The sequence below is a fragment of the Salmo salar genome, chromosome 12, assembly GCF_965601325.2.
Source record: "Salmo salar chromosome 12, fSalSal1, whole genome shotgun sequence".
NCBI lineage: Eukaryota > Metazoa > Chordata > Actinopteri > Salmoniformes > Salmonidae > Salmo > Salmo salar.
In genome coordinates this window covers 59,054,977-59,631,692 of record NC_138302.1, presented here as the reverse complement: position 1 = coordinate 59,631,692, position 576,716 = coordinate 59,054,977, and the positions used below count along the sequence as shown (strand labels likewise).

Sequence of the window (576,716 nt, the reverse complement as noted above, 5' to 3'; positions counted from 1 at the left end):
ACGTTGATTTATTTGATATAGTGTGTGTTTACCAGAGATGGTAATGTGAAGAACAACATGACATGCACTAAAGTCAAATTAGGATATACGGTTAGGCCAACGAGACAGTGTCCAAGTTCTAAATTTCTTCGATAGAATGCCCTGCTTTTATTTTGTCACACTCACAACCGTAAGCTGTTTTCTGTAATTAGCTCGCCTTTAACTTGTAAATTAGGATCTTGCTGTGAGTTTATTTTCCTGTAATAATGAATACAAATTAGCTAAAGTTAAGATGTTGTAAGCTATATGATATGGTCATTATTTGAACTGGCTAGCCAGCTAACTTAACATTAGCTAGCTAGTGAACAAGCTAGAAACAAACAAAAACATTGGTTAGAAAGTTGCTTTTATTTGCCTGGTTTTCTAGATTGACATATACTAAATTCATTTTTAAACGGATGGGTTTATTGGTGTTAAAAAAATATCAGTTATGCTATTTTGGACCACCAGGCTGTTGATGTCAAGCAGCCCGTCGTTTTTGTGTTCATACTTTTTCATAACGACAAGTTTGATGTTGGACGACAATAGAATGTTCATAATGTCACTGCGACAACTGTTTACAGATGTAGTTTAAACCAGCCTTTAGTCTTGAAATCTTTGGTTGTTTAGTACACTATCGTACTCACTCTGTTTAGCACATGGCTTCACTTGAATCCTTAAAGAGATGGGTGGGGATAGGGTTTAAGCGGGTGTGAATGATTCTGAATGGGTGTAGACAAAGAAGAGCTCTCCAAAACATTCAAGGGCCATTTTCTCAAAAGTGGGGTTACAAGTTTATCAACTTTCAAAGCAGAATTACTTTCCCATTGTTCCTGAACTGTAGTGTATAATATACAATTTTCTAGCTCTGAGTCTCTACTTTTATCCAATGTAGAAAATAACAAATAAAAACATTTCAAATGTACTGTAGTGCATAAGACCGAATTGAGCCGGTCAGTCTGATTTGAGCAGGATCAAAAAGCCATTGAAAATGCCCTCTTCCCTCTTATGAGCAAATCCATAACTCTCTTACTAAAACAACATTTGACCTGTTCAGATAGTGACAAATAGCACCAAGAGAGAGACAGGAGAACAAGTCATTCCCCAACTAATGACATGTCACTCTGTGCCTCCCTCCTTATAACCCCATCCATGTATAAAGCAGTGTGTAATTCACGCATAAAGCTCTTTATAGTTTACCTTCTCTGGGCGCAGCAGGGTCCCATGCCGACCACATTTGTACGAAGAAAAAAGGAGTCCAACAAACAATATAAGCTACGACAATGACAAAAGTCATTTTGACAGTTCGGATCTTCGCTTTTGATATGAGCCTCACGCTGCTCACCCGAGAGAGCGCTGCACCTTTGGACGTCCGCGGCGTCTGAGACATACACTGATCCCGTCTGGTTTTCATTTTAAAGTTTTGCCATATTTTAAAACTTATCAGGCCATAGCAAATACTTAGAATAGCCACTGGAATGATGTAGATTGTAAGACTAATCCATGTAATGTACGCCTTGGCGCCCCAAGGTTCTACGAAGTCTCCCCAACAGTCATAAACTCCGTTGCCCACCTCCCTCAAGGAAAATATGTACACTTGAGGGGTACTGAAAACCAGACTAAGCATCCAAGAAGCAATCACATAAAAACGGTCCTTCCTCTTGTGCAGCGAGCGGAGGGGCTGACATATCGCCAAGCATCTGTCTATGGACATTAGAACAAGCATGTAGGTGGACGCGAACATCCCGACAACCTGTAGGTACTTCACCAGCCTGCACAGTAAATCAGACCCGTAGAAGCGAAATGTAATGTCCCATATGAGCTGCGGGAGGACCTGGAAGATTGCCACCACCAGGTCCGCAATACTGAGGTGTTTCATGAAGTAGTACATTCGAGAGTGGTTGTGCTTGCTCGTATGTATAGCCAAGAGTACGCAAAGGTTACCGGCCAACGCGAGCAGCAGGACGAGGACAAGAACGGTCACCTCCACTTTGGCCACCTCCTCGTTCCGCTTCAGGGGGTTCACGCCGGTCTGGTTCCTGGTACCCGTCTCGTTTCCACCGCGACTCGAGTTGGTCCATGAATCGTTCATCATCGCCCACACGTCTTGGTCTCGCTGGTCCTCCATCATTCATGCGTTAACTGGCCACTAAAGCTTTCACCCTGAGCGCAAAAACACTGCTTCCAGCACCAGAGATCAGTGAGGTGATAGACTTATTGGCTCCTCATCTGTTCCTTGTTCATTTGTTTATCATTTCCCGTTTTTCCAAAGTTTAACAAGTTTGTTTTCCGTTTACATGTTTCGACGGTAGGCCTATAAAGGCTAAGTTAATTCCAATAGTAAGGAGGTGTCCCAATTAGGCGTAGTCTATGAGAGATAGGCCTACGTTCTAGGTAAACAAAAACAAAAATACCGTTTACAAGTCAAAGTGACAAAAAAATCGAACATGGATGAATCAATACATAAATATATGATATGCGCAATGTACAATTATACTAGCGAAATAAATTAATCAATCAATGTCAACAATATTAATAGGCTACTAATAATAGACAAATTATAATAATCACAATAATCTTACTAATTATAATTCCAATCATACATAATAATCATGATCAAAATGATAACTTTAGAATAATGAATATTCCTTTACATACCGTATTATAAAGACCGAGACTTTCCAACTTTACACAACTCGTGTGCAGTTTTTTTCAAGAGAGGCTTTTGCTTACCGCATCCCTATGTGTCTGTGCAGCGTGCATGAGATCTAATGAAATACTTCATGCACAGTATACCAAGTTGAAGAAGCTTCGACCCGCCCTCTGCCCGCGCGCAATGTATCCCGCATCCTTATTGGTAGCACTATCGTCTCGGCAGAGGAGCGGCTGAGATACTACCGGCCATCGCTAGATGGCTATGCAAGCCACCGTATGCAAGTTCTTCCAATCTGTAACTAACGCAGGACATGAATTGTTTGTTTTGACAGTAATTAAAACAAAAACAAAATGAGTTATCAGTGGATTCACCAATAGATGTTTAACTGACACACTGTTTTACGCATGAAAAGTATTTGCTCTATTTAGTATCAATTCATACAGAGAATAAGGTTACCTCGACCTCTCTAGGCTACAATCAATCTCCAGACGCCACAATTGTATTTTCAACAGTGTTTGCTGGATGTGCGTTAGTGGTTTATCAGTAAGAAACATAATTTGCAAACGTGCAGGGATAGCACCAATCACAAGTATCCATTTATTGAACTGTAGTTCAATGAATTAATTTAAATAAATTTACATTTATTTAACTAGGCAAGTCAGTTAAGAACAAATTCTTATTTACAATGACGGTCTACCCCAGCCAAACCCGAACAACGCTGGGCCACTCTATGGGACTCCCAATCACGGCCAGATGTGATACAGCCTGGATCTGAACCAGGGACTGTAGTGACACCTCTTGCACTGAGATGCCTTAGACCACTGCGCCACTTAGGAGCCCTACTAGGACTATGTACTCTATGAAAGCCCTTAATCCAATAGTTCCAGTGCATGCATGCAGTATACCAACACATATGGCTAATAACCTGAAATGTAACTTCAACCTGAAATTTAAGATGAGCAGATTTAAAAGACAAACCATGTTAGGGGTTAATATCATAATATAATCCTTTTACATAACTCCTCTTCCCCTGCCTCCATTGTCCTTATTTAATCAAATAAAAGGCCGTACCCATTGACCTCTTGTTTAGTCTGATTCTAACTGTTTTTAATGTACCGCCATGAAAGTCCTGAGTGTGTGAAACTGAATTATCCCTGGTATTGTTAATGAGGGACAATTCAATTCACAACCTCAGAATAGGAAAAGTACACTCACATCTCCATCGGCTTGCGTGGGAATCAATCAAATATTAACTCCAGCACCATACCTGTGTCAATATACTGTATTTATACAACGGGTGGGTCTAATCCTGAATGCTGATTGGTTAAAACCTCATTCAGCCAGTGTCTATTCCACAAATTACCACCAGCTAAATGTATTACGTTAACATTTATTCTGTTCCATCTGCGCAGTCCACTGTCTCATCAGCCCAGCCAGGCACTTTGTGAACTTCATCTCCACTATAAAAAGCATCTAGACATTATCTCACATTTCTTTTGAACTAACATTTCGTTTTCAACAGTGGAGATTTGTATAAACCTTACTGTCTGTCTCTCCGACATTTGCAACATTGTTTCAATATTCAAATTTGATCTTCAGATGTCCCATAGTACTGAACTTGTCCGTATGAGACAGACAGGCAGGCAGTTTTTCCTCAGCCATTTTTATGGATATACACAAAAACTATCAATAGAAAACAGGTAACACGAAACGAAGTGCAGCTAGTTTGCTGTCTTTCCAGCTTCAGTTTGAAGTGATTGTGTTAGCTGTGATGTTGGCTTGCTCATCTGAACAAGTCTCCTGACGAGAGAGCACATTTTCTACGGCAGGCGAAATCCAACATCATTAGATCAATAAATGTAACTAGAAAGCAGCTTAAACAAACGCAACCAAACCAATTAGAACGATCGACCAGCCGGTTTGAGTAGCAACCCTAGATTTGTGTCGGGGCTATATCTTGTGCAAGGATAAAATAATATGAATAAATTAATAAAAATAACATTTTTAATGAAAATACGTAATCATTATTTTAATATGTTGGTAACCCGTTGTATAAAAGTGATAATGCCCTCGAGGCCGGTGATATATTGGCACGGTTTGCAGGCCCGAGACGAACAACACCAGTGACAATATATCCGCTAAACACCGGCTTCGAGGGCAATGTCACTTAAATAAATAAAAACTGCATTTTTATCTTGTCTAGTCAAACGCATAAGAACATTTCCTAAGAAAACTACCCCCTATGATGTTCTAGGATGTTATATGCTATCCATGAACTGATTAACTTAATTTGATTACTGTATATTGTGCCAATTCCAAACAGAAAGATTATGTTCCAAATAGCAACCTATTCCCTACATAGTACACTACTTTTGACCAGCGCCCTATGTGCCCCATAAAGGGAAAAGGAGTGCCCTATAGGGAAAAGGGTGCTATTTGGGATGCTATCTCAACTTCTACTTCATGGAAACACTCTACCATTTAATTTTAATTTGAGAGGGTTGCATAGCACCCTATGATGAGCTATTACCTATTATTACTTACGTATTTTCAAATCAATGTATTCTAAATCATTATTGGCTAAATGTTCCAAGTGTCTAAGAGTCAATGTCCTGTGTTACTGTTGAAAAGTTTATAAGGTAATCTTTGAAAACTGACACACAATGTAGAATTGCACTACACACAGAGTGCACACCACTCCCAGAGCTGAGAAAGTGCAATTTATTTGAGTGGTGGAGGTACAACATGCCTAAAAAGCCTTATACATGCAGCAAAAGAAAGTAGTGCAATTTAATGGCAAATTGTGCAAAATGGATGTGGTGATTCCATTAAAAAAAGCACAGCTACAATGCAGGAACAGTGGGACTACTCAATGTGTCAGTCAGCCTGTGTCTGAAAATAGATTTTTACTTTGTGCTGTTGTGAGAAGAACTCCAGGTGACTCACAGCACTCTCTTGTTTTCCTCCTTCAATTGACCACATCAAGTCTGCTTTGTGTCTGATTAAGTATTTTGTTTCCTATGCCTCACGCTCTCTCACATTTGGCTCTTAAGCATAATCAGGATACAGAGAACATCATAGAAAATGCTGCCAATCTTTCCCCTCAAAAATAAACCTCAAAAATACATTTCTTGAAAGCAGGAAACTCACTGAAAAAAAGCACTGTGATGTCTTCACGACGAAAAGCCCTGCGCTTTCGGCAGGGTGCATGTGAAACCATTTTAGGTGTGTGTGCGTGTGTGTGCGTGCGTGCGTGCGTGCGTGTGTGTGTGTGTGTGTAAAAGAGGAGAGAGAGGGGGATGTGAGCATTTTAGAGAGAGTTTGATGTCTATTTGAGGGTCAGGTAGGAAAGGGATTTTCAGATTTAGTCCCCCAGGTGGATGGAGAGTTAAGGGGGAATGGGGACGTGACAAGGTTTATCATCTGGGCTTGGATCACAATCACATGCTCACTGGACGTGTGCCAAGGTTTTAAGGTTGTAGAACTGTAAAACATTATCACAGTAAACCTCCATCCTCGAGAATATGTATATCAAAGCACTATCAAACATTATATTTGGCTGTTACAAATTCCAGGAATAAACATTTTGATGGGCAATATACGAAGAGTTTATTTCCAAAACGCTATATACAACCGTTCCACATTTGTGTCTTTTCATCAGAAATGATTGCTTATGGGTACATTCATGTGTGTGAAAAATATATTTTTATTCATAGATATATTTCCATTGTTTAGCTGGAATGGGATGTTTGTATACTGTATAGTTGACTGTGATATGTGGTTGTCACACCTAGCTATCTTAAGACGAATGCACTGACTGTAAGTCGCTCTGGATAAGAGCATCTGCTTAATGACTAAAATGTAAAATGTAGATGTTTTACATACAAATCTCATATTACTGTATCGATTCTTAAAAAAAAAATGTTTTCACTTTTATCATTTGTACAGTTCTTTATTAAAAATGTAGTTATTTGTTACATTTGCCTGTGTAAAACCTAGCTGTACTAATTATTTATCTGAGAGGGAGGTGGATATATAGCATTTTGCAAAAAAACATAATGTGTCTCTCTGCAATGAAACCATCAAATGATAGATTTCAAACAAATATAACCCCATGCCACGATTAGATAGTGAAACAATGATAATCATCTTAGAGTGTGAAATTTAGCAAATGGTGTGTCTAGTACTAAAAGCCCTGCCATGTCTGCTCTTAGGAGTGTGTGGAGATATCACACACTGGCTCCTTTCCTTGCTCCTCACATCTCGCTCAAATTCAATGCTTCTCTCTGAGGTGAAAAACAAGACAGATGATATATCTAATACAGAAACACTAGATTCTCTCCTGTGATTCGAGTGATACTCCCGGGACATTTCACTAGGACATAAGGGTTGTGTGAAAATGTCAGGGGTCACATGATTATGAATTGTGAAAGTCCTTAAAATAAACTCCCTAAAAGTATTTCCCCCAGTAATTTACATGATCACAAACAGGAGTACCATTATTTATGTTTTTAGTTAGTTTCTATCGCACTGTTCCACCCAAGGCATGCTGTGGTCAAAAAACGATCATGGCACACATAACCCCATTCATGGTATATTAGGTTGCTTCTAATAAGTATAAGTATATGTATTTATAGTAAATCACATGTGCTATAGCATCCAGAGCATTAACACTCATCACTTTTACTGTAACAACAACTGTAACTTCTTTATTTGACCTGGATCTAGGGCAGGTGTCCTGCCGCTGCATGTACAGTATAACGGCCACATGAACAGTGTGATGGCTTTAGATAACATTCTGTGTCAATTATAGCTCCTACTTTGTTTACATCACCATCAATGTTCCATCATGCATATACAGCCCTCCAAAAAATACATACAACCACAAAGCACCAATATTTTTTTGCTGTGTGCCCAAGTTTCCTCAAACCCTCATATTCATTATGACCTTTAAAATTAATCTATACTCTTGTATCTTTTCTTTTCATCTCTCTTTTCCTCTCTTTGGTTTATTTGTTCTGTCTCCTCTAACGATGCTCTGAACATCCATTAGAGCTAATGTTTTGTTGTACTTTTCTGTGGTCAGTCATCCTCTCTTATGATCTATTGGTCTTTGCTGTGATTATTTTGGTACAGAGCGATGTAGAAAAATGTTATTTGGTCTTTGTTCTGATGATTTTGGTACAGCGTGCTACGGAAAAAACATCTGTTGGTCTTTGTTCTGATGATTTTGGTACAGCGTGCTGCGGAAAAAACATCTGTTGGTCTTTGCTGTGATGATTTTGGTGCAGAGTGCTGTCATTGGCAAAGTCCTATTGCTAAATAGTACCTCTAGAAATATGGAATTATAGTTCCTGATGACAGTACAGTAGTAACAGTAGCATGATAGGGGATTGTATGTGTGTGTATGTGTGTGTCATCTGGATTGTGCAACATTTGCCCATTATTATTTTCAAAATTCTTCCAACACTGTCAAATTGGTTGTTGACCATTGCTAGACAACCATTTTCAGCTCTTGCCATATATTTTCAAGTACATTTAAGTGAAGACTATAACTAGGCCACTTGGCCACATTCACTGTCTACTTGGCAAGCAACTCCAGCATAAATGTGGCCATGTGTGTTAGGTTATTGTCTTGATGAAAGGTGAATTAATCTCTCAGTGTCTGGTGGAAAGCACACTCAAACAGGTTTTCCTCTAGGATTTTGCCTGTGCTTAGCTCCATTCAGTTTTATGCTGAAAAACTCCCCAGTCCTTAACAATCATAAGTATACTGCTCAAAAAAATAAAGGGAACACTTAAACAACACAATGTAACTCCAAGTCAATCACACTTCTGTGAAATGAAACTGTCCACTTAGGAAGCAACACTGATTGACAATACATTTCACATGCTGTTGTGCAAATGGAATAGACAACAGGTGGAAATTATAGGCAATAAGCAAGACACCCCCAATAAAGGAGTGGTTCAGCAGGTGGTGACCACAGACCACTTCTCAGTTCCTATGCTTCCTGGCTGATGTTTTGGTCACTTTGGAATGCTGGCGGTGCTTTCACTCTAGTGGTAGCATGAGACGGAGTCTACAACCCACACAAGTGGCTCAGGTAGTGCAGCTCATCCAGGATGGCACATCAATGCGAGCTGTGACATGAAGGTTTGCTGTGTCTGTCAGCGTAGTGTCCAGAGCATGGAGGCGCTACCAGGAGACAGGCCAGTACATCAGGAGACGTGGAGGAGGCCGTAGGAGGGCAACAACCCAGCAGCAGGACCGCTACCTCCGCCTTTGTGCAAGGAGGAGCAGGAGGAGCACTGCCAGAGCCCTGCAAAATGACCTCCAGCAGGCCACAAATGTGCATGTGTCTGCTCAAACGGTCAGAAACAGACTCCATGAGGGTGGTATGAGGGCCTGACGTCCACAGGTGGGGGTTGTGCTTACAGCCCAACACCGTGCAGGACGTTTGGCATTTGCCAGAGAACACCAAGATTGGCAAATTCGCCACTGGCGCCCTGTGCTCTTCACAGATGAAAGCAGGTTCACACTTAGCACATGTGACAGACGTGACAGAGTCTGGAGACGCCGTGGAGAACATTCTGCTGCCTGCAACATCCTACAGCATGACCGGTTTGGCGGTGGGTCAGTCATGGTGTGGGGTGGCTTTCTTTGGGGGGCCGCACAGCCCTCCATGTGCTCGCCAGAGGTAGCCTGACTGCCATTAGGTACCGAGATGAGATCCTCAGACCCCTTGTGAGACCATATGCTGGTGCGGTTGGCCCTGGGTTCCTCCTAATGCAAGACAATGCTAGACCTCATGTGGCTGGAGTGTGTCAGCAGTTCCTGCAAGAGGAAGGCATTGATGCTATGGACTGGCCTGCCCGTTCCCCAGACCTGAATCCAATTGATCACATCTGGGACATCATGTCTCACTCCATCCACCAACGCCACGTTGCACCACAGACTGTCCAGGAGTTGGCGGATGCTTTAGTCCAGGTCTGGGAGGAGATCCCTCAGGAGACCATCCGCCACCTCATCAGGAGCATGCCCAGGCGTTGTAGGGAGGTCATACAGGCACGTGGAGGCCACACACACTACTGAGCCTCATTTTGACTTGTTTTAAGGACATTACATCAAAGTTGGATCAGCCTGTAGTGTGATTTTCCACTTTACTTTTGAGTGTGACTCCAAATCCAGACCTCCATGGGTTGATAAATTGGATTTCCATTGATTATTTTTGTGTGATTTTGTTGTCAGCACATTCAACTATGTAAAGAAAAAAGTATTTAATAAGATTATTTCTTTCATTCAGATCTAGGATGTGTTGTTTAAGTGTTCCCTTTATTTTTTTGAGCAGTGTATATACATAACATGATGCAGCCACCACCATGCTTGAAAATATGAAGAGTGGTACTCAGTGATGTGTTGTATTGGATTTGCCCCAAACATAACACTTTGTATTCAGGACCAAAAAAGAATTGCTTTGCCACGTTCTTTGCAGTATTAGTTTAATGCCTTGTTGGCATGTTTTGGATGTTTTAAATTCTCTACAGGTTTCCTTCTTTTCACTCTGTCAATTAAGTTAGCATTGTGGCGTAACTACAATGTTGTTGATCCATTCTCAGTTTTCTCCTATTACAGCCGTTAAACTCTGTAATTGTTTTAAAATCACCATTGGCATCATGGTGAAATCCCTGAGCGGTTTCCTTCCTCTTCTGTAACTGAGTTAGGAAGGTCGCTTGTATCTTTTTAGTGACTGGGTGTATTGATACACCATCCAAAGTGTAATGAATAATATCACCATGTGCAAAAGGATATTCAATGTCTGCTTTTGGGGGGGGAAACTTCCCTGGTCTTTGTTGTTGAATCTGTTTTTGAAATTCACTGCTCGACTGAGGGACCCTGCAGATAATTTTATGTGTGGGGTACAGAGATGAGGTAGTCATTCAAAAATCATGTTAAACACTATTATTGCACACAGAGTGAACCCATGCAACTTCTTTTTACTCCTGAATTTATTTAGGCTTAATTGCCAACAAAGGGGTTGAATACTTATTGACAGTTTATTCTGAATGCTTAAACACTAACAGTGATTCTTGAAGCACTATCTCTGAAACCATTAACACTTGTAGCCATTGCATTTACCAAGTGTGCCAAACTCTGCTTTACACTCAGTGTGTCATTTTATTACACACTTTTTGCAAAACTGTAAACACAACTCACTGCTTTACACTCAGTTTGCAATTTAATAACACACTGCTAGCAAAACTGTAAACATTGGTCTCTACATTGCTACACTATTTCACCAATTGCCTTCCCACATTGACACATGTGAAAACACTTTTAGATAATGACTTCACTTACAAATCAGCGCTTGACCACCATAAATAGGCTACAGGTAAACATTTGATTTGGACAGCAATAGAGGCCAATATTGGACAGCGAGTAAGAGGGGTGAGAACTAGAGGAGGACGAGGAGGACGAGGAGGAGAAGATGAAGAAGTAAGAGGAGGAGGAGGAAGAGGTGAAGTAGACGGGGGAGACGGTGAGGACGGGGCAGTGGAAGTGGAAGGGGAGTCAGGAACAAAATAACTGATGAAATCAGAGTGACTGTGGTTGACCATGTTGTCAACATGGGATGAGCATGAGGGAGGCTGGGCAATGGATTCAACCATGCAGGTATCATCCAGATATTTTGAAATTAATCCATGCTTTTGTTACTTCTAGGTTGGACTACTGCAATGCTCTACTTTCCGGCTACCCGGATAAAGCACTAAATAAACTTCAGTTAGTGCTAAATACGGCTGCTAGAATCCTGACTAGAACCAAAACATTTGATCATATTACTCCAGTGTTAGCCTCCCTACACTGGCTTCCTGTTAAGGCAAGGGCTGATTTCAAGGTTTTACTGCTAACCTACAAAGCATTACATGGGCTTGCTCCATCCTATCTTTCCGATTTGGTCCTGCCGTACATACCTACACATACGCTACGGTCACAAGACGCAGGCCTCCTAATTGTCCCCAGAATTTCTAAGCAAACAGCTGGAGGCAGGGCTTTCTCCTATAGAGCTCCATTTTTATGGAATAGTCTGCCTACCCATGTGAGACATGCAGACTCGGTCTTAACCTTTAAGTCTTTACTGAAGACTCATCTCTTCAGTGGGTCCTATGATTGAGTGTAGTCTGGCCCAGGAGTGTGAAGTTGAACGGAAAGGCTCTGGAGCAACGAACCGCCCTTGCTCTCTCTGCCTGGCCGGTTCCCCTCTCTCCACTGGGATTCTCTGCCTCTAACCCTATTACAGGGGCTGAGTCACTGGCTTATTGGTGTTCTTCCATGCCGTCCCTAGGAGGGGTGCGTCACTTGAGTGGGTTGAGTCACTGACGTGGTCTTCCTGTCTGGGTTGGCGCCCCCCCTTGGGTTGTGCCGTGGCGGAGATCTTTGTGGGCTATACTCGGCCTTGTCTCAGGATGGTAAGTTGGTGGTTGAAGATATCCCTCTAGTGGTTTGGGGGCTGTGCTTTGGCAAAATGGGTGGGGTTATATCCTTCCTGTTTGGCCCTGTGCGGGGGTATCGTCGGATGGGGCCACAGTGTCTCCTGACCCCTCCTGTCTTAACCTCCAGTATTTATGCTGCAGTAGTTTATGTGGCAGGGGGCTAGGGTCAGTCTGTTATATCTGGAGTATTTCTCCTGTCTTATCCAGTGTCCTGTGTGAATTTATGTATGTTCTCTCTAATTCTCTCTTTCTCTCTTTCTTTCTTTCTCTCTCTCGGAGGACCTGAGCCCTAGGACCATGGCTCAGGTCTACCTGACATGATGACTCCTTGCTGTCCCCAGTCCACCTGGCCGTGCTGCTACTCCAGTTTCAACTGTTCTGCCTGTGACTATGGAACCCTGACCTGTTCACCGGACGTGCTACCTGTCCCAGACCTGCTGTTTTCACCTCTAAAGACAGCAGGAGCAGTAGAGATACTCTCAATAATCGGCTATGAAAAGCCAACTGACATTTACTCTTGAGGTGCTGACTTGTTGCACCCTCGACAACTGTGATTACTATTATTTGACCATGCTGGTCATTTATGAACATTTGAACATCTTGGCCATGTTCTGTTAAAATCTCCACCCGGCACAGCCAGAAGAGGACTGGCCACCCCTCATAGCCTGGTTCCTCTTTAGGTTTCTTCCTAGGTTTTGGCCTTTCTAGGGAGTTTTTCCTAGCCACCGTGCTTCTACACCTGCATTGCTTGCTGTTTGGGGTTTTAGGCTGGGTTTCTGTACAGCACTTTGAGATATCAGCTGATGTAAGAAGGGCTATATAAATACATTTGATTTGAATTTGATTTGAAATGAGAACCGGTAAGTAACTGTAAGTGCTGTAGTCTTACTGGTACAGTAATATGTACTGTACTTTCATAATGAGAAGGATCTATCACTAAAACCATTCAAATGTTTTTACAGTACAATATGGTCATTGCAAATAGCTGCATCAGACTCAGAGAACTGCAGGATCACATAATAGCAGATAACACCATATTCCAAAACGTCAACAGAGTGAGTCTCTCTGCACTGTCTAATCTACTGAAACACAATAGAATTAGGATGAGGCAGCTGTACAGAGTCCCTTTCGAAAGAAACACAGATCTTGTAAAACAACTGAGATATGAATATGTGCAGGTAAGCTATACTATTCTATCATTGGTACTGGATCTGGAAGTGTATGGTGCTACATCATATTGACTGATCCCTGTCGTTTCATACTGTGCTACATTGTTTTGTCTTGTCTCTTTCAGAGAATCATGGAGCTAGAAGCAGATGCAGTGCATCATGAGCTAATATACGTGGAGGAGGCAGGTTTCAACCTTGCAAAAACAAGGAGCCACGGCAGAAATATCATCGGACACAATACCATCATCAATGTCCCGGGACAACGTGGTGGCAACATAACAATGTGTGCGGCTATTAGTCAAAACGGCGTCCTTCACCATCATGCAATCCTAGGCCCATACAACACTACACACATGATCACATTTCTGGACATCCTCCACAACAGACTAATCCCTAATGACCAGGGGCCAGAGCAGCCCAGGTACGTTATCATCTGGGACAATGTTAGTTTCCACCGGGCTGCTGTGGTCCGCAATTGGTTCACAGGTCACCCACTTTTCATCACACTCAATCTCCCCCCCTACTCTCCGTTCTTGAATCCTTTTGAAGAATTCTTCTCTGCATGGCGTTGGAAGGTGTATGATCGCCAGCCCCACCAACGCATACCCCTTCTACAGGCAATGGAGGAGGCTTGTGGAGACGTCGATCAGGGGTCATGCCAGGCCTGGATACGGGACTCCAGGCGATACTTTCCACGCTGCCTAGCTCAAGACAACATCGCATGTGATGTGGAGGAAGTCTTATGGCCAGACCCACAAAGAAGGCGAGATGTAGCCTCATTTTTTTCTGTTCTTTTTTTTCTAGCACAAATGCTTTTGTTTTCTTCTACTGCGCTTTTGTTGTTTGGTCACTTTTTCCCCTTATTTGTATTGATAGTGTGTTATGTTCGGAATACACATCCATACTTTACACATTTGAATACCTGTGTGAATGTGTTCACTACATGTATGACAAATACATTTCAAACAAACAGACATAGCTCAAAAACAAAGAACAAATGATAATAACAAGTTAACTTAGTTTTAATGACCACAACCTCTTCTTTAATATGACACCACATTCATGTCAACACTCATTTTGTCTTCCATTGTATAAAGACACTCACTATCATTGTCAAGGTTGTGCTCTACTGGTGAGAAGTCAGGTGCAGGAGAGCAGAGAGTTGTGATCAGGCACACTTTATTTGGCAGAAGCACAAAAGGCTTCTGCGTCAAAATGGCGTCAAAAAAACCTCCAGCCACTGGCAAAAGAGACTAAGCGAGAAAACACTCACAACAATGCAAATGTATGACAATAACCATACTACGGGTCAAAACACGATACCCGGGGAAAAACCAGTCTGGCGTGTAACACTAAACACGTAACAAAACAATTCCACACAAAGACATGGGGGGAACAGAGGAATATATATATATGCAGTGTGATAAGGGAATGTAAACCAGGTGTGCGGGGAACAAGACAAAACAAATTTAAAAATTACAAATGGAGCGGCAATGGCTAGAAGGCCGGTGACGTCGACCGCCGAACGCCGCCCGAACAAGGAGGGGAGCCGACTTCGGCGGAAGTCGTGACAATGATAAAACGATTAACACGCAACACAACAAGTATTTAAATTGTAGTAGATTTGACTAAATTACTATCTCAAAATGTACCAAGTATAATATATTATACTTATAAATGTAATTTACATATAGATTCAAAAAGTATCCAAACTGTGACCAGAGGACAGTATTCATAAAGTATTTCAAAACCCACACAAAGTAGGCTATTTGATTGACAATGAGTATTACTTCTGCAATAATGTAAAAATGCAAACAACTATTCAGAGACTATTTCAAAATGTACGTAACCTCTCTCAATAAGATTTAGTACAGAACAGGCCTGACCCAAAATGTAGAAAATGTTGCCTACTATGACAACAATTCAGTGAATGCAACAAGTACTAGATAGAGACAGATAAAGAGAGAAGATACAAAACACAACAACTGTTCAGAGATAATAAAAGATTTGTAGGACAAATTCATATATTACACTGTCACTTTAGTGCTTGAATTTAGCCTACAACATGTCATGAAACTTCTGGAAGCACTGCCCCATCCTGCAAAGTGACACAGGACATGTACAATATAGCAACCTAAGGAGGTTTCTACACATCTCCCACTTTTTACTCTGCTCAAATGAGTTACAACTATGTCCACACACCCTGGTGCCACACTCTTGGCTCCACTCTTCCTGCCACTGTAGCCATATCACAAAGTGAATGCACAAGCTGCATTTCGAATGCCTTCATGAACCAGTGGTTTCTTGGAAGGGGCATTTCAGGGTCCCCCATACAATGTATGCATTTATGATGGAAATGTTGAGCATCCCCCAAAATACATACTTCCACCATTTTCTGCCTGTGCGTCCAACATTCCAATAGCTCCTCGGTTGGTCAAGATGGTCAACCCCGCCCATTTTCTTGTTGTAATCCATTACAACCACTGGAACATATATCCGTTTCTACCACTTTTAAAAACAACTCCAAAACCCCTGCCACTGTCACTTTAGGCCAAGGCTGTGTTGTACAAGGGTGAGTGGTGGGACTTGTGGCAGACACACTCCATGGAAACATAGGCTCCCCTCTCGAGTGTGCTCTCCCTCTTCCCCTCCCTGTTCCTCCCCCTCTCCCCTTGCTTCCTCCTCTCCCTCTGCTTCGTCCTTTCCCTCAGTTTTGTCCTCCTCTTCCTCCTCCTCCTCTCCTTCATCATATCCCTCTTCCTCCTCCTCTCCACGTTCCTCTCCCTCCACTCTCCTCTCCCTCCTCTTCACTCTCCTCCTCCACTCTCCTCTCACACCACATCTCTATCCCTCCAATCATCTCTTACTCTTCTTCCTCCCTGCATTTTGCTGCTGAACCCTGACTCTCCACATCACTTCCTTCACTTTCACTGACCTAGATGAACAGAGTAACAAAGGGAGAGGAGAGGAGCAACAAATAGGATACAAATGTGGTCAGGAACATAATCTCCCTCTCACACTCTCTCTCTTCCTTCCTCTTATTATTTTTCTCAACCACACACCAGTGGAGGCTCCTCAGAGGAGGAAGGGGAGGACCATCCTCCTCAGTGAATTTCATAAACATTTAAATTGTAAAACATTTACAAGTTATAACTTTTAGATAAAACTATAGTAAATATAAACACGTCACCAAATAACTGATTAAAAGAAGGAAGTCTACAGTACCTTCAACAGCACTCTGTAGGGTAGCACCATGTTGTAAGTGGAGGGCAGCTAGCTTCAGTCCTCTGCGTACATTGACTTCAATACAAAATCTAGGAGGCTCATGGTTCTGATGCCCTTCCATAGACTTACACAGTAATTATGACAACTGAAGGAAGACGTCCTCCTGCCTATCAGAGCTCTTGCAGCATGAACTGACATGTTGTCCACCCAATCAAAGGATTAGAGAATTAATACTGTACTGAAAGCAAAACTTCAGCTAGCTAGCACTGCAGTGTATAACATATGGTGAGTAACGTTAGTTGACTCAAAGACAGAGAAAGACAATAGTTGAACAGTTTTGAACAAATACATTTCTTCCAAAATTAAGGCAAATCTAGAGAGAGAGAGAGAGAGAGAGAGAGAGAGAGAGAGAGAGATTGTCTTTTTTTCACTTTCAGGTTCACTTACTTAGCTAGGAAATGTAACAAGCTAGTTTATCCTACTGAAACACCCTGCTCAAAGAGAGAGATGCTATGTTAGCTAGCTGGCTATGACTTTCCAACACAACACTGGAACTCTTCCAAGTCAATGTAAGCTTTGGTATTACTAATATATTGCTACCGGGGCCTGCCGGTGTATCTGTTTGTTGACTGTACACTAACGTTACTGCATGATTGTAGAGGGTTTACTAACGCGTTCATTCTATTAGCTATACTAACTATGACCTTACTTTAGCTAATATGGTGACTACGATGTAGGTTGTTTGTAGAGGTTTGGCTTGGAAAGGTTTTTCCACCTGGTAACAAACAGTTGATTTGTTGTGCTTTGAAGTCCGCAAGCAAAGGGGAGAGAAGCAATACAACGTGGCTGTTATGAGAGTGAACTCTGTTAACACGTGATCAGGGGGTTATTCATTCCGCCGATTCTGTTGAAAAACGTTTCTTAAACGTAAGCAAGCAGAACAAAACGGGGATAAACATACCTGAATTTGTCCAATAGAAACTCTTGTTTATAGCTGTTGGACTAGATGCAGGCAAGAGTGTGCAATGTGGTATTGAATGTCACTGTCACCTCAAATTTGACTCTCGCCCTGTGTGCACCTACGTTGTAAACTTTAATTCATAGGCTAGGATGTAGAAACCTCATGCAGTAGCCTAAACCTATCGCTGTTACATTGAACTGGGTGAATGGAATTGGAATGAGAGTCATCCAATATGCTGTAATAGAAATAAGCCATGCTCATGAGAAAAAAAATTGTCCTCCCTCATCTTAAACGGCACTGACCACCACTGCCATACACATACTCTCTTCCTAATAAGGGATTTCCATAAGAAACTGATACAGCACACACACACACACACACACACACACACACACACACACACTCTCTCTCTCTCTCTCCTCCATCAACTCTTTCTTTCTTGCAGACTACAGAGTTTGCCAATGTTAGCTGATTAGTTATGAAGCTGGGACAGTTTCCAAATGAATTGCATCGGTAGAAAAAAAACAAGCAACTTGTTAACTGGCTATGGAAACAAATATCCAACTCTTCATATGAGCTGGCATCTACTACGCTAACATGACAGCTAAGCTGACAAATAATAAGAAAACGAGGCAATGTATACTCAATGAATATCTGCACCTAGCAAGCATGACAAACCATAACCTAAGCTCAACAGATAAACACAAATTACTCTAGCCTTCATTTTGTTGGCTAGTTAGCTGGTTGTCTGTGTGGCTAGCTAGTGAAAGCTACAGCTGAGGTTGACGCTTCGTGAGCGAAGCCCAAATGTACTGCTACACACAACTTTTCTTGCCTGACAGACTAACTAGTTAGCTAGCTAGCTAAGGCAAGCAACTTGGCTATTTACATATGAATTACATTGGTAGAAACAAGACAAAACAAGCAAGTAGTTAGCTGACTATATACAGCTAAACACAACTATTTCTATGAGACAGAGAGCAATCATTCGAGCTAAACTGCTGATGTGCTCACCTGTAGCAACCAAGTTATCATGACAGGACTTGCTAATCTGAGAGCTATTCCCCAAGTTTCACAGCATCAAACATCGACAACACCCAACATACAGTGCCTTGCAAAAGTATTCATCCCCCTTGGCGTTTTTCCTATTTTGTTGCATTACAACCTGTAATTTAAATGGATTTTTATTTGGATTTAATGTAATTGACATACACAAAATAGTCCAAATTGGTGAAGTGAAATGAAAAAAATTACTTGTTTCAAAAAATTCGAAAAAATAAAAAACGGAAAAGTGGTGCGTGCATATGTATTCACCCCTTTGCTATGAAGCCCCTAATTAAGATCTGGTGCAACCAATTACCTTCAGAAGTCACATAATTAGTTAAATAAAGTCCACCTGTGTGCAATCTAAGTGATACATGATCTGTCACATGATCTCAGTATATATGCACCTGTTCTGAAAGGCTTCCAGAGTCTACAACACCACTAAGCAAGGGGCCCCACCAAGCAAGTGGCACCATGAAGACCAATGAGCTCTCCAAACAGGTCAGGGACAAAGTTGTGGAGAAGTACAGATCAGGGTTGGGTTATAAAAAAATATCTGAAACTTTGAACATCCCACAGAGCACCATTAAATCCATTATTAAAAATGTAAAGAATATGGCACCACAACCAACCTGCCCAGAGTGGGCCGCCCACCAAAACTCACGGACCAGGCAAGGAGGACATTAATCAGAGAGGCAACAAAGAGACAAGATAACCTGAAAGAGCTGCAAAGCTCCACAGTGAAGATTGGAGTATCTGTCCATAGGACCACTTTAAGCTGTACACTCCACAGAGCTGGGCTTTACGGAAAAGTGTCCAGAAAAAAGACATTGCTTAAAGAAAAGAGACAATAAGCAAACATTTGGTGTTCACCAAAAGGCATGTGGGAGACTCCCCAAACATATGGAAGAAGGTACTCTAGTCAGATAAGACTAAAAGTTAGCTTTTTCCTATCAAGGAAAATGCGCTATGTCTGGCGCAAACCCAACACCTCTCATCACCCTGAGAACACCATCCCCACAGTGAAGCATGGTGGTGGCACCATAATTTTTCATCTTCAAAGTGGTAGGCATGTTGTGTAAATCAAATGATACAACCCCCCCAAAAATCTATTTTAATTCCAGGTTATAAGGCAACAAAATAGGAGAAATGCCAAGGAATACTTTTACAAGTCACTGTATCTGCTGTTTACTTATTTCACTTGCCTCGAAATCATCACTTTTCAAAGTGCAAGGACGTGTCCGAATCCATATCACCAACTAACATAGATACAGCCTCTTTCACAGTGAAAAGTCGTGTCCGCTTCGGCGCAGTCATTTAGAGTAATGAAGTTAAAAAAACTTTAAAAGTCAAATGACAGCATTCCCTGTTTCTGGTTGATGACAACTGTCACGTGAATACAACAACAGGTTGTTAGTAAGTTAATTTTGCGATATTGACACAGATATTATTTTTAGTAAAACAAAGCCGTTCGTGCCCGCTATAGTAATTTAAAGAAAACGACCGAAATGGGTTCTCAAGAGTTAAGACAACTGTACCTACCTCATTTTTTTGTAATAAAACGTTGAACTAAATCCGTTGTTGCATTGAAGTCCTTAACGAGCGATTGGATTCTTGAGCTCGACGCCCATTCAGAATAAGAAAAATAGTAAATTGACTGTTGAGTAAGATTATTGTTGATATAGGAATAATTATTAAACTATCAATCAAATGCCGACCGCATTACCTCCCGAGAAAATTCTCTCCGGTCATCGTTACAGCTGTGTATATTCTCCCTAAAGCCAATACCACAATGGCTCTCAACATGGAAAATGCATATCCTGAGGCCACATTTATTGTAGCTTGGGACTTTAATAAATTCTGAGGCCCTCCCTCGCCCTCCCTTCGGCAAATCAGATCACGCCTCCATTCTGCTCCTCCCTTCCTATAGGCAGAAACTCAAACTGGAAGTTCCTGTGGTAAGGACTGTTCAACACTGGTCTGACCAATTGGAATCCATGCCTCAAGATTGTTTTGATCACACAGGCAGGGATACGTTCCTGGTTGCCTCTGAGAATAACATTGACGTGTACACTGACATAGTGACTGAGTTAATCAGGAAGTGTATAGGGGAAGTTGTTCCCACTGTGACAATAAAAACATATCCAAACCAAAAACCGTGGATAGATGGCAGCATTCGTTCAAAACTGAAAGCGCGAACCATCGCATTTAACCATGGCAATGTGACTAGGAATATGGTTGAGTACAAACAGTCTAGTTATGCCCTCCGTAAGGCAATCAAAGAGGCAAAACGTCAATACAGAGACAAAGTGGAGTCGGAATTGAACGGCTTAGATACGAAAATACAGTGCTGTGAAAAAGTATTTGCCACCTTTCTAATTTTCTCTACTTTTGCATATTTTTGATATTGAATGTTATCAGATCTTCAACCAAACCTAATAGTAGATAAAGGGAACCTGAGTAAACAAATAGCACAACAATTATATACTTATTTCATTTATTTCAGATACAAAGTTATGCAACACCCAATGCCCCTGTGTGAAAAAGTAATTGCCCCCTTACACTCAATAGCTGGTTGTGCCACATTTAGCTGCAACAACTCCAACCAAACACTTCCTGTAGTTGTTGATCAGTCTCTCACGTCGCTGTGGGGGAACTTTGGCTGACTCTTCCATGCAGAACTGCTTTAACAGTGACATTTGTGGGTTTTCAAGTATGAATTTCTCATTTTAAGTCCTGCCGCAACATCTCAATTGGGATTAGGTCTGGACTTTAACTAGGCCATTCCAAAACTTCAAATGTGTTGCTTTTTAGCTATTTTCATATAGACTTGATTGTGTGTTTTGGATCATTGTCTTGCTGCATGACCCAGCAGGGATTCAGCTTCAGCTCACAGGTGGATAGCCTGACATTCTCTGATACAGAGCAGAAATCATTGTTTCCTTTAATTAAGGCAAGACGTCCAGGTCCTGAGGCAGCAAAGCATCCCAAATCATCACACTACCACCACCATGCTTGACCGTTGGTATATGGTTCTTACTGTGGAATGCAGTGTTTGGTTTTCGGCAGGCATAATGGGACCTGTGTCATCGCAAAAAGTTAGACATTTGACTCATCTGTCCATAGAACATTCTTTCAAGAGTCTTGATGATCACTCAGGTGCTTTTTGACAAACTTGAGTCCACTTTTTGGACAAGATGGGAGGGAGCTTTGCTGGAATCTCATCGTCTTAGGCCAGGCTTGGTTTGAATGTGTTCACCCATAATAATAACAGGGCCAGCTGTCACACTCTGATCTGTTCACCTGTTCTCGTTATTGTCTCCACCCCCTCCAGGTGTCGCTTGTTTTCCCCAGTGTATTTACCCCTGTGTTTCCTGTCTCTCTGTGCCAGTTCGTCTTGTATGTCCAAGCCTACCAGCGGTTTTTCCCGTTTTCTTGCTTTGCCTTTTCTCCTTTTTCTAGTCCTTCCGGTTTTGACCTTGCTTGTTCTGGACTCTGTACCCGCCTGCCTGACCTTTCTGCCTGCCCTGACCTCGAGTTTGCCTGCCACTCTGTACCTCCTGGACTCTGATCTGGTTATGACCTTTTGCCTGTCCATGACCATTCTCTTGCCTATTTCCTTTGGATTTATTAAACATCTTAAACTCCAACCATCTGCCTCCTGTGTCTGCATTTGGGTCTCGCCTAGTGTCATGATACCAGCTGCCATGAAAGACAATGTAACACATTTTTATTAATGTGAAACAGACAAATGTATCCTCCTGAGATAGGATTTTATCTCAGATTTGGTAGATTAGTGTTCAGAAATAACTTCTGCTGCCAGATCTTGGTTAATAATTTATTTCTTATAACCATATAATCTATCAGTCTCGTAAAAAAAATAACACTTGCATGCTTTTAGACAGTCAAAACCTAGATACTGTATTCATCACTTCTATATTGAGTTGGAAATCTTACAACCATAGAAAAGGATTGATTAAAAGATAACAATGCTAAGAAAAGGTATAATTGATTCTGACAGGGAATGGCTTGTGGCTAGCTAGTGCTCTGCTGTTCACTTGCTTGCTCCACAAATCAAATTACTCTCTCCCCTGTGGTGATTGGCTAAAAATAAAACATAGTGACACTCTTTTAATTAATCCTTAAATGTCAATCTAAGTAACATAATAAAAGAATCCCCATCAAAATCTGTCAGTTTAAGCTAGAGATATCAGTGCATCTGTGGTGGAAGGTAGCCGAGTTCCAGCGATGTTTGTCAGACCATGAGACATCCTGAAAATTGGTCTTCTCACAAAAACGTCTGTAGCATCTGAACGGTTTGGCCTAGAAACTATTAGGACCACTCTATGGAACCCATACAAACAAATGGAAGTATGGAGGTAGTTTTGTGTCAACAAAAATAAGGGGTTAAATATGTGTCCTGAACTTTCTTATATCACCTAGATATAAGACAGAAACTTCAAAACAGTAATGAATGTGTTATTCAATGTGTTTCTATGGGCTTTAGTAGTAAAGGCCAAATACAATATTTTATCCCCAAAAAATCCTATATTTTATTTGATACCTAAAGGGGTCCTAAAATTCTAAATCAAATAGCTAAATTATTGAAGTTATGACCATCTTAAAGCAATTCCATATGTTAGCTTAGTAGTCAGACATGACATGAATTACTACCATAGCTGGATCCTTCATTTATTTTTGCACCCCACAATAAACTGTAATGAGAACAGTCAGCCCTCGAATGCTAGCTACCTAACGTTAGTTAGCAAATCAGAGTTGAAACAAACTAACTAGCTAGCAGGAATTTTATCTGTCCAGGTTGTATTGAAAGCTAGCTAGCAGCTACATATCAAACCTGTCTTCTGGTTTGCTTGGTTAGCTAGCTAGCTAATAGCCAATGCCATGGCAAGCAAGGTAGGAATTAAGCTAGCTAGATAGCCGGTTAGCGTAGCGACAACACTAATCATTTAGCTAGCTAGCTAACGTCAACAAGCTAAATACATGGCTCAGGAGTATGGGGTAACGTTAGGCACAGCATGGTGAGGGTGAATTAAATTCTTCAACATCCTGATAGCTAAACTGGGCCAGGGTGTGGAATTTCCTGTTCCATGTAGAACCCAGTTAGTTCCTACTGCTTGACAAGGTCCCCGTGCTCAAGCCATGGGAACTTCAGGCTCTGTGTCCCAAATGGCACCCTATTCCTTATATAGATCCATGGGCTCTTGTCAAAAGTAGTGCACTATAAAAGGAATAGGGTGCCATTTCGGATGCAACCCAGCTGTGACAGAGACAACAGTGGCCATGTTGGAAAGGATGTGTTCCATAAAAGGTTACATAATATCAACTCCAGTCCAAATAGATTCTGGCAGTTCCCTTGTTGTATGTTGTTTTAAATTCTTTCTGGGGCTTTAACAGTGAGATAGAATTACAGAAGTGGTTTCAGTGAGTTGGCATGTGGGATTTGATGATATGGATGTTGAGAGGCTTGTTGCATGAAGTTCAAGCGACTTTTAATTATTCCGTGCAGAGGCAGTGAGCTTCCCATGGACTGACAATGGGAAAAATAGTACACAAAGTAGTGACAACTAACCACAGAAATAAACAGATTGGAAGAGATGGGAATTTAGTTAAGACTTTTGATGAGAAGTTTTAGTCAATTAGACACAGATTTCTCCAGTTGGAATGAAATTGGATTAGAAAAATGATCACATTTTAATCCCATTTATTTCTGCTTATTACTCTGTGGGAAGATTATATGGAGAATGGAGCCTTTCCCACGATAATGAGGCTATAGTCTGTACTCTTGTGGGAATTTATCATATCCAAATCCATGTGAACCTACTCACTGGACACAGACGTCATCCCAACGTCTAGTTTTGATTTACATTTGGTTGAGTTGTCAACTAACGTGAATTCAACGTGAAATCAACAAAAAATTGCACCTTGTCACTGGATTTAGTTAAAAAGTTGGATGAAATAAAATGAAATTCCCTGACGTTGATGACTTTTTCAAATCCAATCAGTTTTCCACGTTGATTCAATGTCATCACATTGTTTTTTTTGTTTTTTTATTACGTGGAAACAAAATTGATTCAGACAGTTTTTGCCCAGTGGGTATACTGTACTATTCCACTACTTAATGTTTTGGTACCTACTGGAGAGCTCTTCTTTGTCTACACCCATTCAGCTTCGTTCACACCCTCTTAAACTTTAGCCCCACCCATCTCTTTAAGGATTCACATGTGATGCTATGTACTAAATAACCAAAGATTTCAAGACTAAAGGCTGGTTTATATTACGGGTGTGTTCGTAAATTTAATCTGGAGTGCCAGAGTGTGCTCTGGGCGTTCGTAAACTCAGAGCGTTGTCAGATTGTCCGTTCGTAAATTCAGAGCGTTTCGCTCTCAGAGCGTTCAGAGCCCACACTGGGCACTCTGGCTGAGGAGTAGGGTTGATCTGAGCGTTCTGACCTAACAACAGCAGTCAAGCACCCAAGCTAACTGTCTAACTTTGGCTAGCTTGCTAGCTACTTCTAGATACAAGTGAGAGAACAGCTCACTCTGACCATTTTACTCGCCCTAGCAGAGCAGGTGAGGTTGTTTTTATGTTATCCAGAGCATTGGTGATTGCAACTGTGCTGCTGGCAACAATTTAATTACGTTTTATTGACACCGGCCACATTCAACGGGTGTTAAGCGTTTGTAAATTTCTCAGTTATTCTGCGCTCTGGCACACTCAGACGAGAGTGCTCTGAAATCGGAGTAGATGTCTGTCTATCGACAGTTGTTGCAGTGACATCATAAACATTGAAATAGTTACTTGTGGAGTCTTTTGTTTAGACATGTAGCTAGCTAGCTAAACAACAGGGCTGGGTAGGTTACTTTCTAAATGTAATCTGTTACAGTTACTAGTTACCTGTCCAAAATTGTTATCAGTAACGTAACTTTTGGATTACCCAAACTCAGTAATGTAATCTGATTACATTCAGTTCCCTTTAGATTACTTTCCCCTTAGAGGCATTAGAACAAGGCAAAAATGTATGTTACCAATTGAACCACATCTATTGCAGGATAAATCAATGTTAAAGTTTACATAGCTGGCCATATATGGATGTAAAATGTTACTTTATGGATTGGTTATGTAGGCTTCTTCTAAGCTATCGCTTTCTACTACATATAATAATACAATTAAATGATATCTTGACATTAAGACCAAAGTCTATCAGAATTCCAGTCATTCCAGTAAATGTTATACCCCTTGATCTTCAAGTATAGGACTTGGAAATATGGAAGTATAGATTAGCCAAATTATTTTACCTGAGCATAACCCCAAAGCTAAGGACTTATTAACTACAGTGAAGTTGTTGATGATTTTGTTGTCATGGAGTACTGATTGGGCTCATTGATTCGAGTTGAAAAATAAATGCTGCGCTCATGGAATGGCATGCCTTGAGCACTACTTAAAAGTGCTATTTATATGTGAAAAATGAATGCCATTTGCTGAATTTGCTATAGGCCTATTGTTTACCTTTTTGTTGGTGACACTTTGATATCTTGATAATATGCAGCTGTTTAAAGGGCAAATCCACAGATGAAACAATAACAAAACAGTTGCCCAGCCTCTGTTTTGGTAAAAAGCTGAGGGAAGCGCCTGGAGAAATGTTACCACTCTCAGATTAATAGACGGAGCTATGGATGCAAGGACTGACCTTCCATGATATCAAAAGTATTGTTTTAACCATGTTATGAGGCTATAGAGTGTTTGTTTACATTTACAATGGAGAAAAACAAGCTTATATTTTGGGTTCTCATGGAGTCCATCAAGAATCAATGGATATATATATATATATATATATATACTGTATATATAAGTCCAAAAATGGATGTAGCAACTACAGATTGCCCCATTAAGTCTATCAAAAGTGTGCGAGTTTGAGCATGTTGTAAGGGCTGTTGTGAGAGAGAGACCAAGGTGCAGCGGAGTTAGTGTTCATCATAAAAGGTTTTAATTAAAAAACAAGAGAACACTACAAAAATGAACAAAAACGACAGCAAACAGTCCTGTTGGGAAAATACTCAAAACAGAAACATTTACACACAAAACCCAAAGGAAAAACATGCTCCTTATGTGTGACTCCCAATCAGTAACAACGAGCTTCAGCTGTGCCTGATTGGGAGCCACACACGGCCCAAAACAAAGAAATACAAAAACATAGAAAAAGGAACATAGAACGCCCACCCAATGTAACACCCTGGCCTAACCAAAATAGGGCGTACAGTACCCCCCCCCCCCCCCCCCCCCCAAGGTGCGGACTCCGGCCGCAAAACCTGACACTGAAGGGGAGGGTTCGGGTGGGCCTTCTTACGGCGGCGGCTCAGGTGCGGGACGTGGCCTCTGTTCCACCCTTGGCGTCGCCCTCTTAGGTGGCGCACCTGGCCGCGCCGAAGGTCTGGTGGGCGACCCTGACTGCGCCCGGCTGGCGGGCGGCCCTGGTTGCGCCCGGCTGGCGGGCGGCGATGGCTGCGCCCGGCTGGCGGCGATGGTTGCGCCCGGCTGGCGGGCGGCGATGGCTGCGCCCGGCTGGCGGCGATGACTGCGCCCGGCTGGCGGGCGTCCCTGGCTGCGCCCGGCTGGCGGGCGGCTCTGGCGGCTCTGGCGGCTCCGGACTGGCAGGCGGCTCTGGCGGCTCCGGACTGGCGGGCGGCTCTGGCGGCTCCGGACTGGCGGGCGGCTCTGGTGGCTCCGGACTGGCAAGACCCACTGGAGGCCTAGTCCTGGGAGGTGGCACAGGACAGACCAGGATGGGGAGACCCACTGGTGGCCTGGTCCTAGGAGGAGGCACAGGGCAGACCAGGATGGGGAGACCCACTGGTGGCCTGGACCTAGGAGGAGGCACAGGACGGACCAGGATGGGGAGACCCACTGGAGGCCTGGACCGAGGAGGAGGCACAGGATAAACCGGGCTGTGGGGGAGCACTGGAGTTCTGGTATGTACGCTCGACATGCTTACTCCAGGCTGAATGCCCACTTTGGCCCGGCACGGGCGGAGAGCAGGCATTGGGCGAACTGGACCCTCCCAGCGCTCTGGAGACACAGTACGCAACGCCGGCGCAGGATAACCTGGACCGAGGAGGCGCACTGGAGACCAGATGCGCTGAGCTGGCACCATCCGCCCTGGCTCGATGCCTGCACTCGCATGGCACTTGCGGGGGGCTGGTATGTAGCACACCGGGCACTCCACAGCATAACACTGTGTCTTACCAGTGCCACGCTGCTTCCGGTAAGCACGGGGAGTTGGCTCAGGTCTACTGCCTGACTCCACCAATCTCCCCGTGTGCCCCCCCAAGGCTGCCTCCCGTGTCCGTTGTGCTCCCTTTCCTCATACCAGCGCCTCTCAGCTCTCGCCGCCTCGATCTCCCACTGCGGGCGGCGATAATCCCCAGCTTGAGCCCATGGTCCTTTCCCGTCCAGGATTTCCTCCCAAGTCCACGAATCCTGAACGCTCCTCTCCTGGCGCTTCTCCTTCCTCCGCTGCTTGGTCCGTTGTTGGTGGGTAATTCTGTAAGGGCTGTCTTCGTCGTCAGATGAAACAGAGAAGTCATCGTCGGAAAAGGTGGACCAATACGCAGCGGAGTGAGTGTTCATATTCAATATTTAATTAATAGAAACACTTTAAACAAAACACGAAAATGAACGACAGCCTACAGTTCTGCTAGGTCCAAAACTAACAAAATACAATTACCCACAAAACCCAAAGGAAAAACATGCTCCTTATGTGTGACTCCCAATCAACAACAACGAACTACAGCTTTGCCTGATTGGGAGCCACACACGGCCCAAAACAAAGAAATACAAAAACCCTAGAAAAAGAACATAGAACGCCCACCCAATGTAACACCCTGGCCTAACCAAAATAAAGACCAAAAAACCCCTCTCTATGGCCAGGGCGTTACACATGTGTCCGTTAGGTCGATGGATTTCTTTTTAATCTTTTTAATCGATTGAACAATAAAAGCCCCACTTTTATTCCAAAGGCTGGGATTGCACTATGCAGTTGTTGCAAGAGCACATTTTTCACTGGCTGTCCACTAGTTTCAAAAACAATGATTGATAGGCAGCTTAAACTTCTTGAATTCAACCATTATTGGGTTCAAATACAAATTTAGATTTGTGAACAGCCATCCACAACAACCACAATCCGTAAGGCGCAAATAGCTAAATGAGAGAGCAGCAGTGTGATTCACATCAATGCGCTATGTAGATATCGATAATAAGTGATATCCGTATCGTCGTAGACTACAGCACTGCTGTCATCCTTACCTCCAAGCATTTATTCAAGTTGGATAATCTTTGGAATGCCGACAGCAGTTGCACCATTGGAAGACAAAAGTCTATTCCTGCTCTTTTCCCATGATCAATCAATCACATTTGGTGGCGTCATCATAGTGTTCTCTGACTCAGGCTCCCGAGTGGCACATTGGTCTAAGGCACTGCATCTCAGTGCAAGAGGCATCACTACAGTCCCTGGTTCAAATCCAGGCTGTATCACATCTGGCTGTGATTGGGAGTCCCATAGGGTGGTGCACAATTACCCCAGCATAGTCTGGGTTTGGCCAGGGTAGGCTGTCATTGTAAATAAGAATTTGTTCTTAACTGACTTGCCTGGTTAAATAAATAATTATGGTTAGAAAAATTTAAACTTGCTCCTTTTTTCAATGCTGATTTGAATGTCATTTTTTCCGCAAACATCCTTTCTGAATTTAAAAGTAATTCCCGAAGTAATCATCTAGTTTTTCAAAAGTATCTGTAATCTGATTACAACATTTTTGCTGGTAACATAACAAATTACAGTTACTGTTTTTTGTAATCCCTTACATGTAATGGATTACATGTAATCCGTTACTCCCCAACTCTGCTAATCAATGAAGCATAATCCCAACTACCCTGCATGAATCTGCAGGTAGCTAACCAACCAGGGTCAATGTTAGCTAGCTAACATTAGGCTATAACTAGCAATGTAAATGACTCTGAGATACGATAACACTGATCATACACGTAACGTTAGCTAGCTAACTAACAGTACACTTTAACTTGATATGAAAATGACTTTCTGACAAAATTAGAAACGTGTAATATCTGAAAATGTAACTAGCTAGACTCTCTTACACATATGCGTAGATGGACGCTTCTCCCTATCTGTCACGGATGCCATGGTTACCCTTTGTTTGAAGATGTAATCCGGAGGCAGGTGTTTTATACAACAGCCTTCTGTGTCCTCTTTTCGACTCTGTCTTCATATTTGCAATCAAACGCCAGACTTTTCTCCATCTCCTTAGCTATCATACTCTAATTCCACTGATTTCAAAACTCGGAGATTGGAGAGCAACACTACTATCTGATATCTAGATAGTAGTGCCATGTTATAGACAGAAGCGTGCCACATGGCAGACCAATCCGAACTCATCTCTCTGCATTTCCAGCCTACTCATTATCTCAGCCTATCATGGCTAGCGGGAAGGTTTCTCCCTTTTTCACAGATTTTAGTCTAAGCCTAACACTAACACACAGATCTCTGGTAATGCTGTTATAAAAAAAAACAGCAGCGTTAATATGCTAAACAGTATGTCAAGACTGTTCGATTTCTCAGCTGTTTAATACTATGGATCACAGCAAACGTAACAGGTTTCAGAAGAAAAAAAACAGAGCTTTTAGCAGTCCTTTAGAAGGTTACATATACATTTAAGTCATTTACCAGACACATCTTTTGTCCTTTTTCGAACTGGAACCCACAACCCTGGCGTTGCAAGCAAAATGCTTTACCAACAGAGCCACACCGGACCCCAGGAGCCCAGGTTGATTAATGGTCTCTTTCCTACACCTACTGAATGCTTAAAGCTTTTCAACACCTTATGGGAACAGAGGTGAAAGTGAGTGATCGCTGGATAGAGAGAGAGAGAGCATCACTGAATGTTGCTTTGCTGTTTGACTGAGATTTTATTCAGGGTTCTTAACATTCAGATGAGCGCCTCTCTCTCATACATCTGAAGTGATGACCTCTTCAGTAGACGTAACACTCGTCAGAGCTCTGGCTCTGCGCTTCACAGTGCTATATGGGTTTTGACTGACAGATGTTCTGAACATGAGCACCACGGGTGACAAGAAGTTGCCCACATCCCTCCCGGTAATTGGGCAACTTTTGAACCTTTTCTGGGTTCTGAGTGAGGTAAATGCTGTAAATTAGGATGACTCCATGCATTTTGAAAGATGTTGAGTATTATAATACATACTGCTTTAATGTCATACAAGCAAGCACTTCACATTTCCAAATCATAAACTCATGTCATATACAACGTTTACGATCAGTAAGTTTGAAGTACAGTTACAAGATGACATGGTGTCATACACTGGGTTGTTGTGAACAGAATGAGCCTATGTTTGTTTATTGTGAAGAAAATTTGCCGGTCACACGCACCTGAATGCAACCATCATGACTCCATTCTATGAGCACTAAAATTACGATCTGTTTCTCTGAATTGCCTCGCGAAAGCCTAACACTGTAAGATCTAATTTTATAGTGTAACTTAGCTAGTCATGTTGACAATAGAACAAGCTTTCAAATCATGCCCAGCTGACACAGATTGCAATTTATAATGGATCGCTTTTGGATTGCGTAAACAGCAACAGTAATTGTGTGGTGGCGGGGATGCAGCGTTGTGTTCCAAATTAAATAACTACAAGTGTGCTTGCTCTAGTTCCTCAACGGCACAGCTAGGAAAGCTTAAAAAATGACCTTATCGATGAAGACTCTTCTTTGAAGAAAGTGGATTGAAATTGCTTAGGAACCGTGCACACTTTGGAGAGGTGAGTGGCTACTAGGAGACATCAGTTAGTCGTCTCTGTCAAACCCATGTACTTTTTTTTTATCTTACTGTCTGTTGTACCTACCCAAGAATTATTAGAGCTGTCATGTAGTTAGCTAGCTAGCTAGCTACCTAGGCTATATTTTAATTAGTTTGGCTGCAAAATTAGCCCTCAACAATCACAGGCAGCTAGCTAAGCTAGCTAGCAGATTAACCACAGTCAAATAAGGAGCATGGTGTCATGTTGGAATAAGTCGAGGTAGCAATTGTTAGTGAGTTGAGACGTGGTGCCATAATATAAATAATAGCTTAGCTATAAATTCACATGGATGCCATGTCATTTGTCGTAGCTACAAAATGGCATGAATATTTGTTTTCAGCTCTATTCTTGCCATTTAAAGACATGAATCATGAAGTATGCAAACTGATACATGAATCCTAAATACAGCAGTGGAGGCTCCTCAGAGGAGGAAGGGGAGGACCAGCCTCCTCACTGAATACCTCCTCAGTGAATTTGATCATTTTTTAAATTAGTTAAACATTTAAAAAGTTATCCTTTTTAGAGGAAACTATAAAAAATATATTAACATCACCAAATAATTGATTAAAACAGCCTTCCCTGTAGCTCAGTTGGTAGAGCATGGTGTTTGCAATGCTAGGGTTGTGGATTCGATTCCCACGGGGGGCCAGCACAGAGAAAGAAAAAAAAAATGTATGAAATTGTATGAAATGTATGCATTCACTACTGTAAGTCGCTCTGGATAAGAGCGTCTAGTAAATTACCAAAATTTTATTGTAAAACACACTGTTTTTCAAAAAAGGTCTAATGCAGCCTCAACAGCACTCTGTAGGGTAGCACCATGGTGTAGCCAGAGGACAGCTAGCTTCCATCCTCCTCTGGGTACATTGACTTCAATACAATACATGGTTCTCACCCAGTTCCATAGACTTACACAGTAATTATGACAACTTCCGGAAGGACATCCTCCAACCTATCAGAGCTCTTGCATCATGTACTGACATGTTGTCCACCCAATCAAAGGATCAGAGAATGAATCTAGTACTGAAAGGATAAGCTACAGCTAGCTAGCACTGTGGTGCATAAAATGTGGTGAGTAATGTTAGTTGTATATATATATATATATATATATATATATATATATATATACAAAAGTATGTGGACCCCTTCAAATGAGTGGATTCGGCTATTTCAACCACACCCATTGTTGATAGATGTATAAAATCGAGCACACAGCCATGCAGTCTCCATAGACAAACATTGGCAGTAGAATGGCCTTACTGAAAAGCTCAGTGACTTTCAATGTGGCACCGTAATAGGGTGCCACCTTTCCAACAAGTCAGTTTGTAAAATTTCTGCCCTGCTAGAGCAGCCACGGTCAACTGTAAGTGCTGCTTTTTGTGAAGTGGAAACATCTAGGAGCAAAGCTCACAGAACGGGACTGCCGAGTGCTGAAGCGTGTAGCCTGTAAAAATCGTCTGTCCTCAGTTGCAACACCCACTACCAAGTTCCAAACTGACTCTGCAAGCAACATCAGCACAATAACTGTATGTCAGGAGCTTCATGAAATGTGTTTCCATGGCCCAGCAGCCGCAAACAAGCCTAAGAATACCATGCGCAATGCCAGCGTTGGCCGGAGTGGTGTAAAGCTCACCGCCATTGGACTCTGGAGCAGTGGAAACGCGTTCTCTTGAGTGATGAATCAAGCTTCACCATCTGGCAGTCCCGCGGACAAATCTGGGTTTGGTGGATGCCAGGAGAACACTACTTGCCCAAATGCAAAGTGCCAACTGTAAAATTTGGTGGAGGAGGAATAATGGTCTGGGGCAGTTTTTTATGGTTCGGGCTAGGCCCGCTAACGCCTCAGCATACAATGACATTCTAGACAATGCTGTGCTTCCAACTTTGTGGCAACAGTATGGGGAAGTCCCTTTCCTGTTTCAGCATGACAATGCCCCTGTGTACAAAGCAAGGTCCTTACAGAAATGGTTTGTCGAGATTGGTGTGGAAGAACTTGACTGGCCTGCACAGAGCCCTGATCTCAACCCCATCAAACCCCTATGGGATGAATTGGAACGCTATCAGCGAGCCAGGCACAATCGGCTAACATCAGTGCCCGACCTCACTAATTCTGTTGAAAATCTTTTAAAACGGAAGCAAAGAACGAAACGGTTAAAAACATATCGGAATTAGTCCAATAAAATTCTCGTTTGCAACTGTTGGACTAATGATTACACCCTAGATCAGCTAGATGCAGGCAAGAATATGCAAGGCGGTATTGAATGTGTCACTGTCTGCCCATGTGTCACTACGTTGTAAACTTTCATTCATAGGGAAGGTTGTAGCAACCTCATGATGGATATAAGGAACATTTTTGTATCATGTAGTAGCCTAAACCTATTGATGTTACATTGAACTGGGTGAATGGAATGTGAATCATCCAATATGCTATAATAGAAATAAGGCCATGCACATAAAGAAAATATTGTCCTGCATCATCTTAAATGGCACCGACCGCCACTGAAATACAGGTAACATTTTCTTTAGTTCGTCTCTACAGGTTGGAGCCTGGTGGAGATAGGCTAACCACACTGCTTGCGTCGCGTGCACGAGTGTTGCAAAATAAATGTAGAAATCTATGTTATTCAATTATTGCACCCACACTGCTCGCGAGCGTCTGCGTTGCCAAGGGCTAAAATAGAACTCCTTTCTATTTCTGACGCAGATCGCACTGCACGTCCTGCCTCTCCCATCTCCTCATTGGTTTATAGAAGCAGGTACCCACATGCCATCTCCTCATTGCTTATACCCACGTGGGTGATTGAAAGACGAACTGTGTTGCCGGTCGGTGTAGTAATACTATGAAAGTTTAGATGCCAATCACCATATAAGTTCAAAGATAAAAAAGCCTGGAAGGAGGAGAGATGACTAGAAACGATTCGGTTGACCATTTTATGTGTGGATTAATTGTCGGAGTAGAGGACATTGTGCATTTCAGGTAAAATAACAACTCAATGTTTATATCCCAGGACAAATTAGCTAGCAACAGCAAGCTAGCTAAATAGGACAAATTAGCTAGCAAGTGCAAGCTAACTAGCTAAATTGCCATAAATGTTTAATGCTTTTCGACCTGTTCCCAAATTAATATAATTGGTTCAGAGTTTGTTTTGATATTTTAACCTGCGTGTCGTGATCGCGTTTGGTGTAGGGGAACAAAATAAATGTATGCACGATGGCGCACGATGGCGCACGATGGCGCACGCGCGCAGCCGGTTTGGGTTTCGTGTAAGACAGGACATTTATCTGCATCCAGGTTGAGGTTTGCTACCAGCAGGAACATGGAGCACTCTGTGTCAGTAAGTCATGATATTATTCTTTCCTTTACATTGCACGATACCATTTCAGGAGCTAATACTCCACTCATCTGAGTGGAGAAGCCCTATGCACCATGCACCTGTCCACTCCTTGAGCAACTTCCTGTCGGTGAGACTGTGATTAGAGGGTTAGGCAGGAGACCCTGGCTTGCTCTCTTTCGAATAGAAGACTTGATGCACTATTTAAACCTCTTTCACTATGGCAGTCTGTCATGTCATAGCATGTTTGTCACGTTGGTCTTCAAATTCGTAACTTAAACATCAAGACAAATACACCTAGAGCTTATGATTGACTAGGTCCAGAGTGAATACATTTTTATTCAGGTATATCAGACACATCACAGGTGTGTCAACTGAAATATACATGGAGTGTACAAAACTTTAGGAACACCTTCCTAATATTGACTTGCAACCCCGTTTTGCCCTGTGAACAGCCTCAAATTGTCGGGGAATGGACTTGGCCATGTTCTGTTATAATCTCCACCCGGCACAGCCAGAAGAGGACTGGTCACCCCTCATAGCCTGGTTCCTCTCTAGGTTTCTTCCTAAGTTTTGGCCTTTCTAGGGAGTTTTTCCTAGCCACCGTGCTTCTACACCTGCATTGCTTGCTATTTGGGGTTTTAGGCTGGGTTTTTGTACAACACTTTGTGATATCAGCTGATGTAAGAAGGGCTATATAAATAAATTTGATTTGATTTGAAATTTGATTTGACTACAAGGTGTCAAAGGCGTTCCACAGAGATGCTGGCCCATGTTGATTCCAATGCTTCCCGCAGTTGTTTCAAGTCGGCTGGATGTCCTTTGGGTGGTGGACCATTCTTGATACACACAGGAAACTGTTGAGTGTGAAAAACCCAGCAGCGTTGCAGTTCTTGACACTCTCAAACCAGTGCGCCTGGCACCTACTACCATATCCCGTTCAAAGGCATTTCAGTCTTTTGTCTTGCCTATTCACCCTCTGAATGGCAAACAGTCACAATCCGAGTCTCAATTGTCTCAAGGTATACTTTTTTTTCACCTGTCTCCTCCCCTTCATCTACACAGATTGAAGTGGATTTAACAGGTGACATCAGTAAGGGATCATAGCTTTCACCTGGATTCACCTAGTCAGTTAAGGTCATGGAAAGAGCAGGTGTTCCTAATGTTTAGACAAAGTGAAAATAAGTCAGTGTTTGCGTATGTAGCAGTTTGTATGAATTTGAGTGGTTACATACAATACATGTTGACAGAATGGCTGAGAGACAGAGATTGTTGCTGTATTCCCAGGTAAGGCACTTGCTTCCGGTACTACTGAAGGCCCCAGTATTCAGTCAGGCAGCTTGAAGAAGATGTGTGTCACCATCCAGGTCTGTCACAGCATGCAGTGACCTGATAGGGAGATGACAATAAATGCATTATGTGCCTTTTATCACCAAAGCCATGTTAGCATGCACTGCACATGTTGCTGAACAATTCAACCATTTTGTTACTGTCATTGATATATGGAAATTCACATACAATATTCAGTTCATAAACATTGACTATAATACCTCAAGGGTCCTGTGGTGAAACGACTGTTGATATGCTTTGTAAATACGGGCCCTGGTCTGTCTGCATGCTGCTTTCTAGTGATCTAATTCCCTCTCCATCTGAAATGCAACAACACCAAAAACATGAATAATAAGAATGATCCTAGTCAGTCAATAACTGAGTAACTAATGAAACACTAATGTAAATGTGCACAAGCCTACTCAGCCAAATTCAACCAAAACAACAAAAGCTATAGTATTTGCAGTAAAAATAAAGAGGGGCATGTTTCTTGACAACTTTTTTAGTCACCAATGCATCAATAAACAGGCAGGGGAACAAAACAGTTTCACCAAAAAATTTCAATATTCAGTAACCAGTCTTTAAAATATATTAAAATATAGCAACTGCAAGTATATAGTTGTTATTTTCTAGAAACCTAGCTACAGTCCACTTAGCTAGCTAGGTAAGATGGTGAACTCAGAGACTGATGGTAGGAGTTAGGAATGTTAGCCAGCAGTTTTAATCTAGGTAGCTAAATATATATATAAAGAATGGTGGTGGGGGGTATTGCCATCTACAAGGGGTGTATATTCTAGTCTTATTGGCAAATGTAACTTCCGACATGGCTTTAAGTGATGATAGCTAAATGGACATAGTCTAAAGGCTGCAAGCTACACAGACATTGTCTGACTGAATACATCGTCTTTGATTAATTGCCACCAAATATCCCCACAAGTTCTGTTTCTGACAAAATCCAGATAACAAATTGGTTGAGACCGTAGATCTTTTGTGAGGCTCCCATTCACTAGATTAATGAGCAACAACGTAAAGTATCCATGATTTATACGCTGCCATTTGTTTTAGAACAAAGGGTAGACAATGTTTGTTTCAACAGTATCTCTGTGATTTAATTGACCCTACCATTCCTAGTCTCTCTCTCTCTCTCTCTCTCTCTCTCTCTCTCTCTCTCTCTCTCTCTCTCTCTCTCTCTCTCTCTCTCTCTCTCTCTCTCTCTCTCTGTGGATGTGACCCACGTCTGCGCCTTTCTGAGTAAAATAAAACTTCTGTTGTCAAAAGTGCTAAACCTGTTGACAAATCACTGTGGCTCTATGGAAAAACTCCTCTACTGATTACCATTGTTTGCAAGACCAGCTAAGAGCTGTTAGAAACCTGTCTCAGGATGGACCAAGAGCCATTAACCAAATCCTGTTTATTATCCCAGCAGCTGGCTAAGCACACAATAACTCAGTCATTACAAACAACTTGGAAATGGGTGAAGAAAAATAAAGTACGACGACCGATGGTTGATGGGTGACTCAAGCTGCCTGATTATTCTAGAAAGGTGTTTTTGTAACCAGAAGAAGAGAGTCATTTAGGGATTTATGGGGTCATGGATTGGTAGATTGCATGGAGAAGGATCAAACGTTTGGAGTTTAATGCCTGGGATTTCTTATCCATCATATACCTCTATATGTACCAGAAGACTGAAGGGGATTTGAGGGGCAACAGGGCGTTGGCAGTTCAATGAGGTACTAAGAGAGGACATCAACTGACTGTTTTTCATGTCTCTGGAAGGAGATAGAGCCTCCCAAAAGTAACTGAGATCGGATCTTCACAACACAACACTTCAGATTTGTACGGTGTGTGTGTGTGTGTGTGTGTGTGTGTGTGTGTGTGTGTGTGTGTGTGTGTGTGTGTGTGTGTGTATGAATGAATTAAATAACACATCAATAAATAAATAAGAGTGTTAAAGTGAATGCCATTATACTAGATGTTTTGAATGGTATTTTTAGGAGAAAGAGAGTTAGGGACTGAGAGAAGTGGCATGGTGTTTTCTGGCTAGTTTTGGCTAGTTCCTATAAATGTGTGCTATATTACAGACTAGTCCTGGTCAGGTCACCCCTGTCTCTCCCATCAATTTGTACAGACAGATCTGTTCTCTCTTCCTCAGTTGTTTTTGTTATTCTCTTCACTCTAACAATCAACTGCCACTGGAACACCGGTTCAACATCTGAGCTGTATACTGTATGAAACACTCTCATCGTTCTCCAGAGGAGTAACAGTGTCTTACCACTGAACTCTGGCTCACATTCACACACTAGAGATGAACACTGTGTATGACATGGTCTGTATCCATTGCGGGTAGCCTTTAGATGTGGGTAATTTCCACCAGACGAGGCACTCTATCTACCAAATTGTTTGACATTTTATGTTGCAATATACCTTGACAAAGTGTTGGCTCACATTAGCTTCCTCATCATCCAAGGTAAAATGGAGATCACGTTTTATTGGTATACATCAATAAACAACACACTGTAAAAATGCAACTTATAAAATGTCCATTGCTAATATCCAAGTTGGCTGGAGTCCGACTTTGGGAAATTGTTGAACTGATATGGAATACTCCACGAACCCAATGATCTTTGCTCAACGTGAGTTGAATTTGAAAAACAATGTTGAGTGAACTGAAATGTTGAAGTTTACCATTGCCACACAAATAGCTGAGTAGATCACACAAGTTTAGTCGTTTGCTGCAATGTAAAATACTGTGTTAGCTTAAATACATGTGTCTCATTTGAATATTATCCAGTGTGCCTTGTGGCAAGATGTATTTTAATTTATTTTTGTCAATTTAATTGTCAGGGACCAGTTTACAACTAAAACATTTATTTCAGAGGCTGAAATACTGTATAATGCATTAAACCAGATATAGCAAGAAAGGTAAGTGGATTTGTTCTACCAATTAGTCATATTGTTTTACCTGGTCTGGTCTGTGGTTAGTCAGACCAGATTTGAAAGAACCCACTGTCTGGTCCATTAATTGGATCATCAATGAAACTGGAAAGGAGTCAAATGGGACTGACTAAGTACAACATTAATCTACTTGTCTGTTCCAATAAATAAATAATAACTTCCGTATTTAAGCAAGCATCTATATTACAGTTCATCCAACTTCGGAACTCTTGGCATAATGGCTCAGGTGTTGGGTTGACAGGTGCTGGACCTGGGTTTGAGTCCCGGTCGGGGTTTCCCCCCAAATTTGCTACATTGGTCCATGGAGTTGAATTAGTTTAGCTGACAAAACCCTTAAATTTATAGGACTTGCAATCAAAAGTTGAGTCAATCTAAAAAATCAAGGCAAGGTAAGACTTCAATTTGGCAAATGTGTTGAGACAATTCAGCAATGTATGTTAGCAGACCTTTTCTGCCCCAAAGTTGAGTGAACTAGAAATTGTATTGCAGCTGTTTGCCTTGATTTTTTAAAGTTGACTCCACTTGACTCCAGTGTAGCCTGGTCTCAGATCCATTTGTGCTGTCTTGTCCCACTGGTGTGTGTGTTTGTTTTTATTTAGAAAATAAAGAAGCAGTTTTATCGACTTCAATTGTCCTCCAAAAGTTTCAGAATGTTAACATCACACCCCTTATGGTCAGCCATTCTAACAATGACTATAGGAGTTGACAATTTACGCAGAAACAATCTGAGACCAGGCTAACATCACACTGGATGTCTTCTGGTGTTTTGATGGACACCAGCGTCCCAGCATTCGTCCCAGTCAGACTCTCTATAGGTTGATCTTGTTCTGTCATTGAGATGAGAGTGTGACCTAAAGGCACAGGAACATGGTACTTTATGTGATGTTTTTTTATGATCAAAATCATTGGATTTTTGGGCTCCCGAGTGGCGCAGCGGTCTAAGGCACTGCATCTCAGTACTGGAGGCGTCACTACAGACCCTGATTCGATTCCAGGCTGTATCACTACTGGCCGTGATTAGGAGTCCCATAGGGCAGCGCACAATTGGCCCAGTGTCGTCCGGGTTAGTGTTTGGCCGGGGTAGGCCGTCCATTGTAAATAAGAATTTGTTCTTAACTGACTTGCCTAGTTAAATAAAATAAAAATGTGTGATCCACTGGAGGCTTGTCGGAGGAGCTATAGGAGGATGGGCTCGTTGTAATAGATGGAATGGAATAGAAGTAACGGAGTCAAACGTGGTTTCCATATGTTAGATGTGTTTGATACCATTCCATTTATTCCATTCCAGCCATTACAATGAGCCCATCCTCCTATAGCTCCTACCACCAGCCTCCACTGATGTGATCATATGCTACTCATACGCCATCCTGTGTTATTATCCAATGACTTCACAAAGCACAATCACCTCGTGGTATAGTTGAACAGTTCTAGAAAATAAGTTCCTGGACTTTTAGAACTTTATCCAGGTCTTGCTGATTGCTATGAAATAGTGGTCTGCCAGTTGAATCTGTTATTGTCCTATTCCCTCACTTGCCAGGTGAACAGTCATAGAATGTTTACAGTAGAAATGTTACAGTACTGTCATATGAATCATCCAAGACACCACATTTAAAAGCTAAACCCACTTTTATTGAGCAGTTGGTAAACCTGTTATGATATTTCCGCTTTGACATTGAAACTCCAGTATTTTTCCACAGTACAGGCTGGTATTCTCTGAGCTCCAATTTTCTCGGTATGTTTATACAGGGTTAAGACAGCTCAAAGGCATCCCTAGCCCTGTAACTGGCTACACATTTAGGTCTGGATTCAATTTGTATCGCAAAGTGTTGTGAAAGATCCAGGTTAAAATGTAAAGGTAATTTCTGATTGAGCCAACATATGCAGCGTTTACCGTGTATGCAGTCTCCACGAATGCAGAAACATTGCCTTTACATTTAAATTGAGCTATAACACAGATCTTCCGTGATACTTCTGCAATACGGTTTGAATCCAGCCCTTAGGCAGCCCAATTCTGATCTATGTTTCACTAATTTGAACAATCAGATCAGCTCTGACAAATATCTGATGTGAAAAGATCTGATGTGATTGGTCAAAGACCAATTAGGGGAAATAATATCAGCATTGGGCTGCCTGTCTAAATGCAGCCTTAGTCTGCCTGTTCTTTCGGCACAGCACTCAGCACAGCCTTGCATGCAAACCTAATTGGCCTCAGCTGCTGATGCGACGCTATCAACTGGGGCATACATTCACAATGTTCTGTAACTATTTCCAAGGTAGTTGCTGTAAATGAGAATGTGTTCTCAATCAACTTACATGGTAAAATAAGGATTAAAAAAACAACTGGAACCTGTTGCTCACCAATACTGTGTGTTCCACTGTGTGTTGCATTTACTGCACAAAAAACTTTGTAAGGATGAGACCCTCACCTCTCACACACAGAGACACAGGCTAATGCTGTTAATGTAAAGTCACCCCACCAATTTGGCCTGCTGATTAAATGCAGGTGGATAAATGTGTGGGGATGAACATTGTTTCAGGGAATAAAATTATTAAAGTAGTGTTTGCACATTTTTAGACCTATTTGTTTGACTTTTTATTCTTGTTTTAGCTATTATAATTTGCATGTTTTATGTCTGAGTATTTATTGGTGCTAAAACTCAAGATTTGGAGCCTACTTTCGGAAAACTAAAAGCAACAGCCAGCTTCATCACACACTATCACAGGTTTGTACTGTTCTGCCATTCTTTTGCAGCTTGTGAACTACAGTGGCAAGAAAAAGTATGTGAACCCTTTGGAATTACCTGTATTTCAGAATAAATTTGTCTAATAGGTTAACACAGTTTGCTTAAACTAATAACACACAAACAATTATACGTTTTCATGTCTTTATTGAACACACCGTGTAAACATTCACAGTGCAGGGTGGGAAAAGTATGTGAACCCTTTGATTTAAAAACTGGTTGACCCTCCTTTTTGCAGCAATAATCTCAACCAAACATTTTGTAGTTGTGGATCAGACATGCACAACGGTCAGGAGGAATTTTGGACCATTCCTCTTTACAAAATTGTTTCAGTTCAGCAATATTATTGGGATGTCTGGTGTGAACCGCTCTCTTGGTCATGCCATAGCATCTCAATCAGGTTAAGGTCAGGACTCTGACCGGTCCACTCCAGAAGGTGTATTTTCTTCTGTTGAAGCCATTCTGTTGTTCATTTATGTGTTTTGGGTCATTGTCCTGTTGCATCACCCAACTTCTGTTGCGCTTCGATTGGCGGACAGATAGCCTTACGTTCTCCTGCAAAAAGTCTTGATTGACTTGGGAATTCATTTTCCTGTCAATGATAGCAAGCTGTCCAGGCCCTGAGGCAGCAAAGCAGCCCCAAACCATGATGCTCCCTCCACCATACTTTACAGTGAGGATAAGGTTTTGATGTTGTTGTGCTGTGCCTTTTTTTCTCCACACATAGTGCTGTGTGTTCCTTCCAAACAACTCAACTGTAGTTTCATCTCTCCACAGAATATTTGGCCGGTAGTGCTGTGGAACATCCAGGTGCTCTTTTGCCTGCAGCAATGTTTTTTTTGGACAACAGTGGATTCTTCTGTTGTGTCCTCCCATGAACACCATTCTTGTTTAATGTTTTACGAATCGTAGAATCGTCAGAGATGTTACCATGTTCCAGAAATTTCTGTAAGTCTTTAGCTGACACTCTAGGATTCTTCTTAACCTCATTGACCATTCTGTGCTGTGCTCTTGCAGTCATATTTGCAGGATGGCCACTCCTAGGAAGAGTAGCAACAGTGCTGAACTTTCTCCATTTATAGACAATTTGTCTTATCATGGACTGATGAACATCATGGCTTTTAGAGATAATTTTGTAACCCTTTCCAGCGTCATGCAAGTCAACAATTCTTAATCTTAGGTCTTCTGAGATCTCTTTTGTTCAAGGCATGGTTCACATCAGGCACTGCTTCTTGTGAATAGCAAACTCACATCTTGTGAGTGTTTTTTATAGGGCAAGGCAGCTCTAACCAACATCTCTAATCTCGCCTCATTGATTGGACTCCAGGTTAGCTGACTCCAGTAAGCTTTAGGAGAAGTCATTAGCCTAGGGGTTCACATACTTTTTCCAATCTACACTGTGAAAGTTTAAATGATATATTCAATATAGCCAAGAAAAATACAATAATGTGTGTTATTAGTTTAAGCACACTGTGTTTGTCTATTGTTGTGACTTATACGAAGATCAGATTAAATTTTATGACCAATTTATGCAGAAATCCAGGTCATTCCAAAGGGTTCACATACTTTTTCTTGTCACTGTATGTTCTATTGGAGCTTATTGTGATTGAACATTGCATTATTGTACAATTTTTCTAAAGGCAGTTCAACCTTGAGCCATTTTACAGTTCAACCTTGAGCCGGTTACTTCAATCTTTGATCATCCTGGAATGTTGGATCCTCAAGCTGCCTAGGATAAGATTCGGTATATTTCGTACATAATTATTTGTAGGTGTTTTTGTGTGCATTTTTTAAAATAAAACAATTCTATCAGAGTTTTGCAGGACAGTGATGGACAGTGATGGCAGGTCTGCTTGTTGGGCTGGTTAACTAGCTGGCTAATGTTTTTATTCAAATTTCACCTGGACAAGCCCTGGTTTTTGGTTTCCCCTGCCGGTTCCTGGAAGGATAAGGACTGTGTGCGGAGAAGTGATGGCTAAGGCTGCTGGGGACTTTCCTGGACCATGGCTGATGTGTGCCAGGTGGGTGCTACGCTTAGGCCATGGTGGCCTAGATACTTATGGAGGAGCACCTACTACAGAAGAACTGTGAATGTCCAAAATAGCAAGGTGAGCTCCTGGGCACCTGTCTGTCAGACTGAGTTTCTCTTGGCCGTAACATCAATGACCTTGTCCACTCAAGCAAACTGCCCAACAGACAGTTCTGCTCAAGCCCTGCTCCATAGCTCTGCTCAAGCCAACAGCCCACAGATGATGAACATTACTAGATACTTTCATCTTTCATTAATTGGCCATGACCTGCTTTTGTTTATTGTGCTTTAGTGTTATATTTTCACATTGTCCTTTGTACTTCCAATTCAGGTTGTTGCTGCCAGTTGTACAATGCCTAGTTGAAGTTGAAACCACAACTTATTATCTCTTTCTGGTTCTCACAACCCTGTGTGTGCGCACGTGTTCTCACAACCCTCACTGGCATATCCCTCTGATGCACAGAAACCATGCTCACAAAGGGTAGAGTGCTAAAAGTACTCCTAAAAGGTTTTCTACAAGGCGAGACACATCACTTCTACCGTGACCCCTGACCTATACTTCAAAGAGAGGACAAGGGGATTATTTAGACCATTTTATTCCATTTCACAGACCCATTCAGTTAGTTTCTCCTGTATTTTTATCATGGATTGCTTGGTGCCTACAGCTCAGGGGAAATGACAAAATATATAAAACAAGAGATCAAAGCATATTGACATCATTAGTGTTTCTTACTAAGAGCTAATAATACCTTTCTGTTTTTCTTTGAATGTATAATCTCTCTGTTTTCATGTTGCTTTGCATTAAACTGGTTTTGGTCTAGAGTTATTAGATTGTACATACTGTAGGCTGGTAACAGACTGTGCTCTCTCTCATCCATGTATTTTTTTCCTATCTCCCTTTATCTGGCTTATTCCATCAGTAGGGGGCTCAGAGGAATCTACTATGTCACGCTTAACAAAACTCAACCAAATTCAATTAACTACTCCACTGTGAGTTATCCAACAAAAATCTCCACTTTCACTTTGACTGCAGGATATGGCATGTGGTAAGAATCTTGAATTAAATGAAATATATATATTTTTTTAAGATTTACGTTTTTTTAATTGTTAAGTTACTTCGGAACACAAGAAATATTTGTGTATGCATGTAAAAAGGGTGAGAGTTAAACTACGATTTTAAAATGCATTGAATGGCAGAATGAACATGACATTGATCTCATTACTTTAGGTAAAAGAGCAAACCAAAACTCACTGGACCATCTGATCGATCAAGTGCTTCTGGTGGACTAAATTTAATAGATACATGGATAAATAAATGCCTACATGAATAAATGTTTATTGATGGTGTTTGAAATAAACTTCCAACATTCACTGTGTCTGTAAACATCATTGATTCGCCAGCGAGTTGTTGAGTACTGATTAGCCTTGATGTTTCTGTTTCACGCTTTTTCACATTCTAACAGCTTTTGTATGTCAGCGGTTTGAATGTGACTTTTGACACTTTGGTAAACAACAGAGGAGACAAATCTGAACAGTATATAGTGAAAATATTAGCTGTCTGTAGAATGGGCATAGGCTGTAAAAGACTGAGGAGGTAGTGAAGAAGCATGTAGTAGCGCCTCAGCCAGTCCATTCCCACACATCACAATGTTTAAGCATAGGGTTTCAGTAAGAGGTTTTCTATACACCGCAAACATCAATATTATAGTTAACGCTGTTTCAAGATCAAGTTGAAACAGTTGCTTGATGTTTTAAGGCACTATGGGGCTAACAGGAAATGAATGTTAGCTTGGAAGAGCAGGTTTAGCCAGGTATAATCCAGTGTTACAAATTAATACAGGTTCTGGGTAATCCAAACGGATATGCTATTATGTTTCACCATCATTTTACTTCACAAATGGAACGTATCAGTTTGGATTCCAGGCAATCTGGCCTTAATGGCCATGTACAGTACTCTTACCTCCACCCGGCACAGCCAGAAGAGGACTGGCAACCCCTCAGAGCCTGGTTCCTCTCTAGGGTTCTTCCTAAGTTCCTGCCTTTCTAGGGAGTTTTTCCTTGCCACCATGCTTCTACATTTGCATTGCTTGCTGTTTGGGGTTCTAGGCGGGGTTTCTGTATAAGCACTTTGTGACATCTGCTGATGTAAAAAGGGCTTTATAAATACATTTGATTGATTGATAGGGAAAGAGTTGTGATAAACAGTGATTTAGTATTGGCAGGCTGAGAAAAGGAGTGTGAAAATATTAACACAACTTTCCTACATATAGTGCATTCAGAAAGTATTCAGACCCCTTCCCTTTCTCCACATTTTGTTACGTTACAGCCTTATTCTAAAATTGATTAAATAAAACATTTCTCATCAAAAGAACATTTCGATTTGGAGCAATAAAGAAATGGAATAAATTAACTGAGCAAATCAGAAACCTTTCAATATATAAATTTAAACATTATTTTAAAACAATTTAAATATAATACACAGAAATGTTGTGGGATTACAGTAGATGAAGAATTCATATTTTTTAGATTGATTATTTATTGGTTTATTACGTTAATATATGATGTATTTTTGTAATAGTGTGTTATATGTGAAATTGTGTTCGTATATAAATTGTATTTTAATATTTAAGGACTCTTGGAAGATTAGTCCAAATGGGGACTAAAAGAGATCCAAATAAAATAAAATAAAAATCAATCTACACACGATACTGCATAATGACAAAGAGAAAACAGGTTTTAAGAAATGTTTGCAAATTTCTTACAAATAAATAACTTACCTTATTTACATAAGTATTCAGACCCTTTGCTATGAGACTCTAAATTGACCTCAGGTGCATCCTGTTTCCATTTATCATTTTTGAGATATTTCTACAACTTGATTAAAGTACACCTGTGGTAAATTCTATTCATTGGACATGATTTGGAAAGGCACACGCCTGTCTATATAAGGTCCCACAGTTCACAATGCATGTCAGAGCAAAAACCTAGCCATGAGGTCGAATTAATTGTCCGTAGAGCTCCTAGACAGGATTGTGTCGAGGCACAGATCTGGGGAAGGGTAACAAAACATTTCTGCAGCATTGAAGGTCCCCAAGAACACAGTGGCCTCCATCATTCTTAAATGGAAGAAGTTTGGAACCACAAAGACTCTTCCTAGAGCTGGCCGCCCGGCCAAACTGAGCAATCGGGGGAGAATCTACTGTCACGCTTAATAAAACTCAACCAAATTCAATTAACTACTAAACTGTGAGTTATGCAACAATCTTCACTTTCCTCCAATTTCACCTTGACTGCAAGATATGGCATGTGGTAAGAATTTTGAATTAAATATTATATTTTCATTATAGATACGTATTTTTTTTAATAAAATAAAAAATGTACCTAGGAACTTTAAATATTTGTGTATGCATGTAAAAAGGGTGAGAGTTAAACTACCATTTGAAATGCAAAGTACAGAGATCCTTGATTAAAAACCTACTCCGGAGCGCCCAGGACCTCAGACTGGGGTGAAGGTTCACCTTCCAACAGTACATCGGCCCTAAGTACACAGTCAAGACAAAGTAGGAGTGGCTTCAGGACAAGCCTCTGAATATCCTTGAGTGGCCCAGCCAGAGCCCGGACTTGAACCTGATTGAACATCTCTGGAGAAAATAGCTGTTCAGCGACGCTCCCCATCCAACCTGCAGAGAAGAATGGGGGAAACTCCCCAAATACAGGTGTGCCAAGCTTGTAGCATCATACGCAATAAGACTCAAGGCTGTAATCGCTGCCAGAGGTGCTTCAACAAGTACTGAGTAAAGGGTCTGAATACTTACACTACCGTTCAAATGTTTGGGGTCACTTAAAAATGTCCTTGTTTTTTAAAGAAAAACTAAAAAATGTGTCCATTAAAATAACAACAAATTGATCAGAAATAGTGTTGACATTGTTAATGACTATTGTAGGTGGAAACGGCTGATTTTATTTTTATGGAATATCATTCATAGGTGTAAAGAGGCCCATTATCAGCAACCATCACTCCTGTGTTCCAATGGCATGTTGTGTTAGCTAATCCAAGTTTATCATTTTAAAAGGCTAATTGATCATTAGAAAACACTTTTGAAATGATGCTAGCACAGCTGAAAACTCTTGTTCTGAATAAATAAGCAATAAAACTGGCCTTCTTTATACTAGTTGAGTATCTGGAGCATCAGCATTTGTGGGTTCCGCTACAGGCTCAAAATGGCCAGAAACTAAGAAAAAAAAAGAAAAAAATTGCTTTTCTTTCAAAAACAAGGACATTTCTAAGTGATAGAACTTTTGAACGGTAGTGTATGTATGTGTATGTGATATTTCAGTTTTGTATTTTTTATAATTTCTAAAAACCTATTTTTGCTTTGTTATCATGGGGCATTGTGTCTAGATTGAGGATTTTTTATTTTTTTTGTATCCAATTTAGAATTAGGCTGTAATGTAACAAAGTCAAGGGGTCTGAATACTTTTTCCGAACAAGATTCTCTGGTCTGATGAAACCAAGAATTAACTCTTTGTCCGAACAACCTATTTTTGCTTTTCATTATGGGGTATTGTGTGTAGACTGAGGGGGAAAAAACGACTGAATCCATTTTAGAATAACGCTGTAACGTTACAAAATGTGGTAAGTCAAGGGGTCTGAATACTTTCCAAATGCGCTGTAAAACTTACAGTGGGTATGGAGTAAGTTGAGCCACGGGACAGGGTAAGCTAAGCAGCCTACACATTTATGTACTGAATTCAATATTACCACTTTTTTAAAACCATCTTTATTCCCAAACACAATTCAACTTCATCATTATTGCTTTTTTGTCTTTACATTTTTTTAACACTTTTAAAATAATGCCTTGCATTACATCTGGGAAGAAAACACTTCAATTTGCTAAACTTGCCATTGGCGCAACTTACTGCAAGGAAAACATTTTGACTATATTAGCCCACACAAGGATGCACTTTCATGATAGCTTTAGGCCCACATATTGAAGATAATAGAGACCCCATATGATGTATAGAACAATCTTAAAATGTTCTACTTTGGTTTAGATACAAGCATCATGAAACCTATAACACAAATGAATTTGACTTGGTGAAAATCAGTTTTTTGGACCTAACTTGCATACCACTGTTTCCATCTGGTTTCTTCCTTTCGCAGACTCCATGAAATTATGACCTCTTCTTAAATATTTGGTCAAATGATAAAACATTTTGTATGGTTTCCTAGAAACCATGGCTGAACTTAACCCACTCTCCCCTACTGGGAAAACTGGTGGGAACATACTGGACAGCTATATTAACAACACCACACTGTTATCCTTGATGCGGTAGTAGCTAAGACGGGGTGAAGTCTATAATAAAGCAATGCTCTGCCTTCTTAACAACACTATCAATAAGGCAGGTCCTACAGGCCGTACTTTGTCGCACCTGAACTACTGTTCAGTCGTGTGGTCAGGTGCCACAAAAAAGGACTTAGGAAAATTGCAATTGGCTCAGAACAGGGCAGCACGGCTGGCCCCTGGATGTACACAGAGAGCTAACATTAATAATATGCATGTCAATCTCTCCTGGCTGAAAGTGGAGGAGAGATATTGACATGTTGAATGCACTGAGCTGTCTGTCTAAACTACTGGCACACAGCTCAGACACCCATGCATACCCCACAAGACATGCCACCAGAGGTCTCTTCACAGTCCCCAAGTCCAGAACAGACAATGGGAGGCACACAATACTCATAGAGCCATGACTACATGGAACTCTATTCCACATCAAGTAACTGACGCAAGCAGTAAAATTTGATTAAAAAAAATATTTAAAAAAACACCTTATGGAACAGCGGGGACTGTGAAGCAACACAAACATTGGCACAGACACATGCATACACACGATAACATACGCACTATACATACAGTTGAAGTCGGAAGTTTACATACACCTTAGCCAAATACATTTAAAGTCAGTTTTTCACAATTTCTGACATTTAATCCAAGTAAAATTTCCCTGTCTTAGGTCAGTTAGGATCACCACTTTATTTTAAGATTGTGAAAAGTCAGAATAATAGTAGAGAGAATGATTTATTTCAGATTTTATTTCTTTCATCACATTCCCAGTGGGTCAGAAGTTTACATACACTCAATTAGTATCTGGTTGCATTGCCTTTAAAATGTTTAACTTGGGTAAAACGTTTCGGGTAGCCTTCCACAAGCTTCCCACAATAAGTTGGGTGATTTTGGCCCATTTCTCCCAACAGAGCTGGTGTAACTGAGTCAGGTTTGTAGGCCTCCTTGCTCGCACACGCTTTTTCAGTTCTGCCCACACATTTTCTATGGGATTGAGGTCAGGGCTTTGTGATGGCCACTCCAATACCTTGACTTTGTTGTCCTTAAGCCATTTTGCCACAACTTTGGAAGTATGCTTGGGGTCATTGTTCATTTGGAAGACCCATTTGCGACCAAGATTTAACTTCCTGACTGATGTCTTGAGATATTGCTTCAATATATCCATGTAATTTTCCTCCTCATGGTGCCATCTATTTTGTGAAGTGCACCAGTCCCTCCTGCAGCAAAGCACCCCGACAACATGATGCTGCCACCCCCGTGCTTCACAGTTGGGATGGTGTTCTTCGGCCTGCAAGCATCCCCCTTTTTCCTCCAAACATAACGATGGTCATTATGGCCAAACAGTTCTATTTTTGTTTCATCAGACCAGAGGACATTTCTCCAAAAAGTACGATCTTTGTCCCCATGTGCAGTTGCAAACCGTAGTCTGGCTTTTTTATGGTGGTTTTGGAGCAGTGGCTTCTTCCTTGCTGAACGGCCTTTCAGGTTATGTCGATATAGGACTCGTTTAACTGTGGCTATAGATACTTTTGTACCTGTTTCCTCCAGCACCTTCACAAGGTCCTTTGCTGTTGTTCTGGGATTGATTTGCATTTTTTGCACCAAAGTACGTTCATCTCTAGGAGACAGAACACGTCTCCTTCCTGATCGGTATGACGGCTGCGTGGTCCCATGGTGTTTATACTTGCGTACTATTGTTTGTACAGATGAACGTGGTAACTTCAATTGTTTTTCTGAGGTCTTGGCTGATTTCTTTTGATTTTCCCATGATGTCAAGCAAAGAGGCACTGAGTTTGAAGGTAGGCCTTGAAATACATCCACAGGTTCACCTCTAATTGAGGAAAATTGACATCATTTGAGTATCAGAAGTTTCTAAAGCCATGACATTATTTTCTGGAATTTTCCAAGCTGTTTAAAGGCACAGTCAAATTAGTGTATGTAAACTTTTGACCCACTGGAATTGTGATACAGTGAATTATAAATGAAATAATCTGTCTGTAAACAATTGTTGTAAAAATGACTTGTGTCATGTACAAAGTAGATGTCCTAACCGACTTGCCAAAACTATAGTTTGTTAACAAGAAATTTGTGGAGTGGTTGAAAAAATACTTTTAATGACTCAAAATCACATACGCATGGTTATCAGTTGTTAATGTGAGTGTAGCGAAATGCTTGTAGCGAAATGCTTGACTCCAACCTAAGTGTATGTAAACTTCTGACTTCAACTGTACACGTGTATTTAGTACTGTAGATATGTGGTAGGGGCTTGAGGGCACACATTGTGTTGTGAAATCTGTGAATGTATTGTAATGTCTTTAAAATTATATAAACTGCCTTAATTTTGCTGGACCCCATGAAGAGTAGCTGCGGCTTTGGCCGCAGCTAATGGGGATCCATAATAAATACAAATATCACTGTGACCTGTATTTTCCTATGTTCATATTCCTCCCATGGCAGGAGGAATGGCTGTGGAGGATGTTTGTACACTTTGTAAAATAGGGACCTTTTTCAACAGGCAGGCAGAATCAGGTGTAAATGTAATACTTTTTACATACAGATTAATCAGGTGGTCCAGTTGTGCAATGAGCAATATTTACAAAATCATTCAAAAAGATATATATATATATTTACAAAGTTCTCACTTCAATGAAAAGTAGCAGGCAAACCTGTCTAATCCACCAGGTTAGGGGTGTCACAGGCTTCCAGCAGCCTCTCCTCACAATTACCAAACCAAATCTGCACAAGAAGCCCAAAATATGTGCTTATATTCTCTAAGCCCCTTCATGAGACATACTGTATAATGACAATTAAACTAATAATTCGTGTACGTTTGTAAAAGGCATATTTCAAAATCCTTCATTACATTGTAAACATTAGTCTCAAGCAAGTGTAATCAGAACCTGTTCATAAAAGTAACGTATATAATTTAAATCACTGCTCATAGTAAACTCATTAATAATATTGGCATCCTCGCAGGAAAGCTGTATCTCTATGGGAATGTGCTCGTGCGTGGACACATATCTGACTGGTACCGGACTTTTAATACAGACTAAGAAGTTCGCGGGACTAATCGGCAAACAAATACTTTTTTGAAAGCTAATGATCATATCAACTTCTACCTCGTGAGTCGTGCAAAAAGTAATGTGCACTATAAACATCGCGCCCAATCAAAAGGTGAGAAAACGCTAATTAAAATGTAACCTCATGTCAAATGCTGATATCAACGGCATGGAAATTGTGAAACGCTAGCAACTGTTGTAGAATAATATGGTATATAGATTTAACAAAGATTCATTTGAACTTGTGAAAACAACAACAAACATTTTGATCAGGGAACATAGCGCTCTCAACTGATGGGAGTTTGGAGAGCGCGCCGAGGTGGGTCTTCGCAAATTTATATCACTGGGAATTGAGACATTCACACGAGACTGATTTCCTTTTCGCATAATCTGACCAAGACTGGGTGACCTGAGCACAGGGGTCACATACTGAACAAAAATATAAACGCAACATGTAAAGTGTTGGTCCCATGTTTCATGAGCTGAAATAAATGTGCCACGCCAGCCCAGGACCTGCATATCCAGCAACTTTACAGCAGCTGCGGGATCGTCTGAGACCAGCCACCTGGACAGCTGATGAAACTTTGTCTGTAAAAAAGCCCCTTTGTGGGGAAAAACTCATTCTGTTTGGCTGGGCCTGGCTCCCCAGTGGGTGGGCCTGGCTCCCAAGTGGGTGGGTGTATGCCCTCCCAGGCCTACCCATGGCTGCTCCTCTACCCAGTCATGTGAAATCAATAGATTATGGCCTAATTATTTTTATTTAAATTGATTGATTTCCTTATATGAACTAACTGAGTAAAATTGTTGAAATTGTTGCATATTGCGTTTATATTTGTGTTCAGTATGGGATGACAGTTAGCAGAATGAATTAAAAGAGAAACTTAAAGAAAAATAAATGATAGACGTTGGAATTTTTTGGTAAAACCTTGACGTTGTGATTCATTCTTATTCAAATAAATACTTGTTAACGTCAATACCTAAAATAATGGTGATACATAACATAGGTACTTTCATTTGAAACTAATAGCTGTTTGAAACTTTTTTTTGTATGGGGATGCTGTGACAAAAAACATCCGATAGCTTAGTCTCAACTCCCAAGGTAAAACACTATTTATTCATCAACCTACCGGTGAATACAATCCATACAGTCTCCATCACAGTCGATGAGATTTTAGAGAAATAACAGAGGGTATTAGATTAGACAAAGTGACTGAAAAAAAAGAGCACCGATCCATACCAGATGTTTTCCATTTGGGTCCTGTCAGATAAACTGTCATGCTGGAGGACAAGACTAGCCTCGGAGAATAGCAAGGCAGATTGTCACATCTCTGCTAGCTTGGAAGCAATAAGTGGCTAAATCCCCAAAATTACTTTGAGATGGAATCAACTCTGAAAACGTAATCCCTCAACCTAATATGCTTATAAAACAAAACATTAGATGACATATTTCAACACAGCAGGCAATGTTAAAACATTTCAGAAAAACAAGTGAATATGGGAAGTGGTTTAGCTGCTTTGCCCCTTAGGGGCACTGTATTAAAAAGTATTGACATTGATAAGTGAAGCTGAACACTATGCATCATTTACGCCTTCTTAGCTGTCTCTTTACTCATAACGAGAGCTAGCTCAAAGGACTATAGATGACACAAGACAAAATACTCCCGCACCATTCTCTCTAAAAAATAAATAAATGGGCACATCAAATCACACTTTATTTGTCACATGTAAGATATAGAAAAATAATAACACAAGGAATAAATACACAATCAGTAACGATTACCTGGCTATATACACGGGTACCGAGTCGATTTGCAGGGGTACGAGGTAATTGAGGTAGATATGTATATATAGGTAGGGGTAAAGTGACTAGGCAACAGGATAGATAATAAACAGTAGCAGCAGCATATGTGATGAGTCAAAAGAGTGCAAAGGGCGGGTCAATGTAGACAGTCCGGGTAGCTATTTGGTAGTGTTATTGCTTGGGGGTAGAAGCTGTTCAAGGTCTTGTTGGTTCCAGATTTGGTGTATCGGTACCGCTTGCCATGCGGTAGCAGAGAGAACAATCTATGACTTGGGTGGCTGGAGTCATTGACCATTTTTAGGGCCCTTCTCTGACACCGCCTGATATAGAGGTCCTGGATGGCAGGGAGCTCAGCCCCAGTGATGTATGGAGCAGCAGGGACTACCCTCTGTAGCACAGAGCAGTTTCCATACCAAGCTGTGATGCAGGCAGTCAGGATGCTCTCAATGGTGCAGCTGTAGAACTTTTTAGGGATCTGAGGGCCCGTGCCAAATATTTTCAGTCTTCTGATGGGGAAGAGCCGCTTTTGTGTTTCCATTTGAAACTCCTGATAGTTTGCAAGCCCTGCCACATCCGACGAGTGTCAGAACCGGCGTAGTAGGATTCAATCTTAGTCCTTTATTGACGCTTTGCCGGTTGATGGCTCATCGGAGGTCGGAGCGGGATTTCTTATAAGCGTCTGGATTATTGTCCCCCTCCTTGAAAGCGGCAGCTCTAGCCTTTAGCTTAATGCGGATGTTGCCTGTAATCCATGGCTTTTGGTTGGGATATGTACATACAATCACTGTGTGGACAATGTCGTCGATGCACTTATTAATGAAGCCGGTGACTGATGTGGTAAACTCCTCAATGTTATCAGATGAATCCCAGAACATATTCCAGTTTGTGCTAACGAAACAGTCCTGTAGTTTAGCATCCGCTTCATCGGACCACTTCTGTTTTCCATAAAAAGTAGGTAAACTGGATTTCAGTTTCCCTGCATTAGAATCACCTGCCACGAGAAGCTCCGCCTCTGGATGTGCATTTTCTTGTTTGCTTATGGCCCTATACTGTACAGTTCATTAAGTGTGGTCTTAGTGGCAGCATCGGTTTGTGGTGGTAAATAGACAGCTATGAAAAATATAGATAAACGGTCTTAGTATTTAGAATGGTCTTTAGCATATCATGAGGTATTCTATGTCAGGCGAGCAAAACCTTGAGACTTATCCACATCACCCTACATAGCTTAGTGGAGGTTTTGACAATGCTGAGCTATGATCTTAGATGTTATTAAATGAGTGCATCCTGCTGGTATTGCCTCATAGTAATACATTAATGGGTAGTAATCCCACAAATATTTCCATCTAGTTTGGCAATTTTAAGGATTTTATAGCAGGGTTAATTCTGACAGTATACCATGGAGGACAAATGGGGGGGAGGGGGGGGGGGCACTTGTGTAGGTCACAAATGCATAAACTAACTTGTTCAACCTTTTGATATAGAGTCTGTAATATAAACAACATAATACTTACAATAAAAATGATAATAAAAATAAAATAGTAACACGAGGAATAAAATGCACAAGAATGGAGCTATATACACAGGGTGTACCAGTACCAGATCAATGTAGTGTGTGTGTGTGTGTGTGTGAGAGTGTATATAGTATGTGTAATATATAGTCTTGGGAGTGTGTGTAGAGTCATTGCAAGATAGGGTCAGTGCAGATAGTTCAGATTACCATAAATTACCATAAATTAACTATTTAGCAGTCTTATGGCTCCGGTATGGTTTGCCGGACAGAAGCAGAGTGAACAGTCTATGGCTTGGGTGGCCAGAGTCTTTGGCATTCTTTGGCTTTCATCTGACACCGCCTGAAAGAGAGGTCCTGAATGGCAGGAAGCTCGGCCCCAGTGATGTACTGGGCTGTCCGAATCACCCTCTGTAGTGCTTTGCTGTCAAGGGTGTTGCATTTGCCATACCAAGCGGTGATGTAGCCTGTCAAGATGTTCTTGATGGTGCAGCTGTAGAACTTTTTGAGGATCTGAGGGCCTGTGCCAAATCTATTCAGCCTTCTGATGGGGAAGAGTCACTGTGATGCACTCTTCACAACTGTGCGAGTGTGTGTGGGCCATGTTAAGTCCTTAGTAATGTGGATGCCAAGGAACTTGAAGCTCTTGACCCGCTCCGATACTGTACTGCCCTGTTGATGTGGATGGGGGCGTGCTCTCTCCTCTTTCTCCTGTAGTCCACGATCAGCACCTTGGCTTTACTGACGTTGAGGGAGAGGTTGTTGCCATGGCACCACACAGCCAAGCTTCTGACCTCCTCCCTGTAGGCTGTCTCATCACCGTCGGTGATCAGGTCTACCACTGTTGTGTCGTCAGCAAACTTAATGATGACGTTGGAGTCGTGCTTGGCCACACAGTTGTGGGTGAACAGGGAGTTGAGCGGTCCCCATGTTGAAGATCAGATTTGTTGGGCACAGGGACTTTGGAGCTCTGCCTGAAACATGTCGGTTTTATAGACTCGGTCAGAGAAAGGTTGAAAATGTCAGTGAAGACACTTGCCAGTTGGTCCGCGCATGCTCTGAGTACACGTCCTGGTAATCCGTCTGGCCCCCGGACTTGTGAACGTTGACCTGTTTAAAGGTTTTGCTCACATCGGCTACAATGTGATCACGTGAGCGTGATCACACAGTTGTCCGGAACAGCTGATGCTCTCATGCGTGCTTCAGTGTTGCTTGCCTTAAAGCGAGCATAAAAGGCATTTAGCCGTCTGGTAGGCTCGTGTCACTGGGCAGCTCGTGGCTGGGTTTCCATTTGTAATCCGTAATAGTTTGCAAGCCCTGCCACATTAATAATGGTTGCGAGAAAGGCTAGCTATGATACCACAGATGAAAGGGGAATGATAATGTAGCTAGCTAAATACATAAAGCTAAATTGTAATGTGATGTAGCATGTCAGAAGATGTGCATAGCTCACGTTAGCTAGCTACCTCACCCATTGGCAACTGTAGCCCATTGGTATTTAGGTTCAATACAGGGCAGAGACTTGGATACTAGCTTGCTATATCAGTATAGGATGTAGCCAGCTTGCTTTCAATAATGTTTCAACTTGAACTCTCTAGCTAACGTTAACTAGCTAGCAAACTCATTTCAACTTGGACAATGATATAACTAACACGGATTTGCAAGTTAGGTAGCTAGCTAGCTAGTATTCGAGGGCTTCGTCTGCCAAAACAAAATGTTTGTTCTCATAAAAGTTTATAGTGTATTTTCTAGGGCAAAAGTAAATTAAGGATGGTATTTGTCTACTACAAATATAGCTATGGCAGCAAATGGCAAAACGTTTCAGCAAGCATTCATTAACGCATATAGCTGGTTGCATAGTAACAGCGTCAGCATCACCGACCTGAATCTATTCTGTAGTTACAGTCCCTGTATTAGCATATCAATACATCCAAACTAGAGATTAGTTATTTTTCTCACTATATGTTTATTGAGTGATGATATTTTATTTCATTCACAGGCTACCTACAAAATCTGGTGGATTTGTTGTTCAGCAGTGTCGTGTGAACCCTCCTACCACATCAGGAGCTGTTACAGAAGGCTGAGGCAGTGGCCAGACACCAATCCCACTTCAGAGTAATGGAGGACACTTAAATAAAGCGTGGCCAGTTCAGAAGGGAAACACGAGTGTGGTGGCATCAGAGGATATTGCACAAATTGGATTCACACACTAATTACATGCAGTCTATTTAAATTGACCAGTTCTTGACGTTATTTTTCAATACCGAATGTCACTCGCTAGCATGTGCTGGTGTCTCTTGCTGCTGTGCTGCTGTAACTAGCTGTTATTTCCTATGTTCGCTGTTTCTGATATTAACTTTCTTTGCAAATGCTCGCTAGTTATTTGAACCTCGCTCGCTTATGTTGCAATGTTTGGCTGCTGTGAGGCTGTCATTGATTGAGAGGATCAGCCATGTTGCTGCTCTACTGACAACTGTTGTCAGTCAATAGCCAGCTAGCTAGCTAAGTAGAATTAGTCTCGGGAGAAGCCTATTTGTTTGTTCCCAATGGCAGCTTCCAAGCAGAGTCTGTGCTCTTGGTTAACATACACCCCATCACAGAGAATCATCCCTCGTCCGTACAAGGAAGCTATACTAGGCTAGCGATACAGCCCTATGCGTCAATATACAGTAAGTAGCGATGTTGTCTTGAATGACATGTGCAAGGAGATATGTGTCGCACAGCTCACGAGACCGTGGCAAGGCACTTTATCAGTGATACCTTTTATGGTGTCATCTCAGTCACATTAGTTAATATAACTTGTGCCGGCAGTCACACTTTAATTTTTTTTAACAAATTATCTGACTTATGGTCATTGTCTTGGAACCATATTCCTAATCAAATCAAATCAAATGTTTATTGGTCACATACACAGGGTTAGTAGATGCTAATGCGAGTGTAGAGAAATGCCCTGAGCAACCAGAGGATTTGCAAGCTCGTTAGTGCATACTGTTGCATTGAGTCACCCTATTAACATACATTTTACAGTATAATTTTAGTCACATAGTTATATTTACTTCATCTTATCTGCAGCATTAGGTTAGTCTGATTTATTAGCCATGTTACTATCATGAGTCAGTTTCACATAGACCGACAGGGAGGGACTACCGACTGTATCTTGCATTCTAGTAGTACTATTCTAGTGTCATCGTAGTCACTATCTTATTCTATCATATGCTATTGTATTGTATGCTATTGTAGTGATCACATCATCCTAGTCATGTTTTAGCCCTGTTATTAATTAATCTTCTGCTTGCATTTTGTTTTCTTCATGTCTTACATACCTGTTCTTCACGTGTTTCATGCTCCAACTTTTAATGCTGTAGTGAATGCTCGCACATTCAGGTGTTAGCTGTAATCTTTGCTTCACTACCTCACTCTCCATCCGACTTCGATGAATAGAAGAGTAGACTATCCTCTTTCTTGGAGGACCATGGACATAGACTTCGAAATGACGTTTAACTTTGTTTTATTAAAACCAATGCATTTGTGTTACCACCAATCCGTCATTTAATTATAATCATCATATAACCATTTAAAACATCTATTTCACAGAGTATAAGTGGTGATTTCATGAGGTATGAGGGAGTGAAATTAAGTGTGCTGTGTTAACAGGCTCTGGACCGGTGAGTAAACATTGACATTGGTTAAGTCCCAAATGGCACCCTATTCCCTAAATGTTTGTGCACTCTATAAGGAATAGTGTGTCAATTGGGATGCAGGCATGGACTACTGGCCTGAATTTCACTCATCCACCATGTGAGTATAGCACTCATTAGCTCCTGCCTGTGTCCAACAATACTGTAAGTGGAATGAAAAAGAACACCAAGGCACAAGATAACAAATAATGTCTATGATTCTTGTTATGTCTTGCATTGTAAATGCACCAGCAATATATAAATCAGCACTAAGTCATGCAGACACAAGGCAAATCACTCTCATTAACAACAATAAAATACCAAAATGATTATTTATTAAAAAAAATATGGTCAGCTCAAAGAATAAGAAAAACTCCATTCATTCTATCTCGTTTGAAAGGTAGTTTTGCTTCAAGTACAGAAATGAAAACCAAAGTCATAAAAAGTGATTTTGATCTTTACAATATAACGATTTAGGTTTTTGAGTGAAGATGGTGCCGATTAACCTGCCTGCCGACTGCAATATCAAACCTGTCAGTCAAAAGAGAGGTTTGATCAGCATGAAGATAAAACCACCAGGTCCCAATGTTTTTATTATTCTATCCGTTATAGATAGTGTCACTCTCTGGTGCTAACAACCACTGACCCGTGCATTTGGTTCTGAGGTGTTGTTTCCAGCCAACAACTCCCAATCCTTCCATGGAGAGAATACTCAAAATAGAATACTGACTGTGAGAAGTTGTCAAGCGATGTCCTCTTTTTTCGAATAAATACATTTTAAAATGTTTTGCAACTGTTATAAAACTTTAGGGAAATAGCAACTTAGAAATGTCCTTTGTCCAAATATATGAAATTCCTGCCTTTCCCATGATATATTTCTCTAGAGCAGTCATACTTGTTCAAAGGTTGTGTTTGTTTGTAAAACCAAATGACTGTATTTCCCATCTGCATGTCAGCCTATAGGAGGACAGAGAAGAGATGGTTCTCCCACGGAATCTTGATAACCGAATAAACCAATCACTCCAACTAGGCACATTGATTATTGAGATCATGACTTTGCTCTAAATAAGCTGTACTGTTTACCATTTAGAACCTCTTGCTACTTACTGTAATCACAGTCTATTTCATATATATATATATATATATATATATGGAGGATTTCAATCAACAGTAAACAAGACGTAAGTAAGAGTGGTAGCCTACGCCTAATGCACACTTTCAATTTCCCTACATCACTTCCTGTTCGAACTAAATGACTACATTGCAAGTAGGATTAAGATACAACAGTATTTCTCTGTTTGAACATGTACACTACCGGTCAAAAGTTTTAGAACACCTAATCATTCAAGGGGTTTTCTTCATTGGTGCTATTTTCTACATTGTAGAACAACAGTGAAGACATCAAAACTATGAAATAACACATATGGAATCATGTAGTAACCATAAAAGTCTTAACCAAATCAAAATATGTTTTATATTTGAGATTCTTCAAAAAGCCACCCTTTGCCTTGATGACAGCTTTGCACACTCTTGGCAGTCTTATTTCTTGTGCGTAGAAGCTGTTCAGGGTCCTAATGGTTCCGCACTTGGTGCATCGATACAGCTTGACATGTGGTAACAGAGAGAACAGTATATGACTTGGGTGGCTCGTATAGAGGTCCTGGATGGCAAGGAGCTTGGCCCCAGTGATGTACTGGGCAGCAGGCACTACCCTCTCTAGTGCTTTGTGGTTGGATGCCATGCAGTTGCCATACCAAGCGGTGATGCACCCAGTCAAGATGCTCTCAATGGTGCAGCTGTAGAACTTTTTCGGGATCTGAGGGCCCATGCCAAATATTTTCAGCCTCCTGAGGGGGAAGGGTCGTTGTCGTGCCTTCTTCACGACTGTGTTGGTGTGTGTGGAACATGATAATTACTCAGTAATGTGGACACAGAGAAATGTGAAGCTCTCGACCCGCTCCACTACAGCCCCATCGATGTAGGCGGGTGCTTACTCTGCCTTTCATTTCCTGTAGTCCATGATCAGCTCTTTTATCTTTCAAATGTTTAGGAAAAGGTTGTTGCCTTTGCACCACACTGCCAGGTCACTGCTTAGTGACTAGCTTGGAGGGGACAATGGTGTTGAACGCTGAGCTGTAGTCAATGAACAGGATTCTCACATACGTATTACTTCTCTAGGTGGGTGAGGGCAGTCTGGAGTGCAATTGAGATTGCGTCATCTATGGATCTGTTGGGGAGGTTTGCAAATTGGAGTGGGTCTAGGGTGTCTGGGATGATGGAGTTGATGTGTGCCATTAGCAGCTTTTCAAAGCACTTCATGATTACAGATGTGAGTGCTACAAGGCTGTAGTCATTATGGTATGAAGCCTTAGAGTTTTGGGGAACAGGAATGATGGTGGTCAGTTTAAGACATGGGGATTACAGAATGGGACAAGGAGACTGTGAATATGCCTGCCAGCTGTTCATTGAATGCTCTGAGAACGCGCCCGGGAATACCATCCAACCCCGTGGCCTTGCGAGTGACCTGATTAAAGACCTTACTCATGTCGGCCTTGGAGAGTGAGATCATCCAGTCCTCTGGGTCGGTGGGAGACCCTCACGCAAAGCACAGTGTTGTTATTGCCAAAGTGAGTTTGTCTGGTAGAGAGGCATCATTGGGCAGATCATGGCTGGATCTTCCTTTGTAATCTGTAATGGACTGTAGCCCCTGCCACATGTGTCGGGCGTCGGAGCCTGTGTAATATGATTCCACCTTATTCCTATATTGTCCTTTTGCTCATTTCATGACTCTGCGGAGGTCATAGTGGGACTTCTTGTACTTGTTCCTGTCTACGGCCATAGCCTCTGTGATAGCTCTTTGTGCGGTAGCCCTGTCCTTTATCTTAGCACCAAGCTAGCTGTTAATCCAGGGCTTTCTATTGAGGAAGCAGCTAACCTTCCCTGTAGGGGCAACGTCACCGATGCATTTCCTGATGAAGCCGGAGATTGAGGTGGTTAGCTCGTCGATGTTGTAGGTGGAGTCTCTGAACATATTCCAATCAGAGCTAGCAAAGCAGTCCTGTAGCACAATCTCTGATTCTGATGACCATTTCTCAACAGAGCAAGTCACGGGTACTTCCTGTCTTAATGACGCATGCAGGCAACAAGAAAAGCAGCCTCCAGGTGCAAGTTTTCCTGCTTCTTGTTTATAGCCTTGTACAGTTCGATAAGTGCCAGCATGTTATTTTTGTTGGTCCTGAGGTAGAATGTATACAACAGTCACCATAACAGCTGAAAACTCCCTTTGGAGGTAGAAGGGTTGGTATTTGAGCATCAGGTATTCCAAGATGCGTGAACATTGGATTGAGACTTCCACTGCACTCGACTTAGCACACCATTTCTTGTTAATGAAGAGGCAAGCCCCTCACAATTTCCCTGACTCCAATGTCCTGTCTGCTCGGTGAATGGAGAATACAGTCAGTTTGATAGCCATGGGGCATATCTTGTCCGAAAGCCATGTTTCAGAAAAGCAGAGAATATTGCAGTTACTAGAGTCCAGTTGGTAGCAAATCCTCTATTGGAGGTCACCCATCTTATTATCAAGTGACTTGGCCAAAAAGATGGAGGGAAGAGGTGGCCGGTTCTGCCTTCGCCTTAATCTCACCAGGACTCCCCCTCTCTTGCCTCTGTTAAGCCAGTGTTTCCTCTTGGATACCCCAAAAAGTCCATGGCAGATGAAGTTGAAGTTGGAATTAAGGTAAGTAACTGCTGATCTGATGTTCAAAAGTTCTTGTCGGTTATAAGACATTATAGTGATACATTTTGTGATTGTTTTTTATAAACGCCTAAAGAATCACAAAATAGCAAAGTTGAGTCAGAGCTTGCAAATCGGCGGCCATACAGTACGGCGCCATCTTATGTGTCTGTAATCCATTGCTTCTGGTTAGGATATGTATGTACGGTCACTGTGGGGACAACGTCATTGATGCGTTTATTAATGATTCTGGTGAATGATGTGGTAAACTCTTCATTGTTATCGGATGAATCTCGGAACATATTCCAGTTTGTGCTAGCGAAACAGTCCCATAGCTTAGCATCCGCTTCATCAGACCACTTCTGTATTGAGAGCGTCACTGGTACTTCCTGCTTGAATTTTTGCTTGTAAGCAGGAATCAGGAGGTTAGCGTTATGGTCATATTTGCCAAAGGGAGGGCGAGGGAGAGCATGGTATGCATTTCTGTGTATAATGACTTATAGGACGTTTTCCATATAACGACTGACAAGACCTGGGATTCATTCTGACATGATTATTTCATCATTGAGATACAAAAGACATGTTCGATACAGGAGAAATAAATTAAAACAGAACAGCAAATGGTTTGGGGGAAGTTTTCCTCATTGTGTGATATGTTTTGATAATGAATGAGAATGAATCCCACAGACAAGTAAAGCTATCTTGCTCAACCATATTTAAATGTTTATAGCCTGATTTGAACATCAATTGCAAGTGGTCCCTCCATCTGGTTATGTGCACACACAATAATTTTGTACTATTTCATTGAATCCATGATGGCTTGCTGTGGATTAGTATATGAATGCTAACATGATGATGCATGTTCTGCATGCCAAACATACTGACAACACTTACAGAGCAGCTGTAAGAGGAGCAGCTAGCAGCATCATGCTGTCGACAATTAACATATAGAAGTGCTGTCTAACTTAACACCTGTCTATGTTCTAGCTCCATATGAGGTAGACTAGATCTCATTTTCCAGACAGACGAACAGCCTCAATTCCAGAAGTGTATAGCAGTGGCGGTCGGTGCCAATTAAGATGAGGGGGAATTATGTATTTATTTATTAGCTTGGCCTTATTCCTATTACAGCATATTGGATGACTGTCATTCATATTCCATTCACCCAGCTCAATGTAACGTCGATAGGTTTAGGCTACTACATGATACTCAAATGTTCCTCAAATGTAGCCTATGGAGGAAAGTTTACAACGTAGGTGCACAGGTCAAGAACATTTTGAGTCATCAAGGTGACAGACAGTGACACATTCAATACTGTCTTGCACACTCTTGCCTGCATCAAGCTGATCTAAGGTGTAATCCTTAGTCCAACAGGTGCAAATGAGAGTTTCTATTGGACAAATTCAGGTATGTTTATCCCCGTTTCGTTCCGTTTGCTTCCGTTTCATAAACGGTTTCAACTGAATCGGCGGAATGAATACACCCCTGATCACACACAAACAATTCATTTTTATAGCAGCCACATAAAAACAGATCACTTTGATGATTGTATATATAATTCCTTCTCGCAAATATCTACGCGCTCTCCTCCTCTAACCTTTTCCTTTCATTTGTGGACTTCTGTGCACAACACATCAGCTGTCACACACCAAACCGTCACATAATGACCGCTAACCACTACACACAGCCTACATTGTTGTCACGTCAGTGTTCCATTTGGAAGAGAGAAGTATTTTTCTCTGTTTTACTTTGCTAGCAAATGCATCTAGCCTACTCAAACACCCGGCTCAAACAGAGAGGGTTACTACGTTAGCTAGCTGGCTATGGCTATCCAACACTGGAACTCTTCCAAATCAAGGTAAGCTTTTGGTTTTATAAATTTATTCTCACCAGGGCCCGCCGCTGTAACTGCTAAACTGCTTATGCAGCTAGCTAGTTTAGCCTACTCAAACACCCGGCTCAAACAGAGAGGGGTGCTATGTTAGCTAGCTGGCTATTGCTATCCAACACTGGACATCAAAGAAAACAAGAAATGCGTCTGGACGGGGGGAATAAAATGACATTGCGACAATAATGCTGAGACAGGGAACAGACAGATATAGAGGGGGCCTGACGGGCCAACCTAGGCATGGGCGCTGGACTAGCCGGCTGAGGCGTAGAAGCCTGACGATCCGGCTGAGGCGTGGGAGCCCAACAATCCCGCTTAGACATGGGAGCCTGATGGGCCAGCTGAGGCATGACGTGGGATGCGAGCCTGATGAGCCAGCTGAGGCGTAGGAGTTCAACGAGCCGACTGAGGCATGACGTGGGATGGGAGCCTGCTGAGCCATCCGAAGCAAGGAAACCTCTCGAGCCAGCTAAAGCGTGAAAGCCCAACGAGCCAGCTGAGGCACCCCTGGTTTCATCGGCGGCGGCACCCGGACCCGACATCACCACCAAAAACAAAAGACAAGAACTCCCTGATGCTTCAAATTGTGGTGTCAGCATTCTGTAAGGACCGACGCTAGAGACGAGAAGCAAGTACAGGGAGTGAACATTTCATGGAAACTGGACATCAAACAAAATAAGAACAGCGTCTGGACAGGGGGAACAAAACGACATTAATGCTGACACGGGAACAAATTGAGGAACAGACAGATATATAGGGGGCAATCAACAACGTGGAGGAGTCCAGGTGAGTCCAATGAGCGCTGATGCGCATAATGATGGTGACAGGTATGCGTAATGAAGGGCAGGCTGGTGCCCCCGAGCGCCAGAGAAGGGAAACGGGAGCAGGCGTGACACTAGAAACTAGGACTGCGTCCCAAATGACACCTTATTAGTGCACTACTTCTGACCAGTAGAGACCATAGGGCTGTGGTCAAAAGCAGTACACTATATAGGGAATAGGGGGCCATTTGGGATGTAGCCTAGGGCTGTCTCTTTACTGCAAATGTGTCTTACGATACACTCTCCTCTCCTCACTACACATTCCGGATAAAATGTATAGAAATGTAAATAAGTATTTGGGGAGGGTAATCTGTTAGGTAATCTTGAGCTTTGTTGGCATATGGTACACATTACAATTATCATTTTCCATGTTTTGCAAGTTCTCTTTCTTTATTGTAGTTTAGCTAAAGGCTGACTGAAGCTTTTATCTTCTTTCAACCTGTCTATATTCCCTTTCAATGAATGAACAAAATCAAAGAAAATGAAAAAAAGAATATTTGCTTGATTTATCTTTCTATGGTCCTGGCTAGCGTTTCCCGGATTTGATGTAAATAAAATCAAAATCAAATTAAATCAAATTTTATTGGTCACATACACATGGTTAGCAGATGTTAATGTGAGTGTAGCGAAATGTTTGTGCTGTCACGCTCTGACCTAGGAGAGCTGTGTTTTCTCTGTTTAGTTAGGTCAGGGTGTGATAGGTGGGTGGGCATTCTATGTTTTGTTTTCTATGTTTTGGCCGGGTATGGTTTCCAATCAGAGGCAGCTGTCTATCGTTGTCTCTGATTGGAAGCCATACTTAGGCAGCCTGTTTTTCCCTGTGTTTTTGTGGGATCTTGTTTTTGTGCAGCTGTGTGTGAGCAGCCCCAGAACATCACGTTTGTTTCAGTTTCACCTGTTTATTGTTTTGTTCAAGTTCACAATTAAAATATGTGGAACTACCGGCACGCTGCGCCTTGGCTAATTTATGACAGCGAATTTGAAGACAGCACTCGTGACTTGTGCTTCTTGTTCAGACACTGCAGGAAATCTAACAAGTAATCTAACAATTCCCCAACAACTATCTAATACACACAAATATAAAGGGATAGAATAAGAATATGTACATCTAAATATATGGATGAGCGATGGCCAAGCGGCATAGGCAAGGAGCAATAGATGGTATAAGGTAAAGCATATACATATGAGATGAGTAATGTAAGATATGTTAACATTATTGAAGTGGCATTGTTTAAAGTGACTAGTGATCCATTTATTAAACTGGCCAGTGATTTGAGTCTCTATGTAGGCAGCAGCCTCTCTGAGTTAGTGATTTTTGTTTAGCAGTCTGATGGCCTTGAGATAGAAGTTGTTTTTCAGTCTCTTGGTCCCAGCTTGGATGCATCTGTATTGACCTTGACTTCTGGATGGTAGCAGGGTGAACAGGTAGTGGCTCAGGTGGTTGTTGTCCTTGATGATCTTTTTGGCCATCTTGTGCCATCGGGTGCTGTAGGTGTCTTGGAAGGCAGGTAGTTTGCCCCCGGTGATGCGTTGTGCAGACCGCACCACCCTCTGGAGAGCCTTGCGGTTTAGGGCGGTGCAGTTGCAGTACCAGGTGGTGATACAGCCCGACAGGATGCTCTTGATTGTGCATCTGTAAAAGTTTGTCAGGGTTTTAGGTGACAAGCCAAATTTCTTCAGCCTCCTGAGGTTGACGTGGCTGGTTTTCATCACACTGTCTAGTCTATGTGGGAGGACCATTTCAGTTAGTCTGAGATGTGTACGCCGAGAAACTTAAAATTTTCCACCGTCTCCACTAGTCCCTTCGATGTGGATAGGGGTGTTCTCCACGATCATCTCCTTTGTTTTGTTGACGTTGAGTGAGAGGTTGTTTTCCTGACACCACACTCCGAGTGCCCTCACCTTCTCCCTGTAGGCTGTCTCGTCATTGTTGGTAATCAAGCCCACTACTGTTATGACGTCTGCAAACTTTATGATTGAGTTGGAGGCGTGCATGGCCACACAGTCATGGGTGAACAGGGAGTACAGGAGGGGGCAGAGCACTCACCCGTGTGGGGCACCAGTGTTGAGGATCAGGGAAGTGGAGATGTTGTTTCCTATCTTCACCACCTGGGGGCGGCCCGTCAGAAAGTCCAGGACCCAATTGCACAGGGCGGGGTTGAGACCCAGGGCTTCCAGCTTAATGATGAGCTTGGAGGGTACTATGGTGGTGAATGCTGAGCTGTAGTCAATGGACAGCATTCTTACATAGGTATTCCTCTGTGCAGTGTGATGGCGATTGCATCATCTATGAACCTGTTGGGGCGGTATGCAAACTGAAGTGTGTCTAGGGTGGCAGGTTAGGTGGAGGTGATATGATCCTTGACTAGTCTCTCAAAGCACTTCATGATGACAGAAGTGAGTGCTCCAGGCCGGTAGTCATTTAATTCAGTTATCTTTGCCTTCTTGGGTACAGGAACAATGGTGGCCATCTTGAAGCATGTGGGGACAACAGACTGGGATAGGGAGTGATTGAATATGTCAGTAAACACACCAGCCAGCAGTGCATGCTCTGAGGACGCGGCTTGGGATGCCGTCTGGGCCAACAGCCTTGCGCGAGTTAACACTTTTTGAATGTCTTACGTCGGCCACGGAGAGGGAGAGGGGGGGGGGGGGCGGGGGGGCGCAGTCCTTGTTAGTGGGCCACGACGGTAGCAGTGAATTATCCTCAAAGCAGACAAAGGTGTTTTATTTTGTCTGAAAGCGAGACATCGGTGTCCACGACGTGGCTGGTTTTCTTTTTGTAGTCCGTGATTTCCTGTAGACCCTGCCACATACGTCTCGTGTCTGAGCAATTGAATTGCGACTCCAATTTGTCCCTATACAGATATTTTGCTTGTTTGATATCCTTGCGTGTACGTACGCCTCTCGGAAGAGGGAACGCAACACCCTGCTACAACTCAACTCCCCGTGGAGCGAAAGAGGTATGGGATTGTAGGTGCGAGTAAGGATGACAAAGGCAGAGAGTGGTATGGTTAATTTATTCCATCACACGGTAATTTTGGGGAAAAGGGGCTGAACGGAACCAAAGCAAAGAAGGTAAATGTCAAAGTTCCCTCTCCTACCTTACCTGCCTACCCACTACTTACCTAACTTGCACCACCTGGCGCACTAACCAAAATACAGGGGATGGTCCACCCAGGTCTTACCTAGTGTAAATAGACAGTGAATACTACGGGTTATGTATGCCCACGGGCCTCTTGCCTAAGCACTCCCTAGGTGCCTTCCCCTTCTCCCTGGGAACAAATGAAACAGAATAATACAAACTATTTCACAACAAAAACTGAGAAAAAAATAACTCAGGACATTAAAGAAGCGCTCTCTCTCTCTCTCTCTCTCTCTCTGAGCAACAAACTAACACAGAACATAACAATCAACAACAACTAACAGTACATACCAAATCTCTTAGCAACATCCAACATATGATATAACCCTCAGCTCTCTTCTGAGCAACAGAGCACTGGCTTATATAGGTGAAGAAGGAGTCTAATGGGATACAGCTGTATCCTGACGAGGGGGCGGGGTATGCTCCAATTAGCAATGGGGCCGACCAATCAGCTCCTGGGGGAGCGACTTACAGTAGTGAATGCATACATTTCATACCTTTTTTTTTTTCTCCGTACTGGTCCACCATGGGAATGGAACCCACAACCCTGGCGTTGCAAACACCATGCTCTACCAACTGAGCTACACGGGACCTATGAGGTAAACAGATACCACAGCTGTCTAGCATCAACCCTCCATCTTTGGTCATGTGTGTGTGTGTGTGTGTGTGTGTGTGTGTGTGTGTGTGTGTGTGTGTGTGTGTGTGTGTGTGTGTGTGTGTGTGTGTGTGTGTGTGTGTGTGTGTGTGTGTGTGTGTGTGTGTGTGTGTGTGTGTGTGTGTGTGTGGGGGGGCTGATGCCATCTAGGTTCTTTAAATAAATGCTTGATCCAAAAATAAATTGTATTTTTCCACATTCAATCTCTGCTGTCTCTGTCACCCACACTCTGTCCTAAAGGTTCTGTTTTAAATGTCCTCTGGAGAAGGTCCAGGGCACTTGGAATCCAAGATGGACATTTTACAATCCCTGACAAGTGGGATGCATACGCATCAGGTGCATATGGACTGCATGCCAAATGGCACCGTATTCCCTATATCAAATAACATTTTATTTGTCACATGCGTCGAATACAACAGGTAGACCTTAGCGTGAAATGCTTACTTACAGCCCTTAACCAACAATGAAGTTTTAAGAAAAATAAGAGTATGATATATGATATATATTTAACCTTTATTTAACCAGGAAGGGCTCATTGAGATTTGAAATCTCTTTTTCAAGAGCATCCTGGCCAAGATAGGCAGCACCAAGTCATTACAAAATGAAAGACAAACAACATGAAAAACTACAAGTTATCATTAGCAAAACCCATAAAAATCACAGGAGTTGTCATGCCCTGACTGTAGAGAGCCTTTTTATTTCTATATTTTGGTAGGTCAGGGTGTGATTTGGGTGGGCATTCTAGATTATGTATATCTATGTTTTGTATTTCTATGTTGGCCTGATTTAGTTCCCAATCAGAGGCAGCTGTCTTTCGTTGTCTCTGATTGGGGATTATATTTAGGCAGCCTTTTCCCACTGGGTTTTTGTGGGATCTTGTTTTTCTTAGGTATGGTGTAGCCTGCAGAACTTTACGGTCGTTCTTGTATTTTGTTGTTTTGACGGTGTTCATTTTAATAAAGGGACAATGTTCGCCTACCACACTGCACCTTGGTCTCGTCTTTCAGACGGACGAAACAGGAGTATAACATAATCATAAAACAGCAAATTAAAAACATTGACAGGTCAAGGAATCAGCCTCAAAATCCTTCATCGATGATTTAAAAACACCAATCGGGACAAGTTCTTCCAATTTAAAATAATTTTGTAAAGCATTCCAAGCCAATGGTGCAGAGTACTTAAAAGCCCTTTTACCAAATTCAGTTCGGACATTTGAAACAGTTAGCAGGATAAAGTCCTGCGAACCAAGAGAGATTACCCACCACAATTCTGAAGAATAAAAATGCACAAATAAAATGGTAGAAAACCCAAAATGGCTTTGTAAATAAAAGTATACCAGTGACTGAGTGACTAGAGAAGTTCCAGTCAACCCTGGTATATAAAGTGCAGTGGTGTGTAAGGGTTTTGCAGTTTAAAATAAATCTCAATGTTCCATGGTAAAGGGTGACAATTGATCTCAAACACTGAGCGGGAAAATTCATATATAAAATATCACCATAGTCTAGTATAGCCATAAATGTTTCTGATACTAGCCTCCTTCTGGCGTCAAAAGAAAAACAGGCTTTATTCCTAAAATAAAATCCCAACTTCAGCTTAAATTATTTTGTAAATTGTTGAATATGCAATTTAAAAGAGGCCATCATAAATTAATATTCCAAGATATTAATATAAGGTTATAGCCTCAATCTCATTGCCCTGAAAAGTAAGTAATGGGTGAAAGGTTCAGAGATCTTTTTCTTGCTTTAGAAAACACCATTAGTCGAGTTTTGTCAGCATTGAGGACAAGCTTCAATTGACACAAGATATGTTGAACAGTATAAAAAGCAGTTCGCAAGTTCTGGAAAGCTTTTGTGAGAGATGAGGCACAACAATAAATAACAGTATTATCAGCATAAATGGGAAGTTGAGCATTTTGCACATTTTTGTCAAAATTATTTATATAAATAGTGAATAAGAGGGGACCAAGTACAGAGACCTGGGGCACACCATTACAGACAGACAATTTAAATAAATAAACGATTAAATTAATTAATTAAATAAACTAAAGTAAAAAAAATGAATAAAAGAGTAACAATAAAATAACAATAGCTAGGCTACGGTGGGTACCGGTACCGAGTAAATGCGCGTGGGTACAGGTTAGTCGAGGTAACTGAGGTAATATTACATAGGGGTAGAAGGAGGTGGGGGGGAGTCAATGCAAATAGTCTGGGTAGCCATTTGATTAGCTGTTCAGTAGTCTTATGGCTTGGGGATAGAAGCTGTTAAGAAGCCTTTTGGACCTAGACTTGGTGCTCCGGTACCGTGCGGTTGCAGAGAGAACAGTCTATGACTAAGGCGGTTGGAGTCTTTGGGAAAGTGATGCATCAGGAAAGATTTGCTGCAACAAAATAATCATCAAGTTAAGATCCTATATCTGTAACAGCATGTAGACAACCCGTGCCCATGTGCAGATACTGTGTGTGTCTGTGTGAGTCTTTCATATGGCTCACCTCAATATCTGTGGTGCTGCTTGTAGAAACTGAATTTCACTGAGTCTACCTTAAAAACACTACAGTTTTCTATTCAGACATTACTGTAGTATTTACTACAGTGTTTTTTGCGGATAATACTGTACTATTTACTATAGTATTCTGCAGTATACTACAACATACTATAGTAAATACTACACATGAGGGATACTACAGTGAGCAGTAAAACACCCTTGAATCTTACAGCTGAGAAGTTCATCCCAAATACTGCATGGCTGCCACAACATTAGTTGGGAGCGGGGACAAAGGAAGAGATCATTTAAAAGTTCTGCCAAAAGCAGGGACAGTGGAGGAGAACGTTAAATGCAAAAGAGCTTGAGGAACTTTGAAGAAGTGCTTACTGCTCTCCTGTCTACTACTTTGTAACTAATATGAATGAAATAACACAGCAGTTTTATATCCTAAATCTGTAATAAAAACCAAAATAGATTATGTGGCATGCCGTGAAGCAAGGTGTTGAGAAGCATGGAGTAAGAACTGAGAGGAAATAAATTAAGTCATACGTGGCACTTGATTTCAATCAGTATTAGATTAACCTTCAACTTCGTTTTTGTTCTATTTACTCAGTTTCGAAGCCTGTCAATAGAATATCAGAAAGAGAGAGAGAGAGAGAGAGAGAGAGCGAGAGAGAGAGAGCTTAACATCCTTATCATTTATCGCCCTCCAGGTTCCCTTGGAGAGTTCATCAATGAGCTTGACGCCTTGATAAGTAACTTTCCTGAGGATGGCTCACCCCTCACAATTCTGGGTGACTTTAACCTGTTAGGGCTAGGGGGCAGTATTGACACGGCCGGATAAAAAACGTACCCGATTTAATCTGGTTACTACTCCTGCCCAGTAACTAGAATATGCATATAATTATTGGCTTTGGATAGAAAACACCCTAAAGTTTCTAAAACTGTTTGAATGGTGTCTGTGAGTATAACAGAACTCATATGGCAGGCCAAAACCTGAGAAGATTCCATGCAGGAAGTGGCCTGTCTGACAAGTTGTGTTTCATCTTGGCTCTTTTTATTGAAGACTGAGGATCTTTGCTATAACGTGACACTTCCTACGGCTCCCATAGGCTCTCAGAGCCCGGGAAAAAGCTGAACGATATCGAGGCAGCCTCTGGCTGAAACACATTATCGCGTTTGGCAAGTGGCCGATCAGAGTACTATGGGCTTAGGCGCGTGCCCGAGTCGACCCCATGCTTTATTTTCTTTCGTCTGTTTACCTAAACGCAGATTCCCGGTCGGAATATTATGGCTTTTTTATGAGAAAAATGGCATAAAAATTGATTTTAAACAGCGGTTGACATGCTTCGAAGTACGGTAATGGAATATTTAGAATTTTTTTGTCACGAATTGCGCCATGCTTGTCACCCTTATTTACCCTTTCGGATAGTGTCTTGAACGCACGAACAAAACGCCGCTATTTGGATATAACTATGGATTATTTTGAACCAAACCAACATTTGTTATTGAAGTAGAAGTCCTGGGAGTGCATTCTGACGAAGACAGCAAAGGTAATAACATTTTTCTTATAGTAAATCTGACTTTGGTGAGTGCTAAACTTGCTGGGTGTCTAAATAGCTAGCCCTGTGATGCCGGGCTATCTACTGAGAATATTGCAAAATGTGCTTTCACCGAAAAGCTATTTTAAAATCGGACATATCGAGTGCATAGAGGAGTTCTGTATCTATAATTCTTAAAATAACTGTTATGCTTTTTGTGAACGTTTATCGTGAGTAATTTAGAAAATTCACCGGCAGTGTTCGGTGGGAATGCTAGTCACATGCTAATGTAAAAAGCTGGTTTTTGATATAAATATGAACTTGATTGAACAAAACATGCATGTATTGTATAACATAATGTCCTAGGGTTGTCATCTGATGAAGATCATCAAAGGTTAGTGCTACATTTAGCTGTGGTTTGGGTTTATGTGACATTATATGCTAGCTTGAAAAATGGGTGTCTGATTATTTCTGGCTGGGTACTCTGCTGACATAATCTAATGTTTTGCTTTCGTTGTAAAGCCTTTTTGAAATCGGACAGTGTGGTTAGATTAACGAGAGTCTTGTCTTTAAAATGGTGTAAAATAGTCATATGTTTGAAAAATTGAAGTTTTTGCATTTTTGAGGTATTTGAATAACGCGCCACGGGATTACACTGGCTGTTGAGTAGGTGGGACGCAAGCGTCCCACCTAGCCCATAGAGGTTAACCTCCCTACGTCTACCTTTGACTCATTTCTCTCTGCCTCCTTCTTTCCACCCCTCTCACTGTCCCCCCCTACTCACAAGGCAGGCAATACGCTTGACCTCATCTTTACTAGATGCTGTTCTTCTACTAATCTCACTGCAACTCCCCTCCAAGTCTCCGACCACTACCTTGTATCCTTTTCCCTCTCGCTCTCCTCCAACACTACTCACTCTGCCCCTACTCAGATGGTATTGCGCCGTCGCAACCTTCGCTCTCTCTCTCTCCTGCTACTCTCTCCTCTTCCATCCTATCATCTCTTCCCTCTGCTCAATCCTTCTCCAACCAATCTCCTGATTCTGCCTCCTCAACCCTCCTCTCCTCCCTTTCTGCATCCTTTGACTCTATGTCCCCTATCCTCCCGGCCGGCTCGGTCCTCCCCTCCTGCTCCGTGGCTTGATGACTCATTGCGAGCTCACAGAACTGGGCAGCCGAGCAGAAAACTACCCTCCCTGCGGACCTGGCATCTTTTCACTCCCTCCTCTCCACATTTTCTTCCTCTGTTTCTGCTGCTAAAGCCACTTTCTACCACTCTAAATTCCAAGCATCTGCCTCTAACCCTAGGAAGCTCTTTGCCACCTTCTTCTCCCTCCTGAATCCTCCTCTCCCTCCCCTTGCTGCTGGTGTGGACAGTGGTCTTATCTGTACCCTGAATAATCAACCATTTAGACCAGACAATGGCCGGGTTGCTACTGGCATGTAAAATGGTTTAAAGACTACAATACCAGAAAATGGTAGTCTGTAGCTGTTTATGCACTAGGAAACTAGGAAGCCTAGGAAACTTGACCGAAGACGAGAGACAAAGAACAATTTCCTCTCACCACTATAGGTATCTCTAGGGTATCTATTCTAAACAAACAGAGTGAAGGACAGCTATGACTACAAAAGGACATGGTGACCTCTGGTGGACAACCAGAGACTTACACAACCAAAGACTTTCTGTAAAACTATTCGTCACAGACTGATCGGGCGATTTCAACAGAGTGAGCCAACAAAGACATACAAGCGTAAATATGTACTTTGCATTTCTAAATCCGAATGAGCGGTTGTTAGGGTGGTAAATATCCACATTTACAATGAGCGTATTATTCAACTGTATGTATGTCTCTCCTCCCGCTCTTTCCTTCCCCACTCCTTTTCATTGTGTACCAAGCCGTCATATCTGGTTAATCCACTAGGGACTTTTCATTGCATTGTTAGTAATTAACGTATAATCTATCCTGTGTGTGTGTTTATGTATTTCTGTATGCTTCTATCATTAGATAGTAAATAAATAATTAAGCAAATTTGTGTATGCTGATTCATCATGGAGACTAGGGTTTGTGCAGATTTATAGGATATTATGATGTTCAGAATGAGACCGAAATAGGAGCAAATGATCGATGGATGATGGATAGTATATCAAGATATTCTGATATTCTTGAGTTAAAATCGGGAAACGGTAACTCGTTAAATTAACTTTTTCTGTGGTTCCCCAGATTACTACTTAATTAGTTATATGATTAATTGAATTGCGTAATAATTGAACATGGTATGTAATTTTCCGATGAATAGCCGCCATCGCATTAATGGTAGTCATGTCCGACAAATGAAATCAGAACTAATGTTTTAGTGCATGAGTAAATCCCTAACAACATAATGCTTGTTTAGCATATAGAAGTGCTATATGGAGTTCAACATACCAAATCAAACTTGTGAGAACTGCATCATTAAAATTCCATAGACAGGTGTGTACTTCTGAGACAAACATAGTCTGATCTAATCTGTAAAGTAGTTTTGAGGGTGGTAGTGAGCCAATATGTTGATGAGAATACATGTGACCGTGAAAACTATCAGCTGAAATTGACCTATGACTCAACAGAAAAAAAAGATGTTCTATATCAGATGATCCTGTTGTTTTGCTCTCACTGAACAATCCACATGGAAAGTATTTGCAATTACAACCAGCTCTGGCAAAACCTTTTTTTCTAGAGTTTCAAGAGAACATGCAGTACTGTATACTCTTCTCTCATGGCTCATCCAAATTAGTTTTCTTTCAACAAGAAAACCACATAACCTAAATCTGTGAAAACTGAACACTGACAGCTCAGTGTTAGCAATAAACATCTACTAAATTGTGACGACCGTTGTAAAGAGGAGACCAAGGTGCAGCGTGGTAAGTGCTCATGATTAATATTTATTATAACTCTGTCACGTCCTGGCCAGTATAAGGTTAATTGTTTTTGTAGTTTGGTCAGGACGTGGCAGAGGGTATTTGTTTTATGTGGTTCGGGGTGTTGTGTTTGTGTAAAGGGTGTTTGATTTAGTATTTCCGGGTTTTGGTTTATGTTTAGTTAATTCTAGGGTTAGTCTAGTGTGTGTGTTTCTATGTTTGGTTGATTGGGGTTGGGACTCTCAGTTGAAGGCAGGTGTTGTCTATCTGCCTTTGATTGAGAGTCCCATATATTAGGGTGTGTTTGTATGTGTTATTTGTGGGTGATTATTCTGTGTATAGCCTTGTGCCTTACCAGACTGTTTATTTGTCGAGTGTTCGTTTTTCGTGTTTTGTTATTTTTGTATGTTCATTTTTGAGATTAATTAAAAATCAAGATGAGCATTCACGTACCTGCCGCGTTTTGGTCCTCATTCACCGACAACAACCGTGACAAACTCAGAACACTAAATCAAAACAACAAACAAAGGAAAACGAACGTCACGTTCTGCAGGCTTTACTGAGCTGTACAAAAACAAGATCCCACAACTGAAGGAGGGAAAAAGGTCTGCCTAAGTATGATTCCCAATCAGAGACAACAATAGACAGCTGCCTCTGATTAGGAACCATACTCGGCTAAACACAAAGAAATAGAAAACATAGAATGCCCACCCCATGTCACACCCTGACCTAACCAAACAGAGAAAAACGGCTATCTCAGGTCAGGGTGTGACAGTACACCCCCCCAAAGGTGCGGACTCCTGGCCGCAAACCTGAACCTATAGGGGAGGGTCCGGGTGGGCATCTACCCATGGTGGCGGCTCCGGTTCGGGGCGTAGCCCCCGCTCCGCCCGCTGATCCCTCCGCTTTTGTATTACCGGACCGCAGATCGTCGCCAGAGGCTCCGGACCGCGGACTGCCGCCGGAGGCTCCGGACCGTGGACCGCCGTCGCAGGTTCCGGACAGGGGACCGCCGCCGCAGGCTCCGGACCGGGGACCATCGCAGCAGGCTCCGTGCCATGGATCGTCACTACAGGCTCCGGGCCATGGATCATCACTGGAGGCTTCGTGCCATGGATCATCACTAGAGGCTTTGGACCATGGATCATCACTGGAGGCTTCTTAAGTGGGGCTGGAACCGGTCTCACTGGACTGGGGAGACGCACTGGAGACCGGGTGCGCAGAGCAGGCACAGGGTATACTGGGCCATGGAGGCGCACTGGAGGTCTGGAGCTTAGGGCTGGCACAACCTGTCCTGGCTGGATGCTTACTTTAGCCCGGCAAGTGCGGGGTGCTGGCACAGGACGAACTGGGCTGTGAAGGCGCACTGGCGACACAGTGCATAGAACTGGCGCAGGATATACTGTGCCGTGGAGGCGCACTGGAGGTCTGGAGCGTATGGCTGGCACAACCCATCCTGGCTGGATGCTCAGTTTAGCCCGGCAAGTGCGGGGCGCTGGCACAGGACGAACTGGGCTGTGAAGGCGTACTGGCGACACAGTGCGTAAAGCTGGCGTAGGATATCCTGGACCGAGGAGGCGCACTGGAGACCAGGAGCACTGAGCTGGCACACTCCATCCTGGCTGAATGCCCCCTCTAGCACGGCAAATGCGGGGTGCAGGCACAGATCGCACCGGGCTATGAATGCGCACTGGCGATATAGTGCACATCACAGCATAACTCGGTGCCTGACTGGTCACCTGCTCCCTAAGGTAAGCACGGGGAGTTGGCTCAGGTCTGAACCCTGACTTAGTCAATCTCCCCGTGTGCCCCCCCAAACATTTTGGGGCTGCCTCTCGTGCTTGCCTCGTTGCCGTGCTAGTTCCCCATCTCGTCGCCACTCTGCTCTCGCTGCCTCCACCTGTTCCCATGGGAGGCGATCCCATCCAGCCTGGATCTCCTCCCACGTCCAGGATCCCTTGCTGTCCAGGATGTCTTCCCAGATCCATGTCTCCTGACCACGCTGTGTCACGCCCTGACCAGGTGAACTCGGGTATATTGGGTCAGGGTGTGTCAGGTTAGGTATTTTTCATTGGTTTGTGTTTGGTTTACGTTTTAGCCTTGTGTACGCTCTAGGTGGGTTTATTTCTATGTTGGGTTCTGTCGATTCCCAATCAGAGACAGCTGTCGCTAATTGTCTCTGATTGGGATCACATTTAAGTTGCTGTTTTCCCCACGCTGTTTGTGGGGTGTTGTCTCTTTTTGTTGGAGCAGTAGCGATACGTTTATTCTCTGTTTTGACCGTGTTATTTCAGTCTGTAATAAATAACATGAGTTCGCTCCCAGCTGCGCCTTGGTCCACTTCTTCCTTCCTGCACGACGATCGTTACAGAACAACCCACCGAACCAGGACCAAGCAGCGGGAGGAAAAGGAGCGCGAGAGATGGGCTCGCGAGGGGAAGGAGTTCTGGACCTGGGAGGAGATCATGTCGGGGAAAGGACCCTGCCGGAAGGATTCCCAGGTCGAGGAGGTAAAGCCAGCCGGTAGACGGAGTCGCAGGCGGCGGTCGAGGAGGCCCGGAAAACACCCCCAAGAATTTTTTTTGGGGGGGCTAATGGGGTGGTCCGGAAGGGCAGAGGAAGAGCCCAGACCACTGCTCTCGTGGGAGATGACGGCGGAGGAAGAGACGAAGATGATGAGGCAGTTGATTGAGGACCTGCAGAGGGAAGATCTGGAGGAGGAACCATGGTATGCGGAGTTGCGCGCTGTGTCGCCAGTGCGCCCGCACAGCCCGGTGCGTCCGGTGGACATGCCCAGCACATGCCGTGCTAGGATGGGCATCCAGCCAGGACGAGTGGCTAAACCGGCTCCACGCTTCAGGTCATCAGTACGTGTTCACAGTCCTGTCTGGCCCGTCCCTGCTCCCCGCACCAGGCTAGTGGTGCGTGTCCACAGTCCTGCCCGGCCCGTCCCTGCTCCCCGCACCAAGCCATGGTATGCGGAGTTGCGCGCTGTGTCGCCAGTGCGCCCGCACAGCCCGGTGCGTCCGGTGGACATGCCCAGCACATGCCGTGCTAGGATGGGCATCCAGCCAGGACGAGTGGCTAAACCGGCTCCACGCTTCAGGTCACCAGTACGTGTTCACAGTCCTGTCTGGCCCGTCCCTGCTCCCCGCACCAGGTTGGTGGTGCGTGTCCCCAGTCCTGTCCGGCCCGTCCCTGCTCCCCGCACCAAGTCAGTGGTGCGTGTCCCCAGTCCTGTCCGGCCCGTCCCTGCTCCCCGCACCAGGTTAGTGGTGCGTGTCCCCAGTCCCGTCCGGCCCATTCCTGCTCCCCGCACCAGGTTAGTGGTGCGTGTCCCCAGTCCTGTCCGGCCCGTCCCTGCTCCCCGCACCAGGTTAGTGGTGCGTGTCCCCAGTCCTGTCCGGCCCGTCCCTGCTCCCCGCACCAGGTTAGTGGTGCGTGTCCCCAGTCCTGTCCGGCCCGTCCCTGTTCCCCGCACCAGGTTGGTGGTGCGTGTCCCCAGTCCGGCCCGGCCCGTTCCTGCTCCCCGCACCAAGTCAGTGGTGCGTGTCCCCAGTCCTGTCCGGCCCGTCCCTGCTCCCCGCACCAAGTCAGTGGTGCGTGTCCCCAGTTCTGTCCGGCCCGTCCCTGCTCCCCGCACCAGGTTAGTGGTGCGTGTCCCCAATCCTGTTCCGGTCGACGGCTCCGCTCCGGAGCCTGAGCATGCCGCTCCACAGTGGTCCAGTCCGGGCCAGAGGGGTAGGGTTAAGGTGAAGGCGGGGGAGAGAACACGCCCGGGGCCAGAGCCTCCACCGAGGGTGAGGCGCCCAGCCAGGTCCCCCCCCCTAATAGACTTAAGTTTGGTGCGCCGGGAGTACGCACCGTTGGGGGGGGGGGGGGGTTCTGTCACGCCCTGACCAGGTGAACTCGGGTATATTGGGTCAGGGTGTGTCAGGTTAGGTATTTTTCATTGGTTTGTGTTTGGTTTACGTTTTAGCCTTGTGTAGGCTCTAGGTGGGTTTATTTCTATGTTGGGTTCTGTCGATTCCCAATCAGAGACAGCTGTCGCTAATTGTCTCTGATTGGGATCACATTTAAGTTGCTGTTTTCCCCACGCTGTTTGTGGGGTGTTATCTCTTTGTTTGAGCACGTAACGTATCTGCATTTTTCTTGATTTTGTGTACATGTTTAATTCCAGTGTGTTTAATAAACATGTGTTCGCTCCCAGCTGCGTTTTGGTCCGCTTCCTCGTCACCAGGCGATGCACGTTACACGCTGCTTGGTCCTTTTGTGGTTTGGATCTTCTGTTACGACCGTCGTAAAGAGGAGACCAAGGTGCAGCATGGTAAGTGCTCATGATTAATATTTATTATTACTCAGAACACTAAATCAAAACAACAAACAAAGGAAAACGAACGTCACGTTCTGCAGGCTTTACTGAGCTGTACAAAAACAAGATCCCACAACTGAAGGAGGGAAAGAGGGCTGCCTAAGTATGCTTCCCAATCAGAGACAATGATAGACAGCTGCCTCTGATTAGGAACCATACTCGGCTAAACACAAAGAAATAGAAAACATAGAATGCCCACCCCCATGTCACACCCTGACCTAACCAAACAGAGAAAATCGGCTCTCTCAGGGTCAGGGCGTGACATAAATATGTGTATGTGACCAATCAAATTTGATTTGATTTTTGATACTGGGGATCAACTATAGTATACGATACAGTAAAGCCTAAGCACTAAATTATAGCGTGAGACTTGAACTTATGGAGACCTTGTCACCTCAATGCAAATATTAAATTGAACTGACATTGTCAGGGATTTGTAGAATAAAGTATGAGATTGTGAGGATATTCTGTAGGCTGTGGGCCTAATATCTTTACAGTGATATACAATGAGTAAGCTCAATATAGCAAGTGGATGTGTTGTGTATTGTCTTTAGTCAATGGACATACAGTACAGCACAGAGCTTGTAGCTGTTGATTCAGTGGTAAACAGGGAGATGATTTATGTGTGTGTCTGGGGGTTCGTTCGCATAGTTCACGTCACAACTCAAAGCCAGGGTGGTGGATTAGGAAAGGACACACGAAAGCCCTGGCCAGAGTGGAAATGTTGTCTCAATATAAGACTCCCTTACACCTACAGTAATTTATGGATATAACTTATTGATCATGAGAAACAAAAGGAGTTTCAGGTTATAAGTATTGCAATGACTAGTAATGCAGTGATAAACAAGGCATCTAACAAGCTTAATGGAAAACTAATACACAGTACATAATTTGTGACCAATGTGTTAATTTATAGAAAAGTGTCAACAAGTTAATTGCCAATGTTCTGCATAATAGTACACCCATTATAGTAATATTGTCACAGGTGTGACTAATTGTCCCTAATTCAGCAAGCATTTTCACTGGACCATTTAACTGATCATGTGACTTTGATGAGAAAAACAAAAAACGTGCTATTCTCAAAAATCACCATAATGAAAGGGGGAACCAGCTTTACCGTGGGGTCTAAAGTGTCTCTCTGGGGTGTCTCTCTTAGTGGTGTTCAGTTAGGGCATAGGGTACCCAGGGGTTAGGGTAACAGGGCTCAGGGACGAAGGATAATTGGCAGTAATAGAGCTTCTATCTGACAGGGTCATTGATCATGAAAGCTTATGACAGGTTCTGAGAGGACACCAATTCCTGGTCTAAGAAGAAAGACAGAGTTGGAAGGGGTTGATGGGAAAGGAGAAAGGTTTCTCCAGTGCTTTACCCACATGAAATGTTTTTGCAGACTATACTGTAGTATTTACTGTAGTGTTACGGACATGACTGTAGTATACTGTAATATTTACAGTTTACTGTAGTTTAATATTGTCATAAATGAAAGTATATACTATAGTAATTACTGTAGTGGTTTTGTGGACTGTAGTATACTGTAGTATTTACTGTAGTGTTTTGTAGACATTTCTGTAGTATTTACTATATTACTTTTGTTTTATTATTTTTGATTAAGCAGTGGCTTTCTCCTTGATATAACCTATTGGACAAATACTCAGAGCAACCTACATTTTTTTCTCACCATCTACACATAATATCCAATAATGACAAAGTGAAACATGTTTTTAGAAATGTATTGAAAATTAAATACAGAAATATCCCATACATTTCATACCCCTGAGTCAATACATGTTAGAATCACCATTGGCAGCGATTACAGCCATGAGTCTTTCTGGGTAAGTCTCTAAGAGCTTTGCACACCTGGACTGTACAATATTTGCAAATTATTCTTCTTTTTTTTTCAAGCTCTGTCAAGTTGTTTGTTGATCATTGTTAGACAGGCATTTTCAAGTCTTGCCATAGATTTTCAAGACGATTTAAGTCAAAACTGTAACTAGGCCACTCAGGAACATTCAATGTTGTCGTGGTAAGCAATTACAGTGTATACTGTATTTGGCCTTGTTTTTTAGGTTATTGTCCAGCTGAAAGGTAAATTTGTCTCCTAGTGTCTGTTGGAAAGCAGACTGAACCAGGTTTACATCTAGGATTTAGCCTGTGCTTGGGTCTGTTCCATTTCTTTTATCCTAAAATAACTCCCTAATACGTGCCGATATGACAAGCATACCCATAACATGACGCAGCCACCACCGTGCTTGAAAATATAAAGAGTGGTACTCAGTAATGTGTTGTGTTGGATTTGCCCAAACATAATGCTTTGTATTCAGGACACAAAGTTAATTTCTTTGCCACATTTTTTGCAGTTTTACTTGAGTGCTTTACTGCAAACAGGATACATGTTTTGGAATATATTTATTTTGTACAGGCTTCCTTATTTTCACTCTGTCATTTAGGATAGTATTGTGGTATCACGACTCAGGATATGACCGAGATGCAGACACAGGGGGCGGATGGTTCGGTTGTCAGAATATTTATTATAACAAAGGGGCAGGCAAAAGGGCAGTTTGAGGGCAGGCAGAGGTTCGAAGTCAAAGGCAGAGTCAAAAAGGGACAGAACGGCAGGCAGGCTCAGGGCAGGCAGAAAGATCGGAACCCGGGAAGACTAGAAAACAAGAACTAGAGAACCGGGAAACATGCTGGTAAGACCTGACAAAACAATACGAACTGGCAACAGACAGACAGAAAGCGCAAGTATAAATACACAGGGGATAATGGGGAAATAGATTACACCTGGTGGGGGGTGAAGACAAGTAAAAGACAGGTGAAACATTAGGGTGTGACATGTGGAGTAACCACAATGTTGATCCATTTTCAGTTTCTCCTATTATAGCCATTTAAGTCACCATTGGCCTCATGGTGAAATCACCTTTTCTTCCTCTCTGGCAACAGAGTTAGGAGGGACGCCTGTATCTTTGTAGTGACTGGGAGTATTGAAGTGTAATTAATAACACCATGCTCAAAGGGATGTTAATTTTAAGTTTATTTTCATTTTTACCCCCATACCAAAAGGTGCCCTTCTTTGCGAGCCCTTGAAAAATTCACCACTCGACTGAGTTTCCTTACAGATAATTTTATGTGTGGGGTACAGAGATGAGGTAGTCATTCAAAAATCATATTAAACACTTACTGCATACACAGTCCATGCAACTTATTATGTAACTTGTTAAGCACATTTTTACTCTTGAACTTATTTAGGCTAGCTGTTTAAATACTTATTGATTCAATACATTTCAGCTTACATTTTTTATTAATTTGTAAACATTTTTTAAAACATAATTCCGCTTTGGCATTACGCAGTAGTGTGCGTAGGCCAGTGACACATTTTAAATTCAGACTGTAACACAACAAAATGTGCAAATAGTCAAGGGGTGTGAATACTTTCTGAGGGCACTGTATGGTCTTTACCTGGCATGAAGGTTTCTCACTTATGGGTGGCACAAATTGGGATATGTGGAAGGGAATGGGCAGGGTATTTGCAAATTAAATACTGTAGTATAATATACTATAGTAATTACTGTAGTGTTTTTGCAGACGTGTTTTTGCAGACAATACTGTAGTTTCTACTGTAGTGTTTTTGCGGTCTGTAGTATACAACTATTGACTATAGTATTCTACAGTATACTACTAAATTCTATAGTAAGTACTACACATGATTGAGGGATACAACTGTCACTTTGCCAGACTCTCTCCCCAGGGGACTACATGGCACAGAGCAGAGAACAACAACAGGAAGTGATTGAGTTCTACAGTGTCCTCTACATGCCAACATTCTCCGCTACACTTCCATGGCATGTCAACATGGTGCATGTCAGCATTCTGTACAGTATAAACTTCTGGCTTTTTTTTTGCTGTATTAAAGGTTTTAGACATTGTCCTCATTCAGTCAAAGATGAGATGAATAATTGATTCAAACTCAAGAAGACTGTATTGAGTAAGATATTGGAATGCGGGTACTACGTGTCATTCTAATTAGATTATTTGTTTGTTTGTGGTTTAGGGAGATATCGCATTCAGGACATCCTTAGGTCTACATATAAATAAATTCTAACCTGAAAGGATGACTCATCTCTGGAGATCAGCTGAAAGCAGTGGACTGCACTCAAGCGATTTCACTGAATCACAAATGGCTTACAGCAGTGGAATACACAACCTCAACTTGTCTTGGAGAAACACTATATTTTGACAAAATCTAATGTGTTATGTTTCATGGGTTTCATAACCACGTCTTTATGACATTTAAATAATGATGAGACGGGAGACAGGGATTCAGTTAAACCATTTATATGAACTTGCTCATCCCAACACATACAACTCCCATGATGCTCTGTGACACAACCCCAATACACCACATCTCCTCCCCTCCTACTTAAATTGTCCCCATTATAAAACAACAGTAACTGTTCTAAAAGTGCAAGCGTCTAGGTGCCAGCCTATCTCTCATAGGGTAATGGAGGTCAACCTGACTCTTAACAATGTCTCTAGACTGTGGTGTTGACAAAGGTGTAGGCATGTGAGTAGCCTGTGTCACAGTCTCCTCAGTCTCAGTGTCCTGAGAAGGTGACTGTGAGCCCCTAGGTTACAACTGCCTGGTCAGTGTGTCACTCAGTAACAGTTCTGGGCCTAGTTTTCCAGAGCCTTTGTAGCGCTAAGATCATCGCTCAAACCTTCTTACAATGTACCTTAGTAGCCAAGATGATTCCCAGTCTTCATTAGAAACGCGGCTCTTAAAAACCTTCGCACATCCACTCGTAGAGCAGCCAAAGTGCATCGTCAGATGCTTTTTTGCCCTTCCACGTCACTTTATTCACAGAAGATTGCCGCTAAACATAGAATCAAGATGCTTAGGCTGTCTGTCTGACTGTGACTGCCGATAACTTCAGAACAAAGTTGCCTACAAATACAAAGTTGCCAAAGTATTTGCAATTGTTACAAACAAGTGAAGGATAAAATTATGCTTCAAATGAAAACCGAGATGACTACATTAAAAGATACATAGGCTACATGGGCCTATGTAGACTATTTAAATCATCATAAAATATATATTTAATGTTCAATTAGTTGAGTTCTATTTTACGACTAGACTTCTGTCGGTAATTTTTGTCTCAGTGTGTTTCATGAAGTGTGACAAAATGTGTGCAATGATGTGTCCAATCTGTGATTTAGTGCATTATTATTTTGTAAGCATAATAAGCTGCCTCAATAGCTTATTTACAGCCATCGGTGGTAATATCTATCTAGGAGCTGATCCGTTGTCAGGATTGTGTAATAATTCTAATGTTAAGGTAAGATGTGAATGGAGAAAGCTGATCCGAGAGCAGCAGTGCTTTTCTTTGGATCCTATCAGCATTGACACATGATCTAATAACGTACTGGTGTAGCTAACGTGCTTGTTTGGGAAGAACTCTTAAAAAGTTGGCTCTTAAATAACGATGAATTACCTTGCACCTAGGAAACGAGGCCCTGGCCCACTCACGACTGACTGGTGGTTCTCTCTGTGTTGCTTTACTCAACAGTAACTGATCTGTGTGCTTCTTCCAGATGACCTCCTCTACAGTCTGGACAGTGTAAGACACAGGGCCAGTCTTAGAAATGAGTGTAGCAGGAACCCACTTTGGTCTGTTGAGGTAGTTCCAAGCTAAGACAGTTTGTCCTGAATTGAAAGCTCTGTCCTTTGCTCTCAGTTTAACCTGACTCTCCTGTTGACATCGTATTTCTTTTATGTTCTGAGGTTTGAGTAGGTCGAAGAGTGCGTTCATGAGTAGCGATGCGGCATGTTCCTGTAGGATAGCAGGAAGGTTTGGTGCAATGTCCCTTGATCCTGGGACTCTTGAAGGCATGTTTCAAATCAAATCAAATGTTATTGGTCGCATGCACATATTTTGTAGATGTTATTGCAGGTGTAGCGAAATGCTTATGGTCCTAGCTCCAACAGTGCAGTAATAACTAACAATACAAAATAATAAACGCAAATCCCCAAAAATTAAATAAAGGAATTAAGAAATATAGAAATATTAGAACAAGCAATGTCAGAGTCCAGAATATAAATACATACAGTACCAGTCAAAAGTCTGGACACACCTACTCATTCAAGGGTTTTTATTTTGTTTTAGTATTTTCTACATTGTAGAATAACAGTGAAGACATAAAAACTATTAAATAACACATATGGAATCATGTAATAACCAAAAAAGTTTTAAACAAATACAAATATATTTTATATTTGACATTCTTTAAAGTAGAATCTTTGCAAACTCTTGGTATTCCCTCAACCAGCTTCATGAGAAATGCTTTTCCAACAGTCTTGTGTCACGTCCTGACCACAGAAAGATGTTATTTTCTATGGTAGAGTAGGTCAGGGCATGACGGGGGGGGGGGGGGGTCTATGTTTTCTATGTTAAGGTTCTAGTTTTGTATTTCTATGTTGGGGTGTGTTTGGGATGATCTCCAATTAAAGGCAGCTGGTCATCGTTGTCTCAAATTGGAGATCATACTTAAGAAGTGTTTTTAATTTTGAGTTGTGTATGTTTCATCTCTGCATCACGGTTTGTTGTTTATGTCTTTCAGTTTATTTATGTATTGCATAGTTTCACAGTGTAAATAAAAAATGTGGAACGACACACATGCTGCACCTTGGTCCTCTCATTCCTACGACAGCCGTGACATCTTGAAGGAGTTCCCACATATACTGAGCACTTGCAGGCTGCTTTTTTGTCACTCTGTGGTCCAACTCATCCCAAACCATCTCAGTTAGTTTGAAGTCAGGTGATTATGGAGGCCAGGTCATTTAATGCAGCACTCCATCACTCTCCTTCTTGGTCAAATAGCCCTTACAGAACCTGGAGGTGTGTTTTGGGTCATTGTCCTGTTGAAAAACATATGATAGTCCCATTAAGCGCAAACTAGATGGGATGGCGTATCGCTGCAGAATGCTGTGGTAGCCATGCTGGTTAACTTACATCTAGACGGTCCGCTAGCGGAACACCACTCCAATATCCAATGATAGGGCGTGGCGCGAAATACAAACTCCTCGAAAATCCGAAAACTTCCATTTTTCAAACATATGACTATTTTACACCATTTTAAAGACAAGACTCTCCTTTATCTAACCACACTGTCCGATTTCAAAAAGGCTTTACAACGAAAGCAAAACATTAGATTATGTCAGCAGAGTACCCAGCCAGAAATAATCAGACACCCATTTTTCAAGCTAGCATATAATGTCACAAAAACCAAAACCACAGCTAAATGCAGCACTAACCTTTGATGATCTTCATCAGATGACACTCCTAGGACATTATGTTATACAATACATGCATGTTTTGTTCAATCAAGTACATATTTATATCAAAAACCAGCTTTTTACATTAGCATGTGATGTTCAGAACTAGCATTCCCACCGAACACTTCCGGTGAATTTACTAAATTACTCACGATAAACGTTCACAAAAAACATAACAATTATTTTAAGAATTATAGATACAGAACTCCTTTATGCAATCGTGGTGTCCAATTTTAAAATAGCTTTTCGGTGAAAGCACATTTTGCAATATTCTGAGAAGATAGCTCGCCATCACGGGCTAGCTAATTTGACACCCACCAAGTTTGGTACTCACCAAACTCAGATTTACTATAAGAAAAATTGGATTACCTTTGCTGTTCTTCATCAGAATGCACTCCCAGGACCTCTACTTCAACAACAAATGTTGGTTTGGTTCCAAATAATCCATAGTTATATCCAAATAGCGGCGTTTTGTTCGTGCATTCAAGACACTATCCGAAGGGTAACGAAGGGTGACGCGCGGACGCTTATCGTGACAAAAAATTTCAAAATATTCCATTACCGTACTTCGAAGCATGTCAAACGCTGTTTAAAATCAATTCTTATGCGATTTTTCTCGTAAAATAGCGATAATATTCCAACCGGGAGTCGTTGTTTTCATTCAAAGACTGAAAAAGTAAAATGGACTCTTCACGTGCACGCGCACGCCCGTCTCATTGTTCTCAGATCGACCACTTACCAAATGCGCTACTGTTTTTCAGCCAGTAACTGCAGAGTCATCATTCAACGTTCTGGCTCCTTCTGAGAGCCTATGGGAGCCTTAGAAAGTGTCACGTTACAGCAGAGATCCTTTGTTTTGGATAGAGATGACAAAGAAGGCCAAGAAATGGTCAGACAGGGTACCTCCTGTACAGAATCTTCTCAGGTTTTGGCCTACCATTTGAGTTCTGTTATACTCACAGACACCATTCAAACAGTTTTAGAAACTTTGGAGTGTTTCTATCCAAAGCTACTAATTATATGCATATTCTAGTTTCTGGGCAGGAGTAATAACCAGATTAAATCGGGTACGTTTTTTTATCCGGCCGTGAAAATACTGCCCCCTATCCATAACAAGTTAAGTGTGCCTTGAATTCTAAATAAATCACTGACAGTGTCACCAGCAAAGCACCCCCACACTTGAACTCTGTGAAGCATTTATTTGGGCTGCAATTTCTGAGGATGTTAACTCTAATGAACTTATCCTCTGCAGCAGAGGTTACTCTGGGGCTTTCTTTCCTGTGGCGGTCCTAATGAGAGCCAGTTTCATCATAGTTCTTTGATGGTTTCTGCGACTGCACTTGAAGAAACTTTCAAAGTTCTAGAAATGTTCCATATTGACTGACCTTCATGTCTTAAAGTAATGATGGACTGTTGTTTCTCTTTGCTTATTTGAGCTGTTCTTAACATAATATAGACCTGGTATTTTACCAAATAGGGCCATCTCCTATATACAACCCCTACCTTGTCACAACACAACTGATTGGCTCAAACACATTAAGAAGTTTTCACAAATTAACTTTTAACAAGGCAGACCTGTTAATTGAAATGCATTCCAGGTGACTACCTCATGCAGCTGGTTGAGAGAATGCCAAGAGTGTGCAAAGCTATCATCAAGGCAAAGGGTGGCTACTTTGAAGAATCTAAAATCTAAAATATATTTTGATATGTTTAAAACTTTATTGGTTACTACATGATTCCATATGTGTTATTTCATCGCTTTGATGTCTTCACTATTATTCTACAATGTAGAAAATAATAAAAATCAAGAAAAACCCTTGAATGAGTTGGTGTCTTTTGACAGGTACTGTATGTATAGGATGGTATGTATGTACATTATGGACAGTATATGAATAGAAAAGGTTTGTACAGCAGTAGTTATAAAGGATGAGCCTTGACTAGAATACAGTATATACATATGAAGTGGGTAAAACAGTATGTAAGCATTATTAAAGTGCCCAGTGTTTAATAACCATTTACATAGGGCAGCAGACTATTTAACAGTCTGATGACCTGGAGATAGAAGCTGTTTTTCAGTCTCTCGGTCCCAGCTTTGATACAACTGGCACTGTCTCCACCTTCTAGATGGTAGCCGGGTGAACAGGCCGTGGCTTAGGTGGCTAAGACTGTGTGTGGATGGACCAGTTCAGGTTGTCAGTGATGTGCATGCCAATGAACTTGAAGCTTTTCACCCTCTCCGCTGCGGCCCCATCGATGTGAATGGGGTGTGCTCTTTCGGCTGTCTCCTGAAGATATGGTCTGTACAAATCTCTCCGCCAGCCTGTTGATAGATGGATGATATGGTGCAGACCTGATGTCTGCATGCCAATCATTTAATCTCAATCAGATTCATGGGAATATGCATTTAGATCTTATTGAATAACTGTTTTGTTAGCAAATAAATTAGAGCAGATGGTGTTAACAAACTATATAACCTTCCTGTATTTTGTTTCAATCAAAGCACATTCTGCCTAGTCACTTGCGCAATTGAGTTTTGGCCACATGGGACTATTCAGCTATTCAAAATTTGGTGATGCAGAAACAGGAGACCTCACGTGTGGCGGTTTTATGAACATCTGGGAATATTTGACCAAGGAAACATTTCTACTTTGTCTCAGGGATTGTAAAACAGTGAGGATGGAATTGAGTGCAGAAGCAGCAAATATGTTGAATGAGCATGGACAGCCTCACAAGTTTGACAAAATCACTTTATATCTTTCAGTCTAATATGGTTATTTACTTGCTTTTCTAGCTCTTCATCAGAAGCATGCTTTTTGTATGTAGTTGGGAGGCCTAACTGTCCTTTCCAAGTTTTGCAAGAATTGAGCCCGAAAGGATTTGAGAAACATTGGTTGACGATAGGCCTATGACACTGGCTTACGTCTCGTCTTGTGCTGTGCAGAATATCAGATCTCAACAATTAAGTGTTTAACATCACCATCAGGCTCAGGCTAACACACCCTTATGATATATATATTTTCATAAGGGCAACGTGACTGCAAGAGACAGGTTGGAATGTCTGCCTGAAATATGTGACAAATCAACCTTTTTTCTAAATTGGTGGTGTTTGAATTTTGTTGATTAAATGCGGGACATGATTTTTTGGTTGCGTGACGCGGGAAAAAGGTCTAAAATGTGTGACTGTCCCGCACAATCTGGGATATGTGGTCACCCTACCTGTAGGAACATAGCTATTTCTTGAGACACTAGCTGTGGTCCATTGTCTCTAATGAGTTGGACTTGCGTTCCGAACCAAAAAAATACTTCTCGATGGTCTTCTCTGCAGTATTAGACCTCATAATGGCAACCTCTGGCCACTTGCTATGAGCATCAACGATGACAAGAAACATTCTGTATTTGAATGGACTTTCGAAGCCGATGTGTATGCATTGCCACGCCTCCTCCGGCCAATCCCATGGATGAAGAGGTACAAGTTGAGGTACGTTGCAAACCTTCTGACATGAGGAACATGTTTTCACTTTCTCCTCAATGCTTCCATCCAATCCAGACCATCAGAAGTAGCTTCATGCGGTTTCTGTCATGCGAAGCGTTCCACAATGATCTGAGTGTAGCTGTTGCAACACTGGTTTCCTCAGCGAAGAATGATAACTTTCCTCCCCCACCGCAGACAACTAGACTGTACTGACAGCTCAGTTCTCCTGGAAAGGTAAGGTTTCAGTGCCGGAGCATCCCCTGATTATGATTATTATGATAATGTACATCACTTCAGATAACACAGGGTAATTTCTGGTGATTCTCCGCATTGGAAACTCCATCTGCATTGCAGTTCAGTTATGACTTGCGGTACTTAATGTTGTAGGTGTGTGCTGACAACAACAAAGCCCACCATTGCATTCTACTTGCAGCAAGTGACAGAATCCCAGTATGCGGTCCAAAGATGCTTGTCACTGGACGATGATCTGTAATAAGGGTGAACTTCGTCTCATACAGTGAGGGAAAAAAGGATTTGATCCCCTGCTGATTTTGTACGTTTGCCCACTGACAAAGAAATGATCAGTCTATAATTTTAATGGTTGGTTTATTTGAACAGTGAGAGACAGAATAACAACAAAAAAATCCAGAAAAACGCATGTCAAAAATGTTATAAATTGATTAGCATAGGTTAACTGATTAGATATCATTGTCTTGTTCAATTTAAACATACATTAAATTGATACACTACCTTTCCAGGTTGGTTATGGGAATAATACACACACGAATGTGCCATAACCAATGAGACATAGTTACACTTTTCAACGTTAACTTAGATATAGCAACTAATTCAGGTTAATTAAAGCTAATTCCTTTAGCCTATACGGGGTTGACTAATCATTCAAATTGATTAATAGATTAAAGCTGTTTTACCAGCTTAATGGTGTTTAGGTAGACTTTGTAACAGTATTGTAAAATACTATTTTCACTGGTACTCTCGATTTTAGCTTGTGTTAACAGGGACCTCCGGTGGTGAAGAATCACCAGTAATTATTTTTAAATAATTCAGGTTATGCTATACGATATCTAACCAGTCTAAACTGATTGGATATCATTGTCTCGTTCAATTTAATATACATTAAATTGCTACACTACCTGTCCAGGTTGGTTATTGGAATAATACGCAAACTAATGTGTTCTAACCAATGAGACATAGTTAAACTTTTCAACGTTAACTTAGATATAGCAACTACTTCAGGTTAATTAAAGCTAATTCCTTTAGCCTATACGGGGTTGACTAATCATTCAAATTGATTAATAGATTAAAGCTGTTTTACCAGCTTAATGGTGTTTAGGTAGACTTTTTAACAGTATTGTAAAATTCTATTTTCACTGGTACCCTGTCGATTTTAGCTTGTGTTAACAGTGACCTCCGGTGGTGAAGAATCACCAGTAATTATTTTTAAATAATTCAGGTTATGCTGTACGATATCTAACCAGTCTCAACTGATTGGATATCATTGTCTCGTTCAATTTAATATACATTAAATTGCTACACTACCTGTCCAGGGTGGTTATTGGAATAATACGCAAACTAATGTGTTCTAACCAATGAGACATAGTTAAACTTCTCAACTTTAACTTAGAGATAGCAACTCTTTCAGGTGAATTAAAATAAAAATTCCCAAATAGCCTATACAGGTTAGATTTATCATTAAAATCGATTTAATCAATTAAACCTGTTTTGGCAAGTTAAGTAATAACCAACTCACATTACTGACCCAGTCTTGATGATTCATTGACGTTTACAAACTGAGTAAAATCGTGTTTGCAGCCTCCAACTAAAAAACCCAAACATTACGTAAATTGAAATAACTGACAATCATAATAATGAGCAATCCATCAGATGGGTGTCCACCCATTTCCCCTCTAATCAGCAGACCTTCACCGACGGAAAGATTGATCGCGGACCTCAGCAACGATGCAAATCCTTACTATGCCGAGGGGCTGAAAATGTTAGATTTCAATGCCATAAGCGAGAAAAATGCAGACATTGCGACAGACGCTCTTCAAAATAGACCATCAGGCGGAGGCCTTGTGAAGGTTCTCTCCAGTTTAGCCCTCAACTATGCCCACCAGCAGAGATGAACAGTGCACCAGTACCTCAGTGCCCAGCAGAGGCACGAGCAGGAAGCTGGGGAGTTCAGGGTACAGGTGGAGAGAACCAGGGAGCTGGCATCGAAAGCCGAAAAAGATAAGCTACTGCTAGCCGAGGAACTGTGTGTGAGAACAGATAAATTGGAAGATCTGTCTAACACCTATAACAAAGAACGCGAACAAACTCTTGACCAAGTCCGTATTCTAAAAGAACAACTCGGTTTAGCTAAAACTAAATACGATGAAGTCCACGCGAAACTAGATGAGTCGGACGAGCTATCTAGAAAACGGGTCGAGCAAATTGATGCCCTGCAAGCGGTTGTGAATGAAACCACTCAAAGCAATAATGCTCTATTCCAAAAGCTGCAGACCAAAGACGATCAGTTAATGAACACAATGACCAAGTTGGAGGACAAAACAGCAGAACTCAGTGAAGTCGCTGATTTAATGAAGGATGAGAAAGACCAGGTGAGAAAGTTGGAAAATGTGACCTCTAAACAAAAGGAGGACATCGCATCACTGGATCTCTCACTCCACACTCGCGACCTCTCCCTGCAAACCATGACAGATAAGTATGAGGCCGAGCGAAGCAAGGGCGATACCTACGTGTCGAAAATAAACACCCTCAACTCCCAGGTGGACTCTGCGATGCAGCATAACACCACCCTTAGGTATCATCTGGAGGAACTCCAGAACAGTCATGCGCTATCGCGGGACAACCAAACCAAGCAACCTAGCTCACATCCGGAGCTAAGAGAACGTGGGAAGGTAGATGACAGGAGATTTCAGCCCCTTTCTCTTGGCCATTCGGCCCACAGTGAATTGGGGCCTCCTCGCCAACACAACCACAGCTTGACTTTTCCTCTTGGTCTCTCGGCCCACAATTCTCCACGGGAGAGTGCAGATGCTCCCCACGCACTTGGCGGGGATCGCCTTGACAAAATCGTCAAAAACTTCCGCCTCTTCGACCCCGTTCCGGGAAAGCCAAACGACACTGAGACATTCTTAGCAGACATAGAGGACGCCTTGGATGGCTACCCAAACGCTACGAATGCAGATAGAGCCTATCTTTTGAAGCGAACGTCCAACAGACACGTGACAAGGTTCATCCGTCTACAAGAGCAACACGTGCAAAACGACTATGCTAAACTTGCCACGGTTTTGAAAATAGAATTCAGTGGTTCTGCGACTCGCAAACACGATAGTTCGTTGGCTAACAATATCAGACAAGCTCGAAATGAACACCCACAAGCCTACTATCACCGGCTTCGTTCAGCTTACTTTGGCATTCTCACTGAAACAGGAATGGAAGACCTATTACCGTTCAAACAACTTTTTCTGTCACACATGTCTCCCAACTTCATTAACTACTTGGGCCCTACTGCATTTACATTTACATTTAAGTCATTTAGCAGACGCTCTTATCCAGAGCGACTTACAAATTGGTGCACCTTATAATACCCACGTCGGGTTGCCAATCTCGACGCTCCGAGAGCTGGCAAGCACCGCTTTTGAAGCATCAAAAGCAAGCCGGGCTAAGAGCCCGGACCCCTCGACTTTCGAGCTTAGGCGGGAACCATCACTCGAATTAGAAGGGGCTGCATCAGGGACATATGCGGTAAAAGAGGACGATCAAAGGGGGTGGCTACCAAGTAACCACCACCCCGACAACCACCGCCGTAACAATAGCTACGATGAACGTCCCCAATCTAACAGGTCCCGTAGAGATCAACCTAGCCGACATGCCCCTCCGCCTAACTCTCACAAAGGGTCAGGACACAAGGGTAACAAGCGTAACAAGGGCAACAAAGTGTTCAACAATTATTTAAACGCTAACCGAAATGATATAGAAGCTCTGATAAAAGATGTACTGCATCGTAAGAAATTTGAGAAAGAGGACAAGGATAAGTCCTCATGACTAGGCGTAAAATCGTTGGAAACCGAGTCCGCCGAAATTCATGCAATTCAAGAGGACGCAAACATTTCCATTACCCCCGCCCCCACTCAAATCCCTGTCCAGGTACCGCCCGTTCTAGACACAAGCCCGCAGGTTTTGTCTACAGACTTGGACACGGAGGTGGAGATGCACGAGATAAGCAGCTTTGCAACAGATGATTCCTCTCCCATTCCGATAGAGGACCCACTGGGTCACGTAGGTGACTTATCTGTCTTGGAAATCGACGCAGATTACAAACCGCTCCGTTCTCCCAACCCACTCCATTTTGTTGGGGATATGACGAGAAAAACCAACTCGAACAGGCCATACCTTAGAACAGTCCTGGAGGACTATGTGACCTGTCACGCTCTGATAGATTCGGGTTCGACAATTTCCCTCATATCCGAAACCTTGCTGGATGAACTAAAAAGGGCAGTGGACCCAACAAAACGTTGGTTGAAAACGGAACATTGCGATACGAATCTTCGAGGTTTCACTCAAGCTACCTCGGCCCTTACCAAACGTCTCCTACTTAAACTCAACTTCGAAAGCGTGTCACTGATACACCCCGTGTATGTGACTAGCATCGAAATCGAACGGATGCTGATTGGGAGTGATTTAATTGACCGTTTGGTACCACTAATGGATTGGAAAACCAATCAAATCTGGTCACAAATACCTATGCCAACTCCGTTGACTTCGCCGCATTCTTCCAAGGCTACCTGCCATACATTGTGCAACGACGTGGGTCCGACGTCAGCATCTGACGCAAACCCGGTGAACTTGGCCATGAGCCCGCCATTTGTGGCAAATGACAATGTGAGTTCGACTCGGAACTTAACCGAACATGAGGTTTTCTTGTGCGGCTTGGGTGATTCACCAGCCGACACTTACCGCCCTCCTCTGATAGGGGGCGTGTGCCTGAACGGCACTATGGCTGAGGATACCAGGCTGGCCACCTGGTCAGAAAAATCCGCAATCAGTTTGGAAATGTTCAACGAAATTTCGAAAACAGCTAACTGCCATCCCCTTGTGCCGAAAACTTTTAGATTTCCACTGGGAACGACTCCCCAGACAACACTCACCGCAATAGGGGTGCGCTATCGATCCGCATTGGAACCAAGGAATTATCCCACTACCTACTGGTTGTCACGGACCTCCCACATACAGTCTATGTGGGAGCGGATATCTTGGTAAGATTGGGTGTTAAACTTGATACCATACACCAAGTTCTTTGGTCTTTGGCGCAGCCAAACCAACATGCCTTGTCTTTCGACCCGGTGCGAATGGCTTCCGGGCAGACTATTCCTGAAGCTTGCAAGGCGATAACTGAGTCCGCCATGTTGATACCGGCAAGAACCACAGAGGTTTCTGTAAGACTGAACCTGGCGCCCGGATACCGGATGGAAGGCACCACTGCGTTCTTCCAACCCTCTCCAAAACTATTCGACTTGGGGCTAACTATCAATGGCAACCCACTGTTGGAACTAACCGCTAGATCCACTTACCTCCTGGTACAAAATCTGACTCAAGCGGATATTTCCATTCCTCGGCACACTCAGCTAGGAACATTGATCGATTACGCCTTCCATGATTTTGAACTAGTTGTTCCCGTGATTGGGCCTCTTCCGTCCTCCCTAGACCTAGATGGCGAGGGAGGTACACTGTTTACTTGTCAGTCAAAAGCAATAGCACTAACTCCCGTATTGCCACTGGACGACACATCGGCGTTCCGGCTGGATGTCGATCCTGACAGCAACCTGTTAATATACTCCATCGTCACGGAGGATGATATTGCGTCTCCTCCTGCATGTGAAATACACTCTTGTGAGGTAACAACCGATGACTCTTCCAAAAGTGACATGCCGTCACCACCCGATGAAGACCTGTACAATGTCGCCGAACCATATCCTGGTTTCCATGCACAGGTAATACAACTACTGTCGGAGGCTGATGCTCTGATCATTGACACTGAACGCCATCAGTTGAGAGAATTGTTTAATAAACACAGTGAGATCTGGTCGACAGACTCGCTGGATTGCGGGGTTACGGGTATCCATGTGGTGCGTATTCCTACGCCACCCGGAGCAACTCCTACGTTTGTTAGACAATACAAAATCCCGCTCGCAGCATACGCAGCAGTACAAGAGATTATCGATTCCTTATTAGCTAAACGGATAATCAGGGAATGTAACAGTACGTACAGCGCTCCCGTGTGGCCCGTTCTGAAACCAACGGGTAAATGGCGTCTTACCATTGACTATAGACAACTCAACAAATTGGTTCCGTTGTCTCGTTGGCCAATGACACAGCTCGACCAAGAGTTGCCAAAGGTGGCAAACGCCAAGTACTTCTCCACCGTCGACGTGGCAAATGGTTTCTGGACCATGACAGTCGACCCGCGTGACCAACACAAGTTGGCTTTCTCTTTCTCGAACAAGCTCTTCACGTTCAATCGTTGCCCATTCGGGTATGCGAACTCCCCCTCAGAGTTCAACATCTTCCTGCACAAGGCGATGCCAGACGCAGCCTCTAGGGGGACGATAATTTACGTGGACGACGTTCTCATGAGAAGTGAGACTTGGTCACATCACCTAAATGAAATGGACCACGTTCTCACCCAACTCGGGACTGCAGGGGCTAAGTTGGCCATCATGAAAGGACAATGGTGCAGGACCAAGGTAAACTACGTTGGGCTTCTGGTGGGTGCCGAGGGCATCCTGCCACAGTCTAACCGAATCCAAGCAGTCCGCAACATCAAAACACCTACAAACCTTCACGAGGTGCGCAGCTTCTTGGGAGTATGTAATTACTCCCGTCAATTCATCGAAAACTACGCCGACTTGTCAAAACCGTTGACTCACCTTCTTCAGAAAGACACCCCATTCGTTTGGGATGCCACTCACAACGAAGCGGTGGCTTCCTTGAAAAACCTGCTTTGCGAGGCACCCTGCCTGGTATACCCCAACAAAGACAAGACATTCTTTTTGGAAGTCGGTTTCTCAGAGCACTGCCTTAGCGCTGGGTTGTACCAAAAATACGACCAAGATAAACGTGTGGTTGCTTACGCGAGCAAAAGACTCCGCCGAACACAAATACTCAGACTGCGAAAAAGCGCTGCTGTCGACAGTCTGGGCAATCAAACACTTCACCAGTTATGTCGGCGGACAAAAGGTGATCATAGAAACATGTCACCAGCCTGTGACTTTTCTGAAAAGCCAACGAATCCATGAGGGTGCTGTACACAACAGCAGGATAGCGGCTTGGCTCATGACGCTGCAGAGCCATGATGTAGTAATCAACTACGCAAAAGCAAAAAACCTGCCTTTGGGCAGTGCTTTGGCGGTGTGTCAACACTGTGGTGACGATGAAACCGACTCCGGACCACCCCCGCGTGACATCGCTCTGCCATTGCCTTCGAACCATCACTATTTCGAAGAGAATGTGTGTCTCGACATGCCGACGGCATTTGTAGATGGCTGTTCTTACCGCCATCTAGACCACTTGCAAGCTGGTGTGGGATTGGTATGGCACAACGACATTCCGTGCAAACCACTTCAATTTCAGCTTGGCAACAAGACCAGCCAGTTTGCAGAAGTGGCTGGCGTGCTGATCACCCTGCAAACAGCGGTAAAACACGAATTGGCAGAACTGGCGATCTGCGCCGACTCAAACTACGCGAGACTCACCTTCTTATGCCACTTGCCATTTTGGAAACAAAAGCACATGACTACTTCAAGTGGTAAAGAGGTGAAAACAAAGAGCTCATTCTAGCTTGTGATGACCTCATCACCAAACACGACATACAGGTGTATTGGAAGAAAGTCAAGGGACACTCCAAATCACCTGGTCGTGACAAACTTGGCAACGACCATGCTGACAGCATGGCGAAATCTGGTGCAATTCACGGCACCCCTTGGGTGTTTGATGCTCGAGACGAGAAACCCACTGAGGAAGCTATGGTGTCTGCGGTAACGCGTAGCCATGTAGCACCACGGAAAACGTCTTCGCACGAACATAATGTGCTGCTAACGCATTCTTTCATGAATGACGACCTGGTAGCAATGCAACACCAAGATGAGTCCCTCTCCACTTTGATGGCATTCCTGTCGGATCCTGTCAACCACCCAGTGTCCGAACTGGCTTTGGCAGGTTCACACGACTTGCGTTCGCTGTACGCAACTAAACAGCACCTCACACTTGTAGATGACCTATTGGTGTATGTTTCAGAAACCGACACCGCTCGAAGGTGGGTGGTTCCTAAAACACAGAGGGGGATAATGATAGCTCATGCCCACGACGAACCATGTGGAGGCCATAGGGGGGTCAAGGCTACATGTGAAACATTGCGACAGGTGGCCCGCTGGCCTCACATGGAACAAGACGTGGCACGATACGTGAGGGGGTGTCTAGTTTGCTGCCAGTTTCACCCCACCAAGCCACTTCACAGAGCACCCCTGCAACGCAAGGGTGTGTCTTACCCCTGGAGCTCGATCCAGATCGACTGGGTCGGCCCAGTTGCCAGGTCGGCCAGAGGCAACAAGTACCTCCTCACAGTGATTTGCGCATTCACAAGGTGGGTGGAGTGCCTGCCGGCGACCAATGACACAGCGGAAACCACTGCCGTTCTTTTGCTAAACCACGTTTTCAGTCGTTTCGGCCTGCCAGGAGAAACCGTGGACAGCGACAGAGGAACCCACTTTTCGGCAGCTGTAATGACCGAACTGTGGAAACTCCTGGGAGTCAAAGCTAAACTCCACATCGCGTACCACCCTAGGAGCTCGGGGGGGGGGGGGGGGGGTAGAAAGGAGCAACCAATCAATTGTCAGAATCTTGAGGAAATATGTGGCAGCCAACCACAAAGATTGGGACCTCAAACTCCCATTGGTACTGATGGCAATCAGAGCCACACGCAACAGGTCTACGGGAATGACACCCTTTGAGATGATGACGGGCCGGCAAATGACCCTTCCACTGCATCTCCTGTACTAACCGGGAGATGTCGCCGCAGCCACCGCCTACACGGCTCATCAATACGTGACCGACTTGCGGAACCATCTCCAGACTACCTTTGCGTACGCTCAAGGACAATTGGAAAGAAGTGCAGAAGGTGACAAGACCTATTACGACAAAAAAGCCTCACACCAGGTGTTCGAGGTCGGAGATAAGGTGTGGTACTACATATACACCAAACCCGCGGGCGTCGCAACAAAGTTCCTGCCCCACTGGACGAGGCCACACGAGATTGTGGTGAAGCTATCACCTGTAGCTTACCAGATCAAAATCAGCAAAGGTCGACAAAACGCCACATTAAAGTGGGTCCACCGGAACCAAATCAAGTTGTACACTCCCCCCATGGGAATAGAAGGGGTGCTAGCCAGCACCGAATAGATAAAAACCCTAGCAAAACCAGAGGTACTAAGAAAATTCTTAAGTACCCTCAGCTGATCCCTTCCAGGAGACCAGTACGTTGCACCTAATATCTTTTATTCTCTTCCCAGCTACCAGATATACATCTGTTGTCACTAGTGATATCGTCCTGCGCTGTACTGATTAAAATAAGAAAAACTGTAAAATAGTTGTCAAAACAATTTTTGTTTACGAATACAAATAACTGAAATAATCCAACAATCTCTGATTATGCGTTTCTGTAGGATGGAGATCCTTTGGATGATCCTGATACTCTGCGCCCTGGTCAAAACCAACCCAGCAGACGTAATCACGAACGGACCCCCTACGGGAATCGTTCTCCGCGACGATCCAGGACTCCTCATAACTAACTGCAGAGTACACACGCAGAGGGTATATGTCCGCCTAGACGCAGAGAATGTGTACCGCCAACACATTCCACCTGCGGCGCATTTGAGTTGGGCCGGGGCTGACTGGACCAGCCAGGCAATTAAGCACGCCCAGCTAGACACTGCCCATATGTTGGCCCAACTCCAAAAGTTCACAGTAACACAGTCAGAACTAGCTGAGCCCAGGCGAGAAAAACGATTCGTCGGGGCGCTACTATCGATAGGGGCAGCCGTAGGGTCACTATTGCCCTAGGTACCACTGCCGTCAACGCAGTCAGTCTAGCCACAGTCAAGAGGAATGTTAGGGAGATTACTGAAGAGATGCCACTTATCCAGCAGCAGATGAAGGCACAGGCCCTTAGGTTGCAACATGTGGGAAAGTCTCTCCAGGACACTATTCTGGTGGTCAACACACACGCTACTCTCCTGAACAAAACTATCCTGTCTGTAGGAAAGCTAGCAGAGGTCATGAACCATGACTATGCCCATGTCCAATTGGTTCGATTGTTACTGGAGGATTTTCTCCGTGAAGTTAGCTCTTCTATGGACCACTTGGCCATGAATAGAATCCCCTCATATCTAGTGCCCCTCTCAATGGTGCACGACATATTGACCTCAGCTACTTCAACCACGATAAGGCCGTTACAGTCACATTTGGCCTATAGTCTGGGGTCGGCCATCCCAATACACGTTGATGTTGAGCGTAATGAAGTGGGTTTTCTACTGACGCTGCCGGTTGTTGAACTGGAGAATATCTATAGATTGAAAACGGTTCTCAATGTAGGATTTTGGCGCGACAGTACCCACGTAAAGATTGCCACGCCCCCAGTTGTAGCTTACCAGGAAAACAACCCAGATTTCTATCTCACCCCTAACCTGCTAATGTGTACTCTAACCAAAGATGTCCACTGCCTTTGTCCTAGCAAACCATTTGTCAGGGATAACACCGAGCATCTTTGTGGTATTAAAGCTATCACCAGCGAAGAATGCTGTAGAGCCAAACTAACAGCCAGGGATGGGGCCACCACCACACAAGTGGAGGTGGTAGGGAACCGATGGTTGGTCAACACACCGTTCGCATCCGCCACTATGACTTACGAACGCCATGACTCCATCACCCAATTGAACCTCCCCAACCAGACTGTTTTTGTTACGGTACCAGAGGGGGCGATTATTCACGTAGACGACCTCGCTCTATACCACCTTCCCGACGACCGGATAGACACAGAGATTGAAATGCCGGACGCTTTTGCTAAATGTTCCCTTGAGTTACCACAAGCCATTCAATACCAAATCCAGTACGAGGGACCCATGACTGTTGATCTTAGCGTACTGGATGAGGCACTGTTAGTCGACCCGACTGACTACAGACCAAAAGATTGGTCTGTCGCCCGCTCTTGGACGGTGCCGGACAGTATCCTGACTGTGACTATGATCCTTGGTCTCATTTCCCTTGGCGTGTGCACCTACTACGTACACAGGCGCACACGTGCAATGGAAGACCTAATGAGGTCTTATACTAGGATCACCCGTGGGCCGGAAGCGATCCCGATTTTTGGAAAGTTGGCAATGGATCCGGAAACCCTCTTACAGGGCCCAGTCCCAGCCTCCTCTCCCGAACTCGCTAGGTCAGCCCAGTAATGTCCCTAATGTAAGCTTTGGCCTTCAGGGGCCAAGTTTTTCCAAGTGCCTTAACTACCCACCTGCAAGTAGGATCACCCTAGACATGACATTAGAGACAATGCCATGATAGAGCTATTTAGCCAAGACCTTGGACATATATAGAACATAGTCCATAGTAGATGATTAAGGTGTGGTAGACATATTTTGTATACTTTCATGTTTTTATTCAAATGTTTCGTTTCATTACCTTTGACACTTAGGAAGCCTTAGAGCCAAGACGCCGCTCGTTTGGGGAGGAAATGTAATGATGTATTGCCTGAGTGTTGTGCATTATTAACGTCTGCCAAGTTACTGCCTAGGTCCACTAGCCGGGATAACCGGACGACGGGCCGGAACACAGAGCCACTGCCAGACCTCCTAGGTCCATTCTGGTGGTGATCCACAGCTTGCGGAAAGCCTACCAGGGTGAAACACCAAGGGGGGGGGGGGGGGGGGCTGCTCTGATGATCCACAGACCAGGACATCCGATGGTCATTCTTATGGTGGGTTGCAACATGCAGAATCATTCCAAGTTGAACCTACCAGAGGGGGACTGTCATGACTGTCCTGATCAGGTCAGGGTACAGGAGACCACCACCCTACAGATTATCTCCCAAAACCCCAACAGAGGAGGAGAGATCTAGGGGTCTGAAGATGTGGGGGTTTTATGACCCCTCACGCCATAATAAACCTTAGGCCACAGAGAAATTCCTTTGTCCTCACAATGGAATTCTGGCCTCAGAACTTTAAACATGCAATAAAGGGACTTTGGAACAATGGTTTCCGTCAGCCACAACGGTGGTCATGACGAGAGGTGGAATATGAAAATGTATGTAACTTTTGAATTGTTATTAAAGGTTAAGAGATGACGTTATTATGAAAACATTGTACCTTTAAGAGTTTTCCCAGTATATGCCTGATGTTTATACATTGTACGTTGTGTGGAAAATATCCAAATCAAAGAGAATGTTTTGGTAAAGATGAGATGTGAAGGTAGTGTCTAAAATAGGATTTTAGTCAAATCTAGGCCTTGCCCCTTAACTTGGTCCGCCCAGAGAATTGCCCTAAAGGCGGTTACGCCCACTTCTGACCCGAGACTATAAGACAGGAGAGTGAAGAATTAAGATAGGAGACTAATTGACCCCAAGCTGCAGCGAAGGTCTAACAAAGTCAACGAACCCCAAAACGAAACACAAGGTTGAAGACAAAGAAATCTTTTTCTACACGAGCTACGGACGAGTAGCTGTGTCTAAGCGGGTGAATTCAAGTCGAACCACCCAGCCTCCACTCTCCATTGAATCGTGGTATATACACCGTTCGAGTCCGAAGCTGTGAGCTCTGAGCTACAGAGCTGTCTGTCCTCAGAAGACCCCTTTCAGATCAAGGGCGAGGGATCAGACCACTTAGCCAAGAAGGACACTGACATCGTGAGGACAACCAGAGAGTTGCGCCGGAGAAGTGCGCCATTGAGAAGCCGAAATGACACACGCGGAGCTTCCGACCTGAGACCTCCAACACGTAATTACATCATTATATTCTGACCCATAAGAGCGGCAGTTCGGGGCAAGGCTAGGTTTAAATAAGCATGGCTGACAAATGAACCCAAATGTATATTTCTCTCGTGTACTTTCTTGGTGTCTCTCTCTTTTAAATCCCCATTTTGGGTAACACGCGCCATAGTGTGTTGGCCCGTTATACTAAGTCCTAATCAATAGCTAGACTGTGTTTTGTGTATGTGTATTTTTATCATCATTTTAGCTTGCTAGTAAATAAATAATCAACTAAGATTGGTGTGGTAAACTCATTGGTGAAGCCCAGGTCCGTGCAGATTCCCGGATTATGCGACGTTCAGAATGAGACTGTAGAGGAAATTGATTAATTTAGCGACTGTTGTAAAATCGATATTCTGATATCCTTTGAGTTAATTTGGGAAATAGAAACTCAATCAAAATACTGTTCCCATGGTGCCCCAGGTTGATGAGTTAATAATTGCTTGATTCATTGCTTAATTCATTTAATCACGCAATTATAAACCATTAATCATTCGATGAGCAACAGTCGTCACATTAACTAATACAACGTCACGACAACCAAGTCCATATTATGGCAAGAACAGCTCAAATAAGCAAAGATAAATGACAGTCCATCATTACTTAAAGACCTGAAGGTCAGTCAATAATGGAACATTTCAAGAACTTTGAACGTTTCTTCAAGTGCAGTCGCAAAAACCATCAAGCGCTATGATGAAACTGGCTCTCATGAGGACCGCCACAGGAAAGGAACACCCGGAGTTACCTCTGCTGAAGAGGATAAGTTCAGTAAAGTTACCAGCCTCAGAAATTGCAGCCCAAATAAATGCTTCACACAGTTCAAGTAACAGACAAACATCAACATCAACTGTTCAGAGAAGACTGCCTGAATCAGGCCTTTATGGTCGAATTGCTGCAAAGAAACCACTACTAAAGGACACCAATAATAATAAGAAACTTGCTTGGGTCAAGAAACACGAACAATGGACATTAGACCGGTGGAAATCTGTCCTTTGGTCTGATGAGTCCAAATTTGAGAGTTTTGGTTCCAACCGCTGTGTCTTTGTGAGATGCAGAGTAGGTGAACGGATGATCTCCCCATGTGTGGTTCCCACCGTGAAGCATGGAGGAGGAGGTGTGATGGTATCTGGGTGCTTTGTTGGTGACACTGTCAGTGATTTATTTAGAATTCAGGGCAAAGTTAACCAGCATGGCTACGACAGCATTCTGCAGTGATACGCCATCCCATCTGGTTTGAGCTTAGTGGGACTATCATTTGTTTTTCAACAGGAGAATGACCCAACACACCTCCAGGCTGTGTAAGGACTATTTGACCAAGAAGGAGAGTGATGGTGCTGCATCAGATAACCCGACCTCAGCCCAATTGAGATGGTTTGGGATGAGTTGGACCACAGAGTGAAGGAAAAGCAGCCAACAAGTGCTCAGCATATGTGGGAACTCCTTCAAGACTGTTGGAAAATAATTCCAGGTGAAGGTGGTTGAGAGAATGCCAATAGTGTGCAAATCTGTCATCAAGGGTGGTTACTTTGAAGTATCTAAAATCTAAAATATATTTGTTTAACACTTTTTTGGTTACTACATGATTCCATATGTGTTATTTCATAGTTTTGATGTCTTCACTATTATTCTGCATTGAAGAAAATAGTCAAAATGTTAAAAAAAACTTGAATGAGTAAGTATGTCCAAACTTTTGACAGGTACTGTATGTTAAAATGGCTTTCCATAGGGTTGGGGCTTTCTGTTTCAGTGCAACCTTGGAATAGATAATAGAGTTCACGCCTGTCAAAATTGTTCCTGGATGAGCAGAGAGTGCATACTCTATCAGTTCCTCCTCACATGTCTCTGTAGGTCCTAGAATGAGACTTATCTCTCTGACTGTATTATTGCCTTGCCACCCCCATTCATTACATTTTTACAGCAGGAGAAGATAGCAGAGGATATTCTAGGCAGGGTACCCCATCTTCAATGCCAGTTTGAACATCCTCAACTCAACATAGGGCATAAAAAATTGACTTAGCACTAGCGAGGCTAGCTGGTTGTGTCTGATAAGGCTGTGTGGAGAGATCAGGACCAGCACAGACACAAATTGCCATTGAGGTTTTCAAAGCATTCATAAAAGTAATCCGGGAATTTTTACTGGGTAAACAATTTGTGACATAGTAAGAGCTGACTGATGCAGGCTACCACACATCTGCCTAGACAATAACTTGTCAGATAGAATATGTTGTAGTTATTACCAATTTGACGACATGATGATAACGGCAAAGCTGTTTCCTACTAATATTTGCCTACTTTAGCAATGTCATCGTATTTCCAAGCAACTATTGTGTAATTTAGACGAAACAGTCATTAGCCCCCAGTCTTCTTTTGAGCATCAACATGGCTGCAGCATCTGTAGAACGTTGATAACAACGGCAACGACGCGACTGAGTGATGGAGATGGAACGCATACAGTGTGTACTGATAGCAAATGCAATGGGAGACGGAGGCGAAAGGCGTGCCTGACCTGTGCCATTACACTCACACTCAAGTCAAATCTCCCCTGTGTGCTCTTGAATTAATTATGACATGTCAATATTATTGTGTAGCGATGTGTTGTTTTAATATATAGGGGTCATGAAAGTTGCTCTTCGCACCTAGCTTTCACGTGACCTCACAGGACTAGAAATGCAAAATTGCCTCTGAAATAAATGTGTGCACGAACAGCCGAAGACCAAAACGAACAAAAACTTCACAAAATATCATCATAATATATGCACAAACTGTTCCGAACGCCTTTAGCCTCTCTTCTCCTTGTCCTCTCTGCCCTGCGCTGGGCTCAGCTATTTCTCAGAAGTTAGGGAAAATACCTTTTTAGGGAAGTAGTACCTATTCAGTATGGGAATTGGAACAGAAGAGCCTATATACTAAACAGTCTCAGTGTAGCTTGAACTGTACCTTTAAGCTCACCTTCATCAAGAAAAGAAGAAGAAACTTTAAAGCACAGCCTCTGCAACTCAAAGGAAAAGCCAACAAACAGAGCAACAAGGAACGCAACACAAAGGAGCAGCCCAAGGAACACACATCCTTCAGCAGGCAACAAGTTCAAGGATCAAAGACTTTGCCCACAGACTGAGTATAACACTCATAATATTCAAATATCTCGAGGTCGCTCGTCATGTCTTTCAATATATTTCCTACCTTTTAATGTTCACTCTCATTATGTTTGTACCTTTTGATTAGCGTTATTAAATGTCACTCGCACAGAGAACGTATTTAATTCATATCTTCAGATGAATCAATGTATTACTACTTTCAAATTTGTGTCTTATAAAATTTGAAAATGACTGGTGCCCCATTAATAATTTCATGGTAATAAGTGTACACACTACCTTACAGTAAACACTGCCCTTATTGCTAGCGAGTGCCCCAGTTATCTGTGTAATTCGAGTGAAGTTATTCAACTTTAGTTGGTGAATTTATTTCCAGTGCTTACTTTGAGTTTGTCTGGTGTTTGTTGCCGCATCCTCGAAACTCCGATGGTGCACGTCCGTGACTCCAAGCTCTCCTATGAGACGCGCTCGCAGACATGTGTGGGTATACCCGCGGATGCTCGAGAAGCACGTACCCTCTTTTCCCACGAGTCGTGTCATTTGATCAATGTATTATTTTGTGTAATGGGATATCTCGTATTGAAAATGTATACCGGTTTCATTGAAAAGGCCTCGGAATACAATGTGATATTATGATAGTCTGCTTCTAGACATCTTTAGAGCCTTCAGTTTGGTAAAGAAGTGTGGGAGCGTAATTGGAGGAGTTTTATTTTGATACTGGATGCTGGGGCTCTGAGCTATAAAGAGCAGGGGTTGCTGTGATAGCTGTATTTTAGAGTTTGGTGCCATAGCCAGTGCCAGCTCTACTCATATTATTTCATCCTTATATTTTATTTGTTCCTGAAGTTTTGTAGCTTGCTCTAATTAAACCTTGAGTCTTATCTGAAGTCACAAGTCCGTGGATAATCCTTCTTTACCCCAGGCTTACAGAACATTTTAACCAGTTCATTGTTATATGCACCAGGGTTGGGATCAATTTCATTTGAAATTCCAATTCAATTATTGAATTCACTCATGAAGTGGATAATTTACATTGATTTCAATTCGAATTTCAACTATATTCAAGTTATGGAATTGATTTGGAATTAGACTGTTTGGACTTTTTGAATTGGAATTGAATTGGAATTGTAAAAACGTTTAAGCTTTGGAATTGAATTGGAATTCAATATTTGTGTACATTTCTCAGTTAATGGAATTAATGCTCTTAGTATAAAAAATGTACTGAAATTATTTGTTTTTCTATATTTCCAGTGTAAGTAACTAGGCTGTCTGAACAGTGGCATGATCAGACTGACAGCCTAAAGGAATTTAATTTGAATTGGAACTTGTTGGGGATAATATTGAATTGATAATATTGAATAACTTTGTTGTTGTTAGAACTTTGGAATGTTTTTGTTTTGACGTAATTGTGTATTCTAACCTTTTTTGGGGCTTGTTCATAAATACCTAAGATTCTTCTGGAAGCCTTTGGCAGGCCAAACCAAATATTGTCAAGGGCCAAGTTTGGCTGGTGCGGGCTTCACTCTGCCCTAACCCCTCCCCACTCGCTAGCATGCCTTCTCGCACTTGCATATAGATATTAGGGCTGGATTCCATCTGTATCGTGGAAAATTACCATCAAAATTTTCCCGACATATGCAGCATTTACCGTGAATGCAGTCTCCACGAATGCGGGAACATTGCCTTTAAATTTCCGCTATACTTCTGCGATACGGATTGAATCCAGCCCTTAGGCGTTTTGCGAATATGAGAATGTTTACGCTTCCTGTGAGATCATAATAACCTAGTGCTGTAGAACTAGTAAAATGTTGAGCACTGTTGCGTGACTACAATTTGAGGTTAGTGTTTTTCCAAGTCTGACACACTAATAGATCACTGTCAGACTGATTATCAAGTCTACGGTCAGCTCTGTCTCCACTCATCTAAATGTGTTCTTGTCATTAATCAAACCAACGTGATGAGGTTATCCATAACTCTGTTTGACAGGCAGTGTGTACTCAACAGCTCTCCCACAATATTCTAACAACTGTAATCTATGTTTATATCTGTAATGTGTTGAGCATTTCCTGCAAATAGTTTGACATGGGGAGGAGTATTTACATGTATAATATTGTAATGGAGGAAATCATACAGTATCTGACGTTGTTTTGTGGTCCTTTAATCTAGGGTACTCAGGGTACTGTGATGTGTCAATATTTTCATCACTATGTACGTTAGATAAGTAACAAATTTAAATCACATTGTTGAAAGCATTTTCTTTTCCATCTTGAAAATGTTCTTTGATTTGATCCCTGAGTCGTGATTTTTAACCTGGAGCAGGAGAGAGAAGGCCTTACATTTGTCAATGATCAGAGTAAACGTCTTGAAAGGAGTGTCTGCCTAATCTCGAGTTCAGGAGAACTCAAGACCCTACACATTTTTCAAGGATGATTTCCTCATTTTAATTACACAGCTCTGTAGTGTTGGCGTTCAGACCCTCCCTATGATGCCAGGTGGTATGTGGTGTCCATCACCCCTGCCCTCCACACTGCTAGAGATTCTCCCTCCAAGTTGACACTGCTAGAGATTAGTAATTGATGGAGAGGAAGGGTGCAGGAGAGAAAGAGGGGTGAGGCTGCAGAAACATGAGCTTCTGTTTGTGTCAGAAGCATATCTGAGAGAAATGAAATAATAACCCTCATTTATCACCTCCATCTCCTCCAGATGCTGACTTGATGCCGGGACATTCCAGGGTCCCAACTGGCACCCTATTCTCTATGTAGTGTACTACTTTTAACCAGGGCCGATAGGGCTCTGGTCAAAAGTAGAACAATATATAGGGAATAGGGTGTGCTTTTGGACGTAGCAGAGCGTTCCAGAGTTCCAGGCATGGTCAGGATGCCAGTGCCATGCTTCACATATTGACTTCACATACAGCCAGGTAGGACGAAATTAAGTGGTGGAAGTCTGTACTGTAAACACCAGAGGTGTGGACTCAAGTCACATGACTTGGACTCGAGTCAGACTCGAGTCACAAATATGATGACTTGCAACTCGACTTTGACTTTAACACCAATGACTCGTGACTTAACTTGGACTTGAGCCTTTTGACTCGACCTGACTTGATACCCTCCCCAAGCCCAAATCGAAAAAATGATGCTATTAAAAAAAGTGTGCAGCGCATCAACTCTTCATTTAACGGATTACAGTTTGAATCGGACAGCAACCAATCAAATTGTGCCAGCTGAGAAAAAGTTGCGCGTGGCAGCGCAGAGGAACATCGGCGGGTGAATTCAGATGGAGCCCTTGGAAAGATGAAACCCAAAATTATTATTTTCAGATATAAAGACTACGCTGTATCAACAAAAAACAGATTGCAACTTGCAAAACATGCGGCAAGAAAATGACAGATGGAGTCGCAACAACTTCCATCTTTATTCGACGTTTGAAGCTGCACTAAGAACAGCAAGTCGTGGCTAATATAGCCGACAGCTATATAATTTATAACTTTGCTAGTGTAGCATGTAGGCTAACGTTAAATCAATGAGCCTCCACACAGTCAGTCAGTGCAGGAACGTGATCATTGCACCCAAGATTGAGCTACAACTGGCTAGGCAGTTGGTAGCCTAAATCCTGACTGATGTTAATGCTGTTCCTAAAACCATTGACATATGTTAGCCTGCACACAGAGGGTGTGGGGGTGGGTGGGTGTGTGTGTGTGTGTTAAGGTTGGGCGATTGTGTACAAGCCTACATCGCCCAATTGCGCCCCCATAGCGATCCTCGATAGTCGATCGCTATGGGGGCGGGTCTTTCTCATGGCTACCCATGTATTTCCATGGAAATATTGAGTTTATTTGGAAAGTAATAAATATATATATTTTTTAAAGCATTCATGATTTGCATAAATGTAATATACTAACTATTACTCTTGTTAAATATATGAAATGGTATTACATTTGGTGAAGAGCACATTATGACTTGTTTAGGACATGAAGACTCAAAGTTTAGGACTTGAGACTTGACTTGAGACTTGACTCGGACTTGCCTGTCTTGACTTGGGACTTGAGTGCTAAGAATAGAGACTTACTTGTGACTAGTAAAACAATGACTTGGTCCCACCTCTGGTAAACACACACCATTTTCCACCTGAGTGTGTCCATAATCCGCACCACAGTTAACCCCTTCTCTCTCCCCCTTACTGTACATCTGATGAGCTTACTCTATTGTACTTGGGGCGGCAGGTATCTTAGTGGTTAGACCATTGGGCCAGTAACCGAAAGGTTGCTGGATCTAATCCCCGAGCTGACAAGGTAAAAATCTGTCATTCTGCCCCTGAACAAGGCAGTTAACCCACTTTTCCCCAGTAGGCTGTCATTGTAAATAAGAATTTGTTCTTAACTTACTTGCCTAGTTAAATAAAAAATAAATGCTGCACCTGGTCAGTCACATGCTGTAATCCTGGAAAGAAAATGTTTAACTTTACTGTAGGGGGTTTTCTTGTGAATTAACTATGTGCTACATATTATGTCAAAGGCATGAAGTGTTTGGGAAACTGGAATTGATTTCATATGAATCCCATTCTTCAAATAGTTTTACAGAGAGAAGTATCTCCCGTTAACTGTATATAGTGTTCCCTGACTCACATCACACGTACGTAGCTTTATCTCTATTTAAACCTAAACTAAACTATAGTGTGAGAGAGAAATGAGATGCAAAGCTAGCGTGTTACTCCCTAAGAATCCGTGTCCAATCCATTACACGGCTAGCGGGATGTTTCTTAGAAAAGATCAAATATGAATTGAGTTGTATTGTTTCGGCAGAGCGAAGCCAAAGACATTGCACCGCAGGGGTTATAGTTTGTTTAGTATTCCAGTCTTGTTCTTTACATTTGAAGTAGTCTAAAAGCTAATTAAACAGTATTTTCTATAATGAAAATATGTGATAATCAGGAAACGTAAGAAGTCTTGAACTGGTGGGCTACCTTCCACAGCATTACAGTCTGTTGTGCTTGGACGGCTTCAATTCTTTAGCTTCCTGTGATGTGTAATATCAGACCTACAGACCCTGAGGCTCTCCCTGCTCTTTCTGCTCTACACAGGTACCTCTGTGAGCTGCCTCTGTCTTGAACCAGTACAATGGAAGCTTTGAAGCCTTGAAGTAGGTTCGCTTTGGTGGGCCTGACACTGGACATGGGTGGCGTCCCAAATTGTACCCTATTCCCTTTATAGTGCACCAGCCCATAAGGCTCTGGTCAAAAGTAGCCCACTATGTAGGGAATAGCGTGCCATTTTGGACGCACCCATGGTCTGTTTCACTACGTGTCGTGTTATGTTTGTGAAAAATCTCTACTACATTAGAGCAATATGGTTCTGGGGCTGTAGCCACAACATTGGACAGTATCACTGGTAACAGGCCTCAAACTACTGTTAAACAGACTTATATAAGAGGCGAGAGAGAGAGGGCGAGAGAGAGGGGGGGACTCCTATGCTTATTAAAACCATTTGATACACAACCCATACAAACCAGAGAGAGAAAGAGATGTCGGGAGATGGAGAGAGATGTGCTGTAGGGAGATGGATGGAGGTCGAGAAAAGTCCATATGCATTCCAAGCAAAAGGTATGGAATGAAATGACAGGATTATGTTCATTGCTGCTGTCCATGAAAGTATGCTAAAGAGAGCCCTTGAACTCTAGACTGTTCTTCCACAGATATTTCCCTGCTGTTTCCCTATCTCTCCTAATATACTGTTCCTAAGCTGATACAATCTCATGATCATAGTGCTCAATCTTCCAGGCTACCTGTCTATCAGGGAATGACGTCTGGCCTGGCCCATCCCAGCCATGATGATAACCCACTGTTGTCTGCTCTCTGCTGCTTCACTGATAAACTCCTATAGAGACGGCCTCCTGGGGCCACCTGTACATGTCCTGTTGGGTCTAAAATATAGATTACCATGCGCGCAATAAAGCAGCAGTTCATTTGAACACTAGAAGACACAATGCTACACTGCATGTAAATAATGTAAGTGGTTCAAGAAGCCGGTAAATGGAATGTAGCTTTATTGATAAAAGGGGTTTGATCTTGGATTATTTATGGTGAAGGGATTATGGGATGGCGTTAATTGGGTGAGTAGGAGTAGGTGCAGGTGATGGAAAGGTCACACAGGTCAAGTGATCACAGGTTATACCAGGAGTCAAGGTTTACAGGTGATGTGTTCTCTCACACTCTTGTGACTCATCTTTATATGACCGTGAGATAGTCATAGATATACTATACTGTGCATGATTCAATTACGACAGACAGGTAAAGTCACAAACACTAACTATTTAGCAATGGATGAGCAGTCTCGCCTTGTTACCCCACACCTTGTTTCATTGGTTTGTCTCTGGGAGAGGTAATTTACCTCCCTTACCTGACAATCAAACCTCCAATTCGGTATACCTTACCAGACACAGACTCCTGTTATCATTTATGTCATCGTTCAAACAAGGACATCCTGAAAATAAAGGGATTCTCGAGCCTAAAGAGGTCACAACTTGTTATTTTTGTTTCAGGCTCTTGTTTGGATAGATTTTTGGCTATGTATTTGTTACACGTGACAAGTTTGATTAGTGTCAGTGGAATTGGGTAAAGTTTTATTTGAAAGAAACGATTTGAAAGATCAAATCAAATTGTATTCGTCACATGCACATTTTACGGCAGATATAAAAGGTGCAGCGAAGTAATGCAAGACTTGAGCATGGGCCGATTAATGGGCAACTCAAATGTTTTGATGACGGCAGGATACTTAGTCCATAAAAAAAAATCTTTTTTTTTTTTCTTTTCCGTTCACTGAAAGTTTTAAATTAACCTATTATGAACATACTTTATAAAATACATAAATGTGCTATTTTAAAAAACGTCTGAGTCAGAATATTAAGGCCAGGCACCACAGGCTGAAATCAAAATGTTTCATCTACCTATCAATTTTGAGATTTGTTGGTATTTTCTTCCATTAATATTAGTATTTTCAAAAAGTAAGCATAAAAATGTCAAAAACTTCATGAAAATGTATATTTACTTCAGTTTATCATAATACTGTCATCAACATTTTAATGAATTTCAACCACTTTAAAATGGGCATATAGTAAATACATCATTTCAAAGCCCATTTCATAGAACATGTTACAAACTGGACTACATTTAGTTTCTTACACTGAAGTAGTGCTCAGCGATTAGTGCTTTTTGCGGTCGGATCAGTTTCGGTGAAATTATTACAGCTGCACCACTGAAAGCATCTTGACTGGCTGCATCATCACTTGGCATGGCAACTGTTCGGCATCCGACTGCAAGGCGCTACAGAGGGCAGTGCGTACGGCCCAGTACATTATTGGTACCAAGCTCCCTGTCATCCAGGACCACTATACTATACCACGCAGCGTAAGAGGAAGACTCCAGCCACCCAGGTCAAAGTCTGTTCTCATTGCTACCACACGGCAAGCGGTACCGGAGCACCATGTCTGGGACCATAAGGCTCCAGAACAGCTTCTACTCCAAAGCCATAAGACTTTTGAAAAGTTCATTAAATGGCTACCCAGACTTTCACCACCTACCCACATGTACATAGTACTTCAATCAATCACCGAACCAATCCCACATTTTTTTTTACCTTTATTTAACTAGGCAAGTCAGTTAAGAACAAATTCTTATTTTCAATGACAGCCTAGGAACTGCCTTGTTCAGGGGCAGAATGACAGATTTGTACCTTGTCAGCTCGGGGATTCAATCTTGCAACCTTTCGGTTAGTAGGCCAACGCTCTAACCACTAGGCTACGCTGCCACCCCAATGTACATATTACCTCAATCAATCACCCCAACTACCTCGTACCAGAATACCCTGACTCAGTAGCGGTACTCCTTTTAAATGGCCTATATATAGCCTCATATTGTTCTTTTATTGTGATATTTGATTGTTACTATTTTATTTTGATCTATTTGTTAATTTTCTTACTTTTTAACTTCATGGTTGGGAAAGGGTTAGTAAGGAAGCATTTCATGGTAAAGTCTACACTTGTTGTGTTCGGTGCATGTGAAAAATACAATATTATGTATATTTTTACATTAAATGCAGTAGGCATTATTTGGGTTGAATGCTGTAACAACACAGAATAAAACTTTTTTTTTAAGTCCCATTATGGTAGTGACTGCCCATCACTTATTAATCAGCAGTTACTCACATTACTTTAATAAAATATTACAGTTGTTGTGCATATTACATTTGTTTTATTTGATAACTTAATAATTTCATTCAAGTCATCATCTCATCTCTTCAGAGCTGCTGCCTATGCTGTTTTACAAAATCACTATTTTAGTAGTTCTTCAAAGTAAATAAAGCATACTCGTCTATGAAAAGCCAACTGACATTTACTCCTGAGGTACTGACCTGTTGCACCCTCTACAACCACTGTGATTATTATTTGACCATTACTTGATTATCTATGAACGTTTGAACTTCTTGAAGAACAATCTGGCCTTAATAGCTACAGTGGGGGAAAAAAGTATTTAGTCAGCCACCAATTGTGCAAGTTCTCCCACTTAAAAAGATGAGAGGCCTGTAATTTTCATCATAGGTACACTTCAACTATGACAGACAAAATGAGAAAACAAATCCAGAAAATCACATTGTAGGATTTTTTATGAATTTATTTGCAAATTATGGTGGAAAATAAGTATTTGGTCAATAACAAAAGTCTATCTCAATACTTTGTTATATACCCTTTGTTGGCAATGACACAGGTCAAACGTTTTCTGTAAGTCTTCACAAGGTTTTCACACACTGTTGCTGGTATTTTGGCCCATTCCGCCATGCAGATCTCCTCTAGAGCAGTGATGTTTTGGGGCTGTCGCTGGGCAACACAGACTTTCAACTCCCTCCAAAGATTTTCTATGGGTTTGAGATCTGGAGACTGGCTTGGCCACTCCAGGACCTTGAAATGCTTCTTATGAAGCCACTCCTTCGTTGCCCGGGCGGTGTGTTTGGGATCATTGTCATGCTGAAAGACCCAGCCACGTTTCATCTTCAATGCCCTTGCTGATGGAAAGAGGTTTTCACTCAAAATCTCACGATATATGGCCCCATTCATTCTTTCTTTTACACGGATCAGTCGTCCTGGTCCCTTTGCAGAAAAACAGCCCCAAAGCATGATGTTTCCACCCCCATGCTTCACAGTAGGTATGGTGTTCTTTGGATGCAACTCAGCATTCTTTGTCCTCCAAACACGACGAGTTGAGTTTTTACCAAAAAGTTATATTTTGGTTTCATCTGACCATATGACATTCTCCCAATTCTCTTCTGGATCATCCAAATGCTCTCTAGCAAACTTCAGATGGGCCTGGACATGTACTGGCTTAAGCAGGGGGACACGTCTGGTACTGCAGGATTTGAGTCCCTGGCGGCATAGTGTGTTATTGATGGTAGGCTTTGTTACTTTGGTCCCAGCTCTCTGCAGGTCATTCACTAGGTCCCCCCGTGTGTTTCTGGGATTTTTGCTCACCGTTCTTGTGATCATTTTGACCCCACGGGGTGAGATCAAGGGAGATTATCATTGGTCTTGTATGTCTTCCATTTCCTAATAATTGCTCCCACAGTTGATTTCTTCAAACCAAGCTGCTTACCTATTGCAGATTCAGTCTTCCCAGCCTGGTGCAGGTCTACAATTTTGTTTCTGGTGTCCTTTGACAGCTCTTTGGTCTTGGCCATAGTGGAGTTTGGAGTGTGACTGTTTGAGGTTGTGGACAGGTGTCTTTTATACTGATAACAAGTTCAAACAGGTGCCATTAATACAGGTAATGAGTGGAGGACAGAGGAGCGTCTCAAAGAAGAAGTTACAGGTCTGTGAGAGCCAGAAATCTTGCTTGTTTGTAGGTGACCAAATACTTATTTTCCACCATAATTTGCAAATAAATTCATTAAAAATCCTACAATATGATTTTCTAGATTTTTTTTCTCTTTTTGTCTGTCATAGTTGACGTGTACCTATGATGAAAATTACAGGCCTCTCTCATCTTTTTAAGTGGGAGAACTTGCACAATTGGTGGCTGACTAAATACTTTTTTTCCCCACTGTATGTACTTCTCCTGTCTCAGCCTCCAGTATTTATGTTGCAGTAGTTTATGTGTCGGGGGGCTAGGGTCAGTCTGTTATAGCTGGAGTATTTCTCCTGTCTTATCCGGTGTCCTGTGTGAATGTAAGTATGCTCTCTCTAATTAGCTCTCCTTTCTCTCTATCTTTCTTTCTTTCTCTCTCTCTCGGAGGACCTGAGCCCTAGGATCATGCCTCAGGACTACCTGGCCTGATGACTCCTTGCTGTCCCCAGTCCACCTGGCCGTGCTGCTGCTCCAGTTTCAACTGTTCTGCCTGCGGCTATGGAACCCTGATCTGTTCACCGGACGTGCTACCTGTCCCAGACCTGCTGTTTTCAACTCTCTAGAGACAGCAGGAGCAGTAGAGATACTCTTGGCTACAAAAAGCCAACTGACATTTACTCCTGAGGTGCTGACATGTTGCACCCTCGACAACCACTGTGATTATTATTATTTTACCCTGCTGGTCATCTATGAACGTTTGAACATCTTGGCCATGTTCTGTTATAATCTCCACCCGGCACAGCCAGAAGAGGACTGGCCACCCCTCATAGCCTGGTTCCTCTCTAGGTTTCCTATGTTCTGGCCTTTCTAGGGAGTTTTTCCTTGCCACCGTGCTTCTACACCTGCATTGCTTGCTGTTTGGGGTTTTAGGATGGGTTTCTGTACAGCACTTTGTGACATCAGCTGATGTAAGAAAGGCTTTATAAATACATTTGATTGATTGATTGTACTCTTATAATCTCCACCCAGCACAGCCAGAAGAGGACTGGCCCCCCCTCAGAACTTTATAAATACATTTGATTGATTGATCATACTTTTATGACTGCTGAATACCAATACCTCGCGAAGCAACTGCTCTACGTATCCCCTCTTGATCGCGCATGCTTCTGTCTCTTTGTCACGACTTCCGCCGAGGTCGGGTCCTCTCCTTGTTCGGCGGCGCTCGGCGTCGCCGGTCTTCTAGCCATCATCGATCCACTTCTTTATTTTCCATTTGTTTTGTCTTGTTTTCCCCACACCTGGTTTCAATCCCCTCAATCACTTGTTGTGTATTTAACCCTCTGTTCCCCTCATGTCTTTGTGTGGGATTGTTTATTGTTTCATGTAAGCGCACGTTAGACTGGTTGCGCTGGGTTATGTCAACTCGTATTGTATTTCATGTTCGTTGTGCCGTGTGTTTTTGGTTCACCTAAATAAAAGGCTCCGTTTGCTACCCAATATCTGCTCTCATGCGCCTGACTCCCTTACAGCCATTTACGCATACTTAACACTCTTATGTAGCAGGCATAAAATAAACACAGACCGGACAAGTAGGCACGCAATGGATTATGGTCATTTTAGCTAATTATCATGTTTATTGCGCTAAACTATGCAGAACATTAGCCTGTTGGAAATTCACAAAAAAATGCAGTTCTTTAGTATTTTACAGATAGAAAGATTAAACAAGTATTTATCCACAATCTGCTCTGGAAGAGTCCGGTCCTGGAGTGTCTTAATAAAATGAAAGAAATATTTAGGCTGACTTCATCCAGTATCCAGAAAAATGTATTTGCATGGTATGCAAATATGCCCATATTTAATTAGGTATTTCCTAATTTGCATATATTCATAAAATATTTCAGAAAAAGATTAATACAATTCAGACTTCTGTAAAAGCAGCTGCAAAGCCAAACAGTTCAATCAAGGACACTTCAAGACATCTTAAAATAATACTTTATTATCATCTCAAAAAATGATAAATGGTTGCAATGGAGAAACACAAATATTATATTTAGTTTGTTGTTGTTGCACAAGCCTGGAGTAGATTCCTGAGAAGCAGTGGGTATGGGTCATAGGGGTCAGGATTCAGAGTGTAATGGGACTAAGTGTGTGTAAACATATTCTGACCTCTAATACCTCAACCCCACTGTCAAACCTCCTCTCCTTCCATTCTCCCGACGGCTCGCCCACACTAGCCTTGTTTCAGATCTGTTTGTGATGTCTTGCCAAATCTTATATCACCATTGTCATGCCAAACATATAGGGGAATGGCCATATAGGAGGTGGTTATATACAACATAAACAGATCTGTCACCAGGCTACCACTAAACATACACCACAACTAGGCCACTGTCACAAGAATACACAGGAAGAGGACAAAGCAGAGGACAAACAAACATCTCCAAACTCTTTCATAAACCAGATGGAATTCCCAAATAAAATGTGGGAAAAGGGATATAATCTCCCATCTGCATTTGATATGTAACAACAGGGACAGATGATTCACATGAAATTGACGAGATGCTGGGGACTTGCCCATCACTATGACGTGGTGACATTGAGGCTTGGTGCCACTTGCAGGGAGGGAGCAGGACTACATGTGAAACTGTGTCCGTATCAAATCTCAAACCTGAACCAAGGTGGGGTTCTAGCGCTACATAGCTGTTTACGTAGGATAAGTATGGTTCCACAGGATGTAACCTACACAGAACAGGATGTAACCTACACAGTACAAAGAACAGGATGTAACCTACACAGTACAAAGAACAGGATGTAACCTTTTTTTTTTTTTACCTTTATTTAACTAGGCAAGTCAGTTAAGAACAAATTGTTATTTACAATGACGGCCTACACCGGCCAAACTCGAACGACGCTGGGCCAATTGTGTGCCGCCTACAGTGCATTCAGCAAGTATTCACACCCGTTGACTTTTTCCACATTGTGTTGTGTTACAGCCTGAATTTAAATTTCTGAATTTTCAAACACAGTGGTGGCTGCATCATATTATGGCTATGCTTGTAATCATTAAGGACTGGGGAGTTTTTCAGTATTAAAAATAAACAGAATGGAGCTAAGCACAAACAAAATCCTATAGGAAAACCTGGTTCAGTCTGCTTTCCACCGGACACTGGGAGATTCATTTACCTTTCGTAGGAAAATAACCTAAAACACAAGGCCATCTCTACACTGAAGTTGCTTACAAAGAAGAAAGTGAATGTTCCTGAGTGGCCGAGATACAGTTTTGACTTTTTCCTTATATATATAGGCCTCCCAGTTGGCACAGTGGTCTAAGGCACTGCATCACAGTGCTAGCTGTGCCACAAGAGATTCTGGGTTTAAGCCCAGGCTCTGTCGCAGCCAGCTGTGACCGGGAGGCCCATGGGGCGGTGCACAATTGGTCCAGTGTCGTCTGGGTTAGGGAGGGTTTGGCCGGCAGGGATATCCTTGTCTCATCGCGCACAAGTGACTCCTGTGGTGGGCCAGGCACAGTGCACGCTGACCAGGTCACCAGGTGTACGGTGTTTCCTCTGACACATTGGTGCGGCTGATGTGGTGGCTAATTTCTGACTTACCAAATGAGGAGAGCTACAAACTTCACACACCAGTCAGAGTTATACTTAAAACTACATCTTTAATAATTAAGATGCTTTTGCAAAAGCCCTTTGACTTTCAATGATGTGCTATCTCTAATGAACCATTGAAAAAGTGACTACACAAAAGTACAAAGATCTTTTATAGCCAAGATACACCCCTCTCAAAGTACATGACGAACCACAGATACATAGAATGGGTCACAAGGTTAAGTTTTGTATGAAAGATATCTATAAAACATATCAGACAGCAACTGCTGTATCAACCAACAGTGTTCATTGTATAGACCAGTGTATGGTCCTCCTACTCCAAACTGGAACCGTCTCTCCCTGGTACGGTATAGAACAGAACCATTAGCTCATGTCCTCTGGAATGCTCTTTAGGTGTTATTATCAAAAGACATCGTAAATCTCCTCTGTCAGTGCTATCTCATAGAGGCCCATCTTCAGTAAAACACACACATACACACACACATATGTAGACAATGTTCCATTCTGTCCTCTTCCCTTTCTGATATTCTGCATAGCACCAGAGACATGTAAAAGACAAACCTGACCTCTCCCCTCTCTGGGCCCCAAGTGACTGAGCCCCAGCTGAGGGAAAAGTGCAACTGAAAGACACCAGAGTCCAAAGGGATACATTCTAATGACAATTATCTCACATAAGCATATTATGCAAATAAAACATCTTAATTATCTATGTTACCCAACTAATTCTGATTCATCCGCCACACTGGCTTCTGGGTTGGATGTGCATTGTGTCAAGAAGCAGTGTGGCTTGGTTGGGTTGTGTTTCGGAGGACACATGGCTCTCGACCTTCGCCTCTCCCGAGTCTGTACGGGAGTTGCAGCGATGAGACAAGACAGTTGCAGCGATGAGACAAAAAAAAAAATATATATATATATATATATATATATATATATATATATATATATATATATATATATATATATATATATATATATATATATATACACACTACCGTTCAAAAGTTTGTGGTCACCTAGACATTTTTTGTCCATTAAAATAACATAAAATTGATCAGAAATACAGTATAGACATTGTTAATGTTGTAAATGACTATTGTAGCTGGAAACATCTGATTTTTTATGGAATATCTACATAGGCGTGTACAGAGGACCATTATCAGCAACCATCACTCCTGTGTTCCAGTGGCACGTTGTGCTAGCTAATCCAAGTTTCTCATTTTAAAAAGGCTAATTGATCATTAAAAAAACATTTTGCAATTCTGTTAATCTGATTAAAGAAGCAATAAAACTGGCCCACTTTAGACTAGTTGAGTATCTGGAGCATCAGCATTTGTGGGTTCGATTACAGGCTCAAAATTGCCAGAAACAAAGAACTTTCTTCTGAAACTCATCAGTCTATTTTTGTTCTGAGAAATGAAGGCTATTACATGCAAGAAATTGCCAAGAAACCGAAGATCTCGTACAACGCTGTGTACTACCTTCACAGAACAGCGCAATCTAACCAGAATAGAAAGAGGAGTGGGTGGCCCCGGTGCACAACTGAGCAAGAGGACAAGTACATCAGAGTGTCTAGTTTGAGAAACAGATGCCTCACATGTCCTCAACTGGCAGCTTTATTAAATAGAACCCACAAAACACCAGTCTCAACTTCAACAGTGAAGAGGCGACTCTGGGATGCTGGCCTTCTAGGCAGAGTTCCTCTGTCCAGTGTCTGTGTTCTTTAGCCCATCTTAATCTTGTATTTTTATTAGCCAGTCTGAGATATGGCTTTTTCGTTGCAACTCTGCCTAGAAGGCCAGCATCCTGGAGTCGCCTCTTCACTGTTGACATTGAGACTGGTGTTTTGCAGGGACGATTTGTGTTGTGAATTAGATATTTCTGTATTTCATTCTCAATAAATTTGCAAACATTTCTTAAAACATGTTTTCACTTTGCCATTGTGGGGCATTGTGTGTAGATAGAATATCCTAAACTAGAGAATACCAGCCCTGGGTATTAGTGGTAATACCGGTTCTCCCCAGTGCTTTATTAATGTAGCTTAATGAACACAATCCCGTAAATTGTATATTCCTGACATATGGGGGTGTGGATTGTGATGGGTGCAATAGACCTTGAAGAGCACATGACAGCCTCTGAGTGCATATAACGCACGACAGCATGCACATATCAAGGTGTTAATCAAATCAAATCAAAGTTTATGGGCCTGAACCTAAATATGCAGCCTCCCATCACAGCTCAATATGTAGCCTACTCCCATCATAGCTCAATATGTAGCCTACTCCCATCATAGCTCAACATGCATTCTACTCCCATCAAAGCTTAACATGTAGCCAATTCCCATTAGGGTTGGGCGGTATCCAGATTTCCATACCATCATACCGGTAGTGCACACAAGGGGCGGTAGTGCACACAAATGTAAAAAAAGCTCAAAAACATCACTTACGAGAATGCTAACAAGTAGTAAGGAATCCTCATAGTGGAAGCTAGGTAAATGCTAATGAGTGCATGCAAACATTTACTACTAGGACAGACAACCCAGCTCATAAAGTTATGCAAGTATCTCACAACGCAGTTTGCAGCACACACAAAACAAATATTAGGCAGCAGGGAACTTAATCCAGCAGGGGATTGTCTCTGCTGCTGTTACCAAGAAGTTTGATATTGCAAGCTAACGGTAGCCACTTAGCAAGTTAGCAAAACCCAGCTGGAGAGAATTAATTTGGCACATCTTAGATAGTTAAACTTAATAGTTATAAGATATATAGCTGGTAAACATTAGTAGTGAATTTCATATAAGTGTAACTTGATCACCTCACTTAAGTTGCACTGCAGGAGTGACTCGCCTCATGGAAGCTCCCATTTTGTTCATTGTGCTTCTTTGTAAACAAACACATGATACTGGTTCAAACCACTGTTTTGGGAAACTAGTACCGGTAAGCTTCATATTTAAAAAGCTTCATAATTAAAAACGGGCAAAATGATGAACGCAACCTGCGTTATCTATTACCTAGTGCACAAGTTGACTGCAGGTATTTATTTAAAAAGTACTACTATTCAAAGGCCAAAAAACGTCACTTATCAGAATGCTAACAAAATGCTAACAAGTACTAAGGAATCCTCATAGAGAATACTAACTAAATGCAAACGAGCACATTGCGAACTTGTACAGTTTCTGACCTAAACTATACAAGTAAATTGAAAAATGCTACTCACAATCTGCTGCACACAGAAAACAAATATTAGCCAGCAAGGCTCTTGATCCAGAAGGAGATTCTCTGCTGTTACCAAGAAAATGCTAGATTTTTTAAGAAGCTAACCACTTAGCTAGATAGTTAACTAGCTACTAAATTAGCACACCAAATGCACATCTTAGACAGTTCACTTAACAGTTATAAGATATCCACTGTAGCTGGCAAACATTTAGTTGTGAATTCCATACAGTAATTAGATCACATGGCGCATGCTGCAGGAAGGTGAGTGACTCACAGGGCATTGTGACATGTGACTGGGGACTACCGTAAACTGCATATTAATGTGACAGATGAAATTAAGAATGCAATGTTTTGGGCCGGCAGGTGGCCTAGTGGTTAGAGTATTGGGCCAGTAACCAAAAGTTTGCTGAATCAAATCCTCGAGCTGACAAGGTAAAAATATGTTGTTCTGCCCCTGAACAAGGCAGTTAACCCACTGTTTCACGGTAGGCCGTCAATGTAAATAAGAATTTGTTCTTAATTTTTTTATTTCACCTTTATTTAACCAGGTAGGACAGTTGAGAACAAGTTCTCATTTACAACTGCGACCTGGCCATGATAAAGCAAAGCAGTGCGACACAAACAACAACACAGAGTTACACATGGAATAAACAAACATACAGTCAATAACACAACAGAAAAAGTCTATATACAGTGTATGCAAATTAGGTAAGATAAGGGAGGTAAGGCAATAAATAAGCCATAGTGGCGAAATAATTACAATTTAGCAATTAAACACTGGAGTGATATATGTGCAGAAGATGAATGTGCAAGTAGATACTGGGGTGCAAAGGAGCAAAAAATAAATTCACATTTATTAAAAAATGTCAAAGTTTTAACGGTATTGATGGTATTGAAAAAACATCCCGTGGCTTTTTCCAAATACCCCAGTATACTGTATACTGCCCAAGCCTAACTCCCATCACAGCTTGTTGTTCCGAGGCCAGACTTTTTATTTAAAAGCTGAAATTCCAGTCTCCAATTAATCTTATGGTAGTGAATAACTCACACTCCAGAGTCCTGACCACTCTCAGATCTAATGGTCATATTAATGCAATGTCATAAGTAAATAATGCATCAAGAAGTTTGAAGTTTACTGCTGCCTGCCAAACCAGTTTTAATAAGATCCTTTTCAATTAATTACATAAACAATTTCTAACAAGGCAGAGGAGGAAGGGGAGTAGTGGTGGTGGAGCTGGTGGGGAGGAAGGGGAGTGATGGTGGTGGTGGGGGAGGAGGAGGAAGAAGAAGAGAAAAATAGGAAGAGGAGGAGCGAACAGTGAGGCGAGGCCCCTGGAGCCAAACAGCCCTGGGACCTGGGACAGTGTAGTAGGGAGGACATAGAGGACAGTATCACGCTGTGAAAGGGTGAAAAATACTGCAGCTTTAGAAGGGGCAGAGAATGTGATGTACAGTATAACTACTTCTTCTCCAAACTACAATCCACAGAAGATTGAAAAGTAGTAGCTGGCTGTGTGCTACTAATAATGTCCTGAGCTTTGTCCCCAAGTGCTGGGGTCTATCGTCATATATAAAATGTACTTTCTAGAGAGAGAAATGTTGTAGATGGGAACAAAATAGGACATCTTGTGGTTCTGCTGAAACAAGAAACATAGAATTTTCAATATCTATCAAACATCTACTGATTATTGTGCTTTCAAAACAGTAGAACAGCATCAGTAGCTCACGAGGATGGGACCACAATTCAATAAGACACATCAGAGGTTTGGTATTCACTAAGCAATCTGTAAATACATATGCATTTTGATTAAATTAAAATATCAACAATGACGCCTCCCTCACTGGCATTCACATGGTTATTTCTGCCATGTGTTGTCTAAACAAGGTTGCCAAATCGATCCCCCCCCAATCCCCCTAGGAATGTTTCATACCGAGAAGCAATACAATGTATCAGTTCATTATAATTTAAAGTGGCATGGGTATCTTGATCTGAGGATGGCTCTGTAAAAATTAATTTGCCTGAAATTAATTTAAGATATAAATTTAATCAATTTAAGATACAGTGGGGGAAAAAAGTATTTAGTCAGCCACCAATTGTGCAAGTTCTCCCACTTAAAAAGATGAGAGAGGCCTGTAATTTTCATCATAGGTACACTTCAACTATGACAGACAAAATGAGAAAACAAATCCAGAAAATCACATTGTAGGATTTTTTATGAATTTATTTGCAAATTATGGTGGAAAATAAGTATTTGGTCAATAACAAAAGTCTATCTCAATACTTTGTTATATACCCTTTGTTGGCAATGACACAGGTCAAACGTTTTCTGTAAGTCTTCACAAGGTTTTCACACACTGTTGCTGGTATTTTGGCCCATTCCGCCATGCAGATCTCCTCTAGAGCAGTGATGTTTTGGGGCTGTCGCTGGGCAACACAGACTTTCAACTCCCTCCAAAGATTTTCTATGGGTTTGAGATCTGGAGACTGGCTTGGCCACTCCAGGACCTTGAAATGCTTCTTATGAAGCCACTCCTTCGTTGCCCGGGCGGTGTGTTTGGGATCATTGTCATGCTGAAAGACCCAGCCACGTTTCATCTTCAATGCCCTTGCTGATGGAAAGAGGTTTTCACTCAAAATCTCACGATATATGGCCCCATTCATTCTTTCTTTTACACGGATCAGTCGTCCTGGTCCCTTTGCAGAAAAACAGCCCCAAAGCATGATGTTTCCACCCCCATGCTTCACAGTAGGTATGGTGTTCTTTGGATGCAACTCAGCATTCTTTGTCCTCCAAACACGACGAGTTGAGTTTTTACCAAAAAGTTATATTTTGGTTTCATCTGACCATATGACATTCTCCCAATCCTCTTCTGGATCATCCAAATGCTCTCTAGCAAACTTCAGATGGGCCTGGACATGTACTGGCTTAAGCAGGGGGACACGTCTGGTACTGCAGGATTTGAGTCCCTGGCGGCATAGTGTGTTATTGATGGTAGGCTTTGTTACTTTGGTCCCAGCTCTCTGCAGGTCATTCACTAGGTCCCCCCGTGTGTTTCTGGGATTTTTGCTCACCGTTCTTGTGATCATTTTGACCCCACAGGGTGAGATCTTGCGTGGAGCCCCAGATCAAGGGAGATTATCATTGGTCTTGTATGTCTTCCATTTCCTAATAATTGCTCCCACAGTTGATTTCTTCAAACCAAGCTGCTTACCTATTGCAGATTCAGTCTTCCCAGCCTGGTGCAGGTCTACAATTTTGTTTCTGGTGTCCTTTGACAGCTCTTTGGTCTTGGCCATAGTGGAGTTTGGAGTGTGACTGTTTGAGGTTGTGGACAGGTGTCTTTTATACTGATAACAAGTTCAAACAGGTGCCATTAATACAGGTAATGAGTGGAGGACAGAGGAGCGTCTCAAAGAAGAAGTTACAGGTCTGTGAGAGCCAGAAATCTTGCTTGTTTGTAGGTGACCAAATACTTATTTTCCACCATAATTTGCAAATAAATTCATTAAAAATCCTACAATGTGATTTTCTGGATTTTTTTTCTCATTTTGTCTGTCATAGTTGACGTGTACCTGTGATGAAAATTACAGGCCTCTCTCATCTTTTTAAGTGGGAGAACTTGCACAATTGGTGGCTGACTAAATACTTTTTTCCCCACTGTATAGGGTTATTTTCCTGCACCATGCCTTCAGAAGTGTGTATAATTTATTTGCAAAACAGCGTGTCCCCGATGGAGGTATTTGAGTTGGCAGTTGATTAAAAGATCGTAAATCCCATGGCATGACCATGCACCACCAGAACCTCATGACTGAGAAGTCATCGGGCGCAGCCAACCGTATTAGTGATTCCTAACCATACCTGGGTTCAAATGCTTAAAAAATTATTTCAAATACTTTGAGCATTTGCTTGAATCTGGCTAGGGTTTATAGCGGGAACTTGGTTACCGATATTTTCCTCCGAATCACACTCCTGTTCCTCAGGATAAATAACTGCAAGAAACAGGTAAATTATAATGAACTATTTATATGAATAGCAAGATGTGAAATGGAACTGTTAAATGATATGCAATGTCAAAATCTGGCTTCTCTATGGCCTTCTCTGCTCTGCTATCTCCATGATCAATCATCAATACTCAGTGTTTGTCTTGTGAATGTGTGCACTGTTCGTATTTACTATATTGTTCAATGGCGACCCGTCAATCAGGGCAGGTGGGACAGAGCCCCACCTGTTTTGAGACCCAGATTTTTAGCAAAAAATTAAATATAAAATAAAAATGGGGGGGGGGGGGTCTTGCCTGTTTTGCATGTTATTTTGGCATTAATGCGTGTCACATATCAGTTTGCAAACAATGTAAAAAATATATTCATATCATTGAGTTAATAAAGCTGCAAACAAACATTGTCTCTTTTTTGGTTTCTTGAGTAAGGCAGCTCCAAAATGCAGGTGTTTCAGCCTAGCTCAGTGCTTTCTTTGGTGGTGGGGCAAGACAGCAGAAAATACAGAGCATTGCGCCATGATTGGCTTAGTGTTCTGTCACTCATGGGGACACTACATCACTGCCAAATCTAAGGGTAGAGCTCAAAAATTCAAGTCACTTGGGTGCTGCCATAGAGTTACGTTAGAAGTGCCCATCCAAGAAGGCTCAAGGTCATTGGCCACAGATAAAATGATGTCAAATCACGTTATATCTACAGTAGCTTTGATTGGACTGCCAACATCATACTTTCAAAATCTTAGCTAACAGTCATCATCATGAATCGAGTCGATAATCTACTGGCAAATCCTTTTTAATCCTTGTCATTTAAAGATAAATAATTAAGAGAAATTAAAGATAAAACTTATCGGTGCTCATCGGCCATTGGATATAAACATTACACAAGTTGGAAATCCCAAATTGAACAATGAGTAACCAGTGAAATCAGTGGCTAACTGCAAGCATTGCAAAGCAATCATTTGCCTGGTATTCGGTGGAGTGGCTAAGTGGTCCCAAGACTAAGGGTCTCTATTCCTAGTTTAAAATTATAAACACTCAACATTGGCCATGCTGTCAAAGAAGCATGATCTGTGTCGTGCTCAAAACAACTGTTAATTCGGAACTGCAAAATCTGACTTTAGTGAGTTCAAGACAACTGGGAACTCTGGAAAATGGAGCTACGACTGGGAAAATAAATTTTGAACTTTCATCCAACTCAGAATTGTAAATCTGGAACTCGGGCCTCTTTCCAGAGCTACGACCTGAAGATCACTGACATCATCATGATTCAACCTTTTTTTTTCGAGTTCCCAGTTGTCTTGAAAGCACCATAAATCCAGAGAATGGCAGACAGCACTTTGAGATATCAGCTGATGTACGAAGGGCTATATAAATACATTTGATTTGATTTGATTTGAGATGACAAAGTTCGATGACCAAATTTGCCCACGAAGGACCACCACGCCACCTTCCTGTTCAAGTGAGCACAGCACAACAAGGTGAGTCCAAAAATGTTTTGTATGCTGCTGCATAAATAATGTCATATGCCAGGGAGATATGTATACTGTAGCTAAAAAAGTAATACTAAGTGTATGTTGTGTAGTAAGCTGTTAGTAGCCCACGTGCCTCACCCTAATAATTGTCTATTTTTACCTCTTAATTTCACCTCCTGTCCTGACTTGGTGGTGCACATGTAGCCTATAACCGTTTTTTGAGAAATGTAATCATCGAATATTGTAAAAGCTTTCATTGTCTGCTTATATGTCCCCTTTATTTATCCTACGGTTCTGACTTGGTGTACAGGGAGAACACTAAGAACGGCCCATGTTCTGAATTCTGTCTCTGTACATTTCAAAAGTGCTGAACAAATAGTTATATGGACTACGTCCAGCCTAGCTTGCTCATTAATGTCTCCATCGAAATTACACATTGCCTCTTTTCGGCTCGCCGTTCCCTTATGCCATAGTTTGTACATCTCAATTATCAGTAGAAACCACGTTTGTTTAAGCAAGTCAGCCATATCGTCTATGTTTTTTTTAAAGGCAGTAAATGAGGCTGAATGAAGTGTTTTGCTGCCAGACAAGGTTCCGCTGTTACCAGGTGTAGCAGTGTTAAGGTGTTGGGACTGCTGTTGGGACTCTATGTAGGCCCTAACACTTTGTGGGCACCGTTTGTCACCATTATAGTGCAATTCATGAATTGTTTAGTGTTGTGTAGTGGCTTTGCTGACATGCATCCCACTTTTTTTTGCCCCACCAACATTTACAAGCTAAAATGGCCATTGATATTGTTTATGCTGATACTGAAAGCTTCACCTGACCTTGAAATGCAATTAGTAGGTCTACGGTAACACAACTGGCCCCAACTTTTGAGCTACCGGTAGGGTAGACTTACCTAATTTTATTAATTCAAAACATGTTGGTTGTGTAGCAGAGCTTCACTGAAAGTAATGCCATTGAGACAGAATTGAAAATCTGCAAGTGCAGAATAAAATGTATCCTTCAGGCGGTTTGACTAGTGGATTGATCCGACATGCAGGCATACTCACAAAACAATTGCAAGGGAAGTGCAGAGGGAGCTTTAGCAGCAAAACGTCCCAGAACAGGGGTTCTTAAGCTTTTTCAGCCTGGGACCCAAATGAGAAATTCTGTGTTTTCCTGGGACCCAAGCTTAGGAAAATATGCAATTATACGTAAATATTGGTACATTTCATTGCCCTTATGCATATTTCATGTTTATTTTTCCCCATTAAAAACACTTACATTCCTGTCTAGGTTGGAACTGTTGTTGTTAAAATACATTAAATAATTTAATTCTGAACTGGAATAAACAGATTGAACACAACACACACCGGTTTTTTGATAGTGCAAACCTAAGTAACAGTACAGATAAAAAATGTCAGGCCTACTGTATGAATGATTGTTGATAGAAAGTCTAGGTTGGAACTGCTGCTGTTAAAATGCATATTTTTTTTATTCTGAACTGGAATAAACTGATTGATCACGTCACACAGATGTAGACCAGAAAACACACACACACAGTCCTAATGAGAGGTGTGTGACTGGTTGAAGTTTCCAACGAGCATGTCTATTCTGGGCTCTGCTTTAGACAGTGCAACACTGAGGTCATGCTCAGCATTGACACTGTTTCTGTACTTGAGAACCCTGACTTGCATAAGTATGTGGTGCCAAACTGGATCTGAACGTCTACTGCTTTCTCAGTCAGGCAGGAGACCGCTTCGTGCTGCAGATGGGCAACCCAGAACTGTGTGAGTGTTTGTCCCAAAAAGAATCTTGCTTCAATCAGTTTATTCCAGTTCAGAATAAAAATGATTACTTGTAACAGCAACAGTTCCAACCTAGACTTGTTTTCAACAATAATTTCTACAGTAAAATGTACAGTAGGCCTGAATTTTTCATCTTCATCTGTACTGTTTCTTATGGTTCTTATCAGTAACGTTAGCTAGTTAGCTTGCTTTGGCTAACGTTAGCTATTAGCCTTGTAACGTTACAAGGCCAGGGGATTGTTTGAAAGATAAACTCACATCTACTACTGTGAGAGATAGTACTCCCTTATTTCTACTTATCATCACCTGTTATAAAATGACAACAATGCCTTGTTAGTTGATTTACTTTTCCACTTTCGAAGCACTGTTTATGAAGTATTCTGCCCTGTTCTGAAATAACTCCCTGGGTTTACCTTCATGTTGTGCATGGATGTTTGGTCAGGACGCGTCGTTTTATTAATTTGTTCGTTTTGAGACACTCATTACTAAGCACTTCCCCACACAAAACACATTGTGGGCGCTCCTCGTTATAAAAGTCTCAAAGTTGGTATGAAAGAGACAAAAAGTAATCACTGTTTATGCATTTCATGACGATTGAGCTCAGTCAGAACTTGTGGCTAGCATGAGTCCATTTCATGACAGCGGTGAGTGATGGCGAGTGGGATTAACAAGCAGTGTTGCCAACTAAATTTCAGAGTAAATTGCTAGAGGCAGGTTGATTTGTTGCTAAAAGTTGCTAAATGACGTTGTGATGTCATTGCGTGACAACGTAAAACTGCGTCATTACGTAGAATACACAATAACGTTACTCAAATTGACTGGCCATCTCGGCAAAAAATATGATGCGACATTTGTTCAGGTACAGACTTCCACTCTTTTCTGTACTTCTGGCTGTACGATGTTGTGCATCTGTTCAAGATCAAACATTCGTGACCAACTATACTGCTCAAAAAAATAAAGGGAACACTTAAACAACACATCCTAGATCTGAATGAAAGAAATAATCTTATTAAATACTTTTTTCTTTACATAGTTGAATGTGCTGACAACAAAATCACACAAAAATAATCAATGGAAATCCAATTTATCAACCCATGGAGGTCTAGATTTGGAGTCACACTCAAAATTAAAGTGGAAAACCACACTACAGGCTGATCCAACTTTGATGTAATGTCCTTAAAACAAGTCAAAATGAGGCTCAGTAGTGTGTGTGGCCTCCACGTGCCTGTATGACCTCCCTACAACGCCTGGGCATGCTCCTGATGAGGTGGCGGATGGTCTCCTGAGGGATCTCCTCCCAGACCTGGACTAAAGCATCTGCCAACTCCTGGACAGTCTGTGGTGCAACGAGGCGTTGGTGGATGGAGCGAGACATGATATCCCAGATGTGCTCAATTGGATTCAGGTCTGGGGAACGGGCGGGCCAGTCCATAGCATCAATGCCTTCCTCTTGCAGGAACTGCTGACACACTCCAGCCATTTGAGGTCTAGCATTGTCTTGCATTAGGAGGAACCCAGGGCCAACCGCACCAGCATATGGTCTCACAAGGGGTCTGAGGATCTCATCTCGGTACCTAATGGCAGCGGCTACCTCTGGCGAGCACATGGAGGGCTGTGCGGCCCCCCAAAGAAATGCCACCCCACACCATGACTGACCCACCGCCAAACCGGTCATGCTGGAGGATGTTGCAGGCAGCAGAACGTTCTCCACGGCATCTCCAGACTCTGTCACGTCTGTCACATGTGCTCAGTGTGAACCTGCTTTCATCTGTGAAGAGCACAGGGCGCCAGTGGCGAATTTGCCAATCTTGGTGTTCTCTGGCAAATGCCAAACGTCCTGCACGGTGTTGGGCTGTAAGCACAACCCCCACCTGTGGACGTCGGGCCCTCATACCACCCTCATTGAGTCTGTTTCTGACCGTTTGAGCAGACACATGCACATTTGTGGCCTGCTGGAGGTCATTTTGCAGGGCTCTGGCAGTGCTCCTCCTGCTGCTGGGCGGAGGTAGCGGTCCTGCTGCTGGGTTGTTGCCCTCCTACGACCTCCTCCACGTCTCCTGATGTACTGGCCTGTCTCCTGGTAGCGCCTCCATGCTCTGGACACTACGCTGACAGACACAGCAAACCTTCTTGCCACAGCTCGCATTGATGTGCCATCCTGGATGAGCTGCACTACCTGAGCCACTTGTGTGGGTTGTAGACTCCGTCTCATGCTACCACTAGAGTGAAAGCACCGCCAGCATTCAAAGGTGACCAAAACATCAGCAAGGAAGCATAGGAACTGAGAAGTGGTCTGTGGTCCCCACCTGCAGAACCACTCCTTTATTGGGGGTGTCTTGCTAATTGCCTATAATTTCCACCTGTTGTCTATTCCATATGCACAACAGCATGTGAAATGTATTGTCAATCAGTGTTGCTTCCTAAGTGGACAGTTTGATTTCACAGAAGTGTGATTGACTTGGAGTTACATTGTGTTGTTGTCAATAAAGTGTTCCCTTTATTTTTTTGAGCAGTGTATATTCATTGGGTTTGGCTTGTCGGACTCGTACTACTGCTGCTGCAGTCAGCCAACAATGATATGCAATTTGCTGGAATTGCTGCTGGCCTCCTGCTGCCTGTGCACGAGCTGAGCGTCTGCTGTTGACGTCACTCACAATGCACTTTTGCAGCCAGGCACGTGTGTTGTGACAGAGAAAATAGTTTTTATGTCATTTAGAGGGAAAATGCATGCATTTGAGTCACTTTTCATAAGTTGCTAAAAGTTTCAAATACATTTTTAAAAGTAGCTACATTTGTTGCTAGGTGCTGTTTGAAAAAAAAAGTTGCCAGGGTAGTCTGAAAAGTTTCTAAATCTAGCAACAAAATTTCTACGTTGGCATCGCTGATAACAAGTCAGTTGCTTGAACCACAGCGCTGCAGTGTGTGGGTCGCGGAATGATCTTCAAGAAAACTGCAGAAAAAAGATCCGTTAAACCGCGACACGGGCATCTCCCTCTACCTCTCTCGCAGCTGCCAAACTGAGCAGAGACTGCCGCTAAGCAAAGAGCGCACTAAACCGAGAGTGCAGTTGCACTTGGCCAAATCAATTCCAGTAATGAATTAAATAATTATACATTTACGTCGCGAACCATACTTTAAGAAAAGCTGTCCCAGAACGATACAGTCTCACCTCAACTGACGACAAGCACTGGATGAAATTCTAGCAGAAATGGCTGCGAGCGTCGGGTTCTCAGACTATGCATTGCAAACAGCATTGTGCTACACACATTATCTACCATATCTGTCAGACTAGAGCAGACAAATTTAATCTTGAGCTTTGTCCAAAACTCATCCTTCACATAGCCTACTCCTATAGCTTGTCATCACTGACCCGAGACCCCTGACTTGCGAAAGTGATGCGCAATCTTCCCCATTTTCTCCACTGTGCTGCGCAGCTGCATTCTCTGCTCGTACTGGGTGTCTGTTTCTTCGCGCTTCCCATCTTCTTCAGCATCAACATCAAGTTTGTGTTGCCAGAAGGCTCACGTTTCATTTATTTTATTCTGTGGCTATATTTTGATACGATGTAGACTATCCTATGTGTTTTGACCAACATTTTCTTATGTTAAAATACCAATTTATTCTTGGCCTATGTCGGGTGTTGATTTATTTATTGAATTATCATAACATTCCTGTGAACACCCTATGCCTATGTTCAGGGCCGTAGCTACATACGAGGACACCGAGGTCTGGACTATATATATATATATATTATTACATTTTGGGGGCGGGGGGGGGGGAGTCAGTTGGGGTCTCAATGTACTGTTGAGAGAGAATAATAGTAGGATACACAAGGTACACAAATTTCGACACTTGGTTGTGCATCAGCAGTTTTGCTCTTGTTATATGTCACTCACTAACAGTCACTCAATGTCAGTGATTTTTTTTTGATTGGTAAATGAGTCTAGCCAGCTATTTAAACTTGTTGTAATAAAGGTTGATTTATCGACCGGGCACATGCATAGGGGCCCTTACCTTCAGGGGACCACCATTGATTTTGTTAGTCACTCTCACACAGATATCATATTAACATGTCATAAATCATGACAAAATGCGTAGAATTGCAGAAAATTATCTTTTAAAACAGCAAAAAATATCCCCACCCAATGGCAAAATGTATAGAATTGCAGGAAAAGTTCTGTAAAACTGCAACAACAAAAAAGTTCTGTAAAGCAAATGTATTTGTTTACCTTTTGTCAATAACATATTTGTTCTGCTAACAGATCCCTCTGTACGTATTAAATTATAGTTTTTAATACCGGCGCTGAGTTAATGTGAGTTCATGTGTAGCGGCTAATTGTATAGCTAAAAGGCTATGTGTTTGTCGATCGACTGAGGTGAATGAAGCTTCAGCAACCAATTTGATAATGGCTGGGGTAATTTCGCTTGTTTTTGCTGTTCTCCAAATAGTATTTTAGAGTTTTAAATTATATAGGAATGCAGTAAATGAGCTGCATCTTTCTTAACATTTCTTAAAAAGATCCATAGTCCCTGCTCTGATTTCATCATGAAGTACAATTATTTTTATAGTATTTAAAACCCAGGTGTGGTGTCAACTCCCTCCACACACTGCGGTAATTTTGTATACTTTTTAGTACGTAGTTCTGAAAGTAGCACTCAAGCCTAAGGTGGCCCCCTGAAAATTGTGTACTACATCACATATGTGCATCACGTCATTGCTCACTCTCTCTCACTCTGCTGTGTGTGCATCTTGCTAACTGTCACTCAAATGGTGAGGGGCTGAATCCCATCGGCTGGAACTCGAATTGCTAGGGGGCTGGCCCAAGTGGGGGAAAAATGTAGGGAAAATGGCACTGCACAGTTTCCTGTAAACAGATCAGATTTTTTTGTTTGTTCTGAAAATGTATTTTTTACACATGACCTGCTGTTACCATGACAACCATCTCCAAAATGTAAAGGAACAGTGACAGGAAAGGAGCATTGAATCTGTGCTATTTGAGAGGCTACATCATTATGCTTGTGCAAATCTGATATGGGTCCCATGTAAAACTGAGTGTGGACTGTCATTAGAAAAGATTGGATATAGAAAGAAAAGCTGATTTGGTTCTTAGGGTGGCTGTGTAAACACAGCCTTATAGAGATATGTCTGGATCACTGTCTCCATCTAGAGTGCCTCAGGCAGATTGAATTCAATTAAAAATTCATAAACATTAATCTGATGCCAGTTTATGGGCGAATGCCTCTGATCAGATGTTTGTGTGTTTGTTTTTGTTTTCTGGACTCAAACAAAACCAACAATAACAAAAGGAACATAATGGTAGTCAAGGGGAACAAAAACAACATGTTTGGATACTTGACATTCACTATTTGTCTTATGGGATAAGCCCCATCCCACCTCGACTTTCCTTCCCTCACCTCTTCTTTCTTCACCCATTTTTACATTTTAGTCATTTTACAGACACTCCTATCCATAGCGACTTACAGTAGTGAGTGCATGATAAGGGAATTTTTATGTTTAAAGGTAATGACTAAACAATTCCACCCTGAAACGTAATTATGACATTATGTAACATATATAATGAATAATTAGACAAACGTAACTATTAGTAATTATTAGATTCTGTAGCATGTATAATGAATTAGAATGATTACATTTACATTTAAGACATTTAGCAGACGCTCTTATCCATAGCGACTTACAAATTGGTGCATTCACCTTATAATATCCAGTGGAACAACCACTTTACAATAGTGCATCTAAATCTTTTAAGGGGGGGGGGGGGGGGGGGTAGAAGGATTACTTTATCCTATCCCAGGTATTCCTTAAAGAGGTGGGGTTTCAGGTGTCTCCGGAAGGTGGTGATTGACTCCGCTGTCCTGGGGAGGGAGCTTGTTCCACCATTGGGGTGCCAGAGCAGCGAACAGTTTTGACTGGGCTGAGCGAGAACTGTGCTTCCTCAGAGGTAGGGAGGCGAGCAGGCCAGAGGTGGATGAACGCAGTGCCCTTGTTTGGGTGTAGGGCCTGATCAGAGCCTGAAGGTACGGAGGTGCCGTTCCCCTCACAGCTCCGTAGGCAAGCACCATGGTCTTGTAGCGGATGCGAGCTTCAACTGGAAGCCAGTGGAGAGAGCGGAGGAGCGGGGTGACGTGAGAGAACTTGGGAAGGTTGAACACCAGACGGGCTGCGGCGTTCTGGATGATACACTTCAGTCTAATAAGGTTTGGTCGGGACAAGTAGAAATGTGTGTGTGACTAAGAAAATACCAAGAACAGTTAAACTGTGTATGACCTGACCTGGCTAGAACTCTGAGAAACTTACTGCAGGAAAGGGAGTCCCATCAAGGTCCCTCTAATCTCAGGGGAATGGAACTGCCAGCTTGGTAGTGATAAACAGTGGTGAGAACTATGGGGAAAGATACATCCCACCTACTGTTTGTGTGTAGGTATGTGCGTAAGTAGGGAGGGAGTGAGTTATAAAATGACATGTTCTTTGTATTTTGACTTTAGAACGTCCTCGTGAATAAACTTTACAGACCTGTTGTATAAGCTGAGTCTTTGCCTAATTATTATTAAACCCAGGGTCTTACAAACCTCGGGGATTGGTCAAAGCTTATTGATTGTTAGTTATTATCATTGGGATTGAAAATGTTCGTGACAGTGCATACATCTAACCTTTCCCAACCCCACCTCACCTCACCCTAACCACAGTAGAGATGTCCTCATTTGCTCTTGGAGTTGTGGTGGCAGAATTTGGGGTGAGCGGTTATAACTTCTCCAGGGATACAGTGCATTCGTAAAGTATTCAGACCCATTGACTTTTCCCACATTTTGTTACGTTACAGCCTTATTCTAAAATTGTTAAAATACAAATAAATCCCTATCTATCTACACATAATGCCCCATAATGACAAAGGGAAAACCGTTTTTTGGGGTGAAAATTTATAAAAAATAAAAAACATATACCTTATTTACATAAGTATTCAGACCCTTTGCTATGAGACTTAAATGAGCTCAGGTGCATCCTGTTTCCATTGATCATCCTTGAGATGTTTCTACAACTTGATTGGAGTCCACCTGTGGTAAATTCAATTGATTGGACATGATTTGGAAAGGCGCACACCTGCCTATATAAGGTCCCACAGTTCACAGTGCAAGTGTGAGAGCAAAAATCAAGCCATGAGGTCAAAGCAATTGTCCGTAGAGCTCCGAGACAGGATTGTGTCAAGGCACAGCTCTGGGGAACTGTACCAAAACATTTCTGCAGCATTGAAGGTTCCCAAAAACACAGTGGTCTCCATAATTTTTAAATGGTAGAAGTTTGGAACCACCAAGACTCTTCCTAGAGCTGGCCGCCCAGACAAACTGAGCAATCACGGGAGAAGGGCCTTTGTCAGGGAGGTGACCAAGAACCCGATGGTCACTCTGACAGAGCTCCAGATCTCTGTGGGGATGGAAGAACCTTCCAGAAGGACAACCATCTCTGCAGCACTCCACCAATCAGGCCTTTATGGTAGAGTGGCTAGACGGAAGCCACTACTCAGTAGACGGCACATTACAGCCTGCTTGGAGTTTGCCAAAAGGCACTTAAAGACTCTCAGACCAAGAGATTCAAGATTCTCCGGTTTGATGAAGCCAAGATTGAACTCTTTGGCCTAAATGTCAAGCGTCACGTTTGGAGGAAACCTGGCACCATCCCTTCAGTGAAGCATGTTGGTGGCAGCATCATGCTGTGGGGATCTTTTTCAGTGGCAGGGACTGGGAGACTAGTCGGGATCGAGGGCAAAATGAACGGAGCAAAGTACAGAGAGATCCTTGATGAAAACCTGCTCCAGAGCGCTCAGGACCTCAGACTGGGGATGAAGGTTCACCTTCCAACAGGACAACAACCTTAAGCATACAGCCAAGACAACTCAGGAGTTTTTTCTGGACAAGCACATCTCTGAATGTCCTTGAGTGGCCCAGGCAGAGCCCGGACTTGAACCCAATCGAACATCTCTGGAGAGAACTGAAAATAGCTGTGCAGCGATGCTCCCCCATCCAACCTGACAGAGCTTCAGAGGATGTGCAGAGAATAATGGGAGAAACTCCCCAAATACAGGTGTGCCAAGCTTTTAGCGTCATACCCAAGTAGACTCGAGGCTGTAATTGCTGCCGAAGGGGAGTCTTTGTCCTCAGGCCTGATGGGAAGCCAAAGTCATTCTACTAACCAAGAGTGGTAAAGCAGCCTTTACTGGTTCTAACAGCAGACCTATCAGCTTGCTGCCAACTCTTAGCAAACTGTTGAGAACAATGTTGTTTGAACAAATACAATGTAATTTCTCTGTAAATTAATAATAGACTTTCAGCATGCTTATAGAGAAGGGCACTCAACATGTACTGCACTCATACAAATGACTGATGATTGGTTGAAAGAAATTGATAGGACGATTGTGGGAGATGTACTGATAGATTTTAAATATATATATATTTAACCTTTATTTACCTAGGCAAGTCAGTTAAAAACAGATTCTTATTTACAATGCTGGCCTACCCCGGCCAAACCCTAACCCATACGACGCTGGGCAAATTGTGCGCCACCCTATGGGACTCCCATTCATGGCCAGTTGTGATACAGCCTGGAATCGAACCAGGGTCTGTAGTGACACCTCTAGCACTGAGATGCAGTGCCTTAGACCGCTGCACCACTCGTGAGCCCCCCCCCCCCCCGCATCACTTCTTTTTATAAGAAACATGAATGTGTTGACAATTCCAGACTGTTTGCATAGTCAACTTACATAGAGACACACACACTTACCCCACCAGACATGCCACCAGGGGTCTTTCCCCAAATTCACAACAAATTCAAGAAAGTTTAGAGTATTAATATAGAGCCATTATTGCATGGAACTCCATCTCATCTCATATTAAGTTAACAGCAAACCTGGTTTTAAAAAACAGATAAAGCATGCCCTGATGGCACAACTCCTCTCCCCTATTTGACCTAAATAGTTTGTATGTATTGAGGCATTCGAAAAGTATTCAGACCCCTTGACTTTTCCACATTTTCTTACATTACAGTCTTATTCTAAAATGAATTAAATAGTTTTTTTCCTCATTAATTTACACACAATACCCCATAATGACAAAGCAAAAATAGTTTTTTTTTTGCAAATTTATTTCAAAAGAAAAACTTAAATATAACATTCACATAAGTACTCAGACCCTTTACTCAGTACTTTGTTGAATCACCTTTGGCAGCGACCAGTCTCCCAATCCCTGCCGCTGACAAACAGCATGATGCTGCCACCACCATGCTTCCCCGTAGGGATGGTGCCAGGTTTCCTTCAGACGTGACGCTTGGCATTTAGGCCAAATAATCTTGTTTCTCATGGTCTGAGTTCTTTAGGTGCCTTTTGGCAAACTCCAAGCAGGCTGTCATGCCTTTTACTGAGGAGTGGCTTCTGTCTGGCCACTACCATGAAGGCCTGATTGGTGGAGTGCTGCAGAGATGGTTTTCCTTCTGGAAGGTTCTCCCATCTTCATAGAGGAACTCTTGAGCTCTGTCAGAGTGACCATCGGGTTCTTGGTCACCTCCCTGACCAAGTCCCTTCTCCCCCGATTGCTCAGTTTGGCCGGGAGGCCAGCTCTAGGAAGAGTCATGGTGGTTCCAAACTTCTTCCATTTAAAAATGATAATGTCGCCGGAGGGGGTGGCTGCCATTTTTTACGGGCTCATAACCAACTGTGCTATTCTGTGTGTGTTTGTATGTAATATTGCTGCTACTATCTCTTATGACCGAAAACAGCTTCTGGATAAAAGAAAGGCACTTACTCACCTTGAACTGGACAAAGATTTTTTCTTTAAGGAGTCTGACGCAAAGGGTATACTGTTTCTCCGAGACCAGGCCCAAATTCCTGTCATTTGCGTGAAGAAAAGATGGAGGTACAGGGGGCGGAGATTGGGGTGCATTGTGAGAATTAGTCGGAAGCAGGTAACCTGCCTCTACCATCCATTCTATTGGCCAACGTGCAATCACTGGAGAATAAACTGGATGAGCTCCATTCGAGACTCTCCTACCAACGGGACATTAAAAACTGTATTATCTTATGTTTCACAGTCGTGGCTGAACGACAACACGGATAATATACAACTGGCTGGGTTTCCGTGCATCAGTAGGACAGAACAGCTACGTCCGGCAAGACGAGGTGGTGTGTGTCTATTTGTCAATAACAGCTAGTGTGCGATGTCTAATATTATGGAAGTCTTGAGGTATTGCTCACCTGATGTAGAGTACCTCATGATAAGCTGTACAGTAGACCACACTATCGATGCTGTAAAAAGGCCATAAGCAAACAAGAAATTGCTCATCCAGAAGCGTCGCTCCTAGTGGCCGGGGACTTTAATGCAGGCAAACTTAAATCCGTTTTACCTAATTTCCACCAGCATGTCACATGTGCAACCAGAGGAGAAAAAAAACTCTAGACAACCTTTACTCCACACACAGAGACGCATACAAAGTTCTCCCTCGCCCTCCATTTGGTAAATCTGACCATAATTATATCCTGCCGATTCCTGCTTACAAGCAAAAACTAAAGCAGGAAGTATTGGGTATCCCTTTTGAGTGACACGCTCAATACGGAAGTGGTCAGATGACGCGGATGCTATAGGACTGTTTTGCTAGCACAGACTGGAAAATGTTCTGGTATTCATCCATTGGCATTGAGGAGTATAAGTCACCGGCTTCATCAGTAAGTGCATCGACTACATACTTCCCACAGTGACCGTACCTACATATCCCAACCAGAAGCCATGTATTACAGGCAATATCCGCACCGAGCTAAAGGCTACAGCTGCCGCTTTCAAGGAGCAGGACATTAATCCGAACGCTTATAAGAAATCCCGCTATGCCCTCAGACGAACCATAAAAAGGGCAAAGCTTCAATACAGGACTAAGATCAATCTTACACTCGTCGGATGTGGCAGGACTTGCAAACTATTACGGACTAGAAAGGGAAACCCAGCTGCGAGCTGCCCAGTGATGCAAGGCTACCAGACGGGCTAAACAATCTGACGCTCGTCGGATGTGGCAGGACTTGCAAACTATTACGGACTAGAAAGGGAAACCAAGCTGCGAGCTGCCCAGTGATGCAAGGCTACCAGACGGGCTAAACAATCTGACGCTCGTCGGATGTGGCAGGACTTGCAAACTATTACGGACTAGAAAGGGAAACCCAGCTGCGAGCTGCCCAGTGATGCAAGGCTACCAAACGGGCTAAACAATCTGAAGCTCGTCGGATGTGGCAGGACTTGCAAACTATTACGGACTAGAAAGGGAAACCCAGCTGCGAGCTGCCCAGTGATGCAAGGCTACCAGACGGGCTAAATGCATTTTATGCTCACTACGAGGCAAGCAACACTGTCACATGGATGAGAGCACCAGCTGTTCCGGATGACTGTGTGATCACTCTCGCCGTAGCCGATGTAAGCATTTAAACAGGTCAACATTCACAAGGCCATGGGGCCAGACAGATTACCAGGATGTGTACTCAGAGCACGCACTGACCAACTGGAAATTTCCAACCTCTCCCTGATCAAGTCTGTAATACCTACTTGTTTCAAGCAGATAGTCCCTGTGCCCAAGAAAGCGAAGGTAACCTGCTTAACCTCTACGGGCTAGGGGGCAGTATTGAGAATTTTGAAAAAAATATGTGCCCATTTTTAACTGCCTCCTACACCAACTCAGAAGCTAGGATATGCATATTAACTCATATGGCAGGCAAAAACCTGAGAAAAATACAACCAGGAAATGAGAATTTTGTGGCTGTACTATTTTCGAGTCATTGCTAATAGATCACACAGTGACAAAGGATTCATTTTGCACTTCCTACGGCTTCCACTAGATGTCAACAATCTTTATAAAGTTGTTTGAAGCGTCTATGATGAACAGAGACCGAATTAGAATGCAGGGAAGTTGACGTCCCTGGGATGTCGTCACTTCATTATTGTGCGCACCTGCGCGTGCATGTGAGGTGAGACATTTTTCAAAAACGTTTTTCAAGACACAGGAGAGGTCAGGTTGAAATATTACTGATGTTTCACGTTAAAAATGGCCCTAAAGATTGATGCTAAACAACGTTTGACATGTTTGAACGAACGTAAATAGATTTTTTTGTTTTACTTTTCATCGTGACTTTCTCCCCCCCGTCCTACATTTTGAGGAGCCTAACAACATGGAACAACTTGGAGTTATTTGGACATAAATTATGAACTTTGTCGAAAGAAACCACATTTGTTGTGGACCTGGGATTCCTGGAAGTGCCTTCTGATGAAGATAATCAAAGGTAAGGTTTTATTTTCTAAAAACCTGTTTTCACTTTGTCATTATGGGGTATTGTGTGTAGATAATACTTTTTTTCTTTCAGTTTTAAAATAAGCCTTTAACGTAACAAAATGTGGAAAAAGTGAAGGGGGTCTGAATACTTGGGGCGGCAAGTAGCCTAGTGGTTAGAGCGTTGGGCCAGTACCTGAAAGGTAGATGGATCAAGTTGACAAGGTAAAAATCTGTCGTTCTGCCCCTGAACAAGGCAACTAACCCACTGTTCCCCGATAGGCCGTCATTGTAAATAAGAATTTGTTCTTAACTGACTTGCCTAGTTAAATTCTTCTTTTAAACTTTCCGAATGCACTGTAGGCTATGTGTGCCATTTTTAAATGTATGTAGTTCTGTCCTTGAGCTGCTGTTGTCTTTTAATGTTCTGTATTGTGTTTTGTGGTATGTGGCCAATACCCTAATAAATACCAAATGTACTGATAAGTGGATGCACTTTGCATTCTGGCTACTTTGAGAAAAACAACTTAGTTGTGCCTGTTGTTCACGCACGTATCTGCCTTCTCATTGGCCGAATGTTTCCACCTGATCTCACCTGCCTTCCATCATTGAGGGCATGTATTTCTATTTTATTGCGGTCAGTGAAATATTTTGTCAATACATCAGATAATCTTTGCCCACACTAAAGTGGAAGTGTTGTTTCTATCTTCAACACTAAGTGGCACAACAAACTAAATTACCAATCTGACTCTGCTGTATTGTAAAACATGTGTATTTGCAACTTTTCACCACCAGGGGTCAGTGTGGTATAATTTCAACAAAAGAGTACCAAAAGACCATTTCAGATACAGATTCCCCACATTTATTTTCTTGTTCTGTTAATGCCTGTGCAAGGTTAAGAGTTACAAAATCTACTTACTATATAATGATTATATATATATCCTGTTTCTATCATACCATGTTATTCATACATACAGGTAGTTTTCAACTTTATGCATATTATTTTCCATTTGAAATGTATCTATAACACTTTTAACATGTGTTTTGCTGATTAATGATCCCTCATATAATACATACAGGAACACGTACCACCAAGCAAGCAAGTCCATCTATATACTGTACAAGTCCAAAGTAGGCCTACAAGAAAACAGTGGTAAGTGTGCAATCTACTTCACCAAGTAAGAGATCCGGTCCACATGTAACAGCACAACTAACCTTGTCACATACACTGATGCTCTTTTGTCTTCATACACATAACTGTATCAATATACTATACATACAGTATGCAGGATCAACTAGTTCAGGCTCACGGAGAATGACCAAATCAGTGCATTATTCTCTTTAGCAGACTGGTTCGGGTCATGACAAGGTGTTTGCTCTTTTCTTGAGGTACCACTCTCAAACTGGAGAGAGAAAGAAAGAGACAGTGAGAGAAAAAGAGGGAGAAAGCGAGACAGAGAGAGATAGAGAGAGACAGAGAAAAAGAGAGAACGAGAGACAGAGACGGACAGAGAAAGGGAGAAAGACAGATTGTAATAAGTATTCCTATCTGCAGAGTAATAAATGCTAGTCTCAGACTCCCAGCTCACAAACACCAAGCTTCCACTTGAGAGGGTTTGTTATTCTGAAAAACAAACCACAGATATCTCTCTATGGCTAGAACAGTAAACAAAGAGTTATCCAGTGCATCCCTTTGATCAGGTTTGTTCTGTGGCAGTTATGTGCCACATGGGGAGAGTAGAAACATCCTTTATAATGATTAGCATAGTAGGGTTCATGTTTCTGCTGAGTGATTCATAATCTCCACCGACAAGCACAAAGTCAATACTGGTGGATGTTCAGCTGTCAATAAATCAATTAATCAGCCCTCATCCTAATGTTGAATCCAACCTCCTAGTAGTTAGTGGTCGATATTGTTCCCACAGAGACAAGGCCTCAATGTGTTTCTTTTGTCACAGCCAGCGGAAATGAAGAAGACGCTGCCGGTTTGGAGAAAAGTTAGTCTCAGACCGTTTTTTTTTTTTTTTTTTTACAGATATCCACACATTATACTATGAGTATGGACGAACAAGGAGTTACAGAATATAGATATGCCTTCAATAGCAGGATATTCAGAAACACGAACCCCCCCAAAACATTTAGCCAGTTATTTTCCAGGCTCAGCATTTTAGCCTTCTAGAACAGCCATGCGTGGATGCACAGTGTCCTATATAGGGCTATGCTGCAGCCTGCTCAGTCAGTTCATACTACAGTTCCTGGGCTCTGTCTGGGCCTGCCGCAGCCTGCTCAGCCAGGCTACATGTTACCCTGTTTGTCTGAGGACGAGGAGGAAGTGGAGGGGGACGGGGATGGTGCCTTGGGGAACACCCTGTCTGTGGGGGTGATAGAGGCTGGACTACCCATGCCTGAGGAGCTGGAACTACTGGACCTGTGCTGCCCCTGTCCATGGCCATGTCCCGGGTGGATGGGGGCAGGCCGGAGGGGTCTGATCGGCGGTGGCCTCATGGGGGCGATGGGCCTCCGTGCAGTCGGTTTGAAGGTGCTCATGGTCTCGGAGGACGAGGAACAGCTGCTACGGCGTAGGGCAGCGTCAGGGTCCCGGATGGCCATGGTGTTAGTGTGGAGGGGGCTGCCGGGGGGCTCAGAGGGTGGTCCGGAGGAGGAGGGTTGCTGCTGCTTCAGGGGCTCCAAGGTGTCCAGGACCACATCGGGAGCGTGCTTAGCCACGTTCTGACGCTCCAGCTCACGTAGCTCATGCAGGGCGGTGTTCATGGTCTTTTCTATGTCCTGTAACACACACAGTTTCACTTAATACTGATATTAATCCTGTGTCTTATTTCCTGCAACATCTTGCCTGTCCATCGTAGTCAATGATGACAATACTCTCCTACACAGAGTATTAGACACCATAAAAAAAAAAAGAATGGCCCATTCAGACATCTGCTCTGACCTATTGTTAATTCTCAAATGAAACACTGACGTACCAACTCTTCAGAATAAAAACTAAACGGTTTTCTTGTTGAAAGCAGGGATAAATGGACAAATTAACACCTCACAAACGGTTCCAATATTCTCTCACTAATGAAGCACACAAAGGGAGCCATATTTAAATGTGGAGATAGCAGCAGCTAACAGACTGAACAGTAATTAGGAAATGAGAAACACGGGTCAAAGAATGAGCCTCTCTCTCTCTCAGATATCCTTCCCGCTGCTGCCTTTGACTTTGTTCCTCTGTGTCCTGCCTAGGATCCATAGAATTTACTGGACACATTCTGAGAATACATCTCTCGCCCTCGCTCTCTCAATCTCTTTCTCCCTGTCTGTCTGTCTCTCTCTCCCTAAGAGTCTGTATGCCTCTCTCTGTCTCTGAACCACAGACAGGAGAATATCCTCATTAGCTTTCCACTGAACAACTCTAAACCTGGCTGCCTTGGCAGGAAATAGGTCAAATGAAAAGAACAGCCGCTATGTATTATGAATAATAAAGGGCCGTTTGGTCTTGCCTGACTTCACCCACTGAATCAGTTGCTTTTAGCTAGCTACCGTTATATTTGTTAAATTGTCAAGTCTTTATTGCAGTGATTAGAGTCTCACTTCTGCATACCCTGACAAAGGCCCTTTAGCCAAAACTCTGGTTAAATAAATCCACAAGCAAGGAGCAACATTCTTTCTTCAATAGGTTAGTTTATCATCCGTTGGTCAGCACCTCGCCTTTTGGCTGTTGTGAGTTCTTTATTGCTTTACGTCATAGACTCACCTCTGCCAGGGCCTCGGCCTCCAGTGATTTGTGGTCACCAAGGCTACCATGGCGGGTCGAGCCGGTGGATGGTCTGAGGACGGAGCCATCAGGGAAGCACTTCCTGTCTGGGTGGTTGATACTTCCTGTGCTGCCGAACGTGCTGAGATGGTGTTTCTCTGGACTGTCCATGCGGCCCCTGCTGACGGACATCTTGTGAGGGCTGCAGGGGCGAGGTATGACCCTAGGGGGCATGTCCATACCTCTGGTGGGGCTGTGGGTGTCGGCTGTGCTCCTGCGGTGGGGGATAGCTGCACCATCTGAACGAACCCTCACCCTGTTGAGCCACAACACACAGAGCAGACAGACTGTCAGGACAACATCATAGCAACGACAGGACTGGACAGGGTGTAGGTATGGTGCAGATATAAAATATAGTTCATTCAATAAAACAACACTAAATTAACCATTATTATATAGACTCCTCATGGAGGGAAAACATTTAATCCTGCATGTGTCAGGAAAACCTGTATTAATCTGCATTTCTTCAGATTCTGTGAACGGTGAGCATGAATCAACCAAGTCAAATGTAATGTGTAGCTACCTTCCCAAAGCAGCTCCATAGCGGTGTTCAGGGGTATGCTGTGTGTGTTCGCAGGGGGAGCTGCGGTCATGGTCTTGGTTCCTGGATGAGGTCCTGTCTCTGTCCTCCTGGTGCGGTCCACTACTGGCTTCACTCTCAGCCTTCCCACTCAGACTGTCTGAGAATGCATCGTCCCTGAGGTAAAGGAGAGACAGAGAGGAGGACGCAGGGTTTATTCAAATGAACAGGAATTTGCTGGACACCCTTACACCAAAGACTATCCTCAACTAACATTTCAACAAACACAATAAAAGGTCCTTCAGAATCATAATCTAACTCATAATGAAATGTCAATGTCATCTGCTGCCAGATGACTTCAAGGCATCATTAACAAGCACAACACCCATTCCCTGGTTGCCCTGGGCCCCCTTGTGACGTGAATCGATAGGCCTAAGGATCAGCTGGAGATGAGTGTGTATGCATCTCAAATGGCACCCTATTCTTTTTATACTGCACTACTTTTGACCAGGGCTCTGAACAGAAGTAGTGCACTAAAAAGGCAATAGGTTGCAATTTGGGACACATCCTGTTTCTTCTCCCTAATTAGGGTTTAATTATGCCGTCTCACAGTGATGGATGGTGATTGGCTGTCGGGCAGAGTTCTGGAAGGATAAATGACCAGTTACAGAGTGACCTTAACGTTCCATCTTTGTCATGAGTAGGTGTTGCCTCCGGTGAATGAGGAGAGGCTCTTATACTTATTATAAAAACAAAAAACTGTTTTAAATGAGAAGTAGGCATTGGTCTGATTCCAATTGGTCAGACCAGCGTTGAATAGTCCTTAGCACGGGTACTTCCCGTTTGAGTTTCTGCTTATAGGAAGGGAGGAGCAAAATGAAGTCGTGGTCCGATTTGCCAAAAGAAGGGCAGGGGAGGGCCTTGTATGCATTCCGGAAGTTGGAGTAACAGTGCTCTAGTGTTTTAGCAGCATGGGTACTACAGTCGATATGCTGATAGAATTTAGGCAGCCTTTTCTTCAAATTTGCTTTGTTAAAATCAATAAATGCAGCCTCGGGATATATGTTTTACATAAAGTCCAGTGAAGTTCTTTGAGGGCCGTCGTGGTATCGGTTTGAGGGGGGATATACAAGGCTGTGACTATAATCTAAAATAATTATCTTGGGAGATAATACGTTCGGCATTTGATCGGGAGGTATTCTAGGTCGGGTGAACAAAAGGACTTGAGTTCCTGTATGTTATCACAATTACACCATGAGTCATTCATCATGAAACATACACCCCGCCCTTCTTCTTCCCGGAGAGATGTTTATTCCTGTTGGCCCGATGAACTGAGAATCCAGATTGCTGGACGACTCAGACAGTATATCCCGACTCCGACAGTAACAGACTAATACCCTTTGGGCACAGTTCATCTGTTAACTGTTATTGACCAAATACAGCTGGTGGATGGGACAGTGCACATGGACTCACATAACCTGGAGGACCATAGTGTCCTGGTGCAAAGTCTGTCTCTAGTCGACTCAGAAGTACAATATATGTTTTTATCCTAAACAAAACCGTGTAGCATTTGAGTAGTTGGAAGCATTCGAGCACTTACATAGAAATGTGACATCTGAAGTGCTCATTCTGTACTTACATGTCCTGCACCACGATGTACTGATGTGGGATGAGTCCATCCACTCCGTTGTGTCGTCCCTCCCACCAGTCATCAGAGGCTCTCAGGTACAACAGCAGGGATGCCCCCTTCTTAAAGGAAAGCTCTCTGGGAGTACGCCCCACGTAGTCGAACTTAGCAATGGCCTCGATTTGCTCCAGTTCGTCATCACTGGTGGGAGGTCCTGTACCATTGTCCACTTCATCAATGGCACCTGGCTCACTATGGGGACTGTCACTGAATGGTGTGGGAGAGAGATGGAGAAAAAAATGCATACATTCATTGATTGATTAATAGATTTGGATAATGATAAAGAACGACACAGTGTAGTGCTTTGGGCTAAACTACATCAACAAGAGGGTCAAGTCATTTGAAATGCAGAACTGGATCCAGTGACCTTACGGCCTTTTCTCCATTGGTTATTCTCCATCCTCTCTCCCATCCAATCAGAACCAAGGCGCATAATAATATGACATCACTAACCAGTACTCCTCTCCTCCAGCCATGCACTTCTCATAGACTGGTCCGTCCAGCTCACGGTGACTCGGGAAGATGACCTCGTTGTGGATGATGATGGTCTTAATGACCTCATTAACGTGTGTCTGGCAGGCCACAGGATCATGGTCATCAGGTATGGGCATCAGAGTCGGGCCGAAGCAGGTAGCCAGGTTATAGGGATCCATCATGTTCTCATCACTGTATTGGGATAGACTGGAGAGAAACAATGGGGAATTAACAAACAAAACAATTATCCATAATACAGTATGGGTATAATTATTGGGTATGTTCATAAACACTGAACACTTTGACAGAATTTTTTTTATACGGTTTATCTTCATTTTTCCCCATTTAATGAGGAGGACAACCCTCCTCTTTCTCCCTGAATGAGCCACCTCTGAACACCATCTTTCCTATTGGATTTCTCCATAAACATTTAACATTATTATGGTGATCAAATCACATGTTATTTCTCACATGCACCGAATACAACAGGTTACACCTTACAGTGAAATGCTTACTTACAAGCCCTTAACCAACAATATAGTTTCAAGAAAATACCCCCCAAAAAAGTAAGAGATAAAAATAACAAATAATTAAAAAGCAGCAGTAAAGTAACAATAGCGGGGCTATATACAGGGGGTACAGAGTCAATGTGCGGGGGCACCGGTGTCGAGGTAATATGTACATGTAGGTAGAGTTATTAAAGTAACTATGCATAGATAATAGCAGCAGCGTAGAGGGGGGGGGCAATGCAAATAGTCTGGGTAGCCATTTCATTAGATGTTCAGGAGTCTTATGGCTTGGGGGTAGAAGCTGTTTAGAAGCCTCTTGGACCTAGACTTGGCACTCCGGTACCACTTGCCATGCGGTAAGAGGTCTTGGATGGCAGGAAGCTTGGCCCCTGTGATGTACTGGGCCATACGCACTACCCTCTGTAGTGCTTCGCAGTTGGAGGCTGAGCTGTTGCAATACCAGGCAGTGATGCAAGCTGTCCGGATGCTCTCGATGGTGCAGCTGCAAAACCATTTCAGGATCTGAGGACCCATGCCAAATCTTTTCAGTCTCCTGAGGGGATCCTGGGTTGAGGATCAGCGTGGCGGATGTGTTGTTACCTACCCTTACCACCTGGGGGAGGCCCCGTCAGGAAGTCCAGGATCCAGTTGCAGAGGGAGGTGTTTAGTCCCAGGGTCCTTAGCTTAGTGATGAGCTTTGAGGGCACTATGGTGTAGAATGCTGAGCTGTAGTCAATGAATAGCGTTCTCACATAGGTGCTCCTTTTGTCCAGGTGTGAAAGGGCAGTGTGGAGTGCAATAGAGATTGCATCATCTGTGGATCTGTTGGGGCGGTATTCAAATTGGAGTGGGTCTAGGGTTTCTGGGATAATGGTGTTGATCTGAGCCATAACCAGCCTTTCAAAGCACTTCATGGCTACAGACGTGAGTGCTACAGGTCGGTAGTCATTTAGGCAGGTTACCTTAGTGTTCTTGGGCACAGGGACTATGGTGGTCTGCTTGAAACATGTTGGTATTACAGACTTGGACAGGGAGAGGTTGAAAATGTCAGTGAAGACACTTGCCAGTTGGTCAGCGCATGCTCGGAGTACACGTCCTGGTAATCCGTCTGGCCTTGCAGCCTTGTGAATATTGACCTGTTTAAAGGTCTTACTCACATCAACTGCGGAGAACGTGATCACAGTCATCCGGAACAGCTGATGCTCTCATGCATGTTTCAGTGTTACTTGTCTCGAAGCGAGCATAGAAGTAATTTAGCTTGTCTGGTAGGCTTGTGTCACATCAGGCGAGCAAAACCTCAAGACTTCCTTAGATATCGTGCACCAGTTGTTGTTTACAAATATACATAGGCCGCTGCCCCGTGTCTTACCAGAGGCTGCTGTTCTATCCTGCCGATACAGTGTATAACCCGCCAGCTGTATGTTATTAATGTTGTCGTTCAGCCACGACTCGGTGAAACATAAGATAGTACACTTTTTAATGTCCCGTTGGTAGGATATACGTGCTTTCAGCTCGTCCCATTCATTTTTCAGCGATTGAACGTTGGCTAACAGTACGGATGGCAAAGGCAGATTAGTCACTCGTCGTCCGATCCTCACAAGGCACCCCGATCTCTTTCTGCAAAATCTCTGTGTCTTTCTCCAGGATGAGGGCCTGTTCGGGTGTTTGGAGTATATACTTCTCGTCTGACTCATTAAAGAAAAATGATGCGTCCAATTCGAGAAGAGTTATCGCTGTTCTGATGTCCAGAAGCTCTTTTCAGTCATAAGAGACGGTAGCAGCATGTACAAAATAAGTTACAAACAATGCGAAGAAACTAACAAAATAGCACGGATGGTTAAAAGCCAATTAAACGGCAGCCATCCTCTCTGGCTCCATCACCGTTGTAACTTATTGGTTGATATATAGATTTAGTAACTGATATATGTACTTACTGGTTGAGGAATGCAAACAGGTATCTCATGACGATGATGACGGGGCGAGAAAGAGTTACAACGATCTGCTGAAGGTGATGAGCTCTCTCTGCACCAGAGTCTAGTTCTGAGAGAAACAGGGAGAGGGGCATATCTACTTTATATAGTAAACATATTTACTATATCAATCCAAACAGTTATTAATAATACATTTTTATCTCGCATCCGCCCCAGTGGAGTACACTTGTCCAGTCCTTACTGATGGTTGCTATGAGGTCATTGTACATTAGCAGTACAGTAGTAATACTTACTGATGGTAGACATGAGGTCGAGGAAGCGTTCTTTGGGGAACAGTGGGGTCTCCAACCCCCTGAAGTACAGCTTCAGAACCCCTGCCACCGCCATGATGTCATGGTCACTCTGGTCATCCACCAATGGGTCCTCACCTAGAGGCATCACACAAGCTGTCAACCATTCAGTCACACTACTGTAAGCTTGCTGGATATTCAACTGGGAATTTTTTATCTATATAACCCAAGTCATGCTTGTGTGAAAAGTTCATCTGCTTAGTAAACTGAATGTTTTGTTAAAGAAATGCATTATTAAGCTTGTAAAAACACTGTCAGCCGTCATGTAATACAATATAACACCTCATTAACTAGTCTTTAGGAAAATGTCTTGGCTTTCTCTATAGATAGATATTAGATAGTCCATGACAAACATTAGCTAGCCAACAAAAAGAACAAAGATATATTTGTAAATTTGTTAGTACAGTATTTTCACCCAACTAGCATTTCTGTTAAGAATGTGGTAGCTACTGCTGCTATATGTCTAAAATAGCTTTTCATGTCCGTTACAGTGTCATACATGACATATGTGCTGTCTATGTATCCATCTGCACTTTACAGTCCTAGAGGGAAGGGCTGTTGCATTCTGAGGCAGACTAAACGCAATTAAAAAAACAATCAAGCAGGATATGGGGCCTCGCTCGGACCGACCTCTCTCAAATGAATTTTTTATATCGTTGACTTCGACCTGTGAGCCGGGAATCCTGAATATGCCCTGCTGCTGAAGGCCTGTTGGAGCAGAGAAACCCAAGTCAGCACTTAGATGGAAACAAATCTGGCAACACAGACGCATACAGAGACACAAAGACAGAGACACACACAAACAACTAAACGGAAACATTTATATTCACAAAAAAAGTGTAATATGTCCATAGCCCAAACAACCATTAGAAACATAATCTCAGTCTGTCCACTACATGCTAGTTTCCATATTCAAAATTCCAAGATGAGAAACTACATCACAGAAATACAAAATGGAGGTTTTACTGTAGCATATTCAACTCTACGGACTACATACAGTATCTATCAATTCATTACTGTGTTCCTCTTACCATATAGATTGATGTAGCGGACACAGCTATCAACCACCACTGGTATGGCCTGCCCTGAGTCCTAACAGAGAGGCATAGAGGGGTGTAGAGAGAGGTAAGGTGACTCTCCACAGGTTATGAGCGTGTACACAGCACATTAATACATTCATTATCTGACTGTGCACAGAGAATGACTAATGCACAATGAGCGTACAAAACATTAAGAACACCTTCCTTGTATTGAGTTGGACCCCCCCCCACCCCCCACCCCTTGCCCTCAGAACAGCCTCAATTCGTTAGGACGGGTAGGGGTGCGTTGTGTCAAATTGGCTGGATACGGGAAACTGTTGAGCGTTAAAAACCCAGCAGCGTTCCAGTTCTTGACACAAACCTGTGTGCCTGGCATGTACTACCATACCCCATTCAAAGGGGGGTCCATCACAATCCATGTCTCAATTATCTCAAGGTTTAAAAATCTTTCTTTAACCTTTCTCCTCAACTTCATCTCGACTGATCGAAGTGGATTTAACAAGTGACATCAATATGGGATCATAGCCTTTACCTAGATTCACCTGGTCAGTCTGTAATGGAAAGAGAAGGTGTTCTTAATGTTTTGTACACTCCGTGTGTAATCATGCCAAATATAAGTATATCAACTGAATAAAAATCGATAGTCTATCATATAATACGACTGACTATGTGTTCTATTTAAGTATGTGTAAAAGGAGTTCATTAACTGCATGAACAATTACCAGGGATAAGTACATTATCATATAACCATTGCATAAGGTCATTTCCATAATTTAAATATTAGCTGAAAGACTTTCAACTCTCTGAATGAGCATTCATATATGGTCTGCAGAGGGAATAGGAGATTGTGGTGTTCTTCCCATACCCCGTTTCCTCACAAGGTTACCACTATAGTCATATACATACTATATATATATTCACATATTAAGTGCCTAGTGAAAGTCTACACACCCCTTGCAGTCTTCAAATTTTGCTGCCTTAAATTTCAATCTAAAAAGGAATTCAATTCGATGTTCTTTTCTACAGCTCTACACCACCTACTCCACATTTTCTAAGTGAAAGAAAATTCTAGAACATTTTCCTAATTATTAAAACCTCTCCTTTTTAGATTTAATTTTAAGGCAGAAAAATGTGAAGACTGTACAAGTTGTGTGTGTAGACTTTCACGAGTGACTGTACATCATTCATTGGTTATCAGATGACAAAGGACAGAGTTACCAGGCAGGCAGAGAGATGTTGGTTAGTTAGTTTACACATTAAACCCAAACCCATTCACCCCTAGCCTGATTCTTAGATCTGTTGATGCCGTCTTGCCAACTCATATCGGCATTGGCAGACAGCACAAACAGATCTGGGACCAGGCTACTCATGTATGTCAGAATACCCAGAATACCTGGCTGCGGGCGCGGGCATTCCGTCTTCCCCTGGAGCAGGCAGAAAACAGTGGCAGCAGCAGGATGAACAGAACAGAGAGGAAGAGAGGCAAGAAGAACCACAACAAGGTTAGAGAAGCACAGGGGAAAAGTGCGTCCAGAGTGAGGTCAGAGGTCAAGCCTGAGAGAAAAGCCCCAGTGCTGTGGAGATGGGGCGAGGTAGAGGACGGGGGAGACCCAAGCTTGGGGAGGCCATGTGGGATGAGGGTGGGTGGCTATGGTGGAGAATAGGGGGGGTTGTAGGACGCTGGGACTGTGGCTCAGTTTTTACAACAATGTTGACTGGGGCAATTCGATTGATTATGACTGAGAATACATCTGAGGAGACGTTAGGAGGCAAGGCCATAGAACCATGAAAGTCTGACACTAACAGCCCCACGGGCCTCCACTGCTGTGGCGTACACACTCTTTCTGTCAGTGTGCTAGTGTTGGATCCTGGCTTACACAGAGGATATATGGCCCTGTGTGTTTATTTTCATAGCCTGACATGCTTAGTGCTGGGCCAAATGGCCCGTCGCCAAAATGTGTTTAACATCTAGAGGCCAGGGTTCAAGTGCTAAAACATGGGCAAGAATGTCAAATGCAAACCTTATATGACCAGAGTCTGTCTACGTTCTGTACTTAAACAACCTCAAAACCCAAGATTTGTAGAATTGAGTACTCTTCTCCAGACCAGAGAGACAAACACTACCTTTCCCAACTGTCAAGCCAAAGGACTGTCCAGTCCGAGAATTCCCTATAGGATTGAATAGAGGGGTCTCGGCATTTAGTCAATTTATTTAGACAGCTGTTGTGCCCAGCACAGGGCTCTGAAGAAAGGGCAAGTCAGTGAGCTGAGCTGAAGTGAGACAGAAAAGCAGTCAAAGACAGGACAGAGAGGTAGAACCCCCAGAACGGTTAGTAAAGACAGCTTACACACAGAGAGACCACATGGGGGCCAAATAAGGGGCAGTCAGTACCTTGATGAAGGCCTCCATATTGCCATTAAAGAGTTTATGATTAAAAATGGAGCGAGGTCTAGGCTTCCGCATTCTCCCGGGTTTAGGGGGAAGAGTGGGGGGCCTGATGGTGAAGGAGGTTAAGGAGGGGGGGGGGGGGAGGGGGGGGGGGGGCAGATACACATAACCTATGATAAAACAATACAAGGACTGAAACATGTATTTTACAGTGGGACAATGTTTTTCTAGATATATTCAGTGCCATATATAGAGCCACTGTATGCACTGAGTCTACAAAACATTAGGAACATCTTCCTAATATCGTGATGGACCCCCCCTTTGCCCTCAGAACAGCCTCAAATCGTCGGGGCAAGAACTCTACAAGGTGTCGAAAGCATTCCACAGGGATGCTGGCCCATGTCGAATCCAATGCTTCCCATAGTTGTGTAAAATAGGCTGGAGGACCATTCTTGATCCACATGGGAAACTGTTGAGCGTGAAAAACCCAGCAACGTTGCAGCGCTTGACACACTCAAACCGGTGCTCCTGGCACCTACTACCATACCCTGTTCAAAGACACTTACATATTTTGTCTTGCCCTTTTACTCTCTGAATGGTACATATACACAATCCATGTCTCAATTGTCTCTTTAACCAGTCTCCTCCCCTTCATCTACACTGATTGAAGTGGATTTAACAGTTGACATCAATAAGAGATCATAGCTTCCACCTGGTCAGTCAATGTAGTGGAAAGAGCAGATGTTCCTAATGTTTTGTACACTCAGTGCATGCATGCATGCATACATGCATACATACATACATACATACATACATACATACATACATACATACATACATACATACATACATACATACATACATACATACATACATACATACATACATACATACATACATACATAGCTCTGGATAGCTTTGCATGTCCTATTCTTTCTCCTCTTCTTGCAGTACAAACCATAACATTATTTTAACACACAAGTGCAGTCACAGAGGACATATGCTTACACTATCATCACAACTGTTTCAGCTAAACCCTCAATAACCTGACTAATGACTCTGGGCCACTTATCAAACAAATCAGTTCATAAAAACATGATTACAGTCAAAGCACATGATTAATGACACAGAGAATGACATTTTAAATAGTGTAATAGACATGGGAGCTGAGAGGAGATATCAAATCTTAATGTCTCTTAACTCTGGACTGCTGCGCTACAGTTCATTCTTCTCAACTCACTGATGTAAGACTAAGTCATGTCTGTGCTTAATATACAGCCGTGCTCTGTTTACCAGGTGCCTGTACTATACTGTAGTGGTTAACAAGGCTCCGTATGACCACCGTAGTGACTGATGGGTGACAGATGGTCTTACAGCCAGCTCATCTACCCATAACTGCTTCACTGTACACTCGAGTTTGCTCAGAAGTTGATTCATTAAATCACCAGACAAACATCCCCTCTCCCTATTTGGAATCCCACCCCTGACTTATCAGAGAGCCTCGGGACCAAACTGCTCTTCATTTTAACATGATGTCATCTCTGCCACTTCCAGGAACACAGGAAGTGTTTGACACGCTTTTCTTCCTCCTCTTTTCTTACCTTGTTGTTCCATATTCAGCCCTTTCTCCTAAAAGAAAGGAATGGATAAAGGGAGAGCGGAAGAGAGGGAGCAAGAGAGAGAGAGAAAATGAGTGTGTGTCTGCACGCGCTTGCGTGCATGTGTCTCTGAGAGAAAGACAAAACAACGCATTAATGGCAAGGTTGAGTGCATTTGGAGCCAGACCTGGTTGTCTACAGAGCTGGCAGATTGGGCAGAGGGATGAGAAAACGGGCACCTATTCAGACGGGCTCAACAGTGCGGGCGCCATGACCGCCTCTCTGACTCACATACAGCCAGTCAGGCAGCGGCCATTCAGTGGTCGCCCTAGAAACCAAAGAGAGAGAGATGGAGGGGGCGGACCCTGCCAGCTCAGAGCAGAATGTCAATGGAAGCTAGCGTATCCAGGGGCAACGGGGAGGAGGGAAGTGTGAGGAAGGCAGTGTTTTTTTTTTTGGGGGGGGGGGGGGGGGGGGTGTACAATATTGAAGTAACTGTGCAGTAGTAATATAACATGATGTCAGGGGTAAGCAACTAGATTCAGCCGGGGGCCGGTTTTTGTCATAGCAAATGGTCGGGGGCCTGGAAAATAACTATAATCATTTGTACACTGCAAACTGACCACAACTAAGCCCAAAAATAGATTGTATTTGAAATTAACAACTTCATACTTTGATTACATTGACATGATCACATCTCTTTTTTTTTATTTATAGGAATACTTGGGAACAGATTTCCCAAAATTAAACAATTTTTTTGCTGAATTACTGGTGATTTTACAGTCTTCTTGACCAAAAATAATGGGGGGGCAAAAAATAAATCACTTACAGTCTGGTTTTGGTCATCTAGTTATCCCAGGAAACAGGGGGGTTGCAACAAGAATACAACAGGGGGGGTTGCAACAAGGTTAAGTAACAAGAATATAAGATGACATGATATCCCATAGCATGATAACACTCTGTGATCAGTGACTTGTATTGTTGATTTCAGGGCTCATGTGTAACAAAGCAGCTTCCAGCAACAAGCACTCTGTTGGTCCTCTGTCTGTCTATTTGACCAACCACAACTAAATCCTGGAAATACTGGAGCCAGCGGTTTGGCTGCTTATGGGGTATCATATGAGCTTCTTGTAAAATTGTATTTTAAAATGCATAGTACATGGGTGATTCCTCACGACATAGGAATTGTTTTATTTTTTCAACGAAATTGAATTCATAGAAAGGTCCTTCTGAGAAAGGATTGTTGACATATATTTGATATGTGTATCTTAAAGCATAATTGAGAAATAATTAATTGAAGTTGGAACATTTGTGACATTTTGACTTTACCCAAGCCTCCTATAAAGTGGAAATGACAGCGTTTTAGCGACATTAAATCTTATTAAGCGAGTACTTAGATATGGTCATTTTCACGTTTTCATATATTCATAGAATGTTTGGGAATGAAATAGAGTAAGGCATTTGTGAAAGTTCTATAGAAATATATAGTGTGAAAGCGGCCATGCATTTGGACAAATAATAGAGTCACTGCAGTAAATAAAAGCATCTGTCTTGTACAGGACCGGACTAAGACCGGTGCGCCATAGCCAATCACAGCTACAGTAGGCATATATGCAAATAAGCGATTTGCCGCATGGGCCTGCCATCATTCATTTTGAACTGGACTGTGTTTACAGGCAATAGCAACAGTGGGACTTTAGATCAATAGAAAGCATTCTCCAAAATACACCTGAATGGATGTCTGCAAATATGTAAATACCACAGGAGTCCTCTTACATTTGGGAACTTTACAGTCCCATTGATCAAACAACCATGAAAAAGTAGGCTATCATTTTTGCACATCAACAAGATCAACAACTAATGCTAGCCAGATCGAGATCAGCTAAAAATCGAGGGAACTGTAGATAAACCCTGTCAAATTTTTTCAGCTTGTAGTTGGCCGTAAAAATTGCACTGATAAACGATGGGGAATAGCAGCCTGCTCGCCCTTCTGCAGCTTGCCTGCCAATGCATGCTTGTCCCAACACACGTTTTGACAACTGAATGGGAACTTTCCTCCCTGCCCGCCCATTTGATCGATGACAAAAACATATGATTGAAAACTAAGAGGTATGCTAACTGCGGTTAACAGTTGTTCAAGTTCAGCATAGCTAGCTAGCAAAGTGATTCACATTTCTTGCTACCTAACCAAATGACACCTGCATCCAGGACCGGCGTTATGTGCGAGCCCTAGGGGACCTGGCCCGCCCTACCGTACCTCTGTTCCCGTCCAAATAAAATATAGAAATATTGATTATTTATTTGACCGAGATGCGTGCCGACATAAAAGACGCCTCAATCTCAGATCAAGAATCCGATCGAGCAAAACAGCGCCCCTCTGTCGCCATATGTGTAGACCGTGTATCTGATGCTGTCTGGACAAAAGGAGCATGACATATCATACTTTTTCAGGCCAGACAGCATCAGATACATGGGATACATATAGTGAGACAGAGGGGTGCTGTTTCGCTCACTAGTTTCAGCAGAGAGGAAGAGGCGAAACGAGAGGGCTTACTCTCGCAAAAATCTGTCCTGAATTTTATGGGCATAATATGAAGACCTAAGCTTGTTGCCTGCATTCCCGCCTTTGGGACAGTGACTCGCATTGTTAGGGGGGAGACATGAGCATCTTATCATTATATACAGATCTCTGATTTCAGCCACTAGCGAATTAGAAAGGAAAGTTGCACAGTGCGGATGCTGGCTTCCCCTAAAGTAAATTACATTTTTTGGCAAAATTATATAATTACTCCTGTCTAAATAAAATCATTCAAAATACTTTACCAGAGAGCTTGACTTAGCCACAGAGGCTCATTAGCTTATTTTAAAAATAAATGGCTGTGGATTGTTTCAAAGTGAATAGGCCTACGCCTATTCGGGCAGCGCACGTGGCAAAAGGCCTAGCTGATTATTGACTTACGACTGTCAGTGAAATATGTGAAGATAGTGTCTTGAGTATAATACACATTTTGAGACAAGAAAATATGGGCGTCTCTCTCCAGAATGTGCTCCGCTGTCTCCCGCCAATTCTTGCACATTCATTGTTTCATTGTGTGAATTGTTTATTTTTATCAATTCCCCATTACATATGTAACCAATGGGCTTAGTAAATGTACCATTAATCCCATCATTTGGTTACATACATTTATTTTATTTTCAGTGGTATTGTTAACAAACACGCCCCCATAAAGAAAATGAGAATTAAAACCGGTTCAGCCTCTGGTTCGACCGTGACCTTGCAGAGTTACTCCACCTCAAGAATTGCATTTTGCAAAAGGCTCGGCACACGCATACTCAGGCTGACTGGCTATCATTCAGGCAAATGAGAAATAAGTGCACTCAGGCTATCTGGAAAGCCAAAGTTAGTTACTTTAAGAAGCAGTTCTCTCTCTGTGGGTCTAACCCCAAGAAGTTCTGGAACACGGTTAAAGACCTGGAGAATAAACCCTCCTCCTCACAGCTGCCCATGTCCCTTAATGTTGATGATGTGGTTGTTACTGACAAGACGCACATGACTGAGCTCTTTAATCACCACTTCATTAAGTCAGGATTCCTATTTGACTCAGCCATGCCTCCTTGCCTGTCCAATAATTCCTCATCTCCCACCCCTTCTAACGCGACTATCCCTGAAGCTTCTCCCTCTTTTTCCCCTTCCCCGCTACAACGTTTCTCCCTGCAGAGAGTCACTGAGTCCGAGGTGCTAAAGGAGCTCCTTAAACTTGACCCCCAAAAAACATCTGGGTCAGACGGTTTAGACCCTTTCTTCTTTAAGGTTGCTTCCCCTACCATCGCCAAGCCTGTCTCTCCTTTCTAGGGATGTTCCAATTGCTTGGAAGGCAGCTACAGTTCATCCTTTATTTAAAGGGGGAGATCAAGCTGATCCTAACTGTTATAGGCCTATTTCTATTTTGCCCTGTTTATCAAAAGTGTTGAGGTGTCAATAATCAACTGACTGGCTTTCTTGATGTCTATAGTATTCTCTCGGGTATGCAATCTGGTTTCCGCTCAGGTTATGGATGTGTCACTGCAAACTTAAAGGTTCTCAATGATGTCGCCATTGCCCTTGATTCTAAGCAATATTGTGCTATTATTTTTATTGACTTGGCCAAAGCTTATGATACGGTAGACCATTCCATTCTTGTGGGCCGGCTAAGGAGTATTGGTGTCTCTGAGGAGACTTTGGCCTGGTTTGCTAATTAAAGTCAGAAAATCTACCGTCTCAGCCACTGCCTGTCACCAAGGGAGTACCCCAAGGTCCGATCCTAGGCCCCACGCTCTTCTCAATTTACATCAACAACATAGCTCTGGCAGTAGGAAGCTCACTCATCCATTTATATGCAGATGATACAGTCTTATACTCAAGCTGGCCCCTCCCCGGATTTTGTGTTAAATGCTCTACAACAAAGCTTTCTTAATGTCCAACAAGCTTTCCCTACCCTTAACCCTGTTCTGAACACCTCCAAAACAAAGGTCATGTGGTTTGGTAAGAAGAATGCCCCTCTTCCTACAGGTGTTATTACTACCTCTGAGGGTTTAGAGCTTGAGGTAGTCACCTCATACAAGTACTTGGGAGTATGGCTAAACGGTGCAGTGTCCTTCTCTCAGCACATATCAAAGCTGCAGGCTAAAGTTAAATCTAGACTTGGTTTCCTCTATCGTAATCGCTCCTCTTTCACCCCAGCTGCCAAACTAACCCTGATTCAGATGACCATCCTACCCATGCTAGATTACGGAGACATAATTTATAGATCGGCAGGTAAGGGTGCTCTCGAGTGGCTAGATGTTCTTTACCATTCGGCCATCAGATTTGCCACTAATGCTCCTTATAGGACACATCACTGCACTCTATACTCCTCTGTAAACTGGTCATCTCTGTATACCCATCGCAAGACCCACTGGTTGATGCTTATTTATAAAACCCTCTTAGGCCTCACTCCCCCCATCTGAGATATCTACTGCAGCCCTCATCCTCTACATACAACACCCGTTCTGCCAGTCACATTCTGTTAAAGGTCCCCAAAGCACACACATCCCTGGGTCGCTCCTCTTTTCAGTTCGCTGCAGCTAGTGACTGGAACGAGCTGCAACAAACACTCAAACTGGACATTTTTATCTCAATCTCTTCATTCAAAGACTCAATCATGGACACTCTTACTGACAGTTGTGGCTGCTTTGTGTGATGTATTGTTGTCTCTACCTTCTTGCCCTTTGTGCTGTTGTCTGTGCCCAATAATGTTTGTACCATGTTTTGTGCTGCTACCATGTTGTGTTGCTACCAAGTTGTGTTGTCGCCTTGCTATGTTGTCATCTTAGGTCTCTCTTTATGTAGTGTTGTCTCTCTTGTTGTGATGAGTGTTTTGTCCTATATTTATATTCTATTTATTTTTTCATCCCAGGCCCCCGCAGGAGGCCTTTTGCCTTTTGGTAGGCCGTCATTGTAAATAAGAATTTGTTCTTAACTGACTTGCCTAGTTAAATAAAGGTTAAATAAATACAAATAAAATGTATTACAGTTATTTACTGTTCTCATTCTCGGAGTGGAAACGTTGTTTGCATTGTTCACGACCTGTTACACTTGTGAGAAACAGGTTTTGGATTATTTTAGAACCATCATTTAGGAGATATGTCAATTTTTTCATTGTCATTTGTTTGGATTGCTCCATGTGAGCAATGAGCATGTGTGTGGTAACTCTGTCCTGATAACGTTAAGGGGGCGCACATGCCTGAACACACCAACCTGCTGAGTTGATACAATGTTGCACTTCACTAGCGATAGCTCAAGTCAAGACAGATATAAAGGGAGGCAGACAGCCGGGGTATATATATTAATGCGATTGAACAAACCTGAATTTTCATCAGGATATTTTCTACTGTTTTTATTTGGTCAGCATTAGGTCTATGTATTTTACTTAGTTGACAATGGAAGTTATAGGCCTACTACTGCATTGGTCTATAGCAGTGGTCGTCAACCTTTTCTGAGTCAAGATCACTTTGAGTCAAAATGCAAGCTGAGATCTAACGCTCAGATTTTTTTTAAACATGACTTAAAAAACAAGCCTATGCAACATTGACCAATTAAAAACTGTTCTGTAGCAATGAGGTTTGTACAGTAGGCTATAGGCCCAATACATTATCACTGCATATTGGCTATGCTTGAATTGCCATACAAATGTTCTTCTTCTCAGACCATTTTGAAATTATACTTATTTTTTTTTAAATGAGATTTATGATCACACTCAAAGGATAATTTGTTATATTACTTGTGAGGCACAGCTAAGTGAGCATAATAATGTGCTTATTTTTACTGGACTGAATCTGATGGTCAGTCTGAGAGGGAGGGAGGGAGTAGCGGTGAGGCTGCCTCTCACCCGACTCACCGTCCCTCCACCCTCCTTCCCTCCGCTGAGAAAAGGGGACACAGTCTTCCAGCTGAAACTCAAGTCGCACTGCATTATTTCTGCCTAATGCACCAAATCATGCTGTTACGCCGATGACCAGAGAAAGTGAAATATTCCTGAATATTAAAGACACAAGACTAACAATAAAGCTAAATTATTGGAACACTTTGCTATACTCATTCATTGCAGCTGCAGTGCTGGTTGTAGCATGGGGAAGTAGGGAGAAAGCATATTTTATGGCTTATAAAAGTGTTAACAGTAATTAATAACAAACAATAAACATGAACTTGCACATAAAAACAGCAGCTCTTTGCTTTATTCATTGAGTCTCTCTCTAGTCATGGAAAGAGTCTCACTCAATTGTCTCTCTCTAGTTTTGAAATCTCAGTATCAACTTTGCTGTGCGTTCAAGGCTTCTTTTTCCAGTCTATGGCTCGAGGAAACTGTGCAGACACGGTGATCTGAGCTATATGATTGGCCAGTGGTAGGACTATATGTGCACTTGATTTGCTCTCTGGGCCTGCCGGGAAGTTGGAGTTATACCTTCAGACACATGAAATGGATCAAAATGGGAGCGTTTTGCCTTACCTGGCGCTAGGGCTGCAGAATCAAGTGCATCTACCGCCAACAACATGAAACGAATACAAAAAACAGGAACACAAGGCTTTATGTTCTTTTTTTTTTTTTTTTACAGAAACTCTTGGTGACCGACTAGGAATGCCTCGGAGATCGACCGGTTGGGGACCACTGGCCTATAGGCTCTCTGAGTTCCAAGCGCAATTCTTGTTTTGCGTCCAATGGAACACAGTGTATCAATGTGTCCATATGGCAAAGGCTGGTGCTCTTGCATTAGTTGCGTTTTAACTTTTAGATTTGTATCATTTTAGATCAGATTTTTATGATTAACCACGTGAAAATCATTTTGAGAAACGAAAACGTTACTATTGAAATAAAACTGTTCCACGAAAATGCACATAACAATAATTATAACTGGCACGCAGATCGATAGAAATGGTTGGATACATTGTAAGCCTCTCCAAACTTGAAAGTCACAAGCTGCCTATGGTCTTAATGGTTGTTTATTATAAACAAAATTTGAGCAAGCGCGTGCACACAGGGGGTCCCGTGAAAAAAACGGGCCCGCCAATAGAAATGAAATGCCCGTCCAATTGATTCGTTCTGGCGCCGGCCCTGCCTGCATCTCTAGCTGTAGCCAGAGAAACATTTTATGGGGGGGAAAAAGTCAACCACTCACCCACTCGTCCAAAGACATAACATCCTTCCAGCAGTTGGCTAGCTAGCTAACGTTAGGCTCTGTGCTTATAGCTTGCCAAATAAATAGCTACATAAATAGATAAGCTAGCATATTAGCCACGTTATGACTGACTTGTGATCATTCCCCTTGCTAGTCTGATTGTATTGGCATTACCAGCCTTACTTAGATACATTCGTCAATTTTTCCCCAAAAATAATTAGTCATTGAAACTGAAACAGTACATACTGAATTGCTGGAGGAAGCCAACAATATACAAGGCCATCTGTGATTTACAACTAGATAGCAATATTTGTTGGACTTCCAAGAATTAGCAGAAATCCCACTCTGGAACTTTGATATGCCCGTAGAGTATGTTCAACAATATATTGAAAAATGTGCCAAATCCATAATGTTAGATAGGCTAAAACTTTTATTTTGGCTCTATACCACAGCATTTTGGATTTGAGATAAAATGTTTCATATGAAGCGACAGTAAAGAATTTCACCTTTTATTTGAGGGTATTTTCATACACATCTGTTTCACCGTTTAGAAATGAAAGCACTTTAGGTATCTTGTCCCCCAACTTAAAGGTGTCATAAGTATTTGGACAAATTCACATATATGTTTATTAAAGTAGTCAAAAGTTTAGTATTTGGTCCAATATTCCTAGCACGCAATGACTACATCAAGCGTGTGACTCTACACACCTTTTAGATGCATTTGCAGTTTGTTTGGGTTGTGTTTCAGATTATGTTGTGACCAATATAAATAAATGGTAAATAACATATTGTGCATTTTGGAGTGACTTTTATTGTAAATAGGAATATAATATGTTTCTGAGCAATAAAATGCAAACCTCTCATGTTATTGATAATGGTGAAAAGTTAGCATGTCACTCATAATTACCGTAATTTCCGGACTATAAGCCGCAACTTTTTTCCCATGCTTTGATCCTCGCGGCTTAAACAATGACGCGGCTAATATATGGATTTTTCCCACTTTCAAATTTTTTTTCTCAAAGCAAACACATTCTGTGACGTGCTCAGTTTTTTGGCGGCATGAAGCTTTCATTAGACCAATGAAATTGCCGAACGGGTTAAGGTCAAACAACTTTTTTGTTTACTGTTTAGATTAAATCGAGCGCTCTCAAACTTCCCATCATTCTGATTACGGTAGTCATTTTGTCACCCTCATCATGGCAAAGACATGCTTTCAAGTTGAAGGCGATTGATCTGGCTGTTGGAAAAGGAAATAGAGCTGCTGCACGGGAGCTTGGTCTTAATGAGTCGATGATAAGACGTTGGAAATAGCAGCGTGAGGAATTGACAACTAAAGCTTACTGCTAATTTTTTATGTTTTGTTACAAGCCGTGTTTCGTTAAAGCCTATTTATTTTTGTTACAAGCCGTGTTTCGTTAAACCCTATTTATTTTTGTTACAAGCCGTGTTTCGTTAAAGCCTGTGTAAAGTTCATTTGTTTCAATGTACCGGTAGGCACCTGCGGCTTATAGACATGTGCGGCTTATTTATGTTCAAAATAATACTTTTTAAAAAATTCAGTGGGTGCGGCTTATATTCAGGTGCGCTCAATAGTCCGGAAATTACGGTATTAACAATTCAATTCATTATCATATAATTGAACTTGTCCAAATACTTATGACACCTTCAAAATGGGGGAACAAGATACATAAAGTGGTTTCATTTCTAAACGGTAAAACAGATATGTAAGAAAATACCCTCAAAGAAAAGGTGACATTCTGTACTGTCGCCTCATATTAAACATTTGATCTCAAATCCAAAATGCTGGAATATAGACCAAAATGTAAAGTTTTAGCTCACTGTCCAAATAAATACGTAGGGGAGTGTATACAATATGGGTTCTTACTGGTAGCTGATTGCAGTTAAGTTTATTTAATAAAACAACAATGTTTGAACCATAAGAAGACTACAATTGGCAAGCTGCTGCTAGTGCTTTAAAGGGGCGGTGAAGGCCCAATGGACGGCATTGTGATCCAGAAGTGACACAACGACATTGTAACATGAGAGTTGTTCTCACCTTCTCCTAGCGTCTGCTTCAGTAGATCATGCTTGGCCTGTAGTTTCACTATGAGGTTGCTGCCATTCAGGTACTCTTTAAATTTCTATACAGGCAGAGAGAGACAGACAGAGAGACAGAGAGACAGGGAATGCAAAGAGAGAGAGAGAGAAAATATATTTACAATGTGTAATATATGACATTTAGCGGACACTTTTAACCCGAAGCAATTTATAGTAAGTAGTACAGTGAGTGAATTCATGTTTAATATGTAATCCTTGCAGGAATTGAACCCTCGACCTTGGCAATCCTAGCTAATGCCACACTCTTACAAACTGAGCCACACAGGACCACACTTGCGACTGTAGGCTACAGTCAGTACTGCATTACAGCAAAATGTTAATTTCATAATTCATTTGTATAACTTGTATCAGCAAAGCCTGATGATAATACCAGTCAAATGAATTCACAACCAGATGGTTGCCTGTCTGAATTCCACAGGGCATAATGCTGCATAATGATGAACACTGGAGAAAGCCACTAAACTTGAGTAGCATAAGTACTCTAATATCAGTATGTAATTCATTAATAAAAATGAAAAAATAATTTCTAATGCACTGTAAGTTGTGTTAATACAATAATAATAATGTATGACACTATTATACTTTTTGTAAAGTGACTTATGTGATCCCTGTGGGAATTGAACCCATGATGACAATGTTCTGGGGCCGAGCTGGGCTGAGCTCCCTGCCATCCAGGACCTCTATACTAGGCGGTGTCAGAGGAAGATGTACATTCTTTCGAAGAATTCAGCCTTCAAAGCCATAGGCTGTTCACTTTGCTACCACACAGCAAGCGGTACCGATGCACCAAGTCTGGAACCAACAGGACCCTGAACAGCTTCTACCACCAAGCCAGAAGTCTGCTAAACAAGACTTCTAAATAGCTAATCAAAATGGCTACCTGATGCTACTGGCCATTGCCCCTTTTTTTTCACTAAACCTCCTGCACTTGCTCTATGCACACACACTGGACTCTACCCACACACTCACACATACCTACATTGACACCCCAATACACACACACTACATATGCCCATGCACACATAAAATGTGCACACATGCATATTAACTGCACACACACATTCATTCAAACCCACACACACACACTGCTGCTATTGTCTATTATTTATCCTCTTGCCTAGTCACTTTAACCCTACTTATACACCGAGTGTACAAAACATTAGCAACACCTTCATAATATTCAGAACAGCCTCATTTCGTCTGGGCATGTACTCTACAAGGTGTCGAAAGCATTCCACAGGGATGCTGGCCCATGTTGACTCCAATGCTTCCCACAGTTGTGTCAAGTCGGATGGATGTCCTTTGGATGGTGGACCATTGTTGATACACACGAGAAACTGTTGAGCATGAAAAACCCAGCAGCGTTGCAGTTCTTGACACAAACCAGTGCGCCTGGCACCTATTAATTTACACCGTTCAAAAGGCATGTCAATATTTTCTCTTGCCCATTCACCCTCTGAATGGCACCCATACACAATCCATGTCTCAATTGTCATAAGGCTTAAAAATCTTTCTTTAACCTGTCTACTCCCCTTCATCTACACTGATTGAAGTGGATTTAACAAAGTGACATCAATAAGGGATCATAGCTTTCACCTGGATTCACCTGGTCAGTCTATGTCATGGAAGAGCAGATGCTCCTAATGTTTTGTACACTCAGTGTATGCACATTACCTTGTATCCCCTGCACATCGACTCGGTACTTCCTGTATATAGCCATGTTATTAAAAAAATAAGGAAATAATATTTTTGTACTTTTTACCTCTTTTTCTCCCCAATTTCATGATATCCAATTGGTAGTTACAGTCTTGTCCCATCGCTGCAACTCCCATACAGACTCGGGAGAGGTCGAGCCATGCATCCTCCGAAACAAGACCCTGCCAAGCCACACTGCTTCTTGACACACTGCTCGCTTAACCCGGAAGAAAGCCGCACCAATGTGTTGGAGGTAACACCGTACAACTGGCGACTGTGTCAGCGTGCATGCGCCCGGCCAGCCACAGGAGTCGCCAGAGAGCGATGGGACAAGGACATCCCGGCCGGCCAAACCCTAACCTGGATGACGCTGGGCCAATTGTGCACCGCCTCATTGGTCTCCCGGTCACGTCCGGCTGCGACACAGCCCGGTCTCGAACCTGGATCTGTAGTGACACCTCTAGCACTGCGCCACAGTGCCTTAGACCGCTGCTCCACTTGAGAGGCCTAGCCATGTTATTTTTACTCAATATTGTTATTCGTTATTCACTGTGTATTTATTCCTTTAATCTTTATTCTGCATTGTTGAAAAAGGACCCGTAAGTAAGCATTTAACTGTTAGTCTTCACCTGTTGTTAACAATGTGACAAATCAAATTTGATCTTACCAACTGAGCCACACAGGACCTGGTCAGAGCACTAGGGAAAGGCAATAAACCCAAGTAGCTAAAAGTACTTAATACAGTGGCTTGCGAAAGTATTCACCCCCCTTGGAATTTTTCCTATTTTGTTGACTTACAACCTGGAATTAAAATACACTGCTCAAAAAAATAAAGGGAACACTTAAACAACACAATATAACTCCAAGTCAATCACACTTCTGTGAAATCAAACTGTCCACTTAGGAAGCAACACTGATTGACAATAAATTTCACATGCTGTTGTGCAAATGGAATAGACAGTAGGTGGAAATTATAGGCAATTAGCAAGACACCCCCAATAAAGGAGTGGTTCTGCAGGTGGGGACCACAGACCACTTCTCAGTTCCTATGCTTCCTGGCTGATGTTTTGGTCACTTTTGAATGCTGGCGGTGCTTTCACTCTAGTGGTAGCATGAGACGGAGTCTACAACCCACACAAGTGGCTCAGGCTGTGCAGCTCATCCAGGATAGCACATCAATGCGAGCTGTGGCAAGAAGGTTTGCTGTGTCTGTCAGCGTAGTGTCCAGAGCATGGAGGCGCTACCAGGAGACAGGCCAGTACATCAGGAGACGTGGAGGAGGTCGTAGGAGGGCAACAACCCAGCAGCAGGACCGCTACCTCCGCCTTTGTGCAAGGAGGAGCAGGAGAAGCACTGCCAGAGCCCTGCAAAATGACCTCCAGCAGGCCACAAATGTGCATGTGTCTGCTCAAACGGTCAGAAACAGACTCCATGAGGGTGGTATGAGGGCCCGACGTCCACATGTGGGGGTTGTGCTTACAGCCCAACACCGTGCAGGGCGTTTGGCATTTGCCAGAGAACACCAAGATTGGCAAATTCGCCACTGGCGCCCTGTGCTCTTCACAGATGAAAGCAGGTTCACACTGAGCACGTGACAGACGTGACAGAGTCTGGAGATGCCGTGGAGAACGTTCTGCTGCCTGCAACATCCTCCAGCATGACCGGTTTGGCGGTGGGTCAGTCATGGTGTGGGGTGGCATTTCTTTGGGGGGCCGCACAGCCCTCCATGTGCTCGCCAGAGGTAGCCTGACTGCCATTAGGTAGCGAGATGAGATCCTCAGACCCCTTGTGAGACCATATGCTGGTGCAGTTGGCCCTGGGTTCCTCCTAATGCAAGACAATGCTAGACCTCATGTGGCTGGAGTGTGTCAGCAGTTCCTGCAAGAGGAAGGCATTGATGCTATGGACTGGCCCGTCCATTCCCCAGACCTGAATCCAATTGAGCACATCTGGGACATCATGTCTCGCTCCATCCACCAACGCCACGTTGCACCACAGACTGTCCAGGAGTTGGCGGATACTTTAGTCCAGGTCTGGGAGGAGATCCCTCCAGGAGACCATCCGCCACCTCATCAGGAGCATGCCCAGGCATTGTAGGGAGGTCATACAGGCACGTGGAGGCCACACACACTACTGAGCCTCATTCTGACTTGTTTTAAGGACATTACATCAAAGTTGGATCAGCCTGTAGTGTGGTTTTCCACTTTAATTTTGAGTGTGACTCCAAATCCAGACCTCCATGGGTTGATAAATTGGATTTCCATTGATTATTTTTGTGTGATTTTGTTGTCAGCACATTCAACTATGTAAAGAAAAAAGTATTTAATAAGATTATTTCTTTCATTCAGATCTAGGATGTGTTGTTTAAGTGTTCCCTTTATTTTTTTGAGCAGTATAGATCTTTGGGGGTTGTATCATGTGATTTACACAATATGCTTTACACAATTTACACAAACCACTTTGAAGATGCAAAATATTTTTTATTGTGAAACAAACAAGAAATAAGACAAAAAAAACAGAAAACTTGAGCATGCATAACTATTCACCCCCCCAAAGTCAATACTTTGTAGAGCCACCTTTGCAGCAATTACAGATGCAAGTCTCTTGGGCTATGTCTCTATAAGCTTGGCACATCTAGCCACTGGGATTTTTTCCCATTCTTCAAGGCAAAACTGCTCCAGCTCCTTCAAGTTGGATGAGTTCCGCTGGTGTACAACAATCTAAGTCATACCACAGATTCTCAATTGGATTGAGGTCTGGGCTTTGACTAGGCCATTCCAAGACATTTAAATGTTTCCCCTTAAACCCCTCGAGTGTTGCTTTATCAGTATGCCTAGGGTCATTGTTCACCTTCCTGCTGGAAGGTGAACCTCCATCCTAGTCTCAAATCTCTGGAAGACTGAAATAGGTTTCCCTCAAGAATTTCCCTGTATTTAGCGCCATCCATCATTCCGTCAATTCTGACCAGTTTCCCAGTCCCTGCCGATGAAAAACATCCCCACAGCATGGGATGGTGTTCTCGGGGTGATGCGAGGTGTTGGGTTTGCGCCAGACATAGGGTTTTCCTTGATGGCCAAAAAGCTAAATTTTAGTCTTATCTGACCAGAGTACTTTCTTTTATGTGTCTTCTGATCCCTCCTGTCTCAGCCTCCAGTATTTATGCTGCAGTAGTTTATGTGTCGGGGGGCTAGGGTCAGTCTGTTACATCTGGAGTATTTCTCTTGTCTTATCCGGTGTCCTGTGTGTATTTAAATATGCTCTCTCTAATTCTCTCTTTCTCTCTTTCTGTCTTTCTCTCGGAGGACCTGAGCCCTAGGACCATGCCTCAGGACTACCTGGTATGATGACTCCTTGCTGTCCCCAGTCCACCTGGCCGTGCTGCTGCTCCAGTTTCAACTGTTCTGCCTGCGGCTATGGAACCCTGACCTGTTCACCGGACGTGCTTGTTGCACCCTCGACAACTACTATGATTATTATTATTTGACCATGCTGGTCATTTATGAACATTTTAACATTTTAACATTTTGACCATGTTCTGTTATAATATCCACCCTGCACAGCCAGAAGAGGACTGGCCACCCCTCATAGCCTGGTTCCTCTCTAGGTTTCTTCCTAGGTTTTTGGCCTTTCTAGGGAGTTTTTCCTAGGGAGTTTTTCCTAGCCACCGTGCTTCTTTCACATGCTTTGCTTGCTGTTTGGGGTTTTAGGCTGGGTTTCTGTACAGCACTTTGAGAATATCAGCTGATGTACGAAGGGCTATATAAAAATAAATTTGATTTGATTTGATTTTGATTTTATGTTTGGCGAACACCAAACGTGTTTGCTTATTTTTTTCTTGAAGCAATGGCTCTCTTCCGTAAAGCCCAGCTCTGTGGAGTATACGGCTTAAAGTGGTCCTATGGACAGATACTCCAATCTCCACTGTGGAGCTTTGCAGCTCCTTCAGGGTAATCTTTGGTCTCTTTGTTGCCTCTCTGATTAATGCCCTCCTTGCCTGGTCCGTGAGTTCTGGTGGGCGGCCCACTCTTGGCAGGTTTGTGGTGGTGCCATATTCTTTCCATGTTTTAATAATGGATTTAATGGTGCTCCGTGGGACGTTCAAAGTTTATGATATTTTTTTTATAACCAAACCCTGATCTGTACTTCTCCAGAACTTTGTCCCTGACCTGTTTGGCGAGCTCCTTGGTCTTCATGGTGCCGATTGCTTGGTATTGCCCCTTGTTTGGTGGTGTTGCAGACTCTTGAGGCCTTTCAGAACAGGTGTATATATACTGAGATCATGTGACAGATCATGTGACAAACAGATTGCACACAGGTGGACTTTATATAACAAATTATGTGACTTCGGAAGGTAATTGGTTGCACCAGATCTTATTTAGGGGCAAAGGGGGTAAATACATATGCACGCACCACTTTTCCGTTTTGAATTTCTTGAAAGAAGTAATTTTTTTCATTTCACTTCACCAATTTGGACTATTTTATGTATGTCCATTACATGAGATCCAAATCAAAATCTATTTAAATTACAGGTTGTAATGCAATAAAATACAAAAAACGCTAAGGGGATGAATACTTTTGCAAGGTACTGTGCCAGGAAGCATTCATACAAATAAGAAAAAAAGCATTTCTAATGCTTTGTAAGCGTGGTTAGTTGTCAAAGCCAATCACAGTGAAGTCTTAAGTCAAGTGACTTATCAGAGCCACTCACAGTGAAGTAGAAGCCCTCCGTCTCCTGCTGGTTGGCTCGTCTCTTAGCAACGTTGACCTTGCTCATGTAGGAGTCGGACGAGGCAGACTTGACCGACTCAGTGGACTGGCTGTGCTGGAAAGCCTCAGACACATCAAAGTCCTCGACCGTAAGCATGTCCTGCAGCGTCTGCATGGTGGCATCCAGGGTCTTTCTTACCTAAGAAATACAAAAAGGGAAGAGTCATTATTAAACTGTGTCAAACAAATACCAAAAGATATTTTTTAAGTCCATTTTTCCTTTAATATCAAAATGTCAAATTAAAGAACAAAATGTCCCACATCTACACTAGTATGACTTCTTGATCACAGTACTACATCCTACAACCGCTTACATAATATATAATGTAAAGTTCAGTCAGCCCGGTAGGGGACATGTTTTCTGGTGTGAGTGTGTGACCGTGTGAAGATAATTAGGAAGATAACTGGTGTTCTGTCTGTGTGAGAGGGAGAGGAAGTGAGCAGAGGGAGCATCTCCATATTCATAGGAGATAAGCTGAACGCAGAGCACAAATATGGTGACCTTTACACACATCTGTCTGAATCACTGCAGCAGCATGAGGCAAGCAGGCAGGCAGACAGGCAGGCAGGCAGCAGGCTCTGTAGCTGGAGGCCTGGATGCAGTGCTAGCTGCTAGGGCCTGGCTGCCTGCCTGGTTTGGTGGGCGATGGGGAAGAGATGGAAGATGAAAATCAACCCTAGGGCCACACCTTCGTCAGTTTAGAAGATGTATTGTGCACGAACGCTGCTTGGGTGACAGTCCTCTGAAAGTAGAGGCGCCCCTGCCCGCCTGTTAGATGAGAGGCAATCCCAGGGGCTACACTTTGCTTGTGAGAGAGTGTGCGCGTGAATGCATTATTGTGTGTGTGAATGTTTGTGAGAGGGAGGGACTATGTGTGTGTGTGCGTGAGTACGCACGCGCATCATTATAGTGTGAGTATGAGAACGCCTCCAGCCGACATGAACATGGTCAACAGTACAGTAATGCAGTCAGTGTGTGGTTCACCAGAGCTGCTGGGGTCATCTGTTGGCCCTGAGTGGATATAAGCCTGTCTGTTTGAGTATTCATGATGTGCATGTAAACATGAGTCACAATGTTTGCCTATAGCCCTCTGCCTAGATGGATTTCTGAAGAGACAAGAAAAGACTGGCAGTATATCAGTTTTAACATACTGAATGTTTCCATATCCTGTATGCATGTTTTTCCCTAAAATGTTCAGCAGGGCACAACTTGTGTAACACACAATAGTATAGGTATTGGATGAAGCTCAATGTTAAATTCAAATCTCCCTCAGCCAGGGAAATCTCCCTCAAATCTCCCTCATTAAAATGCAAATCATTTTATAACATTTTTGACATGCGTTTTTCTGGATTTTTGTTGTTGTTATTCTGTCTCTCACTGTTCAAATAAACCTACCATTAAAATTATAGACTGATCATTTATTTGTCAGTGGGCAAACGAACAAAATCAGCAGGGGATCAAATATTTTTTTCCCCTCACTGTACAACGTTCCACAATTTTTACCTACTGAACATGGCCCAGGTGGTAAGTTTATTGACTCTGACCATGTGACTATGTTAGGGTTAGAGCTCACCTCCTCGTTCTCTATCTTGAGCGTGCCCAGGCGGGACTGGAGCTGGTGGTGACGCATCAGGAGCTCTGTCTGCATCGGCTGCTGGGCACTCACCTGACACACCTGGTGAAGATAGATTAGATGGATGGATACTGTAGATAGAGATCAGGGTTTCCGTTAAGAAAATGTGGCGCCGGACAACGTGACCGTGAAGATTTAAATTTACCGGCCATTTTGAGAAATGTACCGGACCCATATGCATTGGGTTCGTAACCCATTAGGGCGTCTAACTCCGGTGCTCAGAATGACAGAAATAACATTTACATTGTTGGGTTCTGAGAATAGGAAATATACTTATTCATTTCACTGAGGGAGGGTAATGTATAACGTTTACATTATGTCAGGATATGTTATTGTTAGCCATCTGGGATCCTATGGGAGGGATCCTCTGGGAGGAGAAGAGACACAGTCTGGTACCAATCACCATGACAGCCTTGAGTTGGGGAGGAGTGAGCACTTTGGGGTAGAGGTCAGGTCAGATGAAGTGAGGAAGAACAGATATCACTAAGGTTCTGTCTAGCAACAGAGATGCATTGGCTGTTCAGATGGGTAGGAGGAGAGACAGCATAGGAGAAAGAGTTAAATAATAGTGTTTGGGTGAATATGTATTCAGCTGTTCGTTCCTTTGGGAAGAATAAACTTGGTTTAAGCTTTCACAGTGTCCGTTGAGTTATTACTCTAATAATCAGAACCTAACAGCATTACGGTAATTCATTTTAACAGAACATGCAACTCCTGCAATGAAGCAGCCAATAAAACGTAATTTTGCGGGAAAACACAATTCTAAACAGTGAACCTGATGCCAGCGGTATATGACAGAGATGAAAATCTACTTAGAAAGACTAGGACGGGTTGCTAATATGACTAGGATTGTACCTTTGGCTTTGGACAACAAAATAAAGTTGATATGAAAACCAATCGAACAGGAGAGAAATGGCATTTGAGGAAGTCTTTCATGGGCAGTGCGCGTTGCAAAAGGCCTAGTTGATTATTGAGTTGTGGCTGTCAGTGAAAAACATCTAAAATATCTGTGAAGATATGTGTGTATATATTTTAAAATGTTGAGACAAGGGCCGGAAATAGACTATAGGCACGTCTCTCTCCAGAATGCACTCAGCTGTCTCCCACCAATTATTTTGCACATTCATTGTTTTATTTGCCCTTTGATTGTTTATTATGATTCATTCCCATTACATACTGTACGTCACCAGTAGTAAATGAACTGTTAATCCCAGTGATTTGGTTACATGCTGCTGATTACCAATCAGGCCTACAGTCATTTACCATTCTCGCTCTCAGAATGGAAACGCTGTTTTTCAGAGTTCACAACCTGCTACACTTGTGAGAAACAAGTTTAGGATGATTTCATAACTATCATTTACGAGTTTTGCCAATTTCTTCATCGTCTTTTGTTTGGAGTGCTCCATGTGAGCAATGAGCATGGGTCTGGTTTCTCTGTCTTGTTAATGTTGAGGGAGCAAGCATAGAAGTAGCCTACCTGGCCTGCTGCGCACAAATGTAGGGAAGTGCCCATTTTGAGATGTTTTCTGCTTGTCTTAACTTACCATATCCACCACTAATAAGCTGAGCTTTTCAGTCATTTTTTCTTCATCCCACACGGTAAGTGTAAGTCAAAGAAGTCTTTTCTTTTTTTTTCTTTTTTTACATCTTTGCAAATGATAGCCTAATACACTGCTCAAAAAATTAAAGGGAACACTTAAACAACACAATGTAACTCCAAGTCAATCACACTTCTGTGAAATCAAACTGTTCACTTAGGAAGCAACACTGATTGACAATAAATTTCACATGCTGTTGTGCAAATGGAATAGACAACAGCTGGAAATTATAGGCAATTAGCAAGACACCCCCAATAAAGGAGTGGTTCTGCAGGTGGGGACCACAGACCACTTCTCAGTTCCTATGCTTCCTGGCTGATGTTTTCGTCACTTTTGAATGCTGGCGGTGCTTTTACTCTAGTGGTAGCATGAGACGGAGTCTACAACCCACACAAGTGGCTCAGGTAGTGCAGCTCATCCAGGATGGCACATCAATGCGAGCTGTGACATGAAGGTTTGCTGTGTCTGTCAGCGTAGTGTCCGGAGCATGGAGGCGCTACCAGGAGACAGGCCAGTACATCAGGAGACGTGGAGGAGGCCGTAGGAGGGCAACAACCCAGCAACAGGACCGCTACCTCCGCCTTTGTGCAAGGAGGAGCACTGCCAGAGCCCTGCAAAATGACCTCCAGCAGGCCACAAATGTGCATGTGTCTGCTCAAACGGTCAGAAACAGACTCAATGAGGGTGGTATGAGGGCCCGACGTCCACAGGTGGGGGTTGTGCTTACAGCTCAACACCGTGCAGGACGTTTGGCATTTGCCAGAGAACACCAAGATTGGCAAATTCGCCACTGGCGCCCTGTGCTCTTCACAGATGAAAGCAGGTTCACACTGAGCACGTGACAGACGTGACAGAGTCTGGAGACGCCGTGGAGAACGTTCTGCTGCCTGCAACATCCTCCAGCATGACCGGTTTGGCGGTGGGTCAGTCATGGTGTGGGGTGGCATTTCTTTGGGGGGCCGCACAGCCCTCCATGTGCTCGCCAGAGGTAGCCTGACTGCCATTAGGTACCGAGATGAGATCCTCAGACCCCTTGTGAGACCATATGCTGGTGCGGTTGGCCCTGGGTTCCTCCTAATGCAAGACAATGCTAGACCTCGTGTGGCTGGAGTGTGTCAGCAGTTCCTGCAAGAGGAAGGCATTGATGCTATGGACTGGCCCGCCCGTTCCCCAGACCTGAATCCAATTGAGCACATCTGGGACATCATGTCTCGCTCCATCCACCAACGCCACGTTGCACCACAGACTGTCCAGGAGTTGGCGGATGCTTTAGTCCAGGTCTGGGAGGAGATCCCTCAGGAGACCATCCGCCACCTCATCAGGAGCATGCCCAGGGGTTGTAGGGAGGTCATACAGGCACGTGGAGGCCACACACACTACTGAGCCTCATTTTGACTGTTTTAAGGACATTACATCAAAGTTGGATCAGCCTGTAGTGTGGTTTTCCACTTTAATTTTGAGTGTGACTCCAAATCTAGACCTCCATGGGTTGATAAATTGGATTTCCATTGATTATTTTTGTGTGATTTTGTTGTCAGCACATTCAACTATGTAAAGAAAAAAGTATTTAATAAGATTATTTCTTTCATTCAGATCTAGGATGTGTTGTTTAAGTGTTCCCTTTATTTCTTTGAGCAGTATAGTTCCTATTTGAAACATTTTTCCCAGCAATCTCCTCCTCAATAACAACCAAGCCTCGGTGTGAAAGAGTAAAATCCCATGATCTGATGATGCCATATATCCAGTGGAAAAGTCATAAAATACCTTTCCCTTGCACAAAAACAGCTGTCTGACCCAAGCTCACTGGCATGGGAAACTCTGATGGCAGGGAATAGGCTAGTTGATACAATGTTGCAAAGTTCACAAGAGACAGCTTCAGGCCAGACCCAGTTGATTGATTTGATACAATGTTGCACTTGATACCTCGGGTCAAGACAGACAAAGGGAGACAGAGAGGCTGAGTAGAGAGAAAATCTGCTTGAAAGAACCAGAATTTTCCGAGTCACATGCGCTCATTTAGGCTATTTAGCCGCCAATGAACACAGTATATAAATTTGTCCATATGACAGAGGCTGGTGATCTCGCATTAGTTTAATTTTTACTTTGATATTTTTATCATTTTGATTAAGATTTTTATGATGAACCACGTGACAACAATTTTGCGAAATGAAAACGTTATTATCGAAATTAAACTGATTTACGAAAATAGCCTGCATACCATTGTTTTTTTACCGGTCAGTTTGGCAGGCAACAATTATATTATTCGGCTTTAAAAAAAAAAGCAGGTCAATTACCGGCTAACGGAAACCCTGATAGAGAGATGAGATAGATAGATCAGATACAATATATAGTGGAGAGAGAAAGAGGGGCGAGAGAGAGAGGGGCGAGAGAGGCGAAGGAGAGAGGGGCGCGAGAGAGTGAGAGAAAGAGAGAGAAGGGAACCCAACCCAAGGCCCTTGCATTGCTGTTACAATCACCCCTCCAATCACACACCCTCCGCCTCCCTCACCTCGTCGCCCATGTGTGGCTGGTAGTCGAAGCGTGTGGGCGGGCAGAAGATCTGACTGTGCATGTCCATGACCCTGTGTTTGTCCCCCCTGACATCCATGGCATCCACAGCCCCCTCCAGCTGGTCCAGCCCCTCGTGGCGGGACGTCTCCAGGCTGTACTCTGCAGACAGGTAGGTCCTCAGGGTCCGCGCCAGGCTGGCATGGTAGCCCATGTCACAGCACTGGGGGGAGGCATGGACAACACAACACACAGTCACTACCATAGAAATAACTAACCCTTACCCAGGTCACAGACAGGGAAAATACACAGTCATTATGACAGCAATAACCATAAGCCTCACCCAGGTTTTGATGAGTAGGAAAAATACCCAGTCATAAAAGTCACATTCACAATCATTGTTTTTTTCCATCTAGAACCTGACAATTGGATGTGCAAATGTCTACTAAATATTTATACTAAATATTTATACTAAATATTTATACCAAATACAGTCATTACCATAGAATTAAAACGACTACAATGGAAATGTCTGTTCTAGTAATTATATTTCTATGGTTACCACCCTTGGGAAGCACATAATGTTAGTTCCAAACCAATGGGGAGAGATACTGTGTCACAAGTCGCTATTATGCTTCCATCTATCAAACTATCTATTACTGTATCAATTATTCATTAAATCCATTACAATCAATAAAATGCTAACTTCAAACAAAATAGGAGACACTGTGTCAGATGCTACACTGCTTCAATCAATCAAACTACTGTATCTATTATTCATTGCAATTAATAGAACGCTAACTTTGAATAAAATACCCTGTAGTACAAGATGCTACTGGGCTTTCGTTTATCAAATGGATTCTAGCATTCTCATGTTGTTGTAATCAGCATGTCTTGTACCACCCACTCACATCTATCATGTCAGAGACATCGTGGATGTAATATTTGGCCACCAGAGCATTGGTCGCGGCTAGGTTCAACAAATAGTCGTTCCGGGCTTTAGTGCACTTCAGCTTGTTTTCAGAGTATTTGGCTTGTCTCTGGGGAGAGAGGGAGAAGAAGAGAGAGAGTGAGGGGGAGGGGGGTAAGAGAGGGAGACAGAGAGACAAAAATCCGTAAACCATAGATGATCTCTCTCTAAAAGGATTCTTATACCAAGGGTGTAAAAAATGTTGTTCCATCTATGGAAGTCTAATCTGATCAAAATAATTTACATGCGACACATGAAGCAAGAGGTCCAGTCTTACCACGGCAACAAAACCAGTTAACGTTTCTGGTCATTAGTGTATACATTAACTGATGAAATGTCAGAGGCTAATGCATCCAAGTCCTCAGAGCTTTTACAGACAATTGGGAGAACACACACACACACACACACACACACACACTCAGCCCAAGCCACACCTTCTCCTTCATCTTCTCAATCTTCTTGACGGAGCTGCGTCGCTGTGGGCGGTCGTCATAGCGCAAGAGGCTGGTGCTGACCTCATTGGCCTTGCCAATCTGCTTCTCTTCCTGTTTCTCAGCCTCCTTCAGCTTGCTCTCGGCGCTGACGCTCTCAGTGTGGTACATGTGGTAGGTCTTCATCACCTACCCAGGGACAGGAGGACGACAAGGGTTAGAGCTGTGTGTCTGTGTGAACATTAAAACAGGACATTGTACAGAACATTAAAAATCAACTACATGTACACTAAGTTCACGTCAAGGCTCTTGGTCTGGACGTTGACAGTGGTCATGAGAGTAACTCTAGGGAGTAACGAGGCAATACACTAAAACTCACGATAAGCGTGTAACAGACTTGATGTCAATGGGAGGTTGGTTAGACGTGCATATCTAAAGTTAGGATTCAGCATACCAATCCATGTGTCCTGTAAACTGAATGAGAACACAGAAAGACAGCTACTGTCAAATCTGTTAAGGATTTGTGACCGAGTGCTAAAATTAGGTTACTTCTGTTCTGTTCTGTTTCTCTCCCCTCAAGCACTACAAACTCACCCTCTCTCTTACACGTCTCCTAGCAACTCTGATTGAGGTAATCGATGTGAGGAGAGCGCAAGTGAAACCAGCAGGACGACTGTCGTTGCCAAGTTATAGAGATCTTTTTCTCGAGCTGAGTCACAGAGAACCTTTCCTCGTTCCTCTGGCTGCTGCTGAGTGTGAAACAAGAGAGGAGCCTTTGGTTCTGACTTGAAGTCAGATCAAGCTGGGGACGTGTTGAAGCCAAGCTGGCTCTCACATTGTGCATTATGCATCAACACTGTACATAAAACATGTACAAGTACGTACAAGTACTAGCTATTAACTATGTCACCGACTGCGTGCAGGTGAACGTATAATGAGAGGTACACATGATAAAAAGCAAAATCAATGAAAATCTGCATCATTATGTTGTATGTCATGCAGAATCATTCCTCATGCGGCCATTTAGTGTATTTAAAGCCCAGGCATTTTCAATTGGTTGCATGCTTGCTGCTGCACAGTGTGGTCGTGTTATTTTACCAATGCTCACTGGCCTGCTTACAACACTTAAATATCTATCTGAGGGATGTGAATTTACAGACACTGCATGTGTCGACACTAGTCAGTCACAGCCATTCTAAAATCCATTTCAACACAGTGTTCCAACCAAAACAAATGAACAGGATCAACATTCTAATACAATTGATATAATACCAGCCTCTGTAATGTGGCTGCTGGTTTAGCTGTCTGGCTGGTGGACAATGTCATTCTCTACATATTGATTGTAATCCAGGACTCTGGCTAAACAGCCGATAGAGTCCATACTGTCTGTGTTACAGAGCAATGCCCTGGCATGCCAGAAATAGGCATCACATTTCACAAATGAGTGCCTTCCTGTCACAAACACACACACAGATATACACACACACATTCACACATGCACAAGCACACACATCAAATCAAACAACGTCAGGAAGACAAAGGAGCTGCTCGTGGACTACCCCAAAGCCATAAGACTGTTGAACAGTTAATTAAACACCTACCTACATGTACATTGTACTTCAATCAATCAATCACCTAACCAAACCTACATGTACATATTACCTAAATCAATCACCCCAACTACTTCATACCCCAGGACACGACTCGGTACTGGTACTCCTTGTATATAACTTATATATAGCCTCGTTATTATTATTTTATTGTGTTACTATTTTCTTTTAATTCATTTGTAATGTTCTTACTTTTTAACTGCATTGTTGGGAAAGGGCTTGTGAGTAAGTATTTCACAGTAAAGTCTACACTTGTTGTATTCGGCGCATGAGACAAATGCAATTTGATTTGGTTTAATCAAATCAAACTGAAACATAACCTGGGACAGGTGTCTTTGAGCATTCATTATTGTGTGTGTGTGTGTGTGTCTGCTTGCGTGTGCTTGCTTATGCTTACTCTTCATGTACACAGTCAATTTACAGACAGAAGAGAAGGATGCCAATTAACTTTAACAACAGATCTGTGTTTGATCCTGTGTAGCATGGGCTGAATATGTAAATATGTGACGATACACCTTGGCAGTGAGCAGACCTCCACTGCAGTGGAAACTGCTGAGTCGGCTTGGAGCAGAGCCAATGGCAAGTACAGTTTCTCCTTCAACTACAACTTCTCTCACAGCGGGAGGAAAAATGCAAATTCTTAATGTCCTCCAGGGCAGAAAGAAATGACCTGTGTAGCAAGGCTGTGCTGCTGGAGTGCTGATAAAGCTATTCTGCTCTGGGCAGATCCTGGGCAACCCAGAGACAACAGAGCAGAGAGTCAGAGGGTCTGAGGTGGGTCTAGCGGAATGGAGTTAGCTTCAGGAGGCTAACTAACAAACATGGGGAGTGGATGGAAGGAGACACTGTACAGTACAAAGATATCGGGGAAGAGAAAAGGAAGGAGAGTGAGAAAAAAAAGAGCAAGACCGAGAGCGTGAGAGAGCGAGAAAGAAAGAGGGGCAAGAGAGAGAGAGAGAAGCAAGAGAGAGACAGAAAGAAAGAGGGGTGAGAGAGAGCGAGAGAAAGAAAGAGGGGCAAGAGAGAGAGAGGCAAGAGAAAGAGAGAGAAAGAAAGAGGGGCGAGAGAGAGCGAGAGAAAGAAAGAAAGAGGGGCGAGAGAGGCAACAGAGAGAGAGAGAGAGACAGAAAGAAAGAAAGAAAGAAAGAGGGACGAGAGAGAGAGAGCGAGAGAATGACATGTTTACTCACAGTGTAGAGCTCATTCGTAACTTTTACCAACTCCTCATGCATCTGCACCCCGATGTCTTTGCTCTGAAAAGAAGCAGAGGAAGCATGAAGTGTGCAAATCAATCTCACAGGTGACAGGAAGAACATGTTTACCATTAACAGACCTGGTTGTTTCCCTGAGGCATGAATACATCGGTTTCCCGGGATCATGTGTCTGTATGGAAGAGATGCGTTTCCCTTTGATGTGTTTGTATGTGAAAGATGACTGAACACCACGACATGTTGTTTCTCTCTATTTGTGAAAAGGTTGTGTACAGGCAAGCAGCTAATAGACAAGGAAGTATGGAAGGCAGAGTGGTTTAAATAATCCTGTAAAAGTAGGAACGGCTTTCCTCTTCAGTAATACACTACAGAGTGTGTTACAGGTTAAAAGTGCAGTATTTAGGCGTCAGTGATGGTAGGTTGTCACGGCCATGGTTGTTATGCCCAGCAGCAGTGAATTAGGCCTAATCAACTCCACTTTCCTCAGAGATTGGTGCTATGGCAGCAACACTACATTTACACATATAAGAACAACTTAAACAGTATTCATTAACATTATTTTTAGTTTAGTATATTCATGGTGCACAATATTTGCTTCTACATTGAACCCGGATGGTATGTGGTATGGAATGCATAGATCAGGGATCAGCCCAGGACGATTTTTTTTCTTGAGCGGATGATCGACGGGCCGGAACATAATTACAAATCATTTGTAGACTGCAAATTGACCTCAAGAAGCCCAAACAGATATAATATATGACTAAAACAACCATTTCAAACCATGCTAACATTGGTCTCTTACGTGTGGGAATACTTGAGGATAGATTTCCAAAATTAAAATAACTTGGAGCTGATTTCCTGGTGTTTTTACAGTCTTTGGTGCAACCGTGACAATTATGAATTTTTTGGGTCAGAAAACTTAGAAAACTCAGAAAACTGAGGGGCCAAATAAAACCACCTGCAGGCCAAATCCATCATTTGGGGAACCCTGGCATAGATGGTGCTACTGCTATCATCCTTGACATTGTAACAAACTTTACACCACAACTCAACATTTCTTGCAGTGGGAGAGATTTTATCATTTTTCAACAGGCCACCTCTCTCTGAGCTGCCCATCAGGCAGCAACAACAACTCAGCCCACCAGGCAGCCCAGCCCACCAGGCAACAACAACTCAGCCCACCAGGCAGCCCAGCCCACCAGGCAACAACAACTCAGCCCACCAGGCAGCTCAGCCCACCAGGCAGGAACAACTCAGCCCACCAGGCAGCCCAGCCCACCAGGCAGGAACAACCCACCAGGAAAGAGTAACCCAGCCTCATCACGGCTCCCCCTGACAGCATATCCATTCCCAGAGGACATAAATCATGTGAGACCTCAGCCGGTTGCTGTGGATCGATACTGATCTGTGCTTCCCCCAGCCAGACCGTTCCATCATACTGTAGTCCCTGAACCATGGCCACTCTCCGCTCTAACTCTCTCTCTGAGACATGCTTTATAGCTCTGATGGGTCCTAGGCTAGAGCTAATGTGTATACTTAGGTGAAGATTAACAGGGACATTTCATGCAGCAATGTATCCTTCAGTCATTTAATGACATAAAAATTGCAGGATAGAAGCGGAGATTATACTTGTAGTTTGTTTACCAGATGTAGTTTGTTTACCACTTTAGAAAGACAAAGATGTTGTGAAGAGCAGGAAACGCTGGAGGAGGGAGCAGGTGACACAGAGAAAGGGAAGAAAATACATTTGAAGGTGGGGAACATCTCTCAGCTGTAGGTCTGACATCCAGAGGTAAACGAGGTTGGTACTAGCCCAGCCTGACAGCACATACTGTAGGTTAATATCCCAGGCGTGTGTGTGTGTGTGTGTAATCACCCCTATGTGCTTCCTCTTCATCTTTCCCACATTCAAATTCCTTTCCTTCCCTTTATCACCTGCTTCCTCCTCCAGCTTCTATGTGCATGTGCTGGTGGTGTGTGTGGGGGGTCCTGACCTTTTTGAAAAGTCTGATGACATCCTCTCCGACGTGTGCCAGGCGGAAGATGACGTTGTTGTTGTAGAGGTCGCTGAGGGTAGCATGATCTCTGCTCTCTCTCCTCGTCTGGTTCAGAACCAAGTACCAACAGTTCACTGTCGACAGCAGGTTCTGGTCCTTCCTGGAAATAACAAGGGGGGAGGGGGGGGGGGTTAATGCAACCCATATTATTGTTTGTCCCCACTATCGTTTAGCTATTGGAATCTACCAGTGTAGCTTAGCAGATACTAGTGTGGAAATTAACAGCAGAGAAAGTGAGGTGTTGTTAAATGAAAGCCTGTAGGTGAGATGAAGCTTTGATGTGGAGATGAGATATACGTTTATCACATTCTCTTCATTTCCTGTAGAGGAGGAAAAGGAAGTAGCACACAGCGAGAGAAGGAAACTAAGTCTAACCATCACAGTCAGATAGGCACCTTTGGCTGAGCACGCACCTCTCTTTATATAACTTCACACAGGGCCAGATAAGCATCTTCTGCTGAGCATGCTGACTGAAGTAACATTGTGTGAGAGGGGGAGTTATCTTTTATACTATGAAAGTTTGCTAAGCATGCACCGCTCTGCATATCACAATCAAAAGCCTATTTGACAAGGAACTTCTAGTCTTTTCTACAAACACATCAATAACCACAGGTTGAGTAATGAACAAGTGACTAAGGAGGAGTCTGCACAACAACAGCAAACTAACCAGTCATATAGCACTACACCACTCAGAATAAACTGCATGACATTGCTTCAAGATGACGGTTAGCCCGTTTCTTTAATGCGATGTAATTGTTATAATGAAAAGATAGTGTACAGGTCGAGGTTCCTCTCCTTTATTATTACTGACACATCGTAATGCATATCAGAGTCTTCCACAGGAGCAGAGTCTTGATCTCAATCAGTCTCTCCAAGTCAGGGTTGGGGTCAATTCCAATTGAAGGCAGTCAATTATATTATATATATATTAATAAAAATACCTTTCAGAAAACAATGAACAATTATGTCCAAGTCTTTATCCACAATATACAGCGTAGATATTCCATTAATATTTTAAACAAAATATGGTACAAAATAAATCAGTATATCTCTCTCTATTGTTGTTTTATTCCTTTTGCTTATTTTCTGAATAACTGTATGATGTAAATATTATGTCGTTCCTGGAAGCTGTTGCCGTAGTGATAACCAAAAGATACCTGTGTTATATATATATACACATACACACACACTTTTTTTTAAATTGAATTTACTTTTCAGTTTATAGAGAAGTGATTGCAAAACTTGTTTTTGTATTATCGTAAGAGAATTTACTTACTGAATTGACTGCCTTCAATTTCAAATTGACTCCAACCCTGCTCAAAGTCTTTCCCACTCTGGGGGCTCCTGACTCCTGTCTCTCCAATCATACAAGTGAAAAGATGTGAAAACAGGCAAAAAATAGAATAAGGAAAGAAGTTCCTGGCTTGGATAGTTAAAAGAGACTAGCTTTAATATGTTGCTCCAGGTAGCCTAGGCTACTCCACAGCCCACACCTCTGGGGCTCTCGTCAGCTCCTTGCCTTTTTACCCAGCATCCTTTGAATAAGAAGTCCCCATAGCTTCCCTATCTGTGGTGGAGGATGTGAATGATTGATCCTGGACCGACAGTCGGCTTCCAAAAACTCAATTGGGGCCCGACCCAGCGAGTAGCTCTGCACTGAATCAACAGTAAACTATCTTGGCAGAATTATAGTCTAAGAAGTTCTTATAGAGGTTATATACTCTAAGAGCTGTCTCTGAGCTGTCCATTGCAGATAACAGACCACTACTAGCAGGGGAGCAACACTGCGGTGATCTGCACTGCACGGAACTGGAGATGATATAATGACACTTTTCCCTATGCATGCATACTTTTCGAGCAACTTGAAAACTTTTTTCTGTTTATCATGTGCCTCTTCTTTTATTGAATTTGACACTGAAATGAAAACCTGAAAAGATCAAAACTGATAAAAAGGAGACCACCGAGGGTTTGAGGAAATAAAAAGAGAGAGAGAGCGCGCTCTGGAGCGAGGGCGGGAGGAGAGGGAGGCATGGATGGAATTATTAAACATGGAGATTCTAGCAGCCAAGTGAGTGCAGCACTCGGTGAGTTCTGAATCCCACCTTTGAAAGACAGAAATAATGATTGCCATTTAATGTGAGGAGGGTGCAACTGGGACAATGGGGTGTTGAGAGAGGATAAGAGAGAAAGATAAGAAAATAGAGAAGGAGAGGAGAATAGAGAAAGAGAGGAGAATGATCCATGTATTCTCTGATAGTCTACACGGTATCTCATCCATATAGATTCCACTAAAGCCAATTGACCATAAAGGAAGCTACTCAAAAACCAACGAGGATGTCAAGCAAGGGGATGCATAGTCAGGTCAAGTGCAAGAGTGCATAAGGATGTGTGTGTCTTTGTGTGTGTCTCTCTATGTGTGTGTGGGTGTGTCTGTGTGTGTGTGTGTGTGTGTGTGTGTGTGTGTGTGTGTGTGTGTGTGTGTGTGTGTGTGTGTGTGTGTGTGTGTGTGTGTGTGTGTGTATGTGTCTCTGTGTGTCTCTCTGTGTGTGTGTTTGTGTATATATGTGTGTCTCTCTCTCTGTGTGTGTGTGTGTGTCTGTGTGTGTGCATAGGCCCAACTACTGGGGATCCAGGCCCACCTACTGGGGAGCCAGGCCCAGCCAATCAGAATGAGTTTTACCACACAAAAGGGCTTTATTACAGACCAAAATACTACTCCGTTTCATCAGCTGTCCGGGTGGCTGGTCTCAGACAATCCCACAGGTGAAGAAGCCGGATGTGGAGGTCCTGGGCTGTGGTTGTGAGGCCGGTTGGACATACTGCCAAATTCTCAAAAACGACATTGGAGGCGGCTTATGGTAGAGAAATTAACATTATCTGGCAACAGCTCTGGTGGACATTCCTGCAGTCAGCATGCCAATTGTGCACTCCCTCAAAACTTGAGACATCTGTGGCATTGTGTTGTGTGACAAAACGGCACATTTTAGAGAGGCCTTTTATTGTCCCCAGCACAAGGTGCATCTGTGTAATGATCATGCTGTTTAATCAGCTTCTTGATTTTCCACACCTGTCAGGTGGATGGATTATCTTGGCAAAGGAGAAATGCTCACTAACAGGGATATAAACAAATTTGTGCCCAAAAGAGAAATACACCTTTTTTTTTGCATATGGCAAATTTCTGGGATCTTTTATTTCAACTCGTGAAACATGGGACCAACACTTTACATGTTGCATTTATATTTTTGTCAAGTATATATAATTTCTGTTTATCATACAGTCCTACGACAGTCCTAGTCCTACGACACACAACACAACAAGACTCACTTAAAGTGCTGATGTTCCCTGGAGGAGCGTATCTTGCCGGAGAAGCGCTCGGCCAGTTTGTCCAGGCCTCTGGAGTACTCCAACTGCAGCTCGGCCTTGCGGCGGAAGAATTCCTGCAGGTCCTGCAGAAGCTGTAGCCGGGACTCCGACTGCTGCTCAAGACATCGGAACTGCTCCACCAACTGGTTACGGATCTCTGCCAATTAGAAAGGAGGAAAGCACACCTTCAAAAGAGGGGCAGTGTGAAAAAGGTAAACGTGTCTTGCGGTCGTAAGGGTGGGCAGGCAGGAGGCAAAGGTACATACAAAAGAACAAACAAAAACGAATTTCTCCAAATAAATGTTTAAAACCTCTTGAGGATACCCTAGGATAGGGGGCGCCACAGCGCATTTTGAAAAAAAATCGTTCCCATTTTCAACGGCCTACTAATCAAACTCAGAAGATAGGGCATGCATATACTTATTATATATGGATAGAAAACACTCTAAAGTTTCTAAAACTGTTTGAATGGTGTCTGTGAGTATAACAGAACTCATTTGGCAGGCAAAACCCTGAGACATTTTCTGACAGGAAGTGGATACCTGATGTGTTGTATTGAGTTTAAACCTATCCCATTGAAAAACACAGGGGTTTAGGAATATTTTGGCACTTCCTATTGCTTCCACTAGATGTCGCCAGTCCTTTCACAGTGGTTTGAGCCTTATAGAGTCAAAACTCAGTGAATGACAGGAGTTTGAAATTGGTCACAGGGGATGGGCCATCACCATTATGACGCCGGCGGCCATGTCTGCCCCCACCTTTGGAAACGGTTTTAAAGGCAATGAAATCATCCCCCTCGAATCTTATTGGCTCTCTTGGTGTTAGAGGCCCTGAACATTTATTTTATACAACGTTTGACATGTTTGAACGAACCTACATGCGCGAGGATTGCTTTCAGTATGAAGTGCAGAGCTGCGTTTGGAGAGAGCCATAGGACGCGCTACCAACATCAGGCTAATGGAACGTGAAGTATGGACTTTTTGACCGAAAATACATCTGTTGTGGACCTGGGATGCTTTCTGATGAAGACAACTAAAGGTAGGCGATTATTGACAATATTATTGAAGATGAGATGGTTCATACTGTTGCGTCCAAGATGGCGCCGAGCACTGTATATTAGCTGATTTTCTGAGTATCGCATCTCCTTTTATCGCAAAGTGTGATTACCCAGTAAAGTTAATTTAAAATCTGGTATGACGGGTGTTCTCAAGAGATATTCATCTATAAATGTTAGATTGACAATATACATTTAAAAAATCGTTATAGTATAGCAATTTATTGAAACGTAGCATTGTTTACCGGGACGCTTTTGAGGGGAAATTAGGTAGTCAACGTCAGACAGAGATGTAAAATGCTGTTTTTATATATAAATATGACCTTTATTGAACAAAAGAATGCATGCATTGTATAACATGATGTCCTAGGGGTGCCATCTGATGAAGTTTGTAAAAGGTTAGTGCTACATTTAGCTGTTTATTGATAATATGTGATGGAAGTGGTTGGTCGGAAAATGGCTATGAAGCTGCTTTTTACGATGGACTCATCTAATATAATCTAATGATTTGCTTTTCCTGTAAAACCTTTTTGAAATCGGACGACGTGGGTCGATTCAGGAGAGGTGTATCTATAAAAAAAAAAAAAAAAATTTATTTTTGTAAAAAATTATGATAATTTTTTAATGCTAATTGGCGATATGATTTTTCGCTGGATTTTGATCCCGCTAACGGGATCAGATGCTCAAGAGGTTTTAAAGTCTGTGTGCATGACTTGGATCTTGCGGTCATCTGCCTATGGAGAGTGCTCTATGCTTCCTGCTGGGGTGTCACTGTCTATAATGTGTTATGCATTCATCTACTGCATCTTGATGTAATTAGATGCATCACTAGCCACTTTAAATAATGCCACTTTATATGTTTTCATAACCTACATTACTCATCTCATATGTATATACTGTACTCCATACCATCTATTACATCTTGCCTATGCCGTTCGGCCATCACTCATTTATATATTTTTATGTACATATTCGTATTCATTCCTTTACACTTGTGTGTACAAGGTAGTTGTTGTGGAATTGGTAGATTACTTGTTAGATATTACTGCATGGTCGGAACTAGAAGCACAAGCATTTCGCTACACTTGCATTAACACCTGCTAACCATGTGTATGTGACAAATACATTTGATTTGATATGCTGGGCTCTCCACGCTTGCTGTTGAATACTGTAGCCAAGGTGCTGGCCTGCTCAGGCCAGGGTTGTGAGCCAGAAGCCAGCACAGCGAGATAGAGAGCAGACTATATCAGCATCCCCTCACACTGTGTCAGCCCATATAGATCACAAGCCTCATTACATTAAATCATCTTTTAGGTACTCAAGTCACAGTAAGCAACTGTGGCACTGGTGTGGCTCTGCTGATGTGAGGGCTTTGGAGATACAGGCGTTAAGTAGCTACACATAGTAGTACATAACAATCGATGACTACTATGGAAAGCTGTGTTAATATTCCTATTGGTAACCTCTTCAAATATTATAGCGTATAGTGTAGGCTTGGGCGTTATACCAAATACACCATATTCCCGGGTATTTGGAAATACCGTTGAAACTATTTATTAGACGTTTTTCAATAGATGTATATTTTTTAGCTACTTATTAAATAAATACCTGCAGTCAACAGGTGCAATACGTTAGGAGATACCGCAGATGATGTTCTTCATTTCACCCGTCACATTATTTTACATTATGAGGCTTACCGCAGTTCCCCTGAAAAGTTGAGCCAGTCATGTGTTTGTTTGCAAATAGCACAACAGGAGAAACGGGAGCAGGTGAGTCCAGCTGTGTATTGACAGGGGTCGCGTTTTACATTGAAAGTCAACAGTGTTTTTTTGCTTCAATAGAGTGATCAGGGACGTGCAACTATAGTTTTCCTTCACAGAAAATACATTAGTGCAACACATTCGGTAGGAAAAAAAGCGTAATTTTCATCAGAAGACAACAGAAGTGCAACGCTATTTGGCTGGCAGCCACACAAGTAAATTATCTTTTTTGTAAAAACGATGCATGGCCATTATATTTCTAATGTTTAACATTGAAATAATGTAGCCAGCTACATTTCGTAATGTTTTGCTTAAAGTTAATATTGCATTTTACAGGAGAAAAGTAGGCTGGCTACACTGAGAGAAGTACCAGAGAAAAGTAGCTACACATCAGTTAGAGCGTTGTCTGCCAATAGAATGACAGTTCGTGAATTCTCATCTGAGTGGAAAAGTGCAACTGAAGCACAAAATGTGTCTGATGCAGAGCAGAAATTACAATAAGAAGCATTTTACATCTGTGTTTTCAAAAGGCAGAATGATATTTCTTACGCATTTTATATCTTTTCCCTGTGTGAAAAACACAGAATTTTGTGTTAACTGTGACCCCTAAGTTTACCTTGCTAGTTATCTAAGTAGCTGAATTAATAAAGTGACGGGGCATCATATTGTGTTAGCTTTCTGCCGTGTTTGAGAAGTCAAAGCCCTTCGTATGAGTTAGTGGCAGCTGTACAAATATCTTAATTTAATAGTATTTTTTCTCCTCTCCGTTCTCAGACAGTTTTCTCATCCCTCCTCTTCTCTGAGCAGAGCAGGTAGGCCTGTTGCCCTGGCGAATCCAGACTCCACACAGACACAGCGTGTACACATGCTGCTCCAGAGCCAGTACTGTTCTTCCTTCAACTAGCATGCGTCAAAACTTTGTTAATTTGCATAATGTCGCTTGTTCATGTTCGCTTGTAGATGTCCAAACTCACCAAAAATTACATTCCATAGCTCCTACCTATATATGTATAACTTTATGAGCTGGATTGCCTGTCTATGCAATTCGTTAATTTTCTTTGGCATTCATTAGCTTATTTAGCTAGCAGCCTCCATGGAAATTTGCTATTACTTGTGCTAACTTTGTTAGCATTCTGGTAACAGACGACCAATGGGCTTTTATTTGAACACCCTTGTGTACAAAGCCGGTAATACCGTATATTCCGGGATGAAAGAAGGACGGTATGACGATATGAAAATCTGGATAGTGCCCAATCCTAGTTTGATATGCTGCTTAAAGATACACTTAAGCAGCATATCAATGGCGATGTGAGACTGCAAAGGTTTCTACATTGCGTGTTATTTTAGGTTAAATTTAGCCATACGCTATTAACTCATAATTCCACTCAGAGGTATTTTGATTATAATTGAAAAATGCTGACCAAAAACGATTGTCATTTTCCCCCATTCTTTGACTTCGAATAAGAGCATAGTTTCCAAACTTCATAAGTACAAACCGCCGAAAGCTTGTAATTCAAAGAATGTGTGCCATTTTAAAATGACAAACTTTTCTTTGTGGTCGCTCGCAGAACAATGTGTAGATCTCAGAAGGCTGCCCTGACCTACATCCTATTCTCCATCCTGTCTGCCTAAATCAGCCAGACATGCATCTCACGTCTAAAGGCTCCTACTGCAGCTATGAGCACACACACAGAGAGACTGACATTCACTCACACGCATGCAGACAGAGAGAGACACACATGCATGCAGACAGAGAGACACACATGCAGCTCTGTAAAATCCAATGACTCACTTACAGCGCAGTTAGTAGCACAGTACAAACATCCAAATAATAACATAAAAATCAACAGTATTCTAGATTCTGTAGATGAACAGATGGTCCAAGGCATTTCCATAATGTGGTGATGAACTGATCTTTTCTCTTGATTCCCTTAACAGAACCAGTCCAAGTGATTAAGCAATATGGAGATCATGATTGAACCCTTCCAAGTCTCCAGCTTGGCAGCCTTTACCCATCATGCACTACCCAGCAAACAGACAGGAAGTCTTTAGAAATGTATCAATGAACCAGATTATACTGCCCCTTGCATATAAAAGGCACTTTTGTTAACTTCTCAATGGGGTTTTTGTATTGATGAATAAAGCAGCACAAAAATAGCAAGAGAGAGTATGTGTGTGTGTGTGTGTGTGTGTGTGTGTGTGTGTGTGTGTGTGTGTGTGTGTGTGTGTGTGTGTGTGTGTGTGTGTGTGTGTGTGTGTGTGTGTGTGTGTGTGTGTGTGTGTGTGTGTGTGTGTGTGTTAGTAAATGTGTGTGCCTTCTATTTCTTGGCCGGCTTGTTGGAAATGTAGCCCTCATGGTCTCCATGGCTTCCTGGATAAGGAACCCTGGATGCATCTCCACTAGCCTGGCCAGAGTTCCACTTCTGTGTTCCACTTCTGTGTTCCGTTCCCTCCCAGCAGCCCTTCTGTTTATTAGCATAATGGGCTGGGACAAGGGCAACTTTGAGGTTGCGTCTCAAATGGCACCCGATTCCCTATGTAGTGCTCTGGTCAAATGTAGTGCACCACATAGGGAGCCATTTGGACCACAACATGAGTCTCTCAATAAACAATTAATAGCCTGTAGAGTTGAAGTCGGAAGTTTACATACAATTGGCTAAGGTGTATGTAAACTTCCGACTTCAACTGTATGTGCTGCTGAAAGGAGGGTCAGTGGAACAAAATTACAGTCCTGCTGCCAGCCAGCCTCGCTACCCCATGTGTAAAAATAGAGCATCAAACAACATGATTTCCTCTTATTATGTAACGGTAATACTTCCCCCATCCAACTATCAGTTTATGGGTAATTTAGAATAAATGAACATCTAAGTGGAAAATCAAATAATGGAGGGTAATCAATGGGTGCATTCCAAACCAGTGGGAGAGGAACATTTTTGGAATCTCGGATTGTTCTGGCAATTCTCACATTGGATCTGCATTGGGAGGAAGGATGTTCAATATGCTTTTTACATTTGTATCACATTTTATGCCCCTTTTAGACCATTACATGTTTCCTGTAAGACAACATCTTGCTGTCATTATACTTCTTATAGTGTTCTCTCAAATACGGAGTACGTCTATATTATAAAATACACATTACACACATTTATTCAACATTCCAAATATTAATCTCTCAAAACTACCGTTAGATGAATACATTTTTTTGGCATATTGTTTATAACAATATACTCTTCAAACACGTCAAATTTCCAGAGGGGGCTCTGTACTTTTAATGATATAACAAATTTTATACACAGAAAAACAAATCACAGCCCCCCTTTAGAATTTGCATATTCAGCAAGTCACCAGCAGAGGGAGTTCCCTTTGAATCCATTTTCAAATCAAATCAAAGTTTATTTGTCACACGCTGAATTCAACAGGTGTCGATCTTACAGGTTGACCTTACAGTGAAATGCTTACTTACAGGCTCTAAACAAAAGTGCAAAAAAGGTATGAGGTGAACAAAAGGTAAGTAAACAAATAAAAACAACAGTAAAAAAGAAAGTGAAAAATAACAGTAGGGAGGCTATATACAGTAGTGAGGCTATAACAGTAGCGAGGCTACATACAGGCACCGATTAGTCGGGCTGATTGAGGTAGTATGTACATGTAGATGTGGTTAAAGTGACTATGCATATATGATAAACAGAGTAGCAGTAGCGTAAAAGAGGGGTTGGCAAGTGGTGAGTGGCGGGACACAATGCAGATAGCCTGGTTAGCCAATGTGCAGGGGAACTGGTAAGTCGGGTCAATTGAGGTAGTATGTACACGAATGTATAGTTAAAGTGACTATACATATACAGTTGAGGTCGGAAGTTTACATACACCTTAGCCAAATACATTTAAACTCAGTTTTTCACAATTCCTGACATTTAATCCTAGTAAAAACTCCCTGTCTTAGGTCAGTTAGGATCACCAGTTTATTTTAAGCATGTGAAATGTCAGAATAATAGTGGAGTCTGATTTATTTCAGCTTTTATTTCTTTCTTTCATGACATTCCCAGTGGGTCAGAAGTTTACATACACTCAATTAGCATTTGGTAGCATTGCCTTTAAATTGTTTAACTTGGGTCAAACATTTCGGGTAGCCTTCCGCAAGCTGCCCACAATAAGTTGCGTGAATTTTGGCCCATTCCTCCTGACAGAGCTGGTGTAACTGAGTCAGGTTTGTAGGCCTCCTTGCTCGCACACGCTTTTTCAGTTCTGCCCACAAATTTTCTATAGGATTGAGGTCAGGGCTTTGTGATGGCCACTCCAATACCTTGACTTTGTTGTCCTTAAGCCATTTTGCCACAACTTTGGAAGTATGCTTGGGGTCATCGTCCATTTGGAAGACCCATTTGCGACCAAGATTTAACTTCCTGACTGATGTCTTGAGATGTTGCTTCAATATATCCACATCATTTTCCTCCTCATGATGCCATCTAGTTTGTGAAGTGCACCAGTCCCTCCTACAGCAAAGCACCCCCACAACATGATGCTGCGACCCCCGTGCTTCACGGTTGGGATGGTGTTCTTCGGCTTGCAAGCCTCTCCTCCAAACATAACAATGGTCATTATGGCCAAAGCGTTCAATTTTTGTTTCATCAGACCAGAGGTCATTTCTCCAAAAAGTACGATCTTTGTCCCCATGTGCAGTTGCAAACCGTAGTCTGGCTTTTTTATGGCGGTTAAGGAGCAGTAGCTTCTTCCTTGCTGAGTGGCCATTGAGGTTATGTCGATATAGGACTCGTTTTACTGTGGATATAGATACTTTTGTACCCGTTTCCTCCAGAAAATTCACAAGGTCCTTTGCTGTTGTTTTGGGATTGATTTGCACTTTCCGCACCAAAGTACGTTCATCATTACGAGACAGGGCGCGTCTCCTTCCTAAGCGGTATGACGGCTGCATAGTCCCATGGTGTTTATACTTGCGTACTATTGTTTGTACAAATAAACGTAGTACCTTGAGGCTTTTGGAAATTGCTCCCGAAGATAAGCCAGACTTGTGGAGGTCTACAATTTTGTTCCTGAGGTCTTGGCTGATTTCTTTTGATTTTCCCATTATGTCAAGCAAACAGGCACTGCGTTTGAAGGTAGGCCTTGAAATACATCCACAGGTAGACCTCCAAGTGGATCAAATTATGTCAATTAGCCTATCAGAAGCTTATAAAGCCATGACATCATTTTCGGGAATTTTCCAAGCTGTTTAAAGGCACAGTCAACTTAGTGTATGTAAACTTCTGACCCACTGGAATTGTGATACAGTGTATTATAAGTGAAATAATCTGGCTGTAAACAATTGTTGGAAAAATTACTTGCATCATGCACAAAGTGGATGTCCTAACCAACTTGCCAAAACTATAGTTTGTTAACAAGAAATTTGTGGAGTGGTTGAAAAACAAGTTTTATTGACTCCAACCTAAGTGTATGTAAACTTCAGACATTAACTGTATGATAAACAGAGAGCAGCAGCAGTGTAAAAGAGGGGTTAAGGGGGGGGGGGGGGGCAGACAATGCAAATAGTCCGGGAAGGCATTTGATTACCTGTTCAGGAGTCTTATGGCTTAGGGGTAAAAACAGTTGAGAAGCATTTTTTTCTAAGACTTGGCACTCTATACCGCTTGCCATGCGGTAATAGAGAGAACAGTCTCTGACTGGAGTGGCTGGGAACTTTGACAATTTTCAGGGCCTTCCTCTGACACCACCTGGTGTAGAGGTCCTGGATGGTAGGCAGCTTAGCCCCAGTGATGTACTGGGCCGTACGCACTACCCTCTGTAGTGCCTTGCGTTCGGAGGCCGAGCAATTGCCATACCAGGCAGTGATGCAACCAGTCAGGATGCTCTCAATGTTGCACCTGTAGAAACTTTTGAGGATATGAGGACCCATGCCAAATCTTTTTAGTTTCCTGAGGGGGAATAGGCTTTGTTGTGCCCTCTTCACGACTGTTTTGGTGTGCTTGGACCACTCTAGTTTGTTGGTGATGTGGACACCAAGGAATTTGAAGCTCACAACCTGCTCCACTACAGCCCCGTCGATGAGAATGGGGGCGTGCTCGGTCCTCCTTTTCCTGTAGTCCACAATCATCTCCTTTGTCTTGGTTACGTTGAGGGATAGGTTGTTATTCTAGCACCACCCGGCCAGGTCTCTGACCTCCTTCCTATAGGCTGTCTCATCATTGTCTGTGATCAGGCCTACCACTGTTGTGTCGTCTGCAAACTTAATGATGGTGTTGGAGTCGTGCCTGGCCATGCAGCTGTGGGTGAACAGGGAGTACAGGAGGGGACTGAGCCCGCACCCCTGGGGAAGCTCCCGTGTTGAGGATCAGCATGGCAGATGTGTTGCTACCACCCTCACCACCTGGGGGCAGCCCATCAGGGAGTCCAGGATCCAGTTGCAGAGGGAGGTGTTTAGTCCCAGGATCCTTAGCTTAGTGATGAGCTTTGAGGGTACCATTGTGTTGAACGCTGAGCTGTAGTCAATGAATAGCATTCTCACATAGGTGTTCCTTTTGTCCAGGTGGGAATGGGCAGTGTGGAGTGCAATAGAGATTGCATCATCTGTGGATCTGTTGGGGCAGTATGCAAATTGGAGTGGGTTTCTAGGATAATGGTGTTAATGTGAGCCATGACCAGCCTTTCAAAGCACTTCATGGCTACAGACGTGAGTGCTACGGGTCGGTAGTCATTTAGGCAGGTTACCTTAGTGTTCTTGGGCACACAAACTATGGTGGTCTACTTGAAACATGTTGGTATTACAGACTCAATCAGGGACATGTTGAAAATGTCATTTAAGACACCTGCCAATTGGTCCGCACATGCCCGGAGCACACATCCTGGTAATCCGTCTGGCCCCGCAGCCTTGTGAATGTTTACCTGTTTAAAGGTCTTATTCACGTCAGCTACGGAGAGCCGTCCGGAACAGCTGATGCTCTCATGCATGCCTCAGTGTTGCTTGCCTCGAAGCGAGCATAGAAGTGATTTAGCTCGTCTGGTAGGCTTGTGTCACTGGGCAGCTCGCGGCTCTGCTTCCCTTTGTAGTCTATAATAGTTTGCAAGCCCTGCCACATAAGACGAGTGTCGGAAACGGTGTAGTACGATTCAATCTTAGTCCTGTATTGACGCTTTGCCTGTTTGATGGTCCGTCGGAGGACATAGCAGGATTTATTATAAGCTTCCGGGTTAGAGTCCCGCACCTTGAAAGTGGCAGCTCTACCCTTTAGCTCAGTGCGAATTCGCTGTGTTGGTGGTGCTCATAAAATTTATCATACCTTCAGAAATCGCAGAGAACCCACTCTGGAATTCACTGTACTTGTGGAGTATATAGTTCCATACAATGTCTTAAAATTAACAAAATCAAAAAGGGTAGTTTTGAGATATTAATACTTTTAATGTTGAATAAATTAATGTGAAATATTTCAGAGCACACTATAAGAAGTTCAATGATACCAAGATGTTGTTCTGTATCATGTACAGGGTCACAGATCATAGGGTCTTCCAGGATGCAAATAAATACAAAAAAATCCTAAAATGTCCACTTAAAGGGTATTTCCATCCAAAAGGACCCACACACACACCAACATGAATTTCCAATTAGGTGTCAAATGAAGCTAATAGTCTATATTTTGGGGGAATTAAGGCATAAATACATTTTTCAAAAATGTCCCATCTTCAAAATTTGGCATAAGTAAAGGTTTGGATTTCTGGATAAACAGATGTAAAAGGAGTCTTAGAAAACATTCTCTCTCTAAGTTCTTTGTGGAATTTCTTTCCTTCTTAATGTGTTTGAGCCAATCATTTGTGTTGTGACTTGGTAGGGGTGGTATACAGAGACCATATTATGGCAAGAAAAGCTGAAATAAGCAAAGAGAAACGAAGTCCATCATTACTTTGACAATACTGAAAATTTCAAGAACTTTGAAAGTTGCTTCAAGTGCAGTCGCAAAAACCATCAAGCGCTATGATGAAACTGGCTCTCATGAGCGCCTCAGGAAAGGAAGACCCAGAGTTTCCTCTGCTGCAGAGAGTAAGTTAATTGGAGTTATCTGAGGTGCAGTTTGCAGCCCAAATAAACGCTTCAAGAGTTCAAGTAAGAGATACATCTCAACATCAACTGTTCAAAGGAGACTGCTTGAAATCAGGCCTTTGTGGTTGAATTGCTGCAAAGAAACCACTACTAAAGGACACCAATAAGAAGAAGAGACTTGCTTGGGACAAGGAACACGAGCAACGGACATTAGACCGGTGGAAATCTGTCCTTTGGTCTGATGAGTCCAAATTTGAGATTTTTGGTTCCAACCGCCGTGTCTTTGTGAGACGCAGAGTAGGTGAACGGATGATCTCTGCATGTGTGGTTCCCACCGAGAAGCATGGAGGAGGTGGTGTAATAGTGTGGGTTTGCTTTGCTGGAGACACTGTCAGTCATTTATTTAGAATTCAAGGCACACTTAACCAGCATGGCTACCACAGCATTCTGCAGCGATACGCCATCCCATCTGGTTTGCGTTTAGTGGGACTATCATTTGTTTTTCAACAGAAAAATGACCCAGAACACACCTCCAGGCTGTGTAAGGTCTATTTGACCAAGAAAGAGAGTGATGGAGTGCTGCATCAGATGACCTGGCCTCCACAATCACCCGACCTCAACCCAATTGAGATGGTTTTTGATGAGTTGGACCGCAGAGTAAATGAAAAGCAGCCAACAAGTGCTCAGCATATGTGGGAACTCCTTCAAGACGGTTAGAAAAGCATTCCTCATGAAGCTAGTTGAGTGTGCAAAGCTGTCATCAAGGCAAATGGTGGCTACTTTGAAGAATCTAAAATCTTTGTTTTGTTCAACACTTTTTTGGTTACTACATTATTCCATATTTGTTATTTCATAGTTCATCTTCATTATTATTCTACGATGCGATGTGCTGCACTCTACTGTCCTGAACTATACCTTACTCTACTCTGCTGTATTGTACTGCCCTGTACTCTACTGTGTTGCGCTGTGATGTCCAAACTTGTGAAACATGAGAAGAATTCATATCCTTAATTATGCATTTCTGTGTAGAACAGATCAGGCACCCATGATATAATTCCGGTACCGTAATTCAATTACCAGGTGTAAAACCACTTCACTTACTGTAGTTCAATAACCAAGATGTATTTTCAAATTCAAGGTGCCATGTCATATCTGATACCCCATTCTTTCTGCAGACATCTTCGAATCTTAATTTGGAGCCGATATTTAACAGAGTTTTGGGAAAACGTAGTCACAAACTGAGGGAGATTTTACCATTATTCCGTTACCAAAGTTTGCATCTGCACTCTTCTTCTACTAAATTAGTTTTTGTAAAAGATGTCAGTGGAAATGTTAAAAGTAGTCCTCGTGCATAGAGTTGTATGGTTTGTTAAACTTTGAAATCAATGTTTTTTGTTTGGCATACAATTTAAAAAGTGTAAAAAGAGAGTAAAGGCGTAATTCTGTTACCGTGGAAATGCCCAAAAAGCATTTCAAACATCCTTCCTCTCAATGAGGTATCTATGTAATAATTGCGAGGACAATCTGAGATACCAAAAATATTTTCCGCTCCCGCTGGCATGGGATCGCCCACATAGTGCAACACTTTTGACCTAGGCGCATATAGGTAATAGGGTGCCATTTAGAATTCATCTCTGAAAGGATCAAATGACTGTTTGATATTATAATGTGATCAGTGTGATCAAGATAATAGCCTCATGATGTTTGCCTTCTCTTCCTAGAGCCCTAGCTCTAGTTATTTATGGATCAGTAAAGGCTATGGAAGGATGTATGTGTAGTTTGTGCACGGTTCTCTGGATGCTGCAGGCCTCTACAGAGCTACAGGACGGCCCTAGAAACCCATACAGAATTGATGCACAGGTTACACCTCCGGAAGTTGTTATAATTACTATTTAAGTCTATGGAATGGGGTGAAAACCATGAGCCTCCTTGGTTTTGTATTGAAGTCAATGTACCCAGAGGACGGAAACCAGCTGTCCTCCGGCTACACCATGGTGCTACCCTACAGAATGCTGTTGAGGTTACTGTAGACCTTCATTGCAAAAGTGTTTTTTAATCAATTATTTGGTGACATGAATATATTTAGTATAGTTTTGTCTAAAAAGGATAACTTGAATGTGTCACTGTTTCTATGAAATTCACTGTGGATGGACCTTCCCCATTGTTCTCTGAGGAGCCTCCACTGATCTACAACTATGCTCTAAAAGCTGCAGTCTTGTAGGAAAGGTGAATAAATAGCTATATTTTGGTAACATTGACTTTACTTCAAGCCTGCAGGTATAATGTATTATAATGTGTTGTACAAATTACTTGTCATAAGCATGTATGGCTCGACGTTTCCATCTTAGAATTAAACATGTGCTCTCTTTAGTTTAGTCAAGTCAGGCATCGCTGTAGTTTAGAGTTTTTTTTATTTTAAATTGGTAGTTAATGTATTTTGCCAAAATGACTCAGATGTTCCAGAGCCCATAGCACAGTCAGTGAGATGTCAATTAACCCACCTGCTGTTGAATGCTGGGCCAGGTGTTTGTTTTCCTCAATAAAAGCTCAGTGGCTACAGCTCTGGACCCAAATATGAATTACCCCCAGAAACCGGTTTAAAATCACAACAAAATATGAAAAACAAGAAAGAAAGCCTCAGAGGGGTATACCAAAAAGCAGGATTATGGAGTTAGCCAGCTCACTTGTCTCAATATTCTGATAAAACATTTTATTTTGTAGAAAGATAAGCTTGAAATGGGCATGGTCTAATTTATTTAACAAACGAAAAGACAATGAATGTCGTTTTCAAACATAATTTTGAGCTATAGTTTGAGTTAGACTACTTGTTACATTGTATTTTTTCATTTGGTTCGGTTGGTTCCTAAACAAAACCGCGTATCGATGCAAGTTATTTATTTATTGGACCATAACACTAAGGATAAATCAATTATTCGATTATCATGAAGCATCACTTGCGTGTCCCAATCTTCATATGACTGACCGGCTCGATTCAGTCTTATGCAGCAAAATTTGAAATTGTGTTGTTTTTTGTTTTTTTACATTGGATGAAAGTAGAGACTCAGAGCTAGAAAATCGTATATCATACACTACAGTTGAGGAACAATGGAAAGTAATTCTGCTTTGAAAGTTGATAGACTTTTGAGAAAATGGCCCCTGAATGTTTTGGTACACCTAATGGAGAGCTCTTATTTGTCTACACCCATTCAGAATCATTCACACCCTCTTAAGCTTTAGCCCCATCCATCTCTTTAAGGATTCAAGTGAAGCCATGTGCTAAACAGAGTGAGTACGGTAGTGTACTCGACAACCAAAGATTTCAAGACTAAACGCTGGTTTATACTACGTCTATCGACATGTCTGTAAAACTTGTCGCAATGACATCATGAACATTGTTGTCCAACATCAAACTTGTCATTGTGAAAAACTATAAGACACAAAAACATAAACACAGCAGTCTGGTGGTCCAAAATAGCAGAACTTATGTATTTTAACACTAACAAACCCATCCGTTAAAAAAATGAATTTAGTATATGTCAATCTACCAAACCGGGCAACTTTCTAAACAATGTTTTTATTCGATTCTAGCTTGTTAGCTAGCTAACGTTAAGTTAGCTGGCTAGCCAGTTCAAATAATGACCATATCATATAGCTGACAATGTCTTAACTTTAGCTCATTTGTATTCATTATTACAAGAAAATAAACTCACAACAAGATCCTTATTTACAAGTTAAAGGCGAGCAAATTACAGAAAACAGCTGATGGTTGTGAGTGTGACAAAATAAAAGCAGGGCATTCTACCGAAGAAATTTAGAACTTGGACACTGTCTCGTTGGGCTAAAGTTATATCCTAATTTGACTTCAGTGCAGGTCATGTTGTTCTTCACATTACCGTCTCTGTAAAACACACACTATATCAAATAAAATCAAAGTGCATTTATCACATGCACAGGATACAGGATTGTCTTCCCTGTGGCTCAGTTGGTAGAGCATGGTGTTTGCAACGCCAGCATGGTGTGTGCAACGCCAGGGTTGTGGGTTCGATTCCCACAGGGGTCAGTACATTAAAAAAAATAAAATATATATATATATGAAATGTATGCATTCACTACTGTAAGTCGCTCTGGATAAGAGCGTCTACTAAAATGTATATACAGAAGGTGTAAACAATACAGTGAAATGGTTACTGGCATAGTATTTTGTTTAGACATGTACATTGAGGGGAAAAAGTATTTGATCCTCTGCTGATTTTGTACGTTTGCCCACTGACAAAGAAATTATCAGTCTATAATTTTAATGGTAGGTTTATTTGAACAGTGAGAGACAGAATAACAACAAAAAAATCCAGAAAAACGCATCGTTTATTCGTATTTACAGATGGCATACAAGTTTTTTAAATTAAGGCACATGAAAGTTCACATGTTCCAGAAGGCATTTCTGCCCCCAAAAAAATGCATTTTGATAACTAAAATGTTTACGTTGAAATGCCTGGCCTGTTAAGTAGTGACGTGCGACATACGTCTAGTTTCCTGAAAGGAGTCACATATTACCTTTGCTTTGGTCTTCCAACATGTGGGAAGAAACTGCGCAATGGCCTCTGACAGCGATGTGAATAGGCTATATTCAGTAGCCTATATCCCCACTATTGTCCCCATCTCCCCAAATCTGCATAGGATGCACTCAAATTTACATGTTATTAATTTAGCAAGACTGCACAAGAGTCATTTACAGTAGTGAGTGCATACAATTTCGCCAGTTATCAGTTGCCGCCTTCATCCGCCTTTCCAGACGTTTGGGAGATGGGAGTCCTGTATCCACTTGGTCAGCCTTTGAGGACGTGTGGCTTTGTAATTGGATTTGTCCATCTCCTAGACTGGCTGCCTGCCAGGGTTTGAGAGCCCAGTCTACCCTAAATCTTCTCATAACCCTGGTTGGGGGCCCTAACCGGGTGCTGTCAACCGGAGCCAGCTGAGCCTGAGACTACTGAGGTAGCATGCAAGGCAGAGCAACACTCCCAGCTAAATGCGCTGCTACTCACAGAATGTTTCAGAGCTCTCAAGTTATGATTTCATCAAATGTTCACAGTCAAACAACCAATAATAATGTGCCACTCTGGTTATTTTCCTGTGTTTGGTCCGGACTGCACTCTCACTGGCAGCGAACCCGCACCATGAAAATAATTTAAAATCGGACAGAGACCACCCTTTTTGAGCGAACCACGGTGATTTGTTTAGTGCAGACAGAACAAACCGAACTAAGGGGTAAACGCACCAGAGTTCCGAAAAGAAATGCAACAAACCATTTTAGTGTGAAAGTCCCTTTAGTTTAGCTTTTTTAATGAAGCATAAAATCAATAGTTATTTCTGGTTGCTTATCAAAGTTAGCCAGCTAACTCATTGATCCTGCTTTGTGCTAAGTTCGCAGATATGTACAGTTGAGTGAGTGGCACTGTCTCTGGGCTTGTCTCTCTCTCTCTCTCTCTGCTGTTATCCACGCGTGGCTGGTCACATGCCGCCTTACACAGGCGCACACTCCGATATCAGTTGGCACAAAGCAAGGCAGTTTCCTGTGAACGCTTGTCTTGGGTGAGCCGTAATTGCTATGGCATGTCTTTACACACCCTTTGGTTGAATTCACAAATGCATCTCTATGTCTCGCTGAAATCCTCCAATGTCTCTATCTCACTCTGTGGAAACAAATGGCTTTAATTAGGGCATCAGCATCCAGCCAGTGACAGGGGCAGAGACAGACAGCGATAGAGGTCGACAGGAGGAAAGGGTGGCGACAGACAGACTGGGCTCAGCTATGATGGCCATAACAATCACCTCACATTGATTTCCTATAACTAGATGTGTCTCGACACACAATTCTGCCTAATCTGTAGCTGATTTTTGCAATAAACGTTGTTGTTATGACCATAGAAGACAAACGCAGAAGTGCAGAAGGAGAGAGAGAAAAGGGAGAGGGGTGAAAGGATATCCCACAGGGTGGGTGGAACATGGGGTGAGGGGGTTGGGGCATTATTACTAGCCTGGTCCAAGATCTCTTTGTGCAGTCTTGCCAAATCCTATGGTAATTGTCACGCCAAACACCACAGGTGTTTACAAGACAGACAAAAAAACGGATCTAGGAATCAGGCTACATTATTGCTTACACTGTCATGATCTCATGACAGTGAAAGGTCAAAGCATTTTTTCTTCATGATGAATACTGATTAGCAGAGGGGCGTCAACCAACCCAGACAGTCATGGAATGCAGATCTACTGCAATACATGTATTTTACAGTTTAGACAGAGAGGAGGAACACAAGCTACACACACACACACCTTCTCATGCTTCTTCTTCTCCTAGACTGATCAAATGAAATTAAACTGCAATAATGTCTTCCTCTGTGACTACTGTAAATAATAGGCTAGCATACCTTCACTTACTAACACATTGCTTACTACTTACTAACACAATGCCACACAGGGACGGACAAGCCATCTGGCAGATGGGCTGGTCCATTTTTAGGCCTGTGGGTCTGTCTAACTTGTATTTTTTTTGCACACAATTATCATTATCTGGCTAATAATTGTTTATGAATCAAATTAGATCCAACCAAATGAAGCATATAAGCATAAGACCTAAATGGACCGACTCCAAATGAGTCTAATGACAGAGGGAGGGAAAATGGTCCATGATCCAGGTCAACCAAACCTCATTCAGTGGGTTTTACTTTCCAGTTGAGAAGGAATGGGGGGTAGAAGGGGTAGATGAGGGTGAACAGAAGTGCCTTGCTGCAGTACATCTAGAGGTTTGTTTAATGGCCTGTGACTGAGTTGTAGTCGAGCTGATCCACTGAGAATCTTTCAAACGCATGGAAATACGTGTATGGATGCAAACCAAGGTCAGTTAACAGATTGCAGCTGGGTTCCACTTCAAACACATCAGAAACTGTTTTCTCAAGTCTTGCTAGTATAGCCAGCTACTATAGGACATGAATATGAAAACAGGCTGAGTAATTCAATAAACATTCATGCACAGTGTCAACCATACATACGCTCATACAAAGACATCAGTAGCTATGCACAGAACAAAGAACTGTGGTCTATTCCAGTCTGACCTCTTTACCCGCTGGATAAATCACACTGTACTGTAATGTACTATACTGTATATTAGGGCTCCCGAGTGGCGCAGCGGACTAAGGCACTGCATCTCAGTGCAAGAGGTGTTACTACGGTCCCTGGTTTGAATCCAGGCTGTATCACATCCGGCTGTGATTGGGAGTCCCATAGGGTGGCGCACAATTGGCCCAGTGTCGTCCTGGTTTGGCCGGAGTAGGCCATCATTGTAAATAAGAATTTGACTTGCCTAGTTAAATAAAAGGTTCATAAAAATATCCATCTAGAAATAAAAATGATTGGAAATATTATTCTAATAAATCTACTGTAATAAAATCACCAAGATGCTTCAAGGACTAAAGACATTTTAATACACGTTTTGATAATTTCATGAGTAAATTTGATTGTCTGTGTAAAGGATCATGGGCAGGTATATAAAGGCGGTGGTGAGACTTGTGAACTCTTCTTCATTAACATTTTCACACGACACCATTAATGCAGGTTAGTTTTGGTTCATTCTGAAACATACCAATGGTTGACACATCCTTCATAGGAAGTGACTAGGTTAATGAGCGGTTGGACAACATACCACACAAACCACAGGAAGTGTCATGACAAGGTAAATAATGATGTCATCGGTCATGACCTGTCAACGCAGTTATTATAGGTTTAACGGCATTGACTCTTCGTCATGGTTACGGAACATGTTTACGGAACACTCTGTTCAACTAGTGGTGCATGACTCCAGGATTTTTGGTGCACGACTCTTGCTCGACGACCAAAACACACTCAAACGGATACGTACACACTAGAGGTGGACCGATTAATCGGAATGGCCGATTAATTGGGGCCGATTTCAAGTTTTCATAACAATCGGTAATCGGTATTTTTGGCCACCGATTTGCCGATTATTATTGGGGTTTTTTGGGGGTTTTTTTACCTTTATTTAACTAGGCAAGTCAGTTAAGAACACATTCTTATTTTCAATGACAGCCTAGGAACGGTGGGTTAACTGCCTTGTTCAGGGGCAGAACGACAGAGTTTTACCTTGTCAGCTTGGGGATGCAACCTTATGGTTAACTAGTCCAACGCTCTAACCACCTGCTTTACGTTGCACTCCACGAGGAGCCTGCCTGTTACGCGAATGCAGTAAGAAGCCAAGGTAAGTTGCTAGCTAGCATTAAACTTATCTTATAAAAAAACAATCAATCAATCATGATCACTAGTTAACTACACATGGTTGATGATATTACTAGTTTATCTAGCCAGTCCTGCATTGCATATAATCGATGTGGTGCACATTCGCGAAAAAGGACCGTCTTTGCTCCGACGTGTACCTAACCATAAACATCAATGCCTTTCTTAAAATCAATACACAAGTATATATTTTTAAACCTGCATATTTAGTTAATATTGCCTGCTAACATGAATTTCTTTTAACTAGGGAAAATGTGTCACTTCTCTTGCAAACAGAGTCAGGGTATATGCAGCAGTTTGGGCCGCCTGGCTCGTTGCGAAATGTGAAGACTATTTCTTCCTAACAAAGACAGCCAACTTCGCCAAACGGGGGATGATTTAACAAAAGCGCCTTTGTGAAAAAAAGCACAATCGTTGCACGACTGTACCTAACCTTAAACATCAATGCCTTTCTTAAAATCAATACACAGAAGTATATATTTTTAAACCTGCATATTTAGCTAAAAGAAATCCAGGTTAGCAGGCAATATTAACCAGGTGAAATTGTCACTTCTCTTGCAAACAGAATCAGGGTATATGCAACAGTTTGGGCCGCCTGGCTCGTTGCGAACTGATTTGCCAGAATTTTACGTAATTATGACATAACATTGGAGGTTGTGCAATGTAACAGGAACATTTAGACTTATGGATGCCACCCGTTAGGTAAAATACAGAACGGTTCCGTATTTCACTGAAAGAATAAACGTGATACTTTCCGGATTCGACCATATTAATGACCTAAGGCTCGTGTTTCTGTGTGTTATTATGTTATAATTAAGTCTATGATTTGATAGAGCAGTCTGACTGAGCGGTGGTAGGCACCAGCAGACTCGTAAGCGTTCATTCAAAATAGCACTTTCGTGCGTTTTGCCAGCAGCCCTTCGCAATGCATTGCGCTGTTTATGACTTCAAGCCTATCAACTCCCAAGATTAGGCTGGTGTAACCGATGTGAAATGGCTAGCTAGTTAGCGGGGTGCGCGCTAATAGCGTTTCAAACGTCACTCGCTCTGAGACTTGGAGTAGTTGTTCCCCTTCCTCTACATGGGTAACGCTGCTTCGAGGGTGGCTGTTGTCGATGTGTTCCTGGTTTGAGCCCAGGTAGGAGCGAGGAGAGGGACGGAAGCTATACTGTTACACTGGCAATACTAAAGTGCCTATAAGAACATCCAATAGTCAAAGCTATATGAAATACAAATCGTATAGAGAGAAATAGTCCTATAATTCCTATAATAAATACAATCTAAAAATTCTTACCTGGGAATATTGAAGACTCATGTTAAAAGGAACCACCAGCTTTCATATTATGTTCTCATGTTCTGAGCAAGGAACTTAAACGTTAGCCTTCTTACATGGCACATAATGCACTTTTACTTTCTTCTCCAACACTTTGTTTTTGCATTATTTAAACCAAATTGAACATGTTTCATTATTTATTTGAGGCTAAATTGATTTTATTGATGTATTATATTAAGTTAAAAGTGTTCATTCAGTATTGTTGTAATTGTCATTATTACAAATAAATAAATAGAAATTAAATCGGCATCGGCTTTTTTTTGGTCCTCTAATAAATCGGTATCGGCGTTGAAAAATCATAAAATCGGTCGACCTCTAGTACACACCACCTCATTATTGCAATCTCCTACTAGGAAGACTACATTTGCGTTCTAGAGGACTGACATGAGCATGATGCTGCCCATTTTCTCATCCACTAATTTTGTTTGAAAATAGAAGGTGATGTGTAGGAACTAGAATATTTCAGTGATATTTCCGCTGTGCGCCACCTTGACAGATCCCATGGGACGATGGTGCGCACTCACAGTCATGTCTAAATTATAATAATAGGCTATACACTGACAACTCGAGCTTGGCTGCCAAATGTATAGGTGTCCCCATTAATATTTAAATTGATGAAGTGTGATCATAATCATAATTTTAGCAATCAATGGTAGATGTCCCTCCTAATAACAATGCCCCCATCCTGCTGATTTGAGCTGCATTTGCATTTAACATGCGTTTATGGATGATAAAGAGAACTTGCCATTTCCAAAAAGTTAATTGATAGCCCGTACTTTAGTGAACTTGCGCGAAACATTGCAAACCAAGAAATTGAGAGCTACAGCATTGCAATAGCCTATACATCTTTTGATTACCGATGCACGGTTCTGACTGTCTGCCTGGTAGCCGACATGCCTACCGATGCCTGGCTGTGCCCCTCCCCTCTCTCTCCCCCTCCCTTACTAGCTCTCTCTTTCTTTGCTGTAAAAGTTGTGAGAGTTAGTATTCTCGGAAGTAGCCTACGGCAACTAGTTTTCTCAATTGCAAAAATACTGAAACTTGACACCCAGAAATGGGAGTCGACAGGCAAGGAGTCGAGGAATCGATAATTTTGGAGTCGACTCCCCACCACAATTTTTTTTTTTTTAAAGTTAAATAAAGGTTAACTAGGCAAGTCGGTTAACTTCTTTGGGATAGAGGGCGGTATTTTGAAGACCGGATGAAAAGCGTGCCCAAAGTATACTGCCTGCTACTCAGGCCCAGAAGCCAGGATATGCATAGATTTGCATATTGCATATTGGTAGATTTGGATAGAAAACACTCTAAAGTTTCGGAAACTGTTAAAATAATGTCTGTGAGTATAACAGAACTGAAATGGCAGGCGAAACCCCGAGGACAAACCATTAAAAAAAATTACAAATTCAGCATACCACTGATTTCAATGGCTGGCACTTTTATAATAGGGTGAAATCATCCCCGATTGCAGTTCCTAGGGCTTCCACTAGATGTCAACAGTCTTTAGAAAGAGTTTAAGGCTGGGTTTTGGAAAAATGAGGGAGAAGTTGTAAGTGGCTCCCATTTTGGCTGTAGTGTTTCCAAGCGCATGGCCGAGAGAGTGCGTTCTTTTTGTTTATATCCGGTAAAGACAATAACGATTCTCCGTCTTAAATTGTATCATTTATTTGCGTATTAGGGTACCTAAGGTTTGATTATAAACGTTGATTGACTTGTTTGGATAAGTTTATTGGTAACGTTTGGGATTCATTTTGTATGCATTTTAAAGGAGGGAAACCGAGTGGATTATTGACTGAAGCGTACCAGCTAAACTGAGTTTTTATGGATATAAAAAAGGACTTTATCGAACAAAGGGACCATTTGTAATGTAACCTTTTGGAGTGCCAACAGAAGAAGATCTTCAAAGGCATATATTATATCGCTATTTCTGACTTTCGTGTCGCAACTCCCTGGTTGAAAATGATTTGTTATGCATTTGTGTGCTGGGCGCTGTCCTCAGATAATTGCATGGTTTGCTTTCGCCGTAAAGCCGTTTTGAAATCTGACACAGCGGCTGGATTAACAACAAGTTAAGCTTTATTTTGATGTATTGCACTTGTGATTTCATGAAAGTTAAATATTTATAGTATAATATAGTAGAAGTAGAATTTCGTGCTCTGCTATTTCACCGGATGTTGGCCAGATGAGAAGCTAGCATCCCAATGATCCGCAAGAAGTTAAGAACCAATTCTTATTTACAATGAGGGTCTACCTCGGTCAAATCCTCCCCTAACCCGGACGACGCCGGGCCAATTGTGCGCCACCCTATGGTATGTTCCAAGTCAAATTCTCCCAAGAAATTAGCCTGGTTCCAGATCTGCCTCTCCAACTCATACAGTCAATGTTGGAGCCGTGACACTGACCGAAGGAGTTGGCAAGATGGCACAAACAGATCTAAGACCAGGCAACCAAGAAAGAATCTATGTCCAGAAATCTGCTGCAGGTCTGGAAATAGACAGCAATAAAGGGCTGCTGGCTGACTGCACCACAGTAAATGTTGTTTAGTCAGCTACCTACTCAGCACTATTAGACCCCGATGCCAGAGTATAGCCCTTATAACTCCCAACTGAACTGATCTCAGACAGCCTTGCAAATGAGCTTAAGCTGTCAGCTTAAAAGCTTTTCCTGAAACTGAGACGTCCTCTCAGCTGTGATGGCCCTATTGCGGTCAACACACACACTGCCGTGAACACACACGCACGCACATGCACGTACACAGACATGTATGAATGCAGGCATAGGCACACATGCACGCACGTGCGCACACACACACACACACACACACACACACACATACAAAGAGCCAACCAAGACTTCAGCAACATGCTGCAGTGTGTAGCTCCATTTCTCATTAAAAAGCAGTGAGAGCAGCTTCGTTTCTTCATGATGCACTATGGTCATACCCTGCTCCAGGGGGGATAAAAGGGTTTCAGTGTTTGCTCTTTGCTGCAAGTACAGTCTAAAATGAGTTACAATATTTCAATCCAAGTAGGATAATACACGTGTCTGGCATCTGCTTGACACAGCATCTTACCCTTTAGTGGTGAGCAAAGATCACTGCATTTCTTACTTCAGTACAAGGTAGATTGACTGACAAAAAGTGTGTGGGATGTTGTTTGTTAGAAACATGTCTAACAGAGGGGCTCCATTGTGGCATGTATCAGACTATTTAGTTGTGGAATTCATCAGCCACTTGTCTTGAGGGCTATATTGTCTGCCTTTTCTATTCTTCTACAAACAGGTTGGAGGGTAGAGGATTCTATATGTGGTCCTGTGCGGCTTGGTTGGTAAGAGCATGGCTATAGCAATGCCAAGGTTGTAAGTGCAATTATTGCAGGGATCACATACACTTACTAAACATGTATGCACTCACTATAATGTAAGTGGCTATGGGTAAAAGTGTATGCTAATTGGCAGGTACGTGATCAAGAGGATGTATTGTACCTTCATCCTCTTAATGTGTCAACTTGGAGAAGCCATTGGGTTTAGAGGAGAGCAGGAGAAAGATCTACAACCAGCTACAATATATTCAACTCTGCTGGGTTGATTTAAGTTAGATTAGGAATGAAGGGGATATGAGGGCTGGCTCAGTCAGTCAGACTGTTGGAAATCGAGTTGAAAATTGAGTTAGCTGAAAAACAGAGTGTCTCAAATTAGGCACCTAAACCCAGGCTGCAGGATGCGTTCCACGCTGTCCGTCTGTCGGTTCTGATACAGTTACTGTACATACACACTCCTCCCTTATTAGTTCTCTCTCAAACTCCTCCATGAGTTTTGGTGGTCCCAACTTCTACAGTCACAGGTTGCGTCCCAAATGGCACCCTAAAGTAGTGCCTTATGAAGGGAATAGGGTGCCATTTGGGATGCATTCACATACTGTATTTAGCATCAGCAGAGAGACACTAAAACCATTTCATGATTCCATAATTCATGCTGACAACATACATTATTTATGGAGTTTCTGAACTGTTTGCCGGGAGAGAGAGATTCCCCAGTCAGACCCTCTATAGTTCCAGCTCTAACACATTTTTATTTATGAGTGTCTGAAAATTAAAGAAGATGATGTAAAATGAACTTACTCTGGGGCCAAAAATTATAGAACGTTATTGATTAAAAAGGACCCCTGATTCTTTCACTGTCTCCTCAAGACATCTGGTCGAAAGCTCTCTTCTCATCGCTTCGAGGCAAGTAACACTGAAACATGCATGAGAGCATCAGCTGTTCCGGACGACTGTGTGATCACTCTCTCTGCAGCCGATGTGAGTAAGACCTTTAAACAGGTCAACATTCACAAGACCGCAGGGCCAGACGGATTACCAGGACGTGTACTCCGAGCATGCGCGGACCAACTGGCAAGTGTCTTCACTGACATTTTCAACCTCTCCCTGTCCGAGTCTATAATACCACCATAGTCCCTGTGCCCAAGAACACTAAGCTAACCTGCCTAAATGACTACCGGCCCATAGCACTCACGTAGCCATGAAGTGCTTTGGAAGGCTGGTAATGGCTCACATCAACACCTTAACCAGAAACCCTAGACCCACTCCAATTTGCATACCACCCCAACAGATCCACAGATGACGCAATCTCTACTGCACTCCACACAGCCCTTTCCCACCTGGACAAAAGGAACACCTACGTGAGAATGCTATTCATTAACTACAGCTCTGCGGTCAACACCATAGTGCCCTCAAAGTTCATCACTAAGCTAAGGACCCTGGGACTAAACACCTCCCTCTGCAACTGGATCCTGGACTTCCTGACGGGCCGCCCCCCAGGTGGTGAGGGTAGGTAACAACACATCCGCCACGCTGATCGTCAACACTGGAGCCCCTCAGGGGTGCCTGCTCAGTCCCCTCCTGTACTTCTGGTTCACTCATGACTGTACGGCCAGGCACGACTCCAACACCATCATCAAGTTTGCCGATGACACAACAGTGGTAGGCCTGATCACCAACAACAATGAGACAGCCTTTCGGGAGGAGGACAGAAACCTGGCCGTGTGGTACCAGGACAACCACCTCGCTCAAAGACTGCAGCCACCCTAGTCATAGACTGTTCTCTATGCTACCACACGGCATGGGGTACCAAGTCTTGGTTCAAAAGGCTTCTTAACAGCTTCTACCGCCAAGCCATAAGACTCCTTAACAGCTAATCAAAGGGCTACCCAGACCCCTCTTTTACGCTGCTGCTACTCTCTGTTATTATCTATGCATACTCACCTTAATAACTCTACCTACATGTACATATTACCTCAATTACCTCGACTAACCGGTGCCCCCGCACATTGACTCTGTACCCCCTGCATATAGCCTCGATATTGTTATTTTACTGCTGTTGTTTAATTATTTGTTACCGTAAATTCCGGACTATAAGCCGCAACTTTTTTCCCAGGCTTTGAACCTCGCGGCTTAAACAATGACGCAGCTAATTTTTTTGCTTTTTCCCGCTTTAAATTTTTTTCTTAAAAAAAAACATTCTGTGACGTGCTCCGTTTTTTGGCGGCATGAAGCTTTCATTAGACCAATGAAATTGCCGAACGGGTTAAGGTCAAACAACTTTTTTGTTTACTGTTTAGATTAAATCGAGCGCTCTCAAACTTCCCATCATTCTGATTACGGTAGTCATTTTGTCACCCTCATCATGGCAAAGACACGGAGAAATGCATATGATGCAGCTTTCAAGTTGAAGGCGATTGATCTGGCTGTTGGAAAAGGAAATAGAGCTGCTGCACGGGAGCTTGGTCCTAACCTGTTTGGGATAGGGGGCAGTATTTTCACGGCCGGATAAAAAACGTACCCGGTTTAATCTGGTTATTACTCCTGCCCAGAAACTAGAATATGCATGTAGATTTGGATAGAAAACACCCTAAAGTTTCTAAAACTGTTTGAATGGTGTCTGTGAGTATAACAGAACTCATATGGCAGGCCAAAACCTGAGAAGATTCTATTTGGGAAGTGCCCTGTCTGACCATTTCTTGGCCTTCTGTAGCCTCTTTATAGAAAATACAGGATCTCTGCTGTAACGTGACATTTTCTAAGGCTTTAATTGGCTCTCAGAAGGCGCCAGAACGTGGAATGATAACTCTGCAGTCTCTGGGCGAAAAACAGTAGGGGTTTTGAACAATGGCACAGGTGCGCGCGTGCATGTGACGATTCCATTTTCTTCTTTCAGTGTTTGAACGGATACAACGTCTCCCGGTTGGAATATTATCGCTATTTTGATTTTAAACAGCGTTTGACATGCTTCGAAGTATGGTAATGGAATATTTTGACATTTTTTGTCACGAAACGCGCCGGCGCGTCACCCTTCGGATAGTGATTTGAACGCACAAACAAAACGGAGCTATTTGGATATAACTATGGATTATTTGGAACCAAAACAACATTGGGTGGTGAAGTAGAAGTCCCGGGAGTGCATTCTGACGAAGAACAGCAAAGGTAATCCAATTTTTCTTATAGTAAATCTGAGTTTGGTGAGTGCCAAACTTGGTGGGTGTCAAAATAGCTAGCCATGATGGCCGGGCTATCTCCTCAGAATATTGCAAAATGTGCTTTCACCGAAAAGCGATTTTAAAATCTGACACCGCGATTGCATAAAGGAGTTCTGTATCTATAATTCTTAAAATAATTGTTATGTTTTTTTGTGAACATTAATAGTGAGTAATTTAGTAAATTCACCGGAAGTTTTCGGTTGGTATGCTAGTTCTGAACAAAACATGCTAATGTAAAAAGCTGGTTTTGATATAAATATGAACTTGATTGAACAAAACATGCATGTATTGTATAACATAATGTCCTAGGAGTGTCATCTGATGAAGATCATCAAAGGTTAGTGCTGCATTTAGCTGTGGTTTTGGTTTTTGTGACATATATGCTAGCTTGAAAAATGGGTGTGTGATTATTTCTGGCTGGGTACTCTCCTGACATAATCTAATGTTTTGCTTTCGTTGTAAAGCCTTTTTGAAATCGCACAATGTGGTTAGATAAAGGAGAGTCTTGTCTTTAAAATGGTGTAAAATAGTCATATGTTTGAAAAAGTGACGTTTTTGCATTTTTGAGGTATTTGTAATTCGCGCCACTCTATACCATTGGATATTGGTGAGGCGTTCCGCTAGCGGAACGTCTGTCCCTAACAATGAGTCGATAAGACGTTGGAAACAGCAGCGTGAGGAATTGACTCAGTGCAAAAAGACAACTAAAGCTTACTGCAAATTTTTTATTTTTTGTTACAAGCCGTGTTTCGTTAAAGCCTACTTATTTTTTGTTACAAGCCGTGTTTCGTTAAAGCCTATTTATTTTTGTTACAAGCCGTGTTTCGTTAAAGCCTGTGTAAAGTTCATTTGTTTCAATGTACCGGTAGGCACCTGCGGCTTATAGACATGTGCGGCTTATTTATGTTCAAAATAATATATATTTTTAAATTCAGTGGGTGCGGCTTATATTCAGGTGCGCTTAATAGTCCGGAAATGACGGTACTTTAATTTAAAAAAAAATACTTAACACTTATTTTTCTTAAAACTGCATTGTTGGTTAAGGGCTTGTAAGTAAGCATTTTACTGTAAGGTCTACACCTGTTGTGTGACAAATAACATTTGAAAAGATGGACATTGGGTCGTTCCATATGACTTCAATCACTTTCTGACTCTACCCCTTTTGATTTGAACGAACTTTCCATATATGTTTGCCCATGGTAGAAGTGGTCAGAAAGTGACTTTTTGGACCTAAACGCCAAAATATTCAGGAGATAGAGGTGCTCAAGATTGACCCATGTTGCATACCTTACCCCTTCATGAGACATCTATCTTCATCACTGGAAAATATAAACAGTTAAGCTTTCAAATTACTTTGTCAAATTAGAAAAAAAGTTTAACACAACATTTTATTTTTTGTTTGTTCAAAGTCAATTATCTAAAAACCTAAACTCAGATGTTTTTCATGATCATATATGTTGTAGAAAAGACCCTATTTTACATAATCTGAGGTGTTTGTCTTCTGCCCACCATCGGTTGAGACACAGCACACTCTTGAATACAGGGTGGGTATCATGTTTTTTGCTGATAAATGTACTAAAATGTGAATACAATTAAAAATGTCTACTTTCAAATAGTACCATAAAGATGGTTGGGGGTCCACACATCACAGAATGCTGACTTAAAGCTGCAATATGTAACTTACATGGAAATGTGAGTTATAGAATTTTTTTTTTACATTTAGATGTGTCAGTCTCATTGAAAGCAAGTCTGAGAAGCAGTAGATCTGTTATATTTCCGCAAATGTTATGCTTCCTGTTTATTAAAATGTAGTTTTTGCATCTTTTACTTTCGGTTTTGTACACCAGCTTCAAACAATTGAAAATACAATATTTTTGGTTAAGGAAAAGATATTTCACAGCAGTTTAGATGGTACAATGATTCTCTACACCAGGGGTATTGAACTCTTACCCTATGCGGTCCAGAGCCTGCTGGTTTTCTGTTCTACCTGATAGTTAATTGCACACACCTGGTGTCTCGGGTCTAAATCAGTCCCTGATTAAAGGGAAACAATGAAAAAATGCAATGGAACTGGCTTGAGGTCCAGAGTAGAGTTTGAAGGCTCTACACTATACTTGCTTGTTTTGTCACATATACTGACTATTTGAACTTGAGCAACCAGGAAATGGTGGAGGGATTTCTGCATAGTGCATCTTTAAGTGGGAAAACCCATCGTTATAAATTAAACTGTCAATCCTCCATAAGAAAGTTATTGAAATCCTAGCAATCTATACTGAACAAATGTATAAAATGCAACATACAACAATTTCAAAGATTTTACTGAATTACAGTTCATATAAGGAAATCAGTCAATTGAAATAAATAAATTAGGCCCTAATCTATCAACATGATATGCATCTGTTGGTCACAGATACCGTTTCTTTTTGTTTTTTAAAGGTAGGGGCGTAGATCAGAAAATTGGTCAGTATGTGCTGTTACCACCATTTGCCTCATACAGTGCAACACATCTCCTTCGCATAGAGTTGATCTGGCTGTTGATTGTGGCCTGTGGAATGTTGCCCCAATCCTTTTCAATGGCTGTGCAAAAGTTGTTGGATATTGGCGGGAACTGGAACACGCTGTCATACATGTTGATCCACAGCATCCCAAACATGCTCAATGGGTGACATGTCTGGAGTATGCAAGCGATGGAAGAACTGGGACATTTTCAGTTTCCAGGAATTGTGTACAGATCCTTGCGACATGGGGCCGTGTATTATCATGCTGAAACATGAGGTGATGGCAGCGGATGAATGGCATGACAATGGGCCTCAGGATCTTGTCACGGTATCGCTGTGCATTCAAACTGCCATCGATAAAATACAATTGGTTTGTTGTCCATAGCTTATGCCTGCCAATACCATAACCCCACTGCCACCATGGGACACTCTGTTCACAACATTGACATCAACAAACCGCTTGCCCATACGACCCTATAAACGTGGTCTCTGGTTGTGAGGCCGGTTGGACATACTGCCAAATTCTCTAAAACCCATGTTGGAGGCAGCTTATGGTAGAGAAATGAAACATCAAATTCTCTGGCAAAAGCTCGGGTGGACATTCCTGCAGTCAGCATGCCAATTGCACGCTCCTTCAAAACTTGAGACATCTATGGCATTGTGTTGTGTGACAAAACTGCACATTTTAGAGTGGCCTTTTATTGTCCCCGGCACAAGGTGCACCTGTGTAATGATCGTTCTGTTTAATCAGCTTCTTAATATACCACACCTGTCAGGTGTATGGATTATCTTGGCAAAGGAGAAATGCTCACTAACAGGGATGTAAACAAATTTGTGCACAAAATTTAAGAGAAATAAGCTTTTTGTGCTTATGGAAACTTTCAGGGATCTTTTATATCAGCTCATGAAACATGGGACCAACACTTTACATGTTGCATTTATATTTTTGTACAGTTTAGGTAATACAATAGACATTCGCATTCAATTGGACATTTGACAGTGGATGGACCAGCGGCCATGTTTCTGATAGTAATTGGAAATTAAATGTTCAATTCAATTTATATTTAAATGGTGTACCAGCTAAAACGCAGTTGTCTGAAGAGAGAGGTCCATTCTATGAATTATATTTATATGATTGAAATGACACCCACCCTGTATTCTAGAGCATGCTGTGTCTCAACCGATGACGGGCACAACACAAACCTTTTTTTAGATAATTGACGTTAACGGTAAAGAAAAATGATCCAAACAATTTTTTTGTTTTTAAATCCCAAGAAATTTGAGAATATTTTGATAACCCTGTTTATAAACTTTAAATAAAGAGCATCTCTATCGCCTGAATGTTTTGGCATTCAGGTCCAAAAAGTCACTTTCTGATCATTTCTACCTTAGGCCAAAAGGTATGGAAGGTTTTGATTAAATCAAAAGGGGTGAGTCAGAAAGTGATTGAAATCATATGGAATGACCTCATGATTTGATTAATTATCCTACTGAAATGACCCTAAAGTGAAAAGGTGGTGATGCATCATCATGATGATCCACTACATTGGTCAGAGCAGACTGTGATCAGGTCAGAGGTCATGACCTTTAGTCTCTGAGACACTAATGCTGTCTTCATAACCAAGTGGGAAGGTGAAATTTACCACATACAACTGGGAAAAATCCACTTGAACGCCCCTCCAACTCGTAATTACTAGTGGGAAACTAATTTATCATCCGAGCTTCTTCTTCTCCCACATGCTGACCTCTGACATCAACTACTTAGGAAATGACCTCGATTGCAGCGTTTTAGGCAGTTAAATGTAAAACATTATTTCTAAAAAGCAATCTACTAATATGGTTTTTGAACACTATAATGAACACTATAATTTGTTTATAAGCATCACAGCTGTACTTTTAGTTTATGGTTGACGGGACTTGTTGACAATTGGCGTTTCTCAACGAGTTCAAAGCACTTGAATGCATCCAACTGGTAATTACGACGTCACAGCTGGTAATTACCACCGTCCCGCTTGGTTATGAACGCAGCAATCACAACGGCTCCTATCGACCTGATTAGATTGGTCAAAATATCAGTTAGTGGAAAATATATCAGAATTGGGCAGCCTATCTCAATGTATCACATTCTCTAAAATGAAGACAACCTGGCCTTGGCTTGAGAGACTAGCTATCTGAATGAGCCTTGCTTCTGTCCTTAACCTCTCTCACACGTTATAATCTTTCCCTTGTTGAGGATACATTCACAATAACTTTCGCCACATATTGTTTAACATGTTAATGCTGCATAATGTGGTGTTATGCATTTTCACTATTCTGTCGGAATATCTGAAGTATCCATACATTAGTAGACCTACTCACGTAAAGTGCATTGTGCGGATATTTTACCCAAATTATGTTGAATAAGAGTTATCTGTTGGAAATGTATGTTTATCTGGCTACTGGGTACTCTTGACCATGTACATTCACAAAAAAACGGCCCAAAATATTCGCATAAGAAATGCTTCTGTTCAAGATAAACTAAAAGCCATCAATGTTGTTCACTCTCGAATTGCAAGTTATGCAAGTGTCTACTCTAGCGATGGGTCGTTCGCGAAAGAACGGATCTTTTTGGTGAATCACATAAAGAGCCGTTCATTTGGCTCCCTGATTTGCATACTGTTACTGTTTTTTGTGTTGTTTAAAAACAATTATTTGCAAATAAATCTAAATCATTCTCTGAATATGGTGATTCCTCACAGCAGAAACAATAAATAGTAGAGAGAGCACGTCATTCTGGTCCACGTTCATTTTTGCAGTGCATAGAAAATTCTTAATTCCCCTTTTTTTTGCAGGCAATATAATACTTTGGCCAGCTAAAAAAGTATTTGAACATGCACATCACGATCTGACATAATCGTACCCTACTTTTGGGGTTTTAAATGAGAGCTTTGCAGTTTTTCATGGTTCGAGGTCGAATTTCAAGCATTTTGAATGAAGAGCTGTTTTCAAGCATTTTGAATTGAAGACCATCAAAACACAAACAATTAGATTAGAAAATACCAACCTTTCACTTGAGTCTCGTAATCCCCAATAATCTCCTTGTCCTTCTTGAATCTCGTATGAGATGACATTATTCTTTAGGGATAGATGATGGAAACCTATACGCCTCGCGACACCACAAAGTATCCTAGCCTACAAATCTCTTCGGCAAAGACCGTCAAATGCGTGAAGCAGGGAGGGCTACATGCGTTTCAGAGATTTCCAGGGTCTCAAAATGCACTTGAGGTTGCCCAGCGATCAAGGCGACGTTGAACTGGTTAAAAGTGCAAAACAGATCTGGACAACTCCCCTCTTTCCTCAACATAACATTTTTGAATCTCTCAACAACAACAAAATATGAAGAATCCGCATTTACTACATTTGGTCAATTATATGTTTCGATATAAACACTGCCTTGCAGTGGGGTGCATGAGCAAGAATTGCATCGTGCGATTTTTCCATACGCCTTTCCAGCCACCCTTTTTCTTGCGAGGTCTCTGTCTGCTGCAGCAAGAGTTGGATGCGAAAGTGGTCTCAGACTCCTCCCACACACCCCTCCCCTCACACACACACTCCCACGCTTACACACATGCAAAGGGTCGTTACAGTACAGTGGTTATGCACGTGGTGACATAGCAATTTAGAAGTGTTGCTGATATATGGTGACAGATCTTTAAAATGATGAGATTGAAAGAGGCACATCATAGCACAGACACTGGTGACCTGGAAATGATGGCACAAAATACCTACATTTGCAGGCTGCTTTATAGACCTCAATGCAGCCCTCTGAATACAACCCTCATAACAGAAGACCTAGCTATACTGTTGTAGGCTAATTATAATATCAACATTGTTTTAATGTTGGATAATATTTGTGTGTTTCATAATTCAACAGCCTTGGCAGTCATAACATAACAAACATTGTCAATGACACAGAATTCATGTTATTATTATTGCTATGACTAAACGGAAAGATTGAAGGTTTTTCTTGTCTCTCTGCTGGAAGGTATTATTCAGCAAGCCAAGCATGAGCCTTCAGGGAGAGTCATTGTGGCTGTATGACTCACATTTCTTCATAGCCTTCATTCTAAAGACAGAGTTTGAAGATTAGATTTACCAGTAATGCAAGATTACTTTGCACTCTCCCAATTCTGTGTCATGAGGTGTTCTTTTTTTGACCGTTGCTGATTGTCAAAACCTCGTGCACAGGATCAAATGTGGATACATGTGTACAGACATGTTTAACATATTTGTATTGTCTGAAGGTTTGTGTCTACTGATAATATGTGGAGTTTGCTAGAATTGTATTCCTGCATGATATAACATTTTACTCCAGGTAAAGGTATTCACAGTAGGCGGCAGGTAGCCTAGCGGTTAGAGCGTTGGGCCAGTAACTGAAAGGTTGCTGGTTAGAATCGCTGAGCTGCCAAGGCTCTGTCGATGTGCCCTTAAGCAAAGCACTTAACCCTATAATCGCTCCTTGTAAGTCGCTCTGGATAAGAGTGTCTGCTAAATGACAATATTTTTTTATTTTTTTAAGTCTTATTTTTAATATCATCCAAAATAAACAGTAGTGCACTGAAGGGTTTCACAGCAAAAGAAAGGAGCAAAATCAGAATGCTACGTTGACAGTGGCACTGTATACTATATGAACTCATATGGTTCCAGAGTGGTATTTTTAGAAGAGCATTCTTTCAGACACTTGGAACCCGATATTGGCCTGTGGCAGCCATCAACTGAACTTTGAACTTAGCCAAGATGCAAGATGTATCACCATGCATTTGCAAATACCATTTTTGTGACTCTTGAAGGAGAATCTTCTCTTTTCAAAACCGGGGGTAGCCCCAAACTCTTCTAACTCGACTCTGATCCCAAAGGCATTGCAGTGAAGGAGCCTGGGAAACGATAGCATCATCGCTGTTCTTGAGGCCCAACAAGGCTCCATTGTCTATTTCCCATTCAGTGGCTGCATCCAAAAGGCAACCTATTCCCTATTTTGTGCACTACAGTACCTTTAACCATGACCCATAGGACTCTGGTCAAACATAGTGCACTATTGGGATTAGGGTGCCATTTGGGACGCATTCTGAGTAATTTATTCATTCATGGGCCTCTTTACGAGCAATGCTGGTCAACCTCTACTGTAATAAGTGTTTTAAGACCAGTGATGTAAAGTACTTAAGTAAAAATACTTTAATTCACTACTTAAGTTGTTTTTTAGGGGGTATCTGTACTTTTCTTTACTATTTGTATTTTTAGCAACTTTTACTTTTACTTCCCTACATTCCAAAAGAAAATAATGTGCTTTTTACTCCATACATTTTCCTTGACACCCAAAAGTATCCCTGTGGCTCAGTTGGTAGAGCATGGTGTTTGCAACGCCAGGGTTGTGGGTTTGATTCCCACGGGGGGCCAGTACAAAAACAAAATGCATGAAATGAAAGTATTCACTAGTATAAGTCACTCTGGATAAGAGCATCTGCTAAATGACTAAAATGTAAATGTTAACCAATTCAAACACTTATCAAGAGAACATCCCTGGTCATCACTACTGCCTTTGATCTGGCAGACTCACTAAATGTAAATTGTGTTGGAGTGTGCCCCTGGGTGTTTGTCAATAAAAAATATTTTAAAAATTGTGCTGGTTTGTTTAATATAAGAAAGTTGAAATGATTTATACTTTTACTTTTACTTTTGATACTTAAGTACATATTAGCTATTCCATTTGCATTTGATAATTAAGTATATTTAAAACAAAATACTTTTAGACTTTTACTTAAGTAGTATTTTACTGGGTGACTTTCACTTTTACTTGAGTCATTTTCTATTAAGGTATCTTTACTTTTACATTAGGTATGACTCTCCACCAATGAGCTTTGAGAGGGAGGTGAGATTTAAAAAAAAATTATAATTATATATATATTTGTTTTTGTATTTTCTATTTTTTACATTTAATAACCTTTATTTAACTAAGCAAGTCAGTTAAGAACAAATTGTTATTTACAATGACGGCCTACACCGGCCAAACCCGGACGATGCTGGGCCAGTTGTGTGCCGCCCTATGGGACTCCCAATTACGCCCGGTTGTGATACAGCCTGGATTTAGGGAACAAGGGAAAGGGAAAGGGAAAGGGGAGTACCTAGTCAGTTGTCCAACTGAATGTATTCAACTGAAATGTGTCTTCCACATTTAACACAACAACCCCTCTGGATCAGAGAGGTGCGGGGGGCTGCCAACATCCACGTCTTCAGCGCCCGGGGAACAGTGGATTAACTGCCTTGCTCAGGAGCAGACAACAACAAGGACAGGTGAAGCAAGGATTTGACAGCTAGTAATTTTTTCAAACACAGCCAGGCTCTGGTAATATGACAACCTTTGACCCCTGAGATGGGCCATTAGTGGAGGAGAGACACCCAGGCCTTTAATGACTGACCCTGAACTGACCCCTGGGAAAGTAACACAGTGATAGATTAGACAACTGAAACACTGCCAGATAATGAATATAGATCACTTTAGGTCAAAAAACTATGACAATGTCAATGTTTCTTCAAGACACATTACTGTAATTTGTCTCCTCTCCTTTCAGTATGGGGTGGAATCTGTCACGTTTACATTGACTTTACTGTAGCACTGATTTGATGCTGATCTAGCCACAGTATTATTGAGATTGTAGTCAATAACTTTTCAAACAAGATTTTGTAGTGATAACTTTATTACTTGGATTTCCTCGTAGGAAATATTAAGCTTAGGACACAATGAAAACAATGATAAAACAGCAGATTGACGAACATTTGCTGGGCGTATACATTTTACTAGGTGTATAGTAACCTCCTCTTGCTGGGCTATGTTCAGAGTTGAATACCGTGTGCACAATGCACATTACACCAAACACACTACGTTGAACAGCGACGGTTCACTGCAGACACAGACACATGTGCTACTCTTATGAGTCCACCCCTTCCATGACTGCACATAACCCCATTGAGTGACAGTAGCATTCTTTTTCACTGACAGTGTTATCTCAGAATCTCCACAGGGCCTCTTAGCAAAGTGTAATAATATGCCTCAGTGGCAACCAGCCTCAAAGTCAACTCGGTTACATTTTAAATAGCTCTCCCTATTGTATTAGTGCTTCATTGACTCGACTGTTTGAAGATGTTCCAAAAATAAGAAGTTCTAAAAATATAACATTTTATAATCCCAGTGTACTTTTTGCAATGTCAGCTTTTGCTGTGATTGCGCCAAAGAACAAAGGAATTGGGTGTTGTCTTGTGGCAATAGTAGACTCTATTATATCATCGTATTATTACATGTCTAAGTCCCTGCCTTGTTATAGGTTTAGGCTATGTATGAATCCCTTACTTCCCTCTACATACAGTAGTCTTTAACATACACATGTTTTTCATCCTCGTATGTAATTGATTTCCTGATATTGATCTGGGGAAATTATTGATGTGTATAAAAAGCAAGTCATTTCACAGTGCCCTACTGTATGTCAGTGCTGTACGTGCCTACATATGGCCAGCCATTATCAGTCAGCCCTCTGCTGAGGGGAGAATACACTCACAGAATATGCTTTATGTGGGAACTTCTGCATGACAAATGCACACAGCACACATGGCAGTGGCAGAACATACCACAGTACATACCACAGTACACACCACAGTACACTCAGCAGAATGCAGAACCTCAGCCAAGGAGTCTAAAGAGGATTTCGCCCACTCTATGTAAATAATGTTGGTTTTCACATATTCAAACTCATTTATATGTGTGTTTGAGTTGAGTAGATGTGTCCATGTTTATACTGCTGAGTAGTTAGCAGGATTAGGCCTATATGTAAACAGATATAAATTTGTCACAAACCTGCAAGTGTATTAGGGATGTGAAACTACAGATGTAAATTAATTTGATCACTATTTTGTTTCTTGGAATGTTCCTGCATTGCAGGAAATGCAAACTTGTATTCAAGGTTGAAAAAGGCTTCTAACGATTGTCATTTCCACTTTAAAATTCCAGGCTTGATTTGTCCTTAAGAAAAATGTATTAACCCCTACACAAAAATGTCCATTAATTATTTCACATTTCATGTTGTTGCAGGATCATTTTCCTGCTGTAGCAAACTGGCTCAAATTAAGATTCTACACCTGTAGGTACGTTTCTATGGTGAATAGCTGTTGTGGTAAAACTTTCAGGGGAAATTCATTATTGCGTAATTTAAACAGTGCGAGTTCCATTTTGTGTGGGATGTCAGTTTAATCAACATGCATGTGACCCAAATAAACGCCTGTGGTTGGTGTGGTGTTCAATGCCAGCTTAATCATCAACAAGGTGTGAATGAAATAAACATCCATTTGTCAAACAGACAGGAAATAACTGACAGGAAATAACTCTGTTCTCAAGACAGTGGAAATCCTTGCTGCAAAGATGAATTGCTGAAAATGAGGGTGGGGAAAAAAAAGGTAAACAGTCGAGTAGAGAATGAGGCATGTCTTTACAAGAACTCTACAACAGTAAAAAGAGTCCATTTACTTAGGTTTTCTCATTCTAATGGAATGCTCTTACTCTGATGACCGAATGAGACTATGTACTATATGTAGCCTATTCAACAGAATACGTCAACAGAGGAGAGATGTTTCCGATTGGGTAGTTTCATTATCAGGAACAAGCTCAATAGAAAGACCAAAGGCTAATAATTATAGGACTAACTGGGATTTCATAAAGAAAATGATTGAGAAACACTCATAGAGGACTTTGAATTCCCTTTTTTCCACACACTGAAGTGTGGAGATGCTTAATTCAAGGAACTCTTCTGTTAGGAAGAACTGCAGAGAAGGACCAAAGCCTTCTTAAAAAATATTCAAATATACAAAAAAAAAATGTTATTGAGAAACTCTTCTCGAGATTTTAATTTCAGTTCCCTTTTTGTCATGCAGAAAACTTATTGGCAGAGCTCCAGTGTCTGTTCTGTGACAGAGAGAATCTAACATGACACACACCTGTCCCAAACCACACCCATTTCCAACCCACACCTCTGAACTACTGTAGGGCAGCCACTTGACAATAAAGCCAACAGCTCCAGAGGAACTCATTTCACTGTCAAGCTCTCTCTTTAACGGGTAAAATGTTATGGACTATATTTTTACTGCTCAATGGTCTGCTCGCTCTCGTCATTCTTTACTCTTCCCGTTCAAGGTAAATGTTCTTCGTATTTCCGTTTCATTTGGATTGTAAAACAAGACATTGTAAATCAATGACGTTATTTGAGTTTAAAAAGGATAGCGTACAATATTTCAAGGATGAAGTCAATGTCGTTTGCTATAATTTAGTTTCTCTCTCTGATATTGAACATTGTGGTGAAAAGATGAACCAATGTCTCACATATTGTTTACTTCATAATTTACAAAGAAATATACTTTCTATACAGAAATCAATTAATGAAAAAAATGTCAGGGTAAAAAATGCCTTACTGAACATACAACATCGCTGAACGTGCAGGCTAGACCATTAACCTGGATTATCCAATTCTTCATATAACCTTTCCCTAGACCATTCAAACCATTCAAACGCAGACCATTTCTTATAAGGCACACATTGGTTATGCCCTATTTCCTATTTCCAAGGTGTATTACTAGCCTACTGTATGTCTGTATACATCAGCTCACACGGTTGACTGCTTTAGGGCATGTCCTTATGCCAACTGTAGCGCAACAACCAGTTGGTTTAGTGTGGGAGATGAAGTGATTTAACTCCTTCTATTGAACAGTGTTAATCTTGGTTGACAACTGTCTGTCTGTCTGCTGTCTATCTGTCTGTTTCTACCAGACAGAAAAATGAACCACCGTTAGACAAAGGCTTCATTCCGTGGCTGGGTCATGCCCTGGAGTTTGGAAAAGATGCTGCAAAGTTTCTAACACGGATGAAACAAAAACATGGTGACATTTTTACGGTAGGAGTTCTCTATGCATTTTTGTGTACAAGCCAGTTTGCTAAAGCAGAAAAATATCCCTGCAGCAACAGGAAATGTAAATTATGTGAATTATAATTCATGGACATTTTTGTAGGGGTAGATAGATTTTTCCAAAGGGAAACAAACACAAGTCCAAAATTTCAAAGTGGAAATTACAAGCCTTTTTAAACCTCAAATACACTACAAGTTAAAACAATTCTGCATCGCAAGAAAGTTTGTCTGCAACAGGGTGATCAAATTAAGATCAATCAATCAAATGTATTTATAAAGCCCTTCTTACATCAACTGATGTCACAAAGTGCTGTACAGAAACCCAGCCTAAAACCCCAAACAGCAAACAATGCAGGTGTAGAAGCACGGTGGCTAGGAAAAACTCACTAGAAAGGCCAGAACCTAGGAAGAAACCTAGAGAGGAACCAGGCTATGAGGGGTGGCCAGTCCTCTTCTGGCTGTGCCGGGTGGAGACTATAACAGAACAAGGCCAAGATGTTCAAACTTTCATAGATGGCCAGCAGGGTCAAATAATAATAATCACAGTGGTTGTCGAGGGTGCAACAGGTCAGCACCTCAGGAGTAAATGTCAGTTGGCTTTTCATAGCCAATCATTCAGAGTATCTCTACCGCTCCTGCTGTCTCTAGAGAGTTGAAAACAGCAGGTCTGGGACAGGTAGCACATCTGGTGAAAAGGTCAGGGTTCCATAGCCACAGGCAGAACAGTTGAAAATGGAGCAGCAGCACGACCAGGTGAACTGGGGACAGCAAGGAGTCATCAGGCCAGGTAGTCCTGAGGCATGGTCCTAGGGCTCAGGTCCTTCGATAGAGAGAGAGAAATAAAGAAAGAAAGAAAGAAAGAAAGAAAGAAAGAAAGAAAGAAAGAAAGAAAGAAAGAAAGAAAGAAAGAAAGAAAGAAAGAAAGAAAGAAAGAAAGAAAGAAAGAAAGAAAGAAAGAAAGAAAGAAAGAAAGAAAGAAAGAAAGAAAGAAAGAAAGAAAGAAAGAGAGAATTAGAGAGAGCATACTTAAATTCACACAGGACACCGGATAAGACAGGAGAAATACTCCAGATATAACAGACTGACCCTAGCCCACCGACACATAAACCACTGCAGCATAAATACTGGAGGCTGAGACAGGAGGGGTCAGGAGACACTGTGGCCCCATCCGACGATACCCTGGACAGGGCCAAACAGGCAGGATATAACCCCAACCACTTTCCCAAAGCACAACCCCCACACCACTAGAAGGATATCTTCAACCACCAACTTACCATCCTGAGACAAGGCCGAGTATAGCCCACAAAGATCTCCTTCACGGCACAACCCAAGGGGGGGGCACCAACCCGGACAGGAAGATCACGTTAGTGACTCAACCCACTCAAGTGACGCACCCCTCCTAGGGGCGGCATGGAAGAGCACCAGTAAGCCAGTGACTCAGCCCCCATAATAGGGTTAGAGGCAGAGAATCCCAGTGGAGAGAGGGGAACCGGCCAGGCAGAGACAGCAAGGGCGGTTCATTGCTCCAGTGCCTTTCCGTCACCTTCACACTCCTGGGCCAGACTACACTCAATCATATGACCTACTGAAGAGATGAGTCTTCAATAAAGACTTAAAGGTTGAGACCAAGTCTGCGTCTCTCACATGGGTAGGCAGCCCATTCCATAAAAATGGAGCTCTATAGGAGAAAGCCCTGCCTCCAGCTGTTTGCTTAGAAATTCTAGGAACAGTAAGGAGGCCTGCGTCTTATGACCGTAGCGTACGTGTAGGTATGTACGGCAGGACCAAATCGGATAGGTAGGAGCAAGCCCATGTAATGCTTTGTAGGTTAGCAGTAGAACCTTGAAATCAGCCCTTGCCTTAACAGGAAGCCAGTGTAGAGAGGCTAGCACTGGAGTAATATGATCAATTTCTTTAGTTCTAAGTCAAGATTCTAGCAGCCGATCGTATACTGTATCTGTACCCGAGTACCTCATCAATCTTCAACACATTCTTTATGTCTTTGTGACTGTGACAGAAAGGGTTGCTGTGAACCTGGATAGGTTATTTTTCAAAAGCTTCTTTTGTCTCTGTAGAGTAGTGCTATGTGCATCTCCTACTCACTATTCATTTCGCTTTCTCAAACAACCTCAAACACTTGCAATGTGTAATGTGACTACGACAGACGTGTACAGACATGGCCGTGGCTTTAACGTTTCAAGTAATGTCTCCCAGGTGCGTGTTTGTGGTGGTTACATCACTGTGCTGCTGGATCCTAACTCCTATGACACGCTCCTCGATGACAAAGTCTCTCTGGACTTCAGTCGCTACGCCCAGGTCCTGATGCAAAGGATCTTCAGCCTGAGACTACCCAATCACAACCCAGACACAGAGAGGGCCTGGATGGAACAGTAGGTGTTCTAGACCTGTATCCACATGACCTCGCGCCTGACCTCACACACATCCACACCTGTCCACACACACACCATCTTAATCCAATTCCGCTGCATCTACCTGTCCTTGTCAAGGACCATACCGTTTCTATTCTACTATTTTCTATTACTGTATATGGTATTGTAATGAGACCTAATTTTCCACCAGAATAGATTACATGCAAATTCATTTCATTCCCTGAGGTAACATGTTGTGGCAATAATTCGACCTCTCCATAAAATCCCTGTCCAGGCACTTCCAGGGCCCTAGCCTGGCCAGATTAAGCAGCACCATGCACCTCCACCTCCAGACACAGCTACGGGATGAGGAGAGGAGCTGTAGTCCAGCAGACTGGAGGCAGAATGGTCTCTTCAGCCTCTGTTACAGCTTGCTCTTCAGGTAAGAGCCAGAACCCAGAACCAAATTCTGTCTGGACTGGACAGCTACTGTTCGTGTGTTTAACAGTCATCCTGCTCTTCAGGTTCCATCAGACATTTCTCTGGGTCACTGGCCCGGGGGTTGATTTAGGCACAAATGACAGTATCACACCTGGAGCAAATTGCATAACTCTTACACAAGAGGGAAGACGTACTCTTACTCTAGAGTTAATGCTTCTTTCTGTCCTCGTAGGGCTGGGTATCTCACACTGTTCGGTGCAGAGAACAGCAACGACGTCACCGCACTCGCTACTGTCTACAAAGAGTTCCGCACGTTTGATGGTCTTCTCGCAAAACTGGCACGTTCAACCCTCAAGCAAGGTACATATACACGTTTACCGAGTTTCATCTAATGCACGTGGTCGTACATCACTTATATCAATACAGAATGGATCTATTCATACAATATGTTTCTGTCTCTCTGTACCTGTTTCTCTGTGTTCATGTGCATGTCTCTGTGTGTGCCTGTGTCTCGGTGTACCTGTCACTCTGGTGCTATCTAGAACCCATTTAGTTCCAGGTAGAAGCCACTCCAGCTTCCAGGTACCTGGAACCAAAAAGGGTTCTAACTAGAATAAAAAATGGTTCTCCTATGGGGACAGCTGAAGAAGCCTTTTGGAACCCTTTTTTTCTAAGAGTGTACCTGTCTCTCTCTGGGTGATCTTGCCTCTCTAACCTGTCTCTCTCTCTATGTTGCTAGAGGAGAAGAGGGCAGCAGGTCTGTCCCAGGAGAGACTGTGGGAGCTGCTGTCCCCAGCGTGGCTGAGCAGAGGAAAGGGGTCAGAGAGTAGGTCTTGGCAGCAGAGTTACCTCAGCCATCTACAGACGGAAGGAGTGGACACGGAGATGCAGAGAAGAGCCATGCTGCTTCAGCTCTGGGCCACCCAGGTGAGTGGGAAAGACAAGAACACACACTCACATGCACAGATACAGGAGCATGTAAGAGCATGCAAGAGCATACACATGCACGCACGCACGCACACACACACACACACACACACACACACACACACACACACACACACACACACACACACACACACACACACACACACACACACACACACACAAAATTACGGAGAACCAAGGTCAATGCTTTCACAGTGTTCTGCCACACCTGGATGTCACTCTCATACCTTCTCTTCCTGTGTCCTCTTTGAGACCTGTGGCCCTGGCATGAATAAGTTCACAGGATTCTTCTCTCTCAGTGACTCATGACTTCCTTGTTGGCACAGTTGACTCGGTATGTCATTATGTGAGAAGTAATGATTGTTAGGAATGTGACATGAGTTTCTATGAATGCGTTTTCATGGCACCTGGGCTTGTTTGGAGTTCTGTGTAAACTGATCTGGGACAATGGGTCCACACATTCCAGAAGATAACAGAAGAGTTGGCGGGTCGCCCAAACCAACCTGTCTAATTTCAGAATTAGATCAAACGTTAGGCCTACAGTTCACAAACTGTAGGACGATTTAGAAGGAAGTGGTATGCTATCAAATACATGAAACACATCGTTTCCATGTGTTTGATGCCATTCCATTGCTCCGGTCCGGCCATTTCATGAGCCGTCCTCCCCTTAGCAGCCTCCACTGATTTAGATGTATCATCTGTAATAGACATCAATGAATATTGATGTCAAAATCCAATATAGATCACAGCAATTAAGTATTATCTAACTCTATATTTATGAGCTCCAGAGGCGGTTTAATAGCAGGCTCGTTGTGGCCTCCTATCTCAAACCAATCTCAGCAAATTGTTATGAATGAGCTGCTGTTGCACTGTGTGGCCAGATGGGGGAGCTAGTGTAATGTCTGTCTGTCTGGTACCTGCCTTCACCATCAGCCTCAGAAAAGAATAGAGCCACAGGTGTCATCTGTACCAGGCCTTCTCTGCTCTCTCTCTGGGACTTTGGCTGCTACTTTCAGCCTGGAGCACTGGAGGCCTAGTCGGCCCACTCAGACCAGGGGAGTGGGTAGAGAGTCCTTCGCCAAGACGGAGCCTCTCCCTCTGGGGACCTTGGCTCACCTGCCAGGCTGAGATAGGAGAGGACAGCTAGTCCCTTAGCATCACTGTTCCCTGCTTATTAATGTCTTTTCTGGAACAGAGACTCACTGTTCCAGTCACAGACAATCAGACAGAGCCAATCACCACTGAAACATATTAAAACTGAGGAGTATAAGGAAGTGCCACGGAGAATATCTTCTGGTTGTTGTCTCTGTCACCACCATTCGTACAGAGGTACTGTAGGATTCCTCAGTAACAATACAATACTGAGTGAATCAGAGATGTCACTGAAGTCAAACATGCCAAATGCAATTTTTACATCGCAGATGTTTAGTTCCGTGCTGTCTACACACAACATACTCTCATACAACAGACACAATCGCTAGATACTGCAAGAAAGTTATGAGAGCTTTATGTTTCTGGCTCTGTGTGTGTTGTTGGGGATTGGGGTGGAGGTCAGTTCCACAGTTCAGTGAATCTCTGAACCAGCCTGTCAGTGAGGCTCCAGTCCAATGTCAATATGCCTATGATGGACCCCAGGGAGCCTGTGTCACATTCAGTCCATCACACACCTGACTGCGGCTCTGCTTTCAACACAACTACACCAGTACACAGTGTATGAATACACACTCAGAGGAGTGGAGGAGGAGGTAAAGATCCTTACTGTGTACACGTCTAACAGTGAATTCAATGGCAATTCAAAGTGTCTCAATCTGATGAAAACACTATACGGTGTTGGTAGGAACGTGCAGCATTTGAAATGACTATTTCCACTGCAACACTTCGACTGTAACCCCTACAGCAAACTGGGACAACAAGAGATGAAGCCTCACACAGTTTGTGTAGCCTAGTGTCTGTCGTAACGGATCTGTGACGGGACAGGCCAGTGAGTCAATCAGAGAACCATTGGACCTGGTCTTCATCTTGCATTAACCCTGGTTGTCAGTGGATCGGTGAAGACCTAGCCTGCGAAGGGGGGTGAGGAGAGAAGCTCCCTGAGCCCACAGCAATTACTGGCTGACAGGTTCAGACAGACGTCTCAGCCCTGTCTACACAGCCCTGACAGCTGGCTCTGATGGCTACTCAGATCACTACAGTACAGTACAGCAATATCATGATGCAGGGCGGGATATTAAAAAATTTAAAAATAGAGAAAATAAAAGTAAAGTGAGACTGAAAGAAAGACATAAAAGAGAGATTTAGATGTATCTAAACCCGCTTCCATTTTCCCCCAGGAGGCTTCTTGTAGCGTGATCACACTGTACAGTACCTGTTGTGGATTTGTCTATAACTGCAAGGTATCTACCTCGTCATGCTCGGTAATGCGTTCACTGTCTTTGACGGACTGAGAGTGAGCATTGTGTTGGATTTGTCTTACGGTAGAGCTATAACTTACACTACATACTCTGTAACTGCGAAACCATTTCTGGACTGACTGTGGGTCTATGTTGTGTTGTCCCATTCCAGGGTAACGCTGGGCCTGCTGCCTTCTGGCTTCTGAGTTTCCTGCTCACGCACCCCGAGGCCATGAGAGCTGTGAGGAAGGAGATCAGAGGCCTGCGTCTACAGGAGGACGGCGCTCTACAGCGACACCCTCTGGACACACTGGAGCACCACAGCACACCTGTGTTTGGTAAGAGCCCAAGCAACCTCCTCTATTATTCACTCACACTCTCTTCCACCTCAGGGAATCTCAGGGTTCTCAGGGCTCTCAGGGCTCTCAGGGTTCTGCCTGTCCAGCCAAGACATGCAGTGAAATATTGCAGTGAAATATTGAACTGAAGCTCGTCTGAACTGTGTGGAATAACAAAGTGAAAAAAGGAAAGATTCAGAGAGCTAAATGAGTAAAGATTGATAAATATTGTTTTTTTTAGCTGTGGTTGAATAAGGTTCAAGTTTGCTTGCCACAGGGTGATATTAGAACCTATTATTGTGATCCATTGCATTCCAGAAGGACATACCTATGGTTTGAAATCAAATCATACGTTTTTTGGCACATGCGCCGAATACAACAGGCGTAGACCTGACAGTGAAATGCTTACTTACAAGCCTTTAACCAACAATGCAGTTTTAACAAAAAAAGAAAAAAAAAAAGAAAAATATCAAATAATTATAGAGCAGCAGTAAAATAACAATAGCGAGGCAATATACAGGGGGTACCGGTGCAGAGTCAATGTGCAGGGGCACTGGTTAGTCGAGGTATTTGAGGTAATATGTACATGTAGGTAGAGTTATTAAGGTGACTATGAATAGATAATAACAGAGAGTAGCTGCAGTGTAAAAGAGGGGGGGGTACTGCAAATAGTCTGGGTAGCCATTTGATTAGATGTTCAGGGGACTTATGGCTTGGGGGTAGAAGCTGTTCAGAAGCCTCTTGGACCAAGACTTGGTGCTCTGGTACCGCTTGCCATGCTGTAGCAGAGAGAACAGTCTATGACTAGGGTGGCTGGAGTCTTTGACAAATCTTAGGGCCTTGCTCTGACACCGCCTGGTATAGAGGTCCTGGATGGCAGGAAGCTTGGCCTCAGTGATGTACTGGACCGTACGCACTACCCTCTGTAGTGCCTTGTGGTCGGAGGCCAAGCAATTGCCATACCAGGCAGTGATGCAACCCGTCAGGATGCTCTCGATGGTGGGGCTGAAGAACCTTTTGAGGATCTGAGGACCCATGCCAAATCTTTTCAGTCTCCTGAGGGGTAATAGGTTTGTCGTGCCCTCTTTACGACTGTCTAGGTGTGCTTGGACCATGTTAGTTTGTTGGTGATGTGGACGCCAAGGAATTTGAAGCTCTCAACCTTCTCCACTACAGCCCTGACGATTCGAATGGGGGCGTGCTCGGCCCTCCTTTTCCTGTAGTCCACAATAATCATCTTTGTCTTGATCACGTTGAGGGATAGGTTGTTGTCCTTGCACCACACGGTCAGGTCTCTGACCTCCTCCCTTATAGGCTTTCTCGTCGTTGTCGGTGATCAGGCCTACCACTGTTGTGTCATCGGCAAACTTAATGATGGTGTTGGAGTCGTGCCTGGCCGTGCAGTCATGAGTGAACAGGAATTACAGCATGGGACTGAGCAGGCACCCCTGAGGGGCCCCCGTATTGAGGATCAGCGTGGAGGATATGTTGTTACCTACCCTTACCACCTGGGGGCGGCCTGTCAGGAAGTCCAGGATCCAGTTGCAGAGGGAGGTGTTTAGTCTCAGGGTCCTTAGCTTAGTGATGAGCTTTGAGGGCAGTATGGTGTTGAACGCTGAGCAACGAATAGCATTCTCACATAGGTTTTCCTTTTGTCCAGGTGTGAAAGGGCAGTGTGGAGTGCAGTAGAGATTGCGCCATCTGTGGATCTGTTGGGGTGGTATGCAAATTGGAGTGGGTCTAGGTTTTCTGGGAAAATGGTGTTAATTTGAGCCATGACCAGCCTTTCAAAGCACTTCATGGCTACAGACGTGAATGCTATGGGCCGGTAGTTGTTTATGCAGGTTACCTTAGTGTTCTTGGGCACAGGGACTATGGTGGTCTGCTTGAAACATGTTGGTATTACAGACTCAGGCAGGGAGAGGTTAAAAATGTCAGTGAAGACAATTGCCAGTTGGTCAGCATATGCTCGAAGTACACGTCCTGGTAATCCGTCTGGCCCTGCGACCTTGTGGATGTTGACCTGTTGTCAACCATTGGAGTTGGCTTTACAACACAAACAGATCTGGGACAAGGGTAATGATTATGATTATTGAAGGTGAATGATTATTCACAGGGTTATTCACGTGCACCCGGCAGCCCACCCCTCTGACATCATACTTATTGCCCCTCCCTCCAATCACAGACAGTGTTCTGAGTGAGACACTGCGTCTGACCGCTGCTGCCCTCATCACCAGAGAGGTGGTCCAGGACAAGACCCTTCGTCTGGCCAGTGGACAGGCGTACCACCTCAGACAGGGGGACCGGGTGTGTATCTTCCCCTTCCTCAGCCCTCAGATGGACCCCCAGATACACCACAATCCACAGGTAATACAACACAATACTGTTACCTGACAAAGACCCCGTTGGTGTTGAAATATTGTCTGAATAAACAGAACACCGGCCAGTGTACAGATTTATTTTGGTTTCAGATTACTGTTCAGTCTAATCCAGCACCTAGGACAAAGGCTTTTACGAATGTGTGCCTACAAGCCATAGACTGTTCTCTCTGCTTCCGCACAGGAAGTCTGACACCAACAGGCTCCTGAACAGCTTCTATCCCAAGCCATAAGATTGCTAATTAGCTAACAAAATGGCCACACAATTGACCATTGTATTTTTATTTGTGAACTGTCTCTATGCACACTCACAGGACTATACACACTCATGCACACTGACACTCCAACACAAACATAACATGCACACACATTTATACTGACTCTACACACACACGCACACTCGCATACATTCATAATTTAGGATGCTGCTGCTCTGTTTATTATATATCATGATGCCTAGTCACCTGACCCCTATACATATCTACCTCTATCACTCCAGTATCCCTGCACATTGTCAATATGGTATTGGAACTGACTCTGTAACTGACCCTGTTTATGGCTTACTTACTTTCTCCTGTTATTCTTATTTATTTATTTATTTTTTATCGTGTGATTTTGTTCTACTTTGCTATTTTTTGTGCTACACTAACCACGTTTCCATCCAAAGTTTTGATGCGAGCAAACACATAAAAAAATCAAGACGGCTGTGATAGAAACAGGAAGTTACGGTACAATTTTATATATGCGGACAGGTATAGAGGTCCTGGATGGCAGGAAGCCATTTGTTATGTTACAGCCTTATTCAGAAATGGATTCAATAGTTTTTCCCTCAACAATCTACACAAAATACCCCACAATGACAAAGCAAAAACAAGTTTTGCAAAAAAAAACTGGAATATTACATTTACATAAGTATTCAGACCCTATACTCATTACTTTGTTGAAGCACCTTTGGCAGAGATTACAGCCTCAAGTCTTCTTGTGTATGATGCTACAAGCTTGGCACTGCTTTATTTGGGGAGTTTCTCCCATTCTTCTCTGCAGATCCTCTCAAGCTCTGTCAGGTTGGATGGGGAGCGTCGCTGCACAGCTAATTTCAGGCCTATCCAGAGATGTTCATTTCCGGGCTCTGGCTGGGCCATTCAAGGACATTTAGAGACTCGTCAAAAAGCCACACCTGTGTTGTCTTGGCTGTGTACTTAGGGTTGTTGTCCTGTTGGAAGATGAACCTTCGCCCCAGTCTGAGGTCCTCAAGGATCTCTCTGTACTTTGCTCCGTTCATCTTTCCTTCGATCCTGACTAGTCTCTTTACTAGTCTCTGCCACTGAAAAACATCCCCACAGCATGATGCTGCCACCACCATGCTTCAACTCCAAGGGGCTTGTCATGTGCCTTTTACTGAGGAGTGGCTTCCGTCTGGCCACTCTACCATAAAAGCCTGATTGGTGGAGTACTTCAGAGATGGTTGTCCTTCTGGAAGGTTCTTCCATCTCCACAGAGGAACTCTGGAGCTTTGTCAGAGTGACCATCGGGTTCTTGGTCAACTCCCTGACCAAGGCCCTTCTCCCCGATTGCTCAGTTTGCCGGGTTGACCAGCTCCAGGAATAGTCTTGGTGGTTCCAAATTTCTTCCATGTAAGAATGATGGAGGCCACTGTGTTCTTAGGGACATTCAATACTGCAGAAATGTTTTGGTAACCTTCCATAGATCTTTGCCTATACACAATCCTGTCTCGGAGCTCTACGGACAATTCATTCGACCTCATGGATTGGTTTTTGCACTGACATGCACTGTCAACTGTGGGACCTTATATAGACAGGTGTGTGCCTTTCCAAATCATGTCCAATCAATTGAATTTACCACAGAGGGACTCCAATCAGGTTGTAGAAACATCTCAAGGATGATTAATGGAAACAGGATGTAACTGAGCTCAATTTTGAGTCTCGTAGCAAAGGGTTGGAATAGTTATGTAAACAAGTTATTTCTGTTTTTTATTTTTAATACATTTGCAAACATTTAAAAAGAAACTGTTTTTGCTCTGTCATTATGGGGTATAGTGTGTCGATTGATGAGGAAAACATTTAATTTAATCAATTTTAGAATAAGGCTGTAACGTAAGAAAATGTGGAAAAAGTCAAGGGGTTTGAATACTTTCTGAATGCACTGTATAGGACAGACACTTCAGAACAAACTTCCTGTGGATCATTTTTGGGGGACTATCTATTGTTCCATGTAGTGAATCTGTTATTCAATGTGTTTGTATGGTCCAAAAGTTGTTTTATATATATTTTTTATATTTCCAAATTCCATAACAAATAGCTAAATGATCCTTGGCATGAACATATGTCACCAAATTGAAACAACCTCTCAATACAATACATTACAGCAATCTGTTGAATTACTAAAGTCAATACTGTCATTGGAAAATAATGTTTTTCTTAACTGACTTGTCTTGTTCAATAAAGGTTAAATAAAAAAATAACTATTATAAAATACACAAACATGGTGAGGGTGAAAGTGTTTCTGAGTATAGTACTGAGTACTGAGTACTGAGTATAATACTACTGAATCAGGCTTTGTCTGCTGAGCTAATTCAATGACTCTAATAGAATGACTCAAATACAATGACTCTAATAGAATGACTCTAATAGAATGACTCTAATAGAATGACTCTAATACAATGACTCTAATAGAATGACTCTAATACAATGAATCTAATAGAATGACTCTAATAGAATGACTCTAATAGAATGACTCCAATACAATGACTCTAATAGAATGACTCAAATAGAATGACTCAAATAGAATGACTCAAATAGAATGACTCTAATAGAATGACTCTAATAGAATGACTCTAATAGAATGACTCTAATACAATGACTCTAATACAATGACTCTAATACAATGACTCTAATACAATGACTCTAATAGAACGACTCCCATAGAATTACTCTAATAGAATGATTCGATTAGAATTACCCTAATAGAATGATTCGAATAGAATGACGCTATAGGTGGGCTCATTGTAATGTAATGGCTGGAATGGAATCGACAGAACAGAGTCAAACATGTGGTTTCCGTATGTGTTTGATACCGTTCCATTCAATCCATTCCAGCCATTACAAAGAGCCCGTCCTTCTATAGCTCCTTCCACCAGCCTCATCTGGTGTGAGTGCATGTCTCATACACAGTGTTGTACTACGCAGTGTTTAAATGGCTCCAGGATTACATGGTGGAAAGGTTAAAGAGCTAAGAAAGGAGATCCCATGGGGATTAGCTGGTTAAAGGCTGTAATTTGTGTGTGTGTGTGTGTGTGTGTGTGTGTGTGTGTGTGTGTGTGTGTGTGTGTGTGTGTGTGTGTGTGTGTGTGTGTGTGTGTGTGTGTGTGTGTGTGTGTGTGTGTGTGTGTGTGTGTGCGTGTGCGTTTGCATGCAGCATCACTGGAGCTACTTAATGTACCGTGGCATCTATCTATCACAATAACTTGTTTTTTTTTCCTTCTTCTCTGCTTTACAGACATTTCAATATGACCGCTTCCTAAATGCAGACGGGACAGAGAAGAAGAAGTTCTATAAGGGCGGGGAGAGACTAAAGTATTACACCATGCCATGGGGTGCAGGCGACAACATGTGTGTGGGGAGACACTTTGCAGTCAGTGGCATCAAACAGTGAGTGTGACATGACATTCTCCACCTGTTTCCCCTCACCCATAGCCTGGTCCCACTTCTGATTGTGTTGTCTTGCCCACTTCTGTTGTTATTGTCACGTGACAATGACCATAGGAGTTGGCAAAACAGCACAATTAGGCTACCTCTCACCTAAGTACATCTAAGCCGCCCCGCGTTGTTCATACATCGTCCCCCCCCCCCCCCCCCCCCCCCCGATGAATCAGTTCATTAACAAGGTATTAATGATTCACGAGGCATTTACAATCACCTGAAGATCGCTGCCTTAGGCCAGTTGCTTCCAAACATCTCCTGGTGGGAGGAGCTATAGGAGGATGGGCTTATTGCCATGGCTGGAATGGAATCCATGGAATGGTACCAAACGCATCAAACACATGGAAACCCCGGTTGGACTCCGTTCCATTGATTCCATTCCAGCCATTACAATGAGCCCGTCCTCTGAGACACGTACCATTACTGTAGCACACACTCACAGTCGTTAACGGCCATTTCAATAATTCAAGCCAACATTTTAACTCAATAGAGATGCCATACATCAGAACAGCTAAGCAGACAGAACGATCAATATAGATAAAGGGCTAATCTGAGAAGTGGATTTTCTTAGTTGTTTCATATGCTATACGACACGCTACAAACATAGCCTAAGGCGGTGGTTTTCAAACCTCGCCTCGGGGGCGGCCCAGCCATTCCATGTATTTGAACTATTCTCGAGCTAGCACACCTGATTCCAATCGTCAACGGATCATAAAGCCCTTGACTAGGTCAACACTAGCCTCATCTGGTATGTACTGTATGTACAGCAGTAGAGGGTTAGAGGGTCCTTGAAGAAAATCCCAAAGTGCTGATGTCAGTGTCTTATCGGTAGTTCAAAGGTAAAATCCTAGTTATCCACAGTGAGAGTGAGAGGCCAGATGATAACATGTGTTGATGATTAGTTATTTGAGAAGGAGACCAAGTCAAGACGTTGGACCGGGTGGATTCAGTTTATAGTAAGGCAGTTTATTATGAGACAAAGATATTTGGCAAAGCGTGCACGGACTCCTTCGTTTAGCTCATAGGGAACTAGCAGAAGAGAGCCCCGAAACATAGTGTACATCCAATTTATACAATGAAATAACAGTGTGTTGACGTTGAGTCTAGTAGGTCCGCTCTCCTGACTGGTCGATGAGTGGAGGGACGGTCCACTCTCCAGGTGGTGTCGACTTCCCATTGGCCCTTGGCAGTGTCCTTTGTCCTCGGAGTCCAACACACCTAAGTGTGTGTGTGTGTGTGTGTGTGTGTGTGTGTGTGTGTGTGTGTGTGTGTGTGTGTGTGTGTGTGTGTGTGTGTGTGTGTGTGTGTGTGTGTATTTCTGGTAATTCGTGTCTGGGTGCTTGCGATATTCATGGAATGTTGTTCTTTACACCAGTGGTCAGTTCGTGTGGCTAGGGTGCTTTCATGTCTTGACATTTTTGTGTGAGTGCTTAGTCCGCCATCAGTCTCTGGGTGTGGTCGTGATTGGTATCAGTTGGTTGCTCAATATGTCTCTGGAGTTTTGTTGTGTGCTGTTGTGAAACATGTTGTGCAAATGCCCTCCTTATATATCATTAGGTAAAACGTTAGATTATCTTTATTACACATGGGAAGATGGTAGAACAGCTGTACACGTACGGTATGTGCTCGCAACCTCTAGGCTTTACCATATGTGTGATATGCAAATAGTGTAGTATTACATGGCCGACTACATCCAGATTGATTTCTGCAGGCATTGTGCACGTTATTCTTTAACCCTTTCAATGCATGCTGGGTGATTGATATTGTTACAGACGGTTCTATAATATGAGGTCAACTGTCATTCTTTTTCTGCTAGCTAGTGTTCTTCGTGCCTCCAGAGCCATGCTAGACGTCCTACACTCCCAATGGGGTCCAAGAGGATTGACCTAACTAACCTTACTCTCCTTCTATGTGATTCTCAGGTTTGTGTTCATGGTCCTCTCCCGGCTGGACCTGGAGCTGTGCGACCCAACGGCCATCGTCCCTCCGGTCAATCCCAGTCGCTATGGTTTCGGGATGCTCCAGCCCGACGGAGACCTGGAGGTCCGCTACAGACTCAAGACTCTGCACTAGGATAACGACCCCTAACCTCTGACTCCTGCATCCTGCACTAGAACTAGGACATGATTAGCCTGGTCCCAGATCTGTTTGTGCTGTATAGCCATGTTTGGCATGACAATGACATTAGGAGTTGGCAAGACAGCACAACCAGTTCTGGGACCAGGCTAGGACATGACTTCCTCTTACATCCTCCTGACACTGACTGCACTCAATACAAATCAGTTTCATGTTTTTATTTATCGTTTTTTTGTTCAGTATTGTTTTTACATTCAAACTATATCACTTGTACTGTATATCTCTGAATAATAAATAATGTATCTAAATTACTTGCTTGTGTTGCTTGTCTCTCAAGACCAAATGCCCTGAATGAGCTGCACATCATCATAGCCTTACCCATATGGCTAAGTGCACACATTACAACAAATAGGCTTTGAAGCACGACGAGAATGAGGGGGGTTTACATGATAGAATTCAGTGCAGTTACATTATATCTGTCTGGATGAATTGGGAAGGAGTTGGTACTCCATGTGGGGCTATTTTTGTGGAAAACAACATGGTGTATTGTGGCGAATAAGATTGCAGGTCCTTAGTCCTGTAATGTAAGGGTTAAACGCCTTAATGTGAAGCCGGGCGATGAAGCTGCCTGCTGCGCTACGGGTCCACCTGCGCAGCTACCAGTCGCGCCGCCCTTCTCACAGACAGCGGACGGGGGAAGACCCCGGAGCAGAAAACCGTGTGCATTCACAATATACATAATTGTTGATTATTTCCAGTAAAGTGGGCGGGTAACATGGTAGGCGGGCTAAATCAGTGTATAGGATCCCTTATCTAACAATGTCCAAGGCGGAGGAGATCCAAAGTGTCACCGAGACAACACCGCTTGAAACCGAATGGGTCAGAAACCGTTCCCAGGAATAGGCTAATAAACCAATGACGTGTCCTCCTTTTTCCTCTTCGATTGAATGTTTTCATATCTGCCTCTCGCTGCCTTCGGATGAGCCAGCCTGAAGTTAAGGTATGTGGGAGGCTTGTTCCGAATAGTCAAATAACAGGTTGTAAATGTAACATATTTGTTGGTCTCCTTTATAAAACAGGTATTGCTAGATAGTTAAATTGCTGTTGTTATTCATTTAATATCATTGTTTTTAATACAGTCATATAGGCCTGCTCTACATGAATAGACATTTACACACAGGATGACAAATGAGCAACAATTAAACCTCTTAAATGTGCAACAACAAAGAAAACAATACAAAACAATATTAACGAATTGTCGTTCATAGCACGGGGAATCGCAGGGGAATTGGTAGGTTTCTACATTAACATTACAATTCCAGCTTTTTGAAGATGTACGTTAGGACGTTTTGTAGCCTATACAACCGTCACATAGCCAGGCCAATAGACCGGGGAAGATAAATGGTGTTATTTCGGTTTCTAATAACCGATTAATCCACAATATTGACTTTATTGACAAAAGAAACGTCCACGGAGAAGACGGTATCAAGCTATTATTTTCTATTTGGCCCACCACAGCATGTGATGCATTTAATCAATGATGGCTCAAGGCTATACCGTATACTGTAGAGAGAAAGTAAGTTTTGTAACTTTGTTGACACAACAGTATTTGATTGTCAGGAATGGAAAATACAAAATGTTTATATAATCAAGACGGATTGCTACTTTGATTTTGAAAGCTTATTTTGAATGCAAATGCATGCAACTGGATCATCAGGGAGGGCGGGACAGTGCATGCTGCAACATTCATATTCAACTGACACTGTTGAGAATCCTTCACCTGCTGCTGTATGGATCTGTGATCGTCCAAAGCGTTCCATGGGGTACTGTAAGAGAGGGATGGGAGGTGATGGTTGGTTTTGATTTGGGAATTCATCTTGAACCATGAGAGAAAACGCATTGGTCTGAGTTGTAGAGAGACACCAGTAAAACACCGGATTTATGAAAGTACTGCATCAGTAGCTTTATGGTTGTGACATAAGCCTTATGTATTCATTTCTTCAAAATGTTTTAAAATGGCCTCCTCAGTCGCAAACGTCTCTAGTCCATTATTTATTCAAGGTAAAATGGGTTCACTTTGAGTGCAGCATTCGGGTGTCATGATGGCTCTATCACTTATGAACTGCTTTGCTAGGTGTCATACAGCAATTTGAACAGCATTAAATATTTCGAAGCATGCTTTCCCGCCCAAGAGAACTCGCCCTAGTTCAGTTCACAGTCGAGTGAAAAGCGCCCGCTGTCGTTTCAGCACCAATGCAGAGTGGACAGCGCTCACCTGAGCTGTTGCCGAGTCCCGACCAATTATTCAGAATGGATTCGTGGACAGGACAGCACTCTCGGTCTCAGAGCAGATTACGCTCTTAGAAAAAAAGGTTACATTTCTTTGTAAGAGTTAGCTAGCTTGTAAAGTGGTTGATTAAAGTAACTTTTTCCTGTCTAGCTACCCTTACAACAACAAAAAACATGTCAAATGTGTTGAGCTTAAATTTCACACATGAAACCACATTTTCACATGTATTACATTTAGAGTTCACATATTAACATCACTTTTTAGTGTGAATTAAAACATATTTTTACCTCACATGTAAATTGCAGTTGCACATGTGAAATTTTGCGGTTTCACATGTAAAACTTCACATGACAAAATCTCACTTTCACAAGTGTAATTGCAATTTCACATGTGAAAACGAATCATATGTGAAAATACAATTTTCACATCTGGAATCACAAGTTCACATGTGGTGGTGAAATAGTGTTCTGCTCACGTGAAAAGGTGGTGTTAATATGTTGCAGTGGCCTCTTGGTTGAATGGTCAAGATGTTGGCTTCTTCTGTAGGAGACCGGGGTCCCACCAGTGCCGAGTAAAATGAACATATGAAAAATACATGTGAAACTTCACACATGTCCGAAAACGACATATCTGACTCACGTGTCTGTTTTTCCCAAGTTATATTTTTCACATGTGATTTGTTCACGGGAAAAAGTCATGTGAAACGTCATGCATGTGTCCAAAAACCTCGTGTTTGACTTGTGAAAATTTCACATGATTCTAGTTTTTTTTTATTATCTTCTGACATTTTTCGTGTGATTTGTTCACACGAATCCGACAATCACATGTGACTCGTGAAAATATCGCATAAAAAAATGTAACGTGAAATTTTTCACATGATTTGTATGAACCTTGCTGTTTGCCACTCCGAACTCTGCAAAAATATTGCAAAATACTATGGATTTTGTCATCTCCCCCCTGCCATATGTGAACGGTGTCGGACGAGACAACTATACATTTTTCTGACCCGGCAAAATCATGTAGCAGCATCATTAATATGGATAGAATTGTCAATGTAATGCAGATAAAACAAATGTAAAGGCATTTCAGAGTTTGAAGTGACTCTGTTAGGTTATCTGTTGTTGGTTAAAATCCACATTACACTCAAGGTTCTTTGCCTTTACTGGGTTTATGTATAGAACCTTTTTTACTAAAAGGTTCTTTAATCTCGTCCAAAGAACCAAGAGGTTCTATATAGAACCCCACCAAAAAAAGAGTGTACCATCATCTTTGTATTCACTCCTCTGAGTAGGCGATGAGTCTGTGGCATGGCTCGAGGAATGTTCTGAGTAGGTCATTGTGAATGCCTGGGCTTCCGGCTCCATTTTAGACTCTTGTCATTAACATTATTCCTATTTTCCTCTCTTTTTTTCCCTCTCCTTCTCTACCCCCCCCCAACCCACCCAGATTCACAAGCGTAAATGTAGTCCGTAACTACCCCCGCCTGGATCTTGCCTGTTGGACAATTGGAACTCGGTGGAACTCTTGACAGTACAAAATGGAGAAATCCTCAATGGGGTTGACTAAGACTGGCTCGCGGTCGACCGCATCTCTCCCCCCGGAACCGGTGGACATCATCCGCAGCAAATCATGTTACCGCCGAGTACGGCTCAACGTTGGGGGGCTTCCACACGAGGTCCTCTGGAGAACGTTGGATAGATTACCGCGCACCCGGTTAGGGAAACTACGAGACTGCAACACCCACGACTCACTCATGGAGGTATGTGACGACTACAACTTGGACGAGAATGAGTACTTTTTCGACAGGCACCCGGGGGCGTTCACGTCCATTCTGAACTTCTACCGGACCGGTAAGCTCCACATGATGGAGGAGATGTGCGCCCTGTCGTTCAGTCAGGAGCTGGACTTCTGGGGCATAGATGAGATCTACCTGGAGTCCTGCTGCCAGGCCAGGTACCACCAGAAGAAAGAACAGATGAACGAGGAGCTCAAAAGAGAGCAAGACACCTTGAACGACAGAGAGGGAGAAGAGTTCGACAACACGTGTTGTGCCGAGAAACGAAAGAAACTCTGGGACCTTCTAGAAAAGCCTAGTTCGTCTGTCACAGCCAAGGTAACCTTTCATTCCAAATGTCATATGTGGACAGAATTCATTTAACTTGTTAATGATGACTTCTTTTCATAATTTATAAATATGCATAGAGAGAGAGGGAGAGAGCAAGAGGGAGAGAGAGAGAGAGATTTGATGAATGCAACATGTGCGACTATCGACTAATAGATCAATTATTCGATCAGAATTCCGCATAACAGTCATAGCTTCTGTATGATCACGATGGGTTAAGTTATATTAGGGCCTTATCAGGCCTGCTGAAATACAATCACTGTTCCTTTGCTGTGTTGTTATCTCAACATAATCCCAACCGTGAGCCCCAGTAGATATGTGATCAGGTGTGGAATGGATGAGCTCAGCCAGTACTGCTCATTACTTCTTCCTCTAAGGCCATGTCAGGATGGGTCAGCTAGAGCTAGATCACAACCATACCTTTACACTGCTCAGAGAGAAAAGAGGAGAGAGAGAGAGAGAGAGAGAGAGAGAGAGAGAGAGAGAGAACACAATGCTTTGTTGTTCAGCTGTAGCTGTTCTTGCCTCGTCTCGGAAATGGAATTAGACCAGGAGTTGATAACAGCTTCTGAAGCTTTATAGGAAGTAGCTATGGTACTGTATGTGAGAGCTGGCATTACTTAACTAACAGGCTGTGGAGAGATACTACACACACACACACACACACACACACACACACACACACACACACACACACACACACACACACACACACACACACACACACACACACACACACACACACCACACACACACACACACAAACAGGTTGTGGAGAGATACTGTATATGTGAGAGCCGCCAGTGCTTTACAAACAGGCTGTGGAGTAGATGAGATCAGTAAGTCCAGTGTGTCAGCATAATGGCTCCTTCACACAGGCATCAATGAGATGCACAATCAATGTTTATCAGGTTAACTTGCAGTTATGTTGTAGTGCTACTGTAAGATTGTACAAATCCAGGCTGTCACTGTGGGCGGGTTGATCTTATACCATTCTGTCTTAGTTATTCTGATATTGGCAATTGAAACTTCAGGCTGATCAAATTCCCAACCAAATATCAATTTGAAGTTACTGATATCTTGATACTGGAAGTATTGAAGTCTCTATCATAAGACGAATGATTTTTCCTACACCAGTGCTTCCCTCAAGGCAAGGTCACTTTGTAGCCCGCTAGGGTGGGCAGACTGTAGCTCCAAAGTCACACAAAATTATGTTTTTATCAAAAATGACAGATTTCAGCATGCAATTACACAGACAATGTGACCGCTCAACTCCATCGTAAATCATGGAGTTGAGTTTAGTCGGCTCGGTCACTGTGTAGTTAACAACCCATTAAGTACGATAATGTCTTGACGTAATGCCTGGCTGCAGTGCTTCCGGTCAGATAGCTGTTTGGCCATACTGTACATTTATGTCACTCCTCTGAGTGGAATCATTAAAAGTCTTGTCTTTGTAGAATTGTAATGTATGTGACAGGAAAAAGTGCATCCTCATCAATTCCTAATTTAGCTTAGAAGGCCAATGTAAAACCACAAAGCCAAACTACTAAAAGCATTAATAATACAGCTGATGCATGTTGAGTTGAGTCTTACCAACATCCTAAGCTCCAAGCCTTCCTGCAAGACTTCAGCTGGGTCCTTGTGTACCCACCAGTCTCCTTGGCTAATGTTGGGATCATCGAACAAACAAACAAACAAACACACACACACACACACACACACACACACACACACACACACACACACACACACACACACAATAACCCATCAACAGATGATCATTGGTCAAACCCATATACATTTATATACTAAAGTATTCCCTGTAGTGTTTTTGTGGACATGACTAGGCGGTCACGAAATTCTGTCAGCCAGTGATTGTCAGGCAAATAACAGTCGGTCTCACGGTAATCGACCGCTAAATAACAAACACATTTAGCATCTCCTGGATTCCTACAAGCCACTGATGCAGACCTTTGGAACATCTACATTTAAAAAGTATAATAAATCCATGTAATATACCCTACACCCTTTCAATAAATCCATTATTTATTTTAGACAGTTCTAAAGAAGCATGATATGAAGAAAATGAAGTCTATTTCAGAAGAACAGAATAGCATACTCTGAGTTATACTTATGTTAGGTCCTGATCTGGCTATGCCAAATGGCTGTGGGCTACACTAGTTCATTTAGCAGACAAGATTTGCTTAGAATTATGTGGCATTATTTTATAGTACGAAGAATACAATTGAACAAAGCTGAATAAAATAGAAAGGATATTTTCTCCAAACGATTTGAGGCAGTGCGCACATGCGGCAATTCTGTGTTTAGCTGTTAACAAAGAAATAGGTATTCTTATATGCTTAATTTAATGTAACTTTAGTTGTTCTACAAACGTTGGTCTCTATGTTTTAATACATTGTAAGGCTGCATGATGCGACTCAAATTATGATTTGAAAAAAGTTGCTTGAAAGGCATGAGCTGTTCTTTGTTTTTTTACGCAGGCTGTACACACTACATCAGTCAGTCATTCACAATTTCACAAGCACTTGAGAATGCCAAGAATTTCACGGCGGCATCCCCTTTGTGTGGCCGTAATGCACCCTAAAAAAGGAATGCCTTTTGCGGCCAGTGGCCGTTGTGCCCTTCTCCCTGAGCGCTGCGTGCTCCGAATCACCTCTCACTCACATGGCTCTCCATTACGTGATTGGGTCTTTCTCACAGGCTACAAGTGAAGACAGACATGTCGGGGACACAACTCCATCCGTCCTTATCCAATTCTGAGATGCATACTGAAGATATTAGAAGAACTATCCACAATTACTTTTCATCAACCAACAAGATGAGTAGGCCTAATGAACAGCAAAAGCACTAGGCTATGTCAATCTACTATTCCAAACATAGTCTGGGACAGTTGTGGGACGCGATAGATCTCAAATTAATACAACCACCAGCATAAAAAAATAAAATAAAAATGTACGCAATGATCAGAACATTTAGCTTAAAATGTTGATAAACTATTAGGCAATGGTGTAAAGTACTTTTACTTTTACTTCACTACATTCCTAAAGAAAATGATGTACTTTTTACTGCATACAATTTCCATGACACTCATTACATTTTGAATGCTTAGCAGGACAGGTAAATGGTCTAATTCACACACTTATCAACAGAACATCCCTGGTCATCCCTACTGCCTCTGTTATGGCGGACTCACTACTCATATGCTTCGTTTCTAAATTATGTCTGAGTGTTGGAGCGTACCCTTAGCTATCAGTAAATTTAAAAAACAAGAAAATGAATTTGAAATGATTTATACTTTTACTTTTGATACTTATTAAGTATATTTAAAACCAAATACTTATAGACTTTTACTCAAGTAGGATTTTACTGGGTGACTTTCACTTTTACTTGAGTCCTTTTCTATTAAGGTATCTTTACTTTTACTCAAGTATGACAATTGGGTACTTTTTCCACCACTGCTATTAGGCTATTTCTTTACATTACAAGCGCAGCAATGCGCACATGGTAGTATGCTATAAGCGTGAATGTTCCATTAGCGGAAAACACCACTATCAAAAGTGACCACAAATGCATTTATGCATGTCATACTTTTATTATAAAGGTGCATTTTTATGTTGAAAATGATCTTCCTCAAACTCACTCGCTGCTTATGTATGCCAGTTAGGCTCTACACCCCTTGTAAAGCCGATTAAAGTTATTCGGCCACTTTAGTTGTGATACAAACCTTATCAAAACATATAGGCCTATTGGCTAGGCTACATGAGGTGTGCGACTATGATTAGAAAAAGTAGCAAAAAAGGCATTGTTTTTTATGCTGGGCATCATTTATAAGTGATAATATATAATTCACAAGTGACTCGCTAATATTGTCACCCAAATCAAATGAAATTTTATTGGTCACATGCACGTGTTTAGCAGGTGTTAATGCAGGTGTAGCGAAATGCTTGTGTTTCTAGCTCCGACAGTGCAGTAATACCTAACAATATCTAAACATTTTACTACATATACACACAAATCTAAGTAAAGGAATGGAATTAAGAATATATAAATATGTGGACGAGCAATGTCAGAGCGGCATAGACTAAGATACAGTAGAATAGTATAGAATACAGTATATACATGTGAGATGAGTAATGCAAGATATGTAAACATTATTAAAGTGACTAGTGTTCCATTTATTAAAGTGGCCAGTGATTTCAAGTATATGTATATAGGCAGCAGCCTTTATGTGCTAGTGATGGCTATTTAACAGTCTGATGGCCTTGAGATAGAAGCTGTTTTTCAGTCTCCCGGTCCCAGCTTGATGCACCTGTACTGACCTCGCCTTCTGGATGATAGCGGGGTGAACAGACAGTGGCTCGGGTGGTTGTTGTCTTTGATGATCTTTTTGGCCTTCCTGTGACATCGGGTGCTATAGGTGTCCTGGAGGCCAGGTAATTTGCCCCTGGATTAGATAGGGGGGTGCTCCCTCTGCTGTTTCCTGAAGTCCACGATCATCTCCTTTGTTTTGTTGACGTTGAGTGAGAGGTTATTTTCCACTTGCACAGGGTGGGCCTCAAGCTTAATGATGAGCTTGGAGGGTAGTATAGTGTTGAATGCTGAGCTATAGTCAATGAACAGCGTTCTTACATAGGTATTCCTCTTGTCCAGATGGGATAGGGCAGTGTGCAGTGTGATGGCGATTGCATCATCTGTGGATCTTTTTGTGCTGTAAGCAAATTGAAGTGGGTCTAGGGTGACAAGTAAGGTGAAGGTGATATGATCCTTGACTTGTCTCTCAAAGCACTTCATGATGACAAAGGTAAGTGCTACTGGGCGATAGTCATTTAGTTCAGTTACCTTTGCTTTCTTGGGTACAGGAACAATCGTGGCCATCTTGAAGCATGTTGGGACAGCAGACTGGGATAGGGAGAGATTGAATATGTCCATAAACACACCAGCCAGCTGAGGACGCGGCTAGGGATGCCGTCTGGGCCGGCAGCCTTGCGAGTGTTAACACGCTTAAATGTCTTACTCACGTCAGCCACGGAGAAGGAGATTCCACAGTCCTTGGGAGCAGGCCGCATCGGTGGCACTGTGTTATCCTCAAAGCGGGCGAAGAATGTGTTTAGCTTGTCCGGAAGCAAGACGTCGGTGTCCACGACGTGGCTGGTTTTCCTTTTGTAGTCCATGATTGTCTGTAGATCCTGCCACATAAGTCTTGTGTCTGAGACGTTGAATTGTGACTCCACTTTGTCTCTATACTGACGTTTTGCCTGTTTGATTGCCTTGCAGAGGGAATAACTACACTGTTTGTATTCTGCCATTTTTCCAGTCATCTTTCCATGGTTAAATGCGGTGGTTGACGCTTTCAGTTTTGCCCGAATGCTGCCATCTATCCACGGTTTCTGGTTAGGGTATGTTTTAGTAGTCATAGTGGGTACAACATCTCCTATACACTTCCTGATAAACTCAGTCACTGTATCAGTATATTTGTCAATATTATTCTCTGAAGCTACCCGGAACATATCCCAGTCGGCATGATCAAAACAATCTTGAAGCGTGGATTCCGATTGGTCAGACTAGCGTTGAATGGTCCTTAGCGCGGGTACTTCCTGTTTGAGTTTCTGCCTATAGGAAGGTAGGATCAAAATGGGGTCGTGGTCAAATTTGCCGAAAGGAGGGCAGGGGCGGGCCTTGTAGATATCCCGGAAGTGTGAGTAACATTGGTTGAGTGTTTTAGCAGCGCGAGTACTACAGTTGATATGTTTATACATTTTGCTTAGTTATAATTCCCATCCAATTATTGTTCAAATCCCCATCAGACTATTCTTGAATTAATCTTGTCTTTACATATACTAAATAATACATATGTGAAATTTGTTTTGATGTAGAATGCACCATTATCATGCACCTGTATTGAAACAGGGTCAGCTGGAAAAAATAAATGTAATCTATGCACTTAAATAGCGAATGGAGGACGCTTTTCCTGTAGTTCATTTGTGTGTGCTTAATGTGCTTAATATTAGGAAAGTTGAGAAATATATTTAGTAGTCCTAGCCTATAGAAAGCTGATTGGATTCTCCTATTTTTTGTAGAGGCCATCACTCTGTTTTCTGGCGCAACTGCATAGTCTATAGAAATGTTGCGCAACATGAGCTCATGGACTCTCATGAAGTGTTTGATTAGATTTTCAATGACATTTCCATTTATGTCAGAGTGATTAGAGCAGACCTGGGCAATTCCAGTCCTCGGGGGCCTGATTGGGTGTCACACTTTTCCCCCATCCCTAGCAAACACACCTGATTTAAAGTAATTGCATTTTTAACTGAAGATCATGATTAGTTAATTATTGGAGTCAGGTGTGTTAGCTGGGGCTGGGGAAAAAGTGTGACACCAATCAGGCCCCCGAGGACTGGAGTTGCTCAGGCCTGGATTAGAGGGACAATAGAGTGCTGAGTACCAGGCAGGTAGAACGTTTGGTAGGCTACTAATGACCATCAGTAGCATCAGAACTTGGAGAAGCCTAATTACCTTAACTAAATAGTCATGTGGAATTTGACTGCCTTCATGACTCGTGATCGCTGGTGTGGCGGTAATATGGTCACCGCAACATGACTGTAATATACTATAGTATTCACTGTAGTTTTTTTTGCAGACTTTACTGTAGTATTCGCTGTAGTGTTTTTGTAGACATGACTGTAGTATACTGTAGTATTTACTGAATTGTTTTTGCAGACGTGGCTAGTATACTGTAGTATTTACTACTACTGTAGTGTTTAGTATATTGTAGTAATACTCTCTGAATAGCGTTAGCTAAAATGGCACAACTACCGGACTACGCCAGTTACGGTTTAATGAGGGGAACGCCTCAACTAGAACATAAGACACAGGTTTGTGACAGGACACCTGTTGAGTTGGGTCAACAGTTCTGAGCAACGCAACGGACCAGACAACATCCTAACAAAAATATAAAATATTTATTATAATTCTAACATGTAAACATTCAACACAGGTTCTAGGCCCATTAAAGGGAAACAGTACAGAAGCAGATATAATGAATAAGCAACGTTTATTAGGTTTGCTTGTTTGATACAGATAACACACATTAACAAGAGTACAGCAACATGATTTAGATCTGTTACTTCCACTAGATAGCTTTCTGAAATACAACAGTGCTTTCACAGAAAATCAGCTGGCCAAGTTCACAAGATGACCAAAAACCATGACAAACGATACTGTACTTCTGATGGTAGGAAAGAAAGAACAGTTAACCAATGCATTTACATAAACAATAGATATTTTAGAAATACAAATTACTACTTAAAGACAGCCACCTTATTGCAGGGCACTGCCAATAAACTGTCTGAAACACAAACCAGAAAAGCCTCTCCAAACAAACCAATTGAAAACAAAAGGAAATTATTGCAGTGGCTTTACATAATGAACATCTTGAATGTTGTCACACATGAATAAATTCACTGATGGTCAAACTCAACACACCAATCAGAACAATCGACCACGCCCCAAACATTTCTTCAAGACAGTATGGTCCCAAAATGGTTGCTCACAGAAATAAACAAACAGCAATAACGCTATACAGCCTATACACACAAAGGACCTTCCAGGTACAAAGCTCTCACCTTAACATGACTAAGGGCTGCTTTTATACATTTCCTGCATGTCCTCCCATAATAAGGATGCTCTCAATACTGTTGTATCCCTTGATTGATTGATTTTATGTGACTATTTAAAAACACAATAGAACCACAAATGAGAAAACAATTCGTTTTGACATTTGTTGAGAATGACACAACAACAAAAACTTTACACATGTATTCCAATCGTGGTCTGTAGTATACTGCAGTATTTACTGTAGTGTTTTTGCAGACTTTACTGTAGTATTCACTGTAATGTACAGAGTGTTCTACCGTATACTACAAAATTCTATAGTAAGCACTGCACAATCGAGGGGGAAACTCAGAGGAAATCCCTAGCATGAGTTCCCCAAGGACAGCACGTTCAAATCAAAACAGCATTGACAAAGTTAGCAGCTAGCAGTAAAGCTAGCTAGCAGGCCAATCGATCTATAAATTCTAAAGTAAGCACTACATGACCGAGGGGGATACTATAGTGTGTAGTATAGAATTATCCAGTATACTACAAAATTCTATAAAAATCACTACGTGACTAAAGTGTGTAGTATAGTATTCTACATTATACTACAACATTCTAAAGTAAGTATACATGATCAAGGGATAGTACAGTGTGTAGTGTAATATTTTACAGTATACAAAAAAAGTCCATAGTAATCACTACACGATCGAGGGATACTACAGTGTGGTGTATAGGATTCTACAGTATACTACAGTTTTCTACAGAATTCTACTACAGTGTGTGTGTGTGTGCCAATGTGTGCGAGTCTGAGTGTATGTGTGTGAGTGAGAGAGAGAGAGAGAGAGAGAGAGAGAGAGAGAATTTATGACTTTTATTAGGATCGCCATTAGCCAACGCCAATGGGGTCTGACACATAATGAAAAAGACATTACAGATGAAAATACTTAACAATTGACATATATTTAAAACGTTAACATAGACATTATAGACTTCCATATAGCATAAAAAATGTGCATTCAGAATCTTGCATTTCTTGGTTATCCCATGCCAGTGGCTGCTGGCCAAACACTAAGTTGTGTGATTCAACGTTTTATTGAGTTTTAAACATTAAGTCAGAAGAAGTGTTCTGACCTTCAGTACTCTATGCATACTGTAGACATGGGTCCACAGTCAGTACACAGAAGAGAAACGTACAACAATGAAGACATGACACTGGTATGTCTGCTATTTCTGTCTGTGGTTTTCTTACCCTGTACCTTCTTTACCCTTCCTCCCTTCTTCTTCCTATCCCTTCCTATCTCTGCCTCAATCCCTCTCTTTATATCCTCTGGCTCCTCCGCTACACCTTCAGCTAAATGTCAGGGAAATGTCACATTATTTTCCATGAGTCTCCAGGCCCAATTAGAAGCTTCCCTCCCTCTTTTACCCGTTCTCTCTCTCTCTTCTTTCTCTCTACCCCCCCCCCCCCCCCCCCACGTCTGCCATACTACACAATGAGATTGTGTCTGATCGCAGGCGTACCACTGTGTCAGCTCCCAGCCCAGGCAAGCTTTTTTTGTTTACATTCACTTCTATTTACATAACCTAACCATACGAGGGCAATGTCAATAAACCATATCATTTAGCGGGATAGAGTAGCTAATGCATTCAATGCAATAGAGCAATAATACATGTCATGGTTTGGTTCTTACAGCAGTAACCCTTAGAGCCTTAGAGAGGTATGTTACATGCTGTGACTACATGGATCTCTAGAAGAATCGTATGTAGTCTGACTCATACCTGTTATCTGATTATGAAATGTAGTTATCTTTGGCTGTTTGTCCTACTGAGATGTGACTCCTTGTTACGTTAAGGTCATACAAAGCCCTCCCTTGCCCTCCTTTCGGCAAATCTGACCACGACTCCATTTTGTTGCTCCCAGCCTATAGACAGAAACTTAAACAGGAAACGCCCATGCTCAGGTCTGTTCAACGCTGGTCCGACCAATCTGATTCCACGCTTCAAGATTGCTTCGATCACATGGACTGGGACAAGTTCCGGATAGCCTCAGACAACAACATTGATGTACACGCTGATTCGGTGTGCGAGTTTCTTAGCAAGTGCATCGGTGATGTCGTACCCACGGGGACTATTAAAACCTTCCCCAACCAGAAACCGTTGATTGATGGCAGCAATAGCGCAAAACTGAAAGCGCGAACCACTGCTTTTAATCATGGCAAGGCGACCGGAAACATGACCGAATACAAAAAGTGTAGCTATTCCCTCCGCAAGGCAATCAAACAAGCTAAGCGTCAGTATAGAGACAAAGTAGAGTCGCAATTCAACGGCTCAGACACAAGACTTATGTGGCAGGGTCCACAGTCAATCACGGATTACAAAAAGAAAACCAGACCCGTTGCGGACACTGACGTCTTGCTCCCAGACAAACTAAAAAACTTATTTGCTCGCTTTGAGGACAATACAGTGCCACTGACACGGCCCGCTACCAAAACCTGCGGGCTCTCCTTCACCGCAGCCAACGTGAGTAAAACATTTAAACGTGTTAACCCTCGCAAGGCTGCCGGCCCAGACGGCATCCCTAGCCGCGTCCTCAGAGCATGCGCAGACCAGCTGGCTGGTGTGTTTACGGACATATTCAATCAATCCCTATCCCAGTCTGCTGTTACCACATGCTTCAAGAGGGCCATCATTGTTCCTGTTCCCAAGAAAGCTAAGGTAACAGAGCTAAACGACTATCAACCTGTAGCACTCACTTCCGTCATCATGAAGTGCTTTGAGAGACTAGTCAAGGATCATATCACCTCCACCCTACCTGACACCCTAGACCCACTCCAATTTGCTTACCGCCCCAATAGGTCCACAGACGACGCAATCGCAATCACACTGCCCTAACCCATCTGGACAAGAGGAACACCTATGTAAGAATGCTGTTCATCGATTACAGCTCAGCATTTAACACCATAGTACCCTATAAGACCCTGGGTCTCGACCCCGCCCTCTGCAACTGGGTCCTGGACTTTCTGACGGGCCGCCCCCAGGTGGTGAGGGTAGGAAACAACATCTCCACCCCGCTGATCCTCAACACTGGGGCCCCACAAGGGTGCGTTTTCAGCCCTCTCCTGTACTCCCTGTTCACCCATGACTGTGTGGCCATGCATGCCTCCAACTCAATCATCGAGTTTGCAGATGACACTACGGTGGTAGGCTTGATTACCAACAACGACAAGACGGCCTACAGGGAGGAGGTGAGGGCCCTCGGAGTGTGGTGTCAGGAAAATAACCTCACACTCAACGTCATCAAAACAAAGGAGATGATCGTGGACTTCAGGAAACAGCAGAGGGAGCACCCCCCTATCCACATCGACGGGACAGTAGTGGAGAAGGTGGAAAGTTTTAAGTTCCTCGGCGTACACATCACGGACAAACTGAAATGGTCCACCCACACAGACTCAGGAGGCTGAAAAAATGTGGCTTGTCACCGAAAACACCCACAAACTTTTACAGATTACAGACTAACATTGAGTGGCTGCTGCCAACATACTGACTCAAATCTCTAGCCACTTTAATAATACAAACTTGGATTTAATAAATGTATCACTAGTCACTTTATATCATGTTTACATACCCTACATTACTCATCTCATATGTATATACTGTACTCCATACCATCTACTGCATCTTGCCTATGCCGCACGGCCATCGCTCATCCATATATTTATATGTACATATTCTTATTCATTCCTTTACACTTGTGTGTATAAGGTAGTTGTTGTGAAATTGTTAGATTACTTGTTAGATATTACTGCACGGTCGGAACTAGAAGCACAATAATTTCGCTACACTCGCATTAACATCTGCTAACCATGTGTATGTGACCAATTAAATTTGATTTGATGTATGCCTCCATCCAAGGAGGGAGACATAGAGCCCGTTACTGTCTCTGTCAGTGACTGTCACTGGTCTCAAGACAGTACACTTCTGCCATATCACTAACCTTTGACTGTGTATGAATGAATGAATTACATTTTATTTTCTTGTCAAATCGCCTGTTGGTAACCCATCCCTTTTGGGATTAATTGACACATTAACAAACATTACAATAATTCACTTTTATAATTCAGTGATAATTGTTCCGGTGTTCTCTGCAGTGTGCACTGTATAAAGAGTGAAACAGAAATCAATACATAATAGTTGTCATGTCCTGACCATAGTAAGATGTCATTTTCTATAGTAGAGTAGGTCAGGATGTGACAGGGGGTGTTTGGGTTTTTTCTATGTTTTCTATTTCTATGTTTAAGTTCTAGTTTTTCTATTTCTATGTTGGGGTTGTTTGGGTTGATCTCCAATTGGAGGCAGCTGATCCTCGTTGCCTCTGATTGGAGATCATATTTAAGTAGGGGTTTTTCTTCCTGGGTTTTTATGGGTAGTTGTTTTCCGTTTTCTCTATGTACCTTTTCCGTTTTGTCTATGTACCTTATTTTGTTTAAGTGTTATCATTAAAAGAAAATATGAGCACTTTACACGCTGTGCCTTGGTCCCCATTATACGACCCTTGTTACAATAGTAAATATGTTTATCCAAGCAATAATTATAACACTAGAGCAGTAGAATTAAGTAAGAATAAAAAATTAAATATATACAGTATATATATCCCGACTCCGGGATGCTGGCCTTCTAGGCAGAGTTCCTCTGTCCGGTGCCTGTGTTCTTTTTCACATCTTAATATTTTATTTTTATTGGCCAGTCTGAGTCTGGCTTTTATAAAAGCCAGTCTGGCTTTTCTTTGCAACTCTGTCTAGAAGGCCAGCATTCCAGAGTCGCTTCTTCACTGTTGACGTTGAGACTGGTGTTTTTCGGGTATTAGCTAATGAAGCTGCCACTTGAGGACTTGCGAGGTGTCTGTTTCTCAAACTAGACACTCTAATGTAATGATCCTCTTGCTCAGTTGTGCACCGGGGCCTCCCACTCCTCTTTCTATTCTGGTTAGAGATAGTTTGCATTGTTCTGTGAAGGGAGTAGTACACAGCGTTGTACGAGATTTTCAGTTTCTTGGCAATTTCTCGCATGGAACAGCCTTCATTTCTCAGAACAAGAATAGACTGATGAGTTTCAGAAGAAAGTTCTTTGTTTCTGGCCATTTTGAGGCTGTAATTGAACCCACAAATGCTGATGCTCCAGCTACTCAACTTGTCTAAAGAAGGCCAGTTTTTGCTTCTTTAAATCAGGACAACAGTTTTCAGCTGTGCTAACATAATTGCAAAAGTGCTTTCTAATGATCAATTAGCCATTTAAAATGATAAGCTTCGATTAGCTAACACAACGTGCCACTGGAACACAGGAGAGATGGTTGCTGATAATGGGCCTCTGTACGCCTATGTAGATATTCCATAAAAAATCTGCCGTTTCTGGCTACAATAGTGATTTACAACATTAACAATGTCTACACTGTAATCAATTTGATGTTATTTTAATGGACAAAAAAACGTATATACATATACATATATATATACAGTTGAAGCCAGAAGTTTACATACACCTTAGCCAAATACATTTAAAGTCAGTTTTTCACAATTCCTGACATTCAATCCTAGTAAAAATTACCTGTCTTAGGTCAGTTAGGATCACCACTTTATTTTAAGAATGTGAAATGTCAGAATAATAGTAGAGAGAATGATTTATTTCAGCTTTTATTTCTTTCATCACATTCCTAGTGGGTCAGAAGTTTACATACACTCAGTTAGTATTTGGTAGCATTGCCTTTAAATTGTTTAACTTGGGTCAAACATTTCGGGTAGCCTTCCACAAGCTTCCCACAATAAGTTGGGTGAATTTTGGCCCATTCCTCCTGACAGAGCTGGTGTAACTGAGTCAGGTTTGTAGGCCTCTGTGCTCGCACACACTTTTTCAGTTTTTCCCACAAATTTTCTGTAGGACTGAGGCCAGGGCTTTGTGATGGCCACTCCAATACCTTGACTTTGTTGCCCTTAAGCCATTTTGCCACAACTTTGGAAGTATGCTTGGGGTCATTGTCCATTTGGAAGACCCATTTGCGACCAAGCTTTAACTTACTGACTGATGTCTTGAGATGTTGCTTCAATATATCCAGATAATTTTCCTTTCTCATGAAACCATCTATTTTGTGAAGTGCACCAGTCACTCCTGCAGCAAAGCACCCCCACAACATGATGCTGCCACCCCTGTGCTTCACTGTTTGGCTTGCATTCTCCCCCTTTTTCCTCCAAACATAATGATGGTCATTATGGCCAAACAGTTCTATTTTTGTTTCATCAGACCAGAGGACATTTCTCCAAAAAGTACGATCTTTGTCGCCATGTGCAGTTGCAAACCGTAGTCTGGCTTTTTTATGGTGGTTTTGGAGCAGTGGCTTCTTCCTTGCTGAGCGGCTTTTCAGGTTATGTCGATATGGGACTCGTTTTACTGTGGATATAGATACTTTTGTACCTGTTTCCTCCAGCATCTTCACAAGGTCCTTTGCTGTTGTTCTGGGATTGATTTGCACTTTTCGCACCAAAGTACGTTCATCTCTAGGAGACAGAACATGTCTCCTTCCTGAGCGGTATGACGGCTGCGTGGTCCCATGGTGTTTATACTTGCGTACTATTGTTTGTGCGGTACCTTCAGGCGTTTGGAAATTGCTCCCAAGGATGAACCAGACTTGTGGTCTACAATTTTTTTCTGAGGTCTTGATTTTCCCATGATGTCAAGGAAAGAGGCACTGAGTTTGAAGGTAGGCCTTGAAATACATCCACAGGTACACGTCAATTAGCCTATCAGAAGCTTCTAAAGCCATGACATCATTTTCGGGAATTTTCCAAGCTGTTTAAAGGCACTGTCAATTTAGTGTATGTAAATGTCTGACCCACTGGAAATGTGATACAGTGAATTATAAGTGAAATAATCTGCCTGTAAACAATTGTTGGAAAAGTTACTTGTGACATGCACGAAGTAGATGTCCTAACCGACTATATATATATATATATGTGTGTGTGTGTGTGTGTGTCTGTCTGTCTGTCTGTCTGTCTGTCTGTCTGTCTGTCTGTCTGTCTGTCTGTCTGTCTGTCTGTCTGTCTGTCTGTCTGTCTGTCTGTCTGTCTGTCTGTCTGTCTGTCTGTCTGTCTGTCTGTCTGTCTGTCTGTCTGTCTGTCTGTCTGTCTGTCTGGTGTCATAAATACACTTTCTTGATAATTACTGACCTTATTGTTTGCTTTTTGTTTTTGCTAATCGTGGGTCAAAGATTCAATGAACTGTTGATTTTTCAGACAGCTACCCTTTGACACGTTAAATTGGATCTGATGTTAAGTTGAGACATTAATTTCAATATCTAGATGAGTTTGGCTCTGGGCAAGTCTTCAGAGCAAACATAACAAACAAAGTGAAGGCAGAAAGAATAAAAGTGCCACATTCGCTTTGTTTTGTCCCTGTCCAATTTAGCAATGGGGAATTACAAATGACAGTGCTGTCAATTGTCATTGTGTGTCAGACGGCCAGGCAACGAATTCCAATTATGCCTTTCTCATGCGTACTTTAGATGACAAATTAAATCTGTTTGTCTTTATTCCCACTCATAAATCAGATGTACGCCAACAGACGCCTGGACTGACACAAAGCTGTGAGTCGGCTGTTTGTGTGTGTGTGCATGTGTATGAGCGTCTGTGTGTGTGTGTGTGTGTATCTCTGACAGCTGTGGAATTACAACCAGTCCAATGGGCCATGACGTTGATTTACAATCAGCCTAGCAGGGAGCAGGTGATAAGTAGCTATCACTCAAACAGAATGAGTTGTGATGAGTAATCATTGTGTCAGGTGAGGAATTCTAAATCAAACGTTGTTGTTGCTAGGCATGTTTATTTATAAAAGCAGACTGTGTTGTGACAGATCACTGTGTTTGTAACTAAAGAAGTCTTTAGAGAAGCCATGTCGTACGCTGCCCTCCATGTTGAACATGCATACATAGAGCCGCGTGCGCACACACGTGCGCACACACATGCACACACGCGCACACACAAACACGCACACACACACACTTTTTCCCATTCTTGAACTAGAGTATTAGTACACGCATGCATGCACGCACGCACGCACTCACACACACACACACAGACACAGGCCTCCGTTTGTGCAGCAGGAGGATTGCGTGCCCGGACGATTGCTACTACTTCCGTGGGAGCTGGGCGGCCCGTGGCGTCTCTCCCCACGCCTGTCATTGGGTTTCTCATGGCCCCATAAATCAGGCCTGGAATCAGAGGGTCCGTCCCAAATGGCAGCCTATTCCTTATTTAGTGCACTACTTTTGACAAGGGCCCATAGTGAATAAGGAGGCCATTTTGGAAGCAGCCAGATGCTCACATTTCCCTCTGAGAAAGTGCATCCTAACTCCCCCTTCGGTCAATAGTGACTGATTCAATGTAGAGACTTGAACTGTGCACATTATTACATTATTATTATGATGATTATTATTACATTATTATTACATTACATGTTATATTACATTATTCTTAAAAGCCATAACACAATTTTCCTTTGCAACTCCTAGGGTATCATGTACAGACTTTTTACTAAGTCTTTTATTTGAAGATCATGTGTGGAGTGTACAGAGCGTGTCTTAATAAGTCAAAGACTCCTGCTGGCTATTGATTGCTGGGTGCTGCTCAGTCGTAGCCACTCTAGTATTCTAGTGGTATGGGTTCATGGACAAAGACCAGCTTTTCAATTGATCAGTAGGCTGACCTGTGACCTGTTGTTTTTTTTCCCCATTCTAGAACTTAGTGCTGAGACATTAGTGCTTTTTGAGGTCGGTTCGGTTTTGCTTCGATTATGAAAAAATGATCACGGTTTTCGATTTCGACAATATTTTTTTACATTAAATGCACCATGCATTATGTGGGTTGAATGCTGTAACAACACAAATAAAACAATTAATACAAGTCCCATGATATTAGTGACTGCCCATTACTGCATATCACTTATTAACCATCATTTATTCACATTACTTTTATAAAATATTTGTTTTATTTTGTGAACGTATTATTTAATTCCAAGTCATCATCTCATCTCTATAGAGCTGCTACCTTTGCTGTTTGACATACTTTTATGACTGCTGAATACCAACTATCAATGCACTTAGCAACTGCTTTCTATCCCTCTCGCGCGTTCTCTCTTCTCTCTGTCTCTGTCAAATAGGTCTCTGTGTCTGCTCCACCCAGACCGGACAAGTAAGTGGGCGCGCAATGTATTATGGTTATTGGTCTGATGTATATCTACAGAAAATGAGCATCAAGCTCACAGAATAAAACCGAACGAAATGAGATTCAGATAATTGAACCAACGTAGGCCAATTAGTTATTTAAAAACCGAAAAATAACCAAAATGTAGGTTAATTGCTCAGAACAACTAGAACTAGAGTATTAGTACGCACTTACACACACACACACACACACACACACACACACACACACACACACACACACACACACACACACACACACACACACACACACACACACACACACACACACACACACACACACACACACAGTGAAATAGCATCTTGGGAGCTAATGGCGATGCTAAATCACTTGGTTATAAATAGCTCTAGTCTCACACCCACACACCACACACATACGAGATCCTCCTCAATTATTGCTGTCTGACAGTACAAACCACAGGAGGGCTATAGAGGACTTACATTTTTAGAACAAAATGTTCTAGCCTCCTTACTTAATTCAAGAGGATTGTCCTCCTGTGGTGTCATTTTGGGATTCCTCAGAAGAGAAAAGGAGATGATTTTTGTAATGGGTCCTACATGTACAGAAGAAAAGAGATAAAACTAACAGAGGGAGTTAGTAGCTGAGTCTGTCTCTTTCTAAAATAGGAAAGTCAGCAAGCTACTGTATAACTGACTAACAGGATTCATGGATGTTAAAGCGAATTATAGAACCAGAGTTCAACTGTCTCAACCCAAATGTTGTCCACTGGGGTCTCTCTCTCTCTCTCTCTCCAGTGCCCAATGTTTAACTTCTTTAACTCCCAGGTTGGTGCAGATCAGATATCACCAGTCTACGGTCACCAGTCTGCTATGTTTGCTATAGCAAGCCATCAGAGAGGATCCAGAAGCTGGTACTTGTGTGAAAGCCAAGATGATCCTGATTTAATGATGTGTTGAGTCCCTGGTGCTGGTGTGCAGCTCCGTCTTTAGTAGCTGCGGTCAGTAGCTGCGAGGTGGGGCTCTTGAGTTGGCTCCGGGGACATGGAGATAAAATGATGGGGGAATGGAATGGGGTGAGTTGGCTGTGGGAATGGGGAGAGAGTGTTAGCCACAGCAGAGCAGAGGGAGTAGAGGGTGGAGGTAGGGCCTGACAATGGAGGTAATGACTGAGGAGGGGGTGACTTGTCTTAGCCACAGTAGAGCCACATCCTTATTAGCCACATCCTGTCCATTATTCATTGTGGATCTGTCGTGTTGGGCAGGGAGCGATGAGCAACCAGCCATCACCATTAGCACGACTGCCTGGGAGAGGAGAGGAGAGGAGAGGAGAGAGAGAGAGGAGAGGAGAGGAGAGGAGAGGAGAGGAGAGGAGAGGAGAGGAGAGGAGAGGAGAGGAGAGGAGAGGAGAGGAGAGGAGAGGAGAGGATGAAGTTACTTAAGACGGCTGGCTGGCTCTTGGTTCCACTCACGTGTACCACTGAACGTCATGATACAGGCATTTTCCTCTGCTGCCAGCTATTTATTAGATATTCTTAGCTCAATCAATGTACTTTATAAGCTTGTTGTCACATAATGGTACATGCTTATACTATAAATACTATGGATAGTAGTATTACACTACTTATACTATATATAGTACTGTTATACTATACTTATCATGTAATCCTGTAAGCCTGATGTTTATTTCGTGCAGCTCATAGTTTCAGCACTGGACAGCTCCAGAGTATAAGCCACTCTCCCATATTGACTCCTGTGTGTGTGTGTGTGTGTGTGTGTGTGTGTGTGTGTGTGTGTGTGTGTGTGTGTGTGTGTGTGTGTGTGTGTGTGTGTGTGTGTGTGTGTGTGTGTGTGTGTGTGTGTGGGTGTGTGTGGGTGGGTGCGTGCGTGCGTGTGTGTCTGTGTGTCTGTGTACCAATGAGAGACATCTTGACTGAAGTGGGCTCAAAGTGAGCTGAAGATGCCCATTGTTGAAATTATCATCTTGGAGAAGGATCCCTGGCTATTATTCGTTCAGCAACTGCTTTGAACACGAATCGGAATCCCATTCCAAAAGTCTTTGATATAGATTGCGCTGAAGGATAAGAGTGGGCAGCAGGGTGTATATGTGGCCATGTGTTGCTCAATTGGCAAGAGCGCACAGCTGGCAATGCCAATGTTAGTTACATTTCCGCAGGGATCACATACACTTACTAGAAATGTATACAAGTGCTGTCAATTTGTATAAAAGCAATTGGCTTATATTATTGTTATTACATTACAGAGCAGGCAGGAGGTATATGTTTGTTAATATGTTTTCCCTCTGAAAAAGGGGTGCTGTCCAGGTTGAACAGAGTTCAGGTCTTCTCTGTTTCCTCCCAGCAGTGAAATATCTTCAGTTGAAATTGCTCTGGACTGAATTAGCATGCTCTCTAAGTATGTGAGTGTGAGATTAGATAAAACATGACTTCATTCTCCCCGAGTCAGCTGAGATCAGTAAAAGGCCTAGTCTGAAGACCAGTGTGATCAAAGAACAACTCCCGCTCACTGTATCATAGAGGAACATGATGTCTCGTTTACTATTGAAGTCCCCTTCCAAGCCTTGAACAAGAACTTCTCTCTTTCTGTGACAACTAGTGATATGGGAATCGTTTGGTGTGTGTGTGTGTGTGGTGTGTGTGTGTGTGTGTGTGTGTGTGTGTGTGTGTGTGTGTGTGTGTGTGTGTGTGTGTGTGTGTGTGTGTGTGTGTGTGTGTGTGTGTGTGTGTGTGTGTGTGTGTGTGTGTTCGCATGTGTGCGTGCTTGCATTTGGTCAGGTCTTGTTAATTGCATGCGTTTGAATGGCTTAAGGTTTGTTGCCTTTACACTGAATGCTTCTTGCTTACTTTGAACCTTGAATGTGCTGATACAAAAACACCAAACAGCTTCAAAGGAATTATAGCATGAAAAACATCACTTCAAATCAAATTTTATTGGTCACATACACATGGTCAGCAGATGTTAATGCGAGTGTAGCGAGTCTAACAAATAATCGAACAATTCCCAACAACTGCCTAATACATACAAATCTAACAAGTAAGCAAACACTTCCCCAACAACTACCTAATACACACAAATCTAAAGGGGTGAATGAGAATATGTACATATAAACATGTGGATGAGTGATGGCTGAGCGGTATAGGCAAGGTGGGGTAGATGGATTAAAATACAGTATATACATGTGATATGAGTAATGTAAGATATGTAAACATGATTAAAGTGGCATTATTTAAAGTGGCATTGTTTAAAGTGACTAGTGATCCATTTATTAAAGTGTCCAGGGATTAGGTCTCAATACAGTATATACATGTGATATGAGTAATGAAAGATAATAAAGTGTCCAGTGATCGGGTCTCAATGTGGACACCAGCCTCTCTGAGTTAGTGATTGCTGTTTAGCAGTCTGATGGCCTTGAGATAGAAGCTGTTTCTCAGTCTCTCGGTCCCAGCTTTGATGCACATGTACTGACCTCGCCTTCTGGATGATAGCAGGGTGAACAGGCAGTGGCTCGGGTGGTTGATGTCCTTGATGATCTTTTTGACCTTCCTGTGACATCGGGTGCTGTAGCTGTCATGGAGGGCAGGTAGTTTGCCCCCGGTGATGCGTTGTGCAGACCGCACCACCCTCTGGAGAGCCTTTCGGGCGGTGCAGTTGTGTGTGTGTGTGTGTGTGTGTGTGTGTGTGTGTGTGTGTGTGTGTGTGTGTGTGTGTGTGTGTGTGTGTGTGTGTGTGTGTGTGTGTGTGTGTGTGTGTGTTGTCATTGGCTGGCAGGGTGGACCTGAATCGTCCCTCTGCCCTGGCCCTATAGAATTGGCCATGTCACCAATATAATGACTGCAACAGCGGTCAACACAATCAAGAGACACACATGATACAGAGACTGGTAAAAATCTTTATTCCCTATATCAGGGAAGGGCAACTCCAGTCCTAGGGTGCCTGATTGGTATCACACTTTTGCCCCAGCCCCAGCCCCAGCTAACACACCTGACTCCAACATTCAACTAATCATGGTCTCCAGTTTAGAATGCAATTAGTTTCATCAGGTGTGTTAGCTATAGGGCTGAGGGAAAAGTGTGACACCATTCAGGCTCCTGAGGACTGGAGTTCTCATCTCTGCCCTATATAGCCCACTACTTTTGGCCAGAACCCTATTGGCCCTGGTCAAAGGTAGTGCACTGTATGGGGAATAGGGTGCCATTTGGGACGCAACCCTGCTCTTCTTGATGTCACGGCCTCTTTCATTGGTGGAATCCTTGCAGTAGCAGCTGTTCTAGAGACGTGATTTGTAGATGAATGACTTTACGGAAAGAGAGAAGGCAAACAAGGCAGAAATAGAAGCCAGAAGAAAACCTTCATCAAGCCAGAGAACAAACATCTGATTGGGGAGAAAACCGAGAGGGGCCTTGACTGTTAGAGCTAGAGGACTTTTGCCAAAGACCCAGTTTCACCTTGCCAAAACGCTACTCAGACTGGCACACAGACATGCGCACACACACACAGCTAGGTAGACATGCACGTACACACACACACCGTTTGAGGCTGCTGAGGGGAGGATGGCTCATAATAATGTCTGGAACGGAGTACATAGAACTGCATCAAACACCTGGAAACCATGTGGATGATGTATTTAATACCTTTTCCCCGATTCCGCTCCATCCATTACCATGTGCCTGTCCTCCCCAATTAAGGTGCCACCAGCCTCCTGTGACACACACACAAGCATACACACACACACACACACACACACACACACACACACACACACACACACACACACACACACACACACACACACACACACACACACACACAGAACATAAATTCATACTTCAGTAAATCATTGTTTTTCAAGCAAAACAGATACCTAGAAGACAAGCTGCACTAGTAATTGTATTCCAGTGTTAATACACTAGTAAAGCCAGGTAGAGAAGGGCCGATAACAATAACGATTTTGGGGGGTCAAGGAGGCTGATGTTGGTGTCAAACTTTCCCAGAGACAGCCATGTATTCGTCAATGCATCAATTTTCAAATCAAACAATACATTTTACTTTGTTTTTACCAATATAACTACATAACAACATAATGGTAATACTTGAATTTGAATGGTAAATCTCTTGATAAACTGGGTAAAGCAAGATGGCATAGGCCAACTCACAATATAGGTGAATGCATATTCAATAGGAGTGTGTGCATGCAATGAGTTTTTTTAGCTTTTTTTGGCTGATCAGTGGAGTCTATGGTACTACAGATGACAAACAATCTGTTTGCCTTCCATTTGTGACTTAATTAGCCTACTGATCCACATATTTGCATAGAACCATCACTCCAGCATGTCACGCCTGCATGGAAGGACATCCTATAGGCCAAGGTTAGGCAACCGTAGTCCTGGAGTGCCGTGTTTTTGATTAAACAGACCTGTAAGACCAGGTGTGTTGAATTTAGGCAATCACTGAACTGATCAATTAGCTCAGTTGTTCAGGTGTTGTGTCTATGTTGGAATCCTGCAGCAGCCCCGATATAGGCACTGCTGTTAGTTTGAGAATATAAAATAACATCTATTCAATGCAAATTAATCCAACGTAACGTCATGATTTGTGATCACGGATGCTTATGAAATTGTAGTCATTTTCTGTGATTGGGAGAAAAAAAACAAGACGCATCTCTAAACAACTCAGCTGCCAGGACGAAATTTGTTAACAACTCAATTGGTAAGTTCAGCTATCTGTCAAGAAATGGCCGGGTTGTAACTTCATCCTACTGCTACGATTGGGTAGAGTGAGGCTGTAATTCCGATCTCTTTCACATCTCGCATGTCTCTCCATTGCTCATATCACTTGCCGCAGTTTACTGATAATATGAGAACAAGCTCAATGGAGATGACATTTGCTACCAAGCTATAAATGTGCATAATATCTAACAAGGGGTGCGAGGGTGGGTAAAAAGCTGAAAAAACTATGCATGTTCTGTGTGAATGACTCAAATCTGCCCATAGTTTGAGAAGTAAGAACACACACACATGCATGCTGATCTACAGTTTTCTTGGTCCATAAACATGCAGGAAGATTTGTAGGTAGCTAATCCTAATGCCATCCTTTATTTAGACATTTTAAAACACTTAATTCTCTCCCTATTACGACAATCATCTAATCTGACTATCAACTGTCAATTTAAAGATGCCATTGCGGTTGGTCAGATCAGCACATCAGTAATAGCTAAAGTTACACCGCAAGACTGACGAAAATGGTGCAAGTTCAAAATGATAACCAGCTAACGTTAGCTAGCTATGTTGGCTACTAGCTCCTATCTGATATCTTATCACCATGTTAATCGAGCCAGTTAGCTAGCATAGTAGAGCTATGCAGAGAGTAGCAGTGGTGTAAAGGGGGGGGGGGGGGGGGCAATGCAAATAGTCTGGGTAGTCATTTGACTAGGTGTTCAGGAGTCTTATGGCCTGGGGGTAGAAGCTGTTTAGAAGCCTCTTGGACCTAGACTTGGCGCTCCGGTACTGCTTGCCGTGCGGTAGCAGAGAGAACAGTCTAGGGTGGCTGGAGTCTTAGACAATTTTTAGAGCCTTCCTCTGAGGTCCTTGATGGCAGGAAGCTTGGCTCCAGTGATGTACTGGGCCGTTCGCACTACCCTCTGTAGTGCCTTGCAGTCAGAGGCCGAGCAGTTGCCATACCAGGCAGTGATGCAACCAGTCAGGATGCTCTCGATGGTGCAGCTGTAGAACCTTTTGAGGACCCATGCCAAATCTTTTCAGTCTCCTGAGGGGGAATAGGTTTTGTCGTGCCCTCTTCACGACTGTCTTGGTCCGCTTGGACCCAGTTAGTTTGTTGGTGATGTGGACGCCAAGGAACTTGAAGCTCTCAATGCAGTCCTCTACATCATGCAGTGCTCATGGCTCAGGCAGTGAGTGGCGGCTGGCATAGGAGCAGCTTTGTTATGTAGAGGGACTATCGGCCCGATAAATTGGCTCGCCAGAAAGCCAGTGTAATGTCACAGTGTCAGTCAGTGCTGGGACTGAGGCCAGGGTGAGGACTCAAGCCAGGGTGAGGACAAGCCAGGGTGAGGACTCAGGCCAGGGTGAGGATTCAATGACAAAATACTTGAAGCCAGGCAGCAGTTTCAGTTGTGATCATTTTAACACAGACACAGAAGCTCCTCACTGAACATCATCTGCACAACATTACAACATCATGGAGGATGTGCCAGAAACTCTGAACACTCTTAGTGTTCCTTACTGTCTCAATGGGATTAGGGAAAACTGCCAGGGAATCAGGGAATGTCCTGCGATATAGGGCTTTCCCTTACTGGGAGGATGTTTCTGGAATTACGCTCACAACACACTATTCTGTACATCACTCATGCTACATGTGATGTGAGCATTCTATACATCATGGGACATGTCCACTCTTGGCCTCTTTGCCACACAACAGGTCAAACCTTTACAGCATAAGCGCTCTCAGCTCCATCTTTATATTGCAAAGGCATATTCAGCATAGTTCCAACTGCTTCTATTCGTGCACTTGTGTGTGCTTAAGCTAATATGTTCTGCTGCCTTTGGTCCCTGTCAGTGAAAAGATTGAGTAACCATCTCTGTTTTATCAGTTGTAGAGGTGGTTATCTCCTCTTTTGTTTGTTGTGCTTTTGTTTTTGTGAATGCCCCCCCCCCCCCCCCCCCTTCAGCATTCACCCTTTTCTGTGCAATCTCTGCAATGCTAAAAAGCCTGCCACCACTGTCACCATAGCAACTGTCACAGCCAGGTCGCTGAAGATCCAAGGCAAAATTCCACGTCCGTCCAGGTACCCAGGAGATTACTTCAAAACCGGCCAGTAGGGGCAACAGTGAGCGCTATTACCATCAAGCCGGCTCCGAGATTTGCTTGTTCAATCCCAGTGCTAACCCTTACCTTAACCATTCAGAAGGAATGCCTTCACTTAACCGTCAAGTTGTTTTTGTTTTAATCCTATCCCAAACCTTAGCCCTTACCTTAACCATTCAGAATGAACCCCTAAACTTAACCTTCAAAGTTTATGGACAAATGTCGGATTCTGACGTGAGACTGTGAGAGCTTGTTGACTGTCACTGCTGCCATGCTTGAACTCACTGCTGTCTTTCCTGAGGATCGGCTGTGTGTGTTATTGTGTGTGTGTGTGTGTGTGTGTGTGTGTGTGTGTGTGTGTGTGTGTGTGTGTGTGTGTGTGTGTGTGTGTGTGTGTGTGTGTGTGTGTGTGTGTGTGTGTGTGTGTGTGTGTGTGTGTGTGTGTGTGTGTGTGTGTGTGTGTGTGTGTGTGTGTGTGTGTGCCTGTCTGTCTGCCTGTCTGTCTAGGTATATGGCTGTCTGTCAGTCGTCTTTGCTTGTCTATATCGTTGATAAAGGTTGTCTCTGGTTGTCTTTGTTATAGTTTAGATTCTGCCAGTAAACCTCTTCTACATGTCTTAGAGACAGTATCTGTCTCTAAGGGTCACATTGATTCTGTAAAACTCATTATCACTTCACACATCCTGGCTGAATCTGTTATGAGGTGTCAGACGTGTGCCAACATCACACTCACACTCTCCTTGCAGGTGATGATCAGAGCTTCACAGAGAGCTGAATGACTGACTGGATGTTAGGAGATGATAACATGGACACAGATCTGTTTGTGCTGACCAACTCCTACGCAAATGGATCTGGGACTAGGCTAGAGGGATTTTCGATTTCAGCCTGTTTGGAGCCAGTGTGGCCTACAGAGGAACTTTGGTGTAAGTCTCAGCTGACCAAACACGAGGACTATCACTGATCTCTAAGCAACCGAGCTGGACTGTGTGATAGGAGGGTAGATTTGGCCAGTGTGGGTTTGCCTGCGGTGGACAGAGTTGGACGGAGCAGAAAAGCTCTGTAGCCAGCTGGCCTGGAAGTTGAAACCCTCACCAAACGGGGGAGGACCATCACTAACTAGGTTTCCATCCAACCATTTCATGTGGATGAAAAAAAGTAATGATGGAAAACGGAAATGTGGGTAGAATTTCTTCAATGTCCACAGACAATTCGTTCGTTCGACATGGTGGGACCTTTTAGTGTCTGTAAAACGAATTATGCAAGGAATGCAGACGGAAATGCCTTCATGCGCAAATATTGATATAGTAACCATCATGTCGAAGTAAACTTGGAGTCACGCGGTAATATGTTGTGTGATCCTCCCACTATGACTCGGCAATGCATTTCAGGTAATTAGGCTACAGATGAAATCAATTATGATGAACTTCACAAGGTGGTGAAGATGCACGGTGATGAGCTTGATGCTCCTTTCCAATAAATATCGAGGGTCTTATTCTGGTGACATGATGATCAATGCTTGACTGCTGTTTGACAAATAATAGTAACCTTGCTCTTATCCATAATAATCTCATCATGTAGACTATCCTACCTGCACTGTATATGCGATCAGTTGGCTAAAGCCAGAGTGGGCACATTTGCTATATAACGCAATTTTAGTTGTTGTTGATGAAACCATCGGTAGAGTTGAAAATGCGATGGAAACCCATTTAACATGTATATTTTTTCAGTACAGGGGAAAGTACTTTTTATGTGCACTACGTCATCACACACAATCAGTTTGATGGAAACATATCAATGTTGGAAAAATGCCCCTGTTGTTTCCGATTGTCTCCAATTGGATGGAAACCTAACTAGTGTTGGTCACCCACTTTTGGTCTAAAGCAAATGTTGGTAGATCTGTCAAACATCAGCAGCCATCCATTTCCCAGTGTTTCAGCTCCGCTCGACAACTCCACTGTATAAGCCACTCTACCATGTCATGGTAAGTGAATTCACAGGGATTTTTGGGCCCATGCCAGAAAGGAGATGATATCCTGATATCAGTTGTGCATCACATAAAAACACATTTGAGCTCATACTTTAGATCTACTACTAAAGGCAGCCTAGGAGCAGCAGCATCGCTGCGGGTCATTCTTCCTGTCCCCTCCAGGCTTCCATCCATCCTGTCTCTTACCAGTGGGAGCAGGAGGGGCTGAATGTACACACACACACACAACCCCCTCCCCAGCCACCCCCTTCCCACACACACACGGTTCTAACTACATCCTCTTCCTGATGGGATCACATCAGTCTCCTTCAGACCCTCAGCGGGGGGAGCAAGGACCAGAGGACCAGAGGACCAGAGGACCAGAGGACCAGACCCACAGCGGGGGGAGCGAGGACCAGAGGACCAGATCCTCTGCCTGCTGCTTCTATTTTTAGGACCCCCCCTGGGCTTGCGCCGTGTTTGTGTGTATGTGTGTGTGTGTGTGACAGGCCAGGAGTCAGTGAATAGTATAAATATAGACCTCTGCTGCGTCTTGACTCTCCTCCTCATCTTGCCAGGCATGAATAATTGAGAGGAGAAAGGAGATGGAATGGGAATGGTTCAGGAGATGGAGATGAATGGTTCAGGAGATGGAGACGAATGGTTCAGGCAGAGTGGCTTCCTATCCAGTCGCACACACTGATTAGCGACATACTGACTGATACTGTGCTGGGTGTGTGTCAGAGAGGGAGAATGAGAAAGAGAGACTGGAGGGTGGGTGTGTACATGTGTGAGAGTCCTACGCAGATTATTTGGTGATCACAGCTGCATTCTATCCCTGTAGTCTCCGGGGCGATTTGGCCACAGCTGTATCAACAATGCCCCGGTCTTGGCTGGTATTTGGTCTTCTTGGCTGTCTTGCGCGCTTGTGCCTGTGTTTATGCATTTGTGTGTGTGTCTGCTTGTGCGCGTGTGTGTGTGTTTGTGAGTGTGGTTGGGTGTGTGTTGCTGTGTGTGTTGTTCAAGCCATCAAGCTGTGGGAAATGTGGAAGACACGATCTCCTCCCGTATCCATGGTAACCCTGTCCCTCTCAGAAAGGCAGGAAGGGAGGGAGGAAGGGAGGGAGGAAGGGAGGAGGAGAAAGAGAGAGGTCTAAACTGCTATTCACAATTAGGAGGCTGTATTAGGCCACATTATCTAACGCTCAACAGTATTACACAGTATCACTCGGATGTTGCCAACCGCTGCATGGCTTCTAGCAACCTGGAAGAAAATAGTATGCCATTTGCAATGACTCATCATATCCCAATGCATATGCTATGATTTTACAATGAGACGTTCAGACACGGAGCAGCTTGCAAAAATCTTGTGAGTCATGTGCTGCTGGCAGTTCTCTGTACAGTGAGCTCTCAGAGGGGTTGTTGTCTGGAGAAGAGCATGGATGGATAGTTCCTCCAGCTAAACATATCATTGTCACGATCAATACAACTGTTTCAATCGGACATGCAGTCGCAGACCAGTTCAGGTTGACTGACTTTCTAACCTTCTAGGTTTCTAAACAGTAACCATAACAACAAAGTGTCTCTAGTTTATGTGTCAGCTGAGAAAGGAAGGAAATAATGAGAGGGGGAAATAGAAAGGTCAAAGAAAGACAGAGAGAAGGGAGAAAGCAGAGAAATGGAAAGAGCGAGGAGAGAGCTGAAGGCAGAGAGAGAAAGAGAGAGAGAGAGAGAGAATGCTTGCCGGTGTATGTGTGTGTGAGACTGTCAAACTTGCTTTTCACAAGCAGCTCCAAGTAGCTACCTTCTGTCGAGCATCAAGGGGGTTGTCATGGCAAAGGCAGCCCGGACGCCAAGCCTCTGAGAGCATGGCATGATGTACCCATGGCCGATATAGCCATCCCTGGCCTAGGGAATGATGGGAAACTGGAGGTCAGGGGTCGACCAGACCAGGCAGGGCTGAAGGAAAATATATTTTGATCTCAACCTTAGTATCTTGGTTTTTTCTCCTCTTTTACTCTCTCTGCCCTATAGGCTACATGAGAGAAAGAGAGAGGGGAGATAGAAAGAGAAACAACATGAGCGATATCCCTGGGTAGTCTCACAGCTCCTTGAGTGCCTGTTGTGTACTGTGAGTTTAGTGACGATGACGGAGGAGGGATTCTCAGGAAAAGCCTGGTTAGAGCACAACGCACACACGTATAGCACTCAGCTGGGCCTGCTAATGAGAGGGATGCCAGTCTGAGCACTGGGAGTTCCTTCCTGTTGCATGGCCCTCTGGGACGGCAAAACACTTCTCAGGATGTACACTCCTGTATAACACTGTATGTACATCAGAACAGTCTGAGCTGTAGCGCACTCAAAACACACACACAAGCAGGACTTTGTGAGCTCTATATTCCATGTTGAAGGTTCAAAGTTCAATAAAGCTTTGGTTCAGAGGTGTGTGAGACATGCAGACAGAGACAGTCAGGCACCTGACCCTGAATAACACACGTACAGGCAGACACGCACGCACATAGAGCAGAGGATGAATCATAGCTACTGGGACCTGACAAGCATGGCATCTCCTGAGAGAGGGGAGTACACAGTCTGTAGGAGAGAAACAGAGAAGCAACTGAAAACCAAACTGTTGTCGGGAACTCAAGGAGTGAATTAACAGGGGAAAAAGAGCTAATTTTAAAAGGGTTAGGATGCTTCCTTTTGTGTGTAATGCAGGAGCATCTTGGAGGAGGAAGTAGTTGTGTTAAGTGGTACACATCCTGTAATAATACACTGTAGAACCATTATACTGTGAAGCCTTTTAGAGATAATCAAAGTGGAGCATCCTGTACAGAAAACTCTGTTTGCATCCCCAATCAAATAAAATTGTCACAAATAAATTGTCACATGCACCGAATACAACAGGTGTAGACCTTACTGTGACAGGTTAGTCGAGGTAATTTGTAAAATGACTATGCATAGATAACAAACAGTGAGTAGCATCAGTGTAAAAACAAGGGGGGGTCAATGTAAATAGTCCGGGTGGCCATTTGATTAATTGTTCAGCAGTCTTATGGCTTGGGGGTCGAAGCTGTTAAGGAGCCTTTTGGTTCTAGACTTAGCGTTCTGGTACCGCTTGCCGTGCAGTAGCAGAGAGAGTCTATGACTTGGGTGACTGGAGTCTTTGACAATTTTGGCACCCTGTTTCCTATGTCGTGCATCAGGGCTCATAGGGCTCTGATTCGAAGTAGTGCACTATGTGGGGAATAGGGTTCCATTTGGGACCCTGTGAATCTTATCATCATAAAGGATCTTCAGGGTTTCATGAATAACACTTTCAATGAGCTTCCATTTTATTTGTTTATTTAACTAGGCAAGTAAGTTAAGAACAAATTCTTATTTACAATAACGGCCTAGGGACAGTGGGTTAACTGCCTTGTTCAGGGGCAGAACGACAGATTTTTACCTTGTCAGCTCGGGGATTCGATCTAGAAACCATTCGGTTACTGGCTCAACGCTTTAACCACTAGGCTACCTGCCGCCCCATTTCCTTTAGCTTAGGTCGTCATTGTTTCAAGGAAACATCACTCAAGTGCACATCTTGTCAATGACACAATAATACATAATATATTACATTACTCAAGTACACCAGTACAATATTAGTGACTATTAATGGCTGTATGCTGGCAGACTACCCATTCCTTCAGAGCTGTTTGGTGTTGTGTTGTCTGCTTATCTAGGACTGATACGCCCACCAACAATGTCTGGGGAATCTTCAGAAATAGCTTGTTGGAGGTTGGGACAACCTTGTCTAATCCAATGTCTAACAGAACATTCTGTCTACTATACTGTGTGATGAGAGTGCTGTAGTGGGCCTGGTGTGATGGATATATGACAGTTGACGAGAGGGCTCCGGGTGTGCGTAGTGTCTGAGTTGCAGGTGCTGTCAATCTGGTGTGTCACAACCAGCCATATCCAAACCCCTGGCTCTCTGTCTCTCTCTCTCCCTCCATCTCTCTCGCTCTCTCTCTCGTCAATATTCACTCACATAGCCCTTTGACACACAGACAGCATAATACATACAAACAAACAGCAGCAGATATCGGTGCGCTCGGCTCACGCTTACTCATTTTAGACAGATCACCTGGGGCTACATAGCCGCTATTTTTAGACAGACAGAGAGTTTCATCATGCATGTTGCCTTAGGGTCCAGAGTTAGTGCATATCACCAGTCTGCCTTGTTGTTTACTGTCTGCTGTCACAAACAGTAGTACAGCCACTGACTTTCTCTCTCTCTCTCTGTGTGTGTGTGTGTGTGTGTGTGTGTGTGTGTGTGTGTGTGTGTGTGTGTGTGTGTGTGTGTGTGTGTGTGTGTGTGTGTGTGTGTGTGTGTGTGTGTGTGTGTGTGTGTGTGTGTGTGTGTGTGTGTGTGTGTGTGTGTGCGTTGCTGCTTGAAGCAGTTGTTTACTTCCAGACTTTGTCATGTTTGTCTATTACAGTGGGATTACTAACTACCCACGGCCCTCACCCTAGAGAGAGGAGAGAGAGGAGAGAGAGAGGAGAGGAGAGAGAGCAGAAGAAGAGAGAGAAGAGAGAGAGCAGAGGAAGAGAGAGAGAGCAGAGGAAGAGAGAGAGGAGAGAGAGAGGAGAGAGAGAGGAGAGAAGAGAGAGAGGAGAGAGAGAGAGAGAAGAGAGAGCAAGAGCAGAGAGACAGAGAGAGAGCGAAAGAGAGAGTGCGAGAGCAAGAGAGAGAGCGAGAGAGAGGAGACCAAGCAAAACAGAAAGGTAAAGAGCATCATGTGTAGAGGGAATTCCCGTTAGTTGGCAACAAGGGCAGGAGGTACCAGAGGGAACGCAACACAACACTGGCTTTCCTCCTATAGTGGAACGTGACCTCATAGCTACAGCAGCAGCAGAGGCAGCAATGTGCCAATATTAAACTCCCTGTCTTAGCAACCTTTTTATAGCAGCCTCCCAATCCTATTAGCTCTATCCTTTCTTGTCCTACACGGACACCTCTTCCCCACAGGCCACACTCCCGGGGGCCACACACACACATGCATAGACACACACACAGTCACGCTCCAGGGGACCCACACACACGCACACAAACACACATGCACACACACACAGACACAAACACACATGCAACACACACATTGTATATTTAAGTGGACACGTGGCGCAAGGATGTCATTTTGATCTCTTTTATCGTCATTCTCCATACCTACATACACTTTTACAGTAATAGACACACTAACATATGTGCAACATACAGTTTATAACGGACTAAAACACTAGAGCACTGTTACTCCAACTTTAGGGATACATATAAAGCCCTCCCCTGCCCTCCTTTCGGCAAATCTGACCACGACACCATTTTGCTCCTCCCTTCCTATAGGCAGAAAGTCAAACAAGAAGTACCCGTGCAAAGGACTATTCAACACTGGTCTGACCAATCGGAATCCACGCTTCAAGATTGTTTTGATCATGTGGACTGGGATATGTTCCGGGTAGCTCCCGTGAATAATATTGACGAATATACTGAAACGGTAACTGCCTTTATCAGGAAGTGTATAGGAGATGTTGTACCCACTGTGACTATTAAAACCTATCCTAACCAGAAACCTTGGATAGATGGCAGCAGTCGCGCAAAACTGAAACCGCGAACCACCGCATTTAGACATGGCAAGGTGACTGGGAATATGGCAGAATTCAAACAGAGTAGTCATTCCCTCCGCAAGGCAATCAAACAGGCAAAACGTCAGTATAGAGTCAAAGTGGAGTCGCAATTCAACGGCTCAGACACGAGACCTATGTGGCAGGGTCTACAGACAATCACAGACTACAAAAGGAAAACCAGCCACATCGCGGACACCGACGTCTTGCTTCCGGACAACCTAAACACATTCTTCGCCCGCTTTGAGGATAACACAGTGCCAACGATGCGGCCCCCTACCAAGGACTGTGGGCTCTCCTTCTCCGTGGCCGACTTGAGTAAGACATTTAAACGTGTTAACCCTCGCAGGGCTGCCGGCCCAGACGGCATCCCTAGCCGGCACATCCTCAGAACATGCACAGACCAGCTGGCTGGTGTGTTTACGGACATATTTAAACTCTCCCTATCCCAGTCTGCTGTCCCCACGTGCTTCAAGATGGCCACCATTGTTCCTGTTCCCAAGAATGCAAAGGTAACTGAACTGAATGACTTTCACCACGTAGTACTCACCTCTGTCATCATGAAGTGCTTAGAGAGACTAGTCAAGGATCATATAACCTCCATCTTACCTTTCACCCTAGACCAACTTCAATTTGCTTACTGCGTCAATAGATTCACAGATGATGCAATCGCCATCACACTGCCCTATCCCATCTGGACAAAAAGAATACCTATGTAAGAATGCTGTTCATTGACTACAGCTCAGCATGCAACACCATAGTACCCTCCAAGCTCATCATTAAGCTTGAGGCCCTGGGTCTCAACCCCGCCCTGTGCAATTGGGTCCTGGACTTCCTGACGGGCCGCCCCCTTGGTGGTGAATGTAGGAAACAACACCTCCACTTCGGTGATCCTCACAAGGGTGCGTACTCAGCTCACTCTTGTACCCCCTGTTCACCTATGACTGCATGGCCAAGCACGCCTCCAACTCAATCATCAAGTTTGCAGACGACACAACAGTAGTAGGCTTGATTACCAACAACGACGAAACAGTCTACAGGGAGGAGGTGAGGGCTCTGGGAGTGTAGTGGCAGGAAATTAACCTCTCACTCAACGTCAACAAAGGAGATGATTGTGGACTTCAGGAAACAGCAGAGGGAGAATCACCCCATCCACAATCGACAGGACAGCAGTGGAGAAGGTGGAAAGTTTTAAGTTCCTCAGCGTACACGTCACTGACGGGGTCCACCCACACAGACAGTGTGGTGAAGAAGGTGCAACAGCTTGTCACAAAAAACCCTCACAAACTTTTACAGATGCACAATTGAGAGCATCCTTTCGGGCTGTATCACCACCTGGTATGGCAACTGCACTGCCCACAACCACAGGGCTCTCAAGAAGGTGGTGTGGTCTGCACAACGCATCACCAGGTGCAAACTACCTGCCCTGCAGGACACCTACAGGACCTGATCACAGGAAGGCCAAAAAGATCATCAAGGACAACAACCACCCGAGCCACTGCCTGTTCACCCCGCTACCATCCAAAAGGCGCGGTCAGTACAGGTGCTATTTAATGAAGCTGCCAGTTGAGAACTTGTGAGGCATTTGTTTCTCAAACCAGACACTCTAATGTACTTGTCCTCTTGCTCAGTTGTGCACCGGGGCCTCCCACTCCTCTTTCTATTCTAGTTAGAGCCAGTTTGTGCTGTTCTGTACGAGATCTTCAGTTTCTTGGCAATTTCTCGCATGGAATAGCCTTCCTTTCTCATAACAAGAACAGACTGACGAGTTTCAGAAGAAATAACTTTGTTTCTAGCCCCTTTGAGCCTGTAATCGAACCCACAAATGCTGATGCTCCAGGTACTCAACTAGTCTAAAGAAGGCCAGTTTTATTGCTTCTTTAATCAGCTCAACAATTTCAGCTGTGCTAACATAATTGCAAAAGGGTTTTCTAATGATCAATTAGCCTTTTAAAATTATTAACTTGGATTAGCTAACACAACATGCCATTGGAACACAGGAGTGATGGTTGCTGATAATGGGCCTCTGTATGCCTATGTAGATATTCCATTAAAAATCAGGCATTTCCAGCTACAATAGTCATTTACAACATTAACAATGTCTACACTGTATTTCTGATCAATTTTATGTTATTTTAATGGACAAAAAAATATGCTTTTCTTTTAAAAACAAGGACATTTCTAAGTGACCCCAAACTTTTGAATGGTAGTGTCTTTATAACGCCCTTTTTACATCAGCAGATGTCACAAAGTGCTATACAGAAACCCAGCCTAAATCCCCAAACAGCAAGCAATGCAGATGTAGTTGCACGGTGGCTAGGAAAAACTCCCTAGAAAGGCAGGAGCCTAGGAAGAAACCTAGAGAGGAAACAGGCTCTGAGGGGTGGCCAGTCCTCTTCTGACAGTGCCGGGTTGAGATTATATCAGGACATGGCCAAGATGTTCAAACGTTCATAGATGACAAGCAGGGTCCATTAATAATAATAATCACAGTGGTTGTAGAGGGTGCAACAGGTCAGCACCTCAGGAGTGAATGTGACTCACCACCTGGATTCGGTCTTATGTAGCAACATTTGAATTTCAGTGTTTTTACATTGGATAAAAGTAGAGACTCATAGCTACAAAATTGTGTATCATACATTTGAGGAAACAATGGGAAAGTAATTCTGTTTGAAAGTTGACCAATTTGTAAACTCACTGTTGAAAAAGACATCTTTAAGTGTTTTGGTACTAATATTGGAGAGCCCTTCGTTGTCTACACCCATTCAGCATTGTTCACACCCTCTTAAGCCTTAGCCCCACCCATCTCTTTAAGGGTTGATCCAACCGTTCTGTACTAACTTGGCAGCTACTTCCAGACATCTAAGAGAGAGAGAACAGCTCACTGAACATTACTCACCCTATTGTTCTGTGGTTTCGCGTTCAGAGGGCACACTGGACGTTCTGGCCAATAAGTAGGGTTGTTCCGAAATCTCTGAACTACAGTCAAGCACCCAAGCTGACTGGCTAACATTGGCTAGCTACTTCCAGATACATAACTTGCTTCGAGTTCTTAGTAAACTACGCAGTATTTTGTTTTTTTAATGTATTATTTCTTATATTGTTAACCCAGGAAATCTTAAGTCTTATTACATACAGCCGGGAAGAACTATTGGATATAAGAGCAACATCATTTTACCAACATTACAACCAGGAATGCGACTTTCCCAAAGTGGATCCTCTGTTCAGACCACCACCCAGGACAATGGATCTAATTCCAGTAGGCGATCCAAACCAACAACGCCACAGAAGGGGCAGACGAAGCAGCCACCTGGTCAGGCTCCGTTGACATGCACACCGCTCCTGATTATACTACTAGTCAATGTCCAGTCTCTTGACAACAAGGTAGATGAAATTCGAGCAAAGGTTGCCTTCCAGAGAGACATCAGAGATTGTAACATTCTCTGTTTCACGGAAACATGGCTCTCTCGGGATATTTTGTCAGAATCGGTTCAGCCACCGGGCTTCTCCATGCATCGCGCCGACTGAGATAAACACCTCTCTGGGAAAAGGAAGGGCGGGGCTGTATGCTTTATGATTAACCCCTGTGCGGCCTCGACATCCAGCGAAAAATCATATCGCCATTAGCATAACTAAATGTACCAAAAAAATTATATCGTTTTATAGATACACCTCTCCTGAATCGAACCACGTTGTCCGATTTCAAAAAGGCTTTACAGCAAAAGCAAAACATTAGATTATGTTAGAGGAGTACATCGTAAAAGTAGCCACATAGCCATTTTCCGACCAACCACATGCATCACAAATAACCAAAAAAACAGCTAAATGCAGCACTAACCTTTGACAATCTTCATCAGATGACACACCTAGGACATCATGTTACACAATACATGCATTCTTTTGTTCGATAAAGTTCATATTTATATATAAAAACAGCATTTTACATCGGTGCGTAACGTTGACTAACTATTTTCCCTCAAATGCATCCGATGAAACAGAGCTACAATTTACTAAATTACTATTCGAAAACATTTTTTAAATGTAATATTGTCATTCTAAGATTTATAGATGAATATCTCTTGAAAGCACATGTAATGCCAGATTTAAAATTAACTTTACTGGGTAATCATACTTTGCGATGAAAGGGGATGCGATACTCTGAAAAATAGGCTAACGTTACAGGTCAGCGCCATCTTGGAACAATCGCATATCACATCTAGTCTTGTATACTATTGTCAATAATCCCTTACCTTTGGTTGTCTTCATCAGAAAGCACTTCCAGGAATCCCAGGTCCACAACAAATGTATTTTCGTTCGAAAAAATTACTCCTTTATGTTCCAAGAGCTTGTTCTTGTTAGCGCGTCTGAAGGCTGATCCAAATGCTCTGTCGGCCGCGGGACAGCCATTTCGAGAAAATTATTTTTTTTCCCATTTAGGTTCGTTCAAACATGTCAAACGTTGTATAACATAAATCTTCAGGGCGTTTTTCAACAAGAGAGCCAATAAGATTCAAGGAGGATGATTGCATTGTCTTTCAAAACGTTTCGAAAGGGGAGGGAAGCCAGGGCCGCCGGCATCATAATGGTGATGGCCCTCCTCATGTGACCAATTTCAACAGCGTCTCATTCATTCAGTTTTCACAGTAGGAGACTCAAACCACTTTGTAAAGACTGGGGACATCTAGTGGAAGCAATAGGAAGTGCTCAATGAACCATAGCTCACGGTGTGATTAATAGGCAACGTGATGAAGTTGAGTTCGCAATTCAGAATTCCACTTCCTGTTTCGATCTGTCTCGGGGTTTTGACTGCCATATGAGTTCTGTTATACTCACAGACACCATTCAAACAGTTTTAGAAACTTTAGGGTGTTTTCTATCCACAAGTATTAATTATATGCATATCCTAGCTTCTGAGTTTGAGTAGTAGGCCGTTTAAAATGGCCAAGAATTTTTTTCAAAATGCGCTGTGGCGCCCCCTATCTTAGGCGAACGTCAAGAGGTTAACGACTCATGGTGTAATCATAACAACGTAAAGGATCTAAAGTCCTTCTGCTCACACGATCTATAATTCCTTACAATCAAGTGCCGGCCATTTTACCTACCAAGAGAATTCTCGTCAGTTATAGTCACAGCTGTGTACATTCCCCCTCAAGCAGACACCAAGACGGCCATCAAGGAACTTCACTGGACTATATGCAAACTGGAAATTATACATCCTGAGGCTGCATTTATTGTAACTGGCGATTTTAACGAAGCAAATTTGAGAACAAGGCTAACTAAATTCTATGAGCATATTGATTGCTCTACGCGCATGCGCAATACCCTCGACCACTGCTACTCTAACTTCCGCGATGCATACAAAGCCCTCCCCCACCCTCCCTTCTACAAATCCGACCACGATGCCATCTTGATCCTTCCGTGTTATAGGCAGAAACTCAAACAGGATGTACCAGTGTCGAGAACCATTCAATGCTGGTCCGACCAATTGGAAGCCACGCTGTTTTGATCATGCAGACTGGAATATGTTCCGGTCAGCCTCAGAGAACAACATCGACCTATATGCTGACTATGGGAGTGCGTTTTTAAAGAAGTGCATTGGAGATGTTGTACCCACTGTGACTATTAAAACCTACCCTAACCAAAAAAACATGGATGGATGGTGGCATTCACCCAAAACTGAAAGCGCGATCCACCGCATTTAACCATGGAAAGAGGTCTGGGAATATGTCTGAATACAAACAGTGTAGCTATTCCCTCCGCAAGGCAATCAAACAAGCAAAATGCTAGTACATGGACAAGGCGCAGTCACAATTCAACGGCACAACGAGACGTATGTGGCAGGGTCTACAGGAAATCATGGACTACAAAAAGAAATCCAGCCATGTCACGGACCCCGACGTCATGCTTCCAGACAAACTAAACACCTTCTTTGCCCGCTTTGAGGATAATACAGTGCCACGGTCACGGCCCATTGACAAGGACTTCACCCCCCCCCCCCCCCCCCTCGTTCTCCATGGCTGATGTGAGTAAAACATTTAAACGTCTTAACCCTCGCAAGGCTGCTGGCCCAGACGGCATCCCTAGCCGCGTCCTCAAAGCATGCGCAGACCAACTGGCTGGTGTGATTACGGACATATTCAATCGCTCCCTATCCCAGTCCCCACATGCTTCAAGATGGCTACCATTGTTCCTGTCCCCAAGAAGGCAAAGATAACTGAACTAAATGACTACTGCCCGTATCACTCAATGCTTTGCATCAAAGCTGGGACCGAGAAGATGTTTTTCAGTCTCTATCTCAAGGCCATCAGACTGCTAAACAGCAATCACTAACTCAGAGAGGCTGCTGCCTACATTGAGACCCAATCACTGGCCACTTTAATAAATGGATCACTAGTCACTTTATACAATGCACTCTAAATAATGTCACTTTAATAATGTTTAGTTATCTTACATTACTCATATCACATGTATATACTGTATTTTATACCATTTATTGCACCTTGCCTATGCCGCTCTGTCATCGCTTATCCATATACTTACATGTAAATATTCTCATTAACCCCTTTAGATTTGTGTGTATTAGGTAGTTGTTGGGGAATTGTTAGATTACTTGTTAGATATTACTGCACTGTCGGAACTAGAAGCACAAGCATTTCGCTACACTCGCATTAACATCTGCTAACCATTTGTACGTGACAAATAAAAGTTGATTTGATTGGATTTGATTTGAGAGAACACCCTAGCAGAGCTGGTTAGGCTTTTTTCATGTTATCCAGAGCGTTGGTGACTGTAACTCTGCTGCTGGCAACAGTTGAATTACGCTTTGTTGCCGAGGTTTATTGACACCGGACATATTCAACAGGTGTTGAGCGTTCAAAAATGCATCAGTTATTCTGTGCTCTGGCACACTACAACGAGAGTATTTTGTTAAGAAATGTAGCTAGATAGCTAGCTAGGTAAACAATGAATCCCAATGCATGACGTAACATTAGTTAGCGAGCCAGACAGCTAACGTTAGCTAGCTAGCTAACAGTATACTTTAGCTTGAAATGAAAATTCTTTTTCAAATTTAGAGTGGAGTCTTTTGTTAAGACATGTAGCTAGATAGCTAAACAATGGACCATAATCACAACTCATGACATTACTACCCTGCATGAATCTGCTAACCAACCAGGTTTTATGGCTATAACTAGTCAAGCAAATGTGTCTGAGATACGAAGAATGAGATCATACAAATAATGTTAGCTAGCGACCCAGCCAGCTAACGTTAGCTAGCTAATGGTACACTTGAAATGAAACCACTTTCTGTCAAAATTAGAAACGTGTAATATCTGAAACTCTTACCAGTTCATGGTTGGACACTTCTCCTGTCTGATGCCATGCATGGTTGCCTTAGTTTGACAATGTAATCCGGACTGGTGTTTTCTCCATCTCCTTAGCTATCATACTCGAATTCCACTGATTTCAAAACTCGGTCCTCCAGAAAGTGGAGAGCATACACATAACATTAGCTTGTGAGCCAGCCAGCTAACGTTAGCTAGCTAACAGTACACTTTAACTTGACATTAGGTTTATGCAGTTTTACTAAGCGATACATATTTTTTTTATAAAGTCGCGTTCGACACCATTACCTAAACACACTGACTCATCTCTCGGCTTGTCCAGCCCACTCATTATCTCAGCCAATCATGGCTAGCAGGAAGGTTACTCCCTTTTTCTGTGGCTAAACCAACTAGGCTCGTAATTTAACAATTGTATTCATATTTACAGATTGCATACAAGTTTGATATTAAAGCACATGAAAGTTCACATGTTCGAGAAGGCATTTCTGCCAAAAAACACATTTTGACCCCAAACAAATTTTAAGTTCAAACAGCTGTCTTGTGAAGTCGTGACTTGCGACATACGCCTAGTTTCCTGAATCGGGTCACAAATGTCAATTGGCTTTTCATAGCTGAGCATTCAGAGTTAGAGACAGCAGGTGCAGTAGAGAGAGTGAGTCCGGGACAAGGTAGCACGTCCGGTGAACAGGTCAGGGTTCTATAGCCGCAGGCAGAACAGTTGAAAGGAGGGGCTGAGACATGAGGGGTCAGGAGACACTGTGGCCCCTTCCGACGATACCCCCGGACAGGGCCAACCAGACAGGATATAACCCTACCCACTTTGCCAAAGCACAGCCCCCACACCACTAGAGGGATGTCTTCAAACCTCCAGCTTACTACCCTGAGACAAGGCTGAGTAAAGCCCACGAAGATCTCCCCGACGGCACGAACCCAAGGGAGGCGCCAACCCGGACAGGAAGATCACGTCAGTGACTCAACCCACTCAAGGGACGCACCCCCCCTAGAGACGGCATGGAAGAGCACCAGGAAGCCAGTGACTCAGCCCCCATAATAGGGTTAGAGGCAGAGAATCCCGGTGGAGAGGGGAACCGGCCAGGCAGAGACAGCAAGGGCGGTTCGTCGCTCCAGGGCCTTCCCGTTCACCTTCACACCCCTGGGCCAGACTCAATCATAGGACCTACTGAAGAGATGAGTCTTCAATAAAGACTTGCGTCTCTCACATGGCTAGGCAGACCATTCCATAAAAATGGAGCTCGATAGGAGAAAGCCCTGCCTCCAGCTGTTTGCTTAGAAATTCTAGGGACAGTAAGGAGGCCTGCGTCTTGTGACCGTAGCATACGTGTAGGTTTGTACGGCAGGACCAAATCGGAGAGATAGGGAGGAGCAAGCCCATGTAATGCTTTGTAGTTTAGCAGTAAAACCTTAAAATCAGGAAGCCAGTGTAGAGAGGCTAGCACTGGAGTAATATGATAAAAAATGTTGGTTCTAGTCAAGATTCTAGCAGCCGTGTTTAGCACTAACTGAAGTTTATTTAGTGCTTGTTATGGCTGTTTAACAGCCATCACTAACACAGAGAGGCTACTGCCTACATACAGACTTGAAATAATTGGCCATTTTAATAAATGGATCACTAGTCACTTTAATAATGACACTTTAATAATGTTTACATATCTTGCATCACTCATCCCATATGTATATACTGTATTTTATACCATCAATTGCACCTTGCCTATGCCGCTCTGTCATTGCTCATCCATATATTTATATGTATATATTCTTATTCTAATCCTTTACTTAGATTTGTGTGTATTAGGTAGTTGTTGTGGAATTGTTAGATTACATGTTACATATTGCTGTACTGTCGGAAACCCTCTCTCTGGCCCTGAGACACAGAGGCACAAACTTGAGAGAGAAACTCATCAGCCCAGCAGAGGCTAGTATCCCCCAGTTTCACACCTCTGGCCCATGGGAACTCTGTTGCTAGGGGCAACTCTCTCCTGACCTGTGTCATGTGACCTGGCCAGCCAATCAGTGGCCTAGCCAGGGGCAGGAGAACCCCCAACACAATCTCTGCACTCTTCAGTTGCATTTTGGAGCCCAGGTTGAGCACATCCTCTGAACCTGGCTCCACACCAACTCATCAGCTGGACCTTTCTTCCTGGACAACCCTACACCCTGGACCTCCTACCTGTGTGTTAGTGTGTCACTAACATGTTATGATTCATGTGTATATTTAATATGTCTGTATGTTATAAGCTCCATAGTACGATAACTACATGTTTATACATGCCTTATTGATGTTAGTATGTTGGTATTCATGCCTGGGTACTAGTCATTTTATTTTCCCCTGTTTATGCCCTCATGGCATAGTTTGTGTGTCTTAGCTATTCAGGTCATGGTAAAATCTCTCCCCATTAGTTTATTTTACCTTCATTTAACTAGGCAAGTCAGTTAAGAACAAATTCTTATTTACAATGACGGCCTACCCCGGCCAAACCCTAACCCGGACAATTGTGCGCCGCCCTATGGGACAAATCACTGCCGGTTGTGATAGAGCCTGGAATTGAACTAGGGCCTGTAGTGACGCCTCTAGCACTGAGATGCAGTGCCTTACACCGCTGCGCCACTCGGAAGCCCCTATAGGTCAAGATGGCAGCCAGCCAGTCATTGGTCACACTCACCCAAAATGGCTTGTCTATGATGTCATCACGTCCCAGTCACTTTCTAGCCCCATCCAAAATGGCCAGTTTACATCTTAGCATCTGAGCATGCTATCGCTAACCAATAGCCCCACTAGCCGCTAACTGTACTTCACATGGAGTTTACACAGCTCTCCATGTTGGCCTACAGCCTGAGGCCTATAGCCCTGGCCTACTAGCCTAGTTTGCTGGTCTCTATTGTACTGTATATAATGTATGCTATTACCTATAGCCTGAGACTACTACCCTAGCATGCTAGCCTCCACTATACATACACTTTCAAATCAGAATGAAATCAAATCACATTTTATTGGTCACATACACGTGTTTAGCACATGTTATTGCGGGTGTAGCGAAATGCTTGTGTTTCAAGCTCCAACAGTGCAGTGATATCTAACAAGTAATATCTAACAATTTCACAAAAATACAAACAATTCACACAAATCTAAAGTAAAGGAATGGAATTAAGAATATATAAATATTTGGACAAGCAATGTCGGAGCGGCATAGACTAAGATACAGTAGAATGGAATACAGTATGTACATATGAAATGAGTAATGAAAATATGTATACATTATTAAAGTGACTAGTGTTCCATTATTAAAGTGGCCAGTGATTTCAAGTCTATGTATATAGGGCAGCAGCCTCTAAGGTGCTAGTGATGGCTATTCAACAGTCTGATGATCTGAGATAGAAGCTGTTTTTCAATCTTTCGGCTTCGATGCACCTGTACTGAGCTCGCCTTCTGGATGATAGCAGGGTGAACAGGCAGTGGCTCGGGTGGTTGTTGTCCTTGATGATCTTTTTGGCCTTCCTGTGACATTGGGTGCTGTAGGTGTCCTGAAGGGCAGGTAGTTTGCCCCTGGTGATGCGTTGGGCAGACCGCACCACCCTCTGGAGAGCCCTGTGGTTGCGGGTGGTGCTGTTGCCATACCAGGCGTTGATACAGCCCGACAGGATGCTCTCAATAGTAAATCTGTAAAAGTATGTGAGTGTTTTAGGTGCCAAGCCAAATTTGTTCAGCCTCTGTGTGGGTGGACCATTTCAGTTTGTCAGTGATGTGTACACAGAGGAACTTGAAGCTTTCCACCTTCTCCACTGTGGTCTCGTCAATGTGGATAGGGAAGTGCTCCTTCTGCTGTTTCCTGAAGTCCACGATAAGCTCCTTTGTTTTGTTGATGTTGAGTAAGAGGTTGTTTTCCTGGCAACATACTCCCAGGGCCCTCACCTCCTCCCTGTAGGCTGTCTCGTTTATTGCTGGTAATCAAGCCTACTACTGTTGTGTCGACTGCAAACTTGATGATTGAGTTGGAGGCGTGTGTGGCCACGCAGTCATGGGTGAACAGGGAGTACAGGAGGGGTCTGAGCACGCACCCTTGTGGAGCCCCTGTGTTGAGGATCAGCAAAGTGGAGGTGTTGTTTCCTACCTTCACCACCTGGGGGTGGCCCATCAGGAAGTCCAGGACCCAATTGCACAGGGCGGGGTTCAGACCCAGGACCCAGAGCTTAATGATGAGCTTGGAGGTCACTATAGTGTTTAATGCTGAGCTATAGTTAATGATCAGCATTCTTACATAGGTATTCCTCTTGTGCAGATGAGATAGGGAGGGTGCAGTGCGATAGCGATTGCATCGTCTGTGGATCTATTGGGGCGGTAAGCAAATTGAAGTGGGTGTAGGGTGTCAGGTAAGGTAGAGGTGATATGATCCTTGACTAGTCTCTCTAAGCACTTCATGATGACAGAAGTGATTGCTATTGGGCGATAGTCATTTAGTTCAGTTACCTTTGCTTTCTTTGGTACAGGAACAATGGTGGACATTTTGAAGCATGTGGGGACAGCAGACTGGGATCAGGAGAGATTGAATATGTCCGTAAACACTCTAGTCAGCTGGCCTGCGCATGCTCTGAGGACGGCAGCCTTGCGAGGGTCTACACGCTTAAATGTCTTACTCACGTCAGCCATGGAGAAGGAGATCCCACAGTCCTTGGTAGTGGGCCGCGTCAGTGGCACTGTGTTATCTTCAAAGCAGGCGAAAAAGGTGTTTAGCTTGTCCGGAAGCAAGACGTTGGTGTCCACGACGTGGCTGGTTTTCCCTTTGTAGTCCATGATTGTCTGTAGGCCCTGACATATACATCTTGTGTCTGAGCAGTTGAATTGCGACTGCATTTTGTCTCTATACTGACGTTTTGCCCGTTTGATTGCCTTACGGAGGGAATACCTACATTCGGCCATATTCCCAGTCACCTTGCAATGGTTCAATGGGTGCTTCACGCTTTCAGTTTTGTGCGAATGCTGCCATCTATCCACTGTTTCTGGTTAGGGTAGGTTTTAGTAGTCATAGTGGGTACAACATCTCCTATACACGTCCTGATAAACTCAGTCACTGTATCAGTGTATTTGTCAATGTTATTCATAGAGGCAACCCGGGACATATCCCAGTCAGCGTGATCAAAACAATCTTGAAGCGTGGATTCCGATTGGTCAGACCAGCATTGAATAGTGCTTAGCACGGTTTCTTCCTGTTTGAGTTTCTGCCTATAGGAAGGGAGGAGCAAAATGGAGTCGTGACCAGATTTGCAGAAGGGAAGGCTTGGGAGGGCCTTGTAGGCATCCCAGAAGATGAAGTAGCAGTGGTAGAGTGTTTTAGCAGTGCGAGTACTACAGTCAATGTGTTGATAGGGCTTCAGTAGCATTTTCCTCAAATTTTCTTTGTTAAAATCCCCAGCTACAATAAATGCGGCCTCAGGATATGTGGTTTCCAGTTTGCATAAAGTCCAGTGAAGTTCATTGAGGGCCGTCGTGGTATCGGCTTGAGAGGGAATATACACGGCTCTGACCATAATCGAAGATAATTATCTTGGGAGGTAATACGGTGGCATTTGATTGTAAGGTATTCTACACAGGGTGAACAAAAGGACTTGAGTTCCTGTATGTTATCACAGTCACACCATGAGTAGATAATCATGAAACATACACCCCTGCCCTTCTTCTTCCTGTCTGCGCGATGAACTGAGAACCCAACTGCTGTACGGACTGAGACTGAGTATGGGTATATCCCGAGAGAGCCATGTTTCCATGAAACAAAGTATGTTACAATCCCTGATGTCTCTCTGAAAGAAGATCCTCGCCCTGAGCTCGTCAACTTTATTATCCATAGACTGAACATTAGCGGATAATTTACTCGGAAGCGGTGGGTGGTGCGCACCTCCTTAGTCAGACTAAAAGTCCAATCCGAATACATCTTCTCCGCCGGAGGTGTTTTGGATCAGCCTCTGGAATCAGTTCAATTGCCCTGGGGGATACGAACAAAGGATCTGATTCAAGAAAGTCGTATTCCTGGTCGTAATGCTGGTAATGCTGGTGAGTTAGCGCAACTCTGATATCCAAAAGTTCTTCCCAGCTGTATGTAATAACACAACAAATTTCCTGGGCTAATAATGTAAGAAATATCACATAAAAAAACAAAATACTGCAAAGTTGCCTAGGAGCTAGAAGCACGGCTGCCCAATCTGTCGGCACCATTTTACAGTTGGGCTGCTACCCAAAGCCTGTGCCCTGCTAGCATATCATGCTAGTTAATTTTGTATATCTTGTTAATCATGCTAGTCACTAATTGTATCCTGTGTATTACCCTATGCTATGCTAGCCCAACTTTACAGTGCATTCAGAAAGTATTCAGACCCCTTGACTTTTTCCACATTCTGTTACGTTGCAGCCTTATTCTAAAATTTATGAAATCATTTTCCCCCTCATCAATCTACACCCGAAATACCCCAGAATGACAAAGAAAAACAGCGTATTCTTTTTGCGAAATAATGACATTTAAATAAATATTCAGACCCTTTACTCAGTACTTTGTTGACGCACCTTTGGCAGCGATTACAGCCTTCAGTCTTCTTGGGTGTGATGCTACGAGCTTGGCACACCAGTATTTGGGGAGTTTCTCCCATTCTTCTCTGCAGATTCTCTCAAGCTTTGTCAGGTTGGATGTGGAGCATCGCTACACAGCTATTTTCAGGTCTCTCCAGAGATGTTAGATCGGGTTCAAGTCTGGGCTCTGGCTAGGCCACTCAAGGACATTCAGAGACTTGTCCCAAAGCCTGCGTTGTCTTGGCTGTGTGCTTAGGGTCGTTGGAAGGTTGGAAGGTCAACCTTCTCCCCAGTCTGAGGTCTTGAGAGCTCTGGAGCAGCTTTTCATAATGGATCTCTCTGTACTTTGCTCCATTCATCTTTCCCTCGATCCTGACTAGTCTCCCAGTCCCTGCCGCTGAAAAACATCCCCACAGCATGATGCTGCCACCACTATGCTTTACCGTAGGGATGGTGGTGCCACATTTCCTCTAGACGTGACGGTTGGCATTCAGGCCAAAGAGTTCAATCTTGGTTTCATCAGACCAGATAATCGTGTTTCTCATGGTCTGAGAGTTTTTAGGTGCCTTTTGGCAAACTCCAAGCAGGCTGTCATGTGCCTTTTACTGAGGAGTGGCTTCCGTCTGGCCACTCTCCATAAAGGCCTGATCGGTGGAGTGCTGCAGAGATGGTTGTCCTTCTGGAAGCTTCTCCCATCTCCACAGAGGAACTCTGGAGCTCTGTCAGAGTCGGGTTCTTGGTCACCTCACTGACCAAGGCTTCTTATTGCTCAAGTGGCCAGCTCTAGGAAGAGTCTTGGTGGTTCCAAACTTCTTCCATTTAAGAATGATGGAGGTCACTGTGTTCTTGGGGACCTTCAATGCTGCAGAAATGTTTTAGTACCCATCCCCAGATGATATGCACTGTTAACTGTGGGACCATATATACACAGGTGTGTGCCTTTCCAAATCATGTCCAATCAATTGAATTTACCACAGGTGGACTCCAATCAAGTTGAGGAAACATCTCAAGGATAATCAATGGAAACAGGATGCACCTGAACTCAATTTCGAGTCTCATAGCAAAGGGTCTGAATGCTTAAGTAAATAAGGTATTTCTTTTTTAAAAACCTCTTTTCGCTTTGTCATTATGGGGTATTGTGTGTAGATTGAAGAGGATTTTTATTTTTTATTTAAGCAATTTTAGAATAAGAAATCAAGGGGAATACTTTTCCGAATGCACATTGTGTGTCATATTGTGTGCTACATTAGTTGGTTGCTACTAGCTTCTCTGTGTAATCCGTACTGTTAGCTTAGTTGCTAATACATGCCAGTAGCTCTGTCCATAGTGTACTATAGCATATTAGCCTATGCTAATACGTAATGCAATAAAGGGAAAGGGAAAGGGGGATACCTAGTCAGTTGTACAACTGAATGCCTTTAACTGAAATGTGTCTTCCGCATTTATACATGCTGTTCTCTTGTCTGTTCTTGTAGACAACCACTATCACTATTCAATACCATCAGTCAACTTTCTGTCTGCTGTGTATGTGTGCCTGTCTTGAGTGTGGCAATGAAGTGTGAATTGTATCCCTGTCTCCTACTGGTAATTTCTATCCTATTACCGGGACACTGGGACAGTTGCACCTATATCTAAACCAGCACCTCTATCGGTGATCACCACATGGTGGCGCTCTCTTTCAGCCCTTATTTAACCCTTTCGACACCTTGTAGAGTCCATGCCCTGAAGAATTGAGGATGTTCTGAGGGCAAAAGGAGGGGGGTGGACAACTCAATATTAGGAAGGTCTTCATAATGTTTGAAATACATCAAAACTATGTATATCAAAACTAATTTCACACATAATAGAGTTAGCCTAAAGACATTATTAAATTGACAAAATTCTGATGAGTGAGTGCCAAAAAGTGACTTTGACAAATTCTCCTACAGAGTCACAAGCAGGTCATAATGTATCAGAAAAAGCAGATTCTGCAGTTTCCAAATCACATAACCTTGCCAAACAACTCTAAAAGCTCTATTTCAAAATATAACAATTTACAGAATTACTGCTATTACATGCGCTCCCCATTTGCTCTCGCAACACTCAAAACAGAGTAATCTTTTGAAATGCATTTTCTTAAATTCATGAATGCATTCCTTAAGACCTGACCATAACAAAATAATAATTAATGATCTGTCACATCCTGACCAGCAGAGGGAGCAATTGTATTAGTTTTGGTCAGGACGTGGCAGAGGGGTTTGTGTTACGTGTGAGTTGGTTGTTGGACTCTTAATTGAAGGCAGGTGTGTTGAGTTGCCTTTGATTGGGAGTCCTATATAGCAGTGTGTGTTTTTCCTTGTGGTTGTGGGTAATTGTTTCTTGTTTAGTGTGTTTGCACCTGACAGGACTGTTGGCTGTTGGTTTTCTCAGTTTGTTTTGTATAGTGTTCTCTGTTGCTTTATTAAATATGACGAACACTAACTCCGCTGCATTTTGGTCCATTCCTGAAGACAGCCCTTACAGAATTACACACCACAACAGGACCAAGCAGCGGAGGAATTCTGGCGAGGACTGGGGAACACAACGGGTAAGGGAACCCGAGAGGCAGCCCCAAGACATTTTTTTGGGGGGGCACAAGGGCTGTTTGACGGGCGAGGATGGAGCCCCAGGCCAGCTCTCCGTACCCTGTTTAGGCTGAAACAGACTGGACAGGTCCCGTGCTTTGGGGTTGGGGCTGTGGTGAGGCCTGGGATTTTCAGGCCGGTAAGCACAGTACCAGCGCCCCGCATGTGCCAGGGCGAAGTAAGCATCGAGCCTGAAGGGGTGATGCCAACCCTGCGCTCAAGACCGCCAGTGCGCCTCTACAGTCCGGTGTTTCCCGCTATACGCACTAGCATGGAGGTGCGTGTCTCCAGGCTGGCACGTCCAGTACCAGCCCCACGCATCAGGCGTCTAGAGCGTCAGCCCAGCCTCGCCAGTCAGGAGCTGCCAGAGCTGCTTGCCAGTCAGGAGCTGCCAGAGCTGCCCGCCAGTCAAGAGTCGCCAGAGCTGCCCACCAGTCAAGAGTCGCCAGAGCTGCCTGCCAGTCAAGAGTCGCCAGAGCTGCCCGCCAGTCAAGAGTCGCCAGAGCTGCCCGCCAGTCAGGAGTCGCCAGAGCTGCCCGCCAGTCAGGAGTCGCCAGAGCTGCCCGCCAGTCAGGAGTCGCCAGAGCTGCCCGCCAGTCAGGAGTCGCCAGAGCTGCCCGCCAGTCAGGAGTCGCCAGAGCTGCCCGCCAGTCAGGAGTCGCCAGAGCTGCCCGCCAGTCAGGAGTCGCCAGAGCTGCCCGCCAGTCAGGAGTCGCCAGAGCTGCCCGCCAGTCAGGAGTCGCCAGAGCTGCCCGCCAGTCAGGAGTCGCCAGAGCTGCCCGCCAGTCAGGAGCCGCTAGTGCTGCCCGCCAGTCAGGAGCCGCCAGAGCCGCCCGCCAGTCAGGAGCCGCCAGAGCCGCCCGCCAGTCAGGAGCCGCCAGAGCGGCCCGCCAGACAGGAGCCGCCAGAGCGGCCCGACTGCCCGGAGCCGCCAGAGCGGCCCGACTGCCCGGAGCCGCCAGAGCGGCCCGATTGCCCGGAGCCGCCAGAGCGGCCCGACTGCCCGGGTCTGCCAGAGCGGCCCGACTGCCCGGGTCTGCCAGAGCGGCCCGACTGCCCGGGTCTGCCAGAGCGGCCCGACTGCCCGGGTCTGCCAGAGCGGCCCACCTGTCCTCCGGCCCAGCCCGAGCGGCCCGCCTGTCCTCCGGCCCAGCCCGAGTGGCCCGCCTGTCCTCCGGCCCAGCCCGAGTGGCCAGCCTGTCCTCCGGCCCAGCCCGAGTGGCCAGCCTGTCCTCCGGACCAGCCCGAGTGGCCAGCCTGTCCTCCGGACCAGCCCGAGTGGCCCGCCTGTCTGCCAGGGTCAGCCCGAGTGGCCCGTCTGCCCGGCGCAGCTATCGGCGCCACCGAAGTGGGCGACGCCGAAGGTGGAGCGAGGTTCACGTCCCGCACCTGAGCCACTTCCAGGATAGGTGGGTTGGGGAGGGAGGGTGTAGCACAGGGCCGTTGTTGACGGCAGCCACCCTCCCTTCCCTCCCTTATTGTCTAGGGGGTATTGTTTATTGGTTTTGTTGGGGTATTGGGGATTTTTTGTGTTTTCTTTTTTAAGGTGCATTCCGGGGTCTGCACCTTTAGGGGGGGTACTCTCACGTCCTGACCAGCAGAGGGAGCAAATGTATTAGTTTTGGTCAGGACGTGGCAGAGGGGTTTGTGTTACGTGTGAGTTGGTTGTTGGACTCCCAATTGAAGGCAGGTGTGTTGAGTTGCCTTTGATTGGGAGTCCTATATAGCAGTGTGTGTTTTTCCTTGTGGTTGTGGGTAATTGTTTCTTGTTTAGTGTGTTTGCACCTGACAGGACTGTTGGCTGTCGGTTTTCTCAGTTTGTTTTGTATAGTGTTCTCTGTTGCTTTATTAAATATGACGAACACTAACTCCGCTGCATTTTGGTCCATTCCTGAAGACAGCCCTTACATGATCTGAGTTGTGATGTTTTTTAATGGATTTTAACACTTGAATTGTGTTGTTTTAGTTATCTTTCTTTTGTACATATAGCCTAGTGTTACATAAACTAATGAAAATGCTGTTGTGTTCCTTGAAATACATTTTCTTTCATATTTTAATGTTACCTAAGACCTTCATAAACACAACCACCATGATTATTGTTCCGAAAGCATATATGAAATGTATTTATTAGATCGTTGACTTTCAAAAGACACGTCGTTGGCCCTATCAAGGCACAAGGCGAGACCCAAATGCAGACACAGGAGGCAGATGGTTGGAGTCTTACAATGTTTATTAATCCAAAGGGGTAGGCAAAAGAATGGTCGTGGACAGGCAAAAGGTCAAAACCAGATCAGAGTCCAGGAGGCACAGAGTGGCAGACAGGCTCGTGGTCAAGCCAGGCAGAATGGTCAGGTAGGCAGGTACAAAGTCCAGAAACAGGCAAGGGTCAAAACCGGGAGGACTAGAAAAAGGAGAATGCAAAAAGCAGGAGAACGGGAAAAACGCTGGTTGACTTGGAAACATACAAGACGAACTGGCACAGAGAGACAGGAAACACAGGGATAAATACACTGGGGGAAACAAGTGACACCTGGAGGGGGTGGAGACAATAACGAGGACAGGTGAAACTGATCAGGGTGTGACAGGCCCGAAGGGGGGGTCCAACGAGGCCTTTCTAGTGTTAATTAAACACCGGCACGGGAGCATATCACCGTAGATCAGGTTTGCATTAGGTTACACGCTGCATATAAAACACCATCAAAGGAAATTGTAATTATAACCTAACAGTATGTTATTACACATAATAATAGGCCATAGCAGTGGGCACCAACATAACATAAGAACATAACAGTATAACACCAACCTTTTCTTAGTTGAGATCGCTTTATGAGTCAAAATGCAAGCGGAGTGCAATTCTCTGCTGGGCATGGGAGATCAAGTTCGCCTACAATGTATTGTGTGATATCAATAAAATGATCAATAGCTTATAGAGCCTAACTATAGTGCATGGGCAGAGAAGCACAGGGCAAGGTTCTATTTCCAATTACATTAAATTCTTAAATGATAGGCTATTTACAATGACTGGAAATAAATGTTGTTTCATGCATTTGCCTATTTTTATATATAATAAGAGAGGTCTGATTTTCTCCACGTACGCCTACCCCTTATTATAAATAACGTACACTGATTATACAAAACATTAAGAACACCTGCTCTTTCCATGAAATAGACTGACCAGGGGAATGCTATGATCCCTTATTGATGTCACTAATCCACTTCAATTCGTGTAGATGAAGGGAACGAGACAGGTTAAAGAAGGATTTTTAAGCCTTGAGACAATTGAGACATGGATTGTGTATGTGTGCCATTCAGAGGGTGAATGGGCAAGACAAAAAATGTAAGTGCCTTTGAACGGGGTATGGTAGTCACGTTCGGATTGTTTTCCTCTAAAGACTCACAAGATTCGTCTGAAGGTAACCCTGTACAAGTTTTAAAATTAATGGAAGTATATATGGAAGTAGTTTAGTGCCTAAAATAAGGGGTTAAATACATGTAAAAATAAAGAAAGAAAGAAACATTTCCTGATCTTTCTTATATCTTGCAGATATAGGACTGACACTTCAGAACAAACTTCCTTTAGAATCTTTGTTGACTATCTGTTTATCCATGTATGAAGCTGTTATTCAATGTGTTTCTATGGGCTCATAGCAGTAAGGCCAAATTCAATGTTCCAACAAATACTTAAAAAAATATTTTTGGGGGATACCTTAAGGGGGTCTACATTTTTAAACAATCACATATGTTAGCTTATGTTAGCTTATGTTAGTCAAGTACTGTGTTAAAGAAAAATACAAATAATGTCCTGTTTGGAACACTGACAAGTACGCTCCCCAGTGGTTGGGCCTGAGCCCACCCAGGCCCACCCATGGCTACGCCCCTGTGGTTGGGTCATCCATTTGTAAACTAGTCATTTTGTAAGACTACATGTAGTATGGGTGAGCAAGGACGTAAAACAGGTGAGTAATACTTCAGATTCAGATTCAGTGTTTAATAGTCACATGTTCAGGGTTGCAGGTGTGATTGGAGGAGTAAGTGAAATAAAATGATGAGAAAATAGTCCTAAAAAATATACAGATGAGTTGGCAAGTTGTCAGGGTGAGTTTAGGATAATGAACACTGAGTTGTTGGCTAGTAACCTAATCTACTGATGAGTAGTAGGCCATAGAGTAGCTGTTGCCTAAACCGAGTGTGTGAGAGAGAAGAGAGACAGGTGTAAATCTGGACTTTAGAAAAACATAAGCCTATAGGCATTCAAATATTGCTGAAGCAAGTCGTCTGACTCGAGAAACTATAGGACTGGACTGGAATGGCTGGAATTTTCTGGACTAACTGGACTGGACTTGATGGGACTGAACAGCCGGTGGGACAGTTGTGTGTGTGTGTTCACGAGACACAAACAAACACGCACACACACACACACACATAAACAAACACACACAAACACACACACTTGGGAGCAAATGAAATACAAACAGCAATTACCCATCATAACAAACACACTGTGGTTGGAACAGAAGCAGCAGCATGGTGTCATTATAATAGATCTAAATCCATGTATTAAAGCACATACATGTCATTTTATGCTTCTCTGAATCATTATTATTTAGTCAAGTCACTACAGAGGCCTATTGTATTGTAATGCCTGGGCTGGCTCTGGGAGATCATGTAGAGAAAGCATCTGCTCGATTTGTGCCACTCAGGCTATGGGATTGAGAAGTGCTGATTCCATCATCTCCTCCTAATACTCGTGTCAATGGAAAAGGACTGAAGGGCCAGCTAGAGTGATATCCTGAATGGTCAGCTAGAGGGAAACATGGATAAGTCACTGTGAGTAATGGGCAGCCAGGCAGACAGACCGGAAAGTGTTCCCCAGTGTGTGTGCGTGTGTGTGTGTGTGTGTGTGTGTGTGTGTGTGTGTGTGTGTGTGTGTGTGTGTGTGTGTGTGTGTGTGTGTGGTGTGTGTGTGTGTGTGTGTGTGTGTGTGTGTGTGTGAGACACGTGAGAGACTATCGGCTTTTTTAGACCTGTCACACTGGACTAGCCACACTGAGCCTGAGGCTAACTTTCAGTTAACGTTTCATACACACACACGCACACACACACACACACACACACACACACACACACACACACACACACACACACACACACACACACACACACACACACACACACACACACACCGTATACACCAGTGTACACCATTTAAGATGAGGGAGGACGATTATTTTTTTTCATGAGTATGTCCATATTTCTATTACACCATATTGGATGACTGTCATTCATATTCCATTCACCCAGTTCATTGTAACATCAATAGGTTTAGGCTACTACATGATACTCTAATTTTCCCTATAACAATAATGAGGTTGCCACAACCTAGCCTATGAATTAAGGTTTACAACGAAGGTGCACACAGGTCGAGAAAAGATTTGAGGTGACAGACATTTACACATTCAATACCACCTTGCACACTCTTACCTGCATCTAGCTGATCTAGGGTGTAATCATTAGTCCAACAGTTGCAAACAAGAGTTTCTATTGGACAAATTCGGGTATGTTTATCCCCGTTTCGTTCCGTTTGAGAAATGTTTTTCAACAGAAGAATCAGCGGAATGAATACACCCCTAATCACACGCAAACACAGTTCACTTTCATAGCAGCCAAGTTGTATTCTTTCTCGCATCTACGCGCTCTCCTCCTCTCACCTTTACCCTTCGCTTGTGTACTTCAATGCACAACACATCAGCTGTATGTGACCAGGTGAAAAAAACTTTTCAAGCCAAACCATATCATACCTCTACACACAGCCTACATCATTCTCACCATATTAGCTAAAGTAACATCATAATCAACGTGGCTAATAGAACTAACGTGTTAGTAAACAACCATGCAGTACATTGTACAGTCAGTAAGCAGTTTAGCAGCTACACCGCCAGGCCCTGGTGGTAATATAAATTGGTAAAACCAAAAATGTACCTTGACTTGGAAGAGTTCCAGTGTTGTGTTGGATAGTCATAGCGAGCTCCCTTTGTTTGAGCCGGGTGTTTGAGTAGGCTAAACTAGCTAGCTGCATTTGCTAGCTTCTTCTTCATTCCTTCATTGAGTACATACATTTGTTCAAAATGGTTCAGCTATTGTCTTTCTCTCTCTGAGCCAACTACTCACCACATTTTATGCACTGCATTGCTAGCTAGCCGCATCTTATTATTTCAGTACTAGATTCATTCTCGGATTCTTTGATTATGTGGACAACATGTCAGTTCATGCTGCAAGAGCTCTGATAGGTTGGAGGATGTCCTCCAGAAGTTGTCATAATTGCTGTGTAAGTCTATGGAAGGGGGTGAGAACAATGAGCCTCCTAGGGTTTGTGTTGAAGTCAATGTACCCAGAGGAGGATGGAAGCTAGCTGTCCTCCGGCTACAGCATGGTGCTACCCTACAGAGTGCTATAGATGCTACTGTAGACCTTCATTGCAAAACAGTGTGTTTTCATAAATTATTTGGTGACGTGAATATATTTAGTATAGTTTTATCTAAAAAGGATAGCTTTTTAAATGTTTCACTATTTTTTTATGAAGGATGGTCCTCCCCTTCCTCCTCTGAGGAGCCTCCACTGGTATACACACATGTTCCATACATGCTCTGGAGAGATGGATTATATCCAATGTTACTACAGTTAACCACTGGTTAAAGCACTACCGTTGTTGGATAACATCAAGATCAGACAACAGTAACCTTGGGACCTATCTTGGGATATATATCATACCATTGGAATTCATTTGTATTTGAATACAGTCGGAATACTTTTGAATAAAGCAACTGTTACGTAAGGCTTGTTTGTTCTAAAAAAGGTTTTGTATTCAACCTTTTAGATAGAAAATTAAACATAGACTTATGAAATGTATAATGGCAAAAATATTTTGCATGAATTTACATTTAACAATATGACTTTTCTACTTTCGGGCTTCCTTGTGCTCTAAAAGCTGTTTCCATCCATTGTTTGACCTTTTTGTATTTTGTATGTTGGTTGAACTGTCAGATTGTTGCCATTCTGCTGGCTAAGCATTATCTCACACTCTGACGCTCACTCATAGCTAGCAGGCAATTGTAGTCAGATAAGTGGGTCATGAGTTAATAACTGTTCCAAGTCAGTCCCCTTGCATTAGGCTGAGCTTCCAACCAAACACACACAAAGACTTGTCAGCTTTTTTATTGTGGGGTGGTTGATTGGAACCAGCACACTGGCTTCAAGACAGCATGCATTTTTTTAATGAATTTCTACAATAACACTGTGCAGGGTGAAGTTGTATTTTTTCCCCCTTATTAATAAACCATACATTAAAATGAAATATGTGACAGATGTGTAGACACAAAACAGAAAAAGAAAAATTTCCAATTCACATTGTACCTTAAAGTTGTTTGTTGTTTTGCCATGCAAAGTGCTCACATAACCTGTCTCTGCTCTGATACTTTCTCTGATAATGCACTCAGAAATGCACTCACTGAACTTAACAGTAAGTCGCTTTGGATGAAACCGTCGGCTAAATTGCATATATCTGATATACAGTACCAGTCAAAAGGGTTTTTCTTTATTTTTTATATTTTCTACATTGTAGAATAATAGTGAAGACATCAAAACTATGAAATAACACATATGGAATCACGTAGTAACCAAAAGTGTTAAACAAATCAAAATATATTTTAGATTTTAGATTGTTCAAATTAGCCACCCTTTACCTTGATGACAGCTTTGCGTACTCTTCACATTCTCTCAACCAGCTTCACCTGGAATGCTTTTCCAACAGTCTTGAAAGAGTTCCCACATATGCTGAGCACTTGTTGACTGCTTTTCCTTCACTCTGCAGTCCAACTCATCCCAAACCATCTCAATTGGGTTAGGGTCGGGTGATTGTGGAGGCCAGGTTATCTGATGCAGCACTCTATCATTCTCCTTCTTGGTCAAATAGCTCTTACACCGCCTGGAGGTGTGTTGGGTCATTGTCCTGATGGAAAGGAAATGATAATCCCACTATGCGCAAACCAGATGGGATATCTCTGCAGAATGCTGTGGTAGCCATGCTGGTTAAGTGTGCCTTGAATTGTAAATAAATCACAGTGTCACCAGCAAAGCACCCCCACACCATCACACCTCCTCCTCAATGCTTCACAGTGGGAACCACACATGCAGAGTTCATTCATTCACCTACTCTATGTCTCACAAAGACACGGCGGTTAGAATCAAAAATCTCAAATTTGGACTCATCAGACCAAAGGACAGACTCCACCGGTCTAATTATCGTGTTTCTTGGCCCAAGCAAGTCTCTTCTTATTATTGGTGTCCTTTAGTAGTGGTTTCTTTGCAGCAATTCAACCATGCATTTTTTTAATAAAATTTTTCCTTTATTTAACTAGGTAAGTCAGTTAAGAAGAAATTCTTAGGGCCTCCAGAGTGGCGCAGTGGTCTAAGGCACTGCATCGCAGGGCTAGCTGTGCCACTAGAGATTCTTAGTTTGAGTCCAGGCTCTGTTGTGACCGAGAGACCTATGGGGCGTATGGTGTAAAAATTGCAAGATTATGTTATAATACTTTTATTGCATCAAATGTTTTTTTTATGTAACAGAATAGAGTATTCTTAACTATTGTGTGTGTGTTTTACTGAGGATGGGCCTATGTGAGATAACACTGACAGGAGAGATTTACGATGTCTTTTGGGTGATAAAACCTAAAGAGCATTCCAGAGCTTGAGTTAATGTTTCTGTTCTATACCGTACCAGGAAGAGATGGTTCCAGTTTGGAGTTGGAGGGACAGACACTGGTCTCTATACAATGAAAACTGTTGACACAGCAGACACTGTCTGCTATGTATTATAGGTATCTTTCATACAAATCTTAACCTTGTGACCCATTCTATATACCCATCTGTTGTTCGTCATGTACCGTGAGGGAAAAAAGTATTGATCCCCTGCTGATTTTGCTCATTAAAATGCAAATCAATTTATAACATTTTTGACATGCGTTTTTCTGGATTTTTTTGTTGTTATTCTGTCTCTCACTGTTCAAATAAACCTACCATTAAAATTATAGACTGATCATTTCTTTGTCAGTGGGCAAACGTACAAAATCAGCAGGGGATCAAATACTTTTTTCCCTCTCTGTAGGTTGAAAGGGATGTATCTTGGCTATAAAAGACCTTTGTACTTTTGTCTCGGGGCTCTCAACGAATCATCTGAGCGTGAATCGTCGACCAGCCATGACCAGCCATCATTATCATAGAGCACTCAATCGATTCACTTTATAAGTGTGCGTTGTATTGACCTGCTCCCTTATTAATAAGTGATTAAGGATTTAGTTTAAGTATAACTCTGACTTGTGTGATAAGTTTGTCTCTCCTCCTTTGATAGTAAAGAAATTAACCACCATAGGCGGCGCACAATTAGCCCAGCATCCTCTGGGTTAGGGGAGGGTTTGGCTGGCAGGGATGTCTTTGTCCCATTGCGCACTAGTGACTCTTTTAGCGGGCCGGGCACAGTGCACGCTGACACATTGGTGCGGCTGGCTTCTGGTTTAAGTGGGCATTGTGTCAAGAAGCAGTGTGACGTAGTGACCGTGTCAGCGTCTAATATGTAATATGTAACTAATATGTAACACTGTAAACACATTAGTTAATTATAAAAGCAAAATGTTTTATAAGAATACCTGTCATTGAGATTACACTGAACAAAAATATAAACGCAAAAGTGTTTGGTCCCATGTTTCATGAGCTGAAATAAAATCTCCTAGAAAAGTTATATGCGCACAAAAATCTGACAGGTGTGGCATATCAAGATGCTGATTAAACAGCATGATCATTACACAGGTGAACCTTGTGCTGTGGACAATAAAAAACACCTTTAAAATGTGCAGTTTTGTCACATAACACCATGCCACAGATGTCTTAAATTTTGAGGGAGAGTGCAATTGGCATGCTGAGTGCACGAATGTCCACCAGATCGGTTGCCAGAGAATGTAATGTTCATTTCTCTTTGGCAGTACATCCAACCAGCCTCATAACAGCAGACCACGTGTATGGCGTCGCGTGGGTGAGCGGTTTGCTGATGTCAACGTTGTGAATAGAGTGCCCCATGGTAGCGGTGGGGTTATGGTATGGGCAGGCATAAGCTACGGACAATGAACTCAATTGCATTTTATCGATGATGATTTGAATGCACAGAGATACAGTAACGAGATCCTGAGGCCCATTGTTGTGCCATTCATCGACCGCCATCACCTCATGTTTCAGCATGTTAATGCACGGCCCCATGTCGCAAGGATCTGTACGCAATTCCTAGAAGCTGAAAATGTCACAGTTCTTCGATGGCCTGCATACTCACCAGACATGGCACCCATTGAGCATGTTTGGGATCCTCTGGATTGACATGTACGACAGCGTGTTCCAGTTCCCACCAATCTCCAGCCACGTCGCACAGCCATTGAAGAGGATTGGGAAAACATTCCACATGCCACAATCAACAGGAGTATTTTCGCTGCTAATACAGGTGTAATAAAGGCCTATTTATTTATTTTGTACTTTTATTTGTTTATTTTTTTTAGGGCAACCTTACTTCCAGCAGCTATGCACGACATGGTTTCTGAATGTAAAATGAGAGTCCCGGTGATCTGCTATAGGAAGATACAACTGTTTTACCAGTAATATGGGTCAGGGGCCTCATTTATAAACATTGCATTTGCTCAAAATATGCCCCAAAACATGCACGCACCAGCTTTCACGCAAAAATAGGCATTTATAAAACCTGAACTTGAGAATGTGCTTTACCTCCCGCAAACTTCAGTTTAGACTATACGTAGGCCTACGCACAGTTTCTAGTGGTTCAAGTATTGCATTGAAAGAAGCCAAAAGTAGTCGACTTGTGCAAACGGGGAATATATGATGACACTCTTATTCGTAACAAAAAAACAGGTAGCTTAATATAATAACAAGATTCAATCATTTGCTGTTAGTGAGAGGCGCGAAAATCAGTTTATTTCATCTTTGCATTCTAAAATAATTTGAAATAGGCATCTAATTTCCTATTATTTACTTAATTTCCATGATCACTGCATAATACATTCCTCGCCTTTTCTGACTTTGATGGTTTCCAACACTGGACAATTGAAGAGTGGAAAAATATTGCCAGGAACATGACTGCGAGTTTAGTTTACTAGAGTGGTTTGCGTAGTCCCCAGACCTCAACCCAATGGAGCATCTTTAGAAGGTGCAGCCAACCAATCTACAGCAACTGTGTGATGCCATCGCATCAACATGGACCAACATTCCTGTGGAATGTTTCCGACACCTTGTAGAATGCCTAGAATCATTTTCGGGGAGGGCAGCACATTGGTTTGGGAAAAAGTAAATGCCAAACAGTATTGAATTCAAAAGATCTGTTTACAGGTGATGGTTTTTCAGCCAGAGTTACAGTGCTCGTTCACACGTACACAGTTTTAGGATAGGTCTGATTTATAACGGGAAAGATGCGTATGTATTGCGTACGTCAAGTTAATGTATCAATATTTTTGTGCGTGCGCAGTCTTTTCAGAAATGGCGCAGGGAGATATTTTGTGTAAAATGTATGCAGCGGTTATAGATGAGGTCCCAGATCTTTTGAACTGGTTGGGTTAGATGCAAGCCGTTTTCGCCGTAGTAATGGCGCAACCTTAACACTAATGAATCTGCACTCGGCAACAACGGTACAGCGAAGCCTTATTATTAAAACAATTATTATGTGGGAGTTTTTTTTCAGAGTTGTCCAGTACAGTAAAATATTAGCACTATAGAGCCCTGATTATGATACTGATAATCTATTTGATAATGACACTGAGTCCCATACTCCCAGTTGGCACCCTATGGGCCCTTGTCAAAAGCAGTGCACTATACAGTATAAGGTATTGGGTGACATTTGGGACACAGACAATGTCTCTGGCTGTCTTTTGACAAATCAGATCAGCTCTGAAAAATATCGGATGTGAAAAGATCTGATGTGATTGGTTAAAAGACTAACTAATGGAAAGAATTTTAGAAATGGGCTGCCTGTGTAAACTCAGCCTTTGTGTCGCAGATTCTCCTCAATGATAACATCTCTCTCTTTTCTCCAGATCCTAGCCATCATCTCCATCCTGTTTATCGGGCTGTCCACCATCGCCCTGTCCCTCAACACCCTGCCTGAGTTGCAGGACAGAGACGAATTTGGACATGCCTCAGACAACCCTCAGCTGGCCCATGTAGAGGCCGTCTGCATCGCCTGGTTTACTATGGAGTACCTCCTCCGCTTCCTCTCATCGCCCACCAAATGGAAGTTCATCAAAGGTGAACACTTTCGTTCTTAATATGCATTCATGATGTGCTACTGTTAGTGTCTGTGTCCATTGTAATGTACAGTATTTATTGGTGTTGTATGTTTTAGCTGGTGCAAGTAAATGTCCCCTTATAAGGATGAATAAACTACTGTCTTATCTTTAAGGTCCCCTGAACGTGATCGACCTGCTGGCCATCCTTCCTTACTACGTCACAATCTTCCTGACCGAGTCCAACAAGAGTGTTCTACAGTTCCAGAACGTCCGGAGGGTGGTTCAGATCTTCCGGATCATGCGTATCCTTAGGATTCTGAAGTTGGCGCGTCACTCCACAGGGCTGCAGTCTCTAGGTTTCACCCTGAAGAGGAGTTACAATGAGCTGGGTCTACTCATCCTCTTCCTGGCCATGGGCATCATGATCTTCTCCAGTCTCGTCTTCTTCGCAGAGAAGGACGAGGATGACACGAAATTCAAAAGCATCCCGGCCTCCTTCTGGTGGGCTACCATTACTATGACTACGGTGGGTTATGGGGACATTTACCCTAAGACTCTGCTGGGTAAGATTGTGGGGGGTCTCTGTTGCATCGCAGGGGTGCTGGTGATAGCCTTGCCCATTCCCATCATCGTCAACAACTTCTCTGAGTTCTACAAGGAGCAGAAGCGCCAGGAGAAAGCTGTGAAGCGGCGGGAGGCACTGGAGAGGGCGAAACGCAATGGGAGCATCGTCTCCATGAACATGAAGGAGGCGTTCGCCCGCAGTGCCGAGCTGATGGACGTGGTGGTGGAGAAGAGCGAGAGGCCGCTGACGCAAGACAACCACCTGTCACCCAGCCACTGGAAGTGGACACCTAAGCGGGCCACCACCGCCTCCGAGACCAGCTCGGCCCACTCCTTCAACCCTGTGGAGTCGCAGACGGGTTCCCCCAGCAAGGCCAGGGCCTCCAGTCCTCAGGGGCTCAACCCGCAGAAGCTGGAGGAGATGTATAACCAAATGGCCAAGACCCAGTCACAGCCCAACCTCAACGCCAAAGACAAGAGCTCCAGGGCTGGTAGGCAGAGGGATAGGGATGAGATGGAGCTGGGGACCATCCCTGGGGGTCCAGGGGACCCTATGCTAGGGGGTCGAGAGGGCGTGGGGGACATGAAGAGCCTGTCTAGTATTGACAGCTACATCAGCTGTGCTGCAGACTTCCAAGAGAATCCACGTGGTGTCTACGCCCATAGTCCAGCCTACGGCCTGGCCCTCCTGGCCCAGGAGACCAGCCGCTTCTCCCACATCAACCCAGTCACGGCCCTCTCTGGACGGGTCAGCACCAACCCTGGCCTCCAGACCACCCTGGAGCATGAGCCCTTGCTGGATCCACTCTCTGCTGTGAAGCCTGCAGGTTCTGGCAACACTCGTCATTTTAACAACCCTCTGAAGGGTGGTGGCCTTTCCTACAAGGTGAACTACCGGAGCAGTGGAGGGGAGTCAGTGCCAGGACCAGGCCCAGGCCCTTCCCCCAGCAGTGGTGGTCCTCTCTCAGACAGTTCCATCTTGTCTGACCGCTCCCTGCTCAGCCCAGAGACGTCCATCTACACCACGGCCAGCAGCAGGACCCCGACCAAGTCCCCTGACAGCTCCACCCTGACCACAGCCCTGACCTCCACACCGGCCGTCTTCACTTTCCACGACTCCTCCATCAGTAAGTACATTGACGCAGACACAGACGAAGACGAGCACCTGCGGGACATGTCGGAGGCCACCAGCCCCTCAGAGCACCTGCTGGCTGGCTCCAGTCCCCCCAAACACAGCAGGAACATCAACAGCGGCTACAACCAGAGAGGCATCAACCACCTGGCACCAAGCACCACCCAGCGGATGCTGGGGCAGAACTGCCTATTCCCTGGCCTGGATGGGGGGACGCGGGGGAGCGGGGGCCACACGGAGAACCATGTGGTTCCAGAGCTGCCCCGCAGGTCCAAAGGGGACAGAGGAAGGTCTAGTACCATGGACAAGAGTCTCTGAGCTACAGATATAGGGCAGGGCAGAGGACAGCATGGCCAGCGTTAAGGGAGCTGGAGCAAGGAAGACTTATGTCAGGGACATCCAGAGAAACACAGACAAGGTACTGTGTGGAAGGCAGAGAAAGTGATAGAGAAAGAGAAAGTAAGAGAGTGAAGGAAAGAGACACACTGTGCAGAATCCCTTTACAAACTGACAGAAAGGTCCAGGAAGTGAGAGAGATTCAGGGCAGCGTTTGGGCTGTGGTGTGGTGTTCAATACTATGGGAAAAGACTTGCAGGACAGATAAAGAACACTCTCCCTCCTCTCCCTCCCTTCCTGTTAGCCACAGTACACAAGCTACCACAGAACTGGGCAGAAAACTCCCACAAACCCAACTGAGCAGGGGCCCCACAGGGAGACGTGGGAGCAGGTCAAAGCAGAGTATGCTGGGAAGGGACATGGTCTGTTGGTTGGTTGAGGCTGTGGTGGTCCCTTTCGGTGGCTATGGGGTAAGAGGCAGGATGAGGGGTGAGGCAGGATGAGGGGTGAGGTGGGAAACAGCAAGACAGTCATCCCCTATATTCTCCCACAGGTCTATATATATCAGCTGACCACTGTCCCACTCCGCCCCAGCCCAGCTCACACTGTAGAAAACTACACTCTTAGAAAAAAGTTTTCCAAAAGGGTTCTTTGGCTGTCCCCAAAAGAGAACTTTTGGCTACAGGTAAAAAACATTTTTTGTTCCAAGTAGAGCCGTTTTGGGTTCCATGTAGAACCATCTGTGGAAAGGGTTCTACATGGAACCCAAAATGGTTATATTTTGAAACAGAAGGGTCCTACCTGGAACCAACCTTTTAGGTTCTAGATAGCACCTTTTTTTCCGTAGAGTGTAGGGAGGAATTACGGTAGATGCCAATAAGCTACTTACTAGTGCCCCCCTAGACCCAAACCTGGCCTTAGTCATATGTGAGTATGTGTTTAAGCCTGTGTGTGTGTGTGTGTGTGTGTGTGTGTGTGTGTGTGTGTGTGTGTGTGTGTGTGTGTGTGTGTGTGTGTGTGTGTGTGTGTGTGTGTGTGTGTGTGTGTGTGTGTGTGTGTGTGTGTGTGTGTGTTTAAAAGATATCCACACTTTTAGATTGTCTTACCTGATTTATTTTTATATAGATAAAGGAGGTTACCTATAGGAATTTCTGATTTGCTAGTCTGTTGTGTCATGACCATAACTGTTTGAGTAATTCTGTATGACATATTTCTAGACAAGTTACAGTTGCTGGAGGTTTACAATCCAGACTCATCTTAGGGAAAACCACAGTCTGTCAAAAAGAGTCTTGTTCTTCTTGGTACCGTTTCTTTATCACATAGTAAGAGTAGAGGACCACATTTGATCTGACATTTCTGTCTGTGAATGTCTTGATTGTGTGTTGTTTTATTTTTATTGCATTGGGTTTGAGTCAGAGGGGAATGGTTAAAAGAAAACTAATCTTTTTGGTATTAAAGTCAGGAATCATAAATATCCCTGAAGATTTTTTTTGCGTCAAACACACATTTAGGAGAGCTCTCCTCCAAGACATGCATGTACCAAACAGCCTGCCTCTTCCTCCCAGTCATACCACCAAGACACAAGGGGCTCGATTCAATCCATATCGGGGAAATTCAGCGTGAATGTGTTATTGAAATTGAAAAGCAATGTTTCTGCGTTAGCAGCAGAGAATGCATTCATGGTAAACGCTGCAAGTGTCAGCTCAATAGGAAATTACATTTACATTTCAAGTGCGCTTTCTTTAACGCTTCAGCAATACAGATTAAATAGCGCCCAGAGTTCAAAAGAATCACTTCAGCTGAAGTGCCGAGATATGTAAAAGAAAAATGACCTGTTTATTTTTATGGTACTTTATAAAGAATGTGGTGAACGGATTTATGAACCTATATTTCCAAATCAAAGCAAACATTTATGATATATGTTCATATTTAAAGTGAAACATTGATAAAGCTGCCATAACATGCATCATCATAATTTTCCTTTCAACAACATAGAGCCAAAGAGTGGTCCATATAGAACTGTGGCTGGAATGAGCGAGAGAAAGAGAAAGATCCCCCATACAGTACTCCTTGGGTTGCAGTATAAGTCTGAACAGCATATTAATTCAAAAGCGGGAAGAGTGTTACTTCTCACTTATCCAGGAAACCTAGTTACAGGTTTTGATTGAATAGCATGTCTAGTCTTTTTGAGTGCATCTGCATTCATCCACACACAGACATACAGACATATTGAAAGGACAGCCCATACACAGGTATACAATATCTAGAAGATAGCTCCAGGCCTGCCCAGTTTCCATAGTAACAAGCTCCATCCTGGCAAGGCTGATGCCAGAGCTGCATAGCTCTGCTAATTGGGGTGGGAATGTTTAATTGTATCAAAATGCATGCATTCTTTACGTTTACACAGTTTGCACACTCAAACATATAGTAGTTGTTACACAGGAATGCACGTAGACAAATAAACATCCTGTAGCCACCCATTCCCCCCTGCCTAGTTTTGAATAAATGCATGATAATGCATTCTGAAGAATAGACATCACAGTGCATAGATATCACTGAAGATGCTTATAAATAAAAAAAGACAGACCCACAACACTGTCCACATACATGTCCATGTGTTTGTCCTTGGCTCTCTTCCTCTTACTCTCTCTGAGAAAAGTCGGCGTGAAAAGGTGAGAATGTCGCATCTCCAGAGACGCATTTTTCGCACCCATTCCTGTCTGAGCTGGATCCGAGCGAGGGGAGCTATGTGAAAGGAATAGTAATGACTGCAGAAAGGGCAGAACCTCTGAAACACTGTGTATGTGTGTGTGTGTGTGTGTGTGTGTGTGTGTGTGTGTGTGTGTGTGTATTATCATGTTTAAAGGGACTGATGCTCAGCCAAAGGCTTCCACTTTGTTAGATATTAGCTCGGTTTCTATCCAACTGGCGACAGATTTTCATACGAATATTCTAAAATCCACATAACAATATGCGCATTTTCCCACCAGAGATGTGTTTGCATCAAATTGACTTGTCGCGGATAAAAGCCTGTGCGTGATGATTTAGGCCTAGTGAACATACAAAAAAATCATTTTGCGGTTAAATTCCCATGTACCGAATAAACAAAATCTATGTTTAGTGGGTTTCCATCGCATTTTCAACTCTACTGATGGCTTTGTCACAACAAATGTTCCGTTAAATAGCAAATGTGCCCACTATGGTTTTGGCATATGCGCTCTAGCCAATAGGCTACCTACCTACATGATGATGAGTATATTATGGATAAGATCGAGATTATTTTTTATTTGTCAAACGGCAGCCAAGCATCGATCATCATGTCAACAGAATCAGACCCTTGAAATTTATTGAAAAGAAGAAAGCTCATCACCGTGCACTTTCACAACCCTGTGAAGTTCACCATGATTTGTTTCATCTGTAGCCTAATAAACGGCATGCTTTCCCAAGTCATAACCGGAGGACCACACAACATATCGCATACCCGAGTCATAGTGGGAGGTCCGCACAACAAATCGCATGACTCTAAATTTACTTCGATCTTATGATTAATATTTGAGCATAAAGGGTTTCCACCGCCAATTCATTTTACCAACAAGAAGATCCCCCCTTGTCTGGCATATTCTGTTTTGTCGACATTTGGAAAGTTTACCGACAAATTTGCTGTTTCCATCAGGCCTGTCATGACATTTTTTTAATCCGACATGTACTTTAAATTTGTCTGGAAACTTGGTTCATGTTAACATCCCACTGGGCACCACCTTGTTGAATCAACGTTGATCCAACGTGGAATAGACGTTGAATTGACGTCGGTGCCAGTAGGATGGATGATTTGAACAGTAGAGTGGACGGACATACAATGTCACTGTTTTATGTTCATTATGTTTACAATGCACTTCAAATCCATCTGGTTAAATTGGCTGTCATCTGTATAGCGTTGGCTTCTTGTGCACTGTCTAATACTGAGTTGTGTTGCTGTCCCTTATGTTTCACATAACCAGGCATCAAGTTATGCTTTCACTGTAAGAATACGTAGTGGGAGTCAGGGACAGTTTTGTCATGTAAAATCTCTTTAAAAGAAAGACGACAATCAATTCCTCATGAATAGACATGATATACATTGTAGCATTGCTATGAGATGGTCCTGTGGAGAGTCATAGGATGGAAAAACTAACTGGATAACACATCATGGACACTTACAGAAAGGAAGTAGCCACTGATAGCCTTTACATATTTGTTTTGGTAGAATGATTCTGGACAATGTTCTGACAAGGTGAAATGTGTTTACTGCTATACTGTGACCACTGACCAGTGTGTTTAAAAAAAGTTTATGTACATTTGCTGCTAGTCTATGTATATTTTTTTCTTAAAGGGCACTTTATACATCAGTCTCTCTCCATCTCTGAGTGAGTCACCCAACATCCAAACATCCTGTAGCGTACAAAAGCTTTAACTTTTACTGTAGTCCTGAACAAAAGGATTTCTGATGTCAAAGGATTTGTAAGTGTTATGTTTTAATGAGAAAGCACAATCAAGTGACTATCTTTTTTGATAAGATATGAAAAACATACAATTTAGGAATTAGACAAATGCCATTGAAATTGATGTTGGGATTTCAGGGTTAGGGTCCATTTGAAATGCTTGGTAAATTGGAATTCAATTCAAGAATTGGATTTGGAAATGGAAATGGAATAGATTTGAAAGAGATCCCAAACGAGTCATTCCCAACCAGTCATTGTAACATACAGAAATTCCAGGGAACTGAAGTGGGGGAAAAAAGATTTGACAGACTTTCAGACTATCCCCACCTCTTCTTCTACTGTTGTTTGTAGGTCTCCAGGCTACTGTTTGTTTTGTAATATTTTTACCTGTTGACTTTCTAATGCTGTAAGTTGTTGCTGTATAAATGTTCTGTTGTTCGATCGATGCATGTCATAACTTTGGAGCCGTGACTGGGTGTGAACCATGCACAACGCCAGTTTAACTGTCCTGTAAAAAGTGTCTCAATGTCCCAAGATCTTTCTATTTCTTTTAAAAAGGCAACATTCCCCTTGGATGACTGAAAATTCAATAAAAGTCAAATTAATGAATGGGTTGAGTTTTGGTTATTGACATGTATTACAGGCATTATTGAAGGCTTTTGCTAATACAAAGAAAAACTGCACTGACAGTTACATACACTTAGAAAATAATCTACAATAGTATTTTTCCAGAAGAAAGATTCTGTCCAACCAGAGAACAAAATGACCCGAATCAGCCACATAAACACGATTAAATTGTTGGCAGAGGTTTCGTATCAATTGTTATGTCAGACACTGGTATGGTCCGGTCCTATATGGATGCACACACAGCACTGTCTGTGTTGCTTTTTGATTATGCCTGATCCATGTGCTGTCTGGTCGGTCTGTACGTCCATGAAGAAGTTGTAGACTCAGGTCTGTAGACTAGACAGTAACCCAGGGTTATATGAAGAGGAAGCTGTGGACGGTGGGACAGGAGCAGGAGCCTAGTCTCCCAACACGCCTCCACAGACCACGACACCTGGGGTTACCCACCGCCTGCCACTGCAGAGACTGCCTGCCACTGAAAGAGGGGGGAGGGAGCAAGAAAGACTGTCGTTTACTAATCTAGTCTAGACTAAGACTGCCACCTAGTGGCTGAAATCTAACTCTTCAAACAAGAAACGCAACATTGGGTTAGAATGTAAACACGATTTAAACGGAATGTCCTAATATCTTTACCACATATGTATAGCCTCTTGCTCTCCTCCCCCCTTCTTTCCTCGTGGGCCCTGCATGTCTTACCTCTCCTCCTCGTCCTGATCTCCATCTCCAGAGCAGTGCGTCTGCCCGGCAGTGAGGGCTGGAGGCTGACACTCCACACAAACTTGGTGGCCCTCCCTCAGGTACTGCATCCAGCGGGTGTGTGGCCCCACACTACGCTGGCACCCAGGGGTCAGGGAGGTCAGCTGGAACTGCACACAGTACCTGGATAAGTATACACATTACAGACACACGCATACAGACATACAGTGGCAAGAAAAAGTATGTGAACTCGTTGGAATTACATGGAATTCCGCATAAATTGGTCATCAAATTTGATCTGATCTTCATCTAAGTCACAACAATAGACAAACATGGCGGGCTTAAACTAATAACACACAAATTATTGTATTTTGCTTGTCTATATTGAATACATCACATTTAAACATTCACAGTGTAGGGTGGAAAAAGTATGTGAACCCCTAGGCTACTGACTTCTCCAAAAGCTAATTGAAGTCAGAAGTCAGCTAATCTGGAGTCCAATCAATGAGACGAGATTGGAGATGTTGGTTAGAGCTGCCTTGCCCTATAAAAAAAACCTCACAAAATGTAAGTTTGCTATTCACAAGAAGCATTGCCAGATGTGAACCATGCCTCGAACAAAAGAGATCTCAGAAGACCCATGATTAAGAATTGTTGACTTGCATAAAGCTGGAAAGGGTTACAAAAGTATCTCTAAAAACCTTGATGTTCATCAGTCCATGGTAAGACAAATGGTCTATAAATGGAGAAAGTTCAGCACTGTTGCTACTCTCCCTAGGAGTGGCTGTCCTGCAAAGATGACTGCAAGAGCACAGCGCAGAATGCTCAATGAGGTTAAGAAGAATTCTAGTGTCAGCTAAAGACTTACAGAAATCTCTGGAACATGCTAACATCTCTGTTGACGAGTCTACGATACGTAAAACACTAAAAAGAATGGTGTTCAGGGGAGGACACCACGGAAGAAGCCACTGCTGTCCAAAAAATACATTGCTGCCCATCTGAAGTTTGCAAAAGTGCACCTGGATGTTCCACAGCGCTACTGGCAAAATATTCTGTGGACAGATGCAACTACAGTTGAGTTGTTTGGAAGGAACACACAACACTATGTGTGGACAAAAAAATGTCACAGCACACCAACATCAAAACCTAATCCCAACTGTAAAGTATGGTGGAGGGAGCATCACGATTTGGGGCTGCTTTGCTGCCTCAGGGCCTGGAGAGCTTGCTATCATCGACGGAAAAATGAATTCCCAAGTTTATCAAGACATTTTATAGGAAAATGTTAGCCTATCTGTCCGCCAATTGAATCTCAACAGAAGTTGGGTGATGCAACAGGACAACGACCCAAAACACAGAAGTAAATCAACAACAGAATGGCTTCAACAGAAGAAAATACCCCTTCTGGAGTGGCCCAGTCAGAGTCCTGACCTCAACCCGATTGAGATGCTGTGGCATGACCTCAAGAGAGCAGTTCACACCAGACATCCCAAGAATATTGCTAAACTTAAACAGTTTTGTAAAGAGGAATGGTCCACTATTCCTCCTGACTGTTGTACAGGTCTGATCCGCAGCTACAGAAAACATTTGGTTGAGGTTATTGCTGCAAAAAGGAGGGTCAACCAGTTATTAAATCAAAGGGTTCACATACTTTTCCCACCCTGCACTGTGAATGTTTACACGGTGTGTTCAAGAAAGACAAGAAAACATATCATTGTTTGTGTGTTATTAGTTTAAGCAGACTGTGTTTGTCTATTGTTGTGACCTAGATGAAGATCAGATGAAATTTTATGACCAATTTATGCAGAAATCCAGGTATTTCCAAAGGGTTCACATACCTGTTCTTGCCACTGTACACAATCACATACAAAGTACAGTGGAGGCTGCTGAGGGGAGGACAGCTCATAATAATGGCTGGAACGGAGCAAATGGAATGGCATCAAACCATGTGTTTTCTGTATTTGATACCATTCCACCAATTCCACTCCAGTAATTACCATGAGCCCGTTCTCCCCAATTAAGGTGCCACCAGCCTCCTGTGCAGTACACCCATTCAAATACACACAGGGGTCCGAAAATATGACAGAAATACTATGGAAGGAGACAAACACATAGACCGGATCTCTCACCCTTCGACATCATCGTTATCAGGGATGTCCCTCTTCTTCCTGGCATTGCCATAGCCACCGGTAGTAATGAGAGCCGGGACTGCAAAGACAATATCAATAAGGACAAAACCATGACAACAATATCACAGCTTTAGCTCCCACACACACACGTTCTTTATTTAACCAGGTAGGCCCATTGAGGTCAGAAGACCTATTCTGCAGCTGAAACCTGGGAATGTAACCTTTACTTGGAGACAGAGGGATATCCGACAGAGACAAGAGGCCATTAAAGACATGGGTTAAGGTCCTTACCAGAGCATTTAGATATATAGCCTAAGGCAATATACACTGAGTGTACAAAACATTAAGAACACCTCTTTCCATGACAGACTGACCAGGTTAAAGCTATGATCCCTTACTGAAGTCACTTGTTAAATCCACTTCAAATCAGTGTAGATGAAGGGGAAGAGACAGGTTAAAGAAGGATTTTTAAGCCTTGAGATAATTGAGACATGGATTGTGTATGTGTGCCATTCAGAGGGTGAACTGGCAAGACAAAAGATTTCAGTGACTTTGAACGGAGTATGGTAATTGATGACCGGCGCACCCGTTTGTGTGTCAAGAACTGCAACGCTGCTGGGTTAAGCTCAACTGTATTAAGAATGGTCCACCACCAAAAGGACATCCGGGAAACTTGACACAAGTGTGTGAAGCATCCCTGTGGAATACTCGACACCTTGTAGTCCATGCCCGACGAATTGAGGCTGTGGGCTAAGGGGGTGCAACTCAATACGAGGAAGGTGTTCTTAATGTTTGGTACAGTCAGTATATGGCTGTGGTGCTTACCTAGTGATTTGCTGCACTGTCGGTGGTGTTCCCTGTACTCTGCACAGCCAGCGTGCTCCTCCATGTGTGGACAGGGTTTCCCCCCATTTCGGGGCTCCTGCAGGACTTCCCTGCTCCTTATCCGAACTGTGGCCCTGCAAGGCTCACCACAGCCAGACCACGCACTCCACTCACTCAGCACACAGGACACCGCTAGGAGGGAGGGGGAGGACAGGCAAGGCCAGATCCAGGCATAAGCAACATACATTCTTTTTTTTTGGAACTCTCAACTTACTGTTGAGAGTTAGAATAGTAGAATACACAAGGTGTAGTTTTGAAAATTGGTTGTGCATCATCGCTTTTGTTATGACAGTCAATGAAAGTCACTCAATTATCATTCACAAAAAAAATGTAGATTGGTAAGTTAGTCTAGTCAGCGTGCTCAGGGGCCAGCTGCAGGTAGCCTAGTGGTTAAGAGCATTGGGCCAGTAACCGAAAAGGTCCCTGGTTTGAAACCCCGTGCTGCCTAGGTGAAAAATATGACGTGCCCTTGAGCAAGGTACATAACCCTAATTGCTTCTGTAAGTCGCTCTGGCTATTAGCTTCTGCTAAATGACTCAAATGTAATGGCTCTGACCTCTAGGGGGGCCCCATTGATTTTGTTAGTCAATGTCACTCAGATATAATTTTAACATGGCATAAGTCGTGACAAAATGTGTAGAATTTTCTACTAACTCTCACATAGGGACCCCAAAAGGCTAGAGCGGGTCCTGAGGACAGGACAGGATGAGAACATGGCAGGGGTAAATGAAAGCAAGTACAAGCACGACTCTATGGTAGAGTGCCCTCTACTGTATGCATTTGCTACTGAAAAAGCAATTTGCATTTTTAGACAGCTAAATAAAAAGTAAATCGATATACAATTATAAGCAAGGTATATAATCTATGAATTACAAACAAATCATATGGCTCACATGACAATTAATCATCACACTTTCAGGAGAATCTCAATTACTTTTGCACCAAACTGGGGCAAAATGACCATATCCAGTGTTGTCAAACACAGGTCTTATGCTAGTGTGTTGTAGAAATTGACACACGATGGGTAACATTATACACTACATGACAAAAGGTATGTGGACCCCTGCTCGTCGAACATCTCATCACAAAATCATGGGCATTCATATGGAATGCCCCGCCCCCCTTTCTGCTATAACAGCCTCCACTCTTCTGGGAAGGATTTCCACCAGATGTTAGAACAGTGCTGAGGGGACTTGCTTCCATTCAGCCATGAGCATTAGTGAGGTCGGGCTCTGATGTAGGGCAATTAGGCCTGGCTTGCAGTCGGCGTTCCAATTCATCCCAAAATGTCTCTATGCATCTCACTTTATGCACGGGTCACTGTCATACAGAAACAGGGAAGGGCCTTCCCCCAGAGCCGGGCGGGCCTATACGCTCACTACGCAAGTTGCGTAGGGCCCCGCAAATTACGCAAAGCGTAAAAGCGGGTGTCAATGTTTACAACTTCGATGAGAGGATGAAGTCTCTCAGTCAAGGTTTAGTTACAACTCTGGACTAATGCAAGATGGAAAGCAATGGATTAACTATTGATTTATATATTGAATTTAAAATGTTGATTAGCTGGGCATACTGGGAAATATGGATGCACATCTCTCAGTAAATAATAACCATCAAGTATTCAGCCAAGCCATAGTATAAATAGTATTTTATATTTGAAAATGTATAAAAGGAAATCTGGGGGAGCCATTTTGAATGGGCCTGATGCAGCTGATAAAATTAATAATAGTATTGTTATCTATGATTTACAGGTGCTATACTTAAGTTTGTCAGTAGAGGAGGTGCTGGATCATCAGCCAGTACAAGCACAGACTCAGTTGATCCATATCCAACCAGTACTAACACAGACCCAGAACAGCTGGCTTCAGAAAATACTAACACAGACCCAATACAGCTGGCTTCAGCCAGTACTAACACAGACCCAGTACAGCTGGCTTCAGCAAGTACTAACACAGACCCTGTACAGCTGGTTTCAGAAAGTACAAACACAGACCCAGTACAGCTGGCTTGAGCCAGTACTAACACAGACCCAGTACAGCTGGCTTCAGCCAGTACTAACACAGACCCAGTACAGCTGGCTTCAGCCAGTACTAACACAGACCCAGTACAGCTGGCTTCAGCCAGTACTAACACAGACCCAGTACAGCTGGCTTCAGCCAGTACTAACACAGACCCAGTACAGCTGGCTTCAGCCAGTACTAACACAGACCCTGTACAGCTGGCTTCAGAAAATACTAACACAGACCCAGTACAGCTGGCTTCAGAAAATACTAACACAGACCCAGTACAGCTGGCTTCAGAAAATACTAACACAGACCCTGTCCAGCTGGCTTCAGCCAGTACTAACACAGACCCTGTACAGCTGGCTTCAGCCAGTACTAACACAGACCCTGTACAGCTGGCTTCAGCCAGTACTAACACAGACCCTGTACAGCTGGCTTCAGCCAGTACTAACACAGACCCTGTACAGCTGGCTTCAGCCAGTACTAACACAGACCCAGTACAGCTGGCTTCAGCCAGTACTAACACAGACCCAGTACAGCTGGCTTCAGCCAGTACTAACACAGACCCAGTACAGCTGGCTTCAGCCAGTACTAACACAGACCCTGTACAGCTGGCTTCAGCCAGTACTAACACAGACCCTGTACAGCTGGCTTCAGCCAGTACTAACACAGACCCTGTACAGCTGGCTTCAGCCAGTACTAACACAGACCCAGTACAGCTGGCTTCAGCCAGTACTAACACAGACCCTGTACAGCTGGCTTCAGAAAATACTAACACAGACCCTGTACAGCTGGCTTCAGAAAATACTAACACAGACCCAGTACAGCTGGCTTCAGAAAATACTAACACAGACCCTGTCCAGCTGGCTTCAGCCAGTACTAACACAGACCCTGTACAGCTGGCTTCAGCCAGTACTAACACAGACCCTGTACAGCTGGCTTCAGCCAGTACTAACACAGACCCTGTACAGCTGGCTTCAGCCAGTACTAACACAGACCCTGTACAGCTGGCTTCAGCCAGTACTAACACAGACCCTGTACAGCTGGCTTCAGCCAGTACTAACACAGACCCAGTACAGGCTGGCTTCAGCCAGTACTAACACAGACCCAGTACAGCTGGCTTCAGCCAGTACTAACACAGACCCAGTACAGCTGGCTTCAGCAAGTACTAACACAGACCCAGTACAGCTGGCTTTAGCAAGTACTAACACAGATCCAGTACAGGCAGCCAGTACTAACACAGACCCAGTACAGGCAGCTTCAGCCAGTACTAACACAGACCCAGTACAGCTGGCTTCAGCAAGTACTAACACAGACCCTGTACAGCTGGTTTCAGAAAATACAAACACAGACCCAGTACAGCTGGCTTCAGCCAGTACTAACACAGACCCAGTACAGCTGGCTTCAGCCAGTACTAACACAGACCCAGTACAGCTGGCTTCAGCCAGTACTAACACAGACCCAGTACAGCTGGCTTCAGCCAGTACTAACACAGACCCAGTACAGCTGGCTTCAGCCAGTACTAACACAGACCCAGTACAGCTGGCTTCAGCCAGTACTAACACAGACCCAGTACAGCTGGCTTCAGCCAGTACTAACACAGACCCAGTACAGCTGGCTTCAGCCAGTACTAACACAGACCCAGTACAGCTGGCTTCAGCCAGTACTAACACAGACCCAGTACAGCTGGCTTCAGAAAATACAAACACAGACCCAGTACTGGCAGCTTCAGCAAGTACTAACACAGACCCAGTACAGCTGGCTTCAGCAAGTACTAACACAGACCCAGTACAGCTGGCTTTAGCAAGTACTAACACAGACCCAGTACAGCTGGCTTTAGCAAGTACTACTTCCTAAAAGAGGTTGAATTACTGGCAAAATTTGACCCCGTTATGGAAAATCATCTCAGCAAAATTAAAGATGGAGAGACACATGCTCCTTACCTTGAGAAGCGCACACAGAATGAGCTGACACAGATTGGGAGTGACAAGATTCTGGAAGAAACAGTGACTCAAGTAAGAGACTCAAAGTACTTCTCCTTTATCTTGGACTGTACACCTGACAGTCACCAGGAGCAAATGTCCATTATTCTAAGAAGCGTGACTTTAAAGGGAAAGCCAGAGATCAAGGAGTACTTCCTCGGCTTGGTGAATGTCGAGTTTACAACAGGCTTGAATCTGTCATCTTAGATAAGCCGAATAAGCTGAAGATCCCATTTGAAGATTGCAGAGGGCAAGCTCATGATAATGGGGCCAACATGAAGGGCAAGGAGTACAAGCCAGACTGCTCAACAACAACAACAAAAAATCACAGAGCCATGTTCGTCCCATGTGGAGCACATACTCTAAACCTTGTCATTGCAGATGCTGTCAAATCTTCAAAAGATGCAGTTGGGGTTTTTTCGGCATGTGCAAAATCTCTTCACCTTTTAAGCTGGCACACAAAGATGGAGTGTTTTGAAGAAACACGTGAACATAACTGTGAAGTCATGGAGTGACACAAGATGGGAGAGTAGGCTCCAAAGTGTTCATGCAACCGGGTATCTGGCTTCTGAGGTTCGGGAGGCGTTACTGGAAGCCAGAATGTGGAGGCACAAACACTTGCAGAGGAAGTTGGGTCCTACCCCTTCTTGATTTTCTGTATCGTATGGTGTGAGATACTGACGATGACAAACAAGGTGAACGAGCTCCTCCAATCCGCCTCAATGCAGTTGGATATCGCAGTGAGTTTAACCTCAAATGCAAAGGCCTCCCTCTCTACATACCGGGAAACTGGATTCTCTGAGGCCCAGACAACAGCCGAAAGCATTTGTGAAGAAATTAATGTGGAGGCTGTTCTGAAAGAGAAGAGACAGAGGCATTTCAGCTATGAGGCTCCTGACGAACCAGTGACTGAGGCACTGAAAAAAACTTGAAGTCAACCACTTCAACATTGTGGTCGACTCTGCTGTGACATCCATGGATGAGAGATTTGAAACACCCAACCAGGTGAAAACCAAATATGGAGTGCTGCTAACCTTCAGCACTGCCTCTCAGACATCCAGTGAATCTTTAAAGGCTCACTGCATGGAAGTTGAAAACACTCTTAACCTAGATGACGGTGACGTCAGTGGAATGGATCTGGCACACGAGATTCAGAATTGACCTGATCTGCCATCAGATAAGATGACTGCCTTTGAGCTGCTTTCCTTTCTCTTTGAGAAAAACCCAGAGGAACTCTATCCTAACCTTGGGATAGCCCTATCAATTGCATTGATCTTCCATGTCACAGGAACGTTCGAGTGGTCTGGCCATCATGAGCATAAATCATGACGTGGGGAAACACATGTCAAGACGGAGCTGCTCTTCCTCCCGGGGAAGGACTGCCCCTTCCATGATCTCGCCATCACGATTGACAACTCCCTTGTGTCCTCCTCCCAGAGTGCTAAGAACCTTGGCGTGATCCTGGACAACACCCTGTCGTTCTCCACTAACATCAAGGCGGTGACCCGATCCTGTAGGTTCATGCTCTACAACATTCGCAGAGTACGACCCTGCCTCACACAGGAAGCGGCGCAGGTCCTAATCCAGGCACTTGTCATCTCCCGTCTGGATTACTGCAACTCGCTGTTGGCTGGGCTCCCTGCCTGTGCCATTAAACCCCTACAACTCATCCAGAACGCCGCAGCCCGTCTGGTGTTCAACCTTCCCAAGTTCTCTCACGTCACCCCGCTCCTCCGCTCTCTCCACTGGCTTCCAGTTGAAGCTCGCATCCGCTACAAGACCATGGTGATTGCCTACGGAGCTGTGAAGGGAACGGCACCTCCATACCATCAGGCTCTGATCAGGCCCTACACCCAAACAAGGGCACTGCGTTCATCCACCACTGGCCTGCTGGCCCCCCTACCTCTGAGGAAGCACAGTTCCCGCTCAGCCCAGTCAAAACTGTTTGCTGCTCTGGCACCCCAATGGTGGAACAAGCTCCCTCACGACGCCAGGACAGCGGAGTCAATCACCACCTTCCGGAGACACCTGAAACCCCACCTCTTTAAGGAATACCTAGGATAGGATAAAGTAATCCTTCTAACCCCCCCCCCCCCCCCTTAAAAGATTTAGATGCACTATTGTAAAGTGGTTGTTCCACTGGATATCATAAGGTGAATGCACCATTTTGTAAGTCGCTCTGGATAAGAGCGTCTGCTAAATGACTTAAATGTAAATGTTAAATGTCTATGATGACATCATTGATGTTTTTGCCTCAAGAAAGTGCAGAAGAGGAATATTTTGATGGTAAGATTTTAATTCAAACATTCAAATGTTTACACACTTAGTAGCATTTAAGGTTGTATGGCAGAAGTGCATTTGTGTAAATGACTGCTTAACTAACTATGTGACATACTCTCTCCATTTCTTCCAGACAGTACAGATAGACTGGTGCCCATGCTGATGCTGAAAATTCCCAGGCTGTAGAGGGAACCAAAGCTAATCACACAGCAGTATAGGTTTATTTGACTATTTTAAAGACAAATAGCTGCAGCCATAGCCTATAGGCTTATGTTTACATTGTATAGACAAAGCTAATTGTATAATATTGTGAGGACTGGACTAATTACCAGGCAGCAGAGCCAAAGCTCAGTAATATATTTTATTATTTTCTACATTTTATATTTTCTACAATTTCTTATATTAATGTTAATATTCACTTATCTTAAGATTCTATAAAAAATATCATATTCAATAAATATTGTTTGTTTTTACACCTCATTCTGTTCTGTATAGGTCTATTTATTCTTAGACCGACAGATGGAGCAAACTGTTTTAAAGGAGGGGGGATTGTAGTGGGAGTACTGAGGTGTCAGGTTTGACTGTGTGGCAATGGTTTACATGGCTCACGGGTCAGGTAAGAGGGCCCCTTAGCAGAATTTTGCTTAGGGCCCCGGGAGGTCAGGACCGGCTCTGCCTTGCCCAAACTGTTGCCACAAAATTGGAATGCACAGTTTCGTCTAGAATGTTATTGTATGCTGTGGGATTAATATTTCCCTTCACTGGAATTAAGGGGCCGAGACGGAACCAAGAAAAACAGCCTCAGACCATTATTCCTCCTTCACCAAACTTGACAGTTGGCACTATGCATTGGGGCATGTAGTGTTCTCCTGGCATCCGCCAAACCCAGATTCGTCTGTCGGACTGCCAGATGGTGAAGCATGATTCATTTGATGGGTGTCCACATACTTTTGTATAGGAAACTTACCTGGGCAGGCGAATTCATAATCATGACAGCAGTCCAGAGTAGAGGTACAAGCCTGGTCGCAATAGCAGGTGCCATACGAACGGTCAGCTCTCCATCCCTTACTGACGCACGACCGGTCGTGCCCCGTGCAGCAAAAACCCGTGTCCTGACACCCTGCCTCGCCGGGGACGACCAGGACAACTAGCAGCACGACACAGGAGTAGAGCCAGCGGCCGGTAACAGTATAACTGAACTGGTACATGACTATTGGCCTAGACTAGTATTTATGTGGGATTTAGCGCCGCGGCTGACACCTGTAAAATCGTAGAGCTGTGTTCGCACGCCGAAGTTGATAATAGGGGACTTTCGATGTCGTTTATCTCAGTATTTCGATTTTTAGAAAAGGTAGGCTATCATTCTGAAAAGTTTCTGACACAGAGTTTGTTCAGCAACTATCCCCATAATGGGATTCTAAGTGCCATCGGGCAATATACTGCAATGGCTTTTGTCAAGCGCATATCTCTGTCTTTTGCTCTCTTAAAGGGACAGTTCGTTTCTCTGACCACAACGCTCCCAACAAGGAAGCTCATTTGCCTCAAAACTATATTAAAGAAAACAGTACAGCTGTGAAGCATAGGCTTCTTGTTCATGTTTTTATAATTTGCATATATCGTATTCTGCGGGGCTCTTAATTTAAAATAACATGGTCATTAAGCAGGCTACTGTTTACTATACGGTGATTTTATAATTGCACGATATGTGGATGTGCGTTTAACAATGTTAATGAATGATCACGGTAGGCATGTATGTGCATGCCTGTGCATGCCTGTGAGCATCTTTACTTAAACACATGAGGTTTTATTATAATAAGTAGCCTACAGTGACAATATGTGGCCTCATGTTCATTTTCCCTGGCTAAATTAGTGGGAGGCATGAGTAATTTGTTTGCTTTGCACAGTCCATTCTTTCTACCCCTGTTGGCTTAAGCTGCCAGCTTTCCTGGCCGCTTGTGCCTCAACATGTGAAAATAATGGATTGATCAAATTCCCAAGGCCAGGACCATTCATGCAGAACAATAACAACACTGGACAGTGCAGCAGCATGGGTCTTCTGCTCAAATACATATTTCCCAGCTACTCAGTACTGAGTGTGTGCTTGTGGGCGTGGTGGGGCAGTTTCCCAGGCATTGACCTGACTGCAGTGCCTCTCTCTACACACACACACACACACACACACACACACACACACACACACACACACACACACACACACACACACACACACACACACACACACCCCGAGAGAGCTAGAGTGCGGTCCCATTGAGGGGCCCTGTCCTGGTGTAGTCTGGGAGTTCTATAGAACCTCTGCATTTACCGCTCTAATAAACACAGATCAGCTCTAACTGTCATAGACAATCCGAAGACACAATTCATAGTCCAATCAAATGTGACTTGGGTAGTTCCCCCATTTCAGATAAGCATGGCACATAGTGAACTCATCCAATGGTCCGTTTCAACATGGCACCTGTTAAAGGAGTTGTATTCTGGATAGTTGCACATGTTAAATAAACCACAAGTAAGCCAAATAAGTTATTTGGATCAACATTTGGATAATGTTTACAATCTGAAAGCGTCTTAGAGTATGTTTTTCTTGTACAGCAGTGAACAAAATGCTGTAACAGATACCTGACGCAGTAAAGGACACTAAATAAGGCCTATTGACTTCTCTCTGAGTGGCAGAAATATGCTTAGCTGCAATTACTCCGCCTCCATCGCTCTCAAACTACTTCTGTTCTTGTCTCCATGTTTCTGGATCAAGCATCTTATCAGATCTCTCTCGTTAACCATTAACACCTGGGGGTGAATCAGACGCCACCACCCATCCAGCCGAAACCACCACCACACAATCTAGGATCAATTTAGCCTTTTATATCATAATGAATAAGAGGGGGGACCTGATCCTAGATCTGCATTCCTTCTCCGAGACACTTTATGAATATGGGCCCAAATTTATAATGTAAGTTTATCAGCATTTTTTTTTATCAGAGGTTTCTTTTTAAGGGCACCTCTCGCCTCATTTAACGACTGACAAGTATGTTGACTAGCCTTTTAGGTAATATACTACATTATCTCATGTTTACATAGTCCAGCTTCTTAAAATAATTTTGCATTATAAGGTATTATCATAGTCCTTATCCTGACTCACAATATAAAAAACATATCAACTACAAAACCTAAATCAAGATTACAGCATTGAGGAAAACAGGGTTTGATTTGATTATCCCCACAGGTAGCAATATGTAATGATTAAACGCTGACTCAGGCTTTAGGGCCAATCCTGCTATCCCACCGGCCTGAGGAGGACTTGGCTGGTTGGCACACCATCAGGCAGCACAACGTGCCAATAAGGCAGCCTGAGCCTTGGATTCAAATCACCTGATTTACAAGCCAAGATTTAGACCTATGGCAAATGGAGGCTTTGATAAGTTATTTTCACCGTTTTCAAGTCTATCCCAACAGATGTCAGGCCACACCAGCCAATCTGTAGTTTCATATAAAGTTGACCGGGTTCCGGTACTGTGAGTGAAGGCCCGTGTCTGTTAATGATTCTTTCTCTGACTGGGCCAGGTGTTTACTTCAGACATGATCCTTCGCTTGTGTTCAACCACACCCTGATGAATAGTCTGGCTGACACCAGCTCTTACTCTTCGCTGTGTAGTCACGTGGGTCGCGTCCGCCAGGCTAGTTCCCCTCCCATAACACACTGCAAAGTAATTACCTTAAATAGCCTTTAGTCTTTACATTCAGATTGCCCAAGCCTGATTCACGTGCTTGGGTTTGTGTCTTGTATTTCCACTTGTTAGATTGTTAGATGCTTAGGAGATTTAAGGTTAACAAGGGAGGTAGTGTTCAACTAAACAATGCAAGAACTTTATAGAAACATATGTAAGCAGACAGGATGTAAGCATCTATAATAAGGTTTACAGTTCATGTATGCATAATCTTCTTATGACATTCACATTTCATACATTCTGGCTAGTGACTACAGTACTCAACACTAATACTACAGTACTCAACATTGTGAGAAGAGAAATAGTTGACAATAAGTTGTGACTCATTTTTATCTATAACCTTGAACGAGTCCAGTAAGCCTGCCATTTGCTGTCATATCTTGCAAGTGTGTGTGACGAAGGGTCAAATGGGGTTGAAAGTATATGTGCATGTTGATACTGTAAGCATCATAAAACTATTAGACATAATGGCAGATATATATTTTAATTATTTCTTATTGACAAAATCAATAATGTTTGTATCGTCATTTAAAAAAAACTATTTGTTCTTAACTGCCTGGTAAAATAAACGTGTTTCTTATTTGCACATAAGAAAATTGGCCTGAGAATTCCTCAGCCCAATTTTCTAAAGTAATCATGAATATGCAGTACATGGTGTCCCTCTCAACAAACATGTTTTTTATAGTGAGCTCAAGGAGGTATTTAAGCAATAAGGCCCGAGGGGGTGTGGTATATGGCCAATATACCACGGCTAAGGGCTGTTCATAAGCACGATGCAACGCGGAGTGCCTGAATACAGCCCTTAGCCGTTGTATATTGACTATATACCACAAACCCCAGAGGTGCCTTATTGCTATTATAAACTGGTTACCAATGTATTAGATAAGTAAAAATAACTGTTTTGTCTAAAAGTGTGTACGGTCTGATATACCACGGCTGTCAGCCAATCAGCATTCAGGGCTCGAACCACTCAATTTATAATTCCTTTTAACCTAATCCTGAAGGAGTTTTTAAATAAAGTGAGAAGGCAGGCCCAGACTCACAGAGTAGAGCAGAGGGAGGGTAACGTGCACCAGCTTGGCTGTCTGCACCTTTAGCGTTCTCAGTTAGAACACTCTGTAGACTCTCAGAAACACTTTTATTTTATACCTTTTATTTAACAAGACAGTTCAGAACAAAGTCCTTGGTTCTGAGCACAACAGACCTTAGCTAGCTGCTTTCATACTTGAACATAACACACACTCTGTACAGCCAGGACATCAAACCCCCAGGACCACCAGAGAAGATCATCTTTCTGATGGACCTCCAGATGATGCTCCTAGATGTGATCTACTTTATCCTGCATGGCCGTCGTTGGCGAGCTTGTCCTCATCACAGGGTCAGGGGGCGCCTTGGGACGTCTCTTCGCCCTGGAGTTCACCAAACGCGGGGCAGTGGTGGTGCTATGGGACGTCGACGCTAACAACAACGAGGAGACTGCCAGGTTAGTGAGGGAGGCGGGGGGCAAGGCTTACCCCTACAGGGTGGACGTGACCAACCGGGTGGAGGTGTACCGCACGGCGGACGAGGTGTGGACGGACCTGGGCCGTAATGTCACCATTCTGGTGAACAACGCCGGGGTGGTTGCCGGGGAACGGCTGATGGACTGTCCGGATGAGCTGGTGGGGAGGACCATGAAGGTCAACTGTCACACCCTCTTCTGGGTAAGACTGCTGCTGCTACTGTTGTTACTCTGTGGGCCAGATAACACTTTATAGAACGGGGACAGGGGACTTTTATCAGCTGGTGGAGGGAGAGGGTGGCATGTGGGTATCATCCAACTGTAATCTCAGAACCCAGAACCAAATCTGGTGTGTGCTGGCCAGCTACTCAGTTTGACATTTGACATACTGTATATGTTAACAGTCTGTCACAAGAGACTAATGATATAATGTAGGGATGATGACAGTTAAATTCTGTCCATATAGTACCATATAGTTCTGTTATCAGTCAGGCTTTAGGATGTGGGCTTGAGGTGTCCATGATTTATTGTCATTGATGATAATCAGACGGATTATTAGAATCTATAAATATACAGGCTCCCATCACCAGCAAATAGCATAATTTTGCACAAGTTTGATATGCAATGTGAAGTAATATATATAGTAATAGGTTTTATGTACAAATGTTTCTCAGAGCAGGATCCTACAGGCTGCATTTACACAGGCAGCCCAATTCTGATATTTTTCCACTAATTGGTCTTTTGACCAATCAGATATTTCAGATATTTTGCCAATAATTGGGGGAAATATCAGAATTGGGCTGCCTGTGTAAATGCAGCCATAGTGTTAAAAGGGCTATATGGGTAACATGAAGAAGACAAACCTACTGCTATGTGAAAACAGACTATAACTCTGAAAATATGAAGGGTTAGGGTTTACTCTTAAATCCTTGCATTGCGAAAGAGAAATTCCAAGCCGTTTTATCCCTGTGTTCGTCAGTTTTATCCCTCCCTATACCTCGGCTATAGTCGGACGTATACAGTGCAGTTTATTGTTCTTAATGCGTCACCTGACACGTGTGAAATGTACAACTTTAATAAGTTCTTATCCCCTTAGCTGAGCGACAACACCCCATACAGTGACCCTATTAAAGTGACACACACACACACAGCCAATTAAAGGGCTAGGGGATTCCCTCCCTGATCCTCTTACAGTGGGGAACAGTAAGCCTGCTTCACATTAAGCAACTTTTTTAAGAAGCTTAGCGAGGCAGAACTCCCATCAGGACTGCAGTACAGTAATACTGCCTCATTTTGCTCATTCAAAATGTTCATGGACTATTTCGATATTAATCTCATTATTGCGACTCCTGATAGTCAGTAATTGTGTTCATCGAATAACAGTCTCTCTGTGTGTGTGTTTGTCCATCTGGTTGTGTCCGTACATGCCTGTGTGTGTGTCTGTCTCTCTGTGTGTTCGTGCGTGCCTGTGTGTGCCTGCATGTCCGTGTTTGTCAGTGCGTGCATGTGTGTGTGTGTGTGTACCTGTCTGTGCGTGCGTGCGTGTGGACCTGCCTATCTGTGTGTGTGCCACAGATGACAAAGGCCTTCGTTCCCCAGATGAAAGAGCAGAACCATGGACACATCATCACCGTCGCCAGCATCCTGGGTCTCTTCAGCACTGCCTGTGTGGAGGTGAACCAGGAAGGACACACCACCTATGAGAGAATATTACTGATGTTTATTACCGTAAACATTATTTAACTAAGAATGGTATTACTACAGTTAGTACTGTGTAGTGACATACTGTAGGTAGAAGGGTAGCTTATGGTAAAGCGTAGAGTATCTTAGCCTCTGTAACGTAGCCTACTGTGTGTACAGTATGTGTTACTGTGACGTTCTAAATGTGTTCTGGACTGATATTCACAAAGCATCTCAGAGTAGAGTCCCCTGATATACAACCTTTTAGATCATACTAAATAAGATTACATGGACAGGATGGACCTGATCCTAGATCAGCACTCTTACTCTGAGACTTAATGAATATGGGCCCTGACGTCTCAGTGGTGTTTCTGTTTGAACCAGGATTATTGCAGCGGTGGGCTTCCACGAGTCCCTGGCCCACAAGTTGCTGACTGAGGAATTTGATGGAGTCAAGACCACTCTCGTGTGTCCCTATATTGTCGACACGGGCATGTTTGATGGGTGTAAGATCCGGTGAGAGAAACTATGGGCTGGAGAAAGGGCGGCACTGAAGAGGGACTAAGGGCAACTTTGTTCTGGGTTAATCATAGACTGACATTGCAGGTGTAAGCCTACTTCATACAATAGTACACAGTGGTTTATCATTTGACACTGAACTTAGGCTTACTACAGTATGTTTCAGAATGTTGTAGTTGTACATCTAACAATGTGATGCTGTAAAACACTATGCTCTCTGCTGCATCCCTCAGGGATGTGGTAGCGCTGTTCCTGGCACCGCTGGAGCCTGAGTACTGTGTGGAGCAGGCCATGAACGCCATCCTGATCGACCAGCCCGATCTGCATCCCACGCCTCACCTACCTGCCCGTCATCACCCGAGCGTGAGTACACATATTGATTGAATAAACTTTATTGATCACCCACTCACTTCGACTTCGCTAGCTCCTTGGAGCGGTGCAGAGCGTCTCGACATCTGTCTCTCCAGCTGGGGCCAGTTGTACTCTTAGAGGGGCCAGTTACATTAGATGTTATTGTTGTCATATCGTTTTCTTCACTGCATTGCAGGCATTAGCAGGCAAAAGACCATGTTCATAATCATCATCGTTGCCACTGTCTAATAACGGATGTAAAAAAAGAATGATAGCAAAAATTATTTCATACTCCACATTTAGGGGGGCCACAAGGGGGTCCAAAATTGTTGTCACAGGGGCACTGCCCCCCCTGGCCACCCTCCAGAACCGCTAGTGCTCTCCACAACCTCCTCTTCTGGGACAGGTCGTAGGTCGTCATTCAGTTGGTCGGACCATTGATTGATCCCCAGAGCAGAAAGCTGATTTTTCACCAGCACCACACTCAGGTGCTCTGATGAAGGCATAACTGCTGAAACGCGTTAGCCTGCCGAAAATAAAAAGATGAAATGAGGTGACGTGTTTTTGTATTATTTATTTTAGATTTTGGAGTGCCACCATTTCACGTTTTTTAATTTGAGATTTCACTTGAAGTTATTGTCATATATGTCTGAGCACCCAGCTAATAAAGCAAGATAGCGCTCATGTTACCAACTTCACATCAAACGTAGTGTTTGTACAGGACACCCTGGCATTATACTGCACACTTCCTCTTCCTGCAGACTGTTGCCGTGGGCGTCCAACGTGGTGACCTATCGGTTCATGGGGTCAGACAAATGCATGTACCCCTTCATTAAGAGCAAGAAGAACAAGCTGACCAATGGAGGACCTACCCTGATTGCAGCTAACTCACTCTCCCTGTCACTTCAGTGTCTACAGACAAAATCTAAGGGCCAGTTTCACAGACACATATTAAGCATAGTCCTGGACTAAAATTCTCCATTGTGCATGTTTTTTTTTTATTCCAGGAAGATGCTTAAACTGTGTCCAGGGAACAAACCTTGAGTGGATATAGACATATTTAAATGGGATAAAAATTATATAATGGGGAAATAAAATGGCCACTTTCTTCTCCCAAACTATTCTGCCGACGGCAACTGTAATACTGTGACGGCTGGCCTTCCTGTGAGTATGGCTCAACATAAGGTCAGTCTGCTTTTGTAACACACTTAGTTATTCCCAGGTGGTTTAAGGGCATCACCAGCCAGCCAACCATTCCCCTCGACTGGTTTAAAAGCAGGCTGGCACCATCGGTCCTGTTCAGCTCGCTTTAAGCAACCCTAGCCGTGCTGGAAAGGACAATGTGAAAAGAAAATATCTGAGCCAGCACAGTATGTCTCGAGTCTGCACAATAGTGTGAAAAGGTTATATGTGTGACACCTGTGATTGGTGGGCCTCTGATTGCATGTGATGGAATGGAAGTAATGGTCATTGGCCAGTAATGAAGTATTGCAGGACAGGGTGGTTGTACCATGTGTTTGACAGGTCAATAATAATGCGTCCGCCGTTTGTTTGGCTTACCGACCATCCTGCTGCCCCAGAACTGATTACGTTGAGTAAAAACATCCACTGCCGTCACAGTAAAAACACTGAGCGACTGGGTTTGTTTTTCCGTCACTGATATCACAGCCCTATAGGTCTAGACATGCTTTGCCAGAAACACACACACACACACGTCTGTCGAGAGTACAAAAACAAAAAGTAGCTACCTTACTCAATCCTCATACCATTTTCTCTTGGAACACGTGCACAAGATGAAAAAAAAAATACATAAAAACAGATGGTTTTGTTTTGTGCGTTACAGCACACAAGTTTTACTTACATTCCATGGGGAGCAGAGAGGTGGTTTGACACTGAGGGAGGGGGAGAGAGCAACACAGACTTATACTGCCCCGCCATCTTTCAGTGGGGATAGACAACATCACATCACACTCACAAACGCTACAATTAGTCTCAAAACCTTCCCAGTCCTACATGGTAATGTAAATAAACACTGTTCACTTGTGGTGGTTGTTGTTATAAAGCACTCTAGGAAAATCAACAGTGGTTTGCTAGCTGCATCCTATCCTTCTATGGGGTAACATACTTCACAAGTAAACACTATTGTAACAACTACAGTAGACCTGGGTTCAAAAGCCATTTGAAATCATTTCAAATACTTTAGCTGGGATTGATTGAGCTTACAATGGAACCAATGGAATAGTGGCAAAACTGCAAACCAGTCCATCTGGCACTCCAGTCAGACTAAAGCAAACGCTGAAAGTATTTGAAATATTTCAAAAAACGGTTTTGAAGCCATGTTTGAACAACCCGCCAAGAATTCCAGGCCCCGGGTTAAAGAACAATAAAACATTTAAAAATTAGAAAGAAAGTTGTTAACAGAAAAGGAGAAAAAAAAGAGAGAAAACGCTTCTACTCAAAAACAAAGCTTCTTTTCACAGTTAACATTATCCCATTCCATCTCAACAGAGCGGACTGCCATTATATCGGATACGATGCAGCTACATTTTTCTACTAAGCAACAAAAAAAAAATCATAAATGTGTACAATTAAACAACATTAAGGAGGAGGAAATGAAGCTAAAACAATTTCTTCTATTAATCTTGTTTAACTGTGAACATTTCAGAACATTTAATATAATATATGAACACCAGTGATGCTTTAGAGCCTACAGTTGCCCTGAGCTTCCTGTAGAATTCTAAAACAGCCTATCACAACACAGTGTCAGAGTTTTCTTTTAGTGCTTCTTGCAAACAACCAATGGTGTGCGTCTGTCTACACAGTGCCATCCAGAGTCTGTTGTCCCAAGGTGCTTGAGTTAGCCTGTTTGATGAGGAGAGAGTCGCTGCCGTCCATGTCCTGTTTGCCACACCTACAGAAGCAACACAAGACAGATCAGCATTACCAAGTCATACGGACCACATTCTCCGGGTTGGAGGGAAACAAGGATTTCTGAAAAACAATTAAAGGTTTCTATGAAAAAAATGTATTATTCAACCGTAATAGTGTTCTCGTACTGGTCCACATCTGACCCATCAGACGCGTGGTCTTACCCAGAGGTTGGTCCGCTCCCTGTCCTGTCATTGGTCTGCTGCTGGTGCTGCTGCTGGTCCAGCTCTGACAGTAACTTCAGGATACTCAAGGCCGCCTGTGGACGGGGGGGTTGGAACATTTGATATAGCCTATATCATCATTTCCCTAGAGCTTGTGCCAATATATGTCTGATTTAAAGCATCCGGGTCGTGTTCAGAGGGTACAAGTGAAAAAGGGAAGTATATTCTGAACATGTCCAATATGCTCCCCCCCAATATATGAAAATGTTCAGTTACGGTGTGCCCTAATGGACAAGATTCTGGTCTAACCATCAGAGCTCCTTCAGTGTGGTTGAATATGTGTGTCTCACCATGTCATGACAGGACTCCACGTCCTTGCCAATGCCGTGGCTGATAAGAGGCGGCTGGGAGGAGCAGTTGATCAGCGATACAAATTCATTCTTGTTGTTTTTGGGGAAGTCTTTGTAATCCACCTGCAAAGAAAAAAACAAAGGGTTTTGAATACTAACACTCCAAAATACATGAATAAAAAGTTGTGTGTGTTTGTCCGCACATGCTTGCGCGCCTCTGCGTCTGTTTACCTGTAGACCTTGTACGTTGGCTAGGTAGCTGAGCTGTTCAGAGGGTCTGGTCAGGGGTCCGTGAGGTACTAGATGAGCCATACTGTTCTGACTCTTCAGGATGGTGTCGGCGGTCAGGGAGGTACCAGTGTACAGCAGCTCGTTGGCGATCATGGCCGTCAGGGTGGCCTTAATATAATGACATTAAAAAGGTGCAATATGCAGAAATCTCTCAACCATTTCCTGCTTGCTAAAATTCTTATAGCATGCCTACTACTTTCAAAACAAGCAAGTGTAGAGAATCATTGTTCCATCAAAACTGCTGTGAAATATCTTTGAAATAACCAAAAACATTGCATTTTCAGCTGTTTGAAGCCAAAAGTAAAAGACACAAAAACTAAACTTAACGGGAAGTATAGAAATAGGGAACATAGAACAGATCTATTGCTTCTTACACTTGCTGTCAATAAGAATGACAGATCTATAACTAATTTATATGTGAATTTGGTCAGGTCACCCAAAAAGTTACATATTGCAGCTTAACAATAATAATGTTTATTTGCATACTGTGTATCTTTATACAAAGACACATTTACATAAAACAGAACATCAAAGGACTAAAAATAAATATACAAAGGAAACCTAGCTAAAATAACATCACCAAGGATAACGTCAATAACTAAAACGCACACACACACCTTGGCAGGGTTGGTCCGGGGGCCGTAGCCCTTGTTCTGGTGCCCCAGGCTGGGGCTGGCCCCTATAGCCTGGGCCACCTCTGCCACCATGGGCAGGATGCCTGCTGGGAGCTGCTGGTGGCTGAGGTAGGGCTGGCGGTAGTTCTCTGCCTTGGAGCCTGAGAGATAGGGGGCGCCAGAGAGACAGACATGTAAAACACTGGGAAGGAGAACGGAACACCCATGTAAAAGCTTCCCTAATTAAAGAAAAATCCTAAATCTGTCGTCCCGCACAACACCAAGCCCGCGGGAGGAAGATTGTGAATGACCTATGCTCTATAAAGAGACAAAAAGGTTTAAGTCAAGTAAGTCAAATCTCTTAATATAAAATCCAAAAGCAAAGTCTACTACATAAATCTGAGTACATATCAAAGCATGTGTAATTCCAACCCTGCCCCTAAACAACTCACCCAGCGACTGGCTCTCTTCTACAGAGCCCGGCTCGAAGAAAGTCACTTTCCTCCCGTCTCCATTTTTCTTCTGCGGGACCTTGGGTTACATGATCAACAGAAAGAGCACACGTCAGTTGGCTGCTCAACGGTCATTCAAGTCAACACAAACTACTTCTGCTGTGTACTGCTGGCTAGATGAGCACATGAGTAGGGTCCTAACTAAACCAGTTGCCTGGCTGGTATGCCTCCGGTGGCTCTTGGGGACATACTGTACCCTTTCGTCCGTTTTGAGCGCAGGTTTGTGGGGCTGAGGCGGAGGCACTTTGAAACCTAGAAGCTCCAGCATCTTCTCTGCTGCGTTCCTCTTCGCTACCTTCTTACTGGGGCCCATGCCCTCCGCACAATGGCCACACACAGTCACCTGATGACCACAAAACAGGTCAGAATGAAAAACAAATTGGCCCCCAAACCGACCATAGACACTTACGGAGATGTGTGGGAACTAGCCTAGATAGACATACGCAATATATGGTGCTAAATTGCCCTCTGATAGGATGGGTCTCATGTTTGTTCACAACTGTCCAATCCTCTCAGACCTCCACAAGTGCCCTAGGCCTAGAGAATAGGCACTGTGGGGTTGATTTGGTCAAGAGCAGGCTAGGCTATTTGAGCCTCCTGTTTTACCTGCATGACGAACTCCCTGCGTCTGGGCAGCCCCCTCTCTGTCATCATGCTGTACTCTGGCTCCTTCTCTTTCTTAGCCTGCTGGATCTGAGCCAGTCTGCTGATGGGGTTCATGCCCTGCCCATACTCTGGACTGGTCTGCAGCTGGAGGGGGGGGGGGGGGGCGGGGGAAGAGAAGGCAGGAGAAAAAGCGAGCGCGAGAGAGAAAGAGCGATATTGCGCATTACACACAAGAACAAAGATTCCTTAGAAACTATTTTCCAACTCGACAAAAGCTTTCCTCATCACCCCTCCTTTCCCTCCTGTTGCCCTTCCCTTTAAAAATGAATATCTTAGAAGCACTTGTTCTTTTTTTATGACGTACAGTACCTTTACTCACTGTTAGCTAGCAAATTTCCCGTCTGGGATAACAAAGATGCTCTACTGCTCTCTACACTCCCTAACCTCATCCCCCTGGTCCTTTCACCTTAATGATGGACTTGGTTTTCTTCTTAATGCGTGCTGGCTGAATCTTCTCCACGCTGGGGGACAGCTGGGGCAGTCTCCTCAGTTCCTCCAGCACGGCTGTAGCTGCCAGCTTCTTAGCGATCTTCTTACTCTTGCCCTCACCCTCGCCACAGAACTCCCCCACCGACACACACACCATGAAGCTCTTCATGTGAGGCGGACCTGCCTCCTTCAGAACCTGTGGGTCGGAGGAGGAACGAGGTTAGAGAAAGACAAAACAAATTAGAAATAGGCTTATCAATGGAAAGGTGGGTCATTGAGAGGACAAATGATTTGTTCAAATTGGACTTGATCAATCTAAATGACTGTTAAGCCAATGCAGGACTATAGCCTAACTACCTCAAAGTTGACAGGCATGTTCCTCTTCAGTGCAATCTCAAACACCTGGCTGATTTCTGATTTATTGAAGTTCTCTGTGTCTTCTCCATTCGTCTGAAATCAACAAAGTTTGTGTCAAAACATTCTGTCTGACGGTTATGTATGTTACAGCGGAGTTGCTTTGTGTGGCAGTATTGAGTCACATATGTGCCCTTCCTTCACGTTGTGAAGCAGACAGGTGTAGTGATCCATGTAGCAGGTGTTGCCTTGTGGGTAAAATACTGTACATTTTCCCAAAGTTCCACCCAACTTTTTCCAGGAATTCCTGTTGGAGGATTCACGGAATCAGAAGGGAATAAGCAAGGAAGGAATCCTAGAAATGGGAATCTTCCAACCAGGATTTCTAGAAAAACCATGGAACTTTGGAAAAGTGAACAGAATATTCCAACCCGAGCGCTGACCCCAGGCCGCTCTGACCCCAGGCCGCTCTGACCCCAGGCCGCTCTGACCCCAGGCCGCTCTGACCCCAGGCCGCTCTGACCCCAGGCCGCTCTGACCCCAGGCCGCTCTGACCCCAGGCCGCTCTGACCCCAGGCCGCTCTGACCCCAGGCCGCTCTGACCCCAGGCCGCTCTGACCCCAGGCAGCTCTGACCCCAGGCAGCTCTGACCTCAGGCAGCTGCTGCAGCAGTATGGGCTCTTTCTGTAGAGTCTTCAGCGCCTTGGCAGCGGCGTCGTGTTTGGCGAGCTGCCGCGTGCGCCCCTTCCCGTGGAACTGTTGGCCCCCGATGTTCAGCTCCATGTGGTACAACACCGGCCCCACCGGGGGAAACGGGTAGTAGTACCTGACCACACAGAGAAGACAGGATACGCTCAGGTATAGCTTGTACTGAGATGACACCCCCCCCCCCCACCCCAGAGTGGACATACTGTTGCATGGAGCGTTGGTAAGGCCCCGGGGCCCTGATGTTGTAGTTGAAGTTGGATGGCCTCATCCCAGGGTAGGGGTCTATGGGCTTGTACATAGGCTTCATCCCTAGCTTCATACAGAAGGCATTCAGCTCCACCGTGTGTGTCATGCAATCTACTGTGGTAGGGGACACACACAGACAAAACAGAAAACAAACATTACAGAACAATAGGGACCTAAACTTTAATACACCTGGTGATCAAACTCTTGAATGTAGACTACTTAACGCCACTGACTATCAATGTTTCCCCAATCATGATACTCAGCAACGGATGACCTGAGTGCCTCTCAGAAATAGGCACACACAGGGCCAGGCGTGCTGGGTTCTTGCCTGTGTTGTTGCGGGGGTTGCTCCTCATGCTAGGTTTGGGCAGCGTTGTCTGGGCCAAGGCTGTGGCAGCTGCAGAGTGCTGGGCCTTCTTTATACTAGTCCCCTCTGCCTCCCAGTGCTGATCGCCCAGTGATAACCGCACTGAGAAGATCTGGGGGAGGAAGGAAAGAGAGAGACAGAATAGATAGAAGTAGAGAGGGGGATATATATATAATAATAAATATATATATATATATATATATATATATATATATATATATATATATATATATATATAAATAAATATATATATATCTCTGTTATTGAAATGAACAAGTATTTAAGAGCAGGGAGGAAGACATTAAAAAGCACAGTGATGACTGATCTCCTAGGGTCATGTTCAAAAGGCAGAAAAAGGCCAGATATTAGGTACTATCTGAAGTTAAACATGTCCAACAAGAAACATGCTTTTGTTTTCAGTTGCAAAACCCTTTGCTACAGTGAGTGTACCCTAATGAACATGGCCCATGTTTGCTAGTGAGTGTCAGTGGTTGGGTTGTTGAGTTACCTTGGAATGAGCTGGTCCTTGCTCACAAAGCAGCTTATACTCAGGCTGGATCTTATTGAAACGGGCTAACTCATTCACCAGACACATGGGGGTCTTCTCTTTAGGGTTTGCCATGTTAGATACTAAAAACAAATAAACAAAAATAGATAAGTCCATTGAGAGAGGCACAGAAAGAAAGCTTTGGAGCACACACACAACGCACGCACACCGACAGACCTGTGGAGGTGGGACTGAATGGAGTGGCTGAGCCCGAGGGCAGGGCTGAGCTCAGGAGCGGGTGACTGGCGCTCTCGGAGGGCAGGGGGCCCGAGGCACAGGGGATACTGTACCCTGGCTGGGGCTGAGACAGCGGCAGCATGGGGCTGGCAGCAGGGCTCGACATTAGGTTACCCGGACACTGGAACTGGGACATACTGGCCAGTTGGGTTTGGTGGAGTCAGGCGGTAGGTAGGTTAAGTCGAGGTGGGAACTCTTCAGTACTGCAGCGATAGACGTTTAAGGTTTATTTGATTGAGGTGAATGACTGCAAAGCTCCGCCTGAAAAGAGGATAACAAAGAATTTAATTTAAGGTTACGAGATGCCACATTTGCATGACCACAACAACAAAAAACAGTCAGTGCCTTGCACGACTGGCCTTCAGGTGCCTTTGTAGATCCAGCACTGACAGCAACAACAATACAGATTCATTCATTTGTAACACCTAATAACCATACGTGAAAAGGTCATAAGGGTGCTGTAATTTTGCATCATAAAACTAGAATGAATGGGCCGCAATAAATCCAATAAACCGTAAGCTATTTGATCTGTTTCTCTGCAATACAATAATGGCTAACTAGTAACTTAGACATCATCTGGCTGTTGTGACAATCATCATTCTCTGCAGACAGTAGAACTTAATGCCCAACTTGCTGAGAGGACACGTTTATAAGAGAAAGTCGTTTGGAGGATCTTTGTAAGGTGTGTTCTGCTAGCTACTTAGCTAGCCAGCCAACTAGCTGTCTGGCTATCCAGCTGAACTAGTTAATGTTAATTTCATATACTAACATTACATACTAACGTTACATGTAATTTTGGTTTCTGCAAAACGTTGTCAAGTGTCATTGATTGATCCGGTCTTGCTAGACAAGTTTTTGCAGTTGTGCCGTTTGTTTGCACGCTTGTCAAGTACCGGCGGTAGCTAGCTAGTTAGCCTAGCAAAAGTATCTGGCTAGCTAACAATCTAATTATCTGGTCGACGTCAACACATTTGGCACTCATGTCATGTGTATTAGCATTTTAAATATTCTTCTAAATAATTCATTAGCTATATATTTTGCAATAAAAAGGCATGAATCCGGCATAAATCTGAAGCAATTCGCTTATCTAAGTCCTGGAGGAATTGATGGATCATGGATGTCGAGTCAGGTAGCTCGAGACGCTAGCTATGCTAACGTTAGCTAGTCAAGAGGCATCTAATAAAACCTCACCTCGTTATATTTCTGTCCAGTTCTTGGTTACTCCATTGGATACGTTACTTTAGTGTTGCATTGGTTTGTTTTTGCTCCAATTGTGTAGGGTTTCCCGTGTGATTTTGGATCAAAATGTTGGTAGTGAAGAGGTGGGGGGAAAGGCATACAAGGCAAACACTAAAGAGAATGGCCCAATCTTAGCTGTCTCTTCCGGGAAATGACATCGTTCAGCTAAGAGGAAGTATGCTTGGAAAGTGGGCTACTTTGTAGCTAACGAATGAATGAATGATCACATAATATATTTCCCAGTAGACATTTGAGTGCCTATCTTGCTACAGACGAGCACATCCATAGCTCCAAAGGCTCTGGAACATTTAGTAAAGAAGACTACAAGGTGTTGAGGACTGGTCTCAGATTAGATGTAACATGGTAAACATCAATCCGGGACTCTCAAATTAGTATGGCACATTACATAAAATAAGATGGAAGCAGGTTGTATTGATAGGTGGGTGTATTAGGCGAACGTCTAGCAACCGATAGGATGCGTGTTCGAATCCCATCATGGATAACATCAACTTTGCAACTACTTTTTAGCAGTGGTGTAAAGAACTTAAGTAAAAAATACTTCAAAGTACTACGTTTTTGTGTTATCTGTACTTTACTATTTATATTTTTGCCAACTTTTATTTCACTACTTAACTAAAGAAAATAATGTACTTTTTACTCCATACATTTTCTGTGACACCCAAAAGTACTGGTTACATTTTGACAGGAAAATGGTCCAATTCACACACTTATCAAGAGAACATCCCAGGACATCAATAATGTGTCTGATCTTGCGGACTCACTAAAAACACCTGCTTTGTTTGAAAATTATGTCTGAGTGTTGGAGTGTGCTCCTGGCTACCCATGTCTGCAAATTATGCCTTGAATCTATTCTAGCACGCCCAGAAATCTGCTCATTTTATTCTCTGTCCCCAACACACTAGACAACCAGTTCTGATAGCCTTTAGCTGTACCCTTATCCTAGTCCTCCTCTGTTCCTCTGGTGATGTAGAAGTTAACCCAGGCCCTGAAGCCCCCAGTTCCACTCCTATTCCCCAGGGGCTATCATTTGTTAACTTCTGTAACCGTAAAAGCCTTGGTTTCATGCATGTTAACATCAGAAGCCTCTTCCCTAAGTTTGTTTTTTTCACTGCTTTAGCACACTCCGCCAACCCTGATGTCCTTGCCGTGTTTGAATCCTGGCTTAGGAATGCCACCAAAAATTCTGAAATTTCCATCCCCAACTATATCATTTCCCGCAAAGATAGAACTGCCAAAGGGGGTGGAGTTGCAATCTACTGCAGAGACAGCCTGCAGAGTTCTGTCATGCTAGCCAGGTCTGTGCCCAAACAGTTCGAGCTTCTACATTTAAAACTTCCTCCTTTCCAGAAATGTCTCTCACTGTTGCCGCTTGTTACAGACCCCCCTCAGCCCCCAGCTGCGATATGGACACCATATGTGAATTGATTGCCCCCCATTTATCTTCAGAGTTTGTACTGTTAGGTGACCTAAACCGGGATATGCTTAACACCCCGACCGTCCTACAATCTAAGATAGATGCCCTCAATCTCACACAAATTATCAAGGAACCTACCAGGTACATCCCAACAATCCGTAAACTCGGGCACCCTCATAGATATCATCCTGAACAACCTGCCCCCTAAATACACCTCTGCTGTCTTCAACCAGGATCTCAGCTATCACTGCCTCATTGCCTGCGTCAGTAATGGGTCCGCGGTCAAACGACCACCCTTCATCACAGTCAAATGCTCCCAAAACACTTAAATGAGCAGGCCTTTCTAATCGACCTGGCCCGGGTATCCTGGAAAGATATTGACCTCATTCCGTCAGTAGAGGATGGCTGGTTATTCTTTAAAAGTGCTTTCCTCACCATATTAAATAAGCATGCCCAATTCAAAAATTTTAGAACCAGGAACAGATATAGCTCATGGTTCACTCCAGACCTAACTGCCCTTGACCAGCACAAAAACATCCTGTGGTGTGCTAACTACATTAGCATTGAATAGCCCCTGCGATATGCAACTTTTCAGGGGAGTTAGGAACCAATATACACAGGCAGTGAGGAAAGCAAAGGCTAGCTTTTTCAAACAGAAATTTGCATCCTGTAGCACAAACTCCCAAATGTTCTGGGACACTGTAAAGTCCATGGAGAATAAGAGCACCTCCTCCCAGCTGCCCGCTGCACTGAGGCTAGGAAACACTGTCACCACCGATAAATCTACGATAATCTAGAATTTCAATAAGCATTTGTCTACGGCTGGCCATGCTTTCCACCTGGCTACCCCTACACCGGTCAACAGCTCTGCACCGCCCACAGCAACTCGCCCAAGCCTCCCCCATTTCTCCTTCACCCAAATCCTGATAGCTGATGTTCTGAAAGAGCTGCAAAATCTGGACCCCTACAAATCAGCTGGGCTAGACAATCTGGACCCTATCTTTCTAAAATCATCCGTCGCAATTGTTGCAACCCCTATTACTAGCCTGTTCAACCTCTCTTTCGTATCGTCTGAGATCCCCCAAAGATTGTAAAGCTGCCACGGTCATCCCCCTCTTCCAAGGGGGAGACACTCTAGACCCAAACTGTTACAGACCTATATCTATCCTACCCTGCCTTTCTAAGGTCTTCGAAAGCCAAGTTAAACAGATCACCGACCATTTCAAATCCCACCGTACCTTCTCCGCTATGCAATCTGGTTTCTGAGCTGGTCATGGGTGCACCTCAGCCACGCTCGAGGTCCTAAACGATATCATAACCGCCATCGACAAAAGACAATACTGTGCAGCTGTATTCATCGACCTGGCCAAGGCTTTCGACTCTGTCAATCACCGCATTCTTATCAGTAGACTCAACAGCCTTGGTTTCTCAAATGACTGCCTTGCCTGGTTCACCAACCACTTCTCAGACAGAGTTCAGTATGTCAAATCGGAGGGCCTGTTGTAAGGACCTCTTACAGTCTCTATGGGGGTGCCACAAGGTTCAATTCTTGGGCCTACTCTTTTCTCTGTATACATCAATGATGTCGCTCTTGCGGCTGGTGATTCTCTGATCCACTTCTACGCAGATGACACCATTCTGTATACTTCTGGCCCTTCTTTGGACACTGTGTTAACAAACCTCCAGACGAGCTTCAATGCCATACAACTCTCCTTCCGTGGCCTCCAACTGCTCTTAAATGCAATTAAATCTAAATGCATGATCTTCAACCGATTGCTACCCGCACCTGCCCGCCCGCCTAGCAAATCTAGAATCGGCTTCCTATTTTGCAACTAAGCATCCTTCACTCATGCTGCCAAACAGACCCTCGTAAAACTGACTATCCTACCGATCCTTGACTTCGGCGATGTCATTTACAAAATAGCCTCCAACACTCTACTCAACAAATTGGATGCAGTCTATCACAGTGCCATCCGTTTCATCACCAAAGCCCATATACTACCCACCACTGCGACCTGTATGCTCTTGTTGGCTGGCACTCGCTTCATATTTGTCGCCAAACCCACTGGCTCCAGGTCATCTATCAGTCTTTGCTAGGTAAAGCCCCGCCTTATCTCAGCTCACTGGTCACCATAGCAGCACCCACCCGTAGCATGCGCTCCAGCATGTATATTTCACTGGTCACCCCCAAAGCCAATTCCCCCTTTGGCCACCTTTCTTTACAGTTCTCTGCTGCCAATAACTGGAACAAATTGCAAAAATCACTGAAGCTGGAGACTCAAATCTCCACTAACTTTAAGCATCAGCTATCAGAGCATCTTACAGATCATTGCACCTGTACATAGCCCATCTGTAAATAGCCCATCCAACTACCTTATCCCCATATTGTTCTTTATTTATTTTTGCTCCTTTGCATCTCAGTATCTCTACTTGCACATTCATCTTCCTCACATCTATCTCTCCAGTGTTTATTTGCTAAATTGTGATTATTTTGCCACTACGGCCTATTTATTGCCTTCCCTCCCTAATCTTATTTCATTTGCACACACTGTTTATAGACTTTTCTATTGTGCTATTGACTGTACATTTGTTTATTCCATGTGTAACTCTGTGTTGTTGTTTGTGTCGCACTGCTTGCTTTATCTTGGCCAGGTCGCAGTTTTAAATGAGAACTTGTTCTCAACTGGCCTACCTGGTTAAATAAAAGTGAAATAAAATATATAAAAAATCTCTCAATAAAAAAAAAACTATTGTGTCGTCTGGTTTGCTTAATATAATGGATTTTAAATGGTTTATACTTTTACTTTTGATACTTAAGGATTGGACCCTAAAATGACATACCCAAATCTAACTGCCTGTAGCTCAGGACCTGAAGCAAGGATATGCATATTCTTGATACCATTTGAAAGTGTGAGAGATGCAGACTCAGTCTCAACCTTTAAGTCTTTACTGAAGACTTATCTCTTCAGTAGGTCCTATGATTAAGTATAGTCTGGCCAAGGAGTGTGAAGGTGAACGGAAAGGCTGGAGCAACGAACCGCCCTTGCTGTCTCTGCCTTGCCGGTTCCCCTCTTTCCACTGGGATTCTCTGCCTCTAACCCTTTTACAGGGGCTGAGTCACTGGCTTACTGGTGTTCTTCCATGCCGTCCATGGGAGGGGTGCGTCACTTGAGTGGGTTGAGTCACTGACGTGGTCTTCCTGTCTGGGTTGGCGCCCCCCCTTGGGTTGTGCCATGGCGGAGATCGTTGTGGGCTATACTCGGCCTTGTCTTAGGACGGTAAGTTGGTGGTTGGAGACATCCCTCTAGTGGTGTGGGGGCTGTGCTTTGGCAAAGTGGGTGGGGTTATATCCTGCCTGTTTGGCCCTGTCCGGGGGTATCATCGGATGGGGCCACAGTGTCTTCTGATCCCTCCTGTCTCAGCCTCCAGTATTTATGCTGCAGTAGTTTATGTGTCGGGGGGTTAGGGTCACTCTGTTACATCTGGAGTATTTCTCTTGTCTTATCCGGTGTCCTGTGTGAATTTAAATATGCTCTCTCTAATTCTCTCTTTCTCTCTTTCTGTCTTTCTCTCGGAGGACCTGAGCCCTAGGACCATGCCTCAGGACTACCTGGTATGATGACTCCTTGCTGTCCCCAGTTCACCTGGCCGTGCTGCTGCTCCAGTTTCAACTGTTCTGCCTGCGGCTATGGAACCCTGACCTGTTCACCGGACGTGCTTGTTGCACCCTCGACCACTACTATGATTATTATTATTTGACCATGCTGGTCATTTATGAACATTTTAACATCTTGACCATGTTCTGTTATAATATCCACCCTGCACAGCCAGAAGAGGACTGGCCACCCCTCATAGCCTGGTTCCTCTCTAGGTTTCTTCCTAGGTTTTTGGCCTTTCTAGGGAGTTTTTCCTAGGGAGTTTTTCCTAGCCACCGTGCTTCTTTCACATGCTTTGCTTGCTGTTTGGGGTTTTAGGCTGGGTTTCTGTACAGAACTTTGAGATATCAGCTGATGTACGAAGGGCTATATAAAAATAAATTTGATTGATTGATTGAAAGGAAACACTTTGAAGTTTGTGGAAATGTTAAATGAATGTAGGCGAATATAACACATTAGATCTGGTAAAAGATAATACAAAGAAATACAAACAACAAAAACGATCCTGCACGATCCTGTAGAGGTTAAGTACATTTAAAACCACATTTTATTTGTCACATGCGCCGATTACAACAAGTGTAGACCTTACAGTGAAATGCTTACTTACAAGCCCTTAACCAACAACGCAGTTAAGAAAATACAAATACATTTTAAAAAAAAGTAAGAGATAAGAATTACAAATAATTAAAGAGCAGCAGTAAATAACAATATCGGGGCTATATACAGGGTGTACCGGTACAGTGTCATTGTGCGGGGGCACCGGTGTCTAGGTAATTGAGGTAATATGTACATGTTGGTAGAGTTATTAAAGTGACTATGCATAAATAATAATAAAATAAGAGTAGCAGCAGCAGAGTATGGGGGGGCAATGCAAATAGTCTGGGTAGCCATTTGATTATCTGTTCAGGAGTCTTATGGCTTGGGGGTAGAAGCATCATGGACCAAGACTTGGCGCTCCAGTACCACTTGCCGTGCGGTAACAGAGAGAACAGTCTATGACTAGGGTGGCTGGAGTCTTTGACAATTTTTAGGGCCTTCCTCTGACACCGCCTGGTATTGAGGTCCTGGATGGCAGGAAGCTTGGCCCCAGTGATGTACTGGGCCATACACACTACCCTCTGTAGTGCCTTGTGGTCGGAGGCCGAGCAGTTGCCATACCAGGAAGTGATGCAACCCGTCAGGATGTTCTCGATGGGGCAGCTATAAAATATTTTGAGAATCCATGCCAAATCTTTTCAGTCTCCTGAGGGGGAATAGGTTTTGTCGTGCCCTCTTCACGACTGTTTTGGTGTGCTTGGACCATGTTAGTTTGTTGGTGATGTGGACGCCAAGGAACTTGAAGCTCTCAACCTGCTCCACTGCAGCCCTGTCGATGAGAATGAGGGTGTGCTCGGTCCTCCTTTTCCTGTAGTCCACAATCATCTCATTTGTCTTGATCACGTTGGAGGGAGAGGTTGTTGTCCTTGCACCACACGGTCAGGTCTCTGACCTCTTCCCTATTGGCTGTCTCATCAATGTCGGTGATCAGGCCTACCACTGTTGTGTCATCAGCAAACCTAATGATGGTGTTGGAGTCATGACTGCACGGCCAGGCACGAGTGAACAGGGAGTACAGGAGGGGACTGAGCACGCACACAAGGAGCCCCCGTGTTGAGGATCAGCGTGGCGGATGTGTTGTTACCTACCCTTACCACCTGGGGGCGGACCGTCAGGAAGTCTATGATCTAGTTGCAGAGGGTGGTGTTTAATCCCAGGGTCCTTAGCTTGTGATGAGCTTTGAGGGCACTATGGTGTTGAACGCTGAGCTGTAGTGAATGAATAGCATTTCTCACATAGGTGTTCCTTTTGTCCAGGTGTGAAAGGGCAGTGTGGAGTGCAATAGATTGCATCATCTGTGGATCTGTTGGGGTGGTATGCAAATTAGAGTGGGTCTAGGGTTTCTGGGATAATGGTGTTGATGTGAGCCATGACCAGCCTTTCAAAGCATTTCATGGCTACAGACGTGAGCGCTACATGTCAGTAGTCATTTTGGCAGGTTATCTTAGTGTTCTTGGGCACTGGGACTATGGTGGTCTGCTTGAAACATGGTGTTACAGACTCGGACAGGGAGAGGTTGAAAATGTCAGTGAAGATACTTGCCAGTTGGTCCGCGCATGCTCAGAGTACACGTCCTGGTAATCCATCTGGCCCTGTGGCCTTTTGAATGTTGACCTGTTTAAAGGTCTTACTCACATCGTCTAGAACAGCTGAAGCTCTCATGCATGTTTCAGTGTTACATCATTGCAGAGAACACGGTTCCACTGCTTCAGATTCCAATGGCTAAGAGCTTTACACCATTCCAGCCGACGCTTGGCATTGCAAATGGTGATCTTAGGCTTGTGTGCGGCTGCTTGGCCATGGAAAACCATTTCGTGAAGCTCCCGATGAACAATTATTGTGCCGATGTTGCTTCCAAAGGCAGTTTGGAACTCGGTAGTGAGTGTTGCAACCGAGGAGTTGTTGCTCCTAGATGTTTCCACTTCACAGAAACAGCACTTACAGTTGACTGGGGCAGCACTAGCAGGGCAGAAATTTGACAAACTGACTTGTTGGAAAGGTAGCGTCTAATGAAGGTGCCACGTTGAAAGTCACTGAGCTCTTCAGTACAGGCCATTCTACTGCCAATGTTGTGTCTTGGATTTACGTACAGAATAATACGAAATGCTCTGAAAGCATGTTGCAGACAGACAGAAATGAGTGGCCACAACTACTGTATGTGATTCTCCATTAGTGATGGGTCGCTTGCGAACGAATGGCTTTTAGGTGAACGTTGGGAACTGAATCGCGTCGGCGAAAGATGTTGGTTTGGCTCCCTGATTTGCATATTGTTACTATTTTTTGAGATTCAAAACGGATTATCTGAAAATAAGTTACATAATCATTCTCATTTCCCTTTTTTGCAGGTGATCTAATAATTTGGCCAAGTAAAACATTTGTTTGAATGTAAGACGATCTGACATAATGGTTGCCTACTTTTTGGGCTTTACATTAGGTTTAAAAAAAAATGTCATGGTGCTAGGTACATTTTTAAACATTTTGAATGAAGAGCCGTTGGGAGTCAAATGATAAGTGTCTTATACGTGAATGGAGTCAAATGATAATGCTCATCACTAATCTCCATGAGGGATATCTCTCATAATAAACCTAATGGTGCATGGATTGATCAAACAAATCAAACGAAACCACCATAATTGTCCTCAACACATTTATTTTGTCAGTGAATGACCATAAGCTGCTAAGAACTTTAACATTGAGAAATCTTTACAACCATGATACAAAAGAGAAAAATCACACACAAACCTAAGCTTATTATGCTCAAAAAATATAAAATCCATTATTGATTCACTATAAAATATTGCTTCTCTATAACCACATTTTTCTTCCTGTGTCTGTCCATTCCATGAGGACAGTGAGAGAGAGAGACAATGGCTGTGTTTGAGAGCATCAAAACCGTGATGTATCATGGGTAAATTGTGACTGATGTACAAGTAATATTGTCATTATTTATGATGCAAGGTTAATAGTAGATCAGTCAGTCAGCAGTCACCTGCACTGTCGAACATTTCACATTTACATTTTTGTAATTTAGCAGATGCTCTTATCCAGAGCAACTTACAGTAGTGAGTGCATAATTGTTGTACTTTTTCGTACTGATCACCTGTGGGATTCGAACCCATAACCTTGGCGTTGCAAGCGCCATACTCTACCAAAAGCCACACAGGACCCAAGCAAGCCCAGCGGTTGCATAGCCGCGCAAAGTATGGGTGCGGAGGGTGCTGTAGCACCCCCTGAAAAATCCCCCAAAATAATAACAACAAATATATATATATATATATTTTTGTCTCTCCACAAAAGTAGTGTACTGGGCCTTTACTAGTCCTGTATTAGTGGACCACTTGCTGTCTGTTGCGCGGGAAAATATGTGGTTAGCTAATATGTTAAACACCTATCCAGGCATTGTAAGATCTGGCAGGTGTGTGCAATGAAGTCAGCCAGGAACACAGCCAGCAGTTTGAGGTTCTTTACATGTTATACGCCTGACGTATGTTCAGTGAGTCTCGAAGCATCAGGTCCCGCAGTCGCCACAGTGCATCTGCCATCGTCTTGTGGGCCCCCTTGCTCTTCAGCCAATGGGAAGGGAGCCTGCTCTCCTGGTCTTTGGACAGGTGGGCATCTCTCCGACGCGCTGTGGAAATGACAGACTTTACCCATTTTGCTCACATGCCACAACACACATCCACAAACAGAAGTGTAGAAACTCAATAAATAAAGGACACCTAAGAGGACAGCTATTCAAGAGACCGAGAATTCATGGGAATAGAGGGAGAAGGAAATTGGTGCGCTCAATTCATTGGAGTTAATACAGTATGCTGCAGTACAGGTGAGTAGGGAAGAACAGCACATGTGTGATTAGAAATATACCTTTGAGAGATTGGTCCCACTTGCTGACTGTGTCGGTCTCTGCGTTCAAGCCCTCGATGTACTTGAGGTAGGCCTCAGAGTGAAGCACCCTCTGTGTCTTGGGCGGTGGAGCTACAAACATGGGAGTCATGGGCTGGAGGTGAGAGGGCTGGCCGGGCTGGCCTGGGTAGGGTGGAGGAGCCTGCTGCCCCGGGCTAAACATCCCAGGCTGAAGGGAGATACAGGAAAACATAATAAGAGCACTGCTTTTCCACTGCATTTGGGTACAATACACCATATATGGAACTAATGAGTGCAGTAGCTCATTGGTAGTTCTTAGTAATAAGTTAGGCTTTTACCTGTTGCATGTAGTAGTGGCCTCCGGGACTTCCTTGCATGCCATTCATACCAGGACCCATCATACCTATCACAAAAACAATGAGTTTCCACACACAACAACATGCATTGTTAGTGTAGGATGTATAACATGGTGGATGTGCATAGAATGCATGATGTAGAATAAATGTGCGCGCTTTTTTATTTGTAGTCATATAGCTCCACATGCATTACATGTTTGTTCATGTGTTAATTGAGCTGACCATGGATTCCGAGATATACGAGCAGATGAAACAGAGTAATACTGTGCGAATGTGTAGAGGAGAGGTAAAGGACGGTGGAACCCCTGTAGAGAAGGTCGCTACCCTCTAGTGCCTACGGAAAGTCTACAACCCCCCCCTTGGATTTCTTCACATTTTATTGTGTTACAAAGTGGGATTAAAATGGATTTGTCATTTTTTTGTCAATGATCTACACAAAATACTCTGTCAAGGTGGAAGAAAAAAAATATATATTTTTTTTAGATAAATAAAATATAAAACACTAATATACCTTGATTAGATAAGTGTTCACCCCACGAGTCAATACATGTTTGAAACACCTTTGGCAGCGATTACAGCTGTGAGTCTTCTTGGCTAAATCTCATAAGAGTTTTGCACACCTGCATTGGGCAATACCTGCAAATTATTCATTTAAAAATTATTCAAGCTCTGTCAAGGATCATGGCTAGACAGCAATTTTCAAGTCTTGCCATAGATTTGCAAGGAGAATTAAGTCAAAACTGTGACACTCAGGAACATTCACAGTCTTCTTGGTAAGCAACTCCAGTGAAAGATTTGGCTTTGTGTTGTAGGTTATTGTCCAGCTGAAAGGTGAATTCCTCTGCCAGTGTCTGGTGTAAAGCAGACTGAAGCAGGTTTTCCTCTAGGATTTTGCCTGTGCTTAGCTCCATCCAGTTTCTTTTCATTCTGAAAAACTCCCCAAGCACACCCATACCATGATGCAGCCACCACCATGCTTGAAAATAAGGAGGCAGTTATTCAGTGATGTGTTGTGTTTGCCCCAAACAAAAGGCTTCGCATTTAGGCCAAAAAGTGTATTCCTTTATATAATTTTCTTAGCACTTTGACATTATGTAGTATTAGGTGTTGATCGATGACAAAAAATTACAATTAATTTGTAGACTTTCAATAGAAACTGTAGCTCTGATGCAGAGCAATAGAATGTCTAGCTACCTTTACTTTCAAAGTGTTTTGTTCTGCAACCTGGACCTCGCCAACTCAGGTATACATTTTCTCATCTCGGGAACAGACAGAGACCAGGCTTGGCAGCCTGAATGGTCAGTGGGCTACCAAAGCACAGCCTGTCTGTCTGTGGACCAGGTAAACCCCTCCAGCAGGAGAGACCAAGACATGACTGACTGGAAGCTGCTGACTGACCAGGACAGGTGTGGCCTTGGCCTGGAGTGGAAGGTGGGGTCCTTACCCGGGTAGGGCATGCCAGGGTGGTACCCAGGCATACCTGGCTGGAGGTGTTGGGGGGGCATCGGGCCCATATGGTGATGTGGCATTGGGCCCATACCCAGCAAGCCCTCATGGGGGCCCTGCATGGGCATGCCGTAGGGGGGGCCGTAAGCTCCCATCATGCCTTAGGAGGAGGAGGCGGGGCCGGGAATGACAACAACAACGATACCCATGCATAAGTGACATGCAACTGACTATCCAAAAGACATGCACTACATATTAATGAATGATAAAATATTAAGGTAAATAAGCTAGTAAGTAAAACAAGCATGGGTGTTACTGTAAAGAAGAGTTTAAAATAATACAAATACTATTTTTGGTCATGCAGTTGATTTGGATCATGCAAACTCTGATTCAATGCATTTGATGCAAAACAAAATATAAAACAGGGATGAAATACTAAATTAAGATTAGCAGCAACAGAGACGAAAACAATCCCAGCCTATAATGAGGATGCAGTTGAAAGCCACTGGACAATTTTGAATGGGCAGTTTCTGGATAGGGGAAGAGGGTAAATAAATTAAGGTTGAATTGTTTTAGCAGTCCAGATTAATTATTTCCCAGGTAGCTGCTAAGTCCCAAGCAATGGTGCCATCTCCCTGAATCCCAAATCTCCCCTAGCCACTACCCTTTAGGCACTGTAGATCTGGGTGCTTAGGGGCTAGTGGTTGATTTGGGATGTCGGTCTCTGTGAGGAAGGGGTTACCTGGACCAGGCATCATTCCCATGTGGCTAGGCGAAGGCACCACCCCCATCATGGACCCTACTGGGGTACCTGCTCTCGGGGATGCTTGCTGCTGGGCTGCCCTCTCCTTCTCCTGCCGCTCCACCACCCTGGCTGCCCGCTCTGGAACAAACAAAAATACGCAGACTTAGATTAATTCATAACACTAACACTGAAGGGACATTCCACATTCCAAACACTCCAAGTTTGTCAGATGTTTGGCTAGGGATATGGACTAGCGTATTTTGTTTTGTCGACATTTGGAAAGTTTACCTTCAAATTAGCTGTTTCTAGCAGGCCTGACGTGACATTTTTTTTATCCAACATGTACTTTACTCGCATGAAAAGGTTGGATGGAAACCTGGTTATTGTCATCACCAATCTGATTGCAGATCTCAACCGGTATATGAATCCACTGGTGAAACAAAGTCTCCATAGAGATGCCTCAGTACTAGCATGCTTCCCTAGCCTTCCTACCTTCATACTCTACTTTCTTGGGAGCCTCCAGGTTCCTCCACTCGGTGCCCACCAGACGGCTGAGCTCCCCGAAGGAGAAGTCAGGGTGGCGGGTCTTGATGACTGAACGCATCTCACTGCTGAATAGGATATAACCACTCATGTTGACCTTCCTCTTGGCTCCTTCCTTCTTAGAAACGCCCTTCGCCTTGGGAGTGGACTGTGAGGGAAACAGGGGGTAGACCAGTCAATGAACAGTAACACCCATGTTAATTAATAGTCAATGTCCACCCACCTGCATTAACCTAATTAGCATAATAAAAACACCCCATAACATTCATCTGTATAAAGCTAAAGATATGTTGTTGTTTTTTTATTGCATGGGCTGCGTCTCAATCCACCGCATCTGCGGTGAAAGGTGGCAGAGCTACCTACAGATGTGTTTGTCAGACTAGGAGACATCCTGAAAATCTTTCTCATGGAAACATCTGTAGTGTCCGAAAGATAGAGAGAGATAGCTATATACAGTGCATTCGGAAAGTATTCAGTCCCCTTGACTTTTCCCACATTTTGTTACATTACAGCCATACTAAAATTGATTAAATTGCTATTTTCCCTCAATCTACCCCATGATGACAAAGCAAAAACAGGTTTTTATACATTTTTGTAAATGTATAAAAAAAAACATTTACATAAGTATTCAGACCCTTTACTCAGCACTTTGTTGAAGCACCTTTGGAAGCGATTACAGCTTTGAGTCTTCTTGGGTATGACGCTACAAGCTTGGCACACTTTCTTTCCTTCTTAATGCGTTTGAGCCAATAAGGTACGGGTGATATACAGAAGATAGCCCTATTTGGTAAAAGACCAAGTCCATATTATGGCAAGAACAGCTCAAATAAACAAAGAGAAACGACAGTTTCATTACTTTAAAACATGAAGGTCAGTCAATTCAGAAACTTTCAAGAACTTTGAAAGTTTCTTCAAGTGCAGTCGCAAAATCCATCAAGCGCTATGATGGAAACTGGCTCTCATGAGGACCGCCACAGGAAAGGAAGACCCAGAGTTACCTCTGCTGCAGAGGATAAGTTCATTAGAGTTACCAGCCCAAATAAATGCTTCAGAGTTCAAGTAACAGATACATCAACATCAACTGTTCAGAGGAGACTGTGTGAATCAGGCCTTCATGGTCGAATTGCTGCAAAGAAACCACTACTGAAGGACACCAATAAGAAGAATAAACTTGCTTGGGCCAAGAAACACGAGCAATGGACATTAGACCAGTGGAAATCTGTCCTTTGGTCTGATGAGTCCAAATCTGAGATTTTTGTGTCTTTGTGAGACACAGAGTAGGTGAACGGATGATCTCTGCATGTGTGGTTCCCACCGTGAAGCATGGAGGAGGAGGTGTGATGGTGTGGAGGTGCTTTGCTGGTTACACTGCCTGTGATTTATTTAGAATTCAAGGCACACTTAACCAGCATGGCTACCACAGCATTCTGCAGCGATACGCCACCCATCTTGTTTGCGCTTAGTAGAAGTATAATTTTCCCCCCAAACAGGACAATGACCCAAAACACACCTCTAGGCTGTGTAAGGGCTATTTGACAAAGGAGAGTGAAGGGGTGCTGCAACAAATGACCTGGCCTCCACAATCACCCCAATTGAGATGGTGTGGGATGAGTTGGACCGCAGAGTGAAGGAAAAGCAGCCAACAAGTGCTCAGCATATGTGGGAACACCTTCAGGACTGTTGGAAAAGCATTCCTCGTGACGCTGGTTGAGAGAATGCCAAGACTATGCAGAGCTGTCATCAATGCAAAGGGTGGCTACTTTGAATATTCACTTTTTTGGTTACTACATGATTCCATGTGTGTTATTTCATAGTTGATGTCTTCACTATTATTCTACAATGTAGAAAATAGTAAAAGAAGAAAAACCCTTGAATGAGTACGTGTCCAAACTTTTGACTGTTACTGTATATACATACCACACACACACCTAAAGGGGAATTAAAAATGTAAATCAAATAGCTAAATTATCCTTTGTATTACCCTCTTAAAACAATTCCATATGTTAGCTTAGTAGAAATGTTAAGATCTCGGGGTAACGATGGTAATGGGTGTAAAATCTGCGTAGAGCTGTGTGTGATGCATGAGTGGCTGAATGGAGGGGTTAGGTGGGAGTAGGCATACGAACTGGATGCTTGGATAAAAGTGAGACATTGGGCCAAGGGTGTGTGAGTGGCTGTATATGAGGAAGGCATAAGATATTTGGGGCGAGGAGAGGCGTGTGTGTGGAAGGGTACAACACTTGGGCATTCGGTGCGTGTGGGTGTTTGTAAGACCTGGGGAGGAGGGGTGTAAGGAATGACGTCCAAATCGCTTGCCAGAGGGGTCTGAATGGTGGGCATGGAGGGGGTCTCTGGAGCCTCGTCCTCATCCTCCAGGTCATCCAGATCCTCACCCCCCTCATCCATGTCTGCCAGTTTCAGCTCCAGCTCCTCAATCTTTTTATTCAGCAGAGGAGACGGCTCCTTCTGGGGCACTATCAACTTCCTGGATATGGACCAATCAGAGAAGAGGGTTGATAACAGCTAAACAAGAAAATCACAAGTGCTATCTATTTAACCAAGTCTTTGGCTACAGTCCAATTCTCTTCCCTTGTTCTCCCTGAAGTAAGCAGAAAAGCTTGTATATACACCCCAGTCCAATCCAAGAGGGGGAGTGAATTAGTTCAGCACCCACTTCAGGAGGAGAAAGGGGATAGGGATTTTACCTGTTCTATGTTAAATGTACAGTATGTGCGTCACTCCCACCTGAAGTAGTAGACCTCGTCGTCCACCACCTTAGCGTGGAGGGAGAAGCGCTTCAGGCCCTTAAACTTCTTCATCTGCTTCTCACTCTCAATGTAACGGCTCTCACACAGAAACACGTCCTCCTCAGACACCTCAGTGGGCCGACACGACAGGTAGTCCTTAAAGGACGACACCACACATTTACCTGCAGGACGGAGGGATGGAGAGAGTGATGGTTAATTATAGGGCCAATTACACTGCTATTGAACCTAGTATTCCAGGGGGCACTTGATGTCTGAAACGGTTTACAGAGACTAGTCTAGCAAAGGTTTGATAATGACAACAACCATAATGAATGCATGTTGAGTGTAGAGAGGATGTGGAAGGCAGTGTAGAAGCCTAGCAAAGTAGTAAGGTACCTATGATGCAGGTCATGGGGCAGGCCTCCTCCACATTGCTGAGGAACACCTCTCTCTTGTAGAACATCCTGGTGGGCTCGTGTCCTGTCTCCTCTGGGTGGATGAAGATGGGTCCGAAGAAAAATGCTGCGCCGTCACGCACCCACAGCTTCTCTATCCTGTTACAGTTCAATCCATTAAAATAGCCCTGTTGGCTTCCTAATGGCCACATTCACAGACATACACCACATCTCCATACTCAAAACACAAAGGGTTCATCTCAATCCATATTTCTGTGATCTTATCTCCTCAACTGCATTGGCGGAGTAGGTCACAGGTCCCTCCCCTCGGACCATGTTCTCCAATGAATTTTTGAGAAAGAGGCGATAGGATGAGAGGAATCGAGGAAAGAGCCACCGACACCATCAACACATTGCAAGAGTTCTGAAGAGAAACCAAAAACTACGAGGTGTGTTTGACGTACCTGCCGATACGGGGTTTAACGAGCCCATGTGACTGGACGTAGACACAGTCTCCCACCTTCAGCCACATGTTGTTGTAGTGGAGCTGGTCATAGTACTGACAGCCTGGCTCCCCTCCACTCATCTCTACCGGGACATCCTCAAGCTCCTACACACAGTATGAGGGCACACACTCAGTAACACTGGTACACTCTTTTACACTGTCGTGTCAACCCAAACCCGTATTGTGCCGACTCCGATAATTTCCTTTCACGTCGTCCTTTCCAACACAGCTCCAGCAACTATGGTGCGTAACCAACGCAGCTTGGCTTTGTTCAGTTCGGCTCAACAATATGGAACGGGTACGTTAATACATTCAAATGTTTCAGTGTTGTTTACGATGAAATTAGAGATAACTGGGTTTACACCATTCAACCCTACTTATCGAGATTTACCTCCCAAAACCACTCCCTTTTCCCGGGATAAATAACTGTGAGAAACCGGTAAATTATAATAAATGACCGATATGAACAGCATGGAGTGATATGGAACTGTTAAATTATATGCAATGTCTAAATCTAAATCTTCTCTACAGCCTGTATGATTAATCAGGGTGGGGACAGACAGCCCATCTCAGTATGGAGTCAGTTCACAATGTACGTAGACCCATCATGGTAACCTTTTTCTTGTGACAGGTAGGCCTACATTTGCTGCAGCATAGCCTATGCTACAGTAATATAAAGACCGAATGCGCGTCTAAATTTACCCATCTCTATCTGGCTTTCGGGAGTCACTTTGTTTTTTTAAATTGTAAAGATGATAATTTTTTTAATTGCAGCTGCTGAGTCTTAAAAACAGCCTATCACTCGAATATCATTGCACGCACAAGCATTCTCTCACATTCAAATTGCATCCTAGAGATCTCCCTCTCTCATATAGTGCATCTATATATAGTGTATGTGGACACCCCTTCAAATTAGTGGATTAGGCTCTTTCAGCCACACCCGTTGCTGACAGGTGTATAATCATTTCAGGAGAGTTTTTCCTAGCCACCGTGCTTCTACACCTGCATTGCTTGCTGTTTGGGGTTTTAGGCTGGGTTTCTGTACAGCACTTTGAGATATCAGCTGATGTAAGAAGGGCTATATCAATTTGATTTGATTGGCACGTACTGAAGAGCTCAGTGACTTTCAACGTGACACTGTCATAGGATGCCACCTTTCAACAGTTCAGTTTGTCAAATTTCTGCCCACTAGAGCTGCCCCCCGGTCAACTGTAAGTGCTGTTATTGTGAAGTGGAAACGTCTAGGAGCAACAACGGTTCAGCCGTGAAGTGGTAGGCCACACAAGCTCACAGAACGGGACCACCGAGAGCTCACTACCAAGTTCAAACTGCCTCTAGAAGCAACGTCAACACAATAACTGTTCGGCGGGAGCTTCATGAAATGGGTTTCCATGGCTGAACAGCCGCACACAAGCCTAAGATCACCATGCGCATTGCCAAGCGTCGACTGCAGTGGTGTAAAGCTCGACACCATTGGACTATGGAGCAGTGGAAACGCGTTCCCTGGATTGATGAATCACGCTTCACCATCTGGCAGTCCGACGCACGAATCTGGGTTTGGCGTATGCCAGGAGAACGCTACCTGCCCCAATGCATAGTGCCAACTGTACAGTTTGGTGGAGGAGGAATGATGGTCTAGGACTATTTTTCATGGTTCCGGCTAGGCCCCTTAGTTCCAGTGAAGGGAAATATTAACGCTACAGCATACAATGACATTCTAGACAATTCTGTGCTTCCAACTTTGTGGCAACAGTTTGGGGAAGGCCCGTAACTGTTTCATCATCACAATGCCCCTGTGCACAAAGAGAGGTCCATACATAAATAGTTTGTCGAGATCGGTGTGGAAAGATCCCTGACCTCAACCCCATCGAACAACTTTGGGATAAATTGGATTTCCAATTGCGAGCCAGGCCTAACTGGCCTACATCAGTGCCTGACCTCACTAATGCTCTTGTGGCTGAATGGAAGCAAGTCCCAGCAGCAATGTTCCAACATCTAGTGGAAAGCCTTCCCAGAAGAGTGGAGGCTGTTATATCAAAGGGGGGACCAACTTCATATTAAGGCCCATGATTTTGGAATGAGATGGTCGACGAGCAGATGTCCACATACACTACATGAACAAAAGCATCTATCCGCCTAGCCAACCTCTAAGATAAATTCAATGCAGTGTAAGCCTTATATTTAGCTAATTAATGATGGGTTATGCATAATATGCTTCTAACTTACAGCCTCTGTTACATGCGCAATACGCAAGCCCCTGTGCTCCGCTTGCCTCTCCTTAAAAAAAAAAGCTCATAGTCCCATGCAGGAAAAGGTAGACTAGAATAGCTTGCTGGACATCTTTAAAAAAAAAAAAAAAAATTCTAATACCAATAGACTATTCCAATAGGAACGCAAGCTCTTTTTTTGCTGAATGTTAAATACAGCAGCCAATAGAACTCACGGGTAGTTTAAAAGAGCGAATGTGCGATGGCGGTAGCAGTTATTTATTCAGACCCATTCAATCTTCGTGAAGAGAAGCGAAAGCCTTCATCTAATTCTAGTCCAATATTCTAGGATGTCATTAGAATGAGGACTCGTTTCATTTAACTGTTGAAAGCAAGGAAGGAATGAAGCAACAATAGAGTGATAAAAAGGAGGTAGTCTAATGACATTAGGGGAAATATTATGGAAGTGATATATGCGTCAGCCTACTAATTATACAAATAGGCTGTATTATATTTCAAAATTAAAATCTAATTCGCTAGCCTATGCTTACAACATTGTAGGCCGCATGGGCTGCACCAGAACCCATGTTCTCTTCTGCTTTATCATGGTTTGAACGAGATGCATAATTCCAGTCCATATAATACAGCATAATGCAATACAGTTCACACTCAAAAGATTAGCCTACTGGAGCTAGTTTCATTTATTTACCCAAGAGAGCATATACAGTGCGAACTGGCTTGCTGGAAAGGTGGTATCCTATGATGGGACCACGTTGAAAGTCAGAGCTCTTCAGTACGGGCCATTCTACTGCCAATGTTGTGTCTCAGATTTATGCACAGAATATTATGAAATGCTCCGGGAGCATGTTGCAGACAGACGAGTGGCCACAACTACAGTAGCTAGCTACATCATGGGCTTTTATGTCGTGCATAAATGTGTAGTAGCCTATATCATAGATGTATTGGATAACGGCACAATCATTTGGGCTTGGGCTCATTAAATGTCTTTATTGTAGGGCTCATAAAATGCATTTAATATATGGCTCATCAGGCTCAGGTAGCATCAGGTTAAAATGTTCATGCTTATCAAAGCTCCAATCAAATCCAGACATATTTATATGCTTTTGAATAACACTTCCGGTTTTGGCAGGAAATACTGGGTTACCTGGGAGAAAAGTGACTTGTAAAATACCAGGAAAATATTCAACCTTAATAAGAAGTACTCAATGAAGTGTTGCCTCACACGTACAGTAAATATGATGGTCTTATTTGTGATGGACATGTCCAATAAGCAGGACAAATGCATTTCACTCTAAAATAAAATAATTAGGGCTGTCAAAGTTAAAGCTGCAATATGTAACTTTTTGGGCATCCTGATCAAATTCACATAGAAATGGGACTTATAGAGCTGTCATTCTCATTGAAAGCAAGTCTGATACAGATTAGTTTATGTTTCTTCCCTTACAATCAAATCATAGTATGCCTGTAACTCAATGCACTGCTTAAAAAAAACAACATATAAATATATATATATCTTTAGGGCCAACATTTTTACAAATTATAAAATGTTGATGAATTATTTTAATTGTTTGACAGCACAAAAAAATAATATGCTATTTAGCAAATGGTTTCTCCAAAGCGACTTAGTCATGTGTGCAACATTTTTATGTATCAAACCCACTATCCTGGCGTAGGCACCATGCTATACCAACTGAGCTAATATCCTCCTGTGCACAGACTTCTCACCTTGTCGACGATGCTGTGGCTGCCGTTATCGGCCACGGCCAGCAGTTTCTCCTGATCGCGTTTGGCATACATGGAGGCCACCCGGATGACGGGCAACGGCACATCCCGAGGGACAAATCTCACGCCAGCTGGCCCAGCCCACATCTTGATTTTCTTGAAGGCCTTGTTCCTGGCAGAGTAACGGGACTCACAGACGTACACATCCTCTGGTCTTACTCCCTCAGGCTGAAGCTTGAAGTAATCCTGTAGAGGGGAGCACACAGTTGGTCAGTGTGTTGGAGGGAATCAGTTTGAGCAAGAATCACTAATCTTGGTAATGAGTAGTTATTTGGGATACAAGGTGACTTGTAGATCAGTGTTTCTGCACAGTAGACAATGTAGACGATTTCAAAACACAAACAATATGGACTAATAACATGTCAATATGAGAGGGATGATGCTTCAAATGCTGGTTGAAGAGATTTGCAGACTAACTTCAACAGAAATTATACAAGGACAGGCAGTGTATCTCATTTTACAAATTGACATTACAATATTTAGCAACTGCAGGGCATGGAATTCACTTTTTTTGCCACTTGTCCTTAGGACAAGGACAGATTTTTTGCTTGTCTGAAAGCTCAAGTTACTTGTCCAAAAATAAAAACAATAGTCTGTAACACCATTTTATGATGCAAGGAACCACTTTACAAAATAAAATGCAGTAGTATCTTTTTTTTTACCATAGAGAAAAAGACAAAAAAATATAGGTAACACTATTTGCATATTCAAGCTGCATATTCAACACTGCCCATTTAAGGCTATCTTGGAGGATGGTTGGCCACTCTTGGTAGCCTATGAAATATTGTAACATTACAATTACAACCAAATAATACAATTATTCCCTCCACGGTTTGAAATTAAGGGTGTCCCGTCGTCCTTGGGGCGATAAAAGAAATGTCTAGGACGGTTCAAAACAAGACTCTGGGACAGTTCTAGAAAGACCGATCCCAAATTCATACAATGAGGATGATGCAACAGATCACTGTTTAGCCTTAAAATGTCGATACAGTTTTATTTCTTAATATTATAATGTCAGCAAAGCGCACATGGCTGTAGGCTACATGTGAATTTCCAAAATGAAATTAGAGGGAAAACGGCGTTCTCAAAAGCGCACCACATGTGCAAGCGGTTTCATGTGACAGAGAAGAAAATATTAGTTAGAAATTAAGAAAAAAGGGGTGACCTAAAGATGCATCAACTAGTGTACAATCCTAGTCATATATTACTAATATGACTAGGATTGTACTTTTGGCAACTGGACAATAAAATAAAGTTGATTTGAAAACAAATAAAACAGGAAAGAAATGCTGGTTTCAATGGCATATGAAGGTTTATAAAATTATTTCCTCAACATTTCTATGGTCATCTTTCGGCTAGCCTTGGCTACTTTGAAAAAGTTAAGACATGCTTCAGAAAATGACAAAACGTCCAGGTTTTAAACAATTAAGTTTAGTTTCAAAACGCTGACCGGTGCACAAACAGGCACTGTCTTTCACTCTCCGGTCTTATGACTATTTGATCTGAACAAACAGCGCCCCGAGTTCGTCGATAGAATCAAGCCTTTGGACGTAAATGTTAATTATCCTTCATTATATTTGTCAAAAATGTACGTTTAGCATATATATATATATATATATATATATATATATATATATATATATATATATATATATATATATATATACACACATACATAAATAAAAGGGAACACTTATATATATACATACATACATAAATAAAAGGGAACACTTAAACAACACAATGTAACTCCAAGTCAATCACACTTCTGTGAAATCAAACTGTCCACTTAGGAAGCAACACTGATTGACAATACATTTCACATGCTGTTGTGCAAATGGAATAGACAACAGGTGGAAATTATAGGCAATTAGCAAGACACCCCCAATAAAGGAGTGGTTCTGCAGGTGGTGACCACAGATGGTGCTGGCGGTGCTTTCACTCTAGTGGTAGCATGAGACGGAGTCTACAACCCACACAAGTGGCTCAGGTAGTGCAGCTCATCCAGGATGGCACATCAATGCGAGCTGTGGCAAGAAGGTTTGCTGTGTCTGTCAGCGTAGTGTCCAGAGCATGGAGGCGCAACCAGGAGACAGGCCAGTACATCAGGAGACGTGGAGGAGGCCGTAGGAGGGGAACAACCCAGCAGCAGGACCGCTACCTCCGCCTTTGTGCAAGGAGGAGCAGGAGGAGCACTGCCAGAGCCTTGCAAAATTACCTCCAGCAGGCCACAAATGTGCATGTGTCTGCTCAAACGGTCAGAAACAGACTCCATGAGGGTGGTATGAGGGCCCGACGTCCACAGGTGGGGGTTGTGCTTACAGCCCAACACCGTGCAGGACGTTTGGCATTTGCCAGAGAACACCAAGATTGGTAAATTCGCCACTGGCGCGCTGTGCTCTTCACAGATGAAAGCAGGTTCACACTGAGCACGTGACAGACGTGACAGAGTCTGGAGACGCCGTGGAGAACGTTCTGCTGCCTGCAACATCCTCCAGCATGACCGGTTTGGCAGTGGGTCAGTCTTGGTGTGGGGTGGCATTTCTTTGGGGGGGCCGCACAGCCCTCCATGTGCTCGCCAGAGGTAGCCTGACTGCCATTAGGTACCGAGATGAGATCCTCAGACCCCTTGTGAGACCATATGCTGGTGCGGTTGGCCCTGGGTTCCTCCTAATGCAAGACAATGCTAGACCTCATGTGGCTGGAGTGTGTCAGCAGTTCCTGCAAGAGGAAGGCATTGATGCTATGGACTGGCCCGCCCGTTCCCCAGACCTGAATCCAATTGAGCACATCTGGGACATCATGTCTCGCTCCATCCACCAACGCCACGACTGCACCATAGACTGTCCAGGAGTTGGCAGATGCTTTAGTCCAGGTCTGGGAGGAGATCCCTCAGGAGACCATCCGCCACCTCATCAGGAGCATGCCCAGGCGTTGTGAGGAGGTCATACAGGCACGTGGAGGCCACACACACTACTGAGCCTCATTTTGACTTGTTTTAAGGACATTACATCAAAGTTGGATCAGCCTGTAGTGTGGTTTTCCACTTTAATTTTGAGTGTGACTCCAAATCCAGACCTCCGTGTGTTGATAAATTGGATTTCCATTGATTATTTTTGTGTGATTTTGTTGTCAGCACATTCAACTATGTAAAGAAAAAAGTATTTAATAAGATTATTTCATTCATTCAGATCTAGGATGTGTTATTTTAGTGTTGCCTTTATTTTTTTGAGCAGTATATATATATAAAATATATAAAAAATGCCAAAGGAGGTTGGTGGCACCTTAATTGGGGAGGACGGGCTCGTGGTAATAGCTGGGGCGAAAAAGTATCAAATACATCTACCATGCCATTCACTCCGTTCCAGCCATTATTATGAGCCATCCTTCCCTCAGTAGCCTCCATTGATTTATGTAATTAAACATCTCATAAAAAAATAGTTTGGCTACATTTTCCCCATGTCAGCATTGGTTTGGACATGAGCCTATAGTCAATATGCATATCCCCTATACTTTGACATGTAGGCTTTATGTACATGAAACATTTTAATATAATTCAAACATTGGCCTCTCCGTTCCAATTCTGATCTGAGTAATTGCCTGAGTGATTATATATATATATATATATATTTTTTGACATGTCCATTCGGACAACTTACATCTGTTCTTGTACAATTTTTTTTCTTGTCCTGGACAAGCCTTCATTTTGAGACCTGAACAGTCACAAAAACTGTTAAAACGCTTTGAAAGCAATTCGAATAAATGCAAAAGTTGGAGAATGGATGAAGATATACCCCAAAAAAGTAATCAGATATTGACTGAATGATCGCACATGCACTGGGACTGACAAATAATGGGAAAACATTTTTTTTTTTTTGGGGGGGGTGCACTCATATATACATTTCCTAATGGTATCAGTTTATTTTTATATCCATCTATATACACTGAACAAAATTATAAACACAACATGTAAAGTGTTGGTACCATGTTTCATGACCTGAAATAAAAGATCCCAGAAATGTTCCATACGCACAAATGTGTTTACAACCTTGTTAGTGCGCATTTCTCCTTTGCCAAGATAATCCATCCACCCGACAGGTGTGGCATATCAAGAAGCTGACTAAACAGCATCATTACACAGGTGCACCCTGTGCTGGGGATAATATAAGGCCACTAACATGTGCAGTTGTCACAACACAAAGCCACAGATGTCTCAAGTTGAGGGCGCGTGCAATTGGCATGCGGACTGCAGGAATGTCCACCAGAGAATTTAATGTTCATTTCTCTACCATAAGCCGCCTCCGGCCTCACAACCACAAACCACGTGTGTGGCATCGTGTGGGCGAGCGGTTTGAGTGCCCCATGATAGCAGTGGGGTTATGGTATGGGCAAGAATAAGTTACGGACAACGAACACAATTGCATTATAGTGATGCTAATTTCACAGCACAAAAATACCGTGATGAAATCTGGAGGCCAATTGTGAAGCCTATTTTGTTTAAGGTAGACTACATAACCGAAAGTATGCGGACACCTGCTTGTCGAAAATCTCATTCCAAAATCATGGGCATTAATATGGTGTTGGTACCCTCCTTGCTGCTTTAACAGCCTCCACTCTTCTGGGAAGGCTTTTCACTAGATGTTGGAACATTGCTGCTGGGACTTACTTCCATTCAGCCACAAGAGCATTAATGAGGTCGGGCACTGATGTAGGGCAATTAGGCCTGGCTCGCAGTCTGCGTTCCAATTCATCCCAAAGGTGTACGATGGTGTTGAGGTCAGGACTCTGTGCAGGCCAGTGAAGTTCTTCCACAATGATCGACAAACCATTTATGTACGGACCTCGCTTTGTGCTTTGTGCACGGGGCATGTCATGCTGAAACAAGAAAGGGCCCTTCTCAAACTGTTGCCACAAAGTTGGAAGCACAGAATCGTCTAGGATGTCATTGTATGCTGTAGCATTAATATTTCCCTTCACTGGAACTAAGGGGCCTAGCCGGAACCATGAAAAATAGTCCTAGACCATCATTCCTCCTCCACCAAACTGTACAGTTGGCACTATGCATTGGAACAAGTAACGTTCTCCTGGCATTAGCCAAACCCAGATTTATCCGTCGAACTGGCAGATGGTGAAGAGTGATTCATCACTCCAGAGAACGTGTTTCCGCTGCTACAGACTCCAATGGCGACGAGCTTTACACCACTCCAGCCGACGCTTGGCATTGCGCATGGTGATCTTAGGCTTGTGTGTGGCTGTTCGACTATGGAAACCCATTTCATGAAGCTCAGTTCTTGTGATTACGTTGCTTCCAGAGGCAGTTTGGAACTTGGTAGTGAGTGTTGCTACCGAGGACAGACAATTTTAATTGCGCTGTGTGCTTCAATAAAATGTGTTTATATTTTCGTTCAGTGTATATATATATTTATGCACTTTGCAAATGAACCGAGTGTATTTATACAAATTAGGTACGTGTATATATTATTTGTAACATATACATATATATATATATATCATATATATGTTACAAATAATATATACACGTACCTAATTTGTATAAATACACTCGGTTCATTTGCAAAGTGCATAAATTATGAAATTAACATAAAGGGTTGGAACACGGTTTCAACCACCCAAAACTTGCTCTGTCTAGGCCTACCTGCACTGTCTCGACTGCCTGATAAATGATTGTTAGCACGTTCTGTTGCATAATTCAACAGCAGGATACAAATAGCATTCAATAGCAGGATACCCTTAAAAATCAACATGCTTGGCTCTAGAGGACACCCATCTATACATTTAACATTGTTTGCGAGATCAGACATAATATCAGTATAATCCGAATGTTCATTTTCAGAAGTTGCTTTCATTTCAGAGCATCTAATTTGTAAACATTTCAACTGTATTAAATGATCATTTTTTTCAATTCCACAAAAAAAATGAACACTAATTAAAATAAAAAGTGACTTCTTCTCTTTCTTGTGATGCAAGTGTCGGGACAACAGGCCTACGTTACATTCCAGACAAAGCTTTAGCGTTCTTATAGATGCAACAGAAAGAATGTATTCCATTGAGCCCATTTCAGCAATTACTGGGGTGTGTTTGACAGGTCATTATAAACATCTCCGTAGTCATAACGTTAACGGGAAAAACCGACAGGCACAAGTAAGAGCATGAATGAGTTGCAGGAGTGAAATAAAAGCACCACTCAAACACAGGGAATAGATGGCTGAAGAAGACAGATCCTCAGGTGGGCGGGGCATGCACGTAGCTACAACATTCAGCTAAAATAATGATCCAATAGATGACCATAGAACTGCATACAATCTATGGTCCCGGGGTGTGTATTATCAAAACCGTTCAGATATATAGGATGGCCTTACCTTGACAAACATGACCATGCATTTTGCCAGTATCTTGCTGACTGGTACTTTGTTGAAGTAGTCACTCTTGAAGACCTCTTGCTTGAGGAACTTGCGTGTGGCTAGATGGAAGGTCTCACTAGGCCTGTAGAACCAACAGCCATACAGCCACTTCTCACCTACACACACACACACACACACACACACACACACACACACATTACTGACAGGAGGGAGTGGCAGAAAGCAGTAGGAGTGTGTGTGTGTCTCAAAGCGTGCATGTCTAAACCTGCGTGTTGAGTTGGTTACCTGCTTCGTCCTCCCACAGGCGCTCGATGCAAACGATGTGAGGCTTGAGGTTGGCCTCGGCTGGCTGCACGTAGACACAGTCACCCACGTGGTAGGTGCTGTTCTCAAAGCTGCAGTCCTGACGGTATGTCCTCTCTTGCCCCGCACCTCCCCCAGCTGGGTCCTCAGCCTTCTCCCCCTCCTCTGGAAGTAAATTAGAATATTATTATTATACCTCTCACATTGTATATGCTTCAGACTCTGAGTCAATGTCACATCAATCACCTGCACTGACAATCACACAGAAAGAAATACATGTATTCTACACACGCATACCCGGCCACAATGCCATCACACACTAACACACCTTTGTTCTCCTCCTCCCTCTTCAGTTTGTCCTCCTCTATCTCCTTAGGTACTTTCTCTCTCTTTTCCTGCTCCACGTCATTGTGCAGGTGTTTGGAGGTGTAGCTGAGCGCAGGGGAGAGGAGGATCTCTCCGTTCTTACACAGCTCATCCCGGATCTTTATAAAGAACTGCTGCAGCTCCACCGCATCCTCAAAGATCTCAGAGTCCGTCCTGGGAAGAGACAGGGCAAGGCGAGGGTTCATGGGGGTGGTTCAAGACTCAAAAAAGGTTGGAGAGCAATTCAAAAAGCCTTTCTAATGACTATGTACCTGTGCAGGCGCCTGGCCTTCTCCAGCACATTGAACATGTGCTCCTGGAACACGTCCAGCCTGCGGTAGCGTCCTCGGTCTACGTTGGCCCGGATCACGTCGAAGTTGAGCGGAGGGTTCTCCGGGCTGGTCGGGTCCTGTTGAAGTCAGTTAACATAGTGTTGTTTGTCGTTCAGAAAAACAGTTGCTATTAAAAAAACTCTGAATGACTTTGCTGATATCTTAAACATCAGTTATTTTTAAGAGCATAACTAGGGGCCATATGAGTGCTGAATTATGATAGGTTTTGCCTTTTAGATCACAATGAATAAAATTACAGACAGTGGAGGACCTGATCCTAGATCAGCACTCCTACCCCGAGACACTATGAATACGGCGGCCCCAGGTAGGGTATGGGCGATCCCCTCTCTCTTACCTGGGCAGGGATCTCAGCCAGTGAGTCGCTGTAACACCTCCCCTCCTCGTCCTGGTGCGCCAGCACAGACACAAACAGGTTCCTGATCAGTTCCATGACCACGGGCCCTACAGCAGGGGGAGAGCCGCCTCCCTCCTCCCCTCCCTCCTGCAGCCGCCGGGTATCCAGGAGCACGCGGTGGAGGAGCAGAGCATCGCGGTAGATCAGGGACTCTGGCTCGTTGTAGGTACAGGCGTTGTTGAACATCACTGCAAAGTCTTCCACCAGAGCATCAACGTCCTGGTAACGACCGCCCGCCATGTGGCTGGAGAACAAGAAGATAAGATCATTGCATTTTCAATTGAAACAGGGAGAAACAGATATTTTTTTTGTATATCTTTACTTAATATGGTTTGCTTTATGGACTCGTCATTTATCTCACTTCATTCAAATAGAGCTACAACAACTAATGTTGTATAAATGTAATTATTTATTTGTGGAGGGCAAATCATACTCAAACATCTTTGACGTTGTTGTTATGGTCACTGTTATTTTTGAACTATACTCTTATTTTATTCTATTGAATGAAAGGTTGTTTTTAGTTTTATCAGATCCCAACCGCCACTGATGCAGTTTAAGGAATAAGTGCCCTGCTCAAGGGCACAACACCAGGATATAGTATCTAGGATACTGATACAAGCAACCCTCCAGTTGCTGGCTCACTCCACAACAGCTTTTCCCCGTCGGAGCTGGGATTCAAACAGGGCAACCTTAGTTCCTGGCCCACCTCTCTAACCCCCCAGCAACCTAACCTTTAGCTAGCCACACACTAGTGGTGGAAGGGTCAGCTGTTTGTTCACCAGCACCCACCTGCAATTGCTAATAACCCACCCAACTATATGTAATAAAGTGAAAATCTGAGGCACATACTCAACCCTAATCCGCTAATATAGAAAATGCGCTGTAGGCTACAGTCAGAGACGGCATAAAGATTTGACAGGAGGTGCAGGATTTTCTTACCCGATTTAGATATGGTTCTGCTTATAATCTCCGACATTTTGGTAGGCTATTTGTTAGTCAACTTGTCTATATTAGATACATGCAGCGTCTCTTCTGTCATTATATGTTGCACTAGAAAACCAAATAAACTCTTGCTCACCAGAATGTCATAATACTCTACTTGCACATTCATCTTCTGCACATCTATCACTCCAGTGTTTAATTGCTATATTGTAATTATTTCTCCACTATGGCCTATGTATTGCCTTACCTCCCTTATCCTACCTCATTTGAACACACTGTATATAGACTTTTTCTGTTGTATTATTGACTGTATTTTTGTTTATTCCATGTGTAACTCAGTGTCGTTGTTTGTGTCGCACTGCTTTGCTTTGCCTTGGCCAGGTCGCAGTTGTAAATGAGAACTTGTTCTCAACAAGCCTACCTGGGTAAATAAAGGTGATTTCACCTTAAAAAAAATAATAAGAATTCGATTGAAGCATTCATTCTATCTAGTTGACATTGGTAAAGTTCTCTGTCATCTCTGCTTCTTTCGCAGAGCAAAAGACATTTAGGAGCCGGGGAGAAAAATGCAATGCAAAATGCAACTTAAAAAAATTGAAATATTTACTGTGAAAAATGTCTAAATGACATCAGTTTGACCGGTTGTAAGGAAATAGAATGCTGTGAAAACGACCCAACATGTTTCTGATGAGATTTTAGTTCAGCTTGGATGCATATTTTATGTGGTTGAAATACTATCAGCTTTTATGATGCTGATAAAGATGGCACCTCTACAGACATTATCTAACTGTGCATTCGCATTCTCTCAAGATACTGAAAGAAAGAATTTCTCTCAACTCATGTTCCCAAGTCAAAATCTAGCCTACATTTGGTGTATAGCCTAATTTTACTGTAAGAAATGCTTAATTCTTCAGGAGATAATATTAAGGCTAAGTGAGAGGTTATAGACCTACAGTCAGTGTTCAGATTTCATTTTCCATTTAACCCATCCGAACAGTAGGCTACAGTTCCCTTGACGTGCCATAGGCTTATTTGAAGTCCCCGTCTTGTGACTGAGGGCTATACAAATTCAACAATCACACAACATAGCCAGTACTGCTATCATCCTTTTACCACATCTTTCCAAAACAATACATTTCTGCCCCTCCCTTCTCTTTAGTTTCAACTCTCCATTTCACAGCTTTTCTCTTATTGAATTCAACTCTGACATTGTCCTTCTTGCCTCCGTGAATTGAGGCTTGCTTTTTTTGCCCGTTCCCAAAAGAATTTGTAGACTATTTGGCACGCGTACAGTTAGCCTAAAATAATGAAAGAAAAACCTCAATGTAGCCTAAAAATATAAATTGCACAAGAATGATACATTCGTGGATGTTTTAAGGCATTCTTTTCTCTTTATTCAACCCAACCTTTATCCACACAATATTACATGACCCTAAACCCCCAGATATAAGCGCAGGAACTGCGGGTTATGAGTCAACACGCGCATAGCTACCACACACACAGGTTAGCCTCTAGCTTACCTGCGCAGGCGCTCCATGTCGATGGGCCTCTTGATGGTGGCGTAGTAGTCAGGCAGCTCCGCACGGGAGGGCAGGCGCAGGAAGATGGTGGAGATACGTCGCCCCCTGGCGTCTGTGTAGTTCCTCACAGCGTCATACAGTTCGTTGAGGCGCTGCTGCAGGGGGGTCAGGCACTTATTGGACTTCTTAGGAGACACAGCACTCTTCCCTACAGAGAGAATTCCGTGTAAATGTCATCAAAACAGCAAGATATACAGTTGAAGTCGGAAGTTTACATACTTAGGTTGGAGTCATTAAAACTTGTTTTTCAACCACTCCACAAATTTCTTGTTAACAAACTATAGTTTTGGCAAGTCGGTTAGGACATCTACTTTGTGCATGACACAAGTCATTTTCCAACAGTTGTCTATAGACAGATTATTTCACTTAATCACAATTCCAGTGGGTCAGAAGTTTACATACACTAAGTTGACTGCGCCTATAAACAGCTTGGAAAATTCCAGAAAATTGTGTCATGGCTTTAGAAGCTTCTGATAGGCCAATTGACATCATTTGAGTCATTGGAGGTGTACCTGTGGATATATTTCAAGGCCTACCTTCAAACTCAGTGCCTGTGATTGACATGGGAAAATCAAAAGAAATCAGCCAATACCTCAGAAAAAAAATTGTAGACCTCCACAAGTCTGGTTCATCCTTGTGAGCAATTTCTAAACGCCTGAAGGTACCACGTTCATATGTACAAACAATAGTACGCAAGTATAAACACCATGGGACCACGCAGCCATCATACCGCTCAGGAAGGAGACGCGTTCTGTCTCCTACAGATGAACGTATTTTGCTGCGAAAAGTGCAAATCAATCCCAGAACAGCAGCAAAGGACCTTGTGAAGATGCTGGAGGAAACAGGTACAAAAGTATCTATATCCACAGTAAAACGAGTCCTACATCGACATAACCTGAAAGGCCGGACAGCAAGGAAGATGCCACTGCTCCAAAACCGCAATAAAAAAGCCAGACTATGGTTTGCCACTGCACATGGGGACAAAGATCATACTTTTTGGAGAAATGTCCTCTGGTCTAATGAAACAAAAATAGAACTGTTTGGCCATAATGACCATTGTTATGTTTGGAGGAAAAAGAGGGAGACTTGCAAGCCGAAGAACACCATCCCAACCATGAAGCACGGGGTGGCAGCATCATGTTGTGGGGGTGCTTTGCTGCAGGAGGGACTGGTGCACTTCACAAAATAGATGGAATTATGAGGAAGGAAAATTATGTGGATATATATGAGCAACATCTCAAGACATCAGTCAGGAAGTTAAAGTTTGGTTGCAAATGGGTCTTCCAAATGGACAATTTGTGGGCAGAACTGAAAAAGCATGTGCAAGCAAGGAGGCCTACAAACCTGACTCAGTTACACCAGCTCTGTCAGGAGGAATGGGCCAAAATTCACCCAACTTATTGTGGGAAGTTTGTGGAAGGCTACCCAAAACGTTTGACCCAAGTTAAACAATTTAAAAGGCAATGCTATCAAATACTGATTGTGATGAAATAAAAGCTGAAAGAAATAATTCTCTCTCCTATTATTCTGGCATTTCACATTCTTAAAATAAAGTGGTGATCCTAACTGACCTAAGACAGGGAATTTTTACTAGGATTAAATGTCAGGAATTGTGAAAAACTGAGTTTAAATGTACTTGGCTAAGGTGTATGTAAACTTCCGACGTCAACTGTATATAGCCTATGTTTTCTTGGTATTTTTCGGAAGTAATGTTAAAACGCCCATAGAGAAGAGTCAAACACACTTAGTTTGAGCTTAGGAGATCCCATGTTGTCAGTGTCCTCCTCGGGAGAAGCTCCTAGCTCCTTCCTCTTGTCCTTCACTATCTTCTCCAGGATGCCAGCGTCGTTATAAACCTTCACAGCAAAACAACATCAGAACATGTCACTCAACCCTCCTTTTTGTTGTAAATTTAGCCCAGGGTTGTGTTCATTAGGGAATACAATAGACAACATTCAGTTTCTTACTGGACAAGTTCAGGTAGTCAGTCCCACCCAGTTTTATGCCTACTAGGGATATAGTTTTATGCCTACTAGGGATATGGCAAATTGAAAAAAATTAACGTTTAAACTGACATTTTTCTTCCCCCCCCAATCGGTTTTCTGTTATAACGATGAGAAAAAAAATAAAAGAAATCCATGTGAATTCACAATGCCAGCAATTGTTCGGGTCTCACGGTGTGTCATAGCGAGCTAGCGAGGGATGGCGAGAGAGGGGAGGGGCACAGTACAGGCAGGTCGGCCACCCGGCAGACAGTCAGACCGTGCACTAGACCTACCTAACGACAATCAAAAGCTGTATCTTGCAATGTAATAATCTCGCAATGTCTTGCAACTTCAGTAAAGCAGGGCCTTTCATCAATGAATAGCCGAGGATACTGAATGAGCGATATACTCTGTGAGAGCAAATTGTTGTATCTGCGCATGTGCTCCGGTTCGCTTCAAACTGTTCACAGCGACATGGCCCTGTGAGTGATTGGCTGTGGTCCTACCTGAGATCCCTCCTCGTTGTAGTGACGTGCATTGCGGAACATCAGCCTCATGTCGTCCATCAGGGCTTCTTCAGTGGCGTAGCGCTTTGAGCGGACGTTGTGCTCGATGGTCTTAAGGTCCATGGGCTCCAGGATCACCTGATAGTAGGGAGGAATTAGGATCATAGATTAGTCGATCCACGGCATCTGTATCGATTCCAACAATGGGGAATAAAAATAAAAATTCCAAGATATTTTCCATCGGTGAACCCGAGATATGCGTTTCAAATAAACAAGATTCTGCTTGGATATAAAATATGTGTGGTGTTTCCCCACTGCAATAGGATATGTCTACTACACCAGACTACATTTTGTCATGGAAAGTAAGATTTGTACGTTTAAAGAAAAACGTTGATTAATTGACCCTAGCAACCACCAACTAGTGGACTGTGAAAGCCTTGTGTTGAACTCATATCTACCTTGTAGTAGTCTTGGTAGTCCTTCTTGGAGGGCTTGACCATGAACAGATCACAAAGCCTCCGGTTGGTCCCTGCCTCTCTGGCTTCAGTCACTGCAGCATACAGTGCCTTCATACGGTTCTTCATGTTCTTCTTATGGCTGCAGGGAAAGAGAAGCCTGGGTTAGTAAAGTTACTTTTTTGTTAAATATAAAATATGTATAAACGCAATATTAGCCAACACAAGTTGTCAGGATAGCGAATTAATGCTTTATAGATTTGATTAAAAAAACCTGGCCGCCTGTAGGCAACTTGAGTTGCAAGTGTTGCAGATCTACTAAGCCTGACAAAGGGTCAACTTATAACACAGGAGGCTGCTGAGGGAAGGACAGCTCATAATATAGGCTGGAATGGCGTCAATGGAATGGTAAACACATGGAAACCATGTGTTAGATGCGTTCGATACCATTCCATCCATTCCGTTCCAGCCATTACTACATTTTTACATTTTAGTCATTTAGCAGAGGCTCTTATCCAGAGCGACTTACAGTAGTGAATGCATACATTTCATACATTTTTTCCCGTACTGGTCCCCCGTGGGAATCGAACCCACAACCCTGGCATTGCAAACACCATGCTCTACAAACTGAGCCACATCATGCTCTACCAACTGAGCCCGTCCTGCACAATTAAGGTGCCAATAACCTCCTGTAACTTATAAGCATGAGGGCAGCTGTTGTAGATAGACACAGAAATCGAGAATGAAAGTGATAGGTGGTTGACTTGGTGTGCGATGGTAACAATGGCATCTATGTAGACGTGGAAGGAAAGAGAACGAGAGAGAGAGAAGTGGTCCTACCTTTTCCTCTTGGTGGCACTGCCAGTTCCTGTGTCAGAGGACAGAATGCTGTCCTGTTCCTCTTCGTCACCTCTCCTCAAAAGCTCCCTCTTCTTAAGCTGCAAAGCATTCATTACATACTGCATTTAAAACAATAGTGTACTACTCACCATTCAGTCTTAATTATTTTGTATACAGCACAGGAGGTTGGTGGAACCTTAATTGGGGAGGACGGGCCCGTGGTAATGGCTGGAGTGGAATAAGTGGAATGGTATCAAAAACATGGTTTCCATGTGCTTGATGCCATTCCATTAACTCCGTTCTGGCCATTATTATGAGCCACCCTCCCCTCAGCAGCCACCACTGTTATACAGAAACTCTACCAGAAGTAGCATTTTTATGTCTTGTACTCCTACAGTTGCAGTCCCAACCCACCACCAGAAAGAAATCCTACCAGTGAACTCTGAACTACAGTTTAATATATTCAGCTCTTACCCTAAACCAGGGCTCTCCAAACTTGTTCCTGGAGAGCTACCGTCCTGTAGGTTTTTTCTCTAACCCCAATCTAGCGCACCCGATTCTAATAATTATCTGTTTGATAAGCTATACAGTGGCTTATGAAAGTATTCACCCCCTTGGCATTTTTCCAATTTTGTTGCCTTACAAACTGGAATTAAAATTAATTTTGGGGGGGTTTGTATCATTTGATTTACACAACATGCCTACCACTTTGAAAATGCAAAATATTTTTTATTGGGAAACAAACAAGAAACAAGACAAAACAACTGAAAACTTGAGCATGCATAACTATACAGCCCCCCCAAAGTCAATGCTTTGTAGAGCCACCTCTTGCAGCTGCAAGTCTCTTGGAGTATGTCTCTATAAGCTTGGCACATCTAGCCACTGGGATGTTTGCCCATTCTTCAAGGCAAAACTGCTCTAGCTCCTTCAAGTTGGATGGGTTCCGCTGTTGTGCAGCAATCTTTAAGTCATACCACATATTCTCAATTGGATTGAAGTCTGGGCTTTGACTAGGCCATTCCAAGACATTTAAATGTTCCCCTTAAACCACTGGAGTGTTGCTTTAGCAGTATGCTTAGGGTCATTGTCTCAAATCTCTGGAAGACAAACAGGTTTCCCTCAAGAATTTCCCTGCATTTAGCGCCATCCATCATTCCTTCAATTCTGACCAGTTTCCTCAGTCCCTGCCGATGAAAAGCATCCCCACAGCATGATGCTGCCACCACCACCATCCCAACAGTGAAGCATGTTCTCAGGATGATGAGAGGTGTTGGGTTTGCGCCAGACATAGCGTTTTCCTTGATGGCCAAAAAGCACAATTTTATTCTCATCTGACCAGAGTACCTTCTTCCATATGTTTGGGGAGTCTCCCACATGCCTTTTGGCAAACATGTTTTCTTATGTTTTTTTCTGGCCACTCTTCCGTAAAGCCCAGCTCTGTGGAGTGTATGGCTTAAAGTGGTCCTATGGACAAATAATCCAATCGCTGCTGTGGAGCTTTGCAGCTCCTTCAGGGTTATCTTTGGTCTCTTTGTTGCCTCTCTGATTAATGCCCTCCTTGCCTGGTCTGTGGGTTTTGGTGGGCAGCTCTCTTGGCAGGTTTGTTGTGGTGTCATATTCTTTACATTTTTTAATAATGGATTTAAATGGTGCTCCGTGGGATGTTCAAAGTTTCAGATATGTTTTTATAACCCAACCCTGATCTGTACTTCTCCACAACTTTGACCCTGACCTGTTTGGAGAGCTCCTTGGTCTTCATAGTGCCGCTTAGTGGTGTTGCAGACTCTGGGGCCTTTCAGAACAGGTGTGTATATATACCGAGATCATGTGACACTTAAATAAAGTCCACCTGTGTGCAATCTAACTAATTATGTGACTTCTGAAGGTAATTGGTTGCACCAGATCTTATTTAGGGGCTTCATAGCAAAGGGGGTGAATACATGCGCACGCACCACTTTTCCATTTTTTATTTTGTAGAATTTTTTGAAACATGTTATTTTTTTCATTTCACTTCATCAATTTGGACTATTTTGTGTATGTCCATCACATGAAATCCTAATAAAAATCTATTTAGATTACAGGTTGTAATGCAACAAAATAGGAAAAACGCCAAGGGGGTGAATACTTTTGCAAGGCACTAGATCAGGTTAGTTACAACTGGGGTTGGAGTGAAACTCTACAAGAGGGTAGGTCCCCAGGAACAGGGTTGGAGAGTCCCCTCCTAAACCAACAGCATAAAGGGCAAACAAGATCCAAGTCCCTCTACTGACCAGCAGGATCTGCTGTAGCCGGAGGGCCCGTTTGGAGATGCCTGAGGTGGGCACGTTGTAGCACTTGGCGTTCTCAAACATCAGAGTAAGGTCAGAGTCCATCTGCTCCACGCTCTCGTACTCCCCATTCTTCATCTTCTCCCTGAGACAGGGACAAAGAAGTTCATCATTCACTGAATGGATGGGTTTTACATACATCCAAAATAGCATCAGGAGCTGGACAAAAACAAGGTCCATAGAGTTTTGCTGCTTGCAAAAAAAAGGAGAATAAAAAAACAAACAAAAAAATTGCATTTGGGAGCAGCAACACTGAGCGGACATTCTCTTTTTCATCATTGACTGACGTTAGCTACACGGACACCAACTCTCCATGTACAGTGCCTATAGGACGATGTACTATAGTAGCCTATTACTACCTGATCTGCTGCAGGGCGATGGGCTGTTTGATCTGCTGGTAGTAGTCAGGGTATTCTTTCCTGGAGGGCAGCTGGAGGAAGGGTTCAGAAAGGAGCGGTCCCTGGCTGTTCCTGCCCCCCCTCACAGCCTCGTACAGCTGGAACACTGGGTTACCCATGTCCATACTGGAGCTCAGGCACTCCGCCTCAGACTCACCCTCGTCATAATGCACAGAGCCTGGAACACATGATACACAGAGGTGCACACATTTACAAAATCACACATACTTAACCACACCGTAATAACATAAAGCTATGAAGAGGGCTTGGCCTCAAAGACTCAACAATTAAAATCTGGTTAGTGTGTGTGTGCGCGTTTGTAGTGTTGACAAACTCACCAGAGAGCAGGGCGTCCTCATCATTCTCTGAGCCGTACTGCAAAGCCAGGGTGATGGCAGAGAAACGGTCTCCCTGGGCTGACCTCCGGTTCTTGATGCGGACACTGGTCTTAGTGGGCTCAGCATGGTCTATCTCAGTCTTTCTCTGGATGAAGACCTTCTTGATGATGTTAGCATCCTTGACATCAAATAAGGAAGCGTTGAGATTAGTGTGCTTCTATAACATCTACAAGTTGTAGACATGCAGGAAAATCTTGAGCACAACATAGCTCTACTGAAACTAGACTTTCCGCACAACTACTCACAAGAACATAAGATACCAATAGGTAAATGTTGTATAAAATATATCCTATGCCATATAGGAGGATAAATATACCTTAAAAACCTGAGATCCTGGTTCATTGTATGTTTTTGCATTTTTCACCAGAAGGTCAACATCCTTAGCCATGCCGGTGACACTTTTGTAGTATCCAATCTGACAAAGATTCACAAAATATCATGGTTAGGTTACAGAGTTACATTTTAGTTATTTAGCAGACGCTCTTATCCAGAGCGACTGACAATAGTGAGAGTATAAATGTTCATACTGGTCCCCATGGGAATCGAACCCACAACCCTGGTGCTGCAAGCGCCATGCTCTACGAACTGAGCTACACAGGACACATATGATATCTTATATAATTACACAAAATAACAAATGATATCAAGTAGGCCTATATTCATGTGTTTATGTATTAATACGCTTAACCAATTAGATGTCAGTCATTTCTACACAAATTGCAATGCGTCAGGTGAATAGGATACCTGTATTCTCTGAGTGATGGCTCTCAGATCAAGGGGCTCCTTGATAACGGCATAGTAGTCTGGGTAGTGCACTTTGGAAGGCAGCTTCTGGAAGAGCTCACTGATGACCCTTCCTGAGGGGTCCGTGTATGACACTACAGCATCTAGCAGCTGCTCCAAAACCTCCTTCAGGCAGCTCGGTGGGGTCTGTAGATCAGCGCATACAGGAACAACCACAAGCTATGATCCCACGCACATCCAGTACTTATGGAACTTGAGTTGCAAGTGTCAACAATGAGTAAACTTAGCTTGAGGGTAGATGTTGTAGACACAGAAGAGGTGAGAATAAAAGGTATATGTACTTGACTTAACATGATGTAGATTGTCCATGATAGATAGACATGCAAAGCAGGAAGGAGCAAAAAGATCATGATATATAGAGGTAAAAATGGATTTGTCAGATGATCTTTAATCTTTACCTCATCTTCAGTGAAGAGAGCAGGATTATCTAGGATGTCTTCACCATCATCGTCATCTTCATCACCATCCCCTGGCTGAACAAACTCATTCCTGGTGTGGACATAGAGTTCCCACAGCCTGCAGGCCTCTTGGTACTCCACACCATCAGCCTGACAAGTCAGAGATAAAAACGGGGTTTCCGTTAGCCGGTAATTGCTGGCTTTTGGCCAGTAAAAAAAACAAAAGGCAAATAAATAAAATTGTTGCCGGCCAAATTGATCCGGGAGGAAAAAAACAACAGTAGGCAAGCTATCAGCACGTCACCCGCCACTTTAGCTGGAGGCAGTATGCATTTTGAAAACATCGTTTGAAACCTGAATGTTTTACTTCATTTTATGAGGCATGTCCTACCTTGCTTGAAAATCCAAACAAAGAAATGTGTGGCCAATTATTTTATAAAGACTTGTTTCAAGTTTGGGGAAGCATACAATTTATCCTACCACTTCTTCCGATCTGCATGCCAGTTATGATTTTCATATGCGCATTTCCGTTTCATTTCAATAATAACGTTTTTCTTCTCAAAATCATTGTCACGTTAAATCAGAAAAATCTTAATTATAATGATAAAAATATAAAAAAGTTGAAACTCCGCTAATGCGACAGCATTAGCATCTGCCATATGGACACATTATACACTGTGATCCTTGGCGGCTAAATAGCCTAAATGAGCGCATGGAACTCACTATGGCCAATGCATCTGGTGGCCTATAACTTATTGTCAACCAAGTAAAATTACATAAAGCTGACAAAGAAAACATACTAATGGAAATTCCAGTTCTTTCAATCACATTCATCTCTCTACTCAGCCCGTCTGCCTCCCTTTCCTATCTGTCTTGACTGGAGCTATTATTGCTAGTGAAGTGCAACATTGTATCAAATCAATCAACTGGATCCAGCCTGAAGTGGTTTCTAGCTAACTTGCAACCTTGTATCTACCAGCCTATTACAGCCCTCAGACAGCTGTTTTTGCAAAAGAGAAAGGTATTTTATGACTTTTCCACTGAGGCTTGGTGATTCTTTTCAAATAGCCTAATAGTTCCTCACAATAGGCCTATCATTCGCAATGGATGTAAAAAAGTTAATAAAACAATTGACTTACTGTGTGGGATGAAGAAAAAAAATTACTGAGAAGCTTGGTTTATTAGTAGTGGATGTGGTAAGTTAAGACAAGCAGAAAACATCTCCAAATGGGCACTTTCCTACATTTGTGCGCAGCAGGCCAGGTAGGCTACTTCTATGCTTGCTCCCTCAACATTAACAAGACAGAGAAACCAGACCCATGCTCATTGCTCACATGGAGCACTCCAAACAAAAGACGATGAAAAAATGATAGTTATGAAATAAACCTAAACTTATTTCTCACAAGTGTAGCAGGTTGTGAACTCTGCAAAACACATTTCCACTACAATAATGAGAATGGTAAATGACTGTAGGCCTAATTAGTAATACAATGCATTAACAGAAATTAATGTAATCAAATGATGGGCATTAACGGTATAATTACTACTCGTGACACATGTAAGGGGGAATTGATAAAAATAAACAATTCACACAATGAAACAGCAAAAGAATTGTCAGGAGACAGCGCATTCTGGAGAGCTGAGAGCTTGCATTCTGGAGAGAGATTTTTATTTATTTCACCTTGATTTAACCAGGTAGGCTAGTTGAGGCACAAGATGTGCCTATAGTCTATCTTTGTCACACACCCCTCCCCTTCTTCTTGTCTCAATATTTTAAATCTTCACACATATCTTAGATGCTTTTCACTGACAGCCGCAACTCAATAAAATCAGCTAGGCCTTTTGCCACCTATGAAAGACTTCCTCAAATGCCATTTCTCTCTTGTTCTATTGATTTTCATACCAACTTTCTTTTGTTGTCCAGAAGCCAAAGGTACAATCCTAGTCATATTAGCAACCCGTCCTAGTTGTTGCATCTTTAGTCACCCTCTTTCTAAGGAGATTTTCATCTCGGTCATATACTGCTAGCATCAGGTGCACTGTTTAGAATTGCATTTAGGCAAACGTTTGAAAGTGACGTTTTATTGGCTGCTTCATTACAGGAATTGAATGTTCTGTTAAGATGAATTACCATAATGTAAATGTTATTTCTGTCATTCTGAGCACCGGGGGTAGACGCCCTAATGGGTTACGAACCCAATGCATATGGGTCCGGTACATTTCTCAAAATCGCCAGTAAATTTAAATCTTCCCGGTCATGTTGTCCGGCACCACATTATCCTAACGGAAACCCTGATATAAAAGCATTAATAACCTGCTGTGTCTAAAGGATGTGTTTCCTACTAGTCAAAGACTAACAAGGTTTGTTATCACAAAATGTAATAGCACAAAGTACAACACAATCAAGTTTTCAATCGATTTTCATCTTAGACTTCAATCCACATAGTGTGTGTGTCACCTTATAGTAGGTCTTGGCGTTGTTGAACATGAGCTGGAAATCAGCAGTGAGCTGCTCCACATCTTGGTAGTCCTCTGACTTGAGCTTCTGCTGGATCTTGGTCATGTCTATGGGCTGGGACACCACCTCATAGTAGTCTGGCTGTTTCCTGGGGGAGGAATAGGCAGAGATAAGTCACCTGGGGGCTTTTCCTCTACATTTAGTCTATGGTCATTTGGCACCAAATATCAGAAAATGGGTTGCGAAAGGGAGGGACTACATGGACTTGTCCAATGACAAATGCTAGTTAACTTAAGTTTTCTGCTGCAAATTTTTGTTATGGTCCTCGCTAATGAACATGACCCATCTCTCGTTATACATGCTAGCTTACCTTCTCTTTGGTACCCTGATGAACAGCTCACAAAGCAGCCTTCCCTGGTCGTCCTTGTGGTCCCTGACAGTGTTGTACACCTCATGGCACACAGCAATCTGTTGAACACAAAACATGATCTAATAATGTGTGTCAAAGCAAGTTACAGTAGACAAGTCGGTGTTTGGGATACTTGGATTCACTGCATCACACAAATAAAACATGGCAAACCTGACCAAGAGTAAAACAAGGATGTTGATAAAGATAACCACAAGCTTTATCAGGGGGATAGTTAGGGTGGGTTCCTAAATTCACTCTGGAGTGTCAGACTGCACCCTCTGCGTTCGTAAATTAAGAGCGTTGTCCGATTGTCCATTCGTAAATTCAGTACATTTCGCTCTCGGAGCGTTCAGAGCGCACACTGGATGCTCTGGCCGAGGAGCAGGGTTGATCCGAGGGTTCTGACCTCACAACATTAGTTAGTCAAGAGCCCAAGCTATCTAAATCTGGCTAGCTTCTTCCAAACACAAATGAGAGAACACCTCACGCTTCACTATTTTACTCGCCCTAGCAGAGCTGGTTAGACTGTTTACATGTTATCTGTGCTGTTTGCAACAATTTGATTCAGTTTTTTTGCAGACGTTTACTGATGTCTGTCGAATTCAAATGGGTTTTACCTTAATTTCTCAGAACAAGAATAGACTGACGAGTTTCAGAAGAAAGTTCTTTGTTTCTGGCCATTTTGAGCCTGTAATCGAATCCACAAATGCGGATGCTCCAGATACTCAACTAATCTAAAGAAGGACAGTTTTATTGCTTCTTTAAATCAGAACAGTTTTCATCATGATAACCTTGGATTAGCTAGCACAATGTGCCACTGGAACACAGGAGTGATGCTTTATGTTATTTTCACATTAATGTGTCACATCAGTTTGCAAACAATGTAAAAATAATAATTGAGTTAATAAATCTGCATACAAACATGGTCTCTTTTTTGCTTCCTTGAGTAAGGCATCTCCAAAATACACACGTTTCAGCCTAGCTTTCTGTGGTAGTGGGGCAGCCAGCGGAAAATACAGAGCGTAGGGGTTGGTAATGTTCTCTAGTTGTGCCGTAATTGGCTCAGTGTTCTGTCCCCATGAGTGACACGTCACCGCAAAATTCAAGCCCCTTGGGTGCTGCCATAGATTGACATTAGAAGTGTGCATCCAAGAAGGCTCAAGGTCACTTGTCACAGATAAATATCTACCGTAGCATTGATTGGACTGATCATGTCAACATCATACTTTCAAAATCTTAGCTAGCAAGCTAGACAAGCAGTCATCATGAATCAAGTCGACAATCTACTGGGAAATCCTTTTCAGTCCTTCTCATATGAAGAGAAATTATAGATAAAACGTATCGGTGCTCATCTAACATTGGACATGAACATTACACAACAAGTTGGAAATCGCAAATTCAGCAATGAGTGGTTTGGAAGGAATCAGTGGCTAACTGCAAGCGGTGCAAAGCAATCACTTGTCTGCTATTCAGTGGAGTGGGTGTGTAGTCCAAGTCTGGGTTTACCGGTCTCTTTTCCAAGCTTAAAACGGACAAACATTCACATAACACCATGGGCCAGAAAAGGTTGAATACATTGGCCATGGTGTCAATCCAGCATGACTTATGCCATGTTCAAAACAACTGGAAAATCTGAGACCAGTGAGTTCAAGACAACTGGGAACTCTGAAAAAAAATAGCTCCAACTGGGAAAATACGTTTTGAACGGTCACCCAACTCGGAATTACAAGTTGAGAACTCGGGCCTCTTCTAGAGCTCCGACCTGAAGATCACCGACGTTTCGACCTTGTCCCCCCCAGAGTTCCCAGTTGTCTTGAAAGCACCATAAATCCAGAGAATGTCACACTTTGATGACAAAATATGCCCACAAGAAGGGCCGCCGCACCACCTTCCTCTTCAAGTGAGCCCAGAACAACAAGGTTATTCCAAAAATGTATTGTATGCTGCTGCATAATGATGTAATATGCCAGGGAGATATGTATACTGTAGCTAAGAAAGTAATACTACGTGTATGTTGTGTAGTAAGCTGATAGTAGCTCATGTGCCTCACCCTAATTAATTTGGTCCCTTTCCCCCCTCTTAACTTAGCCTACTGTTGTGACTTGGTGGTGCACATGTAGCCTATAGCCTGTTTTAGAGAAATGTAATCACTGAATATTTTAAGAGCTTTCATTGTCTGCTTATATGCATCCTACAGTTCTGACTTGGTGGACAGGGAGAATACTGTAAGAACGGCCCATGTTCTGAATTCTGTCACTGTACATTTCAAAAGGGCTGAAAAAAAGTTGTTGATTACGTCCATCCTAGCTTGCTCAAATAACGTCTTCATCAAAATTAGGCATTACCTCTTTTCCGCTCGTCGTTCCCTTATGCCATAGTTTGTACATCTCAATTGTCAATAGAAACCACATTTGTTTAAGCAAGTCAGCCATATCAGCTATGTTTTTTTAAGGGCAGTAAATGAGGCTGAATGAACTGTTTTGCTGCCAGACAAGGCACTGCTGATAGCCAGGTGTAGCGGTGGTAAGGATTCACTCCATGGTGCTGAAAAGAAAGCGCTGCTGTTGGGACAGCTTTATTTAGGACCTAAAAGTTTGTGGCCACCGTTTGTCACCTTGCAATTAATGTATTGTTTAGTGGCTTTGCTGGCATGCATAAAAATAATGGGGGGAGTTTGCCCCACCAAGATTTACATGCTAAAATCGCCACTGCATCAGTGCTAGAAGAGTAAGAAATTCAACTCACAGGATCTACCGTAGGAACATTAGAGGGTCTTCTCCTCTTTCGCCCGCTTCCAGGAGTGGAGGAGGAGGCATCGTCAAAGTCCCCTCCGCTCACACTACTACTGGATGGAGAGATGGCCCTTCTCCTTTTCGAACTCATTGGTATAACTGATGGTACCTTCAAAACAACACACACAAATACCGTTAGCTTGCTGGCTAAGTAACTATCCAATTTTTATAATATTATAAACACTGACTAGAATTGTAACGTTACATAATGAAGTATTTTATTATAATTCGTTTATTTAACTAGGAAAGTCAATTAAGAAAAAAATGATTTACAATGACGGCCTACAAAGAGACAGAGTCCCGCAGGGACCAGGGCTGGGATTAGAAATAAAATGTACTGTACACTAGTAGGACAAAACACACATCACGACAAGACAGACACCACAACACTAGCTACATAAAGAGAGACCTAAGACGACAACACAGCATGGCAGCAAAACAACACCAACGTAGCAACATAACACGGTAGCAACATAACACGGTAGCAACACACACATTGAGAGAGATTAACTCTGAAAAGCATTTAAACACGTCCGTGTTAACTTTATCTGGCTACCGGTAACGTTAGCTAGGTAGCGGCTAGTTATCAAACATGGGAAAATTGGATCTTCGACGTAGAATATTAGCTAGTTTATCTAGCTAACAATCTGCGGATAAATACAGTTAGCAGTAACGTTGTTAGCTAGCTAGATGACTAAGTAACTTACAAAGGCAAGCGCCTAAAATTTAAACGTTCGCTAAACCGTAAAAAATAGAACTAGCTTGCTAACAAGCTAGTTGTAATGTTACTTTGATAAACAAATTTAAAGCAAAATACAAACCCGGCTTACCTGAATTGTAGTATATTTCCCTGAGCAAAATTGTTTCGTTAAAAAGTCAATTCATTCGAAACGTTAGCTTGTCAAGCTCCTCCCCCCGTGGCAGTATATTGCCGGATGTGACCCTATAAAGCTGCGATCCATTTGGAAAAAGTGGAGGCGGCTCGGACTTGAAAGGGTATCAAGCGCATGAAGCGAGGCTGTGGGTGGTGGTTGAAAGAGCGCGCTTGTTTGAAATGGAAAAGCGTCGTGGTAGCTTTTGATAAAGAAGAACATCAAGATGAAGCAGCTGCTTTATAAGTGGGATGCGCTGTTGAGCGCTACATCCCGAGGGGTTAATGCTGATTGTTCGGAGATTGTGACAGCCGGTTAAATGGCGTCCCTTGAGAAGGCAAGAACACGATATATGTCAGGACAAATGCAGTATTATCATAAGGGGACATATACTTGGAATATGGAGGGAGAAAGAGGCAGAGGAGATCTAAGAGCAAGGGAGGAAGAGGGTGAGCTTGAGTCCGTTAAAAATGGCGGGAAAAAGTGAGATGGTTTGTTCAAGAAGAAAGTAGTAAGCAGAGTGAACTAAAGACAGGAGGAGAAATGGAAGTGAATGAGGGCGAAGTATCGGAGGTGGTAGATGTGGTGAAGTTCTCGGAGCCTGAGGCTTGCACCAAGGGTTAGGATAAAGATGAGCCTGTGAAAGTAGGAGTGACTTTTTTTTGAAAAAGTGGACCCTTGCCTTTTGGCTGATCCATTTGTGGTTTCAGGGTGGGTGAAAACAGAGTTGGGTGCTGTGGAATCCGTGAAGTTAACCAGAAGTGGTCTTGTGATAATTGTTTGTGTTTCTGCTGGTCAGAGGGAGAAGGTGCTCTGCGTTAAACTAATAGGGGCAAGAAATGTGAATTGTTTTGCTCTCAAGAAAAGGGTGCCATTGAAAGGAGTGATTACTGGGGTAGAAGTAAATGTAAAAATTGACCACCTGAAGAGGAAGATTCCTGGTGTTTGTGATGCTTGTCGTTTGGTGCGACACAGACAGGGTGGCGTGAGTGGTGAAACAGAAGAGTCATTGTCTGTTCTTTTGAGTTTTGATGTTGAGTCTTTGGCCGACAAAGTGATGTTAGAATAAATAAGTTTGCCTGTATGAGCTTTTGTGCCGAATACATTACGTTGTTATAGGTGTCAAGCTTATGGGCATGTGGCAACAGTGTGTAGGGGGGAGGTTGCTAGGTGTGCGGAAGGGCATGAGACAAAGGAATGTGTAGCATTGGGGAAAGTTGTGGTATGTTAATTGTAGAGGTGCCCATAGGGCTGGGGATCAGAAATGTTCCGTGCAAGAGAGGCAGGTTGAGGTTCCCAGGGTTAGAGTAGTGCAGAGGTTGTCATATGCTGAGGCAGTGAAGAAAGTAGAGGAAGATGGGTCAAGGGGAAGGGATCCTGAGAGGAGTGGTGTGAGTAGCAGATCGGTACCAGTACAGAGGGATAGGCCAACAATTGATATGTTTCAGTAAAATTAGATTTTTAGCGTGTATAGCAATGGTTATCAACTGTACTGCAGGGATGGAACATAAGTTGCAGAAAATGTAGGTTGTGGTGGCAGCTGCAGAGGGGTATTTGGGTGTGCGCGATTTGACATCAGAAGAGTAACAGGGTGTGTTAAGTGGTGGTCTCATTCTTTCAGGTTATTGGCATGAGGTAGGAATAAATAGATTGAAATAGTGGAGTAGGGTGGTGTTATTTTTTTATTATTTGATTTATTGTTACATTTTTTGTGAGTGTTGTGTTAGATGGTAGGATATTTATTTATTTATTTCAAGCAAAGTATAAAAGGGAGTTGTACTCCAGTCTAGTAGGTGGCGGTAATGCAACATTTATTGGATGCCAACCGCCGTTACACCTCATTGAAGAAGAAGGCGACGTTGGACTTACAAATAAAATATCTGTAAAAATATCCCTGTTGTGGTGGCGAAGTGTTTCTATCTTACGGTGAATGGTGGTGCTTGGGAAACATGGCAGAAGTTGATGATTTGGCCATGTTTCAAGTGTTTGCAGACGGACAGAGTATATAGAAGAACAGTGTGTAGAAGGATGACGGTGTTGTAATTGTGGTGGGGATCCCGAATTCCTGGAGTGCCCTGTAAGGGTGAAGGAGATTGAGGTGGCAAAAGTTAGTGCGGTCAATTGAGACTCCTATGCTGAGGCGATTTTAAAAGAATTGAGAAAACAAGTGATGCTAGTGAAGATATGGTAGTGGACACACCACAGCCTGTAGTAAATGTTTGCTGCCAGTCAAAAGATACCCTATGTGTTAAAATGGTGGATTTTGCGGCATTCATTGCCACAGTTACAAACTTACAGCACAAGTCTCAAATCAATGAAAGAAACTGGACATTATTGTCGCTGTGGCAGAAAAGTTTTTGGGATTTAAAGATTTTACATCTGAAGACTTGCAAGGGGTACTGGCGCTGGAAGACCCGCTCTCCCAGGTTCCCCTTGAGCCTGTGTAGGGATCAGATCTTATTTATTAACAGACAACTTTGATTTATTTTTGGTAGTTTGGTTGTTTTTTAGGGGGGTATTTTGTTTAATTTTTGGGGAATCCTGTTTCCAGTAGGTGGTCGAATGCACACTAAATTGTGCGATCGCCAATATACCATAAAAGAAGAAAAAGTAGAGGCTAGCAAAGATTAATCTCTAGGGTTAGGGACAATTCCGAACCTAGGTACCAAACCTAAACCCTGACCCTTTTCCCAACTCTAACCACGTGAATGGGTTACATTTGATTTGATGTAATCTATAAACCACTACTACTCCATAACCCATATGACCAATCTGAGGCATTGAGTAATTTGACTGAGTGAAGTTTAGAATGTGACTTGCTGGTAACAGAAATGGATGTCAGGAGTGTAATGACATGTTTAAAAATGCTTCTGAAGTTTGTAATTTCCACTTTGAAATTTCAGACTTGATTTTCTCTTACGAAAAATGTATCAACCCCTAGAAAATGTCCATTAATTATAATCCACATAATACACTGAACAAAAATATAAATGCAACATGTCTGTATATATATCTGTATTCCCAGTCATGTGAAATCCATAGATTAGGGTAGTGTTTCCCAACCCTGGTCCTCCAGTACCCCCAACAGTACACATTTCTGTTGTAGCCCTGGACAAACACGCCTAGTTCAACTCATTGATGAGTTGACAAGTTGAATCAGGTGTGTGTGTCCAGGGTTACAATAAAAATGTGTACTGTTGGGGGTACTCGAGGACCAGGGTTGGGAAACACTACATTAGGGCCTAATGAATTTATTTAAATTGATTGATTTCCTTATATGAACTGTAACTCAGTAAAATCTGTTGCTGCAGGATTATTTTCCTGGTGTAGCAAACTGGATCAAATTACATCTGTAGAGTTCTCAGAATTAAAATGAATTTGTTTTCCCATTCTGAAATTAAATCTCATGCAATTTTTTCATTCATTGGAATGGAATTGTGTGGAATCTGGAATTACACCCTCAATAATAACTTATAATTACAGCATCATGGTGTGTGTTAGGCAATTAGCATTAAGAAATAGGCTACAATCCTTTCCAGTACATTTACATTTACATTTAAGTCATTTAGCAGACGCTATTATCCAGAGCGACTTACAAATTGGTGGATTCACCTTATGATATCCAGTGGAACAACCACTTTACAAATGGTTGCAAAGAGAGGGCACATTACTGGAAACTTTCTAAGTTTACCAGGAAACTACTAGAATTTTGGTAGCTTTCAAGTTCTTTGGGGAATTTTATATGATATCTAGTGGCCTTTTTGGGTACTTCCGATTATCACAGGGGTCTGTAATTACTATGGCCTTCTGTGTGGCCTTATCACAAAAAAATTAAGAATGACAAATCTGTAAACATTCTCTTAAAAATAAACAACTTAGTGAATGCCATTGGTTTTTAATATGAGGGTTTCATCATGAAATATCCTTTATAAATATTGTTTACTACTTTTTTTTTACTATGTCAATATGTCTTTGTTGTAAATGTTTTGGTGCCAAACTGGTGGCAATTGTGAAAAAAATATGTCATTGCTGTTGATTAGATTAGCTTTTTTCATTAGTTAGGATATTTTATTTTGAACCATATGGTATATCTACTAGAAACTCATGGACACGGATATAAAAAAAAGAATACTAGCCTTTATATCAGGCCTGCTATATATTAATAATAAAATAAAAGTTATTCGAGTGTAAATTACCAAACTTACCATAGATACCTGTTAATTACGAAATGACAGAAGATTCCGCTACCTTTGGTAAATTACCGATAGCTTTAAAACCTGCATGCCAGGCTCTGTTGATGTCAGGCTATAGTTATTTAACCCTTGTGTGGTGTTTGTGTATTATTTATTACAATACATTATTTCAATACAATGTAAAAAAAAAAATGCTGTATTCTCTCACACTCTACCCCAGCCAGGTGCAAAGTGGAGGAGGGACACAACAAATAAATAGCTTTGCATGTGTGGCTCCTTACCACAATCAATCAGTATGGTCAAAATAATCTCTGCTCAGAGGGCCTTAGAAATCACTTTTGCAGAGAGAGAAGCTGGTGTGGTAGGAGCATCTTCCACTTTGGAAGATGAATAATATTCCGAATATGAGGATCATGTCTCTGTCAATTCTGAGTCCAACAGTGAGTTGGAAGAAGAGGATGAGATTGGCTCTCAGCCAGACCCAGGACCAGCCCGTCAGCAGCCAGCCCCAGGACCAGCCCGTCAGCAGCCAGCCCCAGGACCAGCCCGTCAGCAGCCAGACCCAGGACCAGCCCGTCAGCAGCCAGACCCAGGACCAGCCCGTCAGCAGCCAGACCCAGGACCAGCCCGTCAGCAGCCAGCCCCAGGACCAGCCCGTCAGCAGCCAGACCCAGGAACAGCCCGTCAGCAGCCAGCCCCAGGAACAGCCCGTCAGCAACCAGCTCATCAGCAGCCTGAAGGAGGAGAAATATGGATGCCAAAAAATTGTGAAATTGCTTATTGCCCAAGGAATGAGCCACCCCGCATGGCTGTCATTGTGATAAGAATGATACCAGGGCCGACGCTGATGGCGGTTACTCATGTGCAGGACATAATGTCTAATTTTGAACTGTTCATCCCAGACACCATCCAGAAAATCATTCTGGACTGCACTAATTTGGAGGAAAGGCGTGTTTTTGGAGAGAGATGGAAGGAGATGGACCAAACTCATTTACATGCATACTTTGGGGTTCTTATCCTTGCTGGTGTTTTCAGATCCAATGGGGAATCCAGAGAATCCCTGTGGGATGCAGAAACTGGCAGATAACTTTTCCGTGCAACAATGTCTCTGGAAAACTTCCACATTCTTTCCAGGATTATCCTCTTCGATAACCGAGATACCAGACTAGCTCGGCGGCAGAGACAAGCTAGCTGCAATCAGGTCAGTGGGTGGACCGCCTTCCCCTGTTTTACAACCCTGGGCCCAACGTTACTGTTGATGAGCAGCTTATGCCATTTAGGGGCTGCTGCCCCTTCAGGCAGTACATAGTATCTAAACCGGCAAAATATGGAATCAAGATATGGGCTGCCTGTGATGCTGCTTCATCATATGTGTGGAACTTGCAAGTGGATACAGGGAAGCCAGATAGGAGCCCCAGAGAAGAACCAAGGGATGCGGTTTGTCCTGGATGTGACAGAGGGACTACGTGGCCACAACATCACATGCGATAATTTTTTTACTTTGTAGAAGCTGGGACAGAAGCTCCTCAACAGGAAGCTGACGATGGTAGGAACAGTACAAAAAACAAGCCAGAGCTCCAACCTCAGCTGTTGAATACACGGAACAGGCCTATCAATTCCTCTAAGTTTACGTTCGCGGCCGACACGTCCCTAGTGTCCTATGTGCCAAAGAAAGGCAAAAATGTGGTACTCATGAGTACGCTGCATAGGGATGGGAAAATTTGTGGCCAGGAACATCAAAAAACAAATCATAATGGCACAAAAGGAGGGGTGGACAATTTAGACAAGCTGGTGACTGGCTACAGCTGCAAAAGAAGAACCCTACACTGGCCACTTGTGATATTCTTCAACATCTTGGACACCTCGCCCTACAACGCGTTTGTCATCTGGATGGCGTTGAACCCAGATTTTAACAGAGGGAAGCTGCGGTGGAGACGGCTCTTTCTCGAGGAGCTGGGAAAGGCATTGGTAAGACCACAAATCCAGAGGAGGCAACATATCCCAAGGACCCCAGCTTCTGCAGCCATCGTGAGGAGGATTCAGGAGGAGGATGCTGGTGCCCAATCCGCCCATCCATCCGACCCACAGAAGCAACAACTCCGGAAGTGTGAGTGATATTGTTGCATGTGTGTGTGTGTCTGACTCTCCTAACTTGGCCTGCTGTAACTATATATGCGAGTGAGATGTTAGTAAAATTCCTGAACTAAGTGTTTTCATCATTCTAGATTGCAGCCTGTAGCAACAAGAAGAAGCACTGCAATGTGTGTGGGCCCAAGAAGGAAAGGAAGACACAGTGCACATGCATCAAGTCTAACAAATACATTTGCAACACACACACAGTAAAACTCTGTCCCTCATGTGGTGTGTAGACCAGCATTAATTTGTGTTCAATGGGGGCTCATTTATTGTTTCCATAAAATATTGTATGTAAAATGTGTCCTTCCAATTTGCTCAGCACAAAGCAATACACATCAATAGTGATGAAAACCTTGTTTCAGTTATATTTCTTCAATATAAACATGATTTATTCCACCCCTGATTATTATTTATATAAAAAAAAACGAATAGTGATTTTATTGATAAATGTGATCTGGCAAATATTAACCACGTATGCTGTCTATATTGCTTGTAATTGATATAAGTCAACATATAAGTATTACGTATTTTTTACGTAAATTGTTATGGCCGTATTGTTTTAAAAACCCAATAATGCTGTGGGTCCATCAGACCCGCGAACATTGGGTGGATAACAGAAACATGTACACCACACAATGGTTAAGTCAGTCCAGTAGACTACTTTTTAGCTGTGGTTGATTTAAGGCTATTTGATTTCCTGAGCTGTGAAGCCAATACCCTTCTTTGACGTCAGGCGCGAGACCAGCACCCTCAACTGATATAGCGCTGCGCATAGAGCCAAACAGCCCATTAAGAGGGAGAAGGGATTCTTGAGCTTTACGCATTCAGGTAAGATTTGCATTGTATTTGGACGCAAAAGAAAACATAGGCTAACCACATTTTACACATAGCGGGGTTTTTTTGGTCCTCGGTTAGGATATAATGTCGCAGTAGACTATTCTATAGCCTGTCTATCCAACTGGCGCATGTTCGATTTTGCATAGGCAATGTCTTCTACGTACTACCTTAGAGCATCTTTGGATATGAATTGTAGGCTATCTATGACTATAGCCGTTTTATACTCTCGCTGGACTATAGCCTACCCTTGAACATTCAGAATGTTTATGTACACCCATACACCTTGTATTTTGATTCCAACAATCGCCTATTGATGTGCGCTATACTTGTAGGCTACCTGTGTTTGACAGATTAGTCTATATGATAATATATTACATTGGTTAACCCGTCTGCCATTGTAGGCCTACGGTTGTCATTGATAGCCTAATCGTGCCTATGAAAACCAGCCAGTTTCTCACATAATTGACAGTGAAGTAAGTACTTGGCTGCGTTTACACAGGCAGTCCAATTCTGATCTTTGTTTCACTAATTTACATCAGATCTTTCATATCAGCTATTTTTCAGAGCTTTTTACATTAGATCTTTTCACATTAGATTTTCTTCAGAGCTGATCGGATTGGTCAAAAGACCAATTAGTGAAAAAAAGGGCAGAATTGGTCTGCCTGTGTAAATGCAGCCCTATTCTATTATTTTCTATATCAGATCTATTTTTTCTTACATTTCAAGTCTTGTCATAGCCTGTTGGAAATCGAATAAAGCTTGAAGAACTGAAGCTATGGAACAAGATATCGCATATTTCCTGTGTTATTGGTGATATTCTGCTGTAGCCTATTCAGCCTATGGCTTTCCTTACTCTTTGAGAGATGCAATACTATACTACTATTCATGTATAGAGCAATAATGTCCTGGACTGCCACGCTTTTCCATGTGACTACTGCACTGTGCTACACACTAGGACTTTGCCAACAGGGTAATGGTCATCATCAGTTCTCAATAGGTTGGCATGAAAGACAGTTGTGGAGAGGTTACAGGTGTACAACAGATGTTAGGGTCCAGAAAAATCTCCCTAAACAAGTATGTTTGACTGTTGCCTTATTCAACTACTTTTCATCTCATTACAACCTACAGACAAAGTATGTGAAATTAATAAAAAATTGTACTGCTAAATCTCCTAGTTATGCACTTCACTAAATGAAACATCCATCCTAATTATGGTGGATGGGACTACTTGAGCCTACTGCCTGCCAATGTCTCCTGCACTTAAAAAAAAAATATTTCATCCATCAGATTCCAGTGTTGACTCTTGGATGTTGAACAATATTATCTGAAGATAAGTAAAATTGTTGAAATTGTTGCATGTTGTGTTTTATATTTTTGTTCAGTGCATATACGGTGCATTCAAAGTATTCAGACCCCTTGACTGTTACTTTACAGCCTTATTCTAAAATGTAGGAATGTCTTTTTTCCTCATCAATCTACACACAATTCCCCATAATGACAAAGCAAAAAGTAAACATTTTTTTTTTTGCAAAGGTATTAAAAATAAAATACATATCTCATTTACATAAGTATTGAGACCCTTTGGCAGCAATTACAGCCTTGAGTCTTCTTAGGTATGACACTACAAGCGTGACACACCTGTATTTGGGGAGTTTCTCCCATTCTTCTCTGCAGATCCTCTCAAGCTCTGTCAGGTTGGATGGGGAGCTTCGCTCCACATCTATTTTAAGGTTTCTCCAGAGATGAGATCGGGTTCAAGTGCGGGCTCTGGCTGTGTCACTCAAGGACATTCAGAGACTTGTCCCGAAGCCACTCCTGCTTTGTCTTGGCTGTGTGCTTAGGGTTGTTTGCCCCAGTCTGAGGTCCTTGACGCTCTGGAGCAGGTTTTCATCAAGGATCTCTATACTTTTTTCCGTTCATCTTTCCCTCGATCCTGACTAGTCTCCCAGTCCCTGCCGCTGAAAAACATCCCCACAGCATGATGCTGCCACCACCATGCTTCACCGTAGGGATGGTGCCAGGTTTCCTACAGACGTGACGCTTGGCATTCAGGTTTCATCAGACCAGAGAATCTTGTTTCTCATGGTCTGAGTCCTTCAGGTGCCATTTAGAAAACTCCAAGCGGGCTGTCATGTGCCTTTTACTGAGGAGTGCCTTCCGTCTGGCCACCTTACCATAAAGGCCTGATTGGTGGAGTGCTGCAGAGATGGTTGTCCTTCTGGAAGATTCCCCCATCTCCACAGAGGAGCTCTGTCAGAGTGACCATCAGGTTCTTGGTCACCTCCCTGACCAAGGCCCTTCTCCCCTGATTGCTCAGTTTGGCCAGCTCTAGGAAGAGTCTTGGTGGTTCCAAACTTCTTCCATTGAAAAATGATGGAGGCCGCTTTGTTCTTGGGGACCTTCAATGCTGCAGAAATGTTTGCTACCCTTCCCAAGATCTGTGCCTCGACACAATCCTGTCATGGAGCTCTGCGGCTAATTCCTTCGACCTCATGGCTTGGTTTTTACTCTAACATGCACTGTCAACTGTGGGACCTTATATAGACAGGTCTGTGCCTTTACAAATCATGTACAATCAATTGAATTTACCACAGGTGGACTCCAATCAAGTTGAAGAAACATCTCAAGGATAATCAATGGAAACAGGATGCACCTGAGCTCAATTTCGAGTCTCAAAGCAAAGGTTCTGAATACTTATATAAATAAGGTATTTCTGTTTTTAATTCCTGGTATATTTGCTAAAATGTCTAAAAACCTGATTTCACATTGTCATTATGGGCTATTGTACATAGATTGAGGAGGACCATTTTTTTATTTAATCAATTTTAGAATTAGGCTGTAACGTAACAAAATGTGGAAAAAGGGAAGGGGTGTGAATACTTTCCGAATGACTTATGAATATATTATTTCTACCAGTCAAATGTTTTAGAACACCTACTCATTCAAGGGTTTTTCTCTATTTGTAGTATTTTCTACATTGTAGAATAATAGTGAAGACATCAACAAGTATGAAATAACACATATGGAATCATGTAGTAACCAAAAAAGTGTTAAACAATATACACACACACTACATGACAAAGTATGTGAATGCCTGCTCATCGAACATCTCATTCCAAAATCATGGGCAATAATATGGAGTTGGTCCCACTGCTATAATAGGTTCCACTCTTCTGGGAAGGCTTTCCACCAGATGCAGGAGCTTGCTTCCATTAGTGCATTAGTGAGTTTGTGCCCTGATGTTTAGGCCTGGCTCGCATTCGGTATTCCAATTCATCCCAAAGGTGTTCGATGGGGTTGAGGTCAGGGCTCTGTGCAGGCCAGTCAAGATTTTCCACACCTATCTCGACAAACCATTTCTGTTTGGACCTCGCTTTGTGCATGGGGTCATTGTCATGCTGAAACAGGTAAGGGCCTTCCCCAAACTGTTGCCACAAAGTTGGGACCACAGAATTTTCTAGAATATCGGTGTATGCTGTAGTGTTAATATTTCCCTTAACTGGAACTAAGGGGCCTCGTCTGAACCATGAAAAACAACCTCAGACATTATTCCTCCTCCACCAAACTTTACAGTTTGGACTATGCGTTGGGGCATATAGCGTTCTCCTGGCATCCGCCAAACCCAGATTTGTCCGTCGGACTGCCAGATGGTGAAGGATGATTCATCACTCCACAGAACGCGTTTCCACTGCTCCAGAGTCCAATGGTGGCGAGCTTTACACCACTCCAGCCAACACTTGGCAATGCGCATAGTGATCTTAAGCTTGTGTGTGTGCGGCTGCTCGGCCATGGAAACCCATTTCTTGAAGCTCCCGACAAACAGTTATATTGCTGACGTTGCTTCCAGAGGCAGTTTGGAACTCTATATTTTCGCAACCTAGGACATACGATTTTGACTACCTGTTTATGAAATCCCTGATATATATACTGAACAAAAATATAAAAATATGTTCCATTTGCAGGAAAAGCATATTTCTCAAAAATGTTGTGCACAAATTTGTCTACATCCCTGTTAGTTAGCATTTATCCTTTGCCACAATAATCCATCCACTTAGCAGGTGTGGCATATCAAGATGCTGATTAAACAGCATGATTGTTACACAGGTGCACCTTGTGCGGGGGACAATAAAAGGCTACTAAAATGTGCAGTTTTGTCACACAACACATTTACATTTAAGTCATTTAGCAGACGCTCTTATCCAGAGCGACTTACAAATTGGTGCATTCACCTTATGATATCCAGTGGAACAACCACTTTACAATAGTGCATCTAAATCTTTTAAGGGGGGGGGGGGGGGTTAGAAGGATTACTTTATCCTATCCTAGGTATTCCTTAAAGAGGTGGGGTTTCAGGTGTCTCCGGAAGGTGGTGATTGACTCCGCTGTCCTGGCGTCGTGAGGGAGCTTGTTCCACCATTGGGGTGCCAGAGCAGCGAACAGTTTTGACTGGGCTGAGCGGGAACTGTGCTTCCTCAGAGGTAGGGGGGCCAGCAGGCCAGAGGTGGATGAACGCAGTGCCCTTGTTTGGGTGTAGGGCCTGATCAGAGCCTGAAGGTATGGAGGTGCCGTTCCCTTCACAGCCCCGTAGGCAATCACCATGGTCTTGTAGCGGATGCGAGCTTCAACTGGAAGCCAGTGGAGAGAGCGGGGTGACGTGAGAGAACTTGGGAAAGTTGAACACCAGACGGGCTGCGGCGTTCTGGATGAGTTGTAGGGGTTTAATGGCACAGGCAGGGAGCCCAGCCAACAGCGAGTTGCAGTAATCCAGACGGGAGATGACAAGTGCCTGGATTAGGACCTGCGCCGCTTCCTGTGTGAGGCAGGGTCGTACTCTACGAATGTTGTAGAGCATGAACCTACAGGATCGGGTCACCGCCTTGATGTTAGTGGAGAACGACAGGGTGTTGTCCAGGATCACGCCAAGGTTCTTAGCACTCTGGGAGGAGGACACAAGGGAGTTGTCAACCGTGATGGCGAGATCATGGAACGGGCAGTCCTTCCCCGGGAGGAAGAGCAGCTCCCTCTTGCCGAGGTTCAGCTTGAGGTGGTGATCCGTCATCCACACTGATATGTCTGACAGACATGCAGAGATGCGATTCGCCGCCTGGTTATCAGAAGGGGGAAAGGAGAAGATTAATTGTGTGTCGTCTGCATAGCAATGATAGGAGAGACCATGTGAGGATATGACAGAGCCAAGTGACTTGGTGTATAGCGAGAATAGGAGAGGGCCTAGAACAGAGCCCTGGGGGACACCAGTGGTGAGAGCGCATGGTGCGGAGACAGATTCTCGCCACGCCACCTGGTAGGAGCGACCTGTCAGGTAGGACGCAATCCAAGCGTGGGCCGCGCCGGAGATGCCCAACTCGGAGAGGGTGGAGAGGAGGATCTGATGGTTCACAGTATCAAAGGCAGCAGATAGGTCTAGAAGGATGAGAGCAGAGGAGAGAGAGTTAGCTTTAGCAGTGCGGAGAGCCTCCGTGACACAGAGAAGAGCAGTCTCAGTTGAATGCCCAGTCTTGAAACCTGACTGATTAGGATCAAGAAGGTCATTCTGAGAGAGATAGCAAGAGAGCTGGCCAAGGACGGCACGTTCAAGAGTTTTGGAGAGAAAGGAAAGAAGGGATACTGGTCTGTAGTTGTTGACATCGGAGGGATCGAGTGTAGGTTTTTTCAGAAGGGGTGCAACTCTCGCTCTCTTGAAGACGGAAGGGACGTAGCCAGCGGTCAAGGATGAGTTGATGAGCGAGGTGAGGAAGGGGAGAAGGTCTCCGGAAATGGTCTGGAGAAGAGAGGAGGGGATAGGGTCAAGTGGGCAGGTTGTTGGGCGGCCGGCCGTCACAAGACGTGAGATTTCATCTGGAGAGAGAGGGGAGAAAGAGGTCAAAGCACAGGGTAGGGCAGTGTGAGCAGGACCAGCGGTGTCGTTTGACTTAGCAAACGAAGATCGGATATCGTCAACCTTCTTTTCAAAATGGTTGACGAAGTCATCCGCAGAGAGGGAGGAGGGGGGGGAGGAGGATTCAGGAGGGAGGAGAAGGTAGCAAAGAGCTTCCTAGGGTTAGAGGCAGATGCTTGGAATTTAGAGTGGTAGAAAGTGGCTTTAGCAGCAGAGACAGAAGAGGAGAATGTAGAGAGGAGGGAGTGAACGGATGCCAGGTCCGCAGGGAGGCGAGTTTTCCTCCATTTCCGCTCAACACAATGCCACAGATGTCTGAAGTTTTGAGGGAAGATGCAATTTGCATGCAGACTGCAGGAATGTCCACCAGAGGTGTTGCCAGAGAATTCAATGTTAATTTCTCTACCATATTCTACCATACTCTACTATACCAATTTCTCTACCAATGTCATTTTAGAGAATTTGGCAGTACGTCCAACCGGCCTCACTACCGCAGACCACTTGTAAGCACGCCAGCCCAGGAGCTCCTCATCCGGCTTCTTCAGCTGCGGGATCGTCTGAGACCAGTCACCATGAAAGCTGATGAATCTGAGGAGTATTTGTCTGTAATAAAGCCCTTTTGTATGGAAAAACAAATTCTGATTGGCTGGGCCTGGCTCCAAAGTGGGTGGGCCCATGGGTGGGCCCACCGGCTGCGCCCCTGCCCAGTCATGTGAAATTCATAGATTAGGGCCTAATGAATTTATTTCAATTGATTGATTTTCCTTATATGAACTGTAACTCAGTTAAATCTTCAAAAATGTTGCAGGGGCGGCAGGTAGCCTAATGGTTAGAGTGTTGGGCCAGTAACCGAAAGGTTGTTAGATCGAATCCCCGAACTGACAAGGTAAAAATCTGTCGTTCTGCTCCTGAACAAAGTAGTTAACCCACTGTTTCTAGGCCGTCATTGTAAATAAAAATTTGTTCTTAACTGACTAGTAAAATAAACATGATCTTGCATTTATATTTTTGTTCCATATAATATACTGTTTACAGAAACTATAACCACATATCTCGCTCTCTTTCCTTCTCTTAGCCTTGTGGTAAATACACAATCTCAAGTGGTGATCACTCTTTACTCTGGTAATTTATGGATTGAAATGTCCTCTGAGTTGTAATGAATTACATATTAAAGGGAGACGGCATTGGAAAGTGCTTTAAATCTCCAATATTGATCCATACATCTGGTTTAGCACCATGTCTGCTTCCCAAATGGCACCCTATTCCTTATTTATTTGTGTGTGTGTGTGTGTGTTGTGTGTGTCTTTTCCAGTGAGCAGGTTTTTCTGGCTAATTTTGAATTTGATTAGGATCCCCATTAGCTGACGCCATGCATAACATCGGCAAATCTTCCTGGGGTCCAACACAGTACTAAATAGACATTACAAACAATTACAATTTACATTAAGACATTAACAAGTAGACATTGCAGACAATTAAAATACCTGACCGGTAATGTATTTAACATTCAGTGAATGCTCTCTGGGATTAGTATCTGTCCAGTCATATAGTTGATTGCATTAGATGTTCTTTCGTTTTTTCTTGAAGGTGGATTTACTTTTTGCCTGAGAAATGTGAGCTAGTAAATGGTGATGCTAAGCTTTCTGCCTGACTGTCCACCACTTTATCCCTCCACAGTTCTCCCTTGGCCGATCGGATTGACAGTTTAGGATAGGATGCCCCTTGGAGATCTAGAGGACGGGAATGGATGGAAAAAGAAGACGTCAGACATCAAAGAAAACTACGACTTCAAAGAAATTCTGGGAACGTAAGTGTTCTGACACCACTGTTACAGTAATAGCTACAGTGGGGTCCGGAATGATTGGATCCCTTGATAAAGATGAGAAAAAAATGACTGTGTATAAAACAATTATACAAATACTGAGATATATTGTATGCTAAAGAAATGGGAAAATGTATACTAATACAATTGCTCAGAGAAATAGATTTTGTTTAAGAAGTAATACAAAAAATCCCCCCAAAATAGGCATCAAAATTAGTAGAGAATGACATTGAGCCTTTTCCTATGAAACTGGAGAACACATTGGGAGGGATCTTAGACCATTCCTCCATACAGAATCTTTCCAGATCCTTGATATCCTTCGTCTGCCCTCTTCAATTCAAACCACTGGTTTTCAATGGGGTTCATGTCCGGAGACTGAGATGGCTATTGCTAAATGTTGATTTTGTGGTCAATTAACACATTTCTTTGTGGATGTGCGCTTGGGTTGTTGTCTTGCTGGAAGATTCACTTGCAGCCAAGTTTCAGCCTGCCAGCAAAGGCAACCAGGTTTTTGGCTAAAATGTCCTGGTGCTTAGTGATGTTCATGATGCCGTTGCGTCCCAGGACCAATGGCCTTTCGAAAGAACAATTCATATGCAGAAAATACCTCATACCTACTGTAAAATATGGTGGTGGATCTTTCATGTTAAGGGGATATATTGCTTCCACTGGTCCTGGGGCCCTTGTTAAGGTCAACCGATTCATGAACTTTACCAAGTACCAGGACATTTTAGCCAAAAACCTGGTTGCAAGTGAATCTCCCTGCAAGAAAATAACCCCAAGCACACATCAAGTCCATAAGCACAGACTAAGGATATCAATAGGGCCCTATTAAATCAGTGTTATTTTTTGCCTGATTCCATTATCTCTGTTTTAGTTTTTCCAGGTTTCTGTTTTTCAATCTCAAAATCATACTTTTTTAATAGGAAAAACAAAAAAAGTGGATGTTATAAGCCCACAACAATGCTTAAACCACACCAGAAGACCACTTTTGGGGTCTGGGAAAAATCTGACATTTAGAATTTTGGGTGTATTTACCCTAGTTCAACTGCACATCAGCAAGGGACCGTTGTTTGGTTAGCAATGTTTCTGTAGCACTCATGTGATTGCAGAGTTGCAAAACAAAAGACTGGATTGATGCAAATAATCATTATATCATTCTGCCATTTAGGCATAGGCTACTTTGTAGTTAACATTTTAGGTTTTTGGGAAAGCCTTTCCATCTACCAGAAGAAGGTTGCCATTACATTAGCCTTATCACTAACAGCTACACAAAGTGATAGACAAATGCGTGCGTGCGCACGCAGTGTCAGAGGAAGGCCCAAAAAATTGTCAAAGACTCCAGTCACCCAAGTCATAGACGGTTCTCTCTGCTACCACACGGCAAGCGGTACCGGAGTGCCAAGTCTAGGACCAAAAGGCTCCTTAACAGCTTCTAACCCCAAGCAATAAGACTGCTGAACATTTAAATCAAATGGCCAGCCGGACTATTTGTAAATGTTAACTCTGTTAACATTAACTCTGTTTTCTTAAAACTGCATTGTTGGTTAAGGGCTTGTAAGCAAGCATTTGTATTTGGCGCAGGTGACATGAAATTGTATTAGATTATTTGATTCCTGTGACTTTGCCTCTTCAGAAAGTTGAAGTAAAATACGAATCACTGAGGCTTTTTATGCATGTTTTATGTTAACCTTGGGCAGATTAATGCATTTAGTAGATTTTTCTACAAAGTAAAAAAAAGAAAGTATATTGTTGAATTACATTTAATGTCTAGATTCCTGGATTCCGTCCGCATTCTCCGCAACGCAGATTTTATAGGGCCCTAATTATCTAGGATCTGGAAAGAATCTCCAATCTCATAAAACATTTTAGAAAACAGCTCTGTGTCGTTATCCTCGCAAGGGGAGGGTGCTTGAAAACAACGGATCAAACATTCTTACCCCTACCTTTTTTATATTTTTGTATTACTTGTTAAACAAAATCTCTTTTTCTGAGGAATTGTATTAATATAAAATAACAATTGTTCATTTTCCGTAGTTTTTTGCTTATCTTTATAAAGGGGTCCAATAATTCCGGACCCCACTGTATATAACTCTCAATGCTGGGAGAGAGATGTGCAAGAAGAAGTATATTATGTTTAGCGTTCCAGAGAGATTAGTGTTCTTGGCCATCATTGTATTTATTTATAGTGTCTCAGTGAGAACAGAGCATAGAGCAGCCAGGCCAAATGGCCCAGTAACAGCAGCTCATGAGAGGAGCAAAGAGGGGAAAATGAAAAAAGGAGCCAATGAAAACAGGGTGAGAAGAATACATTTTATTTAACCAGGAAACACCCTTGAGGTTTGAATCTTCTTTTTGCAAGGTTGACATGGATGTAATTCGCGGTAATAACACACACTTGGATGTGATTATGGGGCCAACATTTTTCAACATCTTTGGCCTTTTTCTGTAGTACGGCATCAAGCTGCCATGGATCCATTATGCGTTTACTTGGATGTTCTGAGAAGGAGAACCATAGCGATCCTATAATGAAGAACTCCCTTATGTCTTTAAGTAGTTACATTTGGAATTTGTACTTAAAAATGTATCCTTGTTTGCCTTCCCACAGTGCGTGTGTGTACCTTAGCATGGCTCTCCTTGGGGTAGAATGCAATGTACTCTATCCTTCGGGTATAGTGGGTAGATATAAGGCTACGTTGGCAGATTTCCCCCCCCCCCCCTTCGGATATTGTCATTATAAGGATGCCTGACTGGTCTATCAGATGCTAAAGGCAAGATGGTCTGACTGCTGCATTACGGTCACTGTCTTATGCAGTCTTATTTAGACCATTGCTCTTCTGTCAGTGTGTTTGATCAGACAGAGGAAACATTCTTATGCTTTGTTTAATTTTTAAATTTCACATTCAAAAAACATTTTTCAGTAGACATTGTAATGGTCCAAACTTTGAAGCACATATGAAGCCTAGGATCATCATATTAGGTTTCGGTCAGTTCACACAAGTAGAGAATATAGAGAATAGGGTGGCATTTGGGACTCAACCACTGTTGGATGGATAAAGAGGTGGTCCCTTACAGTATATCAGACCTGGTGTAGCCAAATGGGGAAAGCTAAAGTAAGTAGAGAGACAAGTCAGTCATATACAGTTCCAGTATTACACCATATTTATCCCAATGTTGCATCAACGTGAGAGAAGCAGATCACCGCTTCAGTGAACAACATGAACAACAATCTTTATCCAGATATTTCAACCTTAAAGTTGTTAATTCTCTTTTTTTCCCAATGACATTGGATAGAGAATTCAATACAGTAAATGTGGAGTCAGACAGAATATTGAGATATTATAAAAAGTCTTACATAAGCAGGATTTAAGGAGTGAATAACCAGGAGGGTAGCATCAACTTGTTCCTATGAAAACCTCGTAACCAATCTTCCCTCCCTGTTGTCAGTGTTCCCAGTGAGACCTGGCAGAGAGCAAAATATAATCCCACTGTGTGTGTTGACGGAAAGCTCCTTACGCTCCCAGAGAGATTACTGAATTCAGTTTATCCAGGAATTCAGGGTATGGAGTTAATTAATTTATTTGGAAATATTGTATTTAGGTCTTATGGTTAATCCTGACATTCCTCATGTGTTAGGGCCCGGATGCGGCTTTAGTACAAACTGTCTTGTCCTTGTGGACATGTGGGGTTGATAACATCTGGATCCATGAAACAAGTTATCATTCAGTTGATGTTGTTTTTATTTGATTTTTGAAATACAGTATGTCACTATGTACAGTGTCTTTGGAAAGTATTCAGACCCCTTGATTTTTTTACACATTTTGTTATGTTACAGCCTTATTCTAAAATGGATGAATTTTTTTTTTCTTCTTCCCCATAATGACAAAGCGAAAACAGGTTTTAGAAATTTTTGCAAATATATATAAAAAATTGAAATAATACCTTATTTACATAAGTATTCAGACCCTTTACTATGAGAATTGAAATGGAGCTCAGGTGGATCCTGTTTCCATTGATCATCCTTGAGATGTTTCTACATTTTGATTGGAGTCCACCTGTGGTAAATTACATTTATTGGACATGATTTGGAAAGGCACACAGCTGTCTATATAAGGTCCCACAGTTGACAGTGCATGTCAGAGCAAAAACCAAGCCATGAGGTCGAAGGAATTGTCTGTAGAGCTCTGAGACAGGATTGTGTCGAGGCACAGATCTGGGGAAGGGTAACACATTTCTGCAGCATTTAAGGTCCTGAAGAACACAGTGGCATCATTCTTAAATGGAAGAAGTTTGGAACCACCAAGACTCTTCTTAGAGCTGGCCACCTGGCCAAACTGAGCAATTGGGGGAAGATAGGCCTTGGTCAGAGAGGCAAGAACCCGATGGTCACTGACAAAGCTCTAGAGTTCCTCTGTGGAGATGCCTGTGCCATTAAACCACTACAACTCATCCAGAACGCCGCAGCCCGTCTGGTGTTCAACCTTACCAAGTTCTCTCACGTCACCCCGCTCCTCCGCACACTCCATTGGCTTCCAGTTGAAGCTCGCATCTGCTACAAGACCATGGTGCTTGCCTACGGAGCTGTGAGGGGAACGGCACCATCAGTCCCTACACCCAAAGAAGGGCACTGCGTTCATCCACCTCTGGCCTGCTCGCCTCCCTACCTCTGCAGAAGCACAGTTCCCACTCAGCCCAGTCAAAACTGTTCGCTGCTCTGGCACCCCAATGGTGGAACAAGCTCCCTCATGACACCAGGACAGCGGAGTCAATCACCACCTTCCGGAGACACCTGAAACCCCACCTCTTTAAGGAATACCTGGGATAGGATACAGTAATCCTTCTAAACCCCCCCCCCCCCAAAAAAAAGAAATATAGATGTACTATTGTAAAGTGGTTGTTCCACTGGATATCATAAGGTGAATGCACCAATTTGTAAGTCGCTCTGGATAAGAGCATCTGCTAAATGACGTAAATGTAATGATGTAAATGAGATGGGAGAACCTTCCAGAAGGACAACCATCTCTGTAGCACTCCACCAATCAGGCCTTTATGGTAAAATGGCACATGACAGCCCGATTGGAGTTTGCCAAAAGGCACCTAAAGACTCTCAGACCATGAGAAACAAGATTCTCTGGTCTGATGAAACCAAGATTGAACTCTTTGGCCTGAATGCCAAGCGGCACGTCTGGAGGAAACCTGGCACCATCTCCACCGTGAAGCATGGTGGTGGCAGCATCATGCTGTGGGTATGTTTTTCAGTGGCAGGGACTGGGAGCCTAGTCAGGATCGAGTCAAAGATTAGCGGAGCAAAGAACAGAGAGAGATCCTTGATGAAAACCTGCTCCAGAGCACTTCCAACTGGACAACGACTCTCACAACCAAGGGGTCTGAATACTTTCCGAATGCACTGTAAGTAGCATGGAATTATGCCTGATCAGATCTGATGACTGATCATCTAAGTTCCTTTGTTGAACATTGTGAAAAAATGTATTATATCTATGTATACTGCTCCAAGTCAATCACACTTCTGTGAAATCAAACTGTCCACTTAGGAAGCAACACTGATTGACAATACATTTCACATGCTGTTGTGCAAATGGAATAGACAACAGGTGGAAATTATAGGCAATAAGCAAGACACCCCCAATAAAGGAGTGGTTCTGCAGGTGGAGACCACAGACCACTTCTCAGTTCCTATGCTTCCTGGCTGATGTTTTGGTCACTTTTGAATGCTGGCGGTGCTTTCACTCTAGTGGTAGCATGAGACGGAGTCTACAACCCACACAAGTGGATCAGGTAGTGCAGCTCATCCAGGATGGCACATCAATGCGAGCTGAGGCAAGAAGGTTTGCTGTGTCTGTCAGCGTAGTGTCCAGAGCATGGAGGCGCTACCAGGAGACAGGCCAGTACATCAGGAGACGTGGAGACGTGGAGGAGGCCGTAGGAGGGCAACAACCCAGCAGCAGGACCGCTACCTCCACCTTTGTGCAAGGAGGAGCAGGAGGAGCACTGCCAGAGCCCTGCAAAATGACCTCCAGCAGGCCACAAATGTGCATGTGCACAAACGGTCAGAAACAGACTCCATGAGGGTGGTATGAGGGCCCGACGTCCACAGGTGGGGGTTGTGCTTACAGCCCAACACCGTGCAGGACGTTTGGCATTTGCCAGAAAACACCAAGATTGGCAAATTCGCCACTGGTGCCCTGTGCTCTTCACAGATGAAAGCAGGTTCACACTGAGCACGTGACAGACGTGACAGAGTCTGGAGACGCCGTGGAGAACGTTCTGCTGCCTGCAACATCCTCCAGCATGACCGGTTTGGCGGTGGGTCAGTCATGGTGTGGGGCGGCATTTCTTTGGGGGGCCGCACAGCCCTCCATGTGCTCGCCAGAGGTAGCCTGAATGCCATTAGGTACCGAGATGAGATCCTCAGACCCCTTGTGAGAACATATGCTGGTGCGGTTGGCCCTGGGTTCCTCCTAATGCAAGACAATGCTAGACCTCATGTGGCTGGAGTGTGTCAGCAGTTCCTGCAAGAGGAAGGCATTGATGCTATGGACTGGCCCGCCCGTTCCCCAGACCTGAATCCAATTGAGCACATCTGGGACATCATGTCTCACTCCATCCACCAATGCCACGTTGCACCACAGACTGTCCAGGAGTTGGCGGATGCTTTAGTCCAGGTCTGGGAGGAGATCCCTCAGGAGACCATCCGCCACCTCATCAGGAGCATGCCCAGGCGTTGTAGGGAGGTCATACAGGCACGTGGAGGCCACACACACACACACGACTGAGCCTCATTTTGACTAGTTTTAAGGACATTACATCAAAGTTGGATCAGCCTGTAGTGTGGTTTTCCACTTTAATTTTGAGTGTGACTCCAAATCCAGACCTCCATGGGTTGATAAATTGGATTTCCATTGATTATTTTTGTGATTTTGTTGTCAGCACATTCAAGTATGTAAAGAAAAAAGTATTTAATAAGATTATTTCTTTCATTCAGATCTAGGATGTGTTGTTTAACTGTTCCCTTTATTTTTTTGAGCAGTGTATTTTGCTGGTCTTGAGTGGGACACAAATGTGTCAAAACAAGTTTCTGTGGAATGGATGGTGAGTTTAATGTAATGAATTGCTCTGTTTGAAACACACTCAAAAGACTGTGGGAGATGTGGTAGTGTTATGTCACTGGGACCAGACCAGAGCACCGTATTGACTCATAGTGTGTTAATAAGAAAAGGAGATACTTAGTCAGTTGTACAACTGAATGCCTTCTACTGAAATGTGTCTTGCACATTAAAACCAACCCCTCTGAATCAGAGAGGTGCCTTAATCAACATCCACGGGGAACAGTGGGTTAACTGCCTTGCTCAGAACGACAGATTTTTACCTTGTCAGATTGGGAATTCGATCCGGCAACCTTTTAGTTACTGGCCTAATACTCTAAACACTAGGCTACCATACCAAGGTACTAAGTGTTAGGAAGAATAGCATGTTACATTGTAAACTACTGTTTCTCTTAAAATCAAACTGCCCACATCACGTCATTTCAACATGGAAATATGGGTCATATTTGGTTGAGACGTTGTTCAATGAGATTTCAACCTTTTATTCACCCACTCAAAAAGACAGCCAGAAGTTTGTTGAATTCCCGATGTGTCATCACTGCTTTCAACCATCTAAAAGTACAACTGAATTCCGATGAAAAAAACCAGTCAGATTTTTGGTTTAGTTGTCATCTAAATGTGTTATCACTGCACTTTCAACCATTTAAAAAACACACCAAAGTTCAAATGGGAATACAATGTCAGATATTTTGTATTTATACAACAATTTAATGTGTAATCACTGTTTCATAAAATAGCACAACTAAATGACCGGGACTGAAGTTGAGATTAGATTAAAAGTACATAGTGCAAGATATCAATGATGTTCGAGATCCTACACAGATTATTATAGCAATTGTGAAGATCTCCACAGACCTACAGCCTTTGCATGCTATGTTGAACATGCACATTTTCTATGATTACATAGGAAGACATTTATAGTTACAGTAGGCTAACCTCAAAATGTGTCCATGGATGTGATGCTCATTTTACGATTGAATAAATACTGTTACATTCATTTGTAAGAGCCTTACATTTTTACTATATTACAAAAGTTGTTTGGTTGTCAACGCAACGATATATTACATTTTTTAAGGAGATGTATCTTTTGTGCCACTGACTTTAATTCCAGTTTGTCTACAAATTAATATTTTTTTTATGTTGGATTCACGTGTCTCTCAACCAACAATCTAATTTTAAGACTAAATCTAATCAAACTTTAATGTTTGATTTACTCCTATTCTTTACCTTAGATTTTTTTCTTGAGATGGAGATGTGAATCCAACATATCAATTCTAAATTTGTAGACAAAATAGGATTTAAAGCCAGACTAAGTCTGTGGCACAGATGGAACTATCCAAGCAGAAGATATATCTCCTTCAAATGTTGATATTTGGTTGCAGTGACAACCAAACAATTCAATCTCCAGTTTGTCTATAAAATAATATATTGACATGTTGGATTCACGTCTCCAGCTCAACCTGTAAGGACCAACGCTGGAGATGAGAAGCAGGTACGGGGAGTTGACATTTAATATGGAACAGACAGGCAACAAAACAGGACCAGCGTCAGCACACGGGTAAACAAGGACATATGACAAGTAATGCTGCAGTGGGGAACCAGACAGATATAGGGGAGGTAATGGCAGAGGTGATTGAGTCCAGGTGAGTCCAATAATCGCTGATGCGAGTGACGGGGAAAGGCAGGTGTGTGTACGGGTGGTGGCAGGAGTGCGTAATGCTGGGGAGCCTGGCGCCTCAGCGCGCCAGGGAGGAAGAGCGGGAGCAGGCGTGACACATCCAAAAAATCAAAGTTAAAGAATAAGACAATCTATTTAAACTTTAAATGCACTTTAAATAATATTTGATTTTGACCTATTATTTACCTTTGATTTTTGTTTGAGAAGAAGAGTTGAATCCAACATATTAATGATTAACTTGAAGATTACATTTGAAATCAACCAAAGCTTGAAACCCTAGGCATGTTTTGTCTATTTTTAGTTGAACCCTGGGTTGAATTGAAACAAAAGCTGTTTGATGACTTTGCAAATGCTATATAGGCCTAAATAGTATCATTGTTGATATAAGTGATAAAGTATGGTCACATGTAATATGCCCTTTTAAAATGGACCCTTTTGAATGACTTTGATAGCAACAGTGAATATATTTAGTTCTTAAGAGATCACTCAATAATCATTCTCACGATTGCCCATTGGTAGTAGTCAGTGACAAATATCAAAGCTAAGCTAAGCTGGGCTTGGTTAAATCCCTGGATGGGAGGCCAAATTAATAGCTGTAGATGGCTCAACTTTCCAGGAAGAAGTGCTGCCAGCCTGTATTTTTTTTTCTGATAGTGGATATAACATTGTTTCAAAGATACAAATTCAACATTTTATACAAGGTTTGTCTTTGTTGAAAATTGATTACAATGATGACATAATCCTGTGGTTGAAATTCACCCTCAAAACAACAGTTTGGATTACTTTTTTCAAATCCAATGTATTTTTCACATAGGTTCCACATCACAATACACTGACAAATTACATTGATTCAACCAGTTTGTGCCCAGTGGGTGTTCTCTGGGATTCACAGTGGGTTCTCTGGGATTCACAGTGAGTATGTTTACATGCACACTAATACTGCAATATTAAACTGATGACGACAGTAGGCTGAGTATGGAAATAAACAGAGTAAGGTGTTTACATGACTATCTTAAATCGGCGTACGGTCAAAATAGAAGTAAGCATACGCCGATTAAAACAACTGTTTTTTTTTATCTGCATTTCAGTGGTGTATATGATCTGTGTATATGCCAGCACCGGTAGCGCAAACCTCCCTCTTATGTGCGAAAGAAGTGGCTTCGGGAAAAACTTTAAGTATGCATCTTAGAAATAGTTATCAAACTTTATATGTCCAAACTTATAGTTAAAAAGGTTTAGCAAAAATAACATGGTCACTGTGGTAGAACTTAGAGCATTTATCAAAAGTCAGATCAGTAGCCTGTTTTTAAGATGTGTCCATGTAAATAGGATCATTATGGAAATTGTTCTTCTTGCTAAGAATGTAAACATTTTAGACAAACTATATTAATCTGACTATCCACAATAATTGTATTTTTGTGTGCATGTAACCGTGCTCAGTGTTTAGACTCCTCACCGCAGAATAATTTAGCATGTCAAATACTGTACACATTGGTCAAGCAAAGGGCAGCATTATATTATAGCCTTTCAGAGGGGCCTTCCAGGAGTTGTTAATTGTTCAAGTTTAGTGCACTTCATACATGGAGGTGAAACGCAGGTTGACGTTTATTGTCATGAGTCTTGCCCTGGAGGCATAACTGAGTGATTTCTGTTAGATGGGCCATCTGCAAAGTCAAAATTGGCTATATCTTAAAAATTCATGAAATGGTCTTAATTTTAGGTTAGGGTTATGCATTAGGGTATGCAGTGTGGTTAAGGTTCAGATTTGGTTTAAATTCTGATTTTATGACTTTGTGGTACAATACATTTTTGTCCCTCAGACAATTTTTGGGAACTCAGTGCGGTTTGCGTAATAAAAAAAAAAGAAGAAAAAAAAAGTGTGACTGCTCCAAAGCGACTCAGACCCCTCAGAGCCCACGACGCAAACCAAATTGAGACCATCTCAAGAGTTTGGTTAATTTGTGGTTTGGTTCCCTTTTTTAGTGCAATGTGAACACAAAGCTCTCCAGGTTCACTTATTATTTCCACACCAGGCACCATATGCTACTGCAGCACCGTTTCTCCTGCCATAGCCCCTTACATTAGTACCACAAACAAAGAATGAGCAGGTTGGCAGTACAATTTTCAATTAAAACATGATTTAATCTGCAATTCTTCTTCTGCCATTTATCCTGTTATCAGTCATTTTTACATGTAAATATTAGATTTTGATTATAATTAGTATGTCTTATTTTGTAACTAAATTCAAACTATTAGCTTCCAGTTCTCTTTGTATTTACACTGCACTTGCCTTTGAATGAGGACTCCTTTGCCAGTTCTCTTCACCTATTTTGTGGCCCGAGTCCTCTATGCATTCACATTGCTATGTTTAGAAAGGAACCAATATCTTTTTCCAACATTCACTAAATTCACTCTGGGTTTTTATGAAGTGCAGGGCAAGCCATGCCATCAGATGGTGTTATCAGACAGCTAAATATACCTACTTACATTTTGAAAACGAATAGATTGCGATTAGTTAAAAGATATACCGGTAATAATTATCAGAAGATAACATTAACATGTAAACATTAATTGGTAACATAAATAGCAGAAGAACACTAATTGAAAATTGTACACTGCCCTTTCAAGAGCTAGCGTTGATTTTGTGATTAGCGCTATACACGATCCTTGGGACATCCCTACCCTAAATCCTAACCGTAGCCATTTTAAATGTCAACTTCAATGGGTTAACGTAAGTTGAGACATCCCAAGAGTCCTGGGTAGCAAGGATTTTGTACCTAATGTTGTGATTCTCACCAAATATGTTGTCTTCTCACTATTTAAACCACACAATTGAATCAACAGCTTATGAAGCTTTCTTACCCAAACAAATAATCTGAACATTGTGTCAGTACAAAAAACTCCACACATATTTTGGAATTCCTGTGCATCCTTGACAATTGCTAATCAATATCCAAACAAAAAATTCACAAACCTGCACATCATTTTCTCTTTTGTGGGTACTAATGTGAGGGGGTATGGCAGGGGAAACGGTGTTGCAGTAGTCTAGTGTGTGTGGTGCGGGAATAATGACAAGTGAACCTGGACAGCTTGGTGTTCACATTGCCCTAAAAAAGGGAACCGGTCTGCAGAATTCAAGCAAACCGAACTCAGACCACCTTGAGATGGTATCCGTTCGGTTTGCTTCGGGGGCTCTTTTAAAAGGCGTCTGAGTTCCTTTGGAGTGTTCACATTGCACAACAAATAAATGAGGTCATATGTAAGTGAACCGCACTGAGTTCACCAGAATTGGCTGAAAGAAGACTATACTCAGAGGCCAGTTTATTAGGTAAATCCATCTAGTACTGAATCAGACCCCCCTTTGCCTCCAGAACAGCCTGAATTCTTCCGCACATGGAAACGTTGCTCAATTGGTATCAAGGGACCTAACGTGTGCTAGGAAAACATTCCCCACACCGTTACACCACTGTCACCAACCTGTACCGTTGACAATGGCAGGATGGGGCCATGCTGCTTACGGCAAATCCTGACTGTCATCAGCATGGCTCAACAGGAACCGGGATTCATCGAACCAGGCAACGTTTTTCCACTCCTCAATCGTCCAGTGTTGGTGATCGTGTGCCCACTGGAGCAGCTTCTTCTTGTTTTTAGCTGATAGGAGTGGAACCCAGTGTGGTCGTCTGCTGCAATAGCCCATCTGGGACAAGGACCAACAACTTGTGTTTTCCGAAATGCCGTTCTGCACACCACTGCTGTACTGCACCGTTATTTTTCTGTTTGTGGCCTGCCTGTTAGCTTACACAATTCTTCTGTTTTCGCCCACAGGACTGCCGCTGACTGGATGTTTTTTTGTTTGTCGCACCATTCTCGGTAAACCCATAGACACTGTAGTGTGTGAAAAGCCCAGAAGGCCGGCCGTTTCTGAGATACTGGAACCGTTGTGCCTGGCACCGATGATCATACCACGCTCAAAGTCGCTTAGGTCACTCGTTTTGCCCATTCTAACGTTCAATCGAACAGTAATTGAATGCCTGTCTGCCTACTTTATATAGCAAGCCACGGCCACGTGACTTATTGTCTGTAGGAGCTAACCATTTGTGAACTGGGCGGTGTACCTAAAACTGAGAACTCCAGCCAGCATTTGATGTGTTTGACTCATGTTTCCCTGTTTGTTTTGCTTTTAGCCAATCAGTAGTCAAGGCCTAATGGAAAGAAAGATCCCTGCATGTCTAACTGTTTTGCACTGCTCGGAGGTCATAGCGATCTGGTAGTCTTGACAACAGCGAGAGAGAGTTTTCTGCATGCAGTCAGTCACTATGGAGACAGAAGTTACTTTTTTTTGTTAGGCAGATGAATGTGTTGTAAGACACAGCAAGATCCCCTCTCCTGTTGACTCAAGCTCTCCTAACTGGGATCATCTGGAGGCTGGGGCTCATAGTCACCCCATGTTTCTCTTCTTCCCGAAGGCTGTAAATGAAGGGAGGCGAAGGGGGAGGAGAGGGATGCTAGCGGTCCGACTACTCCTCTGTTTGGCTTCATCCTGACTCCTGCACGGCCTTGCTTTATTGCTGTTCTTGTCATTTCTACATCTAAAATGAGTCTTTTATGAGATGCTTTTTTCACAACCATAATAACTGTCAATCATGAAAAGCATAAGTTGCAAAGTAATCACGCTTGCTATATTCATGACAGCTGTAAGAGACAAGTTGAAGAGCATTGTGGATATGAAATCTTCCCACTTTTCTAGTCTATCAATCTGTCTTTTTAGAATCGATTCTAGTCCATAGAGTAATGAAGAAATGACAGTACAAGATTATCAATTTCACAGCAGCACAGTAAGTCATAGGGGATAATAACGTATGGTTAGGAGTTGGGACAATCGTTCTCATACGCATGATGGACTAATCATCACTGTTGGAAAACACCCACTGCTATCTGATGAGTTTACATGAGGATTCAGGTCCAGAGGAGCCGTGACACAGTATGATTGTTAATGGAACAGTAGCGATAGGAAATATATTAGCATCGTTAGGCGCTGGTCTGGTACTAGTGGGTGATAAATGTTTGTTGTTGCTTTATGTTCACAACACGAGGCGAGAGGAATGGATTTGAAGAGTCAGGTTGAAATTATTGAGAGCAGTGACCATATGCCCACACGTGAACGCCGATGACTAGAAAAAGCTCAAACCAAGTTTATTCACCCCACTGAGTCATACAGCTGCCAAGACAACATACAAGCAACACAAACAAATCGTTATACTTTCCAACTAGGCAGAGTCACCTCCTTGCATGTCTAAGATTACCTAACACCAAAGAAGGATCGGTTGAAACACAGTAGGTTCCTCCCTCTTACTGGTATTGTCATGGCCCTGCTTAACTCTAGGACCCTCATAGGCGTGGAAGTGAGTATATGTGTGGGAGATGTTCTTCCAGCAGTATCTTCTCTCTTCAAACTGTTGACCTGATCTCGAGTTGAGTTCCACATTCCCCATGGCCCTGGTTCCACAGCAACTGGCTTGCCTTATCAAGAACTGAAACTAGACTGTCGACCTTTACCTCCATCCTTAGGAACATTCATATTCAACAATAATATTTGAACTTCCTGCACTTCCCCTTTTCTCACTTAGTCACTTTCCATATCACTCAGTAACTTTCCACACAGCAAGTACCTCTTTACCCTTCCTTGACCCCCAACATATGCATTTCTTACACATGTAAAGTAATCCAAGTTTTGGTATGGTAACATGAATAAGTATATTTCAAGCTAGAATCCAACAACGCTAATGCACACACCCACACACAAACCAATTAACACACTCACACATAGCCTATACAGAAAGTAAATATTGTTCTGGTGTAGGAAAATGATCTCTATGGATCCCATTCAGACGTAGGAAATGTATGCCTTCCCTACGCACTTCTCAGTAGTTGGTATTCAGACGTACCTTATGCAGGTGCCTAACAGAATTGGCAGGTGTGGTTCCCTTGCGCGTGCTGAATAAATAGAATTCAACCTCTCAAAACCCTTCCACTTGCTGGCCAACAGATTTTCTTGTGGAGTTCTCAGTCAATAGGATTTTCAATACATTTATCTAAAGCCATCCCTTAAATTTGAATTTTATTAACAGACTCACTAGAATATATGGAGAGCGGTTCAGATAAGGGTCCAATGAAAGAAAGCCATGTAAATACATGCATATTCATATTTTCAGCACCAATTAGTAGATTTTTAAATACTCTGTCCTATTTATGAATGACAAAAAAATTAACTGGTGTGGAGAGCCTTTACACACAAAATATATTGATGAATCAAAACTACATTGGTTTGATTCATCCTGAAAAGTTGCCATATTCAATTGTTCAAACCATGAAATATTGGAAGGAGAGAAAAGTGTCATCTGTGATGACAGCGGTCCAGTTGTCGTGAACCGTGTGCCGGGCTCCAAGTTCACACTACTACTTATGGTCTGCGTTCCATAATGATTCAAATAGGCTACATGTCCAAAATGATTGCACAACTTGCAATACGTTAGCTTAATATGATCCCCTGTTGCTAGCGATCCTCAGGAACAACCTCAGGAACAACCACACAAACAACCACACAAACCTGGCAGAGGAAAGAAAGATTAACTATGTAATAGAATGATGCAAAATGTAAGGAAACTAACACTAAAGTCACTGACATTTATAACAGATGGTGGCAACCGATAGTGTCTAATATTTAACATGATACAATAAAGTAAGAAGAAATACAGTGAAGTCTGGGCATATAATTAAAACATTATAGAAATTAAAAATCAACTCAGGTTTGGCGCTATACTGTAATTTGCGCATGGCTACAGAAGCCTATAGCTTGGGTCTCTAAATTTCGGCCTTGCAAGTTATAAGGCCAGCATTTCATAAACTTCACTGTGGAAAAGGTGATCTGTTGACATGCTTCAGTATTGCTGCTAAATGATTTATTTCACATTTGTGTCCAGTGAACCGAAGTTAAAAGTTGTCTGGATGTCCTTTGGGTGGTGGACCATTCTTGATACACACAGGAAACTGTTGAGTGTGAAAAACCCAGCAGCGTTTGGGGTTCTTGACACAAACCGCTGCGCCTGGCACCTACTACAATACCCCGTTCAAAGGCACTTAAATATTTTGTCTAGCCATTCACCCTCTGAATGGTACATACACAATCTGACTCAATTATCTCAAGACGAAAAAATCCTACTTTAACCTGTCTCGTCCCCTTCATCTACACTGATTGAAGTGGATTTAACAAGTGACATCAATAAGGGATTGTGGCTTTCACCTGGTCAGTCTGTCATGAAAAGAGCAGTTGTCCTTAATGTTTTATACACCCGGTGTATATTTACAATCCCCTTATCCAGACGACTTACTCATTTACCTAGCTCGTATCAATAGTTGTCAACAATCTGTAAACAACAGTGCATGGAGAATGGTGTTATTTCTATCTGAAAAAATAAAGTTCTTCCACTTGGAACCGACAGGTTGCTCGACCCGATTCATCGTTTCATCACACGTAAAGGTGGTGGAATGAGGGAATGTTGTCAAGGTTAAAATACGACGCATCTGTAAAAAGGGAATTACATTCCATTTACACACGCTTAATTCATGTCAGAATCCCCCGCTATTAGAGGGGGAAAAGCTAATACGGTGCGCATCAGGGGGGATATGTAGGGATGGGGGTGGTTGAGTTGGGGGGGGGGGGGGGGTTAATGTTTGGGTGAGGGTCATGGTTGAGGCAAGGGTGGGAGTTGGTTTTGGCTGCCTGGAGTGAAGCTCCTGAATCATGTGGAATCGATAGACAGCCATTAATCAGTCTGATGTTTTTCTCAATCGCGAGAACTTCTGATCTTGCCTTTGCACCTGACTATATATTTGACCACTTTTTGATAAACTTAATATAAAATGTCACCAGTAGATACACAATCTGGTACTTTTGTATACGTTTTAGCCAGTAGATCTGAAAGTAGTTCTCACAAGCCAAAAGTGGTCACTAAAAATTGCTTCACCACGTCACATACAGTATATGCACCACGTCATTGCTCTCTCGCTCTGCTGTGTGCATCTTGCTAGCTGTCACTGAAATGGTGAGGTGCTGAGTCGCATTGGCCAGAACACAAATTGCTAGGGGGCTGGCCCATGTGGAGGAAAATGGCACAGCACAGCTTCCAGAAAAACAGTCTTTCAAACTAGTGATTTCGTGGCTTACCACAGTCAAGTTGGCTGGATGTCCTTTGGGTAGTGGACCATTCTTGATACACACTGGAAACTGTTGAGCATGAAAAACCCAGCTGCGTTGGAGTTCTTAACACTCAAACCGGTGCGGCCTGGCACCTACTACCATACCACGTTCAAAGGCACTTAAATATATTTTTTTATCCATTCACTTTGAATGGCACACACACAATCCATGTCACAATTGTCTCAAGGCTTCAAAAACCCTTCTTTAACCCGTCTCCTCCCCTTCATCTACATTGATTTAAGTGGTTGAAGGTGACATCAATAAGCGATCATAACTTTCACCTCGTCAGTCTGTCATGGAAAGAGCATCCTAATGTTTTGTACACCCAGTGTATATTTGCCACCTCAGCAAGCATCCATCAATGGGAAAGAGATGTATTGGAGTGCCTTCTTTAAATACACCATGCAGTGTTGCAGGCTAGCATGCAGACAAACTCTAGGCACATGCTGGAGAGGCTGCAGCTAGCTACTGTATTCCGTGACCCAGGCTGCGTTCCAAATGGCACACTATTGGGTGCCAGTTGGGAATCCAGTCTTTCCTCCCTTAAAAAGGAAAGAATCTCCCACATAGAATGTTATTGTTTTTATGCATTTGTGAGCTATGTTCTATCGATTCCCTGGGTAATTTCATGTTGTTTTCATGTGTATCTGAGCTATTGCTGTTCAAGCATGCAGAAACTCAGCCGGTATGATGTGCCATTGTGATAAAGCTGCGCTCACTACACTGGAAGTTAATAGAAACTTTTAGATCGCAAAAACGTTAATCATACATGGCCGATGTCATAACGCGGGAGGTTGTCTTCTCTCGAATGAGCCATTAATCATATTTTTGTGATATTCCTACCTCGAGAAATGTTTTATATAACCAAGGCTCCACCACATTTATCCTATTTGTTTACCTCTTCAGCCCAGGGTGCATTGCATAGTGCCATTGCATTTACGTTGTGAATGTCAGACTCCACTCTGCAAGGCACGCCATAGCGCATTGGTCTAATCAGCACGCTTCAGCTTCGAGCTTCAAGAGTTCATGACCAGTGCTGGGCAATCATTTTGACACTTTGTATGAATGGAAACTGTTGGTGTAGCATACTGTTAACATTTAACCAATCCAAAAGGCAGATGCCTACTGCCTACCAAGGCAACTACCTTAGTAGGTAGCACTTTTCCAGTAGGTTACTGCCATTTGGGCCGAGATTCGAAGGCAGAATCACCTGATGAAACCAACAGCCTTGGTTTCTACTAGGCAGTAGGTATCTGCTTCCAAGATGACGTAGCAGGCAGATGTGTGTTTTGTCCCGTCCTGTCCCGTGTAAATATCGTTTGTCTTTTGTTATGTATATATTTTAATCTCACTTTACATTTACGGACTGAATATACTCTCCTGCGACCCGCCTCACCCAATGTTACGGATCTGCTATTTTTATACTTTAGAACCGGAACCCCCATCAGAAGCTAGTCAGATAACTAGCTACTAGTCAGCCACTGCTAGCGGTCTTCACTGTTACTCGGACACCAGCCAGCCTCAGCTCGGTCAATACACAGCGCGATATCAACCCAGAGCATATCGGACTGTTTTTTTCTCTACCACATCTCCGGATTCCTACCACAAGCTCTGAACCTTTATACTGGAGCATCGCAGCTAGCTAGCTGCAATCCGAATGGCTACTCCTGGCTAACGTCTCTGTCCCAAAGCAAGCATCAGTTAGCCTTGAGCTGGCCTCGAGCTTGGCCCATCTCCCAGCTGGCCGAGAGGTCCACCAGCTAATTTCTTACGCTACAATACCTCTTGCCAATTGGCCTGGACCCTTCACTGCCGACACGGAGCCCCGCCGATCCATCACGACTGGTCTGCCGACGTAATTGTCCGAGGTGGTCTCAACAGGCTCTTCCATTGCGACGTCACCGAAGGCCCATCTGCTAGCCCCGGCCTGCTAGCTGTCTGAATCGCCGTGTCTCCAGCTCGCCTAGAGTAGTAGCGACTACTGAATCGGCTCCCTGACTCGCCAATTGCTACTCATTGGACCCTATAATCACTCGGCTACACATGCCTCTCCCTAATGTCAATATGCCTTGTCTATTGCTGTTTCGGTTAGTGATTGTCTTATTTCACTGTAGAGCCCCCAGCCCAATATGCCATAGATAGCCCTTTTGTCCCACCCCCCACACATGCGGTGACCTCACCTGGCTTAACTGGTGCCTCCAGAGACAAAACCTCTCATTGTCACTCAATGCCTAGGTTAACCTCCACTGTACTCACATCCTACCATACCCTTGTCTGTACATTATGCCTTGAATCCATTCTTCCACACCCAGAAATCTGCTCCTTTTACTCTCTGTTCGGAACGCACTAGACGACCAGATCTAATAGCCTTTAGCCGTACCCTTATCCTACTCCTCCTCTGTTCCTCTGGTGATGTAGAGGTTAACCCAGGCCCTGCAGCCCCCAGAACGACTCCCATTCCCTCTCATTTGTTGACTTCTGTAACCGTAAAAGCCTTGGTTTCATGTTAACATTAGAAGCCTCCTCCCCAAGTTTGTGTTTTTCACACTCCGCCAACCCTGATGTCCTAGCCGTCTCGGAATCCTGGCATAGGAAGGCCACCAAAAATCCAGAGATTTCCATCCAACTACAACATTTTCCGACAAGATATAACTGCCAAAGGGGGTGGAGTTGCAATCTACTGCAGAGATAGCCTGCAGAGTTCTGTCATACTATCCAGGTCTGTGCCCAAACAATTCAAGCTTCTACTATTAAAAATCCACCTTTCCAGAAACAAGTCTCTCACCGTTGCCGCTTGTTATAGACCCCCCCTCAGCTCCCAGCTGTGCCCTGGACACCATATGTGAATTGATTGCCCCCAGTCTATCTTCAGAGTTCGTACTGTTAGGTGACCTAAACTGGGATATGCTTAACACCCCGGCCATCCTACAATCTAAACTAGATCCCCTCAAGCTCACAAATTATCAGGAAACCTACCAGGTACAACCCTAAATCCGTAACCCTAAATTCTGACCAACTTGCCCTCTAAATACACCTCTGCTGTCTTCAACCAGGATCTCAGCGATCACTGCCTGCGTCCATAATGGGTCTGTGGTCAAACGACCACCCCTCAATGTCAAACGCTCCCTAAAACACTTCAGCGAGCAATCCTTTCTAATCGACCTGGCCAGGGTATCCTGGAAGGATATTGACCTCATCCCGTCAGTAGAGGACGCCTGGTTGCTCTTTAAAAAGTGCTTTCCTCACCATCTTAAATAAGCATGCCCCATTCAAAAAATGTAGAATTAAGAACAGATATAAACCTTGGTTCACCCCAGACTTAAATGCCCTTGACCAGCACAAAAACATCCTGTGGCCTTCCGCATTAACATCGAATAGCCCCTGCGATATGCAACTTTTCAGGGAAGTCAGGAACCAACATACAGTCAGTTAGGAAAGCTAAGGCTAGAAATTTGCATCCTGTAGCACAAACTCCAAAAAGTTCTGGGACACTTTAAAGTCCTTGGGGAATAAGAGCACCTCCTCCCAGCTGCCTACTGCACTGAGGCTAGGAAACACTGTCACCACCGATAAATCTACGATAATCGATCATTTCAATAAGCATTTTTCTACGGCTGGCCATGCTTTCCACCTGGCTACCCCGACCAATAGCTCTGCAGCCCCTGCAGAAACTTGCCCAAGCCCCCCCCCCCCCCACTTCTCCTTCCCCCAAATCCAGACAGCTGATGTTCTGAAAGAGCTGCAAAATCTGGATCCCTACAAATGAGCTGGGCTATATCATCTGGACCCTATCTTATCCGCCGAAATTGTTGCAACCCCAATTACTACCCTGTTCAACCTCTTTCATATCGTCTTAGATCCCCAAATATTGGAAAGCTGCCGCGGTCATCCCCCTCATCAAAGGGGGAGACACTCTAGACCCAAACTGTTATAGACCTATATCCATCCTGCCCTGCTTTTCTAAAATCTTCGAGAGCCAAGTTAACAAACAGATCACCGACCTTTTCGAATCCCACCGTACCTTCTCCACAACGCAATCTGGTTTCCGAGCTGGTCATGGGTGCACCTCAGCCACGCTCAAGGTCCTAAACAATATCATAACCGCCATCGATAAAAGACAATACTGTGCAGCCGTATTCATCGACCTTGCCAAGGCTTTCGACTCTGTCAATCACCACATTCTTATCGGCAGACTAAACAGCCTTGGTTTCTCAAATGACTGCCTCGGCTGGTTCACCAACTACTTCTCAGACAGAGTTCAGTGTGTCAAATCGGAAGGTCTGTTGTCCGGACCTCTGGCAGTCTGTATGGGGGTGCCACAGGGTTCAATTCTCGGGCCGACTCTTTTCTCTGTATATATCCATGACGTCGTTCTTGCTGCTGGTGATTCTCTGATCCACCTCTATGCATTCTGTATACATCTGGCCCTTCTTTGGACACTGTGTTAAACCTCCAAATGAGCTTCAATGCTATACAACACTCCTTCCGTGGCCTCCAACAGCTTTTGAATGCTAGTAAAACTAAATGCATGCTCTTCAACCGATTGCTGCCCGCACCGGCCCGCCCGACTAGCATCACTACTCTGGACGGTTCTGACTTAAAATATGTAGACAACTACCTAGCTGTCTGGTTAGACTGTAAACTCTCCTCCCAGACTCACATTAAGCATCTCCAATCCAAAACGAAGTCTAGAATCAGCTTCCTATTTCGCAACAAAGCATCCTTCACTCATTCTGCCAAACATACCCTCGTAAAACTGACTATCCCACCGATCCTTAACTTCGGCGATGTCATTTACAAAATAGCCCCCAACACTCTACTCAGCAAACTAGATGTAATCTATCACAGTGCCATCAGTTTTGTCACCAAAGCCCCATATACTACTCACCATGCTCTCGTTGGCTGGCCCTCGCTACATATTGTCACCAAACCCACTGGCTCCAGGTCATCTATAAGTCTTTGCTAGGTAAAGCCCTGCCTTATCTCAGCTCACTGGTCACCATAGCAACACCCACCCGTAGCACACGCTCCAGTAGGTATATTTCACTAGTCATCCCCAAAGCCAACACTTCCTTTGGCCGCCTTTCCAAATAAAAACAGCTCCCTCTATCTTTAAGCATCAGCTGTCAGAGCAGCTTACTGATCACTGTACCTGTACACAGCCAATCTGTAAATAGCACACCCAACTACCTCATCACCATATTGTTATTAATCTTCTTGCTCTTTTGCACCCCAGTATCTACTTGCACATTCATCTTCTGCACATGTATCACTCCAGTGTTAATGCTAAATTGTGATTATTTCGCCTCCATGGCCTATTTAATGCCTTACCTCCCTACTCTTCTACATTAGCACACACTGTACAGTCGTGGCAAAACATTGAGAATGACACAAATATTAATTTTCACAAAGTCTGCTGCCTCAGTTTGTATGATGGCAATTTGCATATACTCCAGAATGTTATGGAGAGTGATCAGATGAATTGGAATTAATTGCAAAGTCCCTCTTCGCCATGCAAATGAACTGAATCCCCCAAAAACATTTCCACTGCATTTCAGCCCTGCCACAAAAGGACCAGCTGACATCATGTCAGTGATTCTCTCGTTAACACAGGTGTGAGTGTTGACGAGGACAAGGCTGGAGATCACTATGTCATGCTGATTGAGTTACAATAACAGACTGGAAGCTTGAAAAGGAGGGTGGTGCTTGGAATCATTGTTCTTCCTCTGTCAACCATAGTTACCTGCAAGGAAACACGTGCCGTCATCATTGCTTTGCACAAAAAGGGCTTCACAGGCAAGGATATTGCTGCCAGTAAGATTGCACCTAAATCAACCATTTATTGGATCATCAAGAACTTCAAGGAGAGCGGTTCAAATTGTTGTGAAGGCTTCAGAGCGCCCACGAAAGTCCAGCAAGCGCCAGGACCGTCTCCTAAAGTTGATTCAGCTGCAGGATCAGGGCACCACCAGTACAGAGCTTGCTCAGGAATTGCAGCAGGCAGGTGTGAGTGCATCTGCACGCACAGTGAGGCAAAGAATGAGGATGGCCTGGTGTCAAGGAGGGCAGCAAAGAAGCCACTTCTCTCCAGGAAAAAACAACAGGGACAGACTGATATTCTGTGAAACGTACAGGGATTGGACTGCTGAGGAATGAGGGTAAAGTCATTTTCTCTGATGAATCCCCTTTCCGATTGTTTGGGGCATCCGGAAAGAAGCTTGTCCGGAGAAGACAAGGTGAGCGCTACCATCAGTCCTGTGTCATGCCAACAGTAAAGCATCCTGAGACCATTCATGTGTGGGGGTTGCTTCTCAGCCAAGGGAGTCAAATCAAATTCAAATCAAATGTATTTTTATATAGCCCTTCGTACATCAGCTGATATTCTCAAAGTGCTGTACAGAAACCCAGCCTAAAACCCCAAACAGCAAGCAAAGCATGTGAAAGAAGCACGGTGGCTAGGAAAAACTCCCTAGGAAAAACTCCCTAGAAAGGCCAAAAACCTAGGAAGAAACCTAGAGAGGAACCAGGCTATGAGGGGTGGCCAGTCCTCTTCTGGCTGTGCAGGGTGAATATTATAACAGAACATGGTCAAGATGTTAAAATGTTAAAATGTTCATAAATGACCAGCATGGTCAAATAATAATAATCATAGTAGTTGTCGAGGGTGCAACAAGCACGTCCGGTGAACAGGTCAGGGTTCCATAGCCGCAGGCAGAACAGTTGAAACTGGAGCAGCAGCACGGCCAGGTGGACTGGGGACAGCAAGGAGTCATCATACCAGGTAGTCCTGAGGCATGGTCCTAGGGCTCAGGTCCTCCGAGAGAAAGACAGAAAGAGAGAGAGAATTAGAGTGGGCTCACTCACAATTTTGCCTAAGAACACAGCCATGAATAAAGAATGTTTACCAACACATCCTCCGAGAGCAACTTCTCCCAACCATCCAAGAACAATTTGGTGACGAACAATGCCTTTTCCAGCATGATGGAGCACCTTGCCATAAGGCCAAAGTGATAACTAAGTGGCTCGGGGAACAAAACATCGATATTTTGGGTCCATGGCCAGGAAACTCCCCAGACCTTAATCCCATTGTTGTGGTCAATCCTCAAGAGGCGGGTGGACAAGCAAAAACGCACAAATTCTGACAAACTCCAAGCATTGATTATGCAAGAATGGGCTGCCATTAGTCAGGATGTGGCCCAGAAGCTAATTGACAGCATGCCAGGGCGGTTTGCAAAGGTCTTGAAAAAGAAGGGTCAACACCGCAAATATTGACTCTTTGCATCAACTTCATGTAATTGTCAATAAAAGCCTTTGACACTTATGAAATGCTTGTAATTATACTTCAGTATTCCATAGTAACATCTGACAAAAATATTTAAAGACACTGAAGTAGCTATGTTTGTGGAAATTAGTATGTGTGTCATTCTCAGAACTTTTGGCCACGACTGTAAATAGATTTTTCTATTGTGTTATTTACTGTGCGTTTGTTTGTCTAACTCTTGTTTTTGTCGCACCGCTTTGCTTTATCTTGGCCAGGTCGCAGTTGTAAATGGGAACTTGTGCTCAACTGGCCTACCTGGTTAAATAAAGGTGAAATATATCTTTTTTTTAAATGACGCATTCACGTTTGTAGCCGCGTTAGCAACTACTGCTATCAATTCAGTGGACAACTATCCCAAAATGGAAATGTCTGACACGAATAACAAGTAACAGAATCGATCTCCTCATTACCTGTTGAATGAATGAAATTGACACCGACCAGAATAATGCTCCTACAGTATAGGGTCCTCTTGCTTGGTCTGCTGCGCCATCATAGTGAATGTGTCAGGTAAGCTTGCATGCATGCTATCACACAGGCAGATTTAGTTTTTAGATGGCTAAATGAGCTATTTTACTGACTGTTTAAAAATTATTAATAGCCAGAATAGTGGTGTTTCACCGTGAAGCTAATATTGCATTTTGATTAATTCATACAACTATCACACCTGCACATATTATTAAATGACACTGATGTTCAAGATAACATGGTTTTATATTCGCTGTAACTAATATTGAAAGGTGATAAGATACTTTCTAACTACTATAGATTAGAACGCCTAGACTACTTCATCCTAATCTAAATGCATTGGATACAAAACCAAATACTAGCATGAGATAAAGGATACCATGTCCAAAAAAACCTACCCTAACCAGAAACTGTGGATAGATGGCGGCATTCGCGCAAAACTGAAAGCGCAAATCAGCGCATTTAACCATGGAAAGGTGACTGGGAATATGGCCGAATACAAACAGTGTAGTTATTCCCTCCATAAGGCAATCAAACAGGCAAAACGTCAGTATAGAGACAAAGTGGAGTCGCAATTCAACGGCTCAGACACGAGACATATGTGGCAGGGTCTACAGACAATCACGGACTACAAAAGGAAAACCAGCCATGTCACGGACACCGACGTCTTGCTTCCAGACAAACTAAACACCTTATTTGCCCGCTTTGAGGATAATACGGTGCCACCGACACAGCCCACTACCAAGGACTGTGGGCTCTCCTCTGTGGCCAACGTGAGTAAGACATTTACATTTAAGTCATTTAGCAGACGCTCTTATCCAGAGCGACTTACAAATTGGTGCATTCACCTTATAATATCCAGTGGAACAACCACTTTACAATAGTGCATCTAAATCTTTTAAGGGGGGGGGTTAGAAGGATTACTTTATCCTATCCCAGGTATTCCTTAAAGAGGTGGGGTTTCAGGTGTCTCCGGAAGGTGGTGATTGACTCCGCTGTCCTGGCGTCGTGAGGGAGCTTGTTCCACCATTGGGGTGCCAGAGCAGCGAACAGTTTTGACTGGGCTGAGCGGGAACTGTGCTTCCTCAGAGGTAGGGAGGCGAGCAGGCCAGAGGTGGATGAACACAGTGCCCTTGTTTGGGTGTAGGGCCTGATCAGAGCCTGAAGGTACGGAGGTGCCGTTCCCCTCACAGCTCCGTAGGCAAGCACCATGGTCTTGTAGCGGATGCGAGCTTCGACTGGAAGCCAGTGGAGAGAGCGGAGGAGCGGGGTGACGTGAGAGAACTTGGGAAGGTTGAACACCAGACGGGCTGCGGCGTTCTGGATGAGTTGTAGTGGTTTAATGGCACAGGCAGGGAGCCCAGCCAACAACGAGTTGCAGTAATCCAGACGGGAGATGACAAGTGCCTGGATTAGGACCTGCGCCGCTTCCTGTGTGAGGCAGGGTCGTACTCTGCGAATGTTGTAGAGCATGAACCTACAGGATCGGGTCACTGCCTTGATGTTAGTGGAGAACGACAGGGTGTTGTCCAGGGTCACGCCGAGGCTCTTGGCACTCTGGGAGGAGGACACAAGGGAGTTGTCAACCGTGATGACGAGATCATGGAACGGGCAGTCCTTCCCCGGGAGGAAGAGCAGCTCCGTCTTGCCGAGGTTCAGCTTGAGGTGGTGATCCGTCATCCACACTGATATGTCTGCCAGACATGCAGAGATGCGATTCGCCACCTGGTTGTCAGAAGGGGGAAAGGAGAAGATTAATTGTGTGTCAGCAATGATATGAGAGACCATGTGAGGATATGACAGAGCCAAGTGACTTGGTGTATAGCGAGAATAGGAGAGGGCCTAGAACAGAGCCCTGGGGGACACCAGTGGTGAGAGCACGTGGTGCGGAGACAGATTCTCGCCACGCCACCTGGTAGGAGCGACCTGTCAGGTAGGACGCAATCCAAGCGTGGGCCACGCCGGAGATACCCAGCTCGGAGAGGGTGGAGAGGAGGATCTGATGGTTCACAGTATCAAAGGCAGCAGATAGGTCTAGAAGGATGAGAGCAGAGGAGAGAGAGTTAGCTTTAGCAGTGCGGAGAGCCTCCGTGACACAGAGAAGAGCAGTCTCAGTTGAATGCCCAGTCTTGAAACCTGACTGATTAGGATCAAGAAGGTCATTCTGAGAGAGATAGCAAGAGAGCTGGCCAAGGACGGCACGTTCAAGAGTTTTGGAGAGAAAGGAAAGAAGGGATACTGGTCTGTAGTTGTTGACATCGGAGGGATCGAGTGTAGGTTTTTTCAGAAGGGGTGCAACTCTCGCTCTCTTGAAGACGGAAGGGACGTAGCCAGCGGTCAAGGATGAGTTGATGACCATAAACGTGTTAACCCTCGCAAGGCTGCCAGCCCAGACGGCATCCCTAGTCGCGTCCTCAGAGCATTTGCAGACCAGCTGGCTGGTGTGTTTACAGACATATTCAATCTCTCCCTATCCCAGTCTGCTGTCCCCACATGCTTCAAGATGGCCACCATTGTTCCTGTACCCAAGAAGGCTAAGGTAACTGAACTAAATGACTATCGCTCCGCAGCACTCACTTCTGTCATCATGAAGTGCTTTGAGAGGCTAGTCAACGATCATATCACCTCCATCTTACCTGTCACCCTAGACCCACTCCAATTTGCTTACCGCCCCAATAGGTCCACAGACGATGCAATCGCCATCACACTGCCCTATCCCATCTGGACAAGAGGAATACCTATGTAAGAATGCTGTTCATTGACTATAGCTCAGCATTCAACACCATAGTATCTTCCAAGCTCATCATTAAGCATGAGGCCCTGGGTCTCAACTAGGCATGCACGATATATCGGTGAACATATCGGAATCGGACGATATTAGCTAAAAACGTCAACATCGGTATCGGCTGATATCTAGTTTAACGCCAATGTTAAAAACCGATGTCAAAGCTACCGTGCATACCTATATAAACGCCATGTAAATTTTGCGCTACACATACAACACAGCATTCCTAACCTAGCCCACACAATGTCTGCTGTGTGGATCGAGCAGTCAACAAGTCAAGCAGTCATTTGAAAGTCTAAGAACATTCCAGGTGCTGATGGTAGGAAACAATTTCTACTTCGCTGATCCTCAACACTGGGGCCCAACAAGGGTGCATGCTCTGCCCCCTCCTGTACTCCCTGTTCACCCATGACTGCATGGCCCTACACGCCTCCAACTCAAATCATCAAGTTTGCAGACGACACAACAGTAGTAGGCTTGATTACCAACAACGAGACAGGCTACAGGGAGGAGGTGAGGGCGGGAAAACAACCTCGCACTCAACGTCAACTAAACGATCATGGACTTAAGGAAACAGCAGAGGGAGCACCCCCCTATCCACAGACAGGACAGCAGTGGAGAAGGTGGAAATGGTCCACCCACACAGACAGTGTGGTGAAGAAGGCGCAACAGCACCTCTTCAACCTCAGGAGGCTGAAGAAATTTGGCTTGTCACCTAAAACTTTTACAGATACAGCCCAACAGGATGCTCTCAATTGTGTATCACTACCTGGTACGGCAACTGCACCGCCCACAACCGCAAGGCTCTCCAGAGGGTGGTGCGGTCTACACAACGCATCACCGGGGACAAACTACCTGCCTTCCAGGACACTTACAGCACCCAATGTCACAGGAAGGCCAAAAAGATCCCCAAGGACAACAACCACCCGAGCCACTGCCTGTTCACCCCACTACCATCCAGAAGGCGAGGTAAGTACAAGTGAATCAAAGCTGGGACCGAGAGACTGAAAAACATCTCTCAAGGCCATCAGTCTGTTAAACAGCCATCATTAACACAAAGAGGCTGCTGCCTACATACAGACTTGAAATCATTGGCCACTTTAATAAATGGATCACTAGTCACTTTAATAATGTTTACATATCTTGCATTTCTCATGTATATACTGTATTTTATACCATCTATTGCATCTTGCCTATGTCACTCTGTCATTGCTCATCCATATACACTGCTCAAAAAAATAAAGGGAACACTAAAATAACACATCCTAGATCTGAATGAATGAAATAATCTTATTAAATACTTTTTTCATTACATAGTTGAATGTGCTGACAACAAAATCACACAAAAATAATCAATGGAAATCCAATTTATCAACCCATGGAGGTCTGGATTTGGAGTCACACTCAAAATTAAAGTGGAAAACCACACTACAGGCTGATCCAACTTTGATGTAATGTCCTTAAAACAAGTAAAATGAGGCTCAGTAGTGTGTGTGGCCTCCACGTGCCTGTATGACCTCCCTACAACGCCTGGGCATGCTCCTGATGAGGTGGCAGATGGTCTCCTGAGGGATCTCCTCCCAGACCTGGACTAAAGCATCCGCCAACTCCTGGACAGTCTGTGGTGCAACGTGGCGTTGGTGGATGGTGCGAGACATGATGTCCCAGATGTGCTCAATTGGATTTAGGTCTGGGGAACAGGCGGGCCAGTCCATAGCATCAATGCCTTCCTCTTGCAGGAACTGCTGACACACTCCAGCCACATGAGGTCTAGCATTGTCTTGCATTAGGAGGAACCCAGGGCCAACCGCACCAGCATATGGTCTCACAAGGGGTCTGAGGATCTCATCTCGGTACCTAATGTCAGTCAGGCTACCTCTGGCGAGCACATGCTGTGCGGCCCCCCCAAAGAAATGCCACCCCACACCATGACTGACCAACCGCCAAACCGGTCATGCTGGAGGATGTTGCAGGCAGCAGAACGTTCTCCACGGCGTCTACAGACTCTGTCACGTCTGTCACATGTGCTCAGTGTGAACCTGCTTTCATCTGTGAAGAGCACAGGGCGCCAGTGGCGAATTTACCAATCTTGGTGTTCTCTGGCAAATGCCAAACGCCCTGCACGGTGTTGGGCTGTAAGCACAACCCCCACCTGTGGACGTCGGGCCCTCATACCACCCTCATGGAGTCTGTTTCTGACCGTTTGAGCAGACACATGCACTTTTGTGGCCTGCTGGAGGTCATTTTGCAGGGCTCTGGCAGTGCTCCTCCTGCTCCTCCTTGCACAAAGGCGGAGGTAGCGGTCCTGCTGCTGGGTTGTTGCCCTCCTACGGCCTCCTCCACGTCTCCTGATGTACTGGCCTGTCTCCTGGTTGCGCCTCCATGCTCTGGACACTACGCTGACAGACACAGCAAACCTTCTTGCCACAGCTCGCATTGATGTGCCATCCTGGATGAGCTGCACTACCTGAGCCACTTGTGTGGGTTGTAGACTCCGTCTCATACTACCACTAGAGTGAAAGCACCGCCAGCATTCAAAAGTGACCAAAACATCAGCCAGGAAGCATAGGAACTGAGAAGTGGTCTGTGGTCACCACCTGCAGAACCACTCCTTTATTGGGGGTGTCTTGCTAATTGCCTATATTTTCCACCTGTTGTCTATTCCATTTGCACAACAGCATGTGAAATGTATTGTCAATCAGTGTTGCTTCCTAAGTGGACAGTTTGATTTCACAGAAGTGTGATTGACTTGGAGTTACTATTGTGTTGTTTAAGTGTTCCCTTTATTTTTTTGAGCAGTGTATTTATATATATATTCTTGCATGTGCTTCTAGTTCCGACAGTGCAGCAAATATCTAACATGTAATCTAACAATTCCACAACAAGCATTTGACTACACTCGCAATAACATCTGCTAACCATGTGTATGTGACCAATAATATTTGATTTGTTATAATTATCTACAGTGCCTTCGAAAAGTATTAAGATCCCTTGACTTTCCACATTTTGTTAGGTTACAGCCTTATTCTAATATGGATGATTCCCCCCAATCTACATACAATACCCCATAATAACCAAGCAAAAACAGGTTTAGAAATGTTGGCAAATGTATTAAAAATCAGAAATATGTAAATGTAATAAGTATTCAGACCCTTTACTCAGTACTTTGTTGTAGCACATTTTGCAGCGATTACAGCATCGAGTCTTCTTGGGTATGACACTACAAGCTTGGCACACCTGTATTTGGGGAGTTTCTCCCATTCTTCTCTGCAGATCCTCTCAAGCGCTGTCAGGTTGGATGGGGAGCGTCGCTGCACAGCTATTTTCAGGTCTCTCCAGAGATGTTCGATCGGGGTTCAAGACCGGGATCTGGCTGGGCCACTCAAGGACATTGAGACTTGTCCCGAAGCCAGTCCTGCATTGTCTTGGCTGTGTGCTTGGGGTTGTTTTCCGGTTGGAAGGTGAACCGTCGCCCCAATCTCAGGTTCTCAGCGCTCTGGAGCAGGTTATCATCAAATAATATCTCTCTGTACTTCGCTCCATTCATCTTTCCCTCAAACCTTACTAGTCTCCCAGTTCCTGCCACTGAAAAACATCCCCACAGCATGATGCTGCCACTACCATGGTTCACCGTAGGGATGGTGCCAGATTTCTTCCAGACGCGACGTTTGGCATTCAGGCCAAAGAGTTCAATCTTGGTTTCATCAGACCAGAGAATCTTGTTTCTCAAGATCTGAGAGTCTTTAGGTGGCTTTTGGCAAACTCGAATTGGGTCGTCACGTGACTTTTACTGAGGAGTGACTTCCGTCTGGCCACAGTACCATAAAGGCCTGATTGGTGGAGTGCTGCAGAGAGGTTTGTCCTTCTGGAAGATTCTCCTATCTCCACAGAGGAACTCTGGAGCTCCTTCAGTGACCATCGGGTTCTTGGTCACCTCCCTGACCAATGCCCTTCTCCCTGGATTGCTCAGTTTGGCCAGTCAGCCAGCTCCATATAAGAATGATGGAGCCCACTGTGTTCATGGGGACCTTCAATGCTGCAGCATTTTTGTGTCCTTCCCTAGATCTGTGCCTCAACACAATCCTGTCTCGGATCTCTACAGACAATTCCTTCGACCTCATGGCTTAGTTTTTGCTCTGACATAAGGTCAACTGTGGGACCTTATATAGACAGGGGTGCCTTTCCAAATCATGTCCAATCAATTGAATTTACCACAGGTGGACTCCAATCAAGTTGTAGAAACATCTCAAGGATGATCAATGGAAACAGAATGTGCCTGAGCTCAATTTCAAGTCTCATAGCAAATGGTCTGAACACATACAGTACGTAAATAAGGTCAGATTTTTTTAATACATTTTCAAAAATGTCTAAACCTTTTTTCACTTTGTCATTATGGGGTAATGTGTGTAGATTGAGGAAAAATATTTATCCATTTTAGAATCAGGCTGTAACTTAACACATTTGATTTAGTTAAAAAGGCAAGTCAGTTAAGAAAAAATGATTTACAATGACTACCTACCCCGGCCAAACCCTAACGACGCTTGGCCAGTTGTGAGCCACCCTATGGGACTCCCAATCACAGCCAGTTGTGATACAGCCCGGAATTGAACCAGGGTCTGTAGTGACACCTCTAGCACTGAGATGCAGTGCCTTAGACCGCTGCACCACTCGGGAGCCCAACTGTGGAAAAAGGGTCTGAATACTTTCCAAATGCATATCAAACATGAAATGATAACAGCATTATATTATTGCTACCTTTTCTCTCCTTGCAGGGGATTAGACAGATCACCAGATGCCCAGGCCTCAAAACCAGAAACACTTGTAATTTTGTATAAATGTTGACATTTGTTTTTACTGCATGAGTCTTTAAAACACAATCCATTGTACAAAATAAATAATTCCTAAGTGAGTGACATCAAGGAGATTAACTTCCAACATTCACAAGCTTGTTCAGTGCACGAGAGCCAAGTTGTGTAAAGACAGCCACAGGTTTTTTTTTATATGCAGGACCCTACTTTACAGGTTCTTGTTCCAGCACTTCACCACCACATAGTTCAACAAAGTGTGGTCTAAATTGAAGACTTGCAAACAGTGCCATCCCCTGGGACAGAAATCACATCTGTATTTTAGAATGAGCTTCATAAATTACAATGTCCTGACAAATCTGGATAAACAAAATGGGTGAATCTATTTAACATTGTGATGTTGCACACTCCTGAATAATATTCTTGGATATGGTGATTACGGTGGTGGCTGGGAGGTTCACAACAAGTTATTTACATGTGCAGGGTGGGATGTCCTTCAACCTGGAACAAGCAGAGAGGAGGGGAAAGAAATTAACCTCACTGCTCAAATTTCTGTGCTGGTTCAAGTTGCTTAAGCCACAACTACCTTTATTACTCTGCAATCATTTGTTAACAGTTTTGCATATTTTTAGGCTTTGTCAAGTTTACAGAAAGAGTAGAATAATTTTGCCTCAAATTGTAACTAGTAACACCAACCCCAATGGTGCAACACAATAAGGGAAGGGGAAGTGGCAAGAGAAAGTTAGCTAGGTAATCAAACACTGCAGCTAGGTAGCAAAACAGACTCATCAACAGGATGTACAAATAACTTGGCTGGCTATTGGGCAGGACTGTTTTCTCCTGCCAAGCCAATGCAATGGAGTGAAACGCGATCAGGTGTCCGCTTTAGTAACTGAAAACGATTTGCTGGCTAGCAAGTTCACCAATTCAGGATTTAAAACTGTCCGGTTCTTCACAATTGGAGACATTGCTGAATCTACGAATAGTTAGTTTAGGGTGTTCATCTCTAAAACAGCCGATATAAGCAGGATCAGATCGCCTGCTGTCGTGGCCAACGTGTTAGCTAGCTAACTTAGCAACGGACTCAAACACCAGTTACTCAACATTTGAATTCACAATTCATATGAAAGTAATTTGTTTAACATTTAAACATAATTTTGTGACTAAATAAACGTTACACTTACATTTCCAAATGATTGATTATTCTTCTGGAAAGTGTTTTCCCAAGCAGGGACTTCTGTCGGTCATTAATTCACATTTATTTTCGGTGCGCCGCAAGGTGTTATAGGATTGGGACACGCCAATTTTGACACCCTGCCTCGAAAATCTTCCTCAAAAGGCAGCATCCTTATTATCGCCAGCTGATGTCGCGTTAAACCATAAATTCGCGCTAAATTCACCCACACTGCTGATCGCAATTGCAACCATTATTGGGCACCTCATTACTGCTCCAGAAAAGATGCTTGCAACCAAAGTCTTTCAAGATATGTTCGCCCTCTGGTTGGTATTGTCATTGCAACAACTAAGTCCTTTTTGAACAGAGTAAGGCTGATTGATTTATTTGACAAGCATTCCGTACAATATAAATAAAGTATTTCCTCGTTTAAATCTACTGTTGCAATTTACCTGACACTTTGTATGACTGGAACCTAATGTTGGTGTAGCCTACTGACTTGTTTTATTCGTTTCCTATGTATGTTATCCAAAAGTGTCGAGTATGGTCATTTCTTATCAAGATTGGGGGTAAAACAACCCTTGACTGTCCATATTTGAAATGTGTAACTACATCAAGTCAATCGGGGTATTGAGTTACTTGTGCCAATTTTGAGTTAATTTGTAACCTTAGGATACATTCGACCAGGGGTCTCCAACCCTTTTTCCGGAGAGCTACCCACTTGTAGGTTTTCGCTCCAACCCCAGTTGTAACTAACCAGGTTCAGTTTATCAACCAGCTAATTATTAGAATCAGGTTGGAGTGAACACCTACAGGACAGTAGCTTTCCAGGAACATGGTTGGTGAGCCCTGCACTAGACACTTGTATGTTGTAGCCCAGTGGAGACCAATATCAATCTTGTGTTATTAAGCTATATAAAACAATGGTTGTTGATGTGTATGGCTGCATTTTAGATCCATTTTTGTACATTTGAATGTTGCAGTAATAGGACCTAGGCCTAGCGTTTGCACACGCGAGAGAGGACATCATTTTGATAGCAAGCCCTGATCCAATGACTCGACTGCACCCGCATGGAGAGAAAGATAACTGCTCATTTTCAGCCAGCTCACAAGGCTAATTTTAATTTCCTGATGCTAACATATGGAATTGTTTTAAGATGGTCATATCATGGGTAATTTAGTTATTTGATTTTGAATTTGATCTTTATTCCGTTTCTTTTTATCCCCAAAAAACTCCCTAGTCCTTGCCGATGACAAGTGTACCCTTAACATGATGCAGCCACCACGCTTGAAAATATGAAGAGTGGTACTCTGTGATGTGTTGGATTTGCCCCCAAAAGTTAAACTTTGTATTCACGACGTAAAGGTCATTTCTTTGCCAAATATTTAGCAATTTTACTTTAGTGCCTTATTGCAAACAAGATGCATGTTTTGGATTTTTTTAAATTCTGTACAGGCTTGCTTATTTTTACTCTGTCATTTACAGCGCCTTCGGAAAGTATTCAGACCCCTTGACCTTTTCCAAATTTTGTTAGGTTACAGCCTTATTCTAAAATGTATTAAATAGTTTTTTCCCTCATCTACACACAATAACCCATAATGACAAAGTAAACAGGTTTAGATATTTTGGGGTCTGAATACTTATGTAAATAAGGTATTTCTGTTTTTGAATTTGAATACATTTGCAAATATTTCTAAAAACCTGTTTTTATGGGGTAGTGTGTGTAGATTGCTGAGGATATTTTTAAATCCATTTTAGAATAAGGCTAAACGTAACAAAATGTAGAAAAATTCAAGGGGTCTGAACACTTTCCGAAGGCACTGTAGGTTAGCATTGTAGAGTAACTACAATGTTGTTGATTTTGATTTGATTTGATTTGGATCTCTTTTAGTCCCCATTTGGACTAATCTTCCAAGATTCCTTAAATATTAAAATACAATTTATATACGAACACATTTTCACATATAACACACTATTACAAACATACATAATATACTAACGTAATAAACCAATAAATAAATAAATAAATAATCCATCCTTGATGATGAACTGGGTGAGGCTTTTTCTCAAAGAAATATGTTAAAAGTCTTAGCAGCCAAATCAAAATTAGAAATTGATGAACAGAATTATAGAACATTGCGTAATTATGCAGTTAAATTGAATCGAAGGGAAAAAAAGTTATTTTTCAACAATGCTTTTATTGATTGTAAAAATGATTCTAAAAAGGTATGGAATACAGTTAAGGGTTTACTTGGTACATCTATCTCATCATGCCCATCTAGTGTGGAGGTTGACGGGAGAATAATAACAAAACCAGTTGATATTGCCAATCATTTTGCAGATTTTTTCACAAAGAAAATTAATTTACTGAGCAACAATGTAAACATACATTCTTCCAAACAAGCTATTGTCCAATGGATTGATTATCATATTATGAGCAACAAGATCTGCTCTTTTAGTCTGCAAACGGTGTCAGTGGAGGAGGTGTTAAACCTTTTGAAGTCATTACCTGATGGGAAATCTACACGTTATGATCTTATGGACAATTTTTTGCTTCGCTGTGCTGCTCCCCAGATTGCAGTTCCACTGAGATACATATTTAATTGGTCACTGGAAAAGGGGATGTTTGCAAATGTATGGAAGCATGCTAAACTTTGTCCTATTCCAAAAGACTGCAAAGAACCCGCTACTCCTGCCAATAGTCGACCAATTAGTCTACTCCCTACACTCAGTAAGATATTGGAGGGTATTGTGAGTAGACAAATATGGGAGTACATGGAAAATAATGATCTGATTACAGCCAATCAGCATGCTTATCGCAAAAATAATTCCACTACCACTGCATTGGTTGACATGACTGACCAGTGGCTCAATGCTATGGATAATGGCAAGTTTGTTTTTGCCATTATCCATGCTATGGATAATGGCAAGTTTGTATTTTTAGATTTCAGTGCAGCATTTGATTTAGTGGATCATGAGATACTTTTGACAAAATTAATGCATTATGGTTTTAAGGAGGTAGCATTGAATTGGGTACAGTCATATCTAACTGACAGGAAACAGTCCACCTATATCAATGGTTCTTTTTCTTCCCCTCATGCTTTAAACTGTGGAATACCGCAGGGCAGCTGCCTTGGGCCACTTCTTTATTTAATATATACCAACGACCTTTCCTATGCCCTAGCTGAAACTCAAGCTACTATATTTGCAGATGATACTACAATTTATGCAGCAGGACAATCGGTTCAACAGGTACAGCAAGCTTTACAAGGAGATTTGGAGAATATTAGGGAGTGGGTTTGCCAGAATAAACTTGTTTTAAACACCAAGAAAACCAAATTTATGTTGGTCTGTTCCACTAGGAAAAGGCCAAAACAGCATGGGATACAATTAAGTATGGGAGGAGTACAAATTGAAGAAGTGGCAGAAACCAAACTATTAGGAGTGCAGCTAGACAACTGCTTATCATGGTCATCTCAAATAACTAATCTATGTAAAAAAATTATTAAAACAGCATGCATAATCAGAAGGATAGCTAAATATTTACCAGGAAAAATTCTTAAGCAAATAACACAAGCTTTAATTGAGAGTCAAGTGAACTACTGTTCTGTGGTCTGGGGAAATGCATCATCAAGTGAAGTTAGGAGGCTGCAGATTGCACAGAACAAAGCAGCAAGGATTGTTTGACGGTGGAGATATGGTTTTTCTGTTGCAGTCATACGCAATGTTCTTGGTTGGTCATCAATCGACAAGATAATTGAAAAAAACATGCTTATTTTATTTCATAATATACATCATTTAAAACGGCCAAGTTCTATTCACAACGGTAATCAGTTGGTAAGAGACAGACATTCCGTAAATACTAGGAATAGATTGTCCACCATTTATGCGTTATCCAGACAGAAAAGAGAAATAGGCAAAAGAACATTTCGATTTAGAGCAATAAAGAAATGGAATAAATTAACTGAGCAAATCAGAAACCTTTCAATATATACATTTAAACATTATTTTAAAACAATTTAAATATAATACACAGAAATGTTGTGGGATTACAGTAGATGAAGAATTCATATTTTTTAGATTGATTATTTATTGGTTTATTACGTTAGTATATTATGTATGTTTGTAATAGTGTGTTATATGTGAAATTGTGTTCGTATATAAATTGTATTTTAATATTTAAGGACTCTTGGAAGATTAGTCCAAATGGGGACTAAAAGAGATCCAAATAAAATAAAATCCTTGATCCATCCTCAGTTTTCTCCTATCACAGCCATTTAACTCTGTAACTGTTTTAAAGTTACCACTGGCCTCATGGTGAAATTCCTGAACGGTTCCTTCCTCTCCGGCAACTGAGTTAGGAAGGACACCTGTATGTTTGTAATGACTGGGCGTATTGGTACACCATCCAAAGTGTAATTAATAACTTCACCGTGCTCAAAGGGATATTCAATGTCTGCTTCTTTTTTATTTTACCCACCTACCAATAGGTGCTCTTCTTTGTGAGGCATTGGAAAACCTCCCTGGTCTTTGTGGTTGAATTTGTGTTTGAAATGTACTGCTCGACTGAGGGACCTTATAGATTTTTGAATGTGTAGGTACAGAGATGAGGTAGTCATAAAAAAAAATCATGTTAAACACTATTATTGCACACAGAGTGAGTCCATGCAACTTATTATGTGACTTGTTAAGCAAATGTTTACTCCTGAACTTATTTAGGCTTGCCATAACAAAGAGGGTGAATACTTATTGACTTAAAGCATTTCAGCTTTTAATTTATTAATTTGAACATTTTTTAAAACATAATTCCACTTTTACATTATTGAGTATTGTGTGTAGGCCAGTGACACAATTCAGACTGTAACATAACAAAATGTGGAACAAGTCAAGGGGTATGAATACTTTCTGAAGGCTCTGTATTTAACCCCAAAAGAACGGTTGTTTTTTCTTTGTATTATCTTTTACCAGATCTATTGTGTTATATTCTCCTACATTCCTTTCACATTTCCACAAACTTCAAAGTGTTTCCTTTCAAACGGTACCAAGAAAATGCAAATCCTTGCTTCAGGGCCTGAGTTACAGGCAGTTAGATTTGGGTATGTCATTTTAGGTGAAAATTGAAAAAAAGGGGCGGATCCTTAAGATGGCAGATCTGTATTTGAATTTGCATTTGGCTCACAACACTTGTTTGATTTGATAAGTTAATGAAGCTATTATACAGTTGAGAAGACATCACCACATACAGTACATGTCTATTTGGATGTGGATTCTAAAAGCACACTGGTATCATTACACATATTGACACTGGCCACTACAATGTTTTGGTAATATGAGAGCCCACAGGGACTCAGGTTTACATCAATAGCTAATGGCAAACGTTGACTACAAGCCAGTGTATTACTGTGCTGTGCGTGTATGAACAGTGTGTACTGCATGTGTATTCAATCCATATGTTTGTGCACCAAATATTTGGGCTCAGTCTGGTGATGGGTGCGATAGTTGTCTCATGGCTGAGATTTATTCCCATGCTTATGATGGAACGCTTACAAGCTCAGAGCTAAAAGACTAGTGATGTTTCTACAGACTCTGTGTGTGTGCGTGCATGTGTGCGTGCGCGCAGTTTGTCACGCTCCGTTCCTCCCCCCTCTCTCTCCCTCTGCATGTCAACCTAGGTTAAACACAGCCTCCTTTCCTCTCTGCCTCTCATTCTCACTCACCACTCATATTCTTGTGTGCACTCAGATCACTGCACTAGAGACACATTACACTAGCTGAACCATCGCTGGCCTGCCTATTTATCTATGGCATATTTAATCCATTTTCCAATTTGGGAAATTAATCTCTCAACCCACATATCTGAGATGGTGTTGGTGTCACCATTGCTAAGGATAATATCAATATTGTGGCATACTGGAAGTGTTATAAGCAATCATCTGTAGTAGTCGTGCTATTCTATAAATAATTTAAATACCAGTATGTATTGTTTTTCAGATAGCTGCTAAGCTTCCGTTTTAGGGCTGGGAATTGCCAGTGACTTCACGAATACGATATTATCATGATACTTAAGTGCCGATACGATATGTATTGCTATTCTCGCGATGTATTGCGATTCAATATTGTGATTTTATTGCTATTTGATGTTCCAAGCATATTGCTCTCTGTACTGTATGTCTCTAAACTGTAAGTCTGCTGCAGAGAGATGAGAGCATGATAAAATGTTTGATCAATCATGGCAATAAAAGTGCTGAAAACATGGCTCACTATTTAAAAAGTAGATGGAGAACAGGCTATAGGATGAAAAAAACAGAGTTTTGGCGCAGGTATAGCTGATTAGCGTTAGCTAACGCTAGCAAAAATAAACATTTATCCATACTTGTGGTAAATTTGCTGAAAATTAAATAGTGTGCAAAACAATGTTGACAGAAGTTTGCAAATGTTTGCCACTAGTGGTGAATCTGCGGCAAACCTTTGGCAACAATAATATTTATTGCCACTAATGGCAAACAGTTGATGGGATGCTGGGCTCTGGGATGCTGGGCTTCTAGGCAGAGTTCCTCTGTTCAGTGTCTGTGTTCTTTTGCCCATTTTAATCTTTTCTTTTTATTGGCCAGTCTCAGATATGGCTTTTTCTTTGCAACTCTGCCTAGAAGGCCAGCATCCCAGAGTCGCCTCTTCACTGTTGACGTTGAGACTGGTGTTTTGCGTGTACTATTTAATGAAGCTGCCAGTTGAGGACTTGTGAGGCGTTTGTTTCTCAAACTAGACACTCTAATGTACTTATCCTCTTGCTCAGTTATGCACTGGGGCCTCCCACTCCTCTTTCTATTCTGGTTAGAGCCAGTTTGCGCTGTTCTGTGAAGAGAGTAGTACACAGCGTTGTACGAGATCTTCAGTTTCTTGGCAATTTCTCACAAGGAACAGCTTTCATTTCTCAGAACAAGAATAGACTGACGAGTTTCAGAAGAAAGTCTTTGTTTCTGGCCATTTTGAGCCTGTAATCGAACACACAAATGCTGATGCTCCAGATACTCAACTTGTCTAAAGAAGGCCAGTTTTATTGCTTCCTTAATCAGTACAACCGTTTTCAGCTGTGCTAACATAATTGCAAAAGGGTTTTCTAATGATCAATTAGCCTTTTAAAATTCTAAACTTGGATTAGCTAACACAACGTGCCATTGGAACACAGGAGTGATGGTTGCTGATAATGGGCCTCTGTACGCCTATGTAGATATTCCATAAAAAATCTGCCGTTTCCGGCTACAATAGTGTTTTACAACATTAAAAATGTCTACACTGTATTTCTGATCAATTTCATGTTACTTTAAACGACAAGAAATGTGCTTTTCTTTCAAACAAGGACATTTCTAAGTGACTCCAAACCTTTGAACGACAGTGTGTGTGTGTGTGTGTGTGTGTGTGTGTGTGTGTGTGTGTGTGTGTGTGTGTGTGTGTGTGTGTGTGTGTGTGTGTGTGTGCAATTCACCAGCTAAGTAAGGATGCACATCTGCTTCTTATCCTGTCGATGGTTGAAACGGACCTCCTCTGTGTGTGTGATAGTTACACTATGTTTATCTCCATGGATTGAGGGAGGGAGTGAACCATACACTCCTCCTTGATTGTCCCTTTCATGGGCCTCAGGCCCTCAGCTCAGTGGTCTTTAGGGGTTGCCAGGCACAGGCCATTAGGATTTTACTGACAGACTAAGACAGGACTTTGTGTCCTTGTGTCCTAGTAATAAAATATCAGTTAACATTTACTGTAAAACAGGCCAGGGCAGACTTTATAGGTACAGCGTGAATATAGAGTTTTTTCTGGGTCGAATAGCACAAAGAAAGAAATGGCTTGTCTCCTTTTCCAGGTCGATGAGAAGTGCAACTTTATTTGATTTTGTTGCTTGCAGGCTAAATTTAAAGACAATTATGTGGAAAGGGAAGTGCAGTGAATGCGTGAGATTTGATCCCCTCTTTTTAGAATCAGCCTAACCATGCAACCCTTTCTGCACCACTGGCTCATTGAGCACAAGACTGAGGGCCATGGGTGGCAGGAAGTCTGATCATGGGGAGTCAAGGACTTACAGCGACTTTCAAAATGAATGCAAGGGGAGCAAACAAGATATGGGAATTCAACATAATGCGTAGGATTAGAATATATTACATTTAAGTTATGCAATATAGTTTTAGTTTAAGTTATGTAAGTGTGTGTGCCTGTGCGTGCCCGTTTGTGTGGTTGGTGTAATTCTCAGCTCAGTGATAGACAGTGAGTGAAAGCGGTGCGCCAATGTACCCTACAGCAGTGCAGGGTTGTTCGTGACAGAGGCTGAGAACCGTAAAGTTTACATGCTTTCAATTAACATTGACATTTTAGTAATTTAGCGAACCCTAATCCAGAGCGATTTACAATTAAGAGATGAAGAGATGTGCTGTCGGCCAAATTAGGTTGTCAGGCTCACCAAATGGGATAGAGGGGCCTTTATGTTGATTCTCTCAGAACCTCTTCACCGTAACTTACCCTCCACTCACCCTCATGCCCTGTACTAGGGAGTGATGGAACTGACCACAACAAGTGATAGAATTACCATAACGCCCCAGTTCTCTGTGAACGTGCGTGCCCATCAGTGCATGTCTTTGCTCGATACCAACCAGACTGTTATGTGGGTTTACTGGGTTGTTCTTTTTTTGTTGCATTCCTTCTATAAGGAAATATTCCTTCTATGAAATTGAATAAATAATAGCACCAAGTTGTGAGTGTTGTTTAACAAGGGGAATGAGTCGAGAGAGAGAGAGAGAGAGAGAGAGAGAGATCACAGCTGCAAGTGGGATGTGCTCTCAAAGATGTCCTCCAGTAAAACAATGTTGGTGTGCATGATTCTGAAAAGAGAGATTTTTTTTGCGAGGTTGTATAATAGCTGGTAACGTGAGTGTACACGTCTTCATCGTCATCTGTCTCTAACCGCATCTGTTTCTGATTGCACAGCGTGCGCGCGAGTGCATATGGCTGTGTGTGTGAGTGGCCTATTGAATAATTCACAATGGTGACATTGCTGTAGTGCCTCTAAAACTGTTTGCCATGTGAACTTTGAGACTGACAGGAAGTTAGTAGTGACAGGTAGGTGGTAGTGGGGGCAACCAAAAACACAGCGCTATCCCAAATAGCAGCGAGAGAGACTGGCTTGTAGAAGAAAAAAAAATAGATAGATAGATAGATGGAGTGCTGTTTCAATGGTTATTTTTGTGGGAGTCAGACAGGGGTGGGGATGGGTGATGTGGATGGCTAGTGATGATGAGTGAGCAAACACTCGTGTTTTTGTTTATCCAGCCTCTCCTCTGCCCTGAACCCCACAGGACCTGGCTGCCATGACACACACAGCTGTGGAGAGCCTGGTTATAGTAGCTAGTCCTCCATGGGGAAACCCTCCCTGGGTGGAGAGAACCTGTGCCGCTACTGGGAGGGATGGGATGAGAGAAACAGGATGTGCCTTGTTAGAGGGTGGCCGTGGGGACACCGTCCACGGGTAGAGAGGTGCTACTGGCATGGGTTAGGGACAGACGATGTGCCTGGTTATAGCAGCCATGGGGAGGCCCTCCCTGGGTGGAGAGAGCCTACGTTCGTGGGAGAGATGGTGGACATAATGTGCATGGTAATAGTGGCTGGCCATGGGGAATGTGCTAGTGTTGGACAGGTTGTGCCAGGTTAGGCCATGGAGATCTATGGGGGATACCCTCACCCGCCCTCGGTGTGTGCTCTCTCTGAGGAGGAAGGGAGGCTCTTTCTGTAGCCACACTCGCCCCACCATGAGTCATGCAGCTCTCGTGCGAACACTGTCCGTGCAAAGGGATCCACACGCCTTATTTCCCAAGAACTCTACCTATTGATTTGGGCCAGACCCTTTCCTCTTATTAAAATGTCACTATCGTTTTAGTAACCCACCTTTGAGACAAGCAGGCCTTATTGACTTGGGTTCTAGGGACCAAGACTAACTGCCTCACTTTTTCATTGGTGACATACGTTCAGCAACACATCTTTAACACATTTGAATGTACAGTATTTGGATTGGTCTTCGCAGTTAGTAAGTGTAACTGTAAGTGTGTGTCATATTTTGGAATATGTGTGTTTCCTGTGCTCCAGGGGGGCGTTCTCGGAGGTGGTGCTAGCGGAGGAGAAGGGGACCCAGAGACTGGTGGCCATCAAGTGTATCCCCAAGAAGGCCCTGCAGGGAAAGGAGAACAACATCGAGAATGAGATCGCTGTGCTGCACAGGTCAGTAACATAGAGAATTAACACAACAAAACACACCCCACTACACCACACCACACCACTACATAACTCGATATCCTTAATGCTAAAATCCGCAGTTGAAACAATAACAAAGTGGCCACGGCGCCTCTGTTTTGGTAAAATGCTAAACGATGGGCCTGAAGAAATGTAATCATTCTCAAATACATAAACAGAGCTATGGGTACAAGGACTGACCATCCATGATATCAACATGATCGTTTTTACCATGTTTTGAGGCTATACAATGTTTGTTTACATTTACATTGTTTACAAACATGAGTAATACCAACTTGTATGTTGGGTTCTGATGGAAGTGACAGTTGAACTAAGCTCACGAGGCATTTCTAAGTTATAGCCTATTCTTCAAGAATCAATGGGTAGGCTACATATCAATAATTAATACGTCCAAAAATGGATGTGGCAGCTGCAGATTCCAGCTTTAATAATGAATACCAGGTCGTTTCCCCATCATCAGTCATGAAAATATTTTAATAGTCGTTTACGTTCAGGTTCAGGAAAGAGGCTGAAGGCGGCTGGTGGCCTAGCGGTCGGGCCAGTATCCGAGAGGATGCTGGTTCAAATCCCCGAGCAGACTAGGTCTAAAATCTGCTGCTGTGCCCTTGAGCAATGCACTCAACCCTAATTGCTCCTGTCTGGATAAGAGCATCTGGTAAAGTACTAAAATGTCAAATTGAAATTATAAACTGGGTGGTTTCAGCCCTGAATGCTGATTGGCTGACAGCCGTGGCATACCAAGGGTATGACGAAACATTTATTTTTACTGCTCTAATTACGTTGGTAATCAGATAATAATAGCAATAAAGAAAATAGCAACTCCGCGTTGCATCGTGCGTAAGAACAGCCCTTAGCTGTGCTATATTGGCCATATACCACACCCTCTTGGGTCTTATTGCTTACATAACACACAGGATCTGTCAATGTAAAGAATTGACAGCATGGTATCTATCTATTGGCTCATGGTAATGTGCGGCAGAGCCAACTTGATGTTAAGCAGTGGAAGCCAGTGGAGAAGGGGGACTGGCTGGATGCATGATACAGTATGTTATATATATGTGTCCTGTCAGTAGAAACACCAGGATTGTGCACTGGAAATGTCAGGAGTAAAGAAGATAAACCTATTTTTAGTGTCCTTGTTGCTAGGGCAACAGCACATACAGAGGCGGGGGGGGGGAGATGATGTGCGCGTGCACGTGTGTGTGTACGTGTGTGTGTGTGGAGTTCCCTGCAGCAGTGTGATGAAGGAGAGAGAGAGAGAAATATAATTGAGTGGAGGGAGAGAGACATACCCATAGACATACACATTTGACATCCTCTCTCCTCCATCCTCTCTCGCTTGTCTTTACAGCAACAACACACAGTGTGACATATCGCCTACGTGAAGGCTTACAGGATAACAACAGAGCAATGTCCTGCCTCAGCCTGGGATGTCTCGTTGTTAGCTTGTATATTACCAGTGCTGTTCCTGCCAGTGTATTTCCCTCAGTCCCTATAGAACTCCCCCTAACTGGCTCGCTTCTCTCTCGTCAGTGGTGCTGCATGAAGACATGGACACTGCTGTGTCTGGCCAACGTCAGGAGCTGTCTCCAATATATATCCATATATTCTGGATAGAGATGATGAAACACTCCTCTGCCAGAGACTACTGTACGTTTTGGTGTGAGAAGAAAACAACCGGCCCCACGATATTACAAGTTCTGTATTTATGGGATGAGGCTTTGTGTATGGTACTCCTACACACTCTTAAACACAGCAATGGTGCCACCTGGTGATCACATGACAGTATTGAGAGTGAGACACCGTGCAGCGTACACTGAGCATACCAAACGTAAGGAACACCCTCCTAATAATTGAGTTGAACGTTTTCCCTCAAGAACAGCCTCAATTCATAGGGTGTGGACTCTACAAGGTGTCAAATGTTCCACAGAGATGCTGGCCCATGTTGACTCCAATGCTTCCCACGGTTGTCAAGTTGGCTAGATGGGCTTTGGGCGGTGGACCATTCTTGACACACACAGGAAACTGTTGAGTGTGAAAAACCCAGCAGCGTTTGCAGTTATTGACACAAATAGGCACCTGGCACCTACTACAATACCCCGTTCAAAGGCATTGAAATATTTTGCCTTGCTTATTCACCCTCTGAATGGCACACATACACAATCCATGTCTTAATTGTCTCAATTCATAAAACTCCTTCTTTAACCTGTCTCCTCCCATTCATCTATGCTGATTTGAAGTTGATTTAACAAGTGACATCAATAAGGGATCATAGCTTTCACCTGGATTCAGTCTGTCAGTCTATGTCAGTCTATGTCATGGAAAGAGCAGGTGTTCTTCATGTTTTGTGCACTCAGTGTATATTGTCATAATAATATCTCTGTCTTTCTGTCTTCTTTGTGTCTTTCTTTCTTTCTTTTTTAGAATCAAGCACACCAACATTGTTTCACTGGAGGATATATTTGAGAGCACATCCCATTTGTACCTGGTCATGCAGCTGTGAGTCGGCTTTTTCTTCTCTCTCGCTCTCTCTCTCTCCCTCTCTCTCTCTCTCTCGCTCTCTCTCCCCCCTCTCTTTCTCTGTCTTTCTTTATCTCTGTCACCCCTCTCTCCCCTTCTTCTTCAGTGTTCTGGTAGAAATACTATAAGTCATGAATCGGGGACAGATTACTGGACTGGTGTGGGGTAAGAGTTGAAGACATGTTTTTCCTTTCTTCAAATATTGTGTTTGGGAGAAGCAAAACAGTGAGCGGACATTCCCTTTTTCTCTATGTATAGGACCTTCTTTTTGTCCAGCACCTGTAAATAAGTATTATACGTAAGTAGCATTGGCTCGTGCGTGCCGGGAATGGCTTATAGGAGTAAGAGCCTATCCCCTTTCTGTAGCATGAGGCAGCTTGATGTACAAGTACACCCCCTGGACAGGACACTAGTCTATCACAGGGCCTTACTCCCAATCTATCTCCTTAATGTTGTGTGCCAAGCAGGGAAGCATCGGGTCCCATTTTTAGTATCATGGATGTGTGTCTCTGTCAGGGTGTCTGGAGGGGAGCTGTTTGACCGCATCGTAGAGAAGGGTTTCTACACGGAGAGAGATGCCAGCCAACTCATCCACCAGATCCTGGACGCTGTCAAATACCTCCATGACATGGGCATCGTACACAGGGACCTGAAGGTATGGCAACTCTACACTCACACATGCACGCACGTGCCTTACTCACACTCACACATGCACGCAAACCAGAGTTGGAGTCAAATCCATTTAAATTCCAGTGAATTCAGAAATTCTAAATGTTACTCATTGAAAAGCATTGAATAGATTTGGAATTTCGGTGTACTTCCTGAATTGTCTGGAACTGAAGGTTAATTGACCCTGACGCACACACACACACATGCATACATACATGCACACACCTCCACGACGTGGTCATACCATACATGGTCATCCTACACAGGGTCATCCTACACATGGTTGTCTTACACATGGTCATCCTACACAGGGTCATCCTACACATGGTCATCCTACACATGGTTGTCTTATACATGGTCATCCTACACATGGTCATCCTACACAGGGTCATCCTACACAGGGTCATCCTGCACAGGGTCGTCCTACACAGGGTCGTCCTACACATGGTCATCCTACACATGGTCATCCTACACATGGTCATCCTACACAGGGTCATCCTACACATGGTCATCCTACACATGGTCATCCTACACATGGTCATCCTACACAGGGTCATCCTACACAGGGTCATCCTACACAGGGTCATCCTACACATGGTCATCCTACACAGGGTCATCCTACACAGGGTCATCCTACACATGGTCTTACACAGGGTCGTCCTACACAGGGTCATCCTACACCGGGTCATCCTACACAGGGTCAACCTACACAGGGTCATCCTACACATGGTCATCCTACACAGGGTCATCCTACACAGGGTCATCCTACACATGGTTGTCTTACACAGGGTCAACCTACACAGGGTCATCCTACACATGGTCATCCTACACAGGGTCATCCTACACAGGGTCATCCTACACATGGTCGTCCTACACAGGGTCATCCTACACCGGGTCATCCTACACAGGGTCAACCTACACAGGGTCATCCTACACATGGTCATCCTACACAGGGTCATCCAACACACGGTCATCCTACACAGGGTCATCCTACACAGGGTCATCCTACACATGGTCGTCTTACACAGGGTCATCCTACACCGGGTCATCCTACACCGGGTCATCCTACACCGGGTCAACCTACACAGGGTCATCCTACACATGGTTGTCTTACACAGGGTCATCCTACACATGGTCATCCTACACAGGGTCATCCTACACAGGGTCATCCTACACAGGGTCATCCAACACAGGGTCATCCAACACACGGTCATCCTACACAGGGTCATCCTACACACGGTCATCCTACACAGGGTCATCCAACACACGGTCATCCTACACAGGGTCATCCTACACAGGGTCATCCAACACAGGGTCATCCAACACAGGGTCATCCTGCACAGGGTCATCCTGCACAGGGTCATCCTATACAGGGTCATCCTACACAGGGTCATCCTACACAGGGTCATCCTACACAGGGCCGATCTGCTTGTTTCCCTCCTTGGAGAGTCAGTTGATGAGATCTTGTACTGTTGTGAAATGGTCATGATTCCTGTAGAAATAGATACATTAGTATTCGATGCTGTCCATTCGATAAGTACTCAAAAATAACAACCACTCCAATTACTCTTTGTCTTGCATTGCCACATATCCATGTCTCGTGTTCACCAATGTGAGAAAGCTGGAAATCTAGGTTAATTTACTCCTCTCCTGCCAAATTATAATTTTCATATTTAAATATTTGACATGGATACAGCTGTTGGTGCAATGTTGCCAAGCAATCACCATTTGACCATTTGAACATGGAATGCAACAGATCCTCCCTCAGGTTTAGGCATGCTGCCACATCCCAGACTCGAAGAAGAGGTGCCAATGTACTCCCTCAACAACTTTTCTTGCCAATTATTTCTTACCGGAATCATTAAGATTTCTGTAAGAAAAGCTTCAAAGCTCCAGTTGTAATCTTTTCACTTTTTATCATAACGTCATACCCTAATTTTCTCTCTCACGCTATCTCTCTTTCCCTTCTCTCTTTCTCTCTCTCTCCCTTCTCTCTTTCTCTCTCTGTTCCTGCCTCTCTCTCTCTCGCTCTCTTTCTATCTGCCTCTCTCCTCTCTCTCTTTCTCTCTCCATCCGTGTCTCTCTTTCTCTCTCCCTCCCTGTCTCTCGCTTTCTCACTCTCTCTGTCTCTCCCCTCCACACTCTCACTCTCTTTCTCTCTCTCTCTCTTTCTGTCTTTCTTTTGTCTCTTTTCTCTCTCTAGCCAGAGAATCTGTTGTATTACAGTATGGACGAGGACTCTAAGATCATGATCAGTGACTTCGGCCTGTCTAAGATCGAGGATACAGGCAGTGTCATGTCTACAGCCTGTGGGACCCCAGGATACGTGGGTAAGAGATCTGTGCGTGCATGAGTGCGTGTGTGTGTCCATGTGTTTGTGGGTGTGTGCATGCGTGATCTCTCTCACTACCCGCTCTCTTTCTCTTCCTGATCCATTCACAACCTCTGAAGCATGCCATTTATGTTGGAGTGCTATTGTATCAACTGTTAGTCCTTCAAAAGCTCTCTCTGTCTTTCTGTGTGTGTGTGTGTGTGTGTGTGTGTGTGTGTGTGTGTGTGTGTGTGTGTGTGTGTGTGTGTGTGTGTGTGTGTGTGTGTGTGTGTGTGATGTGACCCACTAGAGCTCTGGTTGAGAGGGTAAAACACGAACTTCAATGGACTCTGTCTCAATCAGTCCCTGTGTCTTTCTCAGTCACACTCTCCCTCTCTGCTTTCTCCCTCTCAGCCCCTCTGTTTTTCACCGACTCTCTCCATTTCTGTTGCTCTGTCTCTCCATCTCTATATTTCTGACTCTCCCTCTCTTCCTCTCTCCTCCTCTGACTTTGCGGTTTCATGTTGTTGGCAGCTCCTGAGGTGTTGGCTCAGAAACCATACAGCAAAGCAGTAGACTGCTGGTCCATCGGAGTCATCTCTTATATTCTGTAAGTTATCTGCTTAGTCCTCTAACACAAATACAGTGTCTCATACTCTGTATACTGACTGGTGCTTGTGCATTTAAACATCTGTTATAGAGCACTCGCTAGAGCAGCTCGTTCCAAAAGTTATACAATTCTTAAATGGTTCTGTCCGTGTCCTTCAATGATCTTCACACCCCCACGTTATTTGGTATGGTTGTGTTGGTATGGTCGATCTGTGCCTGGGACTCTTGGCACTTAATAGCGCTACAGTGATATTACATCCTTACAACCAAATTTAAATTGGATATTTTATTAGCTGCGTTCGATGTATGGAGCAATAAGTGTTCCCTCGTGTCATATGAACTCTTTCAGGTTGTGTGGATACCCTCCGTTTTACGACGAGAACGATGCTAAGCTGTTTGAGCAGATACTGAAGGCAGAGTATGAGTTTGACTCTCCTTACTGGGATGACATCTCCGATTCAGGTATCTTAAACACACTTTTTACTTTTTTTTGGTAATAGAAAAAAAGTCAAAGAGGATCACATACAAAAAACACAATAAAAGCATGAATCCTTTTTCAATGATCTGCACTCGTTTCAAAGACATAGATTACATTGGACTGTGAATGAATACCATGTCTACTTTGTGTGGATTTGTAAGCCATTGATTATACTGTACCATACACTATATATACACAAGTATGTGGACACCCCTTCAAATGAATGGTATCGGCTATTTCAGCCACACCCGTTGCTGACAGGTGTATAAAGCACACAGCCATGCAATCTCCATAAACAAACATTAGCAGTAGAATGGCCCGTACTGAAGAGCTCAGTAACTTTCAACGTGATGCCATCATAGGATGCCACCTTTCCAACAAGTCAGCTTGTCAAATTTCTGCACTGCTAGAGCTGCCCCGGTCAACTGTACTGTAAGTGTAGTTATTGTGAAGTGAAAACATCTAGGAGCAACAACGCGAAGTGGTTGGCCACACAAGATCACAGAATCGGACTGCCGAGTGCTGAAGTGTTTAGCACGTAAAAATCATCTGTCCTTGGTTACAACTCACTACCGAGTCCCAAACTGCCTCTAGAAGCAACATCAGCATAATAATTGTGAAGGATGTTATAGCAGCAAAGATGGGGCCAACTCCATATTAATGCCAATGACTTTGGAATGAGATGTTTGACGAGCAGGTGTCCACATACTTTTGGTCATGTAGTGTATCTGGAGATAGTGTGAATTAGTAAGGAATCAACAATGTGAATGTTCAGTAATGATTTGAAACTGTTTTGATTAATTCCAGCTAAAGACTTTATCTGTCACCTGATGGAGAAAGACTTCATGAAGAGATATACCACTGATCAAGCACTTCAACACCCCTGGTACTACAAGCTTTCCCCAACCACAACCCTAGCTCCAACCTCAACCCTAACCCTATCTTCATTTCCACTTCCCAGTTCAACCATAACCCTGACCGCAACCTTAACCCTAGCTTCATGTCTACATCCTGGTTCAACCCTGAACCTGACCAACACCAACATAATGTCATAGTGTCTTAATAGGGGGTTGGGCCACCACGAGCTGCCAGACCAGCTTCAATGCGCCTTGACATGGGTTCTACAAGTATCTGGAACTCTATGAGGATGCGACACTATTCTTCCATGAGAAATTTCATCATTTGGTGCTTTGTTGATGTTGATGGGATGTTAATTCCTTAATTAACTCAGTAACCACATCTGTGTGGAAGCACCTGCTTTCAATATGCTTTGTATCCCTCATTTATTTAGATGTTTCCTTTATTTTGGCAGTTACCTTTACATAAAATGCGATGTCGTACAAAAATAAGAAAATAAAACACAAGTAAAATATATGATCAGCCTAACTCTATGAACAGTACATCATCAATAAGTGATAAGTCATAAACAACAAAATGGCATACCACTAAATCAATAAATATGCATATCAATGTCTTTAGGGATATAGCAATACATTTGCATAGTTTGAGAGCTCTTGGCAAGAAAGAACTCTGGTTGTTGCAAAAGAGTAATGCCTCCTCAGATCATACTGTCTCTGTGTACAGTAGGGGTTAGAAACTTGTGCAGTGGACTCAGTGGTGGAAAAAGTACCCAATTCTCATACTTGAGTAAAAGTAAAGATACCTTAATAGAAAATGACTCAAGTAAAAGTGAAAGTCACCCAATAAAATATTACTTGAGTAAAAGTATTTGGTTTTAAATATACTTACTTTAAATAAGTATCAAAAGTAAATGTAAGTGCAAAAATATACTTAAGTATCAAAAGTAAAAGTATAAATCATTTCAAATTGCTTATATAAAGCAAACCAGACGGAACAATTTTTAAATTTTTTATTTACGGACAGCTAGGGGCACACTCCAACACTCAGACATCATTTCCAAACGAAGCATTTGTGTTTAGTGAGTCCACCAGATTAGAGGCAGTAGGGATGACCAGGGATGTTCTCTTGATATGTTCGTAAATTGGACGATTTTCCTGTCCTGTTAAGTAAATAGTACATTATTTTAAGTAAAAGTAAAAGTTGTCAAAAATAAAAATAGTAAAGTAAAGTACAGATACCCCATAAAACTACTTAAGTAGTACTTTAAAGTATTTTTACTTAAGTACTTAGCACCACTGAGTGGACTTATGTGGTCATGCAGGAGTGCTTAGAAGGTCTTGACTCTCTCAGGAGAGCAGACAGGATGAAGCCCCACAACTCACTCCCATCTCAGGAGAGCAGACGAGATGAAGCCCTACAACTCACTCCAATCTGAGATCTGAGATGGGAGTGAGTTGTAGGGCTTCATCCCGTCTGCATGGGAGTGAGTTGTAGGGCTTCATCCCGTCTGCATGGGAGTGAGTTGTAGGGCTTCATCCCGTCTGCATGGGAGTGAGTTGTAGGGCTTCATCCTGTCTGCATGGGAGTGAGTTGTAGGGCTTCATCCCGTCTGCATGGGAGTGAGTTGTAGCGCTTCATCCCGTCTGCATAGGAGTGAGTTGTAGGGAGTTCCAATACTGCGGCAGCGTCGTCTCTGAATGCGTTCTAAGACCTTAGAGAGACACTTCAAGCCCTTCAATGCATTCTGGCGAAAGGTTCAGGCTGGTTTAACCAGGCTACGATGCCTATGTCCCACAACCCAAACTTCAGACAGCTTGCCCCACCCTGCTCTCATCTCTCTCTTTTCTGGTTTGCAGGATCTGTGGAGACACAGCTCTTGATAAAAACATCCATGAGTCTGTCAGTGCTCAGATCAAGAAGAACTTTGCTAAAAGTAAATGGAAGGTCAGTGGCTCAAAATCACAGCTTTGATAACTCTCATGTTCTTACTCTTTTTAGAAGTTTATCTCTCTCTGTCCTCTCTAATTGATATGGTTCTTCAGTTTTTTTATGGTGGTTGGATAAATCGCTGTGAATTTCTCACCTTCAGCTCTCTCTCTCTCTCTCTCTCAATTCAATTTCAATTCCATCTAAGGGCTTTATTGGCATGGGAAACATATGTTAATATTGCCAAAGCAAGTGAAGTAGATAATAAACAAAACTGAAATAAACAATAAAAATGAACAGTAAACATTACACTCACAGAAGTTCCAAAAGAATAAAGACATTTCAAATGTCTCCCTCTCTCTTTCTCTCTCTCTCTCTCTCTCTCTCTCTCTCTCTCTCTCTCTCTCTCTCTCTCTCTCTCTCTCTCAACCCCCTCCCCCCTCTCCCAACCCCTTCCTCTTCTCTTCCACCCCCTCTTTCTCCTCTCTATCTCCCTTCTCTCTCTCCTTTCTTTTCCTCTATCCTTTTCTCTCTTTCCCCCTCTCCCATCTCCCTCCCTTTCCCCCCATATAGCAAGCGTTCAACGCCACAGCGGTGGTGAGACACATGCGGAGACTGCAGCTGGGTACCAGCCTAGAGGGCCCCAGCCAGATCACCCCCACCAGCCCCTGTCACGCCCAAGCACTCCTGCTGCAGGAGGAGGACGAGGAGGAGGAGGAGGAGGAAGAGGGACCGGGGGTAGAGGAGGAGAGCTGTAAGTGAGACAAACACTAAGCCTGTCCCCCACTCAGCCAGACACCTCTCTCTCTCTCTCTCTCTCTCTCTCTCTCTCTCTCTCTCTCTCTCACTCAGACTCTCAGTCTTTCTATCTATTCTATCTATTTGAATATATTCTTCCGTGCCCAGAAACCTGCTCCTTTTACTCTCTGTTCCAAACGCACTAGACGACCATTTCTTATAGCCTCTGCTCCTCTGGTGATGTAGAGTTTAATCCAGGCCTTGCAGCGCCTAGCTCCACTCCCATTCCCCAGGTGCTCTCATTTGTTGACTTCTGTAACCATAAAAGTCCTGGTTTCATGCATGTTAACATTAGAAGCCTCCTCCCTAAGTTTGTTTTATTCACTGCTTTAGCACACTCTGCCAACTCGGCTGTCCTAACCGTGTCTGAATCCTGGCTTAGGAAGGCCACCAAAAATCCTGAAATTTCCAGCCCTAATTATAACATTTTCCGACAAGATAGAACTGCTGAAGGGGGCAGAGTTGCAATCTACTGCAGAGATAGCCTGCAGAGTTCTGTCTTACTATCCAGGTCTGTGCCCAAACAATTCGAGCTTCTACTTTTATAAATCCACCTTTCCAGAAACAAGTCTCTCACCGTTGCCGCTTGTTATAGACCCCCCTCAGCGAATAGCTGTGCCCTGGACACCATATGTGAATTGATTGCCCCCCATCTATCTTCAGAGCTTGTACTGTTAGGTGCCCTAAACTGGGACATGCTTAACACCCCAGCCGTCCTACAATCTAAGCTAGATGCCCTCAATCTCACACAAATTATCAATGAACCTACCAGGTACAACCCCAAATCCGTAGACACGGCACCCTCATAGATATCATCCTGACCAACCTGCCCTCTAAATACACCTCTGTTGTCTTCAACCAGGATCTCAGCGATCATTGCCTGCTTCCGTAATAGGTCTGCGGTCAAACGACCACCCATCATCACTGTCAAACGCTCCCTAAAACACTTCAGCGAGCAGGTCTTTCTAATCGACCTGGCCGGGGTATCCTGGAAGGATATTGACCTCATTCCGTCAGTAGAGGATGCCTGGTTATTCTTTAAAAGTGCTTTCCTCACCATCTTAAATAAGCATGCCCCATTCCAAAAAAATGTAACCAGGAACAGATATAGCCCTTTGTTCACTCCAGTCCTGACTGCCCTTGACCAGCACAAAAACATTGTGCGGCGTACTGCATTAGCATCGAATAGCCCCCTCGATATGCAACTTTTCAGGGAAGTTAGGAACCAATATACACAGGCAGTTAAGGAAGCAAAGACCAGCTTTTTCAAACAGAAATTTGCATCCTGTAGCACAAACTCCAAAAGTTCTGGGACACTTTAAAGTCCATAGAGAATGAGCAACTCCTCCCAGCTGCCCACTGCACTGAGGCTAGGAAACACTGTCACCACCGATAAATCCACGATAATTGAGAATTTCAATAAGCATTTTTATACGGCTGGCCATGCTTTCCACCTGGCTACCACTACCCCGGTCAACTTGCCCAAGCCTCCCCCATTTCTCCTTCAGCCAAATCCAGATAGCTGATGTTCTGAAAGAGTTGCATAATCTGGACCCCTACAAATCAGCTGGGCTAGAAAATCTGGACCCTCTCTTTCAAAAATTGTTGCAACCCCTATTACTAACCTGTTCAACCTCTCTTTCGTATCGTATGAGATCCCCAAATATTGGAAAGCTGCCGCGGTCGTCCCCCTCTTCAAAGGTGGAGACACTCTAGACCCAAACTGTTACAGACCTATATCTATTCTACCCTGCCTTTCTAAGGTCTTCGAAAGCCAAGTTAACAAACAGACCACCGACCATTTCGAATCCCACCGTACCTTCTCCGCTATGCAATCTGGTTTCCGAGCTGGTCATGGGTGCACCTCAGCCACGCTCAAGGTCCTAAACAATATCATAACCGCCATCGATAAAAGACAATACTGTGCAGCCATATTTATCAACCTGGCCAAGGCTTTCGACTCTGTCAATCACCACATTCTTATCGGCAGACTCAACAGCCTTGGTTTGTCAAATGACTGCCTCGCCTGGTTCACCAACTACTTCTCAGACAGAGTTCAGTGTGTCAAATCGGAGGGCCTGTTGTCTGGACCTCTGGCAGTCTCTATGGGGTGCCACAGGGTTCAATTCTCGGGCTGACTCTTTTCTCTGTATACATCAATGATGTCGCTCTTGCTGCTGGTGATCCACCTCAACATTCTGTATACTTCTGGCTCTACTTTGGACACTGTGTTAACTAACCTCCAGATGAGCTTCAATGCCATACAACTCTCCTTCCGTTGCCTCCAACTGCTCTTATGCAAGTAAAACTAAATGGATGCTCTTCAACCGATCGCTGCCCGCACCTGCCCGCCCGTCCAGCATCACTACTCTGGACGGTTCTAACTTATTGGACAACTACAAATACCTAGGTGTCTGGTTAGACTGTAAACTCTCCTTCCAGACTCACATTAAGCCTTTGCTAGGTAAAGCCCCGCCTTATCTCAGCTCACTGGTCACCATAGCAGCACCCACCAGTAGCACGCTCTCCAGCAGGTATATTTCACTGGTCACCCCCAAAGCCAATTCCTCCTTTGGCCGCCTTTCCTTCCAGTTCTCTTCTGCCAATGACTGGAACGAATTCCAAATATCACTGAAGCTGGAGACTCATATCTCCCTCACTAACTTTAAGCATCAGCTGCCAGAGCAGCTCACAGATCATTGCACCTGTACATAGCCCATCTGTAAATTGCCCATCCAACTACCTCATCCCCATATTGTTATTTTTTATTTTGCTCCTTTGCACCCCAGTATCTCTACTTCCACATTCATCTTCTGCACATCTATCACTGCAGTGTTCATTTGCTAAATTGTAATTACTACGGCCTATTTATTGCCTTACCTCCCTAATATTACTTCATTTGCACACACTGTATATAGATTTTTTCTATTGTGTTATTGACTGTACGTTTGTTTATATGTAACTCTGTGTTGTTGTTTGTGTCGCACTGCTTTGCTTTATCTTAGCCAGGTTGCAGTTGTAAATGAGAACTTGTTCTCAACTGACCTACCTGGTTAAATAAAGGTGAAATAAAAAAAATAAAAAAAATAAATCTCACATAGCCGCCAGTACTGTGGAGCCTCTGAGCAAGTACAGTGATGTCTACAGTACTCTCTTGGTACTCTAGTAGTACAGTACTCTAATCACAGGAGGATGCTGAGGGAAGAAAGGCTCATAATAATGGCTGGCGCAGAGCAAATGGAATGGCATCAAACACATGGAAACCATGTGTTTAATGTATTTGATACCATTCCACTGATTCCACTCCAGTCACTACCACAGGCCCGTCCTCCCCAATGAAGGTGCCACCAACCTCCTGTGACTCTAGTACAGCACTGTGGAGTACTGTCGCTGTCATCAAGCTCTCCTCTCCTCTCCAGTGTCGCAGCGGCGCGGGAGTGCAGAAGGCAGTGCCGACCGGGACAGTCTGAGGAGTTGCACCTACTGCTGCAGGCCAGCAAGTCGCGTCTGAGTAGCCACAGACCCCGCCCCTCTGTCGCCATGGGGATACGTATGTTTCTATGGAGCCACCCAGAGCCGGCCCAGTCTGGCCATGAATGCAGAGTGATGTTATGACAGGCTGTGTCCACTAGAGGGACACAACCAGCCAGGCAGAGTTTCCAGGCACAAAAGACCATTTGTTTCCGTATCACTGAAACCAATACCAGTTCATCAACATTCAAACCACTACTACTTTCTTCTTCCCATTGTAATGTTTATTTTTCTTCTTCTATTGTTCCATTTGGATCATGAATCATCTGTATCTTTCCTGTGTTTGTTTCAGTTTTGATGCTTCCATCCCTATCAGAAACACTTCAGAGTTTATGAGTGAGTTGACTGCAGGACTCTGGATTGACTCTGTATTCTGGTTCAGACTGGGGTCGTAAAAAGTGCTTCTGGTTCGAGGCATCTGCATGCTTCGGTTGGATGATAAAATGTGAAATGTTTGGATATAAAAGGGAGACTTAAAAAAAAAAAAGAGGTTCACACTGAGATCCCTATGACAACAAACGGACTGTATAGCCTATCAGATTAATCCTATACACCTTCTCAGCCAATGAGCATGTCCATAGTAACCACACCCACTTAACATGTGAGTTGGGGCACATGGTTTGATGTTGAGACCATTTCAGTTAGGAGTAGTTTGCAAATAAACTCCACTTGATAAGGAATCAAGTCAGTTGTATGCATGACAACTCCATCTGCAAAGGTCCCTAAATGTTCTGATCATTTAAACGTGCCGCCGATTTTACACCCCTATCCTTCGTTGTGGGAGGGATCTCAGTGTGTGTTCACTGTCTGCTCTGTACTGTGCACCTCTCTCTTGTGGAAGAAGTATCGGTCTACCGTCTGCATGACCTGGTTATAATATGTTTACATGAATGATGATCAACATATAAATATTTTTAAAAAACACACGTGTATGATTATTATTACTACTCTGTTGTCCTGATCCAAAAACATATAATAATGTAATTCTGAATAATGTAATTCTGAATAATGTAATTCTGAATAATGTAATTCTGAAAACTATATAATGTGAAGTGAGAATCACCAGTCAGATGTTCTGTTGTTGACAACGTACGTATGCGCAGCACAGTCTGAACTGTAACTTTACCTTAACCTCTGCATTGTCCATATGATGGTCATATCTCTACCCCAGTGGCACACTGGCACCATTTCCCTGGTAACCATGTTGATTTAGTTGAAATTACAACTCTAGGATGTTCTATACGTCGTTGTGGGAGTCTATTTATTTGTTTTGTTCACTGAAGGTTTTGTAGTTTGTCTCAACCTACTGAATAACTCCTGGCCCCTCCCTTGCCCTGGTACTGTGTAACAGTTTTGATTGTAACATAAAACATGAGTGAACACGACAGACTTGAGTTAAAATACTATTTGAAATATTTTAAATACTTTGAGCGTTTGCTTAGGAGTGGAACGAGAAACCAGTTCTCTAACTGCAATGACAAGACAGAATGCAGTCTGATTAAAAATCTCAAAGTGCAGTGTTACTTGATATAATTACGGTTTCAACACATCAGTAAGGCTGACAATGGAGAGCCAACTGGGGAAGCCTGTTATAATCTGTTTTGTTCATGCCAAACGGCTGTTCAGATTGGAAACCAAATCCTTATTGTTTAGTTGAATCAGAGGTACTGCTAGCCAAAACCTTATCGTTGGACCTGGTTTAGGCCAATGGTGACCTGTGTTTGGTCCTTAGCAGTGACTTCATGAGGTTATAATTGGTCGAAAGATGTTGGCCAGTCATAGAATGCAATCATTCTGGTCTTTATAAGTGACTGACTGACTGTAGAGTGGAAAATATGCAAACCATGTGTGAAGGGCTTCATGTTATATGTTTGGTGTAGTTGCTGTTGATGACTTTGTTAATCTAATAACCTGAGTTCATTTGTTTGGTATAGACCTTCTGTTGAACCTTTCCTTGGTTTTGTTTCCCCTTGGTTCCGATTTGTAAAAAAAATAAACATATTTATTTGACTCATGACAAACATTTAAATGCATAAAGAAACACACACACACACACACACATATATATATATATATATATATATATATATATATACATATACATATACATGTATATATATACATATGTATATGTATATGTGTATATATATATATATGTATATGTGTATATATATATACATATATATACATGTATATATATACATATATATACATGTGTATATATATATATATATATATACATGTGTATATATATATATATATATATATATATATATATATATATATATATACATATATATATATATATATACATATATATATATATACACACATATATATATATATATATACACACATATATATATATATATACACACGTATATATACATATATATATATATGTATATACACACGTATATATATATATATATATACATATATATACATGTATATATATACACATATATATACATATATATATATATATATATATATACACACATATATATATATATATCTATATATATATAGTATATCCTTTTTTGTAAAAGCTGTTTTGAGCTACTAATGTATGGATGCAATGCATCATGGGTTATTGATCAACATGTATGAAAGGAGATAATGATTTGTACCATCGGAGGAGATATGATCGCAGGAAATGAAATTAAACTTCCTTGTCTATGCATTGTGTGTACTGTCATTTTACTGTCATTTTTTAAGAATTCAGTCAGGGTCACGTTCATTAGGCACCAAACAGAAGAAAACAGACAAACGGGTAGAGACTACACTTTCATTTTCTATTTTTTTGTTTTTTTACTTGAACGGTGAGGGTTATGGTATGTTATAATAATACCATCGGTAATACAGTATATGCGTTCTATTCTGCCATCTGATGGGGCAGTATGTACTGTATATACCTGAGTGTGGATAATAGAGGACGTATGGTACAACAGACATGGGATGCTGTCTTACGCTTGGGTCCAGATAAAATATAAAATGCACTTTATTGATGTTTAATGTCTCTTTTATTTATGACAAAGTACACGTTTCCAAGGACACTGTCATCCAAAGTGTTAAACATTATTATTCACTGTTGTCACTAGGTGAATTAGGTATGTTCTGTTGATTTGCATATAGAATGTGTACGTGAGAGGCTCAGGGAAAGACAGGACGGAACCATTATTTAAGAAATAACAGTCTTAGACCAGTTGTAAAACTGCTAATAATATAAAATGACTCTGAACATTTAGGACAGGCAAAAAATACTGTAAACTTATAAACAAACAAATAGGAAATGTAATATTAGTTTAGAAATACATCTACTGATACAGTATATCAACATATTCCACGAATACAATCACAATGTGAACACTTTATAGGCATGCAATTAAAAACGTTACAGTCACTCACGGTATGTAACTCAGTAAGATCCCTTGTTAAAGGGGTGCTCTCCCTCTCTCTCCGGGCCAGGGGTGGTTGGCATGAGAGACAAATGCCTAATCTAACGTCAAGTCTCTCAGAGGATGGGAGGGGCCAGCCACGTCCCAGATCTGTTTGTGCTGTACAGCCAGATCCTATGGTCGTTGTCATGGAAGATAATATTGAGTTGGCAAGACAACAAACAGATCTGGGACCAGGCTAGCAGGGAGTCGATCCCTAATTGGAACATATAAAGATGTTCTTCAAAAAGGCCAATTGGACAAGGGGTGGTTACCTTCAGGCAGTAGGCTCTTTCGGAGAAGACGTGTGGCCGATGACATGTTCAGGTACCAATCTGCACCATGCGTGCATCCATCTGTACTCCCATGCAGCTGAACTATGCCAAGCATACTATCCCACCAACTGTCAACCCAATCGAATAGCTCAATGTCACACAGTCTTCCTTCACCTCCATGTAGTCATGTATCCACACCATCCTATCCTTACCTCATGTAGATTCTAAAACAACCCCGCGCCACTCTAACCATACGTTACGCATCTCCCTGTCAGTCCTTCTAAACTACCTTCTCTCCCACATCCAGTATGGTGGTGCGTCTCAGGCTCTCTTTAACTCTGATGAACTCTGGGGAACTCTGCAGGCCCTCCTGCTGTGCCTTTAGCTCCCTCTCCAGCTGCAGGGAACAGATGGACACTGACAGTCATTGAATACAGAAGTAGATAGGACTGCATACTATGTGTATGTACAAGTTTCAACCCAACAGGACACCGTATGTAAAGTTCGCAGGAACTGAAAAAGTCATGTCTGCTTTGACTCCATCATACATTTTAATAATGAGCATTGTATGTAAATGAGCTACTCATGCATAAGTGAAGCTGTGCGCAGTGCGAAACATGTCAACTTTGACAAGTCAGACAGACGCAAAAGCAAGGGGCTGGATTCAAGCCGTAATCGCCAAAGTATTGTGGAAGCTCCGCGTCAACATTTGCCGACATGCACAGCGTTTACCGCAAAAGGCCATCTCCGCCACGTTGACATGAAGCATACCAACCTCCTCCAGCCTCTGGTGCCTCTTGAGCAGTTCCTGTTGGAGAGGAGACCGCTTCTTCTTCTCCTCTGCCTCTCTCCTCTGTTTCATCCCCTGTTCCCAGTTCCTCTGTTCCAGAACACGCTGGAGCTCCGGCTTCACCTCCAGACAGGGACCTCTGACAGAGAACAAATAGGACTGATGAAGCGCGTTTGCAGCTATGTGCAGCGCGCACGCTTGGGCTAACCTGTGAAAGCCCTACCTCTTGTGTGTCATCCTTAACTCCCTGTGGAGCTCCTGGTGGCTCTTGGAGACTCTGACCAGGTTGGGGCGCTTCTTGGGCTGGATGATAAGATCTCTGCCCTCCTCCCCCTGACTCTCTGGCTGAGGTGGGGATCCACCTGACTTCCCCTGCTCTTGGTCCTCTGCACGTTGACCCTGCTCTCCATCCTGTTCTGATAGCAGGTCGGCGTGGGCTGAGGCTGGGGGACAGAGACAAAGTCAACTTGAATGTTTTGCCTGAGCTCACATCCTCGTTTTTAAAACATGTCCATAAGCCTCGTATTAAGACAGGAGCAGAAAATGATGACAGAGGTTACATCACTTAGTAACATTACACATTACACAACTAAAATCATGTCCCTTTTCCCCGCTGGCCAGACACACTCCAGTTGCATCATAGCAGCAGAATCAGCTAAACGGGTCATTTTGTTCTGTTTATAGCACCACAGCTGTTTGTTATGGGAGAGAGGTTCGTTATGGTGTGTTAAGCTTATGATCTATTCCTTGGCATGGGCAACAGTGATCCATTAGTAGCCTAGACCCAGATCTGTTTGTGCTGTCATGCCAACTCCTATGGTTTTTGAAATGGGAAACATCATAGGAGTTGACTGTACAGCACAAGCAGATCTAGGACCAAGTTAGGGCATTAACTATCTCCATATCAGAACTACATAGAACAACAGGTGTCCTATTGCACCAACTCATTGTGCACATGTGGTGGTTATACATTTCACTATCAAACTCCAAGGACCATATTTACAAAGTGTTTGCATAAATACAAAGTTTGCCTCCGTGATTTTCCAGAGGGATTGAAACATGACCATCAACACCCATCAACCCAATATCGAATCATTTATTTATGTATAAATTAATGATGTACTCACAAACCCAACACATGATGCCCTTTTTACACCAATCATCAATCAGTTCCTATGAAAAGCTACTCTTTAATGCAGTTGTTTCTCTCACTGTGAAATTATCTACAGGTCCCTTACCTGACTTGACCAGTCCCTCTCTCTGCCTTCCTGGTGTTCTGTTTGGGATGACACTGCTAGTATCCATCTCTTCTATGTAGCCCAGGGCCCGGCTAGTGATAAGTAAGCTAGCAAAGCTATCACTGGCACTATGAATCCAGAGGTCTGGCCAGAGCTGGGCTGGGTCTGGGAGTGTACCTCCACAGCCACTCCCTGCTCCACTACCCTAACAGCGCTGTCTCCATTCCACCTCAGCCCCGCCTCCAGCCCTGGCCACACCTCTAGCCGCCAGTCAGTCACATGACCGCTCAGGTTGTCCTGTAGCCTCGCTACTGACCCCTCTCTCTCCATGCATCATCTCCTCTTTCCCTCCTCCTCTCCTCTCTTCTTCCTCCTCTCCTCTCTCCCTCTACCATTTCTTCCTCTCCCTCCTCTACCCTTTCTCCCGCTCCCTCCTCTACCCTCTCTCCCGTCCCGTCCCTCCCCTCAACTTCACTTTGTGACTTTGATCCCTCCACTCTCTTTCTCCCCTCCTCTATCTTTCTCTCTCTCTCCCCTCTCCCTCCTCTCTGCTCCGTGCCTCGCCCTCTAGGTTGGATTATCCAGGGGCTCAAGCCCCGCCCTGTTTAAACCTCCTCACTGGAAGCCAACCGCCGGACCTATTTACATAATTACACCCATCACAATATGGTTGGGGATTTACAGTATCACAAAGCACCTCCACACGCCTCATGGTAGAGAGACACTACAGGCTGGTGTCCCGGACACAGATTACGTCTAGTCCCGGACTAGGAAGGACTTTCAATGGAGATTCTCCATTGAGCATGCTTTTTCTGTCCGGGACTATTTTTAATCTGTGTCTGGGACAACTGCCCTACATCTTCATTGTCCAATGACAATACAGGTAGATGTTAAGTGATCCATTCTTCTTCTATTCTAATTGGATAACAGATTGTTCTCACCTGTTCCCTTCAGAGGTGTTCTACTTCTTGTGGGAGAGAGTTGGAGGTGATGTTCACTCTGTCAACAGATAAAACACAATCAACCACATGAGAAACTGTCAGAGAAACTGTCAGACCAAGGAATACAGTAGCATGTATCACAGTAATGTCGTTCCCAGCCCCCCCCCTCTCCTTCGCCCTCTCCCCCATCTCCCACCATCTCCTTCCCCCTCTATCTCCCCCACTCTCTCTCTCCCAGTAATACCATATTTTTCACAACATTTTGAATGGTCTAATTTCAAGGATGTCTTTCATAAGGTGATCACAGCCTACTCATTTTGAATGTCCCAATGGACAATCAGCTCAACAATGGTCCTTTGTTGTTTGTGTTAGACCAGACGTGAAGGGGCAGCTACAGACCCAGATGACCAGTGAACTGAGAGGAGAGGCCCTTGTGACATGAAGGGGCAGCTACAGATCCAGATGACCAGTGAACCGAGAGGAGAGGCCCTTGTGGAGGCATGCCATCCACTTCATTACCGACAAAACCACAAACAACAGGCCTTAGTTACTGGCAATAACGTTCAATACAATTTTTTATTTTTTTTTATACAATATGAAGCCTTGTTAAGAGGAGCAATATACAATCAGTGGCCAGTTTATTAGGGCAAATCCATCTAGTACCGGGTCAGACCCTTATTTGCCTCCAGAACAGCCTGAATTCTCCAGGGCATGGAAACATTACTCAATTGGTATCAAGGGACCTAACGTGTGCCAGGAAAACATTCCCCACACCGTTACTCCACCGCCACCAGCCTGTACCATTATTTTACCAGGCAGGATGTGGCCATGGACTCATGCTGCTTACAGCAAATTCCGACTTTGCCATCAACATGACGCAACATGAATTGGGATTCGCCGGACCAGGCGTTGTTTGGTGATACCGTGCCCATTGGAGCCACTTCTTCTTGTTTTTAGCTGATAGGAGTGGAACCCGATGTGGTCGTCTGCTGCAATAGCCCATCTGTGATAAGGACGACAAGGACGTGTGTACCGAGATGCCGTTCTGCACAGCGCTGTTGTACTGAACTGTTACTTTACTGTTTGTGGCCCGCTTGTTAGCTTGCACAATTCTTGCCATTCTCCTTCGACCTCTCATCAACAAACTGTTTTCGCTCACAGGACTGCCACCGACTGGATGTTTTTTGTTTGTCACACCATTCTTGATAAACCTTAGACACTGTCGTGTGTGAAAAGCCCAGAAGGCCGGACGTTTCTGAGATACTGGAACCGTCGTGCCTGGCACCGATGATCATACCACGCTCAAAGTCGCTTCAGTCACTCGTTTTGCCCATTCTAATGTTCAATTGAACAGTAACTGAATGCCTTGATGCCTGTCTGCCTGCTTTATATAGCAAGCCACGGCCACGTGACTGTAGGAGAATTTTCGTGAACTGGCCACTGAGTGTATTTCAGATTAAATTCTGCTGCTGGACATACTGCTGCAACAGATTAAAAGCAAGTCCAACTTTGTTTTAAATGAAAGCTAAACAGAATCTGGTGGTTCATTGCAATCGTCTACATGTACATATGTTGCCTGAGGTGGAGGTCAGCCAGACAGCATCTCTTATGGCCTGAGTTTGGAGGATCTTTGCCCCTTCAAAGGCCAGCATACCAATAGTTCAAAGAAAGGAAATCTGCATTTCAAACAATGATAATGCCTCACTACCACTGATGTGGTAAACAGCTGAGAGACGGGGCTAGAGAAATGTAACCACTCTAAAAACTCATGGACAGAGCTATGGATACAAGGACTGACCATCCATGATATCAACATTATAGTTTTGACTATGGGCTCTACTCAGTCTGTATCACTGAAGCGTTACAGATTGTGTGCTGGAAACGTAAAGGTCATTTCAGATTGAGACGAAATATGCAATGTTTACTGTAAATGCAGTCTCCGCTAACGCGGGAACATTGCCTTTCAATTTCAATCACACTGTAACGCTCAATTATCTGCGATACGGATTGAATAAAGACATTTTTTTGAGGCTGTACAGTGGTTGTTTACATTTACAGTACATTGTTCACAAACAAAGAAGTAAAACAAGCTCACATTTTGGGTTCGGATGGGGTACGACAATTGAATGTAAGCTCATGAGGCATCTATAAGTCATACTCAGAAAAAAAAAATCTATAGGTATTAAATATCATTAATTGAAAAGTTAAAACATGTATGTCGCAACAGCAGATACGTTTTCATTAAATATTGAAGGGGCTGGCTAACTTTATACACAGCAACTCTACCTATTGGCAGTGGTGTACTGGTATTTGAAGCTTCTTTGTCATTTTGTCCTGATCCACCACTACAAATGTCTAAATTGAAATGGTACCGCCCAACCCGGATACTAACATGATCAGCTATTGACTAAGGGAGTGAATTTAACTCATTATAAAAGGTTACATGGACAAAATCGGACCTCTGAAATGAAAACGGATGGCCCTCCCTTCAGCAAAATATATTTTACCTAAACCCTCCCTGAGCGCTTAAAGAAAAAAAAGAAGTGACCATCCCCTATACCCAAAATAGTCATTAAAACAAAACATCCTTACCATTTACCTTCATTTCCAGGACAGACTAGAGCCTTAGATATGCCATTTTAGAAATTGTTCTTCATCCTTTAAGCATTACATGGCAACGCATGGATTCTATTAGCACACAGGGCTGTGGGCCAGGTTGAGGCTTCGCAGACCACTGTGGACAATGGTAGGGGTGGAAAGATCTCCTTTATTGTAAAAGCATTGCATGAATCTATCATCTTATTTGCAGGTCCGAGAAATAAAAGTATTTTATGCAATTCTACGTAATTGTACATATTAGCAGAATATTTTATAATACCACACAAATTACCTAAATTACAGGCAAAAATTAGATAGAGAGATATGATAAAATGGACACATAGGCCTATTTCCCAATGCCAAATCAAAATTGCCCCTGTTTGCAAATAATTCAATCTGAGACATCATTAGGAATCTGAGCATGGTACTTTCAAAATTTAGGCCTACCTTTCCACCCCAGATGCAGAAAAATGTAAGCTTCAACTTCCAGATGCAGAAAAATGTCAGCTTTAACTGCCTGGCTACTCTTGGCTTAACCCAATGAGAGAAGGTCAAGAAGTGTTTCCCTAGAAGCTGTCTGGGTTTAAACATCTTCTACTGTACAGACAGTGAATAGCTTAACCAAATGATAGTGACAGAATTAGATTACTTCCCAAGCAAAGTCAAGTTTTTGTCTCCTCGGCTATAGAATGTTGTAGCTCAGCCTCTGAATGAAAAGAAAGGAAACAACGATATCCCCATATGCATCGGAGTGACATCTTACGTGGGTACTTTACAGCTTGTTTCTAGCATAAAGCATTGTGGACCAACGCGCTGTTATAAATCACTTTATATCATCAGATCTGTTTTATTTTCTTAAAAAATCTTAAGCTGACAAGGGGTAGGCCTGTGCTTTTTGCCATTTTCTGAAATTGAAAAAGCATGACCCTCACCGATTTTCCTCCATGTACCCATTCTGTCCATTTGGATCCATCCCTAACAGGAGAAGAGTCTATAATCTTGTTGAGCTGTAGTATTGTAAGAGTTCAGTGAAGATAATACCAACATGATGTCATCTAAATGAATATCAGGAGAGTGTAGGCTATAATCTTGTTGAGGTTTAGCAATAGCATCACTGTTCAAAAGGAATTGACCAAAACCCTGCTAATGGATACGAGGAGAGTACGTGTGTGTACATCTGGTTGAGCTGTAGAAATGGCATCTCCGTTGGTTCAATGCTCTTTAGATAATGAGGTTGTAATTGCCACTGATTGGCTAATCTCTGGGAGAAGATGTTGTGCGTAGACCATTATTGTGACACAACAGCAGGACCTTCGCTCTGGGGTAAACACGCTGCTCTTACCGGGTCTAGTCTACGTGTTGTTTCACACAGACACACAATTCTTTTGGGTTACTTACAAAGCTTGAAGGTCCAGACAAAACCTACTGCGCCTCTTTCAATTGCTGTCAGAATCTTTCAGAAGGTTCCACTGGGCACAGACGTCAATTCAACAGTTATTTCACATTGGTTCAACGTCATTTCATTGGTTCATCCAGTGTGTGCTCGGTGGGTTTCTACGGCTCATTTGAACTGTTGTCAAGTTTGTAAATAGCCATTGAAGCAACTCTGGCCAAAGAGGGAAACCAAACGTTTCTGTTATTCTTTATTCTATGAAACAAGTTCGATGAAAGATGTTCATTGAGACAGACATTAACTTTCAATCTGGTTGCGGTTCAAAACATGAATTACAATTACCTCAGGTTTTCTAGCTCACAAGTGTCATAGACCTTCAGACCTTTTTTGGGCTTACAGACACATCAAAGTTAATTCGAATAGTTGTTTAACATTGCCAGTCTACTAACATAATGCATGTCTCTGCAGCACCACCCTGCAAGCTGACCATGTGACCTGAGATTTGTCAAAGTCCAGTGGCGTGTCAAATCAGAAGTGAAGAAATGAGGAAGGAAACATAATATAGTTACTTACTTTCTTTCCGTGGGTGACTCCCATGGCCTCAGGATGAGCTGAGATCCTCGGCAAGAGTAGGTGAGTCTGTACAGCTCCTGAAGTTTCACTTGTTCTGAAGTTTCACTCGAGCTGGTCTCTAGTGAAGGAGAGGAGAGCGGGGAGGAATGGACTCCCCCAGGACCAAGGACAAGTTGACAACCCTACCCTTATCTAATGAGTGACACCAGTCTCTGAGAGGGCGCATTAAATCTAGGGGATTCCCCAGTCGTTCATCACACCAAGCCCGTCAACAAATGAGAGCAACAGAGGTCTGCCTCTTTAGGAGTGGGGGAGGAAGAGAGCCTAGAGAAAGAGAGAGGGGTGAGAAAGGGGGGTAGGTGGGGAGAAGGTTGAGAACGAAAGAGAAAGGGAGCAGTTGATATTTTGGTTGAGAGGGTAAGAGATTGAAGGGAAAGGAGAGAACTGAGGAGAGAGAGAGAAAGAAGAGTGAGGGTCGGGGTTTGTGAGAAAGAGAGAGAGGGAAACAGAGACAAAGGGAGGCAGAGATAAGATAATTAAGAAGAATAACATTAAAGAAAAAAACTCCTGACCACCTGTTCATGGATAACCGGTGGTCCCCACTCACCAAAGCTTAAGGGGGGTCCAGGGCAGATTAGGCTAATTGAGGTTGACGGAGCAGCCGGTTTGCATACGGTAATGGGGGGCGTATTGGTGCTCTATGCAGCCAGGGAAGGTCTAGCTGGCCACTACACCATTCATGTATGTATTTAACCTAGGTAATCCACTCACTAGCAATTGCCACTGCTATCCAAGGTGTCCTTAGCCTGGGTGCCAGTCTGTTTCATTGTCACGCCAAACATGCTCATGTGTGGCATGATAATGAGTGACAAGGAATTCACATTATAGCACAAACAGATCTGGAACCAGGCTAGGGAGTCCTGGAAAATACCAACAACAGGGATTAGGTAGAGATGGAAGGCAGCATGCCATCTATTTAGTCAACCAATGAGAGGTGCCTCCCTCACAAAATAGTTGTGCTAGCACGCTAAACACACAAAAGTGAATGAGGTAAGTAATTTCTCCAGGGAAAAGTGCGATGCTACACTAAAGACAATGCATTTCAAGTTAGGCCCAGGATTATGACAATACTAAATGTACAGTATAATTCATGAACTGTAGTTCATTAAAAATCCCATAGAGGGAACCCAAGCTTCATTATTTAATTTGAAACAACTCTCATTCCACAAATACATCTCTCAAATTTCTTAAAAACACATTTTTTTATTGTTTTACATACTTTGAAATTCCTCTATTTTGCCAAAAAAATCTGTAACCATAATAATCTGACATGAAAAAAAACAATGAATGCCCAGTCTTAACAGAGAAGTTGTTCCTTATTGTTGAGTGATCCTGATAGCGGTTTGTTTGATCTGTCAATCATCAAGCCAGTCCGGATCCATTTTCATAGGACGTCTATCAAGGCCTGTTTTTATAAAACATCTCATATAGTATGAGTGCCGATTCAGGATCTGTTTAGCCTTTGACATAATAATGAATAACAATACATGGACAGGATGGACATGATTCCAGATCAGTATACTCGGAGATCTCTGTATGGGATGTCTAGTCAGATCTTCCTGGGGAAGCAGCCGGCTATTTCCACCACCTCTGGCCAGTTTCCGTAAATGTTGGTCTTCTGATTATTGGCAGCCAGCTGAACAATAGAAGATAGGAAATCATCACACTGTAGTTTCATCAAAGAACCTGTCACACTATATACTATCTGCTTTATTACAAAAGTAGAGAGAGATTATAGTACATACTATACATATAGTATGTACTGTCTATACTATTACAGTATAGACAGTACTATTGTGTAGTAGTATTGCAAAAATGTAGCTGGACAGAATAAGGACTTTATATCGATTGATCTTGATATTTGCAGTAGACAGTGTCGATGCAACAAATGCTCTCTCACCTTCTCAAAGGGGCTTTTCTGTTCTGTCCCAGCGCCTCCAGCAAAGACCCAGCTGTCTCTGAATTTCACATCCTTGATACTGCTGCTTCCCAGTCCCGCAAATATGTTCCTGATTTCATCAGTCATCCTGAGGAGAGATTGACGGTCAGAGTGGACATGTGACTGTTCTAATTTGAAAACAGGATGTAAAATGAATATTGATTTATGAATGTTGGAATTTATTTAAACTAGAAATGGGCACCGATATGGAAAATCTATATCAGTTGCATTTTTTTTCTTGATACGATATAGCGGTTTGCAAAAAAACAACATTACAACTGTCTCTGCTCTGGGAAGTCCAGACATCTGTTTGTGGTTTGCTCATTGGACCAGGTGTGAATGTTCTGGGAGCCTAACCTACCCACCCAGTCTGAATACAATGGGAGGCCCATCTACCGAGTGATGACTCAGCAGGCATGCTACGAATACTAAGTAGGCAGCCTGTGAGAAGGTCTGTGAGAGGGTTTTGTGCATACAGGAACAGCCATTTATGCTTTTTTTTTTACATTATAGTGTAGGTTAACAGGAAGGATAAACCAAAATCACAATATGCCTTGCTCATATATTAACATCAAACGATATATCGATATCATATCAAATGATTGATATTGGTGCCCACTGCCCACCACTAATTTAAACCTACTTTGTCGCTGCATCATCAAAAGATGCCACCAGAACAATCATTCCGGGTTTAATCGTCTTTAAGAAGTCCAAGATGGCCTTTGTTTCTTTTTGGAGAAAGTAGAAGAAAAAAAACGAAAAAAAACGGTAGTTTAGATGAAAAAAAAGAATACAATTTCTATCTTTACATTTCCATCAGAATATAGAATGCATGTCGCTTTTGCATCCTAATAAAAAGCTCTGACGAAGGCCTTGAGGCCGATACGTAAAACTTAATAAAGAGCAGTGATACCCCCACGCTGCTCTTGCAAGTATCTTATTCAATTGTTACCATGTACCTGCAACAACGATAGCTCAGATGTGCGATTGCCTTTAGAATTTTGCATCCTTATAACTGCCCTTACCTCCAGAGTACATGTTAAAGTAGTCAAATTTTTCGATCTTCCCATTTTCACCTTAGAAAACAAGAAATGCACATTGCATAACGAGTCAGGCATGCCTGATCCCATTTCTCACAATCCAATCATTCACTCCATAGCAGTGTGTCTATGTGCATCACATCTTATGTGTGGTGAGGTTAGGAGAAGCTGAGCTCACCATTCACCAGCACTAGGTTCAGGCCTGGTCCCACGTTGTTCATCACACCACTCATAACACTATGGAGATGAGTCACATGTCACAAGACTGTAAACACAAGAGCTGGAGTAGCAATCACATGTGCAATAGCTGAAGTGCCATGGAAAAGTTTGGTGAAAATATCCACGTTTAAATTCGGGACACGTTTAAAGTAGGGATGGGCTGCATTAAAATATTTCTGTCTTGCTCACGAGCTTATATGTCCATTTCTGTTAACAATATGAATGTAAGTTGGTTAAGAACATACGTACATGTTACCATCAAAGCAGATCTTTGGGCCCACAACAGTCGCTGCTCCACTCCTGATTTGAAAGGCAAAATGGTCGATAGGACAGTTTTTGGAAAGGCTGCATTTTGGATGCGAGGTTTCGGGCACAGCTGACAAATACAGGCACAGATAGATATGTGTTGAAATGATATATTTACAAACCAAAAGAGAAAAACAACATACTCATCAAGCTGTGACACCACATCCTTATGATACGTCTCATATACAACCAGTCAAGCAACCTACAGTACCAGTCAAAAGTTTGGACACACCTCCTTGTTCTAGGGTTTTTCTTTATTTTTACTATTTTCTACATTGTATAATAATAGTGAAGACATCAAAACTATGAAATAACACATTTGGAATCAAGTAGTAACCAAAAAAAGTGTTAAACAAATCAAAATATATTTCAGATTCTTCAAAGTAGCCACCTTTTGCCTTGATGACAGCTTTGCACACTCTTGGCATTCTTTCAACCAGATTCAAGAGGTAGTCAAAATATATCTACAATGTAGGAAATAGTAAAAATAAAGAAAAACTCTTGAATGAGTAGATGTGTCCAAACTTTTGACTGGTACTGTGTGTAGACGGAAACCTCTTCTGATGTGATTCAAAGTGTTACACATGATACAAAGTTTAAATGAATGCAAAGTTTAAAAAAATCATATTATGAGAGACATAATTCATATGTAGGACCCCCCTCCTACGTCTCTCTCCTAGATCTGATGAAACAGAGTACTGGGTTACTTTCAAGAAGTGAGGGAGGAGGCTGTGAATGGCTAAAGATTACTGACTGATAGGCGACTGAGGGTTCTGATACATGTATCAGGGACAAAGAGAAAACTTCAGACATCATAAGAGACACTTCTGAACTGTCTGTATCACTTTGAAGTTCAACTATTTACTTCGTAATAAAATTATTCCTGCAGAATATTTTACTTAGGAGAAAGGGTCAAATTCTACTGTATTCAGCATTTGGCATGTATTGAATATTCGGCATGTTCAGCTATGAAGATTGATTGATACTATTAAGATAGATGGGGAAATAGCTGAAATGGAAATGCTTGAAACACTTACCAGCAGTGACTACAGTTGCTCTTTGAGCTCCTGAAATAAGAGAAACACAACACTGTGCTATTATACTGAGGGGAAAAAAACGATTAAGTAGAGGGCAAAAGAGATACACAGAAATAGATATGGAGAAAGAGTGATCTTACCAAAGATATGTTGTTGTAGAACCCTGGCTCTCTGATGGATGTAGGCTGGGTTGGTAAAGATTCCCCATATAACGAGGATAACGATGAGGAAAGTAACAGCATACACAATGCCTAGCAACCACAACAACACATACACGTAAGATAATGCAAATTCCACACTCAATCACATTTAACTTATTCAAAATATTCCCATACCATGCAAAAACAGAGCTCTCACCTCTTGGTCTCATCTCAACAGCCAATTAGAAGACAATTCCTTGGTATTTTGGCAGTTCTTTACACTGAAAGAAGAGATTCCTGAAGTATTTCCTGACAGCCTGGCGTTCTCTCCTCTGTCATGCTGTATAGCTCAAGCAACAGTCCCCACTTCCACTGTCATCCTGTAAAATCTACAGCAGTGTTCAACCTCAATAGAGAACCAAGAGTGATTATCCTGTAGCCTATAGTATAGAGTAAATGCCAACACTCCTGTAAGGTACATTGTGAAACCAGGACATGGTAATATGTCCACACCCACTATATAAACAAGATGGCCACACCGAGAAGGACACGACAACGGATTGGCTTTTGATCAAACAATACAACACAATGAGACCTTTCACCTGAGAAAGGCAGCTTTAGCAGTTCTATTTACTTTTGCCATACCTTTACTGTCCTCTAGTGTTGAAATCAAACGCCTAACGTAGAACACAGCAGTGTGACTGGGAATGGGCCAATGGACAAGAGGGCATGCACTGGCCTGATGGCATTATTGTTACTGGAATCGCTCTCTTCCATGATTCATGATTTATTACCCTTTCATTACCCTTTGGATTGTTGGTTTATGTGATTAGCATACACAGGTGTGGGGGTGTGGTTGATAATGACGTGTCCCTCATGCCAGATGAGCAGAGTGTCTCTTTATTTACAAGCACTGAAGAAGCTCACAGTAGCGGTACTGTACATTATTTAATGTCAAAGTGCAGAACGGCAAACACAAAACAGAACTGCAAACACGTGCTTCTACACCTGCATTGCTTGCTGTTTGGGGTTTTAGACTGGGTTTCTGTACAGCACTTTGTGACATCAGCTGATGTAAGAAGGGCTTTATAAATACATTTGATTGATTGACATATTCATTTTTGCTCAGGGGGAAATACATTTATACAACATGTTTATATAATATAAAGAAGAAAATAAAAAACGAAAAACATATGCACTCACTACTGTAAGTCGCTCTGGATAAGAGCGTCTGCTAAATGACAAACAAGAACAATAATTAAAGGACGTAAGCACAACAGCTTGTCTTAAAGACAAAACCTGGGCAGCTGTGTTAAGTTAACATAGTATAACATACTTTACATTAAATGTGTGAATAATACTTAAAGATGACACAACAATACTCAACAACTGAAACAGTGCTTGAAGAGGTCAGTAACAAATAGAAAGATTTGATTGCGGTATACAGTGCAGACACAGCTTCTATACTTGTGAAGAATGATTATTTTGTTCTGCTAGCCATTGGTATCGGTTATACAATTAAAAATATTATTAACAGTACAGATGTGTAGAATAAGGTACGCATGTCATGACAACAATTCCCTGAATTAAAACAAGCATCAGTGGATAATAGCACTGTTGTAACTGGATTCGGGAGCATGTAGACTGGAAGGGGTGCAAGGAGAAGAAGAGGTTAACAGCTTAGCGAATGCACGCACGCACGCACACACACACACTTCACAGTCGACCTCAGCTAACCTGAGCGCAGAGAAGTGTCATCCGAGTGATGATTCACTCCAACATATCCTGTTGGAGGGGAGAAAAGAGAAGAAAGACACAACTAGATCTCTTATCACAGCAAAAACACCCAGAAGCCCTGAAAAAAATATATAGTAGGCTAGGCCTATGAAATGTTTAGCAGCCAAGTACTCGTATAGCCTATGGTATAACTTAGGTGTTGCCAAAACGTTTCAAGTCTCTAAAATGTAATTTTCTCCACCCCCTGATTAAGACAGCTGTTCTGGAGTACACTATAGTGGCTCAGGGGTAATGCTTCCCCAAGATGCAAATCTAGGATCAGCTTCTCTTCCCCCAATCCTAACCTTAACCATCAGTAGGGAAAATGCAAAACTGACCCAAGATCAGCGTCCTGGGGCAACTTCACCCTACACCACTATAGTGACGTGGAGGATGACAGGGACACAGGACCAGGTCCACCAACCTCATCAGAGTCCTCCCCCAGTGTGTAGGGCCCGGGCCTGTCCTCCTCCTCCTCCGTCCCTCCTGGCCCCTCAGCCTCCATCCGCCTCAGCACTGAGTACCTGTATGTGGCCTCGCTGAAAAGAAAACACTGTTTAACATTTACATGATTTATTATTGAGACTATGACTTAAGCAGCTCATTATGATAGTACCCTGGGCACTACACCTGATACGCAAGTTTACTCAGTGATGAAATAACATAAAATTAGCATAATGGACAACCTCGTGAAAGCAATCATAAATCCTTAAAAGGCTCCATTCATATTGACACGCAGCCAACATCCAGAATACTGGACCTCCAGGCAGGCAACATGTTTGATGTTGTCTTTCATGACATTAAGATCTATAATGATCTAAAATAGAAAGGCCAACACAGCTCTATTGATGATCCATATCAATATCACAAATACCTGCGGGGAAAGCAGTATTTTCTGATGATAAAAACTGCAGCAAGAACTGCAGTAAATGTAACGAATATCACAGCTGCAATGACCCCCGGGTGCAGTCTTGCCTATTGAACGACAAAGATATGGAATTTAATTTGAGAAATGAAATGTCACAAATGTGATTGCCATTTAACCGAATGCCATTGGTGTGCGCATATGTACAACTGTCAACAACGATTACATTGACAGACAACGGATATGCTATAGCTACTTCACCTGTTGAGTTGACGACTTGGTGGGGGTGACACTTCTCATATGGATCCCATTCCTGTCCTCCGATAACTTCTGGGTTAAAGATAAACTAGTGGTGGGTCTCCCACAAAGTGTTTGTTGAATAAAGAAAATAAGAAATAGTTTTAAAACATTAGAAACTATTTTTCTTGAAGTCATCGCCATTATTGTTTACTTCCTGGTTGGGTTTTTCACCTGTTTACGTGGAAACGAAAGGCTTTTCTGATTGGAGGAGGTGGAATGCCTTATTTAGGGAAGTTCGAGAGGACAAGATTGTAAAGGTAGGCTATATTGCGTGATTGAGTTTTGCATGTTCCTTGAATGGAGAAAAGTACAAATTCCATGAAACAGCTGCATATATTGTAGGAATATTTTGGGGAAAAATTGTCCGAATTTTTTTTATAATCACATTTACATTTTAGTAATTTAGCAGACGCTCTTTCTTGAATAGGCCTACCTCAGTAGTATATTTATTATACTTCTTAATATTAATATTGCACTAAGAATTACTTTATTAGATGATTGCTCATGATTTGGGTCAGACTAAATCATGGGCCGGTGCCACCAACTGTTAGTCTGATGCCCTGTAATAGTAATTAACACTTACTGTTGATTCAGGGGAACACATCTGACAGGCACTCCTCTGCAATATAGCCTAATTCATTGGCTTGGCTTTTATAACGTATAAGGCTTAAGCAGACAGGCAAGACAGACAGACAAACAGAGAGGTGCGGACTGGGAGAAGAATTTGGCCCTGGCATTGTATCCACACCAGCCAACGTCACTGTGTGCGCCGCCAACTCGCCATATCTGTCTCAGCATCTTCTCTGCTGTCACTCTGTGCTTCTTCTTGTTCTCTGTTAAGTGCAATATTAATATTAATGTATTAATATTAACCACTTAAACCTAACTGGGAGTCTAACCACTAAGTCTAACCACTTAAATTGAACAAAGGACAAAAACATTTGAGCCAAGGATAAAACAAACACGTTTAATCACAAATATGTGTAGAGGACACACGACACACACACTACTGCATACACACTATACAGTACAGAACACTTAAAAAAGTCACTGTATAAACAATGAATTACAAGAGCATCCTCACCATTCCATATTAAATACAACCGAGGATAACAGAATGGTATAAATATTTTCTAAGGCTCATTAATAGTTCAGAAAAGCGTAATTAAGTAAAAATCTATTTTTCCAGCAGTGAACATGCCTGTTCAGTTCTTTTCCTGCATTTTGCTCATCAAAAATCTTGATGAATTAGACCAGCTCATAGTATTTCCCAGACTGGGGATCAAAGTAGCAGTTAAGAGAGGGATCATAGAGAAGATTCAGGTACTCCTCCTCATCCTCATTTCCTCCATTCACTGATCCGTCAGCCCCTGAAACACAAACAGGAGGAACATGCAGTCATGACATACCATAACATGCACATACACCGTTATGGCTCCCTACTATTACAATTTCCAACACCTTAACTGGTTACATTAAGAGGTCCAACCATTTTTATTTCCTTTGTCATTTTTTTTCTTCTCAGAAGTGCCAAACCTTTTGATGAGATTGCAAAGGTGGCGTTTACATTTTTTAAATGTAACCTTTATTTAACTAGGCAAGTCAATTAAAAATAAATTCTTATTTACAATGATGGCCTACCCCGGCCTCCCCTAACCAGGACGACACTGGGCCAATTGTGCACCGCCCTATGGGACTCCCAATTACGGCCGGTTGTGATACAGCCCGGGATCAAACCAGGGTCTGCAGTGACGCCTCTAGCACCGAGATGCAGTGCCTTAGACCGCTGCGCCACTCGGTCATTTAGCTCGCTACATTATAAATTACTCCCCATATATAAATAGAAGAGTACAACTGAACCAGAGGAGGCTGGTGGGAGGAGCTATAGGAGAACGGGCTCATTGTAATGGCTGAAATTGAATAAATGCAACGGTATCAAACTAGGGTTGTAAAGCTACCTGGAATTTACCAAAGTTTTGTAATTAACAGAAAATCTATTCTAATTTTGGTACTTTATACCTGAATAACTTTTAAAAAATTAATATATACTATTAATCTATTATATCTGTGTCCATATTGTCCATGAGTTTCTAGTGGATAGACCATATCGTTCAAGAGAAATAGCCTAATTAATGAAAAAGGCATCTAATCAACAATGGTATTATTTTCAATTAACTCTGCAACTCTTCTAACTATTGACTGTGTTCACAACTGCCACCAGTTTGACGCCAAAATATTGACATCAAATACATATTAACATAGTAAAATAAATAAAATGTGTCAAAAAAAATATAAAGGATATTTCATGCTGAAGCTCTCATATTAAACACCAATGGTGTTCACTAAGTTGATGGTTTATATTTAAGATAATGTTTTACAGCTTTGTCATTCTATTTTTATTTTAAAATCATCTTATTTAATATATTTTACATGTGATAAGGCCACAGAGGGCCAGAGATTATTACAGACACCTGTGATAATTTGAAGTACCCAAAAGGGCCACTAGATGTCTTGTGAGAGATTACATAAAATCCTTGAAATATACCAAAATTCTGGTAGTTTACTGGTAAACATAGAAAGTCTCCAATAATATACCCTCTTGTTGCAACCCTATATCAAACACATCTAAAATATGGAAACCACGTTTGACTCTGTTCCATTTATTCCATTCCAGAACATTACAATGAGCCCATCCTCCTATAGCTCCTCCCACCAGCCTCCTTTGGACTGAACAAGCATTCTGATTTCCTCTGAGGAAATATTCCTTTTGGTGAGAACTGAACAAGACCCTGTATGAACTGTAAGTGCACGACTGAAGAGACTGCCAACACCAGACCTGAGCAGTGTAAGCCATGAATCTGTACCCGTACTACCCTGTGAACAGAACTATTTAGTGGAATTAAATGGTTCCTGGGAGGCTGTAAGGGTCTGCTGACCTTGGGACCCAGGTGAATCTTAACTTCTCCTCTGCCATTTCAGACACTCTCTTCACATCAATCAGCACAGCCACGTTTAGGATCCTCATACCTCAGAATACCGCACAGACACATTCTGAAAGCTGTTAAATAAAAAGGTGATGTAATTTCCAACCCCTTGCTTTAACCGCCATTATTTTAGTTGTTAAATTGACGGGCAGTTAACTACTTAAAAAGGTAATGGAATGCTCTGGGAGAAACATTGTGTCTAATTGGAAACTCCAATGGATGATAATGAAAACTAATTATGAGACACAATGTGTCAGAGGTTTAAAATGATGTTGTAAATTGGAAAGGTTTTGCCAATTAACCCCGGCAGGCGTGTCTTTAGAAGCGCAGCCTTGTAACGAGACTGTCTCTGACCTGTGGAGTCACGGGGAGAACAGAAAGCTGCAGCCTCCTGGGATCTATAGCCCTAATTGGTCTTAGTTTTATGGGTCTCCTCGCTCTGCCTCGTTTCCACCCTGTGTCTTCTTTAAAGAGAGCCTTAACATTTCAGCCTGCCTAACTTCTGACACCTGTGAAACATTTCCATTAGCAGAATGTGACGATGGTGCCATTTCACAGGTTTCTGAGAATAATAAAAAACAATATGGATTCTATAGGTTTACGTGTATGTGTGTGTGTGTGCATGTGTGTATGTAGGACAAGGAGTTTGGTGTTGGGGGTGTTGAGCCAAGCCTGTACCTCTGGTTGGGGGTCCCCTCCAATGGTCCCCTGTGCCCTCTGACCCCTTCCCTTTCTTCTGGCTAGGAGGAATAATGGGAGGGCTGAGGACATCCATCCATTCTCTAGAGGCAATAGGCATCAGAACACAGTCATCACTACAGAGATGCTATCAGGACAACAAAGACAATTAGGAAAATCATAATATTAGTTGCAGTGTAGGTCAACTAACAATTTGTGAACAGCGGATGTCAAAAAAGGAGGACAGTTTTAATCAATCAGGACACTCCCATCCCTGTTACCAACACCAATCAAAGATATTTGGGAGGGAAGAATACATTCTACCATTCCACTGTTTAATTGCTATATTGTAATTACTTCAATTTCCCAGTGGATCAGAAGTTTACATACACTCAATTAGTATTTGGTAGCATTGCCTTTACATTGTTTAACTTGGGTCAAACGTTTCAGGTAGTCTTCCACAAGCTTCCCACAACAAGTTGGGTGAATTTTGACCCATTCCTCCTGACAGAGCTGGTGTAACTGAGTCAGGTTTGTAGGCCACCTTGTTCGCACACGCTTTCTCAGTTCTGCCTACAAACTTTCTATAAATTGAGGTCAGGGCTTTGTGATGGCCACTCCAATATCTTGACATTGTTGTCCTTAAGCCATTTTGCCACAACTTTGGAAGTATGCTTGGGGTCATTGTCCATTTGGAAGACCCATTTGCGACCAAGCTTTAACTTCCTGACTGATGTCTTGAGATGTTGCTTCAATGTATCCACATAATTTTCCTTCCTCATGATGCCATCTATTTTGTGAAGTGCACCAGTCCCTCCTGCAGCAAAGCACCCCCACAACATGATGCTGCCACCCATGTGCTTCACGGTTGGGATGGTGTTCTTCGGCTTGCAAGCGTCCCCCTTTTTCTTCCAAACATAACGATGGTCATTATGGCCAAACAGTTCTATTTTTGTTTCATCAGACCAGAGGACAATTCTCCAAATGAATATGTCAATCAAACCGTAGTCTGGCTTTTTTTATGGCGGTTTTGGAGCAGTGGCTTCTTCCTTGCTGAGCGGCCTTTCAGGTTATGTCGATATAGGACTCGTTTTACTGTGGATATAGATACTTTTGTACCTGTTTCCTCCAGCATCTTCACAAGGAGACATGTTCTGGGATTGATTTGCACTTTTCGCACCAAAGTACGTTCATCTCTAGGAGACAGAACGCTTCTACTTCCTGAGCGGTGTGACAGCTGAGTGGTCCCATGGTGTTTATACTTGCGTACTATTGTTTGTACAGATGAACGTGGTACCTTCAGGCATTTGGAAATTGCTCCCAAGGATGAACCAGACTTGTGGAGGTTTACACATTTTTGTCTGAGGTCTAATTGGTTGATTTCTTTTGTTTTTCCCATGATGTCAAGCAAAGAGGCACTGAATTTGAAGGTAGGCCTTGAAATACATCCACATGTACACCTCCAATTGACTCAAATGATGTAAATTAGCCTATCAGAAGCTTCTAAAGCCACGACATCATTTTCTGGAATTTTCCAAGCTGTTTAAGGCACAGTCAACTAAGTGTATGTACATTTCTGACCCACTGGAATTGTGATACAGTGAATTATAAGTGAAATAATCTTTCTGTAAACAATTGTTGGAAAAATTACTTGTGTTATGCACAAAGTAGATGTCCTAATTGACTTGCCAAAACTATAGTTTGTTAACAAGAAATTTGTGGAGTGGTTGAAAAAAGAGTTTTAATGTCTCCAACCTAAGTGTATGTAAACTTCCGACTTCAACTGTACACTGTAGTTGCTTACCAACACGACATTGAATGTTCCTGAGTGGCTTAGTTACAGTTTTGACCTAAATCGGCATGAAAATCTATGGCAAGACTTGAAAATGGCTGTCCAGCAATGATGAACAACGAACTTGACAGAGCCTGAATAATTGTTTAAAGAATGATGGGCAAATATTTTGCAATCCAGGTGTACAATGCTCTTAGAGACTTACCCAGAAAGACTCACAGCTGTAAACGCTGCCAAAGGTGATTCTAACATGTATTGACTCGGGGTAGAATACTAATATATCTAATCAAGATATATGAGTGTTTTATTCTCCATACATTTTGTGTAGATCCTTGATAAAAAATGACAATTAAATCCATATTAATCCCATTTTGTAACACAACAAAATGTGGAAAAAGGCAAGGGGTGTGAATACTTTCTGAAGGCACTGTACATATAACAAATATACTGTATATATGCAAGAGGCCCGTATACTGCCTTCCCTGTGCTCCATTCTCCCCTTCCAGCACTGCCGTTTGAGTCAGAAATTAAACAATTAAATGTAAGTATATAGTGATATAAGGTGGAAACTGGAGAAAAATAGGCTAGGCATTATCATTGTATAGTAAATTACTACATTAGACACCATCCAGATAAGTATCCACTTTAAGCTCGTCTTCAATTTTTTGGTACTTTCTTTGCCTCAGGATAAAAGTTGCTTCAGAGAACATCATGGGAGGTTTATGAAGTTTTGAATTTAACTTATTTTCTTCTCGAAGGTTTAATTTATTTTCAAAGTGGGATCATGTTTCAAAGTGGGATTAAAATGCATTTAATTGTTAAAATTGAGTGTCACTAGTCTTTGTGGTAGTCAGAGAGACAAAATTACACCTTGTACTGCTGGGGGACAGACGTACTGAGAGGAGCAATACTCTTCCTCCTACACACGAGAGATGGGGGTGAAGGAGCACTGCAGACTGCATCAGCGTGTGTGTGTGTATATTTGTGTGTGTGTTGTGTGTGCCACCGTACTGCTACCAGCAGGGCTCTCTCTCTCCCATTTATATCAGAGGTCAATACAACAGACAGAACAGAACCAAAGGCTATCTCCTTCCCACTAGTTTTAGCCTCCTGTCTCCTAAACTCTGACTTTCAGAACGGCACTTTTATGGTTGAAGTTGATTCCTAGTTGACAACCTCAAAAAGACGCTGTCTTACTGATGGCTTGAGGCCAGTTGTTCAACTAGGAACTAAAAGGAATGAGTCAAGTAAGTCACTGATAGTTTGAACACAACCGAAAGTAAACTGTCCACAGGTTTTAGGACATTTGTGAACTTGATAACAGCTAAGAAGTATTTTCCATTGGAGAGGTATAGTTGCTTTCCTCTATGCCTTGGATTCCCCTTCTCTTCCACCAGTTAGCTCTGATCTTTGATATTCAAAATGAACAGTCACTATAAGTTGATATGATATCATCACTTGACAGAGATGTGTAGCTCTCTCCTCCATTCTAACAGTGTGGCTGCGGAATACATTTAGGTAAAATATGGACTCCTCGAATTTCAATCTCTAAACTGGGAAAACAACATGCTTCCACTGAGTTAGTTTTTTATAAATACATCTATCTACGCACTCATAAATACAGCAGTTCTATACGTCTGTCAGATATAGATCCTACTTGATTTTCAATTTCAACTTCAAGGACTAGATAGTAACCCTCCCCCATTGTGTCCCTTAGAAATACATTATCACTTCTTCTCCAGACCGAAGCAAAAATCAAATATATTCCAAATAATCTTTCCTTCCCCTACCGGAGCCATTTATACCCTCCCACTTCCCTCTGACTCCACACTGGGAGGCACAAAGCACAGGCAGATTTAATGGAAGCTATTTTCAAGGACAACGCAGCTCAATGCTGCAGACAGCAGCTACCTACCTGCAGGGAGAGGAAATTGTTAAGTGGGACTGGACGAGAGACTGTAGATTGAATTGTTAAGTCATTATATTCATGGCATAAAAGTGAACTGGGGATGGGAGGAAATAAATTAGCCTTTTTAACCTGACAGAAGATGAAGGTCCCTTTTAGTAAGTATTTTACCTTGCGGTTAGTGTAAAAAAACAAAAACATTATCTATAGTGTACCCAGCAAACCAAAATTGGTTCTGTAGAAGTTCCCAGAACATTCATTAAGTTGCGGAAAATGTTCTCATAACACAAAAACTGTCCAGTTGTGCTGATGATTATACAATGTTTGTATAAAACATACGCCTGATGTTGCAAGAACGTTCCCAGAACACATTTTGTCTGTTCTTTAAAAGTTCCTAAAATATTTATTTAGGCTGTGAAAACATTGTGGGGATATGACAAGAGATAGGTTCCCAAAACACACAAAAAATTAAAAACGAACAAAACAAAAACTGTCCAGTTGTGCTGACATTCAGATAATTTTTGTATCAGGTTGCACAAAAAATGTATTTGATGTTGCAAGAATGTTGACAGAACAGCCTTTCTGAGTTCTTTAAAATGTTGATTTGCTGGGATTTTTTTTTTTATGTTAGGAGAACATTTAATTTTAAATATAAAATAAAAAATTGTTATCAAAAACATTATTTGAAAGATTTTGAGATGTTGTCATCCTGATGTTATAAAAAACCCTAACTAGAACTTCATGGTAATCTTAGCTAATGTTCTGCCAATGTTCCCGGTTTGCTGGGTATACTCCTACAGTACATCTGTGCTTGGAGCTGGAGAAGAAAGAAAACGGATATTGGCACTTCTATCTCTGTTGAAAATAGACTTTGTAAAAAGATGATTCTGTGTTCAGTGAGAATTTCTCCATATCTCCATGACAGGGTGTTTAGGAGATGCAACGCTTGTTTACCAGCCAGAGGCAGAAGGCACAGATATCACACACAGAGGAACATGGTAAATGTGTCAGAAAAGCACTGACAAAACTACAGCAGGGAGCAGCAGCAGCTGTCAAACTTTACCACTCCAAATAACTGACAGTGGAGCCTTGCAGACAGTGGTGCCAGTCAGGACACTTAAGACCGAAGATTTCACTTTTGGCCTTTCAGAACACAAAACACTTTCGGGGGTCTGTCTGAATACAAAAGAAAGAAAGAAGAAAAGAGAGAAGAGAAAGAACAGACAAAATTTCCACTGACAGAGAGATAATTTTAAGCTGGTTGGCATGCCACATCACACACCTCTCAGAACCACTGCAGCTGTACTTGAATACAGTAACACAAATTCAGTCATCACCTATCTAGTGTTTGTAGTATTGCTGTAGTAAATACAGGCCACTAGTGGATAGGGTTCGGTTAACAAGCCTATACTTAAAAAATATAAGCCTATACTTGAGTATACTCTTAGAAAAAAGGGTTCTATGGGGACCCTTTTAGGTTCTAGGTAGCTCCTTTTTTTCTAAGAGTGTACTCAAATCTGCCTCAGGGCACAGTCAAGCAGAAACACAAGCACTCAGTCTGAACATTTCAAAGACAGAGACAGTCTCAAGGACAGTTTAGGAACTTGTGTGAAATGAAACAGACGTATAATACACACAAAATTGAACCTCAAAAACACTAGCCTACATGACTGCCAGGTTCATTCAACAGTCATGTGGTTTTACACCACAAATGAGCACTTAATGCATCATGGAGACAGAGATATATACACCAGGAAGCCTTCCCTGCCTTTCATCAATAAATCAGACATGTTTGAGCCAACAGGAACAATGCATAATTCAACCTGAAGACAGGTGATGCAACACTTTTGTCATCCTTTGTAACATGTTGGTGGCGCTGCATGTGTGTCCTCAGAGAGAGAGACGGAAAGAGAGAGAGAGAGAAAGGGAGAAAGAGACCCACAAAGAATTTGAAAACATAAAGACAGAGCGAGAGAGCGGGTTGTGTGCTAATGAGTGACAACAGCCCTGCATCTAATTGAGAGGCGAGCAGAGAGGATGACAAGAAGAGCTCTAATGAGTAATGGCAATGGCATCCTGTAAGATGAGGTGAGGTGAGCCAGACCCAAGCCCAGGTGATGACAGCCAAGTAATGACAGCCAGGTGACTGGTGTATTAGACCTCTGTGTGTTTGGGCCCTGCGCCAACGGAAACACTAACTAACTCTGTGCTAATCATCCGGGACAGCCTTGGCTAATGAGACACTGACGCACTGCTACAGGTGGGAATCTGTTAGTATGTGTTCATATTTACGTTTTGTGTACGGTTTCATACACTTGTCAGGAAGGGTGTTGGGGTTGTACCTGATTCTGATTCTGATTCTGAATGGACAGATACACTGAATGCACCCTCCATCCATTCTCACTTCAGGTCACAGTGAATTATTTCATTTATTCTTTATTTAACTAGGCAAGTCAGTTAAGAACAAATTCTTATTTACAATGACGGCCTACTGGGGAACAGTGCGTTACCTGCCTTGGTCAGGGGCAGAACGACAGATTTGTACCTTGTCAGCTCGGGGATTCAATCCACCAACCTTTCTGTTACTGGCCCAACGCTCTAACCACTAGGCTACCTGCCTCCCTGATTTCCCATCATAGATAACGTTACGGAAGAGATTTGATGGAAAGGGAGGTTACATCATTTACAGGCTGAACATATTGGCTACCTTTAAACAGTTGGCGGAGGATCTGTATTGTTAGGAAATTCAAAAAGGACGAAACCTCCTCCACTCAACCGAATACGTAATCTGCTCGAGGGGGTTACTCAACCGGCTCATACGTCGCGACGTCCCCTGAATGCCCATCTGCTAGCCTGCTAGCCGAGGCCCGCTAGCTGTCTAGAGCATATTGGACTGTTAGCTGAATAAAGCCATTTGCCAATTGGACCCCTCTGCTACACGGAACCCTACTAATCCATCACGACTGGACTATCGACGGAACCACACAACGAGGCGAAAACAGACTTTCCTCCGTCGCGACATCCCTCTAATACCCTTCTGCTAGCTTGCTAGCACCGGCCTGCTAGCTGTCTGAATCGCTATGATCACTCGGCTACGAATTCCTCTCCCTAATGTCAATATGCCTTGTCCATTACTGTCCTGGTTAGTGATTATTGTTTTATTTCACTGTAGAGCCTCTAGCCCTGCTCAATATGCCTTAACCATCCATTTAGTTCCACCTCCCACATATGCACTGAGGCTAGGAAACACTGTCACCACCGATAAATCCACTATAACTGAGAATTACAATAAGCATTTTTGTATGGCTGGCCATGCTTTCCACCTGGCTACCCCTACACCGGTCAATTGCCCGGCACCCCCCACAGCAACTCGCCCAAGCCTCCCCCATTTCTCCTTCACCCAAATCCAGATAGCTGATGTTCTGAAAGAGCTGCAAAATCTGGACCCCTACAAATCAGCCGGGCTACAATCTGGACCCTCTCTTTCTTAAATGATCTGCCGAAATTGTTGCAACCCCTATTACTAGCCTGTTCAACCTCTCTTTCGTATCGTCTGAGATCCCCAAAGATTGGAAAGCTGCCGCGGTCATCCCCCCTTCAAAGGTGGAGACACTCTAGACCCAAACTACTACAGACCTATATCTATCCTACCCTGCCTTTCTAAGGTCTTCGAAAGCCAAGTTAGCAAACAGATTAGCGACCTTTTCGAATCCCACCATAACTTCTTCACTATGCAATCTGGTTTCCGAGCTGGTCATGGGTGCACCTCAGCCGCGCTCAAGGTCCTAAACGATATCATAACCGCCATCGATAAGAGACATTACTGTGCAGCCGTATTCATCGACCTGGCCAAGGCTTTCGACTCTGTCAATCACCACATTCTTATCGGCAGACTAAACAGCCTTGGTTTCTCAAATGACTGCCTCTACTGGTTCACCAACTACTTCTCTGAGTTCAGTGTGTCAAATCGGAGGGCCTGTTGTCTGGACCTCTGGCAGTCTCTATGGGGGTGCCACAGGGTTCAATTCTTGGGTTGACTCTCTTCTCTGTATCCATCAATGATGTCGCTCTTGCTGCTGGTGATTCTCTGATCCACCTCTACGCAGACGACACCATTCTGTATACTTCTGGCCCTTCTTTGGACACTGTGATAACTAACCTCCAGACGAGCTTCAATGCCATACAACTCTCCTTCCGTTGCCTCCAACTTCTCTTAAATGCAAGTAAAACTAAATGCATGCTCTTCAACCGATCGCTGCCCGCTCGTCCAGCATCGCTTCTCTGGACGGTTCTGACTTAGAATATGTGCACAACTACAAATACTTAGGTGTCTGGTTAGACTGTATACTCTCCTTCCAGACTCACATTAAGCATCTCGAATCCAAAATTAAATCTAGAATCGGCTTCCTATTTCACAACAAAGCCTCCTTCACTCATGCTGCCAAACATAGCCTCGTAAAACTGACCATCCTACCGATCCTCGACTTCAGCGATGTCATTTACAAATTAGCCTCCAACACTCTACTCAACAAATTGGATGCAGTCTATCACAGTGCCATCCGTTTTGTCACCAAGCCCCATATACTACCCACCATTGCAACCTGTACGCTCTTCTTGGCTGGCCCTCACTTCATACATGTCACCAAACCCACTGGCTCCAGGTCATCTACAAGTCTCTGCTAGGTAAAGCCCCGCCTTATCTCAGCTCACTGGTCACCATAGCAGCACCCACCCGTAGCCCACGCTCCAGCAGGTATATCTCACTAGTCACCCCCAAAGCTAATTCCTCATTTGGCCGCCTTTCCTTCCAGCTCTCTGCTGCCAATGACTGGAACGAACTCCAAAAATCACTGAAGCTGAAGACTCATATCTCCCTCACTAGCTTTAAGCACCAGCTGTCAGAGCAGCTCACAGATCACTGCACCTGTACATAGCCCATCTGTAAATGGCCCATCCAACTACCTCATCCCCATACTGTATTTATTTATTAATCTTGCTCCTTTGCACCCCAGTATCTCTACTTGCACATCTTCTGCATAGTGTTTAATTGGTATATTGTAATTACTTCGCCACCATGGCCTATTTATTGCCTTACCTCCCTTATCTTACCTCATTTGCACACACTGTATATAGACTTTTTTCTACTGCATTATTGACTGTATGTTTGTTTATTCCATGTGTAACTCTGTGTTACATTTACATTTTACATTTTTACATTTTAGTCATTTAGCAGACGCTCTTATCCAGAGCGACTTACAGTAGAGTGCATACATTGTTGTTGTATGTGTCGAACTGCTTTGCTTTATTCTTGGCCAGGTCGCAGTTGTAAATGAGAACTTGTTCTCAAATAGCCTACCTGGTTAATAAAGGTGAGAAAAAAAAAACTTTTTCAACTTGCCCACTTTTTAAAGACAAAACATTGTTTATGTGTTGTTTATTTTGGGGACAAGATTTGAGGTATGCTCACCTTGGATTGGAGTGTAAGAGTGGGTTCATTTCCTTCTGGTAGTGATGGCCCTGTTTGGCCGGCTGAGAACAACAGAACACAACGGATGAGGAAAAGAGAACGTCATAATCTACCAGCGATGCTATAATCATTCAGATACTAATCTCGGCACCCAGAAGAAAGTCTCGCATGCAGGCTGGCCGCTAACATTTTCATTTAAAGGCTGTCAGTCACCAGAGACTAATAACATAAAAAGATACCTGCCACACACATTTAGCATGTTGCTATCTTTTCTAACTATCTCATACAGTATTATGTGAAATCACAATCTGCGTAATAACAAAAAAAGCTTCAGTGCACCTCCCTCAGCTGCCTGATGGGGGCGCTGTGGCTACATATGTTACTACAGAGTGCAAAGGTTCTCAGTATTTATCTCATGACTCTATAATGGCACATTTCCATACAGGATTTACCCCAGTGTTTTACCCAAAAGGCTCTGACTTTTCTGTTTCCATCTACGTGGGCCGGCACCCGTGTCTCACCGGGCCATGGCTCGGTGAGACACCCGCTCTCACTTGGGGCCCAAACCAGGCCACTGGTACTTTTCAGCTGGCAATTACATAACATTGGCTAACTGTGAAATTCAACACCTTCTCATAAAGCGACTGTTTTGATTACGCAGAGTTTGTTGATTTTACTCTCCACAGGTCCTCACGGTCAGCCCTAGCTACGGAAACACAGTTTCTCTAGTATAACATAACGGTGTATACCCTAGCGTGACACTGATGTTACAGTTGAAAAAGCAGCAATATGATTACAGCACATCAAGCAGTTATGGCTGAATTGGGGTGAGCTGATGTAACTTCTCAAGGGTTATGCTATTGTTCTGTGTTATGCTTTTCATAGACTCCTGGTATGTCTGCACCCTAACACAAGGCCATTGTGTTCCGGAACTGTTGATGTATTGAAATAACTGTTGGGTAAACAACATGATTGTATTATCACCTCCCATTATATAAGGGACATGAAACCATTTATTCTTTGAGTTCTTCCCTGTGAAACCAGAGGTGGATCTCCCCTGCAGCTTCTTGATGAAAATATTCACTATTACATAATACAATTAGTCTCTGCCTGATCTTTGGATCAAGTTTTCCACAACAAAGGTGAGCAGCTAGCCTGGGAGAGAGCGAGAAAGAGAGCTTGTTTGAATAAGCCCCATTTGTACCTTGATTTATCACTCAGGAGAGCTGCCTGTAAATAAGGGCTTAAGGACAAAGGAAGGCATAATAGATATCTGGGCCCACTTCATTGCTTCTGCAAATTACAGTGTGTGAGTATGAAATGAGCAACACCAACCCCCTATGTCAATGGCAAACGTCCTGAGTAAGACATCTTCATTTATCCACCATCTTTGGAGTACATGACTCACCATAGGTATGTGTGTCCAGGTGGATGTCTCATCACTGCTGGTGCTGATGCTGACGTTACATTGGTGGATCTGAGAGGCACTGAGACCTGTTGCTCCTCCCCCCTCCTCTTCTTCCTCCTGCTCCCGCCGTAGACTGGCCAGCATATGTAGCTCCTCCTCCTCCTCCTGCATACGCAGGCTGTCCAACAGACGCAAATCACAGCTACTGGACCCAACAGGCTCATGCCTTCTCTCCATCCTCTCCTCGCCCACCTTCAAATCGACAACAAACAAAATCAAGATTGATTACACACTGCATTCCAGACATTACATTAAAGGAATTTGACGGCTTTTTCTAATGGGCTTTGTGGTTTGACCATGGTGTGTATCAAGCACATGCCCCAAATTCCTAGAATCTCAATCATCCTTTTTCATCACATCCACAAATAGCAAGTTTTGTTCGATCCGTCCAATAAGAAGAAACAGGTCAATGACCTGAGCCCAACCAACCCCTGTGTAAGTGTAACAAAGATAAGTAATCAGTGTGTTTAAAACAGCATGTCTCAGTGTTCCCATCCAGGGCCCAGCCCACGCTTGGATATCACCCATTGGCATGACTGGTGTGTGTGTGTGTGTGTGTGTGTGTGTGTGTGTGTGTGTGTGTGTACAGTAACTCGTCCAGCTATCGATTCAGTTGGAGGCTTGGAGCTCTGTGGTAACTGGCTTTGTCCGAAAGGAAGGACTGGGGCAACCCTGGAGGTTGAGAGAGGATCATTGGCTGCTGGCGTGAAAGAGAGCCTCACAGGCCAGTGGGAACCGCAACAATCATCTCTGTCTTCTCTCTCTCTCTCTCTCTGACAACATTTCAATCAGGACCCTGACTCTACTGTACCATAGGCTAGCTCAGTGGCTACCACACTGACTCAGTACTGGTACCCCCTGTATATAGGGAAAGGGGGATACCTAGTCAGTTGTACAACTGAATGCATTCAACTGAAATGTGTCTTCCGTATTTAACCCAACCCCTCTGAATCAGAGAGTTGCGGAGGGCTGCCATAATCGACATCCAAGTCTTCGGCGCCCGGGGAACTGTGGGTTAACTGCCTTGCTTAGGGGCAGAACAACAGATTTTTTGCCTTGTCAGCTCTGGGATTCGATCCAGCAACCTTTCAGTTACTGGCCCAACGCTCTAACCATAGCCTTGTTATTGTTATGTCATTTTCTTGTGTTACTTTTTGATTCAATTTTTTCACTTTAGTTTATTTAGTAAATATTTTCTTAACTCTATTCCTTGAACTGCATTGTTGGTTAAGGGCTTGTAAGTAAGGTCTACCACTGTTTTATTTGGCGCATGTGACAAATACAATTTGATTTGATTTGATGGGAGGGCAGGTCAACAGCCTTCACTTGGCTACCTGCTGGGGACATGGAGCAGGGTGTGTCAGTGGTTGTAAGACTACAATGAGGTGAGGGTTGAGGGGGGTGTCTGAGCCTCATCAGCGATCCAGGCAGCAGGCCTCCTTTGTGGGCTTGGGATCCCTCCACTCCCCTGTCTTTTGTGGACCTGAGGAAGAGTAGCTGCTGCGTCAGCTAGAGCTAATGAGGATCCCTAAAAAATATTTCAAAAAATACAAAATACTGTGCTCTGATCATGGATCCCCTGGTTCCTCTTAGGAGGAGCGGCTGGAAGGCGGGAAGGGAGTGAGCCCCGGGCACCTCAAGGTGTGACAGCTAGCCCCCCACCTCTCTTCACCCTCTCTCTCACCCTCTCTATTTTAAATCGCAGAATCCTTCTCCTCAGCACAGCATGACTGACAAACCTGCTCTTAGATCACTGCTCTGCTCTGCTCTGTACATCACACACTTTAATGTGAGCAGAGGAGATGAGGGGAAGCGAGGGATGAGGGGAGAGACAGGCAGGCAGGCAGGCGGGTGCGACACGGCGTGTCATCATGCCATCAGAAGCTGAACAGCACGATGCCAAGCCCTTTAACAAGCTTCCCTCTACATTTCCTCACTCACTCTTCTTCTATCTAAGCTTCTCTCTCTCTCTTCTCTTCCTCACTCTCTTCTATCTAAGCCCATCCTGACTGCAACCACTTGAGCATCAGAGAGGAGTCAACCCCGACCATAAAAGAAAGACTGGCACAAAGCAGGCAGCCACATGACTGTCACATCCACTCTTTGTCAAAAGGGACCTTTCCTCTTTCCTGAAAACTCTCTTCAGACTTTTCAGACTTTCCCTTCTGTGTCCCAAACGGCACCATATTCCCTATATAGTGCACTACTTTTGCCCACAGCCCTGGTTAAAAGAATTGCACGTCACAGGGAATAGGGTGCCATTTGGGGCACACCCCGCATCTTTAATTAAACAGTGGGCTCTCTTCTGTTGTGAGAGGTCAAGCGGAATGACTGTTCTCTCCTACAGTTCCCAGTGATAATTCTACATCCCTCGTTCAACATGCACTCTGCTCCCTCTTTTCTTCTCACTCCCTCGCTCTTTGTGTATCCCTCCACCCACGCCACTGATTCCCTGTTGCCTATCTTTTATTAAGCTTTGGCGATATGTCTGTGGGAGAATGAGGATCAACAAGGGGCAGAGACAAACTCACTGTATCTATCTGTGTCAAAACAGAGATTTCTTTTAAGCTGGTCTGGGACAATTCAACAGGCAGACTTGTAACTACATGTTTTCAGAGGGGGAAAATCCAGGAAATTGCAGTGCTTTTCTATTGATAAAACTACTATACAGTATACTACTGTAAACACAGACCACTGAAGAAAAACAATCACAGAGAACTCTAGATTTAACTAAATAAAGTACTATAGGCACAAGTAGCTAGTAGGAACCTCAGCTTGAAGAAGCAAAACATGAGGCAGACTGAAGAGAAAATATGAGGACATGCTATCCTTTCACCCTTGTTAGCGTGTGATACATCTATGTCCTGTATATGTGACTACTAGACTATAACTTGAATATGATACATCCATGTCCTGTATATGTGACTACTAGACTATAACTTGAATATGATACATCCATGTCCTGTATATGTGACTACTAGACTATAACTTGAATATGATATATCCATGTCCTGTATATGTGACTACTAGACTATAACTTGAATGTGATACATCCATGTCCTGTACATGTGACTACTAGACTATAACTTGAATGTGATACATCGATGTCCTGTATATGTGACTACTAGGCTATAACTTGAAGTTACTGATGAGGCGTCTGTTGTCTTGGGGAGGAATCACACGGTGGCACATCTGATGTGCTTTGACAACTGTAAATCCCTGTCGGTTGTGGCATCAGGCATGTGGCTGGCTGCTCAATTAGACTCTCAGACAGGTTATCCCTCCCTCTTTCTCGCTCCCCCCTCATCCTTCTCTCCTAGGGGCTCCCTCCCTCTCATCCCAACCAGGGCCTCCCTTCCACCCAGGGCCTCCATCCCAGAGTGGCAAGAGACAGTCAGGACTGATGGTCACTTGACAGCTGCTCACTTAATTATAACATGAGAAGTATTGGAGGAAATGGAAGATGGCGGAGTTAACAGCAGAACTTTCTCTCTCTTGGTAAATCATGTGCTTCTGTTCTGTCCCACAGGGCAGGTAAGAGCTTCTGACGAAGACAGTGCGATAATAAGGATGTGATTGTGAATACTAAATGCCTGGCTGCAGACAGACAGTACCTAACCTTGTCTAATGTGGCGTCTCCTCGGGGGATGATCTCTCGTAGAGATCTCCTGCTCAGTGATGTCCTGCTGCTGCTCCTGTCCTGAGTCTGGCTCGCTCCCCCTCCTCTTCCCCCAGGTCCAGACAGGCCCAGACTGCTGTGTCTCTGCCCCTGCCTGGTACCCTGACAGGGTGATCGGCAGCGGGTTGGGACCATCTCAGGCACCTCTAATGTTTTCCTGTATGCTTGGGAGTCAGTGTGGGGAGCCAGCCTGGTTTTACCCCCTGCAGGGTCTGTGTGGGTTAGGGTTCGCTCTATGGTAAATGTTCGGTCTGCACCACTGGACCCACTGGACCCAGGCCGTGCTCTGGGCGGAGTGTCCCCATCTAGGCCTGATGATCCGGGGACACCAGGGGTGGAGCTGGGGGGAACACCAGGAGTACCAGGGATGGGGGGGACACTGGACCTCTGATAGAGGAACCTGGAGGAGGTCTCCTCCTGGGAGAAACAGAGAGGAACAGTTTAAAAATAGGATTTATTTTTTTATTTTATTATTAGAATATGAGTAATGGTAGCCAGGCAGGCATATCTAAAAGGACAGAGGAGGCACTGACGCAACACCTTGAAAGAAAAAGATGTCTGCCTCAAGAAGGGAATTATAGCACAACCTGTCACAGATGACTGCAAAAGAATGCGCGTACCGGCCAGCTAGCTAATAAACTGCTATGGCTGTACTGTACGATTCCATACTGGTGGCTAGCCGTGGGCTGGTATCCCACGTCCCAAATTACTTGCAATTAACTATGGCAGCAGGCTATCTGAAAAGACTCAACATTAGTCTTGCTTAGATGGCAGAGGCTAAAATGGCTTTAAAGTAGTGTAAAGCGCTAAGCTTTCATCCCGGCTAATGGTCTCGGTAGGTTTGGCTTGAAAGCAGACGGCTCTGGTTCCTGGTTCACTAATGAGGACAACCTGGTGATAGGGCATGTTATGTTTGACTCCTAGCCCAAACCCCATTGACACTTCTTCACTCCTCCTCTTCCTCCCTTTTACCTCTCTCTCATCTTTTTCTTCTGCTACTTTTTGTTTCATGCTCAGAATCATAAGTCATTGAGTGGGGCACTGATGTCAGTGGTGTGATAGAGGCCTCACACTGTTTAGAGTCAACACCTCTGGCATGGCCATTTATTAAAAGCATGATCAAACTGGGATGAGGCATCGAATGTGGACAACTCTGAAAAAGTATGTCCATATGAATTAATTATCTAGTCAAATGTATTTAAAACATTTTTTTATTTCACCTTTATTTAACCAGGTAGGCTAGTTGAGAACAAGTTCTCATTTACAACTGCGACCTGGCCAAGATAAAGCACAGCAGTTCAACACATACAACAACACAGATTTACACATAGAATAAATAAGGAAGAATAATCTGATTTCCCTCATTGGTAACATTGTATTTTATGTCTTTTGCAAGTTACACTTTTTAGGCAATCTGTCTTTTGGTTCCGACATACAGTTTGGACACACCTACTAATTCAAGGGTTTTTCTTTATTTGTACTATTTTCTACATTGTAGAATAATAGCGAGGACATAAAAACTATGAAATAACACATATGTAATCATGTAGTAACCAAAAAAGTGTTAACCTGTTATGGCTAGGGGGCAGTATTTTCAAGGCTGGATAAAAAAACGTACCCGATTTAATCTGGTTACTACTCCTGCCCAGTAACTAGAATATGCATATAATTATTGGCTTTGGATAGAAAACACTCCAAAGTTTCTAAAACTGTTTGAATGGTGTCTGTGAGTATAACAGAACTCAAATGGCAGGTCAAAACCTGAGAAATTCCTTTACAGGAAGTGGCCTGTCTGACCATTTCTTGAACTTCTTTGCCATCTCTATCTTTTACAAAGGATCTCTGCTCTAACGTGACACTTCCTATGTCTTCCATGGGCGCTCAGAGCCCGGGAAAAACCTGAATGTCGTCATCCCAGCCCCAGGCTGAAACACATTATCGCCTTTCTCAAGTGGCCGATCAAGGGACTGTGAGCTTAGGCGCGTGCCCTGGCTGCCCCCGTCTTTGTGATTTTTCCTCTGTTTGCCGAAAAGGAGATTCCCGGTCGGAATATTATCACTTTTTTACGAGATAAATTGCATAAAAATTGATTTTAAACAGCGGTTGACATGCTTCGAAGTACGGTAATGGAATATTTAGAATTTTTTTGTCACGAATTGCGCCATGCGTACGACCCTGATTTACCATTTCGGATAGTGTCTGGGACGCACGAACAAAACGCCGCTATTCGGATATAACGATGGATTATTTGGGACCAAACCAACATTTGTTATTGAAGTAGCAGTCCTGGGAGTGCATTCTGACGAAGACAACAAAAGGTAATCAAACTTTTATAATAGTAAATCTGATTTTGGTGAAGGCTAAACTTGCCGGGTGTCTAAATAGCTAGCCCGTGATGCCTGGGCTATGTACTTAGAATACTGCAAAATGTGCTTTCACCAAAAAGCTATTTTAAAATCGGACATATCGAGTGCATAGAGGAGTTCTGTATCTATAATTCTTAAAATAATTGTTATGCTTTTTGTGAACGTTTATCGTGAGTAATTTAGTAAATTGTTAGCAAATTCCCCGGAAGTTTGCGGGGGGTATGCTAGTTCTGAACGTCACATGCTAATGTAAAAAGCTGTTTTTTGATATAAATATGAACTTGATTGAACAAAACATGCATGTATTGTATAACATAATGTCCTAGGTGTGTCATCTGATGAAGATCATCAAAGGTTAGTGCTGCATTTAGCTGTCTTCTGGGTTTATGTGACATTATATGCTAGCTTGAAAAATGGGTGTCTGATCATTTCTGGCTGGGTACTCTGCTGACATAATCTAATGTTTTGCTTTCGCTGTAAAGCCTTTTTGAAATCGGACAGTGTGGTTAGATAAAGGAGTCTTGTCTTTAAAATGCTGTGAAATAGTCATATGTTTGAAAGTTTTTGTATTTTTGAGGAATTTGTAATTCGCGCCACGCCTATCATTGGATATTGGAGCAGGTGTTCCGCTAGCGGAACGTCTAGATGTAAGAGGTTAAGTCAAACCCTTTGCCTTGATGACAGCTTTGTACACTCTTGGTAATCACCTGGAATTCATTTAAATTAACAGGTGTGCCTTGTTAGAAGTTAATATGTGGAATTTCTTTCCTTCTTAATGTGTTTGAGCCAATCAGTTGTGTTGTAACAAGGTAGGGGTGGTACACAGAAGATAGCACTATTTGGTTAAAGACCAGGTCCATATTATGGCAAGAACAGCTCAAATAAGCAAAGAGAAACAACAGTCCATCATTACTTTAAGACATGAAGGTCAGTCTACCACTACTAAAGGACACCAATAAGAAGAAGAGACTTGCGTTGGCCAAGAAACACGAGCAACGGACATTAGACCGGTAGATATCTGTCCTTTGGTCTGATGAGTCCAAATTTGAGAATTATAGTTCCAACCGCCATGTCTTTGTGAGACGCAGAGTAGGTGAACAGATGATCTCCGCATGTGTGGTTCCCACCGTGAAGCATGGAGGAGGAGGTGTGATGGTGTGGAGGTGCTTTGCTGGTGACACTGTCAGTGATTTATTTAGAATTCAAGGCACACTTAACCAGCAGGGCTACCACAGCAATCTGCAGCGATACGTCATCACATCTGGTTTGCACTTAGTGGGACTATCATTTGTTTTTCAACAGGACAATGACGCAAAACACACCTCCAGGCTGTGTAAGGGCTATTTGACCAAGAAGGAGAGTGATGGAGTGCTGCATCAGATGACCTGGCCTCCACAATCACCTGACCTCAACCCAATTGAGATGGTTTGGGATGAGTTGGACCGAGTGAAGGAGTGAAGGAAAAGCAGCCAACAAGTGCTCAGCATATGTGGGAACTCCTTCAAGATCGTTGGAATAGCATTCCAGGTGAAGCTGGTTAAGAGAATGCCAAGAGTGAGCAAAGCTGCCATCAAGGCAAAGGGTGGCTATTTTGAAGAATCTGAAATATAAAATATATGTTCTTGCCATAATATGGACTTGGTCTTTTACCAAATAGAGCTATCTTCTGTATACCAACCCTACCTTGTCACAACACAACTGATTGGCTCAAACGCATTAAGAAGGAAGGAAATTGCACATATGAACTTCTAACAAGGCACACCTGTTAATTTAAATGAATTCCAGGTGACAACCTCATGAATCTGGTTGACAGAATGCCAAGAGTGTGCAAAGCTGTCATCAAGGCAAAGGGTGGCTACTTTGAAGAATTACAAATATATTTTGATTTGTTTAACACTTTTTTGGTTACTACATGAATCCATATGTGTTATTTCATAGTTTTGATGTCTTCACTATTATTCTACAATGTAGAAAATAGTACAAATAAAGAAAAACCATTGAATGAGTAGGTGTGTCCAAACTTTTGACTGGTACTGTAGGTTAGGGAGAAGAGGAAGCTATTTTCAGTGTTTAATAACAGTTTTTTTTTTTAAGGCCAACTGGGACTACCTGTGGATATGGTAGTAAGTTGTGATGTTGGATATTTGAACCCATGAATTACCTAAAACATGCTGTGTGTCTACTGTCTAGTCTGTTGTTTATTCAAATTAACCTTGGTCTCCCAGAGTAAGATGACTGGCTGAAAACAAGCAAACAGAACAAGATGGGAATTGAAAGAAAAATAGAAAGCTCCAGAGGTTTTACAATGTGTTCTTCTAGACTAGCAGAGCAGCTAAAACATGCACGCACGCACGCACGCACACACACACGCACACGCACACACACACACAGTTAGAGAGACATCAATCAAAGTGGCCTAATTAACAGTAGCAGAGCATATGTATGTTGAAGATGAAACTGATTTCCCTCAGGACAGTAGAGGAGAGAGATAGGGACGGATCAACACAACAACTAAATTATCTTTCTCTATCTCACACACAACTGAATTGAGGACGAACAATATATATTCTCAATTCTAATGGAAGTTAACTGGTCTGAGCCAGCTGAGTGATATTTTTCTCACACAACAAACTGAATTATATTTCTCATACAGGACCCATAAAAAAATTAACTGAATATTTTTTTTCTTTTACATAGAAATGGACTGAATGTATAAAAGAACTGACCCTCACTGCTTTTTTCTCTCATTGTGGAATCCATTAGGCCAAGCCAAGAAAAGAACAATGAGCACCTCAAGGACCAGTCATTTATTCTGAATTTGACTATTAATGAAAGTCTTAAATCGGAATAATTATATTCCTTCGTAAAAATAAAAACCAGTCAAGACAATTCGTTTTCCTTTGAATACATCTAACGGTAATAGCCTTTGTACTCATTACTTATAAAATTCTCCTCAGCAGCTCTTTATCAGCAGCTCTTTATTACTGGAATACATTGCTGTGTAAACACTTTCTTACATTTTATATTTACATTTGAGTCATTTAACAGACGGTCTTATCCAGAGCGACTTACAATTAGAGCATTCATCTTAAGATAAGTAGGTGAGACAATAACACATCACAATCACTTTGAACTAATGTTCTCAGATATAGGATTTAAGAGTATAGTTAGTTATTATATACACTTAGTTTATGCTTTGGTTAAGTTTAAAATCTATCCATTTATTTGCCCATAGAGTGTCTCATAACTTTTTTCCGTTTCAAACAATTGCTTTCAGGAAGCAGCTCCTACTGGAGTTGTTGTGTGGCGGTGGTAGGACTGCTTATTCAGGGGATCTGAAGGTCATGGGGGGTCTGAGAGGTTTCTATTGTACAATCTCTGAGAGGTTTCTATTGTTGAGGTATTTATTGAGATTTCAATTGAAGCTAAATGTACCAGAGCAACTAAATGTTTTGAAGAAGAAAAGCAATGATGTTGAGAGGACTGTGTCTGGGGGCACAGGGTCTTGTGTGTGTGTGTGTGTGTGTGTGTGTGTGTGTGTGTGTGTGTGTGTGTGTGTGTGTGTGCTCTTCATCCTCCAGCAAATATGGAACAGACCCAGTCGTTTGAGACACATAGACATACCTCCTCACTCTCACTGGCTAGGAAGTCGTCGTCTGGCCTGGCCCCCCTGTGCCCTCCCGTGTCCTGCTGGCCGTAGGTGTCAGTGGCCTGAGCTGCCTCCTCAGTCCAGCAGGTCTCTCCATGTCCCTGGTCTCCATGTCCTTGTCCCTGGCCTCGCTTGGCTGAGTGGGGCCGAGAAGAGAAGGTGAACACGTCTTCCACTGAGAACTGAGGCTCAGAGACTTCATCCACATCACTCTCCCCTTCACTGTCATCACTGTCTGAGTCCTGCAGGGGTAATGGTGATGGGGGGAGGTCAGGGACAGGGGTCGACTGGCCAGACAGAAGCTCTGGAGAAGATTTGGAGGGCTCCAAACAGGCTCTGTCCTCGTCAACAGGTCTGGGAGACAACAACTTGTCTAAGAGAAGAATAACAACAACAACAACAGCTTTATAGTCAATAAAAACATGAGACTGCTCTGATTGTCTTCTCCAATGCTTCTTGTTGACTCAATTTGCTCGTCCCGTGATCGTTAGCTACAACTGTATCATTGATACTAAAACTAAAGAGTTCCACCTTACTAACTTCATACAATGAAAACACAATGCCTAACCTCAGGTGAATGGATTGCACAATCCATAAGGAGTATTCAATATCAGAGTGCGTAGGCTGCTAATGCACTGCACAAGCCTCTTGTGTAAGACACTCCTCCTGAGCCAACGAGCAATGGTGATGATGAATCCAGAATAATGACAGAGATCTTATTACAGTGATCAATGGATCCATCTTTATTTCTTCATCATCAGGAAAACCTCCTGCTGTTCTCTGCCTGCCTGGGTTCATTTTCATATATGCAAATAACTACTGCCTAATCACAGTATGGCAGAATGAAATGAATTCGATTATGCCATGGTTGCCAAAAGCGGGCCTGAGTTAATTTCCACTCTTGCATAGATGTATATATTTTGGTCAGGTTTTTGTTAATAGAGGCATAATGCCTTAATGAGCATTTCAAATATGCAGAAGTGTAAGCCGAAGCATTGAAAACGATTGCGAATGTATTTGTCTGTGGTATGCAGGCAGGGACTGGGGGAGAAAAACGCTTCGCCTTGGCAGAGCGGGGCTCACCCGCCGGCACACAAACGACATCATTAGTAGTGTGGGCGCCATTCTGCTGCAGAATCATCGCTCACACACCCATACCTCTGCCCATGGGGTCTGTCTACAGGCCCTGGCATTAGAAAACACCCAGGCAGGAACACACTGCTCCAGAGGCCTGACTGCACGTCATCCAAGCTGATAAATAGTAGCGTTGGCTTATTGCAGACAGTGACATTGGCTGTATGTGTATGTATGCTGTGAAATGTTCACCAATGGAGTCCAGGCCCACTTAGGAGGCCCAGACTTGGAACACATCATGTCCATTCACTCCAGTGGAGGCTGCTGAGGGGAGGACAGCTCATGATAAGGGCTGGAATGGAGCGAATGGAATAGTATCAAACACATGGGAACCATGTGTTAGATGTTGATACCTTTCCACTTATTCCGCTTCAGCCATTACCACATGCCCGTCCTCCCCAATTAAGGTGTCTCCAAACTCCTGTGATTCACACACACTCAAGAGCCCATCCATCCACTATGTTCAAGTGACTCTCATCAGACCAAACGTAACTATAATGAATCCTAATACTTTCAGCTAGCTAGGCTCTACGGCTGCTTCCCAAATTAAACCCTATTCCCTAAGTTGGTGGTTGGAGATATCCTTCTAGTGGTGTGGGGGCTGTGCTAAGGGCAAAGTGGGTGGGGTTATATCCTGCCTGTTTGGCCATGTCCGGGGGTATCGTCAGACGGGGCCACAGTGTCTCCCGACCCCTCCTGGCTCAGCCTCCAGTATTTATGCTGCAAAAGTTTATGTGTCGGGGGGCTAGGGTCAGTCTGTTATATCTGGAGTGTTTCTCCTGTCTCATCCGGTGTCCTGTGTGAATTTAAGTATGCTCTCTCTAATTCTCTCTTTTTCGCTCTTTCTTTCTTTCTCTCTTTCCTTCTTTCTCTCTCTTGGAGGACCTGAGCCGTATGACCACGCCTCAGGACTACCTGGCCTGATGACTCCTTGCTGTCCCCAGTCCACCTGGTCATGCTGCTGCTCCAGTTTCAACTGTTCTGCCTGCGGCTATGGAACCCTGACCTGTTCACCGGACGTGCTACCTGTTCCAGACCTGCTGTTTTCAACTCTTTAGAGACAGCAGGAGCGGTAGAGATACTCTGAATAATAGGCTATAAAAAGCCAACTGACATTTACTCCTGAGGGGCTGACCTGATTTGACCCTGCTGGTCATCTATGAACAGTTGAACATCTTGGCCATGTTCTGTTATAATCTCCACCCGGCACAGCCAGAAGAGGATTGGCCACCCCTCATAGCCTGGTTCCTCTCTAGGATTCTTCCTAGGTTCTGGCCTTTCTATGGAGTTTTTCCTAGCCACCGTTGTCAAACGATGGGTGTAGCTGGTGCATGGAAGTCAGGTGCAGGAGAGCAGAGATGAGTGGACAAAGCACTTTACTGAGGCAATTATTTGAACAGAACGCAACCGCGTCACAAAACAAATGCCCAAAGAACAAGTGAGGCAGCACAAAGTACAACAACCAAGTACAAAGTACCGGCTGCCACAAAGCACGGGTACAAAACAAAACCCAGTGCAAACCAGCCGGAAGCGTGCCAACCTGACAATAAACAATTTCACAAACATACATTGGGGGAACAGAGGGTTATATACACGACAAGTAATGAGGGAATGTAAACCAGGTGTGTGGGAAAACAAGACAAAACAAATGGAAAATGAAAGGTGGATCGGCGATGGCTAGAAGACCGGTGACGTCGACCGCCGAATGCCGCCCGAACAAGGAGAGGAACCGACTTCGGTGGAAGTCGTGACAACCGTGCTTCTACACCTCCATTGCTTGCTGTTTGGGGTTTTAGGCTGGGTTTCTGTACAGCACTTTGTGACATCAGCTGATGTAAGAAGGGCTTTATCACTAAATTTGATTGATATTTAGTGCACTTATTTTGACCAGGGCCCATAGAGCTCTGGTTAAAACAAGTAGTGCACTACATTTGAAATATTAATTCAGTGGCCTTCTGGTTAGAGTGTCCGCCCAGAGATTGGAAGGTTGGGAGTTCGATCCCAGGCCAAGTCATACCAAAGACTGTAAATGGTACCCGATAGTGCCCACAAAGCTCATTACTAAGCTAAGGACCCTGGGACTAAACACCTCCTGCTGCAACTGGATCCTGGACTTCCGCCCCAAGGTGGTAAGGGTAGGCAACAACACATCTGCCACGCTGATCCTCAACACCGGGGCCCCTCAGGGGTGCGTTCCTACTCCCCTCCTGTACTCCCTGTTCACCCACGACTGTGTAGCCAAGCACGACTCCAAGACCATCGTTAAGTTTGTTGACGACACAACAGTGGTAGGCCTGATCACTGACAATGATGAGACAGCCTATAGGGAGGAGGTCAGAGACCTCCAGGACAACAACCTCTCCCTCAATGTGAGCAAGACAAAGGTGATCGTGGACTACAAGAAAAGGAAGGCCGAACGGGCCCCCATTTACATCGACGGGGCTGTAGTGGAGCGGGTCGAGAGTTTCAAAATCCTTGGTGTCCAATTAACTAAGGACCTATCCTGGTTGAAACACACCAAAACTGTCGTGAAGCGGGCACAACATCTATTCCTCAGGAGACTGAAAAGATTTGGGATGGGACCTCAGATCCTCAAAAAGGTCTACAGCTGCACCATCGAGAGCATCCTGACCGGTTGCATCACCCCCTGGTATGGCAACTGCTCGGCATCCGACCGTAAGGCGCTACAGAGGGTAGGGCGTATTGCACAATACATCACTGGTGCCAAGCTTCCTGCCATCCAGGACCTACAGTTGAAGTCGGAAGTTTACATACACTTTAGCCAAATACATTTAATCTCCGTTTTTCACAATTCCTGACATTTAGTCCTAGTAAAAATTATCTGTCTTAGGTCTGTTAGGATCACCACTTTATTATAAGAATGTGAAATGTCAGAATAATAGTAGAGAGAGTGATTTATTTCAGCTTTTATTTCTTTCATCACATTCCCAGTGGGTCAGAAGTTTACATATACTCAATTAGTATTTGGTAGCATTGCCTTTAAATTGCTTAACTTGGGTCAAACGTTTCGGGTAGCCTTCCACAAGCTTCCCACAATAAATTGGGTGAATTTTGGCCCATTCCTCCTGACAGAGCTGGTGAAACGAAGTCAGGTTTGTAGGCCTCCTTGCTCGCACACGCTTTTTCAGTTCTGCCCACAAATTTTCCATAGGATTGAGGTCAGGGTTTTGTGATGGCCACTCCAATACCTTGACTTTGTTGTCCTTAAGCCATTTTGCCACAACTTTGGAAGTATGCTTGGGGTCATTGTTCAGTTGGAAGACCCATTTGCGACCAAGCTTTAACTTCCTGATGATGTCTTGAGATGTTGCTTCAATATATCCACATACTTTTCCTGCCTCATGATGCCATCTATTTTGTGAAGTTCACCAGTCCCTCCTGCAGCAAAGCACCCCCACAACATGATGCTGCCACCCATGTGCTTCACGGTTGGGATGGTGTTCTTCGGCTTGCAAGCGTCCCCCTTTTTCTTCCAAACATAACGATGGTCATTATGGCCAAACAGTTCTATTTTTGTTTCATCAGACCAGAGGACATTTCTCCAAGAATACGATCTTTGTCCCTACGTGCAGTTACAAATCGTAGTCTGGCTTTTTTTATGGCGGTTTTGGAGCAGCGGCATCTTCCTTGCTGAGCGGCCTTTCAGGTTATGTCGATATAGGACTTGTTTTACTGTGGATATAGATACTTTTGTACCTGTTTCCTCCAGCATCTTCACAAGGTCCTTTGCTGTTGTTCTGGGATTGATTTGCACTTTTCGCACCAATGTACGTTCATCTCTAGGAGACAGAACGTGTCTCCTTCCTTAGCGGTATGACGGCTGTGTGTTGGTGTTTATACTTGCATACTATTGTTTGTACAGATGAACGTGGTACCTTCAGGTGTTTGGAAATTGCTTTCTGAGGTCTGATTGGCTGATTTCTTTTGATTTTCCCATGATGTCAAGCAAAGAGGCACTGAGTTTGAACGTAGACCTTGAAATACATCCACATGTATGCCTCCAATTGACTCAAATGATGTAAATTAGCCTATCAGAAGCTTCTAAAGCCATGACATAATTTTCTGGAATTTTCCAAGCTGTTTAAAGGCACATTCTACTTAGTGTATGTAAACTTCTGACCCACTGGAATTGTGATACAGTGAATTATAAGTGAAATAATCTGTCTATAAACAGTTGTTGTGAAAATTACTTGTGTCATGCACAAAATAGATGTCCTAACCGACTTGCCAAAACTACAGTTTGTTAACAAGAAATTTGTGTAGTGGTTGAAAAACGAGTTTTAATGACTCCAACCTAAGTGTATGTAAACTTCCGACTTCAACTGTATATACTAGGCGGTGTCAGAGGAAAGCCCAAAAAATTGTCATAGACTCCTGTCACCCAAGTCATAGACTATTCTCTCTGCTACCGCACGGCAAGCGGTACCGGAGCGCCCCCCCTTTACACTGCTGCTACTCGCTGTTAATTATGCATAGTCACTTTACTCCTACCTACATGTTCAAATTGCCTCAACTAACCTGTACCCCCCGTACACTGACTCTGTACCGATACCCCCGTATATGGCCTCGTTATTGTTATGTAATTTTATTGTGTTACTTTTTATTTTATACTTTAATTTATTTAGTAAATATATAACTCTTTTCCTTGAACTGCATTGTTATGGGCTTGTAAGTAAGCATTTCACGGTAAGGTCTGTTGTTTTTGGCACATAACATTTTTACGACCTAGAATATGTGGACAACTACAAATACCTTGGTGTCTGGTTAGACTGTAAACTCTCCTTCCAGACTCACATTAAGCATCTCCAATCCAAAATTAAATCTAGAATTGGCTTCCTATTTCGCGACAAAGCCTCCTTCACTCATGCCGCCAAACATACCCTCGTAACACTGACTGTCCTACCGATCCTTGACTTCGGTGATGTAATTTACAAAATAGCCCCCAACACTCTATTCAGCAAACTCGATGTAGTCTATCACAGTGCCATCCGTTTTATCACCAAAGCCCCATATACTACCCACAACTGCGACCTGTATGCTCTCGTTGGTTGGCCCTCACTACATATCCGTCGCCAAACCCACTGGCTCCAGGTCATCTATAAGTCTTTGCTCGGTAAAGCCCCACCTTATCTCAGCTCACTGGTCACCATAGCAACACCCACCCGTAGCACGCGCTCCAACAGGTATATTGCACTGGTCATCCCCAAAGCCAACACTTCCTTTGGCTGCCTTTCCTTCCAGTTCTCTGCTTCCAATGACTGGAACGAATTGCAAAAATCGTATATCTCCCTCTCTAACTTTAAGCATCAGCTGTCAGAACAGCTTACCGATCACTGTACCTGTACACAGCCAATCTGTAAATAGCACACCCGACTACCTCATCCCCATATTATTACTTACCCTTCTGCTCTTTAGCACCCCAGTATCTCTACTTGCACATTCATCTTCTGCACATCTATCACTCCAGTATTAATGCTAAATTGTAATTATTTTCACCTCTAGGGCCTATTTATTGCCTACCTCCCTAGTCTTCTACATTTGCACACACTGTACATAGATTTTTCTATTTTTATTTTATTTTGTGTTATTGACTGTACGTTTGTTTATGTGTAACTCGGTGTTGTTGTTTTTGTCCCACTGCTTTGCTTTATCTTGGCCAGGTCGCAGTTGTAAATGAGAACTTGTTCTCAACTGGCCTACCTGGTTAACTAAAAGTGAAATAAAAAAATATTTTTTTTTAAAATTTGAATTTGATTTGATGCTTCTCTGCTTGGGAGTAAGTCCCTGTGATAGACCTGTCCAAGGGGTGTACTTGTACATCAAGCTGCCTCAAGCTACTGACTCCTGCTCCTATGAGCCATTCTGGCTCGCGCAAGGCTACTTACATACAGGAAATAGTGTGTCATTTGGGATGCAGCCTAGTAGTTCAGCAGTATGAAGTGTCTATGAACATTCAGTGCACTTTTGTCTCAACAGTATAATCACCTTTTCTAATTGTGCTGCTGTGTGGAAGGCCCTGAGCCAAACCCACGGGACTTCCCCCTCTGACTCTTATTTAATGTGCCATTACCATTAATGAACGTACTGTGCTTAGACTGAGAGTTAGAGGAGAGGGCTGCAGTGCTGCCTCCTGCACTGCACAGGGACTGCTCCAGGCTTTTGGAGATGGGAACAGCCAATAAACGTGCTTAGAGCAAAAAAAAACTCAGACAAGTATTTCATAGCCTTAGCAATGATCCTGCATAAAATGTGTAGAAATGGGTGAGACTTCAGAAGCTGGGTACTATTACTGTAGCTGGAAACTACTGAGCCAAATATACTAATGGCTAAAGTTGGCCAAACTTGCCAATTAATTGAGGTAGATGGAAGTAAATCTTGGTAAGAACCATCCTTGGAAATGTCATGCCAGATAAGCCATCTGCCACATACTGTAGCTCCAGATTATGATGTTTGGATGTCTGCTCTGGAGTAGGAACTGGATAAAGGGGTTAAAGTGTCTTCACTTCACTCCCAAATCAGAAACAGAAGCACTAACTGGAGCCTGGCTGTGTCCATTTTAAAAAGTGTGTCAGTTTAGAGAAGTGTCTGACCTGCTGTTTGGTCTCCACTCATCTCACTGGGGGTCAAACGTCGTTGGTTCCTGTCTCCATGGTGGATAAGTCCAGCGTCTATGGGTCCAATTTACAACAGAAAAGAAGACATCTACCCTAAGACCACCACATTTCACACACTTCACACTTAAGACACACAATCCAGTTCACACAGACAGGCTCTCTAAAGCTTTCATAATACATACACAGCTAACCTGAGCCAGGCGACAACTTCTCCTTCCCTGCACTGTGGACCCGTAGCTTCCTGGACCCCACCTTGTCTGATGACGCTCTGTCTTTAGGTGGGCGCGGCTGCAGGCTCCCTGGCTTCCCTGTACGTTACACAACGAGGTTACATTCAAAACACGCGTCACAATAATAGCCTGACAAACACATTATGCAACTTTAGAACCTGAGCAAATAACAGTTTGTTAATGGCTAGCGGAACAGCTTATGGAGTACTGAATAGTATGCCACAGTAAAACCATGTTCCATTCTCAATAAAAGGTATTTCAGAAAACGAGCTCTATCCAATCCATCAATAGCGAGTGCAGCAGACTAAATAAAGCTAGCTATGCACAACTAAATCTAGATATTTTAATGATCTTCTTATACACTCCATCACACTTCAAACATATTGCATTACCAAGTCTAATATATTAGAATTTAGGTCAGTGAGTGTATAGAGTCAGTGTGCGACTGAATTACTATCACATAAAGGAGCATGCTAACCAGACATACTTATGTAATATTTCAATTACGCACTCAGATTGAGAAGGGAAACCATAACTATGATGAACGTTGGGGAGTCAATGATTCTGTCATACCATTGTACTAATGAACCAGTGTTTACGGTTAGTTAGCTTGGTGGAAAAGGACAGCTGTTGAAAGTACATTAAATATACACTGATTTAACTTCTCTTACGGGAGCAGTAATTCGACAAACTGGGCTGAATAAAGCAAGCTAGGCAAAACTAAGGAGGAAGTTGTTTTTCAGATTTTGCCAAATCATAATTTCCAAGTCATGTCTGTGACTATTGGTCAGTGTGGGAAGCACACTGTGGAATGAATGTATGGTTTCTGTAGTAGTGTGACATGCACATTATTAATGGCCTATAAAAAACTCTCAGTTCATGCTTGAATTTCTGTTACAACGATTTGAGATTTGCTGATGCTAATGAAAACAGTCGACACTACAGTGTGGGATCAAATACTGACAGACATCTGGAAGCCCTATCGTCTGAAAACGTCTGAAAACCTACCTTATCAAAAAATATCTTGATTAATCCCACAACCCCCTCCTGCTTACTATGACTGTGATATATGGTTGTCTCACCTAGCTACTTTAAGACGATTGCACTGTAAATCGCTCTGGTTAAGAGTGTCTGCTTAATGACAAAAGTATTAAAGATGAACTGAAACATTTTAGTAAGTTATTAAGGTGATTTCGATAACCAAATGTGATAAAGAAGCATGTTCCTACCCTTAAAACTGCTGAAAAACTAATATTTATGTTAAAATGATTGAAAATCATTTGACTACTTGGGCTCCCGGGTGGCGCAGCGGTCTAAGGCACTGCATCTCAGTGCTAGTGGTGTCACAACAGACACCTTGGTTTGAATCCAGGCTGTATCACAGCTGGCTGTGTTTGGGAGTCCCATAGGATGGCAAACAATTTGGCCGGTGCAGGCTGTCATTATAAAAAATAATTTGTTCTTAACCATGACTGTGTGTTGCCATGTTGATAATGTGTCATCAACGACATCACTTGATTGGTTCATCTGACATGCAGCCCAGATTACAATGCATGTTAGTAGCTTCCATTTTGACAACAATAAATAAAAAATGAAAATAAGTGCCTTTTTTAGAAGGCTCTCCTGTTATAGACTAGCTAGGTCAAGGTTCCCCAACTGGCGGCCCACTGGACGAATTTGGCCCGCGGGTGATTTTATTTATTTTAGTTTTCTGAGCAAAAATATTTAACAAAAAGTGTTTTATTTAAAAATATATATATTTTCTCGTTGGACATAAAAGACTGTAAAAACACCTGCAAATCAGCTTAGAGTGATTTTAATTTTGGAAATCTGTTCCAATGTATTCCCACACGTAATAAAGAGATATACAGTATGCGATCACATACACATTTTTTAACATTTTTTTTTTTTACATTTTAGTCATTTAGCAGACGCTCTTATCCAGAGCGACTTACAGTAGTGAATGCATACATTTCAACAAATGTAAGCAATGTTTGAAATGATTCTGTTTTAGTTAAATATTATATCCGTTTGTGCTTCTTGCGGGTCAATCTGCAGTTTGAAAATTATTTGTAATTATGTTCCGGCCCCCTGACCATCTGCTCAAGAATAAAAACGTCCCGCGGCTGAATCTAGTGGATGATCCCTAAACTAGGTGATATGACATGATAAATTGACCGAAAAATTATACTGTGCGTTGTGGGCAATCATAGCCAGCTAGTCCAAAACCATGGCAAGCTCAGCTATCTTTGATGGATATTTTGCATGCTAGTGTCGTTATCGGAACAGCTTGCTACAGAGCAGGATTTTACTATGGATTATGGATTTCGCTATGGACATTGGAAACATAATTTGGTCTCATAAATCTTACAACTAGCTGCAATTGATTTAATACGAGTGGACACTGTTAACAACCTGACATGTCTGTTGCTATATCTTTCAGATCAGACACCTAGCTAGCTTCAATACTCCTTTTTCTAGCCAGCTGTTTCTAGCCCAGCTAGCTTGTTAGCCTCTACTGGGTTTGCAGTGAAGTCCCTCACTGCAAACCATATTGAATACCGTTTCATGCATAGTGTACATGATCTGCCTCCAAAAGTGACTTTATTACCATGCAGTTCGCTAGCTTACTAACCTTGTTTGCTGTTAGCTAGCTCGCTGGCAAACACAGTATGAGCCAATGCCCATGTCAAAACTACTGTAATGTTTAACACAGCTAGACCTTGCTTGCTGAACGGACACCAAAAGCCATGAGTAAAGTAGGCGAGCGGACGCTCTACCTTTCCTATTACGCTGTTTCAACATGGCTGCGGCCACATCTCTTTAAGCATGAACAATTTCAAATATTATGTTCTAAAAGTATTGTCCTAACATCCCGTTCAACAAGGTTACCTAACACGGACATGTAAAACAATGTTCTGGGTTGATTTGAGCATTTCAGCTGAATGTAAATGTCTATGGCATTTTAACTTGACGTTGTGTGGAACAGACGACAGAGTGTTGTCCTTACCTGCCAGCTCATAAACAGAGTCATTCTTCTGGCTACCGGGACCAGGTTGTTTCTCGCTCCAGTCTCCATGATCCTGATGTCTCTCTGAAGCAGCTGTTCTATTTGATCTTGCACCAGAGACAGACCCCTGTGACAGAGAGAGAGAGAGAGAGAGAGAGAGAGAGAGAGAGAGAGAGAGAGAGAGAGAGAGAGAGAGAGAGAGAGAGAGAGAGAGAGAGAGAGAGAGCGAGAGCGAGAGAGAACAAGATTGGCAACCTGTTGCCACAAGAAAAGGGCAACCATATGTTTATTTATTTTCCCTTTTGTACTTTAACTATTTGCGCATCGTTGCAACATTGTACATAGCCATAAATGTTTCTATTCCGTTCAAACTTTTGTGAGTGTAATGTTTACTATTTACAATGTAAACATATGTTTCCCATGCCAATAAAGCCCTTTGAATTGAATTGAGAGAGAGAGAGAGAGAGAGAGAGAGGTGTTAAAAAATATTATAAAACATAAATAAAATCAGAGCACTAAAGACAGAAACTGCAAAGCAAAAACAAACAATAGAGGATCACAGAGCGGATCTCTCACCGGGCGTCCTAGAAGACACAGCACTAGCTTTCCAATGATGGGAGATATTACAGGCGGATAATAATACAGAAATAGTTCAGAATGCGTCAAAGACTCAAATAACTTCCAGTGCCTCAAGGCAACATGCGTTGATTCTTATCGTCATGAAACTATTAGAGAAAAAGAGAAACAAAAGCAGGAATACCTAAAATACTTTAGTTGAGTAAAGTTTGCTCTTCAAAAAGTGGATATGGTATTTATGTTTGGAGAGTGGGCCAGCGTTACATTAAAATAACAACAGCTCCCAACACTTATTTTCACACTATTGGTAAATGCAATAGTCACATCGTATGATAAATGTGTTCATGTGGGTATTCAAAAGAGAGACTCTAGCGCTCCCATGCAATATATTTATATATGAAATCAACCCATGTTTGGACAGCAAGCTCCCTTCTCAGGGGAATATTACCGTATTCATGCTCCGGTGTGTCCTCCCGTCCTGTGTCCTCCCATCCTGTCCCTGTCCCTCTGAGAGTCCACTGTTCTTCCTTCCGGTCAGTGGAGGGGGTCCTAAAACCCTCGACCCAAATGCGATGTGGGAGGCGTCCGGCTGGATCTTGGGGCCTCGAGCAGCACTGGCTACCCTGCCACTGCCTGACTGATCTGGAAGGTACAAAAATAAACGGATCATTTGGATACTCATTTGTTATCAATGTTTATAACGCATAGGATCATCTCTTTCAATGTAATACTGGGAAAATAGATAGTGATCGTGACTGTGATAGTGATCAACAGCGATGTCTGGATGTTTTGTGTAATTTTCAAGTAACCAGCTCAAACACATTACACATAGGCTTAATGTAGCATATCAGCCTATTACTATTAAACTGTTTCTCACAAAGTCACCACTTTGCAATTATTTTTGTTTCATTAATATTACTCAAGGCTAAGAATAACATAGCAAGAGACAAACGCCGCCTATGTAAAAGGCAGTGATATCCTGCCATTGCAAATGGATTCCAGCTGACTTAACATATGGATTTGAGCTTGATATTACAGTGGCATACTAGCAGCCCTCTGCACATAATTCATTTACAAACAAAAATTACACCCCTTTCAACCAAGATTGATAAAAAACGGACATACAGTTGAAGTCGGAAGTTTACATATACTTAGGTTGGAGTCATTAAAACTCGTTTTTCAACCACTCCACCAATTTCTTGTTAACAAACTGTAGTTTTAGCAAGTCGGTTAGGACATCTACTCTGTGCATGACACAAGTAATTTTTCCAACAACTGTTTATAGACAGATTATTTCACTTATAATTCACTGTATCACAATTCCAGTGGGTCAAAAGTTTACATACACTAAGTTGAATGTGCCTTTAAACAGCTTGGACAATTCCAGAAAACGATGTCATGCCTTTAGATGTCACGTCCTGACCATTGAGTGCTCTTATTTTCTATGGTAGAGTAGGTCAGGGCATGACTGGGGGGTTTATTCTAGTTTAATTTTTCTATGTTGTTTGGGTCTAGTTTCTGTTTTTCTATGTTGGGGTTTTTGGATGATCCCCAATTAGAGGCAGCTGGTCATCGTTGTCTCTAATTGGGGATCATATTTAAGTAGTTGTTTTTCCCACCTTTGTTTTGTGGGAGATTATTTTGAGTTAGTGCATGTAGCACCTCTTCGTCACAGTTTGTTGTTTTGTTTATGGTTTATTGTATGTCTTGCATAGTTTCACATTATAATAAAATATGTGGAACGATATTCACGCTGCGCCTTTGTCCGTTCCTACACACAAACGTGACATTAGAAGCTTCTGATAGACTAATTTACATCATTTGAGTCAATTGGAGGCATACATGTGGATGTATTTCAAGGTCTACGTTCAAACTCAGTGCCTCTTTGCTTGACATCATGGGAAAATCAAAAGAAATCAGCCAATCAGACAATCATTGTAGACCTCCACAAGTCTGGTTCATCCTTGGGAGCAATTTCCAAACACCTGAAGGTACCATGTTCATCTGTACAAACAATAGTACGCAAGTATAAACACCATGGGACCACGCAGCCGTCACACCGCTCAGGAAGGAGACGCATTCTGTCTCCTAGAGAAGAACGTACTTTGGTGCGAAAAGTGCAAATCAATCCCAGAACAACAGCAAAAGACCTTGTGAAGATGCTGGAGGAAGCAGGTACACAATTATCTATATCCACAGTAAAACAAGTTCTATATCGACATAACCTGAAAGTGTCACAGTGTCCACAGAAGGTGGCGCCCCTCCCCGGTCGGGCGGTGCTCGGCGGTCGTCGTCGCCGGCCTACCAGCTGCCACCGATCTATGTTTCTGTGTCTTTTGGTTTTGTCTGTCTAGGTCCGCACCTGTTCCTTGTTAGTCATTTAGTGGGGGGGTATTTAGTTTGTCTTTTTGTTTGGGGAATTCGTGCGGGATTATTTCATGTCATGTGTGAGTGGCAAAAAAGGCCACTCAGCAAGGAAGATGCAACTGCTCCAAAACCGCTATAAAAAAAGCCAGACTGCGGTTTGCAACTGCACAGGGGAATTTTTTTTACTTTTTGGAGAAATGTCCTCTGGTTTGATGAAACAAAAATAGAACTGTTTGACCATAATGACCATCGTTATGTTTGGAAGAAAAAGGGGGACGCTTGCACGCCAAAGAACACCATCTCAACCGTGAAGCATGGGGTGGTAGCATCATGTTGTGGGGGTGCTTTGCTGCAGGAGGGACTGGTGCACTTCACAAAATAGATGGCATCATGAGGCAGGAAAAGTATGTGGATATATTGAAGCAACATCTCAAGACATCAGTCAGGAAGTTAAAGCTTGCTCGCAAATGGGTCTTCCAAATGGACAATGACCCCAAGCATACTTCCAAAGTTGTGGCAAAATGGCTTAAGGACAACAAAGTCAAGGTATTGGAGTGGCCAACACAAAACCCTGACCTCAATCCTATGGAAAATTTGTGGGCAGAACTGAAAAAGCGTGTGCTAGCAAGGAGGACTACAAAGCTAACTCAGTTACACCAGCTCTGTCAGGAGGAATGCGCCAAAATTCACCCAACTTATTGTTGGAAGCTTGGGGAAGGCTACCCAAAACGTTTGACCCAAGTTAAACTATTTAAAGGCAATGCTACTAAATACTAATTGAGTGTATGTAAACTTCTGACCCACTGGGAATGTGATGAAAGAAATAAAAGCTGAAATAAATCATTCTCTCTACTATTATTCTGACATTTCACATTCTTAAAATAAAGTGGTGATCCTAACAGACCTAAGACAGGGAATTTTTACTAGGAATTGTGAGTTTAAATGTATTTGGCTAAGGTGCATGTAAACTTCTGACTTCAACTGTAGTTATGTTACAGAAACTGTGGTATAACTAATTGGAGGAATATTGGGAGTGGGAAATAAGCACCATAGCTTCCTTTATATAAATGCAGAAGCTTGACTCTGATTGGTTTGAAACACCAAAACTTACAGGCCTGGGTCGTTCCACAAAATGAGTACCTTTTGCGTCCTTTTGATATTTTAAGTAAAAATGATGCACCAATATTGGATTTTAATAGCCTGTTATATTAAATGAAGTGCTCTTTAATATAGACCAAATGGAAAATTTTGTAAATCAGATTTTTGTAAACCCCTTGTTATTTTGTTGCTTTGATACAGTAGTTTCTGAAGATTATTATTTATTTAATGTGATTATTGATTTATTTTAAGGTTAAAAAAACAACTCATTTTAATAATGGTGAAACTATTCCTATTTAAATATTATTTTTCAAAAGAAACATTAAACATCAGTCCTGTGTGGCTCACTTGGTAGAGCATGGCACTTGCAAAACCAGTGTTGCGGGTTCGATCCCCACAGGGAACCAGTATGAAAATGTATGCACTCACTACTGTAGGTCGATCTGGATAAGAGGGTCTGCTAAATGACTGGAATGTAAAAAAATGTCAAATCTAATAGTCAAAGCAGGTGAGCTGGTTCTACTTTATGTTGCAATTTTCTGGTTTTGTGGTGGAAAACTGAGTGGGTCGAACATTACACGTCAACCCTGTTTCCCATAAATAGACAGGCAATCATTTTTTCACAATATTTTTGTTGTTGTTGTGAAGTTTGCATTCAATTGCCCCTAATTGTTGCACACAACAAGCTTCCATTCCCCCTGTCACAAGGGGATTTATGGCTGATTTAAGATGAAATCGTCAACTCTGTTACGTTCAACACCGTTACTTTCTTTGGCACTTAATAGGCACTTACCATATAACAAATAAATAATAATAATAATAATAACCTCTTGAGATTTAATTTTTTTTTTTTTTAAGTTGAACATGTGCTCGTCATGACAGAATGTTAAAATTAGGGGAAATAAAGGTTTTCTTCACCACACTGCCCAAACGGGAACAACCCGCCTACACTTTTCCATAGAAAAGTGCCTAGTGATAATTGGATGAACCTAAAGACAAGGTCACACCATTGGTGAAAATACAATAACCCAGCATGAAATTGGTTCAACTGTTCTCTCTCAACAACAACCAAAAAATCTCTATAAATGTTTAATCTTTTAATTTGCTGTTTGGCTGACGAATGTACTAAACTCAAGAAACAGTAATTAGCAACAGTCTTTTTTACACAATTAGATTGGATGTCTACTTTAATAGCAATCCCTTTTAATCATTATTAGGCATGTTATGCTAATAACTCGACCAACCAATTATGAGGACTAATTTGTGTGTGCATTGCATGTGTGTGAATGTGTGTGTGTGAATGTGTGTGTGTGTATGCATGCATGCATGCGTCCATGTGTGTGTGTGTGCACGTGATTACCGTTCATTTCTAATGGCACGGCCAAGTGACTCAACATGCTGGAGACAGCTGTCAGAACAAATAAATATGCGCTGATAAAAAGGCCACAGAGGTACTGTCTGTCTGTAGGGGAGCAGAGTGGGGCTGCTGAATCACTGGCGCATGTCTTTCTCCCTCATAAACACATATAATTGCTGTTCTCTCTCTCTGGGTGTACAGGTGCGGGGTGATGTGCGAGCCAAATTCCAAAGGCCACCTGGGTTTTAGAGTGTAACAATCGCACTGTGCCGCCTGCAGCAGAGTGGAAGCTTTTAGATGAGAATAAAGACAAGTCCTTTAAAGTACTACTTACTGCCTGTTCTGGTTTTTCATTGCTTTCAACCATAAAACAAAAACAAAAAAATGTACACAAAACAACAATGGAACTTTGACCGCCTTTCAAAGTTATGGAGGAATGGTTATGTAAAGCCACATAATCTCAATGGGCATTGCTGTACTCTGATGATGCTGTCTTCCTGGGTATGCCTTTAAGGCCCTGTCTTTATGTATTTAATCCCTCAGAAACTCTATTAGACTTTACATACCATCTGTGATAGCAGCTCAGGAATCAACAGGAGATTACTGAACTGACAGATTATTATGTAAGCCATGTGAGACAAGCAAACTATCTGCACATGATTACACGAAACAAAAGTGTCTGGAAAAGCACAATCTATATTCGACTGTTTATTTGTGTTTAAACATGTTATGGGCATATTGAAAAACAAAACACATTTTACATTTCAAAGATAAAGATTTGTAATATGCTGCTTTCAATAAATGGAAAACTGTTTGCAACTATGGGACTATGTTTACTTTGGTTAGATGTGGGGGTCTGAGGCTGAGTTTAGCCAGTCATGAAGCATATCCAATCAGAGAAACAAAAACAGTAGGAGCCAGAAAGGGCAAACCAATTTCAGAGAATTACTGGTGTCTGTTTGAAACAAATGGAAAAGTCTGGCTTATATGGAAATTAATTGAACTGAATTATTATTTGTTTCTTGGTCAAAGACGGAACAAAATGGACATAGCCTTGAACTGTTTGAAGAAAATAAATACTGGACTTGATTTGATTGTTTTGTATTAATGGGTTATTGTTACTATTATTGGACAATCACTTGGTCAGGTATTGACACTCAAGAACTCAGATGAACAAGCTCTATCCCAACAATAACGTGCTTGTTCCAACCAAAGAGGGGGATTATAAATAAACACAGAGTGCAATGTGGTTACATTTGTTCTCTCAAATGAAGAAAGTCACAACCACACATGATTTTGAGTGTGCAACAGAAGGGATGTAGGTTCTTTATCTATTTACTTCATAGATGTGTTGTCTCACCCACCAGACTCAGAGTTGAGAGGGCAAGTCTTCAGGTCTGCCAGTCTCAGCCTCTCCATGTTCTTTACCTGGATCACCTGGTGGACGTCAGGGGGAAACTGGCAGCTCCGAGGGATCGAGTCCAAGGGACCATTTCCACCAATATATAGGTCTACAGAGGGAAAACAAAAACCAAAAACTAAGCAGGAAACAAGAGAATGAAATAAACCAAAAGTGATCTAGCTGAAAACATAATTATGGAGGTATTGGCTTTCTCAAGGAAGAGAAAATAAGCTTTTGAATTATAATTCACAAAAAAAAAATAAAAATTCCAGGCCTATCCATTTTCCAGATGAATTAGCAGGCAGTGTAGTGGGTGTACGCACGCACGCACGCACGCACGCACACACGCGCACACGCGCACACACACACACACACACACACACACACACAAGTAATCTGCAGCTCAAGGTGTTACTGTGCCATATCAGTTCTCAACAAACATCACTGTCGTGATGCTCTGTGAGGGATGGAGGTGTGAGGTTGGACTCACCCTGGGGTGTGCCATTGATTCACTATGTAGGAAGAGGCTATTCACATGATACACATCGGCTTACCATGACTGTTTAAGCAACCTACCATGGTAGGCCAAGCATCGATTTTCAAAAAGGCCTACTGTTCTTCAGAATAAAAATATACAGTTTAATATCCATGGAATGGACAAAAATTAAGAAGACATGTCTTGCCATGATGGAGCGTTTAGAGTGTTTTGGTGTGAGTGACTGACTGAATGTCTTACCTCCATCAGAAGCCCCTGCAGGCTCAGTCTTCATGGTGAAGATTCTCCGTAACTTACAGCTGGCAGAGACAGTGATTCCATCCAAGGATAAGAACCCTGCACCTTTAAACAGCTCACTGGTGAATGACACAAGGTCGATGCACATGTTGCACCACTAGAGATGAGAAAAGAGGGAAGAGAAGGAAATTGTTTTGTTCAGATGATCTAAAGCAATTTAAACAGTCGACAGCTGTCCTCCTTGTCCCTGTTTTTTTGTTAAAAAGTTTGTTGAAGCAATATCCCAGCTAACAACAAATGCTCCCATAACTTTAGAGAACATTCCTTTACAGGTCCAATGCAGACGTTTTTATCTCAATATCAAATCATTTGTGGGTAACAATTAAGTACCTTACTGTGATTGTTCTACTAAACTATATGGAATAAAAAGGTCATACCAAAGATCCTTTTTCTATTTGATTTTGAATTTTTAAGACCCCATGAAGTATCAAAAATGAATTTGAAAAAAATATTTATTTGGCCTTACTGCTATTAGCCCATACAAACGCATTGAATAAGAAAAAGATTCACTACATGGAACAACAGATAGTTCCCCCCCCCACCCCCCTAAAAATCAAAAGGAACTTTGTTCTGAAGTGTCTATCCTTAGAGATATAGGAAAGATCAGAAAACATTTTTTAAAATATTTTTTACATGTATTTAACTGTTTTTATTTGTCACTAAACAGTATCAATCAAAAGTTTGGACACACCTACTCATACCTGGGTTTTGCTTTAGGTTTTTCCTATTTTCTACATTTTAGAATAATAGTGAAGAAATCAAAACTATGAAATAACACATATGGAATCATGTAGTAACCAAAAAAGTGTTAAACAAATCAAAATATTTTTTTACATTTGAAATTCTTCAAAGTAGCCACCCTTTGCCTTGATGACAGCTTTGCACACTCTTGGAATTCTTTCAACCAGCTTCATGAGGTAGTCACCTGGAATGGATTTAAATTAACAGGTGTGCCTTGTTAATATGTGGAATTTATTTCCTTCTCCTTCTCTCGTTTCAGACAATCAGTTGTGTTTTGACAAGGTAGGGGTGGTATACAGAAGATAGCCCTATTTGGTTAACCTCTTACATCTAGACGTTCCGCTAGCGGAACACCTGCTCCAAAATCCAATGATGGGCGTGGCGCGAAATACAAATTCCTCTAAAATCCGAAAACTTCAATTTTTCAAACATATGACTATTTTAGACAAGACTCTCGTTAATCTAACCACACTGTCCGATTTCAAAAAGGCTTTACAGCGAAAACAAAACATTACATTATGTCAGCAGAGTACCCAGCCAGAAATAATCAGACACCCATTTTTCAAGCTAGCATATAATGTCACAAAAAACAAAACCACAGCTAAATGCAGCACTAACCTTTGATGATCTTCATCAGATGACAACCCTAGGACATTATGTCATACAATGCATGCATGTTTTGTTCAATCAAGTTCATATTTATATCAAAAACCAGCTTTTTTACATTAGCATGTGACGTTCAGAACTAGCATACCCCCCGCAAACATCCGGTGAATTTACTAAATTACTCACGATAAACGTTCACAAAAAACATAACAATTATTTTAAGAATTATAGATACAGAACTCCTCTATGCACTCGATATGTCCGATTTTAAAATAGCTTTTCGGTGAAAGCACATTTTGCAATATTCTCAGTAGATAGCCCAGCCATCACGGCTAGCTATTTAGACACCGACCAAGTTTAGCCCTGACCAAAGTCAGATTTACTATTACAAAAGTTTGATTACCTTTGTTGTCTTTGTCAGAATGCACTCCCAGGACTGCTACTTCAATAACAAATGTTGGTTTGGTCCAAAATAATCCATCGTTATATCCAAATAGCGGCGTTTTGTTCGTGCGTTCTAGACACTATCCGAAGTGTAAATAAGGGTTACGAGCATGGCGCAATTCGTGACAAAAGATTTCTAAATATTCCATTACCGTACTTCGAAGCATGTCAACCGCTGTTTAAAATCCATTTTTATGCCATTTTTCTCGTAAAAAAGCGATAATATTCTGACCGGGAATCTCTGTTTAGGTAAACAGAGGAAAGAAAACAAAGCATTCTGTCGACGCGGGCACGAGCCTGAGTCTCACAGTACTGTAACCAGCCACTACCCAAACGCGCTACTTTGTTTCAACCAGAGCCTGCAAAGCCACGATTCAGCTTTTTGCCGCCTTCTGAGAGACCATGTGAGCCGTAGGAAGTGTCACGTAACAGCAGAGATCCTTTGTAATGGATAGAGATGGCAAAGAAGGCCAAGAAATGGTCAGACAGGGTACTTCCTGTACAGAATCTTCTCAGGTTTTGGCCTGCCAAATGAGTTCTGTTATACTCACAGACACCATTCAAACAGTTTTAGAAACTTTGGAGTGTTTTTTATCCAAAGCTAATAATTATATGCATATTCTAGTTTCTGGGCAGGAGTAATAATCAGATTAAATCGGGTACGTTTTTTATCCGGCTGTGAAAATACTGCCCCCTATCCATAACAGGTTAAAGCCCAAGTCCATATTATGGCAAGAACAGCTGAGAACACAAAGAGAAACGACAGTCCATCATTACTTTAAGACATGAAGGTCATTCAATCCGGAAATATTCAAGAACTTTGAATGTTTCTTCAAGTGCAGTCGCAAAAACCAGGGGCTATGATGTTACCTCTGCTGCAGAGGATAAGTTCATTTCAGTTTTCAGCCTCAGAAATTGCAGCCCAAATAAATGCTTCACAGAGTTCAAGTAACAGACACATCTCAACATCAAGAGGAGACTGTGTGAATCAGTCCTTCGTGGTTCAATTGCTGCAAAGAAACCACTACTAAAGGACACCATATCTATCCTTTGTTCTGATGAGTGAAAATGTGAGAGTTTTGGTTCCAACCGCTGTATCATTGTGAGACGCAGAGTAGGTGAACGGATGATTTCCGCATGTGTGGTTCCCACCGTGAAGCATGGAGGAGGAGGTGTGATGGTGTAGGGTGCTTTGCTGGTGACACTGTCAGTGATTTATTTAGAATTCAAAGCACACTTTACCAGCATGGCTACCACAGCTTTCTGCAGCGATACGCCATTACATCTGGTCTGCACTTAGTGGGACTATCATTTGTTTTACAACAGGACAATGACCCAACACACCTCCAGGCTGTGTAAGGGCTATTTGACCAAGAAGGAGAGTGATGGAGTGCTGCATCAGATGACCTGGCCTCCACAATCACTCAACCCAATTGAGATGCTTTGGGATGAGTTGGACTGCAGAGTGAAGGAAAAGCAGCCAACAAGTGCTCAGCATATGAAGTGGTCAGCATACAGTATGTGGGAACTCCTTCAAGACTGTTGAAAAAGCATTCCAGGTGAAGGTTGAGAGAATGCCAAGAGTGTGAAAAGCTGTCATGAAGGCAAATGAAGGCTACTTTGAAGAATATAAAATATATTTAGATTGTTCAACACTTTTTTGGTTACTACGTGATTCCATATGTGTTATTTGTAGAAAATAGTAAAAATAAAGAAAAACCCTTGAATGAGTAGGTGTCCAAACCTTTGACTGGTACAATATTTACCTGGTACAATATATAATCCCATACATTTTTCCAACCAGGGGACCTTCAGAAAAGTTTTTTGGGGGAAGAACTTTTCTTTGGGACCATCAGGCGACATCCTGAAAAACGTATTTGGGGACGTCACCCGGAACAACCCGGGAACTAAACAAAACCCTCCAGGGGACCATAACAGAATGTCCTATGTTTTAAATGTCTTTGAACACAGGAATGCTCTTGCAATGTTACAATGAAACGTGTCTATAACATTAATATCTTATATTTGGAGAACATGGCACCAAGTTCTGTGTATGTTTGGTGTATTGTTGATGGAATATTCTCCTAACCCTCAGAAAACTGAAAACATGAATGTTCTTGCAACCTCCCATTAAATGTGTCTAAAACATAAATATCTTATATTCTAAGAACATGGCAACCATGCTCTGTGTATGTTTGGTGTGACGTTGATAGAATATTCTCAGAACCCTCAGAAAACAGGACACGCAAATGTTCTTGCAACATCCAATGAAACGTGTCTTGAACGTTAATATTGAATATTCTGAGAACATGGTACCATGGTAAGTTATGTTTGACATTAAGGAATTGTCCTAACTCTAACACCAAAACATGCTAAATAGGCTCTCATAAGGTTTTTTGCTGACATAGATAGAATGTTCCTATAACTAACGGAAAACTGGACACTCAAACATCAGAACATTACAGATAACATTACAAAAATGTTCTCTCTCCCTAGAATTGTAAGCTGGTATAGTCTCTTTCGAGCTGGTAGAAATTGGCAGAACTTTCTTAAGTCACCAGCAGCCTTGATATATTGTACTTATGGTAGCGGTGGAGGCGAGGGCAATACTCACAATGTTGCGTTTCAGACCTAAAGGTATCCTTGCATGCAAGGGTGTAGCAGAGAACTCTTTATGAACCGTGGATAGGTACAGCCTCCTTTTCAGATGACCTAAATCGGTTATCCTGAAAAACAAGTGAAGGAATTCATGAGGTAATAGTGAACAGCAATTATACACTGCTCCAAAAAATAAAGGGAACACTTAAACAACACAATGTAACTCCAAGTCAATCACACTTCTGTGAAATCAAACTGTCCACTTAGGAAGCAACACTGATTGACAATACATTTCACATGCTGTTGTGCAAATGGAATAGACAACAGGTGGAAATAATAGGCAATTAGCAAGACACCCCCAATAAAGGAGTGGTTCTGCAGGTGGGGACCACAGACCACTTCTCAGTTCCTATGCTTCCTGGCTGATGTTTTGGTCACTTTTGAATGCTCGCGGTGCTTTCACTCTAGTGGTAGCATGAGACGGAGGCTACAACCCACACAAGTGGCTCAGGTAGTGCAGCTCATCCAGGATGGCACATCAATGCGAGCTGTGGATAGAAGGTTTGCTGTGTCTGTCAGTGTAGTGTCCAGAGTATGGAGGTGCTACCAGGAGACAGGCCAGTACATCAGGAGACGTGGAGGAGGCCATAGGAGGGCAACAACCCAGCAGCAGGACCGCTACCTCCGCCTTTGTGCAAGGAGGAGCAGGAGAAGCACTGCCAGACGCCGTGGAGAACGTTCTGCTGCCTGCAACATCCTCCAGCATGACCGGTTTGGAGGTGGGTCAGTCATGGTGTGGGGTGGCATTTCTTTGGGGGGCCGCACAGCCCTCCATGGGCTCGCCAGAGGTAGCCTGACTGCCATTAGGTACCGAGATGAGATCCTCAGACCCCTTGTGAGACCATATGCTGGTGCGGTTGGCCCTGGGTTCCTCCTAATGCAAGACAATGCTAGACCTCATGTGGCTGGAGTGTGTCAGCAGTTCCTGCAAGAGGAAGGCATTGATGCTATGGACTGGCCCGCCCGTTCCCCAGACCTGAATCCAATTGAGCACATCTGGGACATCATGTCTTGCTCCATCCACCAACACCACGTTGCACCACAGACTGTCCAGGAGTTGATGGATGCTTTAGTCCAGGTCTGGGAGGAGATCCCTCAGGAGACCATCCGCTACCTCATCAGGAGCATGCCCAGGCGTTGTAGGGAGGTCATACAGGCACGTGGAGGCCACACACACTACTGAGCCTCATTTTGACTTGTTTTAAGGACATTACATCAAAGTTGGATCAGCCTGTAGTGTGGTTTTCCACTTTAATTTTGAGTGTGACTCCAAATCCAGACCTCCATGGGTTGATAAATTGGATTTCCATTGATTATTTTTGTGTTATTTTGTTGTCAGCACATTCAACTATGTAAAGAAAAAAGTATTTAATAAGATTATTTCTTTCATTCAGATCTAGGATGTGTTGTTTAAGTGTTCCCTTTATTTTTTTTAGCAGTATATATTACAACAAAGCTTTCATGTCTTAGAAAAAAAGGTGCTATCTAGAACCTAAAAGGGTTCTTTGGGCTGTCCCCATAGGAGAACCCTTTGAAGAACCCTTTTTGGTTCTGAGAAGAACACTTTTGGGTTCCATGTAGAACCCTCTCCTATGAGCATGCTTCATGAACCCAAAAGGTTTCTACCTGAAACAAAATAGTGTCTTACCTGGAACCAAAAACGGTTTTCCTATGGGAACAGCTGAAGAATCCTTTTGGAACTCTTTTTTGTAAGAGTGTAGCCTTGAGAGAGTTGGGCAAGTAACCGAAAGGTCGCTGGATGGAATCTCCAAGCCGACTACGTGAAGAATATGCCAATATGCCCCTGAACAAGGCACTTACAGTGCATTCGGAACGTACTCATACACCTTGAAATATCACTTTTACATACATTTTCAGACCCTTTACTCAGTACTTTGTTGAAGCACCTTCAGCAGCGATTACAGCCTTAAGTCTTCTTGGGTATGACACTACAAGCTTGGCACACCTGTATTTGGGGAGTTTCTCACATTCTTCTCTGCAGATCGTCTCAAGCACTGTCAGTTGGATGGGGAGCATCACTGCACAGCTATATTCAGGTCTCTCCAGAGAGGTTAGATTGGGTTCGGGCTCTGGCTGGGCCACTCAAGGACATTCAGAAACATGTCCCGAAGCCACTCCTGCATTGTCTTGGCTGTGTGCTTGGGATCGTTGTCCTGTTGGAAGGTGAACCTTCGCCCCAGTCTGAAGTCCCGAGCGCTCTGGAGCAGGTTTTCCCTCAAAGATCTCTCTGTACTTTGCTGAATTTATTTTTCCCTCGATCCTGACTAGTCTCCCAGTCCCTGCTGCTGAAAAACATCCCAACAGCATGATGCTGCCACCACTATGCTTCCCCGTAGGGAAGGTGTCAGGTTTCCTCCAGATGTGACGCTTGGCATTCAGGCCAAAGAGTTCAATCTTGGTTTCATCAGACCAGAGAATCTTGTTTCTCATGGTCTGAGAATCCTTTGGGTGCCTTTTGGCAAACTCCAAGCGGGCTGTCATGTGCCTTTTACTGAAAAGTGGCTTCAGTCTGGCCACCCTACCATACAGGCCTGATTGGTGGAGTGCTGCAGAGAGGTGTGTCCTTCTGGAAGCTTCTCCCTTCTCCACAGAGGACCTCTGGAGCTCTGTCAGAGTGACCATCGGGTTCTTGGTCACCTCCCTGACCAAGGCCTTTCTCCCCCCCGATTGCTCAGTTTGGCCGGGCGGCCAGCTCTAGGAACAGTCTTGGTGGTTCCTAACTTCTCCCATTTAAGAATGATGGAGGTCACTGTGTTCTTGGGGAGCTTCAATGCTGCAGAAATTTTGGGTACCCTTTTTTGGTACCCTCGACACAATCCTGTATTGGAGATCTACGGACAATTCCTTCGACCTGATGGCTTGGTTTTTGCTCTGATATGCACTGTCAACTGTGGGACCTTATACAGTAGACAAGTGTGTGCCTTTCCAAATCATGTCCAATCAATTAATTTGACCACAGGTGTACTCCAATCTAAACATCTCAAGGATGATCAATGGAAACAGGATGCACCTGAGCTCAATTTCAAGTCTCATAGCAAAGGGTCTGAATACTTATGTAAATAAGGTACCTGTTTTTTAGTTTTAATACATTTGCAAAAAAATCTAAAATTAACCCACTTTCACTTTGTCATTATAAGGTATTGTGTGTAGATTATTGAGGTAAAAAACTAATTTAATCTATTTTAGAATAAGGCTGTAACGTAACAAATGTGGAAAATGTGAACGGGTCTGAATACTTTCTGAATGCACTGTAACCCTAATTGCTCCTGTAAGTCGCTCTGGATAAGAGCATCTGCTAAATGACTACAATGTGAAATGAAATGTTATGGTTTTAATAATAAAAATAAGATTGATCTTTTAAAGGAACAAACCTGCAGTTGCTACATCCATTTTTTGGACTTATAAACTGATGATATATACTCATTGATTCTTGAAGAATATAATTAGTAAAGGCCTCATGAGCTTAGTTCAACTGTTGTACCCCATCAGAACCTAAAATATAAGCTTGTTTTTCTCCAATATTTGTAAACATTGTAAATGTACACACAACTGTAGTCTCAATATATGCTTACAACTATAATTGTGATATATTGGATGGTCCTTGCATCAATAGGCTCATTAAAAAATAACATTTCTCCAGGCCCGTCCCTCAGCTGTTAACCAAAACCATTGTTGTTTCAAATGCGGATTCCCTCTTTAACAGTTAGGGAGAGCTGGCCTATTTTTCCACTAACACAGCTTTCAGGAGCATAATCTATTGTCTTGTGTCAGCGTGATAAGATGCATCCCCTTCATTGTTAGAGGTGGAGGGTAGAAGAGAAGAGGGAATTAATCAATTTACATGCTAATTCACTTTCACCACCTCCACTGAATTATAGCACCTATCTACCGATCCCCACCCTGAAAACAGAATTCAATTTGTGTGAGGAATGAAGATGTGTTGAGGGGTGAAAATGTAATGTTACAGCTAGCTTAAAGCCCCTGAGGATGTGTTATTAAGACATCAAACAAAGTGTCATTATAATAACATTTTGTATATTGGCCTATCTTTTACGGCATTCACTGTACGTTGCATGCATTCTCTGCAAAGACACACACAGACACACAGGATTTCATAAAAAGTCATATAGGTGTAAAAAAAAAATGAAAAATGTAAAAGCCAGGGGGAGATCACACACACATACACACTGTTGACTCACAATTTCTGGTAAATTGACTTGGCTGGTGGTGGTCAAAGTAACAAATGTGATACCAAATTCTTCTGGATACATGCAAGAGTAAGTTACATCTTAGATGCAAGGGCATAGTACAAAATAAATAGCATAGCAATTCCGTCTAGTTTGGTAATCATAGTAGCATAATAGCACTGGGGGCTAAAAGCCAAATGGCTCAAAGGCAGAGCACAAATAATTTTTCTCAGTCTCAAGGTTATATGGTTATTCTGAATTAAGTATACATGCATCATTGATACAAAACTGATACAACCTTCAGTTGAACAATGTGAACAATGAAACATTTGCTACTTTGGGTACAGAGAGCTTTCGGCAGATTGAGCCAACTCAAGTTCGGATTTGTCACAAGTTGAGGACTGTGTGATCTGAGGTACAGAGATTGCTGAAAAACGGTTGTATATTTAAACCATTTTAAGTTGTGTGTGCAAGTAAGCATATTACTCATGATTAGGGTTGCAAATGTTACCAGGAAACTACTCGAATTTTTGTAGATTTCAAGTTTTTGGGGGAATTTTACAAGATGATATCTAATGGCATTTCTTTGGTACTTCAGATTATCACAGGTGTCTGTGCTTATTTCTGTCCCTCTGTGTGGGCTTATCACATGTAAAATATAGAAAATAATTAAATAATATGGTTTTAAAATAAAACATTTAATGACAAAGCTGGGGTACTACTAAGCTATAAGGGTACAAGGCGAGACCCAAATGCAGACACAGGAGGCAGATGGTTGAGCTCCGATATTTATTATAGCAAAAGGCAGGTCGGGTACAGGCGAGAGTTCATAAACCAGGTCAGAGTCCAAACGGTACAAGATGACAGGCAGGCTCGAGGTCAGGGGCAGGCAGAGTGGTCAGGCAGGCGGGCTCAGAGTCAGGACAGGCAAGGGTCAAAACCAGGAGGGCGAGAAAAGAGAGACTGGGAAAAGCAGGAGCTGAGACACAAAACCGCTGGTTGACTTGACAAACAAGACGAACTGGCACAGAGAGACAGGAAACACAGGGATAAATACACTGGGGATAATAAGCGACACCTAGAGGGGGTGGAGACAAGCACAAGGACAGGTGAAACAGATCAGGGCGTGACATACGCTATATGCATTTTTTTTTTTAAGACGGTCATACCTAGGATAATTTGATTTAGAATTTTAAGACCCCTTGAAGTATCAAAAATTAATATGACATAATTTTTTGATCAGGAAACATTTGTTAATTTTTTTGTTGTCACTAAACAGTCTCCATATATACTGTCTAACCACATTTTTTTCAACTGGTACATTGACAACTGGTACATTGGGGATATTCAGAAGAGACTTGTGAGGCCTGTGGGCGTCCTTGAGCAAAACAACCGGCATGTACGTGTTCGTGAGTCTCACCTTAACACAGAGGGGTCATATTAGGGTGTAGTTCAAATTGACAGACAGAAGTTGGCAGATCGGCTGTACCAACTTCAGACTAGTCCCAAGACACGTGGGGGGGGGGGGGGGGTCGTAGAGCAACACGCAGAACACCATCGTGTTCTTGAGAGTCTCATCTCTCCATAGAGGGGTCATAATAAAAGTTTTCTAGGCCAAACCGTTCAGACGATTTTGTGAGAAGACAGATTTTTGGAAGTGTTACATAGGCGGATGCGGTGGATTGAGACGCATCCAACTGATATCTCTAGCTTAAACTGACACATTTTTATGGGGATTTTTTTATTATGCTAATTAGATTTACGAAAGGGGCGCGAACATCAACCTTATTAATAACGCTATTTTCTGTTGAACCATATGGTCTATCCACCAAAAACTCATGGACAATATGGACAAAAATTATGAAAATGAAATATAGAATTGCTGAAAACACCGAAGAAATTACTGAAGATTCTGGTAACTTTGGTAAATTACTGTTAGTTTTGCAACCCTACTCATGAAATGATTCTAAGCAAAAACACATAAGGATATGGCAAATGGCTTGGGTTCTCCTCCGTCACACACACACACACACACACACACACACACACACACACACACACACACACACACACACACACACACACACACACACACACACACACACACACACACACCCATGTTAACAACTGATCAAGCTATCTGGCCTACAGCTGAGATGGTGTGTTTAACCTCTATTCACACAGACACAAATTAAGACAAGGCCTATCAACATGGCTGTCCTGATGCTAAACAGCCTCTCTCAGGTTCCCAAATGGCACCCTATTCCTTTTATAGTGCACTACTTTTGACTAGGGCCCATAGGACTCTGGTCAAAAGTAGTGAACTATATAGGGAACAGGGTGCCATTTGGGACATCCTCTGTCTCCCAGCATGTCTTTCCTCTGTAATGGGCTTTGGAACAGTGTTCACCTGTTACCTCTACTCCGCCTAGCAGATATGATTAAACATCTCATCTCCTCACCTCGCCCATGGTCGGGTACTACACTGGTGAGCACCAATTACTGTTACTGTGATCAGTTCTGAATGCAATCATAACGTACTATGCTATTATTCATCTACACTATATATACAAAAGTATGTGGACACCCCTTCAAATTAGCGGAGATGGCTATTTCAGCCACACCCATTGCTGACAGGTGTATAAATTTGAGCACACAGCCATGCAATCTCCATGTACAAACATTGGCAGTAGAATGGCCTTACTGAAGAGCTCAGTGACTTTCAACGTGGCACCATCATAGGATGCCACCTTTGCAACAAGTCAGTTTGTTCAATTTCTGCCCTACTAGAGCGACCCCGGTCAACTGTAAGTGCTGTTATTGTGAAGTGGAAACGTCTAGAAGCAACAACGGCTCAGCCGCGAAGTGATAGGCCACACAAGCTCACAGAATGGGCCCGTTAAGTGCTGAAGAGTGTAGAGCGTAAAAATCGCCTGTTCTCGGTTGCAACACTCACTACCAAGTTCCAAACTGCCTCTGGAAGCAATGTCAGCACAAGAACTGTTCGTCGGGAGCTTCATGAAATGGGTTTCCATGGCCAAGCAGCAAGCGTTAGCTGGAGTGGTATTATGCTCGCCGCCATTGGACTCTGGAGCAGTGGAAACGTCTTCTCTGGAGTGATGAATCACGCTTCACCATCTGACAGTCCCGACGGATGAATATCGGTTTAGCGGATACCAGGAGAACGCTACCTGCCACAATGCATAGTGCCAACTGTAAATTTGGTGGACAGTGCCCCGTGCACAAAGCGAGGTCCATACATAAATGGTTTGTCGAGATCGGTGTGGAAGAATTTGACTGGCCTGCACAGAGTCCTGACCTCAACCCCATCGAACACCTTTGGGATGAATTGGAACGCCGACTGCAAGCCAGGCCTAATCGCCCAACATCAGTGCCCGACCTCACTAATGCTCTTGTGGCTGAATGGAAGCAAGTCCCCGCAGCAATGTTCCAACATCTAGCGGAAAGCCTTCCCAGAAGAGTGGAGGCTGTTATAGCAGCAAAGCGGTGACCAACTCCATATTAATGCCCATGATTTTGGAATGAGATGTTCACATACTTTTGGTCATGTAGTGTATCTTCATCATCTGCAGGGAGGGAGGGGGGAAGGGGATGGAGGGAGATTGAGAGAGAGAAAGTAGGAGAGGAGGACCTTATGAAATAGAGGGAAAGAAGCAAACTGAAAGCCTAAAGTAGCTCTTCTGGCCCATTTTCCACACAGCCCCCTCTTCCATCTGAACGATAGCTTCATTAACACTAGCGAGTAACCAATGTCTCTAATGGATTGCATTTTCTCCAGCCTGGAGTTTTACATAATTACACGGTACCGGTGACCAGGACACAATCGAAACGCTGCGTTTTTCCATTATTGCATCTTTATTAATTAGTGCTTCAGAATAACAAACACTACACAGAAAGATGATGCATGAAATTCATCAACATCACATCAATGTTTTCACTGCAGTGGGACCAACAAGTCTGCTCTGTGGAATGATATAGGGCCTATACTCGGCCCATAATAGGGCCTATATATACCGGTAATACATTAAGGCCTATATTTACTCAATTTAGAACAATTCACAAAAGTGTTAGAAGAACACATTTGGCAGACCGAAAGTCCCAAACTGATTAAGTTTCCATTTCAACCGAATGAACTGCAAGTTACCAGCAAAGAAAGTGTGCAGCCAAGACCGTTGCTTCACTTACTTCACCCTCTTCATTATTGTGACTACAAATCAAGCAAGGGCTTTGAATATGATCAACTGCCAGCGCCTGTTTTCTAATCTGGAAATTAGTTTTGCAGCACAATGGATTATCTTCTTGCTAAAAGCCAATTCTACAAATGTGTTATTGTCTCTCTCAAATAGAAAAAGGTTGCTGAATTAAAAAGAACACTAGAATTGAATCACTCTAGATAATGTAACACCTGATTACTTTTGTTTATAATAACTTTTTAATATCCACCTCATCGGAAGTGTTGATTTTAGAAATTCTGATTATGGAAATTCTTCTGAGGATGACGGGATTACACGTAGAGTTTAGAGTGTATGCCATCTCTCCTTTACTGTGTACTAAGCACATTGATTTAAGTTTGAGTGTGTGTGTGTGTGTGTGTGTGTGTGTGTGTGTGTGTGTGTGTGTGTGTGTGTGTGTGAGAGAATGTGTGAATGAATTAATTAAAGTGTGTGTGCATGTGCGTGCATTTATATGTGTGTGAATATGGTTGCTGCTCTGTGAACAATGTGTAATCCTTTTGTGTAAAGCTAACCCGACCTTCAACATGATGATCTGCTACAGTAATTACATATACTACTGCCTGCAGAACAGAGTTTCCTAATGGGTCACACTATAAAGGTCCTGTGCCTGCTCAGCGTGACACAGTATAATGTGTCACAGAGATAAATCTCGTCAGTCCCTTCATTAAAATGGTCAGGTCCTATCAAACACATTGCTTCAGTTCAGACACACCATCACTGTGGGCTTTTATTCTTAACTTAATGAAATTTCAGTAGACAAAAGATTACAGAATTATCCAATACTAACTCACTGTCATTATAATGAGGGCGAGAGAGAGAGAGAGAGAGAGAGAGAGAGAGAGAGAGAGAGAGAGAGAGAGAGAGAGAGAGAGAGAGAGAGAGAGAGAGAGAGAGAGAGAGAGAGAGAGAGAGAGAGAGACAGACAGAGAGAGAGAGTCTGTGTGCATGCGTGCGTATGTCTACATTAAAAGTTAATGGATGTCTTTTGGAACCAATAAATCTGTCACTCTGTTTTCCTGTGGAATTAGTGGCTGGATATAGATGATCAACTCATCTTGGGAGGAGGGAGAATACATGTGACCAGGGGCAGTTAGATTATGGCTGACAGACAGCTTCAGTGTTAAAGATGTGTGATTACAGTGGTTTTTCTGGTGTGAAGCAAGGCCATGAAGTAAGTGAAAATAAGAGGATACTGGTCCGGTAGGCTACTTACACAAGCTCTGTAGAGAAGTCTTTACATTGGGAAACATTCACCTGGAGGACCAAGAATCTCTGTACCAGTCCAACTGGAATGACAATCAAACAAACAAACATTATTCAACCTACAGTAAATTAGTAATAGACTCCGTGCCCTGTTTTTTCAATAGGCCTAGGACAGTATATGGTTGAGACTTACGAGCCATTTTTCCATCCTTTGGCATCTGCATTTTAATAGCTTGGCTGCTCCCCTCCAGACTGTACACAAAGCTCTTGACCTCTTTGTCAAACTCCTAGAGCAGAGCAATGCAAAAATGCTAGATTATGATGATCAGGTTATTCATATCAGCAGCGGCAGATTGGCCATCTGGCAATTCTGGCAAATGCCAGACGGGCTGGACCATTATTTGCAAATGCCATTGCGCGGTCATAGGCCTATACCGTGCATTTGGAAAGTATTCAGATCCCTTGACGTTTTCCACAGTTTGTTACGTTACAGCTTTATTCTAAAATGGATGAAATAGTTTTTTTCCCCTCATCAATCTACACACAATACCCCATAATGATAAAGCAAAAATAGTTTTTTAAATATATTTTAGTAAAGTTATTCAAAATAAAAAGCTGAAATATCACATTTACATAAGAATTCAGACACTTTACTCAGTACATTGTTGAAGCACCTTTGGCAGTGATTACAGTTTCGAGTCTTCTTGGGTATGACGCTACAAGCTTGGCACACCTGTATTTGGGGAGTTTCTCACATTCTTCTCTGCAGATCCTCTCAAGCTCTGTCAGGTTGGATGGGGAGCATCGCTGCACAGATATTTTCAGGTCTCTCCAGAGAGGTTAGATTGGGTTCAAGTCCGGGCTATGGCTGGGCCACTCAAGGACATTCAGAAACTTGTCCCGAAGCCACTCCTGTAATGTCTTGGCTGTGTGCTTAGGGTCGTTCTCCTGTTGTAAGGTGAATCTTTTCCCCAGTCTGAGGTCCTAAGCGCTCTGGAGCAGGTTTTCGTCAAGCATCTCTCTGTACTTTGCTCTGTTCATCTTTCCCTCAATCCTGACTAGTCTCCCAGTCCCTGCCACTGAAAAACATCCCCACAGCATGATGCTGCCACCACCATGCTTCACGGTAGGGATTGTGCCAGTTTTCCTCCAGACATGATGCTTGGCATTCAGGCCAAAGAGTTCGATCTTGGTTTCATCAGACCAGAGAATCTTGTTTCTCATGGTCTGAGAGTCTTTAGGTGCCTTTTGGCAATTTCCAAGCTGGCTGTCATGTGCCTTTTACTGAGGAGTGGCTTCCGTCTGGATACTCTACCATAAAGGCCTGATTGATGGAGTGCTGCAGAGATGGTTGTCATTCTGGAAGATTGTCCCATCTCCACAGAGGAATTCTGGATCTCTGTCAGAGTGACCATTGGGTTTTTTGTCACCTCCCTGACCAAGGGCCATATCCCCTGATTGGCCAGGCGGCCAGCTCTAGAAAGAGTCTTGGTAGACCCAAACTTCTCCCATTTAAGAATGATGGAGGCCACTGTGTTCTTGGGGACCTTCAATGCTGCAGACAAATTAGTTTTTTACCCTTCCCCAGATCTGTGCCTCGACACAATCCTGTATCGGAGCTCTACGGACAATTCCTTCGACCTCATGCCTTGGTTTTTGCTCTGACATGCACTTTCAACTGTGGGGCCTTATATAGACAGGTGTGTGCCTTTCCAAATAATGTCCAATCAATTGAATTTACCACAGGTGGACTCCAATCAAGTTGTTGAAACATCTCAAGGATGATCAATAGAAACAGGATGTACCTGAGCTCAATTTTCGAGTCCCATAGCAAAGGGTCTGAATACTTAATAAGGTATCTGTTTTTTATGTTTTCACTTTGTCATTATGGAGTATTGTGTGTTTTTAATCGTTTTTAGAATAAGGTTGTAATGTAACAACATGTGGAAAAAGTAAAGAGGTCTGAATACTTTCCAAATGCACTGTAAGTCCCATGGGTAATAGCCTACAACTGTAAAGTGTTTTTAGGACATAACATTTACTATTGGATGAATATATGGCTAGTATTGGGTATTATATTTAGAGTTAGCGATCTTGTTGATTTGTTGAGTTTGCACCTTCTCAGGTGTTGAATTGGAAATTGATACGCCTATGATACTAGTTAGTGCACATAAAGATGTATGTAATTCATCTATAACGAACAAAAAATAAAAATTCTGGAGTCCTATTTTGACAGTAAAATAAAACTATAGTTTCATTGTCAACCCAAAATGCATGACAATGATTGGAATTAGTTAGCACATAAAAACATCTTGAATTATGCATTCCTGCTTGGACGTGTTAGATGAAACAACTTATTTCATAAATAGGCCTACCTCAGTAGTCTATTTATTACACTTCTGAATATTACTTAAACACTATGAATGACTTCATTAGATGATTACTCATGATTTGGGTGTGATCAGGATTCGGGTCTGACCAAATCATGGGCTGGTGCCACCAACCTTATAAGTGTAAAATGTTAGTCTGGTGCACTGTAATAGTAATTAACACTTAGTGTTGATTCAGGGGAACACATTTGACAGGCACTAATTTGCAATACAGCCTAAATCGGCTTGGCTTTTATAACGTATAACCTAAGGCGCAGACAGGCAGGGAGACAGACAGACAGACTGAGAACAGGAAGAAGCACAGAGGGGGAGGGTGCGATTTTTTCCGACCTACAATTGAATGTGAAAAATCATGCAATATGTCTGGCTCAATATGAAACTCACTTTATTTATAGCTGATTTTCCTCCACAAAGTTTCCATTTTGCGACAGGATCTTTCCCTTGTGCACTGAAGATCTCTACAGCAGCTCCACCCTTTGAAGGAAATGCCATTCGTTTTCAGGACACAGACAGTGAGTGTTTGAGAGGTAACGGTCAGGCTATGTTGTACATTGAATATTTGTTAAACTAAGGTTTACCTGATATTCGTTCTTAAACATGTTTCAGGTAGGATATCTTCTTTCCTTTGTCAACCACTAATGTTAGCTAGCTAGATAACATTCTGGACTGACATGCGACCACTTCCAATAGCTGGCTACAGTAACGTTAGATTTTATTTAACCTCGGCATGCGTCTTTAGCTATCAGTCCAGTGTTGGCTTTACAGTCAAAGATTGTCAGCACGCTGGACACGGGAGTGTTCCAAAACAGAGCAAATTCTCTAAATAATTCTTCATCCGTGAGTTTCAATGTTTGCTAGCTAACTGGCAAATGCCAAAGTCTGCTAGCTAAAATCCACAGTCAAGTTCCCTAGTCATTTGAGTCGGGGTGTCTCCATGGTGACAGGACGCTACATTGAAGCACGAGGCTGCACTACTGTAACGAGATCAGATCTAGCCGGTCTATCCCAGTCTGCATATGATAGTAAAATGTGTAGAATTGCAGGAAATTAGCTTTAAAACAGCAAAAGACAGCTTCTAGACGGCCAAAAATGCATTTTACATACATGTCTTTAGTATTTTACAGATAGAAGGATGAAGGTCCAGTCCAGGAATGTCTTAACAAAATGAAACCAAAATATTTAGGCTGACATCCCGTGTCCAAAAAACAGGGATTTGTGCTATATGCAAATATCAGCATTTATCAGCCAAATTACCCTATGAGGGTGTGGTGCCTGGCTTTAATACTAAACAAAAATATAAATTCAACATCATTTCAAGGATTTTACAGAGTTACAGTTCATATAAGGAAATCACGGCGCTGCCATCGGTGGGCCTGGGAGAGCATAGGCCCACCCACTTGGGAGTCAGGCCCAGCCAATCAGAATACGTTTTTCCCCAGAAAAGGGCATTATTAGAAACATAAATACTCCTCAGTTTCATCACCTGTCCCGGTGGCTGGTCTCAGACGATGAAGAAGCCGGATGTGGAGGTCCTGGGCTGGCGTGGTTACACTTGGCCTGCGGTTGTGAGGCCGGTTGGACGTACTGCCAAATTCTCTAAAATGGCATTGGAGGTGGCTTATGGTAGAGAAATTAACATTACATTTCTGCAGTCAGAATGCCAATTGCACACTCCCTCAAAACTTGAGGCATCTGTGGCATTGTGTTGTATGACAAAACTGAACATTTTAGAGTGGCCTTTTATTGTCCCCAGCACAAGGTGCACCTGTGTAATGATCATGCTGTTTAATCAGCTTCTTGGATGGATTATCTTGGCAAAGGATACATCCTCACTAACAGGTATGTAAACACATTTCTGTGATTTTTGTTGTTGAGAATATGCTTTTTGTGCATATGGAACATTTCTGAGATATTTTATTTCATCTCATGAAACATGGGACCAACGCTTTACATCTTGCATTTATATTTTTGTTGAGTGTGTGTGTGTGTGTGTGTGTGTGTGTGTGTGTGTGTGTGTGTGTGTGTGTGTGTGTATGTGTGTGTATATATAGCCTAGAATTAAATGCTTAATGATTGGAGAACATTTTACGAACAGCACCAAATATTGAGATGAGTGAGATGCAAGACTTCACTCTCACACAGTCACACTGTGCATGTGCACAGATTTGCTTCACGCTCTTACAGCGTGGGAACCATGGGACCAAAACAGCGGAGAAGTTTAGCCTCGCACTTCAACGCTCTTAGGTGTTGCAGAAATTGACACACTATGCTGTTTACTTAGTGAATCTACGTCATATTGCTGAGTCTACCTTTAACATTTATCAATCAAAATAATTGAAAGAAATGCTACAAATGTAAAGCAAACAAGACAAATGTTTAAGCCTGAAAAAATCTGATAAATGACACTTTCAGGCATTAAGCTAGATCTAGGCAATAAATTGACTCATCTCAAAATTAGAGTAGAACAGTTTTGCATTTTCAAAATGACTAAGAAATATATCATAATGAGTGACACATACGTGTAAGCTAATACAGTAACACTTGACATCAAGTTCATGTAGTAACTTTATGATTTCTTCAATAGCAACATTGTTGTTATATAGGACTTTAGAAATTGCTTTTTAATTGCTTAATAAGTGAGTTATCACACAAGTTGAATAAAGTAGAGTAGTTTTAAACTCTCAACTCACTGTTATGCAATTAAAATGCAATTACCAAATTATTATTTAACATCGTGCTAATAAAATGTTGCTTAGTGTTATAACACAGGAACAATAACAGTTTAATCAAAGACAGTACAGTATTAAGATATGCAGAAACTGTTTCTCCAATAGAAATCCCTGATCACACTTGTAAGCGATGTCATGGCGGTGTTGGCTATCTAAGTTCATGCACAGAAACACATCATCGGGTCTAACGGTCGTCTCTCGCCGAACTGCACATGTGCAGGCCGTTAAATCAAAGGTTTTTCTTCGATATAAGGTTGTTTTTGGTGAAAATTAAAACTTTGTCAGTTTGTCACTTTCACCAGGTTGGAGTAATAACCGCTGCGCTTCCGAGTTCCGCAGCGGTCTAAGGCACTGCATCTCAGTGCTAGAGGTGTCACTACAGTCCCTGGTTCGTATCCAGCCTGTATCACAACCAGTTGTGATTGGGAGTCTCATAGGGTGGAGCACAATTGTCCCAGCTTCGTCCGGGTTTGGCCGGTGTAGGCTGTCATTGTAAATAAGAATTTGTTCTTAACCGACTTGCCTAGTTAAATAAAGATTAAATAAAAAAAATATAATAATGTGTTCAACTATTTCAAGAGATTATCCAGTATTTTTTATTTGTAGTAAATGTGCAAAAAAATTCTAACTACCTGTTTTCACTTTGTCATTATTGAGTATTGTGCGTAGATTAATGAGGACCTTTTTATTTATTTTAATTTTAGAATAAGGCTGTAACTTGTGGAAAAACTAAAGGGGTCTGAATACTTTCTGAATGCACTGTATGTGCATATTACTGTATGTGTGTGTGAGCAAATGATGGAGTGAGTGTTGGAATGTGTTGGAGTGTCAGTGTACGTAAGTCTGTAGGGCCCTGTGAGCCTGCATAGCAAACTTTATTAGCAAATAATGACAACATGACAATAACAGTAGTTTTAGATGATAGTTAAATACAGGTTAAATAAAAATTATGTAATGAGATGGAGGAGGAGATGGGATGAGTGGGCAGATTGTTGGCCAATCAGAAGTCACTAGATGTAGAATTTCGTCTGGAGGGAGAGGAGAGAAAGAGTTAAAGGATGAGGAGAGAGGAAAGAGGCGGAATCAAGAGATGCTGCGGCTAGTTCTTCCTGTCACTTGTCCTTGACAGGCAGCCAGTCACAGTCATGGGTTCAATAACATGGGCCTGGTTGAGTTGGAAGCCCTCTCACCACGTCAAGGCCGAGAGAAGTATTTTGTTTTTAATTAAGGCCTTTAAACCCCTACTCTATCTTTGTAGTGCTTGACCTGATGGGGCTTGGATAGGTGTAGCAATATGGTGATGACTCAACCCTGCTGTGTAACGGACTCTGGGAGACTTCTGCCATATTACATACACAAATCTAGAACCTCCAGATATGCAAACACTAACTAGAAACCAATGTCCAATTCCATACCAACCCTGGCCTAAAATTTGATTTGGAATTGGACACGAAAGATAAATGGCTAGGGAGAAGGGGTTAAGGACCAGTAAATAACTGGGCAATTGAACTGTCAATTTCAGTCAATTTAAAATGTTACTTGCCATGAATACATTTAATATGCAAATGCATACATTTACAGCCAATTTGAGCAAGTTTCAAATATTTACCAGCAAACAATTGGAAAAATATACAAACATGTACATGCTTGTAAACATTACTTTGAATACTTGACAGATACATATGCTATATACTTACCAAACAACTTACCAACTTCACAGCCAATGTCTGCAAGAAAACACATCTTTATACACAGTTAAAACAATATTACAACAGGTTATTAAGGTTATTTACAATAACATACAATATACAACAAGATGTAACGTAGTAAAATACCTACCGTCTTGAGGTGGGGAGCAATTAGTGAAAACAATGCAGCCAATTAGTGAAAACAAGTGTGGGGAAAACATCAGACAAAACAGATGACGGACGATGGACAGACAAATTCACACACATAGACAAATACAATACAAAATAAGCGAGCCCACAATAAACGGACCGTATTACATAAAAACAATCACTCACAAACAAACATGGGGGAACAGAGGGTTAAATAATGAACAAGTAATTGGGGGATTGAAACCAGGTGTGTAAGACAAAGACAAAACAAATGGAAAATGAAAAGTGGATTCGTCGTGAGGAATGGACCAAGGTGCAGCGGGTTGAGTGCTCATAATTAAACTTAGGACGCGTCAGAGTAATGATACGCACCACAGGGCTAGTACGAGGAGTAGGGACATGACGAGCTGGACTGGGCTGATGCACTGGAGCCTGGTGCGTGGTGCTGGTACTGGAGGTATCAGACTGGAGACACGCACCTCAGGGCTAGTGTGAGGAGCGGGAACAGGACATACTGGACTGGGCTGATGTACTGGAAGCCTAGTGCGTGGTGCTGGTACTGGAGGTATCAGACTGGAGACACGCACTTCAAGGCTAGTGCGAGGAGCGGGAACAGGACATACTGGACTGGGCTGATGCACTGGAAGCCTAGTGCGTGGTGCTGGCTTGAGCTGCGCCAGACTAGAGACACGCACTTCACGGCTAGTGCGAGGAGCGGGAACAGGATAGACTGGACCGTGAAGGTGCACTGGCGGTCTTGAGCGCAGTACTGGCTCCACCCTTCCTGGCTGGATACCCGCTTTCCCCTGGCAAATACGGGGCGCTGGTACCGCGCACACCGGCCTATAAATGCTTGGCCTTGACGCCGTGCGCATCACTCCAACGCACGGGACCTGACCAGTAATAGTCTGGCCCCAATAAGCACGGGGAGTTGGCTTGCGGCCCAATCCAGGCCCCGCCAAACTACCCGTGTGCCCCCCCATTTTTTTTTTATTGAGGCTGCCTCTCCGGCTTAAATACCAACCGTGTACCCAAGTAAATGTCCTGGTCTTTATTCCACTTTCTCCGTTCCTCTCTTGCCTTCTCAACCTATTTCCATGGCAGGGTCTTGTCCCCTGCCATTATCTCCTCCCATGTCCACGATGTACTCCACACATTTTTCTCCCTGGTCCAGGATCCTTCCTCCTCCTGGGCCCGCTGCTTGGTCCGGGTTTGGTGGGAGGTTCTGTAACGTTCATCGTGAGGAATGGACCAAGGTGCAGCGGGTTGAGTGCTCATAATTAAACTTTTAATCTGAACACTTATAACCAACAAAACAAGAAAACGATGAACGACGAAAAACAGTCTTGAAGGCAACATACAGCAATACAAGAACAACCTCCCACAAACTACAACCACAAACACATACCTATTTATAGGACTCTCAATCAGAGGCAACTAGAAAACACCTGCCTCCAATCGAGAGTCCACACCCCAATTACCTACACATAGAAATAGACTAAACTAGATAGAACAGAGAAATACATAAACATAGAACAGTGACCAAAAACCCCGGAATACATAAATCAACTACCCCTCTACATAGACACACCCCCGAACCACATAAACCAAATACCCCTGCCACGTCCTGACCAAACCACAATAACAAACAACCCCTATACCGGTCAGGACGTGACAGATGGCTAGAAGGCCGGTGACGTCAACCGCCGAACGCCGGCCGAACAAGGAGAGGGACGGACTTCGGCGGAAGTTGTGGCATTGGAAAATTCCAGAAATTATGTCATGGCTTTAGAAGCTTCTGATAGGCTAATTTATATAATTGGAGTCAATTGGAGGCGTACCTGTGGATGTATTTCAAGGTCTACCTTCAAACGCAGTGCCTCTTTGCTTGACATCATGGGAAAAATCAAAAGAAATCACCCAATCAGACCTCAGAAAAAAATGTGTAGACCTCCACAAGTCTGGTTCATCCTTGGGAGCAATTTCCAAACTCCTGAAGGTACCACGTTCATCTGTACAAACAATAGTACACAAGTATAAACACCATGGGACCACGCAGCTGTCATACCGCTCAGGAAGGAGACGCGCTCTGTCTCCTAGAGATGTACGTACTTTGGTGCGAGAAGTGCAAATCAATCCCAGAACGCGTCTCCTTGTGAAGATGCTGGAGGAAACAGGTACAAAAGTATCTATATCCACAGTAAAACAAGTTCTATATAGACATAACCTGAAAGGCCGCTCAGCAAGGAAGAAGCCACTGCTCCAAAACCGCCATAAAAAAGCCAGACTACGGTTTGCAACTGCACATGGGGACAAAGATTGTACTTTTTGGAGAAATATCCTTTGGTCTGATGAAACAAAAATATAACTGTTTGGCCATAATGACCATCGTTATGTTTGGAGGAAAAAGGGGGAGGCTTGCAAGCCGAAGAACACCATCCCAACCATGAAGCACATGGGTGGCAGCATCATGTTGTGGGGGTGTTTGCTGCAGGAGGGACTGGTGCACTTCACAAAATAGATGGCATCATGAGTCAGGAAAAGTATGTGGCAATATTTAAGCAACATCTCGAGACATCAGTCAGGAAGTTAAAGCTTTGTCGCAAATGGGTCTTCCAAATGGACCATGACCCCAAGCATACTTCCAAAGTTGTGGCAAAATGGCTTAAGGACAACAAAGTCAAGTTATTGGAGTGGCCATCACAAATCCCTGACCTCAATCCTATAGAAAATATGTGGGCAGAACTGAAAAAGTGTGTGCGAGCAAGGAGGCCTACAACCTGACTCAGTTACACCAGCTCTGTCAGGAGGAATGGGACAAATTTCACCCAACTTATTGTGGGAAGCTTGTGGAAGGTTACGCAAAACGTTTGACCCAAGTTAAACAATTTAAGTGCATTGCTCCCAAATACTAATTGAGTGTATGTAAACTTCTGACCCACTGGGAATGTGATGAATGAAAGAAAAGCTGAAATAAATAATTCTCTCTACTATTATTCTGACATTTCACATTCTTAAAATAAAGTGGTGATCCTAACTGACCTAAGACAGGGCATTTTTACTAGGATTAAATGTCAGGAATTGTGAAAACTGAGTTTTAATGTATTTGGTAAGGTGTATGTACATTTCCGACTTCAACTGTACTTTGTCTCACGGGCTTCACCGAAATGTTGGGCTTCAGGGCTTTCAGTGGTCGACCGTCCAACTGCTCCAACTGGAGAAGATTGTTGGCTTCCACCGAGGTAACCCTTATGGAGACATAAAGAGCAAAATGACACTGTTAGCAAAACTTAAACTAGCTTCAGGTTATTTTGTGTGTAAATTCAAATAGTTATCTGACATTTTTTTATATTTACCTTAACCGATGATGACCCCAGCTAGGAGCCCATGCCAAGCCTTTTCAGCCTCATGAGGGGGAAGAGCCACTGTCGTGCCTTCTTCACAACTGTGCGCATGTGTGTGGACCATTTTAAATTCTTAGTGATTTGGAAACCAAGGAACTTGAAGCTCTCATCCTGCTCCACTGTAGCCCAGTCGATGTGGATGGGGGCGTGCTCACCCCCCTGTTTCCTGTGGTCCACGATCAGCTCCTTGGTCTTACTGACGTTGAGGGAGAGGTTATCGTTCCGTCCCCACACTGCCAGGTCACTGACCTCCCTGTAGGCTGTCTCGTCATTGTTGCTAATCAGGTTTATCACTGTTGTGTTATCAGCAAACTTGATGATTGAGTTGGAGACATGTGTGGCCACGCAGTCATGAGTGAACAGAGAGTATGGGAGGGGGCTGAGCACGCACCCTTGTGGGGCCCCCATTTGCTGTTGCCTACCTTCAACACCTGGGGTCGGCCCCTCAGAAAGTCCAGGGCCCAGTTGCACAGGGCAGGATTCAGACCCAGGGCCCTGAGCTTAGTTATGAGCTTGGAGGGAACTATGGTGTTGAAAGCTGAGCTGTAGTCAATGAACAGCATTCTTACATAGGTGTTCCTCTTGTCCAGATGGCGATTGCGTCATTCGTGGAGCTGTTGGGGCAGTATGAAAATTGTAGTGGGTCTAGGGCAGGGATCATCAACTTTCTTGAGCGGATGGTCGGAATACAGTAATACAAATTTTGTAGTCTGCAAATTGACCTCAAGAAGCACAAACAGATATAATATTTGAGTAAAACATATTCATTTCAAACCTTGCTTACATTTGTATACAATCATGTGTCTCTTTGTTATGCATATATATACAAAAGTATGTGGACACCCCTTCAAATGAGTGGATTTGGCGATTTCATACGCACCCAATTCTGATAGGTCTATAAAATCGAGCACACAGCCATGCAATCTCCAGAGAGAAACATTGGCAGTAGAATGGCCTTACTGAAGAGCTCAGTGACTTTCAACGTCAGACGATGCCACCTTTCCAACAAGTCAGTTTGTCAAATGTATGCCATGCTAGAGCTGCCCTGATCAACTGTAAGCGCTGTTATTCTGAAGTGGAAACGTTTAGGAGTAACAACGGCTCAACCACGAAGTGGTAGGCCATACAAGCTCACAGAACGGGACCGTCGAGCTCTGAAGCGCGTAGTATGTAAAAATCGTCTGACCTCGGTTGCAACACTCACTACTGGATTCCAAACTGCCTCTGGAAACAACGTCAGCACAATAACTGTTCGTCGGGAGCTTCATGAAGTGGGTTTCCATGGCCGAGCAGCCGCACACAAGCCTAAAATCACCATGTACAATGCCAAAAGTTGACTGGAGTGGTGTAAAGCTCGCCGCCATTGGAATCTGGAGCAGTGGAAAAGCGTTCTCTGGAGTGATGAATCACGCTTCACCATCTGGCAGTCCGTCGGACGAATCTGGGTTTGGCAGGAGAACTCTACATGCCCTAATGCATAATTCCAACTCTAAAGTTTGGTGAAGGAGGAATGAAGGTCAGGCGCTGTTTTTCATGGTTCAGGCTAGTCCACTTAGTTCCAATGAAGAGAAATCACAACGCTACAGCATATAATGACATTCTAGACGATCCTGTGCTTCCAACTTTGTGGAAACAGTTTGGGGTAGACCCTTTCCTGTTTCAGCATGACAGTGCCCCCGTCGAGATCGGTGCCCTCGTCGAGATCGGTGTGGAAGAACTTGACTGGCCTGCACAGAGCCCTGACCTCAACCTCATCTAACACTTTTGGGATGAATTGGAACGCCGACTGCAAGCCAGGCCTAATCGACCAACATCAGTGCCTGACCTCACTAATGCTCTTGTGGCTGAATGGAACCAAGTTCCCGCAGCAATGTTCCAACATCTAGTGGAAAGTCTTCCCAGTAGAGCGGTGGCTGTTACAGCTGCAAAGGGGGGACCAACCCCATATTAATGCCCATGATTTTGGAATGAGATATCCGATGAGCATGTGTCCACATACTTTTGGTCATATATAGATTGCAAATATACAGTCCCAGTCAAAAGTTGGGACAATTAACAGGTGTGCCTTGTCGAATTTCTTTCTCTCTTAATGCGTTTGAGACAATCAGTTGTGTTGTGACAAGGTAGGGGTGGTATACAGAAGATATCCCTATTTGGTAAAAGACCAAGTCCATATTGTGTCAAGAACAGCTCAAATAAGCAAGGATAAACAATAGTCCATCATTACTTTAAGACATGAAGGTTCGTCAATCTGAAAAATTTCAAGAACTTTTAACGTTTCTTCAAGTGCAGTCGCAAAACCCATCAAGCGCTATGATGAAACTAGCTCTCCTGAGGACCGCCATAGGAAAGGAAGACCAATAGTTACCTCTGCTGCAGAGGATACGTTCATTAGAGTTACCTGAACCTCAGATTGCAGCCCAAATAAATGCTTCACAGAGTTCAAGTAACAGACACATCTCAACATCAACTGTTCAGAGGAGACTGCGTGAAATCAGGCCTTTGTGGTTGAATTGCTGCAAAGAAACCACTACTAAAGGACAACAATAATAAGAATAGACTTGCTTGGGCCAAGAAACATGAACAATAGACATTAGACTGCTGGAAATCTGTCCTTTGGCCTGATGAGTCCAAATGTGAGATTTTTGTTTCCAACCTCCGTGTCTTTGTGAGACACAGAATAGGTGAATGGATGATCTCCGCATGTGGGGTTCCCACCGTGAAGCATGGAGAAGGAGGATGTTTGATGGAGTGGGGGTGCTTTGCTGGTGACACTGTCTGGGATATATTTTGAATTCAAGGCACTTTTAACCAGCAAGGCTACCACACCATTCTGGAGAGATACGCCATCCCATCAGGTTTGCGCTTAGTGGGACTATCATTTGTTTTTCAACAGGACAATGACCCAACACACCTCCAGGCTGTGTAAGGGCTATTTGACCAAGGAGAGTGATGGAGTGCTGCCTCAGATGACCTGGCCTCCACAATCACCCGACCTCCACCCAATTGAGATGGTTTGGGATGATTTGGACTGCAGAGTGAGGGAAAAGCAGCCAAGAAGTGGTCAGCATATGTGGGAACTCCTTCAAGACTGCTGGAAAAGCATTCCTCATGAAGCTGGTTGAGAGAATGCCAAGAGTGTGCAAAGCTGTCATCAAGGCAAAGGGTGGCTACTTTGATGAATCTCAAATATAAAATATATTTTGATTTGTTTAACACTTTTTTGGTTACTACATGATGTATGTGTTATGTGTTATTTCATAGAATGAGTAGTTGTGTCCAAACTTTTGACTGATACTGTACTTTGTTCTCATTAATGGCAAACATAAATCATTTAATTTGGCTCACGCTACTCTGACTGTAATCCCGAAAGTTAATTTAGGAATATCATTCACTACCGAGTATAAGAATAGAGGGCTTTGCTTGCTTGATCTTGTTCTCAACTGGCCTACCTGGTTAAATAATGGTGAAATAAAAATTGCTGAAGGGGGATACAGTACCTTCGCTTTAACGCATGCCTAATGAACACTTCATGGATGGATAATGCCCAATACTCTGGGAGCTAAGAACATACAGTAACAATACCCCTTTAAAGTCAAATTGCCTCCCATGCATACCGTATAGTACCACTGCATAGGCCTAACTCTTACTTTTGAATTCACTGCTAAGCTTAGGAAAGTGTGATACACATAGACAGAGGTATCAAAACCATTAAAGGTATGACCGGTGTGAAATTGCAGGCTATTATTTCAATCGGCGACGTCACTCGTTCTGAGACCTTGAAGTATTTATTTCCCTTGCTCTGCAAGGTCCATGGATTTTGTGGAGCGATAGGTAACGATGCTTCATGGGAGTCAGTTGTTGATGTGTTTAGAGGGTCCCTGGTTCGAGCCCAGGTTGGGGCAAGGAGTGGGACAGAAGCAATCCTGTTATAAAGGCATGAAATTGACTTCCTTGATTGTTCCTGTTCATTGATTGTGTGACTCATTGGGATGGATGACATGACAACAAATGTGTTTTTCATGAGAAGATTTGAGACGTATGTTGTTTCTCAGCGCTCGGTGCATTGACAGTGCTGCTCTACTGAGCACCGTTGCAAATTGTAGAGCATCTTTCGTACCATAATGTAGGTTTGGAGGCAATGTTTCTGCCAAATAGAAATATAAACTGAAATAAGCAAACAGAATGAACACACAACACCACCACACACACACACACACACACACACACACACACACACACACACACACACACACACACACACACACACACACACACACACACACACACACACACACACACACACACAGCTATTCAGCTTGGTTTGCTCCAGTGATCATCCACAGAGAAAAGTGAGCCTCATTTGAATATAAAGGTTTAGCTAAGGCATATGGAGTTCCTGTATTTACATGTATTGCAATAATAATGATGATGACAACAGCAAATTAGAGCTAAATTAGATTTTGTGAGCTGTTATGGATCATGGAAATATCCCTTAATAGAATTTGCTCCCTACAAGAGGTCCAACGTGTCAGTTGATGTAAATTCATGTCATGCATGCACACACACACATTGTACGCTAGACGTATCACACTCACACTCTCTCACACGCACGCACACACACACTTCTCATCCACAAAAATTACAGGTGTTCACTACAACGGAAGGCCAGCCCAGAACAATTTGATTCAAAACATTCCGGAATCTCTTTGTTCACATAACACTCATTCTTTTAAACTTACAAGAATACAGGCAGAGAATGTAGCCAATGTGACCTCTGCATAGAAAACTGACTCAGACATGACTTCATGTCCATTTAAGTGTAATGGCCACCATCATTCTCATACAGTAATAGGGGTTGGGGCATGAGCCAGAGAGAGTTTGGTTTGGTTCAATCGAGGACATTTTGTAATCATATTGTACATCAAGCTATCAGCACACTGACTGATTGGATGATAAATTTACTTCTTAATGTGATGTTATTGCTTCTCGGTAATCACCTTTGGATAATGACTTTGTGCATAATCATATGAGCAGCATAGTTGAGCAGTGAAAATGTAAAATAGGGACCTTGCAGCAGTTGGAAGGACAGAAATGTTGCTGCTGAAGACAGGCAGGATCAAGTGCAAAGCTAGGCTATAGTGCTTTTATTTCCCGATGAATCAGGTGGTCCAGACTTGCAAAAAAACGATAATATCTAGCCTACATACTTCTCAAATCAACTTCATAATAAAAAACCACTTAAATGCCTTGGAGCAGGCAAACCTGTCTACTCCATTCGGACCCAGGAGGCTATAGGCCTAAGCCTCTCCTCCCAATTACCGAAATCAGTCCGCCAGACTGCGGCTTCTAAAGTTTATAATTTCCACTTTAAATGTTCAGACTTGATTTGCCCCAATGAAAAATGTATTAACCCCTACAAAAATGTCCATTTAATTATAATCCACATAATAATTCACATTTCCTGTTGTGAGAAACTATTCAAATTAAGATCCTACATCTGTATATTGGCTTAGCCCCTCACTGGGACATACTGTCCACACAACTGGTGTCACTCTTGCAGGAAAGCCAGGTCGGCCTATAGGAACGCGACTGTGCGAGCACTGGTTAAAGGCTCCTAAGCCATGTACCGAACCTGACACATATGAAGGAGCTAACGCATTTGATGGAAATAAAATGAACTTCTACCTCGTGCGTCTAACAAATGTGCACTTTACACAGTGTGTTTAGGGCCCGAAATGTCTACAACGGTAGGCAATGGGCTGAAATGGTGGAATGCCAGCAATTATTTTAAGAGGTGATGGAATGTAGATTTAACAGAAAGGATGTAAAACTTGGGGAAACATGAATAAATATTTATTATAGAAAAACAAAGCGTTCTCAAAATTGGCGGAAATTTGGAGCGGGCGAGAAGCTTGGTGTGTTTTCGCCACAGAAAAAAACAACAGGTTAACGTTGGCAGTTCGTTTTGGAACTCTTTAAAGCGGCAATCAGCAGTTGCTACATACGTTTTTTGATTATTGAAGAATATAAGTTAGAAATGCCTTGTGCTTAATTCAACTATCTTACCCCATCAGAACCCAAAACACAAGCTTGCTTTAGTCCAATGTTTATAAACAAAGTAAATATGAACAAACGCTGGTTAAAACCTCAAAACATGGTTAAAACTATTATTTTGGATATCATGGATGATCAGTCCTTGCATCCTTAGCTCTGCCTATGAATTTGAGTGTGATTACATTTCTCCATCCCTATCCCTCAGCTTTTTATTGAAACAGTGGCGGGGACTGCACTTTGTCTTTCAACTGCTGATTGACCCTTTTAAACTTTGTCATGTCAAATCAAGATTTATTTGTCACATGCGCCGAATACAACAAGTGTAGACCTTACCGTGAAATACTTACAAGCCCTTAACCAACAGTGCAGTTCAAGAAGAGTTAAGAAGATATATACCAAATAAACTAATGTAAAAATAATAAAAAGTAACACAGTAACATAAAAATAACGAGGCTATATACAGGGAGTACTGGTACCGAGTTACTGTGCGGGGGTACAGATTAGAGGTAATTTGTACATGGAGGTAGGGGTGAAGTGACTATGCATAGATAATAAACAGCGAGTAGCAGCAGTGTACTAAACAAATGGGGCGGTGGTATCAATGTAAATTGTCCGGTGGCCATTTGATTAATTGTTCAGCAGTCTTATGGCTTGAGGGTAGAAGTTGCTTAGGAGCCTTTTGGTCTTAGACTTGGCGGTCCGGTACTGTTTGCAGTGCGGTAGCAGAGAAAACAGTCTGTGACTTGGGTGACCGGAGTCTCTGACAATTTCTGGCACCGCCTATTATATAGGTCCTGGATTGCAGGAAGTTTGGCCCCAGTGATGTACTGGGCCGCTCGCACTACCCTCTGTAGCACATTACGGTCAGATGCCGAGCAGTTGCCATACCAGGCGGTGATGCAACCGGTCAGGATGCTCTCGATGGTGCAGCTGTAGACCTTTTTGAGGATCTGGGGACCCATGCCGAATCTTTTCAGTCTCCTGAGGTGGGAAACTGTTTTGTCGTGCCCTCTTCAAGACTGTCTTGATGTGTTTGGACCATGATAGATTGTTGGTGATGTGGACACCAAGGAACTTGAAACTCTCGACCCGCTCAACTACAGCCCCGTCGATGTTAATGTGGGCTTGTTCGGCCCGCCTTTTTCTGTAGTCGATCATCTCCTTTGTCTTGCTCACATTGAGGGTGAGGTTGTTGTCCTGGCACCACACTGCCATTGTTGTCGGTAATGAGGCCTACCACTGTTGTGTCATCAGCAAACTTTATTATGGCGTTGGACTCGTGTTGGCCACGCAGTCGTGGGTGAACAGGGAGTACAGGATCGGACTGAGTACACACCCCTGAGGGGCCCCAGTGTTGAGGATCAGCGTGGCAGATGTGTTGTTACCTACCCTTACCATCTGGGGGTGGCCCATCAGGAAGTCCAGGATCCAGTTGCAGAGGGAGGTGTTTAGTTCCAGGGTCCTTAGCATAGTGTTGAGCTTCGTGGGCACTATGGTGTTGAACGCTGAGCTGTAGTCAATAAACAGCATTCTCACATAGGTGTTCCTTTTTCCCAGGTGGAAAAGGGCAGTGTGGAGTGTGATTGAGATTGCGTCATCTGTGTATCTGTTGGGGGCAGTATGAGAATTGGAGTGGGTCTAGGGTATCCGGGAGGATGCTGTTGATGTGAGCCATAACCAGCCTTTCAACGGGACGGTAATCATTTAGGCAGGTTATCTTCGCTTCCTTGGGCACAGGGACTATGGTGGTCTGCTTGAAACATGTAGGTATTACAGACCCGGTCAGGAAGAGGTTGAAAATGTTAGTGAAGACACTTGCCAGTTGGTCGCACATACTTTGAGTACACGTCCTGGTATTCTGTCTGATCCCGCGGCTTTATGAATGTTGACCTGTTTAAAGGTTTTGTTCACATCGGCTACCGAGAGCGTTATCATACAGTCATCCAGAACAGCTGGTGCTCTCGTGCATGCTTCGGTGTTGCTTGCCTCGAAGCAAACATAAAAGGCATTTAGCTTGTCTGGTAGGCTCGTAGTCCGTAATAGTTTTCAAGCCCTGCCACATCTGATGAGCGTCAGAGCCGGTTTCAATCTTAATCCTGTGTTGACGCTTTGCTCGTTTAACTTTTTAAGGTATAGGGGGCAGTATTTTCATATTCGGATGAAAAGCGTGCCCAGAGTAAACTGCCTAATACTCGGGCCCAGAGTCAAATATTTGCATATTATTAGTTGATTTGGATAGAAAACACTCTGAAGTTTCTAAAACTGTTTGAATGATGTCTGTGAGTATAACAGAACTCATATGGCAGGCAAAAACCTGAGAAAATCCAACCAGGAAGTGGGAAATCTGAGAATTGTAGTTCTTCTTTTGAATCCCTATCGAAACTACAGTGTCTGTGGGGTCACGTTGCACTTCCCAAGGCTTCCATTGGCTGTCAACAGCCTTTAGAAACGTGTTTCATCCTTCTCCTGTTACTGGGCAGAAAATAGGAGCTCAGTCAATGAGTGGACTGCCTGAGGACAAAGGACTTGGTGATGCGCGAGCCCGCCAGGGCGCCGTTCCTTCTTTTTCTTCTTGAATGAATACGCTATTGTCCGGTTGGAATATTATCAACGTTTTATATTAAAAAAGACCCTAAGGATTGATTGTAAACAACGTTTGACATGTTTCTACAAACGCTAATGGAACTATTTGACTTTTCGTGTCTGGATTTACGCTCGCGCGTTATGCCTTTGGATAGTGATCTGAACGCACGAACAAAACGGAGGTATTTGGACATAAATATGGAGTATTTCGAACAAAAATAACATTTCTTGTGGAAGTAGGAGTCCTGTGAGTGCATTCTGATGAAGATCAGCAAAGGTAAGAGAATATTTATAATACTAATTCTGAGTTTAGTTGACCCCAGAACTTGGCGGGTATCTGTATAGCTTGCTTTGATGGCGAGCTATGTACTCAGAATATTGAAAAATGTGCTTTCTTCGTAAAGCTATTTTAACATCTGACACAGCGGTTGCATTAAGGAGAAGTATATCTATAATTCTTTCAATAACTGTTGTAAATCTTATCAACGTTTATGATGAGTATTTTTGTAAATTGATGTGCACATTCATCGGGAGTTTTGGTGGGAATACATTTTCTGAACATCACGCACCAATGTAAAATTGGGTTTTTGGATATAAATATGAACTTTATCGAGCAAAACATACATGTGTTGTGTAACATGAAGTCCTATGAGTGCCATCTGATGAAGATCACCAAAGGTTAGTGAATATTTTAGCTGTATTTTTGTTTTTTGTGACGCATGTCCTTGCTTGGAAAATGGCTGTGTGGTTTTTCTTTTATGTCCTAACATAATCTAATTTTATGCTTTCGCCATAAAGCCTTTTTGAAATCGGACAATGTGGTTGGATTAACGAGAAGTTTATCTTTAAAATGGTGTAAAATAGTTGATTGTATGAGAAAATGAAATTATGAGATTTTTGCTGTTTTGTATTTCGCGCCATGCTATTTCACTGGCTGTTGAATAGTGTGTCCCGCAGGTGGGACGCTAGCGTCCCATGTAGCCCTGAGAAGTTAATGGTTTGTCTGAGGGCATAGTGTGATTTATTTAAGCTTTTGGATTAGTGTCTCGCGCCTTGAAAGCGGCAGCTCTAGCCTTTAGCTCGATGCGGATGCTGCCTGTAATCCATGGCTTCTGGTTGGGGACGACGTCGTCGACTTACTTATTTATGAAGCCGATGACTGAGGAGGTATACTCCTCAATGCCATTGGATGAATCCCAGATCAAATTCCAGTCTGTGCTAGCAAAACAGTCCTGTTGCGTAGCATTCGCGTCATCTGACCACTTCCGTTTTGAGTGAGTCACTGGTACTTCCTGCTTTAGTTTTTGCTTGTGAGCAGGAATCGAGGGATAAAATTATGGTCAGATTTGCCAAATGGAGGGCGGGGGAGAGCTTTGTTTGCATCTCTGTGTGTGGAGTAAAGGTGGTCCAGAGTTTTTTTCCCCTCTGGTTTCACATGCTGGTAAAAGTTTGGTAAAAGTGATTTAAGTTTGCCTGCATTAAAGTCCCCGGCCACTTCTGGATGAGCAGTTTCTTGTTTGCTTATGGCCTTGTAGAGTTGGTTGAGTGCGGTATTAGTGGCAGCATCGGTCTGTGGTGGTAAACAGACGGCTACGAGTAATATAGATGAGAACTCTCTTGGTAGATAGTGTGGTCTACAGCTTATTATAAGGTACTCTACCTCAGGGGAGCAATACCTCGAGACTTCTTTAATATTAGACATCGCGCACCAGCTGTTTTTGACAAAAAGACACACACCCCCACCCCTCGTCTTACCAGACGTAGCTTCTTATCTGTTCTGCCGGTGCATGGAAAATCCTGCCAGCTCTATATTCTCCGTGTTGTCGTTCAGCCACGACTCGGTGAAACATAAGATATTACAGTTTTTAATGTCCTGTTGGTAGGATAATTATAGGTCATCAATTTTATTTTCCAATGATTTCATGTTAGCCAGTAGAACGGATGGCTGTGGGAGTTTACTCGCTCGCGTACTGATTCTCAGAAGGCAGCATGACCTGCACCGCGTCAAATGACATAGATTTGGGCCTGTTCCCGGGAAAGCAGTATATCCTTTTCCGCGGACTCGTTAAAGGAAAAAGCTTCTTCCAGTTCGTGGTGAGTAATCGCTGTTCTGATGTCCAGAAGTTATTTTCGGTCATAAGAGACGGTAGCTGCAACATTATGTACAAAATAAGTTACAAACAACGCAAAAGTAGCACAGTCATGTGTGTTCATAATCTATGAATCTTTAATAGGTTTCTTGCAATAACTAGAAAACAACTTCAAAAATAACAACCAACTTTACCAAGTTGTCATTTCAGTTCCATTTCTAGGATTACTAAATTGGCATCATGAAAAGGACAGCCATTAACACCAACTTTGTTCAGCTTAGTAGATATCGTTAGCTACTGCCAATTAGGCAAAAACATCCATTCAAATGTCTTTGAATCTCACCCAATTACTCTAGTCACAGATCCCCCGTTTCTTCTATTATATTTTGAAATATTAAATCTTTAAAAAACAGATGTTAATAATTGATTTGCAGTGCCTTCAGAAAGTAGTCATCACTTACTTCACATTTTGTTGTGTTACAGCCTGAATTCAAAACAGATTACATATATTTGTTTCTCTCATCGATCTACACACAATACCCCATAGTGACAGAGTAAAAACATGTTTTAATAAATGTATTAAATTAAATACAGAAATATATCATTTAGATAAGTATTCACAACCCTGAGTCTATACTTTGTAGAAGTCCTTCTGGGTAAGTCTCTGAAAGCTTTCCACACATGAATTGTGCAACATTTGCACATTCTTCTTCTTCTTCTTTTTTTTTTAAAGCTATGGCAAACTGGTTGTTGATCATTGCTAGACAACCATTTTTAGGTCTTGCCATAGTTTTTAAAGTAGATTTAAGTCAAAACTGTAACTCGGCAACTCAGGAACATTCACTTTCTTCTTGGTAAGCAACTCCAGTGTAGATTTGGTCTTATGTTTTAGGTTATTGTCCTGCTGAAAGGTGAATTAATCTCCCAGTGTCTGATGGAAAGCAGACTGAACCAGGTTTTCCTTTAGGATTTTGCCTGTGCTTAGCAACATTATGTTTCCTTTTTATCCTGAAAAACTCCCCAGTCCTTAACGATTACAAGCATACCCATAACATTATGCAGCCACCATCATGCTTGGAAATATGGAGAGAGGTACTCAGTAATGTGTTGTATTGGATTTGTCCCAAACATAATACTTTGTATTCAGGACAAAAAGTTAATTGCTTTGCCACATTTTTTTGCAGTATTACTTTAGTGCCTTGTTGCAAACAGGCATGTTATGGAATATGTTTTATTTTGTACAGGCTTCCTTCTTTTCACTCTGTCAATTAGGTTAGTATTGTGGAGTAACTACAAGTTTGTTGATCCTATCACAGCCATTAAACTCTGTTTTAAAGTCACCATTGGCCTCATGGTGAAATCCCTGAGTGTTTTCTTTCCTCTCCGACAACTGAGTTAGGAAGGACACCACTATCTTTGTAGTGACTGGGTGTATTGATATACCATCCAAAGTGTAATTAATAACTTTTCCATCCTCAAAGGGATATTCAATGTCTGCTTTTTTATGTTTACCCATCTACCAATAGGTGCCCTTCTTTGCGAGGCATTGGAAAACTTCCCTGGTCTTTGTGTTTGAATTTGTGTTTAAAATTCACTGCACCAATCCCCTTCCCTCATTTCACCGGTCCCCTCCCCTCGTTTTACCGATCCCTCGCCTCATTTCATTGATCCCCTCGCCTCATTTCACTTTATACAGTATGTGTTTACCTTGTATGTTTTGGAAATCAATCAGAATTCTTCTAACTGTGGATATCTGATCTGTGATTCCTCAGCAAACTGTGCAGTTCTGAGATTTGTTTTCTTGTGTTTTTTATGTATGTTCTTTTTGTTATGTGTCATGTATGACGTGTGTAGCTTTCTGAATCGTTCCATCAGTTGTTGATGTATGCTTCCATCTACTCTGATCTCCCCTCTACATGTGCCAGGGCAGGAGCAGTGTGCAGGTTGTGTGTGCCAGAGACAGATGGGCCACATCTACAACAATCCCCACCACATCAAGCAAACAGGACGCAAAACTGAATCAAAGAAAACTTGCTACATAGCTCACAACATGGACAAAATAACGTTCATTGTCTCAGGGTGAGTACACATGCAGCTGTTACTGGGTGGTGGTGGGGGGTTGGGGAGTCCCAGGATACAGTGGTGGCTGGGGAGGAAGGGAGGTCAGGAAGGTCCATTGGGTGGAATGAGTTCTGGGGAAACAATCTGCTGTGACTGACCGGAAGATGATCAGGTCATACAAATGGGTTTAGAAACAAGATGTGTTTCTCTTGGTATCGGACGGCAGCTTGTTGTGAGGGGATGAGTCACTGGGTAGGCCGATATTATGTGTAGATTGGCCAAGTGTTGAGATTGGATTTTGGGCTTGGCTCGACCTCTTTCCCTTAAGAAATTGAGGGCCCTGGCCTGGCCTGGCTTGGGACAACCGCTTTGCAGAAAAATCCAAGAAAAGGTGTGGTTCCATCTTGGTTTGTTCTAAAATATAACACAGAAATGAGGGGAGGGGATCGGTGAAATGAGGGGAGGGGATCGGTGAAATGAGGGGAGGGGATCGGTGAAATGACGGGGGTGGATCGGTGAAATGAGGGGAGGGGATCGTTGAAATGAGGTGAGGGGATCGTTGAAATGAGGTGAGGGGATCGTTGAAATTAGGTGAGGGGATTGTTGAAATGAGGTGAGGGGATCGTTGAAATGAGGTGAGGGGATCGGTGAAATGAGAGGAGAGGATCGGTGAATTGAAGGGAGGAGATTGCTGAAATTAGGGGATCGGTGAAATGAGGAAAAAGGATCGGTGAAATGACGGGGGTGGATAGGTGAAATGAGGCGAGGGGATCAGTGAAATGAGGCAAGGGGATCGGTGACGTGAGGCGAGGGGATCGGTGACGTGAGGCGAGGTGATCGGTGACATGAGGGGATTGATGAAATTAGGGTATCATGACATGAGGGGAGGGGATCAGTGAAATCGGGGAGGGGATTGGTGAAATTAGTAAAAGGGATCGGTGAAATGAGGGGAGGGAATAGGTGAAATGATGTGAGTGGATCTGTGAAATGAGAGGATCAGTGAAATGAGGGGAGGGGATCGGTGAAATGAGGGGAGGGGATCAGTGACATGATGGTGCGGGGATCGGTGAAATGAGGGAGGGGATCGGTGAAATGAGGGTGCGGGGATCAGTGTCATGAGGGTGCGGGGATCGGTGAAATGAGGGGAGGGGATCGGTGACATGAGGGGAAGGGATCGGTGAAATGAGGCGAGGGGATCGGTGAAATGAGGCGAGGGGATCGGTGAAATGAGGGGAGGGGATTGGGGAAATGAGGGGATTGGTTAAATGAGGGGAGGGGATCGGTGAAATGAGGGGAAGGGATCGGTGAAATGAGGGGAGGGGATCGGTGAAATGAGGGGAGGGGATCGGTGAAATGAGGGGAGGGGATCAGGGAAATGAGGGGAGGAGATCGGGGAAATGAGGGGATTGGTTAAATGAGGGGAGGGGGTCGGTGAAATGAGGGGAAAGGATCAGTAAAATGAGGGATCTGTAAAATCAGGGGAGGGGATTGGTGACATGAGGGGATTGATGAAATGAGGTGAGGAGATCAATGATAAGATGCGGGTGGATAGGTGAAATGAGGTGAGGGTATCGGTGAAATTACATTTACATTTAAGTCATTTAGCAGACGCTCTTATCCAGAGCGACTTACAAATTGGTGCATTCACCTTATGATATCCAGTGGAACAACCACTTTACAATAGTGCATCTAAATCTTTTAAGGGGGGGGGGAGTTAGAAGGATTACTTTATCCTATCCTAGGTATTCCTTAAAGAGGTGGGGTTTCAGGTGTCTCCGGAAGGTGGTGATTGACTCCGCTGTCCTGGCGTCGTGAGGGAGCTTGTTCCACCATTGGGGTGCCAGAGCAGCGAACAGTTTTGACTGGGCTGAGCGGGAACTGTGCTTCCTCAGAGGTAGAGGGGCCAGCAGGCCAGATGAAATGAGGCGAGGGCATCGGTGAAATGAGGCGAAGGGATCGGTGAAATGAGGTGAGGTGATCGGGGAAATGACAGGGGTGGATCGTTGAAATGAGGGGAGTGGATAGGTGAAATGAGAGGAGGGGATCAGTGAAAAGAGGGATCTGTGAAATCAGGGGAGTGGAGGGGATCGGTGAAATGACGCGAGGGGATCGGTTAAATGAGGGGAGGGGATCGGTTAAATGAGGGGAGGGGATTTGTGAAATGAGGAGAGGGGATTGGTGAAATGAGGGGAAAGGATCAGTAAAATCAGGGGAGGGGATTTGGAAAATGATGCGGGTGGATAGGTGAAATGAGGGGAGGGGATTGGTGAAATGAGGGGAGGGGATCGGTGAAATGAGGGGAGGGGATCGGTGAAATGAGGGGATAGGTGAAATTAGGAGACAGGATCAGTAAAATAAGGGGAACGAATCAGTAAAATGAGGGATCTGTAACATTGGGAGGGGATCGGTGACATGAGGGGAGGGGATTGGTAAAATGAGTTGAGGGGATCAGTGAAATGAGGGGAGGGGATTGGTGAAATGAGGCGAGGAGATCAGTGAAATTAGGGTATTGGGGAAATGAGGGGATTGGTGAAATGAGGGGAAAGGAACAGTGAAAAGAGGGATTTGTGAAATCAGGGGAGGGGAGGGGATCGGTGAAATGAGGGGAGGGGATCGGTGAAGTGAGGGGAGGGGAGGGGATATGTGAAATGAGGAGAGTGGCTCTGTGAAATGAGGGGAAAGGATCAGTAAAATGAGGGATCTGTAAAATCAGGGGAGGGGATCGGTGACATGAGGGGATCGATGAAATGAAGGGATCGGTGAAGTGAGGGGAGGGGATCGGTGAAATGAGGAGAGTGGCTCTGAAATGAGGGGAAGGATCAGTAAAATCAGAGATCTGTAAAATCAGGGGAGGGGATCGGTGACATGAGTGGATAGGTGAAATGAGGGGAGGGGATCGGTGAAATGAGGGGAGGGGATCGGTGAAATGAGGCGAGGAGATTTGTGAAATGAGGGTATTGGTGAAATGAGGGGATCGGTGAAATGAGGCGAAGGAATAAGTGAAAAGAGGGATCTGAAATGAGGGGAGGGGATCGGTGAAATGAGGGGAGGGGATCGGTGAAATGAGGGGAAAGGATCAGTAAAATGAGGGATCTGTAAAATCAGGAGAGGGGATCAGTGACATGAGGGGATCGATGAAATGAGGTGAGGGGATCGGTGGTATGATGCGGGTGGATCAGTGAAATGAGGCGAGGGGATCGGTGAAATGAGGGAAGGGGATCGGTGAAATGAGGCGAGGAGATCAGTGAAATTAGGGTATTGGTGAAATGAGGGGATCGGTGAAATGAAGGGATCAGTGAAATGAGGGGAAAGGATCAATGAGAAGAGGGATCTGTGTAATAAGGGGAGGGGATCGGGGAAATGAGGGGAGGGGATCGGTGAAATGAGGGGAGGGGATATGTGAAATGTGGAGAGTGGATCTGTGAAATGAGGGGAAAGGATCAGTAAAATGAGGGATCTGTAAAATCAGGGGAGGGGATATGTGACATGAGGGGATCGATGAAATGAGGTGAGGGGATCAATGATATGATGCGGGTGGATAGGTGAAATGAGGCGAGGGGATCGGTGAAATGAGGCGAAGGGATCAGTGAAATGAGGTGAGGTGATCGGGGAAATGACAGGGGTGGATCGTTGAAATGAGGGGAGTGGATAGGTGAAATGAGGGGAGTGGATAGGTGAAATGAGTGGAATTGGCATGGGTCCCCAGATCCTCAAAAGGTTCTACAGCTGCACCATCGAGAGTATCCCGACCAGTTGCATCATTACCTGGTATGGCAACTGCTCTGCATCTGACCGTAAGGCGCTACAGAGGGTAGTGCGAGTGGCCCAGTATATCTGGTACGTAAGACTGCTGAAAAATTTATAAAATCGCCACCAGACAATTTACAATGACCCCCCCCCCCCCCTTTGGTACACTGCTGCTACTCGCTGTTTATTATCTATGCGTAGTCACTTCACCTACATGTACAAATTACCTAAACTAACCTGTACCCCCGCACACTGACTTGGTACCGGTGCCCCCTGTGTATAGCCTCGTTATTTTTATTCTTATTGTGTTACTTTTTATAATTACTTTATTTTAGTCTACTTGGTAAATATTTCTTAACTCTTCTTGAACTGCACTGTTGGTTAAGGGCATGTAGTAAGCATTTCACGGTAAAGTTTACACTTGTTGTATTTGGCATATGTGACAAAGTTTGATTTGATTTGAAATGATTGGTGAAATGAGAGGAGGGGATTGGTGAAATGGGTCGAGGTGTTGGATGAAATGAGGCGAGGGGATAGGTGAAATGAGGCGAGCCGATTGGTGAAATTAGGGGATCGGTGAAATGAGGTGAGGGGATCAAATCAAATTTTATTTGTCACATACACATGGTTAGCAAATGTTAATGCGAGTGTAGTGAAATGCTTGTGCTTCTAGTTCTGACCATGCAGTAATATCTTACAAGTAATCTAACAATTTCACAACAACTTCCTTATACACACATGTGTAAAGGAATGAATAAGAATATGTACATATTGTACGTACGGTGAAATGAGGTGAGGGGATCGGTGAAATGAGGGGAGGGGGATCGGTGAAATGATGGAGAGGGGATCGGTGAATTGAGGGAAGAGAATCTGTGAAATGAGGTGAAGGGATCGGTGAAATGATAGGGGTGGATAGGTGAAATGAGGGGATCGGTGACATGAGGGGAGAAATTTGGTGACATGAGGGGAGGGGATCGGTGACATGAGGGGAGGGGATAGGTGAAATGAGGGGAGAGGATCTGTGAAATGAGGGACAGTCCATATTTCACACTCTAGTTCACGCTTTGTCTGCCTTATTACGCTTAGGCTACTGTTTGCAGGTCTTAGCCAAGGAGGCAGTTCTTCCCCCAAAATGTTTTGCAGAGATGAAAAGGGAAATACATTTTCATCAGGTGGTTTGTTGTCCAGGCTAATTCAGAAATCTCTGACTGCCACAACCCCTAATTACTTTGCATCAATCTCCTCCCCCCCCCCTCTTTCTCTCTATCCCCTCTGGTTGTCTTACTGTTTGTAACAACAGGCATATAATTATTACAGCAGGAACATTTGAAAAGAACATACATGTACAACAATCAGAATGTCAATGTATGTTGTATTGATTGTAGGAAGTAAAGTTTAGGTTAAAAGCTTCATTCTGACGCCGTCCATCTACAGAGATTTATGTGTCTTTTTAAAGGTGTCACTGTCGGTGTTATGGCCATTAATCTGGTTCTGAAACACACACACACACAGACATTTGTATAGTGTTCTTTCTTCCTGTTCGGCTCAGATCGAGCTGCTAATAAACTGCAAATTATTCACTGTCAGAGGAGCGTATTGCAGATCGGGAAGTTGACTTAATTTAAAGGTTGTGGTCTCCTGAGAGAAACATTGCCTCATGACAGCGGAGTTCATTTTCATATAGCCTTACCTCCTGCTAATGGTATGACACTGTGACATACAGGCACACACATACACACACAAACACACACAAACACACACCCACTAATGGCAGAGAAACTGTGACAGCCTCTGACTCATAATAGTTTTTTCCCTGTCACTTCATTGTCACAAAGCGCCTCTCGGCCTCTCTGTACAGTAAGTAGCTCCATTTTCCTCCAGCATCCCACTGCAGGCTGTAACTCTGCCGCTCCACAAATGACAGGAAATTCATTGTAGAAAACTCTTGTTTCTAAACTGTTTTTTTTATTTTTTTAACTCTTTTTGTTCTTTCTCTGTGTGATTGTTTTTTTTTTTATTGTATTATTTTTCTGTATTTAAAACGACCTTCTCAAGGGTTCAATTTACATCGTAATGAGTTCTGAAATAGGTTATGTTGTTTTATTAAGCGGAGGACTCCGAATCTGCAAGTTGACATTTATTTTAAACAATAACGTTCCATTTGCCAAATTTAAATAGAGAATCCGCTGAACCCCAAGTAATTGAAAGGGGGCTCAATACACCCACCAGTGAAATGGTGTCGTAACAGAGGCCTATTAATTTGCCCTTTTCTCCTCTGTCATCACTGGTCCACTGGGGAGTGATGAAGGAAGGATAGATTAAGAGGTGTTGGACAGCTCCAGAGAAAAGCAGGAATGATTCTTATTATGGTGTGTTTGATGCTAGGTATGCAATATGATTCATACCTCAAGTGAGCAGCTTCACACGTTCCTATGTTCAGATAAGAAGTTGTGTCTATGTACTTAATACTGTTCACTGTTCACTGCTTGAAACAAATGCCCTTTGAGGAGATCTTATTTCATTCACATTTGAAGGAGCATCCACCCTGGGTTCACTAGTATATCTAAGCAGAGACTTGTGAGTCAAGGGGTTCAATAGCTAGATCTCTGCTTTGGTTTTCAAGCTCAGTAAAAAAAATGTCCACAGCAGCTCTAAATGTAATCCACATGTGGAGGAAGGAGTGTGTGTCACAGAATATCCAGGGTTGGACACACACACACACACACACACACACACACACACACACACACACACACACACACACACACACACACACACACACACACACACACACACACACACACACACACACACACACACACACACACACACACACACACACACACCTGTGGAAGGAGGTGTGTCACAACATATCTGGTTAATTACACTGAGTGGGCTCAGTGGCTGCTGGCTGCTTCTGATTCATGTACTCTACAGAGGCAGGGAAGCTAAGTGTTTGTGACAGGACACCTGAGGAGTGTAATTGGAAAATAATCAAATGGTAATTTTACTGCGATATTACCGACAGTAACTATTCTATACTAGTGTAACAGAGTTTTTATTGGTGATTCCCCTTGCCACTCTATTGTAAGCCAACGTTTTTTTGCTTGTTTTTGTTTTGTCTTGCCTCCACCTACTCAATATAGAATCTTACTGGCTGGTTTGGGTGGCTTGCTTACGAGGGGCGGTGTTTGAGTGAGAATCATCTCAGTCAACAAGTGTCAAACTAGCGGTAAGCTAATGGTTGCAAAGCACTGTACATCCCCAAAAGTGATTTTTATACTCCTAAGTGCAGATCGGAATGTACAAGTTATATCAATTTGGTTATTAACATTGCCGTAATATTATACATGAGATGTGGTGCTTCTTTTGTGGTGCATTTTGTTGAATATAATTTCAGCTGATGCTGGTTATTCAGTGTGTCTGGGGGGGGGGGGGGGGGGGGTCATGTCTTTTCTACAGCGTGTGCACAGAGTAGGATGATTATCTGTGGCGGCTGCATTGCATGATGTGCCAGCTGTGCTGTTTCCTATTAGGGGCATTGTTGAAATCATTATTATTATATTGCGCATTGCATGTATTCCTGTTGTTGTAAACTTGTATTATTTTTGGTAACTATGGTTACCCCCGTCAACAACTCCAAACCAGCGAGCATGCAGAGAGTAGGATGAGGATCTGTGGTGGCTGCATTGGATTAAGTGCTATCCGTGCTGTTTTCTATCAGATAGTAAACTGTGCTACATGCTGGAGCCCTTGTCGGTGATTGTTCGCAACACAAGAAGAGCACTGTTCCACTGTTATCGTAAAAAAAGAGCTGTGCCCTGAGTTTGTGCCTCCTCTTCTCCTGAAGGAAGTCTTGGCTCAAAAAAAAGTCAGCCTCACATGGTCTAGTGCTTGACCTGGTTTGACCTTAAAGAGCTTGTAACATTGTACCCAAGACCAAATATCTATGGAAGCATGCTAACAGTAAACAGCCAATAATGGAACATCCGTGTTCAACCATGTTTGGCCCACAGATTGGGTTAAGTGGTGAATAACATGACAGATTGTTAATACAGTTTTTTGGCTGCCCAAATATCCATGTAGCTGGTAATGCTGTCCCTTTTAGAGTTAATGTTCATTTTTAGTAGGGCTGTAGTTAATGTTTATCCATAATATACCAGTGACCCAGAAGTGTCTGAGGATATCAAAGATGAGAGGACCTTTTAAGGGTGCAGATCAAAAGCTGAGCCTCTTAGCCATCCACATCCTCTTTCCAATGAACTTTTAAACCAACCAACCAGTGACTGAGAAGATCTGACACACTTACAGTACTTCCCACTCCGTCATATGATAACTGTGTGTGCGTGCGTACCAATTAAGATGTCACACAGCGTCCAAGTCTCTCAAAAACAAAAATAGAATTAAAGTGAAAGCAAATCTTGGTCTATTATCCTAACCTAAGACCTGGCGCAGAGCAAAGGGTCTGGGTCAAACAAGCAGCCTCTTTTTTGAAGTGTCAGATAAATTAGGGCGTGTAAGGGAGTATGCGAGGAGGCAATGTAATGAAATGAGCCTTTGCGATTAGCCTAGCCTCTGTTTCTTTTTGAGGTCAGAGGTATAGGCTTGTGGAATACCAAAAGAAAGTCACATCATACTAACATCCCTGGTACACCAATCCACTATGGAACGGAATTGTAAAAGTTCCCTTTTCACTCGTTAATCGTGACATGGGGTGTTGTCTCTATGTTTGTTGGCTGACCACTTGGCTTGACCTGTTGACAGCATGACAGTAACCCTATGGCAAGTCTGAGGTGTACTGTGTCGGTGTCATGTTGTGTCACATGGCCTGTATATAGCATGGGAGAACGACTGCTCCCTCTCATTGAAGCCACGGAAGTTCAAGGCCGATCACGGTATTGAGGGCAATGTTAGCAGAAAATAGGATCCCCATTATAGTGAATGGAGAAATGCAGATCTTTGTGGTCAATCTTTGTGTAAATAAAATATTTTTGTCGAAGACATTCATGGTACCAATAATTGCTTCTAATACACCAGATACAGTGCATTTGGAAAGTACCCCTTGACTTTTTCCACATTTTGTTACGTTAGAGCCGTATTCTAAAATGTATGAATTTTTTTTTTTTTCCCTCATCAGTCTACACACAATACCCCATAATGACAAAGCAAAAATAAATGTTTAGACATTTTGGCAAATGTATATATATAAAAAAAATATATATATTAAAAAAAAAAATACATTTGCATAAAAAATTCAGATCCTTTTCTCAGTACTGTGTTGAAGCACATTTGGCAGCGATTACAACCTTGAGTCTTCTTGGGTATGACGCTACAAGCTTGGCACACCTGTATTTGGGTAGTTTCTCCCATTCTTTTCTGCAGATCCTCTCATACTCTGTCAGGTTGGATGGGGAGCGTTGCTGCACAGCTATTTTCAGGTCTCTCCAGAGATGTTCAATCTGGTTCAAGTCCGGGCTCTGGCTGGGCCCTTCAAGGACATTCAGAGACTTGTCCCGAAGCCACTTCTATGTTGTCTTGGCTGTGTGCTTAGGGCCAATGTCCGGTTGGAAGGTGAACCTTCTCCCCTGAGGTCTGAGGTCCTGAGCGCTCTGAAACAGGTTCTTTATCAAGGATCTCTCTGTACTTTGTTTCCATTCATCTTTCCCTCGATTCTGGTTAGTCTCCCAGTCCCTGCCGCTGAAAAACATCCCTACAGCATGATGCTGCCGCCACTATGCTTCACCGTAAAGATGGTGACAGGTTTCCACCAGACGTCACACCTGGCATTCAGGCCAACAAGTTCAATCTTTGTTTCATCAGACCAGAGAATCTTGTTTCTCATGGTCTGAGAGTCTTTAGGTGCTTTTTGGCAAACTCCAAGCTGGCTGTCATGTGCCTTTTACTGAGGAATGGCTTCCGTCTGGCCACTCTACCATAAAGGCCTGATTGGTGGAGTGCTGTAGAGATGGTAGTCCTTCTGGAAGGTTCTCCCATCTCCACAAATGAACTCTGGAGCTCTGTCAGAGTGACCATCGGGTTCTTACTCACCTCCCTGGTGGCCAGCTCTAGGAAGAGTCTTGGTGGACCCTAACTTCTTCCATTTAAGAATGATGGAGGCCACTGTGTTCTTGGGGACCTTCAATGCTGGACACATTTTTTTGGTACCCTTCCCCAGATCTGTGCCTTGACACAATCCTGTCTTGGAGCTCTACAGACAATTCCTTCGACCTCATGGCTTGTTTTTTTTTCTCTGGCATGCACTGTCAACTGTGGGACCTTATATAGACAGGTGTATGCCTTTTCCAAATCATGTCCAATCAATTGATTAGAAACATCAAGGATGATTAATGGAAACAGGATGCACCTGAGCTCAATCTTGAGCCTCATAGCGAATGGTCTGAATACTTATGTAAATAAAGTATTTCTGGGGGGGGGGGGGGGTGGACGGGGTTTGCAAAGAAATCTAAAAACCTGTTTTTGTCTTGTTCTTATGGGGTATTGTGTGTAGATTGATGATTTTTTAAATTTAATTAATTTTAGAATAAGGCTGTAATGTAACAAAATGTCAAGAGGTCTGAACACTTTCCAAATGCACTGTATATGTTTAATTATTTTAAATTCGCACACAGAAGAAGTTAAGGATAATTCAGTTGCTAATGGCAGCCTGTAGTACCCTAGTTGGCCTTCAACTTGTTTACTCAATAGGAGGGGGCAACACTGAACTAGCCTTCCTGGTTTAGCTCAAACTGCGCATGTTAGGTAAAGGGATGTCTCCATTACACTCCATCTTAACCGACTTCATTTGGCTTCAATGCGCTATTGAGTCTTCACATAAGAATTAATAGTGTCATTTGATCAATGGCTTTGTCCATTCATTCAAACAGTCATTGGTCTATAGAAAGGCTCAAGGTAAACTAATAAGCAGTGAACTATAGGTCAGCCAATAGAGCGATTGAGCTTTCCTTTTTATTCAGTCTAACAGACACGACATAAACTATATCAACCTTGTTGAAAACAACCCTTTTTTGTGACTAGAGTATATTAGTTAATAATTACGTTCACTCTTAATTACTTTTCTAACTTGCTATCCATGTTAGTCTCATTCATTGCAACAGTTGGAAGTATAACAATTAACATGCTGTTATGGTGTTGGTTTGTTTCATATGTAATAACACTTTTCCACATTAATTACCCATAATGCAGCTTGACACCTAATTATCTCATTGCCGTGGAGGAAAATCATTTTTTTTCTTGTCTGACCTTAGTTATTTATACCTAATGTTGCCCCAGGCAACCTCTGGTGTCAGGTTCATGCACACACATCTGAACCAGTTTTCATACTGAGCAGTTGCCAAGTTTCCTATATCAACTAGGAAAAGCTTGCATCAATTTGCATTAGATTTAGTTTATTTTGCCTGTAGTTAAAGTAGGTAGACTCTTAATTGCCTGATGTAGGCTACTATGTTGTACTACAAAGCAATGGTCTTTATGCCTGATTATGGCAACACACACACTTCATGCTTTACACACGAAGACAAACATATAACATACTAAAAGACACTGTACGTACTCACATACAGGCACATTTTCACAAATCTTCAACAATACCAGGCGATGTCAGTAGGTGACTGGTGAAAGACCTGGGCCAATCAGACACCTCTACACCCATCTACATCACAGCATTCGTACAGATCTAAAGGTGTGTTTATGTAGCCTGGTCCCAGATGCTCCTGGTGTTGGTGGTGTTGCATCCCATGGTTTGTAGTGTACTGTATGTAGCCTGGTCGCTTGGCAGCTGCTGAGCTGAGTGGACAATGACAGTGAAGTACAGAACCGCTCTTCGCTGTGTACTGTCTGCTGACTGGGCCGATATCTAATGTGGGGGATAGAAGAATTGGATTTACTAGGCCTATACTGTAGTGATGTCTCCATTCAGATCAGACGCCCATGTGTCATCAGAGTGGAATCATACAGTAGAGAGCAGAGGCACATGTATTACAGTGAGCAAACGATGGGATGGAATAATATATAAAATACATTTATTTAACCTTTAATTAGCCAAATCTGTATCGTTGAGATGAAAATTGCTTTTTCAAGAGAGACCTGGATACAATTTTGCTAACAAAATGGGTGGTAGTATCAATGTCTTAGATGTATCAATATTCCTTAATCAGAAGGGATATGAAAGAAGACGTTCTGTGCTTGAAGGACTGTTGTGTGTGTGTGTATCAGAGGTACTGGTTTGTGTATCAGAGAGGGACCATAGGGAGCTAGTGTTTGAAGGACATGAGGAGGAAGCTGCTGTATCAGTCAGATATCAGTGTCCTCACTAAGGGGAATCACTATAGTGTTGTGAAAAACTCCATCCAAAGATATGGCAGAGACTAATTTCATTATTTAAAGTCTAAGGGGGATCATAGCTATTTGATTTTAGAACCCCTTTAGGTAAAAAAAAATATATATTTCAAAATTATTTGATAACATATTGAATTAGGCCTCTACTACTAGCCCAGAGAAACGCATTGAATAACACATTCATGAATGGCAAAAATAAATAATAAGAATGAAGGTTTTGAAGTGTTTGTCCTATTTAGGAGATAAAAGAAATCTCAGTAACAGTTATTTTATACAGCAACAGTTCCAGAACACAATGGCCTTGTGTCAGGGTGCAGACATAACAGGAGTCTATGAAAAGCATAACATCAGAACAGAGCATAAACCTTAAGACGTTTCAACAGCTCACCCCAATTCTGCCACCACAATTCCCCCTTTGATGCCATGAAAACCATAATCATCACCATACATGATATATCTGAGTCAGACAGAACTTAAAACCTTCTGGAAAAAGGACATTTTCATTTGACACAAAAAGGGGTGATCTGAATGGAACTCCTGAACGGTAACTTAATAATAATAATAATAATCTGGGGAAAAGGGAGGTTCATAGGGATCGGGGTCATTTCGATGACAGTTGGTACTATCATCTCTGATAGGGCAATCTGGGTGAAAGGGTGAAACAGTGGCCAGATCCGTCAGGTCATTTTAAGCTGACTTCTGTGGTCATGACCATCTGGTGGGGAGGGGATTCTGCAGTTTCACACAATCTCCTCACCAAGGTCGTCAGGCATGAGAACAGAGAATAATAGCAGAAGGAATCCAACCAGTACCAGGAGACATTGCAACACGAGAGTTCCAATGTTCCCAAAGGCTAGCTTTCACATATGCAAACAGATCCCAACCCCACTCGTTATCTCGCTTTGCCACAGTAGCAACCACCTGTCTGACAGTGGCAAATGACTCAGCAAAACCCATAGAGGAGTCTGGAATATAAGTACAGCATTCTTGACCAGCTACCGCACAGGTGCCTCCCTTAGATGCTAGGAGAATATCCAAAGCCAATCTATTCTGTAAGACCATAGTACGCATAGCCACAAGTTCAGCAGTTAATTATTCAATAGCAGTAGCATTGCCCATTCTTTGCTAGTTCTCTAATGGAATCAAGTGCAACTGTCAAGACATAATTAGGGATTAATGCAGAGAAAAAAACATTTTGCAGGACAAGATGCAATGGTCCTCCTTTACAAGTTGGAGAAAGGGTGATTTGGGAGTATTGGGATAGTGCGCACAGCAGGAACAACATAGGCAGCATAGCATGATCCTGACCAGTTTTTAGGCAGATAATAGTAGGCGTTCCCCTACATATACATAGTTCCACTTACTGAGGACATACACTACCATTCAAAAGTTCAAAAGTTTGGAGGAAATTGGCTCCAATTAAGCACCGTCCACAGGGCATGTTGTTCCAAAATGGAGTGATAGCCTTCTTTCTTCAAGATCCCTTTTACCCTGTACAAATCTTCAATTTTACCACCACCAAAGCACCCCCAGACCATCACATTGCCTCCACCATGATTGACAGATGGTGACAAGCACTCCTCCAGCATCTTTTAATTTTTTCTGCGTCTCACGAATGTTCTTCTTTGTGATCCGAACACCTCAAACTTAGATTTGTCTGTCCATAACACTTTTTTCCAATCTTCCTCTGTCCAGTATGTGTTTTTTGCCCATCTTAATCTTTTCTTTTTATTGGCCAATCTGAAATATGTCTTTTTCTTTGCAACTCTGCCTAGAAGGCCAGCATCCCGGAGTCGCCTCTTCACTGTTGACGTTGAGACTAGTATTTTGCAGGTACTATTTAATAAAGCTGCCATTTGAGGACATGTGAGGCGTCTGTTTCTCAAACTAGACACTCTAATCTACTTGTCCTTTTGCTCAGTTGTGCGCCGGGGCCTCCCACTCCTCTTTCTATTCTGGTTAGAGCCAGTTTGCACTGTTCTGTGAAGGGAGTAGTACACAGCGTTGAACGAGATCTTCAGTTTCTTGGAAATTTCTCGCATGGAATAGCTTTCTTTTTTCAGAACAAGAATAGACTAACGAGTTTCAGAAGAAAGGTCTTTGTTTCCGGCCATTTTGAGCCTGTAATCGAACTCCCACACATGCTGATGCTCCAGCTACTCAACTAGTCTAAAGAAGGCCAGTTTTATTGCTTCTTTAATCAGGACAACAGTTTTCAGCTGTGCTAACATAATTGCAAAAGGGTTTTCTAATGATCAATTAGCCTTTTAAAATTATAAACTTGGATTAGCTAACACAACGTGCCATTGGTTGCTGATAATGGGCCTCTGTACGCCTATGTAGATATTCCATGAAAAAATCTGCCGTTTCCAGCTACAATAGTAATTTACAACATTAACAATGTCTACACTGTATTTCTGATCAATTTGATGTTATTTTAATGGACAAAAAATGTGCTTTTCTTTAAAAAACAAGGACATTTCTAAGGTACCCCAAATTTTTGAACGGTAGTATACGTTTAGCATACACACTGACATTCTTAAGTTGATAACGTTTTCCTAATGACATGTTAGGGTGGAATGTTTCTCAACAGGAAGGGCAGGGTTATGTTATTGTAGACAGAAAGGTTATACTTACAATGACTTTCCCCCAACTGGAGACCGGTTCCATTTGCTATATAACACATAACCTGGAGAGTAGGCCAGGGTGATGGGTTGCTTGGGCAGAGAGGTGTGATTATTAAAATGTTCTCGTATAACACACCTGATCCTCCACCCAATCAAGCCTGGTTACCTGCTTTGGTCTACATCAATATTTCATAAGCACCGAGGGGTATAGCTCGTAATGGCATAGTCTCAGCACTGTCTAGTAACAATCCACAAACCCACAAACATTCTGTAGTACAGCAACATTACTAGCTAAATGTAAGAAAGTGTTTGACCTGGGGAAAACCCCATCATGTTCATGTCCTCTTTTTTTCCCTCTTCAGGTCTGTGGGGTCATCAGAGTCCAGGCAGGTTTCATGCGTACTCTTCTTGGCTTTACCCTGTGGAAGCTGGGCCTTGTTGGAGCGGAGAGGTCGGGGAGAGGTTACTAGCACTTTCACCTGCCTCGAAGTCTGCTACCACCCAGAGGATGCCCACAGCCACAATAGCTGCGAGTCCCAGGATGAGCAGAGTGCCCCTACTTTGTTGAAGGAGTAACATCTTCTTCCTGCTTTGCTACTTGCTTGCAGTGGGAGGCGTGGATCCAGGTGTCTTTTCCTAAGCACTTTACCGCTGTTGGGGTGGTGAGGGCGATCTGATGTGGTCCGTTCCACCTGGGTTTTAAAGGTTCTTTACCTCTATTGTGCCACCTGACCATTACCCAATCTCCAGACTGGAGATCGTGATGGGGACAGTCATCTGGGGGAGTCTGGGCAGCAGAGACCTGTGAGTGAACAGCTCGGATACAGTTAGTCAGAGAGCTATACAGTACTTCATCATAGTGTCATCCAACAGATGCAGATCTGGGATAGCACATGGAGGGGATGCTGGGGTTCTCATAGGCCTTGCCAAATCAATTTGCATATTTTACTAATGGGCCCCAGGGGACTGGTAGTCAAGACAAAGAAGTGTGTACTCGTTTTCCTGCATTGTGTTCTTGGCAAATCGGTGCATGTAGTACATTTTCTGCATGCACTGACCATTCACCTTTTGGACACATGACTCACACCGTGATACATGCTTCCAAGGTAACCCAACAGTGTCGGTGGCGAATCGTAAAACCCTCCCCATATGTAGCCAACAGAGTATGAAATTGATATAATTGGTTACAGTAATCAACCACTGATTAGAGTAGCTT

At 42.9% G+C, this 576,716-nt stretch overlaps 12 protein-coding genes and 2 long non-coding RNA genes across 19 annotated transcripts in view; 6 read left to right on the top strand and 8 right to left on the bottom strand.

Annotated features, from left to right (window-relative positions):
* Nucleotides 1-2,244, bottom strand: part of LOC106565498 (isotocin receptor) — a 7,044-nt gene extending 4,800 nt beyond the window's left edge. The window contains exon 1 of the mRNA XM_014132716.3: nt 1,219-2,244. Within this exon, the coding sequence (XP_013988191.1) occupies nt 1,219-2,149 (931 nt within the window). The 5' untranslated portion in view covers nt 2,150-2,244. The remainder of the gene's footprint in view (nt 1-1,218) is intronic.
* Nucleotides 2,245-144,835: 142,591 nt separating this feature from the next.
* Nucleotides 144,836-223,015, bottom strand: LOC106565341 (SLIT-ROBO Rho GTPase-activating protein 3). 2 transcript variants are annotated; one of them, XM_014132336.3, is made up of 21 exons: nt 222,528-223,015; nt 189,927-190,122; nt 186,540-186,702; nt 184,525-184,587; nt 181,728-181,913; nt 181,235-181,363; nt 180,325-180,546; nt 176,158-176,259; nt 174,525-174,722; nt 168,060-168,144; nt 158,315-158,342; nt 156,717-156,819; nt 154,316-154,376; nt 153,915-153,992; nt 153,228-153,362; nt 152,938-153,043; nt 150,474-150,701; nt 149,973-150,227; nt 148,337-148,510; nt 147,754-148,069; nt 144,836-146,783 (listed from the first exon to the last, which is right to left on the bottom strand). In XM_014132336.3, the coding sequence occupies exons 1-21, from the start codon at nt 222,592-222,594 to the stop codon at nt 146,292-146,294; spliced, it is 3,387 nt and encodes a 1,128-aa protein (XP_013987811.1). In that variant the 5' UTR covers nt 222,595-223,015; the 3' UTR covers nt 144,836-146,291. The 2 variants fall into 2 exon arrangements, with proteins under 2 accessions (XP_013987811.1, XP_013987812.1); XM_014132337.3 differs by lacking the exon at nt 156,717-156,819 and adding an exon at nt 155,718-155,748.
* Nucleotides 223,016-228,521: 5,506 nt separating this feature from the next.
* Nucleotides 228,522-244,431, top strand: ptgis (prostaglandin I2 (prostacyclin) synthase). Its single transcript, XM_014132335.3, has 10 exons — nt 228,522-228,695; nt 229,326-229,449; nt 231,676-231,851; nt 232,126-232,272; nt 232,504-232,631; nt 233,011-233,198; nt 235,782-235,947; nt 238,133-238,314; nt 241,842-241,993; nt 243,967-244,431. The coding sequence occupies exons 1-10, from the start codon at nt 228,625-228,627 to the stop codon at nt 244,115-244,117; spliced, it is 1,485 nt and encodes a 494-aa protein (XP_013987810.1). The 5' UTR covers nt 228,522-228,624; the 3' UTR covers nt 244,118-244,431.
* A 343-nt stretch (nt 244,432-244,774) lies between these two features.
* On the top strand, nt 244,775-313,841 carry LOC106565338 (potassium voltage-gated channel subfamily B member 1). The gene is made up of 4 exons (XM_014132333.3): nt 244,775-245,120; nt 247,857-248,523; nt 309,493-309,703; nt 309,858-313,841. The coding sequence occupies exons 2-4, from the start codon at nt 247,948-247,950 to the stop codon at nt 311,696-311,698; spliced, it is 2,628 nt and encodes an 875-aa protein (XP_013987808.1). The 5' UTR covers nt 244,775-245,120; nt 247,857-247,947; the 3' UTR covers nt 311,699-313,841.
* A 2,367-nt stretch (nt 313,842-316,208) lies between these two features.
* On the bottom strand, nt 316,209-328,263 carry si:dkey-7k24.5 (somatomedin-B and thrombospondin type-1 domain-containing protein). The gene is made up of 5 exons (XM_014132334.3): nt 327,758-328,263; nt 320,469-320,660; nt 319,644-319,722; nt 317,518-317,700; nt 316,209-317,296 (listed from the first exon to the last, which is right to left on the bottom strand). Exons 1-5 carry the CDS (start codon nt 327,996-327,998, stop codon nt 317,176-317,178), a joined length of 816 nt encoding a protein of 271 aa, XP_013987809.1. The 5' UTR covers nt 327,999-328,263; the 3' UTR covers nt 316,209-317,175.
* A 13-nt stretch (nt 328,264-328,276) lies between these two features.
* On the top strand, nt 328,277-337,163 carry rdh20 (retinol dehydrogenase 20). Its single transcript, XM_082959166.1, is given in 7 exon segments — nt 328,277-332,233; nt 333,607-333,705; nt 334,096-334,103; nt 334,105-334,227; nt 334,464-334,547; nt 334,549-334,593; nt 335,343-337,163. Coding segments are annotated over 7 exon segments (930 nt in total). The 5' UTR covers nt 328,277-331,873; the 3' UTR covers nt 335,554-337,163.
* LOC106565337 (double-stranded RNA-binding protein Staufen homolog 1) lies at nt 336,405-343,222 on the bottom strand. Of its 2 annotated transcripts, none has more exons than XM_014132330.3 (15): nt 342,935-343,222; nt 342,719-342,840; nt 342,172-342,322; nt 341,801-341,957; nt 341,541-341,715; nt 340,893-340,985; nt 340,513-340,731; nt 340,047-340,190; nt 339,637-339,783; nt 339,381-339,459; nt 338,932-339,089; nt 338,255-338,422; nt 338,024-338,146; nt 337,674-337,768; nt 336,405-337,492 (listed from the first exon to the last, which is right to left on the bottom strand). In XM_014132330.3, the coding sequence occupies exons 1-15, from the start codon at nt 343,128-343,130 to the stop codon at nt 337,396-337,398; spliced, it is 2,124 nt and encodes a 707-aa protein (XP_013987805.1). In that variant the 5' UTR covers nt 343,131-343,222; the 3' UTR covers nt 336,405-337,395. The 2 variants fall into 2 exon arrangements, with proteins under 2 accessions (XP_013987805.1, XP_013987807.1); XM_014132332.3 differs by having other exon boundaries at nt 341,801-341,954.
* A 28-nt stretch (nt 343,223-343,250) lies between these two features.
* Nucleotides 343,251-349,729, top strand: LOC145859534 (uncharacterized). The gene is made up of 2 exons (XR_014379739.1): nt 343,251-343,676; nt 349,246-349,729. It is a non-coding gene; the product is annotated as an uncharacterized LOC145859534 (long non-coding RNA).
* Nucleotides 349,730-352,554: 2,825 nt separating this feature from the next.
* LOC106565336 (protein polybromo-1) lies at nt 352,555-389,595 on the bottom strand. 4 transcript variants are annotated; one of them, XM_014132326.3, is made up of 31 exons: nt 389,454-389,595; nt 388,577-388,732; nt 385,793-385,890; nt 385,423-385,570; nt 382,965-383,114; nt 382,507-382,692; nt 382,079-382,177; nt 381,703-381,880; nt 381,326-381,542; nt 380,910-381,051; nt 378,640-378,737; nt 377,803-377,941; nt 377,345-377,482; nt 376,598-376,709; nt 374,794-375,001; nt 372,272-372,575; nt 371,857-371,993; nt 371,547-371,758; nt 371,201-371,383; nt 370,913-371,070; nt 364,476-364,718; nt 360,482-360,627; nt 360,019-360,176; nt 359,621-359,804; nt 359,150-359,360; nt 356,825-357,023; nt 356,330-356,470; nt 355,586-355,747; nt 354,124-354,188; nt 353,786-353,993; nt 352,555-353,549 (listed from the first exon to the last, which is right to left on the bottom strand). In XM_014132326.3, the coding sequence occupies exons 2-31, from the start codon at nt 388,712-388,714 to the stop codon at nt 353,386-353,388; spliced, it is 4,926 nt and encodes a 1,641-aa protein (XP_013987801.1). In that variant the 5' UTR covers nt 388,715-388,732; nt 389,454-389,595; the 3' UTR covers nt 352,555-353,385. The 4 variants fall into 4 exon arrangements, with proteins under 4 accessions (XP_013987801.1, XP_013987802.1, XP_013987803.1 ...); XM_014132327.3 differs by having other exon boundaries at nt 356,399-356,470; XM_014132328.3 differs by lacking the exon at nt 355,586-355,747.
* Nucleotides 389,596-396,371: 6,776 nt separating this feature from the next.
* On the top strand, nt 396,372-463,991 carry camk1a (calcium/calmodulin-dependent protein kinase Ia). The gene is made up of 12 exons (XM_014132325.3): nt 396,372-396,652; nt 404,235-404,364; nt 448,115-448,246; nt 450,704-450,778; nt 451,316-451,454; nt 453,672-453,798; nt 454,314-454,389; nt 454,738-454,850; nt 455,674-455,752; nt 457,584-457,671; nt 458,227-458,407; nt 461,871-463,991. The coding sequence occupies exons 2-12, from the start codon at nt 404,273-404,275 to the stop codon at nt 461,960-461,962; spliced, it is 1,194 nt and encodes a 397-aa protein (XP_013987800.1). The 5' UTR covers nt 396,372-396,652; nt 404,235-404,272; the 3' UTR covers nt 461,963-463,991.
* A 1,004-nt stretch (nt 463,992-464,995) lies between these two features.
* Nucleotides 464,996-473,648, bottom strand: LOC106565334 (protein FAM107B). The gene is made up of 5 exons (XM_014132323.3): nt 473,231-473,648; nt 468,667-468,724; nt 466,711-466,930; nt 466,473-466,626; nt 464,996-466,094 (listed from the first exon to the last, which is right to left on the bottom strand). The coding sequence occupies exons 1-5, from the start codon at nt 473,252-473,254 to the stop codon at nt 465,978-465,980; spliced, it is 573 nt and encodes a 190-aa protein (XP_013987798.1). The 5' UTR covers nt 473,255-473,648; the 3' UTR covers nt 464,996-465,977.
* An 825-nt stretch (nt 473,649-474,473) lies between these two features.
* Nucleotides 474,474-481,114, bottom strand: LOC106565332 (FAM3 metabolism regulating signaling molecule D). Its single transcript, XM_014132321.3, has 12 exons — nt 480,874-481,114; nt 480,622-480,722; nt 480,172-480,286; nt 478,189-479,756; nt 477,972-478,082; nt 477,832-477,861; nt 476,738-476,864; nt 476,448-476,506; nt 476,255-476,305; nt 475,873-475,957; nt 475,191-475,317; nt 474,474-474,926 (listed from the first exon to the last, which is right to left on the bottom strand). Exons 4-12 carry the CDS (start codon nt 478,199-478,201, stop codon nt 474,840-474,842), a joined length of 690 nt encoding a protein of 229 aa, XP_013987796.3. The 5' UTR covers nt 478,202-479,756; nt 480,172-480,286; nt 480,622-480,722; nt 480,874-481,114; the 3' UTR covers nt 474,474-474,839.
* Nucleotides 481,115-481,859: 745 nt separating this feature from the next.
* On the bottom strand, nt 481,860-540,942 carry cfap20dc (CFAP20 domain containing). The gene is made up of 17 exons (XM_014132319.3): nt 540,588-540,942; nt 540,394-540,483; nt 537,813-537,906; nt 537,630-537,702; nt 527,909-528,020; nt 523,447-523,600; nt 522,673-522,819; nt 516,935-517,128; nt 515,911-516,037; nt 512,862-512,978; nt 512,647-512,724; nt 504,877-505,274; nt 498,827-499,303; nt 495,148-495,399; nt 493,740-493,801; nt 484,575-484,678; nt 481,860-482,282 (listed from the first exon to the last, which is right to left on the bottom strand). The coding sequence occupies exons 1-17, from the start codon at nt 540,606-540,608 to the stop codon at nt 482,161-482,163; spliced, it is 2,622 nt and encodes an 873-aa protein (XP_013987794.1). The 5' UTR covers nt 540,609-540,942; the 3' UTR covers nt 481,860-482,160.
* Nucleotides 540,943-541,506: 564 nt separating this feature from the next.
* LOC106565333 (uncharacterized) lies at nt 541,507-575,986 on the top strand. Its single transcript, XR_001319656.3, has 3 exons — nt 541,507-541,848; nt 560,636-560,789; nt 575,863-575,986. It is a non-coding gene; the product is annotated as an uncharacterized LOC106565333 (long non-coding RNA).
* The last annotated feature ends 730 nt before the right edge of the window (nt 575,987-576,716 follow it).

Bases quoted from the DNA above. Each gene is read 5' to 3' on its own strand.
- LOC106565341 (XM_014132336.3), bottom strand. From the start codon at position 222,594: ATGTCATCTCATACGAGATTCAAGAAGGACAAGGAGATTATTGGGGAT. The intron at 180,547-181,234 runs GTGAGTGGGTGG...GCCTCCCCCCAG, and splicing joins ATGTCTCTGACATGATAGAT to TGCTGTGACATGGGCTACCA. The intron at 148,070-148,336 runs GTAGCTACACAT...GTGGCTCAACAG, and splicing joins TATGGAGCTGCTTTGGGAAG to GGTGAGGGTTCGTTCAGATG.
- ptgis (XM_014132335.3), top strand. From the start codon at position 228,625: ATGTTATGGACTATATTTTTACTGCTCAATGGTCTGCTCGCTCTCGTC. The intron at 229,450-231,675 runs GTAGGAGTTCTC...AATGTCTCCCAG, and splicing joins AACATGGTGACATTTTTACG to GTGCGTGTTTGTGGTGGTTA. The intron at 233,199-235,781 runs GTGAGTGGGAAA...GTCCCATTCCAG, and splicing joins TTCAGCTCTGGGCCACCCAG to GGTAACGCTGGGCCTGCTGC.
- LOC106565338 (XM_014132333.3), top strand. From the start codon at position 247,948: ATGGAGAAATCCTCAATGGGGTTGACTAAGACTGGCTCGCGGTCGACC. The intron at 248,524-309,492 runs GTAACCTTTCAT...TCTTTTCTCCAG, and splicing joins GTTCGTCTGTCACAGCCAAG to ATCCTAGCCATCATCTCCAT. The intron at 309,704-309,857 runs GTGAACACTTTC...CTTATCTTTAAG, and splicing joins CAAATGGAAGTTCATCAAAG to GTCCCCTGAACGTGATCGAC.
- si:dkey-7k24.5 (XM_014132334.3), bottom strand. From the start codon at position 327,998: ATGTACCAGTTCAGTTATACTGTTACCGGCCGCTGGCTCTACTCCTGT. The intron at 320,661-327,757 runs GTAAGTTTCCTA...CCTCCCTCCTAG, and splicing joins TTATGAATTCGCCTGCCCAG to CGGTGTCCTGTGTGCTGAGT. The intron at 319,723-320,468 runs GTAAGCACCACA...TTGTCTTTGCAG, and splicing joins ACAGTGCAGCAAATCACTAG to TCCCGGCTCTCATTACTACC.
- LOC106565337 (XM_014132330.3), bottom strand. From the start codon at position 343,130: ATGTCCCAGTTCCAGTGTCCGGGTAACCTAATGTCGAGCCCTGCTGCC. The intron at 340,191-340,512 runs GTGAAAGGACCA...CCCCCCCTCCAG, and splicing joins AAACCAAGTCCATCATTAAG to CTGCAGACCAGTCCAGAGTA. The intron at 339,460-339,636 runs GTACAGTATGTC...ATGTAACCCAAG, and splicing joins CGCTCAAAACGGACGAAAGG to GTCCCGCAGAAGAAAAATGG.
- LOC106565336 (XM_014132326.3), bottom strand. From the start codon at position 388,714: ATGAGTTCGAAAAGGAGAAGGGCCATCTCTCCATCCAGTAGTAGTGTG. The intron at 382,693-382,964 runs GTAAAGATTAAA...GCTGATCTACAG, and splicing joins CTCTCTTCACTGAAGATGAG to ACCCCACCGAGCTGCCTGAA. The intron at 360,628-364,475 runs GTGAGAAGTCTG...TACTGTGTGTAG, and splicing joins GCCACAGCATCGTCGACAAG to GAGCTTGAGGATGTCCCGGT.
- camk1a (XM_014132325.3), top strand. From the start codon at position 404,273: ATGCCCCTTGGAGATCTAGAGGACGGGAATGGATGGAAAAAGAAGACG. The intron at 404,365-448,114 runs GTAAGTGTTCTG...CCTGTGCTCCAG, and splicing joins TTCAAAGAAATTCTGGGAAC to GGGGGCGTTCTCGGAGGTGG. The intron at 457,672-458,226 runs GTCAGTGGCTCA...CCCCCCATATAG, and splicing joins TTGCTAAAAGTAAATGGAAG to CAAGCGTTCAACGCCACAGC.
- LOC106565334 (XM_014132323.3), bottom strand. From the start codon at position 473,254: ATGGGAGTCACCCACGGAAAGAAA. The intron at 466,931-468,666 runs GTGAGAACAATC...TCTGTCCCCCAG, and splicing joins AACACCTCTGAAGGGAACAG to CCTCAGCCCACGCCGACCTG. The intron at 466,627-466,710 runs GTAGGGCTTTCA...GTTCTCTGTCAG, and splicing joins TTAAGGATGACACACAAGAG to AGGTCCCTGTCTGGAGGTGA.
- LOC106565332 (XM_014132321.3), bottom strand. The intron at 476,507-476,737 runs GTACGTATGTTC...TCATCTCCATAG, and splicing joins ATCTGCTTTGATGGTAACAT to TGTTATGAGTGGTGTGATGA. The intron at 475,958-476,254 runs GTAAGGGCAGTT...TTCTCCAAAAAG, and splicing joins CTTTAACATGTACTCTGGAG to AAACAAAGGCCATCTTGGAC.
- cfap20dc (XM_014132319.3), bottom strand. From the start codon at position 540,608: ATGTTTAAGAACGAATATCAG. The intron at 528,021-537,629 runs GTAAGTAGCCTA...CTTGTTTTTCAG, and splicing joins GACTTCTCTACAGAGCTTGT to GATAACCGATTTAGGTCATC. The intron at 484,679-493,739 runs GTGAGCATACCT...TATTGCCTCTAG, and splicing joins CTCTTACACTCCAATCCAAG to AGAATGGATGGATGTCCTCA.